The sequence below is a fragment of the Rousettus aegyptiacus genome, unplaced genomic scaffold (assembly GCF_014176215.1).
Source record: "Rousettus aegyptiacus isolate mRouAeg1 unplaced genomic scaffold, mRouAeg1.p scaffold_m13_p_6, whole genome shotgun sequence".
Taxonomy (NCBI): Eukaryota; Metazoa; Chordata; class Mammalia; order Chiroptera; family Pteropodidae; genus Rousettus; species Rousettus aegyptiacus.
This window is the reverse complement of record NW_023416309.1, coordinates 31,183,663-31,743,668: the sequence shown is the minus strand read 5'-3', so window position 1 is coordinate 31,743,668 and position 560,006 is coordinate 31,183,663. Positions and strand designations below refer to the sequence as shown.

The 560,006-nt window shown below is 36.1% G+C and overlaps 8 protein-coding genes and 5 pseudogenes across 33 annotated transcripts; 7 read left to right on the top strand and 6 right to left on the bottom strand.

Moving 5' to 3' along the window:
• The first annotated feature begins 26,158 nt into the window (after window positions 1–26,158).
• Window positions 26,159–41,496, top strand: ACTA2 (actin alpha 2, smooth muscle). The gene is made up of 9 exons (XM_016129227.2): window positions 26,159–26,306; window positions 30,015–30,169; window positions 31,397–31,525; window positions 32,402–32,512; window positions 34,475–34,559; window positions 34,925–35,086; window positions 36,590–36,781; window positions 38,092–38,273; window positions 40,952–41,496. Exons 2-9 carry the CDS (start codon window positions 30,041–30,043, stop codon window positions 41,093–41,095), a joined length of 1,134 nt encoding a protein of 377 aa, XP_015984713.1. The 5' UTR covers window positions 26,159–26,306; window positions 30,015–30,040; the 3' UTR covers window positions 41,096–41,496.
• A 5,097-nt stretch (window positions 41,497–46,593) lies between these two features.
• Window positions 46,594–92,131, bottom strand: STAMBPL1 (STAM binding protein like 1). 10 transcript variants are annotated; one of them, XM_016129217.2, is made up of 12 exons: window positions 91,706–92,130; window positions 71,925–72,007; window positions 67,714–67,931; window positions 65,557–65,632; window positions 63,712–63,807; window positions 61,272–61,629; window positions 60,063–60,187; window positions 57,876–58,013; window positions 54,074–54,186; window positions 53,087–53,186; window positions 49,998–50,081; window positions 46,594–48,780 (listed from the first exon to the last, which is right to left on the bottom strand). In XM_016129217.2, exons 2-11 carry the CDS (start codon window positions 71,952–71,954, stop codon window positions 50,013–50,015), a joined length of 1,323 nt encoding a protein of 440 aa, XP_015984703.2. In that variant the 5' UTR covers window positions 71,955–72,007; window positions 91,706–92,130; the 3' UTR covers window positions 46,594–48,780; window positions 49,998–50,012. The 10 variants fall into 10 exon arrangements, with proteins under 10 accessions (XP_015984703.2, XP_036078957.1, XP_036078958.1 ...); XM_036223064.1 differs by having other exon boundaries at window positions 46,594–47,809; XM_036223065.1 differs by having other exon boundaries at window positions 46,594–47,809; window positions 50,007–50,081; window positions 91,706–92,129.
• Window positions 92,132–107,995: 15,864 nt separating this feature from the next.
• On the top strand, window positions 107,996–108,118 carry LOC118604153 (annotated as a pseudogene).
• A 5,375-nt stretch (window positions 108,119–113,493) lies between these two features.
• ANKRD22 (ankyrin repeat domain 22) lies at window positions 113,494–138,488 on the top strand. The gene is made up of 6 exons (XM_016129232.2): window positions 113,494–113,975; window positions 128,575–128,766; window positions 131,558–131,665; window positions 134,117–134,194; window positions 136,638–136,736; window positions 136,896–138,488. The coding sequence occupies exons 1-6, from the start codon at window positions 113,955–113,957 to the stop codon at window positions 136,971–136,973; spliced, it is 576 nt and encodes a 191-aa protein (XP_015984718.1). The 5' UTR covers window positions 113,494–113,954; the 3' UTR covers window positions 136,974–138,488.
• A 195-nt stretch (window positions 138,489–138,683) lies between these two features.
• LIPM (lipase family member M) lies at window positions 138,684–169,547 on the bottom strand. Of its 4 annotated transcripts, none has more exons than XM_016129228.2 (11): window positions 169,517–169,547; window positions 167,460–167,584; window positions 159,206–159,378; window positions 157,006–157,120; window positions 148,991–149,189; window positions 148,004–148,113; window positions 145,530–145,666; window positions 145,245–145,391; window positions 143,849–143,920; window positions 142,527–142,598; window positions 138,684–139,410 (listed from the first exon to the last, which is right to left on the bottom strand). In XM_016129228.2, exons 3-11 carry the CDS (start codon window positions 159,350–159,352, stop codon window positions 139,141–139,143), a joined length of 1,269 nt encoding a protein of 422 aa, XP_015984714.2. In that variant the 5' UTR covers window positions 159,353–159,378; window positions 167,460–167,584; window positions 169,517–169,547; the 3' UTR covers window positions 138,684–139,140. The 4 variants fall into 4 exon arrangements, with proteins under 4 accessions (XP_015984714.2, XP_015984716.2, XP_015984717.2 ...); XM_016129230.2 differs by having other exon boundaries at window positions 159,206–159,311; window positions 167,465–167,584; XM_016129231.2 differs by lacking the exon at window positions 167,460–167,584 and having other exon boundaries at window positions 159,206–159,311; window positions 169,517–169,546.
• Window positions 169,548–175,509: 5,962 nt separating this feature from the next.
• Window positions 175,510–193,363, bottom strand: LOC107502217 (lipase member N). Of its 2 annotated transcripts, XM_016129233.2 has the most exons (9): window positions 191,439–193,363; window positions 190,717–190,834; window positions 188,085–188,283; window positions 186,340–186,449; window positions 183,955–184,091; window positions 182,126–182,272; window positions 180,618–180,689; window positions 180,016–180,087; window positions 175,510–176,806 (listed from the first exon to the last, which is right to left on the bottom strand). In XM_016129233.2, the coding sequence occupies exons 1-9, from the start codon at window positions 191,544–191,546 to the stop codon at window positions 176,573–176,575; spliced, it is 1,197 nt and encodes a 398-aa protein (XP_015984719.2). In that variant the 5' UTR covers window positions 191,547–193,363; the 3' UTR covers window positions 175,510–176,572. The 2 variants fall into 2 exon arrangements, with proteins under 2 accessions (XP_015984719.2, XP_015984720.2); XM_016129234.2 differs by lacking the exon at window positions 180,016–180,087.
• A 10,534-nt stretch (window positions 193,364–203,897) lies between these two features.
• Window positions 203,898–242,033, bottom strand: LIPK (lipase family member K). Of its 5 annotated transcripts, XM_016129200.2 has the most exons (11): window positions 238,610–242,033; window positions 238,116–238,172; window positions 227,189–227,304; window positions 225,096–225,210; window positions 222,883–223,081; window positions 221,540–221,649; window positions 220,189–220,325; window positions 211,378–211,524; window positions 210,464–210,535; window positions 208,167–208,238; window positions 203,898–204,729 (listed from the first exon to the last, which is right to left on the bottom strand). In XM_016129200.2, the coding sequence occupies exons 3-11, from the start codon at window positions 227,291–227,293 to the stop codon at window positions 204,496–204,498; spliced, it is 1,191 nt and encodes a 396-aa protein (XP_015984686.2). In that variant the 5' UTR covers window positions 227,294–227,304; window positions 238,116–238,172; window positions 238,610–242,033; the 3' UTR covers window positions 203,898–204,495. The 5 variants fall into 5 exon arrangements, with proteins under 5 accessions (XP_015984686.2, XP_015984684.2, XP_015984685.2 ...); XM_016129198.2 differs by having other exon boundaries at window positions 237,257–242,033; XM_016129199.2 differs by having other exon boundaries at window positions 238,116–242,033.
• A 3,967-nt stretch (window positions 242,034–246,000) lies between these two features.
• LIPJ (lipase family member J) lies at window positions 246,001–292,314 on the bottom strand. 5 transcript variants are annotated; one of them, XM_016129207.2, is made up of 11 exons: window positions 292,179–292,314; window positions 291,851–291,909; window positions 284,371–284,481; window positions 283,594–283,714; window positions 278,675–278,873; window positions 278,073–278,182; window positions 276,462–276,598; window positions 275,970–276,116; window positions 270,832–270,903; window positions 255,883–255,954; window positions 246,001–255,324 (listed from the first exon to the last, which is right to left on the bottom strand). In XM_016129207.2, the coding sequence occupies exons 3-11, from the start codon at window positions 284,473–284,475 to the stop codon at window positions 255,304–255,306; spliced, it is 984 nt and encodes a 327-aa protein (XP_015984693.2). In that variant the 5' UTR covers window positions 284,476–284,481; window positions 291,851–291,909; window positions 292,179–292,314; the 3' UTR covers window positions 246,001–255,303. The 5 variants fall into 5 exon arrangements, with proteins under 5 accessions (XP_015984693.2, XP_015984692.2, XP_015984687.1 ...); XM_016129201.2 differs by lacking the exons at window positions 246,001–255,324; window positions 255,883–255,954 and adding exons at window positions 255,972–264,391; window positions 265,341–265,412; XM_016129205.2 differs by lacking the exons at window positions 246,001–255,324; window positions 255,883–255,954 and adding exons at window positions 258,368–258,498; window positions 265,341–265,412.
• On the top strand, window positions 252,022–252,856 carry LOC118603826 (annotated as a pseudogene).
• Window positions 287,046–290,042, top strand: LOC118603825 (annotated as a pseudogene).
• Window positions 292,315–292,502: 188 nt separating the features above from the next.
• On the top strand, window positions 292,503–535,408 carry RNLS (renalase, FAD dependent amine oxidase). 5 transcript variants are annotated; one of them, XM_036223801.1, is made up of 8 exons: window positions 292,503–292,646; window positions 293,472–293,577; window positions 294,174–294,316; window positions 298,664–298,822; window positions 471,931–472,104; window positions 502,568–502,746; window positions 505,556–505,612; window positions 523,676–524,030. In XM_036223801.1, the coding sequence occupies exons 1-8, from the start codon at window positions 292,529–292,531 to the stop codon at window positions 523,826–523,828; spliced, it is 1,089 nt and encodes a 362-aa protein (XP_036079694.1). In that variant the 5' UTR covers window positions 292,503–292,528; the 3' UTR covers window positions 523,829–524,030. The 5 variants fall into 5 exon arrangements, with proteins under 5 accessions (XP_036079694.1, XP_036079693.1, XP_036079695.1 ...); XM_036223800.1 differs by lacking the exons at window positions 505,556–505,612; window positions 523,676–524,030 and adding an exon at window positions 534,957–535,393; XM_036223802.1 differs by lacking the exon at window positions 505,556–505,612.
• On the bottom strand, window positions 316,643–316,761 carry LOC118604474 (annotated as a pseudogene).
• A 5,209-nt stretch (window positions 535,409–540,617) lies between the features above and the next one.
• LOC118604323 lies at window positions 540,618–540,736 on the top strand (annotated as a pseudogene).
• The last annotated feature ends 19,270 nt before the right edge of the window (window positions 540,737–560,006 follow it).

Sequence of the window (560,006 nt, the reverse complement as noted above, 5' to 3'; positions counted from 1 at the left end):
CTAAAGATACTCTTGCCACTGAACATCTCATTTGGAATAACACTTCAGCACATAGCTGAGTATTTAAAAAGTTGAGGGGATAAAAACCTTCAACACTTTTTCACTACTAAGACTGTTTTTATTCTTTCTCTCCATGGACCTAATGTTTTAAAAATTGTTATAAACCAAATTGCTATAGCCATAAGTTAATTTTAATAATTCCCAATCGTAGTGAACATCTATGATTGTTTATCCTATTTTTTTTCTTTCTGGTAACAGCACTTCCAAGTTGACTTTGGAAATATTGCTTCTCTTCCCTCTCTTTAACTATTTGATGTGGGAGATTGTATTAGTCAAGGTTTGAGAAAAAAAAAAAAACCATATATATAGATATAGATGTTGAGATTATATATATATATGTATGTGTGTGTATGTGTGTGTGTGTGTGTGTGTGTGTGTGTGTGTGTGTGTAGAGAGAGAGAGATTATAAGGAATTGATTGATATGATTGTGGACCCTGGCAAGTCCAATATCTGCAAGCTAGCTAGCTGGCAGACTAGAGACCTGGAGACCTAGGGAAGAACTGCAGTTTGAGATGAAAGACTGTCTGCTGGCAGAATTCCCTTTGTCTCAGAGGAGGTCTTTCTTAAGAACTTCAACTGATTGGATGAGGCCCACTCGCATTAAGGAAGGCAACTATTTCACTCAGAGTCTACTAATTTAAATGTTAATACCATCAAAAAAATACCTTCACAGAAACATCCAGAATAATGCCAAATATTTGAATACTGTGGCCTAGCTAAGTTGATACATAAAACTAACCATCACGGTGACATTGACACCAATCCCTGGGCCTGCGTGTTTATGTAGGTGGGAGGAGGAAGGAGGGGACAAGGAACACCATTTGGTTAAGACAGCCAGCGCATCACATTCAATTGGAGTAAACCTTGTGACCTTCGCTAGCAATAGTAGGGCACAAACTCTTCTCCACTGGATTTAATATGGGATTATGTGAAGTGTGGAACTGACATGGTAGTAAAGAGAACTTGTAGCCCTGCAAGAACTGAAAGCAGAGTCCACTCACACTGAGAAGAAACCATGCTGAGAGGCAGAGCCTGCTAGTGTCACCTGAAATCAAACCCAACTCAATAAATGCATTATAAATTTTTGCTTAAGCCAGAGTATTAGAACTAAAAGAATTCTAACTGATAGATCATCAGAGCTTTTGATCAGCATAAGAAATTCTCTATTACCGAAATTAGTTGTTAAGTTACCTATTACAGTTTCAGCCTCAAGTAAGGATAACTGATTATCTATATAGGCTGGTAGAGATGGAGGAAGATCTAGGCACATTACTTCTACCACATTACTTCTATCACTAGAGGGCGCCAGATACCACATCAGCTGGATGGGGAAGAAAATTGAATTTGGTTTCTATTAATAGAAATCTGTTTTGATTCTTGGGAAAGGGAAAAGAGAGGAGGAAGAACTGTGATTTAGATGGATAATCTGTGAACCTGATTACATAGATGTTTTCATTTCCCTGAGAACATATTTCTGGCAGGGTTAAAAAAAAATGATGTCTGCATAGCACTTAGCACACTCAACAAATACCAGCTGCCGCTTTTGCATTATTGTTCTAAATGAGGTGCTTTCACAGGACAGGTTGTTAATTTGGGGTCATAGTTCAGATGGAAAGAAATACAAGCAACTTACTGCTCCTTTCCTGTATCACTTCCTATATGAATGTGTCCATGGGCCCAAAGGTACTGCCCAAGGAAAAGTGCTTGGAGCCTGGCTGGCCCAGGCCACAGAGCTTGGCCACTGACAAGTGAAGCATGTTACTCAATATCCCAATTTCTCCCACTGTGAAAACTGGTATACTAACTTACTTCTTGAGCAAGAACCTGGAGCAGGGAATGGACTGGAGAAGCTAGGATGCAGAGAAAATTCTGGGCAGCAAATGTTTGGAAAAAACTGACCTTCTGTAGGTCCTGGTTTCATAATCCAATCGGGCACTTCTCCCCTGATTGCCCTGAAAGCACAGATATTCTGTGAATCCACACATGAGAAGTGCAGCCCACCCTGAGGTGTTAAGAACTGACACATGAAAAGATAGGGACCATTTTCAAGAAGTATATTGATCGGGAGCAGATGAGATTTAAATCTTTGCTTAAGGTAAAGTTTCTTAAACCTCAGTCCACCTTTTGCCATTTCTGTGGCCCAACTGTACTTTCATTGAACTGATATATATTTTTAAACCAACTTACTTTGTTTCTTAAGCAATGTTATGTTTAAAATAAAACATTACATTATAACCATCAGTGGAAAATCAGCACTCTTTACTGAAGATAGAAGGTACCCATAAAAATAAATACACAGCAATTGAAACAAAATATTTGCCTACATACCTCTAAAAATTGCTTTCCAAACCACCAGTGGTAAGGGCACAGTATATATACTTCTGGAAAGTTTGACTTAAGGCATAGTGGCCTTCTCTCTGTTTTAGTATTCTTTGCTGCCCTCAAGAGATTGTCAGAGAAAAGCCCAATCAACCTGGGCCGCAGAACCTCCCCAGGGGACTGGCAGGGAGGTGATGTGCAAGAGCAAGAGAAGATGTAAGAGTAGTCGTCTCTCAAGCCCCATGGAATGCTGGAGGAGTGAGACTGGGTGGGCCCTCTACCGGGACACCAGCCTTTCCCTACTAGAATAGGTTGAGTGACAGTTTAAGTGATATGATGGATAAGGAAGAGAGAAAAAGTGGAGTGAGATGTTGGAGGAGTGAGTAGAGGATCTGGAGGCCAGAGTATAAAGAACTTGGATAGAAAGGAGTAGATGGTTTTCTGCAGAAGAAGACTTTAGGCAACTAATACAGAATAGTTCAGTTACTTCACCAGCTGTGAGAAGCTTTGCATAGTATTTAATTTCCCTCAGACTCAGTTTTCTCACCTGGTAAACATTAGCCCTTTCAGCAATAATGATTTGCCTGGGAGTAGGTCTTGCATTTTGTAATTTTATCTTATCTTATTTTTACACTTTGCAAATGGTCCTCTCAAGGGCATGTGGATCACCAACACCTTTTATAGGTGACAATTTAGGTAGGCCCTGCCCATAGCTATCAATATCATCAGTATCCTTGAACTTACCTGTACAGCTTTCCTCCTTCATTAGATTAGAAATGCCTACAGCCACCCATCTTGGCTTCTACACACACACACACACACACACACACACACAGTATTTTTTTAAACTTTCTGGAAAAGAACTAGAAAGGATTTATTGAATTAGGCTCTTCGTTCCTATGATTACCTATCGTTGCTTTTGATCAGGTGTAGTTGGAGATAAGGAAAGCGTTCTCTCTCTCTCTCTCTCTTTCTCTCTCTATCTCTCTCTCTCTTTCTCCATACATGACTTGGTTATTTAGACAGGCCTAACGGTTTTATAAATAACTAAATGCAAAGTACAATGTTCAAAACCATAATGAGAAATGCCCCCCCAAAAGAATGTGACATAGATATGTGATTTTGAATTGTTTTAAATTTCTAAGCACCCCCTTGTCCCACATATACACCACCTTCTAGGAAGGATGGTTCTCTAGAAGACTCTCATGCCACATGTGGCTATGAGCCTGCTAGTTTGGAGAGGCTAGAACCGAACAAAATGACCTTGCACAAGAAAGGAATGGAAGATTTAGAGTGGGGGTGTGGCTCTGTGGGTCAAGGCAGGAACCAGAGAAGTGATGTCAGTGTGGGTGGGATCAGGTGGAATGACGAGATTTTTCCCAAAGAAATGCTCTGTGTTGTACTTTGTTTGAAGGGTCCTCTCTCGTTGACAGTTACAATATGCTTGGTTGCACTGGATTTCTTGTGAAACGGTGAAGGGGTCCAACAGAAGCATAGAGTGAGGACAGCAGACCCCAGAGATTTATGTACACTTAGAACATGACCTATCAGGTCCAGGAAAGTCTGCCTCACAGAACATGGGCTAGATCTGCCTTTTGAACTTCTCCTAGTACACTGAATAAAGCCAAACAAAAATTCAAGACAAATAACAAAATGAGTTGACAGAAACTATGGAATGTCTTAAGTGTTTCCATTTAGCAAATGATGCTTTTAATACTTAAAACTTCAATGTAGAGTGTCATGTGGGACTCCTGTCGAGCGTCTATATTTGAGGCCCCTCAGGGATGTAAGGCTGAGGCCATTCTGACACAGTCCTGATAGCCTCTGACCTACAGTCACAAAACACTTCCCACTCTAAACCAGACTACTCTACACAGCCCTCGTTGCCTAATACCACCCTTGCTTGAATCCTTCTAGCATTGGCTGCCGCTACCTCCCAAGGTGGTTCATTCCATTTTAGAATACTTCCCAAAGGTTAGATGTCCTTCCTGATGTCATAACTTCCAGGAGTTTGACAAATCTTTGCTTAACATCCACAATGAAAAGACCCTACTTAGAAACAGACCTGAAAGAGCTTTGTGAAAGACAGATGTTAGTAACTCCCCCCTCAACCCCAGGTTGGAAGAGGCGTTTTTGCCAAGTGAAACCTCCTCACAAGCCCTTCACGAGCTCGCATCTTAAGAGTTTTTTTATCCAGCAACAAAGAAAATGAGTCAGCCCTACTCCCTGATCATGGTAAGCGAGGGGGAACTGAGACTTTTATAGCAGTCTCCCTACTGAGGAAAATATGAAGCAGGCATTCAACACCCCTCTTTAGCTCTGAAATTCCCTTGGAATTTCCAAGTTGTCCAAGGAGTTTATCAAAATTCCTTTATAATTGTCTTCAAATATATTTTTAGTTAAACCATGAAAATATGTTGGGGCAAATCATTTAAAGACATAGGAATTGTGAAACCAAGGTAAAGTACCATTAATAATACTATCTAATGCTTATGTAATGCTGGGGAAATTTGTGTGTTCTTTACGTACCTGTTAACTCATCTAAGCCTCTTTAACTACCTCATGAAGTAGGTCTTGTTACCATCTCATTTTACAGATAAGAAACATGTAGTGACTTGCCCAAAATCACATGTTTACTAGGTGGTAGAGGTTAATTTCTGAAGTTTATGTTGAATCCACTTCCTCTTTTAAAAAGTTGCATCAATGGCCTAATGATAAGGTTGTAAGCTCTCTAAGGAAGTACACAACCCGATTGCTTTGTTGTTCTGTTGAGCACATGTTTCCTCTTTACTAATGTCATGCTTTTTATCATTATATATTTTTTTAATGTCAGGCTTTATTTACTAAGATTGTAATTTTGTGAGCTAAGGGAATTCTTTATGGCACTGAATGAATACAAACAGCAGAATTTCTTCCTACAGGTAAGAAATTCTGCTGTTTGTATTCATTCTCCCTGCTAAGAATCTTGTCCATGCGAATTGGATTGAAATAAAAACTGCAATAATTAAGTTTGTGTGGCCATAACTCCATACTCTAACTCCGTCTAAACCTTAATATGAAGATAAATTGCTGGGTGATATTATTAAAATTCACATTCTGATTCAGAAGGTGTGAAGAGGAGCATGAGATTCTGTATCTCTCTCCAGCTCCCACGCGATGTCACTGGCGCCATCTGGCAAGGGTCTAGCCAGGTCACGGAAATCATCCTTCGGTCCAGTCTGATCTACTATGAATTAAAACGGGCTGAATCTACTTTTAACATTTTGGTTGCTTGTATTATTATTCAAATATCTCTTTGGAAGCATTGGTGAGAAATGTAGAAAAATCAACAAACTAAATAATGTCATGATAAATGTATTTTTACTCAGTTTCTATACCACTTAGGCCAAATTTTCACTAAGCAGAAACAAGTCTGCCTTGACTAAATAAATTATTTCTATCAAGAAGAAAAAAAAAAAACTTAGTTCATTTTCAAACACACTGAGCTTTTATTTGTGTGAACAGAAAGAAAACTGGCTAAATGCCTGCTGGTTCACTCAGCCAATCAGGATAATGTGACCATAAATGTCCATGAATTTCCCCCACAGTCAGACTCTGCCTTCTTTATTTCTGTCGTGGGGACATGTATCTTACAGTTCTGTGCCACATACTCTGCCTTTTATGTCTTACTTTCCTCTTCTCAAAAAAAAAAAAAAAAAAAGCTTGGTGGAATCTCCTAAAACTCATTGTCTTTTATGTTAAAAGCCAATAAATTAGAACACATGCAGCTTTTTATTACTTTTTAATAATAATATCTAACAGATTTGGAACACTTCGTATGAGCCAGCTACTATTCCAAGGGCTTTATAAATAGGATTTCACTTACTGCTCATAAAAATCCTATAAGGTAGGTCTTCTTATACCCATGATATAAATGCAATAACTGAAGCACTGTTTTTAATTTCTTCCCATTTTCTACTTATCACCTCAAACACTTAATGTGTCTAAAGCTGAGCTCTTTAATTTTCATTCAGACCAGAATGGTGAAGAAGTGGGAAGCAGTAAACGAAATGAAAAATAAAACAAAATTTCAAGTGGAAAGAAGCCCATCTGGCCATCTGAACCCACAGACTTTTAACTATACTTTGCTGCTTCTGTGTCTGTCAACCACATTAATTAGATTGGAAGCTCCTTAAAAGTAACAAGTGTATTTTCTACCATTCCAGATTGCCAGAGTCTGCCCCAAAGTCTTACAGGAACTTTCTACATGTATAAGGAGATGTGTGATGAGGACCCAGCCCCTGGAAAGGACCTTTGCTCGTTCTGTATAGACATTTCCTGGCATTTGATGGTGGCGTCGAAACTAGATGATTAGCAGATTACAAGATCAAGCGCCTTTAACTTTTTCTGATTGAATGCAATTTGAATTTTGACCTGATTTTTGATAGAAATATCAAAACAATTACATCCATCCCATCCTTCCCCATGTCTCAAAGTTTGCAGACGTGTTAAGAACAATAGCAATGTCATCATCAATAATAGAAAGGCAGGGGGCAGAGCAAGGGGGAGAGAAAGAGAGTAGCCTCAGCTTGGGACCATCATGTTCTCTTTCTTATTCTTTTTCGGGTTATTGCCATCTACATTAACCAGAGTTTAATATCATCCCAAGATGAGTAGCCTACATTTTAAGAGTTACTAACAATTATTTGGCCAGACTCTCATCCCTCCTAAAAGCTGGCATCTTCTCCTGAATATCTCTCTTTGAAGTCAGCAAGAATCTGGTCTGTGATGAATCACAAGGCCTGGCTTCCTCGGGAACAAGGGCTGCCAAAGCACCCTGCTACAGAGCCCAGAAACTTGCTGGCCTGTTCTTTTTTTCTTTCCTTTATCTCAGCTCTCACCTTCCTCCCTCTATCACACACACACACACACACACACACACACACACACACACACACACACCCTATGTAGCCCACTAGAACCAGCTGAATAGGAGTGGACGCTGGAGCATGGTCCAGTGGATCAGTGGACCATGAAACATAAAACAACATGGTGTTGATTTTTTTCACCAAAACCCCTTTTTTTGGATTCACATTTATTCTTTACATTCTGTTGCCTCTGGCCACCCTATTTTTCCTCCAATAAACAGAGAAGACAGAAGGACAACTTATTTAGTGTGGGTCTAGATCAGACAGAGAAAGAACTGTGTGCACACATCTTCAGGGGCCTGCATCCCTCAGGACTGAAATTTCTGTTTTTAGGAGCCACGTTTTTCCACACTTATGTTTTTGAAGGCTCACTTATATCAAAGGGTCTTTCTTCACTGTTATCTTATGGAGGATGGTAGGATTCTGGGTTTATACCACGGAGTGGCCAAGTAAAACCAGATTTGACTTATTAAACAGGATAAGGGAGAAGAGGAACATTCTAGGTTACCCTGAAAACCAACCACAGTTTGACTTTCAGTTGGTTTATAACTCTAAAGGTAAATAGTTTATGGAGATAACTTTTTCACATTCAACTCTGTATCCAAATAGCTCATATTGCTGCATACGACTTTAATATCCCTCAGTGAGGAAGCAACAAGCCTGTCTGTCCTGGCCCAGGAGTGAACCTGAAGACCGATTCGCTTCTGGGCTTTACTTCCAAAAATATTTTTTAAATATTTGGCAAGTCACTATCTTTGCAGTGACAGGAGAAAAGGAAGATTTAGGATATGGGTCCTGTCCCCTAGAAGAACACGGACAGGCCAGTATAATCTATGGGCTAATAATATTGACTCTGGACTCAAAATTAAATTCTGGTACCATCCACAATAGTTATATAGGCATGAAGCAGTTACTTAGCTTTTCTAAGCTTTTAATTTTCTGATCTGTATAAAAAAGATGATACAGAATATGCTTTAAATGCTTATTATGAAGGTATAGGTAATTCATGAAAAAGATGTTGCACGGTATTTGACACATTATAATTTCTTGATGACTATTAGTTCCTATGACTATTATTATTAATATAGGAGAGCCTAAAATTTCTGAGAGAGCCAAGAGGACAATACCTCTTTCAGCTTCAGTTATTACAGAAGGCTTTATGGAGAAGCTGCCACTAGAGATGGAACGATTTATGGTGCATTAGTGGGAGAGAAGACTCACTTTCATAAATTCCTCTTCTCAGCGTGATCCCCTAGTTTCCCTGGCAGTAGGTGAGCTGGCACTCTAATGCAAAGGAACTGAGAGCATGGTTGATGACTAGACCCAGCTCTCAGCGTGAGGCTGACCGGCCATCATTTCTTCTTCTCCTCGTGCTTGAGTTCCAATAGAACGGAATCTTGTCTCTCTTCCATCTTGCTGACAGATCAGAGAAGATATGATAGAAGCTGTCTCAGTGTCCACAGAACACAGGATCGTTCAGATTTGTAGAGTTACAACAAATATATTAACAGTTATATTTTCTCAGCTTTGCCTATTTATGTGAAAGGGAAAGTAAGGGCTTTTTATTTTTTATTTTTTAAATCTTTTGAATAATCCAGTCTACAAAATTATTGATTCATTAGATGCCAGAGATTCAGAGAATAGGTTTCTCCTATGGGATCAGTAGGGATACATTTTGCTGTTTATCCAAAGGAATCTGGGGACATTGGCAACATTCCCTAAGCAGAGTTAAGCATCTGAAACAATGTAATCATCCTCTACAAACATTAGTACTGGTTAAGCCTCTAGGTCTAATAAAAGAAATTATTCATTTTTCAAACCTCAACTCTATCCGAATGCCTGAAATGTAAATAAAATATCATTGTATTAATTTAAAATTACAATCAGTCTCAATACTTAGCATATATTTTTTAAATAATAAAATATAATACTATTGAATTCCTGCACATTATATTCAGGATTCTTTACACATATGTAGTTTACAAGTCACTGAAGAGGAAGTGGATTTAGAATTAGAAAATGTGAGAGCCAAAAATTCCCTTAAATTAGATCATTACAATGGAAGGAATATTAATTAAACATAATAAATTTTCTCTCCATTTTGCATGACTCTCAAAATAAACTAACATATTGGCCTCAACCTCATTAACTACTTTGTTGGAAAATAAATACTGCCCTCTCATCTTTGCTCTAGCATTGGCGATCATATTAGTGATATTATTAATTCATTAATTATATATTATCAATTACATGTCATATAATTGCTATAACTAATTAATAATAATAATTTATAATAATAATCTGTAATCAAGTCCTAATCTACAAAAGACATAAGATTCAGTGGCTGGGCCATTTGACCTCAGCCTCAAGCTTGAGAGAAACCTCAGATGTTGGCAACAATTAATCAGAGAATCTAATGAAAAGGAGCCAGATGAGGCCTCTGTCACAAATATTGATTCTAAATTAAATTCATTGAATTACTGCTGTATAGTTCAGTAGTGTAACACTATAATATTAGTACAATAGTATTAGTACCACATACTAATACTATACTAAATATTCCCCAAATCTAAGGCGAGAAGACAGGCTCTTACTACCCTAACAGTTTAATATCTTTCAGTTCGTGTCCTTGCTTTTATTCTAAAATGTTTGTTGAGGATGTAGTTCCATAGTGTAGCAGTTAGCATGTCTGCTTTACATGTAGAAGGTCCTGGATTTGTGCTCCAGTGGAGTCACAGTCCGTGGTCTATGGTAATGACACTCTGAACAAGCTTCATGTCTGATCTTAGAAGCTAAGCAAGGTCAAGCCTGGTTAGTAGTTGGATGGGAGATCATCTAGGAAGACCAGGTGCTGTAGGCATAAATAACAATAAAAAATGAATAAGATATTTATCGAGAGCCTACTATGTGCCAGATACTGTTTTATGTCCTGGAATTGCAAAATTGAAAAAAAAAAAATTTCTACCTTCATGTATCTTATAACACAGGGAAAAAACAAGCCTGGCCTCCATTTTGTAGAGTCCAGAACCCATAAATCTTGTTTTCTAACAGCTCCATTTTCTCCCTTTTCATGCTGCTTTCTCTATTCTCCCTGCCTTTCCACCTGAGATTCTTGACTTATCAGCGTTTTGGGAAACTAGGAATGACAGGAAAATATTTTTATATCTCATCTATAACAAGTAAAAACAAACACTCTTGATATTTTCATTTTCCTAAAACAAAAATCACAGAACTATTGTCCTTAACTGATTTTCCCTCACGGGGCTGGTATCTACCTCACTGAAGTATAGACTCTAATCTGCAGGAGGCTTCTGCTTCTGATTTTTATAGATTTAGCAATCTTCTTCTCAAACCTTAAATTATCCAAATGTACAAAGTTTTAGAAAATGCAGAGATAATGTCATTGTTCGCTCTTGCTTGAGAGTTGTTTTTTTTTTTTTTTAAATTGCTGACTTAAAACACCGTTTCACTATGACTTCCATTAGTAATTTAATGTGTTACTAATATGAACGCTGATTACACGCTGGACAATGCACTAAACTACTTACACTGTCTCATTTAATTGTCAAAATAACCTATCCTTTTCCCCACTTTAAAGATGCAATTTTGAGAAGTGAAGTAAATTGCCCAAGGCCACAATGCCAGCAAGTCTCTGACCTGAGGTTTGAAACTAGCTCAACTAACTCCAGAGACTGAGCTCTATCTAGGCCATTATAACCCTCTGTTGTTTGTTCCAGAGCATTGCCCTGCTCCTGGCAATCACTGAGGATATGATTTAAAAGAGGGGCCACATACCACATATTTTTTGACTCCAACAAAAACACAGCATTAGTCAGCTTCCCCAAATTGCTTCCTAATTAGAATGAAAGAGATTTATTTTTCCAAACAGAGTCTTAAGCACGCTATGCCAAGCAAGGTCAATGGTCAGGTGAAATTCACCAAAAATATTTTTATTAGCTTGATAACCATAAAATGATCTATCTGACTACTGGAATAATTCATTTTGAAAAAAACCACCAACATTTAATAAATTACATACGATAGCAATTGCTTTTCTCTTATTTTCAAATTAATTGAGTAGCTTCAAACTCACCTTTAATACATAACGCATCCTATTTAAAGCACAAATCTTCAGACATCTGTTTTGGGAAAAATGCCAAGAACCTTTTCCTATCTGCTGTTGGTTTACTAAATAGGGATCTTGTGAACCTGATTTCTTTACCAAAGATTGAAGTCAAATGAAATATCACTTTAGTCAGGCTATATTTACAGTTCATCTCAATGCCTGCTTTAGTCCTAGTTTTTAAATTTCATGAAAATATATAGGTCTGAAGGTATATGTTTATGTAAAAATGCAAAATAAAACCCAGATAAGTACACATGTATATGTATCTATATGTGTTTATATTTGGCCTAAGAGAACTAGTTTGCCAGGTAACTCTGGTTCAATTGCAAAAATGAATATAGATTTTATTCAAATGCCTGTAAATAATTGAGGACCGTTTGGAGTTCATTTAGTTAGGCACTTTGTACCTGAAAGAAAAAATTTTAAAGAGGCTTTTGGGGCACAGGAAATGAGAGAATAAGCAAAGCATTGCGGCCTAAACAGGGGCTACAGAGCTCAATACCTATACTTGGTAAATTGATGAGTCAGGAGCAAATGATACATTTTTCTTTAGAAAAGGAGAGGAAGACACAATTTCTAATAAGGAAGTGTTCTCTTTCCTGTGAACTCTGTGAAAGGATTTCTTAATTTTCCCTTGTCTGTCTCTGGGACTGCCCTGTAACTCTTGCTATTAAGACATTCCCCTTCCTGTGCTTCTTAAAGCTGTTCAGATGGTGATGATGACCTGGAGGTCCTGGGGGGTGGACCTCCATTAGATCCAGGCAGAGATCTCCAGGGTCAATCATCATGGGTTCTATCTCCAAAAATTAGCCCAATACTATGGAATTTCTGTCTCTATATAAAGGGACATTATGATATTTGTGCATTAGAAGGGTAAGGGCAAGGGAAGATAAAGTTTGTCTGTATATTTTCTTATCTTCAGGTGTTGGAATCTTTATGTCAGACCCAAACTCAGACATATCTTTTTGTCATCAATATCAAATGGGGAAACCTGTGCAGAGGGTCTGCTTTCTGGAGTATCCAAATGCAATTTTAATATTCCGGTATAATACACTTCTTCCCACATCCTAGCACTCACTGCTGGTCTGAGTCGTGCTTAGCTGGAACTAGATCTATTTATATGGTCCCAGCATTGCTAACTGAATATCCTCTCTGAAGAGCAGGGGCTTGAGCTCCAAGGAAAATGTGGGGTAAAAGTAGTGATGGAAGTCAAGAGAAGCTAGTCAATGTAGGAGGGAAAAAAGTCCTAATGCAATAGAGATAATAGCTCTCCAAACGCTTACCACTTTATGTTTCTTGTGATGTTTCCCCTTATTGAGAAGGATCTTCTATCCGGACAAAATAATGTAATGTTTTACCCCAAATACCAAACCCAAACAAGGTTCTGACAAACAGAAACTTTTTCTTCTCAAAGTCTGGGAATTCTTCCACCCGTATGCACTTTCCAAGAAGACTTTGAAAGGAGTCAATGAGGTATAGGAACCTGCAAAATCTCTGTTACACATACATATTCTGTCACTACAAAAGAGGGCAGAAATTCCTAAATCAAAAGTTGCCTGAAACATTTTTAGCAGAGCCTCATTCCAGGGTAGCCAGTGAGAATTAAGCAGGAAGAGACTTTCTGTGACTCAGAAGCTGCCTTCCCTTATAAAGTCAAGGTTCTCTGGAGTGGTATTTTGACTACTTTTGGAGGAGTTCTCTGAAGAAGCCAGAATTTTCTGTTCCTCTGCACCAAAAAAAGTATTCCATCGACAAATATGTGTGCAAAGTACAGACCTTGCCTGCACTGAGGTCAGTGGTGTGCCCAGGTTACCAGCATCCACAGCTGGTTTTTGGATAAAGTTCTCGTTGTCATGGATTCAAGAAAACAAACATGTTTTCAATTGTTCTGTTGTGAGTTTTAAACTCAAGGTGACCAAAGAAACTGTGTGTAAGGAATCACCTATATTACATATAAGAAAATTGTTGCGAAATAAGAAAGTGAATTAAATGCATAGATGTGACACACAAAAACACAATTAAATATTGTAGTTACTCAGATATTCTAAAATAATGAGAGTTGCTAAATCTAACATCTGAGTTGTAAGTTTTCAAAAAGTTAAATACAAACTTACTATACGGCATCCAAGTTAAACAATTATATATGTAAAACATTATAAAGTGAATATTTTACATCTGAAGAAATGTCAGGACCACAACAGACCTTACGGTCACAACTGGAAAATCTCAATTACTATGATACGTTACAGCAAAAAAACAATTATCAGAACACTACAGTTGAATTCTTGATAAATATCTGCTTGCGATATAATGATCATACCAACAAAATCTTGAGGTACCATTTATTTAAAAAACTCAAATTTGTATTTATTCCAAGTAGAGTCCCAAAGTGGAAGGTAGAAGAAGAAAATATTTGTCAATCATATTTCTATTTTTAACTTAATGGGGATTAAAATGGGTTTAGGTATGTGAAACTTCATCGCTTCTGGACTGGCGGAAGCAATTCACTGAGATTTGGCCTGTTTTTTGTTTTTTGTTTTTAATTGGCCTTGATAAGACATGGCTTATAGCAAGAAAATTATAAAACATTATGTTTTACTTTATATATTTATCTTTCTTCTTTGAAAGTTTAAGAAACGAGGGTTCTTATACTTATTTTTGTTTGTTTGAAGGTTGCCAGGGTGCTTCATTCAGCAGTTTCAGTTTAGGCAATATGTATTATGATAAAATACATGTAAGAATGGAGCAATGCTGAGGAACATAATACTGAAAGTCACCAGAACTCAGTGTTACACTGCGTTCTCTTGTCAGTCCTCAAAACAACCTGATGACATACATGTAACCTCGTTTTGTTTTACAGATGAGAAAACTGAGGAGTTGAGGTTCTGGATGATTTGCCCAATGACTCAAAATAAGTTATTGGAAAACTGGCAGTTGAATCCAGCCTGACTCCAAAGCCAACACGCTTTCTCCTGCTTTATATTGTTTTCTATCACAGAGAATAAGAGTCTTGGCCTGTCCTGACTATCTCATATTCCAATCAGGTTTTTAAAAAGTGGGAACTCCTCAGTATGAAATTACCCTATAGGGTTTCAATTTTGTTGAAAAAGGAAGCGAATGCTTAAAATTCCAAGTTGCAGCCTTTAGAATTCTTGAAGGATCCAAAGATATCTCACAGGGCTCTTTCTATTCCCTTGTTTTACTAGGGACTAAAGTATGTCTGATGCTAAAAAGAGTATTGTGTAAACTCCCAGGCCAAACTTGGCACACAGCCTGCCCTTCCTCAGCGCCGTTCAGGCCACTTTGCTCTTTATGGCATCTTCTCTCTCAAGTCTCAGGATCTTCTAATGGAAACCTAAGTTCCCGGCGCTTCCCACATCACTCTGGACAAAAAGCATTTAAGCATCGCCCAGACATCTGATATGCACCTAAATTAAACATAATTCAGGTGACAACTCATAATATACCCCCTTGATTGGCACTCTACGTTTTCAAAACACTTGAGCAGTTTATGTCTTTCTATAAATTCCATAAGCTCAGAAATACTGTGAAGTGGTTGAGAAGAAGCCATTGTCATTTTGCAAATGAGGAAACTGAGGTACAAGTCACAGACACAACCAGTCCGTGATAAGGTACTAATTCCTGGGACAGAATTTCAGCTATTGTATCTGAGTCACACTTTCCTTTTGTGAAAACTATTAACCTCTTTAGCCAAGTACCTCATAGATGCCATCAGGAGAGTTTATACTTTATATTTTTAAATTTAATACTTCAATCAGAGATAAGTAGTGATAAAAAGCACAATAAAATATATAGACCCACACACTTTACGGTTATGGGTGACAAAAACCAAGGCCAGAGATGTTAGTGAACTGTTCAAAGCCACACAGACAATTAGCGGCAGAGCCTAAACTACAACAAAGCCTTGTGGTCTTGTCCAGTCTGGTACCCACTAGGCTCTCTGGGGACATATGCTTGGGACCCATAATCTAATGAGAGAAGATAATAATAAAAGTGATGAACCAGCCCTCACTCTTTTTCTACACTTTCGAGAGTTCTACTTCAGATTATCCCCCTATCCTCTGGTCTAGTGCTCTGGGTGGCTCTTGTTTAAATGCATATCTCCAGCCCCAACACCAGAGAATCTGGCTCAGGCGAGCCCCAGGAATGTACATTTTGACAAAATGTTCAAGTGATTCCAATGACTGTGGTTCTATAAGTTTAGGCTATGATTTAATAAACTGCTCTAACTCACTATTTTTGAGGACCAGAGTAAGGAAAAACATTAGTTAACTACATTTAAGAAACAATTTACTTTTTGTAAGGCTGTCCCAGAGACCAGCTATAATGGTGATCAATAATTGCTTAGCAGTAAATCACCCTGAACGGTGGATCATAAAACAGAGACTCCCCAGTGAGCCTGCTGTTCCTTTAGTAAGGGACTCCTTAGCATAGCCATATCTGAGGAAATCTACCCTTTAGGAAAGTGTAAAGAGAAGCATGATGGCCACCCTTGGTGACTTTGCCTAATCACCTGATTTCCCAAACTGGTCCAGCTTGCTTGTCCAGGGGCTCTGTTCTGTGTGTTGGCTTTTTGCAGCTGATGTCTATTGATAGACCTAGAGTGTTTGACCTTCTGTGGTTAGGATACTGGACATCCACACTCTGTTTAAGGAAAAGAAACAAATTTGTCATGTTGTAATAATCCTGAAATGTGCTAAAGAAGGCCTAGAGCCAGAGAACTTCTTTATCTTGTGCATCTTATCTGTTCTTTTCTTAAAATAAGTTAGGAAAACTTTCTGAAAATAGTAATGTCTGAGATGGCCACTGCAGCTCTTTTAAGGTTTAGGGGAAAGAAGAAGTTGCTTAACTGCATTCCCGAGTCCCCGTTCTATGTGGAGAGGCAGTGTGCCCTAAAGAAATACCAACACACCAGCTCTCTCTCAAAGTTTGCCACCTAATTGTAGGGCACATGGGAAAAAATACAAGAGCTTACAACATGGAAATGTGATAAGGGAATCACTGGAGTGATAAGGCATTCTCCACATAGAGAAATTAACCTAAGAAGGTTTATTTGACTTAGCAGAATAAGAAGTGGGAAGGTATCCCAGACTCTGGAAAAGGGATGCATGAAGGCTTAGAAGCTGGACTGTATGAATTTGTGTGCTGTGGGGAAAGGGAAGTTAGGACATCAAGAATGTATGCGAAGCTTGGTGAAAATTGCAAGGGGGCAGCAAATGGGAGGGGTGGAAGAGAGCCTCCTTTGAATGTTCTTGCTCTCCTCATAGTTAAATTCTTGGAGCTACATGGTAGGAAGAGGCCAGTTGGTACAAACTATCTAGACACTATATGCAAAATACATAGATGCATAGTCTAGATTTACAGAGGGCCTGTTAAAAAAACTTGGAAATTAGAAACGCAATGGCAGAGTAAGAAAGAACCTTTTAGTCTAGCTAGAGGTAATTAGAGACTGTTGCATTATAATAATGTATGGACATGCAGAAAAGAGAGATCTTTAAGAAAACCTGTAAAAATGTATAGCTAAATGTATATTGTACATCCTTGTTTTTTATAAGCTACTCCAGAACCTACCTTTGTTTTGACCCCAAATGGTACTACCTAATCTTATCTGCTTACTTTCTTTATCAGCCTTTGATGAGAATAACACTTGGCTGCAAACAAAAGTAAAATCCACCTTCAAAGGACAAAGATTTGGCAACACTATAGTGATTTAAAAGAATTTGCTATCAGTTTGGATTATAGGTCCAGAAGTTCTGAGCAATGACGAGCATTGTTAAAGTAGTTTAACTTCTAGGGGATGTCTAGGAAAGGGGCAAAAATTGCTTACCTGTATAAACTCAAGTGGGTGTTAAAAATTCTCTTTAGATTCCAATCATACCTCTCCTTGTAAGAGGGAGCATAAGAAACTTATTTCATGCATCTTATTACCTATGTGATAAGTACTATGCCTGGGGACATGCCAGGCACTAAACATAAGTTCTGTTTCCCATGACTCTTTGGAATTAAATTTGGATCACCTAAGTCATTATGGAGCACTTGCTTTAAATTCCATTGTTGAAAATAGCCTAGAGGATTGGCCACCTGATATTTCCCCAGATTCCCTTATGAAATTGATTCCACTTGCTGCTTGGATGGTCATTTTTTCCCATTTTCGATACTGAAATTGTGACACTTTTATGTTCCCATATTCAAGACGCCCACCAACTGTGATATTATCATCAAAGACACTGACATAAGAGTTTTTGTTACTACTTCCTTCCTAGATGAAAGTTACAGAATCACATCTCAAAAGCTGATAACCAAGCAAGTAGGAAGATGGCTATCTGAAATATTTCTAATTGTGACTGCCTTTTCAAGGAATTTGTTGCCCTTTTAGCCCCTATCCTATTACATCATGTTAAGCATTTTTTTAAAACTAACCCTTGGTAGAACTTGATAATTCTTCTCCCCTTGTTATAAATGAATGATCTGTTGAAATGCTGCAGGGTGGAGTTGCCATTGAATTGGTTTTTATCATCGTCTGTACATCAGAGTTTACAAACTGAAGGCCCACAGAAAGGATTGCTTTAGTCTCTTTAGTTTTTTTTTTAATATGCTAATTGCCGTCATTTAAAAATAAGAGAATTACACATAAAAATTGCAATTTCTGCCTTCTCTAAAAAAGTGGAAAATCTAGCAACTTCGAACTGGCATATCAACAATGGACATTAAAGGGTGGCTGACCTGGGTCCCTGTTCATCAGAGGTATCACTTAGCCTTTTAATCATTTCTGCCTCTATAGGCATGTGGATTTGCAAAACTCACCCTAGATTTTGGACTTAGATGACCAACACATGGCAAAAATGTCATATGTAGGCTGGTCAAGCAGTCCAGCAGTAGTAATCCTGTCATTTATATACAGGAATCCTGTCATTTATATAAAATTTGCTGAAATACCGTCAGCAAACTTTAGCTCAAGGCTTGTACTATTCACTGAATGTCAACAACTAAAACTTTCTCATTGAAATTTAGCAAACTGAAAATAAGGACAAAGGACGATGACATAGAATGCCAGAACTAGTAGAAAGCTGAGAGGCAAAATAGCTCAAACGTTCATTTTAGAAATAAGTTGGAAATCCAAAGACATAAACATCTTGTCCCAAGTCACAATAACTTCCTGGTGACTGAGTCGGGACTGTGGAGTTCCCATACTGTGCTGTTCTCTGCTTGCTTGTACTAAATTCTCCTCTGCTGTGGGTAGATCAGCAAGATCGGGAAAACATCGCACTGTTATAGCTGTATATTACATAATTGCAACAGCAAAAATTGATTTCTTATTTTTTAAGGAACAGAGATAAGCGGTAATGCTCATCCAAGATACTTAGTATGGTGCCACTTATACCGTATCAAAAGGTTGGAGAGCCAAAGAGTTAAAAGGTACTTAAAGGTCTGATACATGCTAATGGCTTAATAAATATTTGTTGTTGTTGTTAATAATGCTATGATGGTTCTGAAGTGCCCTACACTGTTTGCATGCCATGTGATTCTCTTCATGTAGCCTTATATTTCCCAGGATCCTTTGCTCCATAGCACCATTTCTCTGGTTGATACGGCTGATACTTTGTCTTCTTTAGCTGACTCCTCATTGGTGTCCATGACTGGCCCAAAGCATTATAGATATCCTCCTTGGTATGGCTTTCTTTTCTCTGACATGCTAGGTTCCAATTCCAAAACACTCCATGGCGGTAATATCAACAATTTTATATTTATTCACTGATTTGTGTCTAGAAGATCCGTGGCTTGGTTTCTAGACTAAATAAGTTGACTATCAGTTAGTCTCCACAGAAACCCAGCAAATCCACCCATTCACCATGTCATCCACACTCGAAATCAGAGTCATCAAGTTGGAAGGAACCCCAGGACATCTTGTAATTCTGCTCCTTCTGCCTGGTGATTCACAATTTTCAGTACGGATAAGAGTCATTGCAGATTCTATCAAAAATAGATTCCATTCTAGATAATTCACATAAAAACTGCCCTCGAGAAAGTGGAGTGTAACTCCCCATTCTTTAAGTGTGGGTTATACGTAGTGACTGCCTTCCAAACAATGTGATATGGAAGGGACTGAGAGAAGAGTAACTTTACAGGAGGGAAGACTGAGAAACCCAGCCAGGTGATTTAAGGTTCACGACAGCAGTGATAATGCAACCTGATAGCATGTATGCTTGATATGAAGTGATGCGAATGGAGCCTTACCTCTGGGGTCTTCATCCCCAGAATACATCACCTTGGCCTAATCATGAGGAAAACATTAAACAATTTCCAAATGAGAGCCATTGTGTAAAAGACCTGACAGTACTCCTCAAAACTATCTCAGTCGTTAAAAATGAGGAAAGTCTAAGAAACTGTCACAGCCAAGAGGAACCTAAGAAGACATGACCTCTAAATGTAATGTGGTGTGCTGGGTGGGATTCTGCAACAACAAAAAAAGGTAAACCAGGTAAAAAACTAAGAAAATCTGAATGAAATAAAAACTTTAGTTAATAAAAGTTATCACTTGGTTCATTAATTATGACAAATGCACCATACTAATGTAAGATGTTAGTAATAGGAGAAACTGGGTGTGGGGTATGTGGAAACTGTACAATCTTCACAAATTTTCCATTAACCTGAATCTATTCTAAAATGAAAAGTTTATTTAAAAATTTATTCAGGGATTTTCCTCAGGGATGTTTATTTAGGAGGTGTGTTAGGGTGGGAAGAGATTCAGATTTCTATATTATTAATACACTCTCTTGCTGATTCCAATGCAATTAATTCACAGACCATGGCTTGAGAACCCTTGTCTGTTTTGAAGGTTCTCATTCTTCCCAGGCCTGTGTCCGCATCCTAGGTGCTCTGATTTAATTGATCGGGAGTGTGGGCTGGGCATTGGAATTTTTTAAAGTCCCTTAGGTGATTTTAGTTGCAGTCAAGTTTAAAAATCACTTTCTATACTTATGCTGTCCAATATAGTAGCCGCTGGCCACAAGTGGCTACTTAAATTGAATTAAAATAAAATAAAATAATTATTTTTTTTAACCTACAATTTTCACACATTTCAGTAATCAGTATTCACATGTGGCTAGTGGCTACTGTATTGAATGGTACAGATACTGAACAGAACATTACAGAATGTTCTGTTGGACAGGGCTGGTCTATATCATTGGTGTAGAGAGGATATTTGTGGTCTTCTCTAAGAGCCTTCGAGAGAAAGAAACCTTAAAGATTCTCTGTGAATAATACATAGGACAGGACACCCTTATTACTGGTGAATATTAGAGTAAACCAACTTGTCTCGATTTGCCCAAGACTTCCTCAAGCACCGAGAGTCCCATATTCCAGGAAAACTGTTAGTCATGGGCAAACTATGACAGTCACCCTAGAGATCTAGGGCCTTTATGAAGGAGAGCTTCACAAAGTAGAGTAGGTAGCTGGGAAGTTTGAATCTAGTCAGGATAGGAGGAAGGAGCTGGTGATGAGAACATTTTCTCTCACTTAAGCCAGCTGGTGCCAGTATTGTCCTGGGTGTCTAGGATTTTGTGAGGCAGGGATGCTGAACAGTGAAGTCACTTGCCTTTGCATGATGCTTTAACCTCTTGTTCCCTGCTAGCTTAGTGGATGTTGACACCCAGGCCACTATTCACACCTCTGTGTGTGTACTCAAACACTGTCTCTGGTCTAACCCAGACATGTCTAGGTCTAAATCTCTGCTCTACCACTTACTAGCTATGAAGGCTTTTGCAAGATATTAGCTCATCTGGCCTACATTTTCTCAACTATGAAATGGAATAATATTATTCCTTATGGCTGCTGTGAGGATCAAATGAGCTCGTGCATGTAGAGAAAATAGCTCATAGTACTAACTGACAAATATTAATAGATTATTAATATTAATATTAAAATATTAATATTATTATTTATCCTCTCCTCAGAATACCCTTCACTTTTATTTAAAAACCATTCGTTAAGCATTTCCTGTGTTTCATTCAGTTCAGTTCAAGGAACATTTATTAAATGTTCCAGGCCCTCATAATGCAAAGCTGAAATCAATTTAGTCTTTGCCCACAAACACATTGTAGTGGAGCCTGGAGGTTAGAAGTGTTAACATAGAACAGTGTAGCGAGCCCTGTGAGGGACGTGGGTACAGTGTGGTACAGGCAAACAGAGGAGGGACACTTGGTACAAATGGGAGGTGGAGGTGGGCAGAGAAGGCTTACTCGGGGGCAGCGACACCTAATGAGTTGAGGAGGATCAGTGGGGCATACCAGAAGGACTGGACTGGGGGCCGAGCGGAGGGGTGAATGGGGGAAGACTGCTCCAGGCAGCGTAACAGTACAAGCAAAGGTCCTAAGCTGTGAGTTAGTCTGATTCATTAGTGGAAAAGCGCACTGTTCAGTATTAGCGGGCAATGTTGGAGCATACTTCTGAGAGAGGATACATAAAGATGGAAGAAGCAGGCAAAGGTAAGTGCTGTTAACAAAGGGACAATAGATACCTGAAGGGAGGGAGGAGGGAGAAGGGGGGAAATAAAAAAAACAAAATGTTATAAAAACAAATAAACAACAACAACAACAACAAAAACAAAAGGACAATGGATAGTGTCCCTGTACTCCAGGAATGTAACTCAGCTTTTTAGGCTCTCTGTTCTTCATGGCTAAATCTAATTCCCCAAGTTATCTTTTAGTGACAAAGAACGTGTTAAAAGTTGTTCTGGCTCCAAAATCTAACAGGGTGCTATTTTGTGATCCAACATGCATTTTGTTCCTATACAAATAAAACACTAAATTAAATTAAATGAAGCACTCGAAGGTGCCCTCTTAATCTTGAAATATGTTACACAGTCTAGATACTCTGAAAAGTTTAAAGGAGTGAACGAGCTTGCTCCGCTTTCCTAATTGTCCTTTATGAGATCATAAACAGACAGCTTTATAGTTTTCTGATTCTTAAGATAGGACTAGTGCACTATTTCTTAAGTGTCTATTAAATGTCAGTAATATATCTAATGTCAAATCCACTGGTGAAAATACTCAACCTCAGAAATTATTATGAATGCCTTGGCGTACAACAGAAAATACATTTGTGTATGATGGGTTGGGCACATGTAGCCTGCAGAACAATGACCTCCTTAATATGTTCACTTCCTAATCCCCAAAGTCTGTGAATATGTCACCACACACACACACACACACATACACACACACACACACGCACACACACACGAACTTGTACACATGATTAAATTAATTATCTTACAATAGGGAGATTATCCTGGATTATCCAGCAAGGCCAAATGCAATCATAAAGTTTCTCCTAAAAGGGAGATGGTCAGAGTCAGAAAGAGAGATATGAAAATGTTATGCCACCGGCTTTGAACATGGAAGAAGGGACCTTGAGCCAAGGAATAAAGGTGGCCTCTAGAAACTACAAAAGGCAAAGAAAGAGATTCTCTCCCCAGAACTTCGAGAAGAAAGACAGCCACCTTGATTTTAGCCCAGTGAAACCTATTTTGGACTTCTGACCTCAAGAACTGTAATATAAAAAAATTTTGTTGTTTGAAGCCAGTAAGTTTGCTGTAATTTGTTAAAGCAACAACAGGACACTAACAGGTGTCACATTCTTCTGGTTAAGAGTTGACCTCTCTGAGAAAGAGTTGACTTCTCCGAGTTTATACACTGAGAAAGTGTCTCCCTCACATCTAGATCTAATTTGCTCTTAATGAACACAAGTAGAAGGAGGAGGAGGAGGAGGAGGAGGAGGAGGAGGAGGAGGAGGAGGAGGAAGAGGAAAAGGAAGAGGAAGAAGAAATATTTTCATAGTGCTCTCCACAGGCTAGGCAGTGGTCTAGGCACTTTTCATTTATTAACTCTTCACATCTCATTACCGCCTTGTGATAAGGTATGATTATTAATCCTATTTTTTCTGTTAGAAAGCTAAGGCAGGAGATGATATAGTTAATAAATGGTAGACCTCGAATTTGAACTCTGAATCAAAATCCTTTGCTTATTGATCCGAAAGTTTTTACGTTAATACAAAGACAAAGTCTGAGGGCTAATTACCACTGCTTTTCTTCCTTGTGCTGCATGTTTTTGTCTCCCACATTTAGCATGAGAAGTTTCTTCGAGCTTATCAGATTTTGAAATAAATCGGAATGCTATGAAAATAAATACCATCTACTGAGCATTAGCATATCCCACAAACACCTTACATGCCCTTAAGAGGCATCAAATCAAACTTGCCATAAAGAATCTTGGTTATACTCCAGTGAAGAACAAAACAGAGCCTAGCAAGTTCCTGCAGATATGGTTAGAGTGATCACTGTGCCAATGTGGACTTGATGAGTTTCTCTGCTTGGACTGTCTTAGGAGAACTCAGTCTTTGGTCCTGAGAATTCCAGACCTGGAGAATTCCAAGAATAGGAGATGAAAAGGATGCCTTACTCTCACTGTGTCTCCTCAGACCGAAAAAAAAAAAAATTATGAGCTAAACAAAATAAATAACAAGTTTGACCAGCCTAGAGAAAACTAATTCTACAGCCCAAACCTCCAACAGCAGCAGAAAATCATTTTCCTTATCAGACAGCCACATTATAGTTATGTTTGCCAGTATTGACATGGCCTAATTGAAATCTACAAGGTACTGGAGATAAACAATAATCAAGAAGTGGTTAGGCAATTATTGAGCACTCACTGCTTACTCGGCTCTGGACTGGGCCCCTAAGAGGTTTAAAATTGTCCCAGATCTCAAGGAATTTACAATAAATCATCACTAAATAATGTTACCAAACGGCATATGATGTTTGTGGAACAACATGTCTAGAGATGATTCTTGACTATGTGCTTATAGTTAAGAATTAATTTTATAGTTTTCCTGAACTGCAACCAAGTCAGCAGCCACTACTGTTTTTCTAAGCACTCCACAACTCCTTGGATACATGGCTGAGAACCTCAAAAGATATCTGGCTACTTAACTGAAGATTTCTTTGTATGTACACATACTCATCTAGTGCTGGTTTCTCTCAGTGAAGAGACTTGGATGGGGTATGGAAGTATAAATCTCAAACCCAGACAATGAGACCATTTAATCACTTGCTCAGATATTTATTTTCAGCTACAGGTCCTCCCTGGTTACTGTCATATGTGAAGGAAAAGAGAGAGAGAGAGAGAGAGAGAGAGAGGAAAAAAACTTGTAAGAAAAACTAAACCTTGAATTGTCTTCTCATGTCTGTTTGTGTCACCATAGTCTGATCACTGTCAGGGCTATGAGTGTACACCACTATAATAAAGAAAGAAAATGACATGAGGTATTAAAGATAAATACTTGAACTCTTCAGTTTGGTGTTTAAAGGAACATTCATTTCGTAAGATTACCAAGGACTCCACAGACACTGCTTGAGACAAAAGTTGAGTAGAAGGGGATCCTACCTCTACTCGACTTGCCCTCCTCATCAGGAAAATGTGGAATTTTTATTTCACATGATCTCTGTGAAAAAGCACATTGGATTAATCTCAAATGCTCTACTTTATGTCGTATTGCATTTTCTTTATATTTGAACATTCAGACAATTGTGTTTTCTGGTTGATAAAAACTAGACGCTGTTGGCAAATTACTGGAAAACACAGAGAAATCTGTTATCATTTAGTTTTACTTGAAATTTTAAAATAATCAACAGTGCAATTTCTCAAAGAGAAAATATGTATATGTGTGCACATATCATAAATCAAACAGATCAGACATAGTAACGAGTGAATAGCTGGCCACAGCTGTAAAATAAAGTCATTCATTCTGAGATTTTTCTCATATGTCAGCAGTCTAGAAATACCCATGGTAGCTGTCAAAAATATTTCTATCATGAATTTAGTTAGACTCTTGGCTTGGGAAAAGGGAACAGACAAATATAAAACCATTGAAGCTACCCATTGACATTTGGGAGTGGGTGCTTAAGGCCAGACTTGTGTTTACTACCTATCTTTGAGAAATGTCTGGGTCAACTGGTCCTTCTGTCACCTGTCAAATGGGTCAGCGGAGAGAGGGGAGGATCAGAGAGACTTCCCTTGACTTGCTCTTTTCTCTCTCAAACTGCTTATGTGACAGGGAGGTGCATGAACTCTCTGCTCCAAGGATGGCCCTCATCATGCTGCTAAATTGCTCAAATTAGTAGATATATTTAATGTACCAAAAGATTAAAGTGGTTATGGTAATGCTGACTGCCAAGTTCCTCTGTGCAACATAGCTTGTCAATCCTGTCTCCACTAACACTGCTCATGGACTCGATTTATGAACACAGCATTGACTACCATAAAATTGTCACTCTCTCAATCTATTTATGGACAATTAAAGCAATATCTTTCTTTATTGCAAGCCACCTTTGTCGGAGAGTTCTTAAAAGGCAGCTCCTTTCTGTTCTCAGCTCATTAGAAAATGCCTTGAAATGGCAGCAGGACAGCAGGCTGGCATCTTCTGAGGAGGACAGCAGGCTGGCGTTTTCTGAGGAATGTGCAACCCATGCCTGCATCTGCTCCTTACGTTAGCTGAGAATCTCCGGGCGTTTCAGCAGTTGTTCTGAAAGCTTGGGGTGTTTATCTCTCACAGGCAGCTGAACTGCCTCCCATTTCATGAGAAGAGCAGTGGAATGCAGTGGAAGAGACCCAGGCCTCTGGCCACCCAGATGAGAGAGTTTTGTGCTAAGGTCCCTATATGGTTGTGTGAGACTGAAGGACAGGCTCAAGTCTGTCTTTGTTCCTTGTTTGGGAAGCAAGTGGGAGGGGAGCAGGCCAAGGGGCTATATAACCCTTCAGCGTTCAGCTCCCCTGAACACCACCCAGAGCGGAGAAGCCCAGCCAGCGCCGTCAGGGTAAGTGGCACTACCCCGGGATGTGACTGACAGATTCCAGTGACTCTGATGTTACCCATCCATCAGACATCATCTAAAGGGAATTGGCTGGGGCCATGTACTCTGAAATTTTGAATGAATATTTTACTATGAAAATGATTGTAGAATTTAGCTCGAATGATCTAACATTTAAAAAGAAGACTTAATAAGCAGCTTGGTGTGGGGGAGGAGGGAGAGAGGAAAATGCAATGACATCACTGTATCACCTGTAAAATGTATTTATACTAAACCAACGGATTGTTTGCATCGTTATCATTTGCATAATTTATGCATTTATTCATATTTAGGTACTGAAAACTTCAGTATTTGGGGTTCATATCTGGTGTGCGGATTCTTTATTAGACTCTATTTCTGGTTCAGCAAAGGTGTTAGGAAGCGGACTTTAGAAGAGAGCAGAGCTAGTTGCTTAGTCTTTGGTATTGGCTACTTGTGTATTTGCTTCCGGGCTCCCCTGGCTCTAATTGGTAGTGTCTTCTGTGGGGGATGTACGTCTCTTGAGAGCAACCGTGAGCTTACGCTTTAGGGTGTGCGTCGCGGTTGCTGGGTTATTTGCAGCACAGCGCGGCAGGAAACCAACTGAATCTCAGTGAATAAAGGGAAGGAGCAGGGCGAGCATCTGACAGCTGCTGCTGTCTCAGCCTGCTGGATGTCTGCTTTGCGTTTCTCTCAGCCTGCTGAGGCGGGCGAGACTGTGGAGCCAGCCCTGTCATGCCAGGCTGAGCTCCGCTATAAATCAAGGCTTGGCAGCGTCAGCCCGAAATGGGAGTTTTCGCGCTGAGATTTTTTTCCTTCCATTTTGTGACTCATGACTAAATATGGTTTGCGTTTCAAGACCGACGAGCTGGGAACTGCAACATTCTTTCCCCCCTTCCCTCCCACTAACTACTCATTTTTGGCACCAGTTGCGCTCCAGTTAGTTGGAGCAAAGCCCCTGACCAGGGTGCAGTTCCAAAAGCAGACTTTCGACTGTGTTTTACCTAATTAGGAAATGCTTTGCTCCAAACGGAGCTGCTCATGCAGGTTAGAAAAGAGCTGTAAACCACTGAGCCAATTCTTTTCCGGGGACACATAGACTTCCTCTAATAATAGAATGTGGATTTTTTTTGTTTGTTTGTTTTTGTTTTTTTGCCAAATAAAAGTACATTTACTGAATTTCGAGATTTTTTTCGGCATACTGGCTACTGCCCACTTACTTTTTCTTTAGTGTATTCAAACACCACCCCTCCCCCCGCCCCCCAACAAAAGCATTGTTAAGGATGTGCATTCATGGCGAACATCCCATCACATTTTCATAGTGTCCTATCCCAAATATTGTATCCCATTTCCAGCTCTTACTTTTGGTTTGGAAAGTCTGCATCGCACATCCACAGGGAGCCTGCGATCCTGGTGCCAGCTGCCTCTGACAAGTGCCTCAACTCTTAACGCTTCTCTGTCTTGTCTCCCTTACATCCATTTCTCACTTCTCTTCTAGCTTATTAATTGTTAAGAAGTTGGATCACATGAATGCGCTACATAATTTAGTGTCTGAAAAAGGAAGGCAAGGGTGAGAAAGGAAAAGGGAAGACATTGTCAAGGCCCAAGTCCCATTCTTGTAATGGAATTCATGAGTTGAGGATTTCCATCCTCTAGGCAGTGAGGAAGGAAATCAAAGACTAGCAATAAAAAGATCTGAATAATGATAATAATCATTTAATGATGTTAATGATAATTATTCGAAATAAATATTTATCAAGAACTCATAATGTAGGCTCTACCATAAATTATTTTAAATGCTTTAAAAAACACCTAATCCACATGAGAATGACATGTGGTATTTACTGATACCGTTGCTGTTTTATAGATAAAGAAACTGTGATTTAGTGATGCCAAACAATTCAATTAGCCACATAGCTTCTAGGTGGTGTGATCTGGACCCCAATGCAGGCAGCATGACTCCAGAGCCAAGCTCCAATCATTGTGCTCTGTAATCTCAGTTGTCCTAACTGTATCAGTTTTGGAAACGTGAACAAGTCACTTCAGCAGCTTGAGTCTTGATTTCCTTGTTTGCCAGTCGAAGATAATAGTACAAGCTCTGGATCTTAAAATATATTCTCAATGGAGATTCATGGTTTTTTTTTTTTTTTTTTTTTTTTTTGCAAAGGGTCATGTGACATGAGGCCCTGCTATGGAAGTTCTAGGCATTTCAAAAGACACAGCATTGGTTTCATGGGAATAGTCTGGCAGAACTCCAGTTGTAATAGCTTTGTTTTCTTTTCTCGCTTCCCGGAAATATTCATAAAAGAGTTGCCTTTTATATTTAGGTCTGTGTGTGCAATGAGTTCCCCAACTTAGAAGAATCTTACTTAACTTGAAATTCTAAGATCTCAAAGTCAGGTAGAGAACTCTTGGTGTCCCTCTCATTACAGGATATTTCTATCTAACTGCTCTTGGAAAAGTGGAAGGGAAGCTGGACTAAAGGCCAGGGGGTAGCCAAGAGACCTGATTCCTGGTTTAACTCTGCCTCTAATGCCCTGTGTGCATGCACTTGAGCACATCACTTCCCTTGTGTTTTCTCATTTGTAAAAATAAAGTCATTGGACAAAAATGTTCTGTTTCCCAAATGTTCAATTTCCTAAATCTGTAAGTTGTTACTTTTGCTCCAGCCTTTCAAATTTTGTCAGGATGCAAGCTTGAGTGGGATATTTAAAATATTGTTTTATTACTAAAAGAATACATGCTCGATTTAAAAAAAATTAAAAACCTTGGGGAAGATAGTTAAAAATGCCTACAAAACCCAGCACTTTAAAATAACCCTCATCAGCACCTTGGTAAATATGATCAATGAGCAATGTATAAAAATACATTTTAATGGAATAATACAATGTTACTTTCTCTAACCTGTTACTTTTAAATAAGAATATACTTGTGGCTCATCCTTTATTTATCTTTTTATTAATGGCAGCAATGTATTCTACCACATGATGTGTAATTTATTAAACTTATTCTGGCTTGTTGGACTTACAGGCTGGCAGTGATTTTTGTTAATGGAGAATAACTATGGCCACTAAATGTTAAAGTACCTTAGAAAGTTTTGATTGGTTCCAATGTTTTTTCCAAGGGCAAAATAAAAGTTCTCAGGATCCAAAAGAGATTTTTCTTTTAGATATTTTACATTAAACATTTCAGCCTTTTAACATTTCCAATTTTTACATGCTTGTCCATCTCTCAAAATCTCCCTTTTTTGAAAAAAATTTTAAAAGTTATAACATATAGAAAAATATGAGGTTGGGTGAATACCAACAGCAAATTTCAGACACTGCTTTAACATAGAATAAGTTACTTGCCCCTCCGAAGGTCTGGTTTCATGTCTGGTATTCCTATCTGTGCTCTATAGTTATTCATTCATCTGCTTACAAAGTCAACCTTTAAAGTGCTTATGGGCACCTTGGACATGCCAGCCACTGTGCTAGAGGCCGGTTGTATAAACATGGAAGTCAGAGTTTGGCTTATAAAAAGCTTGCAGTCTAATCAAAGCACTTTGAGATAAATGCCATGTTAGAGAAGGGTCAGCTGAGAGTGCTCCAGGAGTACAGAGGAGGGGCCCCAAACCCATCGTGGAAGGTAGGAGTGGTCAGGTAAGTGTCACAGTGCTGGATCACGGCAGGGGTGGTTTCCTCCCTCTTCCTGCAGGACTGTGTGAAGTAGCTCCAGCCGAGATGTGTGAAGAGGAGGACAGCACTGCCCTGGTGTGTGACAATGGCTCTGGGCTTTGTAAGGCGGGCTTTGCTGGGGATGATGCTCCCAGGGCTGTTTTCCCATCCATTGTGGGACGTCCCAGACATCAGGTGAGCAAAATTCTGGAAAATAAATTTGGAAAAATGTTTAGAAAAGTGAGAAATGGGGCTATAGATTAGGTCCCCCTATGTCTGTATCCACCCACTGATTGTCTATAGCTCTCTGCCCCAAAATTATCTAAACTTGCTAAAAATGTACCTCTGATGATTAATGTCGAGGAATAAGTGTCAGTTTCATACACATCATTGATTATCTAGTGGGTGTCTATCAGATATGTCTGCCCCTTTTTCATGAGTTCCTTTGGTCTAAATATAATCCTTATCATCATCATCGTCATCATTATCATCATCATCATCAGAAACACTATGAGTTACCTGATGTATATCATACTTACTCTTTGGAGAGAAACTAAACTAAAACCCCAGGTCATTCATTCTCAAAGAGCTTGATGTTAGATGAAAGTAAGCATTGTTACCAAATGTAATTTTACATACTGCTAGCTGTCAATGACATTATATCCAGACAGCCACATGATAATTTTATATAACAGTATGTATAAACAAAATGTTGGTGGCAGTCGCATGGTAAAAACTGAAAATTTCATCTCAGAAAATACAATTCGTCAGAAATGTATTTTGCTCATTGAACTTATCTGATTGATATTGATGGCTCTCAGTCTGGCATATATTCATGAGAACAAATAATAGAAGCCTCGCCCAATGCATGAACTCTCTCTTTGTTGAACTTTATGCAGTGGGGTTATTTTGCATAAACCACTATGTACAGATCTATAGTAGCCATGACTGTTTTGCAATTCTGAAACAATTACTCTAATGCATTTTAAAATTCCAGTAGTGAGAATTCTCTTTCTTTTTTTTTTTTGTTTCACCTTAATGATTAAAAAAATATATCTGACATATTTTGATGTTGATTGGTATTTATTTATCCATCAGAAATCAAACTGAGTGGTTTTTTTGTTGATGTTATGTTTTTGCTTATAATGGTTAGAAAATAATATTCATATACCCTTAAGTAGGCAACAGCTTAAAAAGTACAGTTTAAGGGGTTTATTAGAGGTAAAATGCTATTTAACTTATATGTAAAATTTTCATTACATTGCTTAAGAATGTAATGACCAGTAAGACGCAGCATATTGCTTGCTGTTGGTGCCAAAAAAGGAACTTTTGTCTCACGATAATTCAACCTTTTGTGATTGGACTGTGATCAATTAATGAGTTCTGGGAGAGGCTTATTCATAATGTTTTGAATCTTTTTAGGGAGTAATGGTGGGAATGGGACAAAAAGACAGCTATGTGGGTGATGAAGCACAAAGCAAAAGAGGCATCCTGACCTTGAAGTACCCGATAGAACATGGCATCATCACCAACTGGGATGACATGGAAAAGGTACCGGGAGTTTCGCTGCAGCTTGAGCCCTCAGGCTCTGTAATTCCCTTGGCCCCTGATTCAAAACATTGTACTACAGTTGGGGAAAAAAACTGGCTCACCTGAAGGTCAAACATGTGCCCATGAATGGATGGTCCAGAGTGTGCAATGGAAGCAGGCTTCTCCCAGCCAGGAGAGCAAAGACGAGGATGGAGAGGATAGAGGCAGGAGAGAGGGCGACCTGTCCTCTACTTAACATACACCGCAGAGAAAAATTCCCTTAAAAATTTCCTTACAAATAGCAACTAGGTTTTAAGATTGGCTTTATTTGTACATTCATATTTTCATTTGTCCTTTTACTTAACTAAATTAAATCATTTTCCCGTGAATATTAACAAAAGTGAAAGTAGAGGGTAAAGAAAACAGTTAAATAATAATAACATTTACTCTGGGCCAGGCACTGGGCTAAACAGTAACTCCAGGGTTACCTTACTTAATTCTCACAAAGACATACTAATTATTTTGCCATTACTCATGATGAGGCTAGAGCTGAGGAGGGTTAAAATATCGCCTAAGCTCACACAACCAAGAACTGGTTGAGCTGAAATTTGAACTCAGATTTGGCTTCAGAGCTTGTGCCCTTAATCACTACACATCCTACCTCACAGACCTGCATTTGGGTTTTTGTTCATTCATTTATTAGATGCGAATTCTGGGGTGAGTTATGCACAGTCTTGGAGCTTCAGTCTCAGCACCGGTGAAATGTGGGCACGTCACGAGTGCTTGTCAGGTTTTATTCGGTCCTGGTTTCGTTTAACTCGTTCTGGTTCTTTCCGGGGGTCGGCGGTGCCCCCGGGACATCGCATCATTGCATTTCTCCTGTGCCCCCCACACTAGATCTGGCACCACTCTTTCTACAATGAACTTCGTGTTGCCCCAGAAGAGCATCCAACTCTGCTCACCGAGGCACCCCTGAACCCCAAGGCCAATCGGGAAAAAATGACCCAGGTAAATACTTACTCCAGAATCTAGCACTTTGGGTTTGGGAAAGTCCTGTTTGAAAGGGCTGTGCAGGACGGCAGAGAGATGACCCACTACAGTAGTCCGCTCGTAGACTGACTACTTCCCAAGAACTTAGGATTCCAAGGGACAGGAACATCTCGATGGTACTAATATCTTACTGCAGGAACTACTCCCTCTGACCTCCAAGAGCAATAGGGCATTTAAAAGATTGAAAAAGCAATGTGTTTAGGCTAAAGATTCTAGGAAGAAGTCATTTCAAAATGCAAGATAATGTACAATGGGGAATTTTGGCTCTGGAGTCAGACAAATCTAGTTGTGAAAACTGGATCTGTCACTTATTAGCTATGTGACTTTACATATTCCACTTAACTTCTTAGAGCCCCAGTTTCTTTGTCTCTACCTTGGGAATAATAATAGCGTGATTATTATTCAAAGAATTGATGTGAAGTTTAATGAGGCAAAATGTTACATAAGTATTATCATGCCTGGTACAATGAACATTCAACAAATAATTGTTATTATTGCCATTGTTGTGACTTGTCTGAAGCTCAAAGACCTTATAGCAGGAACCCATCTATTCTGCCAGCCAGACAAGGTTTCCAATTTGGAAGAGCTCTCCAATAAAAGCATATAATATCAGTTTCATACTTGCTATAGTTATGTGCTGGGCTAAGCACTTTACATGCATTGTCTCTTTAAATCTTAATAAGGTGAAGCAGGACCTATTAGTATCCTGATAATGTCAATGAAGAAATCAAGGTTCTAATACCTTAAGTGATTGCCCTAAACTCCCATGGCTAGAAGTGGCAGAGCCTGTAACTGACTCATGGTATTTTGGCCTTGGAGAATAACAAACGTAAAGACATCAGGGCCTTTTCCTCAGAGGAGCTCTTGGTGCTGATGCCAACAGGCTAGCATGTATTCTCTACAGAAAACTTCCGTGCACCTAGGAATTGCTCTGTGTAACTCAAAATGTTGTTTTTGATGGGTATTATTGTTCCTGTGAATGGTGTGGAGACAAAAAATGTAGTAGCTGCCTTTTGGAACAACATGGATGAATCTTTGAGATGATCACGCTAAGCGAAATAAGTCAGGCAGAAAAAGTCGAGAACCATGTGATTTCACTCATATGTGGACTATAACACTGAAAGCAACAAACGAACAATGCAAACAAACAAACAAACAAAAAATCATAGACACAGACAAGAGTTTAGTGGTTACAGAGGAAAGGGGGGCAGGGGGAGGGGTAAATAGGGTAAAGGGAGTCAAATATATATGATGGAAGGAGATTTGACTTTGGGTGATGAGCACAGTGCAATATATAGATGATATATTATAGCACTGTACACTTGAAACCTATAAATTTTATTAACCAATGTCACCCCAATAAATTTAATTTAAAAAGTTATAGATAGACAGATATAGATAGATATAGATAGTTGAGAATTATGGCTCTCTAACAAATGATGTCAGACATTCTGGTGAATAAACAGACCCAGGAGGATTTTGCAGATGGAGAAATAGAGGCCCATGGGCATATCAGTGTGCACAACCTTCTCACAAGTGGCCTGGAGGGGCTCTGATTCTAGCATTGTCCCTGGACTGCATAAGCTGGGGCATTAGCATTCATACGTGGTCCTCTGTTGCCAGCAGACAGTTTTCATCTCTCAGGAATCAGGGCTCCTTCTTCTGCAGCAAGAGTGGCCTCAGATTCCGGAGCTGGCCTTGATCCAGCAACTACATAAAAAAGCAGAACCAATTAAGTGGAACTTCAGACAAACCACAGAACTTGGCTAATTACAACCACTCTGAACTTTGGGTTCAAAAGGTCTCTTTCTTTACACCAGAGAAGTCAAAAAATCTGCATTCATCGACAGGTGTGCTTTCTTGAATACACTTGGTAAGACAGGCAGTGTCACTAACTGAGCTCTTTGGATTGCTTTGCAGATTATGTTTGAGACTTTCAATGTCCCAGCCATGTATGTGGCTATTCAGGCAGTGCTGTCCCTCTACGCCTCTGGACGTACAACTGGTAGGTGCCTGTGAGGAATGGGAGCCTCCCCTGGATACATCATCAGTTATGGGTTTAACGGTTATAAACATGTGGGTTGTGATAGACTGGGAGTTAGTTAGAATTGACAGGGCTAATCCCAGCCCTAAAAGGTCTTCTAACCTTTAAAAATGAGCTCTTGAGCTTATAGTTCTGGCAGGCTTCATCTGTTATTCCTTTCTTCCTTCACTTTCTTTCCCCCCAAGCCCCGTCTCTCCTCTCCTATCCTATCAAATGCCTTCTTTCCTCCCTTTCAAATAAGCTCAGAAACTCCCCTTCTACTAGACCAACAAGTAACTACATGCCAGCTGCTGCGGTGACTTTTATGGTACCCAATTGTCCCCCAGGCATTGTGCTGGACTCTGGAGATGGTGTCACCCACAACGTACCCATCTATGAGGGCTATGCCCTGCCCCATGCCATCATGCGTCTGGACCTGGCTGGCCGAGATCTCACCGACTACCTCATGAAGATCCTGACAGAGCGGGGCTACTCCTTTGTGACTACAGGTGAGGGCCATAGGAGATGGAGGGAAGAGGGTGTAGGAGTGGCGTGTTCTTCACAGACACATACAGAACCATAACGACTATCCAAGGGAATGGTGGCAGGGAGCTTTGCAGATGGCAAAGGAAGGCAGCCTTGCCGACTCTAACGCCCAGAGCAAACCAAGCGTGGCGATTTTTGTTATGTGAAATTGCAAAAGTGATTATACTATTTCCTGGAGAAAAACAGTTATAACCATCTAGTATGATAAGCTAGTCAGAGTTGTATTATTTGAACATGTTTTCATCTCCTCCATTAACAAATAGAAAAGAGAGTGCCGAGACTGAAGATAGTATGGTGTAGTGATTGACAATCTTCGAAGGCGTCTAGGTAGGGCTTGGGTCCCAATTCTGCCACTCACTAGCTGCGTGACCTTGGACAAGTTCTCAGCCTCACTAAGCCATAGTCTCTTCATCTGTAAGATGGGGGTAAATGTGGGCCATCGCCACATGATTGTTGTATTAAACGAGATGATGTACATAGAACACTCAGCAAATAATAAGCATTCAATAATTATTAGCTAGTATTAATACCAATTCAGCAGGCAGTGACATGTGTGCCTTTGAACCCTGTGCTGGTGCCACCTGGTCTCCCCCCCACAGGAGGCAGTCGAATATTACTAGAGATTTTGGGATGTCCGCAGTGCCCTTAGCCCTAGCTGCCTGCTCTCCACTCACCAGTTTAGTACTGTCTAAACATTTTTGCTCCTGGACATGCCTGACGCTTATTCTAGACTCCAAATTTGAGCCCTGAAGACATTAAAGTCTCTCTTTAAAGTAGGGAGTTGAATTAATTCTGTTCCTACCTCCGCTTCCTGCAAAGAACCCCAAGACACCTCCAAAAGGTTTCCAGAGGCCCAGATAGAACTGATAGCTTAGAACTTCAGAGTGCAGGAGTCTGAAAGGCATCTGCCTGCCCACTCTTCCATGCCTTCTTCAGTATGCCCCACTGGAGCCTCCTAGACTAGGACTGCTCATGTGCCCGAGCCTGCCTCTCTCTGGAAGGCAATGAACGTGCCAAGGGCTTGAACTGGAATCTACCTGAGCCAGGCAACATGGATCTCTGGAGCTTTTTGAGAACTGTGAAGCCCCAAAGGGGCTGCTTCAGCATAAGAGTTTCAGGTCAACTGAAAATCCAATATAAAAACTGTTATAAAACGATTATAACAGAGACTGATTAGTTAGTCCTCTAAAAAAACATACAAAAAGATTTCCTGCTCTGTGTCTTTCTCTACTAGCTCATTTTATCCCTGGCATGCATTATCCAGATAATAATTACTAAAAGTCTCCTATATGTGAGGTATTCTGCTAGGACCAGAAGTGGTTTTTTCACGGACCAACAATTTACTTACCATCATGGATTTATATTACACATTTTTTTGGAGGGAGAAACTGAATTATGAGAGAAAGTGAATTAGGGCAGGGGGATTTTTACCACCTGTGAAAACCCTAATGTTTGTATCTCGACAGCTGAGCGTGAAATTGTCCGGGACATCAAGGAGAAACTGTGCTATGTAGCTCTGGACTTTGAAAATGAGATGGCCACTGCCGCATCCTCCTCCTCTCTTGAGAAGAGCTATGAGCTGCCAGATGGGCAGGTGATCACCATTGGGAATGAGCGCTTCCGCTGCCCAGAGACCCTGTTCCAGCCGTCCTTCATCGGTAGGCAACGGCGTTCCACCCTGGGAAGGGGAGAGCACCCTATTCTACCCTCTCTAGCCAGCCCTTGGCCACCAGCACCTTTCTGGATGTGGGGACATGCGAAGAGGCCACAAGGCCAAACACGTTTCTAAACCAGGGCAAGAGAAAGGATGTCACATCTTAAAAGTGAGAAGACTTAAGGTGCCAGGAAAGATGTTTTTGTTCTAAACAAATACTATTTTGTGGGGATGTCTTCAGTGCCCTTGGCCCTAGCTGCCTGCTCCCCGCTCACCAGTTTAGTATTGCCCAAATGTTTAGGTTATAGCCAGAAGCATTCTTGGTGTATGGTGAATGGTGAAAGAATCAAGTATTCTCTGTGCTTAGGACACAGTGGAGCCACTGGATGGACAGGAAGGGTGTGCTGAATGCTGAGTTTAGGAATGGTAGGGGAAGAGAAAAATGAAAGAGCCTATTTCTATATTAGCACTGACCTTTGGAGAAGGGTTAGCGTAGTTGTTTATAGTGCGTAGGCTCCAGGACAGGCGAGCCTAGGTTTGAGTCTTAGTTTTACTTTCATGATCCTGGGAAAGTCACTTAACCTCCAAACCTCAGCGTCCTCATCTATAAAATGAAGATCATAATAGTACCTCTCTCACAGAGCGGCTGTGAGAATTACATGAGATAAGTATGGAGCATTTAGCCCAGTGCCTGGCCCAAATGAGCACTCAATAATTATTAAGTATTATATTATTATTATTATTATTATTATTATTACATCACAGCACTGCAAAAGATAAAAGGCCATCTAGAGGTTCTTCTCAAAAGACCTACATTAGAAATTAACAAAAAGTTTAAACTAAAAAGTATCATCGAGATTGATGAAAAATGAGTCTTTGTCCAAATGGGATAAAGCACTTTTCTGATGATTCAGCACCAATTAGCTTCGAGGAGTGAGAAAACCCGTAGCAGCCAGAGAGAGACTTGGGGAGTTCTGAGTGACAGCTGTAGCGTTGGCTCAGTGTGGGACCTTCTGCAGGGGTCTGAAGGCTTTGCCTCTTATTTGGATCATAAGTTGTAGTAAATCAGGGCTGTGATGTTGTTGCTCGCCAACCCCCTGGAGATGCTACAGCAGTGCTTCCTTATTAGACTAGAGGTGGGAGGACATAGGGCATTACAAGGACGTTATGGTCTCTGAGGTGGGTGGTTTCCAGAGAATTTTGCTTACTTACCCTCAGTTCAGTGTGAGATCTCCCAGTCTCTCACATAGGTTGTTCGTGTCTGACCTGGGTTTTAATCACACCCGAGGACCATGGCCTGGGTCTCTTTTCCAGGAATGGAGTCTGCTGGCATCCATGAAACCACCTACAACAGCATCATGAAGTGTGATATTGACATCAGGAAGGACCTCTATGCTAACAACGTCCTCTCTGGGGGTACCACCATGTACCCCGGCATTGCGGACCGCATGCAGAAGGAGATCACGGCCCTAGCACCCAGCACCATGAAGATCAAGGTACAGTTCCGTGACATGCCCCATGACTATCCCTTCGCCAGGCTTGAAGGACTCTTCAGAGGCTGCATCTGGGTCACATGTGCTCACAGGTTCTAAGGATAGGCAGTGTGTACAAGTCCACAAATGCCATACTTGACAGGATATAAATTAATCTACTTCATAAGAGAAGCTGAATTATTTTGTACAATATTTAATCTATAATTATCCTTGTCTATCAGCTATTTTCAGCAGCTTAAGTAGAGGTCAACAGAGCTGCCCAGGTGCCCATCTCTTTTTAAAATACACATTCTGTTCTTCTTTATTACAAAAATAGTGCTTCGAATGTGTAGAACATAAAAAAAATTACAGATGAGCCAAGCATATTTCTAATGAGGTTTAAACCCCGTAGATATAATAGTGCATACTCTTCTTCCACTACTACACGTGATCGTAGCTCAGTGGCCAGGAATGAGAATTTATCTTCATCTCTGTCTGGCACGCCTTTTGATGTAGGTGCTCAAAAGCACAGAATGATTCCAGGAGGACCAAGCTCAGTCCATGAGCCACCCAGGACCCCTGTATTGTGTGAGTGTTGAGTCCCAGTCAAGGAACTCTGAGATTAAATGGAGGAGGTTCTTTGGAGGCAACTTTACATGTGACTGGTGCCTTCTCAAAGGTTATTATCGCTCTGTGAAATCAGAAGGCCACGCTGGGGCCCTCTGACCCCTGTCACAGGAAGCAGGAGAAAAGGCAGTCTAGGTGCAGTTCACAAACATTGGAACAAGGTCTCTGTTATCTGTACTCCCTTCTCTTTTTTTGGAAAGGGTATGCAGGTCACCTAAATGACTGCTAGACTAAAGCCTGCTGTCTCTCTGTAGTACAGGCTCTAAAACGCTGCAGGATGAGAGGAGAGAGTTTTCTGAGGACTCATTTCTTGGATGCCCCTGTGATCTGCTCTTACCCCCTTTTCCTCCCACACTGAAGGAAGATGAAACCAGGTGCTGGGCTCACTGACAAAGCCAATCTAAGTCGGGGGTATATTACAGAGAGAGGCTGTAGCGAGTTGGGTAGTTCCTAGTTCTCCAAACTTGGTTTCTTGAATAGAAATGAATGAGGAACTTTGGGCTCCACCATGGTGAGAGAAACCCTTTAAAAACCTGGGACAGTAAGATAATGACGTTAGAGGAAACCAAAACTGGATGAGGGATCTGCCAGAGCTCTCTGAACTACCTCTGCAACTTTTCTGTAAATCTAAATAGAAGGGTTACTGCTAAAGCATAAGAAAACGAAACAGAAAACTAAAACGAACACTTGAGGGAGGTCTGGGTTTGAATACTGGGTCTGACATGTACAGAACCCGTGCTAGGCAGGCCAGGTACTTAGACCTCTCTCGATCTCTGTTTCCTTATATGCTATATGGGAGCATTTATTTATTTATCTTCAATTACAATTGACATTCAGTATTATTTTATATCAGCTTCAGGTTTACAGCAGAGTGGTTAGATGTATATAATATTTATATAATTTACGAAGTGATCTCCAGACGCCCCCCTCCACCCAGTACCTGCCTGGCACCGTACATAGTTATTACAATATTATTGATTATATTCCCTATGCTATACTCTACATCGCCTTGACTATTTTGTAACTACCAATTTGTTCTTTCTAATCCCTTCCCCTTCTTCATTCATCTCCCCAATAATATGAGAGTAATTTACTACTCACTCTTAGAAGTGGCTATGAGATTTAAATGAGATACTACATGTTAGTACAAACGCTTAGCATATTGCCTGGAACATAGTAAGTGCTTGGGAAATGTAAACTACTTGCATTAAAAATAAATGTTCAACCAGAGCTTGGGAGATAAACAAAAATTAAACCCTTTCACCAAGGCATTTTAAAAATACCTTGTCTTTTGGCAAAAATGTCCATCTTCATTTCTATACAAATATGCAAGTCTGGAGGGGAATTTGAAATTGCTCAGCTGTGGTGATTTGGGGGCTGCTGCAGGTAGATGAGACCCCTGGCCTAATTCATTCCTCTATGGGCCTAAACCATCCATTTATCTAAAAAATATTAGCACGCCCCTGCAGGTCAGGCCTGTGCAGTAGGTAAGGCCAGCCAGGGCAGTCGAACCGGGACCCAGCCCAGGAAAAGGGCCCCCAACAAGGGACACTGAGCCCCTCAGTATTAAACAGTACATCTCAGTAGACTTAATTGGGTGGAAGAACCTTGAAGAGTAAGTTCTGGCACAATCAAAACTTCTCATTGAAGACACTGATGGTTGTTTCTATGGAAAGTATAGAAGCTTACAGAGAGTATAGAGTTCTGAGGCACAGCCTATGGAAATCAGAGACATTGTCAGGGCTCTTAAGTGGAGGCCACATAGGATTTGGGGCCAACTTTCAGTTCGTCCAATAGTAGGCTGAATGCAATAGAGGTGTTAGGGATACTTTGGGTAGACTATGCAAAGGAAGCCAGTAAAACAAATGTGCTCACTAAAGAATCTCTAAATCCAGAAGCTATTCACACACCTGTGGGTTATGGTTGAGGTCAGGGTAAGGTTAGACACCTGACAGCCCAGACTGTCCCTGATGTTTATGAAACTTCAGCCAGGTTCATGAAATCTGGACCACGGTAGGACATCCAGGCCCTGCCCTAGTGCACTAACGGCCCTTCTTTCTCATTCTGACCAACAGATTATTGCCCCTCCAGAGCGCAAATACTCTGTCTGGATCGGCGGCTCCATCCTGGCCTCTCTGTCCACCTTCCAGCAGATGTGGATCAGCAAACAGGAGTACGATGAAGCCGGGCCATCCATTGTCCACCGCAAATGCTTCTAAAACACTTCCCTGCTCTCGGTCTTCAGCACACAACTGTGAATGTTTTGTGGAATAATGCTTTCAATTATTTTCCAAATCATTCCTAGCCAACGCTCTGACTCGTTGCCTATGTGTTTTTTAATAAATCTGAAATATATTACTTGTAACCTGTAGCCTTGGCCTCTGATCAGCACCCAGCTGTCACGCATTTCTGTTAGGTTGACTTTACCGGTTACAGAGTGTCTCCCTCTAGTGATGCAGCCAAGGACATGACACACCTAAGACTATGAGCCCCAGGAAAAGGTAGAATCATATTCATGTGGGAAGTTCCAACTAAATGCTGTCAGTGGGAAGAATTTGAAAACACACAGAAGATAAGTATAAACATGAATTAAAGTATATTGATAAAATAATCCAACTGATTTCACAACTTGCTGAGTCATTATGTTACTGTGCTCTCTTATAATCTCAGTACCGGTAGCCTAACTGGTAGATGTGTGTGTGTGTGTGTGCGTGCGCGTGCGCGTGCATGTGTGTGTGCATGCGCACATACATATATATACATATATCCATACATATATATGACTTTTAATATGTCTAACATATCAAACTTAATAAATATATATTAAGAGAATGTATGACTTTTAAGTTTATCAGGGGAAACGAAATTTTTTAAAAACATTAAGAAACACTGCTTTAAAATCTCACTACACATCTGGGACATTTCCTTCCCTCCTTCTGATCAATATCTGTCCCTGAGCAGGATGCTACAGATATATTCACACCAGAAGGGATGATACAGATAACGATACTCTCCAAGGACCACTGGTGTCAATCATCATGCTAAGGGTTTTATATATAACCTTACTCATTTGTTCTTCAGAACTATGTGAGGAAAATAGTATTATCGTGCCCATTTTACAGATGAAGAAACAGAAGTTGTTCCCTTAATACCATTATACAGAGGAGCTGCCAACTTCAACTTTTCCCTTACCTGTCTGGCCTGAGAGGTGCAGAGGTATAAAAACACCTTCCCTGCCCTGAAAGGTCTTACTCAAAGTGCTTTTCAACCCAGGCTGTTTAGCATCTTTGGCAGCTCCCCAGCTTGGAGCTGCTGGTCCTCCCGAGTGGGGTCAGCTGCCACTGGTTGTCCTTGGCAGCATCTCACTACACAGAGATCTTGAAGCTTAAGGTTTAATGCCTATTCAGTCCAGAAAATCCAAGCTTCTCCTGGCCTTCTCTGGCCTTGCGGCTTGAGCAAATTTGGATTAGTGCTATAAATAATAAGAGCTGGCATGTGCTGGCTACCAGACCCTGTATGTAGTCCTTTATATCGGGATCTCACTTTATCCTACAACAGCCCTATGGAGTTTGATATCCTTACTGCCTTTCTACAGATGGAGCAACTGAGTCTATGAGTGGTTACAAAACATATCCCCTGTCACACTATTGCTGAGGTGGGACTTCCCAACCCACACTCTTGGCCATTAGGCTAGCATTTTCTCAAAGAACATGTCAACTTCATTAAAGGCTCATTTTAAAGAGGCAGGTGCCTGGGCCACATACAAAGCCTGCTGAACTAGAACTTCTGGAGCTGAGGCTGGGAACTTAAATTTTAATCAGATTTCTCTGGTGAATCCTTTTCACATCAAAATTTGGGAACTACTATAACAACCACTACAATATGCTATGATTGAGGGAAATTTTCCGGTTGCAAATTTATGCTTACCAGGCAAATAAGCTTCACAGCCACTAGACTTAAACTTAAGGATTAGTGTATATACACTTGCAACATATCGCTTTCATAATTTAGGCAAAAAGCAACAATCATTCTTGACATCACTACTGGGTTTACATAAAGTAATTCAAGTATGCACACTGTTATACTTCATATTTACACTAGAGGGTGTAAGCTCCCTGGTAAAAAAATTAGTGCTTGGCATAGTCTCAAAGAATCCGAAATAGGTGTGGCCAAAGGAAAAAAAAATCAAAAAATCCAAAAATACTTACTGAATGTGCCTTAGTGAACTGTTCCTACCTTGTAAGCACCCAGCTGCAGTTCCTAGGCACCTCAGTAATAGACCACCAACTCCTCCCCTTGGTTCCAAAAGATGTCCAGTGCTGTGAAGAGCTCGACGAGTGGCAGAGCCTCATTGACGAGCCTCCCGTCAGTCTCCAGGAGATACAACCAGCAATATAACTGGTTTGGCTGCCACCCGAATCCTTTTCTCGCCCCTGACAGTAGCAAACCAGATTCTAACATCTTCCTTCTATGACTACCCACTTCCACACAACAGACATATGCAACCCAGGAAGATGACATAGGTTTCTAATAACATTGATCCACATCATGCAGCCTCCATTGTGAGCAGGCGAGTGAGAAGAAGCATTATTTATTTTTTAAAAAGTACATGGTTCTCTGTTGTCAGTGCAGGATCATTTGTGTAGTCAAGCTGAACCTGAATCTCTTTAGTAAGATTTACAACACAGAATAGCCTGGAGAATTTCCAATTGTAGGGAGGGAGGAGGCTGTCTGCCAACAGCTCACAGTCCGACCAGAAGCCATTGCTGCAAACTAAGTTTATCCAAAAAGATATGCCCGAAAGAGCGTGGGAGGGGTGCGGGGGATGAAATGGGACATGGTTCTTTCACATTAGCATATGAAAACCAGATGTTTAAATAATGTTTATTCCTGGGAGAACCAAGTCAATTCAAGTACTGTTTGAAGAGCACTTACGATGAGCTAGGACGTGCTAGGTGTGAATGACATAAAGAGAAACAAGCATGTTTCTGCCTTGGTTGAACTAATAGTCTAGTGAGTAAGATGGACATTAAACAGTAGTGAGGGTGTCTTATAGCTATTACAAGAGTGTAATATATGGAACACTGGCTCTTACATACCCAAGGGAGGGCTCCCCAAGGGGGTAGTGCTTAAGTAGAGGCTTGAAGAGTAAGAGTTAACTAGGAAAAGAGAGGAGGAAGCAATAGGGTTGAGGTTGGGGTAGAGGACGCAGGAGCAACTGGGAATGTGCTCCAGGCAGAGAGGCCCAAAGATGGGGGGCTGTGTTGCAGATCCAGAATTGAAAAGAGAACCCCAAAGAATTTGACCACACATAGACTTTAAAAGTGTGATTGTGACTTGCCTATGATTTTCCAAAGTATTTGTTTGCTTGCTTGCTTTTTTCTTCCTTCCTTCCTTCCTTCCTTCCTTCCTTCCTTCCTTCCTTCCTTCCTTTCTTTCGTTTTCTTCTTTCCTTCCTTTCTTTCTTCCTTCCTTCCTTCCTTCCTTCCTTCCTTCCTTCCTTCCTTCCTTCCTTCCTTCCTCTCTCTCTCTCTCTCTCTCTCTCTCTCTCTCTCTCTCTTTCTTTCTTTCGTGCCTACTGCATCTGGTCTTCCTAGGTGGTCTCCCATCCAAGTACTAATCAGGCCAGGCCTTGCTTAGTTTCCGAGATAGTGATTTTCCAAAGTAGAGTTTAAAACATTTTCTCTGTGAAATGTCTGTCTTGAAATCAGGCACCAATTATAAGCAGTTAAGGAAAATTTGAGTGAGAAGTTTGGTATCTCAAATTCATTTGTCATTCCAAGTGTTTCATCTTGCAGGTTAAATTCCTCATGTCATTTTCAAAAAATATATCTGAGAAATGAACATCCAACACTACCACCTCCCACTCTACTTTGTTCTTGATGGCTACAGCTATTCCAAAATATTCTTCCTATAGTAATGGCAAGTCCCTTAAAGACCAAGGGGGAATATAATTATCATTTGCCTGATTGGGTCTGTAAACATATACTATCTTCAAGAAAAACTGATGATAAAACAGACTTCCACACAGTATATCTAATGATAGTTTTTCAGAGACCTAAAGCTGAGGTGTCCTTAAGCAGATTTCCTGTCCTTGGAGAAAAATATGTGGCACTGTAGACACACCTAATCAAAACATGTTCTTTTCATATGCTTCTTAAATCATGCTTTCTATTTTTTCTCCTCCACATTTAGTTTTTAGCTTCTTTCTTTGTCCTTTCATTGAATCAATTATTCCCACCGCCCCTCCCCCGCCCCGTCTCTTCAGATCTCTCTGCATATGCTACAACCTGAAACTCCTTTAAAAATAGCCTAAAATCTTTTAGCTTCAGTCTTCCTTTACAAAATGGCATCATCTACTCAGACAAAAATATATTAAGCAAGTGAATCCTATTTTACATATTTAAGACTAGTCTTGTTCTTTAAAAAAAGTTTTGTGATTTTAGATATATGTTCCATTTTAGTCAGTCTTCTCCCTTATGAATGTGTGAAGTATTGAGTTCAATTGAAAACAAAAGCAGTGTTTTAGAGGGCTGTTATCAGTGGCTCTTGTGTGTCGTCCTCTCTTTTGTATTTATTACCCTACGCAGTCAAAGGAGTTGACCATCTTCGATAAAATAAAATTTTGCTTCTAAACCTGGTTCTGGTGAACTTGATAAAGGCCTGGGACTGGTGTCCCACAACAATAAAAATGTGTTGTGAGAGTGGGTTCTAGAAGCCTCGGGCATCTCCATCAACTCTGATTTTATTATTAAAATTTGACTTTAAGAGAATTCACTTCATAATGTATTACTCTGTCTAAACCAAAATGAGATACCACTTCAAGTCTCCTAGGATGGCTATATATATTTTTTAAAGTGTTCACAAGGATGTAGGGATATTGGAACCTTTGTACTTTGCTACTTTGCTGATGGGAATATGAAATAGTTAACACAGAAATGTTAACACAGAATTACCATATGACCCTGCAATTCTACTCCTAGGTATATACCCAAAATAATTGAAAACAGGTGCTCAAAGAAATGTATGTCCATACATGTTTATAGCAGAACTATTCACAATAGCCAAAAGGTGAAAACAGGCCAAAACTCAATTACTTGATGTATAAATAAACAAATTGTGTAACTACATACAATGAACATTAGTGAGCCACTAAAAGGAATGGAATACTGATGTACGATGCAACATGGGTAAACCTTCAAAATGTCATGTTAAGTGAAAGAAACCAGACGCAAAAATGTATATATCGTATGATTACAATAATATGAAATATTCAGCATAAATAAATCCATACAGACAGAATGCAATTTGGTTGCCAGGTGCTGAAGGAGGGGATTAGGAAGAAATGGCTTAATGGGTAAGGGGTTTCACGCTGGGGTGATGGACATGCTTCAGAACTAGACTGAAGTGGTGTCTATACAACATTGTGAATGTACTAAATGTCACTAAATTTTTCACTTTAAAATAGTTAATTTTATGTGAAGTTCACCTCAATAAGTTACTTTTTAAAAACAATTAAAAATAATGTATTTCCCTGGAAAAAAGTTTTTGATACATAAAAGATTTTATTGCTGAAAGGTACCTGCTAACTCAGTAATTCACACACCTCATTTCTGTAGGTAAGGAAACTGCTCAAAGTCTGAAATAGGATGAATGTCATCTAGTTGTTTGTTTTCTATTCCTTTACAGCAGGAGGAAACATGATGGAGCTAATTTCTTGAACAATCTGTAAATGCTTTTTATTCTGGAAAAACTGTAGAGGGGAATTATTTTAAATGTTCTCTTCAGAATCAAGAATACAGATTCTCCACTCATTCCATTGGTACATCTAAGACCCACCGGGACAATGACTGATTGGAGTAAACGGTTTTCATTTCTCATAGTTAACTCTTGTTTACCTGATGCAGATGCATAGTTCACTCACCCTGATAGAGATAAAAAAGACAAAAACGACAAAACACCTAAAGTAATTATCTCTATCTGGTTTTAGAAAGTTTTTTTTTGGTCTAGAAAATGCCCAAGACATTTACTCCAAACAAATTAGATAAAGCCAGTCTGCAGGACTCATTCTACCCTCTCTCCCCTGGAGTCCTTTTCCTTTTTCCTGTTTTCCTGTTTTCTCTCCCTCATCCTCTGCATCTCCCCAACCACACTCTGAATTTTGGTAAAACACAAAGACTGATCTTAAGACTCTGAAGATCTGTATTCTTTCTAAATAATGACCTCTTCCCTGGTTTTCATTTTTTTCCATTTTGCTACCTCTTCTTTGTTTATTCAAACACATACCTCAATATGGATTTTGTAAAGGTTTACTACAAGAATTATGAAATTAAAAATATAATTACAGGTTAGTATTAATATATTGCTTTAATTATATGAAAACTCTTCAAGTTGTTCTTCATGAGTTGGAATCTAATACCTAGTATGACTTAATCACTTGGCAATTAGTTTTGAACACTATCGTCTTAATAATTCCTTAAATCTATTTGAAGGCATTTTAACACTAGGTTAAGAGGTAATATAATAACAGCTATCCAAATATTCACATGAATGGTGCTTTTTAATAACTGTGGGATCTCAGATGTATAGCAGAGCTCCCATACAGTATTGCAAATAGACCAAAAAAAAAAAAAAAAAAAAAAGCTTTTGCCACGTGCCATGCTATGAACTGAATATTTGTGTTCCCTTCCCCCAAATTCATATGTTGAAGCCTAGTCCCCAGTGTGATGGTTTTAGGAGGTGGTGCCTTTGGGAGGTGATTAAATTATGAGGATGGAACCCTGATGTTGGGATTAGTGCCCTTAAAGAAGAGATACAAGAGAGATGATCTTTCTCTCCACCACCACGTGAGGGACAGCAGAAGGTGCCGTCTGCAGCCAGGCCCTCGTCCAGAACCCCGTCATGCTGCTACTCTGATCTCGAGCTTCCAGCCTCTAGAACCATGAGAAATAAATGTTGTTTAAGCCACTCAGTTATGGTATTTTTGCCATAGCACCCAAATTGACCAAGACACGCCTTTAAAAAAAAAAACTTTGACATCAGTGTGATGAATGTGTAAGAGCCACTAAATAATTTTGTCGGCTGTCCGCAAGAAAAATATAGTCTTGTCTCATGAAGAGCCAAGTTACTGGCAAAAGAAAGACCTTTCTTAAGGAACAGAGTTCTTTGTATATCTGTTGTCTTTACAGTAATAACAAGCTAAATTCTTCTGAGAACAAGGAGCCCTAAGTTTACCTTTCTTCCTCATTACCAAACTCATGATGTTTATTAAGCATCCTTTTCACAGATGTTCTCTTGCTAGATAACTCTACAAGACATCCCGGAAGAGAAACATCTGCTCTCCACATTTGGGAACACTGCTACTGATTTCATAACAGAAACCTCAGTCTCAGTCCAAACAATCGTAATACACATAGCCTCCAGTGTCACTGATGTGGCTGCGGCATGAAATGGAGGGGGAAATACTGAACCAGTTCTAGGTTGTGGCCTTAACTGATGTTGTATCTCAAATATAATGTCATTTTTCCTCAAACAGGATTCTACTAAAAAGAATCCAGGAGCAAATGTCAGTAGCTGACGATAACCCACAGATACCCTGCTTTGTGCTTCTGTACTTGACAAGGTCTATGGAGAAGAGACTGATTTCTGCATGAAGACAAAGTCATTTCCATTCAGTCTGAGAAAGAAGAAAACAAACAACAACTTCAGTAAATATTTATTAAGTATTGTATGAGTTTGCTCAGGCTATACCACCGACTAGATGGCTTTTCTCACAATTTATTTTCTCACAATTCTGGAGGTTATAGTCAAAGATGAAATTATTGGCAGGTTTGGCTTCTTCCAAATCCTCTTTGTAGATGGCTGTCTTCTCTACTTCTACACAGTCTTCCCTCTGAGTCCTGACCTTATAAGGACACCAGTCATATTAAATTAGGGCCCATTCTAATGGCCTCACTTTAACTTAGCTACCTCTTTAAAGGTTCTGGCTCCAAATATAGTCACATTCTGAAGTACTGGGGGTCAGGAATTTAATATAAGAATTTGGGGGAGAGGGGACAAAATTCAGCGCGTAACTACCGAAACACAAATCTGAAAAGAAATGAACCACTTTTTTTGCCTTGGGAGGTAAAACAGTGACAAACATGGCTCTGGACTTGATTCACATTCAAAAGAGGGAGCTGCACAGCCTACTATGAAAGCTCACCTGAGGAACACAGGGGCTTGTGCACTCACCCACGCACACACATGCACACACTCACCCATGGAGGCACACCCATGGACCTCCAGGAAGGCTCACACGGGCCCTCCCTCCTGGCCAGCCCATCTCTCAACGGTGTGACCACATTTCTGATGGTTCTTTCAGACACAGAGCCTCGGGACTCATTCTACTACGCAAGGGCATGGCACTGTTTGCTGCTTCCCAGAGTTCAACTCTGTAACAAGGTCCTTCTGGGAAGTCTGAAATTGGGTTTGTACTTGTCATTAAGAAAACCACATCCACTACATGAACAACTTTTCAATGTTCACCTCAGACTTGAGGTTTTACTTCTCCTTCCAGGGAAATGAAAGTGCCAAGAATGCCCCACTCCTTTAGTGAATACAACATATATTTTTAGAAAACAAAATGGGTTCTTTTCTAATTTGCTTCAGAAGGGATATAACCAGTTTGCATACTCATAGCTGTTCTTTCTATTTTTTCCAGAAATCTAAGAAAGTAAATAAATGTTCTTTCCTTTCAATTGAGTCCTTTCTAAAATCTAGGCACCATTTAATAGCTATAGTTTTTTCATCAGATTCCTCTCTCATGTTACATTTTCATGGTCTACGGCTGTAACTTTGATTTCTATACTGACGATCTCATTTCTCAACAATTCCTAGTCCCAGTAATCATTTTTACTTGAATAAATTATATAATCTTTTCTTTTGGTCAAATATTTCAGAATATCATGGTGTCCTAAGATGCCAAGAAATTGAGGACTGCGTTACTCAGGAAAGAGTTCGTTGTTTGTGGAGGCAGCTTTGCTGAATTAATTTGCCCTTAGCTGGTGGTGGCTGTAGACTCAAGTCCTCATGCACAGGGCAAGCCAAGCTCTACAACCAGAGTCTAAGATCTAAACTTACCAAACTTACGAGCTGTCATAAGGCAGAAACAAGTCGCTGAGCTCCCCACAGAAGGCTCTTCATAAATAAGAACTGAAGCAGAATCTGCATGACAGGATGCCAGTATTAGAGAATAGACTAAAGGGGGAGGAATGTTATCTCATCCACACATAGATTATAGGGAACACTCCTCCTGGGACTACAGATGTCATGAACTAATATGAGCTAAAAAATATGAGCTAAAAATTAGATGCTAGGTCGTTTAGGAAACTCAGATATAATGCCAAGAAAAAAGCCAAGTCTGAGAAAGTTGTGGTTGGCATACAAGACATTGGGAATACAGAAGCTTAGGTGAGGTTAGCTTGACCCCATAAGGGAAAAAACTGCAGATCCGGGGGGGGGGGGGGAATGGCTGGAGAAGGAAATTCAAATGTTGATAGGAGAGAAGAAAGATGGGCTAGAGTAAGGTAAGACCCTGAAGTATGAGAGGGAACACCCCTAGCCAATCGCATCCTGTTTCTGCGTTATTTCTCCTAATATTCTACAAACTCGTGCTTGCCCAAACATCCTTTGGAAAGCCCTCTACTCCCCTAGTCCATGGACATCAAATTCATTACTAACTTGTTCTAGTTTTGTTATTTGACCATTCCTAGTCAATCCTGTGTTGTTTTCTTAGTTGCCAATTTTTACCTATCTTTTCAGAATTGTTCTTGGGCTCAGTGGCCGCATTCCATCTTTCCCACAGGCTTCTTTGAAATGTAGGCAGAACTATGAGTTTGTTTGGGTTTCCAGGCTGGTTTCTCTATTGCAGTCCTGTGCTCACCTCACTGGGAACATCTAGGGTGACATGACATGCATTTGATTTCTTAGGGACTTCCCTCCACACTTCAGTCATTAGTCCCTTTTAAAGTACCTCCTATAGGGTCATTGGAAATGTCATATCCCCAAAACAATTCCCTTATAGATTTCTCTTAATGTATTTATTTTTCTCCAAAGTTTGTCAATTCAACATCCATCTGTCTTTTTTTTTATTGGTTAACATTTAAATCCCCTACAGAGAAATTCAACAATCAGTTAGGCAAGTCCAAAGTTTATCATGATTTGCTTTTAGCTAAACATGATGTTCGCTTGTTCATGTGATGGTGTGACGCCCCATTATTGCTTCATGTGCCTCGCTGTCAGTCTTGTGAAGATCGTCAGAAGAAAGCATCCATCTCCTCCCAGTTGCCATGGCCAGACTTTGCCCCTTCAACAATAGCATTTCATCCTTCTCTCCTGACATTTGCAGCTAAATTTTCTTCACAATGTTTCCACCAATTCAACTTGCCAACATACTACATAAGTCTTCCACACCTGTTATTTAATACATATATTTTGATCCAGGTAAGTGCTTTTTTTATCTAGGTACCAGTCATGAATCCCAGTCCAAGCCATTAGTAATACCATAACATTGTATGTATGTTGTCCCAGTTTAAATGTAATTTTCTTTCTATTCCTTGTGCATCATTTTTATATATAGACACTTAAAATTATAAGTGCTCTTCCAAATTATTTTCTTAATTATTCTTTTTGGCTGAGAACTACCAGTTATTTCCTATGCCTCATTTCTTTTTCCTTGTCACCGCTATTGACTTTCATAGTAAGAGTCTTAACACTTTTATCTGAGTCTTTTTCATTCCTCTCTCAAGCATCTCTAGTTTTAATCCTCTAAATTAAATTAATGAATTGCCTACTACCCCAAACCCTCTGACACCTGACCCCCTAGTAGATGCTCACTGTTCTCCTATCCTACACTAAGATTCACTGCAGATGTATCTCTGAGCTTGGAACTTGATGACCTTGAAAATGCAGAATGGGTGTTTTTATCTACAGCCACATTTCTTCTCACATGCGGAAACTGCTCATCTTTTACCACATGGAAAGGCTGCAGAAACAGATGGCCTGTCTTGGACACCACCTGGTGCTCAGACTTTCTTGCTTAGAATTATGTTTTATAGGAATGAGGAAAAAATACAGCAAAACATCTAAAGCCCTGCAAACATAAGCAGAGGCCTCTATAAATACCAGTCATATTGTTGTTTGCAGCACAATTTATTATCTGGTCATAGTATTTGGGTACATTTATAGGTATTGATTTAACACCATTGTGACCACTCTTGAGACAGAGCAACGCAAAAGAAAAACTTCAAAATGTGCAAGAGCAATAAATATCAAACTTTCTGATCTAAAGTGTATAAATATAAAATATCAGTCATTTCTGGAAACATTTTAAGAAAATCCAGCAACCACACGTCCATGAGTAGGTGTCTGGTGTTGACAGTCAGTGCTAATCTTCAGAACACATCACCTCAGATCCAGCACGATTATTTTTATATCTTTTACCAATACATGTTTGCATATCTAGGAAAGAAAAAATTGGCTTTATATCATAATGTTTTACTTGATTCTCTTTAGGGGGAGAATATAAATTTTCTAATTTTAAAATACATCTAATTTTAAAAATACTTCCAATCAGAACAAATAAAATCATGTTCATCCATTTTCAACAAGAAAGTATTTACAGTGGTTGCCAAGTAATTTTCATTTTAAATACATATTAACTTCAAATAATGTCTCTCAGATGTTACAGCCAGAAAACCACCAAGGAAGTAATTAGAAAGAAAAGATGTAGTCAAATACTGTTTCTTTTGGGCTATATGAAGCTAATTCGGAAGTATGATTACAGTTTTCATTGAATATCTGTTAAAAAATTAATGTGGCCATATCAAGTGGGAATCATTCACGAGACATGTAAAGACATTTTCCTTAATAGCTGTTTGCTTACTTGGAATCTGAAGAAAATTATATTTAAGTATCACACAGATAACATAAATAGAAAGGTAACTTAAGGCATAGTTTACTCTCCTAGAGAAATACTGGCATTCTCTTGTAAATAAAATAATAGTGAGAAGAAATCAGAATTACAAAGATCGATTAATTTTCTGGATAATAAAACTCGAAACTAAACAGTACAATGTTTTATCCCTTATTATACTGCTGGTGAAAAAAATTAGAAAAGAAGAAGTAAAAAAATAAAGATTTGCAAAGAATAACCAACGCTGTCTACTCACACTGAACAGCTTGGGGTCCTTGGTGTGTGGATGAAAGCCCTTCTTTTTACAAGCGGAGACTTCAAGCATTCCAGCATTGGTAAGCCTGAAGATGCCAGTGCTAAGTTTCAGGGGGAAATAATTAAGAATCATTTTGGCTTTCCAGATGCTTTATTTGAATGACACAAGCATACATATTCCTCAAATGGGAAGGATGAAGAAGCCATAACAAAGAATTCTGCCATGATTTTTTGAACCAGTCTTGTGATGACTGGCCTAGCGAGACCAGTGCTGTTCCAAGCACCTGAAGGGAAGAGGGCAGCTGAAGTGCTGTGTGAGACCACAGAGGCAAAGTGGAGGCCCCATGGAGGAAATTACAAGTTGAGGATATTTCTAATTTTTCTAGTAATGCAAATAGTGGTGACAGCATCAGCAAATATTTATGGAGAGCTGGCTGTAGTGCTAAGCCCTTTACAAAGACTATCTTCTAGTTTTATCCTCGCATCAATTGGTGATGGGCATGTATCAGGGATGAAGAGGTTGAGCCTCAAGGTAGTCAGGTATCCTGCTAAACACACCACTTGAGGGTGAAGACAAGATTCCTATAAGTTTATTTGACTCCTCTGCTTACAATCACTCTACAATAATCATTGTGTTCCAAACTAGAAAAGTGCTGGAGGAATCAAGCTAAGACTGGAAGTTTTCCTACAATAGGAAATAATGCAGTAGAACTAAGATCTCAAATGGCAAACTGGAATAACATCCAGTTCATCCACTTTAAGGTCATGCTAACTGAAGAAAGAGAACCCAAAATTCGACCACTGAACAGGCCTTAAAAAGCAAAACTGCAAAGCTGCAGGTACAGGGAGCCGGCTATCACCATCCTCTTTTTCCCAAGAGCATGGTATGTCTGCCTAGTACCTAGGTGTCACAACCTGGTGCGTGGACACATGAACGCAGCAGCCCCAGTCGCACCCTTACGTGCCTTCCCTCAATCTTTACACTTACTCTTTATGCTTTGGTGAACACACAATGGCAATCGCCTCCGGCAACATGAGCTGATAGGAACAGTGTGTGTGAAGATCAACACTGGACAAGAACGCAGTTTGGGTTGGATGTGTCTATGAAAAGAAAAGAGGAAAGACGATCTTATTGGAGTAGATGAGTCTTGGCCAAGGACACAGCCCATTCCAAGAAAAAACTCTAGTTATTTTCTTTTTCTTCTTATCATCATTAATACAAAATTTTTAAATGTCTTGCTGATGACATACTCCCTCCCTTTTTGTATCTTTGGAATAACTACAAGTTTGGGAAGAGGTTCTTGGGAGTGTTTATGACCTTTCTGTATACTGGGAAAGACAGAACTGGAAATTAATTTGCCAGAAGTTTTAAACTGATTCTCATTTGATCATCACAACTCATCTAGGAGATACTTATATCATTATCTTAATTTTACATACTAGGATCCTGAGGCTCCTTCAAGTAACTTGCCCGCGGGCAAACAGCTGGTCAGGAGCAGAGCTGTGACTGGAAACCCTGAGATATTTTGTACAAAACCATGGATGCAAAGGAAAGTTTAACTAAATTTACCACTGCTGCTGTATATCCTTTTGTGGATCTCCATTTCCTCTAAGTAAGAGAATCAAATTCTCCAAATTACTGAAGGTGTTTGGGACATATCGTGAAAAGTGAATAAATACCCATGTGATGAAAAGGAAGGAACTATAAATAAATAAAAAAAAATAACCACCAGGTTCTTGACTATATACAAACTTGTACTTATGAGGGACAAAGCAGAAGTTCATAGTTAAATATGAAAAATATACGCACCCCTAATGATTTTAAAATTCACAGTCGACTCCAATTACCCTTGAAAAAGGAATGTGACTGTTTAAATCATGAAATCAAGGTCCTTTTCATGCACTATCTGGGTCCTGGCTCTGTCACTCACTAGCTTTATGACACTGAGGATTTTCTAACCTCCTCATGCCCATTTTATCAACTGGAAAACACGGATAATTATTTTCTTCATGGGACTGTTATGAAAATTAAATGAGACAATCCATGTAAAATTCTTAGCACATAAAAAGGAATTAAAACCATTAGCTGTTAGTACTGCTGTGTTATTTCTGTTGTTCTTTTAATGTTGTCATTATTAATTAAGGACACAGGCCCATAGAAATAGCTGTATGCCTTCACACACAACTATGGTCTGTTGAAGAAATGTTAAGATTTTAAAACGCTTTTCTATCTTATTTACTAGAATGAAAATAAATTCATTAATATCTATTTACAGAAAGATAAATGTTCTGAAAGGGAAAAAATGACTCTTGGTCTGCAGAGATGTAGATCAGCTGAGGAATGGAAATTATCTTAATTTTTAAAACCCAAATCTTTAGTCAAAGTATGAGTGGGAGGTTCTGACTGTTATCTAATTCAATGAAAACCTTCTCTTAGTACACAGAACTCTCTATGTCTTGCTGAGAATGTAAGAAGTGTTCAAAGGAAGTCTAGTGTCGTGGACATGGCAGCAGGTTGTCAAATAATAAATGTCTACCTATCGATTTCTTTCCAGGCTAAATGCACATCAGAAGATATTCTGAGCCCTTCATTTCTACCAAGGGGAATATCACTTCTGCTCCATAAGGACAAGTCTCCCATGGGAGAATGGTGCTTTCCCCACCCACCTCCTCTACGGAAATAAAAACGATGATGATGATGAGGAGGAGGATGATGATAGCAGATGTCATTTACTGCAATTGAATCAGGTGTCAGGCACGGAACTAATCACTTTCCATGAATGATCTCATTTAATTCTTATAACAAGATAAGTGCTAATATTATCCTTATTTTGCAGATGAGGAAACTGAGCTAACCAGAAGAGTCATACGGCGAGTTAAGCTGAGAAGTCTAAACTCAAATCCAGATCTGTCTGATTCTGATTCAGCCCTTCTTTCCTATGACTAATTTATATCTGAAAAAAGTTAGCTCAGGAATTTGTTGCTATTATTATGCCAATAAAAATCATCACGAAAAGTTATTACAACCCTGATGTTTAGGCATACAACATTCTAGTGTTTTCGTTGAACCACAATTTGCTATGATGAAATAAACAAAAAGCAAAATCCCAGACCATCTAGAATTGTGCCTAATTCATTATTTAAATGATTTAACTTCATTATTGCACATTTTATACACAGTCATAAGAGAAAAACTTTTATTTCTAATTTGGGAAATGTCCTATAAGATAAACTAACATCGACTTTTCAATATAATTGAATTTAACAAATTGTCAATTCTTTCTAAGTTTATGTTACAATTTCCTTGCTACTATTTTTTTTCTTTTTTTGCTTTAAAATGCATTCTTGTTACAGAAAATCAGGTCAAACTAAATAAGGCCTTTAAAAGTCAGCAACTTCTAAGCAAACAGTAAGGCACATTACTTACTGTTAAGTAAAACAAATAGACATATGGAAAGTTTTGCAAACTCTTCATTATAAACAATTTCTTGTATTTGAGAGGCAGTTTATACTTTTCAAAAGGCTTTCAAACCTGGTATCTTGTTTACAGCTCACACAAATCTGGTGAGGGAGAGAAGGTTTGCATTAGCCTCACTTGGTCAATGAGGAAACCTAGAAACAAGGAGGTTAGCAGTCCTGACCAAGGGCACACGGCAATTTACAGCAAAGCTGGGGCGAAGTTTCCTTTACCCTCCTAAATCACAGAACACCAAACACTTGGTGATTGTGTGTGTGTGTGTGTGTGTGTGTGTGTGTCTGTGTCTGTGTGTGTGTCTGTGTCTGTTTCTGTGTGTGTTTGTAGGAGTTGGTGTGGATGTGTGTCCTGCTCCTACTCAGTACTTCTCTATAAAATAAGTAAAATAAAAAATGATCACTTATCATTCTTCAGGGGTTGTTGAAGGTCCCCAGGATGTCCTGGAAACCCTGGCCAGCATCTCATGACAGTGGGACGATCTGTCCCTACCCCCAGCCCAGATGTGTGAGACTGCATGAAAAAATGTCCCCTGGATAGCTTAAACCAAGGATAGGAAAAGTTGAGTATTATCACTAAAATCAACAGCCACAATATTCTGAGTCCCTGGAAAAATGTGCTAAGAAATTTTAACACTCGCCATCACCTGAAGTCAATTATTATGATCCCTGTTTTACAAATATAAAGCTGATGCTTGGATTGCTTAAATAACTTGTCAATATTTCTGTAATGAATTCTTAGCCGAGCTGAGATTTCAACTCATGTATTTTAATTCCTAAGCTCTTTCTTGCTCCTGGTAAATGTTTGAACCCAATATTTTTTACTTCATCCACTTGGTCCTACGACGTGGCTGTTTATCCTCAGCCTTATAGGAGGTGCAGTGGAGTGTACGGTCCCTATCTGATATGTACAAATACCTGTTTAAAAGAAACATTTTCCAAAATTTTCATAAAATAATCTCATAACAACAGGAAAGAGAACATTAATAACTGTCTAGTCAAATTAGTTAAAAATGTGACTAGGCCATCATTACACTATGTAAAATCATTAAAACAAGTCACTAATTTCCATATGTCTCTCCCTCTCCTAACTTTGCATAGTAGAAAAAAGTATAATAGCTCTCTGCAAATTCAGATTTGACAGATTTAGACATGACCTACCATTGAAGAAAATGCTTTAATATGATGACATTACGCTTGAAAAAACTGAAAAGAAACTATTTAAATGAAACTGAATTTCCTCAAGAAGGAAAACGGCATGCCACATACCAAAAAAATGAAACAAAAACAAAACCTGAGACTCAAAAGGTCAAACGTACATGGATCCAACCCAGAGTGAGGAGATCATGTTGATCTTGAACACTGAATAATTCTTCTACATTCTCCACGTCACAATAGTCTGGTCCTGCAGACTGCTTTGGCACAATTACGTGGGTAATAGTAAATTCATTATGCGTCTAAAAAACAATTAGCAAAAAGAATAATCTGACAGAGGGGGAAAAAAACATCTGATAGAAAAGGGGGAAAAAAATCCTGAATAGAAAGGGCAGTATTTTGCTCCAAGACTAGAGTCCCGTCACTTGCATTATCACCCTCTCACCCCCCCATCACAATGCAAAAACAAAGTCCCAAACAGGAAGATGAATTATTTGTCAAAAATCTCAGTCAGTTGTTTGGAACTTGAAACCCGTTTTCACAGTGAAAAGAAATGTACTATAAACAGAAATTAGCCCATGGAAGTTGAGTTAACAAATAACGTGTGATATATTACCTCTGCAATGGAAAAATCAGAACAAAATAATGGCAGGTTTATTTGAAGCGGGAGTTCCTAGTTAAATAATTCCGTGGTGTTACTGAAAGATATTTCTAAAGTTCGTAGAGGTTAATGATCTTGTTTTTATTTTATTAATTATATTTATTTTCACTTCAAGACTTGAAACTTTCTTCTACCATAGGAGGACTCACTGGAGTTTTCCATAATTAAGGTAATTTGCAATTAGATCAAGAGAAAGGAAAAATAAATTACCGCCCTCAGGTAAAAGAGCTGAAAAGATAAGGTAGTGAAGTGGTGGTAGGATTCTTAAGTAAGAGATATTTGTGCTGTGAGTAGCTAGCTGCCCATCCCTCCACAGCACGTCCTCTTAGGGCTTAGAAGCAGTAAGACTCCTCTCTAGTCTCAGGGTTTTCCTGCGAACTGGGCACTCTTCCTTCAGCCTTCATTACAACTCTTCCCTCCATCCTACCCTCTCCTCCAAGCTAACTTGATGCATTCTTCAGGCCTAGTGTAAACATCGCTTTTCAGGGAAGCCCTTCTTGACCCTCCCAGATAAGGTAAGTTTCTTAGTTAAACATTCCCATGATACCCTACTCTTCCATTAGAGCACTCAGCCCCATTTATGATTAATCATCCATCTGCTTCATTACAAACATTGTGTACAGGCCATGTGGCAAAGACTGTGGCTGTTGTAAGCTACTGAAAGCCAACACCTAGCACAGTGTCTGGCACATATAGGTACTAAGTAAATGTTTGTCTGATGAAGGAAGGAAGGCAGGAGGGAAGGCAGGAAGGAAGGGAGGAAACGATGAAGGGAAGAAGGAATTAAACTAAGGTCAACATATGGTCCTTGGGAGGAAGCATCCATAGCACACTGCCCCCTTGATAAATAAGGCGGCTGTGGGGAGGAAACAGCAGGTCATTTTCCTGTGCTTATCATCTACACTTCCTCTCTCCTAGAGGAAAAGTGACGATGCAACACTGGAATACAGTAGGAGAACATGTGTGAAATAAAACATATTATGTTTTCAATAAAAGAACAGTTCCCAAGCTCAATGTTTAGGACTGAAAATGTGCCTGGACCTAAAAATATAGACTGATACCCGAAAGAGACTATGAAAGGGCACTGCCAAAGAAACATTACTCATTTTTTCTTACAAGGGGGGAATTAAATGCATCGTCTCTCTTTAATTTCCTTCTACTTCGGCACTGTCTTTCATCGGACATTCCTGATAAAATCTCCCATACGTAAATATGGCCTGCGTTATATAACATTTCAGTTTGTTGAAACTACTGCCTTAAAGAAAATAACAAAATGCTAGGTTCATTCCACACATGTCTGCAAAAGGATGGCAAGATGATATCTGCCACCGATAAAAACAAGTAGAGTAAGTTATATGAATGTATGAAAAACTAACAATTTCCAAAAAAAGTGATTTAGAAAACTAGATGGTTTTAGAAATCTGAACACCTGTAATCCACCATTTTTTTAAACAAAGATTTAATCTGTGCTTTAATTCTTTACAACAAGCTATTATAACATCCCTGAAATTTTATAATCCATTTTCTAAGATAATTCCATGAATAATGACAATAGTTAAATAAAATTAACCCATGTTAATTCCATAATGTTTACAACTTTAATGATGCTTTTATTCTGTTCTGCTTAACACGAGGACGTCAGTACTTTTCACAGTTTCCTGTACAGAGAGTTATGAAACAAAGACCATACCAGTTTTCCACAGAGTATTCCACAGGTTTCTATTCCTCTCACTGTATTAGATTCTGCCAGCAGCAGAAATTTGTGGCAAAGATCTCTTGATAAAACTACACATCGCAGTCCTTCAACCACCAAATCTAAGAAACAGAAAAGGGAGAAGAAGCTAAAAAAACAAATATTACATCTCATTCTTCAAATCTGTTTTCAGCAAGTGACTGCAAGTAAATATAACTATAAAAAATGAAATTATCAGATGCTTCACTTTCCACGTGATAGTTTAAAACTCTTAAAAGTAAGTGTTGACTAGAAAGAAGGTAAAATTACCCTTTGCATATAAATTATTTTATGAACAAGTGGCAAAGCACAAATACCTTTATATCTTTGTGCTCCAGATCAACTACTTACAAGTATGTGTGAGTTTCCTTTTGGCACAAAGCAGATATACTGTTAAGTGCATTGGCTGCATAGAACACATCTCATATATCCTATTAAGACATAGGATGAGTATTCTTTATTGCATTTCCCGTACGTTACTTATATCTTTATGAAAGTTGGCGATAATCAAGTAAAAGGATGTTTTCAAGAATAATTAGCAGTAGAGTAATTTATAAAATGTTGGCCTATTGTAACTCTTTTAAAGTAAATGAAAAAAACAAAATCAGCTGACAGTGTCTGCTGGGAAGAATTCCGCATTTGATTTTGAAAACTTGCCAGCACTGACATAGCAGTAACCGAGCTGCACTAATTGTTGGCAGAAACACATAATCCACTTGGGGTTAACTATCCATGTGTACAAGATCCTCCTGGCCCAGGGAAATGCTAACCATTTTAATTCAAATTGCTGAGCAAAATTCTAGACAAACAAGTTTTTCAACATCTTTCCCATGGGTTTACCTTTAAGATTCATGTGTTTCTTGGTTAAAATACATGAAAGAAAAAATGTTTGGAATTCTTTTTAAACCTCTATACCATGACTAAATACAGTTCCGTTTATTATAGAGTCTGCTTGATCAGAGGACAAAGCGAAATGTTTCCTGAATTTTAAGGTACATATAGTAAAAGCCACATGGTACTGAAAGACTAGTTCTGTGTACATGTACACACGTGGAGGGGTCCTACCACAATTGATAATGAAATGAGGCGAGCCTTCCCAGATGTTCCAAAAATATGGTTTCACTAGAAGAGATTTAATATCTTACAAGGACACATTTATTCACTTACTTTGAACAGCACTTAGAGTGGCAGCTGGCTTTAAGGCCCTGTTGACAGGAGGAGAGTGGCTAGCGTAATTGGTTGCATCACTTGTATTAGGTTGATCGGCAAATACATTCAGCAAGGAATTGTTCTGGTGTGTGGAAAAGCAGGACAAAGCACTGCCATCGATCTGCTCAGACAGCGCTGGGGTTTCCTGGCTTCGCATCTGACCTCGGGCTAATTCTTGCTTCTTGAGCTGATCTTCAAAAAACAGGAATTGCTCTGTTTCTAGCTGCTGCTGGCGCATCTGAGCGATTCGCTTTCTTTCTGCCTCTATCAATCTCTGATGCTCCAGTTTTTTGAGAATTTCGGCTTTATATTTGTTCTAAAAAAATGTGGATGCCGAAATAAAAGGTTAGTTCCCAAGGCAAAGATATCAAACTGAGATCAGACATTCAATCTCTAGAAAACAGAGAGACACACACCTAGATACTATAATCTGCCCACAGAGACACTCATATGACAGTGAGGAAAATATATAACATCATGGCAAAAGCCCCTTAATCTGATTCAGGCAGCAGTTCTAAATCCACTCATATTTCATCAGAGACAGGCATGACAATCATGTTCCCTCCATTCCCCTGCACTTTGAAATATTAGAAAAATCAAGGTCAGGATGGTCTGCTAAGCCTGACCAACCAAATCATATGGGGCAGTATCTCAGAAACGGTTATATCATCCTAGACTGCACTGTCTAATATAGTAGCCACTAGCCATATATGGTGATTTAAATTTATTAAAATTAAATGAAATTAGAAATCCAGTTCCTCAGCCCTGCTAACCACATTTTAAGTCCCATGTGGCTAGTGGCTCCCATATCAAAGTGCCACATAGAACATTTCCATCATCACAGGAAGTTCTATTGGACAGTGCTGCCCTAGAATCCTTAGCATTCGACTCTAGAACCCTTACAGCTGGAACTTTATGGAGAAGGGGGATCACTAAGAAACGGTTCTCAAAATGTGGTCCAATCATCTTGTAGCAGACAAACCAGGAATTTTAAAATGAAAGATTCCTGAGTTCCCCAGTCTTCGCAAAAATATCTGGGCAGTATTAGGTGAGAAAACAGAAATGTTTAATAAGCTTCCCAAATGATTTTGATGAAAATTAGACTTCGGGAGCTAGCTACTTTAAGGCAGTGGGAGGAGAGACACTGCTTACAGCAGCACTTGGATATGCACATGAGCCACCCTGGGTCTTGTTACTGGCACCTTCTGATTCATCAGCTTTGGGGAGGAGGCGGAGAATCTACGTTTCCAATAAGCTCCCAGATGATACGGTTGCTGTCTGTAGCAAAGGCTTAAAGGTGTGTCTGTTCATCTTGCCTAGGCATAAAGGCTGCCACGCTATCTCCCCAGAGATTCTACGTGCCATACTGTTGTAGACTGTGAAGTCACAGGTATCACCAAAGGCAGACCGTGCAACAGCTGCTGAGGCCATTCCCCCCAAGGAGCTCCCGAGGAGGTGACCAGACACACTGCTGAGTGTAGACAGGAGCCTTAACTGGGCTTTTCTCTCCCTTGCTTTCTCTGAGCCTCCAAAATCATTCTTAGCTTCCTTAGTTCAAATCGAATCATCAGTATCCACACTTGAGGGAATCTTCTGATTTCCCTCTGTCAAAACATCTCACTCGAACCTGACTTCTGGCTCTGCCCTAAGAAAGTCGAGTTCTGTGACCATGTTCAGAGTTAAGGAGAGTGAATGAAAGTGAGAGTCGATAAAGGTGACAACTTCCAGAGCACAAAAAAAAATAAACGAACAAACAAAAAAGCAAAAATGACCTTAATAATAATTCTATAAACATTAAGATTTTGTGTTTTGAACTGGAGTATCCTACAGACTGGTCAATTTCTTCTTTCAATATCTTTCAGTCTTAGACATCATTATCATTTTTGCTCTTTATTTTAAAGAATCCAGAGGCCACCATCCTTTGGTGATACGATTATACTCCACTCATATGGTTAGCTATTATTCCACCTTGATGTAATATCGACTATAATATTCAAGAATTTAATTCACATTTCCAAGACCTACTTAATTAGATACACCAGAGACCATATACTGTTCTCCCTACCTCCTATTGCCTCCATTCATCGGTAAAGAGCAGTCACCTGGCTCAAAGGTTGCGCTGGGAAAAGTTGGTCAAAAAGCTCTATCTAAAACACTCTAGGAAATCTATTTTCTAAGGCAATGCTTTAGTAGATGTTGTAGGGATATAAAAATACCACATCTTTGGTGCAAGTGCTTAACCTAGACATCAGCATGAATTTTTTATTGGTGTTACATCACTGCATCTTTAATTTTTAATTTAAATGCATATGACATTTGAAAAACTCATATGAAAATTAAATTCAAAAAATATTTGCACAGAAAACAGTCATGAAATAAATGTACCAACTGAACTTACTTTGCTTTGCAAATATTCTTGGTATTCTACGTTATATTTCTTTAAAAGGTCCTTTTTCAATTCATCTGTCCTTGGGAATGCAATCTCCTTCAGTTTCTTTTAAAAATATATATATACATATTGATTAGTGGGATTTTCAGTATAGTCTTTCAGATCATCAGCTGAGAAAGAAAAACAGCTGGTATGTGTATTAGAAATCAAGACAGAAGTAGCCAAAGATGATGGTGAAAAAATAATTCTCTCTTTTTAGGGCTCCAAAATATAACTTCTCAGTGGGGAAGAGGGAAAATATCTCCTTTGTAAGACCTTTATTGACTCCACTGGTTAGATAAGCATTTTGTTTAGCTAGGTACCCCATTTTTAAGTAGCAGATTTGCACATTCCATATTACGTTTACTTATGTCATCATTGTTAGAAGGGACATTGAAGAACATGGTAGATAGGAATCCCTAGGCTTGACAGACTATAAAAAGCACTGAAATACTTTTCATACAAAATATAGATTTCCAGGCCTAATCCCAGATCTACTGAACCAATATGTTTATTGAAAGGGAAGTGGTTGAGGAATTTGGATCTCAAACACCATCCCAGTGATGCTTAATGGCTAGAAAATCTGATATTAGTCGAAGCACCAACTCCCCCACCTAACCGTTTTAGAGATGAGGAAACAAAATCCGAGAGAGAGTAAAACGCTCGTCAAGAATCACAGCTAGCTAGTGGCCATTATGATTAGAACCAAAAACTCCTGCCTCTAGCGAGGCTCTTCCACTAAAATTCTGTTCTCTTACTCCTTTGTCATCCAGCCATCCACCCATCCATTTATCCAACAAGTATAAACAAAAAATTATACATGTCTTTGGAGAAATTTTTTCCTATAAGTACAAATAACAATAACTCTAAATTAGGGTAAAAGAGCCACGTTGGTAGCCTGGGACCTTTGGTTTCCCAACAGAACTCTCTGAAGTTGAATGAACAAGAATCTTGAGGGGGAATACTACACAAAGGCATGAAAATTAATGACCCTTTAGATCAGTGTGTATAAAAATAATAAAAAAAAAATGTCGATGACCATTTGACAAAATTTGAGTTCTGCACACAGGTTGCCTCAGGCCTGACATAACTGGTAAGAGCGCCTTTATTCCATCAGACTACGGTAAAATATCTTTCGAGAGTTATTTAAAATTTCATACTGTGACTGATTTTGTATATATTGTTTATCTTCCTTCATATAAGATCAATCCAAACTATTTAAGACAAATACATGAAAAAATATATTAAAAACATTATTTAAAAGGACATAGTCTCAGCTAAAGATATTTGGAACTATACATGTAGCCTATACTGAAGATTATTTCAGGCCGCCCCCTAAACAATTTGTTTTCTGTTAGGATAGTACTATAAGAAAAAAACAACTAGAACTCTGTGGTTCTCTTAATAATCAACAGTGATTTTCAAATGGTTTCGGGGTTCAGGACTGCATGGAATGGTCAAAACCAGCCCAAATGACTGTCTCAAACAAGTATAAGGAAAGACAACCATTTTCTTAATCTCTGGGAGGAATGGTGAAATAATTCCTTCTTCACACCACAAAGTGCTTGAGCACATTCTGGATCGTTTTCTTCCCCACCTCACCCCACACCTCAATTTCAATTAGACATCCCACACTGGCTCAGTAATGATATTTAATGATCTAAGAAGCAATCGAAATATCATGGCTAATGGAATGATTTAGTGTTCTTAAACTCTCAAGAGGATGAGACAGAGGAGAAGGGGGGTTGGTGAATCAATAATAATGGATACTTGTGGAGCATTTGATCCCACCGGGGAGAATCGATCCTGCAATACCTTCATAATGTCCTGCTTTTCGGGTACCGCACATTGTTGGTAATCTCGATGGCCAGGAAGCTTTTCTACAAATAAACTAGAGAAGGAGAAAGCATATCCTTAGCATTATATGATAGCAAAAGCTCAATTATGGTTTACAGAATGAGAATGAGACTCTTTTTCAAAAAGGACATGTTTAATAAATTATTTAACCTTTATTCATTTCACCCGCCTTTCGATCAAATGTTGGCATTGAATATGATTTTGGTGTTATAGGGTAGTTAAACTCAGCAAACTAAACACTAAGATTAAGAAGGTCAGGCTGCTCCCTAAATAGACTATATAACTTTGGTTCTCCTCAGGTCCTGGGTACTTAATCCCACCAGAGTACCATCTTCCTTCTTTGTGCAAGTGGAAACGCAGATCACATAAAAATGTTAGACTTTGGAAAATCAATGTAACACCTTTGCACCATTGGAAAAGACTCAAAAGACCGCTGATGAATCTGTAGTGCTATAGTGTATATGCCCAAAACCCTTGACTGAAAATTCATGACTAAGAGAAGTGACAGCCAGAATCCCTAGTGGAATGAATGGGTAGTGCTAGTCGAGAGTTAATTATTTTTCATCACCTTTTTGAGAAACAAAGGATAGCAGAAGTAAAAGAAAATCCCTAGAGTAAGCCAGGTGCAGTACCTCCAGGTAAAGTGAAGATACAGCTTCCACAAGAAATTGGTTCCATAGGTTTTTCTTACTGATGTATATCCCCAGCCTGCAGAATAGTGTCCAGCTCATAATATATGCTCAATATTTGTTAAATGAATGCATAGTCCTTCTTTGATAGATCATGAAGGGCTTTAAATACTATTTTTGATCAATTAATATGTACTACTCTAAATTCCTAGTATTCTGATGTTTACAAATCACACATCATTCATCATCTCAGCTCTCATAACTCATTTCTCAAATGAGAAAATTAAGACTTAAAGAGGCTACAATGAATTGTTAGTTGCCTAAGGATTTTTAAATAGAATAAAGTTACAAACATTTGGAGTTGAAGAGATTTCAGAGATATTTGCCCATAAGTCTTTCGTTTGTAAATATGGAATTAAGGTCCAAGGAAGAAAATTGAATTACAAATTATCACATGGTTAATGACTGAAGAGAATTCAAATATTCTGATTACTGAGTAACTCTGTATAGTGGCCTTTCTCCTTTACCACACTTAAATTACAATTAAAATTTGGGGGAAACATTGCTATTAATGACAATCGATAATCTCCAATTTCATATTTATTGCTTAACTTTCTAGAAATAATCGATTTTCCTCAGTAGCCTGAATGTGGCCAACCATCAATTTCTCAAATGGTCTCAGGCTAAGTCCCCACCTGAACTAGAGAAATTAATCAAGACGTGACTGTCGATTAAAATAAAAATAAGGGTTTTGGCTTAAATTAAATAGTTATTTGTAACAGATCTTCGACCAGTAAGCTGGAAAGCTGGTTAGAAAATACAAATCCCATTTATGCTGGCTTTTAAACTAGATAATGTTACTAACAATATCTAGCTGTATATTTGCATATGGCTATTTTGAGGTAGCCACTTTTGCTCAACATTTTGGAAGCTCTTGTATAAGTAGCATTGTCGCACAGCTAAATAAATTGCTTTAAAAAAAAGCTAACTACTATGTGAAACTCGCTGCTATATTCTATTCCTGAATCAGACCCCTCCTATAACTGCCAACTTATCCTCCAGTCTCAACCCATCAAATCAAATTTTTAAAATGTTAATGGCATGTTCTAGGTGCTGTAGATGGAGCTGTAATATTGTTCCTGCCCTCATAAATTTTATATTCCTGTGGGGGGGGCATAAAACAAGAAATATAATTTGCAAAGAGTATTTAAAAAAGGTTACCATGCTGGCCTGCTGAGAGAATATCCTTGTGCTCATCACATCTGTGACCTTCTTCTCATCCCTAAGCCTCAAGAACGGTATGGCGATGCCTTTGAGTACATTTACTTGGCAATTTAAAAACCTACAGATGTTAATGTTTTTGAAGATGATAAAAGTGGTCTGAACATGAAAACATTCCAATCATCCAAAACATTCCTCACCAAAATAGCATATAAATATTTTTCTAATTCTCCCATATCAAAGGCTTCTAAAACCAAAGACTTACGTTATAAATTTATTATAAAGGACAAAGGCATTTTCCAAGTTTCCTTCTTCCAGATACACAGATGCCATCCTCTCCATTTCTACTCCAGATCTGAAGTAGCGGCGTGGAGTGATGTCTTCATTGATGGTGATATTACAACCAAGCTTGCTAAGGGCACGGACTCGCTCCTCCGGGCTGAGGGAAACATCTGTATGGTCAGGCATAGCAGCTAACTTTTTCTGTAAAGCAAAATTTGAATCTCTGATTACAAGAAATGACTAAACTGAAATTATAGCTGTATTTTCTGTGCTAACTACCTGACACTGATACCTAAGGAAAGCTTAGAGTTAATGCTATGATAAAAGCAAAGTTGTTTTGCTTCAACATGTGATCTACACACCAAAAAGACACACATCTCCAGGGTAAACATACGTTTTTTTTTTGTGTTTTTTTTTTGTTTTTTTACTTGGGGTAAGAAGTCTTTTATGTGTCAAGGTAAAATTGTATGGCAGTTTCTGTGTATGCAGCTGTTTCAGGTCATTTTAAGGAAAATATCATTGACCCTTATTTCCTCATGAATGTTTCTATCCAGGGCCACATGAAACAGGCCATGAGAGGGATTCCTGCCAGGCAGGGCTCATGGTATTCTACTTTGAAGGCTCTTCAAGAGGTAGCTTGTATTCAAAATTACTACAAGGATTCAACCTTACTCTAGAATAGATCTTGTTTAATCAGAAGTTTCAGAGGCCCACTTACATCTTCACCAAGTGAGTAAAACTCTATCAATAAGTCCTGGAGAAGTTTCGAAGTAGAATATGGGCACCTCACTTTTTTTTTAATATAAAAAGATGCTTAAGCCTCCACATGATCATAACTACACTAATTCATCCCTGACTGAAAAAAACATGATAAATTACTAAGAAATAGTGATATTAATACACTCATATTTTAAATAAAAAACCATATCTGTACACATTTGGAAAAACACAGAATATATACATTCAAGATAATTATTAAGTAAAAAGTGCTTCAGAAAGGCAAAAAAGTCAACATATATTTTGCCTGTTTAAAGACCATATAGCAAGTATTTTAGGCTTTGCCAGGTCATATATTCTGTGTGGCAGCCATTGAGCTTGGCTGGCATGAAAGCAGCCACAAATAATGTATAAACAAATGATCCTGGCTGTATTCCAGAATTTTATTCAGAAAAACAAGCAGGTGAATTTGTTCCTCAGACCACGGTTTACTGACCCCTGCTTTAGACCAACTGCTTCTCATTCTCAAAGCGTGGTCCAGAAACCAGCAGCATCGGCATCGACTGACTGCCTAAAAAATGCAAATGCTTAAGAGGCCCCACCTCAGATAGACTCAGAATCTCTGGAGGCGGGCTTGGAATTTTAACTTTTCCCAGGGATACTTATGCATATTACAGTTTGAGAAGCATTGTTTTAGACAACTCTACCACCCTTTGATGCTCCAAGAATAGAGTTAGCCCAGAGCAAATTAAGCTTCCCAAATCCCCCCCAGTCAGTCAGGGTAGGTTGCAAGTTTGACTATAGTGTGGACAGAGCATTTGATTAAAGTCCACAGAAATTTTAAAAAGAAACCGAGGTAGACATAGTTTTAGTCTGGCCGTGAATGACTGAACCAATCTTCAGGGACAAGATGTGGCTGTTTCTCCAATACCATCTGGTCTACTTTAGTGGTAATTTATAGCAGATAGAACCCTAGAGACCTGGAATGATTCTTGCTTCTAAAAGTTTAATATAAAACCAGAGAGCCATAAATGTGTTTCTCAAGGCCCCATGAAGTGAAAAGCAGGTCACACCTCTCATAACTTCCATTACTCTTTTGATCTGGCCTGCAGCATTGTGAGAAGCCTTCCCCCCTGTTTCTTTCTCTCCAAGAAGCTCTCACGGCCTCAACTTCCTCACCCTTAACATCCCCAGATATCCCTTCTGTGACTGCATGGAAAAGCCAGTTTAATTTAGAGGAGAAGGGATAAGAAGACTGATTACTTTCCCATGTCCGCCGGGTCCCAGTTATGAAGAATAAAAGATGCACTTGATTTTGTCCCTCGCCTTGCATCTTAATTCTATTTTTACTAGTTCCAGATCATAGAGGTGTGACTGGCAGCAATATCAACACTTGGACCCTTCCTGAGGGACTTCATTTTAAATTAACACACGCACTTCCTTCTATCCAACTCTGTTGTGCTGTTCTTCTAATTCTCTGAAAGACTTCTTAATTTCAGAGAAGCTGTGGGAGGTGACCCCACTTCGAATGCAGGAATCTCAGCTTGTGAACCCTGAGCCTCAGGCCAAGGTACACATCATCTTTTCCAACTGAGAAGCCTAAGACACCACAGCAACACAGCCACATTTCCCCAATCATACCCATCAGCACTAAATGAAATATTGTTATTCAACCACAGATAAATGCTTCGCTGACATCAGAAAATGACTAGGGGAAAAAAAATCTACTGAAATTGGGCATTTTCTAAAGAGAGTTTCCAGTCTCCTGTATGTACAAAAGTAATTCTACTTTTTATTACTATACAGTACACACTGAATTTTAACTATTTGTGTGTAAGTGTTTTTGATTCCTTATAAATTTCTTGAGGGAAATAAATAATTTTCCATTCATTCCTATTCTCTAAGATGTAGCATATCTCCTACAGCACATATAGTAATCAATAAATGTACCAAATAAAGGAGAAAAAGAGAAAAGGGGCAACATGATTATAATTAGATTATCCTTTTCCCTGAAGATAAAAATAAGATGTATTTCTCCTTTACTGAATGGTCCTATCTTCCCCGAATTAAAAATTGATTTCAGAGATAAACATGAAAATAGCCTAAAGACTTTATCAACCTATAACATTTCATTTGCACGTGAGGTTCTTGGATGAAAATACAAAATTTAGAGATGAAAAAGCCTTTCTGCCCATTTTTACATTGATATGTCTACTAAGTTTTTAATTATTCCTACATAATTTTCTAGAAAACCACAAAAGATACTCCATAAGGATGATTCTTTTCTCTGCAGAGGTGGAAATGGAGCAGGCTTTATTATCCCACAACGTGGAGTCAGGAAGTGAAAGAGTTCCCACAATTCTCCACTCTTCAAGCATACTTTCAAAGCAACTGAGCTTCCTTGAGGACTTTTTTGGCAGTGAAAACATTAGGTCATGACCCACTTCAGAGCAAAAACCAGACCTTCTATTCGTTTATGTTCTGGTGCTATTCGTTTATGTTTTGGTACTTAGCTTTGTATGCAGAGGGTATTTGTAACACTGCTGCTCTCCCAGCAACCAAGGGTTGTGGTGAGTGGGCTGGGGAAGGTCATCAGCATGAAGGCAGTGATACTAACAGCTTCAGCTTCCATTTAAAAAGGCCCCATGATAGGTTGGGGACGTTAGAAATATTATTTCCAATTGTTGTAAGGCATACAGTACAAAAATATAGAGCTAAGGAGATCATATAATAATTATAATTCACACTCGGAGACTGATCTGGGACACGGAATAAGCCCATGTGATCCCACAGCTCCCATTATTTCCTCTCCAGGACATTGCTCCTAAGATGTAGCTAGAAAACATGGACACATGTCATGTGGCTAAAATTAAGAGGTTTTGCAGATGTATTAAGGCCCCTAATCATTTGATGTTAAGTTAATAAGAGGGAGATTATCCTGGATGGGCCTGACATAATCAGGTGAGACCTTTAAAAGAGGGAGACACTCTACATGGCCCGTGCTGAGCTGAAAGGGGGAAAATGAGAAGAATAAGAGTTTCAGGTATGCAGACATTTACACAAGATCCCAAAGCTATGTTTAGGTGTTAAATATAAAATGTTTTCTTCGTTCATTACCACACAAGGTAAGCCTCCAGTTTTTACCTGTAAAGAAGCAGAGGCGCATGAGGTACATACAGTACCTGCTACAAAGTCAGCTCTGAAATTCTTCTCTCTGGTGCTCTGCTAAAGGACTACACTCCTGGAATCTAACCAGATAAATTAACATTTCACACTTTGGGGGAGAAATTATTTTTAATTCCAGCAAAGATGGCTTTATTAGTCACTTCCTCAAAGGAGAGGGCCACACAGATGGATGAAAAACGACAAGTGCAAAACTTCTTGAAGTAACTGTGATTCGTTTCACATTTGGTATGTTTCTGTTCTTCTTTTTTGGGTTTTCTGACCATATGTAAAATATCAGTTGGTGCTACCTACCAGAGAATTCACAGTAAATGGCTGATCCATGTTGTCCTGTCTGCAAAACAAAGGTCTTCACTATTTCTTCTCAATCACTTCATCTGTTTCAAAGACAAAAAAGCAGAGCGAAGGTCATTTTTTAAGAACTCCATTCTCAAATCTAAAATCTCTAGTTATTTCTGCCTCAGAAGAATATGAACACATTGAAAAAACTTCAATAATCTCAGTTTTTAGAGAGACCGTTGGAAGTCACATCCTGAACTGCAGATGGTTATGATTTCTTGAAGCTGACCCTTAAACATGCAGATTTGAAGAGAATTAATTATTGCCCACCTCCAAGAACAAGTCTGTAAAATGTTACCTTATTTAGAACTCTATGCAAGGTTATAGAGTGGGTTTACGTTCTTCATTGAAAGAAGGATCATAGTGGTTCAGGGCATGGACTCTGAGGCCATGGCGTCTTAGACCTAGAGTCAGTCTGGGCTTAAGCTAAATCCTCCTAGCTGTGGAAGGTAGAATTCTCAGATGGCTCTATGATTCCTGTCCCTTCGTATCCACAAGTTTGTGTACTTCCCTCTCTTTGAGTGTAGATGAAACTTGTAATTGGCTTCTAATCAATAGAACATAGCAAAGCTGAGGGAATATTACTCTCATATACATAGTACATGATATGGTGAAGATGAACAGATTTTACAGATGTATTAAAGCCCTTAATTTCATGATGTTAGATTAATAAAAGGGAGATAGATTATCTTGGATGAGCCTCACATAATCAGGTTAGACCTTTCAGAGAGGGAGATACTCTCCTGCTAGCTCTAAAGACTCAACCAACATGAGTTCTACAGTTGTAGGGAAATAAATTCTGCCATGTGAATCTGGAAAAAGACTCCAAACCTTAGGTGAGACCTTTACCCTGGTCGACACCTTTATTGTTATCTTGTGATACCCTGAGTGGAGGACCTAGTTATGCTGCGTCCAGACTCCTGACCCACAAAACCCTGAGATAATAAACATATGTTGTCACCACCATGCAGCTGGTGGTGATTTGTAAAGCAGCAATAGAAAACAAATACATCAGCTGTGATAAGGATTAAATGAGTTAGCATATAAAGTGCTTAGAATAGTTTTTAGCACATAGTCAATATTATATCAATGTTAGCTATTATTAGAATCTTTATTTTGCAGTTGAGGCTCAGAGATACTAAGTATATGTAACCAAGTTCAAATAATCATTCAATAAATGCTCATCTCCTTCTTTTTGCTAGTTTAGGTCAAGCTTTGCATCATCATTTCCCACTTCTTCTAAAATTATGTTGGCCTTTACACTCCACTAATCACTTATGTCTTGATGGACGCCTATCTTCTCCTCAGTTCCTCATTTACAAAATGAGGGGGTTAAATGACATTCTTCCAAGTTATACACTTCTGTGACTCTAGAATTCTCAGCAGTAGGTCATTCAATCCTTCCGTGTTATTTTCTGGCCTGAATCCATGGATGGAAAACCCTTTAAGGAAAGTCATTTGGCATGTTCCAGCCTTCCTGTCTTCCTCTCCAGTGATCCATGGAGATCTCAGCTTGTAGGTTACAGAAATGCACAAGAAAAAAAAAATGACCTGGAGAGAGCTACAGTCACAGTGTTTTTTTAAACCTAAATTAATTCTGGCACCATTGAATGTAGGTAATTCCATTTGGGGAATTCATTACAAGAGTTAAAAGAGACAGAATAAAGAGGCTTATGGGGAATTTGGAGCTAGGTGGGAAAAGAAAGGAACAAGGATATACTAGTCATTGATTAGAGTCTTGCAAAAATGTTTGGAGCTACTCAGTTCTTTAAACACAGAACGAATCATTTAAAAAGTTGGAAACACTAGAACATCAGTTCTTAAATTTTATTTTACCTAAATATTATATAATAAGCCTAGGACTTGTTTAAAATGCAGACTCCTGAAACTCTCTCCCACAAGGATTCAGAAACCATGAGTTTTAAACCCACCAACAGGCACCTAGTGTTAGGATGTGGCTCAGGTGATTTTGATACATGAGACTTCCAAACACTGCTTTGAGAAACACTGCATTTGTGAATGTGTCAAGAAGGATTCTTAGTTGCAAGCAAAGGCACTGACTCCTGAATTCATAGGATAAAGATCACAAATTTTCAGGGAAGCCAGAGAAATGGGGCTCAGAGACCATATATCAAGGAACATCACCCCAAATCACACAGCAACACTGGTCTGAAGGGGAGGGGAGCCTCCATCCTCCACCACCAACACCTGCTGCTGCCCTGGAAACCATGTAGAACTGCCTCACATTTCTTCATGTCACTAGTTTCTATTTCAGAGTTTTGAGATGGAGGTGTCTGATTGGCAGAGACTAGGTCTCATGCCTGCAGCTTGGCTGCAACAGTGGCTGAAAATGCAGATAGTGAGCACTTTAGACTTCCATAGAAAGTGGGGGATGCGTCAAGTGAGAACAGGCGGATTCAGGGCTGAGAGGCCAAAATAGCAGTAAGTGTGCACAAAGATCGAACAAACTTCTCTGTAATGAGCTTCTAAATGTATGAAATGTATGAAATGTATGAGCTGACAGAGGACAACTCCTGTCCCAAGAGTTCAGCTAATAGCTCCTGGAACCAACGAGCTGTTCCCAACTGTGCCCAGAGGGCATGTGGCAAAAATAGAGTGTCCTCCTTGTGTAGCCTGGAATGGGTAGGAACCCTCCCCAAACTGACATTTCACAGCCTGAGTTTATCAAAGTTTACTCTTCCTATGCCTGCACAGTTTTACAGCCCAACGGCACAATCCTTTAAAGTTTCTGGGTCACAATTTGATGTCTCAACTTCTCCTACACAAATGTGGAAGCAGCTCTACAATTCTGTCTTTTAAAACCAGCAGCAAATAATGCCAAGAGTGAACAGAGAGAAAAATATCTGACCTAGCACAGTGTTTACTTTGTGACCTTTTTAGTCTTAATTCCCTTAACTTTCCTCTTCTTTCTTTCTTTAAATACTTTTTTGGTGGCTAAGCTCAGACTCCTGACCCACTTTCATAAACAAAGCCATATTCCCTGAATACAGAGAGGACACTTCTGGGCAGTGAACAGTCTCCTTATGGATTAAGCGCAGGGAAAAAGCCAGTGAGCCATCATCCAAATGCGCCATCTTCCTCTCTGGCACTCCTTTCAACCTGAATGCTGTGGTGAACTGGCTAAGCCGATGAGAGGTCTAACACCTCACACCACCTCCCGGAGTCTCATTTCTAATTAATCAACCAACAGCCTTTCTTTTCCCCACTGAGTTAGTGTTCATATTTTCTGGCAAGAACATGGTACAGTATACTTAGCTGGAGATAAATAAAGGAAGTTATAACCTTAGACTAAGGCCTGCAGTGACCTAATCTGATTTAGATAGAGAAGTAAAGAGTCATTACCCCTCCTTAAATGACAAAGGCAGAAAGAAGGATGTGAGTCACACCCTTGCAGACTGGGACCTGCTTTAGGGAAAAGAAAAATGACCTAGGCCTATCCTTGCTGTTCGTTTTGAAAGATAAAAATTTAGACATAACTACACCTGAAACTAATTTAAAATAACATAGAATGTTAACTGTAATTGAAAAATAAAAGTGAAAAAATGGAGAAGACAGTAAAAATACTAAATCAGAAAAACAGAGCAACAAAATAAAATCTAAAGATAAAAGAAAGGAAATAAATAAAAATAAAAATTCAGACATTAAAACCAATGGTTACTTTACACTCCTCTGTAAAATTGCAAATCAGAAATATGCTGTAACCCAGAACATATGTACTAAAATATTAATAAGAGAAATATAAAAAGTAATCAGAATATTAGAAATAGCTTTTATTGCCTTTTTTTCTATACTCATAAGTACCATATGTGAATATCCACTAGGTGTCAGGTGCTTGTCTCATCCCTAGAGGAATATTCCAGATTAAACATACCATGACAATGTGGTTTAGATGAGATCAATCAGCAAGGATGTAGTTGCTACAGGAAAGATAATTGGATAACTCAGCACTCTCAATGTATGTTTTAAATTACTTTGAGGTAAGTCTAGGCTACCTTGAAGTTGCACTTCAAGAAATAAAACAATTACTTCTCATGGTGCAATACAATTTTCATCCTGACACGAGAATGAAGGTCGGGCACCCTCGGCACCAACAGCTCAGCTTTTGAGGCCACATACACCTGTAGGAAAATCCAGGTTCCACCATATGCATGCACTGGGAATGCTATGGCATCTTAACTTTTTTGTGTCCTTTTCTTCGTCTGTTAAATAGGGGGAAATAGCACCTTTCCAGATCAACTAAAGCTTGTGTGTGTGTGTGTATGTGTGTGTGTGTGTGTGTGTGTATGTATATACATATATACATACACATACACACATATATACACACACATAATATATACATGTTATATATAACATAATATATTTTATATAATATATAATGTAAGTATAATTTATATATTACATATATATTATATATATAAATTATACTTATATAGAAATTATAACATAAATTATAACATTTATAATAATGTATATTATGAATAATACATATTAATATGTAAAGGTAATATATAACATAATTACATAATATAAATTATAAAACATATAAATATATAATGGTAATATATAAAAGTTCTATTACAGTTCCTGGCATGCGAGGGAGCCCTTCTCACATCAAACGGTTAGAGAAGTAAGGTTAATTTACCTCTATCCTAAAATAAAATGTTGATTTTTACTATAGATAGTGAAGATGATGTTTATTTGCTTTACTGTAATTAGTTTTTGACAGACACTATCAGTTGTCTATCAAACAACAGCCCACTTTCCTCACCACCAGTGAGGCCCAGTCTCACTAGAGACTTACTTTTTTGGGCTCCCTTGCATGTAGGACCTGACTAACTGGCAAGTGACCAAATCTGTGACTACAGGACCAGAAGGGAGAAATCTGGGGAGGATTCTGTGAGAGATTTTCATCTCTAACACAGATATTCTCGAGAATATGGGCCTTTTCACCAGTTGGATGTGTGTCTTCACGTAAGACTTGAAATGCAGGGGCCTTCTTGCAACCCAGAGGAATCAAACCTAAGAAGCAGCTGATGTACAGAGGTGGTAAATGAGCCTGGCTCCACGCTGACACTGCCAAGCTGCTGAATTTATCCTGCAACCATTCTCCCCTGAACTGTTAGTGTATAAGACATAAAAGCCATTGTTTAAAGTACCCTTGGGATTCTGTTATGTGCTGCCTAATTGACATAAGGTTCCTCTGGCAATATAAGAAAATTATTAGTTATGTAAATTTGATAACAAAAGTGGTGATTCTGAATAACTAAAATTGAATTTTGTGAGATTTAACAATTTTCAAAGAAAATACTTCTAAGATAATATTACATTTTTCTTTGACTAAAATATAAATATTATTTAACACTTTGTTGGTGATTCGCAATCTTATTTTAATGCACCTGTTAATAGCAATGCTTCCCTCTATTTCTAATTTTCTCATTTAGAAAATCTATTAAAAAGCAACTTCTTTACAAAACTTCTCTGACTTCAGTCTCCCCTCACCCCATTTAGTCAACCTTAGATCACTGGTAAAATAATTTAAATTTATTTGTAAAATTAAAGTGTAGACTGGACGAAGATCTGAAGAAAGCTCCTGAGAGTAAACTATATGCTGATTACAGTGAATGTGCTCCATGATTTCTAATTTGTGTGCTAAAGAAGTATTTTTTCATACCTTTTTTCCTCCACTAAGAGCAAGCTGAGATCTGTGCAGGCGAGGTATTATTGTAGGACTATCTAAACTTTTAAGGCAGCAAAAGAGCCATCATAATAATAGTAGGCACTACTAACAGAAAGGTTTCCTTCCCTGGTTAACTGAAATAATGCATTAACGCATGTGGTCTTGGCCTTCATGATAGTCTCATCAAAGAGGAGGCAGTTGAACCTAGAGATTGGACACCCTAGAGATGTGACCTCCAGTGTCTAACCACCCGGTCTGCCTCTAACCACTATCTGCAGAAATCACAACTTCCCAAACCCCAGAATGGGGTTGATAACAGTATCTAAGGAAAGAGCTGTGGTGAAGGTAAAGTGAGATAATGCCTGTAAAGCCTACAGCACAATGCTTGGTCACTCAACAAACGACAGCTACAGTCATCTCCATTTTACAGGTAAGGAAACTTCAGCCTCAAATAAGTAAGTTACTTGAACAAATGGTGGAGCAAGGACTCAAAACAAGGTGTGTAGTATTCCGAAGTTCATTCTCTTCAGCACACAGCAGCACTGGCAACTAACATTTAATAGTAAAGGTGGAATCAGGAGAAGGTCAAATTCTTGGGCCAGGGACAAGAATGATAGATTTACTGCAGAAATGAAATTTTAGTTCAGCATTACATATATCTGATTCATAATCTTTTCCCTGCTGAAAAAATAAAAGGGCATTCATTTTCTTCACTTGTTTCCAAGGCAGAATGATTCGATGTCTGTGGACTGACTACCTGGAATATGTAGTCAAAAAATTCAAATGCATAATTATTCTACCAAGACTCAGTCCAATTCATAATATCTGCTGGTTTTAACATAAATTCTAAGTTGTGGTATTCAAAAGGCATTTATTTCCTACGCTAATAAATGTGCTAATTTAGAATCTTGTTCTATTTTTTAATGAGGTCATTTAATTAATATGCATCATAAAACATTTGAAAAATGAATTTGAGGTGTAAGAGAGAAATTCATATTTGTACATCATTATTTTGTCATCAAAAATCCTTAGGAGCATGTTAATTTTATTATCCTGCTGTTGAAATACTAAAATTTCCTAGAAATTATGCATTCAAAAGATAAATCACTCATGAGCCACTAAACTCTAATGTATATACTTCCCTTTTTATTGCAATTTGCTTTTAAGAAAATACAATCCAGAAGTTATCAAATTTAATAAAGCATAGTGAGTCAGAAATAAATTTTTAAAATAACATCATTGTCTTGTCTGCCAGCAGCCTGAAGCTCAGAGATGAATGAGGTCAGTCCTTGGGCATGATTAATCAATTTTAATTTTCATGAATTTTCTAAGGATAGTACTTCAATAAGATGAATTTAGTCCAGTACCACTACTGAACAGCAAATGCTATCCTAGAATACTTTCCGTTTACTACTATTCCAATGTTCCCCAATCACAGGAATCCTAACTGTTCAACATGTTCCAGTGACAGCTGTGTCCACATTTTCAGTTTTGCCCTAGACAATCTCTTCAATGCAGTAGACAATAGCAAAAGAGTCTGTATCCCTATGTAACTATCCCCAGGAGTTTATTTTAAAATGCCCTCATACTGCCCAAGTTGCTTGTGAGTGGCCACCTGCTCCTCCTCCTTGCTCACCACTCATCCTTTTTTTTGTATCCCTTCCCCTAGGCTGACATCCTTCTCCTTGGATGTGAAGTTTCCTCTGAGTGTGTTTCCTAGGCCACTTGCTTCATAATTACTCGGTGGAGGAGGGGCATGGTTATTACAAGAAACCGATTTCTAGGCCCTATAGAGTCAGAATTTCTGATTTGGGTGCCCCATGGATTTCTAGTTTTATCAAGTAGCCCAGGAGATTTTTATGCACATTAGAACTTGACTTGCACCTAAACCATTAATTTTCTATCTTTTCTATAAACATACCTTTATTACCTTAAACACTTTTTTTTTTATGTCTTCAATTAAAGCTTAACCTAAGCTTTAGTACTGTGTCTTCAAATGACCTCCACCGTTTCCACTGGGACATTCGACTGTGATTTCTCACTCAATATGTTCCAAGGATAAATACATCTTTCTCATGGATACTGCTAGTGCCAAGTAAATTAATTTATTTATGTATTTATCCAAAATTATTTATTAAGATCCTACTTTCTGTTAGAAGCTAGTGATACAACAGTGAGCAAAGATCATATGATCTTACGAAACTTACATTCTGCTAGGGGCAGGGTATGGGACAGAGACGTGTAAAGATATTAAGTGATTATCTGCACGATTATATGTTTAAAACTGTGGTAAATACTACAAACACAAAACACAAGAAACAGACAGAATTGTGTATTTTTTGGCAGAAATATCCGAGAAGAGGTGGTGTGCATTGGGAGACATTGATTGGCCCATTATCGATGATGTTAACTTTGCTCACTTGTTTAAATTATGTCTGCCAGATTTCTCCCCTGTAAAGCTACTATTTTGTCCTTTGTAATTACAAAATATCTTCTAGGGAGTTACTTTGAGCATATGCAAATATCCTTTTACCAATGAATTTTAGCATACAAAGACGATTCTTGCCTGAAATAATTATTATTGTGGTGTTTAAAACAGTGAATTTTCTATTCCCATTTTTCTTTCACATTAGTTTAGTTGGAGTTTTTGTTTGAAGATTTTTTAATTTTTGTGCAAAATTGAAAAATTTCAGGTTGTCAAATGGATCTATCTTTTCTTTTTTAGTATCTGGATTTTTCACCATTCTTTAAAAGGTCTTTCAAACTCACTGATAAAAAAATTTTTAAATATGTTCACCAATCTTTTCTTCCAATAATGTTATGGTTAGGCATTTTTGGATAAATATATTTGATCTGTGCAAAACTTATGTGTATATAAGGAGTGAAACAAAGATACAGTTTCTTTTTACCACCAGGCAAAATGGCCCAGTCTCCTGAATTATGTTTAACTTCTTATTTAATTATCAATTCTACACAATAAGCTAATGTGCCCAAACAAGAAACTTAGTATATAGTTATTAAATTGGAATAGTCTCTGTCAAGTATTTCTCAATAACACTGAAAAAAATAGTCTGGCAGCAATGTATAAATGTAGAGAGAAAAGAGGAATTGGCGGCCCAGAAAAGAGGCAAGTACGCAGTTGTGGATGAGGTAGCCCAGGTCTGTACTGAAAATGGTAAACATAATGGAAAGAGATAAATAGTTAGAGGGGGAGAGCTTAAGGAAAAAAAAAAATTCAGAACTCGGAAGTTAAGTGGACCTATTGAGATACTGGAGCTAAATAGGCAAATATATTGTAAATGCTGTCATCTCAGGGAACAAGAGAAAATGACACTTCTGACTTCGACAGAGAAAACTTTGCCTGACATCTAATCAATGACACAAAACCTGACAAAATCTGGAAATACCCATTCTGACTCTGCTCCCCCAAACTCCACATCCAATCTACCACTTACATTTGCAAATCCACACTCCAAAATCTCTCTGAAGTCTGTATTTGGTCACCATCTTTCCTCAAAGCACCCTACTCTATGCTACCTTTTTCCCTTTCTGCATTGCTAGAAATGTCTTCTAATTGGTCTATTTTTTCCTGTCATGCCCTCCTTTGATTATTTCTATATATAACAGGTATGTCATTTAGACATTGTCTTTCCTTCATTTAAAACCCTTTAATAGCTTTTAATCACTGTTAATATCATATATCCTTAATAGATCCCTGCAAACTTCCGGCGTTCATTTCAGTATCTCTTCCTCAGGCAAGATATGTTTGACTGCCTTCAGCTTAGTTACACTCTTAATTATATACTCGTAAAGAAACATCAGACACACCCAAATTTAGAGATTTTCTACTAAACAATTGGCCAGTGCTCTTAAAACATGTCAAAATGATGAAAGACAGAGAAAGGCCAAGGAACCGTTTCAGACTAAAAGATACTAAAGAGACATAACTAAATGCAATGTGCGATCCTGGAGCAAAAGAAGGACACTGATGAAATGTGAATAAGATCGGTAAATTAAACGATAGTACTGCAACACTGTCAATTTCCTGACTTTGATAACTACTGTGATTATGCAAAGTTTTAATATTTGGATAAAATAGGCAAGGGATATACAGACACTTTGGGTACTATTTTTGCAATTTTTTTGGAAGTTTAAAATTGTTTTCCAAAAAGTATTTTATTTTTAAAATTTATTTTAATTAGTTTCAAGTATACAGTACATTGGTTAGACATTTATATAGTTTATAAAACAATCCCCCTAATTGCTCTTTCTCTCTGTTTTCCACCTAGCCAATGTCATCACTGCTGACTGCATTTCCTATGCCAACATTGTGACCAATTACCAACTAATTTGTACTTCTTTAACCCCTCATCCCATTCTCCCTGCTCCCCAACCCTCCTCTCTTCTATTTTCAAATTGTCCACATATTTGCGAGACTGTTTTTGATTAGTTTGTTCTTTTTGTTCCTTAGATGCCACGTGTAAGTGAAATCGTATGGTATTTGTCTTTCTCTGTCTGACTTATTTCACTCGGCATAATAACATCTAGGTCCATCCATGTTGTTGCAAATGGTAGGATTTCATTTTTTTAAGGGCTAAGTAATATTCCATTGTGTATATGAACAATAATTTCTTTATCCAATCATCTGTTGATGGGCATTTAGGTTGCTTCTGTATCTTGGCTATTGCAAATTGTGCTGCCATGAATATTGGAGTGCATAGATCTTTACGAATTATTGTTTTGGTTTTCTTTGGATAAATACTCAGAAGTGCAATTGCTAGGTCAAAAAGTATATCTATTTTTAATTTTTTGAGAAAACTTCAAGCTGTTTTCCATAGTGGCTGTACCATTAGCAATCCCACAAACAGTGTATAAGGGTTCCCTTTTCTCCGCATCCTCACCAACATTTGTTGTTCTTTGATTTGTTGATAGGCATTCTGACAGGTGTGAGGTGATATCTCATTGTGGTTTTAATTTGCATTTCTCTGATTAGTGACCTTGATCATCTTTTCATATGTCTATTAGCCACCTGTATTTCCTCTATGGAGAAGTATCTGTTCAGATATTCTACCCATTTTTTAATTGGATTGTTTGTTTTTTTTTGTGGTTGAGTTGTATGAGGTTTTTAAAATATATTTTGGATATTAACCTCTTATCAGATGTATCATTAGCGAATATCTTCTCTCAATCAGTAGGTTGTCTTTTTGTTTTGTTGATGTTTCCTTTGCTGTACGAAACTTTTTAGTTTGATGTAGTCTCATTTGTTTATTTTTTTCTTTTGTTTCCCTTGCCTGGGGATATATATCCAAAAAAATTACTGTAAGTAGTATTGGAGAGATTATTGCCTATGTTTTCTTTCAGAAGTTTTATGGTTTTGGGTCTTACATTTAAATCTTGAATCCATTTTGAGTCTATTCTTGTATACAGTGTAAGAAGATGGTCCAGCTTCTTTTTTTGGGATGTATCTGTCCAATTTTCCCAACACCATTTATCGAAGAGACTGTCTTTACCCTAGTGTATATTCTTACCTCCTTTGTCATATATTAAGTGAGAGTATAGGCGTGGATTTATTTCTGGGCTCTCTCTTCTGTTCCATTGATCAGTAAATAAAATGTATTGTTTAATGTTTAATTAGTACCTTAAAATACCTTCAACAAGTAAAAGGGCAACGAAAGGGGGAAAAAAATTGCAACACTTGAGACAGCTATAATATTTATTATCTCTAAACTATAGGGAGCATTAGTAGAAAAGAAATAAAGATAAAGAGATAAATAAAAACAGGCAAGTAGAGTGAACAAGTCATAAGAGGAGTATGAATGGCTAGGTAATATGAAAAAATATTTAATTGCACTCACTAGTAATTAAGAAACTATGAATTTGAATAATGTATTTTCATTTACTTGATTAATAAAATTTACATGATTAATCATACTCAATATTGATGAGGACTGGAAAAAAATTGGCAATTTTTAAAAATAATATGTATTCCTTTTGACCAAGTACTTCCAATTCTAAAATTTCCTCATAGACTGTATTGCCCAAATAATACAACACACACACACACACACACACGCACATGCACACTCCCCCTGCAGCATGGTTTTTAAATTTTGGAAATAAATGGGGATTATTTAAATAAAGAAATATATAGTAGATGAAGCTGTTAGAAAGAACTTACATCTATATGCACCAAACCAGGAAGTTGTAAAAGTTACAGCATTAAGTGAAGAAAACAAGTTATAGAATAATATATTAAGTATGATTCCACCTTTCTAGTATTAATACATATGTATTTAATGTATACTGGCATTTGCAAGAAAAAAGCCTTAACAACAAACACTGATTTTTTTCTCATCTGTTCTCTGAAGAATGGGACCAGAAAGGATTTCACATTCAATTGATTCATTTCAGTACAATTTGTTACAAGTATGTATCACTTCATAATCAGACGAATTATACTTTTTTTAATCCTATGCTTTGAGTAGGTAGCTTCGGATTTGAATCCTAGCCCTGCCATATCTGTGTTTACAGATGTGTGAATTTTGGTAAATTACTCTGAGTCTGTTTCTCTGGTCTAAATTGAGAATAACTGTGCCCTCCTTGGCTTGTACTATTATTAAAGTAGTGGTAGCTGCAGTAGTTATTCAAGGGCTTACTAAATCCAGAGGTGCTGGACTGATGGCTGAGCTGGGTGGCCTTAACTTACTGTCACACACCATACATGCAATTGGCTGGACAGAGAAGTTTACTGTCTGCAGACCTTGTAAACACAGAGCCAGAGACCCCTGCTGCATAAACCCTTTAATGTCAGTCCTGCCAAGTTCAAGACCCCAAGTGCTTAGCCTTGCTCTTTCCTGTCTTTATGGTGACAAACAGAGTCGACTTTGCCCACCTTTGTTTTAAGTCTCTGATCTGGACCAGACACTGTGTGGTGTGTCCCTAACACTTGTTTGCATCAGGTTAGTCCTCTGCTCAAAAATGCACACTGGTAAACTAGTACCTGCCGGAAGAGGTCTAAACACCCTCACCAGCCCTTCCCAGCCGGAGATCTGATCCATTTTCTCTTCTTGTGCATTATTAGACTTTGTTTTCCGCTGCTCCCCAATACATGTCTTCTCCTATCTTCCTTTTTGGTCAAACCCTTTCTGCCCTAGTCTAACATCTGCCATTCATAAGAATGTGCAACATTCTCTCTAAAAAATTCCTGCCAACCCTATGTTTTACTGATTCTGTCCATCAAAAAACAAGTATTAATAAGAAAAAGAAACAAGTATAGAGTGTCATTATGAAAATCCAAAAGCAGCTTTGATATCTATGTTATTACATGAAAATGCCTACAGAAATCAGGAAGAAAAATACATAAAACTTAAAAGTAAAAACACAAATCTGAATATAATATTAGATTTAGCACTTAAGTAGGTTTTTCTTAGTGTGGTTAAATGACCACCTGTATCAAAATCCCTTGAGGGTGTCAAAAAGAGTCCCAGGTCCCACTCAAATTTACTGAATAATAATCTGTGGGGGTGGGATGAAAGACACTTTGGTCTTTTGATACTAGTTTGAGAAGTACTGCCCTAGTTACCTTTCTAAGTTTTTCAATGATACTATACTTGCCAAAGAAAAATAACCTTCATGTCATACGAATGTAGTCATTTACATTTCTTTCAAAATCTATATTTTAACTTCTTGAAATTCTCATTAATTGGAAAAACAAAGTTCTATACCCACTAATGATTCCAAGTGATGTTCATCTTTTTATTTATTTTTCTTAAAGTACTGCATTGATTCAGTAAACAGTTTCTCTGTCTCGCTGAACAAAAACACAAACATATGAAGAACTTATCCCAGGCCTCTCTTTTCTGATCTCATTCCATCCACTATGTCTCTTCTTCCTCCTGTCAAAGAAAACTTATCTTGTGGAACAGTTTATAAACCAACCTTTCAAGGACAAAACAGATTGGAAAAAGAACTAGAGTCGATCCACCAGGAGACTGACACATGAACCCACAGGCAAAAAGCCCTCCCTTTATTACTTCTCAGTGGTGGAAATGCATTATTTCCAGTGTTAAAAGATACAGTCCAGCAAGGGGATAGATACAATCACGGGGTCCTTAGCTGAGCTGAATTTAACCATAATCACCATTACTGATTGCAGTTTTCCTTCAATTTTTATTTAAAAATTACAGAGTTGATATTGCCCCAGCCATTCAAGTTTGTTATGTCAAAAGGGACCCACACTAGAGTTTCTCTCTGAGTACAGGCAAGGGCAAAACAGTCAGGCAGTATTCATCCGGAGCCAGAGAGGGTTAAAAATGAGTCATCACTGGCCTCCTGTTTCCAAATTCATCCACAGAATCCTCAAACCAAACAATCAAAATGAATAATTCCTAATGGGTCCCTAGACAACTAACTGTCTCTCGGATGTGCCCTTACTAAATCTGTAGTTCAATTACTGTGATGCCACTGAACATAGATAGTATAGCAAAAGTTCAGAAAACAAAACAAAACACGAAATTCACCAAAACTTAAATTCTGTCATCCTTAATCAAGTTTAAACTTGCAAAATTCAAAAACATTTCCTTTCAAAGGAACTGACCTTAGTTAAATAATAATGTGCAATTTACATGAAACGGTAAAGCAAAGGATTGCAGACTATATTTTTAAAGATAAAATTTTAATTTTGTTTCTCAAAAAATTTTTTACCTATGAACTTTAGTTACACAAGACCAAGAAAAGTTTTCGTCTTCTTAGAAAAAACAATACTAGTTACAGATTTCTGAAAGTTATGTATGAGAACTGGGAATTATATAAGTACTGAGGAAGCTCTGGGGGCATTAAGAATTTTTTTATTCTTTGTTGCTATAGCAGTCTTCCCATCTATAATCAAAATTTGGCCTCTTATAATTAGATGTTATTATTTTAACAAGTCAAAGATCAGCTAAAATGTACTCTGCAGTTAGTCTATAAAACAGGGGTCCCCAACCCCCACAGCCACGGAGCCCAGCCACACAGCACGCGGTGAGCAGCCCTGTGGGTAAGCAAAGCTCCATGTGCATTTGCAGCCACTCCGCAATTATAGCATCACCCGCCTCAGCTCCACCTCAGATCATCGGGCTTTAGATTCTCATAAGAGCACTGGTCCCTGATGCCAAAAAGGTTGGAGACCACTGAAAAATATTCTGAATAAAAATAGTTATAAAAAATCATCATAACTCCACCATCAGTCTTCGATGGTAGATACTGAGACTCTGGGCCTGTGAAAAGAGGTTGGCGGCATAGAGGTTTTTCAGCATACTGATACCTGCTCAATAATGTAGTGTACACATACTCATCTGTGACATCTCTCCTTGTACCCAGTGATTCTTTATATATAAAAATATCCCTAATTTAATGTTCTATGTAATGTATATTATATATATGTTGTACAATGTAAACATTATATGTATAGACAGGTATATAATGTATACAAATGTATGTAATGCACATCTAATATAATGCATATAACTAACATATACTGTTTAAAATGTATATATTAGATGATTACATAATATTACATTATACATAATTTATATATGAGATATATGTTATACACATGTATATTAGGGAGACATATCCTCCTGCCTCCAGCAAAGAATTACCGGGTATAAGTAGAGATATTAAAAATGAATATGTATTGCATATGTCAACAGGTAAAACCAAAAATAACCTATTTTTAAAGCATATATGAATACACAACTTGAAATACTTCTTATTAAAAAAGTTAATGAGAAATACTATTTACAAAATACCAAAACATCAAGTAACAATGGCCAAAAAAAAAAAAAAAAAATCGTACAACAATCTGAGCATGAATTCTATATTGGAAATGGCATATTCTACAATAGGGATGATTGGAACCCTGAATCTGCATAAGGACAGCCTCCACTCTTCTTGCTCCAATCAGTATCCCCAGCACCCAGCATACAGTGTAGGAGACAGTTAGGAAAGCAGGCATCGGAATCAGACTATTTAGGTCTGACTCCCAGCTCTATCACCTACCAGCCTATGTTCCTGAGCTATTTGCCTAACACTTAAGGCCTTTGTACCTTAATTTTTTAATCTGCAAAATGGTACCTACTACATAAAGTTGTTTTCTGAATAATATGTGCTATATGTGTTTGTTTTACTATTGTACAATAGTAAAACAAACACATATAGCACTTAACTTTTTGCCAGACACTTCTAATTACTTCTCATTTATACCTATACTTATTCATTGAATCCTCCCTGAAACCTTGTGAGATAGAAACTGATATCCCACTTGAAAGATGAGGAAACTGAGTCTCAGGAAAGTTAGTATCTTGCCCAAGGACACACAACTAGTGAATGGCAAAAAAGAATTCATGTTCCTAACCACTCCATCGCCCTTGAGATAAGGCTCAGAACAGTGCCTGGCATATAGCACATGTTCGATAACTAATATTTATTACTAAACATTTGTCAAATGTTTGCAAGATTCTAAGGTAACACAAGGGCTTGGAAGGCAAGACCACTGTGATCAATTGGTAATGTTTTCCATAGATGTGGAACATGTGAATGATCACACTTGTTTACTGTTTCTTTTCCACATAAAACAAAGAATCCTGCCTGACGTCTGCCTGGGTTTCCCCTTCTCCATTTCAGTGTCGCTTGGATTTTATGTCCTTATTTAACACCAGATTACATCTTCCACTCCGACTAATCCACTGCCCACCCAATTGCCAAAGTGCTCTTCCAAAAAGATGCTTTCCTCACTTAACTCCTTTCAAGGAACCTCCCTCATCGAATCAATATTTCACCCATGGCTTTCAAGGGCCTGAACAAGACATGGAAGGAGCATGCCTTTAACTCTAGTTCAAGTGCTCAAGTACCTACTTATTAAATAAATACTTGATAAGAATGGTCATGTTGCATTATGCAGAGAATAGCAGTGTTTGTATTACTTCAAAACAGTGATAAGCAACTTTTTATTTTACTTGTTTTGGACCTAGCCCATTAGAAAAAAAAAATTAATGTTAAAGAATCTCATTTGATTTTTATTCAGAATAAAACAAGCTTGACTGGAGGATATAAAGGGAAGAATATCAGACAGAAAATTTGCATTATTAATATGTACAATATTAATATCCAGGAAAACCATGGACAGTTTCTTTGGTCCTGAAATTAGATCATGAATCATATGGTAAATATCTAATGACTGGAAATGTAAAGTTAGAACTATTAAAAAAAAAACAAAGGAAGGCATAACACCCTTAATATTTAAGATCATACAGTGCAACCACTTCCAAGAGGACCCTGAAAGGCTAACTAGAGCAAATTAAAACATATGATTTACTGGTATTTATATAAAGGAGCTGTTTTTAATAAACACAAGTACTAAGTAACCACCAATCTGAATTACTCTAAGCCAGCCACATCAATGGATAAACATCATAGATTTAATTTAAAATTTATAAAGAAAATCAAACATCATGTGCTTTGAAGACTTAGCATTTTGCCAAAGGTTTGATTGGCTTGTCCACTTAGCATGAGGAGATGCAGGACTGCACTAGAAGTTCATCTGATTTGCTTAGAAATGCAAATAATTTCTGACAAAAGGCACATCCACATGTAGCTACATCGAGATTATTCCTGAGTTGAACATTCTGATGTCAACTCAGGATTTCTGAATGTACATTCACACATCCAACTGGACAATTCACATGTTCACAGAGCTGGAATAAGCAAGTCCACAGGTACCAATACAGTGTTTATTTGTTTTTGTTTTATTTTAGAGAGATTGTTATTTTTCTTTCAGTGAAGGAAGGTGGTCTTCTTAGTTGACTCCATCAACTGAACTTCAATGCGATGAAAGGGTTGGTGATTCATATAAAGTGATGGCAAAAAATAATCAATACTGGAAGACCTGATGCAGTTAGGTTGGGAAGTAAAGACAGTCTAGAATTGTTTTTCATTTAACGAATATTTATTTAGCAGCTGTGATCCATTAGCCCTGAGGGATGGAAAGCTGACTCTTAACATTTTCAGGGGTAACTATGACTCATTTTTTGTAATATCATTTGAAGTTACTTATAAATCTTTCACAGGGTTGAGGGGGGAAATGCTAGCATTAGAGAGAATCACAAATCCAGTGGATTAAAATCAGTCTTTATTGGTAAACACACTTTCCATGAAGGTATCTGATATTTCCTGAGCAGCATCTACATTTTTCTTCTACCCCTCGTATTTGAACAAGAATTACCAGACTTTTCTTCTCTGTAAACAGCGACCTTACTTCCTGACTTATTAAGCAAGCTTGGGAAGATACCTTGAAGGAGGAATATGATCTAACTGGTTAAGTCCTAGATGCTGAAAGTAAAAAAGAAGTAATTATTACTAACAATTCTTTAACTATTTTTATCCGTCCTTCTCAGGAGCCAAATGCAGAGACAGTCTCTCTGCTGAAGACACCCTCGGGACACAGCTCCTCTCATTTCTCTCTCCAAGCCTCTCACTAGCAATGGGTCCTATGATACAGGGCAAAAGTAGGCAAGAAACTGTCCCTGAAGACTGTAATATGGGTAAAGGACTAGGTATCTCTGCCTGATCATTTAAATGGTGCTTCTTTTACAAAAGAGTATTAAAAACACAACTTTCCTCTTAAAATTCCCAAGAACCAGCTGATTCATAAATTCCAGCTGACATACCCAAGTGGCTAACAATTTTCTAAATATGTGCTTGAACAGAAACCAAGCAGCCAGTTCATTTTCCAGGTAGATCCCAATAACATTTCATGCTTTTGAATGAAGACCCTGTAATGGAGCAAATGGTAAACAGGAGGAGCCTATTTCTCAAAGTCATTAACTTAAAAAGGAACAGCTACAAAAATGCTTATTACAATGAACATCCATCCCACAAATGTAAGATTGCCCGTTAAAACAAGGTCTAGAAAAAAACAGAACCCAGTGGCTTAACCTCTATAAACAACCACAGAAAACTACCACCAAAAACTTTACACAGGAAATCAAACATTCAGATGTAATTTATCTCCTGGAACAAATCTGTCATATTGACCTTGACAGACCTTGAATCATGAAATCATAAACCAGCATTCTACTGATACTCATTATAATTCTGGAAATTCCATAAAACCTAGGACTTCCATTTTCTTCTCAGTGATTAGCGGCATGTTTGGAAAGGGGTGTGTGCTCATTGGAGCTTACTTGTCGGTTTTCCTTGCCACCAAAACACTGATTTTCAGAAACCACCCTCACCCTCACACCACCCAAACACTTAAGATTTTTTTTTTTCAATTCTCTAGATCAGGTTCTGTTTGCTGAATTACTAATTACGTACGTAATTTATTTTTTAATTTCAGTAATTATAGCATCTTAAGATCTTGGATATCAACAGTGTGGATTGTTGTAGAGAATTCTGGAAAATGATGTTTTAGTGGCATTTCCACTTTGTGCATTTTACGAAAGCATTTAAGGTTAAGGCTTAAGGTGAGAATGACTGACTTATGGGCGCTCATAAAGGCATAAAAATAAACATTACCTACAGAGGTGTGCCACACATCCTGCGGGTGTAAAGGTCTCTTTTTCCAACCCTCACCCTTCCCTTCTCTACATCACGCACTCCCAAAGACAAGGAGTGGTGTCTCTGAATGCCGACACTATCTCCAAGTCGGAACCATAAACCCACGCGTATAGGTCACTGCCGAGGTCCCGCCCTGACCCCAGGAGCCACAGCTTCCCTGCCTGCTCCATCAAGGTGACACGAATTCCTAGGGGCTGGCTGGGGGGCACACAGAGGCAGTGCACGCGGAGGCGACGGGTCGAAAGACTTGCTGGAAGGAAGTGAACAGCCAGCAAAAAGCATTTTCTCTCTGCAGAACAAGCCGCAGACCCGACACCGCCAGCGGAAGAGGGCCAGGCAGCGCGCCAGGCCACCCGGCACACGGACCCGGCACGCACACTTGACTGTGCCGGTGCGCGCTCACACTCACGCATGCTTGCGCGCGCGCGCGCCTACTCACCAACAACCCCCGATATCTGGAGCCCGCGTGGGACGGCGACTACAGCTGCTGTCCCCGCGCCTGCCGTGTGGCCTGGGCATCCGTCTGGCCGCTGCAGCCCTGTCCGCGCTGGCTTTTGCTAGAAGGCACTGCAGCCGGGTGCTATGGCACCCAGCGTGGAGGCGCCCGCTCGCCTGCCTCGGCAGTGCCTCCTCCCCCTCTCCTCTGTGGACCGACGCAGCTTTGCTAGTTCCACTCGTTCCGGCTGCGTGCGTTGTTCTCCTCCTTCTCCTTCCCTTCTTCGCGGTGGCTCCCCAGCGCCTGGGACGAACGCCGCCCTCGCAAACCCACGCGCAGGCCAGTCAATCCCGAGCATGCAGCAGCCGTCCCTGCTGCAGCCGCCGCCGCAGGAAAAGAAATTGTCAGTGCGATGGTCCTGGCCTCCCCTTCCCCGGCCCCTGGGTGCCGCCTCCTCCTGTGCCTCCGCCCCTTCTTCCGCGGCTGCAGCCTCCCGCATTCTGCAGAAAGAGCTCGCAGGTGGAAGCAAGTCCCTGCGGTTGGCCTAGAGCGAGAGTAAAACGTTTGGGTGCGACTCTCACCTGAAAACCCTGCACGTCCCTTGTTCAGCCCGGAACCTGGACTCTCATTTTGCTTCACCATCACTTTCGCCAAAGTGGACAGGAGTGGATGCCTTTTAGGACTGCAGCTAACACACGCCATGATGTAGCTAGATATAACCATGAACTCGCAGTGGAGTCAGGACCAAGATAGGGTTTTGGCGAAAATTCCACTTAAGTTTCTTATGAAGAGTTCCACCTTGAGATTTATCCATAACGTAGCCCCATCACGAAGCACTTTGGTCCTCTTTCGCGCCATCCCCACTTCATCCCCACGGATAGTGCAAACGATTGTAATTTCTTCTCGATATTATAATTATCATGTGCAATGTCTTTAGTATGGTTCTGGTACTGTGCCAGACACTACAAACATGTAATCTTTTGTCATCCTCTCAATAGCCTTATAAACGATAATCTTATTTTTCCCATGACTGAGAGACACAATAGAAGTTAAGATTTAGAACCTAATCTGACACCAAACGCTATTTCTATTGGCTAAAGAGATTCTATTAATTTATAAACATTTTACAAACACTGCTACTGCTGGATGAAACAGACACTTTTCCACCTTTTCTGAGTTTGGTTAGGAGGTAACTTACAAATGAGAAAAGTGACTGCAGAGAGGGGCAGTGGAACATCAGTTTTTCCTAATCTAATTTTCCTTCGGAGATCAAACTTCCAGCCCTGGATCTGCCGCCAACTGAGCCGTTTCGCCTCAGCCATTTCAACTTCTCAGGCCTATCTCCCTGCGTTTATTTTTAAAATGAAGAGATTTGACTATTGGAGGCAGCCTTCGGCTTTCACTTTTAAAGAAGCAATGGTATCATTGTTTTTCTAATTTTGAATTTGGTTCCAAATGTTAAAATCAGAAAATTTCACAAAAATTCAGACTTTTGGTATGTTCTAAAAAGTTGGAAGAACTGGCAACCTTTGGTCCATAGTAGGTTCTAGCAATCACCAGCCAGAGTCAAGTAGTAAGTGTCGCCTTCAGGCCGGGAAGATGTTTTTCAGTTTTCCACAGTCCCTACCACTCCTATATGCCCCACCACACTGATATTTGAAGATACGGTAGACATTTGGGTTTGTAGTTCTGGACTAGGTAATCTCATGACCTCCTAGGCAATCTAAAATTCAGTGATAATTAAGATTATCTCAATTCCTAAAAAGTATTATGAAACTAAGAATTTCACATAATTATTTAGTGGTAACTGATGATAGTCTTGCTACCTAGATTCTGAGTAATAGAGTGAAGAAATAAAATGAAGTCAAAATAGACGAGCTGATAAATTACTAAAATCATGTAGGTTGAGGTATGAGAAAACGATTTTATTCTTGTCCTAACTAGTCTGGGAACTTAAACTTTCCAGTCCTGTGTCAATGCCTAGATATATATTAAACTCCAGATAATCCTTCGATTACCCCCTGAAGGACTAAGGGAAGAATATTCATGTGTCCAGACTACCTGGCATCCATTACCCAAACCACCGATCATCTAGAGGATGATCTTAGACCAATCCAGAGGCTAAGAATGTAGGACCGATTCTTCTCAGAAATGTATTTTTTACTTTAAGAACCCTCAGCCTTCTTTTTTTTTTCTTTGAAACACTTTGGGTATTTCCTAGTTGCATTCCTGGTTGCAAATCCTAAGATTGTGGAATAAATCTTAATCATTTATTTCTAGCCAAAAACTCATTTATGCTCTGATTCATTTATTTGAGGATTCGTCCATGCCTTGTTGATAAATCCAAACTCTCATAAAAGCACAAATGGCCCAATACTCACTGTCTTCACCCACACCCAGCAGCTAGAAAATTGTCATGTGACCTAAGTTCAGCCAATCAGAGGTGGCTCCTATCTAGATCTTTGCATCTGGAGTATGTAATTCAAAGAAGAAACATTTTTATAATTAATTCCATTATCTGTGAAGTGACTTTTGCATCTATAGACAGCAGTGTCAGAGGTGAGAAGTGGAAGTATTGATGGCAGTGCCATTGGTGTCCAAGTAGCTATTTGGGTGGTGCGTGACCTGTACTGATTCCAGCTACCAAGCTACCTTGCCTGTTTGATGAACCTGATTCTCCAGCCTTCCTGTGTTTTCACCTTTCTGTGATGTCCTTCCAAAGCATTCCCTTCTGATTAAGTTAACCAGAATAGGTGTCAGTGTTTGCCATCCCACCAAGAACCCCGATACAGTGACTTTTGGGGTGACCTAAGCTCTGGCTTCCCTTTCATTAATTGAATTAATGAAAAAATAGACACGAGCGTATGATGCAACTTTTAACGATTTTAAAACATTCTATAATTTTACTTGCACTTTTAGAGATTTTAAGTTAATATTTACCCCAAATACAAGTTTTTTAAGTATAAGTTTTTTTTTTATCCTTACCAAGCATATTAGCAAAGATTGCATATAAATAAATATCTCATCCTCAATATTGATGGAGATGAACCTATGGGGGAGGAAAAATAATTTTCCTTCTACCCTTGTAAGTTCTTCTGGCTGGACTAATAATCAAGTTAACATAAGATAGATTAACAGGAGAAAATCACCCAATTTATTACAGATGTTCATATGGAGGTTCCCTAAGAATTTGGCACCTGAGGACACATAGAGCAGTTGAGGCTTATATGCCATTCTGAACTAAGAAGAAAGAGGCAGGGGTTTGGGCCTTCACAGGGAAAGTAGGCGATTCACAGGTAGACAAAAAACAGCAAACACGTGGTAAACAAATTTTTGCCAGTTTGCCCACGATGAGGCACAGAGGGGAATCTAAAAAAGAAACATTCTAGGATCCTCCCTATCTTCCACACCTGATTCATATATGCCAAGGTAAGTATGCTGAGGTTCTCTTCCTGGATCAGTCTTTTCTATCAGAATTTTTTAAGACAGATGAGGGGGGTGGGGCGGAGATCAATTCTTTCTGAGTCTTTTGTTCCTCAAAAATAACCACCTTAAAACAAGCAATATCCCAAAAAGCATATTTTGGGATAGCAAATTCTACTTCCCCTCACAATAAAATGAGTCCTCTCATCTTGGGGTGTAATTTTGATATACTTTAGGAAAGGAATTTGTCAGTATGCTCACAGAAGCTGTAAAATGGACACATTTCTTTTGCCCAGGTAATTCCACTTCTAGGAAGCAATTTATCCTATGAAAATCTGAAATGAGAAATAAGATTTCTCCACTGAGATATTATCACCAACTTTGTACATAAAAGTTATGTTTATGATGAATTTTAAATAGCATTGAAGCTATTTATGACACAATGTTAAACAAATAAGGATACAAAATTACATACACATCTCACTTCAAGAAAATAAAAACAGAAAAAATCTAAGAGAATTTATTTAAATTAGTCCCTATGATTAGTTATGGGGAATTATGATTGTGTTCCTTATGCTTTACTATAATTTTAATTTTCCTTAATGGGCATCCTTTCCTCTTATTTAGGAAAAATAATATTTAATAATTAAAAATAAATAGAATTAGTAATAAAAAAAATTGAGGTTATATCTATCCCAGTGACTCATTTATAATAGGTACATAATAAATATTTGAGGAAAGAATAAAGGTAAAAATAAATAAAGGAGAAAGGGAGGAAGGGAGATCATGCTGTTTCACAAAGACGAGTGATAAATTAAGGGATTATGACTCCTCTGTCATTTGCTTAGTTGATGGCATATATAGAAATGGGACATTACATTCTAAATTGCTACATTAAGTAATGCTGTATTTGAGTATTTCCCAACTATGACAAGTGGCAAAACATTAATACTTGTCTCACTGGATGAGTAACATGGAACCAGTACTCAGATTTTTCCCTGTCTCCCAATATCAGAGATAGGTTTCTTCTGAGAAGCTGGAAGAGTCTGAGGGTGTTGGTGTTCAAGACAGAGCCCCTTCTTGCCTCTGATTGGCCATCAGATAGAAGTCTGTCACTCTCTTTGATTCATCCAAAAGTCAAGAGGTTGAAATAGTCTCTAATCTCTCAATCTGTCCACACCCTAGTTAAGTCTCATTTGTTGGAACTGAAGTACAAAGAGCAAGTTGGCAGGGCTGAATTTACATTAATCAGGAAACCAAAATTACATTCATGCACTCCTATAATTATTTGGTGTTTGCCCATAAAGTGGTGGTACCTGGGATAATAACCACCCTAGGAGGGTCCCTTCTCAGACAAGATGGGCTGGAGTCCTTGTTATTTGTTTCACAGATTTAGAATTTTCTGGCTCTGGATTATCTTTAAATTCAAAGGAAAGACAAGAACTGAAACACTCAACTGATTCTATGAGAAGGAATGCTCATCTCAGAGATTATTGTGTTCTTAAAAGCATGTACCTCAGGAATTATATTTTGAAAAATATATATTCTTCAAATTCTAAGGTTTGCTATTATTTATAACAACGTTTCTCAGAGTATGGCTCAGTGACCCTTGAAATCTTGTCAAGCATGTCTGCAAGGTCAAAACTATTTTCATAAAAACAAATCCATTATTTGTCTTTTTGACCCTCATTCTCTCATGGATTTGCAGTAGAGTTTTGCAGAGCTATGTGAATGATATTGTTACAGCTAGAATGCCAACACAAATATGAGAATTCATGTATCTTCTATTAAGGCGGATGTAATAGAGATTGGTAAACATATAAAACAATGACAATTTTCTCACTAATTTTTGTTTTGTTTTGGAAAATATAGCTTTATTGTACTTAGTTTAACATGTGATCAGTTTATTATTTTTATGTATCAATAAATTATTTTTAAGTCTATTTTATTTTCTAATCCAGAAAAAATGAATAGGTATACTCCACATAACAAAAGCTCTCTAGAGTCCTCAATTGTGTCTGCAATCATTTTTAAGAGTGTAAAGAAATCACGAAGCTAAAAAGTTTGAAACCACTGGTCTATGCTATTAAGGAGCTATTACATTCTGAATAACCTCTTTTATTTGAGGAATTAAATCATAACTATGGCAACTAGTCTGTGTCACTAAGTGCAGGAAGCAACTGCTTCAAAAATGGAAACTGACTGCAGGAACATTTGACTTTTTCCACTCGGATGATTTGTTTTGGTGCTCTCTTCCTGTTAGTTACTTCGGGCTTGGAGAATTTTATGTCCATTATGTTCCTGTAACCAATATACCCGATGAGGTTTCAGAATTCCTGGAACCTTGTCTTTCCTCCCACTTACAAACAGGCCTGGGCTGCATCCCCCGAGCTAGTTTTTCCACTGGTGAATGAAACAGGTGAATGATGACTTCAGATCACTCTTAAGGTAGTTATGAAGCTAATGAGTATAAAAGAATTTTGAAAACTATAATGTGCTCTGAAGATATAAAACTTACTACTATTGAACATTTCAATATCCAGGCAGACATTTGATGAAAATGTAAATTATCTCTTCGGCTGATATTATTTGATCCCTTGGATTTAGGTACATAAAATGTTGGTAAGTGTGGAACAAATATTAACACAGGCTTTATTGCACTTCATAAATACTGCATTTTCATCAACATCAAGGTAAGACCCTCCACCAGGAAAAAGATTATGACTCACTGAGGGCTCAGGTGAAAGTTAGCATTTTTTAGTAATAAAGTGTTTCTTTTTTTTAAATTAAGGTATGTACATTATTTTTTAGGCATAATGCTATTGCACATTTAATAAACTACAGTATAGTAATAAATATAACTTTCAAATGGACTGGAAAATAAAAAAATATATATATGACTCACTTTATTGTGATTGTCGATTTATTACAGTGGTCTGGAACTGAACACACAATCTCTCTCCGAAGTATGCCTGTAGTGTTGGGGGTGTTAGAATTTTTCTAAAGACTTTTTTTGCAGGCTTATTTACAGATACATAAGCTGTGTGTGGAAGGACAGAAAGGTGGAGGGAGAGTGATGAGAGGTGGAAGAACAGCCTCTGACCCTCACTGTCAAAACAGGTCCTGTGACAGTTGCACCTCCCCTGAGGGTGCTTCAGTGCAATAGAAATCCTTCCGTGGTTCACTTTGGCTAGTATTAAACAGCCACTCTGTAGGCTTGAGCAGTTTTCTCTTCAAAGAAAAAGTACAAAACATACAAGATGGCATCACATCGGTTATTTAAATTTAAAATTTCTTTGGTCAGCAGAAAAAGAATCTATCTTTTGTATATAGAAAAAAGAAATGTGCCCACTGAAGTTTTTACTGGAGTGAACAGTACTGTCTTAAAATACAACTCTTAAATATATCTATGGCTATATTATCAAAAACACAATCTTTTCCAAGGACAAACAGTAAAAATAGCAGATCTCTAAATATACATTTAGGCATATGCTACTGGATACTCATAATGTAGATAAATACTTATGTCTTAGTCTACTCAGGCTGACATAACAAAATAGCACAGGCTGGTGGCTTAGACTACAGAATTTTTTTTTTTTCCCTGCAATTTTGGAGACTGGAAGTTCATGATGAGGTGCTAGTTGCTTCGGTTCCTTATGAGAGCTCCTTTCCTGGTTTGCAGAAGCCCACAAGCCTTCTGGCTATGTCCTCACACGCAGTGAAGGGAAAGAGAGAAGTATCCCTTTGTTCCTCTTCTCATAAGGCCATTGATCCTATTGGATTAGGACCCCACTTATGATCTCATTTAACCCCGATTATCCTTAAAAATATTGTCTCCACATGCAGTCACATTGCAGGTTAGAAGTCAACATAGAAATTTGTGTGTGTGGGGTGGGGGGGGGGGGTGGGAGGGTGGAACCAATAACAACTTATTTGTAATTTGAAAGTAGGTACAAAATAGACGAAAACACATAGTTTCATATGAGTACTCCAAGAGACAACATAATTATGAATCTGTTATTGTACACATTGGTTTATTCAGTTTTTCTGATTAAATAACAAACTTTGCCATCATAGATCACTTTGTCATAATACATTGCTTATGTTTCAGAGACTCAAATAAACACAAAGAAATACACTCCCCCACCACCACACACACTTCACCCTGCCCCAGTTCCAAAAAGAGCAGAGAGAACTTCTAAAAAGTTGACTTAACTGTCATTTTTTTTTTTAATCAGAGGAATCTTTTTCATTAGTTGAGGTAAAAAATAAGGTGCATTCTTAACAAGCGGAATCTTTACGTTTTAGAATCAGAAGATAACACAGATATCATCTAATCCAACTTCCTTACTTCACAGAGGAGGAAACTGAGATCTTGAAAGTGCTGGTGACTTGCCGAGGTCACTGAAGACTGCAGCACGGTTCAGTCTGACGCTTGTTCCAGACAGTCGGGAAACGTGATTAGATGGCTACCAGCTGCTGTTACTAGGTTTTTACCTTTGCTGAGTGTATGTTAGTTTACAGGGCGTGATGTCGTTTGGTTCTCTTAACAATCCCCTGAAGTAGGAAGGCCATATTTCAGGCCAAAAGATGACAGATTGTGTTTCTAGAAGCTGTGCACAGAAAGGAATGGATAGATGAAGACTGCATATCTGCAAAACACATGACAAAAAGAGTCACAGTTAAAGTGGAACTCAAAACCCACAAAGAAACAAATGGGCCTCTGTTACATATTATAAGGGGATAAGTAAATTTGTGAAAGCTGGCTATTAAGTGGCAAGGTAGTGAAACACAAAAGGTGAGTATTTTTAGTTGATAGATTGGACTTCAAAAGTAAATTGATTAGTTTCTCTAAGCCGCGGTTTCTTAATGAGTAAATGCAATTGAACTCTTAGGAAGATTAAATGAAATAGGATCTGTAAAGCATCTAGCACTATGTCTAGGACAGAAAGGGGCACAGGGAGGTTTTTGAGCCTGAGTGGTGTTATCACGGCTAGAAATGAAAAAAAAAAAAGCAATATATAAGCTATAGTAAAATGATGATGTAGTTAATGTGAACACAGAATAGCCAAATGGAAATGCCCAGTAATTCCAAAAGATTAACCTTGAGACATAGATTTTGGGGTCACCTGCTGAGTTGTGTGAGGTAAAACCCAGAGGACAGAAGACAGTCTCACATACAGTAACTGGGGAAGGCCTAAGACCCAAGACCGAACCTCAACAAACGTCCATATGTACTGGAGCAGTAGAAGGAAGAGGGGTCAGGAAAGGATGATCTTAGAAGTAAGCCAGGTGTGATGGAGTGTGAGTAATATTATTATAAAACTGCAAAGCTTTATTGACCCATATCAGTGCCATGAACTTTGCTGAGTTATTTGCTGGCATCATCTTACTTAATCCATACGAACCAGTGAGGTAGGTCATATCATCATCTTATTTATTTTACAGATGAGAAAATGGAGCAATGCAGCCATGACAAGAGCTGACTCTCTGAATCATGGGGAGAAGAGAATCTCAAAAAGGAAAGGATGATGAACAGGGTCACATGCTTCTGAGATGGAGAGAAAGACAAAGTCTAAAAAAAAAGGTAGATTGATTTTTACCATTTACAAATTACTGCCATGGAGTGGGCACATAAATGGAATGAGAGTTGAAAAAGAAATGGAACACCAACTGTAAGCCAGTTATCCCACAAGAAAGCAAGAACTAGATTGGTAATCAGAGTGCCATCAGGGCCTACGAGCTTCCTCCTCCAGGTAGGGAAGCAGAAGGAAGGACCTGTTAGAAGGAGGAGATGGAAGACTGGAATATGGAAAGAGATAATGAAAAGAGTAAGACCCTGAAAGAGGCAGGTCAGGATAGGATCAATGATGTAGACGTGAGGATTCATTTCCAGAGGAAAGAGAACCAAACTTGAGTAATGTTCTGCTATCTTACAACTCTTTCTTAGCACACTTTTGTTTTCAAAGAAATATCTATTCTGTATCCAAACTTTAGATAGCGATTTGAAACCTTGCTATGTGTCACAAAGAAACAATGCCAAAGGAATTGTTTTCCCAATGTCATGTTTTTTCTAATATCTTAAGTGGAAGTTACCCCAAGATTTTTGCTGTGTTCCTCTTCTACTCTAAGCTCATTCCCCATGTTATATAAATCTATATAGTTTCCTAGACTCTTTCCAATGACCTATTCTCACGTTATCAAATTGCCTACAAGGAAAAAGATCAGAAATTAACCCAGTAAGCAAGAAGCTTCTCACTGCCTCCTCAACTTCCCCAAGTCCAAGAAAAGAGTGAAAGACTGAAAATATATATGAACATGTATCCTTCTCACAACCAATCATCTGAAGCAAAAGAAAAGGGTGAAAAGAAAAGAGTCAAAGATATATGGTATTCATCCCCAAATGAAATTCTTTTATTTGAAATACTGTCAGGTAGAGGTGCTTCTGGGAAACACAGAAACATCTGCACTCGACCAAACAGCAGAGAATTGAATTTTATTAACCCCAGAGAATTGAATTTCAGATTTCAAGGTGGAATGTTTAGGGAGTTAGGATTTGCATGGGTGACCCTTTACACTATCTTGGTCCAACATTTTCCTCTGTACTTGGATCATTAGAACCATAAACACGGGCCACGTCTGCAGAAAGGGAGGCTGTTTACTGCAACGGGTAAGAGAAGGGGCTTCAGAGCCAGACATACCTGGGTTTGAATCTTGGTTCACTTTGCAGCTATGTGACCTTTGAGCCAGTAAACTAACTTCTTTGAATTTTAGTTTCCTTATCTATAAATGGGAATAATATCACTTCGAAAGGAGTTTGTAAATATTTACTAAGCTGGCATGCTAAAGTGCCTAGCACAATGATCAGTACCCGGTGGGTGCTCGATAATTGTCATCATTACTGTTAGCGGTGAGAAAGATTCCGCATCAGCAGGTCAGTCAGATGGACCATGTAAAATGGAGAGAGATTCTTGAGCCATCCTGCAAGATTATTAACCATGCAACAATAAAAAGCTAACCATGAACATCTCATTTCACAAAATCCAAGACTACTTAGAGCGGGATAGAATCTTAAAGATTCTCTAGTTTAATCACTTTACTATAAGATGAAAAAATTGGAGGTCTCAAGAGCCAAACTGTCTTGCCCCAGCTAACACATCTGGTCAGAGATACAGCAACACTGAGGGCCGCAGTCTGCTGCCCACCTGCACCCATCTGTGAACTCTGGCACTTGCCTTGCTGGCATCATTCCCCTTCCCTTTTCTTACCAGAATGATTTTGTCCAGGTGTCTACTCTGCCCACATGGTTTATGTGCCCCAAAGGGTGCTGACCCTGCAGTGTCGTTCTGTTCACGCCCAAGGCTAGCATGACAGGAACCATTGTGCCACCAGCCTGCAAATGAAGCCACCACCCCAAGTGAGGCAGAGTTAAGAAAGTCACCAGAAAATGGAGTAGGAGCCATTGGATCAGGTCAGCCCTAGACTGCTCTGCTGACCTTCCTATTTTGTGAGTCAATGATCTCCTTATTTTTAAAACCATGTTCAGTTCAGTTTCTGGTTACCTGGAGCTAAATGCCTCCTGATTAAAAGACTCCTTCTATTTCTGGGATGAACTCTGATCTTAAGAAGGGATATTTAATGAGATTTGGCTCAACACTCCAGGCCTGAGCTTCAGGGCTGGCCAGTGTGCCTCACCTGAATGCTGTTTCTGATAACTGGGATTTCCTTTCACTCTCTGTGCCCAATCTTTACCCTCCAGAACCTGCTCTTATAATTCTTGTCATCCTCAGTTCCTCCTCTTCCAAAATTTCACTCCAGTGGCTTCAGCTCTATAACTTACTACTGTCCCAGGTGCCCTTCTGTCTGCTCCCTTCTTGCTGGATTTGTGAGGCTCACTGCTCTCGGGGTCCTCTTGGCTGAATTCTGGGTTTTGGCTCTCTTGAAGCATGGCTGGCTGGACCTCAGTGCCAATGCTCATCTGATTTTGATCTGTTGTTGTACTGTGCACATGCTAGTCACCTAGTTCTGCCTGCTGGACCGAACTTCCTCCCTGCACCTGCAGCTGGACAGATGCAGCCTGTTTCTCCCACAATTCCTTTTGGGTCTTCACAAGGGCATCTCCTTATAGATCTTCCTGGTGGACGCTTTGGGAGAAAATGGTTGGTTCAGGAGGTAAAAGATCCCATGTTTACACCTGCAATGTCTACACCTTCACAGAACAAAGGATCATTCATGTTTCACACTGCACAATGCTCATTTGTATGCTGTTCACGTTTTATATTGTTTCTCCCCTGCTGGTTGGAGAATGAGGTCAATAAGTTTTTGCATGAAGTAATAAATGTGTATAAATAAATATACAGGAAATCCATTTTCAAAAAAAAGAAGCTATGTGTGGGGCAGGGATCGGGGAAAGAGTGGACTGGGTCTGTCTATATACTTACAGACCATTTAGCATGCAAATATCGAAGCTTACCTTTCTGGAAAACGGTGTGCTTCACTTGTAAATATATGGTTACTCTTTCAGCCCTGACATGAGAGCCAAAAAGAGATCTTTGCAACAGTCTAGACTAAGGAGATAAAATGCATCCGTGAGCAAATATTTCATGAAGATCTGATTTAGCTTGATTAAAATCTATATTGACTTGGCCTAAGGAAGCTGTAGTACTAGAAATAACTTACTCTAGCCTTATATCAGTGCTTAGAGAATGATTTGAATTCTGGAAGCTTTTGGTAATGGGGGATAGATTTATGTGTGACTTTAGTGGGGGGTTTTTTTTGGTGATTTTTCTAATTGTATTATTATTTTTTTGATTTTTCCAATTTTTCTGAAAAGAACATCTATTATTTGTATAATACAAAAAATTCAATCTATAAAAGAAATATATCTTCCTTATTAACACACTTTTGTGAAAAGCCAGTTTGAAAAGTAAGTCTGGCCACTGTGCTTGAGATGATTTAGAGAAGAGAGGTCCTGGAGGCAGGTATCTGGGCATAAGACGGTAAAACTTTGGGTTTATCCCCAATATGATCTCTCTCTCTCTCTCTCTCTCTCTCTCTCTCTCTCTCTCTCTCTCTCTCTCTCTCTCTCATTTATTTATTGGTCTTCTTGCTCATTGCAAAAAAAAAAATCTGTCATTAAAGGATAGAAATATCTGATGCTGTGGGGTGGGGTGGGGTGGGAGGGTGGAGTGGGTTGCTGGGTTAAAGCCTTAGCTTTAAGACCTGATTGTTCCTAAGGTTTTGTAAAAGCTAAGGCTCTCCAGTGAGGGGATCCAGGATGTGCCCCTGAGGCCCTGCCTTAAACTAAGAACTCCTAGTGAGTGTTTTGTAGAGTAAATCTGAATTGAGACACTGAGGCTTGGCTTAAAAACAGTTGGTATCCACAACTGCTTTGCACACCACCCTCTTTATGATGATGCAAACCTCCCTCCTCCCTCACCCCAGGTTTGGTAGAATACCATTTGTGGTGGATAATTTTATTTGTCAGATCGACTGAGCTAAGTGATACCCAGATACTTGGTAAAACATTATATCTGGATGTGTCTGTGAAGATGTTTCTGGAAGAGATTAGCATTTGAATCAATAGACTGAGTAAAGATCACTCTCACCCATGCAAGTGGGCAACATCCGATATGTTGAGGGCTTGAGTAGAACACAAAGATGGTGGAGGAAAGATAATTTACTCTCTCTGTTTGAGCTGGGATATCCCTCTTGTCCTGCCCTCAAACTCAGGTGCTCCTGCATTCTCAAGCCTTTGGACTTAGATAGGAACTACATACACCATTGGCTCTCCTGGGTCTCCAGCTTGCAGACAGTGGATCATGGGGCTTCTTAGCCTCCATATGTGTGTGAGCCAATCTCTCATAATACATCTTTCTGTATATGTATATCTATATTTACACTATTGGTTCTGTTTCTCTGGAGAACCCTAATACACCATTTAACCAATTACCCAAACAAGCTTTTGCAGCAAACCACCAACTATTTGCTTATTATTGTAAAACTAGAATATTTCTAAAATAGAGATCTTAAAAGGGAATATAAAAATCATCTGTGATCTTATACCCAGAAGGAACCAACGCATTGGTGTATTTGCTCTTAAATTCTCTTATCCACACACGCACACACTCTGTACATCACTCTATATGTTTATTTTACCAAGTTAGTAGTAGAGTCTAGATGCTCTTAAATAAGTCTTTCTTTCTTTTTAATGTATGGCGAACATTTTTTCGCATTTTTAATATAAATTCCTACAATATAATATTTATATTCTACTATGACAGCTCAACAGATTGTCACTGGGTGATTTCTAAATGCCTAACACTGAGGTAGATAGTACAAGAGTCCTAGTTCTGTCACTTATAAGCTCTTGGCCCTTAGATAAGTTTCTGAGCCTTGCTAAGCCTTAATGTGCAGATCTCTAAATAGTAATGAAAATAATATCTACTTTAATGTTGGTGTGATGATTAAATAAGACAGTGCATTTAAGGTATGGTTCCTGGCATTTCATAAACACCCCACTGATATTAAATAGCATTATAATCACTATAAATTTCTCGAAGTGGTCCCTGCCAGCTTAGAATCATCCAGGATGTTTATTAAAATGCAGTTTCTCTTTTAAAATTTTTTTAAATTAAAAAATAATAATAAAATGCAGGTTATCAGGTCCTCATCTAGAGAGTCTGATTAATTACCTCTGGTGTACATATGAGGCATTTACATTTTAGCAAGCTTCCAAGTTTTTAGTAAGCACTTTAAATAATAAGAATAAGGATAATGCTAATAAAAATGATAGTTAAAATGCAAAGAGATTACTCTGAGCCAGACCTTAAGAGTTCTGGAATATCCCAAGGAAGGGGAAAACCCAGGGAATTTGATAAATATTGGATTTCTTCTAAACCTTTGAAAGTAAGGCTCAAACCAGTTATAATTTAATTTAAAAATTAAGATGTATGATATTTCTTATACTCTAAAAGTTTTGTAGAATCCCCATTTGTCACAGTTTCATTAGTCTTTTTAAATACTGTATCGCAAGGCTGGCTCATAACATAATTGTGGGAGGAAGAAATGTAAAATGAGGAAGAGGAAGAGAGGCTGAGAGCATGGAAAAAAATTCCATAAGTTAGTGTGCTAAATGCCTTCTGAAATGATTTGCCATGAATGTAACATTAGGTTTATGGTTTTTAAGTCTTTTAGATGCTGCCACTCAAGATTTTCAAAGCAATTTTAAAACATCAACATGATGGAATATTTTCTTTCAGGTCAGTGAATAGCTCTGTTTACCTGTTTTGTTGGATTTGTGATTGACAGATAAAAAGAAGGAATGTCTTGATTTGGTAGAGTGGCATATGACACTATGGCCTTCAGACTCTGGCTTATTCTATGATAAATGGTTAGCTGAAGAGGTCTGGGCATTCCCAAGAACTGGGGAAGTAAATCAACTTCTGAAGAGGATGGAGCAGAATCTGGCCAACCAAATGCTGCCAGCCTTGAACTTAACAACAGCTTAATTTAAAAAATAAACAAACAAACAAAAAATGTTAAAAATTTGTATTGTAAAATAGAACAAAACAAACAAACAAAATCCTATGAAAACTTATGACTATTTCACAGGCTTGAAGTGGAATGTAATACAATGAACATTTAAGCCCCACAAGGAAGTAGACATAAATCATTTCTTTATTAGCACCTAAAAGGCACTAGGAGTAAGAGACAATTATAATTCAGGGTGTCAAGTAGTCAGCATCCTCTATCCTAGATCAGAGTTGTAAACTCACACTGTACAGATAAAGCTTGTCTCATACTGTGAAACTGGTTTTATTGCAAAATCGAAAGAGACTCAGACTGTAAGTCACTCAGCAGATTCCGGAGTCACTGGAGAGACAGTGAACAATTTGCAGAAGTAGGTGGCTGTATTCTGAAACAGTCATCAACTGGAACAGGATTTGTAAGTAAATATAGTTACTTACTTCCTAGTTATCTTTTTACTAAGAAATATAAATAAACTCCCTTATCTCAGATATGTTAAAGTTTCTCAAAAATTAGAAAACATAAATCCCAGCATTCTAACCACTATAGGACCTTGAATGCAATATTTAATTTACTCTTTGTGTTTCCATTAAAGTAGTGTGATAATAACTATTCCTGTGAGTATATGGTACAGGATGACACCGAAATAGAACACATCATGGAATTAAGCATTGTATAAGTGCTAAACAATTAAATTTAAACTTAAATTTAAACTTACAATGCCTATATATGTGTGTGTATATGTGTGTGTGTATATATGTGTGTGTGTGTGTGTGTATATATATACCTAAATAATATATATATAAATAATTTTAAGACTGGCTGACCCAATTTTCTCCTTCATTACCATAAGTTTCTTATTTACTGGGAAATTCAAAATTGATTTCAAGTTTGACAAAATTTTTTAAGTCTTGAGAATAAAGACCCTATATTAGTACAAAACAATAATTATGGTTGCAATTTTGCCTCCTAATTCTGGACTTAATTTTAAGTGAACAAACAATATAAGAAGAATTAACATGCAAGAGAGTTACAGAAAGGGATGACAGGACTACAATGCATAAAACTCAGAAACACAATGATTCTGATTACTAAAGTGACTTATTCAATTAGATAGCAATTGTCAACATTAAAGGTATAAGAGGAAGAAAAGTCCTTGTGTTATTTGAAGAAGTAATAACCGTAAGCAATTAAGGACTTTATATAGGTTGTAGAGGGAAATAGAAAACTTTAATAATGTATCTAAACTCTCTCATTTCTTACATCAAAGACTGCTAGTCTGTATGCTAACAACTCTCAAAATTTTTATCTCTAGAACTCTTACTTCAAAATTCCAGAACTGTCTATAGCCATGCCACCTTGAACAAGCCCGATCCCGTCTGATCTCACAAGCTAAGCAGGGTCGGGCCTGGTTAGTACTTGAATGGGAGACCACCTAGGAAGGAAGACCAGTTGCTGTAGGCGTAAAAAAAAAAAAAAAAAAAATTCTGGAGCCATATAAAAAACTTCCTGTTGGATATTTCCACATAGATATGCTACAGATGTGTCCCTTAAACACGACTTATGCAAACCTGAACAAATCATCTCTTCCCAACACTTTCCTGATCTCTTTCAGTGTTCTGCCTTTTAGTGAAAGATGTGGACCCCAAGAAGAAATTTATCTGCTGACAGGGACTCTCCATGATCAACTAAGGGCCCAAATTTTATATGACTGTTAGCCATTTGCTAACAGTCTCTTCACATACTTTGTATATTGAGAGGAACCTCAGACTGAACTCGGCTTCTGGCACTATTCCCTGCTCGTTATGCTGTCTGAGTCAACCACTGCAAGGAAGCCCTGGTTATGTCTTCCGACCAATGGACTGAGACCTGTTCCATGCAATCAGAACTGTGCAAATTATATCCTCATTTGCATCTACACAGATCTATCAGAACTGTACTATTTAGGCTAATCAGAACTGTACAGTTTGGAAACATCATTAACATGATATGGACCAAATGGGAACTGAGAGTGGGAGAATTCTTTATGAAAAGTGAAATCTTTGTTTCATTGGAGCATGATTTAAGTTGCTACCTGAATCTGCATCTCTTGGGCTGCAGCTCTTATTGCTCAAATAAATACTTTTTTTTTTTATGATCCGAAATTAATTTTGGTTGACAAGGGTATCAAAATCTACCAGATTTCCTAAGCCAGAAACATGCATGTTAGTCCCGATTTGCCATTTTTCATGGATTTTACATCAAATCGAGAATCCCTGCTATTTCTAGCTTTTATATATTTCTAGAGTACTACACCAGCCAGGGTCCAGTAACAAAAACCATACTAGTTATTTTAACAGAAATAATTTAATATAAGGAATAGGTTAAGTGGATATTGGAATAATGAAAAAACAAGAGGAAACATTGAAGTAGCAGAGAAAGAATTGCAGGAGCAGCTACTGCCCCTTAGACTAGGGAAACAAACAGCAGAGGTTGGGGTTATCAGAATTTAGGAGCTTAGAAGAAGGACAAACTTCTTGGGAACCAGGCCTGGAAGAGGGACCATTATTTGGTTGCTGCCACTTCAAGAGCTCAGAAGAGGGATTGTATCCAGTTAGGCTGTGGGAAGGAGACAGCTGGTGATGGTACCTGTGAAGGATATATGTAGGCTGGGTCGAGGAATACGAAAAAAAAAAAGACCAATGGCTGTTTCTAGGAAGGAGGGCTATTGCTAAGAGTTATGCTGATTGGATTGGCAAACATATAGAAAAAGAGCTGATCTTTTTCTCTCTCCTTAGCCTTGTGGTGCTTCCTACTGGGAGAAACAAACAAGAGATCAGTGGGGAGGGGGTGGGGCAATGCAATCTACAGAGTGCTGGTGCCGAGCATAGCCAAACAAAAAACAGAGAAGTGTGAAGCGGAGATAATAGCTGTTAAATGACAAAAATAAATCAACTTAGTAATGAGTTTGATGCCCTTTATTCGAGGGAAAACAATCCATGGATTGAGGGAGCGCAACGTCTCTCAAGCAATTGTCCTGCTCTTCCCAAAGGGTATTTGGATAAAAGCTAGTTAGAGTGTTAGAAGAGGCAATGAGGAAACAGGGCCTGTGCAGTGCAAACCCTGAGAACTGTTTTTCTATTTGTAATGTAAGTGCCCGACTTAAGCTTTCATTGTGGAGGCAACCACTTCAAAGAGGTATTTACTTCAAAGATGACTATCTGGAATAAACACATTGACAGCCCCACAGCTAGACAGAGAGCCAAGCCTCCTTCCCCACTGAGGCTCCTGTGTTTTAGAGATTTTGGTTGATTTTAATAACTGTCCATTTAGGTCATGTATTTTTTCTCTTCTCATGCTTTAAATTCCTGCTCTTATGTTTTAAATTCACCAATAAAGGGTGAGCCGGAGAAGCCCTAGGTCCTCCACCCTCAACCCCATTAATATAGAAACCCAGGTCAACGAACTATAGGCCTCCCACCCCCGCACACACAGTACACTGTGTGGCCCCAGGTGTGCAGTGTAATTTCCAGGTCTCCTAGGTAACAAATCTTAATTTTTTTTTCAAAGTTTGCTGATGGTTATTGCTGAAGGGTGTTTTGAAATTATAATAAGAACTACAAGGCCTGGTCCAAAACCACAACAATGGTTATTGATAGGGGAGCAAAGTTTACCATCCCCAAATATGGCACTTTGGCTTGAGGATTAATTTGAGCTCAAGGAAGTCAAAACTCAGCAGACTCAAGAAAAACCCTTTATCTCTCCCATCGACTGCCTAAATTTGCATTGGAAAAGGCACCTGTGTGAGAAAGAAAGCTATTATCAAAGATTTTTACCTAAGAAATCATTTGCATAACAGAGAGACCTTTGTTTTCTGAGCTTCTTCTCTTGCCTTCCTGTGAATGGCCTTTCTACTTTTGTAACCCCAGACCCCTATTCTTTACTTAGCTTGTTATTTAAGTTTCAATTACAGGGTGGCCTTTTGAGTCTTTCTACCTTTATGGGGCTCCCATACATACATAATTAAATGTTTTTTCCCCTTGTTAATCTGTCTTTTATCAATTTAATTATTAAAAACCAGCTAAAGAACCAAGAAGGGAAGAAGGAAAAAAGGACATTTCGAATTGTTGAGGACAAAGCAACTCATTAATTGGGAAGGCACTGACTTTAATCTGCTCTTCTTTTTATTGTACTGTTCCTGGTCACCTTTTAATAACTTGCCTTCCCTCCCTCCTCAGAAGCTCCAGACCTCTTTTCCTTTAGCCTAGGATGATATATAACCCTAAATTCTAAATATCTTTTTGAGTTACACATCCCAGAGTTTCTCCCATGTGTATATGAGACATACATGTTAACAAACTCCTGTTTTCTCTTGTTGATCTGTCTTTCATTATAGAGCCCCATTCAAGAACCTGGAAGGGTAGAAGGAAGAAGATTTTTTTCCTCCTCTACAACCATATGCCATTCTAACTCTATAATTTATTAAGTTCTCTTCTTTCACCTTTAGTTGTATTGTTGGCTAGACTAAGGTTTCTCTACTTTAGCGCTATTTAGGGCAGAATAACGCATTGCAGTCAGGGGCTGTCCTGTGCACTGTGGGACGTTGTGCAGCATCCCTGGCTTCTACTTTCTAGATGGTAGTAGCATGCCTCTACTTCTGGTTGTGACAACCAGAAATTTCTCCACATGCTGCCAAAGGTTTTTAATTTTCAGTTAAATACCAATTTTGGTTAAATAATATATAATTTTTTAGTATAAATAAAACCTATCCCCCATTTCAGAAATGTAACTAACATTCAAATTTAACCACACACCTGTATTTTTAGCTGCTAAATCTGACCGTCCTATCTGCTAAATCTGACCATCCCTGGGTGGAGACTCCTGGCCTAGAGTTAAATAGTGTTTAACCAATTGCAATGAGTCAGTTACTTTTTTATTGGCATGTTTTTAGAGTCAATTCTACATTGAAAGAGTTCAAATTTCATAAGCATGAGTACTGTGCCTTTAACACCAGACTGTAGAGGAGAAAAAATATTTTCTCTACCATTATAGGTTCTTGGCTGAGAAGCCTCCACTCTCATAATAAAAGACAGGTAAACAAGAGAGAGAAACAGAAGTTTAATAACATGGATAACTCATGTTTACCTAGGAGAGATCCAGCAAAATTGAGTAAAACTCCTTGAAATAGCCCAATCCACCAGTTTAAATGCTATCTTTAGCTAAAGATAAAAAAAGTTTTTGGAGACAGTTATGGAGGTTAAGGAAAAGCATGGCATACAAGGGTAAGATTTGATATACAAGGTCTGTGCCTTCTCCACCAATACGTTTCCAGAGATTTAGTCATCTTTCTCCTCTTTGCACAGACAGGGAGACACCTTTACAAATGGAGATTTCTTTTATAAATTTAAATATCTCTTACAAAAGGTTACATTCTGCTCTGTTTTCAGACATTCTCCTGTGCATCTGTAGTTCCTCAAAAATAATCAATTCAAAATCATCTTTATGCCAAAGAGGCATATTATAGAATGAAATATTCTGCTACCTTGTCATGATGCAGTGAAAAGAGATGTAGAATCCGATGAGATGAGTTGTGGTCCTAATGGAAAATTTTAAAAACCTTCAAATTCAGTCAGGGAGGAAAGGGCTTGGACAAGGAGGCTAGCAGCAACCTTAGCAGAGTCAATGAGAGTGAAAAGTTGTGTCCACACTAGTCAGTTAAAAGAAGTTACAAAAGACGTTATGAAAGATTTGCATAAGTGGAAATAACAATGTTTAAGTTAATGGGAAAGACACAAATTTCTTAAGAAACTAAAGAAATGTAAAATCAAAGCAAGCCAAAGAGGAAGTCAGCTGTAATCTTAGAGTGTATTGCAGACTTCCCGTCTCCAACAGAATTAGCAAATTCTTAAACTCCTGCAAGGTTGGCCCCAAGTCCAAGTCCATGGTAAAGCACGTAATTCTTGTTATAACAATTATAAAAGTGACTAATTATGTCCATCAGCAGAGTAGGAAGAACTTCCCTGAATAATCTCAGCACTTGAATCCTGGCCTCTAGTCTTGGCCACTAAAAAGTCTTACTGCTTGAAACAATAACATCAGTTTGTTTGGAAGGATTGAACTGTGTCTTTCGTGGGTGTGTGTGGGTATTTTAATTCTGGGAAAGTTTAACACTTTGCTGATTGTGTTAAGTTCAGAGAAAATTGTGAATATCTAGTACTATATTTAGTATATAAAATGTTTACAATGTTTAAGAGATTTGGCGCAGTAGCATATTTGACTGAGTAGTCTGGCAATTCCAATTAAAATGTGTAATAGAGTAATTGATTTTTAATTGAATATTATAAAATATTTATTATTACTATAATTTATTAGATGTGTGACTATTTAATTAGCTGAGAAAGTATTACTTGTTAAGATCAGAACTAATGTGCTTAAAAAAGGAAAATCAAATGTGGTAATACTATAAGTAATTTGAACCTTTTAAGATAATTTAACGAGGTTATAAATAGGACTGATTCTTCAAAGAGTAGTTTTCCCAATTTTACCTGCTCAAATTTCACTCAGAGATGCCCTTGGAAGTGATTATGAACACATTTGTATATATAAAATAATATATATTTATAAAAAATAAAATAATTTATGTACATAAAGTAAATAAAATAACATGTACAGTAGCTTATAAATTGATGTTAATTTATGAAATTTATTATTTTTATTAGTTTATATTAATCAAAAACATCAAGGAATAATTAACTTCTCTGTACTTAAAAATAGCAAATAATCTATAGCAACAGTTTTGAAGGTTCTTTTGCATGAAAGTCAAGCCCTATGGCAGACATACATGGTTCTAACAAGAGAGAGCGTTACTCTCTAGCCTTTCTCAACAGCTGCTGAAAACCAGATTTCAGTTAGGAAATGTCTTAAACACAGTACCTTATTTTGAATCCTTGGTCTTTCCTGCCAATATAAGAAAAATTTTTTTCTTTCACAACTTCCCTTCCTTCTTTCCACTTGCTACAAGTGGCGGAGCAGATAACACTCAGAAACCGGTTTCTCGAGGTTGTAATATTAGATGATGCACAGCGTGGGTCATTACACAGTAAACTAATGCCTTTGTTTCGTTGGGTTGGGCCTTCTAGAAGGTGGTGTTGCTGCCTGTGTTGCTGGAAAAGCACTCACAGGTGTGGAAAGAAAGGAGTTGCCACCGACTTGGGCTTCTAGGGACCTTTTTCTCTGCCAGTAAGAATTTTGATGTTAATCAGAAATACCTTTAGAAGATTCTAGAAGCTGTGGAGGTGAAGTAAGTCTGTGAGGGACCAGCATGGGAATCTTATACTCCGAGGTATGTAACCTTTCTGAAAGATGTCAAAAAGGGGTTAAAAGTTGTTCATGTTTTTCAAATGTAATTTCCTACCCCTGTTACTGTCTCCTTTTCTTCTGTTTAACTTTCTGCAAGAGTATCAAGTCAAAACAAAGTTCTGTGTCAATCTTTTTTACATTTTTAATATTTTAAGGCAAATTATTTTGCAATTCCAAGATGTTAGCTATTTGTAAATAGGGAGTAACTATGATACACATTTCATGACATCCTGATATTTCCAGAGGTAATTTGTACTTTGCAAAATGGAATTTGAGTCGTGCTTTTCTGATGTAAAACATCTAGAGGAAAAGTGAAAATCGTACCTAACTGGATTTCTCAAATATTTAAAAATAGACTGGTTCTTTTATGGAAATGCATATACAGAGTAACACCTTTTAGGTTGGTATTTGAAAGGAAACTTATCTCTAACAATTATTAAGAATTACTTTCCCTGTATAGGAGAGAAGTAAAAACAATTTATTTGATATATTTTGGAGTTTTTTCTTTTCACATCTGATGGATACAAAAAACTGCTTCCTCTTGTGTTTGAAAGTAACTTAATTAGAATCAAATAGATTTTTAATAATGTTTCAAAGCAGTACAAGCGAGCAAGGTTTAAACAAGTACAAGCGGTGTCATGACATTAGTATGCACAGCTCATTCCCTCTCTGTCACAATTAACCAGTTAGTCCACATTTCATTCGTATGCTCAACAGAACCTCATTGGGTGGTTCTAGTACTAAAGGCAGTTTCTCCCATTTGCAGGATTTTCTAATGCGTGTGTGTGTGTGTGTGTGTGTGTGTGTGTGTGTCTATAGTCAATGTGTTTTTGATTAGTTTATTATTCTAGGTATGTCTTGCCCAGTGACTTTGGTATGATGAAGAGCTCATGTATATGAAAATGACAATACTTGTAGAGTTCTAAAACGCTACTCTGGTAATTCTCAAGCTTTAGAATGCCAAGTGTCAGCAAGAGAAAGTTGTTTAAAATGTAGTTTAAAGTGCCCCTACCTCAGAGAGTTTGTTTCTCTCAGAAACCTATTTTTAGAAGAGAAGCCAGGTGATTCTGATGTTAGGTGATCAGTTTACCACCTGTGGGAGAAAAACACTGCCCTAGGATAGTGGTTTTCAAATTTTAATGTGCACACGGATCACCCCAAGATCTTGGTCAAATGCAGATTCTTATTCTGTAGGTCTTGGTAGGGACTAAGATTACACATAGCAGCTTCCTGATGCTTATGCTGTCAATCCACATACCACACAGTGAGTAGCCAGTGGGTAACTAGCCTGTACATTAGGCCCCGAGGATAATTAAATTAAACATAAAAGTCTGTAAGAACAGTGCAATTCTTTTTTGATTGAGTGTTGAATTGGCAAGTGATTGAGGCAAGGCAAGGCAAAACTTGAGAATATGCCCAGAAGTGGAGTATATGCTTTACTTTTCAGGTGTATTGAGGACAAAGCAACTCGAAATTTACTATGATATTAGAAAAACATAACACACACACACACACACACACCCTAACTTACCTAAAAGTTCATAGGTAATTATTCAAAGCTCAAAATTAATATTGAATCAAACATAGTCTAAGATAGTGTTTAAATAAATATTGTTGCCATGTATCCCAGTACCACAAATGGGAGTAGTTTTTAGGTTTTCCATTAATGTTACTCACTCGTCTACTTTCGCATCAGCAATATGAAACACAAAACATCTGAAAACTCAGTCATTTCCAGAAAAAAGATCTGTTCACCTTTTTGGCAAATAATTTCTCAAGTTTCAGTGTTTCCCCTTGACAGTAACTACTTCTGCCCTCTCCACTCCTGCCCCTCCTTCCCCGCCCTGCCCTGCCCTGCCCTGCCCTGCTTTTTTTCTCCTTCCTCTTCTTTTGGGTACAAGTAACCTTCAATGAGGATATATAAAGGTACTTGCAAAACTAATTTGAGTAGCAGGTGTGTTTTAGGAATAAATGTTTGATTTTCCAGAGTGACAGTTGGGGCAGGAATGCTGCATGCGGAGTGGAAGTGTTTGGGTGTGTTTATTCTGCTCTCCAGCATCTATCGGCCCAGGGGATATCTCACTAAACTCCCAGGGTTTTCCAGTCTGGCTATTGGGTTTGGCCATTTTTCATTATCAGCTGACAGATTTGATGGTGTCCCAAAGCGATGGAGTTTGGAGCTACTTTGATTCTGCCAAAGATTTAAAAAATCCTTAATATCCCTAGATATCAACTTTTTGACACCCGGGCTAAACACATCCTGCTGTCCAGAGTTAGAATAATCTCTAATTCTAAATGCTAAAGAGAATCGGGTGCTTTTAGATTGGAAGAAAGCTTAAGTTGTTTCCTATGGTTGCATTTGGAGTTTCATGTGAATGGAAAGAAAAAGAAAAAAAAAAAAAAAGCTTAATTTCACCCTCCAGTATCCTGATGCAGAGATCTGGGCTGGAACCCTTGTGACACTCTCTTGGCTGTAATTTCAAAGAGGTCACGAAGCTCTGTCACCAACTCTCAGATATTTAGACATATCCTACTCATCTGTCACGGACCAGTCTTGTTTGTCCTGTACTGTTACTGGAGAGTGGTGTCCTCTCACGGCGTGTTGTCCAGGTTCTTGATGTCTCGAACAAAGAATTGAGCAAGACACCAAACTACAGTAGAAAAGAAAAGTTTTACTAGAAGGGAAAGTACATTTCCAGACATGGAAGCGGGCCTGAGCAAGAGAAGCGTGGCTTAGAAGGCCTGGTAACGAAGACTTCAGGGTTTTTACCCCTTTTTTTTTTTGCTGTGGGTGGTTACTTTTCTTAGAGGGAAGAGTTTCCTTGATTGACAACTAAGATTGACAGGACTCAGTGATTCATCGTTTTGCTCTCTGCACATGTTTGTTCCCAGAGTTCAGTCTGTTATAATGATATTAATGAACGCCTGGACATATGCATCATATTATAATGATGGTATAATGAGGCTCGGGTGAGTTGAAGGTCATTGGGGTCTTCATTGCACAGGTGCGAGTGACTGACTTAAACTGGTACCTAATTCTCTGCCTACTGGTTTCTTTGTGTGAGTTAAAAAATGCCTTCTGGCTTGCTTAATTGTGGGCAGATTAGAGAAGACCCCTTCTAGGATAGGATGACCTCAATGTCTTTGCAGGCAGACCCAAAACCCCATAATTAACTTTCCTCCCTACCTCTTTTCTAAGAGCCCTGAACCCCCTTATTATTAGTATGGATGTCGAGGGACAGGAAGTCTCTTCTTCCGTATCTGCTTCCTGCTGAGTATGGCCGTAGTTCCTGCCTACGGGGTTTCATGGAGCTCTTTCCCTTTCTGCCTCAGTCAGGGTGGGGTCTTGGGTTTCCTGCTGAAGTGCCATCTCAGTCTCTAGACAAGGAAAAGAAGATACAAACTTATTTAAATATATATCTATTAATTTCTATTATTGATTTGCCTATTAAGTGAGTAAAGGGAAACAGGCTTGGTTAATATGTTTCTAAAAGAGTAAAAAGACCTTTGGCCTAAAGTCCCCTCTCCCCTCAGACACTAAGGCCCTGCCTGGCTTAACACCATTTCTGTTTAACAGTGGGCTCATGACCCTTATCAATAGCCAGAGGATCTGAGTCACCAGTTTCAGCAATTATCAGGATTTGAGGGAGAGCGCCTTTTTTTTTCCAAAGAAAGGAAGGAAGAAAACTTAACTAGGTTTACTAAAAAGATTAATTTTGCAAGAGATTTCCCATTTCATTTCCTGCTAAAATATTAAGAATTTTACAAGTGATGTCTTGTCTCAGTAGCAGTCTTTCTGCATTTCCTAGGTGTAAAGATTGTGAACCACTAATTAAGAACAGGCCAAAACCTAGCTGGTCTTTATGAAGTTCTACTGCCTACTTGGAGTGTGGGAAGCCCCTCTAGCTTGGGGGCATTGGTTTATCATTTTTCCTAAGAGCTGTAGGGGAGGGGAGATTCTTTTTTGCTCTACTTATCTTAGGTTCATTGACCAGGGCCCTGAAAATTAGACTGACAGCAGAGATATCAATGAGAGAAAGACAAACAGAGGTGTGCGCATGGGAGTATCCAGCAATGAGTAACTCAAAGCGGTGGTTAGAATGAGGGCTCACAGAGCCGTCTTAACAGAAGAACAATGCATTTATAGAGAAGTGGCAAGGCGAAGAAAATGGACTTTGAGTTTCTAGAGTTGCAAATTATAGGAAGGCAAATATATAGAGGAGCAAATAGAAGATAAGAGCTAGTTGGTAAATTCCTTTGAGGCCTTCTCTAGACTGACAAGGGTGACTTTTGTTGACTTTTGTCTTTCCTGTTGAAAAGGGAAAGGGGAACACCTTCACAAATTTATAAATAGTGAAAAAGAAAAATCAAGGAAGCAACAGGATAAAAAGAGAATGTGTAAGAGAGGTTGGAAGGGGTGTGTGTGTGTGTGTGTGTGTGTGTGTATCTATATATATATGTGTGTATACATATGTGTGTATATATATATGTGTGTGTGTGTATATATACACACACACACACACATATGTATATATAAAATTTGATCTGAAAGGTTCATCTTAGGTAGTGACATTTGTGCTGAGTTCTGAGAAATGTGAATCTAGTCTTGGTAAGCTTAGGGAAAGCGTGTCCCAGACATAGGAAATGTATGTGTGGAGAATCTGAAGCATGAAAATTTGGGCCTGTTGTTCTAGGGAGCAAATCTGCTGGAGCAGCTCCTGGGAATGATTTCTCGGTTCTTAGAGACGCAGCCATTTTTCACCTGTCTGACTGGCAAGAATACAAACGCTTGAGAATATACTCTTGCTGCATTGAGGGGAAACAGGCTTTTTGTACATCACTGATGGAAGAATAAAATGTTACAAACCCTGGGATGGGCAATTTGCAACACCTATCAAGATCACAAATACATATCCCTTTGTTCCACCAATTCTAACTCTGAAAATTTATTCTATAGGAAAACTAACAAATATGCAGACTTTCTTGTAATAACAAATATGGGAAACTCCTGAATGTCTATCAAAAGATGACAAAAGGATTTTTTTTAAACAAATTAGGTTACATGCCTATAATGCAATATGATATAGTTATAAAACAATAGGATGCACTTTACCAAAATATTTTGCTAGATAGAAAAAAAAGCAGTGTCAAAAAATGCTTAAAGTATGTGGTCTTTTTAGAAAAATGAGAATGTAGTAGATAAAACTATATATTTATATTTGCTTGTAATATGCCTTATTACATGAAGAGATTCTGGAAGAATAATCAAGGAAGTCCTATTAGTAAGATGTTAGTAATAGGGACATTTTTTATTGCATACCTATTAAATGTTTTAGATTTGCAAACCAGTGCTTGTAACACCTATTTAAACAATTTGCTGAGGTCTGAATGCGTGCCCCCCCCCCAAAAAAATAAAATTCACATGTTGAAATCCTAACACCAAAGGCGATGGAATTAGGAAGTGGGTTTTTGAGCAGTAATTAGGTCAGTAAGGATAGAGCCCTCATGAGTGAGATTAGTCCCCTTTTAAAAGAGACTCCAGAGAGGTCCCTCACCTTCAGCCATGTGAGGAAACATTAAGACTACGAACCAGAAAGCCCTCATCAAAACAAAATCTGCCAGCGACAATGAGTTTAGACTTTGCAGCCTCCAGAATTGTGAGAAATAATTGTTTGCTGTTTATAAGAAAAAAAAAAAAAAAATGGAGCCTGTTGGAATAATTAACTGAGTGGTATGAGAAGCGTGTTCTAGGGAGAACAGTTCATCCAGGTGTAGTTAATAAGAGTGTATTATCTGTACAGAACATGGAGACTAATAAAACTGACTATAAGCTGATTTGCTTTTTATTATCACCATGTTCCAGTAATTCTAAATAATGTCGGTGTAACGTGGTCCTCACCAACTTTTGGTAGCCATTGTTTGATAGAAAGTCCTGGTGCCTAGGAGGCTGTGAGAATGACCAGAGCCGAAGATAGAAAGTTTGTCAGGGTTTGGAGCATGCAGGTTTTACCGGTCAAGATGAGCATTCTCAACTTTATTCTAAACACAGTGGAAAACACTGAAAGGATTTAAAGAAGAGGAGTAGTATGACCCAATGAATGTTTAAAAGGTAGTTCTGATAGCTGTGGAAGAATAAGGTGGAGAGCTGCAAGACAGGAGGCCAGGAGCCTGGAACAAAGCTGACGTACCGGAGGGGGCGATAATACTGGTTGTAGGCTGGTATATTTCTTGCCAAAACAGACTTACATTTAGAGATTTAGTGCAAAAATACCTTTTTGGCACATTGAATGTTTGGAGACACTAGCTACTAAGAGTTTAAGGCCTGGGCCTTCCCCAGCTCACCACCCTTGCAGGGTGCGGGGGACAGCACAGAAGAGTCTTGGAAGTGCGAGTCAGCTCTTTCCTGTCCGGGGCGTGCTGGCTGTGGTCAGTTGGAGCTGGCTGGAGCCAGTTTGGACTGGTTTGTTTCGAGAGCTAATTTTCCCAACTCCAAGTTCAGTGACCTCTCCTTGGTAGCTCAAAATTGACAAACACCACAAAGAAGGTCCCCCCCGCCCCCTTTTTCTCCACCTCTGGAGAATTGGATGTTACCCACTTATGATCACATCACTGCTTCCTCTTGGCTGTGCACTCACCTATCTGGTCTGATGTAGTAGAAAGATATCAGGCTTTTGATTTGCTGGATTCTAGCGGCTGGAATCCGTTCTTTCTCCACCCTTTCTCCTGACCTTTGGAGACAAAGGCTTTCTTGCCCTCTCCCGGCCTTCTTCACTGTGACCTCAGAGCTCCTCAGGTCTGAAGTGTGGCAATGGGGCTTCTTTAGCTTCATGGAAGCAAAGGACAATGTCATCTTTCAAGCAGACCTTGGAGAAAGTATAGAAAACATAGAGACCAGATTTGTAGAGCCCGCTGATCAATTTTTTCTCCAGTGTCATCTATTAGTCTTGTCTTTGCTCACAGCATTCCAGCTCTTCTGGAGCATTTGATGTTCTTCTGTCTTTAGGTCTTTGCACTTGCTTGTGAGCTGTATGCCTGGCTTTCCCTTAGGAAGAATCATGTATCGGCCTACACGTCACTTCTTCAGAGAGGACTACCCCTATCATTCAGTCAAAGGGACTGCCTTCCAGCCCAGGCACTCTCCATCACATCACCCTATTTTATTTATTTTTAAAATTCCATTTACAATTACCGAAATTGGACTTAATGTTCTCCATTTCCTGGTAAGGTATCCATGATTTTTGCCTGGTTTCCAAAGTCCTGTTTCTCCCTTTGGCCAATCGCTCTCATCTGTCTTTCAGGCCACTCTCCTCAGTCCTACCTTTCAGCTACATGCTTAGCATCCTTATGCCTTTCAAATAACACTGTATCCTTCAAGGCCCAACTCATGGTTCGTGTCTAAGGAATCTTGGTGTCTCCTATGCAGTACCTCAAGCTGCTCATTGGCCTTTTCTCTGTGGGCTAAGTCTAGTGTCCCTAACTACATGGCAGCCTTCCCAAAGTCAGACCTCTGTAGTGATGAGCCCCGCAAACATGGACATGAATCACTCACTGACTGACACGCTGATGCACCGGTGGCCTGGCTGGGGCAGTGAGGTTAAGGAAGTGGTTGAGGTTTAGAAAGTAATACAGCATGTGAGAACCAGGTCAGTATTTTAGCTCAGAGGTTCTCAACCCTGGCTAAGCATAAGGGTACTTTCAAAATAACAGGCTCAGGTCCCAACTGAATCAAGGTGCATTTGGGTACATTAGTGCTATTTCAAAGTTCCTTGGGTGATTCTGAGGCGCAGTGAGGGTGGAGAACCACTACAAAGGTGCAAGAAACAAGCTCCCATAAGGAAAACAAAGCTGTAATGAAACACTGTAGCTCTTACATTCCTACTAGGTGAGGAACAATTGAAACTCTGGAAACTCGGAATATTAGGAAGAACTTTTTCTCATGGTAGTCTTCCCACCCTTGTCTCGCTTTCCCAGACCCTAAAATGTAAGCAGTGTCTCTGGGTTGTACATGACATATCCATCATGTTGATGATTAATTAAAATAGTCTGTATGTATTATCTAACAGTCACATTTTGTACTGCTCCAAGTATAATAGATATCACAGCTAGAAAAATGCTTGGCACTGTTTTAGTAATATAGAAATCATCGGAGCTCCTTGCTGTCATTATCAACATCTCCAAAAACAAAGTTGTCCCTCATCCCACTTTTTAGTATTATTTCCCCTAAAGTATAAAGGGTCTTTCCTAACACCCTGTCTAAGAAAGGATCATGTAGAGCCCTGCCTGAGGCTCAGAGGACTTAATAACTTGCACATTAACCATCTTATTTAAAACGTCCCATAACAATTTCTGAGGAGGATTTGTTGGTTTTTGAAACAAATTGATTATGATAAAGAGCCCTGTGACTCAATGAAGTATCATCCCAGGAAAGGAAAGAAGATATTTTTCTTCTCCCTCAAATTAAGAAATCTTAGGGAATGAAAATGAATACCTATTAGATTTTATTTGATTTGCATGATTAATTCTAAGCCTTTCTTCTTAATGACTCACTTCCTCACTACTGTGATTTTTAAAGTTCTTAGTAAATTCCTTCTTTCAGACAAATAAAATAGGTTTTTAAAGGTTGTCTGAGACCCACTTAGCCTTCATAAAACATGGAGGAAGTTTCTGGCGGTGGTTGGGTTCTGAGGAACAGGGCGGCGAGGGGGCCCTCGTCTTCCCTCCTTCTCTTCTGTCTCCTCTGCACCTATCTGGCCCATTTTCCTTGGTGTCTTCCCTGAAATCTCATGGTAATCTCTACTTCAGTCTCTTTATTCCTTCTTCATCATTTCATGACCATGGCTCATTTTCTTACTTTAAGTCTTTGCTTTTGCCGCTTTCTCTATCTTCTTACCTCTGTCCACCGTACTCTAGGACCCACGTCTGCCTTACCTGATGCTGAAGAACAATTTCCCCTTTCTTTCTCTTCCTTGAAGTCATCTTCAGTGACTGCAATGTCTACAAGACTTCATTCTCCTTTCTTGACTCTAGATCAGCGACACCACATGGTCACTCTTGGCTTCTCCTCATGGGCAAAGTTCTGCCTGTAACATTTGGAATTCGATATCCGTACCTCGTATCATAAGTTCTTAACTGGTCACAATGTACTGACTGCTCTAACATCTCTGTATCTGCTTCTCTCTCTCTCTCTCGCTCCCTCTCTTTTAGTCCATCATTCTCTACCTGGTGTACATATGTTGACCATTCAGTCTGAATTCCATGGTGAACTACTACTCTCCTGTCATACCTCTTGCCAGATACACACTTTGTAACCTTTGCTCTTTGTGCCCCCTTCCTTTTATCCACCCTTCCCTGAAAATGGGTTTGCTAGAGTGTAAGAAATCTATAATGCAGGCTTGGCCCCACTGCAGATTTTAATGTGTTTCTTTAATCTGAGGCTTCAAGGAGTTTTATATTTTTATTCATCTCATGAACTTTCATTATGCTGTCCCAAATATTCCCCAATATGCTAACAAGTCTCTTCTACCCTGTCTCCATCTCTTCTCCTATGTCATTAACCCATGCACCTATTTAAACACAATTGTTATTTACCGAGTTGTCTATGCCTATTTATTTGTGATAAATACATCACGACATAAAGCATGCAGGTGAAATGCAGACTTTCTGGCAAAAATTTCGGCCAGTGTAAAATTTCTTCTACCCCAATTATCTGTCTTTCTTCCTTTGCTTTGGCCTTAAAGCCAGAATTGTCATTCTGTTTAGAAAGGCAAATGCTTCAATTTTTGTTCTCTATCCTATCGCCTCTTCACTCTCTCCAAGCAAATATCTACTCTTTCATAGCATCCTTCCCCATCTTCACTGGCTTCTTATGTTTTAATAATTATAAGTGTAGCTAACATTAATTAAGGGTTTATTATGAGTCAGGTCTGAACAAAGTGCTTCATCCATCAGGCACCTCTAATACTTTCTGTAACCCGATAAAGAAGATGTGATTATTAAATGGAGAAGGAAATTGAGACCAGAGAGTTTAAATAAGTTGTCCAAATAACACAACCACAACATAGTGGAATCGAGATCGGAACTCAGAAAGTTTGCTTCCGGAGCCTATACTTATTATAACCGCTTGACACCACCACTTTGCCTACAGATGTGTGGAAACCTGGCCTGACTCTGCTACTCCCCTTCACGGACTTGGCTAGCTCCCTCTTAGCTTTCACGGCCACACTGCCACAAACTCCTCTCCAATCACATCCTCTAATTCTTCATAGACCATATACTCAGGCCCCTGTGTTCTGCCTTCTGCCCCATGACTGAAAATGGATCTCTGGATGGTCATTAATGATCAAATCCAACAATCTTTCCTTACACTTCATTCTCTTTACTCTGTCTTTTTTCTTGAAATGTTTGCATTTGGCCCTTATGTTTTTCTCGTTTCTCCTGACTCATAACTTCTCTGACCACCAATTCTTTACCTCTTGGCAGATATTGCTAATTCTAGATCAGTCTGGAGAAAGAATCTGGATATATAATCAAGAAGACTTGGTCACCAGCAGGCCAGGGTAGAAGAAGAATGAGCGGTCTCCTGAGACTATAGGCTGTAGCTTAATTTTGGGTGCAAATGCAACCAAAAATATCTCAGACACAAAGTCTTATAGCCTAAAGACATTTTGAAGACGACTTTTTCAAATTGCCTGAAGTAATTAGAGCCAGAATGTATACCTTCTGTCGTAGTCCCCTCGATTTTCTTCCTGGCACTGCCAGTTACAAGCTGGGTGACTTTGGCAAAGAAGACAAACTCCCTTATTTTCACTTGTAAATAATGGGCATATAATATTACTTCGCCTATAGGGTTGTTGTGAGGGTTTAATGAAATAAATGAGGAACTCAATAAAAGGTTAAATTATAGTTTATACATTTATTTACTCACCAAATATATGTTGAATGTTCACTTTGTGTCAGACATGGGATGGATGCTGAGAATAGAATGTCGTTTAGGTACAGACACAGTGACTGCTCTCATGCAGCCCACAGTCTGGGTGGGGAGATAGCTGTTAATAACACTCACATCTTTGTTTACTTAGCTCAAGGGTACGGACAAGGGAGCGGTAGGAGATGAAGTTGGAAAGACAGGATTTGTGAGATTTGAAGAAACGTGTGTCAGTTTGGGGACAGCAACCTAATCTGATTGGTCACCACTGAAGATTTTCAGCTAGGAAGTGATGCGCAGTTGCTGTTTTCAGAGGATGGGTTGGAGCTGAATGGGTGAGACAGGAAAAAATAGGGCCAATTAATGGCTATAAATGCGATAGTGCTGGTAAGAATAATGAAGATCTGAAATAGTACTTTGGCAGTAAGTTTATATCAAAGGTTCTGAGACTATTAGGGGATAGAGTTATTATGGTAGTTTTTCAAGTTCTCCACTGGTTTCCTCTATACCCAGAGTTCGTCCAAATTCTAGAAACTTCAGAGACTAACAGAATTCATAATAACTCTTGTCTCAAGCCAGACGGATAGCCAGCCCCCTCCTCTTTCTCATTAATAGCTTATAAATCAGCACTTTTCCATTGGGCTTCCCTTCTTTCTCAAGTCAGTGCTTTTAAGACTCCTAGCTGCCCCCTAGTGGACAGGGTTTATAACAACATAGAATCTTTTTAGAGGTTTTTACAATTCATGCAACAAATCTGTGTCTAATTGAGCAAGGCATACACTTTACTTTTCAAAAACAAAAACTGTATCTAGGATACAAGAAGCCTGGGAAATATTTAAAGGTAAAATCAAGTTCACACGTTAAGTAACATTGCTCGAGTGAGATTGAGAAAACTATCCACATTTTCATTTTCTTGTTTTAGTTAAGTTTCAGTGAAGTATTTGAGGGGCAGAGGGGGCTGTAGGAATGTGGACCTAGTGTTGTCAAATCTTTCAATTTTTAAAGAGAAGCTGGTAAGCCAATTACTAGGGAACATTCCAGTTTTTTAAATGTCGTAATTTAAAATTTTAAGAAAAGAAAAATGAACTCTATAGCCACCTGTTTTAAAGTTCTGCATAGTAGACTATCAATTTCCAAATGGTAGTCCATGATTACTAGTGATCAATGGCAAATTTTTGCTCCTTTATAGTGAATTTTTTTAAAAAGAACAATGACATGTTTTTCTACATGTAAAGGACTGCTTTTTCTTCATGTTGATTATATACTTATATATTTTGTTAAAATATTCTTGTTTTAAACTTTTATATTAAAATATCTTTTAATTTATGAAATAATAAATCTAATAATGCATCCAATAAATGAAACCATGCATCTAATGTGTTTAATCAACAAAATGAAGAGTTGGTGACTTTATATTGTCTTGTATTTAGTTTAGTTTTACTTTACTTGTTATTTAAATCTAAATGTCTGAGCATCACTGCTAAGACAAGGGCTATTTTGTGCTTAAATAGCACTACCCCTTAACCCTAGCCATCGAGGTGGAAGCTGTGTTGGTTAGGGAGAGAGACTTGAAGTTCAGAAGTGTGGCAGTAATATGAGTGTGACGACCCAAAGGAACTTCTGCTTCACTCCTTTATTGCATGACTGAGGACACTGAGACACATTGAGGGCAAGAAAATTGTCCTTAGTCCCCTGGGATTAGTAGCAGAACCACAACTACAACTGTTTTCCGACACCAGATACATGTTCTTTCAACTGTCTTGGACATTTCCATGCCAGCCAGGTGGTCCCCTGAGATACTGCTGGTGATAAGGCCTGGTAAAAGGAAGACTTTAGGGTAATAACAGAAAGAGTGATTTGTGTAATTGTGCATTTTTACTGCAAGTTGGAACCCCTGTACCATGCTCATTTCATTTTGGGGTATGGAAGTTTGCCTCTTATTTGGGGTTGAGTTGATTTCCCTTTAGGGTATTTCTCTCATGCGAAGGTCTTTTGGTTTCGAAGTGTCTTATTTTTATAAGCTCACTTATTGTATTTGTTATGTTAGAACATGAATTGATAAGCGAATACACCACTTGACTTTCTCTTCGTCTGTCCCAGCTGCTGCAGGTGCTTAAGCACTCTTCTATACTTCTTTAAAATTGTTATTGGTTAGTCTGTGTGTGTGTGTGTACCCTATATATCCAACCAGTAAATAAATTTTACATGATTAAAGTAATATCGTTTATATTCCCCCCCCAGCAACTATGGCAGGCACACATTAGAGGTTTGACTTTGTTATCAAATTAAAGAATGACTTACTAAGCCATAATAGTAACTTCCATCATTTGAGTGCCATCCACATGCCAGGTGTTATTCCAAGTGTCTTTTTAATTGCTATCTAATTAAAATCAGTCTAAAGTGTTTAGTGTTTGCCCATCATGTGCCCTGTTCTGTGTTATATGCTGGGGATGTGGTAGTGAATTGAATGATACAGCATCTATCCACACAGAGTTTATAGCTTGAACTTCAACACCTTCTCTCACTCACTGCTGTTCAATCCCTCCTGACTCATGCTAGCCTGAAACACATGATTATAAATAGTAAAGAAAATAGTTACAGTTATGCCAGTTGCTGTGAAGGAGTACTGGAGTCAGGAAAAATTTAGAAAAAATAAAGTTATGACATGAAGGATAAATTAGCAGTTAGTCAGATAAAGAGAGAGGAGAAAAAGTGTTGCAGAAAGAGCAGTAAGGGCAGAGGCTCAGATGGATTAACTTAACATGGGATATTAAAAATAAAGGGGGCAAGTCCAGAAGGAGAGTAGAGGGAGAAAGGTGGGCAAGATGAGGTCTGCTTAGGTCTTGCTGTTAAACTCACAGTATGCTTTGCAAATCTCCTTAATGTTTTCCCAAATAAAGAGCATCTAATTGTAGTTAATTACATAATTTGCTATTTGTATATTTTTAATCTAAATTAGATCTTTTCCCACTTTGTCGAGTTTCCTGAGTATGGGGAGCACTAGGTGTTCTATCACCTAGTGCTGCCCTAACCTCTTCTGATATGCCTATTTTATGTTCAGTAAAATCCTCCTTTTCTGATAGGCATCATCTGTCCCTGAACACAATACACAATTTCCTTACTGAGTCGAATTGCTATATCTCATCCATCTATTCACTCATTTGTCCATTTGATAAACATTTCTGTGTGCTAAGCAATGTAGGAAATCTTAAGAGGTTCCTCATGGACTTACACTTGTTTTAGACTTAACCTTTTTCCCATTTGCTTTGAGATAACTCACAGATTACAATCCTAAACTTACCCCCAAAGTTTGCCATGAAATATCTTGGTTTTACTATTATTTTCTCATTGCTCTAGTATATCGATAGTCTTTCGAAACAAATGACATCATTCTATTTCTAGCATTCTGTTTTTGTAGTCTCATCCTTTTAAATGTCAAATTCTAGAAAATGTAGCATTCCTGAGAGAGCTGCAATTTATTTTTTCTAAATGGGAAAATTAAGGCACAATTGAAACCAAAAATCTCATCTATAAAGCAACTTATTACAATGGGGAAACACTTGAATTTTAAGTTATCGGGTAATGACTTTTTTTTTCTTTTTATCATGGTTTAATCATACCTGTATTTCAAAATCTGCTTTCATTTTTCTCTCCTCAGCCCATCTGCCAGGCGGCTTACCAGAATGACTTAGGTCAAGTGTGGCGGTGGGTGAAGGAAGACAGCAACTGTATCAACGTTCAAGATGGCTTTAATGGAGACACTCCCCTGATCTGTGCTTGCAGGCGAGGGAACTTGAGAATCGTTTCCTTCCTTTTAAGAAGAAATGCTGCTGTGAACCTCAAAAACCAGGTGAGGCTGTGACACACAAGTGGAGAAAGTAATTGACTATGATAATGGAAGCAGTGAATGTCCTTTTCTCATTGCTTGTAGCTCCTAATACCAATAATTTCTTTGACCTTATTTTAGTGAGACTGACCCCTACTGAAGATATTTTATTAGGCAGAGAGCAGACTAAGACATAGTTTAATCAGCAGGCATATTTTGTGGTTAATTATGTCCTTATACTTCTGACAAGGAAGAGAATGGTTCACTCATTTCACTGGATAGCACTTCTTTTCTTCTTTTTTTTTTTTTCCCTTCATGCTTTTCCTTGCCTTCCTGCTCTTCTTTCCCAGAGCCCCCTCCTCACTATTACAGAAGTAATGAGAAAGATTTCCCAGAAAAAAAAAAAATTGACCTGGTGATGTTATTTCATTAGTTATATTTTTACCTACTATGTCAATGTTCTGATCTCCAAAAGAGCCTGTAGTTTATTATAGAATAAAAGAAGTCCAGGGAGAAATTTGCCGAGGACAGATAAGCTCATGAACCAGAGGCTATTTGGAGCCACACAGAGAGGCACAGAGAATGTTAGTAAAGATGCTGACGTAGAATCTTCAGGTCAAAGAAGAGCAGAACACGTGATTGTTGTGGGCATCCTTTCAGAACCCCTTTGGCACTTCCAGTGTCTGCATCACAGTAAAGGCAGACTTTAAAGTATACTGAGTAAATATAAAAAGTCACTATTTGTAATAATTAGGAATGCCCTATATCCACTCATGTACTTTAGATTAGGAACGATAGCCTGTAGTGCCCCACTTGACTCCTCTAAGTCAGATTAAAGGCTATTTGGATTAATAATGTACTGTCAGAAAATAGATCACTACTGGACTTTCTTGTTTGTGCTTACTTTTTTGTTATTCGTTCGGTTGGATTTCGAAGCAAGCCATGCCTGTGCCGAATCTAACAGGTGCACGGCTTAGTAGAGCAGGACATGGTCTCCTCACATACAGCCGAGGAGCAAGATATGTGGAGTTGTGGTGAGAGGAAGTGGTGAAGACAGATGTCGATGGGTCCATATCTTCTCTCAAGAGACTCACTATTAGGAGGCTGAGGGAGAGAGATGTTTGTTGACACAGGGACAGGCCTGAGGAGGAGACCTTATCTCTGTTTTTGCAGAGAAACAAAGCCTCTTATATTATAAAAATAGTGGAAAGGACTTCAGTGGATACTTGAGATTAATAGAGATATTATTAGAGTAAGTGTTTAGTTTACATCTTTTATTTTAAAAATATTTTAATGTTGTTAAGTGTTTAATCTTTTTTTGTTTTTCTCAAATACTAATCTTTGTACATTAATAAATTGAGCCAGTGCTTTCTCATTTCTTAAGTCTATGTTTATGAATTATATTCGGAAGTAGTAAACAAACAAAAGGCCTTAAAAACAAACAAACAAAAAGCTCTGCTGATGACTGAGATCTACATACTTAATAGAGAACGTCAATTATGTTGAAAGCAAATGAAAACAAAATATAGATAGAGATAAATAGATAGATATATTTTGGTCTGTCAAATTGACCAGGATTAAAAGAGAGCATCAAGTGTTGACCAGGAAGGGCGTGTAAGTCATTATCATGTTATTGGAACATAGTTTAGCAGCATGATATGAAAAGCATTAATACCTTTTATGCCAGGAATTATAGTTTTAGAAACTTATGCTAAAGACAAATTTAGAAATGTTGACAAAATTTTATGAACGAGGATGTTCAAGCAGTATTTATAAAAGTGAAAAGTTAAAAATTCAAATGTCTACCATGTAAGGTTTAACTAAATAAATTAGAATAGTTCCATTCAATAGAAAGCCATATAGCTATTAGAGTCATATATTCAAAAATATTAAATGGCATGGAAAGATGTACATATTCTAAATGTTAATTTTTAAAAAGCAGATATGATTTTGCATATGCAGTATGCACCTATATTTAAAAATTCCACATGTATACTTTAAAAAAGACTGGAAGAAAATATAGCAAAATTTCAAAAATTAACTCTGGGCTGTTTGATAATGGGTGATTTTAAATTTATTCTATCATTATCTTCATGTCTAGTTTAAACACCTTTTACAGAGAACATATCTACCTTAATATTAGAAAAACAAAAAGTCTTATTTAAGAACAGTGCTTTCCCAAGTGGAAATTAACCTTTCTTTCCTCTCTGGCTTTCCCTCTCTTGTCATTGATTTGGTTGGTATTCTAGTCACGACAGCCTGTTTTGCACTTATTTGTGCATGTTTCTGTCTCCCTGGGTTTATTATGAGGTCCTGAGGCTTAGCATGCTCCACAATCCCTAGAAACTTAAATGTGTCATCTGATAAATATTCACATATTTGAAGAATTAAATTGAGTTATTTCCATTCTTCTAGCACTGCTGTATATATGTAGAAACATGGAAAAATTGCTATATGGGTAAGATTTTCCTCTGAATGAAGTACAAAATTAATAATTGTATACCATTAGTGATTAAGGGATAACTATAGATTTCCATTCTGAATTTAGTTTTAGTTTATATCACAATGTGAGAATCTTTCTTTTGATGATTTGTAAAATGTATATCTCACCTGTTGTCTTTCTGTGGTCCTCCCCCCAGCTTTTTCTTTAGACTATACTGTGTTCAATATTTTAATCAATGGAAGCCTGGTTTTATTGGTCAGAAAAATGTGGCATGGGTACCATAAAACTAAATTTTTTGATAAGGTAATCTGAAAACATGAAATTTGCAGTAAAATATTTTATTAATAGCATTCTTTTTTTTTTAATTTTTAGAAAGAGAGAACCTGCTTGCATTATGCTGTGAAGAAAAAATTTACCTTCTTTGATTATCTACTCATTATCCTGTTGATGCCTGTCCTGCTTATTGGGTATTTCCTTATGGTGAGTACAACACTTGTGAGAGCAAAGGATCAGGGAGTAGGAGAAGATCAGTAGCATGACTCTTCAAGTTTGGCTGGGCCAGTGAGATGTAAATAAATAGTAACAAAACAAGCTTTTGGTTTGTATTCTATAAATGACATTTCCAACATTAATGAGATATTATGATTAAGATAAAGCAAGATGAAAGGTAGCCAAATAAATTAATCAATGGTAAAGTAATCTGTGTAATTGTCATTTAGAAAAATAAATTAATCTGGTTTAAGAAACATCTTAAGTAAGTACAAACATTCTAAATATTAAAAAATAAATTCTCCCTCCTGCTATTTCATTTCTCTCTTTTTTGGTAAGAGGAGTTCATGTTTTTGTACATATTTTTCTGAGTTTCTGAATGTTAAGGAACTACCCTGGTTGTGAAGTAGAAAACAGATTTCAAAAGATTAGCAGAGAGCAAATGATAAACACAGATCTTTATATGGAATTTGAAGCCAACCTTTCACCTTGATAAATTTATTCATATTTTAATGAATTCTTGGCATACAGTAATTTTCTTGAATAAAGAAAATTATTTCTGGTGTAGGAATTCAGTCATATTATGAATAGAAAATAAAACTTGAATGTTTGGTTTTTTGTTTTTCAAATAGAGTGACAGATTTGCACTGACTCGCTGTTTTCCATCTGTTTTTCCTTGTGGCCAGTTCCGCTTCTGAGAGATGACTCAACAAATGTATAATTTACTCCAGTTAAATGACAGATCTTCTTTCTCTTTGTAGCCAATAGACCATGGATGTTAGTATTCCTGTTAACATAAGCTCCAGAACAGTCTGCCAGTAGGAAATGTTATTACCTCCTTTGGTATTTAAATGTTACAGGATTTGAGGAACTACAATTAAATATAACATTGATTTTGATGCTTTGGTTTATGAGAGAGAGAAAACTGTAATTCACTGATAAACACATAACCTGTGTATATTCTTAAAAAGTTCTTGAAAAATTAATTGTATATTTAATACGTAGGATTTGAATATTTGTAGTTTTGGGGCTAGAAGAATCTGTCATTCATTTACAAACCTTTTTAGAAATTATGAAGAAAACATCACAATTACGATTGGTAAGGCTCACTCAGGATTTGTTGACATTCAACCTTGCTTTATAAGATAGTCCAATGTTTAAAGCTGAAGGTCTGGGTAAAATCACTCATTGTAATGAATAGCCCAAATCTGATTGTGCAAGTACCCTATTTATTAATGGGGCCTGAAATGCTTAATTTGTGGTACATAAGAGATAAGTGACATGAGAAAAAATTATAAGCGAAGGGAACAGAAAGGACTGTGTTACTTCAGAGAAGGGCAGGAGGAGAAAGTCAGTTTAGAAGCTGACACAGGAGGGAAGCATAACGAGGACCAACAACTGAATGGAGCTTCCTAGGTGATAAAGGGGCTGAACTCCAGAACATGCCACCCAACCATGGAGAGCTGTGCTCCCACAAGCAATGGGATGGATGTTCAGGGGATGCTCGGCCTGTCATGTGGTCAGAATCTCAGGGGACTAGGCAGGAAAAGTGGATTTCTGAGGTAGCAACTTAATTCCATTCTTTTGTTCAATCATTCAACAGAAACTTACTAGGGACCCACTACATGACAAGCCCTTTCTTGGGTGTGTTAGACATACAATGATGAACCCAACAGGTGTAGTCCTTGTCCTAGTGAGAGTTAGAGTGCTGTGAAGACTGCATCATTAATCAAATAATGACAGAAACACATGTAAGATTACCAAGAAGTGGGTGGTACAGAGAGGTGATCAGTATTATGAGAGCCCAGGAGAGAGTTTTACCTGGCCAGCTAGATCAGGGAAAGTTTTCTGTAAGAAGAGGGGCTTGGACTGAGATATTAAAGATTAATTTACTGGGTAAAGAAAGGAGGAGAGAGGAGGCTTCTAGGCAGAAGGAATATTCTGTGTAACTATTTTATGACACTAGGGAGCCTGGTGGTAATGAAAAACTAACTAAAGGTCAGTGTGGCTGGAGCAAGGGAGTCAGGAGTGTAGAGTGAGCCAGGTAGGGCCATAAATAGAGGCCAAATTATGGGACCTTGCAGGCCAGGCTGAATAGTTTGCCTCAGAGCAATGGGACATCATTGAAGGGTTTTGAGCCCGGAAGGGAAACGGATCACTTGACCCCATCCTCAGTAGAATTTGATAGGTCTGGGGTGGGGCCCCATAATTTGCATTTGTACGTTTCCAGGTGCTGATGCTGCTCTTCTAGGACCACACTCCAAGAAACCTGGCTTTACCCTATCAACACTATAAGGGGGTGAGGATGTAGGAGAAGTTTTAAGAAAAGTACATGGACATTTAAGGGTATTGGAATTAAAATGAAGCCTGTTGGTTAGAATAGTCCAGACATAAGATGGAAAAATATAAATAAACCTCTCTTATACTTGCCATTCATAATAGGTATCAAAGACAAAGCAGAATGAGACTCTTGTCCGAATGCTACTTGATGCTGGTGTCGAAGTTAATGCTACAGACTGTGTAAGTTTTTATTTTTAGTCATTTTGAAATAACATTCAAAATGGTATTTGTAGGTAGTATACTTGTCCTCTATAGGTACTTGCTTTTTTTCCTAGACACTTTTGCATTTTTTTATTTCACTGCCAGTCAGGCAAACTTGTTTATATGCTGCCACTAAACTTGTGGGAATAAAAGTTTTTTGAATATCAGACATTTTTCTAAAAAACTGCTCTACTGTTGGTGAGAAGTTAAGGAAAATAGAGGCTCTGATAAAAAAAAAAAAATCATCCTCGTTAGTTAAGAACCTAGAGTCAGAATGCCGAAATGTAAATCAAGGCTTGCTACTTTTAACCAACGTGGTGTTTTAGCAAGTTATAAACTTATTCAACTTTCAGTTTCCTAATCTGTAAAATGAGGATATTAACAACTTACAGGGCTGATTCATGTAAATCAGCGGTCCCCAACCTTTTTGGCACCAGGGACTGGTGCTCCTATGAGAATCTAAGGCCTGATGATCAAGGCGGAGCCGAGGCGGTGATGCCAGTGCTGAGGAGCAGCTGCAAATACAGATGAGGCTTCACTGGCCAGCCTGCTGCTCACCTCCTGCTGTGTGGCCTGGTTCCCAACAGGCCACAGACTGCTACCAGTCCGCAGCCTGGGAATTGGAGACCCCTGATGTAAAGCACTTAGCAGAGCTCCTGGCACATAATAAGCGCTCAGTGGACATTAGTTGTAGCCAAGATCCCAACCCACCGCTGAGAGAGTCCCCACCCATAAACTAAAGAAAGATAAGGGCAAAGGTCAAAGAAAAATCCAAATGATGTTAAAAGCGGTGATTACAGCAGGAGTGGCATCAGCTAATTTCTTCCTCTTCATAAGTATACATTTTTTTCTCTCCTTTTACAACTGCACCCTTGAACTCATCTTCCTCCCTTACGTGATCATAAGTGATCCAAAAGTTTACTTGTAAGGAGTTTTATTTGCTTACATTAATTGAATGAAATTTTGGATTTCCAGGTTTTACCAGAAAAAATAGGCCAGTCGAAATTCGATTGCAAAAAACCAGTATTCCGTTTGTGATCCCTAATTTATGTGGTATAGATCTGCGTGTATATTACCATCCTATGTTCTGTGAGAGAGAAAATGTTCTGATCTCTGCTTCTATTAGTTATTTACATCATTTTAGTTTTTGTTATATTGATATCCTTTGTCTAAATCCTTTGTTTAAATAGCTCTGTGTATGTGTGTGTGTTTGTGTGTGTGAGTGTGAGAGAGAGAGCGAGCTCACACAAGAGAACAAGTTTATGACATGTATGTTTTCCCTCTTATTTCAAGTAAGATTTTTGAATTAACTTGGATAGACTACTACTGTGAATTATTGTTTTCTTAGGTAACTTCAAAATGTATTAAGATGTCATTAAAAATTAAAAATAAAAAGTAATTCAAAAAGTTTAAAACTTTCCTTGTTAACAAAAGTTCTTTAGAATATTTTTCTAGTTATCTATGTTTATCTCTATCTCTAGGTAGAGAATGTCATTCTTGTATATGCTCATGTGCACATATATGTACACACAGACATGTATTATTCCCACCATTTTTCAAATACTATCTGTGTATTAAGATCTATTTTCCAACCCTATGTAATGCTGTGTATTATATTTTTAGGTGATTAGTCTGTCTTTATTTCATGTGGAAAATTCACATACCATCACTTAATAAAAATAAGTGATTGTTGCATTATTTCCTATGATTTTAGAAGAGTTTCTGGGGGAAAAGATCCAGAATTAATTCTGTTAATCTTCATAGTCAGGGGATTATTTCTTCACTTAACCCAAAGCATGGTTGTTTGGCAGCTTTTTGACAGACAAAATTTTGAGCACTAATATCCCAGCTATAAATTTCTTTTGATCTGTAGTTAGCGTTTTAATTAGTACCAACAGATTAGACCCACTGTTTTATGATATATATCATAAACTACAACAATCCAATTGTGGGAGAATTCTGTGTCAGACTGCACTGATCTTGGAGGTGTGCTGCAGCCGTGTGCACACCAGCCACCTACCTCAGGCTGTGGGGGTTTTGAACAAGAACCAAAGGCCCACGTGGAGACCTTTTAAGGAAAAACAGGTAACACGATAGAGGCAGTGATTGCCCAGGCATGTAGAATTCTACAAAGAGACCTTGGGATAATTCAGCATCAGCTTTCCAAGCAGCATTTTTTTTTCTTAGTTTGGAACAGAAAATGAGAAAGGAAGGTATCAGTGGCTTAGAGGACATTAATAATGTACTCATTGAGTCATAAAAGACTTTTTTAGTACAAGAAATATAATTGCACACAGATGGTTGGTAGACTTTGTTTAGCTGTACACTACAAAATGCAAAGAGCGCTTGCTAAAGAAGCCGCAGGCTACTACGGTCTGTGGAGTCCATTGATGAGCTGCAGTGTCCATCCTTTGTGTTTCAGTATGGCTGCACTGCGCTACACTACGCCTGCGAAATGAAAAACCAAACTCTCATCCCCCTGCTCCTTAAGGCCCATGCAGACCCCACGATAAGAAATAAGGTAAGAGGAGACGCGGCTCTGGTGGCTGCCTGCATCTGCGTGCAGCGCCGCGGGGAGGGCTGAGATGAAGCTTCTGCTCCCGCTTCTTTCTGGGGGATGGAGGGCGGGGAGTGCCGCCCCTCCGTCCCTTGCTAAAGCCAGATGGTTTTTTCTCCTCAGCATGGTGAGAGTTCCCTGGACATTGCACAGAGATTAAAATTTTCCCAGATTGAATCAATGCTAAGGAAGGCGTCATAATCCTAGTGGAAAAAGTTAAAGGACTGGACTCTGTCTCCACCTTGGACTATTGGTCTGCAGGCCACTCAACCTAGATGCCACTGTTTAATGGGGATGATGGTGGTTGCCACGCATAATGTTTTGGAAAAGGTTTGTATTTATGTTTTTGCTCTATGGACTTCACGATGGCCTTCTAGTAGAAACACTCAAACCGCTGGATTCTCCACTTCAGTCAAAAGAAAGGGATGCTTCAACTTCAGTCTGTCCTAAAGAAGAGGATCAGAAGAATTATCTCAGAGAAGATTCTTCCTTCTGTGTTTTTCTTTTAAAGAGGCTGCCCTGTCTGTATCACACCCCAGGACACAAACTGTTCCTCTCAGGCCCCTTTACATAGTAAAATGAAGAATAGAAGTGTGTGCATTTGTATAGAGTGGTGTGTGTGTGTGTGTGTGTGTGTGTGTGTGTGTGTGTGTGTGTGTTTAGAGATTTGCATATAAATATTCCTTTGGCAAAACAGCTTTAACAAAACATATCAATGGTGGTAGTTTTACACCATAGAAATTGGAAAATGCTGAAATCAAAGGTTTTTTTCTTTCTTTTCTTTCTGGAGAGCCTATTTACTAGCACACTGCTAGACATTTGGGTATCCGTTTACAAATAAAAGCTGTCCTGATTTTAAACAAGACTATGTAACTGTCAAGATTTTTGTTCAAAAATATCTTTGATTCTCTTCTGAATGCGAGGCAACTACTAAACTTGTTAGTTCTGTTTATTTTTATTAATAAAATTTAAAATATTATAATTTATTTGGATCAACTATTTCTAATCAAGAAATAGAGCTATGTGATGAGAGTAGAAATAAACATATTTTTTAAATGGTTGAATTTTACAAAGCAATACCGAACCATCAATATCTTTAGACATAGACTAAGCCACATTATATACGGTAACAAATGTCTAAGAATGAAAGATTTACCATTCTTAAACAGAACAAAGTTCTAATAAAAATCAAATCCAGAAATAGTTCCTGAACTATATATAGGTTATTAAGGCACATATTGTATGAAGTAAGTATTGATGAGTAGGTATAGCTTCTGAAGACCTTAAATATCTTTTAGTAAATTATTGAAGCTCTATTCACACTGAATTGAGTGACTAAGTGACGCTGGGAGAGGAAAAAAGTGAACACACATTGATATACCTCTGACACACACCAGTATACTTTCAATTCAGAGGTTTTCAAAATTGAACTATTAGTTCCAGAGTTTTGTAAAATTGTACGAATACTCATGTAATTTATACCATGTTTGAAACTCTGTGAAAATTGAATAATTTTTAAAAGAAATAAATCCAGATTTGTGAGATCAAAAGATAAACTTCGTTTTATTATACTCTTGACATTATAAAATTTTCTTCTCAGCTTTTAATTTTTGGAGACAGAAAGCTGGGTCAGACATTTCTAGCCAGTAGGTCTCCTAGCAACTCTCAAACAAGCTTGAGTTAAATTTAGGTACTGAGATACACATAACATGCCTTACACAATACATAATGCATTTATTGGAAAACTCAAAAATCCTACAAAATTATCTCCTCTGAGACTCTATAAAACTTGGCCCTTTTTGAAAATATTTAAAATAAATTTCATTCATATTATACATTGATTTTTTGGGGGGTGGATGGAGGGTGGGTTAAAGTGGCTTGGCTTCCTAAGGTATAGTCTTATATCTCTATTGTAATAAGGTGAAAATGTCTAGCTTATTTTGTGAAAGTCAGCAACAATCCAGAAATTCAGGACCTCTGTCCCAGTTTGTCATTTTACTTTATTGCTTCAAAAATATGGCTTATAGAAAAAAAATTAATGTTTTAAGGTTTATCTGAATGATAGTGAATAAGGTAATTTCTAGCTCTCAGATAAAACCCACCCTTCATGATGATATATATAAAATCACATGAAACCTATGTTTATCCAATGAGTAGTTTAATTAACTTAAAAAAAAATTTTAATGTTAGTTTTAGTGCCAAATGCAGGAATTCCGAAAGAATGTTACAAAATCTCTGCCCTCCCTCCTCCACCTTGCTTCTACTTATGCTAGTTTTCCAATTCTGGAAACCCTTGGAACCCTCAGTACATGGATTCCGGCCCCATCTTCCATGAGGTTTTTCCTAAGACTTGTTTGCATCATATGCTTCACAGTCTGGCCCAGCATGTTTCCTGGGAGAGGCTGGTCTCCTCCTGCTTCATCAGATGTATGATTTCATTGTACATACGGCGAGAAGCATCCAAACCCCAGATGAAATCAGCGTGTGCCCATTCGGGGATGTTCTTATGGTAGATGAGGTTGTTCATTTCGGAGAGCAGCATTTTTATGTCCTTTGTATTTGAAAGCCAGTCCTGACCTCCAGTCCACATGGCTGTTGGGACTGTCATGTCTCTAACTCTGTACTTTACAGGAGTTGGCTAGAAAAAAAAAAAAAAGATAGTTTTAAACTTTTAAACTATAGATAACACTTGGACTTCAAAGCTCATACTTTATACTTCAAATAAACTTACTAAATAATTCTATGTGTGGTGACAAAAAGTGCATGGGCATTGGAACCAAACAGGTCTGCATTAAGTTTGTTCTAAGCCCCTGCCTAAAGGTAAAACTACTTATCCTCACTGAACCTCTGTCTCCTCATCTGTGAATTGGGGATGATATCTGTAATCACTTATTAAGTTAAACGAGAAAACATATGAATTGCCTAGCACTTTAAGTATTAATTTACAATTATTTTTCTTACTATTAATATATATTTCACATGCAAATTACCTTTAAAAGATCATTTCAAAAATGGTTCATGAAGCCAGAGTTAGAGATATTCTACCGAGAAAGGCAAGAGAGTGGAGCCTGCTGAGAAGGCCCCCGTGCCTTCACGGGGACTATCTATGATTACAGAAACCCATGAAGCAGGCACAGCTTGACTGTGTCTCTGAAAACATGGGGAAGTCAATGGCTCTGGAACTCAGGTAGTTTAAACCAAGGAGCCGTAAAAATTAGATCTTGCTCTAGTCCCCCACCACCCACAGACTGGCGTTTAGGATTCTTAATTCTTGAGAACTAGTCTATTTGAGCGGTGCTGCTAGATCAGACTGCCTGGCTGAGCCCTTGAGATTAACCAGCACCCAGAACTTTCAACAGAAATGTTAAAGCCCAATTCTTATGCAGAAAATCCGCCCTGGAGTCGAGGTTCCAATCCAGGCAGTCCTTGTTCTATTTTGTGACTTTCTAAAAATTTGGAGTTCTAGACTGTGATATTGTAATTTATAAGAAGAAATATATATGTCTGGTCTTTATTTCTGGCACAGAAAAACCCTTGGAATTTCCTAAGTGATGAGAACCTTAAAGGTCTCTTTTGTTATGTTGATGAGGTGACAAGGCTGGTTGCTACTGGAGTCAAGCATGTGATTAGAGAGTTGGAACTTTCCGTTTGCTCCCCACAAAACTCTGTGGAGGGAGGGCAGAGAGGCTGGAGATTGGGTTTAATCCTCAATGGCTAATGTTTTAAGCAATCATGTCTATGGAATGACGTCTCCATAAAAACCTAAAAAGGACGGGGTTCAGAGAGAGCTTCCAGGTTGCTGAATAAGCGGAAATGAGGGGAGAATTGTGCACCTGGGAAGGTCATGGAAGCTCTGTGCCTGCCCCTTGCCATATACCTTGCCCTATGCATATCGTCCCTCTGGCTTTTTATAATAAACTAGTATTCTACTAAGTAAAATGTTTCTTTTAGTTCTGTGAGCCAATCTAGGCAACTACATGGACTTGAAGATTGACATCTAAAGTGAGGGTGAGGGGCAAGCAGTCTTGTGAGATTGAGATTTTAATCTGTGGGATCTGATGTTATCTCTGGGTAGATAGTTCAGAGAATTGCCTGTTGGTGTGGGAAAACTCTTACCCCCTGATACACACACATCAGAATTTGGTGATTAGAACCACCGTTTATAACTTAGAGATGAAAAGTTGGACTATTCTGTGGAGCCAGTAATATTTTCTTTTCACCTTACAGGTGAGAAGACTGAACTGAATTCAGGTCTAGTGCTAAGGTCCTGTGATTCTATGACACCTTTTTGTATGCGTGTTTTCTCTTCCTTCCCGCAACCACTTTCTAGCACCTACTTTGCATGAGTCACTTTCTTTAACACTCAAGACATTAAATATTGATAAATTAAAACTACTTTGGAATTAGAATGCTTTCTAAAAACGTGTTTTAGGAAACTGAAAATATATCTAAAAAAGAAAAATAGTAGCTGATAACTGTGATGGAGAGCTTGCTATTCAGGGCGCTACACGGTCTGTCCAATTCCTTAGTCTTTAATTTCCAGATTGATGTACAGAAATGGAAGTTAAGTATAATGTAAAATTCTCAAAGATTTGCCTGTCTATTCAGCTTTAAATTTGTATGGTCGATGTTGGTTTGTATTCATGCACAAGCTAACTGATAATCTTCGGTTAAGATTTTATGCTCAGAAGAGTATAATATCTACTTCTGATTCTCCACAATATTTATTTTTAATTTTATTCTATAGCATTGACCACATATTTTCTTAGGTGAAGTGAAAACATTTTTTGTTCATATTTTCCAATTGTAAGTTACAGATTCATTGTAAGTGTGACCAGGGAAAACTACTAAGAATTATGTAGTCCAAGATTTTTTAAAAATAAAGAAATTAAGGCCTGAAGAATCGAAGCAGCCTATCCTGTCTGGAGCCGTTTTGAGGCAAGATTAATTTACTGCCAGTAAAGCTGGGAGTTTTGCAGAGTTGGCAAGCTGTGCAGTCTGCTGGCTCGGGAGGAGGTGCACCGGGCTTGGGGGAGAGAAACTGAAGGTTCTTTGACCATGGGAAAGAGCATGTTAAGATAGCTACAAGGTTTCAGTGATTGTTTGTATACTTAGTGGTCTTTGCTTCTTATGCACTCTGTAGGGTATAAATATGCTGTGCTAATAAACTCGGGGCCGCTTGGTATTGACTGGGGGCCCTCCCGACTTTATCTCTTCTCTCTTTTTGTCTTTAATCCTCACTCCCCCTCTCAGGTGCTGTTCGACTTTAGCCGGCTGGTTCTGGCACTATCCATGATCACATAAATTTATAGTGTAGAGGCATAATCCTCACTTTCTAGTTCATACTCTTTTTACTGAACCATGAAACAACTTCACCCCTGTCATCCTCATTGGTGTTTTTCTGTTTGTTTGTTTTGTTTTTTGTTTTGATACTAAAAGGATCCTTCTAGTAGTAACTACCACACACTACACTATTCCCTTTATTAAATCTACCCCATATTCCTCCAAATAAGCCCAGTGCCTTCTTCATGAAAGCAGCCTCACCAAGAAAGTTCTCCTACGCCATCATAAAAGCAAGAGGCCTCTTGGCTAAGCTGTGAACTTCCCCATTTTCAAATGGAGTCCAACCCAAACTAGTATTTTCTACTTGCCTTCACATATTTTATTCCCATCTCTGCAATAAAATGCTGTTATAACTTCCCTTTTATGTACTTCTAAAGGATGCATTTTCAGCATAGGTATTGATTTTCTTACATGATTGCCTTTCTCCAGATTTTTGGTCTCGCTTCCCCAGTCAAATGCCTCGAGTTCCCCAGAATGCGTTGTCTAAAAGGAAACAAAAATTGACTTGGCATTCAACTGTATCATTGGATAAGGGTGGGAGGAGGGTACAAATGTGCCACCACGTCGGCAATTGTGAGGGAAGAAGGGAGCAAAGGCTGAGGCTGCTCCTCCATTTAGCGTTAGGATAATCTTCAGGAAAGCGTAAAGGCAAGAACAAGGCCCTTGCAGGGAGGAAAAACGCATGTACTACAGAAATACTTCACCATCATTATACACTCCAGGAAGTGCCTCCCCATAGTAGTCTGTGTAGATGAGGATTCTGCATAACTGTATGCTATAATAAGGAAGTTTCCCCTTGGAGTCGTATGGTGTGGACCAACATTCAGTCCAATTTCTATTCTTGGTTTCGATTGTACAATCTCTCTCTGTCTCTCTGTCTCTCTGTCTCTCTGTCTCTCTGTCTCTCTGTCTCTCTCTCTCTCTCTCTCTCTCTCACACACACACACACACACACACACACACAGACATATAACACTGACCTTGGAAGAACAATTTTACTAGACTCTAAATGGTTAGAAAAACAGACAAGATTTATGATTTATAGTTGTCATTACTATTTTAAAAACTCTTTGAGGTAAGAGCCCTATTTATTTTTTAAAATAAAATAGTATTTTTAATAGAATCTAAAGTTAGTTATGCTCTAGGTCTGGCCCTACATCTGTTCTTATCTCCACAGCCAATCATGGTCACACTGTGTTATCATCTATAATAGCAATATTATTGGGTCTAGTGCTTCTTCATATGTAAAAGAATAATTAGCATTCATATTGTCCTCGAATCAATTCTGAATGTCTTACGTAGACCTGCCCTTAGTTCATGTGACTGGTAATCAGGACTTTTCCTCCTGTGTTGCAGGTATAGTCTGTAGCATGAAGGACCCCTGTGAAACCTTTGGGTAATTAGGTTCTGTCTTAGCATGTTCGTTATAACTTGACCATGCTGTTGGAGAAGCAAAAAAATGATCTCCTGCAGCCTCATTTTGAGGGGGCTAGAGACAGAAAGGTCTCGCTGGGACGGACCATCTGAATTCACACTTTTAAGGTCCACTAAAGATGTCCATGAGCCAAGAATTTCTGCCCATCTCCTGAAAAGTTTCAATGTTCTGGATCACATTTTCTCTTGAAATAAATGTGAAGTAACTCATGGACTGTAAAAAGGGCATCCTTTGACTATTCCCGACAACAAGTGTGAAGACCCTTACTTGAGGAAAACAAAAAATTCAACATTCTTACCTGGCTCCAGTGTAAGATATTTTGCACAGATGTTCCAGAAAAACTATGAGCGACATATACATTTGTTCGGCTCTGTAACAAAGCATGAGTGGTTTGTGGGACATGGAAAAACTCACAAGATCTGTACCTCATCAAGACCGAATCCCCAGGGTGTCAGACTAAATTAAATTATGAGCAATTTTTCATGATGAAACAGTAATATACACATGCACATAAATTTAAAAATGCCACTAAATGCGTGCCTGCGCACTTGTATTTTTTTTGATAAGAATAGCTATATATTAGAGATCTGATTTCTTAAAAAAAAATTTACTAGAGTAAATAAAGAAGAAGGCTTTAGAACTGGCCTGTATTCAAATCCTAGCTCTGCCCTTTAATTTTTAGGTGGATTTAGGAGTTATTTAATCCACTAAATCTCAGGATACTAATATGTATAGTGGAGACATAGACAATATCTGTCTCATAGGATTGTTACAGAGAATAACTTAGCTTGGCACGTAATAAATGCTTATCAAATGGTAGCTATTAATCATATTATTATTTTTTTAAAGAATAAAAATCATCAGGAATTAAAGATGTATTCTTCTAACTTCCAGGAATGCTGCTAGTAGATAGCTCTCTACTATTAGGCCTCCTTGGGGGATTGTCCCAGGTGTAGAGAGCTGCCTTGTCCAATGTCTCACCTCTTACTGGCGTCATCTGCATTAAATGACTGTTCGATGTGGGGGTACAAAGATCCAGCCCTCTCACTCTAACTCGGAACAACTCTGAAGGGTCATCCCATCTTCACAGATCCCTGTAGGATTAACTGAGTCTCCCACTGAGGGTGCTTCACACTTTGCCTTTCCATCTACCCATTACTGTTTCCATCCCTTCTCTAGGTGTTATCGCAAGGGCATGACCCAAAGTCACTCTGCGTACTAATTTTCATCACAGAGTATGCTTCCTGGGAACTCACACTGTGATACCTACCAACTGGTAGCTATGCCTAAACGAAAATTGAAACTCCCAGATATGCTATCAAAGGACTTAAAGTACACACCAGAAAGTCCTAAGTAGAAAGAAGAGGCAGGTGATGCCTGCAGTTCTCTCTTTTGCCTACTGGGTTCTAATTGCTTTTTTTTTTTTCATATGTTGCTGATTCACTGTATAAAGCTGTTTTCAAATCTCTTCTATCTGTAACTTATGAAGTTAATATCTAGCAATGCTTTTACATTATCCTGGCCTCAGACCATGTGAAAGCATTTCCCACGTAGTAGTATGATTTTGAGAAAACCGAATTACTGGGATTACGTTTCTATAAGTCTTCATTGGCAATAGCTCACACTCAAAGAGTAAGGCTAATAACTCCTAACTTTGCTTTGGGAAACTGAGAATTTACTAGGTTCCCACTTACCATGTTCAGATTGTTCATGTTAAATCCTCCCGCAAGTAAAAGGATACTACTACAAATCTGATCAATAATCATCTGGCCACAAAGGTAAATATAAAACTTGTGAAGAAATCTGGTCTGGTACAGAAATTCTTTCCTGCCAAGCAATCCCTATGGAAATATGAAATGAAATAGTAGTCATTACATTATAGTGAAAAGAAGTGGCTCTAATTGAAAAGTGTGAGTCTTAGCATATTGGGCTGGAAGACTCTTGTACACAGACAAGGAATTTTCTGAGGAGTCACATACCTTAAGCAACATATCTGGCAGCAAAGATAATTTGGTAATAGGGCTTTTTGAATATTTAACAGTAACTATGGGTGCTAAGGCAAAATACATTTTTATTTTCTGAGCCAGCTCTGGCATGGTGGAAAATGCAATAAAGCCTACAAGAAAAGAAATATGTTAGTGTGGATATTGAATGTCCCAGAACTGATAAAATGCTTATTTTACTTTTGTCAAGATACTTCAGTAGTTACACGTGACTGTGTCTTAATTCTCATGAAATTATAAGCTCCTTGAGGGAGAAAAACTATAGCAGCGAAAACTTCTTTGTGTTCTCTCTGACATCTAGTTTATTTAATATCCGGTAGATATCTCATGGAATTATTGAATTAAATTATTGAGTACAATAATATGGATTTTGAGAATATATACATATTGAGAGGTAACTACATGCTAGACAATTTTCTGGTGACTTTCACGGTTCTTATTTACTTCTTAAATTCTTACGAGATATTTTTAATAAATCTCTACAGTAAAAGAAAATGAGAATTAGAGAAACAGCCTTGTTTATTGATAACAAGCATGTTCTATAAGATAATGGGTATTGAGATAGCAGGGTTTTGCTGGTTTCCCTTGATTCCTAATTTTTCTGAAACCCAAATTATAGCATAATCTAGTAGACAAGTTGTCTAGTGAACTGGATTCTAACTCTTATTTTTGCCATAGGTTAGATATGGGATGCTGGTTAAGTCAGTCTGTGACTCAGTTTCTATACCTATAAAATAGAGTCAAATTCCCTGAATTAGCACTGTACAGGGACAATTCCTGTGGATCCTACAGGAGAAAAAGGCTACTGTATAAAGCCAAGTCATGGTCATTATATTTGAAATACCATGCGTTTATTTCTAAAGAGCCCTATACTCTCTGTCTAGGCTGATAGTTGCAGGTTGGGAGAAGGGAGGCTGGGTTAAGAAAAAAAAAAACTGGAATTACATGACTTCTGTCTAGTTCCAAGAAGGCGAGTAAATTCTTTCCCTTCTTTTCTATTCATGCAATTAGTCAGCCACGTGCAAAGGTAGGCACAAGAGTGACTTAGTATTAGCTCTTGCTCTCTCAACTATACCATCAATAGAACTGGGTTGAAAATACATTAAAATGCATTACTATATTTCAGCTTGATTCTGACTATATATATAAAACTCCTCTCAGATGTCAAGATCTGAGAACTCTACATAACTTCTCCCAGCAACACTTTATGCAAAGCAAGTTCAAGTTCTCCACATAAACAGCTCTCTGGTTGACTAATAGAATAATCCTATGCTTTTTTCTCCCCTCCTCCTCAAAATAGTGTTTAGCCTCATCATTAGCACCTTTGCCTTCATGTCGAATTGAACAATTTTGTAAAGACCTGTCTGTGGATATTAGAGGAGGAGTAGGCATAACACTTTAACTTTCTCTCTGCGAAGTGAAGGGTGAGATAACACATCACTAAAATAAGTTAATGTTACTGAAAAATCCAGAAAGGAAAATGTGAAAGTCAGACTCTTTTCATGTACTAGAGTGCATCAATTAAAAATGAACCAAATGAGCTTGTATCCTGAATTGGAATAAGTGAATGATCACCTGTCTCTTTAGAATCCCTTACGCTGGCCTTCGATTTTGGGTTTGGTTTAGAATAATGGTAAAGAACTCTTCTCAGCCTCCTCTAGAGAGTCTTCTCTGCATGTCCCACACCATCTCTCTCCTGATCTTTCATCCTAATCTAAGCCAAGCACATTTTCCTGTTGACTTTGGTCTGATATAGGACCAGAATAGCCAGTCTCCGCTACCATCTTCCCACATAGTTGATCTGTATGTTGTAGGGGCCACAAATTCATCAAAAGCCAAAAGACACCAGCACATAATTGCAGACATTGGCATTAGAAGGAAAAAAAAAAAAAAGAAAGAGACTTGAGTAAACTCCCCCATTAGTTCTGTTTATAGTATGATGAAAATACCTACTGTTTATTGATTACCTATTATGTGCCAGATACTGAACTGATGGTTTCTTTTGTTCAGTGCATTTATTGAGTGCATACTACGTGCCAGGAACTGCTCTCACACTTTGTGTTTTTGAGAAAATCCCTGTCTTCACAGAGCTTATATATATCATCATATTCAATAGTTCATTACTTCTAACACCCATAAGGAGGAGCTATTATCCTCATTTTAGAGATAAGGAATCGGACCGGTGGGTTCAATAATTTGCTCAATGACATTTACCTAAGAGGTGGTGGAGCTAGTGTTTAAATCCACATCTATCTGACACCAAAGCCTTTGCTCTACCTACCATACCAGAAGACTTTCTCAATTACGCTTCCATTTCCAAGAGCCCTTAATGTCACTGAAGAGGATTAGACCAAATGGGTGAAGTGTGAGATGACTGAGCCCAGGTAGAGCCATACACCATATACTCCCATTTCTTCTGAGTATACAAACTTGCTTTTATTTGAACCTACCCATGGTGGTGCCTTGTGAATAGCCGACATAAAAGATCTTTTCCTGGCCTGTTTTCTGCAAAATAAAGTTTATGACTGCAGGAAGGTCAAACTTAGCCATCTCATCAAAACTACAAGAGGAAGAGACAAAATTATATAAAAAATTATAATCAGAAACAAACAAAAATAGCCCCTGGGGTTTTTGAACAAGCCCCGGAGCTGTCAGCCCCAACGGCTCATTACTGTGCCCCTCAGAACATTCAAGATAGACGTGTTTCAAACCTGTGATGCGTGGGTGTCTCTGGGGTCAAAAGTTGTTAGCAAACTTCTGTTTTCTCTAGATGTTATCACAGAGAGATAATCATCTTCAATGAATATTTCCTAAGCACATGATCTACCTCCTAGTAGAGGTGTCCTGTGATTCTGTTAGCAGAGCAGCACAGGGTCATGCAGATTCATTTATACAAAAAGTATTAAAGATGCTATAGTAGGAGCCCTTCTCTGATGAAATGGATAAAGAGCAGGTTCAATGTCAAGAGATAATTTAAATAAAAATATTAAAAATATTTTCTAAGAGTGTGAGAAATGTGTTAGTCAAACTGATAGTCCCTAAGACTTAATAGTTTCCTAATGGCTTTAATGTCACCTGATCTCACCTCCTCCTGGGGTTACTAGTCCTTGTCATAAATCACAGAAGAGGTAGTCCCAAGATTTCCATCTATAAGGAAATAGCTGTATACTTCTCTTATTCCAGCTTCGATTACCTGACATCAACCACAATTCTCAACCCATTCATTGGATGCAAACTTCTGCTTGAGGAACTCAAACCTGCTTTTCTCCACCACTTCCCTGAAAGAATCACTAATCAATTAAGATTATTGGGGGATATCATATTAAGATATTGATGAGCCAACCAAAGTAAATTATCCAAATAATAGAAGCCATAATTTTTACCTAGTTCTTCCAAAGACATCTATGTCCACCTCCACTCTTAAGATTTTCATATACCTGAAAGCCCAGAACTCATCTTGGTCTACAGAGAGGGTCTTGTGTTTCTGAGACCAGGTGCCTCCCCTGCTGTTCCCCAGCCACACATCGAAACCAGCATCTGCCAGAATGAAGCCCAGGCTGTTGTTGGGCAGGTTGGAAATCCAGTGGCGAGCATCTCCAAACAAGCCATGCTGCAGTAACACCACAGGCCTAGGACCTACAGAAAAAGAGAATTTCAACTGTGGGAAATATTTTCCACCTTTCTTGTTACCTCCTAATACGCAAAGGCTTCCAAGTTAGACAAACCTGTATCCAATTCTTTATTCAGCGGCTTGCTAGCTTGATTATCTCAGTCGGTTACTTAACCTTTATTTTTTGATTTCCTTATCAGAAAGATAGAATTTCTGTTACGATGAAATAAAACAGTGCACGAGGAGTAGATGGCACAATGTCTGGCATAGAGAATCAATGTCTGGCACAGAGAATCAATTTTCCATTGTTTTTTAAATTTGTGTAGTTATTATTATCGCTAGATTTGTTTGGGCACCTCAGAGGCTATCGGAAATGTTCCAGGAGCTAGTGTAATATAATGATTAAGATAATTACATGTAATAATCAAAACTATTATGAATGTTAATAAGAATAAAAATTATGTTGTTATATATTTATATCCTGTATATATTTTAATGCAATCTATTACTATATTATATAATATATAATATAACATTATATACTATCTATAATTATATATGTATATACATGTATATGTTAATGTTATAACATCATAATATAAATACTATATATAATTCTTAATATTAATAGACACATAAATATGTACACATAAACAAATATATGTTATATATAATATATTTTACTTGCTGTGCAGAAGTTTTTTATATATATTAAATATATATTATATATTTTATTAAATATATAATATATATTTTAAATATATATTATATATTTAATTAAATATATAATATATATTTTAAATATATATTATATATTTTATTAAATATATAATATATATTTAAAATATATATTATATATTTCCTAATATTATTAATATTATAATATTAATATATATATCTCTATATCCTTATACCATACATACAATGGTTTAGTGGTTGTGGGCCCTTCATGTAAAAGGTACCCACAAGCCAGCTTGAAGGATCTCCCATTGATCAGATATGGGAAAATTTGAGCATCAAAATAAATAATGATAGAAATAAATTATATATCATTGAATAAATTAAGAATATGTGAGTCAATATTGATATCAATAAAAATTAATAAATAAATATTTAGGGGAGAATAAAAAGCTCTTATTTATAATATAATACTAAATTAATAAATATAGAAAGATGGCATTATAAAATCATCAACGGATGCTAAAATTAGTGGATAAAAGTTTGAAGAGATACAGGAAGTTTATATATCCTGAAAGTATTTACTCACAAATATTTATTAATTACAAATAAAGAATACTAATTTTATAGTAGAAAAATTTGGCAGATACCATCTCAACAAAGTGATCAAAACTAATATCATCAAATGGAACCGAAACCCTAACCTATACCACTCACAAAAATTAACTCAGAATGGATTAAAGGCTTGTGTAAGACCTGAAACCTAGAAGAAAACATGGTGAAAAAGCTCCTTGACACTGGCCTTGGCAATGATTTTTTTGGATATGACACCAAAAGCACAGGTGACAATAGCAAAAATAAATGTGTAGGATACATCAAACTAAAAAACTTCTGCACAGCAAGTAAAATACTCAGCAGAGTAAAAAGGCAACCTATGGAATGGGAGAAAATGTTTGCAGACCATTTATCTGATAAGGGGTTAATATCCAAAATGTATAAGGAATTCATACAATTAGGCAGCAAAAAACCTCCAAGTAATCCAATTTAAAAATGGACAAAGGATCTGAATGGACATTTTGCCAAAGAAGAGGTACATGTGACCTATTGGTACATGAAAAGATGCTCAACATCACTAATCATCAAGGAAATGCAAATCAAAACCACAATAAGATATTACCTCACACTTGTTAGAATGACTTTTATCTAAAGGAAGGGATAACCAGTATTGGTGAGGATGTGGAGAAAAGGGAACCTTGTACATCATGAGTGAGAAGTAAATTAGTACATCTATTATGGAAAACAAAATGGAGTTTCCTCAGAAAATTAAAAATGAAAATACCGTACAATCTAGCAATCCCACTTCTGGATATATATTCCAGGCAAATAAAATCAGTATTTTGAAGAGTTATCTACACTTCCATGTTCATTGCACTATTTACAATAGCTGAGATATGGGAGCAACCTAAGTGTCTTGTCGAGTAATGAATGTATAAAGAAGATGCATTCTATATATACAATGAAATATCATTCAGCCATAAGAAAGAAATAGATCCTACCATTTGCGACAACATGAATGTGCCTGGAGGGCATTACGTTAAATAAAGAGTCAGACAGAGACAGAGAAAGACATATACTGTATAATCTCACTTGTATGTGGAACAATAAAAAAGTAGAACTCACGGAAACAGATTTAAAAAGTGGTTATCAGGGTAACCACTGATAACGTGATATCAGTGAGGGTAACGAGAAGACGGTTAAAGGATACAAGTCTTCAGTTATAAGATGAATAAATTCTAGAGATTTAGCATACAGCATGGTGACCATAATTTATAATATTGTATTGTATTATTGAAACTTGCTAAGGGCATTTTTTTTCTCTCTTTCACACACACACACACACGGTAACTATGTGAGGTTATGGATGTGTTAATTAACCTGAATGTGGTAATGATTGCATAATGTATAGATATATAAAATTATGATATAATATACTTTAAAGGTATGTAATTTTGTCAGTTATACATCAATAATGCTGGGGAAAAAAGAAAAGAAAATTAAGCTAATATTGCCAATATTGGAACAAACCAATATCATGTGCTTCATAATATGATGCTCTGGGAAAGACACAACTCCATTTCTGTGGCATTCTTGCCAAAACGTACAACCTGAATCTCATCATGAAGAAACATCAGACAAACTAAATTGAAGAACATTATATCAAATAACTATCCAAAGCTACAAAAAATGTCAAAGTTAAAGGAGACAGTTTAGAAAAGAGACAAAGAGACATGACAACCAAATATGGTATATGACCCTGGATTAGATGATTGACCAGGGGGGAAAAAGCTATAAAGGACTTTGGCATAATTGGCAAAATTTGAATATAGACTATGGATTAGATGCTAGTATCAACCAGTGTTAAGTTCCTAATTTTATACAGATATTGTGATTTTGATAAATATATTGTGATTATAGAAGCGAATATCCTTTTTCTTAGTGAAGATTAGGATATTGCCCCCACTCTCTGCAAATATGTCACTTTGGCATAAGAATCATCTTGTGCTGAAGGCATTTGAGTTCCTGAGACCCCCTTGTCTATATAAAAGCAAGCCTCCCAAAATAACTCAATTGTCATATAAATTCCCTCCCTGAAAGCAATTGTAATCTCTTCTTGAAGACGAGAAGTTGGCGCTACAACTGGATACACATTGTCATAAACTATCACATCTCTTATCTGTCTTCCTAAGTGCCATTCATTTTTCCAAAAAAGTCATTTGCTTTTCTTTAAGTGCTCTTTTTCCAACTCCTTCTTTTCTAAGTTAGGCATATAGACCCCAGAACCTAACCAGCCTTCCGAGTTACTCATCTCTGAGTGCTGCCATGTGTATGTGTGACGCCCACATTAATAAACCACTGCTTGTGTTTCTTTTGTTAATCTGTCTTTTTTTGGGTCTAATTTGCAGGGCCCTGGTTGAAGAACCTAAGATAAGTAGGAAAAACATTTATTCTTCCTTTCTCAACAGGAAATACATACTGAAGTATATAGGGATTAATGGGCATGAAGTCTCAAACTTATTGTCAAAGATTTTTGAAAATATATGAGGCGGGGAAGAAACAAAGAGAGAGAGAATGGAAGCAAAATGTAATTCACAACTGGTAAATTAGGGTTAAGGGCATATGGTAGTTTCTTGTATGATTCTTGAAAACGTTCTGTGAATTTTAAATTATATTTTAAAAATTTATGAAAATATTAGTAGGGAATAAATAAAGATTAAAGACTTTAGGAATTCTAATACATTAAATAAATGGCAAGAAGAGAGGCTTTGCTTTTGTAACCTTTAATGACCACGACTATGTATACAAGGCTGTCCTTCAGAAATACCAAACTGTGAATGGCCACAACTGTAAAGTGAGGAAAGCCCTATCTAAGCAAGAGATGGCCAGGGCTTCATCCAGCCAAAGAGATCAGAGTGGTTCTGGAAACTTCAGTGGTGGCCGTGGAGGTGGTTTTGGTGGGAATGACAACTTTGGTCATGGAGGAAACTTCAGTGGTTGAGGTGGCTTTGGTGGCAGCCATGATGGTTGAGGATATGGTGCCAGTGGGGATGGCTATAATGGATTTGGTAATGATGGAAGCAGTTTTGGAGGTTGTGGAAGCTACAATGACTTTGGTAATTATAATAATCAATCTTCATATTTTGAACCCATGAAAGAAGGAAACTGGAGGCATGAGTCCCTATGGTGATGGAGGCCAACACTTTGTCAAACCATGAAACCAAGGTGACTATGGCATTTCCAGCAGCAGCAGTAGCTGTGGCAGTGGCAGGAGGCTTTAATTACTGCCAGGAAACAGAGCTTAGCAGCAGGAGAGGAGAGCCAGAGAAATGACGGAGAAGCTACAGGTTACCACAGATTTGTGAACTCAGCCAAGCACAGTGGTGGCAGGGCCCAGCTGCTACAAAGAAGACGTGTTTTAGACAATACTCATGTGTACATGGGCAAAAGATCGAGGACTGCCCTTGTGACTAATTGTTTAACAGGTTATTTTAGTTTCTGTTCTGTGGAAAGTGTAAAGCATTCCAACAAAAGGCTTTAATATCGATTTCTTTTTTGTACCCATGCTGGTGATTGCTAAATGTAATAGTCTGATCATGATGCGAATAAATATGTATTTAAAAAAAGAGAGTACAAATTGGTAGTTACAAAATAGTCACGAGGATGTAAAGTATAGAATAAGGAATATAGTCAATAATATTGTAATAGCTATGTATGGCATCAGGTGGGTACTAGATTTATCAAGGTGATCACTTCATAAGTCATATAAATGTCTAATTATTATGTTGTGCACCTGAAACTAATATACTGTATGCCAACTATAATTAAAAGAGAAAAACTTATTTTAAAATATAAGAAAAGGTAAATTAAGGTAAGCCTCATTTTTGACAGAAAGCAACATTGAAAGATTAATAAAATGCTGCACCTTTAGGAGTAAAAAACATCATGCTGTTATAGGGCTTATGAGAATGACATCAGATCATGAATGTAATGTCCATACTGTAGTACCTGGCTTAGAGGAAATCTGTAGTAAAGAGCTTTATTGCTGCTGTTGTTATTAGTGCCATAATCTTCAAAGGCAGTAATTCTCTGAGCTTCAGTGCCCTCATTAATAAAACAAGGATATAATATCCTACCTCACAGGGTTTTGAGGGTTAATTAAAATATTGTAAATTAAGCATTCAGTCTGCTGCCTATTTTCTTATAAGATGGTAGATTCTGTTATTCAGTGAACTGAGTCCATATGCAATCTCCCCATAGCACAGAGGCCTTTCTATAACAATCTCATCCATCATCTGGGCAGTATTCATGGATTCCATTTGCTTCATTTTATCCCTCTGAAGAGAGAGTATGAGGGCTGCTAGTGAAGGACTAGGAGAAACTAATTATTTTAGATTTTATTTTATCTCTGGTTATTGAGTTTGTCCTCTTAGCCCTCAAAGAGATGATCTAAGTGTAATACAATAAAACTGAAGTGGATCAATGCTCCTTTTTGGAATTCTTATGACATTTCTCTTGGCTGGGGCCAGCTTGGCTACTTAGCAGTAGTTTGTACTTGTGGTTCACTTAGTGAGAGAACTGGCTTGTAAATAATTGATGTCATTTCAAGTATCCCTTAGAATCACGGACTTATATTTAACTTATAGCCAACAGGTGAATGTGTAAGGGCTACTCTTTAAAAATCTGTCATTTTTGAGGATGGCTCAGCTTATTTTCTCTCTTGATGTAAATATTCGAAGCAAGCAGTGGTTATCTGATGAAGTAAGATTTTAAAAAGTCTTTTGCCCCAAGCTTGTAGACATCTTTCAGTTGTTTTTAGTATGAATTTCACTGGACCTCTTTTTGAAGAGATGTTGTCAAATCTTATTTTCCCTCAGTGCTGAGAGAGTTCCGCCTTGAAGAGGTCAGTGGGAGATGCAGGAAAAACATCAGCTACTAGAGGGGAGTATTCTGCACCCACTGGGCCAAAAAGCCTGGCACCTAAAACTCCAAACTTTTGGGCAATGAGTGAACAATATAAACAAACAAGAGGTGAGAAAACAAATCCATGAATGGGAGTTTCAAGTTTCTCCCCTGAGCTTAGGAACTGCCACAGTTACTTGATTCCTTGTAGAGCCAAGTCTTGATTACCCTCTAGAATTTGTGAGACTTCCAATATTATTGACTATATTCCTTTTTCTGTGGGACTTTGTGAAGCTATTTAATTATATAAAATTAATTTATTTATTCCACATATATGTATTGCCACTTACAATGTAGTTGGAACTCTTTTAGGCACTGGTGATAGCCTTGAACAAAATAAAGTCCCTGCTCCCACTGAGTTTATATTCTGGTGGGGTAAGGGAAAGAAATAAACAAACAAGCAAGTAGCTACATATCAAGTGGTGTTAAGTGCTATAGGAAAAATTAAGCAAGATAAGGAGTTAGACTTCAATAGATGGCAAGGGGTTGCTAATTTGAATAGGATGGTCAGGAAGGAACATAATAGAGAAGGCCTGAAAGAAGGACCTGGACAAACTGTAGGTATCTGATGAAATAGTGATCCAGAGTGAGAACTGTAAGTTCAAAGGCACTGAGGTAGGAGCATGCTCAACATATAATGTACAGCTGTGCAGCTGTTATTTAAAAAAAAGCTGGTGTACAAAAAGTTGCACAAGTCCAATAGCCCTGAAGTCCAATAGCCTTCCCCCAGAAGTTTCTGGTCCTAGTTAAGAACGTGGGCTATGGTGTAAAACATCTTGATTTGAGTGCTGGTTTTGCAACATACTAGTAAGTACTAGCATAGACTTTACTGGACAAGTTATTTAACCTCTGTGAACGGCAGTTTCTTATGATTACTGTGAAAGTTAAATAAGACTTAATGCAAATAAAGCACTTTGCATTGTACCTGGCATATAGAAGGAACATAATAGGAAATTATATTAACTGTACTTGTGACAGATAACACAGTTGCTGCTATAAACATAGAGCTAGAATATTAAAAGAAATAGAGCCAGATAGAAATGGAGGATGGGCTCAATTTAATGAGTAATGAAGGTAAATTTTAAAAAGCCAGCAATAGCTGAAAATTCCATAGGCAAAAAAACAAACACAAAAACAAAAAAACTTCATTATATGAAGTTTGGGAACGTATACCAAAAAGTGAAAATGTACTTATAGTGCCCAATTTTTAAAAAGATCTTAGCGAAAATCTGGGCAACATTGGATATATTTAAAGTGCTATTTGGATGGGGAAAATAGGGTGTTCAAGGGTGGGCACCAGGCACCATATTAGAGTTTGTATTCTTCACCAGCAGGGGTTGGTGCAGTCTGTTCAAGAGGTCATTAGAGGATATTCTAGAATCTCTATTTGGAGCAGTTTAGGAAATGGGTAAAGTGCAAGAAGAGGTTAAGAAATGGACTTTTTTGAAAATAAACACCATGTTTATTTGAGATCATTGGAGTTCAGAGTGGTAATGGGGATTAAGAGGGAAATTGAAGCCATTTTTTTGGTTTGAACAGTAAACCTCAGTCTATATTAAGAACTCAGACTTCCTTTTACATGCTCAAACCACAAGTCATTACTGTAGGGAAGACTGCCATGTTGGAGTGACATAGGGTAAACCATACCTGCCATAAGTTGCATTAGGCCTTGAGGAATTCTGTTAACAGAAAGGATATATCCATCTTTTGTTGTGACTTCATACTCTTCACAGGGATAACCTTGATGTTGGATGATTTCGCTCTATGGAAAAAGCACAATTTCTTTTGAGTTGTGTATGGCTATAACCTCAATAAGCCAAAAGTAACAAGTAGATGCCTTGATGTTGGAAGGCATAGATAAGAAATTCCTTGTTTTTCTCTAATCATATTATCTTAGAAAAATTAGCCACTTCTCTACAGTCCTCATTTTCTTTATCTTTAATGTGAAGACTAGATTAAAACGATGATTCTCCAGGTGTGGACACTGGACCAAAAATGTCTGCATCACTTCGACACTTGTTAGAAATACAAATAATCAGTTTCCAACAAACCTACTGAATCATGAACTCAAAGGATGAGGCCTAGTAATTTGTGTTTTAAGAAGCTCTTTAGGCAATTCTGATGCACTCTAATGTTTGAGAACCACTGGACCAGGACACTGATTCCAAAACTTGGGTGTGCATCAAAATCATCTGGGGCATTTAGACATACAGGTTCCTTCCTGGTTCATTTTGAGTTAGGGATCATGTAATTCTAATGTAGCCAATGGCGTGCCTGTCTTATGAGAACCCTGGGCCATGCATTCCTTGTTTCTTTTCAGCTTTAAAACTTAAAGACTTAAGGGCAGTAGTTCTTAACACCTTTATATGGCAAGGATCCCTCAGTGAATTTGAGAGATTTCCTGTTTCTTGTTCCTTATATATGGACCCATGGTTAAAGACTCTTATTCTATATAGTTGTTACATGTCGAAACTCTATTTCATTTAATTTATACCAGCAATCACATATATTTTCTGTTTTACTTTGCCTCTTCATGCATACCTGCTCAATGCTAGAATCCAATTCAATAAATTTTAGGTTTAGGGCTCCTGAAGCCCCAACACGTGTAGTGCTGAGAATATTCAGTGGGCGAGGCCCAGGGAGACTGGCTCTGCCTACAGCTGAAGAGATTCTCTCCACCCAATGATCCACAGGAATTCGTGGACCTATGCCAACATGCTGTCTGGGAAAACCATCAAAAGACAGTCACTTTTTGGAATGATCAAAAGAAACCTGATATCTGGCAACATGTAGATGTAAAATATTTCTATGGCCTGTCAGAGTTTTAGAATCCATTCAAAGGAAGCTTCTGTAAAAAGGGCCTTAAATCTGTATAAGGGCATGTTAAGTTTATGATAAATCTATGGATCGTGAGAACTACAATAATCTTACTCAAGTGGAAGTAGTCTCTACTTCTCACATGAGAGAGTTTATTGCATAGCGATTGCAATTATGTGTTCAGACAGGCCCGCTTATAAATTGTAGCTCTACCGCCTTCCAGTGGTGTGGCCTAATTTAAGTTGCTTAACCTCTTTAATCTTAGTTTCTTGATTTGAGAAATGAGGACTGTCGCATTTACTGTATAGAGCAGTGAAGATGAAATGAAATGAGTGTCTCTGAAGCTTTCATCACAATGTCTGCTATTGGACGTGTTATTATACAGTGGACATTGTTAAAATTCACTAAGAATTCGAAAGTAAGCCAAAAAAAATTCTCTGAGATATACCTAAATAGATATCACATCATTTATGAATTTTATTCACAGGAGGCCCTCTCTAGCATTCATTAGGGTCCTTCATTGACAGTCAACATAGTTAACAGTCCAAAATAGGATAACCAGAATATGTTACAATGAATGATTCAGGATGCTGCTAGGAGAGGGTACCCTAATAGTAAGAAGTGAGGGCTAACACTTTTCTAAGATGGGAGAAAGCAGAAAAAGAATAAAAAGCAAAGACAACGTAGAAATAATCAAAGGTTTGGATTTGGCCCAAGAAACTGCAATGATTTTTTTGCTCATAAAATTAAACAAAGAATTTAAGAAAAAGTTAAATTGCATTTGAAACCCAAACGGATTAAGTCATTAGCCCAGTTTATTGAATTTGTTCAAAGAGAACCCAGTCTACCCACAACCAGTCTAGCAGTTTAGCACTTTCCAGTTTAATATGCTAATTTATAACTATACTCTACTAGCAAAAGTTACTACTATATATAAATATTATAAATCATGCTGATAATATACCAATGCAAACATTAACATGTAAGCCACTTCATCTCCCCCAAAACATTATGGAAAATTTCAACTTACAATATTCATGAATGCTTCTGGGTCCACATTTTTAGTTGGCATAAGTCCTGAATTCGAATTTCTTTGGAAAAAAATCGCCACCAGAATCAGAAGCCACAACTCCATTCTGTGAGAAATAATCCGTTCTCTTGACAAGATTTTTAACATGATTCAACATCTTCATTTATGCTTTCCTGGCAAAATAACAACTAGTTCTAAAGTCAGAAGGATCTATAGGTTTAAAAGCTTATACATTTTCCAGCTATAATTTCTTCACTAGATTATGAAGCAAATTAAACAAGCTTGGTTGATAGGAATGAAAGGAAACAAAGTAGAATGGAAACATTGTCTAGGATGTTCAGGCCGATCGAGCTCCTCCCACTCCCTTACACAACTTGCAGTCACCAATCCTTTAACTTGTAGGTGTGTAAAACTTTCTTTGATGCGACCTGGAATTATGTACATGTAATACAGTCCATAGAACCCCTGTTCTTCCTTGTCAGGTAATAGGTAATCCTTTTTTCTTAGTTGTTATCTTTGATAGATAGAATGATATGGAGTCTGCAAAAAATACTACAAGTTTCTATAGTTACATTCTAAGGTTTCAATGATCACTGTCCTTTGGTTGAAGATCAATATAGTCATAATTATTTTTATTTAAAATGTCAAAAAATTTTGGTACATTTTCTATTATTAGTGATAGCTTGAGAATATTGGTTAGAAGAAAATGAATCTTCCACGTTGAAGTCATTTCAATTCAGCTCAACTAAATAGTCATGTATAAAATGTTTTATTTTGTATTCTAATTACTGATTAATTGCTGAGAGATTAATTAAATTGTTTTCAATAACTAAACTGAGTTGCAGCCTGTTTATTTTTATAAATTAAATGTCCCAGTTCAGTAGGCTGTGTGGCAATGTGAGCAATTCCTTAGCCTACTAATATTTAAGCAGGCCAGGAGGATAGGATTACTATCATTTTAAGTAAAGAATATGTTAGATTTTAAGAAAAAAAATTAAAGTAAAAGATTTCTTTACTTTTATATCAACTCTTCAGAACTTAGCTAACAGCAGCCACACTAATTTATAGGCTTTTGGAATGTTGTTGATGAAAAAGTCGAAGCTGGAACAACCGGAATGATCTGTGAGAAAGTACCTGCTCAGTCTCAGCCTCACCCACTCTGGCCTGGCTGCACCTTTGATGAAACAAGCCTGGGTCTCTTATCTGGACTAATTTAATCATTACCACTATTGGTGGTCCAATGAATGCTAAGGAGGAGTGATTTGACCTAATTTAGAAGGAAAGAGGGAGCATTTGTCTAACACTGCTTTGCCCCATGTCCTCAGTACCCACTGAATACACTCTGAAATTGTACAAAATGAAACTTTAGAAAATAACTTTGAAGTCTACTGTTGACATTTTAGGATTTTAAAATGTTGCATAGCCAGAAGGAAAGAAAATGTGATTCAGCTCTTTCATTTTTAAAAATGTGAAGACATGTTGAACAACCGGCCCAGCATTACCTAGGTAGGGAGTGGCAAGGCCCAAACTAAAATTTAGGTTTTTAATTAATTATTAAGTTTTATCACCACGTGAAAAAACTGTAATGCTCCAATATTCTCTTCCCCATTCAAAGACAAAACCTCACATTCTATCAAAAGCAATTACATCAATCTGTGAATTGTCTCTTTAGAAATTCCATCTTGGATTTCAAATTCAAAATAATTCCTAATAATTTCATTATAATTTTGAGAGTTATAACCTAGTCACATTTGTTTCAATATATTCAAGAAAGATCAACTCCCACATTGGATTGATATACTTGTGAATACTGTACAGACTATTAATGAAAGAATTGATGCCAGTAAACTGATTAGTTCAGAAAGGATCCCTTATTTTTGGTAATAGGACTACTCTTCACCACTGCCCCCATTTTTTCAGACTTTAGAAACTGTGTCTGTGGGTATAAGAGGGGCAGATAGAAAATAGAAATATAGAAAAAACAGAATTTCTTTTGGTTCTCAAATTCTTGGGTAACTTTATGAGCTCACAACTCTCATTTTGGAAGTAGGAAAATGACATCTTAAGTCCCATTCAAAGATCTACAAATGTTAAATAAGTACAGTTCTTCCCATTGTAGACTTTTAACAATGACCTTATCACCTTAGCAACCCACAGCCTATGGAAAGTATCAGTAGTACTATAAAGAGATGAGGGATGCAAATGTGCCAATGTGACCTTCAATTTGGAATTGTTTACCTGAGAGATTTTTTCCAGAAGTTTCTATCAAAAACTATACGATCTTTTTAAATTTTTCAAAAATTATTTCGATGCATAAAAAGAAGGATCTGAAATATTTCAACATCTTGAAAGTAAGAAAATGGGTTTTCCCTAATGTACAATGTCTTCCTTAATTAAGTAAATCAATTAAACATCAAGATTACCTAAAAGCAACAGGACAAATAGGAGAGAGTTTGGAAGAAAGAAAGCTTTCTAAGAAAAAGTGAAGAGAATCAACACGTAACTTTACCCACAAATGTATTGTGAGTAAAAACTATAAAAATTGAAATAGAACAAATAAAACAAGACAAAAAACAAATATACAAAAACCCAGTAACACAAGAGTTAAAAAAAAAAAGGGGTAAAACAAAACCCTCTGAAACTGGGAGAAAATTCCTCTTTTCAGTTTGAGTTGGCAGTTAAAGGGCTCTCACTGTTTTCCCACTCTTAAACTAAATTTTATTAAAATAATTTTTTCAGGTTTTGTAAACCGAAACCTTGAGTCCAGTGGGGGCTGTGTTTTGAAATCTGTCTGAAAGTCCAAGTTAATGGACTTTCAGAATCACTATACAATCATATGACTCTAACTTTTGTACTGATTAAACTAACGTCCTATTCCTCTCAACACGAATTATCGCACAGGAGACTCCAGGCCTTTAGGCAAAGGGACTTGTGGTTTATCTGCCTCCACATTTGTCAGATATGTCTGAAGATACATGATTCTCATTTTGTCATCAATCAATATCTTTCAGCTATATTAATAAACATGTGATGGTTCTTTTTAAAATATATATAGAGAAATTTTTTTATTTTAGAATAAAATTATTATTAAAACCTAAAATAAGTTGTAGATAAATTTTAAAAATTAGAATTTTTGGGGAAATACTTCAAATATCATTGCAGAACAATGTACATTATTGTACTACAATGTACAAGGTAACATAATATGTTTATTCTTAGGCATGAGGAAAACTACGGGATTTTTAAAAAACAATTGCAAATATTGAAGTTGCTAGGATTATAGAAGGTTTAATTTTTTTTAGGTGACTTAATTTCTAAAAACACAAATATTCATACCCTAAACTCCCCACCTTAGGAAATTCTAGAAAATTCAAGAACATACAGTACTTTTCCATGAACATGCAATGTTTCTAGCAATTTATCCATTTCTCTTGGGTTATCAATTTATTGAAATATAATTGTTCATAGTAGTTTTTTATGATCCTTCGTATTTCTGTGGTATCAGTTGTAATGTTTCCTCTTTCATTTATGATTTCATTTTATTGAGTCATCTCTCTTTTCTTTGCCTACCTAAAGGTTTGTCAATTTTGTTTATCTTTTCAAAAAATAAATGCTCAATTTTATTGACCTTTTCTATTGAATTCCTCATAAAGAAGTGTTAAAATGTTATGGAGTTAAGTCTCTTAAAATTTTCATTTTTTGTTTTGAGTTTTTTTTTTAGACAGATTTCCTTTAACTCAAGGTTATAAAAATATATTCTATATTTTCACAATTTTTTTTTCATTTAGAACTCTGGATCATTTAAATTTATTTTTCAGTATGGATAAGTATTGAATCTGGATTATTTTTTTCTAAGGAGTTATTTAATTTTGCCAGGAACATATAGTCTTTTCTGATTCTGTTGTGTGAATGTCATCTTTACTCGTTCATCTTATACTACAAAATTTTGAAGGCCCATGGAACTTACATGATTTTTCTTGAGCATGCTTCTCAACTGAGAGTGATTTTTGTCTCCCAGAGAAATTTTAGCAATGTCTGGAGACATTTTTGGTTGTCACCATTAAGGGCATGCTACTGGCATCTGGTGGTAGAGGCCAGGGATGCTGCTACACATCCCACATCCAAAGAATAGTACAGAATTCCCCTAAAAGAATTTCTGACTCAAAATGTCAGTAATGCTGAGGTTGAGAAATCTTGGCCTCGAGTCATCACAGTATATGAATATAGGTCTGAAAAACAAATCCTACCTAGAAAAGATATACAAACTGCTTTTTAAATTAGTATTTAAAATTTTGACTTTTTGTATCTGTTGATAAAGATGTCAAAAGTTGTTTTACATATGAGCTTGTCATCATGATTTAGTAGCTGTCTGTTTATCAGGTGAGAAAGAATGTGGCCCCTCCTCCCTGTCATTTCTATGAGTTGTTGCCTATTCTTCACAAATGAAAGATTTTATTCTCACTAACTATAGAACACATTGTTTGATCCTCTGGACAAAAAATGCCTAAACTAATTATGTGTTTTTTTCAAAGCACTGACTTTAATAAGACCAGGTACAAAGTTTTCAAACTTGATTTTACCTCTCATTTTCAGGGAAATCAGACTGATGATGCTGATTTCAGTTTTCATCCTAGACCAACTGAAGCAGAGTCTTCAAGTTTTGGGGCCCAGGGATACGTATTTTTATCAGGTGAACCAAATGGTTCTGAGGAAGAGCTGAGCTTGGGGACCATTATTGTGTGGCACTCACGCGACATCCTGTCTGCAGGGAGAGAAGCTCTAATCTCTGTAAAGCAAATTGTTCCAGCTTGGCTCCTTCCCCAGAGAGGAATTTGGTCCCAGACAGTGAAATAAGACTGAGTCTTTTAGGGTTAAAATTTTCCCTGTATCCACCAGCATCAAAAATGTAGTAAAATGATGATTCATAATAACCATGACCTCTTTGAGGTTTTAAAAAATGTTTAAGGAGAAACTACAGTGGTTGAAGAAACAAGCATGCAGGTTACTCATTTCTATAACTGCTAGTGATATTTTATGTTGGCTCAGTTTTCTTTCATGTCAAAGTGGACTTAAACATCAATTAAGTATAAAAGTGGATTGCATTTAACAAACAAATATAGCAGAGACTAGAGCATACGATTACACAGATTAGGTCTGCATGATGCCAAATGGAAAACACCATGAATCACTTCATGCCACCCATAGGGGCAGTTTGCAAATACTCTGATAAACTGAACTTTCCATGGTTTACTGATATGTTTAGCACCCAGGTTACTCAATTCAGAAATAACAGAGGTATGGGATCAGCAGTGAAGGGCATCGACTTCCAAAATTGCTTCAATGACAGCAAAATAATTTTCTTAAGTACATTTTGCTGTTAGGAAAAAAACAAGGTTATTTGGGAGTCATTAGATCATGGAATTCTCAATTTCTCAGCTTTTAATAGATTCATTATATTTATCATCAAAGTGGTTTCCCAAAGGATATACCAAAAAAGAAAGAAAATTTGAAATGAACTGACAAAAATCAAATATATGTTTACAAATCATGAAGGAAGATATTTGTGATGAAAGAATTATCCCTCCCTCCCAACATCCGCTCCCACTCCCCACCGCCAAAATAATCAGAGCTCTAGCTAGATATAGTTCCTCTCTATTGCAATGCATTTCGGCAAAAAAAAAAAAAAAAAGAAGAAGAGCAATCATAGTGTCTCTGAGGCCCTTCTAACCCTAGGGACTTGGTGACACCTGTATATATTCAATTTGTCATCCAGGTGATGTGAAACCTAAGTGGAGAAGTGATGATGGGACAAGTGCTCATTACTCAGAAAAGAAAATTAAGGCATCAAATAGCCCTGTCTCCAAAGAGCCCTGATCGAGTATCAACTCGCAACTCTTTTTGAAGCCTAACTCCAGAGTTCACGTTTTCTGGAGTAGGGGTTTGGGCTAGTGATTCTAGTCTTATGAAAATTTGAGAATAGGATTAGGAAAAGGAGGGTCTTAGAATTTTTACAGCTGTTATAAACCAGCAGGAGAAGTATAAATGTTGAATTTAAATCTACCTAAGACTCGCAAGTCAATTTATGCAGATAAATAAGCCTAACAGTATTCGGATACACGATTAATTTATCCAAGAAGGCAGATAAGTAATTTAGAAGCTACACAAGTCAATGCCTTTGTTCCCAAACATATCTCTTCTCCTAATTATGAAAAAAGTATTTATTTATTTTTTGACGTGAGGCCTGACACTCCACTAATAAAAGGGGAATTGGATAATGAGGCATTCGAGTGAAGTGGAAGGAACACTGGAGTAGGAGTTAGGGTCTGGGGTCCCTTGGTAGCAAGATGCATGATTATCAGGCATTCACTTCCCTCATCTAGGCCTTGGAATCTATAAAATTCAGTGGAAACCAGATTAGTAGTTTTTAAGCAGTATTTTGTAGAAACCTGATTTCTGTAGAAGGGTTTCAAGTAGTCTGCCAATGTATGAATTAAATTTTGTTTTAAAATATAATTTCACCTATTTAAATAACTTAGCTTCACATATAATTTCAAAAGTATATGTTGAATACCAAGCTAGAACCTTTGAGTAAAACTTTCTCTACTGTCTTGTATAACTGAAGAGAGAACCAAAGTTGTTTAACAACAATTATGACTTCGGCTACTTTTCTGTGCAGATTTTACCATGTCATATAGCAAAACAACATAGAGTACTAATGTGCAAGCAAAGACTGATTTAACAGGAGTACTGTTGCTTATAATAATTTCGATCTGGAGATCACCAAAGTAGCCTCATTCTTATCACTTTATTTCGTATGAGTGAAATTATAAACTTGAATTTTATATGATAAATATATACTAGGCATCTATTACTTATTTATTTTATGTATTTAAAGTCTTGTACAATATTTTTTGTTGGAAAAGATTTTTTTTTTTGCTTCTAAAATGGTTTTAAATTACTAGGTGAGATGGTTTCTTTAATTTCTCTCTCCTCTGACATTATATCTACTTATATTGTCACCCTTTGAGATTTTGAAAAATTTGATGTAGGTAAAGAAACAGCTGGGGATTATTTTAGCCTTGGTGCACTGCAGGGGAGGAGAGTCAGGCTTGGGTGCATTCAAATTTAGGGTTTGTGGTTAGACAGAGAACAGCATGAAGCACCGCAAACCCTTATATAAGGAGAGGGGAACTAAACCATGGAAGGGGTCATCAAAGACACGGAAGTGCCAGAGACAGGAATCTCTCTGTCTGGTAGGGTACAGCAGTGCATAGTTGTTCAACTCTTATTTTGGAAGAGATCGCATTTATAGAAGGATAACGTATTAAGGATGACAAATACCTGGCAGATCAGCTAGTTTATTTTACAGATAAAACGGGCCCAGAAGATAATTATCTGGGAAATCTGAAACACTAATTCAAGAAGACATATGCATTTCTATGTTCATTGCAGCATTATTTACAGTAACCAAAATATGGAAACAACGTACATATCCATCAATAGATGACTGGATAAAGATGTGGTACGTATATACAATGGAACATTACTCAGTCATAATAAATGAAATCTTCTGACAACATGGATGAACCTAGAGGCTATTATGCTAAGCGAAATAAGTCAAAGACAAATACCATACGATTTCACTTACATGTGGAATCTAAAAAACAAAATAAACAAACAAAACAGAGACTAGCTAATACAGAGAACAAATTGATGGTTGCCAGATGGGAGAGGAGTTGAGGGTGGATGGGTAAAGAAATTAAATTGCCAGTTATAAAGACAGTCCTGGGGATGTAAAGTATAGCATAGGAAATAGAGTCAACAATGTTATAATAACTATGATGGTGTTAGATGGGTACTAGAATTATCAGAGTGGTCACTTTGTAAGTTATATAAATGTCTAATTACTATGTTGTATACCCGAAACTAATATTATATAGTATGTCAACTGTAATTTAAAAAAAAAAAAAAAACAGAAGAAAGAAACAGCTTGCCCAAATGTTTAAGATCAGCTTCAGTATCATGGGGCTAAGGCAATGAGGGACAGTGGGGAATGAAAAGAGTAGAGAGAAAATAGAATCAAGAGAGGCCCCTCTATCACCTCATTAGCACTTAGGGGACATCCTAGCTGTACCGTCTCCCTTTGAAAGAACTAAACGGCAGGTGTCTCTGTTTTCAGAGGTTGCCTCTCTTTTCTTTGCATCTTGGTTTTGGGATTCTCTTCAATTCCAGAACATAGCAGCAGGTCACCTACCTCACCTTGTCACTAATGTTGACATGTTATTTGCAGAAGATTCTCCTCAAGGTTTCTTGTCCTCAATGGTTTATTTGATTCTCTGCTATATTCCTGGTAAATCTTCACAACAGGGAATATGCAGCCTATTCTTAATCATATTATTACAATCAAACAGAATAGATCAAAACAAACAACAAAAAATCCAGAAACTTTATAAACAATTTTAAAGCAATGCCCTTGAAGATATACAAGAGAAATGCCCCCTCCCCCCCCCCCCCACTCTGCTCTTCCAAACCTGTAATATACCTAATGAAGTAAGGAACCATTAAGGATCATAAAGACTCAGCTGTCACTGTATTTCTTTATAAAATTTTCCTGGGGCCATTAAATGGACAAGCATGAGGATGTGAAGTTTAGTTATTGAGCCTGGAAATACCAACTGAAGCTTTAAGCCACAAGTGACACCTAGTATGGAATTCCACCTCCAAGATACAATAGAGAACACTGGAATCTGACAGACCTGGATTCCAGTCCCAACTCTGCCTCTCACCAGCTGTAGGCTCTTAGACAATTTTCTGATTTTTCCTTTTTTTACCTATAAGTTGATAATAATAATTATACCTTCCTTGTAGCATTATTGTGCAGCCTAAGTAAAATGTATGTGTGAGGTACACAGCATTGTGTGTGGCACCCAGAAGCTACCTAATGTGTTGTTGCTATTTATAGTCCTCGTTCTGTGATTAGTATTAACGTCAATTTGTAGGCTGGTGGTGGAGAAGGCTGAAAATCAAGCTAATTACTTGGAAATTTTATACCTCATATTTGAATAGTTATATATAGTTAAAATATATAAGAAGCCTGGAACAGGCGATGGTGACCACAGGCCATGCTCTTTCATAGTTACAGTTTGCCAGCCAGGTTTAGGCAAAGTTTTCAAGCCTGGCACTGGGCTGCTTCGGTCCCATGGACTTCACCACAATAAGGCTTAGTAAGTGAGTAATTTGTAACACCAAATTTTCTTTAAGGCTGTCCAATATAACTGTCCTTATAGATTAAACTATGGAATCGAAGGTTGGCTGAGTGTGTGCCATGACTTTTCTGAAACAGGCGAAGACTGAAAAAGACCTTCCCCATTTTACCATAATGAGAAATGTCCATCTGCTACACTTCCTGCAACCTGAAAACACTAACACTAGAAGAGTTTATACATTCATCTAAATAACTCCAGGAAAAAACATCCTCACTTTTTATCCTCCTTAAGAAGTGAGTCCATTTCCAGAGCATCTCTTTCTGCCCTCCTCTATCTCCAACGGATGGCCTAGTCAAGGGGAAGACAAGCATATTCTCTCACTTATTACATGAAATATGAAATAAAAAGATCCCTCTCTCTCTTTCCTAAAAATGGTTACCATTTATTTCTTTTTCCTTCACTCAAATTTGCAATTAATTCCCTTTAAATTGTTCCTTTTTTCAATGTAAACTCTCTGATGGGAAAATTGGCAATATGTATAAAAAATTAAATGTTCTTAATTTAGAAATATATTTCTAGGAGCCATTGATGGTGAACAAAATTATTTATAAGGAATAGAGTGAAGAATTGGAAACAGCATGACATAAAACAGGTATTTGAATGAAATGGTTTGATAAATTCTGGTTCATCCCTACAAGAGAATACTATTCAGTCATTACAAACATATTATAGATATATATTTTAGGTAATATGAAAAATTCATAATATATTTTAATGGGGGAAATGAAGACTATTAAGTCATATTTATAGAATATTTTTAAAGTTATAAACCGACATGAATAGAAATGGAGTACAGAGAAATCTATCAAAATATAAACCAATTAGCTCTCTGAGTGGAGAGAATACTGTTTATTCACCATCTTCTTTTTTCCTGTTTTCTATTTTCTAAAATATGTATAATAAATAGATTTTACTTTTGCAATAAGTAAAATAAATATATATTTTTTAATGTAAGAAAATAGTCCCAAGCCATGTTTTTTTTTTTTTTAATCTAAGAGAAAGGCAGTGCAATTTAGGAGCAGAAAGAACTATAGCTGTGACCTACCTTAGCTCAGAGTCCATTTGCTGAAGGAGGGCTGATTCAGGAATGATGTGTACTCAGCTTGGATGCTATAGTATAAAGGGAAGTCAAAGGAGAGGAGGAAGCCAGACACTGAACACACAGCGCTTCCCCTGTAATCAGCCCTCATCTTAGCAGCCAGCTTCACTGCCTCGGGTCAAAATTCTTCTGTAGTTGCTTTAATCTATACCATTTTCCCTGGTGACTTAGTGAAGTTTATTAGCAAGTGTTTCCCAAATGTAAGCTGTATACCACTGAGGCTATGAAAGATTTTAGCTGATACATTAACATGCTATTAAGTTACATTGAATCACAGGCTGTGTGAGTTAGTTTCTGTATTAGTTTCCTATTGCCGCTGTAACAAACTACCACAAACTTAGTGGCTTACCCATACAATTCTGAACATCAGAAATCTATGCTCAAGGTTACATTCTTTCTGGAGACCTTAGAGGAGAATCTGTTTCCTTGACTTTTCCATATTCTAGAGGCCGCCTGTATTCCTTGACTCATAGCATATCACGCCAGCTTCTGGTCGTTTTATAGTCATATTTCCTTTTTCTGACTATGACCTTTTTTCCTGGGTGAATAAATTGGGCCCACGCAGATAACCCAGAATAAACTCCTTACCTCAAATTTATTAATGTCTTAACTTAATCACATCTGCAAAGCCTCTTTTGTCATGTAAAATAATATATTCACAAGCTTCTGGGATTAGAGCACAGACATTTTGGGGGCCATTATTCATTTCACCACAGCCTCCCTATCAAATTTCTTTCAACCTCTGAGTGTGTCAAGGAGAAAGTCTAACTTTGGTTTATAACTTTGTTTCTAACACTTGCTAATTCTCCCTTTCAAATCAAGAGAACATACTAAATAAAAGGAAGACAGTTCTAAACTCAAGTGCCCTGATAAATTATGGTATCTATTTTATTAATTATCTTGTTTTTATTGTTATTATGTTTATGGTTATTTTCAAGTTTTGTCAATAAAATTTTTCTTCTCATATATAGTAGCTACAGAAAGTTTCTTTTAAAAAGAGATTTCAGTTAAATAGGTAAATTCATTTTGAGGTTTTTAAATAAGCAATATTATAAGTGTCATGCAGATATGGCAAATGTGAATGAGAAACGTGAATGTTTAAAGTTTGGGAAATATGGTCTTAGTAGAACACCACCCTACTTACAATTAAAGAAAAAATAGTTTGTTCAGGGAGGTCTCTGCTCCTGGCTTAGTTTTGCGTGAGGCCTCCATTGAGGAATTGACACAATTTCTTTTCTGCCTCTTTTTGTTGCGGATTTTGGCCTGTATACCCAGAAGAACCAAGCAGCACTCAGTGAACTAAGAATCAAAGGAGGTTTGTTTACGCTGGCAGGCTCCAAGGAGTCACTCTCCAGAGTCTGAGTCCTGAACAAAGGCAGATAGGTAGATTTATACATTGATTACTTCTGCATACTTGGAGGTCTTTGGTTCGCGGGCGTGGGAAGGGTAGGGTTCCAGGGAGAGGAGGTTGGAAAAATTCCTCTGGGACAAGGTAGCCATCTTAAATTTCTTTATGTTTCCCATATCATTTTGATAGTTGGTTCTATACATGGGTAGAAGGGTGAGTCAGCAAGACAAAGAGAAAAGCCTTCCTTCTCCTTCATGAAGAATGGAAATCACTAATGGAAAATCTGTGGGGTACCATTTATTGGGCAATGGCAATGTGCAGATCTCCTTGCAGACCAGCTGAGAGGTAAAGTAAGTCCCTGCACATAGGTGGTTTCTCTCTGGTACGACTACAAATTAAGGCAATGTACAATAGGAAAGGGCTGGGTCCATAAGAAAAGGAATGATAAAGTACTACAGAATTCAAACAGGGAGATGATCATTTCTGCTTGAGGGTAGAGAGGAATGGGTGAGGATGGAATACAGTGAGAATGGGGAAGATCAAAGAACTCTTCATGATGAAGACAAATTTTAATTCAAGGTCTTTATTGGGAATTTCTCCAAGAAGCACTTAGGGTGAGAGCTTCGTCATTGCCAAGACTTTAGGTTCTCTTCTGATGGCATCCTCAGTATTCAAAAGGTTTCCTGAGTACCAACTACTTGCCAGACTTGCTCAATAATATGCTGATACAAAACTAAAGTTTCATTTTCTCCCTGGGAAAATCATAAAATATCTTAGATTATTGGTCTCCTCTTAATGAAAGATTATAAAAGTTTTTCTTTACTTTTATATAACCTGGCTAGGAAGCAAAGATTCTATGTATTATTCAATATTTCCTATACTTCAAATTGTCTCTCTCAGGTCTTTGATTACTTAGAAAAATGAAGTCTTTTCAATATTAAAAGAGCTAAGTTTTTTTAAAAAACTATAATTTTCTGCATTTGTCTTCAAAACCTTAAATAACTGAGAATAGGATGTGTAACACACCAATGCCAAAAAAGAATCCATTTAAAGAAGTTGCTTAGCATTAATTTCTATAACATCTGCATTTTTCGAATTTTCTATAATGCAATGTACTATTTTTATAATGTATTATTTCATTATAGCATATAAACATGTAATTTCCACATATCCCTGTGACGAGTCTTGTAGAGTATGTGGTTAGTAATTTTTCCTTTGCTCCACCCTCATCCTGTTTTGTTGGCTTGTTTTGGATGTTCAGAGCTTCTCTGCCCCACGCTGTTGAGAGCATGCTTTAAGAGTCTAGGAGCAGGGATTCGTTACCTAAAGCCAAGTTTCCAGGGATCTTTTTTCAGGGGCTGGGGAGGTGGTAGGTGGTGAGTTGCAAGACACAGAAGGTATTTTTTGTAAGTGCTTATTTTGATGAAGCTCATCAAGGGCACATAGCATTCCAAATAAAGTAATTTTCTCAGCTCAGTTGACTGATTTGGTTAGGAAAGCAAATTGCATACAAATTAAAATGACAAGTGAAGGTAGGAGGTACAGAAAATAAACTGATGCTTTCATTCATATTTTATGTAAGATTTCTAATAACTGCACAATATTTTTGTTATTTTCATTTGGATTGGCTCTGTGGGAAATGTGATGATGTCAGTGGAGGTTTTGATGGGACTAAAAGACCTGTCACACCTTGACACTGGCTGAGGGAAGTATTTTATAACCTGTCACGACTACCAGCAATCTGTGTTCACTCTACCCCAAAGCACTTTTTAAATTACGTTAGAACTCTAAAATACAATGAGAACTACATCAATGTTTCGCAATCTCTAAATATCAGATTAAGATATGAGTGAAGGACTGTAGTCAAGTTAATGAAAACTTTTAGAGACACTAACATTTCCCCTTAGTGCGATATACACATTAGAAATGGTATCAGTACAAAATTCAGCTTTTAATTTAATGAATCCAAATTGAACATTTTCTGTTTTCAGGTCACTTTGCTAAGTGCTGAAAAGTTAAACAATAAAGCCAAAACTTGGAAATAACCCAGAAATCTTTCGGCAGGTAAATGATTAAAGAAACAGTGGTGGAGCCATAGTAGACATACTTGATATACGTTAACAACTTAGATGGCCTAGAAGGGCATTATGCTGAGTGAAAAAAGCCAGTATCAGAACATCACATACCACATGATTGCATGTGCGCAACATTATAGAGATGGAGAACAATTAGTGGTTGGCAGGGGTTAGGTTCAGGAGGGTTGGGGGAGGGGGTTGGGTGGTTGTTAACTACAAATGGATAGCACAAGGGAAATTATTTTGGCAATGGATAGTCTGTATCTTAATTGTGGTGATGGTTACACAATCTACACACGTGATAAAATTTCATTGAACTACACACACACACAGACGCGCACACACACACACTAGAGCATATAACACGGAGGAAAACTGAATAAGTTTTGTGGATTATACCGAGGTTTATTTCATGGTTTTGAGAGTATACTATAGTTAGGTAAGATCTTTCCTTTGGGGGAAACTGAGTGAAGAGCACGTGGGACCTCTGCGCACTATTTTTGCAACTTGCCATCAATTTATATTATTTCAAAATAAAAAGGTTTTTAAAAGTTAAAAGATAAGAATGACATAGCTCTTGTTCCCAATTTATCAGGGAGATAGGCTTACACACAAAAGTCTTCAAAGAGATAATTCTAGAGCATAACAAAAAGTGATTTAGTAGAGGAAGTATTAATTTTGGGGTATGAGATTTGGGGAAAACTTTCAGAAATAGTGGTGTTTTCACCAGACATTGGGAGATGTGAATGAGTTTCCTGTGCGGGGAGAATGGGGAAGTGGTCAGAGATGAATAAGGCCCTGGGTGGGCAAATACCATCCTTGCTCTTGGATTAATGAGTCTCAGAAAGTCATTATTTTAGTCAGGTTTCAGCTCTCTAAAACTAATTCTACTTTCTGAAAGAAATTCATCAAAGAATTTGTATTTGTCATGAATTTGTTTTGATTGAAGTTGATGTTATTACTTGTATTGTTCTATAAAAATTGTGAATGGGCTATTTGGCTTGAGAAAATGTAGCAACCTAGTGAGCTTGTTACAGGCTTGTGAACATGAATTTCTTGCTTTGTATAAATGTAAGGGTAAGAAAAACAGGAGAAACTGTTAAATTTTCATAAATTCATATTACACAGTCGGTAATATAAGTTCCTCATCAATTAGGAATTGCTAGACTCTGTGCCTACTTGGGTATGATCCTGATATTTCATACAAAACAACAAAACATGTGTTATATAGCAATCTTTTATTCATCTTATTTTTTTCAGCTTTATTAGATATAATTGACATAGCATTGTGTAAGTTTAAGATGTACATGTGTTTTGATACACTTCACATATGAAATGCTTATCACAAATAAAATTAGTTAACACATCCTTCACCCCACATAATTACTGTTTTGTTGTTGTTACTGTGAGAACATTAAAGCTCTACTCTCATAGTAACTTTCCAGTATACCATGCTGTACATTAGATCTCCAAAACTTATTTATCTTGTAACTAAAAGTTTGTACTAACGTCTTCCCATTTACCCCACCACTCAGTCCTTGGCAACCATCATTCTACTCTCTGTGTGTATGAGTTTGATGTTTTTAGATTACACATATAAATGAGATAGTATAGTATTTGTCTTTCTTTGTCTGACTTATTTCACTTAACATGATGCCCTCATGGTCCAACCATGTTGTTGCAAATAGCAGAATTTCTTTCTTTTTTATGGCTGAGTATTATTCTACTCTGTGTGTGTGTGTGTGTGTGTGTGTGTGTGTGTGTGTGTGTATTACATTTTCTTTATCCATTTATCCACCAATAAATATTTAGGTTGCTTCCATGTCTTGCTATTGTGAATAATAAACTGTAATAAACATGGGAATGCGGATATCTTTTTGAGAAAGTGATTTCACTTCCTTTGGATATATACCCAGAAGCAGGATTGCTGGATAATATGGTAGAAATAATCTATTCACTCATTTCAACTTGATCGTTAGAGTTTGAAAACACATTATTTTCTCATCTCCTGACTTAATTTTCCAAGTAATTTTGACCTAGGTTAGTACAAATATGACCTTTGCCAGGGTGTCCCACTGTCATTTCTATACCATTTGAACACATTTATATAGGTATATGTTGCAGTGTGGATTTTGGAATGTTAGACTTCCCGAGTTAAAATCATGACTCCTTCACTTGTGCAATCTTAGGCAAATTGGCTTTTATGCCTCTTTTTACTCTGTGCTTCAATTTTCTCATCCGTAAAATGAAAATGACCATAACACTATCCCACAGGGTTACAAGTTTTAAATAATATTTCATGTAAAACTCTTTGCAAAAAGATATAAGCTATTACTCAGACCTATGATAGCCAACGTATTTGATATCATATGCGGAGATAAAGTATAAAAAATACTGGTATGGTAAAAGTGGAACATAGTTTCTTCTGTACTTCTTGCTTTGAAGCACAAAAGCTTAGAGTTTTTAAAAAATACTTTTTATCGAAATACACATAGCAGAAAAAATACACACATTACAAATGTGTAACTTGAACTTACACTAAAACTTCATGCTACTCTTGGAACTCTGTACTAAATCCTAGAATCAATGTCTGGCATCATTTAGAGACTGAAATAAAGCAAGATTTTGGATATTCCTAGTGCCTTTTTTGCTGGTTCTAAATCAGGCTTTCTGGGACTGCTTTAAATGTTACTTAGGTACAAATGCAGTAGTATAAATTCTACTTTGACAATAAAGACATAATGCCTGATCAGTTGAGTGCATTTTAGAGCAAAATGAGAGAATTATTTCTTGTCTGATATAAATTAAGACTATTGCCTACTGTCAATGAGCTCTAGTACATTATTATCAAAAGGTTTTATTAATTTAATCTTGTTTTAAAGACAGTGACCTGTAGTGAATAGTTTTAATAATTAATAATTCAGTTAATTCTAGCAATTCTCAATCTTGTTTTTTTTCTAGCTTATAACAGTAAAATAAGCTCCTAAAATACTTAATTTTTGTTAGTTTTTCGTTCTGCTGTTTTCTCTCATGTTCGATGTGGACCAGGCCTCATTTCATGGCTTGATTATAGAATGACATAATGACTATTACCTCAATTGTGATTTCAAGTAAGCCACAGGATTACAGCCTCCCAAAATATATTCCCAATGGCTGCCTTGGCATGGTCTTTCTCCCTAGGCCTGCGCTCCTCTGCTTATGTTCAATCCCTTAAAAAAGGGAATGGGGAGCAGGTATTGTTTTCATGAATCCATTGTGTATAATTGAAGTTGGAAAAAGTCCTCTTTTAACTCCTCTCCCAAGTGTACGTTTAGCAGAGGAAAATTTACTAGATCTTCTTGGATGAAAAAGAGCCCTGACTGAGGGTAAAGATTCTGAGATTTCAGATGTGGACATTTCTTAGTGAAAGAGCAGCACAGTTGAAATAAGTCCTAGTTGAGATTCCATGATAAGGGAACACTCAGCAACAACAACAAGGTGGAGGATGTTGGAGCAGACCTCACTGCTGATTTGCATTGCATTCATCCCAAAGCCTCATGGGCTTGGAAGCAACTTTTAACTGAAAAGTAGATATATCAGTTAGGAATGTGACTTCATCAAATCTATGATTTTACTGTACACCCGTTCAGCAGCATCGAGGCCCCAGATGAAATCAATGTGGTTCCAATCTGGCAATAGCTTGAAGTAATGGAGATTTCTGATTTGGGGGAGTATCCTGGCCACATCCTGGATTGTTACAAGGACGTCATTTCCACCAACCCACATTGCAGTAGGCACTGTCATGGCAGTCAAGTCATACAGTGGGGGACGACTCTACGGAAGAGAGAGAGAAAGGGCATTCATGAGAGGAAGATCCTCACAGCAACAACTGAATTCAAATAAGCAGAGAGACTTGCCAAAACACTGTCTATCAAGTTTATAGTCTAGTAAGGAAATAGATTAAAGCAAGCATAATGATTCGTATCTTCAAGGAGTTCGAAGGAAAGAGGCAAGATAACAAACATTTATATACAACGTAGAGTATGTTAAATGGCATAAAACACTCCACAAATACAGTAGAAGTAAAGACAAGGAAGAAAGTATTTCCAACTGGGGGCTTCATATAAAAGGAGTTATTTAAAATGACTTGAGGTATGGTTGGATTTTGACAGATAGGAAAGAGGGAGAGAGGAAGAGCGTGTATGCCATAGGAATGGCAACCTACCCAGTGTACCCAAAGAATATGTGTGAAGGAATATAGTAGAATGTAAGATTGAGAAAGACAGTAAGGTCTATATGTCAGGCTAAGGTATCTGGACATATTTCAGAAGTTTTGGTGACAAGGTGGAATCATTTCTCAGAGCTCTGTTTTAGGATTACTGAATGGGCATCAGTTTGTGGAATGAGTTAAAGAAGGAATAGTTAAGAGGTAGGTCTTGAAAAAATCTAGACAAGCAGTATGGGTGGTTTACAGAAAGGGGTAATTGAAGCTATGAAATGGCTAAATTCTTCAAGGAGGAAAGGGAGAGATGTGACGAGTTTTGGGGGAATGCTGACAATTTGACAGTGGTGGGAGATAGAGAGTAGCCAGTGTTGAAAACAAAAAGAGCCTTCAGAAGGGAAGAAAACAAAAATTGGAGGCCATTGCATGCTAGAAGTCCAGGTTAGGGAAATGAGTTGCAAGAATACTGTAGTAACTAACATAACATATTTTTGAAGGTGAGAATAGGCAATTGCATTTGGCACTTAAAAGCCACTGGCGACTTTAAACAGAGTAGCTATAATAGAAAAATAAAGACCAAAGCTATGTTTTCCAGGGTTCAGGAAGAGGGGACAAAGTAGAGATACTTGTTTTAAATATTTAAAAATATTGATAAAAATGGAGTCATGAAATGATGACTTGATATAATTGATAGGTTGAAGAAAGGTTTTTCTTTGTTTTTCTCAAGGGACATTAGTTCACTTAAGATAATAAGAAGGTTGGGGCTGGGTGAAATGGTGAAGGGATTAAGAAGGGCAAATTGGTGGTTACGAAATAGTCACATATGTGACAAACAGCAGAGGCAATACAGTCGATAATATTGTAATGACTATGTATGGTGCCAGGTGGGTACTAGACTTTTAGGAGGAACACTTTGTAAATTATATAAATGTATAACCTCTATGCTGCACATCTGAAACTAATATAAAATAATATTGAATATCAATTGTAACTGGAAAAAAATTAAGTAAAAAAATAAATAATTAGCCACACACTCAAATAAAAGAGTAGACTGTCACTTAAAAAATAATAAAATGAATCAGGAGGAAGAAGATGAGAGGCAATGGGTCAAGGACAAAAAATCAGGCTAGCTTGCAAAATAAGAGGAATTTCACTTTCTGAGAGAAAAAAGGGAAGGAGAAAACCAAGAGGACAGAGACATTTTAAGGTAAATAAGAAGGAAATTAAGACATTTCATTTATGCAACAAATAATTATTAAGGGCCAAACAAGTGGCAGGTACTCTTCCAGGTGAGCAAATATTGGTGAACAAAACAGAAGGAAATCCTTGCTCTCATGGAGGTTACATGGTTTAATTCTCTTATTTTTGATAAAACAGTAAGTGCAGAGATTAGGCTAGAAACTTAAGAAGAGGGCAAACTGACAAGACTAAAATGTAATAAAAATTGGCTTCAAGTGATCTAAAATCACAAACAAATTAAACAGGATTGGCCTGGAGTAGGGCAGGACCAGCTAATGGCTGATAAATACTAAGGACATTTACACTTTCACATACTTCAGTTATCACATTGTTCGCTTTAATCTTATATTTGTTAATTTTACCTTAATAAAGCTGAAAAAATAGAACTTGACTACAATGGCTTTAACTTTATGATTTTTTTGTTCCATTTTCTTGTAAATGTAAACAATATGTAACAGGCTCAATAAAAATAATGGACAAAAACAGAAGTATGTAAATCTAAAATGCCAGGCTTCTTTATTCCTTCATGTCCATTCACTTTATTCTTCCTTTATTCCCCTTTCAGAAGATAATCACTTTAACATTTGCTTTTACTTTTTTCTGGCTTGTTTCTAAACATTTGAAAATACATGTATTTGTGAATGTGCATAGTCTTAAGGGCAGTAGAAAACTTTTGGGGGTAATGGAAATGTTCTGTATTTTGACTGTGATGAATTCAAAGCTCACCGAATTGGGCATGTAAAATTAGTGAATTTCATTGCATGCAAATCTCACCTTGATCAAGTTGATTAAAAATAATAAAAATGCATAGCTCTCATACTTGTCTTAGGCTTAGTAGATAATTTCTCTAACAATCCAATCCATTACTGACTTATGTTTACACTGATAGCCTTTAAGAAGAGGTCAACGTGGCAAAACACTGGAAAATTTTAATTCAATATGCTCAGTTCATACTGAGAAGCCCAGCCCTTAACTGTGAGAAAAGAAATGATGGCAACGGGATTGATTAAAAGTACAAGAGAGCTAAATGAGTCTACAAATTTTGGTGTGTAAAATTAGAGGGAAATGATGCCCTAAGACTCAACTCTTCATGGATGGTTACTACTTTTAACTTTCATGTGGAATTCCAATTCTTGTTATTGGTATTAAAAAATGTGTCATTTACTCCATAAATTTTTATAGATTCTTATAAAACAATTTTCAGTATTATGCAGCCATTAAAAATTATGTTAAAAAAATCTCAGTAACATTGGCTATGTCTTGCTATAACTGTAAATGAAAAAGCAAAATCTAAAGTTGTGTAAAAGCAGTGATACTTAGGAGTTTGGAATGCAACAAAATGTTGATATATCTAGTTATCTCTAGGTAGAGAGATTATAAATTATTTAATTTCCTTAGTATATGCTTCCTTTATTTCTAGATTTTCTGCAATGAATACATATTAAAATTAGACATTTTTCTAAAAGCTCTGTCAATCTGTGTGAATGCCACCATTTACCAGGTAAGATTCTTCTCACCCTCAAATACCTTCTTATTACAATTTCTCTAAATTATCCTTCTGGGGGCTTTTGGAGTAGCTCACCTGGTTGTAGTGACGCATGTTCTCAGTTTCATTTCCCCAGTCATAAGCTCTGAATTCATCAGATCGGTAAAGCTGAAATAATGTTTTTTAGAAAAGTAATCTTCGGAGTTAGAATCATGAATTTTTAATAATAAATCTTGGGAAAACATTGTACAATGGGAAGAAAAAAAGTCTCTGGACCACTAGAAGGATATAAACACATTTTACCACTATGAAAAACAGTCAATAGAGAACAATGATTTCTCTTGGTTTGAAGGAAAAGTTAATGGAAAACCAAAACTCATTAAAAGGAAGTCAAGTCTCAGATAATTCCCTTTCTGGGGAAGGCTCAGATTTCCTGAGGCTTTTCCAGTTTACCTCTTGCTTTAGCTTAGGGCCTATTTTAAAAGCTCTGATTTATGATGGAGTTTATTTCTGTCACCTACTTGGTCTGCACCTTACCTGCCCTTTCTCTTAAAATCCAGGGAAACCAAATCATTAAGATGGTAACACAGACAAAATGGAAGCTAGCTGCTAAGCTTCTTAGAGTAGGTGTGCTCTCTCTGTCCTTTCACATAGGTGAAAATAAGGATTGGAATGGTTTTCTATGACAAAGACACTACCTGTTTTATATGCAGTATGTTCTGTACTGATGATCCTGTGGGGGCGTGTGACATATACACATCCATTCGACTCTGAAGGAAAACAAAACACATGTTACAGCAATAATAACCTAATGAAATAAACTATGCCTTTGAGAAGCAGAGAACTGTTCTTCTAAGAGTTAGTAAACAAATATTGAGAATCATCTAGACAAATAAGATTTACGTCAGACACTTAAATATGAATGAACCATGGGATGACTAGTGGCATGGGTTGCTTGAAAGTAAATCTGCACCAGCTTTGAAACTAAGGATAATTTATTTATTTTCAAGCAGAATAAGCAGTAGTGGACATCATGGAGCTAAGCAAGTAGGAAAGGTATTACAACAGTGTGAGCGTGGTGGGTAGTTTGCGTATGTGCATGGACGAACATGTACATGTCAGTAAACCAAAACCTTGGATTTCAGGATATAACTTTATTATATTTTTTGTGACTTTGGGCAAGTTATTTAACATCCCTGAGTTTCTGCATTTTCATCTATTAAATGAACATGCTAAAAATCATACTACCAATTTGGTGGACTCTTGTGAAGATAAAAGGAAAATGTTACAAAAGCAAAGCTAAAAACCAATTATTTTCCTATGCACTATACTCCAACCTTTGTAAACACTGTAGAGATGAAAATTATAGAGAACTAATATAATCATAATTCTATATCTCAGAATATAATGAAACTAACGAAGAGAACTATTAAAAATCTTTACTTTTGAATAGGCAGACTTCGAACAATGATTCCTTATGGTTTTCAGTCCAACATAACTTAGTTTCTTAAAGAATAGGAGTAGGGTGGGCTGGCGAAGAAACATTTGAGACTAGCATCACTGTCAGTCTCATTGGCTGCCATTTGGAATATGACAGCAATAACTATCCAGTCGCACTCCTCTGAAAATGTGAACAGCTCCTCCCACCCCTCTCCTCCTGCTCTTCTTCCTCATATTCTCAATCACAGGAATTAGTAGATGAAACAGGACTGCTGCTTTTTCCTAGGAAAGAAAGTCCACTTCCATTCCATTTTGCCTTGTAATTTCCAAGTTAAGTGATGAGTTTTATTTGAAGCCAAGGTCACCCATAAAGTGAAGGCACACAGGAAATAAGTTCAATGCATGTATGCTCTTCTTTTCTTTACTAGGATTTTAGGGTTTTTTTTAATGCACTATATTAATTGTAAAATCAAATTCTCTGTAGTAAGAGGTGGCTGATTGCAAATGCGTGAAACTACGACTCATTGCAGAATATTCATTTTTCTAACTTTGATGAAAGATGGAAGGATGAAGCTGCCTATTCTCCTTCTCAGTCTTCATATTCATGTTGGATTGAATACCTAATATTCTATGCATAGCAAATCTCTGCCTTTCAGGGTTTAGAATACCATATTAATTTATGCAGTGTAATAGATACATCAAAATGAATCAAAGGAAAGTTGGAAGTTCTTAAAACATTCAGTAGTCTCATAATCATCATACATACCATATTCATATTTTTCTTGTCGAATCCAGCCCATAAGGACATAATTTCACCACATAGCATCCATAATATTTTGCTGTCGCAGATTTTGACAGAAGGCGGCTTCCTTGCCTTATTTTCTAATAAAAAACCTTTGGTACCAAAAAAATTCTGTAAAAATAAAAAATAATTATCCTTTCAAAAACCATTTCCAGACTTCTTGACATTTCCTTCATCCCAGGAATGAGGATTCTTGGAGATCTATTTGTACTACTATGTGATATTTTGGTCAAGGAGACCAAGGCACTCAGGCAAAGTAACTATTTATAATCCATCTCCACGCAGGAAAGTCACCAGACATAATTTACAATAAGATTGAAGTAAGGACCCTCAACCCCAAATTTGCTTCTCTACAGTGAAGCATCCCTTTATGTCCAATCTGTAATCGCCTATATTTCTTATTTCTCATTAATTGGCAAGAAAGGCAGAACGCTTTCTCCTTAAGTTTAAATAATGTCCGGAACAGGAAAGCAAAGCAGGATTTTCCCTATTACCCATGCGTAGATTGTTTTTTCTCGTAGTGTCCCAGATTAGCCAGTTCTTATTCTGAAAAGTGCATAATGGTGCACTAAACAGAGGGTGTTACTGGACAGAAAAAAAAAAAACTGATGTCATGGGAGGCAGCACTGTAGGGCTTGGAAAGTGAGCATATTTCGGGACTCTCTGATGAGAGGACTGGAGCTTCTGGGGACAACAGATATGAAGAGGTAGGATTTAAAATGACAGAAACTTTGACAGTACAGGATATACAACAGATAAGCCAGGGACAATATTTGCCTTGGACCTAACTTATGTAGGCCAAGCAATACATATGCAAAACAGGTATATTTAGAGAAAGATGTGTTTGTCTATCTCTGACTTTAATTTAACTAATTTATCTGCCTAACTCTGCCCAAATGTAGAAAATATCCAACACTAACTGATGTCGACACATGTTGAAATACAACTATCAACCACACAAAAGAAAAGTTACATCACTTGAGTTTATAGTAAACCATACAGTCGAACTATTTTCAAACCAATAATTAGGTTCTATGGAAATTCTTTTTTGTGTTAGCTCTCAAATAATTTTTTTTCCCATTTCCACCATTATACCCAAACGAGGCCCTCATCTTGTATATGAGCTACCGTGATACTTTAATTGGTATCTTTGACTTCATTTTGGTAAAATACTGTGTCCCTTGTGCCAATGACCTTTTTAGAAAATCAAAAAACAAACAGAAAAAAACTTTCAATGAAAAATTTCCAAATTCACAATTGGCGATCAAACTGCTTTCCAAACCCTTGGAAAATAACTTATAAATATTTGAATGAATAATTGAGCTATAAGACAGTTAGTCTTTGGAATCTTAGCTTTAATAACTTAGAACAAGCTTGTATATGGGAAGAGGCATATTATTCAGGCTTATCTAATAACAAAGTCAGAGACATCAGTGGTCATGTGAAACTTAAAAGTGTCTTCCATTTGGGCATTGTTAATTCATTGACTTGCCCAGTGGAACAAGAAAACTTGTGAGTAAACTTTAAACAAACATAGTGCTCAGCTCAGCTAGAAATTCTGATGTGTACTCAGTTCTATTAATAGCTGAGTATAGTAAATTGTACATGATAACTATAGATACTGTGATACAGACATGCACACACTTGGACACACCAAAGCACATGGTTGTAGTCTGGTTTTCATAAATTTATATAAATTTCCTACTTTTAATTCATAATAGATATAAAAATAATAAGGATCCATGATTCAAAATGAGACCCTCAGATATATTTTGGTGAAATGCGGAGCGTACCTTGATTGCAGAACTTGGAAGTAGAAAAAAACTGGTAAAAATGCCCGTGGGATATTTGAATGAGACCACAGGACCCAAGGCAAAATTCATTTTGATTCTTTGTGCCACTTCAGGCATGGTAGAAAAGGCTACAAACCCTGAGAGAACAGAGATAAGACAATCTTGTAAAAATGAGAAATACTTATGCAATGTTTCCCTAATAGAAGTGAGACTCGCTTTGTCATTTGTATCCTATTGCAATGGTTTTGGGCATGAATTGGGAAACTCTTCTGAGTTATTCTGGAAAGACTATCTGCCTTCAGTCCTCTCAACTCTCAATTCTCCATTTTTCTTTTATTCTGGACTAATTTACTTGATCGGGGAAAGTGAGGGATAAGCTGCTGAAGCAACTACTGCTAAGTGAGCTGTGGACAACCTCCCTTCTCAAGCATGGGGTAAGTGCTGGCAATGTTGTCATTTCACCCTCAAGTCTGAGAGGCCAGATTGAGTCACGGAGCTTCTAGAAGTAAATAATCAGCTCAGGGGAGGTGAATTAATAAGTTATTTATGCAGTATCATAGAGTTATTCCAGTTTTTCTTTCTCACAATGGAATGAGATTTCATTGTTGCCAGTGTTTCACTGAATGCTTATCCACCCTCCAGAATCTTTCCTGCTTCCAAGAAGGAAGGGGATTTTCCTCAGTCCACCATGGTCCGAGGAAGGACCAGGTGTCTCCATTTGCTGTGATCTTTCAGCAATAGCATTGCACACATTTCTAGCCTTGAGGAGGCCATGTGGAGTTTCTGTGTGTTTTGGTTCTCAGAGGTACCATCCTGTTCCCCTTTGCTGAATGAGTGAGTGAGTGAGACTGTGTGTGCGTGCGTGCATGTGTGTGTGTGTGTGTGTGTGTGTGTGTGGCTCCCCCCCCCCCTCCGAAATTCTTGTTGAAACATTGAAACTGTCTTGGCAAAAAAAGATCTGTGTATCAACAGACTGAGCAACTGATTCTGAAACAGGCACAGCACTTACTCCTAGAAGATCTCTGGTGAGTTTTTTGGTGGTTACACTGACTGACTAAAGAGCCCTATTGTCATTTAGTGAGCTGGTGCTTGGGTTGCTAACTGTCCTGCAAAGAGTAGATCCTTCCCACAAAATGAAAATTGCTCTGTCCCAAAATACAAATAATGCTTACTGAAAATTTTCATGCCCTAGATGAAGTGCAGAACCTCAAAAGATCAAATTTTCTACGTTTTATTTGCAGAGCAGATATAAGAGCATATCTAAGTCCTACCCAGTTTACTAGCTCCCACTTAAGTCATCCCTGCTCCATCCAATGCCCAAGCACCTCACTTGTGATGTCAAACTGACCTGGTTTAAATCTGTGTTCTGTCTCTTTAGTGTTAAGAGACTTTGAACAATCCACTTAACTTCTTTGAACTTCTGTTTTCTCTTCTATGAGATGGAAATAATCAGCAGGATTGTTTTAAAGCTTAGAAAGACATATTGTGGGAAAGGTCCTGAACACAGAGCCCTAATCCTAGTAAATGCTCAAGAAGTATTGCTATGATGGTATAATTATTTGTCTGTTAGTGGTAGTTGCTTGTTTTGGTATTGTATTAGTTTTTTGATAGCCTTTTAGAATAGTCTCTCTGATGTTCACTGCCTGTTTCAAGCTTGTAAGCTGCCTATCAATATAAAACACTGATAAACATATTTGCTATTGATGATTATGGTGATAATGAGCCTACGGTAAGAATATTTATTATCTCTTGCACAATTTCACACATACTTAAATATTACATTTTCACATAACTCAGTATCTTACAGTTGAAAACTTTAGTGGCAATTCACTAACAAATTCACACTTTCAATAGTATAGATTCCTTTAATTTTTTATTTGAAGCTAAATTATTGATCCCCCCTCCCCCGCCAAAAAAAAAGATCTAGAAAATTACTAACAAGTAGATCTTTAAAGATCACGGCCTTGAAAATAAAAAAGCTTACTATATAGATAAGCCCATTTGACTTATAGTAAGCTTTTGTGTTCCAACTCAAAAAAAATGATTATATCTTTTCAATTTGTTCAAATATAAATAAAAAGGAAGCTAAGATTGATGTGTTCTTCAGGGACATTTCATGGCATTAAGCTTTACTTCTTTGGATTTTGGATACATGTTCTGAGAAATTATATTACCATGACAAAAGTGCTTTTGTGATCAGAAATGGAGAAAAGGTTTGCCCTAAATACCATCTCTGAAAATTCAGGTTTATAGCTACTAAGGTTATATGCCCAGTATTGGACAGAGAATTAAGGGCACTATAAATGGCAGTAACTGTGTTCTAATTTAAAAATGAAGTTTTGCAAGACTCTGACCCTTGTTAAACCTTGACCCTTGTAAACATACCTATTGTAGTGCCAAGTGAATGTCCAATGAAATACAGTTTCTCTTGGCCAGTTTTATTTACAATGAAGTCTATTATTCCCGGGAGATCATATTTGGCCATTTCATCAAAACTACAAAACAAAACAGGAGCATGTAAATATTCACAACTAAATTTAAAACTCAGATGGCATTTGCTCACTTATTCTTTACACACAGAATTCTGTATTGTCCACTTATTTGGTGTGTATTTCATAATTTATTCAATTACAGGTAGGCTATTGTAACTTTTGTTTGTTGCATTTACTTTCTAATGGCAGGAATGACTTCCAGACTTGTGTATACTACCCGAAGTTCAGTCTCATCATTCTTCTTCTTCATTCCCTTATATTGCACTTCTTTCATTTTCCTTTCTCCATCTAGTTTTCATGCTTCTACTTTAGACTCCCCCAGAGGACTTCAAGGCTCTTACGGCTATTTAATATCCTGTTTTGGAAATAGAACTCGTTGTAGATAATGATTCTACCATGTAATAGCTGAGTAACTTTTGATAAATTACTTAAATGCTCTGAGGTTAAGTTTTCTTATCTGTGAAATGAATATAATAGTACCTGGTGTATATCAGGGATATTATAGGGGTTAGGATAGTATTAAAGGAATGATTCTTAGCTGTTAGAAGGCACTCAGTTAGATGTTGCTATTATTAATATTTCTGTCCGTATAAAGATATATCCAACATATACTATAGTACCAGTTCAGCTGGCATTAATACAGGAGAATAACAAGGCCTATATAACATTTACTTGAGTCAGGTATCTCATGGCTAGAGGCCTGTTTATTAAAACAATATGTGAGGAAATCTCTAGATTAATATTTCCAAGTATAAGAGAATTGTGATACCTTACAGTATACAAGATCTAAGCTCCCAGCCAAGGACCAGCGATACAAAATATTTCCTAATACTTACCACTTCCCAAGAGCGCAACCTTTAACAATTTATGCTATCTTTCCCTTCTTTTTAACCTGTCAGTGGGTGCTGAGTATTTCATTCATATGGTAAGAATACACACTCCATTCTAGCAGCAGGCTTGCAAGCCATGAGGGAACTTGGGCCTATGAAGGGAAGCCTATTGTGGACATTAGCCTGTCCACTGGTGACAGCAGAAAACTTTCACTAAAAGAAATAGTGTATCAAACGATTCTTCTCCACTGCTCATTGACAAGGTTTTATAGACCTCATACTGGAGTTTTTATGAAAACCATGTTCTATACAGTTTCAACCATAGTTTCTCTAAATAAAATATATAGTATCGATACACATCATTATAAAATTGGTTGGGTGTCCAAGAGAAAAGACTTGTATAAGCAGCAACAGAATAAATATAAGCTTTGTGAAAGCAGGGATTTTGTTCACCTTGGAATGCTCAAGGCCTAGAAAAGTACATACAGTAGGCATTCAATAAATATTGAGTGAGTGCATACATTAGCCATAGGAACTTCCTCAACTATCCTTTCAGACATATTTATAATGTATAGTATTGGATAGAATTGGATGTTAAAAGGATCTTGTTAAAATGATACAATTTGCCTGTGAGAGAATCAGTATAAGTCAAAGCTTCTTGCTGTTTATCTCTTTTGAGATGTTAGTAGGAGCTGCAAGGAATGATGTGACTTCAAATATCATAGGTTATTATTAATATCATTCATACTATTACATTCAAAGAAATTGTCTTAAACTTTCTTCATGATTTTTCTTAAATACAGTTTACCTAAAGGCCCAGAATTCCTCTTCAGTCACTGAGAGTGTTTTGTGTCTTCTTGACCAAGTGGTCCCCCTACTGTTCCCCATCCAGACATCATAACCGGCATCTGCTAGAAGGAATCCAAGGCTGCCATTGGGATAATTCACAAGCCAGGAGGCATTGTCTGCAAATAGGGCATGCTGCATATACACAACTGGCCGAGCACCTGGAGGGACGAAGGAAAAGGAGAGAGAGAGAGAGAGAGAGAGAGAGAGAGAGAGAGAGAGAGAGAATAATTTATTATAAATAGAGCATATAAATAGAACATTTTAAGAACATGACAGGGATAAAGAAGCTGTGGTACATATATACAATGGAATATTACTCAGCCATAAGAAGAGATGAAATACTGCCATTTGCAACAACATGGATGGACCTTGAAATAATCATGCTAAGCAAAATAAGCCAGAGAAAAAGTTAAAAACCACATGATATCAATTATATGTGAAATATAAACCTAAAAGCAACAAACGAACAGGACAAACAAACAGAGACTCATGGACATGGACGATAGACTAGTGGTTACTGAAGGGTGGAAGATGAAGAGGGAAGAGGGAGGTAGATTGGGTAAAAGGGGTCAAATATGTGGTAACAGAAAGAAATCTAACTATGAGTGGTAAACATGCAATGCAATATATATATGCCTTACTGTTGAATTGTACACCTGAAACTTACTGGATTTTGTTAACTAATGTCACCATAATAAAAAGAAATAAATTTTAAAAAATTCTAAGAAAGAAAATAAATAGTTCTAAAAAAGAGGGAAAAAAGTACATGACAGAAACATATACACACACCAACACCACTACCACAACAGGAAAAGCAAAAACCAAAAATGGTATTCGTTTTTCCCTTTGTCTTTTGTGTAGATTTTTATGATCACATAACAAATTTCTCAAGCACATAGTTTGTATCTGGTTGTATGCTAACTGACATACTTGAGCTTATTTAATTCTTACAATAACTATATATAAAGTAGCTACTATTTCGAGGATCTTCATTTCACAAATGTGGAAACTGAGGCTTAAGGTAGTTAAGTAACTTTCCCAAAGGGTGACCCAGCTAACAAGGTACAGAGCTAGTACTTAAGCTCGGTTCTATTTCATACCAGAACATGTGCTTGTAACTGCTCTGCTCCATAGCTTCACATTTACTCATCTCCTGGGTTGGGCTTACAAACATGAAGAGTGATCACATTTAATGAAGTCTCATGCCTCTTCCAGTCCTTCCTCCAGGGAGGAACAGGACATGAGTATAAAGGCACAATGACTAGTTCTTCACTAAACTTCTAACCAAACCCCCAGCCTCTGCCCACTGGAGAGCATTTGAAAACTATAATAATAAAATCAGCTCAACATCAGTCTGCCAACTCTCAAATTCCCATGGGAGAGAGTGTTCAGGGAGATGAGAAGGATTGGGGCAGAAATTTATCAAAAAGCACTATAATTTAATGATTGAGTGCACAGGCTCTGGAGTCGGGCTGCCTGGGGTTGAATCTTGGTTCTTTCATTTGCTATTTGTGTGAAATCAAATCTGTTTGATAACCTGTTTTGCCTCAGTTTCATCATCTGTAAAATAATAACTATTTATAGTATTAACCACATAGGGTTGCTGGGAGGTTTAACTGATTTAAATTAATGTTAAGCTTTTTCAACAATACAGCTAATAAATGATCTTTAATTCCAAATCTTCTCCAAATTTACCTCCTGAAGCAAAACTTTTCCTTGTAAATGTTTTCTCCTTTTGTATTTCAGAATCCTGTCTCCCCCACGGCCAGGGGAGATTGAGTTGCCAGATTTGGCCAAACACCAAACAAGATAAATAAAAAATCCAGGATGCCTTATTAAATTTGAATTTCTGATAAACAATGAGTATCTTTTTTGTATGAGTGCTATATCCAAAGTGAGAAGTATAAAAAAACTTGTTTGTTGTTTATCTGAAATTCAACTTTAAATTGTGTGTCTATTTTATCCGGTAACCCTACCCATGTTCTACTCTCATTTTTTTTTTTAAATTCTGAAACTCCTGAATTACAAATTTTTTTCTTAGGGAAAGAAAATGTCACAGTATGATTATAGCCGCCTCTGAATGTAGATGGTGGGAAAGATGATGCAGTGATCATGGTAAATGATTAGCCACTGAGGCTTTGCAGAGATTTTGCTTTTTCTTCTCTCTCCTTCCTCAGAGGCTTTGCAGTTATATCTTCCTTTTAAAGAATAGAATTCCTCTGCTTATGTATGGCTGACTCCTCATTCAAGAATGAGGGTTTATTAACACTATGCTCTTTCATTCCACAAATCATCACTTGGTCCCTCAAAGCACATGTGAATGTTAAGGTACCCCCCGCCCCCCTGGAAAAAGAAGTTTCAGAAATGCCAGTCATTTGACTTGATTTTTTATCCTGCAGAGGAAGGGCTATTGATTCTAGTGGCTCATAGCCAACTTCACACAACCCAGCTAATGTCTTTCCAACAGTGAGAAAATTCACTTTCCTAGAACATAGTAAATTTGCATATGAGAAATCAGTCACTTAAAGAATAGCCAGTACAAAATTTTGATCATATTCAGTCCTTCTTATTAAGAGAGACACATCTTGTACCTGTGCTCCTAGCATCTCTTCGCCCATAGGGAATTCTGTTGACGCTGAGTATGTACCCATCTTGAGTGGTGACTTCATACTCTTCACTGGGGTAACCATTGTAGGTGATTAGTTCACTCTGCCCAGTGAAAATACAAGCATTAGCTAAAGATCTTTACTAAAGGTTATTAAAAGGAACTAGAACAAACCGCCTGGTATGTATTTATTGGGGTTAATTATCTTAATCTGTAGTCCCAGATAACTGTAAAATTAATTTACTACAAAAAGTCTTGGTAAAAAAAAATGTATAATATTAGAAAATGTCTACTATTGGCAGTTTTGAGGGGGGATAATATTTAACATTGACACATTCTTTTGACAAAACTCTATTTTCAGGTCAATTTTCTTTTGACACCCTCTTGGTTTAAAGATAATAAAACCAGTAGTCGGGTAGAGAGCAGTCATATTTACCATCCAGATGGCTTAAAACATAAATTCTTAATATTCTTAAAATATAAATTCAAAAGAGGAGGTTTTCTATAAAAATACAGTTCTGCCTTTGTATTACTAGAAAGTATTATTTATTCAGCCAAAAGAGCAGATATACCTAGCTTGACTCTTAGAGAAATGTTTAAAATAATCTGTTTTCTTATCAGAGATTTTCAGCTATAACAGAACCTTTAATAATTTCATAACCCATTAATCAAATTATTTGGCGTTCTTTGATATTTCCCATAACTTACAATATTCATCCACACCTCAGGATTTGCTTCATTTTCCAAATTAAAGAATCTATTAGCATTTAAAGTTCCACAAATCAAACATGTCGTTGTAAAAAACAGCCACATCATGGGAATGAATGCCTGACATAAAACATTTAATAATCACAGATTAATTTTATATATCAAAGTCAGTCAATGAAATAAAGATAGTGCCCTAATAAAAACTTGACTAACATTCTGGGAAAGATGAGAAAGTGTGGAAGGGAGAAAATAACAGTGAGCTAACTCTGAGCATTATTAAATTATTTTTTCACTTAGAAACTACCCTTGACATGGTCCAGTTCTGAAAATGAAATAAATTTAGCCTACTATGGAGGCTTATTTTTTTTGTCTTATTTTAGTCAAAATTTTTCAATTATTTTAAGTCTTTGCTCACTTCTGAGTTGCCAGAACACCTAAAGATTCAGAGGACAGGTTTTCATACCATGGCAAAGCTAAAAGTGGAGTTTTCCCCTAGTCTAGCCCAGCATCCCACAAAACAAACAAGAACTGAAGCTTCAACCAAACAAACAAGTTTACCATCAGTTTCTAACGATGTGATTATTCTCACGTAGACACCCAATGGCAAATTTTAAATAAATGTTCAATCTCTCCTCCTTGGCGTTGCTTAAAAGCATGTCTCTTTAAAGGCAGGCTAACATCATTGCAGTGGAGACTACTCAGCATATGAGAGCTGCAACTCAATAGCCTGAGATTGAAGATCAACCTCACTACAAACAAGATTTATAACCTTGGGTAACAAATTTAGTAGCATTTTCTCTTGGTTTCCTTGTTGGTAGAGTTAGAATAATAGTGTTACAGGGTTATGGGGAATATGATAGGGTAATAGAGAGGATTAAGTGAAATGTAAAGCACTAAATGCAGTGTAAACTCTTTCACTACTTAATCCAAGAATGAGTAAGAAAGTAATAGCAGAGAGGTTTCGTTGTAACAAAGTTATGTCTGACTTCTAGAAATTCAGAATTTACTTTTGAAATTAAGTAGCTTTCCATACATTTGCTATCTGGTTGAAGACCATTTTATATCTGTAAATGATATATAATTTAAAAAGTTTTTGAAATGAATAATAGTTAATATCTATTGAGTGCTTAGCTTGTGCCAAAATTATTCTAAATACTTCACATAGTTATTTAAACCTTAAAGAAACTCCATGAGATAGATACTATTATTAGCCTCATTTTATCAATAAAAAAACAGAGATTTAAGATCTGCCCAAGGTCACAGAGCCAGTAGGTGACAGAACTAGTACAGGAATACAGGCAGCCTCTCTCCATAGTCCTTATATCTGACTACCACTCCTATCTGCCTCTTGATCGTGATAGATCTTGATCTTACCTTGTTAGATAAGTTTCCTCTGCTCCTGAAGACTCCTTATGGATTAGGAACTTCTGATCTTCGGCATGTGACATCAGGATGAAGAATGAGATATGGTTGCAGTGACAGTTAGAAGCTAGAGAGATGAGAGACTGGAAGCCTGTGGACATGGAGGCCTGGACTATGACACACACACAGGGCGTCTTCCCAACACACCAGATGCTATGATGCACTCATGGATTGTGAAATAGTGGTCTATATGATGCCAAATAACCAGTTTGAATCCTTCACATTTCCATTGAGTGTCTGTTGGTGTTGGGAGTTTTCAGCAACATTTTGAAACCAGTGAGTCAAATGGAGAAGAATGTATTCCGGATCTTAATATATGAAATCAGAGATAATAATATCTACCGCCTCAACCCCACACCATTACTTTGAGGGTCAAATGAAGTAATGAACAGTTGACCCTTGAACAACACAGGGTCAGACTTCATGGGTCTACTTACATGTAGGCTTTTTTTCCAATAAATATTGTATATTTATTTTCTCTTCCTTATAATTTTTTAAATAACATTTTCTTTTCTCTAGCTTACTTTATTGTAAGAATATAGTATATAATGTCTATAATAAGTAAAATGTGTTAATTGATGATGTTATTGGTAAGGCTTCCTGCCAACACTATGTTATTAGTAGTTAAGTTTACAGGGAGTCAAGTTAAACACAGATTTTGACTGCCCAATGGGTCGGGGCCTCTAACCCCTTCGTTATTCAAGGGTTAACTGTATGTTAAGGTACTGATGTCAACCATCTAGTGTATAGGGATGTGACTGAATGTAACTAAATTGAGAAGATGAGGCCAACTCTTGAGGGCAGAAAGAGTTTGGAACTAGTAGTATGGCAGAGGAAACTAATCCATAGCTAAAGAGATCTGAGCTGCTGTCAACTTTGGTAGTGACCAGTGTGGGTGTTGACACACAAACCATTTAGCCACTACCTTAAACAAGATAGAGTTGGAGGCCTGAGGAGAATGAAGATAATTTAGCGCTGAGCCCCACATGACGTACTAGATAATGGAGGTGCATTTCCCTCAATTTTCTACTTCATTTTGTATGCCCGGAGAGTCTAGGCAATAATTGAATCTCTTTCATCTCCCAACATGAAGAAGGGTAAATTGCTACCCAGTATGATACAGGAGTTTTAGTTCTATTAGTTTGGACTTATTTTCAAATCCTTTCAAAAACAAAGATATCATTTATATTAGTACAAATCCTAAGATCTATTCCACTTGAGTGAGAAATTTCATGCCAATAAAATAAACGTGGAGTGAAAGGAAGCACTCACCTTGTTGGAATAGATGGAAATATTATGTAGCAGTCCATACTCAGTCGGGCTTTGATGAAATACTCAACCATGCTTTGCCATGATGGACAGTATAACGGCAGAGGTGCGTGAACTTGTTTGGAATCTCTTATGGGTTATAATTTTAAAAATAATCCCTTTAAACAAAACTTCCATGGATTCTTTGGAGAGTTTTAGGAAGCACAATATTCTTGTTATTAATGTTGATTTGTTGCCATGACTTTAGGTCAAAATAGAATGAAATAGTTAAACTTCTCAGGCCTTTACAGATTGTAGACCAGCTTAAATCTCAGGAATTTCTACACCATTGCTTCCTCATATTCTTTCCTCAACTCTATAAGTGTTATTTGAATAATCTAAAGAATTCTAATACTTTTGCTAATATAGATACAAAGCCATATCAAATAAATGCAGCTAACTTTTTCCATTATGTTTTCATCATTCTTATGTAAACTTGCCATTTTGGTAAGTATTTAATATGTTGAAATTAATTAAAATGAAATACACAGAAAATTTTTCTTGGTCCTGCAAAATACAAATTTTACCTACTTTTTTTCTTTTTTCATAAAGCCGGATGATATTAGAGCTGGAAAAAGATTTAGTGGGAAATGTAGATTAAGGAGCAACCTTTCAGAAGACCTGTGGTATTTCTGATATTTTGACTCAAGGATCACATCACAACCTGAGCAAATTGTTTAATGATGGCCACCCATTTGATTATCAAGGTGGCCGAAATACATGGTTGAACATAGATCTTTGAACTTAATATCTACTTGTAAAAATGATTATTATGTTTCTTCCAATGTCCTAGGTTAACTTTTGCTATTATTATGCCTCATCTTTGTTTGCTTCTTTCTCTCAAAAGACTGCCTTTTCTTAACACAACTTTGTACCAGAGAAGGCATAATTTCATCTTGAAAACAACTCAAAGCTAAAAAGATTAGGCATAACCAACAAAATAGAAACTAATAAGAATTTTGGAAAAAGAAATAATTTGAAACCTTACACCCTTGAGACAAATTTTGCCCTGGAGCAAAACGATTAACAAACTTTGGTTTTAGAAAAAGGTCATTAAATTACATTTTAAAAATTTATTTTTTTGACAATAAAGCAAAGTTGTCAATGTTCATGATATCTATAAAAACAATGTTATTTTGAGAATCTATTAGAGTGGAGCATGTTCTCTTTAGTATTGGTCTCAATGCATATCCATTTCAGCTCCACTATACTACACTCATCTTTAAACAGTATGGCTATGGTAAAGAGGTAGAAAAGAGAAATGACAAATAAAAAATTCTATCTATCATAAATGACTGAAAAATTGAAGGCTTTTGAAAGGAGGCCATAATAAGCTAATTGAACATATATCTATCCCAAACCAAAATCCTCAAAAGAAAGGTTATTTATATTTAAAGAGAAGTTATTACCGGAAGTTCTGGCTATTGCCTTTGATGACATCCACATCTCAGAGTGGCAAGATCAGGACATTATTGGTAGCAAAGTTTAAAGCTTTGTGAAAATGAAGAGGAAGGGCCATACCATCGAATAGGAGGAAATTTGTACCATCCATTCCTCCAAGCAGGTTTACCTGCCTAACTGCTTACTTAATGTGCAGAATTTATGTATGGTATTCACCAGAGCTCATTTTGTATTTGAATTCCTGTAGGTGGTATATTCAAATGAAGATTCTTTTTTTAAAAAACATGCATAGCCAGAAATTCAAGTTGGATCTGGTTTTAGATGCAGTCTCATTAATTCGCAAAGGTAAATTAATGGTGATTGGAATGTGCAAAGAGGTAACATTGATTCTTTTGATATGGGCTCCTATTTCTTTCCAGTGTTAATTTTCTATGTTTTAAAATTACTATTAAATCACCTTCAAATCTCCCAGCACCCCTGAAAATGAGTAGGTGGTTTTTAGTATCACAGTATCTTGATTTCGGCCCTCTTCTAATCACCATCAACAACAAAATTATTTGCCGAGTGAATGAATAAATGACTCTAGAAGTTGAGAAATGTTGCTTAGTTACTGAGGAATACTAGTGATGCTATGTTATCAGCTTGGCTATTAATTCTATTGGATCTCTTTGCTCCTAAGTATGCTTCGAAAGACATTATTTCTTATGTAGTAAATTTAATGGGAGAAAATAAATTCACAGGAAAATTCATTGGTCTTGTTTTGTTTTTATATTAAATTGCTACTCAAATAGTAGCTTTTCTGCTATTCAGCCTTCAAATTATCTTTAAACTTGATGATAACTATGGCACAACCTGACATTTCACACACTATATATTCTCTCATTTTCCCATACATTAAAAAAACCTTATAAATGCAGAATTATTCAAGTTTTTCTACAAAAAAACAGACTTTTTAGGCAATAACTTTACTCCTGATTCTCTATACCAGTGCTGTCCAATAAAAATGTAGTGTGAGCTACACGTAAAAAAATTTCTTATAGCCTCATTTTTTAAAAGTATAAACAGTAAAAAGTAAAATTAATTTTTGTATATTTTTATTAATTATAGAATTTCCATTCAATTTTTTTGCACTGTCTTTGAAATGTGATAATTATGTTATACTCTGAGCATTCTCCAGTAGGACTAATCACATTATAAGTGCTTATTAGTCACATCTGACTAGTAGCTGTACTATCAGTCTTTTTTTCTTGAAAATTTCTTCAACCAGATTCTTTATTTTTTCATATAGTACTCATCCCAAAGACATACTTTGTATCATATATTTATTTGACCTGAATTGAATAAATGCCTACCCAAATTCCTACTATATGAATCATTGAACATATCTTCTCAAGTGCTTAGCCTCTGCTCCTCAGCTGAGCTTCGAGTATTATTGTCTAGCAAAAAAAAAGACATGTACACAAACATTTAGCTACAATCCTTTATCAAAAGCACAATATCCACCAGAGCTCTTAAAGTCAATAAATCTAGAAATACAGCTTGTTACATTGACTCTACTCCAATAACACATGTTAAACTATTATTTAAGAGTTTAGTGATTTAAATTTTCCTGATAGATGTCACCAAAATGATTATGCCATTATTTAAAATTATTTACAAATTTGACATCTTACTGGATCTAAATCTTCTGAATGTTGATTGACTAAACAATGGTTATATATGTGTGTAATTAACATAGCAACTTTCTTGAGAGGTTTTGCTTTAAGGTGATGGGTATCAGCACAAATTCACCAAATGTCCCTAAAAAAGGACTGAGTCCTTAATATAGAACTGAGAAAATATTCATCCATGGCTAGCTTTGTAGATCCAAATTGCCATGTAATAACTAGCCTAAGCTGCTTTTATCTCCTGTCGGACCACAACTTTCTAACAAATTCCCTGCACATGTCTAATTCATTTTACACAGTGCAAATGTCATCATTGTTTTAAATCACACATCTGATCTGATTCTATTTTAAGCACTATTGAGATTAAAATTCTTTAATGGCTTTGCATTCAAAATTTTATGGCTAATTAGGAAAGCCTACAAACCAGGCTCCTCCTACCTCTTCGAGCTTATCATGCGCTGGCTTCCTGTGCTTCTTAAATCCTCTCCAGTGAGCTTAGCTCTTTGCCACCTGAGCTAGACCCCTGCCTGTAATATCTGGCAGATTTTAGAGATCTCAATCAAAATTTTATTTCCTTGGAGAAGATTTCCTTGTCCACCTTGATGAAGGAGCACTTCATATTGGTGTATTCAGTGTACTTATAATTAAAAATAATTATACAAGAATGTTCCCTTTTTCATTAGTCTGTAAGTTCCACATGGGCAGGAACAGTATCTACCTTATTATTCTTCATGTTCTGAATGCCCAGCTAGTTCATAATAGATCTATCATTACAGCATAAAAATTAAGAGCATGGTATTGAAAGTCAAGATTCCAGTTAAGAGAACTGATATTTTGAGGTAATTGCCCAATATTTCCAAACTTCAGTTCCCTAATCTATAAAGAACGGTTAAAAATGGTACTATTTTATAAAGCTGTTATGAAGATTTAATGAAGTAAGTCATGTAATTAAGTAAGTAAGTAAGTCATGTTATTCCCTTATAGAAAAGGCTCAATGCAATTGAATGATTGTGTAGGTAATGGTTTCTGTCAGACCATATACTTCCTCTGTGCATTTTTAACCTTGCACATCAAGCAACATTTTCAGACCAGGACTTCCTATATGTTTTACTATGGGGAAATATCCAGTAGCTTGGCCTAAAAATTGATATTTGACAGTTATAGTTTTTAATGTAAATTATAAACATGTTTTTGGGTTTATGCTTTGTAGCATCTTGTAAATTTCAGTTATGTGACTCAGCATGTGTAAATGCAGTCATTTCTGGGACACAGATGAAATCGAATGTCAGGATATGGTACTCTGATATGCCATTGTCACCAAAGAGGTATTAACGCTATCTCCAGTTTACAGATAGGTAGAATGTGAATTAGAGTGATTAACTTGTCTATGGATATAAAGATAATAATGGAACTAGGAACCAAACCTAAACAATTTGACTTCAAAGCCCATGTTTGAGTGCTTTGCTATACAACTATGCTTCATAAACATATTTCGTCTTCATGACAGCATGTCGGGTAGGAAGGAATGAGTGTGTCCATTTTGTAGAAAAGGAAATTGCTAGATTTAATATGTAACTTTTCCATGATCACATTGCTAATAACTAGTGGAGCTGGCTCTAGAACTTCCATTGTTTAATGCTAATACAAGCATTTCTTCCGTAGTGATTCCATGATACCTCTCAATCAATAAGAGGAAAGGTAATTATACCTGTGAAAGCATTTTGAAATGAACATGAAGTGCCATAGAAATGAGAGCAATTTTTTGTTATGATGTCTTTATAACTATTGGTAGCACCCACAATATCCTTTAAAGGAAAGGTTAACAGAGAACTGGTCATCTCACTAAACCAAATGTATCCATCTGACATCATATTGGTAAGCAAGATACAACAGTTGGAATCAACACTGAAAGGACTGGGCTGATGGCACCTAAAATGTGAAAATGCTCAGCCTCATGTAAGAAAGTTCAGATAGAAAGATAAAGAAAAAGCCTTTTTTAATGGAAGATAGTGACTTCAAAATTTCTGATTCTACTAAACATAGAAGGGAGGAGTGTTTTGTTAAGGCTTGAAGAATTCTCCAGTGTTGTAGGGCAGGGCTTCATTGAGGGGAATTACAATGGGTAGAGTCAAGTGGATGACTCCTGGCTGCTACCTTAAAGTGTTGCTGCTACGCAAAAGCCATCACAACACACCTGTCAACAGATTTGTCAGATGAATACCAACCAGGCTGAGGGACTTGACACTGCTCTCTGTTAACCTGGTTTTGACTCAGAACTTGCGTAGCCTGTTTTTCATCCTTATATACACTATTGTTCTGTCCATTTCATCCCGTGACCCTGTTGCTGGTGTAATCACTCCCATTCTGTAGCTCCAGTGACAGATTTTGCTTTAGTTTCTATTTACTTTAAGTCTGTATTAAATTCTGGTCTTGTCCACTGTACAGAGCCTCAAGAATTCTCTAACAAGCAGGAGCTTTCCTGACTGGACAATCTATCCTGGGTTTCCTATTGGGTGACAAAACAAGGAAGTATTATGAGCCTAGGATTTGGGCTTAGAAAACTCTGGGATCAAGAGTCAGATTTGTTTCTAATGCTTAAATATTTGAACGGAGCTAGGATTTAAGTTTTCTGAGCCTCAGTGTTCTTCTACAAAATAGATAAACATAGTACCTGTACCACACAGATATAGACAGGATTAAATGACTTAGGCTATGTCTTTAATAAAAGCTAAATAAGTTAATAAGTGAATAATAATAAGTGCTAAATATTGTTATTTTAATTACTATGCTCACTGGGCTGAAATTCCCCATCATATTTTAAACTCAATATATAAGGGTAAGGACCATATTTTTTCTCCTTACATTAGATATCTTTAGCATCTAACTAATAAGAGGTACAAGATAAAAATTTTAAATTAATGACTTGTAACTTTGAGGAGTTGTTCAGAAACTTCTTTGGCAGGGATCAAGAAGACTACTTGTCACTAAGGAGTCCTCTGACACCCCAAGTCCTGCACAAAGTAGGCTTATGGTTGAACTGAAAAATGGTTCTATGTTAAAGTCTTCTCCCTTCTAGAAGCTGGCAATGTTCAGAATCCTGAACATGTAGTACAAAATGAAACTAAAAGTATTAAATTGATATAACTGATAAGAATAATGGTAATGTATCTTGAGATTCCTACTGAAAATAATGATAAATTAAAAACAAAAATTTTTAAGATATAGCAATAAAAACAAGAAAATCCTACTTGATCAAGAAATGCAATGTGATTTAATCTTAATCAGATTCCATTCAGTTTAAGGCACACAGTGCAGACAAATTCTATCAATGAGAATGAGAAAGAAAGATATGTGAGAAGACTTAAGTATATAAATCTTTTTTGAATAAAAGACATATGTCTGGTTAAGAAAGCAGAGGCAAATGTAACTAGAAAAGCAGGTGAAGTAAGATTATGGGAAATGCTGAAAGATAGAAAACTTGGGATTTGATAGAATAAAATAAAAAACTGAGAATCATTGTAAATTCTGGTATAGTGATATTTCATGGTGAAACCACCCTTTAAAAAGTAATAGAAAAAGATCAGTGGAAGGCTTATAATTAAATATATTAGGGAAGCAGCAGTAAAGCTTTTGCAGAGAAAAATTGATGTTGTAGAAATATTACATTGGATCAGCATTCTAAAAATGTAGTTCTAATCTTATCTAAGTCATACACTTGGGAAAGTTACTTGAATTCTCTATATTACTGTGCTAACTCATATCTAAAATCAGGGGGTTGGATTCCATCACAATTGTGATGAAACATTCCTGAAACATACTGACAGTAAGATAGACAACTTTAGGTGAAACATAGAACAACTTAAAATTTTTAGTTATGTATTCTTTTTATTATTATTTTTTTACAATTACTATATTTATGTAAAGTTATACTGGCTACACATTAGCACAATGATATAATTTTTAAAAAAGAATCTTGATTTTTTTGCTTCTGGTCATCAGAAAATAACAAAGTCTGGAATTATCATAGTACTATGAAAACTAAAAAGTTGAAAACAAAGTAATAAACAATTTTTCAGACATTGGTGATCAAGATGCACTGTAATCACTAAGAGGAAGAAAACAAGTAAGGTGAACCCTATGAAAATGTAATTTGCATGGGTTGCCCAATGCAAATGTGGGGCAACCCAAAGAAAGCTCAGTTGCCTAGTTGACTAAAGGAGACAGAGAGTGGAATTCAGGAAGGATAAGAAGAACAAAATTTGTGGGGCAGAACAACAAAGAAAGAGGAACAATCAAAAGAAAGAGTTCCTGAAATATAGAGAGGCATCCCCCTGAACCTTGAACTAAATAATAATCTGCTGATGCAAAGGGTAAAATTACACAGAGTGAACAAAGTAAAACTTTCAGAGAAAAACAATTGCCAAGGAACTATAAGTAAAACAATTCCTAAAGTATACATAGGAATTAATTTGAATTGCCACCAACCAGCACGGAGAGACCTTTCTGAACATATGGTAATTAAACAGAGACCTCAGAAAAATTCATGACTCAGTAGTAGGGCAAAACTTTCTTATAGGAAACATTACCCTTGGGGGATTTTTAAAAAGCCTCAAAGCAATCAAACTTAGCTGCAAGTAAATCAACTGACTGCCAAAAAATTTCTACCCTTGTTTAAAGGACTAAAATATAATTTAGCACTCAGAATGCAAACTTCAAAGTCTGACATCCAATAAAAATTTATTAAGCATGCTCTGATGCTGGAAAATATAACCCTTACTCAGGAGAAAGTCAATCTACAGAACAAATTGACAATGATAGAGATAAATAAGCAGAAAGTATGTTAAAATGGATATTAAAATATGCTTACAATGTTAGGGGATTTAAAGAAAAACATGAAAATTAAGGATGAATGAATGATACAGAAGATATATATATAAAAAACGACCTAAATGAAGATATAGTTACAGCAAATTAGTGCAAAAGAAAAAATTGTGAATGTGAAACCATAGGAACAGAAACTCTCAAATGAAGCACCAAGAGACAAACACTGGGGGGGACACAGCTTTAGTGACTTGTGAGTCAATTGCAAGTAGTCTACCATATGTGTAAGTAGACACTCAGAAAAAGTCAAGGCAGATATTTGAAGAAATCATGAACAGAAACTTTCCAAATTTGATGAAAACTATATATCCATGGATCCAAGAAGACTATGGAGTTCCACGTAAGATACACCCAAAACCACAATAAGGATCACCCAAATTGCTGAAAATCATTCATGAAAAGAAAATTTAAAAACAGAAGAAAAGGTACATTAAGTACCAAAAAACAAAGATAAAATATTACAAATTTATCAAAAACTATGCATGCCAAAGGTCAATGGACTTTTAAAGAAGAAATCTGAAAAAAGAACAAAATATGAAGAAGGTCAATCTAAAATTTCATTGTAAGAAAAAATATCTTTCAGAAACAAAGGCAAAATACCTTTACTTTCTCTCTCACCAGAGAGATTCTGGGAGCCTCTCAAACTTTTTCTATGGATATATACAATTTACTCATTTCCTTCTCTCCTGAGAGAGGTCTTAGGGTTGTGTGCCTTCTCTGAATCACCACCAATCATTAGGGAAATGCGAATCAAAATCACAATAAGATATGACCTCACACTTGTTAGGATGGTTATCATAAAAAAAAAAAAAAAAAACACATGACAACAAGTGTTGGCAAAGATGTGGAAAAACTGGAACCTTTATACACTCTCGGTGGGAATACAAAATGGTGCAGCTGCTAATGGAAAGCAGTATGGAGGTTCCTCAAGAAATAGAACTACCATATGATCCAGCAATCTCATTTTTGGGTATATATTCAAAAAAATCAAGACCTTGAAATCAAGATCTTGAAAAAAAATATATGTACTCCCAGTTTATTTCAACATTATTTACAATAGCCAAGGTATAGAAGCAACCTAAATCTTCACTGATGGACAAATGGATGAGGAAAATGTGGTATATACAAGCAATGGAATACTATTCGGCTTTAAAAAAGAAAGACATCTTGCCATATGCAACAACATAGATGAACCTGAAGGACATTATGTTAAGGGAAATAAACCAATCACAGAAGGACAAATACTAGATTATTCCGCTTATATAAAGTATCTAAAAATAATAAAACTTATAGAAGCTGAGAGTTGAACAGTGGCTGCCAGGGGCTAGGGGAGGGGAAAAGGGGATTTGATGTTTAACAGGTAGTGTTTTAGTCATGCAAGAAGAAAATGTCATAGGAATCTTTGGTACGACATAGTGCCTATAGTTAACAGTGTTGTACCATACACTTAGAAATCCATTAGGAGGGTAGATTTCATGTTAAATGTCCCAACCACAATAGAAAACATGAAAAAAATGAAGGCAAAATAAAGACTTTTTCGAACACTGAGAAAATCAATCACTATGAGACCTGCAAAACAAGAAATGTTCAAGGAAGTTCAAGGCCAAGGGAAATAAGACAAAGGGAAATAAAGGAAATAAGGACAGGATCTCTCAAGCTTCTAACCAAAGAGACAAAATAATAATAACAATAATAATAATAATAATAATAATTCATTATTATGAATAGTAGTAGTTGCTTACGATTACTGATAGCAAATTACCACAAACTTAGCAGTTCAGAACAATATGTATTTATTAGCTCACTGTTTCTGTGGGTCAGTATTCAGGGCATAGCATAACTAAGTTCTCTGCTCAAGGTCTCACCATGCTGCAGTCCAGGTGTTGGGCAGGCTCTTACTCAATTGGAGGCTTTACGGGGGAAAAAATAGGCTTCAAAGCTCATTCAAGTTTTAGCAGAATTAATTTCCTTTTAGCTGCATGACAGAGTCCCAGCTTCTTACAGATTTTTGGTTGGAGGCCATATGTGGATCCTAGAAGCTGCGTGGGATTCCTCAACATTCCTATTTACTCTGCCAAGCCAACAAGGAGAACTCTTGCTATAGTCTGCTAAAATGGATTCTCATATAATATAATCAGGGAGTGACATCTATCACCTTTGCCATATATATAATCTAATTAAAGGTGTGACATCCCATCACCTTTGCCAATTCTGTCAGCTAGAAGCAAGTCTCTGGTCCTTTCTTGATTCAAGGAGTGAGGACCAAACAAATATATGGACACCAGGAGGTGAAAATCATTGGAGGGAATTATCTTTGGCTGTGTGTGCCACATTATTGTTATGAAAACTTGCTTAGAGAAAAGAAAGTGTATTTAATTTTAGAAACATTCCTCCATCAACATAATTAGGTCTTGGTAAATTTCCTGGGGTGCATCCTGTCCAAGGTAAAAATCCACATGATTGTAGTGTGGAATAGACTTGTAATAAATAAGTCTGGTAATTTCAGGGAGTAAATTCTCAACGTCCTTGAGATCAGCCACACGGTCCTGTCCACCACTCCACATTGCTGTTGGAACTTCCATCTTAGTAACGTTGTATATGGGAGGTGTAAGCTAAATTCAATTAAAAAGACAGAGAAAAAGAAAAAAAGAGTTTTCACAGACAACCACATTATGTAAGTAACATTAACTATTAGCTGTTAAGCAAGTTCTTCAAATATTAAAAATCAGCAACTAGGATACACTTAATGATATGTAAACATTAAAATGTTAAAAATACTCGAAAGTACTTTAGTGCAATACTATGCATTGTGATTTTGAAAAGACAACCATTATACTCCTGATTTGCACTTTTGGGAAAATAGAAAAGGATCCTAGATAAAAGGGGCTCTTACTTCTTTGGGGGGCATCTTTCTAGCAGTCCTTGAATTGGGGCTATGTCCTTTTCAAATAAATATTGAGTAGGATTAATATAAATACCCCCTCTCATATGCAGAAATTTGAGCTCACAGAAATTACTGACATTTGAGCAGACTCTTCAAGAAGCATCAAGACCAATATATGAAAGCAGACATTAGAAATATGATGTTAAAAAGCTAGTCTGTTATAGAGAAATTGTGTGTCTGTGGTGCTGAGCCGGTAACTCTTCCCTTCTCCCTTCTTCCCCCATTCTTGTGCTGATTCAACAAATCCAATCCCTCAGTAGCACAGTGATCCAGCGATACCAGGCCTGGCCAATTAGTTCTTTACTCTTATGGCCACAGTGATTGTATGCCAGACGATGAAAAATGGGCTCAAGTTCTCTCTGGAACTTTTGACAGAGATATTAAGAAACATTTGTCTTTTTCTTTGGGATTGCAATTGAAAGAACTATATGAGCTAGGTACTTCCAGTCACCATCCTACTAGTTCTGCCTTGGAAAGAACTTAAAAATGGAAACAGCATATGCAAGCAGAACTGAGACACAGAGAGAGGGAGAGAGAGAAGCCCTGATGACAGAGTTTAAGTTCCTGGCTATTGTGAATTTACCACTATACTGCTAGTTCAGTAAAGCAATTGGTTTCTACTACTTGCAACTAAGAGTCTTAATTATTACGTATGCTATGGACTGAACTGTCTCCTCCAAAATTCATATGTTGTATTTGCAGATAGGGCTTTTAGAAGTTAATTAGGTTAAATGAGGTCATAAATTTTGGGTCCTCATCCAATAGGAACAGTGGACTTATAAGAAAGAGATATTCTCTCTCTCTCTCTCTCTCTCTCTCTCTCTCTCTCTCTCTCTCTCTCTTTTGCTCTCTCTTTCTCAATTCACACACTGAAGAAAGGCTAGGTGAGTACATAGTGAGAAAGTGGCTCTCTGCAAGCCAGGGAGAGAGCCCTAACCAGAACCCATCTATGCTGACATTCTGATTTTAGACTTCCAGCTTCCAGAGCTGTAAGTAAGAAAGAAATTCTTGTTGTTTAAGCCACTTAGTCTATGGTATTTTTTTTTATGGCAGCCTGAGCAAATTAATATACCATAGTCAATTTGGGCAGCAAGATTAATAGAAAAAGTAATGTGGACAAACATATAGATCTTTAGGAAACTGATTTCTTTGAGAACTAGAAATGTGCCTGAGGGAACACCAACTTGGTGGCTATGCACTACGAGTTCTCTTAGCAGGGCGATATTCAGGCAGAGCGCACTTCTATAGTAATATATGCTGGTTGATGATGGGTTGTGCCTGAGTCTTTGCATTACTACATATTTTAAGCACCATCACCTCTATCCTATAATACTAGGAAGTTTTGAACCTGAGCTTAGGGGCAAGTGGTAAATAAGAATGTGTAGCTATGAGAAGGCAGTAGGTGGGGTAGAGAATGAAATCAGTGCAGATTAGTGTTGACTATGGTGCATGAAAGGGTAAGATGGACTCAGGAAAGCCTGGTACATGGCTCCAAATGCAAAGTGCAACTGATGATAGAAGAGACACACATAAATATTTTAATGCAAAGCATAAATATTTTAATGCAAAGATAGAGATAAAGATTACATGACAACACAACACATAGGCAGCAACAAATATTAGTAAGCTTTAAGAAACAAAGGGGGTCTGAAAAGGCCCAGAAATCAGAATATCTTTACTGCAATGATTTAATACTCTGCTAAGGATGAATGGGGGAGCCTAGAATATTCAAATTAGGATCCAAACAATACATGGTATATTTTGGCTGAGAATATTTTTTAAATTTTTTTGGTACTAAAAGATTGGTGATTATATTTATAAATATACTTGTCTAATTTATGGTTGAAACTAAGTTTATTACTTTTTAAAAGTGCATGAAGTTCACCCTCAATTTGTCTGAGTTTTTCTCCTCCCCCCCCCGCCCCCGCGCAAAATCCCAACCAAAAGATTCATAGTTGAATCTGAATCACCATTTAAGAAAAACTAGAATCTGTAGGCATAATGATAAAGCTAATACCTGTGATTCTGAGTCTTACAGGGTAAGGCTATCATCTAAAAAGCATTCCCTAAAGCAGCTATATACTCTTGCTGGACAACGAACTAGTTAATTACAAAAGTAAATAGTACTTTGACATAGCATGTTTGTATGTGTGGGCACACATCCTCCCAACCACATAACTATAGCAGTTTAGAAGAAATATCAGATTTTTCATGCCAGTCGAAGTTATGCATTTTCCCTACCGTAGTTATTATGGTGGCACTGAAAATTTGCTTTTTAAAGGATTTCCAAATTTCCACATCCCTGAAGTAGAAAAAGCTATGTATCTTTGAAGACTACTTGTTTAATATGATCCCAGTAGTTCATTCAACTATTCTTAGGGTTTTTTTTCTTAACTTGAATCTCAGCAAGAAGCCAAAATTTTTAAATTTTTATTAAATTTCCGTATTCGCTAGAAAAAATAACCACAACAATACATATTTCCCTATGTATTGTTGCTCCAAAAGTTTTCATAGATAATGTCAAGAAATACCTTGACATACTGTTCTCTGTCAGATAGCACTGCTTCTTCCTGCTGTAACTTTATTTCTGTCTGGTGTAACTTTAATAATCCAATTTTTTTAGTGAGTAGTAAACGACTTTCCAAAGAATAGGACGTGTTAGCTCATTTTATGAGATGGATAAGAAGTCTGAGAATATGCTCTAGAAACAAACATTATGTATCGTTACTTCTGTCTTTAAAATATAGTCTTAAGTGCTAAGAGTTTCTATTTTTTTTTTTGAGAAGGAATAAGTGTAGTAGAAGAATGGACTTTAGATCCAGAAACTCCTGGATTACATTTTGTTCCTTTACTAGCTAAATAATTTTGACAATTTACCTAATCTCTTGAGCCTCTGGAAAAATGAAGACAATAATATTTACCTTGCAAGATCATTGTTAAGATGAAAAATAATATAACATATAGTAAGAATCCAATAAGCAGCATCCGATCTATATAACATATCTGGCATAGTTTAAATGCGCCCTAGTAAGTGCTTAATGAGTGGCTACTACATTTATTAGTTTATTTGCAGTATACGACTGATGATTATTATTATGATGGTACCTGGTGGAAGTGCATCATGTTCTGATCAGGGTTTCCCCAGTCAAAAGCTTGGAACATACCAGAATTAACAGCCTATAAAAATAAAAATAATAAACACATTAAATGATATAAAAAATACATATTTAAAGACCGTAAACAAGAAATATATAAAGTTTGACATTATGTCTCAGTCTTTAGCACACCAGCTAAAATTCAATAAAAACTAATAAGCCAAATAATGAAAACGATAAAAATTGATCCTAATTTATGGAACTTACTGACAAACTTTTATTTCCCCCATACTTTTCCAATGAAAAGTCTTAGGCAGCAATGCCTTTAAAAGTTACAATGGTGTACACAGAAAAAGTTTTAAAGGATGCCAAATTGAATAAGTTTTAAATATCTTGGCTTAAAAAATTTATATATATTAAAAGGTACCAGCTATATATCTCCTACATTAAAAAAAGGACTGCTATTATTATTACACAGTTTTAAACATTATCTTTGTCAGATGGTTTAGGATATGATGATTATATTCCCTGTACTTAAGCAATTTTGTTACTATTGAAAGGAATGTTTGTTCCCAAAATGCCCTCCGTGCTTCCCGTGGGAGCTGTGGCACTGCTGTCTCTTGTCTGCAGGCTGTGCATCCTGCCATGTTGTCAGCAACGTGGCCGTGGGCTACATGTCTGGGAAAGTATGTGCACTCATTTTGGCATTTTAATTTTTAGACTTCAGATTTTAGAATGAAACATTCAAACACCTGGAGTCCCTTTTCCTGTTATTTGCCACTCATGTCGAATTGAGAAGACAGGTAATTTTTAGCCTTACCTTGAGCACTTTATTATTTTTGGACTACTCTAAGGGTTTATTTATTTTTTTAACTTAAATCTCAAGTATTTTGTTTCCCACACTCATTTATTTAATCCTGATTTTTAGTTTTAAATTATTTCCATCAGATTCATTTTGACAGAGGCAGTAGTCTACTGTTATTGAAATTCTGCAAGTTTTCAGCAATGGGAAGCAATAGAGTATACTAGGTATGAACTTGGATTTTAGGATTCTGAATCTGTGGTCCAGGACAAGATATTTATTTTCTCTAAACTTGTTTTTTCATCTATGAAACAGGAATTTCAACATTGTTCTCATAGGATGAGAAGATTAAATAGGGCAAGGCATAAAAAAAATATAGCACTTAGTTGCTCAACAAACCCCTTTTTACTAATATAACCACCAGCACCATCATCATTACCATCTTCATTATCCTTGCCTTAGCTATCTCTATAGCTAATGGACAAACACTTTTTCCTCTTACCCTTATTTCTATACTAAAGAGAATTTTCCGTCAGAGAAGAGTGCCTGCTCTTTTAAGAGGAGTCGGCTGTGAGATCTGTGAGAAATTGGCTGTGACATTTGTAGAACGGGAATATCAATTTCTTCATTGAAAGATTGTTATAAGAATGAGATTGAAAGAAATCGTATGTATGAAAAGAAAAGGAACACATAGTAAGTGCTCAATAAATATGCAATTGAAGTTATATTGCCTGGAAAGCCAAGCCCATCAGAATCTACCTGTCTCCTCACCAGTAGGAGGCCCTATGTCCTCAACGTTTTTTTTCCTATAGGAACTTCAAGGTTTATCTCCTGGGGGTAAAACTCTTCATAGAATTTCAGAAATCCTTAACTAATGTTTCAGGCTATCTATAGCAGTGATTCTCAACTTTAAAGCAAAGAACAAATTTATCAGGGTGCACATTAAAATGCAAATTCCTAGGGATCTCAGACATATTAAAACTTTGGGAAGAACTTTCTCTTTCTCTCTCCCCACCCCCCTTGACATGCACACACAAAACCTTGACTGAGGATAGAAAGATAAACTGTTGATCTGTTTTAATTTCTCCCTAATACTTAATTTTCTCTGAATGAAACATTATTTCTATACTCTGAAATGGCCCATATGACAATTGAAGGATGAGCAGATCTTTCTGCAATAGCCTATATCATGTTATATAAAGTTCTACTAGAGCTGATGATTTCTCAAAAGAGGAAATACAAACTTTTCCTAGAAAAGGCAGTTTGGAATAATCTAAGAATCAGAATTCAGTAGAATACCTGGAAACTAGGCCCAAACACCAAACACTGAGGATATGAAGAATACAACAAAGTAAAGAAAATCAACATGAGTTGATGCTGATTCTAGAAACATCAACTAGACAGTGGCGGGTGTCTGCAAAACTCTGCAGTAAGCTCTCTGGGAGTGCTCTTTGGGGATCTTGAAAAGATAGGCATGCATCTTATCAGGAACGGGAAGCACATACCTGGGCCCAGTGCCGCATATTCTGAACAGATGTTCCTGCCTGACCATGTGCGAAATAGACATCCAAGCGACTCTGTAAAGTAAAGATTATTTCTTAACTGGAAGCTAAACATATAATCACACTACAAATAAATTTAAACATTTTTCTCAAATTTTTTTAGTAATAAACTTATACCATATTCTTTGAAGACATAGTAATCAAAAAAACTCATCTTTAAGAACTTTCCCATCCCTTAGTTCTGTTCTGTCCTGAGCAGTATCTTCATAAAGCCAATAGAGGACATCCTACTGCTCAAAGACAGAAGGTAATATAAATTTCTTTCCAGTCTCAAATGTTCAAGAGGACAAGAGGTTAAGGGATAAAAACCTCATTGACCTTCATCGTCACCCTGTGTTATGTCCAAAAGGACATTCCAAGAAAGTTGTTCATTGTAAGACATTGAGAACAGATCTGAATGTTCCCGTTTGCTTTCTTATTTTAAAAATGTGATCAATATCCTACAGGGCTCTTTGAAAGTTTGCGGGACATAAATTATTCAGTATTTTAACCTCCATTAACATTTAGATTTATTCTGAATCAAAAAAAAAAAAATCCACAGTAGTAAGTCTGAGATAGGGCTCAGGCACAGTAAGATAAATTTCAAAACCACAGCCTTAGTTAAAGTGAAGGGCTTTTCAATGGTGGCACTTCAGCCAATAGCAAGAGTTAGTGAGAATTTTCAGCAGTAAAACTTTCTCAAATCTTCCTACTAAAGCAGGAGGCTCTCAGCTTTGGTTGGAGGTCATGAACATGCTAATTATATTCCCGAAGACAAAAGGAGACATTGAAATGTGGTTTCCATGCAATTCAGAATGAACTCTCCTCACCTTTGTGCAACAAAAGAATTGTTTTCTCTGATTCAACTACTTACATACCATGTTTAAGTTTTTTGGATCGAATCCACAAAAAGAAAATAGGAAGTTGCTGCAAATATGATGAAATAGCTTCTGGTTGCACACTTTGGTAGCAATGAATTGATTAAGAAATGTCTTAGAAGAGAACATCTTGTCACCAAATAACACCTGTAAGATCAATTTAAGACACCATGAAATTTCATAGATGTGCATGTCAAGAGTGGAAAACGAATGCCAATTCAAACAAAGACTGGACAGAAGGTGACATTTGCTTAGGATTTAGTCATCAGTGAAAAAGAGAGGTCTGTTAGATTTTTGTCTTCGTAGTTCTCCCAATTCACTGTGGTCATCTCAACTCATCTTTTGATCTCTTTTCTCAAGGTACTTTACATGGGTTTGTTTTTGTAACACCTCCTGGGAAACTAGTCCCCATAGAACACCGCTAAGCCTTTGGAGTCCAGAATATCTTGATTTGATTTTGGACTCTGTCTCTTATACCTTAGAAATGTATTTAATTTCTATCATCCTGAATTTTCTCAACTATGAAATGGAAAATTAATATGCACTAAGTAGGACTGTTGTGAAGATAATAGCTCATGCTTACAAGGCACCTAGTGCATTTTCTAGAACCTAGTAAACATTCCCCAAACAATAACTATTATATTTAGTGAATGATACATACTTAATGAGTTATTCTCTCCAGAATCTTTTACTAAATTCTTTCCAGAGGCAAAGCTTTACTTAAAGAAGTGAATCTCTACTAGTAGAATTTTAGGCAATGTTACAGGTAAGTTGAACTTATCTTTTAAACTTCAGAAATCTTTGAAATTTTAACATAAATAAATATCTAATCCCTGTGTTTATGAATCCAATCTTCTACTTGTTTTATAATAACTAGTTTTATAATCTTAGGATAATAATCCAGATATAAAGGTGAAAAAATATTTTTTAATTCTTAAAACATTTGGAAACACCCATTTACAGCTAAAACTGGCATATATCTGTCCTGAAATCCTTTATTAATTGGCAATTACAACTGAAGAGCAACAAAAACTAGCATTTATTTTTATTGCACTCATGCACTATAATATTTTACACTGCGTTTGGTAAACTAGATCTAGTAACTTTATCCTGGGTATAACTCATTGAATCCTGAATTTGAAAAATGTTTTTTACAATCAATGCTAATCTTCATTTAATGGAATATTTGATATTCCATGGCATATTAATGAAATGTATGATATGCCATGGCTTTATATAACCTTTCATACTAGAGAGAGGAAAGGAGGAAGAATGAAAAGGAGGAAGAGAGAGAGAGTCTACAACATATTAAACTAGTTCAAATCATATTTCTTTAGGTCTGGAAAGCAATAATCAATCATTACAGACATTATCTAATTGATTCTTGCCTCTTATTCACTTTTGTCACAATCACCGGGCTCCTTAGATAATATGTCATATAATTTATTTAATCCACTGACCAAATTATAACTCTTCCTCTGTAACTGTCTACATAATTTAATAATAGTAGCAGCAGACATATAGAGTGAACTTATCTTTTAAAAGAATGTCGGTATCGATTATATGTTCTCAAATGCAATAACTTAAATAGATCACCGCATGAACAAGTAATTAAAATAGAAGGCAGGATCTGACTTTAATCACTGAAATTTTTATTTTTCATTTACTGATATCTTTGTCATCCATACTTGGCAGAAAATCCATGTAAAGGAAAACAGCCAGTTCATAGAAGTAATCAACCATGAAGATCTACAGTAAGGGGTCCTTGTTCTTTGTTCTGACAGTTGGCTTAATTAAATATAGGATGAATTAGCATGACAGTTTCTGACTTTACTCCACCTTTATATTCATGCATTAGTAACTCAGTAAAATTACCATATATTTACCTAAGGATAAATGCTCCTTTACCCTAATCTAAAAGAGAGGATAATAATGCAATCTAACCAGCCATAGAGCACCCATTTGCAGAGTGGCAAACATGCTAACTTGTTGATGTAATTCCACATTGGCTCTGGAAGGGGCATGCTTGTCACATAATAGCATGACGATAGGCTTCTTCTGTTAGCTCTTTCTGTATCTTTGTGAGTAAGAATTAGAAAAGGTCCCTCTTCTGGGCACATGGCCCCATGCCAGGGTACATGGCTTGCCGAGCAGAACATGAGCTAGATTAAGCCCTCGATAGCCTGCTGAGCTGGGCACCCTTGTATGTGGTTGCATAAGTATCCAGAACTTTTGCAGGTTGGCATTGAAAAAGTGGGAGAAATGACAACATATAAGAAAGAGCACTGATCATGGATGGCCTGGTCAGGTCTATGTTCAAATTCTAACTCTGCCATCCGTTAGCTGAGTGATGTGGGACAGAATGTGTAGCCTTTCTGAGACTCAAGTTCTTTTTTAAAGAAATTAAGGCATACTAACAATCATTATTTTAGGTAATATGTAAAAAGCAAAGGGTCAAAGCAAACTATAGTTCAGCAAAAAAGAGAGATAAGAACCGGATGGCAAAAATGCCCAGGGGCAGAACAATGGGGTAGAAAGGGAGGAAAAGACGAAAAATTGGTAGACAGGAGATCTGAACACAAAGTATTATGGCTTTGAATCTAAAATAAATTCATTACTAATACTAGATAATATTTATTGAGCACCTACTATAGGTACGATGCTTAAATGTATATTATCTCAATTAATGTCTCAAATGACTTGCCAAATTCTCTCCATTTTTTAACTTATTTATTTATAAATTTATTGAGGAATAATTGACACCATAAGTCATTAAAAATCTATGAATGAAAGTTTGAACTCTAACCTACATCTCCCTAACAAAGAAATTAACAATCCCTCTTCCGGCTCCTGACAACCATCATTGCATTCTTTGTTTCTACAAAACTGACTCTTTAAAATTAGATTACTCATATAAGTGATTCTATACAGTATTTGTCCTTCTTTGTCTGGATTATTTTATTTACTATTATGTCCTCAGGTTCATTTATGTTGTAAATGAAAATTATTTCCTTTTTTTTTTTTTTGGCTTTTTTAATGTTCTGTTTAATTTTTATATTTTAATTTGTTGAGGGACCTCTATACTGTTTTCCATAAAGATAATACTAATTTATACTTCTACTCAGTGTGTAGGGTTTCCTTTTCCTGTATTCTCATCAACATTTGTCATTTCTTGTCATTCTGATAATAGCCATCTAACAGGTATGAGGTGATATCTCATTGTAGTTTTAATTTGCATTTGCCGGAGGATTAATGGTGTTGAGCACCTTTTAATGTATTTATTGCACATTTGTATGTCTTCTTTGGAAAACTTCGTAGTCCTTTGACCATTTTTAAATTAAATTATTTGCTTTTCTGCTCTGAGTTATATGAGTTCTTTATATATTTTGGATATTAACTCCTTATCAGATACATAGTTTGCAAATATTTTCTCCTAATCTGTAGGTTACATTTTCAATATATTGATTCCTTCATTTGATGTGCAGAAGCTTTTCAGCTAGTCCCACGTGTTTATTTTTTGCTTTGATTTCCTGCGCTTTAGGTGTTTCATAAAAAAAAAAAATCACTGGCAAGATTAATGTCAGAGAGCTTTTTCTCTTTGTTATCTTCTAGGAGTTTTATGTTTTCAGGTCTTAAATTTAAATCTTTATTCCATTTCAGGTCAATTCTATGCATGGTATAATATGTGGGATCCAGTTTCATTCTTTTTCTTGTGGCTAGTCATTTATACCGACAACATTTATTGAAGAGACTATCCTTTCCCCATTGCGTGTTCATAGTGCCCTTGTCAAAGATTAGTCGACCCTAAGTATGGGTTTATTTCCAGGCTCTCTTTTCTGTTCCATTGGCTATATGCCCGTTTTTATGCCAGCACCATACTGTTTTGATTATTATGTCTTGTAATCTAGTTTGAAATCAGGAAGTGTTAGGCCTTCATCTTTGTTCTTCTTTCTCAAGATTAGTTTGGGCATTCGGGGTCTTTGTGGTCGCATAGAATAGTTTTTTTCTATTTCCATGAAAAGCCATTGGAAATTTGATAGGAATTGCATTGACTCTATAGAGTCATGCTACTCTTTGGATAGTATGGACATTTAAACAGTTTTAATTCTTCCAATCCATAAATATAGGACATCTTTTCATTTACTTGTGTCTTCTTCAATTTCTTTCATCAATGTCTTACAGTTTTCAGTTTACAGGTTTTTCACTCATTAGTTAAATTTATTCCTATCTATTTTATTATTTTTATGCTACTGTAAATGAGATTGCTTTAATTTTTTTTTCAGATAGGTCATTGTTAGGGTATAGAAACACATCTGATTTTCGTACTTTGATTTTCTATTCTGTAACTTTCCTGAATTCATTTATTAGTTCTAAATTATTTGGTGGAATCTTTAGGGTTTTTTTTTTCTTTTTTTAACATTCAAGATAATGTCCGCTGCAAATAGAAATAACTTTCTTTCTTTCTTTCTGATTTAGATGCCTTTTATTTCTTTTTCTTGCCTAACTGCTGTGCTAGGATTCCCAATACTATGTTGAATAGAAGTGGTGAGAGTGGACATTCTTGACTTGTTTTTTAGCTTAAAGGAAGGACTTAACTTTTCAATGTTGAATATGATGTTAGCTGTGGGCTTTTCATATATGGTTATTATTATGGTGAAGTATATTCCTTCTAAAACTAATTTGTTGGAATTTTTATCATGAAAGCAAGTTCAACTCTATCAAATGCCCTTTCCATATCAATTAAGATAATAATAGGACTTTCAGCCTTCATTCTATTAACGTGGTGTATCACATTTATTTATTTGTGTATGTCAAAATATCCTTGCATCCTAGGGATTAATCTCACTCGATCATGGTATATAATTCTCTTAATATACAGTTGACTTCAGTTTGCTAGTATTTTCTTGAGGATTTTTGCATTTATGTTCATCAAAGATACTGACCTGTAATTTTCTTTTCTTGTAATGTCTTTGTCTGACTTTGGTAACAAGGTAATACTGGCCTTGTAAAATAAGTTTAGAAGTATTCTTTCTTCAGTTTGTTGGGAGAATTTGAGAGATATTGGTATTAATTATTTTTTAAGTTTCATCAGCTGAGGTCAACAGTGGTGAAGACTGTAGGGATTTCAGTGTCCAAAACTGTCGCGGCCCTGCCAGTGGTAGTGGTGGCTAGAGTTGGTGAGGTCCTCAATGAAGAAAGCTGTTGATATACTCCTTTTTTGCCAATGGAAAGAAGCTCTAGCTCTTGACATCCTTCATAGTGCCAAGTCTGGTGCACTGGCATTCAGAGTGGCAGTAAAGTCAGGGTCCTGGGTTCGGTACATGCTGAACTACCACAGCACCTGGCTTGGGGCACATGTGCACTTACCATGGTGATGGTTCCAGTGTCTGAGGTACAGGCATGTATAGCTCTCCTATGGAATTGGGGTCTAGGTCTATGGTTCTTGCTGCAGGAACTCAGGCCTGGGGTTGGAGAAGAGGTCGGGGGACTCAGTAGCATCATGGGCCCAGGGATGACAGGGTGCAATGGTAGCTTGGGCCTGGGGTCCAGGGGCAGAAGCAGCATGCACTGGGGATTGAAGATCAAAGTTCCAACTCTGGCCCCATAAGGAAAACGTGGAGTAGCAGCAGCTTGCCCCTAATGTTGCTAAGATGAAACCCCAACTCAGGATCCAAGGGTAGAGCATCAAGCAGCAAAAGCGTGGCCCCAGTAATGGTGGGTCAAAACTGTGTCTTGGGACTCAGGATACAGGGGGCAGAACAGAGGCAGCTCTAGTCCCATAGATGGCAAGGCATTATGGTGTCCCAATTCCAGAGAGTGGGGCATAACAGCAACTGGGGCTCTGGAAACAGGTCTCGCACCTCAATGACAGCTCCAGCCCTGGAGAGGAGGTGCAGCCAGAACTCAGAGCAGCTCTGTCAGCTGGGTTCAGCATTGGAGAAGACTATGGGATCCATGGTAACAAAGGCTGCAGATGTCCAAGGTAGTGATAAGACTTGCTGGGGTTCTTCTGTTCTTTTTTTTTTTTTTTTTTTACCCATGGGATGAAATCCTTTTGAGGGGATCCCTCTTCATGCTGAGCTGTTCTGAACTGGGGAGTGAGGTCATGCAGGTGAAATGCTTCCTATTTTCTGTGTAGCCGTCTTTAATTTTTGAGCTCTGTAGGATTTCTGCTGCTTCCTCAGTTGTAGTTGTTTATTGCTTTTATTGTTTCTGTTGGGGAGATGAGTGTTGGTACTTCCAACTTTGCCATCTTGCTGACATGAGAACTTCAAAGCTTACCCATTTTATAAGTATAAAAAGTTAGGCTTAGAATGGTTAAATATCTTGTCCAAGCTTACAAGGGGAAGAAAGCAGAGGCAGAACGTGAACTTTATTCTATGTGAACCAAATTCTTATACTGGTGTCGTACGTAAATTGAACCAAATTGAAATGGAGTAATAGAAAAGAACTGATAGAATCAGTAAAAAGAATTCTCTAATCAGAGATAGTGAAAGTGTCATCTTACTCCAAGAGCTCTCCACTAAAAGAGGAAGCCATTCTCCAAATATTCCTGAGAACATGTGGCTAATAGAAGAAAAAAAAGATGCTTCACCCTTTCAAAGTTTATTCCATGACTAAAAGGTTATCATTTCAAGGTCAAATCCTATGGATCTTTTTTTCTTTTTGCACAATTATGGCTCAGATTCTCACCATCGTTATTTAAAGTGTAACAATAATCCCAGAATCATTCTCCTTATCTTTGCCCCTCTTGATGTCCTTTACTCCCATCTACTTCCATTTGGTTACCAGGAGAATCTTTGTTAAAAAGAGCATTATGCATTCCATTCCTCAAGTACAAAACCTTTCCATGGTCACTCATTACTTATGGAATAAATTCTAAATTTATTAATTTGGCATTCAAATCCTTTCAGAATCTACTCCTACATTTCCATTATTATTACTCACACTTTTCTTCACAAAAGTAAAGCCCTAATAAAGTCAGTTGCATGTGGTTTCCTATGGCTTGAGCTTTACTACTTCTCTGGTTACTTTTTTGATTTGGAAGGACATTCTACATCACCCTGTATATAGATATCTGGTCCTTAAGCCCAAATTCAAATGCCATCTCATCCAAGAAGTCTTCTGTGATTTCAACAATTAGAAACATTTTTATATTTCTCTATGTTTGCCTACCAATTTTTTATTATGATGCTGGAATTTCTATTAGTAATTAGTGGGTCACATGTGGTGGCTCCTCTATTGGAGTGAAAGCCTTTTCAGGGTAATATTTCTAAAAATACAAATCTGGTCAAGCTATTTCTCTGCTTAACATCCTTCGATGGTTTTCCTTTACCAACAAAACAAAATCGAACCTCCTTAAAATGACATGACTGCTTTGCATTAACTGTTCCCTACTCTCTCCTTAGTCAAGTCTCCTACCACTCTCACATGCACCCTAATTTTCAGTCATTCCAGTCGGCTGGAATGTATTTTCATAGACATCGCTGTTTCCTGATGCTATGCTCTTGACATAGTAGTTCCTAGATTTCTTTGCACAGAATTAAATTGAACTACACTATACCAGTGGCACATCAAAACACGTGCAAGGTTGAGGCAGAGCTGCGCAAATTGAGAAGAACGAAAAGATCCCACCATCTCAAAATATCTCTACTGTGTGAGAATGCTGAAACAATTTAGTAAGCAGTTCAGTGTTGTTTATACAATATTGTGGGACAAGGCTGGATCAAATATCTATAGCATTAAGAGGCCCAAGTACTAAGAGGGAAATGTGAGCATTTTCTATATTATTTGGTGGCTTTCCTGCTACTGTCTTTCTGGGTTATACAGGTATAGAATTGACTCACCATAGGCTAATTTTCTCATCTCTCACCAATTCAAATCCTTGGCTTCTATAAATATTGTCTCACTTTTATCTGCTTTAACTGAAATCACCAATTTCAATTAAATAATTACCTTTGATTTCCTTTAGTCTGTAATGGGAGAGGCCCATTTTAATATGTAACAGGAAAACACACCAACTTACACAGGCCAATTCTCCTTGACAGAGTAAATGATCAGCTTAGTGTCAGCCAACAAAAAAAAAATCTAGGGTCAAAGATATTGCCTAGATTTTGAGGAGCTGACAGATTGGGAGTCTGTGCAGTATAGGCAACTGAGCAAGATTGGACTTTCAGTGATGAGGGAAGGTGTGGTCTATGAAAATCATGGCAGCGATAACAATAGTTGACTATTAAATGCTTACGATGTGCACCTGGCTCTAAGGGATTTACATGTACTATGAATTCACTTAAACCTCACTGGAGCCTTATGAGTAGGGACTATTATTATCCTCATTTTACAAATGAAAAAAATAGTTCACAGAACAGTTAAGGTCTTGACCAAATTTACCCAGATAGCCGGGATTCAAACACATGCCATCTGGTTTCATGCTGTGATCTCAACTTCTACTTAATACTGGCTCTGAGAAACCAGGGGCCACTAGAGAGAAATTTAACCTACTAAATTAAACAAATCAGTTAATCAAATCAGTATTTGATTTATCTGCAATTGAGGAATTGTATGTCATTCCTCAATTGCAGATAAATCAAATATTGATGAAGACAAAGGATAGAATGGCAGCAGAGTGAGCTCCCTGAATCCTGTTGATAAAATTGCACATCGTCAGTAAACCTACATGCATACCTCGAGTACCTATCATAGACTCAAAGGTTTTAAAATGTCATTTATCTCAGGTTTTCTTCAGGTGAAATCAGTGAAAACAGAGCTAGTTTTAGTTACTACAGATTTAAACTTGGGAAAATCACATACCTTGACTGCTTCTCTGGAAAGAGTTGTTAATTTTCTCATAGGACTTCGGGTGTATCTCACTGTAGTGACTGGAGCCAATGCGAAAAATATTTTAATCTTTTTAGCCAGTTCTGGATTTGTAGAGAATGCTATGAAAGCTGAAAGGGAAGATGACACTAGTTTATAGATTTAAAACAATTTTTAATTCATTTTAAATGATAGCAAAAGTAGTTGTATTAAAAACAATAGCAACAATGACAACAAAATAAAACAAAACAAAAACTCAGAGTAAGTAAAATTTGTAGGGAAGGATTTTCTAAATTTCTCAAGAATAGAATTGGCTAATTCAGAATAAAATGAGTTTCCCGTCTCTGGAGAGTACAAGTCTAAGCATCAATAGTGTTGCAGGAAGAGTTCAAACAGCCGTTGTGGAGTATGTCTAGGTAAAGTCAAAGGGCCATTCTAGTTTAACCACAGTCTTTGGTATCAGACAAAACTAGGCTGTAATTTTGGCTTCCCATTCACTAGCTGTGTAAAGACTTGGGCAGGTTACCTCTCCCGTATAAGTCTCAGTTTTCTCAGTCTGTAAATGTGGAAAATAAAATCCTCATAGGATGATTATTTTGAAAGTTAAATTATGTATAAATAAAACTTAAGGTATTATTTGGCATTATTTCCATTAGAAAAGATTTCTAAATTCGGCCATTTTTAAAAAACAGGTGATAACAGTCTTAAATGTTTGTAGTTTCCAATGAGAGAAAGTATGTAAGATGTATAGCATAGTACAGGCATATAAAGATCTACTTTATACCAGAAACCTGATTAGGATTAAGATACAGAAAAGACGCTGGTAGAAATGTTAGTATTGTTGAGATCTCTAGCTGAGTTGTGAAGGGAGTGAAGTGCCTCATGGCACTGTCAACATGTCCCCATCGATATCCAGCCTACCTCGGAATATCTTGGGAACTAAAAGTCACATGTATTGTGGCATATAATCACTGGGATTGGTAATTCTCTGTTTTCTTTGTGTTTTCCTCACTAGACTGCAAGCTCTTTACAGGAAAGATTTATACCATATTTATTTCTGCTTCCCAGGCATGTAACCCAGTGTCTGACCAATGTTTGTTGTACACACGAATAAAATTCTCTGTCCTCACCTTTATTTATCAATCTCCAAATTCACTCCTAAGGGGAAGAAAATCTCAGTTGTGGTCCTTGTTTTATTTATTCTTTGGAAACCAGCCAGAGGAAATGGTTTCCTAGCTCAAATCCCCTAGCTAGAGACTGAACAGAAGGAAGAAATTCTGACCCCTTTCATGAATATGGAAGAAGATCCTCTGACACTCTCAGATCACACCTGCCCCAAACACACCGATGGTGGTTCCTTGAGAGTGGCCCACATAGTAGAGTCGCTTCTGTCCAGTTTTCTCTACAATAAAATTGATTGTGGCTGGAAGGTCATATTTAGCCATCTCATCCACACTGTCAAAAAAAAAGAACAACAAAATTGGGAAAAATGTATCTCATTGTTAGGCCTGCAATATTTAAATACATTCATTGTAGGCATAGATACCTAACTTTCTTAAAATATAAGACTAGAGTTAACATACAATATTATGTATCTCTGCAACTTTTGAGGATGTCACCTTAGTTGAAAGAGTAACATCATTAAGAAGCTGGAATCCGAAAAATCTGACTTGCAAAGGCCTACCAAGGCTTTTCCTGTAAAGCTAGTCATATTTCATTTAAACTATAGCAGATTTATCAAACTTTCTTGAAAGGAACAATCACCAGGAATGCTATTTTAAAAAACAGAATAAAGCAAAAAGGTTTGTAGACCTCAGCCCAGAAAGACTGAATCAGAATTTCCAGGAAAGACTCTTGGTAATCTGCATATTTATCCATCACATCAGGTACTTCTTTATCCGTGCCTATTTGCAAAACACTCACCTAGGAAATCATGTTATTCCAAACTGGAGTTTGGAATTAAGAAATGCCAAATGGCTTCCAGGAATAAGGCAGGAATGAGGCCAAGGAACAAATGGCTTTTGTGATCGTCGAAGAATGGTTCTTATGCAAGTGCAAGGGTTTGTTCCTGTGTCCAAGCAGGCCGGTAACGCCTGCTCTTTAATTCTATGATTGAGCTTTCATCTTACTTCCCCAGGACTTGACTTCAGGGACAGGTTTCAGCACCACCAGCATGTGGAGGGCAGAGTTTCTAGACTACTCGATGAGTAAATATTTGGTGTTATCTGTGCACAAGGACTAGGCTTACTCTTAGCTTATTATGATTGTCTGGTTGTCAGGATTTTCAGCTAGAACCTTGTTCCTGGTCTTATTTCTGATGGTTTCATTTTTTTCTCTTTAATAAGAGTATGATATTAACTTCCTTTGGGGTTCACATGGACAAAATTATAGTCCTGAAATTAGCCTTTCTAAAGTTGGTCTTTGCATTTTGATTTTTTTTTTTTGCATGTTATACTTTGCGCGCGCGCACACACACAGACACTAGCAAGTGCAGTTTTTTAAACAACATCGATGCAATAATAAGGGCATTTCTTCAGAGCGTGTGAAGAAAGCCTGGATAGTGGAGGAAAAGTTTGTTTCCTTCCTGTGGACTCCACTAGATGCATTTGGACAGACAGGGAAAAATCAAAGGGTATTCATATAAATAAGCAAAGTACACACTTTATTCATTACTACATATCTCCTTACCTAAAGGCCCAGAATTCTGGTGATTCGGTTGAAAATTTCAAGTGTTTTCTTGACCAGGTATTTCCCCGGCTGTTACCCATCCACACATCATATCCATTATCTGCCAAAAGGAAAGCCAAACTGTTGTTGGGCAGGTTGCAAATCCAGTTACTGGCAGATGCGACTAATCCATGTTGCAAATACACAACAGGCCTTTGAGCTGCAAAATACAGGCAACAAGAATTTCATGTCAACTTACTCATTGTCTACAATAAAATTCCCTTTCCTGATTTCCTGTAGTACAGAAGAGAGGTTAAGAGATGAAATTTGGCACTCAGAAAACCTAGGTTCTATTCCTTTCTGAACTACTTACTTTGGTAAGTTATTTTTCTTCTCTTTGTCTTATTTTACTCTTTGTAAAATTTGGATTATATATAATATATTGTGTTGTTCTGTAGGTGCTGGAGTCAGATTTTCCTGATTCAAAATCTGTTATACTATATATTAACCCCTTTGTCCCTCAGCTAACTTATCTGTATAATAACATTATCTCACAGTATAGTCATAAGAATTAAATTACAATTACAATACTGTCTAATACAATAAATATTGGCCCTATTATTACTCATCTTAATAACATTTTATTTCTCAAGAAGTATCATACAAAACTAAGTTTTTCTCAAAATAATAACAAAAAACATAAAAATGTCATTCGTTGAATGCTAGGTACTATGCTAGAGTTTACATAGGTGTTTAATTTAATTTTCATTTTCAGAAGGCAAAATGCAAGGTTTGAAGCGAAATGTTATGCAGTATATAATTGTTAATTTAATATAAAAATCCTATTCATAATGTAAAATTGGAAAAATTTGAGTAATAAACAGAAAAGGAAAAAAAGGAAGTGGGGAAATGGTGTTGAAAACACAGAGAAGAGAGAGAAGGGACCAATTTTTGATTTTTGTTTTTTGTTTTTTGTCCTTTATGGTTTGTGATGCTGTGTTGATATCTCAGGACTCTCCCTCAGGTCACTTTCGTTGCTACACCAGCTTCCTAAGATTGGGTAGGCTAGACTGGAGTCTCAGAAAGCCTTAGCTATCTGGAAGCAAGGAACTTAAAAAAACTATGTCCATTTATCCATCTTTTCATAGAACATAAAGAAGTATTATTAATCTCCTAAAGTTAAGTACTACCAAATAGCAGTCACAGCCCATAGCCCCTCTGTGACTTGAGCCCTCAGGCAGCTTCTCATTGTTGAGTCAGCTTTTCATTTCATGCATTTTGGCAGCTACCTGTCAGAAATGATAAAAGTTTGTGGAAACAAAATTTTCGTGAGTCTTTAACAAAGGTAATGGGGGAACGAAAGCTTCTATTAAGTCAACACCGATCGTTTGTCCTATTTTTTTAAAAGTTTGTCCTATCTTTTTAAAAGTCTAGGTTTTCGCTTTAAATAATTAACCCTTCTGATCCTGAGAAGTGTGTTATACAACAGTCCAAAGAATAAAAGAAGCTAAGAGATCAGAGAAGTAAAGAGTTCTTGCCAAATGGATCCCTCTTTTCTCTGCAGATATTGACCTGTATCATAAGAAGTTAGAAGTGACTCTTTAATTAAGTTTAAATATAGAACTAATAGGCTCAGATTTACTTAAAATAATAAAATTCCACTGACCTGGGTAGAGAACTAATTATAACTGAAGTAATACAAATTAAAAGCTCTTGTAGTAGCTGAAACAAAAGATGGTGATGATGTGATGATGATGATGATGATGATGATGATGATGATGATGATGATGATATACAAGCCTGGATACTGAAGCTGAGTGAATTTTTCAGACTAGAAAGAGCTTTAGAAGGCAAAATTAATAGATCTTGGTGACTGGTTGTATATAAGAGGTGAAGGAGGAGAAAAGTATCAAAAAAAAAAAAAAACAACTCATAGGTTTCTGGTTTTTGAGCTTGCAAAGTGGTATCTACAAAATAGACTAAATTTTCTATTGTTTGTGTTTGTTGGAAGGACAAACTAAAGGAGAAGAGATTGACTAAACAAACAGTATATTTAATAATTCCAAAGGGTTATAAAACAAATGAAACGGAGTAGTATAGGCAGAGGTGATGATTTTCTTCCTCTAATGGAAGACACTAGGCTCTATTTCAGAATAAAAGCTTCCTTGTTGCTGTCAGCACATCTAGGAATCTCCAGTTTAAGCATTGACCTCTCACAATGAAATAAATTCTACCTTTTCTTGGACATCCTCTTCCATGAGGAATCCTGTAAATTCCAAGGACATAATCATCTTTTGTCACAACATTATACTCTTCATAAGGATAACCCCAGTAGGAAATGATCTGGCTCTGAAAAGATGAAAGAAAAATATACACCTTCATGATGTACTCTTGATTTCTATACACACATTTCAATATAGTACTTTAAGTCACAACCTACTGTCCATCTATGTACTGGGACAGAATGTAGTAGGAAAACAGGATAACTTGAGGAGAGTTTCAAAAGGAGGATGCATGCAAAGGCATAATGAGACAAAATCGGGTGACTATACATCCTGGTTTGCTTGGCCTGGTATTATCAATGCACCCTAGTTCACTCTCAAAATTTTTTGACAAAATAATATGGTTATCTAATGAGGGAAATTACAGGTAATTGTGCAGTAGTACACTGTAGCTAGTAACCAGTGAGCTATTAGCAATCTTCTACCTGATGGGAGATGACAGGAAATAGTTACCAGAACCAGAACAAGGAAGTCAAGTAGATAGGGCCACATTGAGAGGAGCTGTGACCTTTAGCAGAGAGAAAAAGCTTGCCTAAGGTGACTTCATAAAGGGAGCCAGGGCAATAATAAATAGTTTGATTTTCCTCCCCATTTCTGATTCTCTACTTAAGATTTCCATTGGCTGAACTGAAATGAAAACCAAAGGTCAAGGGTGCTTGTTGACCTAATTCTTACAGGTTAGCCTCTTGGACAGAGATAAAAATCTAGAAGAATACAAAGTAGATCTAGAAAGGCAAACAGAAGATATCCCAACCACAGATATACAAGGAAGAGAACTACTATTCATCCTCTGCACAGAAGATGATTTATATCTTCTATTTTATTAATCTTTACTAATGGCCTTTCAGATAGACTTATACCCATTTTACAGTGGAAAAACTGAGTTTCAGGAAGATTAATAATGTGTCTGACATTGTATAACTAGGAAGAGATTAAGGAAAAATTAAAGCCAATTTTGGAACTAAGTAAGTTTAGTTCCAAAGCATATGCCTTTACCATAATATTATGCATTTGCCCATGCTAGGCTATAAGAGGTGTGTATACATTATGGCCTATACAAAGCTGTGGTCATGAGCCTAGACTCTTGAGACAAACAGTATGACACTGAATTCCACCTCTTCTTATTATTAACTTGGAGAAAGTTACTTATTTTGTGTCTCATTTCCTTCGACTATAAAATATAGACAATAATAGTGTCTCTTCACAGATTTATTGTGAGGATTATACGTAAAGAATCTAGAACAGTGCCTGGTATAGAGTAAGTACTCTATAATGTTTATTATTCTTATTATCATTGTAGAATAATTAAGGGCCAGAAAAGCACTTAAGGGAGAAGAAAATGTGTGGGAATATGGGAGAAAAAGGAAAATTTGGATTTAAAGACATATATTCATAGCTAGTGAGTTTAGCAGTATGGTAGGTTAGGGGTACCTCCTGGATACTTTGGAGAGAGAAACAAGAGATGCTAATTTAAAAACTTTTACAGTTCTATTCTTAAAGTTCTAATACAAACGATGTGGATGAGGACATCGACGGTATACAATAAATACAGGACTATGGAGTATCTAATTTTTGCCTAGCACTATCCCATTCTACTGTTTTCCATTTGATTCTATTCTAATCCACTTCTGGTATGAATTCCTGCACATTAAGATCCTTTTGGTTATAAGCAACTAGAACCAATTCTGGCTTACTAAACTAAAAACATATATTGATATCGCTCACAAATCACAGAAACTGCTCTAGAAAAAGCCTCAGGAAGAGCTCAAGGATACTCTATATAGATCATCAGCATAAACTCATAAACCTTCTCTTCAGGAAGCCACCATCAGATGGTAGCTCCAACTACCAGGAGAGGGGATATTACTACCCCAACTTAGGCCAGGTCTTTCAACTCTTAGATTTGTTAGCCATGCCAAGGAACAAGGAAGGAGCCACAGATTTAGTCAACTTAGAATTGTTGAAAACTACACATCCAAATTACGTCTAAAAGTAAATTAATAATTCTTTTTCTTATTTTTTTTTCCCCTTAACGTATGACTTACAATATTCATATTAGCTTCAGGATTTGTTGTGCTTCCTTTCCTGTGATAACCATACAGAGGTCCAAGAAGAAGCATCCAGCATGCTGCTGCTAAAAGCTGCCACATTTGGGGTTTGCCTGGGAAAGGAAATAGTAATATATTTGTCATCAAAGAGAATTCTACAAGTGAAATTTGGTGTACTCTTTCTGTACCACTACTATAGGAGGGAGTAGAAACATGCTTCTAGTTTGTGCTTTAAGTAATATACTTAATTATTTAAGACTCATCCCATGAAAAATTTGAAATGGTGACTTTTTAGTAATAAACAAAAGAATGACAGAAGAAAGTAAAAAAGGAAAGAAGAAAGAAACCAACATTAATTGTGTTCAGTAGATAACCGGATAAAAGAAGGGAATGTATGATTTGCAGAAAAAGAAATATAATGGCTGATATATTTATCAAAGCAGACTTGCTAAGTCTAATTATCAAATAAATTAGTATTTTTCTTCTGATAATGGAAGCAAACATTGGCACAGCCTTTAGAGAAGGAAATTTATTAACATGTATTACAGACTTTAAAATATTAATAACCTTTACTCAATTATTCTAATTTTATTATATGAAATTTTATGTATATGTATCATGCATTAAATTATTTCTTATATCTTAGTATAATGAAATTTGCCAAAATAAAAGATTGATAAAAAAATTACAAGTGAGGAAGAATGGAATTGTTTAGACACCAAGTACTATGTTTATATGTGACATGTGAAATTCTAATTATATAATATTAGGGAATAAAAAACAATGTAAATTGTACATATATTTTGAGCTCAAAGATATGTTATAAAGAGAAAAAAAGGCTAAGGGCCAAATTATAATGATATCTAAATGGTGAATATTTAGGTGATTATTTTTTCATTTTGAAGAACTTTCCATACTTTCTAAATTTTCTATATCCTGTATCACTTTATCATAAAAGGTTATTTTTCAAATAGAAATAATAAAAACTGTGAAAACTATGGGTGTTAAAAAATGATGTCTATTCCCAATTTGGCTTTGAAACGAAGTTTAAAAACAGACAAATAACTGCAAAAATAACAGGGGCACATTTTGGAAGAGACCTCATTCGCTACTACTTCGTAAGATAAAGATCTTCAAATTATAGAAAGCACTCTCTCTGCTACTCCGTTCTGTTTTCTTCTAGAAAAAGATAAAGACAAAATTTTATATTAAAATAAATTTAGCTCTAAAGCTTATGCCCTTACCACAGGATTATGTATTTGCCCATACCAGCCACACCATATACATACTGGGGCTATATAGTGTGGGGCTATATAAAGCAGAGCAGTGACTTCTCTCTCTTCTCTGTTTTCAACATTACTTCCTTCTTTTTATCTCCTTCTTAGTCAAATTGCTCTACATTGTGAATAGGATTTTTATATCAAGTTAACTTATAAGAGATGGCAAATCTCATCCTATAGGAAATATAGGCCTTTACTACTCTGTTGTAGAAAATTCTATGAATTTCCTTTTTGTCTTTGTCTAAGTCCTAATATCTGTTGACTATATGTATTAATATAATTAATCTATACTATAATTAATATGATTAATAATATATGAATTTTGTAGCAAATATATAATTTTAGATTAATAAGATTAATATAGTTATTACTATATTAATATAGTAATAAAGTAATATTGGTTAATATAGCTTAATTCTGATGAATCACTCTGACAGTAATAATACCACCAACAGTAACAATTATTATTACTATTATAGCTACATATTGAGCACCTATAATGTGTCAAGTAATGTCCCAGAAGACATACATTTTCCTATTTTATTTTCAAAATAACCCCAAGGGATAAGAAATATTACCCACATTTTGTTTCAGATGAAACTGGGTCTTAAAGAGGTCAAGTCATTTGACTGAGGTCAAACAGGTAATGATGGAGCCAGAGTCTGAACTCAGGTTGCCTGACTCTAAAGAAAATATTCCTAAGCATTGTGGTCTTTCTCATTCAGTCCATTCAGAACAGACTCAGTAGGGTCCTCTAGCTGCTATGTGCCTGATTTGTATTACCTATGGCCCATAAATCTCAGGCATTGTAATTACCATGAAAATCAGTGAAGACTCTTAGAACTCACGCCAGCCAAACCAAGTAAGAACCCATGGGGCGTGGCCAGGGGTCTGCACTTTAAACCATTATTTCGAGTGATTTATATACATTCCAATCGTGAAAAATAGCTACATTGACTTGATTCTTTGAGAAAAAGAAACTGTTTCATTATCATTTCTGTCTTTTTGAGACCTAGCATGAAGATTCCTATAAATGTTTGTCAAATAAACAGATGGGTAAAAGAGTGAATGAATACATCATTTAATAGAAAGACTATCTCAAATTGGCTCATTATTTTGTATCAAATCTTTCTTGGCTGGTTTTGTTTCACCCCACTTCATTGGTCTTCTCTGACAGTAAGCTTTGAGATTTGGTTATGTCCTCGATTCAGGACTCTATTTTATGGGAAGGTAGTAAGTAGGGCAAGTTTTAAAAATTAGTCTTTCCTCTTGAGACATTTACAATTTAGATGCTCCAGATTCTGCTGAGTGATTGATATTTGAGTCCTGTAAGTTACAGTCACTGGCAAGGGAACATAGAGCTGCTGCATTAGAGCAGCTCTCTTCTGAAATGGACAAGCTAGAGAGCCTATGGGGCTTGTAATGGTGCAAAGGAGGAGGTCTAGGTGGCTAGCACCATATGCTGCTTTTAGGAAGAGCTGGAGTCTAGTCCCAAAGGATAACACTAGAATGTACTAGTTATGACAGGTTATGTTTTGTAGCTATGACACAGAGTCCATTCAGTTGCTTTTATGTCATTCTTTCATGTATTGGACCTAGGTATGGAAGGGTGACACACCCAGGCAAGAAAAGTCTGTGTTCCATTTTGTCAAGAGTGACAGGTCCTAACCAAACAGCCTTTCTTCAGGCACTTTTCATCAGGGCTGTGTTCACTGGTACTTTCCAGGGGTGTGTTAACCTGCTTTGCCTTATCTGAGCTTCACATTATTAACTGTAATTGTTGGGTAAGTCTGCCTGATTCAGGTATCTCTTCTTAATGATACTGCATTATCCTCTTATTTCTTTGACCTGTTTTTATGATAGCTCCCGGATGAATGTGTCCCACACTGACATCCTGCTGGTTCATACTAATTTGCATATAAGGATGTCACACTAAGAAAGCAGACATAAATTCCAAGGACTCTTTCTCAGTTTTTAAGATGAGAACTTTAGCCTCAAATACTCACACTAAATCTATATAGAGTATATTGATTTATCACTCTAAATCAGCATTTCACACTGCTTTCTTATAAAACATGATGCCCATAGGATGCTATTTGTAAAAAGCACTCATGGGAAAATATGTTAGAATATGTATATATACATGGTGTGTGTGTATATATATATATATATATATATATATATATATATAAAACCCCTATGCAGAGTCATAGATTATTTATTAATATATACATATAATTATACATGTGTATATACAAATGCTATGTACAGAATTGCTTACAATGTCATAATTAAGGCTCAATATACTCCTGTACTCAAGACTGTTTAACTTTGTTTTATGTACTGTTTCCCAGTCTTATTTGTTCTTAGAATTTTGTTTGAACAACATAAACATATTACGACCCCAATTTTCTAAGGAACACACTTGGGAAATGCTGCTTTGATATTTATTTCCTTCTATTCGCTATACCAAAAAATAAACAAACAAATAAAAATCTGTGTGATGTAGAGAATGCTAAAATAATGCCAAATAACCCAAAATTGGAAAATCAACTTTGAAGTTTTCTGCAGGTTGGTGCCCTCCATGACTGTGGTGAGAGCTGCTATAGACTTAACTGAATTTGGTTGTAAAGAAGATAATGTGAGACCACTTGTAAGACTCTCCTTCATGGCTTAAAATTCATCCCTTCTCTAATGGTTATTTTGTCTTTCCCCCTAGTAGCTGTAGCTAGGGGAAAATATGAGACTTTCAAAAGAATATTGCTGCATTTTCTGTTTCATATGGGTTTAAATATTTTACATCAAATGCATGTGGGGTATACAGGCAACTCTTATAAGTAGAGCATTTTCCACTAACAGATACACTGATGATGAAATAAATCAAAGATAGCAATTTTTCGACAGAAGAAATATTAGAGAACTTCATGACACTTTTCTTGTTGCGCCATTATAGTTACTGTCAGGCTTTTCAGGCAGATGTTTAACCAGGGCTTATGTTGATGCTTGGATGGCATTCTTGAAGAATCTACACCCTAATTGTTAATTATGTTGTGAAAATGGAGATGAGAATTAGCCAGACTATGCAGGCGCAAAGACTCCACAGGTAGTTCTAAGCAAGCTCTGGTTCTGAAAACACGTAAAGGCCAGTATGTATGGCTCTCTGTTGAATCTCAGTCTGCTCAATGGCAAAGCTAATGATGAATCCCTAAGTGCTTTGCACAAAGTCTGAGTTAAAAGTCTGGCTCTGTCCTTTAGAGTTTAAAGGATGTGACAGTCATGAGAATGTACCTCTGAGCTCGCCAACTACAGGGGGCAGAACTGGCCATCAGCCACATCTGCTGTGCTCTAAAATCCATAACTGTGTCCTCACTGAGGATACACATTGTAGGCACTCCTTAAGTGTTGGCTATCACTCTTAATATTCTTAGTTGAGTGACTTTTGCTAGTCAATTTAACATCTCTGAAACAGTTTGCTTACCTGTATCATGGGGATAACAACACCTTGTAGCTTGAAATGATAAATAATGGTAAATAAGATGATAAATAATGTCTATAAAACATCTAACAATGCTTGGCATTCAATAAATGGTAACTATTGTTATCGCATACTTTCTATTACTTGGTGATTGTTTTAGATGTGTATGGCTTGGCTGTCAAACTAATCTATAAGCTTCTTAATGACAAGACCTACCTTTTATACTCTGCCTGTATTTACAACTTTCATATCTCTTATGTCTCTAGCCTTGTTCGTGCTAGCTATGGTATAATTCTTTGAACTGAATTGTGAATAAATGACAAGTTATTTTATACCAACATTTCTTCTCAAATAGAAACACACAAAAGCAGTTGAGAATTTGTTAGCTATTAACTTCTCCCAAGAATTCTCATTTTTTTTTTTTACTATATAAAGTATCTTACTTATTTAATCTATAATACTTATACCATGGATTGAGCATCTGTATGCCTAATCATTAAAATTGTTATGTTTCCACAGGTAGAAAATGTCATTTTAGGATTTGAACAAGACCTATTTTACTCCATGTTATTTTCACCGAGTCTTACTTCCTCATAAAATTATTCTATAATGAATTTTTTTCAAAGTATTAAAAGACATTAGAAAGTTTAGGCACATTGTAGTTTAGAACAGATGAGCAATTTTGTCTTAACAGATTTCAGTATAAATTCCTACCTGTGACAAAACTGAAAATGAGAGATGGCCTAGAAATATGAAACTATCTTGCATGTGTAGGTTGCTTGACAACCAAATAAAAGATATGCAAGACAAAGCCAGTAGGAACATCACATTAGAATGCAAATAAGGTGTATGATATTCTCACAGCCACAAGGAGATGTGATGATTGGGATGAAAAATATATGTATGTATATGTGTGTGTGTGTGTGTGTGTGTGTGTGTGTGTGTGTGTATGAGAGCCAAGTACAATATTAGTAAGAGAACTGTAATCATATCTTCTCTGTCTTCACTGATGGAATACTTTTTGTTTTATCTTTTTCTGACTAATGATCTCAGAGGATGAGAAAAGACATGTAGGAAGAGAGAGTGAGTGGGAGGAAAAAGAACAATTATATTATAAATTTATACACACACAAACAAAAATTCCAGTCCACAGTGGTTTCATTGGTGAACATCATATTTAGCATTTAAGGAAGAAATTATTAAAATGAAGAAGAAGAAAAAAATCTCAGAAATAGAAAAAAAAGAAATTCTTCCCAACTAATCTCATTTAAAATGACCTAAATAGCCAAAAAGTATTTTCAAAAGAAACAAAGCTGGAGGACTTATACTACCTGATCTCAAGACTTACTATAAAGCTACGGTATTAAGACTGACCGTGCGGTAGTGCCATGAAGATAAATATATAGTTCGGTGAAATAAAACAATTAGTTCGCAGACACATATACCAACGGCCAAGTGATTTTGGGAAAGCTTCCAAGGTAATTCAATGGAAAATAATTATATTTTCAAAAATAGTGCTAGAACCAAAGGGGAAAAAAATTAAATCTCAACCTCTAATTCACACTATTCACAAAAGTTAAAAGTAAACTGTTAGTCTCAATAGAAAAACTAAAACTGTACAAATTTAGAAGAAAACACAGAAAATATTTGTGCAGTAGGCAAAGATATCTTAGGACACAAAAACCATAAAATAAAAAAATTATAAATTGAATTTTATCAAAAATAAAAATTTGTACTTATGAAAAGACATCATTAAAAATTTTAAAAATAAAGCCATAGACCTAGAGAAAATATTTGTAAAACAGAATATATAAAGATCTCTTATAGTTCAATAAGAAGTCAAATGGCCAGTAATAAAATAATGAAAGCTGTGAACAAACACTTTACAAAAGAAGAGTAAGTGACTAATAAGTACATGAAAAGGTGCTCCACATCTTTAGTCATAGGGAAATGTAAATTAAAACTATGGTGAGATTGCTCTTCACACTCACTATAACAGGTGGGTAAGGAAGTTGAACAAGAACTCTCATTGTTGGTGGAAGTGTAAATGGTAAACAGTAGATAAAACAATTAGGTATCATCATATAGAGTCTTACAGAGTTAAAGATACAATATACAATGACCACATGACTCATATTTTCCAATTTTAGGTATTTACCAAGAGAAATGAAAACATAAGTCTATAAAAAGATTTGTAAACAAATATTCGTAGCACTTATATTTATAACTCTAATGTCTGTCAATAATGAAGTGGATAAACAGATAATGGTATATCCATCCAATGACATACTTACTACTCAACAAAAGAAAGGGAACAAACTACTAATACACATACTACATGGATAACCTCAATAACATTATTCTGAGCAAAAGAAGTCAGATACAAAGGAGTACATAGTATGATTATATTTATATGAAATATTAGGAAAAATCAATAATAATATATAGTAATAGAAATTGAATCAAGGGTGAGCTGGAGCCAGGGATGGGGTTGGGTGCAAAGAAACCTGAAGGAACTTTCAAGGTTAAGATTGATCTTATAATTGCTACATGGGTTTATTTATTTGTCAAAACTCTTGTATACTTATAATGGGTAATTACATTATAATATGCAAGTTATAACCTCAATAAAGTTATTGAAAATAAAAGAAAAAGAAGCAACCACAGTGGTCCAATAGCCTTACTCTGTTATTTCCATTTACTCCCTTTCTCAAACCTCTGAATCCCTGGGATTATTATTAAAAATACTAGAATCTTGAACTCTCTAAGATTCTAAGGTAAAGAATAAGACACGAGGGCTGCATTTTTAACCAGTACCCCTAGGTGATATTTAATACAAGTAGTAGAGCATTCCTTATATAATTTCATTTATTTTACTGACTATCAGCATTACTATATTTCATGGAATTTTCAATAATTTAATATAAAAAGTTACAGGTTGAAAATCTTATTCAATAGAAGTCGGCCATCTTTTCAGCTTCCTCATTCCTAGCCCTCTGATAAAAAATAAATAAACATTTTTACTCAGGAGAAAGAAAAATTACTGATGATTGTAGTATGTCATCTTAAAGATTTTTTCTCTCTTAATCTCTTCCTTCCTTTTCCCTCTTCCTTCCTCCTCCCCTCTGTAGCAAGAAGAATTACATCACCATTTTGATTTTAAAGGACTTTTAAATAGGACTATTCCCTCTGAGGTTAAGTGTAATTATGGCCCTGAACTCACTCACTTAAAATCATATTTTTTGCCACTTTTTAATAGGTAATAAATATACAATACATTTTAATAATATTTTCAGCTAAAAAGAGTTAAAACCAGCAATGACAATAACAATAAACGTTTGGTAACAAAGCAAGTAAGTTTCATCTACTTACTTACCATTCTCACATTTATTTAGCAAATTCATAATGTGGATCTACCATGTGCCTGTTAATGGCCTAAATGTTCATAATTGATTAAAGTATTTACTGTAAATACAGTAAATATTCTTTGTAGCAGCCATATTCTGATTATTACAAACAATGTGCTTTCATTATTCCAGGCTCAATACTGTGAGTCATTTGAGCCAAAGGTTGTTTTTCTCTTTTCAATAACAAAAAGCACTTGTTGCAACCTTGGTATATACAGCTGATTAATCTGTGCTGTTTCTACTTGCTCTTGTTTATTTACTTGAGTTTTTAAGATGTAAATCATTAAAAAATTATTTTGTGGTTGCATTTCTATGTGATATGACAGCTTCAGAGAGAATTCAAAGAATTGAATGACATTGTGTAAACATGGTTTTTTCAGCAATCATATCTGCCGAATTATGAATTGATGCCGAATTTTCTCTTATCTGTCAATAAATTATAATTATAACTGGGTATATGAATTAAAAGAAAAAGTTTCATTTCTTAAGAAATTCATTGCTAATACAATTTTATTTTAATTCTTAATAATTATTCATTAAACTTTTAATATATTTATGATTCTTTGTGCATTCTATAATTAGTATACAATTATATACTAATAAAAATTATAATGAAAGATCATTAAAAAATTAAAAGATTGCAAACTTATTACAAGAAATAAAAATAATTAAAACATTGATGTATATTCACTTTTTAGTTGCAAAGAAGGATCAATAAAATTGACCAACAAAAGCGCTTTTAGGCATACTAATATGTTACGTTAGGATAGATATTAATCGAAATATATAAAACACCTGTAGAAAAAAGTGGAATAGGAATATGAATTCAAGGGAAAACAAGATTTAAAATTTCAATCTACTAAATAGAAGATTTTTTTCTAATGGATGATTCTAGGTATCAAATTTCTTTTCCACTGCATATAGTTTTTTAAAGTCATAATAACTGTTAATATTTACAAAGTGACTTAATGTGCATCCCTTGCAACTATTTAAAATTATAATAGAAAATTTTATATTTCAGCATAAATATTTTTAAGTATTTACAGAGTTTTGCAAGATTTGTGTGGGGCTAAAGAAACCAAAACAATTTTTAAGCAACTTATGGATATAATTACAATTTTATTTTAAAAATATCTCAAACAATAAACCAAAAATCTATGACATTCGAAAAGACTGGAAGGATTACTCCAAAATAATAATAGTTACATTTGAATTCTGGGAACAGAAAATTTCCCCTCTTCTACTAATTTACTTATTGGTTACAGATTTTCCTTGTGAATTTATTAGTTTGAATTACTCTTAAAATAAAATACATTTACAACATTTAGAAATAATTATGTGTATAATTATGCGTAAATTTAAACTCCAAGACCTCTGAATAAAGACCCCAGGATTCTTCTTATGAGGCAAAGTCCACAAGTTTTAGTATTTTCACCCATAATAACTATTTATTTCTGCAGTCCCCTGAAACTTTTGTTTATTACAGGATTTTTATCAGTGATACTGATGGCTGGGTATGCCAGAAGACCTCTGTCTGTCAATTAAAACATTTGGTATCTGCCACATTTTCCCTTTTAATCTGCCAGTGTTCAATCTAAAATCGATCAGGATATTTAAAAAAATTTTGATTCCGCTTGTCCGTATCTCAGCTTTCTCCTTCACAAAACTCTAATATTCTTGTCTTTTACCAAAGAACAGTGACTCACCAGATTATACAACTGTTAGCAAAATTAATCATAATCTGAATCTAAATTGGTCCTCTGCTTTCTGAATTCCTCCACCATTAAGAGTGAAAGAGTAATGAATCAGCAAGAGTGAGAAGACCATTAACAAATGAATGGAAGGAAATCATTACACAATAGGATATCCAGGCCTACAAATTTCCGATTTGAGGATTTAGTACCTTGTGTCAAAGGAAGAAAAACTGGGCAGTTTTGATGAGATCTTCAACTAGGATGGAGAGGCCTATGGCTCTGCTCCAAGCCCAGAGGCCGCAGAAGAGAAGAGTTTTAGGATGAATGAAGATAAAAATGCTCAAGGGAGAAAAAAACAAAGCAAATGACTAGAGGACACTATAATTTCACATTTTTTTCTTAGTATTAAGGACTTGAACTCTGAAAAATTGCTGCTCTAAAGTTTAAAAAATAAAATAAAACAGATAACAAATGAGTTGCTGTGGAGGAAATAATTTTTTCCTTAAATTTTTTTTTCAAAGTAAAGGAGATATAGGTTAGGCCGGCAAAGGAACATTAAAGTAAGTTGTACTATAGTAAAATGACTTCTTTAAAACCGTATTCCTATCCTCAAATTTAGTGCCACACTATCATATTTCTTTCTGGTCTTAAGTATTAAGTATGCTAAAGTGATCATATATTTAAACTGATTTCTTTTTTCAAACATAAAGTATCGTAACAACTTTCTTATTTCTGGGAATAGAAAATAAAGGATAAGTCCATTGTAAAAACAGAACCACCATTTGGTTTTGATATATAGAATTAAAGGACATTCATTTCAACTCTCAATTTTTCGGGATGATAGCAGTGCATTGGGGTGGGTCATTCTTATCTCCCCAGCATGGAATGCAGGTCTGTAATTCTGAGTTAGTGGAACATACTACTCTTAAATAATGTCCAATAATATGAACAACATTTCCACTCCTCACCCTGTAAGACTATCATTACAAAGCAGCGGAAAAGGAGAATGGTGTATCCCTCACAAACTATTAAAAAGATGTTCATAATTTCCATAAGCAGAAATGTTACCTTAGTACAGTGACTCCTGCCAATTATATTCGGTCCCACATTTCCCTGCAGATGACCCTGCTCATAAGAAAGAAAATACATGCTTTCTGTAAATGCTAAAGTTTTTAAAACATTTTCCAAATATTATTTCCCAAGCTCCTAGATGCACAACCCCAAAGAAAGTTCTCTTAAATTTGTAAAAGTATCTGTCACTAACATTTCCCAGGTGTAGACTTGTGATACCACCTTTCATTGAGATTCAAATCAGCAATGTCTGCTTTCTAAACGCTACAGCCTTCTGAAAAGAAAAACTCATTATAACATGCCTAGAAACACCACAACATATCCTCTCTATCCGTAGTGGTCACATTATACTCTAGTTATCTTATGTTTAACTTAATAGAATCAAAACACAACATTCTTCACCAATATGTACAATTTTATACCTCTAAAATTTTCCCATGTCTCACTGAAATACATGACTCGGTCTCTGTAAATAGATCGAAGGTCATTACCTGAAGTCTCTTGGGTATCTGTCTTTAAGTCCTGGGAGCTTCAGGTGACTCCAGCTCTTTCCAGAGGTAGCTGTCAGTGGAGTATGCTCTGTTCTCAGCAGCCCCAAAAATGTTGCAACCAGAAATTTCTCAACCGAATCACATTAATAATGGCTTCAAACACAAGATGCTGCCCAGGCAACCTTGTTAGGTGAGTTCTTAGCCAGTGACGGAAAAAGGAGTTGCAATGAATTTAAACTCTGGCTCCTGCCAAGCCAGTCCCTGAGTTCTGTGCCTCAGGGTTAGATGAATTGGAAGTTTCTCAGCAGAATACAGACTCTCAATTCAGAAAATAATTTTCACTCGACGATGGATGCAATGACTCAGTAATATAAGCATCTCCATAAAATGCCTAATCACCCTTCATTGTCTAACCCCAACACCTACGCAGCGGTCCCCAACCTTTTTGGCACCAGGGACTGGTGCTCCTCATAGAATCTAATGCCTGATGACCTGGAAGAGTGGCTGCCAATACAGATGCAGCTTCCCTCTCTTGCCTGCCACTCACCACCTGATGTGTGGCCCAGTTCCTAATAGGCCACCAACTGGTCCTGGTCCATGACCCAAGAGTTGAGGACCCCTGCAGGATATTCATTACCAATTAATGCTTTGGCTTTCCTAAATTTCATCTACCTTGTTACGTAAATTAGATATTGGAAGGCAGAAAACACAGAAAATGTACCTGGTTCTTTCAACTGAAGCCTAGAAAGACAGTGTCTCATTCAATATTTATCTAGCTAACAGTGAAAGACAGGTTTTTTTTTCTCTCTCCAAGCAATCTCTTTCCTACCAGGCAAGCAGTTCCTGTGTCTGCACTGATTGGAGGTTTGGTGTTGGATAAGAACATTTTTGGACTGCATAATTTCTATAACTGATTTTCATAATTACGAGGGTGTAGATCTAATTTGATTAAATTAAACCAACCAGACTTCTAAAATGATCCCAAGACTACCATTTTACAAGCTTAAAAGTCATCTGAAGAGGAGAAAGAATATTCCTGAATTTTCGTCATTGATTTGGGCATGTCTGCATTCACTCAGAGCACAGGAAATGGCTGCAAATACACTTTTATCAGAACTTGCATTTTAGTTTAGGCAGCCAGGACTTAGTGGCATGAGGCTGATTTTAAATATCTTCACATTTTTTAGGATTGTGTCAGTTCATAATTACATTTTGATTCAAATTGCAGTTGGAATTGGTTTTGCTTCTGTTACTATTGTCAAGATACTACTGAGTAGATTTGAAGATCTAATTGGCTTTATTGAGTGATTTATGAATCGGACAGCATCCCGTTTAGTTAGAAGGGTGTTGTACACAATAGATAGCTTTTATGGGAAGAAGGGTGAAACAATGGAGCAATTAATAAAAGAAAAGGTTATTTTTATGAGATCTTTTTAGGGAGGAAAAGACCGGCAAGGGTTTTATTATACAGGTTGTCTCTTTTTCTTTTGAGGGTAGGTGAATGAAGAGAGCCCATGTGACCTATTACTCTACTGATACTTATCCAGAAAATTCCATACCAGTTGATTAAGATCACATTTTTGATGAAGGTCGAAACTGCAATTAGATCAGATATTCAATCTAGGATTGATATTATGGGCTTTAGCATACGTAGTGTCAGTTTAGGCCTGTGGTTTCCTTTGTAACATTATGATAGTTTCACCAGTTTAATTAAAATTTTGTACAGATTTATTTGCTTCATTAGAAAAGTTTTATATCTCCATTTTAACAGGGAATTCTACTAACAAAGTACTACATTCTACTAGTATGCCATTTTGAATCTCTAAAGAAAAATAAAACCAACTGGAAAAATAGTTCTTGTGTTGGCAATATATAAATAACTGGAATGTAACCTATACTAGAAAATCAGATTTTTGGGGTAAAAGAAATGGAAAGGTGGAATTTTCAAGTATTGCATGGCTGATATTATTTTACCAAAAGTTTTTTGCAATGCGTCTTTTACCCTACCATACCCTACAATCCAAATCTTTGTAGTTTGGAGACTTTTATAGTAAATCAGTTATTCATCTATCTAAGGGCTTTCTACTCTTGTATTTATTTGTATTTTATTTAACTTAACCTTAACCTCCGTCTATGATAGCCACACCACACATTCAACCTCCATTTTATTCTAAAATATTATTGCAAGATATTAGTGTAAAATATATACTATATAAGCCTTTCACATAATATTTTATGATAAATCTCATTCTGTTTCTTACTTGTCTTACTCTACACTATGCTTATGAATAAGACTGGCTTCATAATATGTGGAGGCCAGTGCAAAATGAAAATATTAAACCTCTGTTCAAAATAATATTAAGAATTTCAAGATGACATTAGCAGAGTATTAAACAAAGTGTGATGCCCTTCAAAGTACAGGGCTCTGTGCTCCTGCATATGTCACACATCTATCAAGTGAGCCCCATTTGTGAGAACACAGCATATTCTAGTATGTACATGTGTTTTGTTTTTTCTTATTGTCCCATAGAATTCCACATCCACTTTTTAAGTACCCTGTCCATCAGGAACAGATGATTCTATTTCTTCAAATTTCTTGCCATTACAAGCATCAACATTTACACTTTCCATTATGGAATTATGTGAGAATTTCTTTGAGACATATTTCTAGTGATGGTCATAGCTCATACAGTTGATCAGTTTTATTGTATGTTGCCAGATTGTTCTAGAACAGATTGTATACTCCCATCAACAGGTTTAGAGCACCCATTTCTCTACCTATTTAGTTGTGATGTTGTAATTATATCTGCCAATTTGTCATTTTTCTATTCATTTCATCTATGATTTAACTAATCTAACAGAAATCCATTTCTGTTTTCATACTTACTTTTACATTCATACTTGTGCCTTTAGGGTTTTCTTTAAACATATTTTCCAACCCCTAGGTTACAAAATAAAAGGTCAAAGGTGCTTTCCCTTCCCCTATCTTAGTAATGGCTTTGGGGCCCTCAGAGGAGAGGGGGCCTATCTTGATCTTTCATTTCTCCTCTCTGCCTTATTATGCTGGAGAGAGAGGTGCTTTTTCAGGAATACTTCCTCTTCTTTAATCAGGATTTTTAAGATCTCCAGGGTAGTAGGGCGGAACACTGGAAAGAACAGAATAATTTCTGTTTGACTCATGCTGTAGACTGATGCTAACAATGATACTGATGATCGATGTTATTTATTCAGCAAGCTTGTGTTCTAGGCATTAGGGAGTTCTTAAAGACTGGGTCCTCAGTCTGAACACATTTTAAAATCTATGCCTTTGGAAGATTTACAGGGCAATGAAAATACTCTGTATGACACTATAGCGATGGATACATGCCATTATACATTTATCCAAACCTAAGGAATGTGAACCCTAATATAAACTATGGACTTTGGGTGATTATGATGTGTCAACGTAGGTTCATCCATTGTAACAAATGTACCGCTCTGGTGGGGATGTTGATAATGGGGGAGGCTGTGCATGTGGGAAAAAGGAGATATATGGGAAATTTCTGTACCTTCCTTTCAATTTTGATGAACCTTCTTTTCCTTTAAAACTGCTCTAAAAAAATTAAGTCAATAAAACCTGTGCCTATAAGTCTGAACAAGGAATTTGACATCATTTCATCCAGGAGGTTAAATGCCTTGATATTTTCATAATGACTTGTACTATTTTTGGTTTATTGCTTTAGTGTACTATCCCCCTGAGGTTTACATTCTCATGGGTCTGTTGATAGGGACATACGTTAGCTGTGAGGTTTAAGACCTCCATTTTAGGGAATGTAATTCTCCAATCTGTGTACTACAAACCTTTTATATGCATCTCTGTGTATAGTGCCTAGTATTTTGAATGGCTGCAGTATCCTGGAGATTATGCATCAGAGGGAAACAAGGCTCATATATCAGACAAACATCAAAACTTACTCCCTTTGCTAATGACTGTAGTAATTCATTAAGGCATCTGATTTTCCAAGGGAGGGGGTATTAAACTAAAAAAGACTAAAGATCTTACAGTTGCATCTAAGATCCTTATTTGTAAAATGTCCCTTTCGTTATATTGTGTACTCCTAAGAAGAGAAACTAATGTCAATCATATTTGCAAGATATCAATTGTAAAAAAAATTCTGAGTACAGAGATATAAAAATGTAAAAAAAAATGCATTTAAAATAAATTAAACATAGTTTACTACAATGTACGAACTAAAAAATCTTTTTAGAAATTTGTTTTAGGATTCAAATTTACCTCTGGGTTAAAATACTCACATACTTTGATATATCAGGAAGTGAAATCAATAAGATTCTGCAAGCCCCAAAGATCTCTTCTCTAAATTTTGTAGAGGCTCTGAGAGGCCACACCTACTATAAAAAGAGTTCTGATACTGGTAACTCAAACCCTGCTTGGTAGATATAACATCCATTTTACAAGTCAGAAAACTGAAATTTAGAGAATTATAACATGTTTAAAGAACTAGCTGATGGAGGATAAATAACATGACATTTAGCCCTTCATCAAGACATTTGATTCATAGAGCATCAAATGCCTGAATTGTCAAATTAGGTAGATGTTTGATATTTTGCTATAGGTCTCATAGTCCAAATGGCCATCTGTATACACAGCACATACGTTTTGAAATGTAGAAACACAGTTTATATTTCAATCCAAATGAGCTTTCTAAGTCAACATTTATCTGTGTTTATTTGTTTTCCAATAAGCTATAGGTACAGGTAGGGTAAAAGTACATCCATTCTATAAAATGTAAAGGGGCAAAAAATTCTTCCACTACTCAAAATATTTCCTCTATGGACTGGTTGTCCATGGTGTCTGCCTTTATAAACAACTTGGGAATTAATATTTTTAAAGGAGGACAGCATATCAAAGACAAAAAAGGGCTAGAAAAGAAAACTACAGGCCAGTACTGATCTCTGATGAATACAGATTAAAAAAATTCTCAACAAAATACTAACAAAATGAATTCAGCAGCACATTAAAAGTCAGATTTATCTCTGCAATACAAGGTTGGTTCAACATATGCAAATCAATCAATGTAAGACACCATATTCATAAAATGAAACAAGAAAATTGTAAGATCTCAATAGACTCCCAAAAAACATTTGACAAAATTTGACATTCATTTGTAAGAACACTTGACAACTCAATTTAATAAAGGCCATATATGACAAGCATTATATTCATCTAACATCTAACATTATATTCAATGGAGTATAGTTGATATCTCTTCTTCTAACATCAGGAATAAGACAAAGGTGTCCATTCTCACCTTCCTATTCAATATAGTACTAGAATTCTTAACCAGATCAATCAGATAAGAAACAAAAATAAAGAACATCAGAATTGGAAAAAAAGAAATATAATTGTCTTCATTTGCAAATGATATGACTTCATATATAAAAAATCCTAAAGACTCAACCAAAAAAACTGTTAGATCTAATTGATGAATTCGGTAAAGTTGCCAGACAAAAATTAATATACAAGAATCAGTAGTAATTTTGTACACTAATGATAATTTATCTGAAAAAAGTAAATAAATCCATCCAATTTATAAAGCATCAAAAACAGTCAAATACTTAGAAATAAATTTAAACAAGGAGGTGAAATATCTCTACTCTAAAAACTATAAGCCACTGATGAAAGATATCAAAAAAGACAAATAAATGAAAAGGTATCCCATATTCATGGTTGGAAGAATTAAAATTATTAAAATGTTCAAACTGATCTTCTGGTGAGATTCTTTGGAGAGTTCCAGTCAGAGCTCTGTGGACAAGGGACATGGATCTCTATCCAGATGTTCACTTATGTGGTAATAACTCTAGCTTCTTTCTGCTAAAGGTTTTCAGTCTTTTGTGCAGTCCTCTTGGACAAGATCAAAGACAAGCATATAGTGACTATCTCTCCTTAGCCCACTTCTTCCCTAGCTTAAAAAGCAGCCTTCAGAGAATCTCTATATTTTTAGCTTTCTATGTGGTCAGACACCAGGCAGCTATTTCACAAAATGCAGGGTATACATATATGTTACACTCCCCAAGCTGTCCTGTTGAAGTTCTTTTCTTAGGCCTGAGCAGAGGGGCAGGCACTTGCATCTCTGCTCTCTGGAAGAGAGTGAATGGGTAGGGAGAGGAAGAGATGGGATTCACAGCATAGTAATAGGTTTCTACAGAAATTCTCCCCTGAAATCCATAATTCCTGACCTTTTTAGATCCTCGATGTCTACATTGGGAGAGGTCATTGAGAGGACATATCTGCTGGTTGAATTTCAAGCTGGATCAGGGCAATGAGAATCTTCTCACTTCTTCCTCTGTCCTTGGAATGTATGTTCTGCCCACTGTTCCCACAGTTGGAGCCATTTACAAAGATGCAGCCTTGAGATAGTATTGTTGAGTCCATCTGGACTGAATGTATAACTGAACATAGATAAGATCTCTATATATACTTTTAAAATTCTGGCAGGCAGGTACAGAGATCTGCTTGTCTTATGGCTACCAAAACAAGGACTTATCTGTAAATTCTCTTAGTAAACTTGCAACCTACTAATCTAGAATGGTCTTCTTCTTCCATAGCTCCTTGCCCTCCATTTCTGGGGGCCAGTGTACAAATCAGCAATGTATTGGAATCTAAGAGGTAAAACATTTTTTCCTACTTTTATTGTAAGTTGTGCATGGCAGCCAAGACCTTTCACTTTGGAGTATTGTTTCTATTGCACTTGCACTTGGTCCATCAATAGATGAATGGATAAAGAAGAAGTGGTACATATATACTTTGAACTATTACTCAGCCATAAAAAAAATTAATTTTGCCATCTGCAACAACATGGATAGACCTAAAAGGCATTATGCTAAGTGAAATAAGTCAGACAGAGAAAGACAAATACCATATGATTTCGCATAATTGTGGAATCTAAAAACCAAACAAAATAAATGAACACACAAACAGAAACAAACTCATAGATACAGAGACTATTTTGAGGGTTGCCAGATGGGAGGGAGGTTGGGGAATGGGTTAAAAATGTGAAGGTATTAAGAAGTACAAATTGGAAGTTACAAAGTGGTCATGGGGATGTAAAGTATAGCAAAGGGTATATAGGCAATAATATTGTAATAACTATGTGTGGTTTCAGATAGGTACTAGATTTATCAGGGTGATCACTATATAAGTTATATAAATGTCTGATCACTGTTTATACCTGAAACTAACATAATAGTTTATGTCAACTGCAATGAAAAATAAAAAATATATTAAAAAAAATAAAAGAGCAAGACTATTTAAAAATATTTAATGATATTCAAATCAGAGTAACAAGATAAGACTTACCCAAACTATATTTTAAAATTGATTTTAAGGCTATTAAACATAAAAAAATGCGGTATAGTATAAGAATTGACCACAGATTTACAAAACAGAACAGACAGGCCAAAAACAATTATAAAATAACAGAATATGGTATAATACCATACAGTAAGTAGAGAGAAAAGGTAAAATGTTAAAATGGGAAAATAAATTGGATTAGCCTGTGAATCTTAGAGCAAAAAAATTATATTTAGCAAGAAATAATCATTATAAAACATTCTTAAATACTGAGATAATAGAAAACCTATCAAAAACTGATATCATTAATCATGAATCAAAATCTGGATTCAGATCCAACTCTAAGTTTATGTTCTACTATTCTGCATGCAAAAAATAATTATAAAAGAGATAAGAAATAAAAAGTGAGGGGAAAAATTCTTTCAATAGGTATTTTAAACCATTTTAATGGTCAAGATACTTTTTTTAAGAGTTCACATGTTTGGCTGTGCTATTTGTGTTTATTTTTAACAATTCAACCAATTCAGTTTGTAAGAGCAGTTATTTAAATTAATTGTCCAGTAATCAACCTAAATGAATTCCCTGATTTTGCTAGGTATTGAGTTCGGCTTTCAAATACAGGAAGAACTATATTGTGGATCATTTACAACTAGAGTCCGGAGAGATACTTTTGAATGAGGATGTTTACCTTAATGACTTGGGAATACATAAGAATGACTTTATGCTAGTGTCTTATAGAATAAGTAGCAGACAAATACGTTTTCAAGCAACCACCTTTTTGTGTCCTTGTTTTTGTGAACTCTGATCAGAGTTCCTGGGACAAATTTGCCTTTCTGAGTCCACCATGCTGTTTATTTATAGGGTATAATGGAGATCCCAGAAAGAGCTTTTAACTGCTAATGAGTATTGGTAGCTCATTTGGAGGTTATGTAAATCAAATATTGATATAGGCAAAAGAGTAACCAAACAAGTCCAGGAAAAAAAACCCTCCCCATCACATACTAATTATTCTTGAAGGCATACCTTGATATTTTGATATGAGGGTGTAAATTCAGGGAATGATAACACCTTAAATATACAAAATGTTATCGTTATTAATAATGTACAATATATTATTAATATGGCTGATCTGTTGTATCACAATGTAAAAAGCTTTTTTAAAAGAAACAGAAATAAACTTGATTCTGATTAAGGAATTAAGCTCTCTGTTGGTTAAAATCTTAAGCTAGAAATTGTAAGAGGCTCCTTATGTTGGATTAGATCAGGAAATATGGAGTCTAAAACCTAAGGCTTAGATATTTCAGTAGTAATGTGACATTGAGGATGGGAACCTTACAGGACTGATGTTATATGGGAGATGATGGGACAAAAAGGACTGGGAAATGGAATTTTATTAAGAATGTAGTATTTGCATATATTGAGTTTAATGTGGCCATATTGGGAAAAAAGTAAACATTAAAAGCTAAAATGGGGACATTAACTGGGTATATCTTATGGCTTTAGAGAAAACGAATTGCATTTGGAAAAAAATAATCAATATACAGTATTCTCAAGGATGAATTACACTATTGGGATTGAGAAGTATCATCAATAAATATATGGCAAAGAAGAAATAAAACAGGAAGACCTAGTATACATAGATTCTTAAAATACCTATAAACCAAATATAATGTATGGGAGTGTTTATGTCCTGATTTAGATAAATATTGTTTATGTGACAGTAATTGAAATGTGAACATTGCCTGAATATTTGATAACATTAATGAATTTTTAAGTTGATTTTTAGGCATGATATTAATATTATGATTATGTTTTAAAATTTTCTCATGTTTTAAAGTTACATAATAATATTTCTAGATGAAATTACATGATATCTAGAATTATGCTTTAAAACAATCTGTGTTGGTTGTAGTGGGCTGTAGATTAAATGCCACTGGGCATATATTACATTGCTTAGGATGGATATTTTGGGGCAATACTAGTTTCTCAATTTTTTTGTTGTTTGAAAATATCATAAATGAAAGTTTAAAAACATAACTAATAAGATGATGAAATAAACCAAACTAAGTGAATTGTAAGTTTTGTATTAAGTTTAGAAATATATTTTTTTAATGATTAAACTAATCCTAAATATGTTTGCTATTTATATGTGATTTTAAGAGAATCTGGGATATTAAAGCCACATGGAGAAAAATAATTTAAAATTACTTTTTGAATAAAAAATTAGTAAAGATACTAATAATAGAGGCACATGATAATGTTTCAATAATTAAATAAGAGTTCCTGTATGTCAACCTATGTCATGCAAAAGAGAAGATATGAGAAGTGACACGGGTTCCCTGAATTTATAGAGTTTACAAATGTAGGAGAGTGATAAAAACACATCACACATATCTACTGTACAAAACAAAAAGGTAAGAATGCTACCAAAGGTAACAATGTATTAATTAGCATGGGATCATGTGAAAGATTTATTTATATTAGGACTTGATTTGCTGGTGCGCAATATTGGACAAACTTGGATTTTGGAGTCAGGCAGAATTAAATTCAAATCCTGGTTCCAATATTTGCCATGAAATTTTGCACACAAAGCTTATCCTCAGCATTCTTACTTTGTAAAATTGGTATGATATTACCAATTTTGTAGAATATTTATGGAAATTGTAATGCCAAAAATATAAAATATTTAGCAGAGTGCTAGTTTTCTCTACCTTTCATTTGTGAACTTATTTAAAATTTGATTCCTTTTTTTTTTTTAGATAAATTCTACACAATTTTTAACACAGGTACGAGTAATCATTAGAGTATGTAAATACCCTTGATTAAAAGGGAAAACCCAAGCAAATCTCCAAATCTACCCTCTAGTGGCAAATTTGAGTAACTGCGTGACTGCATATTTTCCATAAAATTTCTTATTCTAAAATAGATTGTGACTATCGAAACATTACTTTAAATAATAGTAAGAGTTTTTCTCATAAGAATAAACTGCATGTCCCTGTTCAGCCACTTATGGAATTAATTTTATAGAAGTTAAATATTGGAGCTGTAAAAACAAAACACTAGTAGATTTGCAGCATATCCAGTATAACCACAGAGCAACTTTCCATATTAATGGCATAGATTTCTGGACCTGTGTGTAATCTGAAATATCTAATACTATTAAGTCATTTAAAATTCAATTTTTTCTTCAAAATCTTTTTATTGCTGAAGTAACCAAAAGTAGATGGAAAATTATCAACCTCTTTAAATGATGACATTTGTTCTTTAATCAGTTCATTTTGTAGCTATAGACTGCAATATCATTAATATCAACATTAGGGATGAGGTTACCATTAAGATTATTAATATAACATCGTAAGCAGAATTTCTCTATTATTTCAACTGTCTCTTTTGTTTCATATCTAGATAAACAAGCTGGTAATAGCTAAGGTTTGTTTGGAATAGAAGTATAAAAGTCACTAAGCTGAACATTTTAAGATTTGAGAATTGTCTTTCATAAGAGATATATTATTTACCTGATTTTATGAATAAAAGATCACAATAGGTATAAGTAATTTAGAATTGTGAGTTTCTGGTTATAAAGCATAGCCAAATGAAAGCAAATCAACAGCATAACACAACATGATCTGCTGAACAGACTTAAGACAATGATTATCGGAGTAGAGATTCCTGGTCAGCTTCATCAATATCACCTTGGAAACTGTTAGAAATGCAAATTTTTAGATTATCGTAGTCCTACTAAATCAGGAACACTGGGGTTTAGCTCTAGCAATTTGTGTTTGAAAAGCTTTCTAGGTGATTCTGATGTATACTGAAAATTGATCTTGGGATACCATTCTTCAAGGTATTTCTGCACTTCTCAGAATTGGGTTCCAGACTATCTTTTTGAGGATGTTTGCATAGCAGACAGAGGTTATATTTCTTTCTAGGCTAGAGGACCAGTTTGTGACTGAGCAGTATAATAAAGAAAATGTTTTTCTCTGGGGCAGAGATTTCACAGGTTTACTAGTAGCCCCCTGGATAAGATTGGGAGTTTCCTAAGTTTGGGGCCACTCACTGTGACATAGACTCCCTGTAGGTGCAACGTTCACCTGGGTCTACTTTCATGTCATCCCTATGGGACTTGGGAAACTAGAGGAATGTGAAGGTCATGAGGTCTGCTGTGCTATGAGTATTAGATTACTTTGTCTCTGACCCAGGAGTTTCCTGTCTTCTACCAGCATCCATGAATATATGGTAGGCTACCTTGCTAGTTTGCAAGATCATTTACATCTTCGACAGTTTAGAGCTTCTGGACCAAATAAATTGGATCTCTCTCACTTTAGTTAGCTCTATGCTTAGTTTTCACTTTTCGAAGGGTCCATTCCTGATCACACTATTTAACATAGTGCCTTGTGCCGTTCCTACTCCCCTATCTGCTATATATTTTATTATCATCAATTATTATTGCCTGATATCAAAATATATATGTGTTTATATTTATCATCAATCTCTACCAGTAAACTGTAAACTCTATGAGGGCAAGGGTTTGTCTTTTGTTGTGTATTTAGAACAATGTCTAGCATATAAATATTAAATATAAATATTTGTTGAATAAAATATCAATATAATATACTCTACATAAGTTATACTTTTTAACTGAATATAAAATTTTTCTAATACAATGCAGATTTAATAGACCAAGAAGCTTTAAAAAATTTTTAACCTTATAGGTCAATTTTGGCCTATTTCGATAATAAGTTCAGAAAACATTTTGTATCATTATTTTGACAAACACTTGGCAGAAGGTATTCAAAATAACTCTGGGACATCATTCCAATACCTTCTCACCTCTTTTTATTTGTTTGTTTGAGCTTGCTTTAGAGACAAACCATTTTCAGATCTTCTAATCTTTTATGTCTTTTGTTGATTTGACCTGTTTTGAATTCAAGCAGCCTTTAGAACTCTGAAGAATATATGCTGAAGGAAATATGTGCTAAGGGATGTTTTAAAATAAAGGTATGAAACAGAATTCTAATTTGAATTTAAATTTGAAGATTTCATGTTTATAACAAGTTTATATTACTGCTTTCTTGAAAATATAGATATTCTTCTCTACCTTCTAATTGAGTAAAACACACTCAGTTTTAGGTCACTAGATTCCATATTTACTATAGACCTTATTATGTCACCACTTTGTTATGATGCTTTGAATTTTTTCATAGTTTATTTTAGCTCTAATTTAATATTCTCCTCAAGAATATTAAATTAGAGCTAAAATAAACTATTATCAGCAACTCATCTGAAAACTACTTCTTAGGGTGGGTTATTTGAGCACATAATCTCACTTGTATTTTTGTTTTTCTGACTGCTACTTTCAAAAGAAAATTCTAGTGTCATTTTACTTGCATTCTTAAATGTTTTTTCCTTGTTTGGCTTAGATTATATATGTCATATGTATATATAACATAAAGCAGATGAGGTTTGCTTTTGCAAGCTCAACTTCCTGTACCTTCTAATATCTTCCTTTCTTTACTTTTTTCTTGTCTCCATTCTTTCTTTTTCATTCTAATGTCAATCCAGCTATTATCTTTCTCTCTCACCTTCAGAGAAAGCTTACATTCAACTCACATTTTTCTTTCATCAGATATCTGATGAAAAAGCCTAGTAACACAGATATGCAGTATTACCCTGAGTAATACTTCATGAAATCCTCAGCAGCCCTGCTCCCCTTAGATACCTCTAGAAATATTTAATCTGGCAATGTAACAACTATTTATATAAGCTTTGTGCAACAAAATGAGAAGAATATGTGGATTTTAGCCCCGACAATATCAATTAGATGACATTTCTTGTGGTTTTTAACTTCTCTAAACTTTAATGTTGTCACTGGGCAAATAATGAGATTAAATTAGGTAATTCCTTAGCTCTCTTTTAAATTTAAAATACTATGTTTAAAAAAAAGTAAGTCATATTATTTCTAGTTTGAGAAGAGATAGTATAAATAAATAACTCCAGATTTATGAAGATTTGGGATTGCAGGTTGAAGAATTTGAAGCCTTTTGGCTCTCTGAGCAGCACCATGGTGGTCAGCAAGAACAAATGCCTTATTAAAGGCAGCAAAAAGGGAGCCGAAAAGAAGTGGTTGACCCGTTTTAAAGAAAGATCGGTATGATGTGAAAGCACCAGCTATATTCAATGTAAGAAATATTAGAAAAATACTAGTTATGAGAACTCAAGGAACCAAAATCCCATTTGATGGCCTCCAGGGTTGTGTTTTTGAAGTGCCTAGATGATCTGTAGAATGATGAAGTTGCATTTAGAAAATTCAAGCTAATTACTGAGGATGTTCAGGGCACAAATTGCCTGACTAGTTTCCATGGAATGAATTTTACCTGTGATGAAATGTGCTCCAGTCAAAAAATAGCAGACCATGATTGAAGCTCACGTTAATGTTATGCTGATACCAATAGTTATTTGCTTCATCTATTCTGTGTTGGTTTTACTAAAAAATGCAACTGTTAGATTCAGAAAACTTCTTATGGTCAGCATTAACACATCCACCAAATCTGGAAGATGATCGAAATCATGACCCAAGAGGTACAGACAAATGACTTGAAAAAAGTGGTCAATAAACTGATTCCTGACAGCATTGGAAAAAACATAGAACAGCCTTGCCAATCTATTTATCCACTCTATGATGTGTTTGTTAGAAAAGTCAAAATGCCGAAGAAGCCCAAGTTTAATTTGGTAAATTCATGGAACTTCATGGTGGAGGTAGCAGTTCTGGAAAAGCTACTGAGGATGAGACAGATGCTAAAGTTGAATGAGCTGATGGATATGCATCCCCAGTCCAAGGATCTGTTTTCATGGTGACAAATAAAACTTATTCATGTTTTAAAAAAAGAGTAAGTTGAAGAATGGACAAGATCTTAGGAATTAGCTTAGAATATTAATCATAGAGACTAAAGAAAGGAAGACCATTAAAGATGCCACTGCAACAGTTCAAGCATTATGTATTTACAGCGATCACAGTGGACAAGTAGAAGAAGAACTGAATTTTTAAAAAATTGACAGAAGAATGAATAAGAAATCTGGATATATTTTATGTTAAAAATATTACCTAGCTAATTTCATTGACAAAAGGCCTAAAACAATGACCAACCCAATAAAAATGATCCCTCTCACTAGTAGAATATGATTTCCCAAAAGGAGCCAGGATTTCTTAGAGAAATAATTGATTCCAGAGCACCAGTAGCAAACCTACAAGATGATAGGTATGGCCAAAAGAACTTTGGAACTAATTTATAGAGGATCTCACAAGCAACAGAGAGGACAATTTTAATATCAATAAGGATAAAAATTACATCGAACTGGCACACATCATATGTATAGGAACATAAATTTATTATAATATTAAAAAAGAATATTAATTTTAGAAATTGAAAAAGGGAAAGAATTGTGTGTTTTAAATAACCAAATAATATATAAAGAAAATTTTCCCTTATGGAAGTATCTCTGCATACAAATGAAGAAGAAATGATTAAATTAGAATGTCACCATCCTCTAATCTCTAATGAACTACTGAATCTGGGTACTGAAAAGAAATGACCACCGACATCCTAAAAGAGGGGCAGATAGGCATTATGATCCTCATTATATAAAAACATAACATGGTCTACAAAGTAGTTATTTTTTTTTACTCTTAATCCGATCAAGGTTATAATTTATAAGAGTGGTTCTCAGTGTGGAGGGTGAACAATGTTGGCCCTAATATGATATTTGGCAATGTCTGGATACATTTTTGGTTGTCACAACTTGGGATGTATGTGTACTACTGAAATCTAGTGGGTAGAGGCCTGGGATGCTGCTAAATATCCTACGATAATCAGGACAGTAAAAAATTATCTGGCCAAAAATGTCAATAGCGTTGAGGTTAAGAAAGTTTGATTTACAGGAAATATGATGGGGAGAGGAAGGAGTTAAGTAATACTACAAGAATATTATCAACGAATCTCAATTTTGTGAAATTATAAGAAAAAAGACGCAATTCCTTCAACAATAACAAAAAAAAAGTTAAGGAGTTAAAAGAAAGGGGAAAGATAACCTATAGACTTAAGAGATAAGGACTAGATCAAGCAATTAAAGGCAAAGACCTTTTTTGGGTTCTGATTCAAACAAACTAAAAAAATTGACCATTTATGAGCGAATTAAAAATTTGAACACTGGCTGGATATTGAATGATATTAAGAAAATTTGGATGTGATAATATATTGTTATGTTAAAAAAAGAGACCTTATCTTCTAGAAATACATCCTGAAATACTCAGAGATGAAAGACGTGATGTCTAAAATTTGCTTCATATTAATACGCGAAGAGAGAAGTGACTAGAGAAATAAATCCTTGAAAATCAGCTAATATGTTGACAGTTCAGATTTCAAAATGAGAGATATTAGCAGAGCTGCTGTGGGAGCAAATATATTTACTGGTTTTCAAAGAGCAAAGCCAAAGCTGCCTTTGCAAAATGCAGACTAAAAGAAAGGCAGTTAACTGGAAAAGCGCAGGAGACTATAAACATATAATGATTGTTCTTTTCTTGAGAAGGCAGAGTTGAAGAAATATCTGATTCCTTAATTTTTATTAATATTTGTCATTAGTCACTGAGATTCTCATGTCAACTCATTAAAGGCTGCCAAAGAAGTTTACTGAAATAATTTAAATAAAGATCCCTAAATGATATTCTTAGGATTTTTTGTTGGTTTCCATTTTAAAAATAAAAGGGAAGGAGTAAAAATAAATAAGAAAGCTTCAGGATTTCTAGCAAAGGTTGAGGGACATGAAAATAAAATTAAAATCATTAACAGATTTTTGTAAATATCCAATATGTTCTATATTCTATGCTTGGTACAAGTGCACAGTATGTCTGCCTATATCATGTGGTACCTTCTGCCGAATAAGATTTCAGCCTTGACCTGCAAGCACACCATCCTTCTCTTATATCTGGAAATGAGGTGGAATCACTTCTCTAGCTGACAATAAAGGAGAGGGTATTGTAAAAAGACCAGAGATTCCAGCTCTATCTCATGAACAGTTAGAATTATTGGTTTATTATATCAGTTAAGTGTACTTTGGAAAGGAGAGAACAGCATGCTGGGGGTCTGGGACATAGGGCAGGTCTGTCTAATGCAGTGAGGTGTGATAAATTCTAGGAAGTTTCTCACATGTAGTGGTGCGGTATTTTGATGGCAGCTTGAATGAGCATAGCCACTGGAGCATGGGTGCATATTTAAAGAATGAGACACTGGGGTGATGTTTGACATGATGAAGGAATTCCAAGGAAATCAGCTTACCTGATTATAGTGTATCATGTTCTGAACCAGTTTCCCTAGTCAAAAAATTGAAAATTTCCCAACTTAATAGCCTAATTTAGAGAAATTAAGAACACAGGGAAATATAAATGCTCCTTACTATATAAAAAATAAAATTCAGACATTTCTGAGTATGACTAGAACCTCTCATGCATGTAGGGTTTCTGACTCTCTCATACATGTGAGGTTCTCACGCATATGTATGTATTAAATTTGGTTATTTTCTCTTACCAAAAAAACAATTTCCAAGTAGTATAACTACTTTCAATTAAAAACAATTATTAAAAAACATTTTTCATCCCCAAAATTAAAACTATTAATCATCGAGGAAAGGTACTGATGTAAGTTTAAATGCAGCTTTGCTCGAAATAATTTGCTAAGCCATTAATCATTCATTTCTTTCCCGCCCAAAGCAACTGTTTTCATTCAAATGGATTAATAGTTATTTTCAGCTGGTAGTCCTAGAAAAATTCCCCACCAGGAGCACATAAAAGAATATTTTTAAAATATGCTTTAGGTAAAGTGTTAAGGGTTCAGACTCACAAGCTAAATTTTAAAAGCATGAGAAATGATACCTGGGTCCAGTGGAGGATGTTTTGAACAAAAGTTCCTGCTGGATTATGTGATAGATATATATCCAGGCGACTCTAGAAAGAAAGCACATATGCATACACACACATTTAGATGCATATTCAGTTTCTCAAACAGCTAAAACGTAAGTTTTCCTGATTCAGTTCAAGTGTTTAAAGGCAGTGTTTACTGGAAGGATATGAACAACATAGCTGTACGTTACTTTAGAGCTTGCAAAGTCAATTGCATAGGATAAGTTGTTCAATTCGTAGCCACTCAAGGAAGAGAGCTTATCATCTCTATTTTATCAAAGTAGAAATTGGGGCTCAAAGAAATTTAAAGAAATATCCCATGTCACTCAGACAGTAATTGGGTAGAGCCAGAGACTTTAATCTAGGTCTCTAATCTAACTTCTTAGCATTTGACTCTTCTCTACCAAGTGCCAGAGGGCAGGGAATTAAATGTCCAGACATTTAATTTTACATATAATAAATATATTATGTATATTGCATATTATTATATATAATAGTCATTATATGTAGTAATTGTTATTATTTCTACATACTGCTTGCTTTAGGGGGCAATAGGATGATGAAAGGGAGTTGGAGAAGACAAAACTAGGAGTAATGACTTGTAATTTTTCCTGGGCTTAATTGCACATCACGGACACAATTCTGCAGCTACTCCAGTTCTTATAAAGTACCTTTTTTAAATGATGATTGGAAAAGTAATCAAAAGTGTTGCTCAAAATATTCAGAATAGAAATTTTAATGCACACGAACCATGTTCAAGTTCTTACTGTCAAATCTGCAAATAAGAAATAAGAAATTCCTGCAGAGGAGATTCAGTATCTCACAGAAGCACATTTCAGCAGCAAGAAATTTATCTAAAAAAGTGATGTGGATACAATATTATGTTACCAAATATAATCTTAAAACTAAAAGCATTATTAGAGGGTTACAAAAATCAAGCTGCAGAAAAGACTCATTAATTTGTCTAATTTACTGGGATAAGTGTGAATGGGTTGATATTTTCATATTTTTATATGTTTTAGGAATTTCAAATACTTTAATTATTACAATAAAGCTTTAGAAAGGACAGATATTAATATCGAATATTTATTACATTAAAAACTGTACCGGCCGCTGAGAAGTATAAGACACAAAGAGTTACAGTCTAGTTGGGGTAATAAGAGTTATGGAATAAAATTATAAAACAACATAGTAGAATGTCATAATTAAGTGTTAAGATGTGTGATTTCAACAACAAATCATTACAAGACCAGAAAGGGAAATGGTGACTCTGAGCCACATTTTTCAGCAAAGTCTTTAGATAAAGACAATGAGGTAGTTATCTAAATGAAAAAGGTTTTTTTTCAGGCTGTTTTTGAGTCTCATTAATATACTATTATTAACAGTGTAGAAAAATTATTCTATGTAGTTTAACTGGATAGAATTTAGCATAACTTTCATTAAATCCCAATCTACTAATATGCTACTGTTCATAAAACCAATTAATTATGGACAGGAGCTGAGTATATTTAGTGTGCTCAAATTATCTTGGCTACTCATTCGTCAAGCATTTACTGTGTGCCAAGTATCCTGGTAAACACTTTACATAGTTCACCCTGTTTAGTTCCTGCACAACCTAATGAAGCACTCATTATTATCTCCATATTTCAGATGGGGAAACCGAGGCTCTCGGAGTTTGGGTTTAACTTGTCCAAGGTCACAAAGCTAATAGACAGAGCCAGGATTCAAATCCTGTTTGGTCAGATTTCAAAACTTTTGCTTTTAACTTTTCTGCTTATATATCCTACTCATATCTTAGCCTATTGAAAGTTAATTATCTCATTTGATGAGATGAATTTAAATTCATCAAAACCTATGTGTAGTATAAATAACTCTTTTGTCACTATATGATTACCCTAAAGTTGGCCTATTTTTAAAGTCAGATAAAAGTTTATTATAAGTTTTTAAAAGTTCTAGCCTCATGTCCCCATAGAGAAGCTATGAAAAAGAAACAAATATCCTAAAATCTTATCACTTTGAATAAGCGGGGGTTGTCAAATTCTCAATTTTCCTCAGATGGCAATCCTAGTAAAACCGCAATAATGTCACATTTGTAACACACACACACCTGCTTCATCCATTCTTTCTTGTTCTGTTTCAGGTTTTATTACCTTTTCTACAATCCCAAGCTGGTTTAAAGAATCACAGCCTTTTATACATTTGCTCCAGTGCTACTGCGAAATATACCAAAAGCCTACTAAACAAACTTACTTATTCCTCTACTCCTCTTCAAAGTACGTGATGCTCTTTAACTGAATCTAAGACATCAAATTGTTCATAGATTTCAAAGTGACAAAAAGAACAAAAATATGTGGTGAACAGTCATGTTTATATCCAGAATGGAAATGTACACATTTACTTTATTATTCTTGAATAGCACTGACCATGTTCGAATCCCCATTCTGGCTTGTGATATCCCGTTTTTTTTTTTTTTCTTTGTTACTGGTTACTTTCTGTGGGTTAGCAATGCCTACCAGTGTTTTTACTCCTTCATAGATGTTTCATTTACCGAGCACTCCACACAGCTTGATCAAGGCTGTGATCCCATTCCTAAAGCAGGGAAGGAGAAATAAAACCAAAGTAAAATAGGCCAAGAAAACTAGGAAGAGGAAGAATAGGAAAGAAAGGCAAGGGAAGGAAAAAGGAGAAAGGGAAAAGCAATGGTTGAATGAGACAAGGTTTTTGAGACCCCTTGTCAAATACTCGGCTTTCTAAACTTTTTCCTAAGAGCTTCTTCCTCTTTAAATGGGGATTTCATAGGGCAGCAGAGTAGATTTTAATAAAGCATAGATATTAAGAAGGCATACCATATTAAGTGGATTAATAATCTCTACATTTTTACAAAGCTTGATCACCTACTTCTCCCGCCCACCAAAACCAGCAGTTTCCTTTAGAACAGTTTAGCCTCGAGCTGTAAGTGTAATGATGCCATTTCCTTGTATGATTTTGTACTATTCATTTCTTTTCAGTCTTAATTAATGTGTGTCTAAAGCCTAAGAGATTTTGCTTACAGCCAAAGCTTTTATTCAAAATGTCAAATTTTGTGATGATCCTGTGTATGTTTACTGACTACACTCTGGCAGAACTTATTTCCTCCTTGTAACAGATTTTCTAATAGGCAATGTAGAGAGTGGTAAAAAAACAAAACAAAGCAACAACAACAAAAACCACTTTAGATCTTAAGTCAGAGGCTTAAGGCTTGGGTCAGGATCCTAGTTGTAATTAGCCCAAGACCCTGACTATATATTAACCTCATATTTTTTCATGTATAAAATAGGGCTGACATGTCCATTTTCCTAGAAAAGTGTTAGGTTAAATCCTTGCAATTATTAAACTACCTAGCATCATTTGAGAAAGAATGGTTTTCTAGGAGCATTGTTAATTAAGGGATTCTTTACTGGTTGCCTAACTCTTCAGATCATAGCCATCACATCACCCAGAGTAAGTAAGAATCATATGAGAGGAGCCTCAGTGGGTGTCAGTAGGGCACATATCAGGACAAGGGACTTCTCAGGTGCTTGCTGAGAATAAACTTAATCCTAGATTAGAAAAAATTCTAACAAGGATATTTATCTAACTTCCCACCACACAGAAGATGGGAAGATGTAAATATAAAGGCAAGAACAACGTTCGGAAATTTATGAGTATGATGAAAGCAATTACAAATTATCTACCAGAGAGAAAGAATGGATATGCTCAAAATTCAAATAACTCAAAAGAGTAGTAGGTTGGAGTTATTTGGTTTTAGGACAAGGAACTCTGCTCTTGTCCAATTTATCTCAATAAATACGAAGGAAATTATTTCATTGCATCTCAGTGCAGTAATTTTATAATGCTAGATCACTGAGAAAAGGTTAAAGTATGTTCAATATGTATTATTTAAAAAGGTAAGAGTGTGTCATAAATTGATGCAGATTTCTATTCAAAATGTTTAATTTTTTTTGGAAATTAAAAAAATAAATTTTAGTAATCTAGATTTCCCCCTTTTTTACAAAGGATTTTGACTTGATTGTTGAACATGTGGTATTGCTTTTGTGCTGTACTGCCTGGATCTCTCTTCAAGTTTAAGGAATTTTTTTTTCAAGTTCAGCTGCAAAGGAGGTGGTGGATCCCCTCTGATTTTGCTTTTTCTCAATGAGAACCCAAGGTTATGCTCCTTTCCTGGGGCAGCATGCATTTAATTACTTGCCAATGTGATGGGTAAAAAGGCCCAGCCAGCTAGCCCCATTCGAGAAAAGCCATCATATACAGAGTTGGCTGAGGCCTTTTTGCTCCTGCATCACAGCCTAATCCTGCTTTTTTGCCCTTTCACCTTAAAGTATATCTCTGAAAACATCCTGAATACTAATCCTCCTCTCCTTGAGAACATGATCTATTACATAATGATAAGGACATTGGGAAGCTCTATCTCACCGACCTTTTCCTCTGTCTAAACTTCTACAGGTGAGATCCATGCTTTAGGACAAACTGGCAGTAAGAAGATTTTCACAGACTCCTAACACCAACTTCATCAACTTCCCTGCATATGTGTCTGTATATGGATATTCTGACTGCTTAGAATTGTGGTAGGAAGTAAAGTCATCGGCTGAGAGTGAGGATCAACATAAAAAACATATAATGCCTCATTTCCCTCTTCTGTTTCCCATTTCTTTCCTTTACAGCTTTCTCTCATGTTCTCTTGAGCTCACTTGATTATGCTTTCATCCGAACTACTCCATCAAAGTCGTTGTTATGAAGTTCCTTTATCACTTTTAGGCTGCAAAATCCAACATCAGTTCTGACTTGATTTCACGTGACTTATCAATAGCCTCTTCCACAGCTGGCCATATTCTCTTTCTTAAAACCCTTTCTCTTTTTGACTTCCAAAATACCAGATACTCCTGGCTTCCCTTATACCACTGTCATCATTATTTCACAGTTTCTTTTCCTGTTTCTTCACCTTCTAAACTAAGAGTGGCCCAGGGCTTAGTTCTTAGACTCCTGTCTTTTGTGTAAACTCTTCCTTTGTGTTCTGTCTCATGTACTGATGACTCACATTTTGTAATATAAGTCCAGTATTATCCCTGAACTCCAAATCTCTATTATAATTGATGGCTTTACCCCTCCCTTGAATCTCCAATAGGCACCTAACACTTAGTGGGTCCAAAACTGAGCTCCTGCTACCCTGATCACATCAGCTCTTCTCAGTTTCCTCCATCTTGGTTAATGGCATCTCCGTTACTCCAGGCCACAAATCTTGGCATCAACCTCAACTCTTCTCTTTCTCTTATAGCCCATATCCAATATGCAACCAAATCCTGTTGGTTTTACCCCCAAAATATATCTAAAAAATACATGTATCTCCTCGCTACCCCCAGCCCCTCATCTAGGTCACTATCATCTATAGAGTCTTTTAACTGGTTTCTATGCTCCAGTCCTTGTTTCCCTTCAGCAACAAGAGGGATCCTGTTAATGTGATCAGGTAACTTTTGAACCTATACGGTCATGAGGGCAAATCATGTAACTCTTCTATTCAAAAGTCTTCTCTGATTTCCCTTTTCACTTAGTGTGAAAGCTGAAATCCTCATAACAGACCCAAAGCCCTGGACAGTCTTCTCTATTCAACTTCTCCCTTCCGCTATCTCTTCTCTCTCTCTCTCTCTCTCTCTCTCTCTCTCTCTCTCTCTCTCTTCCCTCTGTTCTTCCCGCCCTCCCTCCTTTTCTCTCTATGTGATCTGATTCACCTACACAACGAATAGCCTCACTGTTGCTCTTTGAACATGGCATGTGTTTTCCAGCCTCAGATCCTTTGCACTTGCCATTCTGTCTTCCTGGAACAACAGTCTTCTAAGTATGCACAGGCTTATTCTCTGACTTCCTTCATGTCTCTAGAAAGTGATTGGTGCTGTTTCCTATTTAAAATTGCAGTGTACCCCTCTGATGCTCCTTAATATCCTTCCCCAATTTATCTTTCTCTCCATAGCATCACCATTATCTAACAGACTTTATATTTTAGTTTTTAATATTTGTTATTTTCTCTGCCTATGTAGTAGTAGGAAGACAAAGATTTTAATCTATTTTATTTATTGCTGCATTCTTAGGACATCTTCTAGGTGCTCCATTAATATGGTTGAATGAATGGAAAAAATTTAGTTCCAAGGCCATGTAGTTCATTTCAGAACATGGGCTGGGGAGTCAGATTGCCTGGGCTGGTCCCTGATGATTAGTGATGTTGAACACCTTTTCCCGTATCTGTTTCATTGGCCATTTTTATATCCTCTTTTGTGAAGAATCTGTTTAAGTCTTTTGCTCAATTTTTCTTGGGTTATTTTAAGAATTTTTCTATATTCCAAGTAAACATTTGATCAAATATATTTGTTGTAAATATTTTCTTCAGTTGGTGGCTTATCTGTTACTGACTTCAGTGTCATTTGATGCACAAATTTTAATTTTCATGGCATTCGGTCTATCAAAATTTTCTTTATAGTTGCCCTTATTGTGTCTCATCTATCTTTGTCAAAGGTTGCAAAGAAATTTTCCTCTGTTTTCTTCTAGAAGTTTTAGAGTTTTGGGTTTCAAATTTAAGTTTATGATTCATTTCAAATTAAATTTTATATGTGACATAATGTAGAGGTTGAAGTCCTTTTTTGTTTGTTTGTTTTTTTAGTAACAACATCCACTTTTGAAAATACAATCTTTTACTCCACTGAAGATCAATTGACTACATAGTTATTTCTGGACTGTTTCTGGACTCTGTATTGTTTCATGAATCTAGGTATCTTTTTATAGCAATACACATTGTCCTAATTAATGTAGCTTTGTGATTTAAATCTTGCAATTAGGTAGTACAAATCTTCCAAACTTTTTCAAAATTGTTTTGGCAATTCTAGATTAATGGTAATTCTATTTAAATTTCAGAATCAATATAACAATTTCTAGAAAAAAAAAGCCTGGAGGGAATCTGACTGAAATTTCTTCAAATATATAGGTAAATTTGGGAACAGTGGACATCTTAATAAATTATATTCTAACACGAACATATTTATCTGTATTGCTATTATAACTGTCCATACTGTTGTAAATATTTTAAATTTCATGTTGCAATTATTTCATATTAGTATGCAAACACACAGCTTATTCTTATATATTGATTTATCCTGAAACATTGCAAAATTTTAGTATTTTTTCTAGCATCTTGGATGATTTGATCTCCCTAAAGAGGGGATTTACTTTTGCTTCTGACTGATAGCTAAGGTATTAGTGGTCCCAAATCATCCTAATACATTAGGAATTCATGTGATTCAAAGCTGGGCTACAGTCTCTGAAAGAAGCATCAACTTCTGGTTTGACTTCCTCCTTAGGGGACAGTATTTATAAGTTCCACTCAAAAGCCTGAGAATCAAGCTTAGCCAGAAAAACTTCCCGTTGGTAGGCTGAATTACAATTTTTATTCCTACAATTTTTTCAGGCCCATCTGCCATACTTTGTTGAACATGCCTACACTCTTCTGGTGTGTAGGAGGCTCTTAGATCTTTCATGCACTAAGCTGCAGCGCACATTTTGTAAAGCTACCCTCAGATCCATTTATCTAGAAAGATATCTCAACCACTGCTATTTTAAACACACACTAGGCTGAAAAGGCAACTGTAGTCTCCCCAGGCTATTCCACCCTGGGAAATGAGGCACGACCTCTCCATGGTTTCTATGATCTTACTACCTCTGTGACTTGGCCTGAGGTGAGGCAGAGGGCAGAAACATTCATTACACTGCGTTCAGGCTCTCTCTAGTCTCTTTTTCTACCACAAACCCCTTACATAGCTTAGAAAGTGTTTTCACTCTTCATTCATGGAGAAAAATAAGCTTTCATATTAATAAGTATTCTTCTATACTCTTTTAAAATAAAGTTATATGTGCTCATATTTCTTGGAAAAAAACCCCACCTTTCTTAAAAAGCTATCTTTTGCAATTAAAAATGTTTATAATTATTGTTTTTCTTTTATTATTTACATTTTATTTAGAAACTCAACAGACTTCTTCCAGCTGAGTTATAACCCGTTTCTCCTGATATAATGTCACTGATTTAATGAATGGAAGGCCTAGGAGCAATGAAAAAAATATAAGAAAAAATTCCAGATTTTATTTAAATAAGTGGAAAAACATACACAGTAAGAAAAAGTAATTGGCTTTTAATAGAAATTATATAGATCTTTTAAGACAAGTACCATGGTTTTTATATATTTCTTTGGATAATATCAATGATTTCCTGGTAAACTTGCTGATATACATCTAATCCAAATAAAAAGTCTATATGATTGTAGTAAGAAATAGTTTTATGGTAAATAAGGTTTGTGATTTCAGAAAGTAAAATTCCAGTATCGTCAGGATCAGCCATCAAGTCATTTTCACCATTCCAAGTCGCAGTTGACACTTTCATGTTTGTCACATTGTACAATGGAGCAGTTGTCTAAATACAAATGAATAAAAATAAGAGTTTTCGCAGGGAATGGTACCTGGAAAGTTTTTTTTTTTTTTAAACTAATTCTTTAAATAATAAATTAAAATACTGTTTTTAAAATAAGCTGAACCTGAAATCATTACTACTATAGAGGCAATGTTTATAAAATAGTTACTATAATTTTTACTTAGAAGTAAATCAAATCTAGATAGTTTGTTCTAATTCAGAATGTTCGAACATTCCACAGAGGTAATTTCAGTTTTATCTGTAAAGTATGAAAGCATTTTAATCAAAAATTTCTGTGGCTGTATAACCGTCATTATGTTTATCAATAAATTATAAATATTGACAGTCAAAGTCAATTTTGATTTTGTAGAATTTGATCTTTATATTTTACTTCATAGTTTACATGGGCAGCCACATCGGGCATGGGGTTTAGCTAAGGCTGAAAGCATGGTGGAAAAGCATAAACTCTGAAGTACGTAGACTTGGGTTCTAATAATTCAAGATTGTATTATTATATTCTTTCTATTTTTATCAACTTCTCATTAACCTCTACTTTTTTCCTAGTTATTATGTGTTTATCTTATCTTCTCTAATGAAATAGTTTAAGGGTCAAATAGTTAAATTTCTTATTCACCCAAGCACAGAACTATGCATATTATAAGCATGATATTTTTCCTTTTGAGGGGGTGATTAATTATTCTAGTGCCTGCCAACTTTTCTAGGCTGCTCCAAGATATTTGTTAAAATACATAGCAAATAAAATATATAGGAAACATGGAAAAGCCATTTTGGTTGGATGTGACAATATGGATCCAAAGTAACATGATTTTCATCTATTGGTCTTTCTTCCTGTGTTATTGTACTCTTTGGCTTTACGGATGAGCCTTTATCTATAGCAAGACCTTCTGAACTGATCAGGGAGATAATTTTTAGTTTATGCATAATTATGTACCTGATTATAATGAATCAAGTTCAGAGCAGGACTGCCCCAGTCAAAAGCTTTCATGTAGCTAGAATTGAAAAGCTGAAAGAAAAATTAAAAAGTAAGATTATACTCCTTTTATTCATTACAGCGGCAGTTGATACAAGTTAAGTGTGCATTGTACATATGGCCCCTTTGTACTGGGTATGTTGGTATTTGTGTAGGTGGACTTCCTTGCTCCTCCCTTCCTTTGCATAGAGTTAGAAATGGAAGAGGGAGTTGGGGGGCAGGAAAATCTATAGAATCTAAATCTATCTTCTTCACATAAGTGAACATCTCCCCAAGGCCTTTTACCTTATTAAAGGGGGCCTGTGTGTTTGGGGTAACACCACGCTTCCCAGAAAACCTCAGCTTTATCTACAGAGGTCACAAGAGAGTGTCTATAACTAAGTGTGCTGGGATTAATGTAACACTTCCCTTAATACCCTTGCTTCAGCAACAGGGCTCAAGAGCATGTTCTATCTCTTGCGTCACTCTTTAACACTCACAACCTCACTACCACTATCTGTTTTGAGCCTATTAAATCTAATCTAATTATGTCCATTTTTTTCCCCCTGATTATGTTTTCATTACAAGAAAGTTCAGACTCTCAGGTTACCCATCTTCTCTGGTACTCTAATCCCTGCAAGTCTCCATACATCCCCATTTTTATCTTCTCCCAACTCTATCTAACTCCTAAAATTCTCTCTGCCATGTGGAATCCCATCATTAGCCTATATCTTAATTTTTTTTTTCTAAGTTTCACTTATAGTTGACATTTAACATTATACTAGTTTCAGGTATATAGCACATTGTTAGACATTTATATAACTTATGAAGTGATTCCCTGTTAAGTCTTACACCCACCTAATATCATATATAGTTATCACGATATTATTGACTACATTCCCTAAGCTGCACTTTACATTCCTGTGACTATTTTATAACTGCCTATTTGTACTTCTTGATCCCTTCACTTTTTCATTCAGCCCAACACCCCTCCCATGTGGCAGCCATCAGTTTATTTTTTGTATCTATGAGTTTGTTTCTGTCTTATTTATTTCACTTTTTAGATTACACATATAAATAAAATCATATGGTATTTGTCTTTTCTATCTGACTTATTTCACTTATCATAATACCCTCTAGTTCCAATCATGTTGTCACATGTGGTAAGATTTCATTCTTTTTTATAACCGAATAATATTCCATTGTATGCGCGCGGCGCGCATGCACACACACACCGCACCTTCTTTATCCATTCTTTTTTTGAATGGAGCATTTAATCCATTTACATTTAAAGTAATTATTGATACGTATATAGTTATTGTCATTTATTAATTATTTTCTGATTGTTTTTATAGTTCTTTGTTCCTTATTCTCTTTTTCTCTTATATGTTGATGGCTTTTGGTAGCATTGTGTTTATATTCCTTTCTCTTTATTTCTTGTACCTCTCTTGTAGATTTTTGGTTTGTGGTTACCATGTGCTTCATATAAACCAGGCTATGTTTATAGCAGTCTATTTTAATTTGATAGTCACTTAAGTTTCAACACATTCTAAAATCAGTACTTTTAACTCATCTATGTTTATGTTTTTGTCATTATTTTTTACTTTGTGTGTGTGTATATCCCTTAATTTACTGTTGTAATTATACAGGATCTCCCTACTTATGATTTTTAACCTTTGTATTCGCTTTAGTATTGGTCAATCCAAACCTTTTATTATATGTTTGCCAGTAAGGACTTTTTTCTTTGGAATATCTTCTTATTTTTAATTTTTTTTTTTCATATTTTTGATTTTTTTCAAACATTGTGTCTTCGAATAGATTCTCAATCCCTTCGCTGTCTTTTCTCCTTCTGGAACCCCTATGACATGAATGTTGTTATACTTGATGTCATCCAAGAGGTCTCTTAAACTATTCTCGTTTCTTAAAATTCTTTCTTTTTGCTGTTCCAATTGAGTGTTTTCTGCTACCTTGTCTTTCAAATTGCTGATTCAATTCTCTGCTTCATCTAATTTGTTGATGCCATCTAATGTATTTTTCATTTCAGTTATTATATTCTTCATTTCTGAGGGTTCTTTTTCATGTTTCTATCTCCTTTTTCATGTTTCCTATCTCTTTGTAGAAGTTCTCACTGAGATCATCTGTTCTTCCCCTAAGTTCATTAAGCATCCTTATAAACAGTATTTTAAACTCTGCATCTGGTAGATTATCTTCATTTTGCTTAGTTCTTTTTCTGGAGTTTTGTCCTGTTCTTTCATTTGGGACATATTTTTTGGTTTCCTCATTTTGGCTGTCCCTCTGTGTTTGTTTCTATGTATTAGGTAGATCTGCTATGCCTCAGTCATGGCAGAGTGGTCTTACGTAGAAGGTGTCCTGTGGGGCCCGTGGCATAGTCTTCCTGTTTGGCTGAGCTGGGTATTCCAAAGCTATCCCTGTGTGCTCTCCTGTTGTAGTTGAGCCTTGATTGCTGTTGGCACATTAGTGGGTAGGACTGATTCTCAGGCTGAGTGGCTGTGAGGACTGGCTGTGACTTTAGTGGAAAAGCTGTTGTGTCGGGGCTGACTTCTTGGAATGGGATTGACTTTAATGGGGCTCTGGTGCATGCTGAGTCCACCTTTTGAGTGTGTTGTTTATGGTGCTAATTGATTGATGCTCTGGTGTGATCTGAAGCTGGCTACCAGGTGTATTGGTTCTGGAGCCTCTTGGAAGGTACTCTGGTGCAGGCTAAGTTCAGTTACTGCCTATGTCTGGCCTGGGACTACCTGGTATAAGCAAAAAGTGATCTGTGGTTGGTAGCTGTCTGTGCTGGGCTTAGGGGAACCTGGAAGTGGTTATCCTGTGAACCAAGACTGGCTACTACTAGTGCTGGGTTTGGGGCCATTTTGCAAGAGGTACAGACACACTGAGGTCAGCTGCTGTTTTTGAGGGATTTGTAGACCTGCAAGAGATTTTAGAAAAGTCTACAGTGTGTGCCCAGGCTGGCTGTTTGTGTGGATTAGCCTCTGGATCATCAGCCTGTATCTTAAAATTCTCTGATTGGCTTCTTTACTTTCTTGTTCTGTTGAAGATTTGATTTTTCTCTGAGAACACTTCTTCCCTTGTAGCTCTTTCCTTTTACCAAAATTGGCTAAGGTAATTTGTGACCTGACATTTGTAAAACTTTGGTCAATTCTGAGAAATTTTTCATATTATATATGAGCAGCACTTGACATCATTGATTCCCTCATCCTTTAGAAATATGCTTCACTTAGCTTCTAGAATATGATAATTTCTTGATCTTCATTTTTCACTCATTGTTCCTTTTTAGTTTCCTTGGTATATTCAGTCTCTGCTACTTGACTTCTGAATATTTTCATGTCTTAGCACTCCATTCTTGCTCCTCTTTTCTTCTCCACCTATACTTATTGTATTTGTGTTGTCATCTAGTCTCTTGGCTTTAAATGTCCTCCATATTCAAAATGTTTATCTTCTTTTATAACTCTCTTCTAAATTCTAGACTACTATACAAAACTACTTATTCAAAATCATTACTTGGATGTTTAAAACTTAATATCTCCCAAAGAGAGCAAACCCACCCAACCCACCAAACCCACCCAACTCACGAAACCCACTCCAACATCAAACCTCCCTATCTCCTTTATTGATAGTGTCATCTTTTTATTGCTTAAGTCAAAGACTTTGGAGTCTTCCAAGACTCTCCTCTTTCACCTCGCATAGAAACCTATCATTAAATTCTGTTGGCTCCATGTTCACAATATACATATGTATATTCAGAATCTAACCACTTTCTCCACCTCAACTGAGAGTATATCAGTACAAGGCATAATTAATTCGTTTAGATTACTGTAATAATCTCCTAAATTTCTTGCTACTTCTACATTTGCCCCATCACAGTCTACTCAAACAGTGGACAAAGTATTCCTTTAAAAATGTAAATCACATCACATCAGCTTCCTACCCCAAAACCTGCAGTGGCTACCCACTTTGTACAGAATGCCAAAATCCTTACAATGGCATACGAATTCCTTTCTGATTCCCTTTTACTTTTCTGCCCCTGTCCTCCCCCCACCCCTCTTCCTACTCTCTCCCTTAATCGCTCATGTTAGCCGCACCAGCCTCTTAGCTGTGCCTCTTAGAAATACTCCTAAGGGCTTTGCATTGGCTATTTTCTCTATCTGAAATGCTCTTCCCCCAGATATTCACATTGCTAACTTTCTCACCCCCTTTCAATCTTTTCTAAAATGTCACCATCTCATTGAGGCTTCGCTTAATGTCTCTATTCAAAAACATAACCCACTATCCAGCAGGCCTCAACTCTTTTTCATCTCTTTTCCCTCATTTTTCCATAGTCTTTATCCTCTTCTAACATTTCAATAATTTACTTATTTGCCATGTGTATTGTTTACAGTTTGTATATCTAGTAATAGAATGTAACCTTAAGAAGACAAAAATATTTATTTTGTTTACTGATGTATATCATGAGCATAGAAGAATCCAGGGAATATAATAGGTGCTCAATAAATAGTTTCAATGGTTGAATAAATGCAAAGGTTGCTTCAATTTTTTTGATCTAGTTATTACCGGAATAAAGTAATCTAAAGTCGTTATAACATAGATTTTAAATAATTTATTTCAAAACAACTACTAAGTATATTTAAATATTTTTTAAATGAAAAAGCCATTAAGCAATATCTTAATGATAATTTAAATTTATCTAGTGCTTATTAAATTTAAAGAACAGTTATAATATCTTTTTAAATTCTCATAATATTTTTATTAGGTCAGAGAATTATTATTAATTTTATTTTTATCAAATTAAGGAAATGGAATTCATAAAGATTAAATAAGTTTGCTCAATGTTACACTGCCAATAAAGTTCAGAGAAAGGATTCAATGTCTGTATTTTGATCTCAATAATAATATTCTTTCTGTGATATTATCCTGGCTCTCAACATTTAGATGATATTCACACTGAATTTTTTTCTTAATCAATATTAATTCCACAAATATTCTTAAGTATCTACTAGTTGCCAAGAACTCTTTGACTTGCAAACATAAAAATGAACAAAACTTGCTTATGGCCTTCATGGACTTCACAATTTAACAGAGAAGAAAGTGTAGTCTGGTGAAAGACTAGGCATTAAGAGACCTGTGTTCTAGTCTTAGTTCTTTTTTTTTAAAGGAATAGCTTTGAATCTTTGGGCAAGTCAAATAATAGGCATGACTTAGGTGGTCCGTAGTTTTCTGTTCTGAATTCATATTTTCTCATTTGTAAAACAGAAAATAATTATACTGTTCTGATCATTGCTTAGATTTAGTGGATCTAATAGATTATGATATTAACCCATAAACTATAAAGAATTATAAAAATATGTAATAATTTCATTTTATCCTTCTAAATATCATTTTATGTCAGTGGCATAAATCAAGAGTAGCATTAATAATATTATACTGAAATGCATTTTAAAAGTTATACCTGACTCCAGTGGAGTATATTTTGAAAAGATGTTCCTGCTGGGTTTTGTGACATATAAACATCCATACGACTCTAAGGGGTTAAAAAAAATTATTTTTATATTTAGTCTAATTGGAGAAGGTATAATCTTTTATATTTATTGAAATAATTTCAAAAAAACATTAATTTTAAATAATGTTAATAAAATAAAATTATATTTTAATTAAATACACAATATACTTATTAAATGCACATTAATGTAGAAGCTATTATTGGATTTCTAAGCTATGTGGTCCATTATCACATACTAAAAACAATGAAAAGTGACAGAAGACACAAAACACACCTTTTGAAAACACTTAAGAATTGAAAACATAGAAATTACCAGGACAAATGGAAAAAAATAGCACAGAAACAAGGAAAGAGCAAAGTACTGAAGTGACTTTTTCCTTAAGGCTATCCTAGAGAATCTGAAGTTTCATTTTGAGAACTTAGCTAGTTGAGGAAAACAAATATCAGCAAAGGGCTTCCCAAGGCAGTTGAGAGAATCAAAAAGATACCCTCTCCACAATAAATTGGGAGCCTAAAGTTCTACACAACTCAAAGTGAAGCTGATTCGGAAATACAGCAGCCCTCGTGTCAATCTGTATTCTAGGTTTATACTACCTATTTAGTCTCTGGGAAGATCAATCAGTTTAACAAGACATAAAAAAAAAAAAAAAAAGATTACTGTGTTTATAATATGCACATCTCTGTGCTTAGTGAAATAAGAAATATAACTATTTATTTGATCCTAAAACTATTTATTTTATTTGGGAAGACAAGGTAAACTCATAAAATAATTAGGAAAAAGTAGAAGTTAATGAGAAGTTGATAAAAATGGTATGAGTATAATGACAAAAGTCTTAAAGTATTAGAACCCAAGTCTATCTACTTTAGAGTTTATGCTTTTCTACCATACTTTCAGCCTTAGCTAAACTCCATGCCCGATGTGGTTGCCCATGTAAACTGTGAAGTAAAATATAAAGATCAAATGCAATAAAATCAGAATTGACTTTGACTGTCAATATTTATAATTTATTGATAAACATAATGACAGTTATACAACCACAGGAATTTTTGATTAAAATATTTTCGTACTTTACAAATAAAACTGAAATTATCTCTGTGGAATGTTTGAACATTCTGAAATAGAACAAAATTATCTAGATTTGATTTATATATTTCTAAGTAAAAATTATAGTAACTATATTTTATAAACATTGCTTTTATAGTAATAATGATTTCAGGTTCAGCTTATTTTAAAAACAGTATTTTAATTTATTAAAGAATTAGTAAAAAAACACTTTCCAGGTATCATTCTCTGTGAAAACTCTTATTTTTAGACAAGCAAAATCTGACTGAATTAGCCATAAATAGACCTTCATTAAGGGAAATTCTCAGGATGAACTTCAGGGAGAAGGAATGCAAAAGAAGTGGTAAATATCTAGGTTTAAATGAATATTATCTATATAAATAATATGTGGCGATGTTTAAAAATAAGATAGATTTAAAATACACAATAAGAATTGCATATAAGTCACGAAGAGGATAAATGGAGCTAAAGTGTTCTAAGGTCCTCAAAATGTCTATAAGAAGCATAAAAATATTAGTTAACATTCGATATTAAAAATTATGCATATTTTATTTCTAGGGAAATCACTAAAAATAGTAACAATGTCTAACTTAAAAATGTAGAAAGAATGATAAAAATTTTCAATTCAAAAGATAACAAGAGAAACACAAAAAAGGAAGAACATATTTTTAAAATACACAAAATATGAGAATATATTTAAATCCCAATATATGAACAGTTAAATTAAATACAAATGAATTAACTGTTAAAATTAAAAGATGAGGATTGTGGGAGTGAGATAAAAAGCCAATTTTATGCAATTTATAAGAGACATGTATAAAACATAAGTGTGAGGTGGGAAACATACTCATTAAGGATTATGAAATTTATATGCAGCTTTATTGATATCAGAAATGGACTTTAAAGCATAAAGTAGCATGATAAATTTTAAAAATATTATTAAAAGACTCAATTTACTAAAAAGAATCTTATGGACCTGCTAACCTCAAAATATAACTAACTGAATATCAGTTTAACAGAACCTCAAAAGGAAATAGACAAATGCAAAATCATTTTCAGAAGGTAATGCTCTCACTTCTCTCATAGTAATTTTTACCTATTATCATCAGACTTTTTTGCATTGTACTGTAATTGTTTGTAAAACCTTTTCACTAGATTGTCTAAGGAGACTTATCATTACCTTGGTTCTCTAAAGGTAAGGACTTTAAATTTTCTCCTTTATATTACTGCCTAACATTTAGTGTTTAGTTTATCCTGCTTTACAATTTAAGGCAAACAATATAAACCGCATGGAGAAAATTCAAGTGAAGCCTGCCCATGTTGCTCTGATGGCTTCCATGGGGCGCCAAAAGAGAAAACATCCACCTTTTCTTAGGCCAGGACTTCTGATTTCTGAAATTTCCTTAAGCAGTGATGTTGGTGTTGACTAGCTGTGACAATGTGAATATACAACTAAATGAGTTATTACAGAATAGTGATGTTAATCAAAAGAAGCAGGACAAATAACAGAAAAACAGGTAGGGCCATCAAATACTTTCAATCATGTAGATTTATATAATTCTTTTACTCATGTTCTATTCATTCCTTTGACACTTTTACTTCTTTGTCTGTAGCAAATCCTTACATGGCAAAGCTAACTCAAAAATGTGATTAGCTTCTGATTGCAATATACATGAGGGATTTTTTCATTACAATATAATTACTATATGGTAGGACTCTTACTGCCAGGACAACAGGAATTGGGTAAACACAGTGCTATCAAAATATGTAATCTCTATAATTTTAATCTTTTAATATGTGCTAAGACTTGTTTCATGTCTCAGCATACGACCTATTTTGATGAGTGTTCCATATGAACTTGAAAAGAGTATATATTCTACTATTGTTGAATGGAGTATTCCATAAGTGCCAGTTAGGTCAGGTAGATTATTATTATTTAAGCCTTCTAATACTTGCTGATTCTCTACTTGTTCTATTATTTAATGACAGGTAAGTACTGAAATATACAAATTCAGTATTTTTCTATTTCTTTCAATTTTGTTAATTTCATTATATATTTTTTAATAAGCTGACATCTTTATCATTATGTAATGTTCCTCTATATTCTTGGTAATATTCTGAGTTCTGAAATCTGCTTTCTTTCACACTGATATAGCCATTCCAGCTTCCTTATAAGCAGTGTTTGCAATATTATGTCTTTTTCCATGTTTCTTTTCACCTTATATTTTAAGCGAGGAACTTGTAGACAACATACATTTGAAGCCTGATTTTTCATCCAACCTGAAAATGTCATCTATTACTTAAAGGGAATAGATAATTATATTTGTATTAATTATCTGTATCATTGGGATTAAATCTGTCTTTTTGCTATTTATTGTTATGTGTCTCCTGTTTTAAGATTTCATTATCAGTAGTTTTCAAAAATTTGATTTTTGTCTTTATCTGTGTGTATGTGCACATGTATATGCATATACACACATGCTTATCTTTCTTGGGGTTCAGTGAGCATCTTGGATTTGTATATTTTAGTTTTCATCACATATAAAAAATTTTGGCCATTATTGCTTCAAATGATTTTTTGCTTTTTACAAAATCTCATAGAGTTGGAATCATATGTTCGTAGTTTTTTGGCCTGATTCTACTCACTGCCTTTTTTATAAACTGTGAGCTTTTCTTTCTGTTATTCATACTGACTATAATAAATAAACTCCAAGTCATGCTCTATGTTCTCCATAGATCTTTAGAGGATCAAGAAGACCGAATCAAACTGAACTATATTGTGAATCACTCTTAGTGTTCCAACACACACTGTGTGTGAAATTTTTCCTCCTCAAACATTCCTAATCCCAAATAATTTAGGACACAACAATATTACAACCTATGATACTGTCAACTTTTGTCCCAGAAGGGAGACTCACAAATTTAAAAGCAAAGAAACTGAAGTATAAGCTTTCCTTATAGTTCACACACACACACACACACACACACACACAGAGTTCTCAAAGACACCACAGTATAATTACAGAAAATGCCAATTATACTACCCATACTACCCAAAATATAGAATGAATGAATATGGCAAGCAAAAAGAAAAATTATATTTATAATTCTTCCAGTCATTTTATGTTAGGTATATAATACTAGATGGACAAGAATTATATGAGAAAGAGAATATATTAAAATAATCTTTTAAAAAACTTCTATGGCAGAATTTACACTGCTCACACCTTTATTGGAAAAAGAAAACTGAGTTCATTTCTTCTATTCTGAAGTATTTCTTTCAAATTTATGTAATTGGATAGCCCTCTAGAACTGTGCTAAGACCTTTGTGAGGTTGGGCAAAATCAACAAATCTTTGTGGTATGAAAAAATGTTTTGGAAATTAAGAGAACACTTCTCTTTCTTTGAATGAATAAATTGGTTCTTATTAAGATGTTCTTGAAAGGTCGAAGTACAAGAACCAATAACAAGTCCAAATGCTACAATTGCTTCTGTCAAATATGGATTTTTAATTATTCGAAAAGGTTTTAGAATGAATACTTATATCTTTTAGAGAATCTATATAGTAGCTTGAGGGTCAAGAATTTTGATGAAGTACAAAAGATAATTGACAGGCGCTAATTCTAATTACAAAAGGATCAACAAGGAGGGGAAGCAGTGTTAGGAACCAGGACATAAGAGGAGGAGTCATGGGAAACAAATGAATAGAAGACAATGTAAATTCAAGAAACCTTAGGAAACTAACACCCGCTAGCAAAAGTTAATAAAGATACCCATCACAACAGCTGCTCTCTGTTCTCAACAGAAAGCAAGACAAATAATCCCATCACACAAATCAAATTAGTTTAACAATGTTGGTATGGCCACAAAATCAGAAAGACAAAGAATTTAACTGCTAATATATAGATAGATAATAGATAGGTAGAGCTATATCATAAAATGACACACAAAACATAAAATAAGCACTATTAAGATTTGCTTTCCAAAAAGTGACAAAATACAATTTAATAGAACTCGTCCTCACCATATTTAAGTTCTTCGGGTCATATCCATAGAGCGTAAACAAGAAATCACGGCAAGTCTTACGAAAAATTTTTAGTGGACACAGCTTTGAACCAATAAGTCTTTTAAATGCAGTATTAGGTAAGAAAGCTTTGTTGCCAGAAAAAAACTGTAAAATAAATTTACGTTATTCATATTTGGAAGACCAAAACAATATACAACCAAATGCAATATCTCACAGTAGTTTAAAACATTCAAATTGGGGACAAAACTTGGAAGCAGAATTTAGAGACAATTTGATTGCTGGATTTTCTTTCATAGTGAGATGTTCAAAGTTACCATAAGTAATATCCTATACTTTGGTAGGAAAAAAGGCAAGAATCTAGTGTAAATAAAACAAAAAATTCAATTCATACATTTGGCTGTGCAAGCATAGTCAAGACATTTTATTTTGAAAGTACAGAATCATTGTTATTTTGGGTTATAAACTACATAAAGGAAAGAAATAACATACCTTGATCACTGACTTCCACTTGTATGCAATTTTAATTAAAGGGCTTCTTAAATATTTAATGGAAAAAACTGGTGCTAAGGCAAAAAATACTTTGATTCTTTCAGCTATCTTTGGTATAGTGGAAAATGTTATAAAAGCTGAAAAAAAATAAATTAACTATTAAGAAATTTCAAACATGTGAGAAATTACACCATGTTGAATAAGGCTCTGAATAATTAATTTACTCATTTATTTTTTTAATTCACTTACCAAACATTTATTGATAATCCAGGATGAGACATGCATATTGATCACAACATAATGCTGATTATTAGGATTAAAAACTAGTGTATAGACCATAAATGATGATAAGTTAGCAGTAAGTCAGTTAGTCTTATAACACTATAGTTTAAAAATCAGAAACGATACTGAATATTTGTATAACTGGCAATGGTAAAAATGAGGTAAGTGAATTTTTTAGATAGATGAATCTTACACTTTAGGTGAGAGAGACAATAAATGTTAAATTGCTTTAATATATTTTAAAATGTTCTTGCCATCTTGTACAGAGGATACTAAACAGTAGTTTACATTTTATTGATAGCTTAAAGTCATTAATATGACAAAAAGTAGTTTTTCCCTTTTTGATATCAAGCCATGTACTTGTGCACATCTCCGTTTTTATTGTTTTTTACCCCGCCTTCCCCGAGTTCTAAGAAGTCAAATAACAAAAGAATTATATACCATATTATGAGTCAATAAGATCTGGCACTCATTTTTTTCTTATTTAAAAAATTTCCTGGGATTCTTGGTTCCACATAATTGGATGGCTGATGAAAATTTGGACTAAAAAGTTACCTGCATGGTTAATAAATGTCAGAGAAAAGATCTATGAAAAACAGGATTAGGTTGTTATTCAATACACTTTTTGTAGTAGGAAGTAGATTATCCCTATAAGAAAGGAATATTCTTCATCTTAGAAGAGACTCGTCTAATATTGGCTTCTATTATAAAATAGCCTTTTCTAATTCCAAAGTAGAAAGAGTAAGTTTACATAAATAGGTTTATAATACCATGCAAGAGAATTATGTTAGGTCTTTTTTTTCTGAAAGTTAAGTTGTTACACATTAGGTAGAAGCATTAGTATTGTCAGGACATGAAAGTTCTTTTCTAGATGTCTTTAACTATATAAAGGCTTTTCTCGACTTTGTACATTTCTTAAGTTTAATTTGTCCTAAATGCAAAATCATAAATAACTTTTTCAAGTCTCTCACTCATACAGCCCTAGGTTATAGCTTTTAAAAGGAAAATAATTATGAAATTTCTATTCATAGAACAAGTGATAGTTATAACCTCACTTTGATCTTAAGATAGATATCCAACTTTTACCCAATTAGAAACAAACAAAACCTCAATCTTGATTTTTAACATCAATTCTTTGTGACAACAGAAAACTATGTGGAATTAAAAAGTAGGATGTAAGCTTCCAGGGAACTACTATGCGATACTTGTCTCACAATTCTTTTTCATTTTACTTATAGATCTATAAGCTTATCCACATCCTTAATAAGTATATCTACAAATTTTAAAAATGTAATTAAGGAATATTAGCAATAATCTTTTTTGCCATACCAATAGTAGTACCCTGTGAATGGCCTACATAAAATATTTCCTCTTGTCCTGTTTGTTTCACAATGAAATCAATGGAGGCTGGAAGGTCATATTTAGCCATCTCATCAAAACTACAAAAAAAAAAAAAAAAAAGGAAAATGCACTTTCTACTGATGTTACATTAGCATTTGAAGATAATAAATAAAAGCAATTTTCAACTCTTTTGGGGTATTATCAAGAATTTGCATGGTATAACGTATCTAGTGAATAGAGGCTTCTAGTGAATAGAGAACACAAGGTCAAGAGAATAAACTAGTTACGAGGTAGTCTCATAAAGAGGATGTTTGTATGTTCTAAATACAGTAAGGCAGGCTAAATATATAGGTTACAGAGTAAAAGCGTAGTCAGTCAATAAAGGTTACTGCTGAAAAATGAGAAACAAGCTCAAAATCAAATGAGCACTCTTTAATTCTCAAGCTAAAATTTACATAAATTTTGATGATCTATTGAAAGCCAAGTTTAGAGAAGAGATTTATATATTTTACTTTCTTTTATTCAAAAAGAAGAAAAATGTTCAATACACTTATAAAATAAAATGAAACATTACTTAATTTTATTTGTACCTGAAAGCCCAAAATTCTTTGGAATTTGTTTTGAGGTACATGTGTTTCCTGGACCATGTAGTCCCTCTGCTGTTCCCCATCCATACATCATAACCAGCATCTGCCAGAATGAAGCCCAGGCTGTTGTTAGGAAGATTGGAAATCCAGCTGCTGGCAGATGTAAGCAAACCATGTTGCAAGTATACGACAAGCCTCTGAGCTAGAAAAAAATGCAGAAAATTTTTTGTTTTAAATTTTGTAGTATTTACATGAATATCTCATCTGAAATTCAATCTTTTAATAAATAATAATTTTAAAATAAAAAAATATTATATAAATAGGGTAAGTTAATATTTAACCCTATGGTATATCAGATCTATTTAACATAGTTCACTAATAATTTCTTTCAAATGACCAAGTGGGCAATTAAGTCATGTTCCACTTAAATACATAAACTTTAATGATATAGAATATTCAACTATCTAATAGTAATTTGGGCACTTACATATATTTTAAATAACATTATATAAAATATATTTATATGATTTTCCTACTTTTCATTTCATAAAACAATTTTATAATCATATTTCCAGACATATATTAAATATAGGCATGACCACTGAATCATTGTGTTCACTAGTAACTTGGTTTTAAGCCCCGAGTTGTCATTTACCCATAATCCACATCTTTATCATCTACTAAAGTAATGCTGTTGGTGCCCTGCATAGATCCCACTAAGCTGTGTTAACTGCTAAGTGTACACAGCTATACAGCTGCTCCTCTCAGGAGAAACACTTTTGGCATTATTGGCTAAATGGGAACTCCCACACTGGGGGAGGAAGAAGACAATCTACACTTTGACCAACTGATATGAAGGTGCAAAAGACTGACTCTCTTGCTTCGAGGTTGGACCAACTCTGTTGTACTCCATGTTCTATATATCCCCAAGAGACCAGGCTAAAGCTAGACTCCTCGTCATACCACACATCTACTTAACTCCTTCTTCTGTTCTTTTTTGCTTTCCCCATTACCTTTTTCCTGAGATTGCATCAATAATGTGCACTCAACTCTCTTTCACAGGCTCTGCTTCTAGGGAAATTGATCTAGCAGTTACTCCCAAAAGTGATTAAGGAAGCTAATACTTATGGATGGAATTATGGAGTTGGATGACTTGCTGGTTGGCTGGCATTGAGTCTAGGTGAATTATTGAAAAAAAACTTGCATATTGTAGCACTCCATTGGCTAAAGTATTCGCATTTCTTATGACAATACAGGAAAGGGATGACTGGCTTATACAGTATGTCTTGCGGTTAAGAGGTACAGAGGAAATATAAATTATGAGGTCTGAGAAATTGGGTAGCTGTTGCTGAGTGTCAACAGTGTTTCACAGAGAGAAATTATAGGTTCAGGGCAATTGATCACCACTTTGAAGTAAAGTGTGAAACTCATAAGACCTCCTTGGCAGCATCTAAACACCCTCATCTTCTATAGCCAGAGGCCAAACTGATGTGAAAATCATGGTCCAGACCTAATTGTAACAATAGCAGAACTTCAGGAAGCTTGAATTCTTAGCACTGGGAAGAATCTGTGCCATATTCAGAGCCTTGATAGGGACGTAGGACCCTGAGACTTGAGATAGGAGTATCTCGGTAGAACTTCAGTAACTTGAGTTCCAGATGTCCCTGAACTCACCGACATTGCAAAAGTGACTCGCTCCTCTTTTTTAGAGAATAATGCACCCTGAGTTGGAACAAAGCTTCTTCTCCTCAAGATCCACTCCAATCCCTTCCTGGATACTCATTCAGTTAATTACAGTTGAGTTCCAGTGTAGCTTTACTGAAGAAGTGTTGGGCCTGAGAGAGGAGAGACTATACACTAAAGGAGCTACAAAATCTGGCTAATATGTATGTAACAGCAGGAACTGGGAGAGTATGTCTAGGTGTTAGATGACAGGGGACATATATGTCCTGGATATAGGTCTGAATAAGGGAGAATTTGTTTCAATGGAAGTTCATTCTTATAACACAGGATTTAACACACGGACAGTCCCGGCACTCTGCTTCGATTTCTTGAAAACTTAGAAAATTCCAGAATTGCAACAGCAGATTGTGAAAGGATAAAGAGGCTTAGATGTAAGTATGCTAAATCTATTAAATAAGACCAGAACACTCATCAACTGATTAACGTGCCTTGGGAGGGCTTGGAAGATATTCCATTTATCGAGTTGAAAATAAATACACTGAGGAGGACACCAGCAGAAGCTAAAAGCTCAGAAGTAGAGAAATTCCGCTTCCATTTTGAGATATAGTGTGAAATGGAAAAAATGCTACTCTCACTCTTATAATAAACTAGGTTCAAATTTCTGACTTAAAAAAGAAATTCATCAGTGAGCTGATGTCACAGAGCAAAAATCAGGCCCCAAATCTGAGGAGAGACAGGTGCTTTCAGGGAAAAAGCAGATATAAGTCCTTCCTTGTGTGTGGGAGACACAATCAGGACAGTTCAGGTAGAATAATTAAAACAGTAGTGAAGGCCAGGTATAGATGAAGATTCTAGGTTCAGTAGAAATTGGGAAAGTCCATACCTTCCTATAAGCAATTTCCCATGAACCCTACATAAAACTTACAAAAAAGATTGGAAAAAGTCTTACAAACATGTTTATTGTGGTGCAGACCTGTGAGAAGAAAAAGCAGTTATGCAGGAGAAGCAAGGAACTAATTTTTCTCCCTTCAGCCTTCCAGAACAATACTCAATCTGTGTTTGGGTGGGGGTAGGGGGAAATAGAAAGGTCAACAAACACTACACAATGTAAACTAATTAACCAACCAATAGATGTCAGACAGACACTGTCTGGGGAGATGCTAACTGAGAGATAACATCCTGGAGGTGTGGGTGATATCCTTTAGAATTCATTATACATCTTAAATAAATGACCACAATATATTGCTGATTTCTCTAATTAGTAGATTCATGAGTTTGGGGAGGCGGGGAGGTGAGGAAGTAGAATTAAGGATCACTATTACTCCCAGCAACTTACTCAGGAATTTGTACTTTCTGTCCTCACAATGTTAGGTTCTATAAATCTGGAGGTCCTGGCTCTCAGAAAGAAAATGTTTCTACCTGGTCACTTTGGGCTCCTCATGTTCGAACACTGAGAGGCAGAGAAAGGAATTACTATACTGGCAGGAGTAGTTGGCCCTAATCATCATGAGGAGATGGAGCTGCTTATACGTAATGAAGACAAGAAAAATATATTTGGTATTCAGGTGATCCATTTTAACTGCAAATGTACAAGTACAGCAACTACAACCTGTTGCGGACAGAGTAACCCATAGAGATGAGGGCCTGGCTTACCACATCAGGAAAGATAGCTGGGGCCAGCGCGGCGGGGTAGCGGGGGAGGTGAGATCTACAGTGGGCAGAGGTGGGCCTTTACCAGTACAAGTTATGCCATTAGGATCAACTGCAATAGCAAATGTAGTAATTTTCCCCACTAACCTTTCTCTTGTAAATTTCCCCAGAAATTCTGACCAATTATATGATTCTGGAAAAGCTATACCTGGATGAAATAAACTTAATGTGAGAAACAAGTGGATCTGAGAAGTGCAAGGGGTGCACTATTCAAGTTCCCCACCCATATTTTCTTTAACAAGCAGGTAAACCATTCTTCCAGCTGTTATAAGTATTGCTTTCGAAAGATTCACTGTTGCCTCTTTCTTTGTAAAATTGCCCCCCAGGCAAATGGGAATTGCCTCACCCAGGAGATTGCACCTCTTTCTATGGGTAGCCTTCAGAGATGACTAACTGATATGGCAATGCAAAAAGCTAGTCACCAAACTTCAAGGTGGGACCACCTCCACAGAGCAATTCATGAATCCATAAGCTCCTTTGAGACCATATTGTAGCTAAACTTAGCTGAGTGACTTCCTTCCTTAGTTCCTTCCCCTGACTTAAACTGATTTCCACATTACTTTCTTCTGACAGTATTCCATCAATAAATAACACCAAATTTTTGCTTCAGACCCTGCTTCTAGATAACTCTAAGGCACTGTATTTTTAAATTATCTTTATATCTTTTATTATAGTATTTGCGAAATTAGGCCATACCTTCTGGAATGATTACTATAATTAGGTTAAATCTATGTTAACATTTTCTGTCTAGTAGGCGTCCTTTATAAACATTCAAAATTACATTGATTGTGGTTGTTTCAAATTAATGTCTTGTCTGAAATGTACTTTAATATTCAAAACGAGAACTTGAGAGGGTGTCTTACAATATGAGAAAAATTATTTTCAGGGAGAAACTCTAAAGAGAAAAGAAAAAAACTGTCTTTTATTTGAGCAGTTAGATGAATAAGCAAAATTAATCCACAACACATTCTGCTAGTAAGTGGCAGATATAGGATTACAGGCAACCTCTAGTGCATTTTTTTTTGCACCTCACTCTGCTGCTAGTAATGTACCTATTACTAGAAGAAAGAGTCATCAGGCTGCTACCAACCTGAAGTCTTTGCTATTATTAGAGGAGACAGCCATAAAGATAAGGGGAAAAAAATTACCAGCCATTCTTCAAAATTACAGAATAATGTTATTGTGTTTCGAGTATTTCATGTGTGTGTGTGCGCGTGCATGCATGTGTGTTTCAAGTATTTCTAACCCATTATTCAACAACTTCTACAAAATCAACATGTATAAGTAAAGTGATCCACAAGGAAAATCTGGGAGGAACAATTTGTATTCCACCACACTTTAAAACCACTCTGTGACTAGGAAGCCAGGGGAGAATCAGACTCTCTTCTTGAAGAATATAGAGAGATATACGAGAAATTAACTGTTCACTAAATCTTCAAATCCTTTTCTTGTCCTAAACTCACTGAAAAGAAATAGAGAAGTTAAGAACTTCAGGCCTCAGATAGTCAGAAATTTATCTTAAATATTACCTGAATTTTTACCAATTTTTGTCTTCCCATAAGGAATTCTATAAAGGCCAAGGATATAGCCATCTTCAGTTACAACATTATACTCTTCATCTGGGTAGCCCCAGTAGGAAATAATTTGTCTCTAGATGAAGAAAAAGCAAACTTTTCAGAATAAGATTGTTAGTCAATTAATATAATCTAATTAAGCTAATTTATTACTATAACAATGAACATTCACATTCTCTCTCAACCTCAGCTTATCTATTTATTTCCATTAATTTACTGACTCATTCAGTAATAAATATTTATAAATACCTACTAAGCATCTGTCTTATACACTAGGAATTTATGGACAAATTTTAAAAAATCAGTACAACCCCTGCCCCCAAGATATATCTCAAGAACCCATTTTTTTCTAATTACTAATCACTTATACTTTTACTTACTCATCCATAAATAATTTTAAAATATATGCCCATCCATAAACGTTTGCATGTTTATGTATATAGCTAAGTTTATATCTGAACTCTTATGTATGTATGTATATGAAAGAAAATTGATAAGTCCTCCCTGGAAGTGTGGATATATTTAAAAATATTTTCATCACAGAGACAGAATAAAGCTAAAGAGGAAAATGCGCTATAGAACAGTAGATGAAGAATATTAGTTGACCCATATCAAAATATATGAATATAAAGATATAAATTTGACTGTAGATCTATTAAATAAAACCTCCCAAAATTGAATAGTAGCATTGACTTATTTCAGCAGCTTAGCATTTATTTCCTAGAAACTTACAATATTCATATTTGCTTCAGGGTTCACAGATCTTTTATATCGAAAGGCACCATGAGCAGTTCCAAGAGTTAGGATGAAAGACATCACTTTGAAAAGGTACCACATTGGGATCTACATATAAAAAGAGATGTTAATGCTATTAAAATTGCAGCAAGTAATACTATTTGGCTGTTTAAATAATTCTATAAGGTAGGGAATATCACAATTTTCAGATGAGAAAACTGAGGCTCTGAAAAATTAAATAACTTGTTTGAAGACAAACAATGTATAATTAGCAGCATAGATTCAGATTCAGGCCTGTTTTATTCAAAAATCCATGCTTTTCCAACTACCCTATTTTATAGCATAAATTCTCTCTCTGAAGTCTGTTATAGTATTGTTTTGCCCAATTCTGACAGATTTATCATATATTGCAAGTTAACTGATATTTGAATCATAGATGTTATTAGTATAGCTATAGAAAATCTGAGTAAGACTAACAAAAACCTTGATTGAATTAACTTTTATAAAACACAAAACGATAATTGCAGAATACTCATTTTTTTCAAGTGCACAGAGACTATTTAAGAAAGATCATATCTTAGCCATGAAATAGTATTAATAAATTAAAAAAAATTAAAATATTGCAAAGTATGTTCTCAGTCCACAACAGAAATTGAAAGTGAATAACAATATGTAAAAATAAAATGTAGAAAAGGTTCAAATATTTAAAGTGAAAATAATGCATTTATGAATTTATGAATAACCCAGGGGTCTTGAGAAAATATACTAAGAAAAATTAGAGAATATTTTTGACTGAGTGATTAGGACAGCATACCATTTCTAAATGAGTTGAATATAGCTGAAACAGAGCTTATGAAAAAATGTATAACTGCTAAGATACCTCGTTCACCTAAGTACATAGGAATAGAAGAACTTTTGGTAATGCTAATTTTGTGAAACCTTGAGTTACATGTAAATGATAGAATAACTCAAGCAATTTTTAAGGATGGCAACATAGGAGGCTCCTGATATTAGCTCTCTTCCTGTGAACACACTGAATTGAATACATAGAGCAATTCTCTCTGACAGAAATCCAGAAACTAGCTAAAGAGACTTCTACACATCAGATGAATGAGGAAATGCACAGATCAACACAGGTAAAAAAAAAAAGTCTAAAACACGTTCTTGTCATAAATCTTACCTGACACATCATACAATTGGGAGGGGGCCCTAAACCCTCAGCTTCTTCCTAAAGGGCAAAGGGTTTGTACACTACATCAGGGCCCCAATTTTTAAGTCATTCACCCTAGCAACGGGCCTCCAAAACATCTAGACCTGAAAGCCAATATTCAAGATCCACAGACTAAAGCAAACAAACAGTTATTAATGGGCAGGGGCACTCACTGCATCTATCGCCCCAGGGCTCAGTGCAAAGAAAGCAAGCAAAATACTCCCATCTCTCAGTCTTCTCCTAAAAGGTCCATTTGCATACATCAAAAACTGCCTGAGGGTCAAGCTTCTAATTTAGCAAGCATCTATAGTCTGACTCAGATTCTTTCCAGAGATCAGGAAAGCCGACAGATATGCCCTGCATCCTCTACCTCCTGCCCTTCCCAAGTTGCCAGTTTCTCCTTCAAAGATGTTTATACACATGTCTTCGCCCTAGCTTTTGTGACTGCCACCCAAGAGACATGTTCCAAAACTGCTTGGGGTTTCTATTCAGGAGTCCCATAGGAATATAGAGAACAAAAAAAAAAAACAGTTCTTAACCAGCTACCACCCAGGGCTCGGTACAGAGAGAGCAAGCAGAAATGCCCATTTCCCAGTCTGTACCTATTTGCATACTTAAAAGCTGTTGCCTGAGGCTTTTAATTTAGTACACATCTAGTGGCTAACTGCCATTCTCCCCACAGACCAAGGAAGCTTATGGACACCTCCATCGACTTTTCCCTATAGCCCACTCCAAATTTCCAGTATCTTCATGGAAAAATATTGCACATATATATGACACCTTAGTTTTTGTGGCTACCTCTTAAAAGACAGGATCCTAGAATTTCCTGGCTCTGACAGGAAAAGGAGCTTACATTCAGGAGTCCCACAGGACTGTAGCAAATAAATAAGTTCTTAGTGTGCTCAGGCGTAGCCTCCCCACCCCCACCACGCACACACAGTTCTAGTACAGAGGGAGCAAGCAAAAATGCCCACCAACCAGTTTCTCACTAAATGAGCCTTCCTACATACTTTCTCAGTTGCTGTCTGATGGTGCGACTTGCTTCTGGGTACTAACTACAATCTTCCCCTTTGGGACACTGATGGATCTTGGTATAGCCAAGAAAGTACTCTAAAATACGAATCCAAAGAGATCCAGACCAAGACACATTATAACTAAATTGTCACAAGGTAAACATATGAAGAGAATCTTAAAAGTAGCAAAGAGAAGAAAACAACTTGTTATGTAAAGGGAACCTCTATAAAACTGTCAGCAGATCTTTCAGTAGAATCTTTACAGGCCAGAAGAGTGGCATCATATAGTCAAAGTGCTGAAAGGAAAAAAAACCAAAAAAACAAAAACTGATAACCAAGAATATTCTACCCAGCTATGTTTGTCCTTCAGAATTGAAAGGCAGATAAAGTTTTCCAGAGAAACAAAAACGTTGAAGGAATTTATCGGCGCTAGATGGGATTTATGAGAAATGTTAAAAGGACTTCTTCAAAGTGAAATGAAAGGATGGTAATAAGTAACAGGAAAACATGAAACTATAAAACTGACTAGTAAGGTAAACATATAGTTAAATTCAGAATTTTCTAATGTTTTAATGGTTGTGGGTAAATCTTAAGAGCAAAGCTGGAGGTATTACACTTACTATTTTCAAACAGTAACAAAGCTATAGTAATCAAAACAGTATGTTATTGGCATAAAAACAGACACATATGTCAATGGAACAGAATAGAGAGCCCATCAATAGATCCATGCCTATATTGTGAATTAATCTACAACAAAGAAGCCAAGAAATACAATAAGGAAATGATAGTCTCTAGGATAGAAATCTCTATCCACCTGATCTGCTAAAATAAGATAATTTCAAGCCTGCTTACCATCCTGGACATTTTTTTGGAATGGTATGTTTTGGAATTATTCTCTTAAAATCTGGGATCCAGCACTAAATGTAGTGTTCTAGATGTGATCTGGCCAATCTAAATAGTGTGGGACTATCACTTCTCTTGTTTTACACACTGTATTTCATTTATCATAGTTTAGGTTCATACTTTTTGTCTTGGCAGCTCTATTATACTGTTAACTTATAATGATCTTAGGGTAAATTAAAATTCTAAGCTTCCTTTCCCTGGATCTGTAAAATTATTTTCTAGACACAAGAATAAGATTTTGAATACCCTTGTGCAATTATCTTTCGGTTAAATTTCAGCGACTGCATATTGAAATATTTTTAAATCCTGATTTTGAAATAGCCCCATGGGCTATTTATCTTCATTTAATCCCGTTTAAAAATTGTTAGATATGCTATCAATAATTACCTAACTTATCAATAACATAGTTAAGTGGGGACAGACAGAGTTGTGTGCCACACTAGTAGATGACTGGCACAGTTTATATTATCACAGTCATCTTATGCCATAAAAAAGCACTCTCTGAGAAAGGGTATTCAATATTGAAATTATCCAAATGAATTATTATTCAGCTTACCTTACTTTATTATCTTTGAAAAGTTTGTCTACCTTCTAGGCAAACAATGAACTCTATCTTTAAGAATTCTAACTTTGATTCTAGTTGTCAGGGATACTGCATTGAATATGACAATGTTTCTGCCCTTTTGATACTTAAATTCTAGTGTGAGAAAGATAATAAACAATAAATAAATGGATGGGGAAAAAAGCAAGATGAATTCTAAAAGTGATTAAGTGTTATGAAGAAAATAAAACAGGTTAATGGAACAGAAAGTCACTGGGTGGCTGTTTTAGTTTAAGTGGTTAGAGAAGGCCTCTTTTAGGTGACTTTTAAGCTGGAATTGAATGATAAGAAAAAGCCAGCATTGCAAAAATCAGAAATAGGAGAGAAAAGGTCAAGACAGATAGCAAATATAATCTGTCCCAGGTAATTTGTAATCTTGCTTCCTGTAGGTCATCTAACTAACTATTCCTAGCTCTCCCAGAAAGATATACTACTGCCAGTAGCCAACCATGGACCCACAAACCCATAGTTACCTATAGCTCTGAACTAAAATAACCCATTCTGAATACTGGGGATTGAGGGTAGCGTCGGTACCTATACCACTCTCTAAAGACTAAGGTAATGAGAAATCACAAATCACCATGGTTACTTGTATTCAATGGTCATAACAATCCCAAATTCTGGTTAATTTTTCAAGAGCATATTGTTGATCATAAAAGAAAAAAAAGAAGAGAGTGAAGAATTAATGCAAATTCACAACTCCTGGAAACAAGAATCAAGAAAGTATGTTTTGTACTCAAGAACAATATAAGCAAAGTTTCTCACTTCCACAGATAAGTGGTAAATCTGAAGATGAGTTCAGAGAACATAAAACAATTAGATTTAGTTGTAACATATGATGTATGAAGGTTATCAAGATAAGATATAAACATAGGCTGGAGAAATTATCACTGAATACTTTTATACCAAGTATTTGAACTTGATTATGTATGAAACTGAGAGCTACTGAAAGCTTTTTAAGGATGGTAGTGACTGATCTAGAAGCTCAGCGCAGAAAATAGACTAGGAGTACATACACCAGTTACAAAACTATTGTAATAATTCAGTTAAGACCTTATGATTGCTTGAACTTAAGTAATGAATTAATCTGTTGGTGATTACTTTTCAAAATGCTGAATGTCCACAATGGACAAGAATGCAGTAAAACAGGCACTCTAGTACATTGCTGGTAGAAGGGGACCGCAGTTGGACTTTCCTGGTATGGTTACATGGGATTGGGTTTAAGAGACAAAGGAAAAGAGGTTAAAAAAGAATAGGAAATTCAGGCGAACCTAAGAATGGTGGGTACAGGTTTGTGGCCAGAGAGGTTGTGGTGGATGCGCTACCATATTTTGACCAAGGTTATGAAGCGCCTGGTGTGAGAGAAGTGGCTGAGGTGCTGGTGGAAGAGGAAACTCGCAGATACCAGCCTACTAAGAACTACCTGAGGTACCTGACAGGCCTGGATTATTGCTTTTGAAACTGATATAATGAAAAATGCAGTTGAAAGACTGGCTGCTTGGCGACCAATTAAATTGCTCAGTATGAAGCGGACTTCCAGCCCCTTCCTCTGGTCAGAAAAATGACATTATTGCATGGCAAGAATGTGTAAACAGTTCTATAGCTCAGTTAGAGCATCAAGTAGTTTGAATCGAGAATCCTGACCTAATGGTGCAGCATGGATGCAATGCCTGGAAAGAATGAAAACCTAGTTCATATGATTGAACATGCACAGAAAGAGCTCCAGAAATTAAGGAAACATATTCAAGATTTAAACTGGAAGCAAAAGAACATGCAACTTACAGCTGGATCTAAATTGAGAGAAATGGAGCTAAGTTGGGTATCCCTTGTTAGTAAGAATTACAAGATTGAAAAGATTATTGTGCAATTAGAAAATGAAATCTTTCAAATTAAGCAGCAACATGGAAAGGTCAACAAAGAAAACATCCAAAAAGACTTCTGAAAAGGAATTAATTTGGTGGATAGAAAGGAAGGCAAGTTGGGGTCTGGCATCTGAACTGTGAAGGACATAGCATCTTACAAAAGTTATCAGTGGTTAAGTGTTTAGAAACCACAGAAAGTGAACTATTATATTGTTTGTACATTAGCAAAATAAAAAATTTCGACTTGGTGTTAAAAAAAAAGAATAGGTATCTTTAGATAGGTATCAAGGATGACAAAAAGAAGTTTTGAAGATGATTATGAAGTTTCAGGCCTGACTGTGGAAGATGATAAGACTATTAATATAAATGAGGAAGCAGGAAGAATGATGGAAAAGAGCAGGAGAATATACTCAAAAGACCATGAGGACTTGTCCTGGCCGCATCATTGAGATAGTGTATAATTTTAGGCAAACTCACTTAAACTTAGTATCCACTTTTACATATGTGAAATAATGGTGGCAGAGGGTAGTTAAAAGAGACTTTCCAGTTAAACAATTTTGAGATTTTAGAATGTGGTTGAGAATCAATTATTTAAGGTTTTTAATTTTAGAGAAATCTCTTAGACTATGAACTACTATAAGACAGGGTCTTATTACTTTATTCTCTGTAACATATCAGCTTTACCTTGTTTATAACTAACAAATAAATGGTTATAAATATATAGTCTTTATAAGATATTTGAAATTAATAGAAAAATATAGAGTACATTTTCTTCCTCTCATACTTCTCTAATACTGCATATATGTGTGTGTGTATTTATACAGTTTTGTAGCTGTTTTCCAGGATTATAGAATGGTTTCCTATATATCCTTACATATTAAAAAAAACATTTTTTAGTAGCTTTACATATCCAAAACCTTTGATTGTATACTTTAATGTTTTAATAACAGAGGTACACACATTTTAACATAAATCTTAATTTGTATCTATACGTTATTTTCCCAAAGTAAATCTCTAGACTTGGAATGTCTCATTTAAAGGGCATAGTTTTAAGGCTTTTGATATACTATCAAACTGTTCTCCAGTAAACTTGTCCTTTATACTTCCACCAGTAATACATTAAAGGGTTTTGCTACATTCTTGCCAAAGGTAGACATGTAACACTTAAAAAAACAATTCCTAACAAATGAAAAATGTAATCTCACTTTAATTTGTATTTAAATATAGCAACTTTGAACATTCTTATATGTTTATTGTATTTTATATTTCTATTCAAAAATTCTATCCAATTATGAACATTTTCCTTTTGGATTTTGTCATTTAATTATGTCTTTAAGATTTTATATCATAAGGTGTTCAAAAAAATTTATTCACTTTTTATTTTTCTTGTGTACTTTGTCACATAGAAGTTACATGTAACTTACTATGTATTCAATGTTTTTCTGTTCAGTTCCATCCTTTTTGTTTATAAATGTATTCGACTATATATGTTCACCTGTATGTTCTAGTTTTTATCTATTTGATGTACAGTAATTACCAGTAATTGGTAATTTACTAATTACCAATTTGATGTACAGTAATTTCTTTATGATGTGGACATAAAGTAAAACTTATAAGTTGTAAATGTTTTCATTATACCATTGTCAACTTTATTATTTCTTATAGATATTCAGTTTCTCTGGTTTTCCAGGTAAAATTTTATCTATGTTATTGTAACTTAATTCTTTATTTTTTAATAGTTCACATTTCTCATTGCTTTTTGTTGTTTCAATGAGAATTTCCAGGGTAACAGCAGAGGTTAAAAAAAGCGTAATGGCCTGAATCCTTGTCTTGTTCACCTTTATAGCCCTTAGAGCATTTGGGATATGTCACATAAAACAATACTTACTGAAGAGTTTAATGGTCTTAAGTTTTCTGGTGAATCAAATATCTTTAATCCTCACAAATCTGGAATGTAGACATTAAAGTTATTTCACAAATGGAGAAACTGAGGTTCAAGAAGATACATAAACATACACAAAGCCCAAGGGCTCGTTTAAGAAAAATATCTCCTTGATCCCACAATCTTTTTCTATTATGTGAATAATGGCCATTGAGGCACTATAAGAAAGCTTCCTCTGGTGTCGCTTGTAAAGTCCCTCCCCTCCTCACTTTCAAATTTAGAATATTATGAGAGCAAAGGTCCCACCAGGCAGAGACAGTTACCCCGTAGTCACCTTGGGCTGGGTCTCCACTGCCGTCAGAAGCCCCGTGGCGAGCAGGGTTCTCGCACTCTAAGCTATTTTATTTCCAGGCTATTTGCAGCTCATCTGATGGCGCCAGCCGGTTTTAGAAGTTGGTTCTCAACCCTCGACCCGAGAGGCAAAGTGGAGGTTTGATGCTCTCATCAGGGCTGACCGGCCTCTCGGCTCCGGTCGCCTCTCTCCTGCCCCCTGCAGGCCGGTCGGCGGGACTGCCCAGGGGACGGGTCACGACCTGGAGCATGGAGCCGGGAGAGCGCTAGCTTGGCCCCTGCGGCCTTCCCACATACTGCAGGCCCGCCAGCGTGGCCGCGACACACCGGGCCATGGCGCGGGTGCTGATCGTGGGCGCCGGGCTCACAGGGAGCTTGTGCGCCGCGCTGCTGAAGAAGGAGACGGCCCGACCTTTGCACCTCGTTGTGTGGGACAAGGCTGGGGACTCAGGTAGGTCGTCTAATAGCTGAATCGCGGGGGTGGGCAGGAGTGGGGAAAGGCCGGCCCGTCCCCTGGCTTCTCAGGTATGGGCGGCCCCATCCGAAAAACCCTGCGAAGAAAACCTAGCAGCTCAGCTCCCCGCACGGCGAGGCCTGCGCAATGCGCGCATCGTCACGTGACCGGAGATTTCCGCCGCCCCCCCCACCCCCCAAAGGCCCGAGTAGGGGCGAGGTTGGAGGTGGCGACTCCCGCTGCAGTGGCGGCGGAGGGCGCCTATTGCGGCACATTTGGAAGCGAGGCCTAAGCGGCTTGGGAGGAATCCTGGCCAGAATTTGCAAAGCCTGGTCCTGTCGCTGCCTCTGATAAGAGTATTTTTATCTTAGCCTGTCTATATGCCTTTGCCCCTTTCTCCAGATTATGAGGATCCCAGAGTGCTTGTTGACCAAGACTTTACGAAGATCTAGTTTACAGAAAACGGTTATTTTCATGAATCCTGACTGAAAGTGAAAGCATTCGTTGATTGGTTCATTATGACTTTCATTCATTATTTTATTTTATCCCTTCGTTCCTTTTATTCAAAGTACTAAAAATGCACCATACAAAGTGCTGAACACTGCTGCATTATTCATGTGCCTTAAAAAAATTTTTTTAAATTAGTGACCAAATTGTCTCTTTACTACTACCTGACAATGTTAGATAACGAAGTCTTCAATTTAAAAATGCTTTCTAATACAGCTGTAAAGTAATCCATTTGGGGTGACATGGGGTGACTAGCATAAATTGCAAAATGTTCATTTTAATATGCTAAGGTATTTTCCTGTGAATCAATTCAAGGGGGAAGAATGACCACGGCCAACAGTCCTCATAATCCACAGAGCACAGTCGACTTGGGTGCACAGTATATCACCCGCACTCCTCATTATGCCAAAAAACACCAAAGGTGAGTTAATTGAATGGGGTGGAATCAGCCTTATTGCTGTGTAATGTAAAAGATATAAATCACCCATTTTTAACAGGGTTAAACTTTACCTGTTGTAATATAGTGAAATTATTATATTATCATCGTTGATAGTACTAGTAAATGGTTAACCTGGGTAAAAGGGGAACACTTTAATACATACCTCATAATGTTGTGAAGATTAAATGAGATATTATATGGAACACAATAAGGACTCAGTAAATAGAATTACTATGTTGGTGTTGAGGAAGAGGACAAAAGAGCTGTGATGGAAGTCAATCTTAACTAATTTAAAATCGATGTACTGAATAGCTTTCTGCTTATCTTCACTGACTTTAATTTTGAAATACACAAGAAAATAGACCTTTGGCTAATGTCAGCAAAAGATGTATGAGTTTTCAAAACATTTCTGTTCTTCACCTGAATTATGTTTTATTAACACAAAACATGAGTTGATCATATTCTAACTTTTAGTTATTATTTAGTATTACAATCTCTAAGAATTCTTAGAATATATAGATAGTATTTTAGAGGTAATTACAGTAAATAATTATGTTGTATATATTGATTTATTTCAGTTTTTATGATGAACTGTTAGTTCATGGCATCTTGAAGCCCCTGACCTCTCCTATTGAAGGAATGGTGATGAAGGAAGGAGACTGTAATTTCGTGGCACCTCAAGGAGTTTCTTCAATTATCAAGCATTATTTGAAAGAATCAGGTGGGAATAGATACATAAAAATATATATCCTCCTGGTTTTGTTTCTCTGGAAAATCCTGACTCATACACCATTATAGTATAAATCATACCATCATACTTGGGGTCTGTTTATATTTTGTTCTTTTCAATGCTTGTGCAGTATTACATGATATGTATATCATCATTTAACTATTTAACTATTAACTTTCTGGTAAATATTAAGTTTGTAGGGGCAGGGAGTGAGGGATTGTTTTCTTACTTATACCAATATTGCTGCATGTCCAACCTTGGCATACTTCTGTAAGCATACCTCTAGGACCAATTCCTAATAGTACAATAATGTGTTAAATGGTACGTGCGTTTTAATTTAACTAGGTCATGCCACCTATTCTTCTTAAAGAATGTCTCATTATCAATAGCGAATGAGAACATCTCTTTCCACCTGTCTTGGTATTATGAAAATTTTTAGCTTTTGCCAATGTGATAGGATGAAAAATGGTATCTCTTTATGTTTTAATTTGTATTTACTTAATTATTAGTGAAGTTTATGCATATTTGTTTTGTTAATCAGCTCTGCATTTTTTTCCTCTGTGAATGTCTTATTCATAACCTTAGTCCATTTTCTATTAGGATTTTCATTTGTTCTTCATATATTTTATGAGTGTTTTGAAAATAGACAATAAATGATCTTGGATAATAAATGGTATTTTAAAGCAGAAGTAGGATTATTGATGAATCATAATTAAGTGCCAAGATCAAGATCATTTAGGAAAGGTATAGGCTGAGAATTTGTTTTGTTCCTTATGCTATTTTTAGAATAATTACTGTTTTGGTGTTCTTCATCAAATATTACTTATTGAGAACCCCAAGAATCCCTGATACTGGGCATAGGAGAGGTCAGTGAGATTGAATACACAATGTGAGAACATAGTAAATACCATTGCTGATTAGACCATTTATCCATCTAAGATTTAGACTACGATGGTATATTAGTTAGGATTTTCCAGAGAAACAGAACCAATAGGATCGAGATTTTATATATCTTGCAGGATGAGTTGGCAAGCTGGAGACCCAAGAATGAACTAAGCCAAAAGCTGAGTGATGAGAATTCCTTGCACTGGACACATGAAATTGTAACTGTTCTAATGTAGGAAGTTGGGGTTTGAGAAACTAAAAAGTCATTGTGACTAGAGGGTATTGAATGATTGAGAAAGCGGTAAGAGATAAAGTTCAAGACTAAGGCAAGAGCCAGATCAGAAGAGGTTTTGTAAACAGTGGTAAAGATTTTATTCTTTATCTTATATGCAGTGGGAAACCATTGAATATTACTCAAGAGGGACATGGTCAGATTTACTAACCTCAGAAGTAACTGTTGAGAAATTTTACATAGTGCTCTGTTTTAAAATGATAGTTTCCAGAGCCTACAGATTTGAACATGTGGTCCTTTTGAAAGTTATTACTTTCACAAGGAAATGCCACTTTTTCCAGAAACTTCACTCGTAGTTTTAGGAAAGGAAAGTTTCCTGGTTGGTAAGAGCAACTATGCTATTGCCCCTGACTCTTGGAAAATATTACCTTTTCGGTGATTTTGGCAGTTGTGGTGTTAGATTTGGGTCTGTCTTCTACTCCAGTGGTTCTCACACTTTAGTGTGCATCATAGCAAGCTTAGGTGGGGCTTGTTTAATACAGACCACTGGGCCTGACACCCCAGAGATTCTGATTCAGTAGACCTGAATTGGAGCCTGAGAATGTACATTTCTAACAAGTTTACAGCTGCTGCTGGTGCTACTGGTCTGGGATCCACATTTGGAGAACCCTTGACATATATCTTGCAGAACACTTTGGGGCCACTGGAGCCAGAATGTTTGGCTAGGTATGGAAAATTTTTAAGTCAGTGGATTTCAGTAATTACATTACCAGTATGCTCCTTTCAAAGGGATTATTATATTAAAACATAATTGGATAAAACAAAATCAATTGACTTAGTTGAGGTCCAGGTCAGGGCCAGACACAGAGTGAGGCAAGTTTGGCAAGTAAGTTGGGGATACAGCACCCTAAATAAATAGAACAAGTGAAGTGGATCTGCTGTGGATGGAGTAAAGGAGAGGATAGTTGAGTTGAAAGTTCCATTTATTTGCACCTTCCCTAAACCCAGGCCTTAGAGAAATACTCAGGCAAGTTGAAGCACTGTTTTTAAGCTCCTGCTCTAACCTTTGAACAGAGTGATGCTAATTTCCTCAATGAGAGATTGCCCCAGGGCCTAGTTAGCACCGTGTTCCTTCGAAAATATTTGCATTTGATTAAAAACATTTGAGTACTTATTATGTTGTAGGATTATTCAAAGGATAGTGAAAGATGAAAAGGTACATGAGACCTGGAGACCTGACATGGAGGAGCCTGGAGTATTTTTGAATAGATAAGACATTATTGGGAGCCAGGCTGCCCAAAGTCAGAGGAAGCCCCTCGCCTGAATATAGGAACAACTCAGACCTGTAAAGATAAATGTCCTTCCTGACATTGCCCGGGGGACTAAGGTTCCAGGAACTGGAGACAATAGTATAATTCTTTTAAAACAGCTAGCGCTTTGCTCACATTACCAAGATAGATAAAGAAAGTAAAGAAGTTAAGACGTCTTGTGATTAGGTAACTCCCACCTAAATTACATGTTCCCTCTCTTAAACCTGCCCCTATATATGTAACCCACCTACTTACAATAAACGAGACTTGATCAGAAAGCCTGTCTTGTCTCCATTCTTTGCGCCTCTTGTCCCCCTTCTCCTTCAGTCCTAGGACCTCCGTTGACTGTCCCGCGGACCGGGACAAGACATACTTAAAGCATGCACATATTTTGGATCATTGTCAGAATGAGAGGTAAAGAGAGTGATGGTTGAAGGACATTGTAGATGAGAAGGATCCCATTGAGTTGGAGCAGCTGCAGAAATGAAGCTCTGATGTTTGCTGAGTTTGGACTTAAGCCAGATATGTCTTAGCTGGAAACATGGGTGTCCCAGATAATGATGAACTGAATTTTTTAGTGTGCTTTTTTTTTTTTTTAAAAAAAAAGAATTTAAAATTTTTCAAATACAGTTGACATACAATGTTATATTAGTATCAGATGTACAACATAGTGATTACATATTTATGTAACTTGCAAAGTGACCACCCTGATAAGTCTAGTAGACGTCTGACACTATACATAATGATTACAATATTATTGACTATATTCCATATGCTATGCTTTATATTCCCATGACTTTTTATAACTGGTAATGTGTTCATCTTAATTCCTTCCCCCTTTTCTGCCATCTCCCCAACCACTCTCCTATCTGGCAACCATCAAAATGTTCTCTGTATCTAACTTTCAATGCGCTTTTTTTCTCTTGTTCCTTTTCCATTTTTTTCTTTTCTATTTCTGAGGCTGAGTAAAAGTGAGTTTGTTTCTAAATCAAAGTTTTCTGAAAATTGGAATATGAGGCGAGTGATACCTCATATCTTGTGCCAAGGAGTCTTAATGATTTGTTTTTTTATCTTTTAGTTTACAATTCATAATTTGTTCTCTTAAACAAATATTGATTAGATACCTGGTAGGTGTAGAGTACTATACTATATATATTATACATAGAAACAAAGCAGACTTAATTCCTGGCTCATGAGGCTTACAGATCAAAAAGGAAGAAAATATTAAATAACTGCTTAAGTAGTTAGTTAATAGTTAAAAATACTTTTGTAATAAGTTCAGAGAAGGAAAATGCAATGAGATAGTCTAGATTGTATTTCTATCAATCCGATTCTTCTTAATAAAGGTAATTAATCCATTGATGAGGACTTGGATTTCTCTTAGAGACCTTTTTTTAGGTTTAATAGGGAATATTAATTCCTTTAATAGGGAATATTGCTCTTTCTTGCTATTGCTAGAGAGAACTGTTAACACCTTTACTAAAATATGTAATTGTTCTGCAGTGATAACGAGTTTCAAACTTGAATTAGCTTTAAATCATGCCAAAACATTTCTGAATCAGTTTTTTTAATCTGTGAAATTAATTATATGATGTATATTAAGTGCTTGGCATGGTCTTGACATATCTTGGTGACTAATGAAAATGAGCTATGGTTACTATTATTATTAATTATAATAGTATTTTTTTTTTTAACCTAAAGCAGGCATTGTTAGAGAGGTCCAAGGGTGCCAAAAAGAGAGGAATTCCCATTTAATGAGAAAGAAAGTAAAGAAAGTGAACCCCAGGGGCTGTAGAGGACAAATGGCACCATTTAATTCTCCTAAGTGGATCCAGTTGGTGACTATTCTCTTCCCCGTCTTCCATATGGAAAATGCTGATTCTGGTGTACATGATTTTGCTTCTGGAACAGGTGCTGATATCTATTTCAGACAATGTGTGACCCAGATCAACCTGAGAGATGACAAGTGGGAAGTCTTCGAGGAAGCAGGCTCCCCTGAGCAGTTTGATATTGTTGTCCTCACAATGCCAATTCCGGAGATTCTTCATCTTCAAGGTGACATCACCAACTGTGAGTTTCAGCCTGTGCTGTGTGTTACGTCAGGGAGAGGGATTTCTTTGCTAGAGCATGAATTCAGTTTAACTCAATTAGTATGGATCCTATTTATTTGCATATTTTAAAAACTAATGCTATAGCCTGGTTCACAATATGAGTCTAGTTCAAACTGAAACTCATAGAATTTTTTTCTTAACCAGTTAAAAGTTGAATGATTTTCTTATTGTTCTCGCCTTTAAGAAGTAAATATTTTTGATGGGTATGTAGTAGTATGGCCTACAAGAAGAGTAATCTCTTTGTGGCCATCCTGAAGAAAGGAGGTTTTTGTGACACAAGCATTGGTTGTGTGAACCCTGGCAAACGTCACCTCAGATTACTCTTGTGTATGATGAGTCTCATGTTTTTCCTTGCTTGGGATTTGTTGGCTGACTTTTTACCTATCTTCTCCCTTGTCCTCTTAAAAAACAGCTTTGAGATATAATTCACACAACCATAAAATTCATCCTTTTAAAGTATACATTTTAGTGGTATTTGATATATTCACCAGTATATGCAACCAATACCACCTTCAACTTTGGATCATTTTCATCACCTCAAAAAGAAACCCCATATCCTAAGCTGTCACCTCCATCCCCATCCCTTCCCCTGACCCTAAGCAAACTGTGTTCTACTTTTTGTCTATGGATTTCCCCATCACCTGGATTCTTAAGAAACCCCTTTCTATGGCTTTGCTTTGCCTCTACCTGTGCCAGGTTTCACTGATTTTTCTCCTGTCTTTAATCATGTCTAACTGAGTCTGACACATTGAAATCATGGCTTTTAGAGGATACCTCATCTTGCCCTGAAGTTCATGAGTTATAAGAAAGTAGAGCTTGGTGATGGTGGGCAAGGCTTCAGATTATATGGGATGGTGGTTGATATTGACATACCTATAGGCTTTGGCTTTTTTTGTTGTTGTTGCAAAACTAAAGGTGATAACTGAATTTGATTCAGAAATGACCTTTTATGCCACTCTAAGAAAGAAAACTGGTAAGAAATATGGTTTATAGATCATAAATTTAGAACCGTAGTAGAAATTATTCTCTGATAAAGAACACAGATGCTTATTATATCTTGAAAGTAATTTACTTTTCCTTGAAGGTCAGTTCCACTATGCAGTAAAAATGTAGTTTCTTTTCTAGTGCAGTATGAGATAATATAGAAGAGATTGGAATATTTATTAGATCTCTGTAGGCAAAGTAGAAGACTGATTTCAAAGATGTCTTTCTCTAGTCTGTTGCCAAAGTCATTTTTAAGTAGGTTAATTTATTGCCATGGAGTCTGTAATAATTAGATTGATTTCAAGACTGTTAAATAACATATTGTAACATTTTACTAAAACACAGTTATTGGTTAGTGTATTTAATTGTATTGTAAATTACATATTCCAATTTTTAAAGGCTACTTAATTTTATATGCTGAAGAGACTCTTCAACATTGCATTTTGAAATTATTTCTTAGTGACACATAAAACATAACACTGTGCCATAGACTGACTCCTAAGATGTGTTTAACGGCCTTCCAAATAACAATTTTACTTAGATCTTCTATATCCTAATGTTTTGAGTACTTAAAGTATATTAGGCTTAGAGAAATAACTTAATTCCTCTACTATTATTGTGGTTTTAATTAATTTATTTATTTTGGTAATTTTTGCTTTCAGATGTTTTTGGTACCATGTTATTTGATTCATAATATACCTTCATTAAATTTGTTTGTTACATCCTTTTTATTGTTAGCCTTTCAGAGATACTTTATTTTGGAGGCATCTCTTTTATTTGTTTATCCTTGAGTCCAGTCATTTCATAAAGTTATTTAATAGTTTTGTGTCACTTTTGTGTGGGACATGTTATTTATTTTTTACTTGAAGATTCAGTTTTCTCGCTATTTTCAGCTAAGTTTTCTTCTGATACATGAAGAATTATTTCTAGTTCATTTATTATGATCTTAGAATATCTTAAAAAATACAAAATATTTTCCTCCCATATCTGCCATTTTGTCTCAGCTCACTTTCAACTTTGGTCTTTGCATTATGTTTTAACTTTCTTTTTCTAGCCTTCTCTACATGTTACCTATGTAGTTTTTGAAAGTGTTCCTTTCACCCTTTTATTGAGATAAAGAAGTCATGAATTAGTCACTGTTTTCAGGTTATTGCCTATTTGTTGCTTTCAAAATTTTTCTGATATGTATTTTTTCATCATCTCATTTGTTATGTTCTGTTATGTTCCATTGTCTTTCTCCTTTTCTCTGTGTAGGTCCCTTTCTAATCATTATCTTCAAATGGGGCCATTTCTGTCAATTTCGTTAAGAATACTGTTGTTGGGAAAGGCCAGCCATTACAATTAAAATATGTTGCCTCAGAATACTTTCTGTATAAATTTTGTAAATATCTGTGAGTGAATGAACGCTAATGAACATTAATATAATACTATATTTATTAACATGGAAAGATTTCAAAATATTTTTAATTTAAGAGTAAAAGCTGCATCTATATTTCTTTTCTATCTACCAGAAGTAGTTTGATAGAAACATTTTAATGTAGTTGTTGCTTAAAGATGATTTTCATTTTCTTCTTTCTATTTTTTGAATAGTCAAAACTTTAAAAATAAGGATAGTTTACTCTTGCTCTTAAATATGATAATGTTGACACTATCTGAAAAAAATGTATCATGCTGAAAAAGAAATATATTTTTTTCCCTTTTCTTTTTAGTGAAGAGGTATGGTAGAATATATAAGCTCTTTATGATGAAAAAGTTTAAGAATGATTGCCTTGGTACTTTGAGGGTAAAGATCTTTAAGTTGTTGTATTAGCTCAGTTCAGAATTGGATGCCGTGCAAATAAGTCTGTGTTTTCTTCCTTATAAAATAACCCGCACTGGCAGTAAATGGTTAACAAAATGTCCTAACAATGATGACACTTTAATACCCTTGGTTCTAAAATAAAGGGGTTAAAAACATATGCTTTCTCTTTATAAGTTACCGTAATGGCTTCAGTATGAGGAAATAATTAATCTTTTCTCTCTGTGTTTTCTGGAGAACTTTAAATATACTCTTGTTTGATTATTGAACATCTTCATTTTCTATGAAAAGACATTCATTTACAAAGCCATATATTGCCATCTGGTGGCTCCTGGTATATATTGTAGTTCTCATGTGAATTTTTAAACTCTAGAGGACTATGAATGAAGATGATTGACATATAGAATACATATGAAATGACAATGTAATTCACAAAACTGATAATATCATAGGGAAATAAATTTAGGCCCAGGGTAATTAATTTACCCCCAAATTCATAGCTAATTAGTGACAGAACTATGACTGTGCTACAGGTCTCGCAATCATACAAACTACAAGTCTTTGAATTTCATTGTACTTTTCTTCTCTTTCTCTATCTCTCTCTTTCTAAATCATGTCTCGCTTTTAGGATCAACATTAGTACCATCTCTTATATGAAAGACTTCCCTTTTGATTAATGTGGTGTGGCTTTTCCCCTATCTCACTCTCTTTGCCTATTTTGCTTTTTACAGAAGAAATGAACTACTTTTTTTTTTTTTTTGGCAATTACTTATAACCTTTATTACATTCGCACAATTAGGAGAACATGGAAGCTTTATGAACCATATTGTTAACCTCTTATAATTCATAATTCACCTTCTGGTTCTATAACTGTGCTATTCTCTATATATTAACATTACAAAGATTATCTTACTTAATTCTCACAATAATCCTAAGGAATTATTTTTATACTTTTCATTCATGATAGTGATGCTGAGATGTGAACCTTAATGGTGTGACTCCAGAGCCCATACTGTTAACTACTGTTATAAATAGCTCTCCAGTTTGTCCTTCATATCTTATTACTGATTATTTCATATAGGTTTGAGTTCCCATAATGTCCTACTCATTCTTTTCTTTAATTAAAAAAAACTTTTTCAATTATAGGTGACATTCAATATTTTATTATTTTCAGGTGGATAGCATAGTGGTTAGGCATTTATATAACATATGAAGTGATCCCCTGTGATAAGTCTAATGCCCACCTGGCACTATACATAATTATGACAATATTATTAACTATATTCCCTATGATGTACTTCACCTCCTCTTGACTATTTTGTAACTGCCAATCTGTACTTCCTAATTCCTTCCCCTCTTTCACCCAGATCCCCAATCCCCTCCCATCTGGCAACCATCAGTTTCTGTTCTTTGTATCTATGAGTTTGTTTCTGTTTTGTTTGTTCTTTATTTTGTTTTTTAGATTCCACATATGAAGGAAATCATATGGTATTTTTCTTTCTCTTTCTGACTTATTTCACTTGACATAATACCCTCTAGGTCCATCTGTGTTGTCACAAATGGTAAGATTTCATTCTTTTTTATAGCCAACTATTATTCCACTGTTTCTATGTACCACATCTTCTGTATCCATTCATCTGTCACTGGACACTGAGGTTACTTCCACATCTTGGCTTTTGTAAAAAATGCTGCAGTGAACATAGGGGTGCACGTATATTTTCTTACACCATATACAAGAATAAACTAAAAATGAATTAAAGACTAAAATGTATGATCTGAAATCATAAAACTCCTAGAAGGAAATGTAGGCAGTAAGCTCTTTGACATTGCTTTTAGTGATATTTTTTTGGATATATCTCTTTGGGGAAGAGAAACAAAAGAAAAAATAAATGGGAGTGTATCAAGCTAAAATGCTTTTGTACAGCAAAGGAAACTGTCAACAAAACAAAAAGATAACCTACTGAATGAGAGAAGATATTCACCAATGATATATCTGGTAAGGAGATAATATCCAAAATATATAAATAATTCATATAACTTAACACCAAACAAACAAGTTGATTAAAAAATGGGCAGAGGACCCGAACAGAACCAAAGAGGATATACAGATGGTCAATAGATATATGAAAAAGATGCTCAACATGACCAATCATCAGAGAAAAGCAAATTAAAACACAGTGGATTGTCACCTCACACCCATCAGGGCTATCATCAAAAATCAACAAACAAGAAGTGTTGGCCAGGGTGTGGAGAAAAGGGAACCCTTGTACACTGTTGGTGGGATTGTAAATTCCATAGCACTGCAGCCACTATGGAAGACAGTATGGAGGTTCCTCAAAAAATTAAAAATAGAACTACCACATAACCCAGCAATCCCACTTCTGGGTATTTTCTCTACTAATTCTTGATCACAGTGTTTTCCAAACATGCCTAATGAAAGTCGCTAGTCATAAAAATATAAGGGGTACTTTTGAGAAGATTTTGAATCTTAGAGTTTGGGTAGAACCTAGGAATCTGTATCTTTAATGTGCATGCCATAGGAATTTTTTCATTTCAGTTTGAGACTTTTTGCTCTAGAATAGCATTCATCAGATTTTATTGTGATTTTTCTTTTTTAGCAAGTGACTTCTCTACTAAGCCATAAGATCCACGAGGAAAGGGGTCCTGTAGGCCACTTTATCTTCACTCAGAATCAAGTACCATGTCACCTGCAGACCCACACGCCAATAGTATGTTCAATCAATACCTGCTGAATGAATGAGCATGTGTTTTATTTCCCAATTTGATTATAAGCTCCTTGAGTTCAGATAATCTTAGAGTCTACTGGCCCTGGATTGGTCCTGGTTCACAGTGCTAGGATGAAAGGTTGAACCTTAGGACTAGAAGGAACCTTGGGTTTCATTGTTTTTTCCACCCTGATTTTAGAGATGAAGAATTTAAGACATTATCTGCCTGGTACACAATTACACAATTTATTAGGCCAAGACAGGGGAGACAGTATGGTTGAGAAAAAAAGAAGCACCTTTCAAATATCTTTATTGTCTTCATTTCATGTTCCCCACACATTGAAATCGAGCTTTTCATCAGGCCATAAGGGAAGATCTGGGCCTGCAATCCCTGCCATAGTTCTTCCATTTCCCAGCTAGGAGAGTAGCAGAGGCAGCAGGAAGAATGTGGGATAAACGTTGTAAAATAAAATAGGTGGTACATGGCGAGTGATTATGAGGAGTGAGGAGCCTGGAAGGTTAATTTCCGCTACACCATGCTATCTCCCACAGGGGGCTCCTTATTTTTCTCCCACATGCTTAAAGAAATGCATTTTTTAAAAAGTCCCTTAGCTAATGTGTTTCCTTAATAGTTTAGTATGCTATGTCATATCCTTTTAAACAAGAATGTTGTTATTTTTTCTTTTTCTCTTACTATAAAAGGAGAGAAACTACATCTGGTGCTTGAATCTCCCCTTAAGTGTCACTCTTCCTATCCCTGTGTATACCCACATGTACTCCTGCTCCAACCAGATGAATCCATACAGTTGAAAACCGTATTTATCTGATCAAAAACATGTCAGTATAGCTTCAAGGGTAAAATGTGCTAGCCGTGCCCTGCTATTTTTGGACCAAAGGCCTCAAGCCACCTAACATCATTTTGGGAAACAGATGAATGAAAGAAAATATCAGATTTATGCAAAGCATGTGGCCACAGATTAGAAGAGTCACCAAGGAAAGTTGAGAGAGGCAAGGAGAGTTAATCTCCTTTCTTTAAGAATACTGGTCTACTGCAGGTTCTTTGCGGGAACCATACATTCTCCATCTGTGCATCTGCTCACAAAGCTCCCTTGCCTGGAATCGTTTGACACATCCTCTGTGTTCTCACTCCTTCAGGATCTAGCAGTGGGCCTGTGAGTTCGTCAGAGGCTTCTCTTACAGCCCTGTTCTTCAGGGAAAGCACCTCAGGGACTTTTGTAGCACTTGGTTTTGATAATACTTACTGAGCTCCTAGCATTGGCTACTCTGTAGAGGGTAGGTAAGACCATGAATTTGTAACCCAGCTCTGCCACTTACAGTCCTGGTGATTAGAGACAAGTTACTTAACCTTTCTGATCTCTGGTTTCCACATTTATAAGATGAGGGTAAATAGCATCATCTATCACATGGGATTATAGTGAAGATTAAATGAGGTAATCTGAGTAGAGAATTTATAAGTGTATTGGGTACATAGAAAGCACATAGCTATTATTACTACTACCAGTAGCTTTTTAATGTGTATGACTTTTTTACCATTCAGGAAAATGTCTGAGGTCTATTTGAAGGATAATATGCTTGGTGTTGGGGATTACACAAGGATGACTTTTATTTCCAGGATTTTAGGATACATTATAGATATATTCATTGTTTTGAAAGAACATGACAACTGCTTTGAAACTCAGTATTAATTAACTTTTAATATCACTTTTGTAAGAGGTATTAGTCATTGTCTGAACTCTTTTACAAGTCAACAACCACAGTTTTATGAAAGCCACCTCCCTTAAAAGAAGGGACAACCACACTCCTCCATTGCTCCTCTTTCCCTCACATCCACAAACATGTATGTACCATAGTGGAGGGAATAAACACCTTATTACATCTGTCACCATTAATGTGACCTCCTTGCACACTGTTTACAGGATTACCCATATCCCCGAGGAAGCATCATGACGGGAATATTTCTTAAGTGTCCCCATGTCCCTGACATTTTTGTAAATGCTAACTCAAATAAATTTAGAAGATACAATGCCCATTTGCCAGGCATTTTCCTGAAGTTATGTGTATGGGCAGAAAATCACAGATGAGCTTTACTTCTGACAAGTGAAAAGTGATGTTTTGGGAGAAACTGATGTGAAAGCATCCTTGTGAGATGGTGGTCTGAGCTCTCGTTTCTGAATAAGGAAATGGTAGTGGGAGTCTCTAATTATAAGTCAAATGTGTATGTAAAACAAGGCAACCAGAAAAACCCTGGCTAGCAAATATAAGAATACTGGAAGCATAGTAGGAAACATTTCTTTGCCCTTGTGCAAAACAATGGTGTATTTGTATCCAGAATACTCTGGTCACCTTGAATTAGTCTACAACATTAGGGTGTAAAAAATCTGTTCCTTTATTTCTCTAAATTGGCAAAATATCTGTTCCAAGTATTTCTCTACCTACTTGATAATAAACCCACCCTCAGTCATCATTAGAGCTTCTTCTCTTCCCTTTGGGATCATACGAGAAACCCAGGCTTTTATAGGGCGAGAAAACTGGGGAGGCGTGGAGCTTAAGTCCATAAAGTTGTAGTCCTTCCTGTTGCTTCTGTGCTGTGTAGGGCTTCACCCCAGCCCTGTCCTCTGACATCGGTTAGACACGTTGCCTCACGTGGACTCAGGGAGCGTCTCTGGGAATAGCAGTGCACTGACACTGAGATCTTTCCACTGCTCTTCAGGCTGAGAGGCATGCTCCACAAACATTCTGTAGCAAGATCCTTCCTGGTCAGCACACACAAGTGGGAGCCCTGTCTCTATCCGGAAAGGAATCACCCAAACCCCTTCCTTTTAAACATTTCATCTCCACCCCCTACCCTCCCATTCTTAGGGATCCATCAGCTTGATCCACCGTAAGATCCTGCAAGAGAAAGACACTTTATTTATTTTTGTGTGTGTGTGAGTGTGTGTGAGAGAGAGTTGTCATGCCAACCTTTAGAAACATAACAATGACCATCTCTTTCCTAGATTGAAAGGTAGGGAAAGGAGAGTTGATTTTCCCTAAATAACTGATCTTGGTAAAATCTTTAATTTCTGGTTGCTCTATGATAGCAAAGTTGTGGTATGTCTACAGAAGGTGTCAAGGCAAACTACAATAACCAAAGGTTCATATGCACATAAGAATATAGGCTAAAATAAATTAAAACTTCTTTATTTAGAAATATAGAGCTCTACAACTCTGCAATGGAGATTAACAATGGCAAAAGACGTAGATAAAGTGTGTGTGTATATATACATACGTGTGGTTGTGTATATATATGTATACACATGTATATGTGTGTGTGTGTGTGTATACATTTATATCTACATCTTTTCTCACCTCAGTGCTCTAGAAAACAAAACAAAGCTCTTCATGTTGTCTTCTCACTCTGTTCTCCTTTTCAACCTCTGGCTACATACTATGGCCTCAGATATCCGACCAACCAATTTGCACCTGAACGTTGTACTTAAGGTACGTAAAATTATTTACTGTTTTTTTATTCTAATATTATGTATTTTTTTAATTTTAATTTTATTTGATAGTTAACCTAGTTTATTGCTGAAGACTTTGAAAGTAAAAATAAAATTTACTCATAATTCTAGCCCTATATATACTAACCCAGTAAATACACATTTCTAGATATTTTTAAGGAAGAAATAAAAAAATTTTTTTTAACTTTGTAATACTTAGGAATATCTTTCCAATGCCAATGAATGTTCATGTGTGTCATGATTTTTACTACATAGTGTTCCAGTCTTTGGATTTACCTTGATTTATTAAACTAGTTTGATGGACATTTTAGGAGGTTTTCAGTTTTATAAAGTATTGCTTTGACATTGCAAAACTGAAACAAGATTTTCTCCACTAAACTTTTCTTGTGGAAAAAGTTATTTTACTATCGAGTAGAAAAAGGCCTTTTTGATGATTTTTGTTTTTAGTTTTCTTGGCTAATCTATGTATTTTTTTTTCTCTGTGTGCTCTAGAGTCAGTCAGGTTTCATTAAAAACTCATTGGAATATTAATTTGAATTATATTTAATTTAAGTGTTCATTTAGGGAGAATTGATGTCTTTACAATAGTACATCTTCTCAACCAAGAAAATGTAACAGTTCTCCATTTATTTAAGTATTTCGATGTCCTTCAGTAAAATTTTGTATTTTTTATCTTAAGATCTTATATATTTCTTATTAAGCTTATTATGAAATCTTTTATGATATTTTTTGGAGATTATGAATAATATCACTTTTGTTATCTTATGTTTACTTAGGCGTTCCCAGAAAATACCACCTAGCTGAGTTTTAAATTCAACATGAAAAGCTTGTTTCTTTTGATAAGGGAATTCAACCCTTTTACATTTATTACAGAAACTCCTATCCTGCTCTTATCCTTTCCATTGATATCTATTATTTTCATTTGTCCTTTTCCTCCTACTTTTACTATTTCCTTATATTTGCCATCTTTATTAAGTATCTTTTATTCCCTTCCTCATGTTGTTTGTTTAAAGGATCTACAGTGCTTCGTCATTTCATTAATGGTCATCATCTCATTCCTCTCAGATATAAACCTATTTAATCCCCCTCCTACCTCATTCCACAAATATTTTTTGAATGCCTACTGTATTAGATGTTGTTTGGTAACATAAAAAAATTAAGCAGTCCTCCTCTCCCAAAATATATATTTTTTTATTATTTTAAATAACAAACCTGATTGGTAATTTTATAACAAATGAAACAATCTAAAGTTGAACTAATAATTCGTTACTTGCTCCATTCTCCTTTTCCAATCCTCAGAGATAATTAAGTTTAGTTAATGCTCTTCCATACCTTGCTCCAAGCATATTGGCGCCTTCTAAACATATTGCTTTGAAATTTGCTTTTTAAATCTCTTCAGATAAATAATTTATTTTTCCTATTTAACAGCTGCATAATTTTCTATAATTTGGAAATAGCAGAATTTAGTTTTTCATCTCTTATTGTTTATTAATGGACAGTTATGTGGTTTCCAGTGGTTTTCCTATTTATATCTGTTTTTGCTATATTGGGTGATAAATGTCAAAATTCAAAATTTTCAATCAAAAGATCTGTATGTTTTAATAGATATTGCAGTATTACTTCCAAAAATTTTTTAGTGATTCTCATTCTTAATGTTCGAGAATACCTGTTTTTCTATACTGTATATTCAATAGCCCTGGACATTTTTAATTTTTTATTAATTTTTTAAGGTTTCTGCCAAAGTTAGAAATGAAAACAGGTACATCATTCTTGCTTTAATTTGTGTTTTTCTTGACTGAAAGTGATACTGAGATTCTTTTCATAAATTTATTGGTCATTTAGCTTTCCTCTTTGTGAATGTTCTGGTCGTCTCCTATGCATACTTTTCTGGTGGGCTACTTGCCCTTTAGGAGCATTTCATGTTTAAGAGCTATTAATGCTTTTCATATGGTATTACAGTTATTCTCCAGACTGTTATTTATTTGTCTTTTGCTTTTATTTATGTTATTCACCATAATAATTTCATAGGACTTCTATTTAGTCAAGTATGTCTATCTTTTCATTTATAGCTGCTGGATTTCCTGACTTGCTAAATAATATTTTCTTCACTCTAAAGTCATATAAATATTCTAAATTGAATTTTAATAGTCTTAATTCTTATACTTTACATTTAAATCTTTATCTGTAATGTATTTTATAAGGTAAGAGATAGGAATCTAGCTTTGTGGGTTTTTTTTCCCCTCCATAATGATACCAATTTTATTAGCACCATTTATCTAAAAGATTCTTTTTCCCACTAAATTGAAATTCCTCATTTGCCAGGTTAAGTTCTGTATATACTTGCATCTGTTTCTGGATATCTGTTCTGTTCCATTTATGTATCCCTGTGCTGATACCATCACTCTTTTCTTTATAGTCACTTTGTGGTTGTAACTCGTTTTTAAGGGAACTGTATGGGGCGTAAACACGAGAAAGCTTTATTTTTTTTCTGGAATTGCCCTCAAACTTTTCCATGTTGAACTCCATGTCTTTCAGAGAGCGAGCACCTTAATGACATCTTGGTCATTTGCTACAATTCTCTAGTCACTTTTGGCTGTTGGAATCATCTCATTTTGGTTTTTAAGATTCAGTCATGTTTATTTTTAAACTTCAGTCTCAATTCAGAGTTTATTCTCTCCACCTAATGCCTAATGCCTAAGTCTGTCTGTAGAACCAGGGGTTGTGGGCAGAGTGGATTATGGGGTCCACTCTTATACACACGCCCCTTCAGTCTCTCTTTGAATCTGCCTAGTCCTCCCTGCAGACTGTGTTCTCATGGAGACACTGACAGCTCCTATGATTAGCTGCTTGTTAGTGGCCCTGGCTTCCCTGTAGTTCATTCCTGTTGCCTGATGCTTGGTGATGGGTCTGCAGGTAGTGTGTGTATGTTTTCTTGGCCCAGTGGGTAGATTTCAGCTTCACACTGAAAAAGTCCCCTCCCCTAGCCTAGAGGCAACGATGCCCCTCCTAGGCACCCCCACCAGCAGAATTTTGCCCCAACCCTTGTGGCTTCTGCCGTTCAGCAAGCACCTAGTTAGAAAACAAAACTCTGGTCTCTGTTTCCTGAAACTCCCTCCAGAGTGTTAGTTTCTGACTCATTCTCTAGGGGTTGCCTAGGAAGGGAAATCACCCTCCTCCAATCACAGGATTTAGAAGAAAAAGCTTTTTTCCAGGAATATGGCTTTCCTCATTAAGCTGAGCTGTCATATCCCTTTGAGTCTTCTTATGTTGACCAGGTAGTAGGGCTCAGAGTAGTGAGGTCAGTTCTTACTGGTAATTTCTCTGAACTTTCTGAGGGCAGTTGGCTAGATCCTTTTCTTTGTGGCTTCTTGAACTTCAGTTATAAGATCATTATTGCATTTTGTCCTCAGCTATACAGAGAACCAGGATAATAGGGAAAGATACTGTGGCAGTTTTAATGTCTGAAGGCAAGAATTTCCTTACTATGTCTGTATTAATATATCCCAATTTAATAGTTACCATGCCCTCATTAAGGAAGTATATTTGTTGACCTCTTTCTATCCCACTTTAGCCCCCTGCTCATCCTTCAGACTTAATTCAAAACTACTTCCTTAGGAATGTCTTCCCAACTCCCAACACCAGACCATTTCTTCTGATACAAGCTATACTAGTTTCCTGTCACTCGTATTTTTAACACATACCACAATTGTATTTAATTAATGGTTTAATCCCTTGTGCAGTCTGTGTATTTCTTGGTAGAATGTAAGGTACACAAAGACAGGAACTGGCTCTGACTTACCTATTTCTGTTTTCTCAGGATTCCTTTATGAGTTTCTATACAGTAGGCCCTCAGTCTCTATCTACTGAATGAGTGAATGACACAATCTTAAATACACCTCAAAGGATAGGCAGGAGGAAAGGAAAAAATGTTTTGGAGAGGAAAAAAGGTCTTAGCAAAAAGTTGGAAATATAAATGCTTGTTTTATATTTTGAAGACTGATAACAGACAGTGAGTAAAGGCTTTGTGGTAAGGAATTGGGAGATGAAGCTGGTGTGGGTTTGGGGCAGAATGTGGTGAGCCTTGAATGTGAACATTTGTTGAACAAACAACAGAGTTCCTAGTTCATTAGAAATACTATCTTTTTAAACCTGGCTGGATACATTGACATGGTAAATAACTTTACCTAATTAGACCGGGAGGAAGAAAACATTTGCAGAACTTGGGGGAACATTGTTAAAAGGCTTTTAATCATTGTTAAAAGACTTTTAATCTTAACATATGCTCTACCCTTAAACAGACACTTAGAACTTTAGTAAGCTCTACTACAAAAATGCATAATCTTAGAATTTATGTACTATAGAATATAGTACATATATTGCTCAAAATGAGCACCTTTAATTTCCTTCGTACAACTTCTAGAATCTCCCCTCATCCTTGATTGAAAAATGAGAACCAATTTGTTGTACTAAAAGTTTAAATTCTTCATTTTCCTTGACATTTTTCTGAAAAGATTTTGATTGAAAGCACAGGAAACAAAAGTCCTTTATTCATTGAATAACATGCTTCGTTGCTTTTTTTCCCAGCAGACCATCTCCACAGGAGGGGAAATAATTCAGTTTCTAAACTTTAGACATTAGCTGCTCTATTGGGCTGCTCACACACTTATAAACTGAGAGCTGGTTCTGCTTTATCTTCCATTCTCTCTCTAAGTGCCTGAGAGGCAACCCAAGGAAATGTTTGCCTCTCTGCCACCCTTCAGAAACTTAGCAGTCAATTAAAATAGAGAAGACTCCCATCCACCTTGGAGTTTAGAGTAATCTGGTGCTATTATTACTTGTGCTTATTACTCACTCCAGATCCTAGAAGACGGGGGGGTTTTCCTACTTAAGTGTCCCTCTGGAAAACTAATTACTTGTGCCAGAAGAAAAAAAAAAGAAGAGATATAACTAGAAGATGATGATAACCAACATCAAAGAACATTTTGTGAATATTTATTATGTTAAGCACTTTACTTACATAATTTACTCTTCAAAACCATCTTCTGAGAAGTATTTTATCCCTATTTTATAGAAGAGGAAAGTGAGACTCAGAGAAATTAGGTCATCTGAGATCACATAGTTGTTGAGTGGCAGATTTGGAATCCAGGTCTTTTCTAGGCTCTAGTAATTGTGGCAGTGTACCTTTTTGTGCCTTTGCCCAGCATTAATAATGTGATCTCCCTGTACTTGATACAAATACATCAGTGATGTAAGTTTTTTGTCTTTTTAATTCTTGTGTACATGCTATTAATAGATATATGATGTTTGAAACTAGGCCATCAGGTTGCTAATCTAACAGAAGAAATGATCTGTTGTTAATGCTGCCTTACTAATACAGAACTTAGAACTTATTTTTCATTCAGAGTTCTTCGATATCAGAGAGGCTTTAAAAAGAAATGTCAAAACTAGAGGTGGGGTGAGATGAAAGAGCAGAGAGCTGCAATTTATTGAATTGCATCATTATCACCAAGTTACCAACTGAATTGAATTAAACTTCTTCCCATCTGAACTGGCAAACACATTTTAAAGAGAGAGGAAATTTGAGAATTAAGAATTTTACCTTTTTTGGCAGAAATCTAAAGATTCAAATGAAATGTGCTAAGCACACACAAAAAAAGTATTACCACAATCTACTACGAATTTTAAAGGACGAAATTGTCAACATTAAGATTAAAAGGAAGGGAAGGATAAAGTAATACCAGAATTCTGCATTGGATAAGTTTTCTTCCAAATTTCTTTTTCTTTTTTTATAAATGTATCTTATTTAAGAAATACTTCATTCTATTGTATCAGATTTATAAGACATGGCTATATGCTGACTGGACATTCTGATCATCTATCACTGTTCTGACACCTTATTTCCAGAGTCTGACATTTTCTCATTCTGACTTGAATGTTTACTTCTAGAAAAGGATGAGAGAATCTAAAAAAGTATTTGAGTGGTAACTAGTATAGAAGTTACCATTGGTTTGAGGAAGCTATTTAAATGTTGGTCTCTCAATATTTTCCCCATGAATTAGCCAAAAAAAAAAAAAAAAGAAAAAGAAAAAAAGTAAAATAAAAAAAAGTTTATGATACCCAAAGCAGAGTTTGCTTTCCATTTCTGTAACCGTGGTAATTGTAAACTTTTATTCAGATGTTGAATTCATCGTTTTCATTATATAAATATTTACTGAACATCTACTTTGTGCTAGAAATTGTTCTAGGCATCATTAGTATAGAAGTGAACAAAACAATAAAAACTCCGAGTTGCTTCTATTCTAGTGGGAGGAGGAGAAATAAGTGAGATGACTGTAAGTATTGGGAAAGAAACGAAGCAACATAGGGGGAATAAAAAGTGGCAAGGAACATTTTTGTATATAGTGTGAGCAGGCCTGTGACAAAGGAATTTTTGAGTAGCAGAAACCTGAAAGTAGTGAAAGTGTGAGCCATGAGAATATCTGGAGGGATGTATCCGAAGCAGAAGTAGCTGTAAGTAGAAAAGCCCCAAGGTATGAGCAATTTCACAATGAGACCAGTGTGGCTCATAAAGAGGAGCAATGTTAGGGGATGAAAGCAGAGAGGAAGCAGCAGACCCAAATATATAGGCTTTGTGGGCTGTGATAAAGACATTGGATTTTACTCTACATCAGATGGAAAGCTGTTGAAGAAATAACACAATGTGACTTAGATTTAAGGTGGTATTCTTTTGCTGTTATGTGGAAGTTAGACTTTCGGAAGAGAGCTGAGCTGACCAAGTGGACTAATATCATAAAAATACAGGCCAGAAATGGAGGTGGCTTGGACTATAGCTGTAGTTAGTGGTGGCATGTTAAAGAGTGGTTGCAATCCAGGTGTACCAGAATCCCTAGTTTTTGCATCAGTTCTATTCCTGATACTGGATCTAAAGGGTTCAGAGAGTTAGGGAGAAAATTCATTATTGGTACCAAAAAAGTGTGTGAAGAAAGAAGTGATCAGCTATTATAAATGCCGCTTCTAGTTTTATGTAAGAATTGGCCATTGGATTTGGCAATATGGAGGGCATGCGTGACATTGACAAAGTAGTGTCTATGGAGTGCTTGGAGTGAAAAAACAGGAACAGAGGACATTGAGATAGATTTAGACCAGTGTTTTTCAATCTCTTATTCATTATCACCTCCCTAAGGAGCTTTTTTCTCTAATTGTCCTTCACCACTCAATGAAATTCTGATTTCACATATACTTTATATTTGTTACATATTATATATGTATATATATACATAAAAAGGTAATAATTTTTCACCCTGGAAGAGTCAATTTTTGCTTTTTGAAGGTAGTATCACCTCTATTGAGAATGGAATAGTTTACACAACTATTTAGAGGACTGTTTCTGTGAAGGAGGGCAAAGAATTAAGCTGATGTAGCTAGAGATCAAAGTTGGATCATATTTTTATTGTTTTGTATTTTTAGGGCAGGATATATTATAGCATGCTTGTATGCTGGTGGAAATAAACTAGTAGAAAGGGGGAAATTGATGACATAGAACAAGATTGGACTGTTACAGGAGTCACGGTCTTGAGTAGGAGATAGAGGATGGGGCATTAGATGGGGGGCAAACAGTTCTCCCAATATGAGGGGAGGGAAGGAAGTGCACATGAGCACAGGTGGAGATAGGATGATATCTTTGGAGGTAAAGGCCTGTGGAAGTTCTCTTCTAACTGATCTGTTTTCTCAGTGAAACAAGAAGCAAGGTCATCAGCTGAGATCGAGGAGGGGCAGGAGATTTTGAAAGTCTAAAGGGAGAGGTGAAGTGTGTGATACAGTGATCTAGAAGAGTGCATTGAGTAGAATATAGGATAGCTAGGCAACACCAAGACCCACTTGAAGTTAGTAATTATGAGTTTAAAATAAGACCAGTCAATATTTTTTCCCCTCCAGCTCTTGATCTTCTTTAAACACATTAGAGATTTTAAGTATTTGAATAAATAAATAAATAAATAGATAGATAGATAGATAAACAAATAAATAAAGTGAGTTAATACTGAGTTTATGTTGCATGCTACCTAAGATTGTTAAAAATTTACTACTTACATTTTTTTAATTGTAATGTTTTGGACTTGATTTTATTAAAATTAAGGACTTCAGGTAAGAAATAACTAAAATAAACAAGGATTTTTAGTGTCTTTATTTTGGTTGATGTTGCTGAATATGGGAAGGGAATGTAAAAATGACAACTATTTATGAATCTCTTTCTAAATACATATGTTATTTTCATAGAAAAGGAAACAAAGTAAATGATAATTTCTTTGAGGGTGTGGTAGTCATTCTCTAGAAATTTTTGAAATTCTGAACTATGTGTAATCATTCATTCACTCATTTATTTACTCAGCAAGCGTTTTTCTCAGCACCTCTTATCAGTCACAGGATGGGCAAAATTGAATAACACAATTACTATCCTTGAAGTACGCTTATAGACATCTGAATGTTATACTACTTTTATTTTTTATTTTTTGAATTTTTATGAGTTTATTTGAGCCGAATTGGTGGCATATACTGGATAGCAAGATCTCAAGTGTTTCTGAATGTTATACTACTTTTAGAAGAGGTATATGTACATCTTTCTCTCTCTCTCTCTCTCTCTCTCTCTCTCTCTCTCTCTTTCTTTTCTTTTCTTTCGGCAAGGCAAACCCTTGGTTGACCTCACAGATTGCAAGGACCTCGCCAGTTTACAATCTGTTATTTTTTATTTTTTATGCCCACAGCACCTGGTCTTCCTAGGCAGTCTCCCATCCAAGTACTAACCAGGCCTGACCCTGCTTAGCTTCCAAGATCAGATGGGATTGGGCTTGTTTAGGGTGGCATGGCTATAGACTGTACTTTTTTTTTTAGAGTATATAAAGATATAACCAAACTAATCTATTTAGAGATCATGGTTCCTATGTGGCACCACTTAGAATTAGCATGGATAAAGAGAGAATGTTATGAAATGTATAAAATAAAAAATTTAAACACATTTGTAAATTCAACATATTATATATAAAATCTTCTGGTTGAATCTCTGCTCTTTTAATAGGAAATAACAGCATGCTCATGGAGACTGCTTTGCCATGACTCCAATCGTGTGCTTCATAGAATTTGAATTAGAAATTACTAATTCTAAAGATTGTATGCTTCTCTTTTTCAAGACCAGTCGGTGCTTTTGTAGAGTTAACAGCTTTATAAATCTGGCCTGTGATTCATCCTTCTACTGAGGCCAGGCCTGGTACTCAAAAGACTGCAGGACACACAGATGAACAGCATGTGGCAGTGTTTAAATGCTATTCTAAAAACCAATACCATAGGCCTAAGACAATTTAGAACACTTCTCTGTAATCATTGCAAATACATCCTGGGATTATGTATATGTGTGTGTGTGTGTGTGTGTGTGTGTGTGTGTGTGTGTGTGTATGTATGTATGTATGTATGTATGTATTTATTTATTTATTTATTTATTTATTTATTTATTTATATTGTTCTGTGTCATGCTTTGTTTGCCAAACAAAATATAGAAAATGAATAGGTGGTTTTCTGGCACAATTCATAGTAGATAAATTGTCAGAATGAACTCTGTTGCTTAAGAAAAGCATAAACACAATTTAGTCACTGGATGTGGCTGTATGTAGGTTGTTGCTGAGGGGAATTTTGGGTTGGATAAAGTGGTATTTTCTTTGAAAATTCTTATAGACCAAGGTTCTCTTTGTTTTTTTAATAGTCCTACTCTATGCAGCAAAAAAGATCAAGCTATCAAATTACTGAGGTTTCACTTGTATAAATCCAGTTGCACATATCTAACATAATCGTGAATTTATTTTGCTATGATCTTAAATTATAGATATTATTTGAATAAAAAAAGAACTAAGCTTTTGATTCATTTTTACAGCTTACACATAGAATTTTCTTTCATGTAGATTCTCCCCCCATATGGCATATACAGCAAAGTGAATTTTAAGCTATCCCTAAAATACGTGTGTGTGTGTGTGTGTGTGTGTGTGTGTATGTGTGTCTTCATTGTTCTTCACATTTTAAGGTCATACCACTGGCAGTGCTTGAAAAGCTCTATGAACACAGTAATTATCACAGAGTAGATATATAAAGATATGTTTAATCTGTGACTTTTGGCTTTATGCATGAATATTTTCACTACTCTTCTACTTTTTGTTTTTACTGTCATCACAAGACGTTGCTTTGAGAGAATGTGATTCCTTATTGCCCACATTGCCAATTGCATTTCAAATTAGTTATAATACACATATATCTACAGAGCACTCACCGTTTTCTAGGAATTGTCCCAGATTCTAAGTTAACATAGGTTAATGAGCCCTAGTCCAAGTTCTTAAGGAGCTCATAGTGGGAAGATTTGTCTGTTGCACTTCTCTTTTAGTTGCTTCTGACATTTGTTGTTCTGTATATAGTTAGGTTTTAGGGAAACTTCTGGTTATTTCTTCTGCCCGTCTTGCTAGTTCTGGCTATAATGCTTGTTAGCTCTAAGACCTTGGACACCTTACCTTCTCAGACTCCTGATTCCTCTTCTGTATACTTGTGATTATATTTTCTACCTCAGGGCTTTAGGGGGGATTAAATAAGATAATGTATTAAAGCACATACTAAATTGCTGGCACATGATCAGTGGTCAATGAGAGAAGCCGCTGCTGCTGTTTAACTTGTATATAGCACGTGGCTGGCACTAAGGTTTAGTTCCCTCGCACTGCCTTGCTGCTTTCCATTTTTCAAACACATGTCCAGGTGGGAATTTAGAACTAGATAAATAGCATTGCTCCAATTTATGAGCATCTTTTATATGTTAGATATTTTACATGTCTTATCAACAATCCTTAAAACGACTCAGTATTGTTATTTTTACTATATAGGGGAAGACCAGGGAGATAAAAATTACTTATTCTAAGGCTATTAAACTACCTACTAGAAGAACCAAAAATCTGTCTCCAAAGCTTATCATCCTTTACTTCCATGTATTCTAAGATCCTTTCTAATTCTCAGTGCTTCAAAACTTGTTGAAAAATGAGCGTGCCTTATAATCACAAGAAGTTTTCATTTGAGCAACAGACTCAAGCACTCAATCTGGATGCCTGACAACTTTATTAACAAGCTAAGTTATAGAGATCTGTACTTTTATAAATAAATGTGACTTTTAGTCCATGGACAGCCAACACTCCCCAAATAATTCTCAGATTTCGACATTTTTATTAGTCGGTTTTTCTGTATCAACTGAAAGTAGAATTCATTTTAAAGGGGCTAGAGGGAATACTTTCCTTCTTTAGACTTTTGGAAATATTTTAGAAGTTTAAAAAAATTTTTTTATGTTATATATATTTATTAAATTTATTTATTTTAATTAGTTTCAAGTATACAGTACATTGGTTAGACGTATATACAGTTCATAAAACGATTCCCCCAATCGCTCTCTTCCTCCACTGACCTTCCATCTAGCCAACATGTTAATGCTAACTGCATTCCCTATGCCATGCTCCCCATCCCCGTGATGATCCATCAGCTACTAATTTGTATTTCTTTAATATTTTAGAAGTTTTAATAAAAGTTTATCACTTTGATTTTTAATGAAAGGTTTGTTTTGATATTTTGACTTTGCTTTAATCCTAAACGGTAAACTGTGCTTGCTTCAGTAGAGTACTGCTGTCTTTATTTTGTACTTCTTGGTCCCCGGTAGCCTGAGGACATCAGGCGGAAAGATGGTATAATTAAGAGTTGCTCAGCTGACCCACGTGGCTCAATTGCTGAGCCGTTGCCTCTGGGTTCAATGTAACAAGAGTTCCTAGTTTAAGAAGGAAGAACATGTAGGTGTGTATTTTCTGCAGTGAAACTGAACAAACTATTAAATTAAAATAATTAGAATTCTCTGAATTCTCATTATTAGTTCCTAAATGGTTATATTGGGCAAATGCCAATCTATCTTGATTTTATTTTTCTCCTTTGTAAAATGAAATCGTTGAAGTCTAGATCTCTAAGATACCTTCTCAATCTAAAATCCAATCTAAAATGATTCTTTAAAAAGGCATGTTTTTCTGTAAAAAAAAAAAAGCAGGTGTGTATAATCGCTGTTTGAGATGTGAGTTGTTTGAACGTGAGTTCCTAGGATATAGATGTCAGAAAGTGTATTTATAAAATGTTAATGTGGGCGAGTGAGAGAGAAATATTTCATTGTTATTTACAACACCTTAGTTAACAAGCTTGCACCTTTCCTGAACATATTGGATTTGAGGGGAGGAAACAAAAAGAAATGCTCATATTCAAACCAAGATTCAATTTTTTTAAAACATAAGTTTGTCTCTTTTATCTATTAAAACTTGAGTTCCCTGAGTCTTACTCTGTCTACCACCTTATACTGCCACAAGTAATCTTTTTTGAATGAATGAATTATAAATGGAATGACAAAGACCCCAGTGTACTTGATTACACATTGTGAACAACTATAAGGAAATGAGACGTCTTCAGTTTGTACTTTTTAGCCTCAACTGTCTCATTATCTGCTATCTACCTTCATTATGTCGAAGAAAAAAAAAAACCAGTTACAAAGGAAAAAAAAAATCTTTCTCTTACCCTGTTTCTTTACTGAACTCTCATTAAAGAAAAACTATATTTTTGATGACTAGATGAATGATTTTTGAACTTTTACAAACAAAAATAATTTTTGATTCTACAAAGCAGATCTACTTGCACAATAAAACTGCTAAATAAAAGACAGCAAAAATTTATGTGGGGCTTTCTTCCATTTGCAAAGAGGTAGATCTAAAGCATCAACAAAGGAGCAACAACCAGAAAAAAAGGTTTGGGGATTGTGTGTATGTATGAGTGGGTAGGTAGGTAGGGGTGTGTGTAAGTGTGGATATTGAATTGAAGTAGTGATGGAATTTAAAGGCATAGTTATTTTTATATTCTGAAACAACTCATGAGTTTAGTACCAAGTCTAACAGTAAATTTCAGAGTTTTAAATCTGATAATGTTTTATACATGGAGAAGTTTGAAAACGTGATTTCAATTCATGAATATACAAAAAAATCAAACCACTGCTTTTTCTGGGCCTCAGTCTTCTTAGCTATGAAGAGAGGATTGGGATAACGGATGTTTAAGGTTCTTTTAGCACCAAACATTTGCTGATTTTGTAAATCAGCCAATCAGTCGACTGTTATACTGGCTTTCCAGCTTAACTCTAGAGTGGTATTTCTCTACTTCTTTGCATTCATCTCTCCTACACTGCTTTTTCACTCCCTTCTGTTTATCTCCTCTAAACAAGATTTTTTTGGTTTTTCTTTTTGTACTTTATATTATGAAAAAAAAAATTTTTAATAGCAGATTGGACATTTTTCAAATATATTTTTATATGTATGGACAATATATTTTTTTTATTTTACTATATATGGGAGCAAGTTTTAGGAGATGTGATAGCATGGGGCTACAGCTGTATGAAAAAAGCTCTAGCTTGCTTTTATGGTCCAATATTCATGGGAACATTCCCAAAGATTCTTCACATTGAATGCAGTCTATTACTGTCCATTCATCGCTGCCAGTATCCCAACCCTGAAAGTGAAATAAGAGCCCTAACCTAGTTGTTGTACCATAAATTCATGTGTATCAGTCTGCTCTCCTTAATGATTCTGAATAAGTATGTCTTAATGCATGTTAATGTTATTGTCGTATGACACACACTTGACATCAGGGAGCTGTCAATTATTTTGCATTCCAAGGCCTAGCAGAATGCTAGATACTACTTGTGTATTAAGTGAATGCTTCTATAATTTGTTGGCATTTGAATACATGGTTTTTTAAAAATATATATCTTATAAATATATAGAGATATATTTGTAACGACATAAAAGTATAATACAAATAATTATCTCATGAGGTACACCTAAGTAATTTTTAAAAATTTACTCAGTTTATAGTTTAAATTAGTTAATATAGGACTTGTTCTAGTGATGCTACTGCCTCCCATATTTTTTTCTTTCAAAAATTCCCAACTCTATTAATTTTCAGCAATTTTTTTTGCTTTAAAAAATTATTTATTTAAATTAGTTTCAAGTATACAGTACATTGGTTAGGCATTTGTAATGTTCAAAAAAATGATCCCTCAATTGCTCCCTCCCTCCCCTGGCCCTCCACTTAGTCATCACGTTAATGCTAACTGCATGCCCTCTGCCATGCTCCCCATCCCCATTCCCAACTATCAACTACTAATTTGTACTTTAACCTTTTACCCCATTCCCCCAGCCTCCCAACCTCCCTCCCCTCTGTCTGTCACCAAATTGTCCACTATATTTGTGAGTCTGTTTTTGATTAGTTTGTTCTTTTTGTTCCTTAGATACCGCATGTAAGCAAAATCATATGGTATCATTCTTTCTCTGATTTATTTCACTCAGCATAATAACCTCTGGGTCCATCTATGTCATTGCAAATAGTAGAATTTCATTTTTTTAATGGATGAGTAATAGACTATTGTTTCTATGAACCATAATTTCTTTATCCAATCATTGATGGGCATGTAGGTTGCTTTCATATCTTGGCCATTGTAAATTGTGCTGCCATAAACACTGGGGTACATAGATCTTTGTGAATTATTGTTTTGGTTTTCTTTGGATAAATACCCAGAAGTGCAATTGCTGGGTCAAAAGGTATATCCATTTTTATGTATGAGGGTTCTCTTTTCTCCGCATCCTCACCAACACTTGCTATTTTTTGATTTATCGATGATAGTCATTCTGACATGTGTGAGGTGTTTTTAATTTGCATTTCTCTGATGATTAGCAACCTTGAGCATCTTTTCATATGTCTGTTAGCCATCCGTATTTCCTCTGTTCAAGTCTTCTGCTCATTTTTTAATTGGATTGTCTGTTTTTTGTTGTTGAGTTGTATAACTTTTTTATGAATTTTGACTATTAACCCTTTATCAGATGTATCATTAGCAGATATCTTCTCCCAAACAGTTGTTTGTCTTTTTGTTTTGTTGATGGTTTCCTTTGTCGTACAAAACTTTTTAATTTGGTATAGTCCCATTTGTTTATTTTTTCTTTTGTTTCCCTTGCCCAATGAGATATATCCGAAAAGAAATTCCTGTTAGTAATATCAGAGAGTTTACTGCCTATGTTTTCCTACAGAAATTTTATGGTTTCAGGTCTTACATTTAAATCTTTAATCCATTTTGAGTCTCGTATACAGTGTAAGAAGATAGTTCAACTTCTCCCCCCCCCCCCATGTATCTGTCCAGTTTTCCCAATATCATTATTGAAGAGACTGTCTTTACCCCATTTATATTCTTACCTCCTTTGTCATATATTAAGTGAGCGTATAGGTGTGGATTTATTCCTGGGCTCTCTATTTTTTTCCATCAATCAATATATCTATTTTTATGCCAGTACCACGCTGTTTTGACCACTGAAGCCTTGTAGTACAGTTTGATGTCAGGTAGTATGATACCTCCAACTTCGTTCTTCTTTCTCAAGATTGCCATGGCTATTCAGGGTTTTTTTTATGGCTGCATATACATTTTAGGATTATTTTTTCTAGCTCTCTGAAAAATTCCATTGGTATTTTGATAGGGATTGCATTGATTTGTGTCCTAACATGTGATCTATCCTTGAAAATGTTCCATGTGCACTTGAGCTGGGGAGCTCTTTATCTTACCTTTCATTTTAATTGAAAGCCTTGCTGGATAGATTATCCATGGTTGTAGATTCTTGTTTTTCATAACTTTGAATATTTCTTGCCATTCCCTTCTGGCCTACAAAGTTTCCATTGAAAAGTCAGAAGACATTCTTATGGGGGTACCATTGTAAGTAACCAGGTTCTTTCTCTTGCTGCTTTTAAGATTCTCTTTGTTTTTGACCTTTGGCATTTTAATTATGATGTGTCTTGGTGTAGGTCTGTTTGAATTCTTCTTGTTTGGAACTCTTTATGCTTCTTGAACTTGTATGTCTAATTCCTTTGCCAGGTTAGGGAAGTTTTCTGTCATTATTTCTTCAAATAGAGTCTCAATCCCTCGCTCTCTCTTCCTCTTCAGGTACTCCTATGATTCAGATATTTTTATGCTTCATGTTATCCCAGAAGTCTCTTAAGTTATCCTCATTTTTAAAAATTCTTTTTTCTTTTTGTTGTTCTGATTGGGTTTATTTAGCTACCTTGTCTTTCAATTCACTGATTTGATCTTCTGCTTCATCCAATCTACTGTCAAATCCTAGTGTATTCATTTTAGTTATTGTATTCCTCATTTCTGTCTGGTTCTTTTTTATGGCTTCTATGTCCTTCTTAATGCTTACTCTCTGTTGAGGTTCTCATTGTGCTCATCCATTCTCCCCACAAGTTCGTTGAGCATCCGTATAACCATTATTCTGAACTCTGTCTCTGGTAGGTAGCTTGTCTCCATTTCATTTAGCTTATTTTCTGGAGTTTTCTCTTGTTATTTTATTTGTGGCATGTTTCTTTGTTTCTCATTTTATTAGCCTCTTGTGTTCGTTTCTATGTATCAGAAATATTTGTTTCATCTCTCAGCTTTGGCCAGATGGCCTAATGTGGAAGGTGTCCTGTGTGGCCCAGTGGCACACTCTCCCTTATCCTTTTGTGCCTGGAGCTCTGGACATGACCTTTATGTGGGTTGTGTGTGATCTTCTGTTGTTACCAAGCCTTTATTGTTGTTAGTAGATCAGTGGGTGGGATTAATGTTCAGGCTGACTATTTGTGGGAATTGGCTGCACCCTCAGGATGAGAGTTGCTGAGTGGGGGCTGACCCCACTGGATTTGCCCCAGCAAGCTTGTGTAACCACCTTTTGTGTGTATCACTACTGGAACTAGTTAGGAGTTGCTCTGTTGTGGTCTGGTGCCAGCCTCCAGATGTGTTGGTTTCGTGGCCCCTTGTGGGGAGCTCCCCCATAGGCCAAGGTCAGCTACTGCTTTTGATTGCTCAAGGCTGCCCAGTGAGAACTAGAAAGAGATCCGCTGATGGTTGCCTATGCTGGATCGGCTTCGATGTGACTCCTTTATATTATCAGAGGTAGGCGTTATGATCAGCTGAACTTCAGGTGATTCTCCACATTGATTATTTTATAATTTGGTTGTAATTTTAATGCAGTTCTAGGAGGAGACAAATCCTGCTTTTACCTAGTCTGCCATCTTCTGGAACTCTCTCTGCCTTACACATTTTGTTCTGGAATACTTCTTCCACAATTGTAGTTTTACCTACTCTCATGACTGCCTTATGAGGTTAGTAGGTCACCACCCTTTGGTGTTTGGAGATAGCCTTTGATATTTCAAGTCTTGACTGATGACTAAATAAAATGGATGACCAAGTGGGGGAAAACATGCTTTTGGTCATAAATAAAATATGATTGGAAAGTAATAGGAACAATTTTCTTAGATGTCTCAAAATCTGAAATGAAGATTGTGCCAAGAAATTCTAGAAATGTTTTGAGGATTCTGGGATTAGGGAGAGTATTGATAAATATACTTTGGCCTTTGGATCCATTTCTCTAGAGGCTGTGTTTTTCATTTCCACAGTGTTTTCCATAGTAGCTTACTCATAAAGAGATTTTAAACCTAATGAAATGCACTGCATAAATTAATTGGGGGAAGAAAACTGACATGATATTTAATATTTATTAAATGTCCATATTTTGAGAAGCACATATTGTATGTCATATATTTAAATATAGTCTCTGCCCTTAAAAACAGCACAGTAAAGAAGAGTGACAAGACAATTGAGCCAACTTCAGCAAGAAACATATGTCTATAACCGTGTGTATCAGGCCTCAGAAACTTCCCTCCCTCACCAACCACTCTTCTATATTCAAGTAGAAGGTGACTGTGAGTCAACATAATTTGTTTGAAAATGAATGGTACATTAAGATAAAAGTATTTAAGTAAGAAAAGGAAACTCATTCTCTGATTCAGCTTTTCTGTTAAATTTTTATTATTATATTCAGTAGTACAATTTCTAGTTGCTTGGGTTAATACTAAAAAATATAGTGGCTATTGGAAACTGGATTAAAATTTCAAATCATTGCTGATAATAAGGTATATCTAGGTAACCTTCTACCTAGAAAAGTCTCAAAGGCTTCAACAGCATCAACATGAGCAAAAATTCTAAACCATTACAATACTTCCTCTGATCTGCAACTCTGGAAAAATTGCTAAGCATGTTTAATAATAAAAGATAATGTAGTTAGTTATTTTGATATTATATGCTTTTGATGCGATAGTGTTTTATATATGGTGAGTAATTTAGTTGTTACAACATGAAAAGGTAAAATCAGTTACTATTCCCACTTTAAAGATGAGGAAAATTGAGGGTTAAGTAACTTGCCCAAGGTAACAGTTAATGTGTGAGTCGGGATTGGAACCCAAGCAAACTGAATCCAAGGGCCAGGCCTTAACCACTACACCACACTGCTTCCCACTGTTTATACTGTTTATCATACTAAACAAATTAATCATGGGTTTGCAATTATAGTAGAAATAAAAACTGTCTATTTGCAGTAAGCACAAAAGACAGAGCTTAATTCTCTTAATTGCTTGCAACATAAGTGAGCGAACTCTGTATTTTAACTGTTCAGAATTTCAAAAGTCATTATTTATTTTAGAGTTTTATACTTTTTAGTTCTGGCTCAAGCAGATGAAAATATCAGCAAAACATTCTTTTTTACAATAATTTAAAATGGTTTGAATAGGCAACAGTGCCAAAGTATTAGATATAAAAAGTAAATATGGAGTTTTACCTGATATGAATACATGATATGCAAATATACTTAGGATACTTGGAGAATTCTGTAGTTTTGGATTTTAGTTTTCATTCTCGATGCGAAAATAATTGCAGAATTTTCCTGCCGTGTTCTATATATTTTATAATTACTTTTTAATGGCATTGCAGTTTCCATATGTACATCTTTCTCAAAACCACCTCCAGATTTAAGACACTTCATTTCATATGACCATCCACAGTTTTTTATTAAATGAATAAGTGATTCAAATACAAGAAAGCATGAAGTGACATTAAGAAGTTTCAGAAGATGGAGAACTCCTAGATAACAATTTTAGAAGGTTTTCATTTTTGTTTTGAATATTAAAGTGAATTTCTTCACATGTAGGTTTTTATTTTTTCTCACAGTTATCGGTGTTTGAACTTCCCACTTCACAAGTGAGACGAGAGACCTTGGGAAAGATCTAGGATGAGAATACTGGGAGCTGGGGATGAGAATGGGGGTTGAGTAGAGGATGGAGGGGTGACGGAGGTTGGGGGAAAGCTGGCAGCTACAGCAGGTCATCAAATAGTATGAGGAATTAGGCTGGAAATAATGAATACGAGGATTGCATAGCTGAGGCATGAGGACAAAGGGAAAGGTTAGAAAGGTAGTAATGCATAGGTTGGGGTCAATTTAAATAAGTTCACCCTTTTAAAAGCAAAGTTAAAAAAAAAAAAGACCCCTTATAGAGTTGTCTGTGTCATCAACTAGACATTGCCTCAATTTGGTGGTAATTGTGTCCTCATTGTTGTGTATTAGGAAAGTCATAATTTTATATCACTCAAGAGAGAGAAACTTGCAAGTCCTATGAGAGCCCAGAGCATTTTTATTATATTTTGTGATTACAGTTGGAGATGCTGCTTATCTTATTTCTTGTAAAACTCAGAGGGAAACCTTCCAAGAGCTTTGCTGCTCTTGGGTCCCTTTGTAATCAAATATGCTTCTTCAGCAGTAACTTTAGCATCTATTATCACGCTTGACCCTCTGGCAGCTCAGCAGCCTTGCAGCTTTGACATCACTTGTGGTTTGCAGAACATCATGCGGTGCTGTCTGGTGCTCCTGATGATAGTTTCTAAATGCATGGCTGATTTATACTGCTTGGAATTGTCCCATCTCTTCCTAGCAATTGAACTTGGCAAATTCATCATTTAACCTTTTATACCCCATGTCCAGGCCTCACTGTGAGGTCATTGGTGTCACCTCAAGTAAGGCTTCATTCATGTTGACAGAAAAAAGTTTTTGCTGCAATTGTGAATGCCACCTTCTCTGGAAGATGTACACATTGCCTTTTCAGATGAAGAGACTAAAGCAAATATGAGCATATTTTTCCCAGTGCACTTAATGAGTCTATAACAGAACCGAAAAGGGAGACCTTGTTCCCAGTCATGTGTACAGTTCCTTGGGCTTCCTCCTCTTCTCATCAGAGCTACTGTGACTGCACTGCAAAATAATCATGAGTTCAGCTTTGCACTTAAGTTCTCAGAGCTGATTTCTCCATTCACTGATACGCTAGCTCTCCATTCATTGTAACCTTGAATTATTATATTGCAGGAATCCATCTTTAATAAAGGCTTGTAATTAAGTGGAAACTTAGTGGAAAGAGACTATCACGTGACAATTCCCCCAAGAAAATATAAAGGTGTTACTCTCCTCTTTAGTACCCTACCCTCAGAAATGCTTCATCATGTCCTTGGAGTGGACTATGGAGGGTTTCATTTAATTCCCTTATTACTTCTACCCACGCTGTTCCCCAGAGCTTAACCATTGCTAGATAGACATGTCAGCCTCTGAGACTTCCTCCTTCATAAAGAATCCTCAAATAAACATCAAAGGCAGGAAGTCCTTGTTAGTACCCAGTGGCACACTAAGAATATTTCTCCTTGCCTCAGGGGACAATTTGACACAGACCCAGATTTACTAGAATATAGCAATATAAATTGTAAGGCTAATGGAAGAGTTGTTGTTAGAGTCAGTTGTCTTCTCAGGCTAAAGAGGGTTAGAATTATTTTCTTTTACAAACATAACCTAGTCGTCCTGATTTTCTGATTTCTGGTGCACTATAGTACAATGTGTTCTCAAGACTAAGTCTTAGAACAGTCTAGAAAGGTTCATGTGCTTCTTATTTTGTTGCTACTTGCTAAGGCCAAAGGAGCTGAATGTCTCAGACACTGGGTCATTTGCATGACATACTACATGTTAATAAAAAAAGATATGTGGGAATTCCAGGATATGTTTCATCATGTTTCAGCATTTAATTTCAGATCATTGCCAAGTATCTGTTTTCATTGAGAAAAGCCAGAATCTGCCGAAGTTAACACGAAGCAAATGAATTGCATTGTGAGGAAAAGGATTTAAGACATGTACATAGACACATTGTTCTTTTCAGTTGTTATTGATGTAGCCTTGTTTTAAAAAAATGTATTAAACTTTTCATTACAATTTACAAAACTTTTAGAGAATTCAGTTTACATGTTTGTTTATATTTCAAAACTGCTCACAAAGTACAAATATTTCTTCTCTATACAATAGAAATGTTCAGGATACACTTTTCACAGTTAGCAGACTTGTCATGGAAGACAACTGGTTGAAGCTGACATTTTTTATTGAAACTACATTATAGAATTTGAATTTCAAGCTGGTTAAGAATAAGGAAAGAACCGTATTGAGTGACCACACTACATCAGAATGTGATTCCTGATCATGGTGAGAGAGCAACCTAGAGTTTCCAAAATTTGGTTTCTGATTGAGGGAAGCAAATTATCTTGCTTGCTATCAAATTATCATATACATTGCTTAATCTAGATTTGACACATGAAGAAACTAAACTATATGTGGTATGTCTATAAAGTAATGAGGCTTGGTTTTTAATTTACTTATATGTGATTTATTAAAAATGTGCGTTCTTGAGAAAGTTCCTCTGGAAATTTGTATTTATTTCACAATTCTCAAAATGTTTTTCAGAAACTTTTGGAAAGTTCTTTTAAATAAAGTTCTAGTCAACTCTTTGAAATAAAACTAGAACAAAGTATTTTTCCAAAACTGTCCAGGAATGATTTTGGGGATTTGGAGCCACCTTGGAAAAAATTCTTCCTATTGCTGTTGGCAGTCACACATTCTTTTAAATACGTACCTATTTCTTTAGCTATGGCCCGAATAATTTTCAGCATTTCTACAATTATTTTCCACTTTCAAAGGAAAAAAGTCTTGCTATCTTCGAAGATATTCAAAACAATGAACTGTGTACTCTGAAAGCAATTACAGAAGAGGACGTTTCAAAATGTTTATAACAACAATAACAGTTTTGGTATAACAGCATCACTTTTTCTGGGGAATTACTATGGTTTTTTAAATTATTATTTTTAATTTTTCAGTTACAGTTGGTATTCAATATTATTTTATATCAGTTTCAGGTGTACAGCATAGTGGTTAGACACTTACATAATTTACGAAGTGATCCCCTGAAAAGTCTAGTACTACCCACCTGACTCCACACATAGTTGTTAAAATATTATTAACTATATTCCCTGTGCTGTACTTTGTATCCCCATGACTATTTTGTAACTGCCAATTTGTACTTCTTAATCTAGACCTTTTTCACCTAGCCCCACAGTCTCTCTTTCATCTGGCAACCATCAGTTTGTTCTGTATGAATCTAACAGCACAAATGTCTGGATATGTTATTTCTTACATATTGTTGAAAAAATATACTTTATAGTCACATGTCTAATAGGTAGTGGTTGTCTTGTTTTAGAAAATTTTCACTTCCTTGAACCCAAATACGGTAGCTATTCTAATAGCCTCAGCAATAGCTTATGAAATGCAAGTCTTTGATTTTTGGAGGGATATGCGATCTTATAATTTTTCAGGAGTTATGGCAGCATAAGTTAGCATAGTTGTTCCATGGGCATTTTTTTAAACAAAATCTTTTGGTAGTAAAAATGTGTTATTAACAAAGTAAGACTTTACAAAATAGAAAAAAATGTTATATTTTAAAAACTACATAATTACTTGAAGTACTTTTTATCACAATATAAATTTTATATTTGAAATTATATTGACAAGGTGATATCTAATTTAACTCATCTTTGTTAGTTTGTGTTTTATATTAAAGCAATAACAGTATTCTGTTCATAGATGGTGATTAAAAATCTACTGATAGAATAAATGAATGTGAATACTGAAAAATTAGATCATGAACATTTGGTATGTTACAAAAGCTTGATGGGTATTTAAAAATAAATAAAGATTTATTTTTATAAATCTTTATTTTGAATGATATAACTTTTGAATGTGTTACATTGACTCCAAAATTATGAACCTAAATTCGATTTAAGGAAGTCATAGATACATCCATGTTACAAAACAAATTAGATATTTATAGAGGTTAATTTATTTAACTTGTACATACCGAGTAACTATTGTGGTTCCAGATACTGCACTAGACAGAGACTGGGGATACTGTGGTGGAAAAACAGGTACTAGCTTTCTTGCTATATGGAGCTTACACTCTAGTGACTATAGGGCTTCAGAGAGAATAGTACAAACTAGGAGTCTTCATAGGGATTCTGTAGTTCATGGAAAAGCTCTGATTCCAAATCTCTGGGTTCTGTTCTTTACTTTGAAGTGTGATGAATTTGGAGTCATGATTTCTATAGTCCTCTTAGATCAGAATTTATGTTATCAATTTCTAAGTGCTCCTTTGTTGTCTTAATTCATATAATTGCACCCCTCCAAATTCCTAGTATTTTCAATATGGAATATATGTGAGTCCCGTTTGTGAAAGCATTTTATAAATTGCAAATCCTTTAACTCTAAGGTGGTGCTATTATTCAACAAGAAGGCATTGAGCTATATCTACACAAAGTACAACGTAGACTTGCAGAATCATGTAGATAATAAGAAAACAACTGATTGGAAAGTCCTTATCCTCCCTCTCAGAAATTGGAAGTATTTTTGCCTGAATTAGCTGGTTAATTTATGGGCTGTCCACCTCACTTAGTTTTGTAGAAACTGTTTCTAAATCCGTAGATACTACAGCTTATGCTTACTATGGCTTAGAGCTTACATTTTTTTGGAGGGCACAGAATGTGGCACTCCATGTTGTTTGTGGCAACAAAGAACAAAATGAGGTCAAAAATCTGGAAGACACCCAATTTGGTCAATGCTTTTTGGGGAGAAATAATCCCAAATAATTAAAAACGGCCAGTTAATTTTTTTCTTAAACATTTTCCAGCATATAGATGTTATAACTTCCCTCAGTAACCTAAGTCAGCAGTCACATATATTTTCTTAAGTGGATTTCTTTGTGTAGAAAACTAGAAGAATGACAGGATAATGTCTATAATCTCCATATCTTCCTCAGGTTTTCTTGGTTTTGCTTTTATTTAAATGCCTCAACTCAGAGTTAAGCTTTCTTAAGAATAAACTGCAACTGAACATGCTCAAACATTAAGAAAAAAAAATCAGATTTCACCAGTACTGTTTTCATTAGGAATGAAGAAGAGTTTTATTATTTCTTTCAAGTTCTGCTTCCTTTACACTTTTCCGGAAGCATCTCTAAAGATAGGCATTGCAACAGATTTTGAGGAGAGATAAATGGTGATCAAATACAACCATGGCAGAAGTGTCTTTTCTAAGGGTTCATGAGGTCACATTGTTTGCTATATTTTTTGAAGTCTTAGAATACTTGTGAACTTTTATTCTGATGACAAAGTACAGCTGTTTCTAGTCAACTCTTTTAAATAAAGTTCTTTCTTAGTACATCCATTTCAAAATCAGCAGACTTTCCCTATGTGCATGCCAGACACTTTCATTATTTGTGAGAGTCACAGGTTAAATCTCCCTCGATTTTTTTTTTTTCAGTCAGAATCACATATGAGTAAATAAAAGCCCCATCTGGCTCTCTGCATCTGAGGCTTGTTTTGAACTCACGTATAATTTTTTAATTTCTACACAATTGTGCTACATTAACCGGTTCTGAACACGAATTATATTTTTCCACTGCTGAAACTCTCAACCGACTCAATAAGTACATCATCAACACTATCTTTGTCTGTTTAAAAAACTTTTTATTGACATATACATATAGAAAAGTACATATGTATTAAGTGCACATCTTGATGAATTTTTACAAATTGAACAGACCCCTCTCAGAAAATAGAACACGCCAGCACCCTGAGAAACCCCCCTTGCGCTCCCTTCCGGTCACTAACTCTCCCATCCTCTCAGTAGTTACTCCCCAACTTCAAACAGCTTAGATTTTTTTTTTTTGCCAGTTTCTGTGCTTTATTTAAATTAAATCAAACAGTTTGTGCTCTTAAGTGTTTAGTTTCTTTCACTTACTGTTATCTGCAAGAATTATCTTCCTGATATGTATACTTAAAACTGTCCTTATTGCTGTGCAGTATTACATTGTGTGGATATAGTACACTTTATCCATTTTAATGTTGTTGGGCATTTGGGTTGTTTGCCAGTTGATGCTATTACAGATGTACTTTCTATAAACATTCTTGTACATTTCTCTTGATGAGCATTGTATACGTTCCTCTTGAATGAATATATAAGAGCTCATCAACATTTTAATTTTTTAATTTTATTGATGAAAAACTTAAATAAAATTTTCTGATCAGCATGAATCAATCAGTTGCCATATTGAGTTGATATAATTTTTTTAATAAATCATAGAAACTTAACATTTTAGTTACCCAGCCTGCCCTCTTGGTTTCAGTCAAGCTGGTTTCATTCCTGTCCTTTACACTGCCCTCCTCTTACCCGGCATGCCTGCTTACACACACGTTATACCCCTGTGCTTACTCCTCCCTCCCTGCTTTTATGTCTGTCTCCTAGAATGGTATAGTAATAATATGATACTTATAGTAATAAATAACAGCAGCAACTGTTTATTGGCATTAACCATGTGAAAAAACAGCTAGGTTTTTTTTTTAAAATTATTTTATTTAACCCTCATATAATTCTCATGTTAATGCAAATATTGTCCTAATTGATCAATAATTTTTAACAATGAAATAATACAAATATATGATAAAAGAACCAACAACAATATAGCTAACATTCATGGACCCAGCTCTCAGATTTAATTTATGTAAAGAGTCTGCCATTTTTGTCTCAACTTTTTCCTGTCCCCAGTTTAGATTTAGGTGACTTGCTTAAGTCATATTACCATCGAGTGACAGAGTTGATATTTTACTCTTCATTACTGTCCTTGTAAACCTCTACCCTCCCCTTCACACTTTATATTTACATCAAGGTCTCATCTCCTTCCTTGCATGATTCTATCCAGTTTTTGCTCCTAAGAATGCTAGCTGACATTTATTCATTCAGCCAACAAATATTTACAATCCTTTTTTTAGGTTCCAGGAACTATGCTAATACATTTCCATACCTCACGTAATTCTTACTACAGCCTGTGAGGAGGTCTTGGTAATACCTCAGTTAACAGAGAGTGAAACCACAGTTTAGAGGTTAAATCACTTGTTTAATAGGATAGATCTATTGGGCACCCAAGATAGTATAAATCTCAGGTGTGCCTCACTCTAAAGCCAGTGCTTTTAGTAACCTCTCAAAATCTTGTTTATTGAAGAAGGAATGTGATTTTTTTTTTATTATTTCTTGTAATTTTGGTTATATGAAATGACAGCGGGGTGTGAGCCCTTTTCCCAAGTTTCTGCCATCTTCTATTTTATGAGTGAGAATGTTAATGTCTAGAGAGTTTATATGACCAATACTGGGCCACAGGGCTACTTAAGGAAGTCAGGACGAGAGCCCTTCATGACGCCTGATCCAGGCTTCCCTGTCATGTAATACTTCAAGTCTCCAGCTTAAAGAGGTGTGTGAGCAGGTCCATGAACAAACTTAAACCTTTTTTTGTTAATCCTCTGATGAAACCGTTCTCTAAAAGGCCATTCCCATTGACCTCCTCCTTATAGCATTTAGAGTTTTCTCCATTTTCACCTTCCTTATTGCAGTGTCTCCTTTATAAAGCTGTTCTTTTCTTGGCTACTCTGGAACTGAACTCTGTTCTGTGATCATACTTTTTCTCTCTTCTTTGTTCATTAGTCCTCTTTCTTCTTCTTAAAATATAGGCAGTACTCAAGACTTTCTCTTTGTTTTTTCTTTGCTTTCTCTCTTAGTAATTTCATTTATCCCAAGAGTTTCTGTTCAGAAGATCCCAAATCTTTATTTTTTAGCCCTGGTTTATCTTTCACGATGTAGACATGGGGCTCAGGCTGCATGCAAAATTCAACTTGTGCGAATCTAATTTTGACATCTATGCTTCTCATCAAACCTCTTTCTCCCTTTGTGTTCAGTGCAGTCTCTCCCATTTGCTTGTCATCTTCTCTGTCATGACCCATGTGTCACTTCTTGCCTGCACTTTTACAAAAACCTCTTTTGGGATCTTTCTGTCACTGGTCAAATCCTACTTCAGTCCATCCTCATATCTGAAACCAAAGTAATCTCAAGGGTATCTCACATCCTTTTTTTTTTCTTCTTTGCATATAAACTTTGAGCAGCCCCCCAGTGCCTACCAACTAAAATTAGGCCTTAAAAGCCCCCTTTTATCTGATTTCAACTGACCTTTTAGGTCAAATTAATCTACTTTTTTACCTCCTGACATGTCTACACTTTTCCATTTTTGTATCTTTACCTAACACTATATTTTTTCTCTAACATTTCTTCACTTCTGTTAAGACCCAGTTCGTCCTTCGAAGCTACCTCCTTGTATCACTTCCTTATATCCTCAGCCAAAAGTAATACTTGATGGTCCTCTCTAACCAACAACAATCGATACTAGAGAAAAGGCCAGTCAGGAGGACTCCACATTAAACAGGGACCAAAATTTCATAGTAAACAAGAACAAAAGGACTGATTGGGCTTTAACTTGAAAAATGAAATGATAAACACAAGCTTATTTTTCTTATAATAAATAAAATTTAGATTGTTAATTAAGATTATGTGCTAAATCTTGGAATGTACAAAGAGCGATTAAATTATTTATTGTTTTTAGCATACTTTTCTGATAATTGTAAGGTAGAATAACTCAGTCACATTGATTTCGCCTTTTGCAGAAACAACATTAAAAAAAATATATTTCAGAAGCTCAGTTTTGTGTAGAGCATCTCATGCCAACCCCTAATCTCTTCTGTAGTTGCCTGGTTTCTCTCTTCAAGATTCTCATTTATAAGTGATTTTGCATGTGATTTGCGTGGTTCTTCCCCACCTTTACTTTCACTGACTTTTTGCAATCATGCAGCTTTTTCAATATCTACAATTTCTTTTTGCAATAGATTACTATTGATGTTGTAATCATCAACAATCTGCTAACCCCTTCGTGATTACCTAACACTTTGTCCTTAGCTTTTCTATAGTATTTATCATGGTTTAAGTGTTTGGGTATATATTTGTCCTACTAGGTTTTAAATTTCTTGCAAGGCAAGAATTATGCTTTTTTTTTTTTTTGTACTTTTCCAAGAATCCATGGAAATGTCATGTACATAGTAAAAATTTAATAAGTATTTGTTGAAATCTGTTGACTTTTGTTTCCTCAGTAGAACTGATTTTTGCCTTTTTCTGTGTTTCATTAGAAACAATACCATAAAATTACATTATAGAAAAAGGAATCATTTATTTTTCCCATTGGAGCAGCACACACAATAATGAGTTGCATTACTAATCAAAGGCTCGATTTCAGATATAACCAATAGTATATCATAAAGTAAAAGATAAAATAACTAAACTTTTCTATGATAACTTAAATGAAACATATTCCAAGTCTTGTAAAATGTCAGTATATCTTATGTAACAATTATTTGTTTATTATAACATGTACATAAAATGTAAAGGTACAAATTCAATTATACATTTAACATAATTATAAAAGCTCTTATAAACATTAATTAAGATTCTAAGACAACAGATTCTCTTCTCTTCCTAAAATTTATAAGGGGCTTTGGAGATATATTTTAATAAGCTATTTTTTAAAAAATAAATCACATTCAGGAGTGCCTTAAGAAGATACTTCCCTTACTCCTAAGTAGAAATGGGGTTAGAGGATGCAAACAATTATGTTAACCTTTGATTTGCCTCATATTATTGTAGGAATTACTCAGTACTTGTTTGGGGAGGTGATAATGATTTTACTTCTACCACCGAAGAGCTGATTTAACATTTCTTACTTCACCCTCTCCTTATTCAACTCCAAAGCCATTCAATCTCAGAACAAATAAATTCTACACAAGAGCAAGAAGCAGTTATGTCATTCTACTTGATATATAGTTGTGAGAATACTACATATATCATTGGAAAGCTATAAAAACTATTACCAGGTCTTCGGAATGGATATTTTAAAGGGAATTTCTGGCAAAAGATAGTGCCCTGACTTGACATAGCATGTGCTGTTATATGAAAATCAGTGAGTGAATAAAAGTGGAAGAAATCCAAGAATGGTAGAAAATCTACAGCTATGATTTAGTGGCACTGAGATCTATGAAATGGCTTGAGGTGGTGACCACCTGCATTGATAACATCTAACTAGGGAAAAAAAAATTACCTCCGTAACTCAAATGTCCTTTCTCTCTCTCTAAAGCTATCATTTGGACTAAGTGGAATTGTAGTGTACCTAATCTAAGGTGAATTTTTCAAATATTCTGACAAATCTAATTTGTAGTAGAGACAAATTAAAATAGACAACTCATCCAAAAGATGAGTTTAGAAACCATTCTCTTATATTTACTTTTCTTTTCAGTACCCAAACATGCCCTTCTGCCGCTGTGTTTCTTCTCTTCGTTGCCCTAGCAATGCCTATTAACCTGCAGGGTCGTTAATAAAAGAAGGCTGCCCTCTAATGTACTTCCCTTTCCTTTTCAGTAATCATGACAACTGAAATCAGTTGCTGTTCTTTTGTCCGCTCCAGCTGTACCGCATTGATTCCTCTACTTTTAAAAATATTTGCTACGTGCTGGGTCAGGTATTGGGATGAAGGACTTTAGGGACATTTATTGAGAAATATTTACTCAGTTCAACTGCTATTAAATAATACTTGATTTAAACCTTTTTTGTCTTCCCATATACTTTATTTTTGTAAAAGCGAATTCCTCCCCAACCCCTTTAAAAAAAAAAATTATTAGAGAGTGAAACGACATGCATTTCTTGAAATCATATGTTATCCCATTAGCTCTTTTTTGATGATCCTGCCGTGGTGCTCCCCCTCTATTTCCTGCGGATTCATCTTTTGGACTTTTCTACTTTTTCACATTTGCTCAATGTTATTTTTTAATCCTTCTGCTGAAATTTTTTAAATTTTATTTTTATCATAGTGTCTTATTTTCTAGACACAACATCTTCTCTTATTCCTTTGAGGATACCTTTTTTCTTTTCAAGTTTAATTTTTTTTTCTTCCCTCTCAGTTACTACTTTTTTGTTTAAGGTATTTTTGCTTTCTGTGTTCTTCACAACTGCTGACCTTTGGTTGTCCTTTCATATTTTAAACGTGTACTACTGAAATGCCAGTTGAAAGCTGTGTTTGCAGGGGCAGGGGCATGTAGACTGGCACATTTCACTAAAGGACAGGCAAAATCCTGACCATTTTACAGGGCACCTCAAATAGGGGAGAAGTGATCCTCATAGTACCTTTGTATGAATTAGGAAAGGTATCCCCTAGAGCATGTGAGTTTTTAGAAAAAGTTATCCCCTTCCTTGAGCACACAGCTTGGTAAGTTGGCATTTATTCCTCATTCACCTCTCTAACCAATGTCCCTTGTATAGATAACAACCTGAGAAATTTTAAGGGTCCAGCACCTCACCATTAGCATCTTCAGGCATTTCTCTTCAGCTAATCAGTTTCTCAGAGACAGACCTTTAGTGTTTTGCCTGGGGATAGGATTGTGGGGCTATGGGGGTAGGGGGAATCTAAAGTTCTGGCTATTAGCATTCTGGAAGCCAAGTAGAGGAAGGAAGCTGGGGAGAAAAGTCCAGAAATAAACAATTTATACATTTTAAATTGTGCACTCTTCTGAGTAGTGTGCTGAAATATCATGCCATCTTGTTCTGTCCTGTCCAGAATGTGAATTATTCCTTTGACCAGTGTGTCCACTCTATAGATACTCCCTGTCTTTCAGTCATTTAATAACTGTCTTGGTTACCAAAGAGAAGTAGAGACCACATTCATATGACTCTTATTACAGTATACTTCTATAATTGTTCTATTTTGTTGTTAATCTCTTACTGTGCCTAATCTGTAAATGAAACTTTATCATAGGTATGTATGTATAGGAAAAAAATCATAGTATATATAGGGTTAATTACTATACTTGGTTTCAGGCATCTACTGGGGGTCTTGGAATGTATCCCCTGGGGATAGGGGAGGACTACTGTATCTATGTAGTACTTTCCTCGGTGTCTTTTTTAAACCAAGTCTGTGATCAAAAAACTACAATGATTCCTGAGTCCGATATTTTAGAATCCAAGAAAGAGATGGGAGAGAGTCATCTTTCATTTTGTTTTTTGTAATTTTCTAAACTCAAAGGGAGGGATGATGGACTGTAGCCAAATGTTCCTGAGCTTGGAACCTGATGTAAAGTGATACTTTTCTTCTAAAGGAGGAAAGAATTGGAACAAGACAATAATAAAAATGCCACCACCTAATCATTTTGCTTTATAGTTTTAAACTGACATTTGAATAATTCCTTTCAGAAAAGCCGTAACTTCTTAAGAAAGTATGTAAATGTTCAATTCTGTGGGATAATAGAAAGTAAAGTGTCTTTTTACACTGGGCTAGGAATATAAATAACTGAGTAAAGTTATTTTCTGAATGTCACAGTGGGACATGTGCAGGGCAGACTTATAGCTAATTAATAGTGATATTTTCTTTTTAAAAAATATTTTTTATGATTTAATGTTCAGAATTCACCTTTTTAAAAATCTTAAGAAAAAATACTCTTCTGAAAGTTCCTTCTCAAATCTGTTGATGCCTAAGCGTATGCAATGATTTTGAGAACTGTAAAGATAGAAAAGGACTTCTTTGTTTGTACACTGTCCCCCTCTTCTTTGGACAGCTGTTTAGATATATAGCTGCATACTCTTGCTAAGGAAGGTCTAGAGAAATGTCTCTATTTCTTGTGGTCCTATCAAACATCATACCCCAGCCCCTGCAGGCAAGAAGTTCTTTGGGGGAAAAAAAACAATGGTGTGAGCCCACTTTTTTGCTTCCACTGTGGAAGCTCATTTTCTCTTGTTCTGCCTACAGGGAAACAGAACAGTTGCTTGCCACATTGGCAAATACTTGAAGACTGTTATTTGCTTATCAGCCTTTTCTTTCTCAGGTTAAATAAATCGCATTTCTTTGTCTTTCTGTTTGGGGCCAATTTTCATATCAATTTTTATTCCTTTAATTTCTTTGATCTCCTTGGGATTCCTTCCAAGTTCTCTATCAGTGTTTTGAGGGCCTTAAACTGAAGCGAATCAGTACCCTTGTAAAGGCTTACCCAGTGCTGAGCCTAAAGGGGTGATTGCCCTGTGTTTCCTATCAGTAACATGCTGAAAATACTCTTGTACAAAACTTGGTTTTTAATTTATATCATAGCATAACTGGCTTGTACTTACCTTTCATTTTTCATGGGGTGATCGTTTTGTTGTGTCATGGGTATTTCAACACCAGGCTTGCTAAATCACAATGATTTTTCTTGGAAAAAATCTACACTGCTGAATCTGTATTGTTGCATCTGTTTGCCAACTTCTACGATACCATTGCCATTTCGAATTTTTATTCAGTATTCCAATTTCTGTAACCACTTTCTGCAGAATTAAAGTTTTGCACATTCAATCACTCAGTTATTCCTTCAACATTATTAAACCCCTATATTTCAGGCACTGCCTGTCCTACCCTACAAAATTTTTATGTATCGATAAATAATACTATGGAATCACGTTACAACATTGTTTCAGCCCAAGGCAAGAGTGGGTTGGATTCATTTTAGGGAACTGTAGTTAATGAAGTATACAGAAGTCCTCATTAAAAGATGTCTTCGACGACAGCATTAGGGTGATGCTTTGGTATAGGACCAGCCAGTGAACTGAGCCTGCCAGAGCTTGTTTGAGCATTTACTCCAGGGTAAAGTGAAGCAACAGTTACTGTTTCTTGGGTAATACCATCTAACAAGAGTTATGATAGTAGTCACCCCTTAATGTCCACTTGTTAGATAAATCTGAATCTCCTTTTTTCACTTTTAATTCTGGTAAGTGTGAGTATTTCCAGGGTTTATTTAGTTCTTGGTGTTCAGTTCTCTCTGTTCTTTTCTTTGATAATATGATCCTGTGCCGCAATTTAACTTTTTCTCTGTATTTATGTTTATTCCTTCTCTATCTAAGCTTCAGTTCTGTATCATTAGCTACCCCAGACACTATTATCTGAAATGTGTTTTATCCCAAATTTTGTACATTTTATTCTCTCCTAAATTATTAGCCAGTTTTGATAGCTGCATTTTGATTACTGACACATACATCCTTCACTTCAAACCTCATTCATTTTTTTATTCTGTCGCCTTTTTATTCTGTTATATCCTAATAATCACACCTGCCTTGGAGATTCCCTTATTAATCTTTATTACCCATTATGGGAAGACTGAATTTCATCATAACACACTTCTCAAAAATCTCCAGAGGTGCCCCATCATCTACAGGATAAAGTTCTAACATTTCAGGACATACAAACCTACTAAAGAAAACGGGGTCAGAATATTAAACACAATTATTTTAAAGCCTTGTTTCTATCACTACACCCACCTCTCTTCAATATCATTCAATATCTTTGAGAGTTGGGACAAGGAAATAGAATACCCAGGATCTGAACCAGAAATAGGATCTGAACTCAGGAATAAGATGATTTGGACAGAAAAGATTTTAAGTGCATTTCCTGGCAAGGGCTGAAAAAGTGTACAAGTGGACAGGAAATAAATAAGATACCCCAAGAGGGAGAACAAGAAGCCTAGGAAAGACTTTAATGAATGAGGAAGTGGAGAACAGATCCACAGAAGGAAATATAAAACAAACAAACAAAAAAGAAATGAAAAAGCTAGGGCTGTCTGTCTGACAAGTTAGTATAAACTAGTGTTTACATAAGGCCAGTATTCTGGAGACATAATTCTGTTTTGAATTTAGAACTTTTCCTCCAAGTGGAAGTTTTTTCTGCATATGCTCAGTGAGATATTTATTCAGAGATGTGGCTAGTTCATGCTCTATGTGTGAGATATAGAGGACAGCAAAGAAAAGGCAAAATACAAGATTACTTGCTCCTTTACCACCTCAATCATCTCTTTTTTCCTCAACTCATACTCTAGGAAGTAGTTTCATCTTGATGTAGGTATCCTAGTGGTCCCTGGTTTGAGCCTAAGCTAGGCCCATCACCAAAATTCACATATGTCTGGGCATGCTTGTTGGACTGGTGCAACTCACCAGATAAGACAATTCATAGGAAAAACTAAATAGAACTTCTGGAGAGAGAACTCCCTTTTAGGGAAGATGAAGTCAGACAAAGTTGACCCAGTAATAAAGCTTTAGTAATTACTGCGAGTGATACTTCTGAGAATATCATGGCGCCCATCACTTGATTTGTTTACCAGCTATTCCCGCTTAAAATACCAGATAAATCTCATGGCATGTGAATCTTATACCATGTGAATCTAATGACACAGGCAGGTGGCAACAATAAAGAAAAACAGCTCCACACCAAAGTCCTGGAAGCTTGTAGAACAATACTACTTGAATACTCATATGGAAACATACAACACTGAATCAAAAATTCCCAGCCATCCAGCCACTTTTCATGTAACTCAGAGTAATTTCTTCATATTATGAACTTTAGAAAGCCCAAAGCAACTTTAGTTCTTCAGAACTCTGGCTCATTTGCAGGAAAGCAATAAGAGACAGTGGTATCTATCGGAAATGGGCGTGAAGCTTGGCAGAGGCTACAATGTCCAGTAAGTTAAGGAGGCCAATCAGTGATGTGCCAGAGGCAGCTGATAAATGCATTTAGACACCACTGAAGACTTCATAGTCTGAGTTTCGGAGATCATGGGAGTAGGGGATATCTAAAGCATAAGAGGAAAATGCTTTAGTATATCCTATATTAGTACATATAGTAGCTGACAAAGCTTGTTTAACAGAACGCATGAGTAACTCTTGAAGATCCATGAAAATATATGAAGGGATTTACAGAGCATTAGAGATAGTGTTTTTTTAATAGTTAGGGCCAGGAGGCAGCACAACATGGATTCTTAAGTTTCTTAGGTTTAGAGGAATTCTTTTGTCTGTTTGTTGTTGTTGTTGTTGTTTAATCTAGATTTTAAAGAAGTCTTGAAGTGAACAATGATATTTGAAATTTGAAAGTGAGAGAGATAAGATGTATTTTAGAAATAATATATGTCTTTATTATTTTCATAAGTGTAAAGAAATGGTAACTGGACCTATATAGACATTGATCTGATGTCTGCTACATACTAAATGAGATTATGTGGAGGAGGGGTAATATGTATGACACCCTTTTATACAATACCTAGAATTTAAGTAGATGTTCAATAAATATTAGTGTGCATACACTCCTAATCCCTTCCAACAAGAAAGATGTTTATAATTTGGGGAAGGTTAGGGATGGAACACTTGCTAGGCTTGGAAAAGAACAGAATTTTAAGCCTGAATATGCATCAGACTTACCTGTAAAGATTTTTAAAATTAGAAATGCTTGGGAGCATCCCAGACCTTCTTTATTAGGGTCTCTGGCTGGGGAACCCAAATACTTTTTAAATGCTCCTTAGATGATTCCGATGAGCAGCCAAGCTGTTTGGAGAAAGTACTAGTTTTCTATAAACAAAAGCCAAAGGATCACCTTATCTTCCCTTGGTCAAGTGGGAAAAGTACTGGGCTTGGATCTAACCTTGGACTTAGCTTCACTAATGTAAAATGTCGCTTAATTTCTTTCATCTTTGTTTCCCAGATGCTTAATGGAGTCTCTTACATTTTTCTGCCCAGAGCTGTTGAGCATTAAAAGAAACGAAGCATCTATGCCACCTATAGAGCTATCCTATAGTAGGTAGACAACAAATGTTAGTTCTTTCTTGCCTTTTCTCCTCTCGCTAGGTTAAACAGTGATTCTTCAAAACAAGTTCTTCAGCACCCCAGTTCTCAGTCTAATGGGGAAGATGAACAATAAACCAATTATAGCATTATTTATTCAATTACAATTTTGTTACATGTCACAAATGTAAATAACGTGATAAAGGTCTTTAACAAGATGTTCTGACTTAATTTACATAGTATATTAGCCTTCCTTTTTAGCTACAAATTTTTTCATATTAACATATTGAAATAATTTTTTCTTCAATGATAATGCAGGAAAGCTTATTGTAGGGAATAGAAATCCCTTATCCACAAATATTAGTAAATATATGTACAATGTATTTTGCCTGTGGGTTATGTTACACTTATGTAGGTTACTTACTGTTACGAATAGTTATCTGTGGGGATAATATTCATACCCTTAATGCCAAGCTTTTTGAAATCCCTTTTCATGTATTTTAATAGAGAATCTAGATTTTAAGTTTTATTTAAGCTGTTGGGTTAAAGACAAAAGGACTGGCTTTCATTATAGTCTAACTTGGCTAAATTGACAACAAAGAAATGTCCAGAGTCAGTTCTATTTGGCAACACTAAAAAGAGAAGTTTCTCTTACTATGTTTTTAAAAACAACTTTCAATTAAGTTTCCTTTGGGATTAGGATCTGTCCTAGTTAGATACTTCAGAAAATTAAGATTTATAACAGAAGAGTCTTAGTGTCTTAACACCATTAGGTAAAGCTGTAATCTGTTCATTGTTTCTCATTGTGTAAAATTCAGTGTTTTTTTTTTTTTTTTTTTTTTTCAAATGGTGTAGGAATTGCTTCTCAAAATCTTCTGGCATTGGCAATCAAGTTTTATTAGTTGAGAAATATTTATTTAATTATAAATTATGTGACCCTCTTAGGCCTTTTATTTTTCATAAGTACCTTAGATCTTTAGGCATTTGTGTCTATAAGAAGTCTAGAAGAAATCTTTTCATTGAATGGTGTAGGTGCCCATTTTGAAAAATTATTTCTAGATTACCAGTAAAACATATTAGAAGACTAAAGAATAGGTTGTGGAAATCACTTCTTAAATTTATCAACCTGCGTCATGTGTGTACTTGTAAAGCAAAAGGGCATTTCACTCAGTTTATAATACATACACATAAGATAAATATCAAAAGTGAACCTCTGAGACAACATCATAAAAATTAGCACGTTCAAAGCATTTACATTCTCAAAGCATTGCTAAAACATTAAACCTTTTAGATATGTTATCAACTAAAATTATTATCCTCATTTTATAGCTAGTGTTATGGACATCCAAGGGCAATGTCGATTTTTGTTAATAAATGGTGCATCTAATGTGTGCATGGTAAAAAAAATAGGATACATTTATTTTTTCCTTCTTATGTAAAGTCTGTTTGTAATAAAAAGGAGTTCTGTACATAGGGCAATAGATTTATGCACAATGAATTTATAATGATTTCCCAGATGTTCATATTTAACTAGCAACCATTATGAAAGGAGCAAGGCTTTCAAAGGTTATCTTCCTGATTAACAGCTTTCACCATTCCTCGCTGGGTGATTTTATAGTCTGTCAGGGAAATTAACCATGTAGCCTCCAGATTGTAGCTATCATAATATAGACAGAATGTAATTTCACACATTTCAATCATATATTGAGATGAAAACTAGACATTACTTGATTTCACTTAAGATTTATGTACTGTCATAGATATATTGACTTACCCAAAATATGAAGGGAAATGAACAATTTGTCAAAGTTGGCATATAGTTTTTAACACAAAAATATGGCCGTCACCAGAGTTGAAATGTACAACTACAAAAGCACTCTCAAGGACTTCATGTCTCATGATTAATTTGTCTTTTTTCGTAAAGCCATTGAATACTACAGTGCGTCAAATTTCATTTTCTAAGAAAAGCATCTTTTTTTGGGAAATAAACGAATCCAGCAGTGAAGAGGGAAATACTAAATCAGAAAAATACCATCCCACTTTGTAGACAGACTAAAAATTATAGGGATTTCTCAACAGTTCCAACAATTCGATATTACTGTGAATACATGTGCTTCCTTAAGCTTGAGTGGCTTATTATAATCAGACTAAATTATCACGCCATGTAAATCCATTAAGTTTATGACTTAAATCCATGAGAATTATAACTGCAAGATCCTTACCAAATCAAAATCAAATTTAATTATATGTTCATAATATAATTTAGAGAACAGAGGTTTTGGTTTAAATTCAGCTTCTTCTCTTTGTTCCGAATGGAAAATGAACCATTTTTATTTTTTTTCTCAGTTGTGGCATACTTGCCAGAACATAGGAATCTTTCATATACCTCTAATGGTCTACGTTTGGATAGTCTGTAATCGAGCCGACTTCCCTTCTATGTTCTTTAACCCACTGTATTAGTTTGCTAGGCTTGCAATACCACAGACTGTATGACTTAAACAACAAAAATTTATTTTCTCACAGTTCCGGAGACTATAAGTCCAAGACTACAAGTCAAAGCATTGGTAGGTCCTCCTGAAGGCTCTCTCCTTGACCTGCAGACAGCTGACTTCTTGCTTACATGGTCTTTTCTCTGTGTCCATGCATTCCTGGTGTCTCTCTGTGTGTCCAAATTCTCTCTTCTTATGATGACATCAAGCAGATTGGATTAGGCCCCACCCTAATGACCTCGTTTTATCTTAATTACCGCTTAAAGGCCTCGTCTCCAAATACAGTCATTTTCTGAGGAACTGGGGGTCAGGGCTTCATCATATAAATTTGGAGAGACATAATTCAGCCTATTAACACTCTCTCTGTATTATTCCCATTCTTTTTCCTTCCCCTTTTCTCTTGTTTCCTTTTCCTTTCATCGGTTATTGATTATCTACTTGTATGCCAGGTACAGGGCTTGAGGCTAAAGATACAATGTGAATGAATAAATTATAGTGTTTCCTCCAAAGATCTGAGAAAGCAAGGAAATAGTTAATTATATTACAGAAGGATTGTGTTTTCATGAGGGTGCTCATAAGGCATTAGGAAAGGACAGGCAAGACCACCGAAATCTGCCTTGGGGAATTAAGGAAAACCTTTGTTGTAAAAGCAACCTTTTAGCTGAGTCTTGAATGACTAGTAGCAATCCTCCCGGAGAAAAGAACTGAGAGAATGTTTCACAAAGAAACAACATATACAGGAACCTATAGGTGTGAAAGACACAGCACAGTTGGATCCTGCAAATCGGTAGAATTTGAGTGAAGTAGTTATGAGGGTTGAGACTGGGGAGGTAAATAATGGACACATGCGACATCAATATTTACTAATGCTTGGAAATAAACATAAAAATAAAATTATGCTTGGAAAAATAAGTCATTAAAGTCAAAATAGAAATGACAACTTTGGAAAAAATATTTGTAACATAGTAGAAAGGGCTAGTTTCTTTAATATATAAAGAGTTCTACTAATCAGTGTGAAAGGCCAGTAATCAGAAAGACCAGTAAGCAGAAAGATAGGTAAAGGAATAGAGAATCGAAAGGAAAAGAAATATAAGTGGTTCTTATACATATGAAAAAAATAAGATACAGAATGAAACTAAATACTTTTTCAACTTTGGTCTTAGTAAATACTTTGACTTTGGGTGGTGAACACATAATGCAATATACAGATGACGCGTAATTAAATCATATACTTGAAACCAATATAATTTTATTAACCAATGTCACCTCAATACATTAAGTTAAAAAATTATCTCATAAACTAGTATAAAATTTTTTTTACGATAATGTATTATAAAGGTAAAGAGAAACAGATACTTGACTACATTGCTGGTGGTAGTGTCAACTGTTATAATCTCAACAAAGAAAAATTTAGCAACATCCCTCAAAATTATAAGCACACATTCCAAACAATTCAATTTCTAAGAAATATTCACACACATGTGAAATAGAATTTAAACCAGCTTTCATTGCGGCAGTAATTACAATAGCAAAAGGTTGATATTTAATAATTATATATGTTAAATATTTCAAGGCAGATATGATATCTGCAACATATTCTGAAATTAATAAAAATATAAGAGGGATAGATAAAGTGATGAAGGGATGGCTATATGTGTGATAAAGAAAGTATATAATAAAATATTATTTATAGACTCCCAACTGGTGGATATATGAGCATTTAATGTAAAATTCAACTTTTGGATATATTTGAAAACTTTCATAATGAAATGTTGGGAGGAAATTGCTAATAATTTTAAAGTCTATTTATATGTGAATGGCTTATTTAATAATGGTGCATCCATACCATGGAACACTATAGCTATTTTTTAAAAGAATTAGACAGATGTTTATGTACAAACAAGGAAGGCTTTCCAAGACATATAATGAAGTCAAATAAGAAAGATGTCAAGACTGTGTATGTATACCATCATTTGTATATAGTATCTCTAAAAGGCTGTACAAAAATTGGAAAAAAATATAACCTCTGGTAGGGGAACATCATCTGAAGGATAAAGTGGAAGGGAGATCAATTCTTTTATACATTTTGTTTTGAATCATGTGCCTTTACTGTCTACTCAAAAATAAAGTTGAAAACTTTATATGTAGCTATTGGACTTTTGGTGTCTTACTTTCCATAATTCTCACTACCATCTTGCATGGTAGGTTATTTTTATCACCATTTGCAGACGAGGAAAGAGTTTCTGAGAAGCTCAGTAATTTGCCAAAGTCATACAACTTGAAATGAAGAAGGCACAGCTGGGGCATAGGCCTATCTAATTCCCAAAACTTTGCCCTTTGCACTGCCACGTAGTGATGGGGAAACTGCATTCTAAGCAGAGGAGGCAGCCCAAGCAAAGGGCACAGAGGTGGGAAAGGGAAGCACTCATTGGAGAACTGTGAAGAGTGCAGTGGCTGGAGTTCGGTAGGCATTACGGAGAGTCCTGGGAGAGAATGAAAGTGAAAACTACAAGCCAGATTGTAAAGGAAACCTAGATGTCGCATTAAGAAATGTGTACTCTACTCTATAGACACTAAGGGGCCCTAGATGATGTTAGATTAGTTTTTCATTATGTTTGGTAAAGAATACAGAAGAATAAAAAATGATAAGTTCAGACAGCTGGCTTAATGGGGACCTTTTGATACTCATGTTGTTTTTTCAGCATCAGTCAAGTAATGGAATGGCTGATGTTTTGTGAACTGTAGAGCACTCTTTATTATAAATTGTCACATACACATTTTATATGCACGTATGAAGAAGACCCTACTTATGTACAATAGAAATCACCCAAATAGAACTTCCACAATTTACTGCAGCAAGAATCATGGCCAAAGGGGAATTATTCCTTATATAAAAGAATATAAACACTTTTTTTCTCTCTTGCCCTCCTTTAAAAAAGAGAATAATAATAGCTAATAAATATATTGACACTATTGAGGAATTACTGTGTACCAGAATTTTCCCAATTTCTGTTACAATATTATGAATGTTATATAATAATTATTATAAATATGCAATTTAATATAGTTACATAATAAATTAAATAATATAAATTCTATGAATAATTGTTATAAATATGCTATTTAGTAGCAAAATTTCCCTTGCATTTTATACCATCTTAGTGTATGCTATTATACTCACTTGAATTCACTTAAATTTAGTATTACTGATTTACATGCAAGGACGATTTTGAATTGTCATTTATAAAAAACAATTGGAAATAATCTAAATATCCACAATAGCAATTTGATTAAATCATTGAGCATTTATATAATGGGACATTATGCAGGCATAAAAATTGTGGTTTCAAAAGAGTGTTGAATGGCAAATGAAAAAATAGAAAACAAAATTATATTTACAGCATGATTGTCAGTTTGTCAAGGATATCAGTGATCTCCAGGTTGCAAAATCCAACTATTAATCCCCTGCCTTCATCACACTTGACCGACCTGGAATACTTGAGCTTAGATTACTATCACTCCTGCTTTCTTGTAATACTGTCTTCATTTGTTTTCCCAAACTCCTCTTTTATCCTTCTCACCTTTCTTGGTGTCCTCCTCTCATTCTTATCTACTCTAGACTTCTAAATGTTGGAGTGTGCCAGGACTCAATCCAGTATCCTCTTCTCTTTCTCGTCCAGTTTTTTAAAGTCCCAAACTTTAAGTCCATCTTAAACTTGGGTCCCTCCCTTGAACTCCAGCCATTGCAGGAACTCAACATGCTTGTATAATACACATTTCAATTCATCTAAGATGAACTTCTGCTTTCTCTCCCACAGTTTTCCTTATCTCAGAAAATGGTAATCCTGTCTGACTCCAGTTGCTCAATCCATAAACTATGGCATTATTCTTGACAGCTGTCTTTGACACCCACAGTCATTTGTGGCCTGTGTATCACTGAGAAATGATTCTCTTGAGGAATGAGGACCTGAGTGTCTCATGCAACCTTGGAAAGCCAAGAACCCACCCATTGAATGGCTTGATAGGGAGGGAGGGAAATAATACCCCCCTGAACCCACTTTTTAGAATAGATTTTTCCCTTACCCTAACCCATATTCTTATGTTTTCTTCCATTGTTTCCATTCAAAACCTCAGTTTTTAACTGTAAATGGGCATAATAATTATATATACCTTACATAGTCTTTTTATGTGGATTAAAACTTTAAATGTATGTAAAGTGCTAATTAAGATTGTTCTTGGCACATAGTAAGCTTTTAATAAATATTAACTTGCTTATCTTATTTATTTTAATTTCTGATGATACAAATATATCCTCTTTATTAATAGAGATATTGCTATAAACTGATCATATTGAGTGAAGCATTTCAGGGATAGGAGAAGTTTGGCAAAAGATTTATTCTGAAGCTGCTTGTGATTTGAGTCAGAAATTTTAATTGGCACTTTTAAATAATTTCTTGCTAGTTCGAATAATTGAAAATTTTTAAAAGGTTTCTTTTATTTTTTTTTCATGCTATTTTCCTGCAAGTTTATAGCAGGATGTTTAGAATTATCTGCCCAAATGTTTTTGTTTTAATTTTTTAAATGTTGAGTCCTCTCTTCTTTTACACCATACAGTTGCATATTACCCCAAGTGTGCATTCAATTTGTATATATACTATGCTATTATTCTATTGGGGAGAATATACACTATGTATAAAAGTCTGACATAAATTTGACATACTTTCATGAAAAGTGAAATGCTTGAGACTTCCAATCCTAAATTATTTTCTAAATGTTCATTTATATTAAAAGTCTCGGTAGGCACATGTACTCCAAATGTTAATATCCTAGGGGAATGCTTACAGTGACCATTTGGACATAGCTAGAAAAGAGATTATGAAAAATTTATCAGCATTGGAGTGAAGCTTGATAAGTCGTCTTGGCAGAAACAGTCATAAATTGTTCCAAGCAGATGGGTATTACTCTTATTGTTTTCAAAAATATTTGAGGAAGAAAGATTATATGACCAAATGGTATCTTATCGAAGTATTCAATAATTATAGCTGTGAGGATGTCCTTCCTTATAGGTGTTACTATTTAAGCCTTCCTCTCTTTTTATATTATGTCATTGGTAGAGAATAACTTACCTGTTTAGTCAATTTTTGCATATGTTTTTGAGTTGTCCCCTAATTCTTCTATTTTTTTAACCTAAAATGTTCTCAAACATTCAACTTAACCATTTTGTGGCATTTTTTAAAAAGGTAATCAAACGTTTTATATATTTTATTGTGAGTTCAGAACCGAGATTAGAACTATTCTTCCTTTCCTTCTGCCCCCTTTTCTCTCTTACTAACTGTCTGCCATTCATTCTGTCATTTAACAAATACATTTTCCAATATTTACCCATACCAGCTAGGTCTCCGGAATGCAGTAAGGAACAAGATATATGTGGTACTTTTATTCATGGAGCTCACTGGCAAATGAAATTCAGTCCCTCATTTAGGATAATGGTCAATAATTACCGTCTTTGCCAACATCAAAGATGAGCCCATCATGATCATACAAATAGAGGAGAAAGTGACAAATCCATCTAGTCGCTCATTAGTGTCATGACACTGAACTTCAGAGTTCTGCATTTGTTCAGTATCACTTCACTGGGGGCAAAATAAGAACCACAAAGAAATTCAGTTCAGGAATACAGGAGGAGAACCCCACAGGGACAGTCTTAAAAGGGATTTGAGAGCCAGCCAACAACAAAAAAAGGATCTTGCCGAAGGAAGAGTGGTCATTCTAAAATGATTGTATCCTGGGACCCAGAGGAATCTGTATAGTACCTTTAAGAAAGGATGAAGGGGAGTGATAATAAAAATTGGTATGTTGACAGGTATACTTAGGGATTAAGCTGAAAATGGAAATATTTGGCATTATTGGAGCCCATGTTTATTTAAATTTCTGCATAGTTTTCATCTATATAAACAGCGTCTCAAATGGACATTCCTAGATGAGGTAGCATACTGAGAAAGCAGTGGATGGTAATTATGGGAAATAGGCCTCCACCAATTCCAAGGCTGTGGTCTTTAAACTCCCTACCTCCGCAGCTTCTACAGCCACAACACCAGAACCACCGTTGTCACCAGCAACTCACAGGTTACTAATGGGGCAAGGTTAGTAAAGGTCATTAGGATCTTAAACTATAATGGTAAATAACAACAGCAGCAATAATCCTAGCTACGTTTACTGAGCACTCACTGAATGTCAGACATTCTGGCAAGTACTATACATACATTTTCTCATGGAATTATCACAACATACCCATGTTGTAGAAAATTAATAATAACCCCATCTTACAGATGGAGAAATAAAGGTATGGAAATTGATGTGATTAGGTTGCATTCTACATGGCTTGAAAGTGGTGAAGTTGTTCTAACACAGGTCTGTCTATCCGCATAGAACACAGTCATAACTACAAGGCTATGATTCCTCTCTAGAGCTCCATTTCACTCAAGAACCTTCACTCAAGAATCCTTAGTTTTAAACTATTCGTCAATTAAAATTCGCTATTTTTCCCAGTTTAAATGTATACACAGCTGGCAACTAAAGACAAGGTAAGAGACTTAATAATAAAAACTTCAAAATAGTGCTTATTTATAGTAGAGACGATTCAAGATTAAAATTTTAATTTTTCAAGAATGGTGATTTATTTTGCAGTTATCACTGTTATCCATTAACTGATTAACTCCTCTCATTATTGGCTACTGTATTTTAAGGTTGCAGAAATATCCAGTTAATGCCACAGTTATCAAGTGTAGAGACATTAGATATTATATTTACATATAATCACAGCTCAGAATCATGTTCGTGGATGTAATAAATGGTTACATTCTTTTATCAGTGAGTTTAGTTCCCTTTTGGCCAATAATTTTGAACTCTCAACATGTGCTGCACTGAAATTAAATATTTATTATGATCTTTTGAAGTTTACATTGGAAAGTATTTCAAAAACTATCAGTACATCAAAAACTATCAGTACATATAATGTATTGCTTCTCTTTTTGAAAATCTGATAGTAGTAATCCTTTGCGAATTTTGCTCTTTACAATTCTTTCATCAGTGCAGATGTTAGCAACTCACATGGGAGAGCTAAAAAGTGCCTTCTCATAAAAGCTGTAAAGAAAGTCAGCCATAAATCACGTCCTTTAAATATGGGGAGAGCATCTCGCTATGGATGGTACAGTTTCTCGAGAACAGATGATTATAAAATGAAAGGTTTAATACTTCCATTAACATAGCACTTTCTTTATTGATTTGTTTGCAGCAGATTAGACCCCTTCTTTTAGGGATATCATTTAGGACTTACTGTTTTATATTTCTTAATAGCTTTTAAATATCAAGGAACAATATCCAAAGAAAATTATAATAGTGTGTGTGTGTGTGTGTGTGTGTGTGTGTGTGTGTGTCTTTGTGTCATTAGGGCAGGTAGGCCCTCAGACTATGCATTCACATTTAATTGTATTTCATATTTCATCTCATAGCTCTTGGACTTGACTGATGGTTAGCAGTAAACATGTGTAATTATTCTTTCATGCAACTTGGCCATTGGCAGTGATTTTCATAGCAGTAATTTAACTGCTGAGGCTGCAAGTCAAGATTCATCAGTTTTATTAGGATGCTGAACCTTAAAAGCTTATGGTTGATGATGTTATTAACTCTCTCTGCATTTCCTCTGTAGTAAAGGGAAAAATTGAAAGTGCAGCACTTTTTAATATAGTCCACATGTGGGTGGCTATGAAATACAGGGGTGAAAACTCTGTCAGAGCTCAGTAAGTGACTCTGAGCTCTAAGCTCAGTTATCTTAATAGTGCCACTTCAGTTGTCAAGCATTAAGTTGCTTGAGAATGCTTTAGCCTTTCACATTGCAGAAATGAATTTACAGAATTGTTTTTGTGTTCTGACTTCTTTTTTTTTAGAATACTCTTTTGCTTTCTAGAAATTTTTACATTAATTTTTGTCCATTTTATTATAAAAATGTTCAAAATTACAGAAAAACTGAAAAACATAACTTAATGACATATATTCATGTCAGTTGTTAGCATTGTTTCAGATTTCTTTTCTTTCTATGTACAGAAAAAATATAGATTTTACTTATCTGTATATTTTTATTTATTTTTGCTTCTTTTCGTTTATTTTTCCTGAATCATTAAAAGTTGATAAGTTGTGGACACTGTGACAATTTTTAAAAATTAATTTTCAATTCAATTAAGATTTTCTTATTGAATTAGGTTGTTATATCTCTTTAGCTTTAATCTAAAATATTTCTCCCACAACCCCTCCTTGTCTCTACTTTTGTGTAATTTGTGAATTTGACATTTTTGAAGAGTTCAGACCAGTAGAAAATCTGAAAATCTGTATTTGTCTCACTGGTTTCTCATTAGATCAGGTTAAACCAGTGTTTCTTAAATTTCTGCATGCCACAGAATCATCTTATTAAATACAGATTGCTTGGCCTACCCCCAGAGTTCTTGACTCAGTAGTACTGTGTTGGAGCTCAGTCATTTGCATTTCTAACAAGTTCCAAAATGATGCTGATGCTGATGCTACACTTGATTTCAAAAGGCTGAGAAGCGATGATGATGCTGCTGGTCTGGAGGCCGCACTCTGTGAACCCCCAGGATAAACATTTTTCACATAGATGACATGTGCATTTATTATTTGCATCACATCAACGGGCACAAGGTGGCAGATAAGTTCGATCATTTGGTTAAGTGGTGATGGCTATATCTTCCCGTTGTAAAGGATTGTTTTCCTCCTTTGTAGTTAATAAATTATCTATGGAATGAAAACGCTGTAAGTAATATGTTATCTGCAGGGAGAAGACAATGTGAACTTCTTATACCTTAAGAACTTGGTTTTAGCATCCAGTGATACCCTCGGCTGACTCAGTTATTATTCTATTCTCTCTCTCACAGTCTCTACTCTCTTTCTCCCCTGTCTTCCCCGCTAGCTTATCCCATTTGTGATTTTTACTATGAATCAAGACTCTTAAAATTCAATATGTTATAATTTATTATCATTGTTATCATTTTGGGGACTCAGATTTTTCCAGATTTACCCAGGGACAGCCCCCGCCCTGGATCCTTTTGAAATGATGTCATTACCATTAGTCACTTTTTTGTTTTCTGGCAAAAGACGTTCAGATATCACCTTGTACTTTTTCTGGAATTAGCCATTTCTCGAAGGAGAACTGGTTTCATTTAGGTAGGGAATATTATTGAGAAGCTAATATCTGGGTGTTGGGGCTTCTAATGCTGCTGGAGTGTCATTGTTTCTAGGCTCTTTAGAGGACAGACCTAAGGTTTAATTTTTTAAAGAAGAGATGAGATCATACTGATACTTTCAGTTCAAATGCAGCTCTATAGAGTTCTTTCTTACCTTATTCCAATCCCCATTGGTATCCACATTCATTGACAGTAAAAACTCTGATTCTTAAAAACAGTTTTAAAAATTTTTAAATTAAAAAAATTTAAACATATAAATATTTGCTCATTTGCTCTAGTACATATAAAATAGATTCAGAATTAAAACAGTAATATTTCAACCAACAATAATAAAACTGCGTAAGAAAATTAGATTTCCTTGTAATTTTTTGTCTTTAGAATTTACTAGAGTATATATAGTCTGAGTGCCGTGTACAAAGATTCCTTAAATTATTTTGTGTTATATTTGTTTTAGCAATTTAATAAATAGTTTATTGTAGTTGTTGCTGTTTTTGTTCCCTTTGAGGGATTTATTTTCTAATTATTTTGATTTAACTTTATGTTTTCAATACATAAAATATTTATGTGGTCAAAGTCAAAATTATAAAAAATTAAAGTTTCAATCCCATTTATATTTATTAGTTTTAGGGTTATTTTTCCTGTGTTTCTTTTGATAAAAATAAACAAACACACATAAATTTCTCTTTCTTATACAAAAGGAGCACATAATATATTCTGTGGCACTTTTTTTTGACTTAACATATATTCTGGGAATCACTCTAGTACCAATTCATAAGGATATTCCTCATCTTTCTCAAAAATGGGTATTGTATATCCCATTATGCATCATAGATAATTCAGTCAGTGTCTTATGGAGGAACATTTAGGTTGTTTCCAAAATTTTGCTGCAGTAAGTAATGCAAGCAGCTTATTTAATATCAGCGTCTCGCATGAGCCTGCAATCAAGCTGTGGGCCAGTTATCTAATGGGTCAGTTGATGTTGGAGAATCCACTTCTGAGTTCACTCACCTGTTTGCTGGCAAGCCCTTGTTTCTTGCCAATTAGGCCTTTCTGTAGGCCGCCTGAGTATTCTCAAGACATGAGAGTTCTCTCCAGGCCACTTTCTGACATGATAGCTGTCTTCCTCCAAAATGTGTGAGGAAATAAACACATGTATCTACCCATGCACACATCAAAGGTAGAAACCACAGTCATTGTATAACCAAATACTGGAAAGGTTATCTGATTATACCTGCTATATTTTATTTAACTAAAAGTGAGTCGCTGAGTCCAGCCTACATGCAATGGAATAATCTGTAAACACATTTTTAAAACTACCACATTGCCTAACACAGAGAGTTCAGTCTCAGAACCTTGTTTTATGATAACACTTGTACTATATGATGTCACAAATGTTATCTCATTTAATCCTAACAAGCATCATACTGCTCCAGAGTAGAACCAAACATCTATCAAATTGCAACTTTATAGTTTTAATTTTTTCAGATTATAAATCAATTTCTATGACTATGCCCCAAATTAAATTTTACTAGATCGTCTTACACATATGTGCTATTCAGTATCTTAGCTTTTGTTTTCATGTTTTGAGGACAGTGATAAAATAAAAAAAAGAAGAAGAACAAAAATCCCTGTCTAGAGTAGGGAGAAATGGTTGGGGTGATACATAAAAAAGATTGGCTATAAATTGATGACTGTCAAGGCTGTATGATGGAAAAATATTCGGGGGCTCCTTATACTATTCCATCTATCTATCTATCTATCTATCTATCTATCTATTTTATATATAGAATATAAAATATATATTTTACATATATTTATTATACATATATATTATATATATATTTTATATATATATATTTTTAAGTTTCTAGTATGAAAAGTAAAAAAAAAAAGGGAAGGAAGATAAAAAGAAAACCTATCTTTTAAAACTTAATTTTCTGTCTTTTAAGATTTATAGCAGTAAGGTAATATAAATGCTTTTGAACATCAAAAATGAAAACAGACTAGTTCTTCTGATAACCATAAAATTTTCCGTTCATCGGAAGGAACCTCAGAGTCCTAACATGTAGCCCTTCTGTTGCAGAGTTCCCAAACTTTACACAAGAATCAACTACAGAGCTTGTTAAAATGTTTGCATGTTCCAGTATCAGAAACCATAATTTAGAAAGTCTTGATAGACTAAAAAAAAGTCTGCATTTTAAGTAGATACTCCTAGTGTTCTGATTCCAATGATAGATGGACCCCAATTTGATATACACCATTTTATGAATTTATAGTGAGGGCACTCATGAATAAAGCACTATGATAGATACAAAGATGAAGGTGATGTTCTACTGTGCTGTATTTCCTAAGGAAATGCAAACTACTAAAGGAAAAAGACATGCACAGAGGTATATAATAGGAGTATAAAGAATTGGCTAATTCCATGTTATCCTACCAGCTCTCAGTAAGGAGTGAAGATCATATGGGAGCAAATTTCTTGGCCGTATTAACATAATAGAGAGCTTTGAAATTGTAGAGGAATAGATCATTGTTAGCCTTTCTAAAAAAAAAATCAGATATTTGAGGCTAGTTTTTTCAAGTGCTGAAAATTATTCATTTTATAAATGACATCTCTGGTAAGTTCCAGGGTTTTAGGTTATCGATTAAAAAGGAATCCACACACTTTTAATATCAAATGTACAGATGACAGAGTTAGTTTAAAAACTAACATATTGTGGCTCACAAGATCAATTCACTTAAAAGTTATGGTGGACCTTAGAGGAGCTCAGGAAGACAATGGGCAGTCATTTTAATTCTTCAGATCTCTCAGGAACACTGACAGCCTACACTGTTGAGAACTCAGGTGTTACCATTTGGCTACCTCCTTCATCAATTAAAATCTGTTTTGGGAATAGAATTGTATGCTTCTCTATGCATAGCTGTGGGGGACATAGAGCGTGGAGAGAGAACTAACATTTAATTGAATATCTGCCACAAAATCTTCAGTTTTCTCCACAACCTAATTATGAGATAGGTAGTATTCCCATTTTTATAAGGACATCAATTTAAAGGTAATGACTTTCATAGCTAATTCATAAATATCAATCATGTAAAAATATATCCCCAAGTGATCAAATGATTTGCCCTTTAGTATAAAATTAAATTAATATTATTATTAAGTTTTTTCTAATAATAGCCAAGCAGGAGAAAGACACTCTTAGTTCAGTAGCATCAAAATAATAGCTAACTTTAATTGAGCACTTATGAATTAAGTATAGTGTTAGTATATTATCATCTCCTGAGTAGAGACGGTAATCTCATTATGTATAAATGGCTGTTTCTTTAGGGTAAGGAAAAACGAATCAAATTCATACACTTGCTAGACCAAGTTATACTTTCACTTTATATCTTCTACTACTACATTGCTTGTGGGTAATCTCTTAAAGGGATGAGTGAAATCAGAGGGAAAATATAATAGCCAAGCCAAACCTTTTGAAGAGGATGATAATTTAAAATGTGTCTTTGGATTAAACACCAATAATTGAGAGTTATACTCTTCATCTCAATTTCAGAGAAACCTCAATACCAAATAGCAAGGTATGTTTAGTTTGTATTTGCAGTTTTAAAGAACTGCTTTTATCCCAAATGATCCTAAACAAAGATATAGGAGTTGAAGTGCAACTAAAAAAATCCTGGGATCACAGGAAACAGTAACAACCATCCTGTGTTCCTAAACAATAGTCCAGAACTAACTCCAGTTAAGCCTAAAATTCTAGAGAAATATTTTCTTCTAGTTGAGAAAATACAGATCTCTCGAGTGAAAATGAGTTCATTCAGCTCTAGAACATGTGTAACATGGTGCTGGAACAAGTTGTATAATCATTTTTCTTAGTCCCAGTGTTCTAAGTGAGGCATGTGGCCTTCCTCACTGCCTCCAGTGGACTTAGTGTAGGAGATGATGCTGTGTTGAAATAATGAATCAATGGCTTCCTGTTCAGACTACAACAGGAGCTTGCTTATAGCTAAAGTATTTGAGAATAAGCCCTGAAATTTAATGTCCCATTAATCAAAAGTTCTGTTTGATGCATCAACAGAAATGGCTGCCTAGAAAACACTATTAAAATTCTGTTTTAACCATAAGCAGAGCTTTGCTCTCATTAAATTTTTACAGGATCATTGCGATGATATTTATGATTATACATGTTCATAATTCTTCCCTGCATGCCTCTTTCTGACAATAGGAGATTTTTTTTAAAACCTGCATATCTTATAAATATATGCAAAATGTTGTTAGGTCCTCCCTTTTATCTGTTTGACACTTGTTTTTAGACTGCAGTACATCCTTTTTGCTGGCTGTTCTGTTGATTTTTTATATGGACATTTTGGGATCTCAGCTAGATAATGAGCAGGGCCCATTGCTGAGCTTTGGGCATATGGGGACAAATGTGCTGGGTCAGAGCTGGCAGAAATTGCTCACAGAGGTAGTGGTGAGGGAGAGGAGCCTATAAAGCATCTTGAGAAATCACTCAGGTGTGTCTACTTCTGAGATTCACATCTATCTGGTTACTGTGGGGTTGGTCCAAATAAATCTATTTGCAGAGCAGCTGAGAAACCTCCTATGAGGGGGAAGGAAAGAGGGAAAGTGCATTCTATGCCCAGCCCCTTGGGGGAAAAAAAAAAAACACGATAAAGTAGTGGCTATAACAAATAATTTTTGCTAAGAGCTTACAAAATATTAGCTGTTAGAAACACAGGCCTGAGCCCTAGAGGGATAAAGAGAACTACAGCCATTGCATTAAATTTTGGGACTCACTGGAACCCCAAGAAATCTGCTTTAAAACCTATTTAACAGAGTATTAATCAAGTGGGAGCCTTTGCATCTTACGGGTCAAGATAGTCACTGGCAGATAAAGGAATGAAAGATACTGTGCCCCGCAGAGCAGCGCAGCCTGGTGAGTGCTTAGGTGCTGCTGCCATATCTAGTGAACAATGATAGAATCTTCTACCTGCATAACACTTTGCCTTTAATTATTTCAGCACCCATCTCCTAAAGCTAAGGACATTCTTCTACATAAGCACATTGCATTGTCGAACCTGGGAAGAAGTACGATCATCCCATACTTCATCTAATATTTTGTCCACATTCAGATTTTTCAGCTGTTTTTTCCCAAACTATGATCGGAGTTTGTGAATTGCATTAGTTTGTTCTTTACAGAAAATTTTTCTTCGTTAATTTTGAAATAATTTCAGACATACAGATATAAGAATAATGCAAAGAATTCCTTTGTATTTTTCTCCTAGATTCTCCAAATGTTATCACTCTGCCACATTTGTTTTATCAATCTCTTCTATAAACTTAGTAGTAGTAGTAGTAGTAGTAGTAGTTGTAGTAGTAGTAGTAGTAGTAGTAGTAGTAGCAGCAGCAGCAGCAGCAGCAGCAGCAGCAGCAGCGGTAGTAGTAGTAATTAGAAGAATTTATTTCTGAGTTGTTTGAGAGTAAGTTGCAGAAGTGATGCTTCATATACTTAAATACTTTTGTGTGTATTTCCTTAAAACAAGGACATTTTCTTTCATAATAGTAGGATAGTTGTCAAAATCAGGAAGTTAATGGGAATAAAATATTATCTAATCTATATATTTTATTCAAATTTTGCCAGTTGTCTCAGTAATGCCCTTTAAAACAACAGAAAAAAATTTTTTTTTCTGCTCCAGGATGCATTTAGTTGTCATGTCTCTTTAGTTTTCTTTCATCTGAATAGTTCCTCAGTCTTTGTATTTCATGATGTTGATATTTTCGAAAAGTTAAAGAATACTGAACAATTATGATACAAAATGTCCCTTGATTTCAATTTGTCTGATGTTTCAAAATTAGACCTGGTTTGCATTTTGTAGCTGAATATGAGGTTGTGTCTTTCTCAGACCATTATGTTCAGGAGGCACATGGTGTTGCTTTATTCCATCGCTGTTAATTCTAACTTGGTGATATAAACTGGTAGTCATCACTTGGTGAAGGTAATGTTTGTAGATTTCTCCACTGTTAAGTTACTATTTTTCCCTTTGCAATTAATAGGTAATTTGTAATTTGTAGGAAGATATTTTGAGACTCGGTAGCTATCCTGTTTCTTATCAAACTCTCACCCACTAGTTTTAGCATCCATTGTTGATTCTTGTTCAAATCATATCAAGATAATTGTTATGCTCTTGACTGGAACGTTTGTTTGTTTTTTCTATCCAAAATGACCTCACAAACACTATTTTCTAACTCTATTTTACTAAAAGTTCCTTTCAAAATTCTAGCTAGTCGGCTCTCAAAATCTTTCGATGGCATACTGTGTTCAGAGACCAGGTGTTGTTGAGTCTCTTCCTCCTCACACCTTCCCTTTGCACAGGTGCTTTGTTCTCTCCCAGAACTTTTATTGGCTTAAGCCATCAGTCGATTATGTAAGATAGTTCTCATATTTTTGCTTTGTCCTATTTTTTCTCCTGCCTGTTCCTGGTTTTAAACAATTTTTTTTTTCTTTTTAATGCCCAAACCCTCAAATCCATCTACTTCTACTTTTCAAGTTTAAGCCTTTCACATTTCTCTTTGTAAAAGACTTTCTCATTGTTAGTTGTTGTTTTAACTTTATGGCTTTTAGTTTTCGGATCTGCCATTTTCTTTTTGTGTCCTTCTGGTATCTCCCACTTTAGCTTTTGAAAGTCAGCTTTTTGCACTTTTTTACATCTTTTCCATTAATTCCAATGGGCTACTGTAAATTGAAATCTGTGTCCCAATGGTTGTCATCTTCTTTCACTTTGAAACACTAAAATAAGCTAATCCCATACTGTTCCTATCTAGCTCTTCTCCTTCTAGGAAACTGACTCATGTCTTTTATCTGTATTATTGCTTTTTAATTTAAGTTGTGTTTTTCCAGCATTTTCAACAATTTCAGTTTGTCATCCAAACAACTTTGAACTTACTTTTTACAATTAATTTACTTATTTTTCATTTATCTCAGATTTCATACCCTCCGCCGACCTTTATTGCTGCTAGCAATAAAGTTCATTCTCGCTGGGGCACATTATATAGCCCATTCGATTTGCTCTTTCTTTTCCTTTTCATTTTGATATGTTTTCCAAGGAAGCAATACATTCAATTTGAGAGTCTCAACCTTGTATTGTACCCATTCTTTCCTCCCTTTTAAAATGTCTTGCACTTGGGACATCTCCATAGCTATGTCTGTATTCCCACCAAAGTCCCACATAGTCTCTCTTAAGAAACAGTAGGGGAGTTGAAGTTCTCAAACTTGAAACCACCCCTGGCTCACACCATGAGGAAACGCCTTTTAAAACTGCAACTACCATTTCTTGAGCTGTTTAGTATGTATTTGCCTATTTCAGCTTTAACCTTTGTCTTCCATGAAATCAAGTGTTCTTTAAAAGGACTCCAGTTTGTTGTGTGGTGTGTGTGGCCAAAGCATGTGACACCTGACCACAGATAGCTTCTAAAGTCTTTGAAATTATGTGGAGATTTTTGTGCTTTTTCTTGGGAGAGGGTTTATAGTTACATCAAGTTCTCAAAAACATCCTGTCTCCATTTCTCAAATTCTAGTTCAAATTTATATTCTCTAGTCCAAAAGCCATCCAGGCTATTTTTTTCTGCATTGCAGCATCTGAAGAAGTAAAGTATTAGGCCACAGAGTCTTCCTTCTCCTACGCCATTCTCGAAGTGGGTTTAGCTTTTGCCAGGTTAATGAAATTCTAAACTGTTCTCTTGGAAATTCTGGATCCTTTTCTCATAATATAATCCCCCCAAACAAACCCAGTTTTTCTTAATTCCAAGAGCTTTAATTTCTACCATGTTTTCATACAGTCTAGTCTACGATCACTGTCTATTGGGTGATTGCTCCTCTGTTTTTATAGATAGATAATTTCAAATAGTTTTTCCTTAAAAGCATCCTTCTAGAGTACTTCTCCCCTCCTGGAAGCTGCATAAATGTTCTCTCCCCTCTTCCTTCTGTCCCCTTAGCCTTCTGCAACCCATATGGAACACAAAATAGACAAGTTAAAAATGTTTGCCTTCTTTCCCTTTTTGTCTTCTGCATCCCCCACCACACCCTTTTAAAATGGCTTTTCTCTATCCTGCCCCAGTTTTTCAAATATGCTCTTTCTTCCTTTCAAAAGTCCACTTGAAGCTGACACTCATCAGACTCCTGAACTAAAAGTAAAATGCTGAGAACACATATCTACACTCTCTCATTTCCACTCCTTTTGCTCTTACTCTTGAATTTCTTTGTCAGTTAGACTAAACCTAAACCAAGTTTTCACATCCCTTCCCCTTTTCCTCCTATTCTTCCCTCCTTCTACCCACACACTGCCCTCTCTCATTTTCATTTCATTCTCTCCTTTCTTCCCGAATATCCATCCTCTCTCATACCCCTTCAGTGCCCCTTTTGATTTGTCTCATTTTGGTTATACTCCACTTACTTAAATAAAGACTGTTTATTTTGACACAATCTCTGTGAGGTAGTGAGAATAAATGTATTATATACTCCATCTTATAAAGATAATAGCTAAAGCCTGGACAGTTTAACTTGCCTGTCTAACACAACACAACCAGTTATCATAAGACTTATAGACCCAAAGCCCTCGTCACACTCAGTTTATCTAATGGTCCCCTTCCTTCTTAGAACTAAAGATGAAGATCACAAATTGAGGCTATTAATGAGTTTTCTCAAGTCATACCAAAATCTGTGTATACCTTTTTCAGAAATACAAATTTCATGTTTTTGCAACGCGTAAAACATGCAATGATTGAAAACTATCTACACAGACATTTGTCTGGAAGTTGTACCAGTTTATTGTTTAACTTTGCTTCTTAAAAACTGACCAAGCTATTTTAACATATCTAAAATTAGGTAATCGAAATGAGATTTGCTTGTCATCACCAGATCCTGTTTCTGTATTTTAAAAAATGTATTGAATACCTTCTATCAAAGCAAGTGCTCAATTAGGGGCAAATCTCAGCATCTACTTGCAAAAATTAAGGAAGAGAGGTGTCCAGATTTGTTCAGACATAGAAAGAAATAGGTAATATTTGAATGTTATTATTCTCTTGCTTATAAAATATAAGGACAGTAGAGTAACTCTTTAGCTGGTATCTTGGTGTCCAGAAACTTCTGCCTAATTGTTTAGTTAAAAAGAATCAAAGGTTAAGTCTGCCCTTCTAGACTTTTAGTGAAAAGTTCATTACTGATATTGGTAGACACCTATAAGAGTTGCCCAAAATTATACAGCTGGTAAGGCAGAGGGCCTGGGGCTGGGACCAAATATTCCAGTCCCAGTTCTAATGCTCTTCTGATATATCTCCACCATCATTGGTAATATTAGCCTTTTAAAATAGTCCCTCTATCAGGTTGGTTTTTGAATATGCCATTACTCATATTAAGAAATATGTCACATGTAATTTCTGAATAATCTTGGGTCACTTTAGAAACAATGCAATGAATATTTTTAAAAAGTAAGTAGGGCTTCAAATAAATACTTTAATTAAATTTAAAGGAAATAAATTTGGTTCCATTAAATTGAAGAGTCTTTTATTAATTTTATTTACTCCCATTTAAGCTCTTTGTTTATCTTTGTGTCCCTCACTAGCCCAAAACAGCCTGTTCACAGCATGACTGAAGAAAATGTTTTGTTGAATGGATCAACAGATTTTCCGTTTGTTTGCTGATTACGAAGAAAGTGAAAGCCACTAAGCTTTTTTTCTATGTTCACTTTACAAAGAGTCTTTAACATTGTGCTATGTAACTTCCTATTATGGAACTTCCTCTGAAGTTATTGCAGCAGCATGGTTCAAAATCTGAATATTCTCAACTCCTGCTTTCCCTATTTCTTTCAAAAAATTGTTACTATCGATGGACGTATTTTAACAGAATCCAATGTTTCTTTTTTTCCTCCTTACCTGGCCTGTGTGTGTGTGTGTGTGTGTGTGTGTGTGTGTGTACTATACATATCGGGTATGGCTCTTGGCATTCATCTTATATTATTATGACAAAGGAGGATCAATTTTCTTTTAGTTTGATTTCAGAGTCAGAAGTCAAGACGTTGTCATTTGATTGTCTTGCAGGTTTTTTTTTTTTCTTTAATTTTGCTTATGTTCTACTAGTGTTCAGAATTATTGGGGAATGTTTTTATAACCCAGTCATCAGTGATGGTAAAAACAACATGGACAAATACAGTTTTGAATGACTTCGCACTCCCTATTATACCTAAGGAAACGTCGGGATACCTGAGATTGTGCTTTTCAAGTTGTTGCAGTTATAAAGAAAAAGGAGAGCAGAAAAGGACATGGGAGAGAGAAGAGGAAGGAATACTGTATTATCCCACAATTAAAAAGTCCTAACTTTATAGATACATTCCTACAGTAATATAAGACAGTACTCGTGAATCTGTTTATAAAATGATAAAAACAAATAAAGCACTCATTGTTTAAAAATAAAGGTTCGGGAAAAAATACTGAAAAATATACAAGTTAGAGAGTGATCTAGGGGAGGAAAATTTGCTTAATGTTAAAAAAAAACTCCAGAATACTTGACGTCATATTGTAGATATTCTTTGACTAATAACTGATGCTCAACTTACACATTTTCCTCCGTTCGAATATATAGTTTCTGTTAACATCAGAAGATACTCTGCATGATATGGGGAAAAACAAGATTATAATCTGCTTAAGCCCCTATTAAATATCCATTTACCGCATTTATTATTTACTTGGCCAGGATATCAGAATATACATTACCGATGAAAAAAATTATAATACATGTAACTCCTATTAAATATCCATTTATTATCTCTTCTAACTATACATCAGATTATCATAATGGTTCATTTAAAGCTGACTTGAAATAAACACATGCCAGAGCCAGGAGGTGATGCATGCTGGTGAGGCAGTGAAAAATAAGAGTACATTACATTGATTTAATTTCTTATGTAACAGAGAAAGTTAACTAGTATAAAATGTCAGTGACTGTCGGTAACACTTATTTACAGATGTTTTGAGTTATAAAATATATTTAAATAGTTTCACATTTTTATTTACTTTCAAGAATTAAAAATGCCATACTCAGAACTTTATCCTGAGTGGAAGGGGAATAGCATAAACATTAAGAGAGAAGAGAAAGTATCGTGTCTCTAAGTTTGGTAATTCTGCCTCCTCACTTCCAGAAAGCATCGAAAAATTGTCTTTCAGTAAATATTTGGAAACGATGAGATGGAAAAAGATTAGGTAACTGCACACACAAAACTGATGAGAAAAAATTATGTTGGGGAAAAATAAAAGAGTAGATCAGTAATTTACATTTTATTCTTATAAATACATTAGCAGCTTGCATGCCCTGTCCCAGAACTGCCCCCAATATCCACCTTTTGGACTTGTTCTGATGTTTCTTAAGAAGACTAGATACCACCTTGAACATTACTTTTTAAAAGGCAGTAGAGCATCTTTTCCCAGTGTGTTCTAGAAACTGTTCTACAGTCTGGGGTGGTAGTGATGGGACTGGGGGTCGAGTTCCTAGTAAAATAAGACTGGGAGGTTCTCACACAGTCTGTTTTCCTCTAGGCATACACAGTGCATATTAGTATATGAAAAATTCTGCTATAAAACACATTATTTAACTTTGGTTATCCCAGCTTTTCACAAACCTACTTTTGATTTTTTTTATTTTTTTTTACAATTTTAACCATTTATATTATGATACTTTTATTTTACACTATTTAATTTTTTCCCCCTCTGATACACCCTTTAACATCTCTAAGAACTAGCATTTTCACTGTAGGAAACATGGGATTAGCCTTCACCTTAATGGTTCTTCATTACCTCCTTTCCACATCGTCACTACCTCTTCAAGATCTTCAGTGCTGTCAGTGATAATTGTAACAGGAAATTAATGCTCCTTTTTTCCCCTATATACTCCACATGTATATAGGGCTATAGATAGAGCATTCTCAACACTTTGATTATGATGATGAAATCTCAATAAATAAGTAATAGATTAATAAGAAATTAGTTTGATGCATTTAATACAAATTTGAAATAAAAGCCAGAGCATTAAATAGGCTGTCTTGGAATGGTTAATTAGTTAGCTTGTGTATATTCAGGAGACAATGGAAACTGAGTCAATTTTAATTCATTTTTTTAGGTCTGCAACAAAGGACAATATTTCTGATAATTTCTGATAAATGCCTCAGGGTTTTTGTTTTTTGTTTTTCTTCTTTTTAGGCTTTAATGTTCCAACACCTGGGTGATTTGTATGCTGTGGTTTAATCATGTAATTTTAGTCATGTTAAGAAATTTTACAAGAAAAACAAAATTTTAAATTTTGAAAATTTCAGTTTTAGCTAAGAAGAGATTGATATTTTGATGATATATTGTATAGGCTTAGAATACTGAGATTTTTGAACAGGCTGTACATAAAAATAAAATTTAAAATAAATATATCATAGTTTTAGGCAGGTTTTTATTATAACTTGCAGTCCATAAAGTTATTTTTAGGAGAACTAGAATGGATTATTCCTACAGAAAGTATGTTTACATTTGCTAACAATAAACAGGAGTCTCGACCTTAAAAAAAATATGGTCCACTTTCTGTATTATCTGATCTCATTTAGTAATTCATTGTCATAGTTGTGGCTAATGGGCTAATGTTCACATTGTGTGTGCAGTGTTCTTTTACGTAAAGATTGTAGGAGCTCCCTCTCATGAACTTAAAAAAACTCAGAGATGAGAGTAAAGAAAATCTTTCAGTTGAAAATTCTTCAATAGTGAATTAGCTACAACTAAAGTAACTGCATATTACATGTTCTTCTTTTAAAATAACCTATTTGGTGTTTAATAAAATTAGAGGTCATATGTTAGAGTTTCCTTGAAGCACTGTAAAATAATTTTACTAATTTAGTTTCTAAAAGGTAAATGTTTTGCTGTAACTTCCTCCAAAATCAGCTTAAATCATGTCCTTTGGTTGACTAGTAAGTGAACAAATTTAAATTAGCATATTACAATGTATTTTTTTCCCTGTGAAATTTAGCCAAAAATCCATATAGAAAATTTATTTTATAGAGTCTTAAGAAACTTTTCATGTTATTCTAGTCAATTTTCCAATATAGTTGGTCTCTCTAGCCATACAATTGACAGCCTTCTAGCAATATCTCACCTTTAGTTGCTCAATACAGAAAATCAGTAGTTCATAAAAGAGTTCACAGTTCAATCAATGGCACACTTTTGAATTTACTTTCTTGTCTCACAAGAAATTACAGCCTGAATACTTTGCTCTGATGTAGAAAAAGCTCTAGAATACAAATTGATGATCTTAAAATTTCAGACGATGAACTGAGCCTTACAGATCCAACAGACATGGCCGTTTGGTTGAATTTGCTGGCATGAGCATCCCTATGACAGGACTGATGCATTGACATGGCCCTCTCTGCAAGAAGTGTCTGTTCTTGTGAGAAAATGGGAAACTCAAATTGATGAGGTCCTTGCTATTAAGTTTCAATTTGGATCACCTTGGGAACCATAAGCTCCACATCCTTTTTGGCCTTCTACTTGTTTACACAAAGGGAACAGCTTCAAAGGCCTCATGTCCTAGAATTCATACTGGCCTCATCACACAAAGCTGTGGTTTTGATGTTCTTGTTCCCAATTTATTGTCAGTGTCCGAGTACCTGGGTGCCATGGTGATAAAGTGCCATTGAAATACATGGGTAATCGGTCAGTGTACTGGAGGATTGATTTCTTTCTTTCTTTTTCTGAATAGACAAAAGCATTCTTCCTAGAAGCAATGGGAGTAAGAGGACACTTACCATCTACCTTATGAGATAGCAATAATAAAGGCAAAGATGCCATTTAATTAATAACTTCACCTGGCCAGCAACTATCTCCAGGGAACTGAAAGTCTTGGAAATCCTAATTGACCTCTCCCTATATAGAACACAGGCCTTTCTTTTCCCATTTTTAAATTGGAAGATGCTGAAAAGGAAAATCATTTGCTCTCTCGCTGAGTTCAGGTCCGTAACAGAATTGGGACCAGGACTCAGAACTCTTGGATTTCAAGGCAGGACTGCTGTGTACAGTGTGCCTTACTGCAGATAATGATCTCACTTTAATCACTGTCTGTTTTGAAGAGCACAATTTAAAAGAGGCCACACTGACTTAGCTGACTACAAAGAATTTTTTAAAGGTCTCTTAAATATTCAGATGCATACACTTTATTTTAAATGTTATCAGCTTTGCCATTCACAACTATGACCAAAATTCCTCCCTCAAACATTTTGATTGAAGCCAAATTGCTTCACTTTCTGCTTTTACATAACAATGTGGTGCATTTATTGTGATTCATTGATCATGGAAAATTTGGCTTCTGGTGCTTTTGCTCTCTTAGCCTTTAATCACTCGTTCTTAATATTTATTTCATTTTTAATTCTGCTTTCTCATATTTTAATATTCTATTTTATTTTCTTATTTACTGGTCTTTTATTTTTTAAAAAATTAATTATTATTTTATTTAGTTTTAAGTATACAGTACATTGGTTAGACATCTATATAGTTCATAAAATGATTGTATCCCCCCTCCTCTGACCCTCCATCTATCCAATGTATTAGTGCTAACTGCATTCCCTGTGCTGTGCTCCCCATCCCCTTGACCATCCAACAACTACTAATTTGTACTTCTTTGGCCCTTCACCCCATTCTCCCAGCCTCCCAAACCTCCCTCCACTCTGCCCAACACCAAATTGTCCACTATATTTGTGAGTCTGTTTTTGATTAGTTTGTTCTTTTTGTTCCTTAGATTCCACATATAAGTGAAATCATATAGTGCTTATCTTTCTCTGACTTAAATACCTTCTAGGTCCATCAAAGTAATATCTTTTTCCATTTCCTTCCTTTTCATATGTAGGGGTGTTATTTTCTTATCCTTTCAGCCACTCTATCTTTTGGTTGGAGCACTTAATTCTTTTCATTTAAGGTACTTATTGATAGGAATATAGTTGTTACCATTCTTTATTCCTATTTTAGATACATGTTTTTTCTTCTTAAACAAGTCCCTCCAACATTTCCTGTAATACTGGCTTGGCGGTGATAAATTCCTTTAGCTCATTTTTGTTTGGGAAGCTCTTTATCTGTTCTTCAACTTTAAATGATAGCTTTGCTGGATAAATTATTCTTGGTTGTATATCCTGAGTCTTCATCCTGTTGAATATTTTTTGTCAAGCCCTTCTGTCCTGCATAGTTTCTTTTGAGAAATCAGCTGCTAGTCTTATGAGTGTTCTTTTGTAGGTAACTGTTTTTCTCTTGCTGCTTTTAATATTCTTTCTTTGTATTTAACTTTTGGCATTTTGATTATGGTGTGTCTTGGTGTGGGCCTCTTTGGATTCCTACTTTTTGGAATTCTCTGAGCTTTCTGGGGTTTTATGTCCACTTTCTTCACCAGGTTAGGGAAGTTTTCCATCATTATTTCTTCAAACAGCTGTTCAATATCTTGATTTTCTTCAGTAATGCCAATCAGACAAATATTTAGAGCCTTAATAGTGTCCCATATCCTTCTTAAATTATTTTTATAGTCTTGGCATCTTTTTTCTTGCCATTTTGATTGAGTGTCCTGATTGGCTTTCCTGTCCTCTAGATAGGGCATTTGATCCTCTTCTTTATTCACTTCGTTTATTCCTTTGTTTATCCCATTAAATATACTTCTCATCTCAGATGTGTTCTTCATTTCAGACTGGTTTCCTTTTATAATTTCCATTTCCATTTTTATGTTTTTTATCTTTGTTGAAGTTCTTAATGGATTTATCTACACTTCCCAAAAGTTCATTGAGCATCTTTATAACCAGTGTTTTGAACTATGCATCTGTTAGATTGCTTGACTCCATTATATCTGGATCTCTGTTTTGTTCTCTCATATGGTTTCTGCTTCTTTGTATTTCCATTTTGGCTGCCTTTCTGTGTCTGTTTCTATGTACTAAGCAAAGTTCCTAAGTCTCCCAGTCTAATTAGTGTGGATTTGTGAAGTAGTTGTCCAGTGGCCCAGTCCAGAGAGGGGTCCAGCTGCAGGCCAAATTTAGCCCAAGCCTCTACCCATCTAGGGCAACCTGTTAAGATTCAACAAGCAATCCACAGATGCTGTGCTTATAGTTGTCTCAAAAGGCCACACTGGAAACTGAGGTCAGCTGCCTCTTCTAGTGTGAGTCTCAGCAAAGAGCACCTGACTCGCTGAGGATATACCTGGATGTGGGTTGGGTGGGGCCATGAGTTGGGGGAGGTGGGGTTTCAGGGAGTCCTCTGGGTGGAGTGACCTCTTTTATCCAGTTTGATGATGTCATGGCTATGGTGGTGCTGTGTCTACCCACTGGGAAGAGGGAGGGCTCAACAGGGAACAATGGATACCGCTAGCACTTCTGTACAGAGCAAGTCTTGCTATGGCCCTCACTCCAACGATGTCTCCCTGTAAGTCCCTGGTGCCCCCTGCATGCAGCCAAATCGGCACTGGTGCTCAGAGCAAGCAGGTCACTCACCGGGACTATCTGCTCATGGACGCAACCCCTTTAAGAAGCTACTGCCACTGTCGCAGCCTCCGTCTCACTCAGCCACTGGAGACCGGGAGTCCCGCATCCTTGCCCGGCCCTACCTTCTGCTGTTGCAAGGTGCATTCTTGAATTTTTCCCTAGTTGTATGGCTTGTTCATCTAGATCGTAGGCTATTTTCCCTTGCTACTGCTCCTTATTTCTGGCACAACTTTGATTTAGTCGCAAGAGATGAACAGAGCCTCTATCATCTACGCCATTTTTTTCTCTCTCTACTGGTCTTTTCTTTACAGTCAAGTCTGAAGTTTTTAACAGGTAACATTTTGGCATTTTCAAAAACATATTTATTAAGATGTATTTGACATAGAGTAGCCTACACATATTTACTATATGGTAAGTTTTCTCTATGTATATACCCATCAAACCACTTAGGATAATGATTATGTCCATAATCTTCCCAAATTTCCTCATGAGTCTTTGTAATCTATTCCTCCAACCACCTTTGAGCCGTTGCATCCCCCGGCAACTACCGATCTGCTTTCTGTCTCTATAGATATGTCTACCATTTCTAGAATTTTATATAAATGAAATAATACAGTATATAATCCTTTTTGTCTTCTTTTACTCTCCATAATTATTTTAAAAATCATCCTCATTATTGCAGTTATCAGTAGTTCATTTCATTTTATCAATAATATGGTATTTCAAGTTTGGATCTATAACAATATGTTTATCCATTCATCTGTTGTGGATATTTATGTTGTTTTCAGTTTGAGGCTATAACAAATTGCTTTGACCAATTTTAAGTAAGTCTTCATAGGAACATGTATTTCCTTTTCTCTTGGGTATAAATGCCCGGTAGTGAAATGGCTATATAATATGTTAGGTATATGCTTAATTTTTAAAGAAATTGTCTAATTGTTTTTCAAATGGGTATACCATTTTACATTCCATCAGCAGTGTATGAGAATTTCAGTTCCTCCACCACCTTGCATGCACATGGTATTTATAGGTGCGTAGAGGTATCTCATTGTGGTTGTAATTTACATTTGCTTAATGACTAATGACGTAGAGCATCTTTTCATGTGCTTATTTGCCATCTGTGTATCTTTGGCAAAGTATCTATTCAAATCTTTTGTGTATTTTTTATTTGGTCGTTTCTTATTTTTGAGCACTGAACTCTTTATATATATATATTCTAGATTCAAGTCCTTCATTAAATATATGCTTTGCAAATTTTCTCTTTCTCAGCCTATGGATGTCTTTTCCCTTCCTTAACAGTACCTTTTGAAGAGTAGAAGTTTTTAATTTTGAAGGAGGAGAATATGTAAATTTTTGTGTGTGATTATAACTTTTATGTCACAAAGGCTTTTCTCAAACTTTACTTCAAGAAGTTTTATAGATTTTAGGTTTTATGTTAAGTCTGTGATCCATTTTGAGTTAATTCTTATATCTAATGGAAGGTATGAAGCAAAGTTCATATTTTGCATATGGATATTCTGTTGTTCTAGAACATCTTATTGAAAAGACTATTCTTTCTTCATCAACTTTCCTTTGCAACTTTGTCAAAAATTAATTGTTCTTATATGTGGCATTTTTTGGACCCTCTCTTCTGTTTCACTGACCTAATTATTTGTCTTTATACCAATGCCACACTGTTTTCATCACCTTTGCTTTACAGTAATTCTTGAAACCAGGTGGTGTTATCCCTCAAGCTTCGTTCTTCCTTTTTGAAGTTGTTTTGTCAATTCTAAGTTCTTTGCCTTCCATATACATTTTAGAATCAGCTTTTCAGTTTCTTCAAAAAAAAAAAAAACTTGCTGGAATTTTGATTGGGATTTTGTTGACTCTATAAATTAATTTTGGGGAGAACTGACATCTTAACAATATTCAGTCTTTTGACACAGGAACAATCATAAAGTAATAAGAAATACTTAAGGATAAATCTGACTATGTGTGAGATATATACACTGAAGCCACAAAACATTGCCGAGAGGAAGTAAAGACCTAAATATATAGAGAAATATACTTCGACTGCCCATTTCAAAATTTTGTCATACTTTATCTGACTTGTTTTTTTTCCCCCTCTCTCTGTCTTGGAGTCCAACTTCAAAGAAGTTAAGATATAATAACTTTAAAGGTGTGCCATCTGTTCCAACTTCAGTTACTAATGAAAGAATGATTGATGGAAAGTTTTTAAAAAGTAATGTTTATAAATAAATTATTCATGGAATCATTTTCTGCTCTGTGTATTATCCAAGCACTTTATTCTTTTTCTTCATCCATTTTTCTGTCTACCTTTTGGCACTTTCACTTCGCATTAGTGTCTTCTGGGGCAGATGGGGTAGAGAGAAAAAATGAGACCAAACTCATAAATTCTTTTTTTCCTGTTATTAAAAGCCTTTATGGCAAAAGAGATTAAATGCTGTGTTTAGCAGCTTCACTTATCTTTCCTGTCCCCATTCCACATCTCACATTTCCATACAACATGACGATTGGCAATAGTAGGAAAGTACAAATATGCACATTTAAATATCAAATGCCGCCTTCTAAATTTGTTACTGTGTTTTATCAGTGAATACTCAGAACATATGTAGAGTGCATTTCTCAAGAGGGAAGTCTATCCTTCTGAAGAAGATTTATCATTATAATAAACATTTAGAACTTTGAAATTGGTTAAATTATCTAATAGAGTTGGCTTGGTGGATGTTGAGATTAAAATAAGCTATTACTGAGAACCCTCATGAACTTTTATATATTCATACTTCAGATTAATAATTCTTATAAAAATTTCCTTTTGATTCTTATTTTGTCAAAGATTTGTTATAAGTTGTAGCTGATGTATATGCTACCAAGACCTGACCTTTCAGGACTGCAGGGTATATTACATTGAATTTTGTTCATAAGAGTATCTTTAATAAGACATAATTAAAACTATATTACTCTGGATAAAATAATAAAGAAAAGAATACATGTTGTGATACTATATCTCTATTGTATTTACTTGATTGTTAATTTGCTACATTAAGTAATCTGAAAAGATGCTCAGTTATTGCTACTAATTTTTAAGATTCTTATGTAACTTAATTTACAGTAAAATTATTTGTACAGTATAAAATATGAAGGTTTTTAAAATTATATAGTATGAGGTTATTGATTCCCTGGAACAAACTGTTGTGAACAAAGAGAAGCAAAGAGTGGAACACAGAAATTGTTAAAAAATTATATTTGGTCTTTGAGAAACAGAAATATGAAAAGCACAACTGCACTAAGAGAAGAAGTAGAATACCAAGGTAATTATTTGCAATTATATGTGTGTGTGTGTACACACACATGCGCGCGCATAAATCATTGTGTTATACACCTTAAATTTCACAATGCTATATGTGTCAGTTATATCTCAGTAAAGCTGGAAAGGAAAAAGAGTTCCAGGAAACACTAAACTTATTCAAATAAGCAAGTTCTGTGATGTACATCATATGACATTTAAAGAACCTTTAATATCATCATGCAGTCAGTAGCCATCAGTTTCAAAAATCACAGTTAACAGGAAAATTTTCCATGTAGTCTTTAGTAAATATATTCATCTTAAAAAAGGGAAATTAAAAAGTGAAATGCTGCCAGCATTTAGTATAAGCCTACTATGTGTTAAGCCCTGGAATACAGAGATGAAAAGTCAAGATCCTCATTTCAAAGACTTCCATCTGTGGCCATGGGAGGAACTTAGAAAATCCTCTTTCCCAAAAATTTATAAAACTGTACAAAACTAAAAAAAAAAAAAAAAAAAAAAAAAGTTCTGTGGAATCAACCAAAGGCATACAATAATCTGAGGAGCTTTATGCTTGAAACACTACTGACGTTGGATCTATCCATCAGCCTGTGGAAGCTTGACTAGCTCAAAATGTTTGAGCACAACCTCAGTCCAATCATTGGCTAATCATTAAATAATGCAATCACAAGTGTGACTTGAAGGAATCTAGGTTTAAAAATTAAAACAAAAATTAAAAAAGAAAACTGAGCAGGGACATCAGTGCTACATTCCATGGGAGACAGATTTCACAGATTTCGCCAAAACAAACAAAAACAAACAACAAAATTGAAAACAACAAGTACCACCATAAGAACGAGGAAATAGAATCTAGAATTGCTGCAATATATTATCTAAAAAGTTCACTTTTTAAACAAAAATTTAAAAATGACTGGAAAGTATGACTAAGGAAAAAATAGTCAATAGAAACTTTGAGTATCCCCAGATGTTGAATTTAGTAGACAAAGACTTCTAAGCAAATAAATCTAATCTTTTTTAAAGAATTAAAGGAAATTATGACAATATGAATCAACAAGTAATAAATCTCAATAAGCTGATAGAAATTATAAAAAGAAAAAGAATCAAAAGGAAGTTTTGAAGTTAAAAATACAGGAACTGAAAGGGAAAAAAAATCACTAGAGTGGCTCAAGAGCAGATTAGGTAGCAGGAGAAATAATGAACTTGAGAATGATCAATAGAAATTATACAACATGAAGAATACGGAGAAAGACTGAAGAAAAATTAGGAGAGCTTTGGAGACCTGTGTGATAACCAGGAATATCAACATGCATGTAATAGGAGTCCAAAAAGTAGAGGAGAGAGAAAGCAGCAGAGAAAAAAAGGTTCGGCGAAATAATAGCTAAAAACTTTCCAAATCTGAAAATCAACATTACTTTACAGATCCAAGAAACCTAATGCATCCTATGAAGAATAAACACAAAATTATCCACACCTAGTCACATAAGCACATTGCTGAAAAGCAAAGAAAAAGAGAAAATCTTTAAAGCAGCAAGTAAGGAACAACTCATGACATGGAAAGGAATGCGATTAATGATTAATTTGTCATTTGAAACAATGGAGTCCAGAAAGTAGTTGAATGACATATGCCAAGTGCTAAAAGAGAAAATTCCAACCAACAATTATATAGCCATCAAAACTAGCTTTCAAAAATAAAGGTAAAACAAGTCATCCCCATTAAAAATAAATAAATAAAGACAGAGAACTTATTGCTAGCAGACCTGCCTTACAAGACTACCACAGGAAGTCTTTCAGGCAAAAAGAATATGATACCATAAGACAACTGAAGTTCACAAAAAGAAATTAAAAGGACTAAAAATGGTAAATATGTAGGTTAATATAAAAAGCTCTATAAGTAAATTTTTTGTTACTTCTTTTTATAACTTCTTAAAACTACATGAAGTAATTATAATGGTATATTTTTAAATTTACGTATGTGTATACATTCATATATATGGAATATATATGATGATAATAGTGCAAGGAATAGGAAGAGAATGGAACTATAAAGAAGTTGATGGTGATAAACCCAGATGCATTTTGTAATCCCTAGAGCTTCTGTTAAGAAAATAACTCCAAATAAAGTCATTAAAATATTAACACAGGACTAAAAATAGTACATGAAAAATATACTGAGCACAAAAAGACAGTAAAAGGAGGAATAGAACAAAAAATAAAGGATACATATAGAAAACAAATAACAAAATGAAAAATATAAACCAAACATGTTGATTAAGTGGTTTAAACATCTTAGTCAAAAGACAGAGATTGGTGTACTATATTTATTTTAAAAAGTAAGATCCAATGATCTGCTGTCTAAAGAAAAACAAGTTATATTCAAAGACACAACTCTGTTTAAATAGATGGAAAAAGACATATCATACAAACAGCAACCATAAGAAAGCTGTAGTAATAATGATGTCAGACAAAATAGACTTTAAAATAAGAAATATTGCTAGAGAAAAAAAGAGCTATTTTATGATAATAAAAGGATCAATAGGCCAGGAAGACATAACAACAACTGTAAATATATAAACACACTTAACAATAGAGACCCAAAATTCATGAAGCAAAAAATGACAGAATTGAAAGAAATAGAATAAATCATGGAAATGAATCGATTAATTTTAATCAACTAGAAGATAAAATATTTGGATCTTAAGGATCATGTCTTTGTAAAAACAATATTATACCAGACCAATATAACTTCCATTTGTAACAAATAGCCCCCCCTGCCCCGCCCAACACACATACAAAATAGAGGAATGAACAATACTGATTTCATTTCCATAAGAGTATTAGACAGTATTACTTTGACTAAAGATTTCCCCTAACTCTTAGGGAAGTAGGAATTTGACTAAAATCTCATATGAATCTTAGAAGTAGTGATTTTACTAAAGATTTTCCTTAAAAGATAATTATCAGTGGTTAGGCATCAACTTTGAAGAACCTATCAAATTCAGCCCATGGCTATGTAAAAAAAAATGTACTTAATTGATGACCCATGAAACAGAACTCGGAATATGCTTACCAGATTTAAAGGCCCATATAAGGTGACATTTATAATGCTTTTGAGGGTAGAATTATAATTCAAACTATGTTATTAAATAGTTCTGGCAAGGCAAGTATGAGGGGAAAATGCAATAGTATAAGAATATAATGGATCGAGACTGACTAATAAATTTAAGAGAAAAGGAGCTTAAATCATGGGTGAATATTTGATGAATGCAGGATTGTGCAAGAAAACTATCATGATGCAAGGACATATTTAAAAGAATGTGACATTAAAGTTTTCCAAAGGAATCTTTTATGATCTGTTGGTGATTTTTTTTTCATATGTTGCATTCATTTTTTCCTACTATATCTTTAAAAAGGAAGAAACTAAAAACTGCACAGAGAAGAATGGCTGATATGAAAAATAATAACTGAAAAAATAGATCCTTCATATAGGCAAATAAAAAGAATTTGGGTTACTTTTCCTAGAATGTGAAGGGCTAAGAACTTGCAGCCTAATTAAAAAATAAAATTAAAAAACTAGGCCAAGAATCAATAGCACTCGTTTCTAGTTCAAGTTTTAGTTTGCTTAGTCCAATGATAATGATGATGATGATACTGATATTTCTAAAATTGCCACTAATATTCATAGAGGACTAAGACTTGTAATTTACATGAATTATCTTACTTAACCTTCAGTTATGTTTGAGCTGAAGACTCAAATTAGCTTTATTTTTCAGGTTAGAAAACTGAGTATAATTTCTTCAGGTGGAAACTGAGCTAATAAAATGTGTCTCACTGGATCATCACAGAGAATATGGAATGTATTTCTGAAGTTTATGTGAAGGCTGACTTGATAATAATTGTGTTGGAAAACACTTCCTGGTGTAAGAAGGTGAGATTAGAAACTGAAAGTACACTGGAATGAATCAGATATAAAAAAATTTTGTTAGTACTATTCATAAAAAGTAGAGGGAAATGGGGATGCAACTGAGAGTTCAAAAAAGTCATTGAAACGGTACTTAAGGAAAATGTAAAAGAGGTCATTGTAATACTATCAGATAGAAGAGCTCTGAGGCCAACATCTATTGCCAGGAACAAGTTATAGAGAAGAGATTGCTTCCTAGTACATTGGTCTCCCTTATTTAACCAGAACACTTTCAATTTCAGATTCTTTTTTCTTGAGTTTCATAACATTAAACAGCTTTGTTGATTGTTGGCCATTACTTTGAGAGTAAGGCGCTAATAAAGTGTATAGCCTGTGAAAACCCCAATGAAATTGGGCAGACTCTCTGAACACGTAAACACAGCTTCAAGTTTGAAAAAGTCACAGTGGAACACCAGTTATCTCTTTTCTCCCTGTTTGTCTAACCCTGCTGGCTTCCTCATCATGTCACCTCACATAGCTACCCTTTCTATCCTCTTGAATCTCAGCCTCATTTTCACCATTATCTACCTTCTATCTGCCTTCAAATATACACAGCATTTCCCTATCTTACATTGGGGGGAATAAGCTGACAACTCAACACTCTCTAGCTATATTTTATTTCCTAACTTCTTAAATAAGGTATCTCTTTCCTTGCTACCTCACTTCTCTCTAGTCTCAGGCGTCTGACTTTAATAACAATAATAACTGTAGCAACTATGGCTGACTTTACTGAGTGCTTACTCTGCACCAGGCTTGGTGCTCAGTGCTGAGCACACATTATTTCCTTGAATTCTCACAATAATCCTCTGAGTCAGGTATTACTCCTATTGTAATTTTATAGATGAGATTCTCAGACTTAGATTAAGCAGTTTGCTACATAGAGCCACTAATTTTTTTTTTTTTTTGAGAATTTTTGTAAGAGTTTATTTGTGCCTAACTGATGTCATATGCCAGGAGCAGGATCTCAAATGCTCCCACACACAGCCACTATTGACAGGGTTAGGATTGAGCTCAGGTCTGACTAACAACATTTGCTTAACTACCTCTTTGTTAATTTAAAAGTGCCAGGAAAATGCTTCCAGTTCAAAGAGGTATTACTGTGATTTATTTAATGCATTTTCTCTTAAGTAGGGGCATCCCCATCCTCCTTGGGGGCATTTGCAAATTTGTAGGGACATATGGTTGTCTCAAAGCTGGAGGTAGGAATGTTTCTGGTATTTAATAGCTAGAAAAAGGAGGATAGTGGTGAGAACTTTTTTGCAATGCCGAGAACCACCTCACACAGCAAAGAATGCTGATAATGCCCCATTCAGAAACAATGATAATGTATGAGAATCTAATAATGGATTAGATTCGGAAAGCCTAGATAACTTCCCCGAATACGAAGCCGTAAATCAAACTGATATCTGACTGGCTCTAAAGGTTATGCTTTTTTCACTCTATTCAGCAGAACATTAAAATATTGTGTATAATTTGATTTGCTCTCATAATTATATTTTATATGTAACATCTCAAATATAGCTTATTTAGAGAATATCTAACTTAATTTCCTGATTGAATGTTCTTTTAATGCACTTAATAGAGATAGCATGTATTATAATATTTGCCAGATTTTCAGACTGATGTTAAAACTTAATGAAAGAAACCATCAGCATTATACTAAATGAAGAAAGCTGCATATTCTGGAGTATGCTGTCTTCTTCACTGTCACCCGGGAGTGGAAAGGACTCATTTAGGAAAAGAAAAAAGTAGGGGTGTGGTAGGGGCTAGGTGAAGAGGTTAGGTGAGAAAAAACTATATACTTAGATTTTTATTTAATTAGTTTTGTATTCTGAGCACTAAGCTGTCACTTGAAATGTTTGCTTCTTCTGAAACTTCATTAAAAATATCTTCATAAACATTCTATGGGTCTAAAAGTTGTCCAAATTTAAACAGTTTCTCTACTTTATATAAAGGCTTCTCTTCAATGTGATTCTTTCCAAAATATGTGCCATAGATAGATAGATAGATAGATAGATAGATAGATATAGATATAAATATAGATATAGATATATAGATATGTATAATTTTATAGCAGTTACACTTAGTACTGAGCAAAGACCTTGTCACTTTAGGAAAAGGAGAATTGTGCTTTTCTTAATCTAGATTACATACCTAGAACATACACTTGAATATGTCCCAAATCTACAACAGCAAGGCCATGGGCCATTTTTTAATCTTTCTTTCTTCCTTCCTACCTTCTTTCCTTACGTTCATCCACCCACCTTCCTTCTTTCCTTCCTTCCTTCCCTTCCTCCCTCTCTCCCTCCCTGTTTTTCTTCCTTTTTTCCTTCTTTCCACCCAGAAAAGCACATTAGTAATTTCAGCCTCACTCTCATGCCTACCTTTGAAACTCCTAACCTGAATTTACTAGAGGGAAAAAATTATCTGTTTCTTTATACCATTTTTCTAATTTATATTTTCACAACCTGAGATACGTTTAAATTCCAAATATAGATGATTTTCTGGGCACCATAGAGAACAGAGAACCTCAGATTTTAGTGATGATAAGAATATCTGGGGAGCTTGTTGAAATGCTTGAAATGCAGATTTCCAAACCCTATAGTAGAAACTTGCATTTAGTAGCTTGGTCAGGTAGGCTCTGCATATCTATTGTGACTGACCCCCAGTAATAATCCTGGACACCAGGACTCAGGCGAGCTTTCCTTGTTGGCAGCATTTCACATGGGTTGTCATACATTATTGCTGGGAGAATTAGGCACATCCCCTTAAGACTCTACTGGGAGGGGACACGTAGAAGCTTGTACCTGGTTTCTCCTGGACTTCTGCCCTTGTGCTTTTTCTCCTTTTGCTAATTTTAATCTGTGTCCTTTCTCTGTAATTAACCATACTCCATGGACATAACAGCTTTTCTGAGTCCTGTGTCCTCACAAATCATCAAGCCGAAGGATGGTCTTGGGAACCCCTGGCCCACCGCCAAAGGACTGCCCTCACTTTTCTGCCTTACCGCATTCAGTCATTCTCCTCTAAGAGCCTGCTAAAATCCCTTCCCTCCCAAGTTGCCTTCCCGGGGAGGCAGATAGGAAGGAGCACCCTCTGCTGGTGAGAGTGCCCTTCATAAACATCTTTTTGAAAAAATTGGTGAAGTTAAAATGGACGTACTGGTCATCCAGCAGTTCCACTTTTTGGAGTTTATTCTATAAATGTCTTCGCACAAGGGTGCACTGAGTATGTCGCTGTCTTGTTTGTTGAAGCAAAAATTGCGAATAACCCAATTATTCATTGATGACAATAGCAATAGAATAATACTCCCTTAATAGTAATAATAATGGAGCTTCCACTTACTGAGCACATTCCAGTCCTATGCTAAATGTTTCACTTAAAGTTATAGCAAATTTTTCGTGTAGCTATGTTATCCCCACTTAGACAAATACTGAGGTACATGGAGGCTAAATGAGGTCACATAGCTAAGATCTGTATGATTCTATTCATACAATTCATACTAAGCTAAAAAAGGAGTGGGTAATGGAGAGTGGTAGAGCTCTGTATGTTAGCATGGAAGGAAGCCTATCACATATTATTACGTTTAAAATTTAAATTATGAAATCATTTTATATGTTACCATTTTGTAAATCACATATATGTATATACACATTGCATAGGAAACAAAAATGAACTGATTTATTAATTTACTTGAACAGGTAATAACAATTAACTCCTTTTCTCTTATTACACTAAAATGATAATTGAATGATGAACTTGGCTGCCCTCATGCAAGAATACGAAACAGAGAAGACAGAAGATCTAAAATTAAAAGTAAAAACTATATGAATCCATTGGTAAAAGAGGAGGGACTCTTGATCTTAAATTTGGGGCAACAAAAATGTATTAATATGTTAGAAATACTACAATTCTGTTTATAAAAGGAGAGAGGGTCTGAGTCCTTTCAGAGATAGAAGCAGGCAATATATTAAATATATTTATATGTATATATTATATATAAATTATGTTTAATTTACATATGTATGTTATATATATTAAACATAATTTTAGTTGTAGAAAAATTAGAAAATGAAGACAGGCACAAAGAAGAAAGTAATGACACATACTGATATATTATTTTCTTAGAGCATCATTTTTTTTTTCTGTATTCTAAGAACAACTCTTAACAGCAGACATACTAGCAGGTTTTCTCAAAAAAGAAAATAAAAAGAAAAAAAAGTTTATTGTTTAAATAAATTTGACAAATACCACATATTGCATCCTCTCATTTTTCCTAGTGCAAATTTGTTTATTAAAAAAGCCCTGCAATAAATCCCTTCTTTATTCGGTGTTTCTTAGATTGTGTGACCATGTAACCCCTCTGCTATTCAACTGTCTGTACCTGGGCAGCCCACAATATGAAAGGTTCCTCCCTTGTCATAGGGACCTGGGCACTGGCAGCAACTATTTTCTCATCTCTCCATCCAAAGACAAATCAAGAGCCTCAACTTATTTTTCCCAGTATTTGTACATTTAAGATACCCAAGAATGGATCTCATTGTCTCTACCTGAGCCGCATGCCCCAGTTACTATGGAGAACCAATAAGATACCCTGATTAATTGGTCTGGGTCATAGGCTAAGTACTGTGACCAGGATAGTGAGCTCTGCAATGGCGAACATGGCATGAGTAACAAATATTTGAGTGAGGAAGACTAGTTGGAACAAGGAAAAGAGAGGAAGGAAAGGTAGCAAAATATAAGATTTCTAATATACTCTTAATTTTAAGAGTAATGCCTTACTCTTAATTTTTTATACTTTTTGGTTGAAATGTCTGCATGTTTTATAAAAACATATATTTACATATCATATATTCATTCTCATAATTTTTCAGTTAATACATTATGAACATTTATTTTCTATTGACAGTAAATGTTGTTCAGGAACATGAGGTTTTAGACCTACACATATTCTATTTTGTGAATGAACTATATTTGACTATTTCTCTATTTGGTCTGTACCTACTTTTGTTTTTAAAAAGTTCTGGGTTGCACGTCAACATTAGGGGTTCTCTTTGGTTCAACTCAACATTCAGACTTAAGACCAGATTTCACACTATTTTACTCTGAAGAGTATAGAATGGGAACACGGCTTCCTAGAAGGGTAGTAATAGTCATTCCTTTTCTATACAAGTCCTTGCAGAGGTCCATAGAAGATCATGTGCAAAGATGCACATCAGATAATTTCAGGAACTGTCCTCATTTAGAAGCCTTATTTCCCCCCAAAGAAGCCAGTAGCTCTTACAGAAATTCCATAGAAATAGGTTTTAGGGTTCTCATAGAGGACATGTTCAGTTACAAGAGTGCCATACTCAGGGAAGCACAAAGCTATGATTCCTATCAGTTATTTATAGTTCTCCTAGTCTAGATGCCACTTACCAGTCCAGGGTCAGTTTTACTATAAGTCATGTTGACTAGTTGTCAGCATACTTGACCCACTCTCATCAGGTTAACAGGAAACTGAAGATCAAATTTTCATGCAGAAATGGGGTAAGGTTTTGTAAACCTTTACCCACAAACATTCTGAAACATAAATCATTGTCTAGATATGTGATTATATCCTTAAAATAAATTCTAAAAAAGAGGGTCTACTGACCCCAAAATAATAATTTAACAGTTCCTGATATATACAGCTAAATTATTTTCCAGAAAGGAATACCAAATTAAAATACTGTTGGCAGTACACTTGTCACAATTCAGCCCCTACATGACATTCCAGCCCTCTTTCTGTGACTTTCTAGCTGAAGGAAACTTTCCCTTTTGCCCTATTAGTCTCTTCACCATTTCATTCTTTTTATTTTCTTTAACATTTCTTGTTTAGCTTTGTTCGCTGACTAGGCTAGACTGTTCTGTCATTTATACGCCTGGTGCCACCTGATTTACCTTTCAAAGCACCCTAGAAATGTTGACTCCTTTTGAAATGATCTCCAAACACTGTTTCCCCTCAACACTTTTCCAAAGTAGAATTCTCGACTCTCCCCTCTCATGGCCATAGCTTTCTGTTCTGAAGGCTACTTCAATGCCTTTCAGGTTGTATTATTTTAGTTGTCTATTATGTCTCATACTGGAATATGATCTTTCTGTAGCTAGAAACTGCATTTGCAGTTCTCCAGCTCGGAGCACTTTGAATAATCTATAATGGCCTTTTAAAAATGTTTGTAGAAGAGTGTGAGTTAATTCGACAATAAATATTTATTGAACAGTTACCATACAGCAGGTATTGCTAAAAGTTCTCTTCCCCCAGCATCTAGAACTATACCTACATATAACAGATGGCAGAAACAAAACAAAACCAAACAAAACAATAAATATTGGTTGGATAAGTGAGTGAATGCAGATATACCACTGAATAAGACAAGGTCCCTATTCTCATGAACTATAAATTTTAAAGAGAGAAGAGAGATAATACACCAACAAATGAGAAAGACATCAGATGTAATAAGCACTATGGAGAGAATTAAAATGAAGATAATGTTATAAAATGCTGGGTGGCTACTTTAGATTGGATAGTCAAGGACAGTTTTCCTATAGAAGTGATAACCTGAGATCTGTATGTTAAGAAGTAGTTGGCTATGTGAAGATTTGTAGAAGGGCATTCCAGGTGGAAGTAAAACTTAATGCAAAGACCCCGTGATGGAAAGAGCCTGGCAAGGTAATGACAAGAAATGCTCTAGGGTGGGCCAAAACAGAAAAACAGAGATGATTTAAAAATATTTAATGACTGTTATAAAATAAACATTGATGAATTGTAACTAATTTCAGCCACTGTCTCCCTCTCCCTCTTCCCTTCCTACCATCTTCCTGCTTTCTGACTCTGTATCTGCCCTGGATCCAGAGCACAGAAAGCTTTAGAGACACCAGTCTCATCACTCCCATCCTGTTCTCTTCCAGCTCCTAATCATATGAAAGAACACTCCCTACTATTTTTATTTTGTGGAATGTAAAGCAGATCATATTTTCAGTGAGTATTTGGAATTTCTATAAGAATGACTTCAAGACTCTTAAGAGGTGGTTTGGAATGGCCGTTGTATAGGACAGTCCTTCCCAAACTTTAATGTGCATGTGACTCCTCTGAAGATCCTGTTAAATGCTGATTCTGATTCAATAGGTCTGGGTTGGAGCCTGAGATTCTACTTTTCTAAAAACATTCCAGGTGATGCTGATGCTGCTGGTTCATGGTCCCTACTTTTAGTAGAAAGGCATAGAGCATGATTCTGAGTCTTGGCTACCCATTAAAATCCACTAGAGAGATTTTATATCTCCTGACCCCCAGGCTGCAGCCCATGCTAATTGCCTCCAAATCTCTAGTATTGAATATCAGGCAGATATATTTTTTTAAATTCCACTAGGCAGTTCTAGTAGTTGAGAAGCATGGCTTAGGGCAAAAAGTTAGTTGTCCATTCAATCTCTTAGGTCACAGGGTAAATTATACAGTTGTTAATGAGGCATCAGGTGTTCTTTTAGAAAATAGATGTCCTAGAAAGTTATGGTAAACTCTACTCTGTCAAAATCCTGAAAGAAGTCTAAAGATAGTTAAGATTTAAATTTTTAAAAATTTTGTTTTTATTAAGAGTGTTTATGCTGAAGGCTACTTTAGTGCCTTAACTTCTTTCTTTCCTTTAAGCTGTCCTAATTTAAAACTTCTGTTATTGATGCTGGCCTCTTTTGAAAGAACTTCTTTCTCTGAAACCTTTGGACAAGCTGTGACTATAAAGAAAGGAAGGATTTGCTGTCTGCCCTTTGCTGTACAGCCCAACAAAATGGAAATAGCGGAGTCTGAGGTTTGGGATAAATATGATCATGTCAGGCTGGTGTTCTCTCCAAACTCCAAACTGATGAAAAAATATTATACCCTACTGGAGCCCACTGTAATTAATTCTCGGACAACATTTCCATTATAAATCCAGCTTTTAAGAGGTTTGTTACTCAGCTGTAAAATTTTGCTCTAGGCTATGGCTTGGGTATAGACAATTTCAGCTTGAAAGAGATTTTAAAAAGAAAAGAAGTTTTTTTCATTGAGCAAGTGAAGTGTGGTTTTCAAAGGAATGAAATATCCACTATGCTCAGACAGTCTTTGCATCTCTCTCTATTTCTTCTCCAAGTGGTCTTGATTTCAAGTAAATAAAACCTAGTTTTAAACCAAATGTTTAAATTACCAAATGTTTAGGGGACTCTTTGAATTAAGGAAATGAATTTTGATGGTCACAACTTAATAAGAAGAAAGAAAAAATGGTGATTGCTATGTTTTATGTGCAGAACTAGGGTGGGGCCAGATTCTGTTCTTTGAAGATCCGCCGTCTGTTGCTCATTTTTAAAAAATGGAGTTAAAGCGGAATTGAACAATAGGAAGCCTATTCACTATTTGTATGCTTTCACTGAAAATTTCTCAAGGGATTTCTAAAACGTCTCTCTGTCATAAATACACATTAAAATAAATGTTCGTCAATTTCATGACAAAAATCTTGGTTTCTGCTTACTGGTACTAGGGACTATTTCTGAGATAACCTTCTTCCCATATTCAGAAAGAAACTGTGTTGCCTTTCTCTGGTTTAGCTTGTTCCTCCAGTGGCTATATTGAGCAGGACAATCTTAGACTTCTCACAATACATCACTTATTGTCTCTCATTAACATCCCATCTGCTCACAGTAAGTTTTCTTTTCCCCCTCTTTTCCTCCTCTCTTTGACAATGGATGTAAGGTTTAGCATCTTTACCTCCTGCCAGACTGTGGCATAACCAAAACCCAATAATGACACGTCAATGCCCGAAGTAGCTCTGCCCTAAGACTCTAAGTCTAGAGAATCTTGTTGCTGGTCAATAATGGTCAACCCCAGGCCCTATAGGAATTCATGCATCCAAACAGACTTTACATAAGTATGACTGAAGCAAATTACCGTTTATAAATATATGCTTCAGTCATTGATTTCATTTATATGTGGAATCTAAGGAACAAAAAGAACAAACTAATGGAAAACAGACTCACAAATATAGAGGATGATCTGATGACTGGCCAGAGGAGAGGGGTGTTGGGAGCCTGGGAGAAAGGGGTGAAGGGTTAAAGAAATACAAATTATTTGTTGATTGATGGTCATGGGGGTGAGGAGCACAGCATAGGGAATGCAGTCTGCAGTAACGTAATGGCAAGATGGAAAGCCAGAGGTAAGATAGGGTAATTGGTGGTGGTGGGGGGTGGGTCATTTCATAAGCTATATAACTGTCTAACCAATGTACTGTTTACTTGAAACTAATAATAAAATACTAAAAAAGTGATATTTCCTTTGAAAGAGCAAATACAAAATCATAATATATAAAAGTCTCATAAAAAACTACCAACAGAAGGAGCAAAAGTAAGCATTAACTTTAAAAATACACTTTAGACTCTTTATCAGTGATATGAGGGAATCCAAGGTGTTCTGGGTATTACCCTCAATTTGGCCATTTTTATCTTAACTGAAACAATATTGTCTCACATTTTAGTTCAGATATTACCTCTAGGGAGTGATGCCCACCTGTGTGATCTGGATCAAGTGTTCCTTCCTCCTCTCTTTGGGCTCCCAGTGTTCCCTCTACTTAGCTCAAATGTAACTCCTCAGAATTTTCTGTCTGCTTTCCATCAACCAGACTGTAAGCTCTTGCGTTCAGAGACTAAGTATTTCATTCACTGTTGGAACCCTAATGCATAGCACACTGCCTAGCACCATGCTCAATAAATATTTGTTGTATAAATAAATAACAAAATGAATATATCAGCAAAGCGGAAGCATAAGGATTTGTGTTTAAACAACTCTTGAATTTGTTTGCTAGTATTCTATAATACTTTCCGGTTTTATCTAAATATTTGGGGGAAAAAATAGTCCTGCTTTATCTGACAAGGGTTCATGGCCTAGTAGGAGCAGTAGAAGCAGAAGTAATAATTACTAACATTTGTTGAATATTCAATTCCCAGACACTATTTGCAGTGCTTTTCTTGTGTTAACTTTGCTGACATTCACAACAGCCTCTGTGGTAGGCACTGCAATTATTCATATTGGACAGATAAAGAAACTGAGCCACTTGCCCAGTTAGTTACCACAACTAGTGGTTTAAGGTCAGCTGTTTCAGTTTGAACCACCTTTAGTCACCATGCTATATGGATGAGATAAACAGGCCTACTTGTGGTCCATCCCTACAACCATGTCAGGGTTGACTCTGTTTTCACATCAGGGGACCACCAGTCTTCAGCATTTAGTTTGCCAGCCACCAGACCCTCCTTGCAAAGTCTGTTTCTCCTAACCATGTCCTTGGAGTGTGTGCATTTTTCTTTCAGTTCCTCACCGTTAGTGTTTTATGACTCGGGGAGTTTGAAGCACCAGCTGTATTGTTAATGTAAGCCATTACTACTGAGGTTTCTGTTCTTTTTCAGAACTTCATAATTGGCTAAAAGTTCTGGTTTGGGTGTCCCTCACATCTTATTGCTGACAGTATTAGTAGTATCTGCCAACATTATTGGTTGTGTCCAGGGTACTGAGATATAAAGGTTTCTGTAATTGTCTAAGATCATTTGACACTTTATGCAGAACAACTTGCTCACGTAGATACACTCTGCTTCTAAGTGATTTTTCTGGCCCCAATGGGCTATAAAATCATTTGATACACCTATAACGTTAAAGACAACAACATTCTAATTCTGAATCATTTGCTTTTGTTAACTCACGTTAAGGTTGCCTTTGTACACTGACAAGGGAGGAGTGATAACCAGGGCTTCTTTTGTTAGGTTGAAGAAAATAAAGGTTTTTTTTTTTTTTTTTTTTTTCTCTCATCATCACATCTTTAGCTTGCTGATATCGTTCTGCTAGCTCTCTCTCATTTTGAAGCATGGATATTAGAAATTCTGCAAACAGTAGATCATCACCAATAATAAAAGCTGTTCTGACCCAAGTTTTTCTTGAGCTGATAGATATTTGGAAAGGAAACACTGGTCCAAGGCCACACAGTTTGTTAGGGACAAAACTGAGGCTAGACCCCTGGTCTCCAGACTTTGAGTTTGGTGCCTCTTCTGTTGTTCCACAGCCTCAAGGTTTATTTGTTTGAAATGGTCAATATTGCACCTTAGGAAGAAAAGTTGAAGAAAAATTCACTTGGTAAAAGCCAATTATTTTGAGAGCTGAAAGCCCTCAGCTAGATTTAAGTTCTCAAAGAATAATATGTACACAATCACAAGAGTAGCTTTCCAAGAATCTAGCAGTAAGAAACATAACAACTTATTTTATTTTTAGCCACATACTAGACTAACCTAAAGTTTTTTTTTTTTTTAAGTATACCATATATATTCGAATGCTCTTGTAGACTTACTACATCGAGAAACTGAAAAAAGAGTGGTAATCTCTTAACTCCATTAGATATTTTTTCTTCAATGGAGTTAATGTTCCATATTGTACAGAATCTAGTTTAAAGATGATCCTCATTGCATCCCAAAAAGAATGTATAGTCTGTATTAGTTCGCTAGGATTACCATAGCAAATCACCACAAACTGGGTAGCTTAAACAATGGAAATGTACTGTTTCACAGTTCTGGAGGTTAGATGTCCAAGATCAAGGAGTCAGTAGTGTTGGTTCCTTCTGAGGGTTGTGAGGAAAAATCTGTTCACGCCTCTTCCCTAGTGTGTTAATTCATTCAAGCTGCTATCACAAAATACCATAGATTAGGTGGCTTATAAACAGCACAAATTTATTTCTCACACTTCTGGAGGCTACAAAATCCAAGGTGAAGGCACTAGCAGATTCGGTGTCTGATGAGAGCCTGCTTCCTGCTTCATAGTCGATGGTGGTCTTCTCACATGGTGGAAAGAGCAAGGGGTCTTGTTGGGGTTCCTTTTATAAGGGCACTAATCCCATTCATAAGAGTTATGACCTAATTATCTCCCAAAGGCCTCACCTCCTGATACTTTCACCTTGGGTGTGGGATTTTGACATATGAACTTTGGGGTGGGGGTACACAAAATTCAGACTGTAGCACCTAGCATGTGACGGTTTGCTGACTATCTTTGGCATTCCTTGGCTTATAGAAGCATCATCCCAATTTCTGCCCGCATGTCCACAAGGTGATCTCCCTGTATGCACATCTCTGTCCAAATTTTCCTTTTTCTTTTTTTCTTTTTAAAAGGAGAGCAGTTATATTGCATTAAGGTTCACCCTAATAATTATTAGGGTGAACCTTAATGCAATATAACTGCTCTCCTTTTAATGAATTACATCTGCAACAACCCTCTTTCCAAATAAGGTCATGTTATGAGGCACTGGTGTTTAGGACTTTGACATAAGAATTCTATTTAAGGAAAAGTTAATTCTTTGATTAACTGCATCAAACAGGAAAAACCTCAATATAGTTTTCTATCAGGAAAAAAAATTTAATACCATTAAGTCCATCATGTATTTTTAAATTAAGTTTCTGTAATTCAAGACCATGCTACTTAGAGGTTAAGAATATAATGAATTATTTCATCATATTGAGATACTGCCTTGATTTTTATAGGCTTTCCTCTTTTCTATCTTTTTTTCCTTTTTTTTTTACTTAGCAGAACAAATATTTTCATATACTTTCAGTGAATTCCTGTTAAGTTCTTGACCCTCAGCTTTCAACTCCAATTTATTTAAAATGTTCTTTAGAAGACAGCATTTCCTAAGTCCTAAGTCCTTTTAGGCAGGTTATTGTTCCCTTCTCTGTGCTCCCACACTGTTGGGCACATGACTCCACTTTAATACTATTGCATTCATTAAAATATTCTTTGTTTTTATGCCTGACTCCTCTATTAGACTGAGAGTAACTTGAAGACAGGGATTGTCTATTTTATTTATAACACAATGTATTATTTCTCCAGTACCTGGCATAGTATATAGCACCTGATGCTTGGGTTGCTTTAAGCATCCAAAAAATAAGTTCATTAATTAGGAAATCAACATAGAAGTCGTAGAGGTATATCATTTTAGAAAACTAGAAGAGGTCTCATCAAATTTTATCTAATGTAGTCTGTGTACTTAGGGTATGGTCATTGGTTTGTCAGTATACAATATATAAATTAGTAAATAATACTCAAATCAATATTTATCAAGCAGATATTTTCAAGGATAACAGAAAAAAAACACTTATTTATAGGACAATAATTATTTGCCAAATTCTCAGAAGTATAAAAACATATGGTCTTTTGAAACCCTAGTGAAAAACTTTAAATAAAGCCTAAGCATTATAATTAGATTGAAAGTATTTTAAATTGCTTTAGATTTTAAAACTTTTGGAAAGTCTTTATCATAATGACTTAATTTCAAGTAATAAAGAATATTTATTTGAATGCATGATAACTATCTTTTATTTGGTTCTATAAAATATCAAACTACTAATTAGGGTAACTTTTAGCTCCAGATTTCTATTACTCAAATATATAATCCCACAACTGTATATTGTGCACTTGCTATATTCCTGGCATCTGACAAGATACCAGGATCTCAACTGAAGGATGCAAAACACATTACCTCTATGGGACCATCATCTGTACATAGTCCAAGACACTTTAGAATGTGACTATTATACCAGATAGGTAAGTCCTGTAAAAGGCACAAAGATGGTGGTGTGGAAAATCTGAGAGCTCTTCGGTATGCCTGGGAAGCCAGTGAAAGCTTCACAGGGCCCAGCAACATTTGAACTGTGCTTTGATCTGTGATTACTGAAAGATTACCTAAGGAAAAGAGAAGCTGAATTTCATGGAGAAAACCTGCCTGCTTTAAATTCTGTGGCCACTTTAAAGGGTGGTCAGACAATCCATTGTCATCCCCACTTAGCTTCGAATTGACACCTGAAAGGTCAGCAATTTCAAGGTTACTGAATCCAACCCAAAGTACTGGAGGGCCTCCTCCCACTCCTTAGCCAGAGAACAGGCAACCCTTACTTCCTGCCTGAGCTCTGGATAGATCTCAAACCTTGAGGGCTGAACTTGAGATAAAAATTCAGGAAGTAGGGCCTTTGACTGTTCTCATGACCTGGCAGCTAAGGGCAGATTGGCACCATGGAGAAGCATTTTCAGAAGCACTCTGAGGAGGATGGAGTATGGTCAGGGCAAATTTCTTTGCATCATAGAAGCCATTTCTTCCCTCCCATTATTAAGTCTCTCCATCTCTCTGTGGACACAGAATCACCAGATCTTCAGTTTCTACACACAAGATTTCCTCCACTCAGGCCCCAAATAGATGGGCCTCTTCCCTAAGGCAGGAGCAAAACAGCTCAAATCCTTTTGCTACAGAGTAGGAGCAAAGGCAGCTTTCCTCTCCCCCTTCAAGTTCAATTCAGTGCAACATGATACCATATCATTGGTCACTGAGATGAAAAATGCAGTTGGTTAGAACTGAACCCAAAAATGATCAGAGGGAAAGAAAGGAACAGAAGGGAGCTTCTGTTTATTTAATAGCTCTAAATTTCTAGGAGACTGATCAGGTATTTTTTCATGCATTTATTCAGCTAGTATTTTTGAACAGCAACTACATGCCAGATACTGGGCTAATAAAGCACTAGGCCTAGAGCATAAGCAAAACACACTGCATTTTGCATGGAGGCTGCATTCTGTGGGGCTGCATTCTTTGGGTAAGATTGATAGTAATAAGATACAAATTGTGAAAGGTGCTATAAAGACAAGAAGGGGGAATGTGATAGTAAAACAGGAAGTTGCAGAGACTTTAGATGAGTCATCTAGGAGGGCTTCTTGGAGACAATGACATTTAAGCTGAGAAATAAAAGATGAGAAAGAGTTGGCTATGCAAAAAGTTAGAGGGAACTGAAAATGTAAAAATAACATGAGCTATTATTCACTTATACCTCATAACAACTGCTTGAAGTAGGTTCCGTTAGTCTCATTAGTTTCATTAGAAAATGAAACTAAGAAAAGAAAAATGGACTTACCAGATTTCTTTCTTCTCTACTAATAGGCAGATTTCTATGGAAGATGCTTTTCAGGGTTAAAAAATTCTTTTACCTATCTGAGCCTCAGCTTCCACTTCTTAAAGGAGCATAAAAACTCATCCTGGTGAGGATTAAATAAACTAGTAACTACTTAGCACCATGATGAATTCAATAAATGCTCCATTAGTACTCTCGAAGTTCCCTTTTTGCCTTTTTTCCCCAGTGCCAGACTAAAGGACACCATGACATGTCTAGGATATGAGGTAACTGTTTGGTAGCCAATGTATTTTTGAGCTGTGAATTGTAAGGGTCACCTCAATTTCACTCCTGTCTAATAGTCCATTTAGTACTGCTAAAGGTCTGGAGTGATCCAGCGCCCTTTCATCGTGGGCACAGTTATGTAGGAACACAAGTGCCTTTCAGTGAACAGAGGGCTGACCTGAGAGCTTAAGTCATGCTGGAAAGAAGTCAATGCTACATCACATTCACAGTCGCCAGTAAATGTTATTTGTCCTCCGCCAAGCAGAGTGGCAACACAGAGATGAGCAGGTCCTATCATTTGTTTTCTTTTTCAACTATCATTGAAAACCTTGAATTTCTTAACAGTGTCTTGGGGCTCTATTGACTTTAACCAAAATTGATTAGCAAGCTCCTGGAGTGCTTGAACTGTTTTAGTAGCAAAGGTACAGACAATATTTTTGCTGTGCACAATACCAAACAGGCAAAAAGAGGAAACTTCTCCATATGGCTTAAAATTAATGAATTGCCTCTCTTCCTCGGTTCTGACGTTTCCAATAAAAGGTTGTGGTTTTGGTCCTGGGCTTTGCCTCTAAATTGAACACTGAATTTACCCACTGACAGACTTAATCACTATATATCAGAACATGTTTCCATCAAAGGACATAACTGCTAGAAATAGAAAAGCCGTAAAATGTATCCTCTTAATAACAAATTTAAAAAAAGAAAAGGAAGAGAAAAGCCCTTATCTACCTCGTATCTTTCTGAAAACAGTCTCTCCCCCATTTTCTTCTCCCAACTCTCTCTTCCCCCACCCTCCTCTGTCAGATCCCCCCTCCTCTCTACCACCACCATCCAGAAAAAAAAAAAAAAAAAAAAAAAAAGCTTCAAACCATATGTTTCTGCTGAACAGAGAATTTCTAGTTTATAAATAATATTGGGAGCATTAAGTTGAAGTTCTAGCTCTAAGGGCCAATACTACCTTGTAGCCCCCCTACCCTCCCTCCCTTTCTTCACACTGGAAAAATCTTCTGCTGCTCATTTTTTAAATCATTTTCTAGTTCTCCGGGGGGAAATGTGCCCTTTGGCTTTTAGCCAGAGGCTTATATATAAAATATAAACCAGGACAAAACTAGAATTAAGGAACACATTTGCTTTTTTCAAAGCTAGGCTGAGGACTGTTATCACGTTTTTTTTCTCTGTCTTAATCCATAGACATATACTATTCTTTCTTTGAAACTTTGTGTGCAGTATTCTATAGGGAGAGAGGATGACAAATTAGACAAAGTCCCATCTTCCAGAGAGTTTTTAACACATTGAACCGAAGACATCTATATAGAAAAAGAAAATTATCCAACTAAGCAAGATGTCCTCATCATAAAACAGTTGTGCCCTAAGTGCTAATGGGAATTCAGCAGAGAAGAGAGAACTGGTCCGGGTTCTTACAGGTAGAGAAAGGCAGGGAGAGCTCCTGAGGGCTGGGTGGGTATGAATGGGGGAAGCGTTTGGAGATAGAAAGATGGAGAGGGAGCAGAGAGGAGGGGGGAGGCCCTACCAAAGAAGAACTGTCAAAAGGGCTTTGCTTCATAGAAAGGAAGTTTCATGCTACATTTGTAATCTGCCCAACAAAATGGACAAAAACAGCAGACTTTATATGGTATGTGGTAGATTCTGTTAGGCCTCTGCCGCATATGTGCCCAATATGTGAGGAGTGGAGCTGGCGGCACCTCATTGGAAAATCGTTGGTAATAATCAATGAAAATAACTGAAACCCACTTGGCTAATATGCCATGCTGGAATGCAAAGCTAGCCCAGAGGGAGGCAGGCTACCTCTTAATCTTACCTCAGGGTAGATGTCCTGGAAGGACAGGCTCCTTGAGGGGGAATTTGGGTGAGGAATCAGAATCCCCAAAAGGTTACCATTCAGGCTGAAAGGTACATATAAAAGGGTCATTGTTTTCAGAGACCGGCTGGACCCAAACTCTCCAGAATGGAAGATGAGCACACTGATCGCCTGTGTGCCTGCTGTTAGGACGCTGCACCAGCAGGTGGCATGCCTCCTCCCCATTGCCTGCCGACTCTGAGGCCAAACCTGGTTTTCAGAGCTGTACAGTTACTGGAGAATTCAGGAGGCTTTGTTGAAGACATCTAGATATTGAAGACTGACAGGATACTGAGGGATTCATTCAAGTAAAATGCACCTCCTTGGATCTGAGTTTAAAACATAAACCTTCTGTCAAAAAATATAAAATATCAAAAACAGACACCCTGTAGGCCCCCCATCTTTTCCTTCATAATATATATCACACCAGAGACAATATATTATTGTGGTTTGGATATCATTTCATTCGTGCAGCAGAAAAGCCGTTAGGTCTGTTGTGAACATGGGGCTACAGTAGCAGGCTGTATCGGCATTATTATGCATTTGAGGCTGCAAACAGTTTTCTTTAATGATTTTCATCATCCTCATCTTCCTTGTTCCTACCCCTCGCTGATGTTCTTCTCATTGAGGTAGACCAACGCTTCAGATAATGAGCTAACATTTAGTATTACAATTCTGTTACACTTTATTATCTCCTTTAGCCACATAAATCCCCAAACTCTTTTCAAAAACAACCATTATACGTTATATTTCGTGGGTGCAGCAATTATGATGTGTAGTATCAACCATGTCACTCAAACAACAGCATAAATGGGGGGGATTGCCTCAAATTAAAATTCTTCAAGCCACTGTTGCACTGCCATCGTGCAGATTTCTGGGTGGCGGTGGGAAAGAGAAACTCTTGAGGCTTCACAAGGGCTACAAGGATTTTAGGTAGAGCTGGGATTTTTTTAAAACTTGCGGATTTTTTCTTGATGTGGGTGTAGGATGGGGGCTGCTTTTATTTTTTCTGCTGCTTTATCAAATCATTTAGAAGGCTTATACTATATAAATCCTACAGGTATGACAGCTGAATCTTTCCAAAAGCCACTGATGATGTGCAAGAAGGCAGTAAGAAAATACCTTAAATCATGAGTTGTTATAGTGAGGTACACTGGTCAACCACAAGGTCTCCTACTTCTCTTGAGAAAACCAACCCCGTGGAGGGACCAAAACTGGCAGGATACTTCCCACCTGGAATGTTTTTAATTTGGTCAGCCATCTTAAACAGAAGAGTAATGAAATAATTGATAGGTTTCCAGTGGCTCCGAGGCTGCTGTATTGAAGGAGTAATGAGAACCTCCACCAGAGATGGTTCCAGGCCTGGTCCCTGCTGTACATTCAGGGCGTGTTGTTGCCCATTCTGTGTGAAGGCTGCCCTCCGAGTTGTACAGGAGGCAGCCCTGCCTGTGATGTAGCCAACAGAGGAGCTGGCTCCTTCACCTGGATTCTTTTCTCAGCTCTGCTGTTAAATAGCTACTTGACCTTGGGCAAGTCAGAGATCCTTAGTTTTACCTTATGTATAAGTATTCCTTACGATCCCTTCTATTTCTAAAATTTTGTCATCTTTTTTATAAAATGTAATAGAAATAAAAATAAGCTGGAAGTATACCTCAGGAAAGCTGTAAGAACTTTAATTCTGCTAAAGCTTTAGGTGCTTATTCCACCCTGTTGGAAACACAGTTTGGAGTAACTTGAGATTTAGTGCCCAGCACGGGAGAAATACCATGGAAATAACCATTCCTAATTCACTTAGTTGAGACGGGAAATAAGAGTCCCTTGGCAGTAAAACAAACATGATTTCCTTTCCCAGTCTTAAGAATTCTAATTAGGACTAGTTTATCAAAGAATGTTCTTGCTGATTTCTCATACAGCTTCTTCCATCCCGTAAGCCCATCAGTTAAAACTGTTCCATGTTCACTGGAGCTGAGGCCTCTTGGGAGCCTTTTAATGGAGGTAGATTAGTATCCACTTAAAAGACTAAATGATGAATGGATGTGCATTGGGATAAAGTAATTTAGGGAGTTTTTTTGTTTTGTTTTCTGGAAAATAAGAGTCATTTTATTGAGAGATATTTCTAACAGAAATGTAAATACCATGTTAATATCTGTTCCCAGTTTTACTCCTCTGTAAAAAGAGAAAGAGAGAGAGAGAGAGAGAGAGAGAGAGAGAGAGAGAGAGAGAGAGAGAGAGAGAGAAAGAGAGAGAGAAAGGAGAGGGCTTAAATTGAATAATAAGGCCATGAAGTTAGAGGTAATTACCTCTATTAATAAGGGAATAATTCCCTTCCCACATAGGTTTTAAAAAACATGAATTTGTTGCCCTAGAGGGTTTAGAACTTTTATTTCTATAGATTTTCTAGAAATCAGTAGACTTCCCACCCACCTCTGCTTTAATTTCCCTTCATTCTAATCAACCTGCAAGAGCTAACTTCCATACATGTAGCATTCCTGGTTATACCTCCCTCGCAAGGCCAACTCTATTGCTTCCTCCTCTGCCTGTATAGTGCTTTGTAGATACCACTCGTAATGCTTTTGAAATTATATGGTAATTTTGTGTGTTTCTCTAGCTACTAGTCTTTGAACTCTTTGAGGACATACTGTTTATGTTTATGATTCTTTTTTATTTTTTCAAGCTTTTATTCTCAGTTCCTAAAGTAGTGCCTAACAGATAACAGTACTCAATAAACGTTCGTTGAATTGATTTAAAATGAGTACCTATGTACATCAGATAGTTCAAATGCAAGAAACATGTCCAGACTTGATTAACTAACTCTCAGGGCACTAGGCACAGGTTATCTGTGCTCCTGGTTTATGTGTTCTCCATCAGCCCTGGTACACCCCCACCTTTATCTCCATGCTTTGGAACAAGTTCTACTTCTTGCTTCTTTGGTCACAGGGGAAAGAAATCTGATAAACTGACTCATATTGAGCTATAATTGACTTTAATATGTTTCCCTTGAGTGCCTTAACCACCTCTGTTTATTTGAGCTCTAAATAATTCTGTTAGGCTTTATAACTTTCAGTAAGGAGTTGACCTTGTGGGAGATTTAAAAGTTGTAATTATATACCTGGACCTCTCTAAATTCCAACCATTGAAAATAGATACACAGAGCCATGTGGATATAAAAGTATTATTAATGGATCCTCAATAGACTCCTAAAGAGCAAAGCCCCCTACAGAAGTAGGATTAAAGATCACGGCTACACGAGGAACCTAAAGTCAGTGCTTTATACATGCTTCTCCAGAAATTAATGAAGCAACAACCTACAGGAAAAGTTAGATCTACAGAATTGACTCTGAATATATTTGCTCTCACCATGCCACCAAAGCGTCACTGTAATGGCCTTCAAATGATCAAATCCAATAGTCATTTTTGTGTCCTTAATTGATTTCCAATTATTATTTGGCTCTGTTTAATACTCTTTTCTTGAATTTTTCTCTACTTTAGGCTTCCAGGATACTACCCTTTCTTAATTCCCTTTTCTCTCACCAATCGTTCTTTCATGAGCTCTTCTTTCTCTGTTCACTCCTTAAAAATTGATATTTCTCAGGATTCTGAGAGAAGCTATCTTTTCTTTTCACTGTGCATAATCCATCAGCAGTCTCATCCATTCTCATAGCTTCTACTCTTGTCTATGTGTAGTCCAATAATTCTGTGAAAACTACTTCATCAGTCCAGAATACTATCCATATTCAAGGCCAATATAATAATTTTTATTCCACAAATACTGGCTGACAAATTACTGTATGGTAGTAAATAGTGGGGATACAAAGATAAGAGTCCCTGCCTTTAAGAAACAGACTAGTAGCAGAAACATTTATGTAAACAGAGTGAAGTCGTGATATCCGTGAGAATATTTGGAAACACTGAACAAGAAAACTCAAAACAAACTAGGAGATGTAGAGAAAGAATTTAGAAAGAAAGGATGTTTTAAAGAACACTTAAATGCTGATTAACAGTGAACTCTCATGATTCAAGATTCCCTCCCATCCTTTTTTTCTCTTTCTTTTGGGTGATGAATGATCTGAGTGCCAAGGAGGGGGTTGGTGTGGAGACTTCCTCTTTCCTCACTGACATCTGTCAGTTCCATGCGATCTACATAGCTGTATATGTTGGTATCCTCTGATATTCGTGATCCTCCCATGACTTCTAGTCTGATAACTCTGTCAGGACTATAGACCTTCCACAAAAAGCTCTGAATTTCTTAGCTACTCTTCCTTCTTCTTGCTGGAGTATGCAAATCCTGTGAGTTTGACCTCACGTCTATCTGCATAGATACTAACTCTCAGATGATGTCTTAGGATAGGAATTTTCTAATGTGCGCGGGTTTCTCAGACTCTACTTTTAGATCCTTTTGTAGAATCTACCCCTCCAGCTTATCTTATTTTCTAACATCTAATTCTGAAGGACTCAAACCTTGGATGGGGGAATAGAGAGCAGGCATTGCATACCCACATCTAGCTCCTCTTCTCTCTTCTACCTTTTTTCTCTCCAAGCCCCACCTTTTGTTCCAAGAAAGGTGTTGATTTATTCTCTCTTTCTCTTTTTACAAACTTCTGTATCTTTCCCTACTCCAAGATTCTTGATATAACTTATACATTTTAAATCTTCTACACTCTACTTATAAATACTGTTTTGTTGGTATTGTTTTTTTGTTTTTTCCTCTCAAAAGGCCTAGCCCTTGCAAATGAAAAGCTCTTTGGCTTTCAATACTGTTGACTCTGCCATGAATTTCAAGGACCTATTTTGGAATTCAAAGCCAAGAGTTGGACTTTTTGTTCTTGATGCTGCTATTGTGTCCTCTCCTCCTCGAAGCAAAATAATTTAGCTTCTTTAGTTTAATGTTAGAAAGACCAAAAAGTTTCTTAAAAGTTAAGAAAAGGAAAAATACATTGGATTTTATAATGATGTTGCTATACTAGTAGCTCATACCAACTTAACATACTTAATTATATCCCCTTCCATTATTTGTTTTCTACTTTCTTAATTTTAGTACTGAAAATTTAAGATTGTTTAGGGCAGAGAATATGTCAGAGAAGTCTTGTGTGTGTTCCTCAGAGCCTCTGGGTTCATTCATTCATTCATTAGGCAAACATTTATTAAATACAAAGAGCTATTGACAAAAAAAAGATAAATAACAGTCCTTGACCTTCTATTAGGTAATGAAAGGAAAGTGAGAAGTAAACAAGACAACCCAGAGAACAATAACATAAGAATCCAGAACAGCTTTTCAGAGGAGGTAACACTTGAGCTGAGTTTTAGAGGTTCAGTGAGGTAAACACATCAAGGAGAGTTTTATTCCATTCATAGAGACTTCCATGTATGAATAAATGGAAGCATATTTGGGAATTACAACTGTTTAATTGTGCCCAGAAAAAGTAGAGTCTTTGGTGGTCAGAGGGGAAAGCAGTGGAGAGATGAGATTAATATTCAATAAACAGATAAAGAAGGACCTTTTACACTTATTAGGAGTTTGAACTTAACTATGAAAACTGTGAAGAATTATAAAAGGATTTAAGGATTTTGAGGAAACCCTTAAAAAGGATTTTAGAAAGATCATTCTGGCCACAGTGTGGAAAATGTAGAGAATGAATTGCATTTTTAGGGTAATCTCAAATTAGAAGGGATAAAATTTAGAAAATTATTGCAAAATTCAGATGAGTGGTAAAAACTGAATACAAACAATGAATACGGAGGAGGGGAAGATATGGAAGATTTGTAACAGGCCTAATCTTCAGACCTTGGATGAAGGAATTGAGAAGAGGGAGGATAACACTAAAGTTTCTGAAGTTATTGAATGATTATGAATATAATAGCTTCCATCTCCTAATTAGGGAAGAACAAGTTCAGATTTGGCTGTATTAAATTTGACATACCAAGGGCCATGAAGTAGAGATGTCTGATTGAGAGCTTCACATTAATATCTGTGGCTCAGACACAGATATTGTTGGAGCTGGAAGTGTTGATGTTATTGCTAAAAGCATGAGTATAGGCAAGATGATCAGTCAGAAAGAGTATGAAAACATGTAGAAACAAGAGGCAGAGAAGAAAATCCTGTGGAACAAAGTGCAGGCCAAGGAAAAGGAACCCTCAGAGACCAGTAAAAAAAAAAAAAAAAAAAAAAAACTCTTGGGAAGAAGGAGGAGAGCCAGAGGAGACAAGGCATAAAATTCAGATGATGAGAGAGATAAGAAAGATGGCATAGTCAGCAGAGCTACTAGTGACATGGCGCCCATAAATTAAGGATAGAAAGTTAATGAGGGAGCGAGTGGAGAGTATGAATATCAGAACTCCATGGCTTAAGGAAAGGATGAGTTTCTAGAAGACTAACAAGAAAAGTGGGAGTAGTGAATCAATGAGGGGATTTTTTTTTTTTTCATTTTAAACCAGATTCTGAGCGTTAAAACCAAATTTTAATCAGGTGAATGTCCAACCATGATATGTGAATATAAGGGAAACTCATTTTAGTAAAGCATACAGATATAGACACCCTTCCTAAGTGAATGAAGTGTGGGTATGATATGTACAAAATATACTTCAGAGACTGATGTTCTGCAGCAGTAAACTATTTGCTTTTTTGTACTGAAAAAAAAAAAAAAAAACCTGAACAACAATAGCAAAATTATACATAAAACTGTATTATTCTGCTTATTAGAAAATTATATCTCTTCAGTTTTATATTATACAGTTGAGGATCCACAAGGATCCCTACCTCTGCTGAAGGGCTTCTGAACAATTATCAAATTCCAAGGAAATGTTCCCAGCCACTTGCCATATTATGTGAGCTTGTAATTCTGTTAAAAGAAGCTTTTGGGAGGGTGTCACCCATGGGGTATAGTGACTCTGCCACCTCTGCCTCAAAGGAGTTATTTTCTTCCTTGCTCCCAAGAAGCTTCAAAGTTGACTGCATGGATAAGTGACAGCATCAGAGCTAGGAGCTGTCCTCCTCAGGGGCCCCATTAAGACCTGGCAAGGTTTTACATTTCCTTTCTATGTTTATTAGTCATAGGATAAACACATTAACATTTGAAAACAGCCCTTGCATCTCTCTCCCATCTTAGATGTTTGATTATATTTCTGATGCTTAGAGAAAGATTTCTTCTGCAGGAAACACAGACCCTGAATTACTTTACATTCCATGGAAAGGCAGTCCTCACGGTCGTGCCTGCCAAGCAGGTTGTGAGCAAAGAGAGTATACCTATACTTGACAGTGGAAATACAATCAGTTCCTATTCTCAAATCATGAAGCATCCAGAGTGAGCATTTGCCTCCTCCAGACAGAGAGAACAGCATTAAATGCTGCAGATATGCTGGGAGACTTTTAAGACCCATAAGTAATTTGCCTTTCAGTGTACTTTTTTTTTTTTTTTTTTTGATCTTGAGAAAAGTGACCACTTCCCAGCACTATATTGTACTTCTTTCCTTCTTTGATCACTGTGATCGGTGTAGCACAATTTCAATGAATCACCATCACTGATATACTATATATATATATATATATATATATATATATATATATATACTATATACTTGTATATAAGTAGGTGGGAACTAAGAGATCTCTCTTAGTAAGTACATTGTAGATAGAAATTCAGAAGAATTGGAAGGGAAAATTAAAGTGATTTTTCTGATAAGGAAATTGTTCAATCTAGGAGTTTGTAAATTGCTGAAAGTACATTACTTGGCATGAAGGAGAATTTTTCCCTAATCTGTTAATTTATAAGTCATCAAGATATAACTCATTTGATCCAATGGAAAGATAACACTGAAATATATATAATTTATGACACATAATTACTTAAAAAAGGAAGCAGTAATTTTCTTTCTCCTAACTCGAAATTCTATAGAAGGGATTATTTGTGCTAATTTATAGCTTGAATTGTCATCCTTAGATCATGTAAACTGATGGTTCTCTACGGAACATCTGTCCCTCCTTCCTCCCTACAAACAGAACTTGCATTTATTTGTTCAGATATCCACCCCTCCCCCAAGCACCCCAGGAGACTTAGGGGAAGCTATTTCCCCATTCCAGGGAAAGCCTTGAATTTCTAAACTGGGCAGGATCAGACTCTCCTGTTGTAACTGTAATAGGTCTAGTTAGTTGATTGTGTGACCTAGATTCAGACTACAGGAAAGGATTTTGATTGTATATTTGGGAAGGGGGTTTTCTTTCTCATGCTAGATGTGAATAAGAACACGTGTAGTCCTCATTGCTAGCAAGCAGATATCTAATGAAGATACCTAATGAAGAGGGGAGGAACTAACCGTAGGAAAAAGCCAACACCAAAGATTTCAGAGGAGAGAAATAAAAGGAATTTAGCCCAATGAGACATAATATGGTTAGTGAATTAGCCAAATTTGAAATCTTTTCTCCTTGTGGGCTTCCCATTGTGTGAGACAATTAATTTTCTTATTATTTAAGTCAAAGTGAATGAGACTTTTCTTTTTTTGCATCAGAAAGTATCTTGAATGATACATTTATGATTAACATTTTATATTCCTGTCCGGGCAGACCCTGCAAGTAACTGAAGTCCATGGCTACCTCAGTGCTTTGACTGGAAGAGTACCAACCAAAGATTATCTCTTCTACCAATTTAACATGAGACCTGAAATCCTGGCCATTAATTGCTGCTTCAGGCTAAAGTACTATGTATTAGGATGCCAAGAGGACTGACATCTTAAACCATGAATTCCCACAAACATTTATGGGAGTACAGACGTTTGTTGAGCACATTTTAGTGAGGCTCAACTATTATTTATCACATCTAAACTGTTAGGATCTATAAAGAATGAAATTGAAGATGAAGAAGATATAATTCTTGTCCTCAAAGAATGTGTACTCCAGTAGGGGTCAGAAGTACGCATGCATGCAGTTAGCCATATTACGAGATTATGAATAAATAGATCAAGAGGGTAAATGGAGAGCTTTAGAGCAGATGTGATTACTTTTGTAGGAGGAATTGGAGAAAATTTCAGACAGGAAGTGACATCTTAACCTGAATCTGGCGTAGCAGGGTTTCAAGTATAGAAAGAATGGTCCAGACTCTTGAAATATTACTTGAAAGAAACAAGACATTGATGTGGAGTGTTATATTAAAGACTCAGAGATGGGAGGTCTGAGTCTGAGTTCCACCTCTGTACTTGGGCAAGTCACTTGCTACTACCCTAGACCTTGCTTTCCTTATTTGTAAAAAGGGAGTTTGGGTAGGTCATCTATAAGGGATCTTCCAACTCTGATGCGTTGTGATTCTACACATGCCTCAAGAGATGTCAGCACTACACATGACCTGCTTCCCTTTATCTATCTTTCTTTCTTTCTTTCTTTCTTTCTTTCTTTCTTTCTTTCTTTCTTTCTTTCTTTCTTTCTTTCTTTCTTTCTTTCTTTCTTTCCTTCTTTCTTTCTTTCTTTCTTTTTCTCTTTCACTTTATTGCTCTCTTTTTTCTTTTCTTTTATCTTTTCTTTTTTCTTTTCTCTTCTTTTTCCATTTTTCCCTCCTCTGCCATCTTTAGAGTGTTGATTTTGCCCTCTGGCTGGATTGCTTCCTAGCTGCAAGATGGATACAGTGTTTTTAGGCATCACATCCAGATATGACAAAATCTGGGAAATGAATGACACATTCAGCCTCATCTATATGGGGCTTTAAACACAATCTTTTATTGCTATCCTTTCTGCATTCAAATGTTAATGAAATCTTAGTATAACTAAAGGACTAGAGAGGCAGGCAAGCAGAAAGATGACTGCCTGCCTTTTCTCTTTAGGCAGATTGATACTTCTATATGCCACTCACAGATTGAAAGCCAACAGTTTATCAGTTTTCCACAAAGATACCTTTGTTACAAAAAATAAAGCTAAAATGGCTCAGTTTTATAGCTAAATATTTCTCAGGCAGGGCTTAATGTGCAATTTTCACCGTTGTTTGTGAAGTTGTAGTGTTGTAAATTATACATTAGCCTCCAAACTGCTGTAAGCATCACCTCTATTATTTTCATGCTTCCATCAATAAATTATGCTATTTCAATAATATGCAAATTTCTATCAACATTTTTGGTTTTGCAATTATAAAACTCAAGCTGGTATAAATAATATATGAAAATATAGATGGTATCTTCAAACTGATTTTATTATTGTGCACTTAGTGGTAATGAAATATAATATTTAGTTAGATGAGTTCTTTATAAAACATCTAGATGAGTCCCTTGCTGTCCACATTCCTGTCTTAAAAATACATTTATTTAGTTATGGGGGTAAATGATAGAATTCTGAGAGATGAAGACCATCTTCAAGCCCACAGGATAATTTTTGAAAAGCAGCTCTTTTAAAAGGCACTCAGGGACTTGTGTACATTAGGGCTTTGTGGATGCATACATGGTCTGTAGCCTGGCAACATGTCTCATGAGCAAACTGAAAATTGCTTTGCTGCTAATATCCATATTAAATGGTAGAAGTTTTGACTGATTAAGAAATAAAATTATGAGCGGCTTTGCCAACGTTGACAAAATAAAATACAAAATACAAAACTGGCTTACATTTGTGGACTTGTTATAGGACAGACCTAAAATTTTTGTTCTAATTCAGAACTGTCCTGGGAGACCCATCTGGTTTGAGGTTATCTCTGCTCCAAAGGAGCCGCAGGGGCTCCTTTGTCAGGCAGGGCATGAGAGGCTACAGGATGAGTCTAATGCTGGCCTTCTTGAGGCATCTGACACATTTAAGGCTTCCATCTAGCCCTGATACCATCACACTTTCACTCGGCTTGGGTGGCAAGTTAGCACATTAGAACCCCAAATGAGCTCACTGACAGCAGCGCGGAAGCTGCTCCTCCCTGAATAGCAGGTGAGGAATTCCTCTTTGCCTTCCCATGCTCCTTTCTTTCTCATCGTCACGCCTCGCTTCGTACATTCCCTCACCTAAGCTCTCTAATGAGTGTCATCACCCTGCCCCAGGATCATGCCACCCTATTTCTTGGCTCTTCCCCACCTCTATCTTCCTCTCAATGTCATCAGCTCTTAAAGTTAGATCTAGGACCTTGCAGATAAATCAAGTATTGAGACCTGCTTTTAGTGCTAACATAATAACAAGTATAATATCAGTAACTAAGAATTATGTAATATGGTTATAACAACTACAATAATAATAAATAGTTCTTTATTATAACATTCCTATGTAGTAGCCACTGTACTTGTTTTTTTTTTTTCTTGAAGCCTCACTATGAGAAGCCACTATTATCATCCTCACTTTGTACCTTTGTATTATTTTTCTTTTATACCGCAGTTGTGTCCCTTTTGGTTTCCAGCCATCTACAGAGACACTTTTTGTGTTGTCTGGAAAAATTTAATTCCAGATTATTTAATCGTTTTATTTTCATGATAGTCTTTTCTAATTTCATGATGCTATCCTCTAGATTCCCTTTTAGTTATTTTTATTTAAATATTGAAGTATTCTACTAGTTCTGTTCATTCTGTTCCCTGATTTGATTTGGGGGGTATTATTTGTTGACCCTTGTTCATATTTTTCATGTTGTTTTTGGTTTACTCCAAATATTTGATAATTTGTTTCTTATTTATCTTTTCACTTTGAATTCGAAGATCTTTTAAGGGGGATTAGGGTGGGGAATGGGAGAAGATGCAGGTTCTAATGATAGGTGATCTTGAATAAATGGGTAAAGAAAAGATATATGCTCACTGTAGTATGCTGGAAACTTTCCTTCTGGGTTTGGGGGTGCCTTGCCCCTCCTGAGAGTCCCTAGTTATCTTTGCTTGTACCTGTCTTCTGAGTCACAGAGCTCCTTCTCACTGTTTCAGCAAATAGAAGAGCTGAGGTGGATAAGACAGATGATCAGAATTTAGTTTACCAATTAATCACACAGCCATACTTTTGCTATTTGTATCTGTTTACGCTAATCATAGAGCACATTTTAACTGCTCTCATCTTCACAGGGTGCTCCTTTGCCTGTATTTGGGGCATGGTTTCTTCCAGTCTTTATTTGATTTCTACCTTTTAAGAATGCTTCAAAATCTATAGCCCTTTGATTGCACAAATTCTTAATTTCTAATGTTATGTGGTTTTATAATTATTTTTGAAAATATCTTTTCTGTTATTTAATAGGATTTTGTACAGAAGGAAATAGGGATTCCTGGATTCGATCTACCATTTTGATCTAGTCTTTACTCCCGTTTCACAGGTGAAAGAACTATAATTAGCTAAAGAACGTGCCCAAGAATCTGAGATTCTAGCTATTCTAACCAAGTCTTCTGATGCCAGAGCCTGTGTTCCCAACCAATATGTATTCTATTTTTCATTATGGGCTTTTCAGTTTATGCATAATCACGTGAAATGGCTCATTTTTTTCTATACAAAGTAGCCTATAAGATATTATGACTATTGTTTCCAGTTTATTGAGGAGGAAACAGATTCAGAAATGTTAAGTAACTGGCCCAGGAACTCACAGCTAATAGTGGCATGTAGCAAATATTTCTACACATGCAGCAAATAATGCTTGGCACGTAATAAGAACTGCAGACACAAAGGAAACATTATGTTCCTCCTCTGCAAGACGTCACAGAATAGAACCTGAAGTAGAACCCAAGTTTCCTAATTCTCAGCCCATTTAAGCAATTTTATATTAAGCCTCGCTGCCTCAATTTTCTTGGTCCTGTTGTATACTTTTTTTTCAAAATCACCTTGTTAACACACACACACACACACACACTCTCTCTCTCTCTCTCTCTCTCTCTCTCTCTCTCTCTCTCTCTCTCAATCTATTGAAAGATTGCAAATGGCAAGACCTGGCTTGTTTTTGAGATGACTTCATCCAATAATGCATTGATGTTTCATGCAAGTATACATCAAAGAATTAGCCCTTAGGTTTGCAAAAGATTTCCAATATGGCCTCAATGCTCCAAAAGTTATGCATCTCTGTTTTAAGGTGGTTATGCAATGTGCTTGAAAATAAAAGAGAGAAAACTAGTTGTATCAAAGAGAAAACATTGACAAAACAGAAGCTTACTGAAGAATCTAATCAATTCAGGAGTCTAGTAGGCCAGGCTGATGTTTAATAGTGCCAGTAGACACTTGAAGTAACACCCAGCTCTTCTTAAGCAGCCACATTGTACTGAAGACTACCGAGAGACTGTCATTGTCAACTGGAGAAAAAAATGCCAAGCCCATAATTAAACACTTTACATTACATTACATTAGTTACATTACATTACATTATTTTGATTTGGATACTGTTACCTAGGTTTTTGTACTCTGGATAGGAGACTATGCAAGCAGAAAGCATTAGATATCAACACTAAGTGGGATGGCTGAAGTGACATTCTTTTGCTTCTGCTGCATTAGTTATTGTTGTTAACAATACTAGTAATGAAAATAATCACCGTAAGTTCACAGAGCTATTGAGATGAATATCTGGGCTCCAAAGAAGGGAATTCTAATGATTATATCCCTGCTACTTAACTTCTGTTGTTGTACTAATAAAAAGCAAAGGAAGTTAATAAAGGAACAATAATTTACATTTGAGATTGCTTAATAAATTATAGATAATTGTCTATAAAATTGCCTCTTTTAATCCTCATCAAAATATTGTAAAATAAATATTATGATATTTAGATATTGTATTAAGGAACATTCTGAGAGCTTAAGTGACTTATCCTGGGTAGCACAGCTTCCAAGTACAAATCAAGTGATGAAATGAATACTCCTACTCCAGTCATCTGTCTCTGAATCCCCATGCTTATGCCACACTACTTTGCTTCTGCTGCAATACTCAGGAGTATCAGTCTGGACCTCCGAGCTTTTCTGTGCTGGTTTTCATGCCTCAGATGGAGATATTCATATTGTAGATATAGGAATCTTAGGATTCACTAACACTACAGGACTCTTGGAATTTCCCTGCTCTGCCCCTCAAATCAATTCATCACATCTGTTTATGTGTTTAGCAGAAAATCACAAAGATATGTAAAATTGAATCTAGTGTTTCTCCTTGTTTTACTGAAATAATGATTTCTTTCCTCTGACCACTAGCTTTACGTGGCTTTTTAGTCAGTTATTTGGGGTGCCAGTCATTAATATTTTGCCTAGGTAAACATTTCTGACATTCAGAACTTCTTAAGAAATTCAGCATGGCACCATAAGAGCTATACATCATTTAAAAATAAGAATTTTCAGCTGGTCCCAAAATCTTATTTCAGCTATGATTGAATTTGGTTTAAAAGCAGTAAAATGTATTCTGGCGTTTTGGCCTCCATTTAAAAGATCATGAATTGCAAACATTCATTTCAGCTTGATCTTTTCAGCTCATTCGTTTTAGTACCTCTCCAAAAATTGAAGAAAAGATGCATTATTATAGACTTCCTACAGGGAGTCAGATTTATATCCTCCTTGGTATTTGATTTGAAAACTCTGGCTTTAAGAAGTGCTTTGTAACCACTAAAATAACAAAACCAATAGTTATAGCTCCTACGCCAACAAAGGATATAAAATAGGAATCATTAAAATATATATTCATTCATTCCAAAAGAGGATAAGAAAAAGATAGGAAAATGGAACAAAGAACAGATGGGAAAAATAGAAAACAAATAGCAAGTGATAGACCTAAATCCGATCATATCAATAATGACATTAAATATAAATGGTCTAAATGCCCTAAATCAAAAGCAGAGATTGTTAGATTGAATTAAAAAATCAAGATACAACTATATGCTACCAAAAGGAAATACACTTTAAATAAAAGGTCATGAATCTATTAAAAGTAAAAAGGATGAAAGATATATACTATGTTAATACTAATCAAAGAAAATTTTAGAGACAAAGATTTTAGAGCAAAAAGTTATTAACAGGGAAAAGAAGATTATCTCATAAAAACAAAGGAACCACTTCAAGAGGACAAAAGAGTCCTAAATTAGGTATATATACCTAATGAGTTTCAAAATACATGAGGAAAAAAAATCCCGATAGAGCTGCAAGGAGAAATGGTAAATCCACAATAATTGTCAGTTATATCAAGCCTCTTTGTCAATAATTTATACAGTGAGGAGACATAAAATCGTCTGCGATGCAGTACACTTGTACAGTACTTATCAACTTTATCTAATTGATTTATGAAACACTCCACCCAACAACAACAGAGTACACATTCTTTTTAAATTCACGTGGAAAATTTACCAAGATAAACTATATTTTTGTCCATAAAAATATTCTCTGTAAATTTAAAAGGATTCAAGTAATACAGAGTATGTTCTGTGACCACAGCAGAATTAAAATAGAAATTAATAACAGAAATATCTTTGGAAAATCTCCACATATTTGGGGAAACTGCATAACACATTTCTGAATAACCCATGGATCAAAAAGAGATTAAAAGGGAAATTATAAAGTATTTCGAACTGAATGAATATGAAGAAACAACTTATCATAATTTGTAGGCTACTGCTGAAATAGTGTTTGGGAGGAAATTTATAGCACTGAATACCTATTTGGTAAAGAATATTTTAAGAAACTAGAAAACAAAGAGCAAACCAAGCCAAAATTAGCAGAAGAAAGGAAATAGTAAAGATTTAAGTGGAAACTAATGAAATAGGAAACAAAAACAGTTGAGAAACAAGTAAAACCAAAAGTTGATTCTTTGAGAAAATCAAATAAAATCAATCAATCTCTAGCTAGACTGATCATAAAAATAAGAGAGAAGACACAAATGACTAATATCAGTAATGAGAGAGTTAACATCATTACAGATTCTACATATATTAAAAAGATAATAAAGCGATATTATAAACAACATGCCTATAATTGTGACAATTTAGATGAAATGGACAAATTTCTTCAAAGACACAAACTACACTTAAGAAAAAACTGAAAATAGTCCTAAACAGTCCTAAACCTCTTAAAGAAATTAAATTTATAGTTAAAAAGACTCGTTTGAAGAAAACTCCAGGCCAGATAGTTTCACTGGGGAAATTCTACCAAACAATTAAATAAATAATACCAATCCTACATAATCCTTTCAGAAAATTGAAGTGGAGGGAAATCTTCCCAACTCATTATATTAGGCCATCATTATTATCCTGATACAGAAACCATACAAAGGCATTACAATAAAAGAAAACTATAGACCAATATTCCTATAAATAGGGGAACAAAAATTTTAAGCAAAATTATAGCAAGGAATGCAGCTCCGTATAAAAAATATCATGACCAAATGGGACTTATCTCATGAATGCAAGGTTGGTTTAACTTTCAAAAATCAACGTAATCCACCGTACTAAGAAATTTTTAAATAATCCATGATCATCTCAATAGATGCAAGAAGGATTTAACAAAATCCAATATTCATTTCTAAAAAAAACTCTTAGCTAATCAGGAATAGAAGTGAACTTTTTCAATCTGGTAATGGCATCGATGAAAAACCTGCAGGCAATGCCTTACTTCATAATAAAAGACCAAACGTTTTCCCACCAATATCAGGAACATAACAAGAAAGAATGATTGTCCCCATTTTTATTCGACATTATACTGAGATATTTAGCTCACGCTCTCAGGCGAGAAAATCAAATATGAAATATCTAGGTTGGAAAGATAGGTGCAAAGCTATCTTTATTAACAGATGACATAAGTATAGAAAATCTAATGAAATCTACATAAACAGCAACAGAACTAGGGAGTTTAGCAAGCTTGCAGAATGTAAAATCAATATGCAATGAAAAATCAGAAAAAAGTAAATAATACATGTACGATAGCAATAAAAAACAAAACACTGAGACATATGTCTGACAAAAGATATCCAAGACTCATGCACTATAAAGCATTACTGACAAACATAAAGAAGACCCAAGTAAGTAGAGAGCTATGGATACACTCTTTTCTTGGGTTGGAAGACTCAATATTTTCCCTACATTGATTTATAGCTTCATTACAGTCTCAATGAAATTCTCTGCAGATATTTTTTTGTAGAAATTGACAAACTTATTCTAAGATTCATATGTAAGTGCGTAGAATTTAGAATAGTAAATACAACCTGGAAAAAGAACAAAGTTGGAGGGAACATTATCTGATTTCAAGAATATAATAAAGCTGCAGTAATCAAAATAGTGTGGCGCTGTCATGAAGATAGACAAGTAGATCAAAGAAACGGAAAAGAAATAGTTCCACACATATATAGACAATTGATTTTTTTACAAAGATGCAAAAGCAGTTCTGGGGGAGAAAAGATAACCTTTTCAGTAAGTTGTACTGGATCAATTGGATAACTATACACTTAAAAGAAAAAGAACTCCAATCTCTATCTCACAACATATAAAAATTAACTCAAAGTGAGTCACAGACTTATAAAAACTAAAATAAAATTTCTAAAAGAAAATATGGAAAAAATTCTTTGTAGCTTGGGATTGATTAGGTAAAGATTTCTTAGATATAACACCAAAAGTATATTCCATAAAAGAATGAATTGCTGACTGGGACTTGAGCTCAGGAAATTACTCTTGTCCCTCCTAGCCCAGGAAGACAGATGAGCTTGAACTCTAGGTTTGACATTCCTGTTCAGGAAACTGAAATTTGAATTATATTGTTTAGGAATCCTTTAAAAACAACAACAACAACAACAACAACAACAACAACAACAACAACCCTTTAAATATAGCAGTAATGATTAACCTTTGTTCAAGTTACAAAAGAATTTTCTATATATCATTTTAAATATAACAGCAACTTTACAAAGAGGATACTGTTATGCCCATCTTACACATGAATAAACTGAGGCTCAGAGAGATTCAATTACTTGCCCCAAATTACACTGCTTGAAAGTGGCAAGGCCACTCTTAACAGTTTCTTCAGTCTTGGACTTGGTTGTTTTCTACTGTCTCACTTTGCCTCTCTCTACAAAATGGTCATTCGATCAGCATTAACTTTCTCAAGACACCAGGATATTACTTAGTAAACTAGACATTTATCCTTTATCTTTAAAACTGATCATTGGCTGTCATCCATGTTTGCAAGTATAGCTAAAGGGAAAAGATGCATTACCAACTGCCCTTTCTATCTTGAATAGAAATAAATTTGCCTTAGCCTTTAATGACATTTTTCCACTCTATATACTCAGGTTGCCATAAATTAATGTAATTCCCAAAGTGCCTACCAGATGCCCATGGCGTAACCTCTTCACCCAGTAGGATCTGACCCGATATTCCTCTGGTCTTGTCTAAATAGATGACTCACTTCAGGGAGCCTCCCTTTGAATTCAGTGCTCTTGGCATTTGCCCCAGTTCTGTAATAGCCACGTACCCCAGGGGTAAAGTAATGGATCTCTTGCAATCTGGCTGTCCTCTTTTTTTCTCTTTCACATTTGTTTACACATTTGTGACTGTCCTCTGAGAATGGCACAAAGTAGAAAGGATAATATCCTCCCACTATCATCTCTAAGGGTCCAAATCACATGAACAGTTTTATCAGTCTCAGATTATCCTTCAGTTGTGCTTCTAGACACAGTTAAGCCATTTGAAGGAAGTAGAGTGTCTTTAACAGGATCAAATTTAGACCAGTACATTTATTGCAAAAGACAATATTTGAGAAAGGTAAAAAGTGAAGCTTTCACATTATAGCCAAGCATTTAACACTCGGATTGGGGAGGGGAGGAGCATTTTATAAAGCTATACAGAGAAATGCAAAACTTTATTTTCTTGTTAGTAATAGTCCTAATCCTTTCTCTTGCAAAATAAATTCAGTATCATACTTGCATGTCATCCCGAGAAATAGAAATGGAGAGATTTGGAAAACTATGATTGGAAGTAAAATGCTTTACTTCAAGTGTCACATATGGGTGTTTTATCTGACTCTAACAATAGTTTTTGCCCTATTCAATTTGCATTACTTCTGTCTATAAATCTCTATTCTTTTTCTATTATTCAGGGTGTGTTTAGCATTTATAATAGTTCTGGTGGGAGCAAAGAGTTGGCTTCTCTACTTTCTCCTAATAAAGGCAACATAGTAATAAAAAAGCATGGGTGTGTCTTAAGTTCCCTCCGCCATTTGTTAACCATTTGACCTGGGGGTAACTACCTACCTCTGCTGAAGTTCAATTGTTTCATTTGTAAAATGAGTCATAATCCATGGGTTGTCAGAACCAAATGAGTTACTGTAAAATATGTTAAATGATAGTCATGTAGAAGATACCCAATAAATATCATTTTTATATTGTAATCTCCAACTCTGTACTCTGGTCGATTATGGTTTTCTGTTCTTGGAACCTGAGATGAGATGATTTTCAATTCTGCTTCTGGAGTTTATAACTTAAAATGTGTCAGGTGGGTAAAATACCTTACTTTAAGAGAAAGAATAGTTAATAGATAAATATTATGTATTAGGTATTGGAAACAGATCCATAATTTTCCATGATTATGGTGGAGGCAGAGGCATGTGTTATCCCAAATAGTTCCCGAATAGTACTTCTGGTTCAGAAATGCCATAAAGAGCCAGCCACCCTGTCAAAGAAATATGGACTTATTCTCTCAATGTGTGCCCACACAAAACTCCAGCACAGCAGGAATTTTGGTATTTTAACAGGTTAATAGAAGAAAGGAAAACCCAGAGAATCCACAGTGCTGGTAACCTGGAGATATAATTAACATATAGTATGGCACTAAAGGTTAGTCACATATATCTATACTCCAGTCCTTGCTAACTGTGTGAATTGTGATAAAGTTTAAACAGACTTCTATTTAACTATAAGTATCTCCAATTTTCCTTTTGTGAAATGGGGATAAAAATGGTACCTGTATGAAGTACCAATCACATATAGATGCTCAATCAATATTAAATATTACTTTTATTAGTTATCTAAAACTATTCCCCGTTTACATCTCATTCTAACTGCAGTGTTATAAAATGAAAAAAATGTGGGCTCTTCTCATCAATGCACTCCCCCCATTTTAACTTTTCATAGGTCTAACTGATTTTACTTAGTATATTTTTTAAGGTCCCCCCTCCCCCATGGGATCTTCTCACTTGTGAGAAAACTGTGTGGCATACTAATAACATGTGAGTTTGAATCCAAGCTCCTTCTTACTGAGTTTGGTGTCTTGGGCAACTTTATCTAACCACTAGGTACCTGTAAAAAGAGGGTAAATAGTACCTTACGCCTGGAGTTGTTGTGAAAATTGAGTTAATACATGTAACGCGCCGAGGATAATGGCAGGCACGTGATATGTGATCTATAAATACTAGCTATGATTAAATGCTAGCAATTAGGAGTAACAAATTTATTTTTTTATCGTTTTCTTTTCTGAAAACACCTGTTTATTTAGAGGGCCTAAGTTATAAGGATAGTTTTCCCTTAATCTCTTCTTTTTCTTTTTTTCTAATAATAAAATAAAGAGGACAAAATGTTATCTATATAAAACATACGGTCTCCATCAGTTGTGAATACAATTGTCCTATGTTGCACTATTGAAGATATGAGTGACAATGAGTCTCTCCCATACTTCTGTTCTGGGCTTCTTTATTATTCACATGAGCCCACTTTATAAAACAGGGTTTTAGTGAACTGCCAAAGGTGGCCCAATTTTAACATGGCTCTGACTTTCAACCTGGGTTGTAATTCATGTGTACTTCTCTGTGTTCCACAGTAGACTGTCATCTTCTGGAGAGCAGAGGACCAGATCCTAACTTCATTATATCTACAGCACCTATAGTGCCACATAACTAAATGAATGAACAAATGAATAAATGCTTGAATGGAGTCACATTCAAAATATAGTATGCTAGCCCTCTGTTCTAACTTGCCAGTTACTTTGGGGATAATCCTGGAACTTCTAAATTTTCAGGGATACTTTTATACATACTATTTTGGGTCTTTTTACCTCTCTAGTTTCATTATTCCTGCCATAGTTCACTGTCTCCCCCCCCCCCCCCACATTTTGTGTTTTCCTATCTCTGTGTCTTTACTCTCGCTAGGCCTTCTTTTTGGAATGCCTTTCCCTCCTCTACTTATCTGAATCTCAACTCACATCTCACAAAAATATTTCCTTCTCTGCTCTAAGTGTAAGTCATTTCGCCTTCTTGTGACCTCCTAGAGCAGCTGTTGTCTAAACCAATTAGCTGTTGCTTAACACATACTGTTGTGTATTTTTAATTATTTTACGAGAGTACTCAACCATATTTTAAATCCCTTGAGAGCAATAACCATGTCTTACACTTTTATACCCAGCATAGTACCTCCCACTTTGTATAAAGATAAATAAATAATTGTTACCAGAGTGACTTGGTCTAAACACCTTAAACATACTGCAATGTAAGAGAAAACTAAATGCAGCACAAGGAAAGCATTAATTTGTGAGTAAACAGGAAGATGTGATGTGGTCAAACATATCAGGACAAAGATGTAAGTTGCAGGTGAAATTTCAACTTCCTTAGTTCCTTTTGACTATGTGCTTAATTTTTATTTGATTTGATGCACCTTTTATTTTTGTTTGATTTGTGCTTTGGGGCAGGGGTACTGAGGTAAGGACATTTAATTTTAAGTCTAGTTGCATGCCCTAACAAATAAAAACTCTACTGCAGAATTGTTTATTTTACAATGAAACATTTCAAAACAAAACATGAGACAACTTATGCCTCTTTGCCATCTGTTCTGAAGAAGTGTGGGGAAGGCGTAGATGGGGGTGAGGTGTTATATGCTCAGTTCCCTCCTCCTCTTCAAACCTTTTAGGAACATGGTGCTAATGATGTGGTGTGGATATCACCCAGATTTTCAGTGTATATTTGATTATCCTGATTATCACAATATACGGAGCTACCAAATCCAAAGCAGTGTAAAGAATTGCAAATGAACAGGACGCTGGAAGGTCAAGTAAATTCTTATTACATATTTTCAATCCTAGTGAATGAGTCTTTTTAATATACAGATAAATGGAAAAGCATTACCAAACCATTGCTCCAAATCTCAGAGAAGCCACGATGACAGCAGATCTTGTGCCAAGGAACAAGGTTGTCTTTGACACTGGACACTTCCTCTGCCCCAGTTACCAAGAGCATCTGGTCCCATGACTTTTCCTTACTCTGCATTCATGCATTTAATTTTTTTTTTTTTACATCTATTTGTTGTCTGAATATTACCACCTGGGTAATGTATCAGCATTGCATGGAACTAGATCAACAGCTGTCTTTACTCATCACCCTATTAATGTTTGCCTTTGATTGCATATCCACAAAGGAGAGAAAAATGTCCTGTTTGTTTTAGGATATGACAAAACACTTCAGGATTGGTGTGGGCTGCCTCAAGTTATCAGCAAAACGTAGAGCCATCTCTTCCAATACCCTCTGCTTTTCTTATGGCCTGCTTCCACACATCCATGAAACTGGTCTAATGCCACCAGTCACTTCCTTCTTTCCATTAGTTATCAGACTCCTTTTTTTCCCATTCCCGAATTATATCCTTTACTCTGATGAACTTTTAGTTTTTCTCTGCTTAATCTGCTCAGTCTTCCAGGAGCATCACAGAGAACTGACATTTTGTGCATCCAGTTTCTATCTCTATCTCCATTTTGTATTCATTCATTTATCCCTCCATCGACCTATGTAGATTGACTTGTTATGTGCCAGTCTCTATTATATGTATTTAGTGAACAAGACACAGTCCCAGCACTCATGGACCTTGTATTCCAGTGGAGGGAGTCAGGGAAGAAACAAATAAATAGATAAACACACATGTGCCACGTGGCTAAGAGCTATGAAGGAAAATAACACAGGGTATAAAGGATGGTAGGGAGGAGGAGATGGAGTGTTTCAGGAAGGCCTTGCGTGACATGAAAAAACTGAGACAACAGGAGGGACAAGTAATTGGCCTGAGGTCAAACACCTAGTGAATGGCCAAGCCAAATTCAAAACCGAGCCTCCTGGCTTGAGAGCCCCTGCTTTCTACCATAGTGCCGAGCTGTGCTCTTGATCCTATGCCATCCTGTAATGCATCGCTGAGAGTGTTTCTAGAGGAAGAGTCCACACTTGCTGTAGATAGCACTTTCATCCTTGTAGGAAGTGACGTTGTACAAGAAGCCAAGGAATTAAGCAGAATGCGCAGTCCTATTGAATGAAAACAGACCAACCAACAGACTTTAATAGCTACCAAGATCGCCAGTACGATCAGCTCATTTTTCTTTAAATTTAATCAGTAGGCTTTGTAAGCATTTATATAAAATTCTCAGTTTGCAATTTTTGTATCTGACATCAGTCTCCTACAATTATAAGCAGTGCTAACTTCGGGAGACTCATAAACCACTACACTCAGCATCACACTCTTTGTTCAATAAAGCAACTTTCTCAGCCATGTTCCCACAGATGTGGCAAATACTGAGTAATTAACCTTAACAGTCCGTTTTTGTCTATTTCTACAAAATTGGTTTCTAAAGAAGTATTAAGAGCACTGGTTGCACCACAGTGTCTATTAATAATACTCCTGAGTCCAAATAAATAGAGCATGTTCTTATGGTATAAGAGATATGGAAAAGTTGTGTGTCAGCATATGTGTAGCATAAATGCACACAAGGCAAGCCTAATTGTGCCATCTTTTTACAACTCGGGGTCATTAACAGTGCTGTTAGGGGAAATAGAAATTAAATTCTTGTAAAATGGTCTAGAAGCCATGAAGAGAATAGAATTCCTTACTCTAAAATGAATTCAGTGATTTGGGACTCATCACCAAGGTTCCTTGTATTTTAAAAAGTACCACCTTAATAAAATCCACCTAATTAGAAAAAAGGCAATAATGAAATGACAGCATTGTCTTTTTTTAAAAAAAATCTTATCTTCTTTGGAATTTCTATCAAGCTTCTCACTTAAAGAAAGCTAAATCATGAAACAGAAACACTTTCAAACCAAAGATCAGCAATATATCCTGAGGTTTTGTCACAATTAGTAAACAGAACACCCTGACGAAGCTTAAATTAGTTAATCCTCAGAATTTCCCAGTATCTGGAAGAAAGTATGAGGAAGCAACACATTACGACACCAGATGTTCCATTAAAGGAAATCTGGGCCATCAGAAAATTCCATTTCCAATTTCTTGAAAGAAACACTGAAGAGACCACATATATTTTTAGTGATGTGCTATTTGTCATAGATTTATTTCGGAATAGTAACTATCTGAGGTAAAATTATATACCTCCTAGAAACTACTTTTTTCTTCTAGGCTTCCAATTTATATCCCTCATTTTTCAATATAAGATCGTTTTAAAATTACAAGTGTGGAATAAGGCAGTGTTAGCAGAAAACAAGATGAAGTATCATGGAAGAGTGCATTTGAATTTTACCTATAGGAAGGCTACCTTCAATATTTAGAGCTTTCATTTCATGTTTAAGTGGCTGTTTCAAAAAGAGTAGAAGTTAATGAAATAAAGCTTTTTACTCCAGAAGCTTTATTCTTATCAGAATACTTTTGAGGAAGGACAGTAGAAGTGTTGGGCCTAGAAAGAGATTAAAAAAAAAAAAAAAAATTCTGCCCTTGAGGAGCCAAGTGAAGACAAAGTGAAAAGACATGTTCATAAAAGATGAATTACAATATAGTGTGACCTCGTGTAATGAGCAATAAAGAGAACAATGACGTGTGGCCCTTTGTGAGGTCTCCTTACAGGAGGAGGAATGGAAGATAAAGAACATTTTAGGCAGAAGAATGGCCAGCAGCAAAGGTCAGAAAAAACATGATCGAGACATACAAGTGGACCAGACTCACTAGAGCAGGAAAAGGTTGAAACAATAGGTTATGTCTAGGTTGTATGGAGCCTTAAATGCCTGGCTGGGAGATTGGAATTTCCTTTTATAGGCAATAAGACAGCCATCTGAGGGCCTGAATTGATCACACGTGTAATGGGGGCAGAAGAATATACATATCGTGTAAGATACAATATGGATTAGAAAAGAAGGTGATTCAAGGCAGATGATCTAATTAGGAAACTACAACTCCAGATATAAGTGGAGAGGACAGATTAGGGAGAAGTGAAACCAGAAATATGTTGGATTCTTAATTGTTAACATTTGCTCGTTAGATTAAAGGTTTTTTGTTTTGTTTTGTTTTGTTTTTAATTCCAGAGGTGAATGAAGAGTTGTGTTCTTTTGCTCTGCGTAGGCTTTTGCACAGAAAGGATAGAGCACACAGAATCATAAGATGAGGGTAAAATATCATCAGCAATATTAAAAATGCTTCTTGTTCACCTGAAACACAGTAAGGAAGAAAAGAGAGGATCCTTAGAGAAAAAGTTAAGTTCAGTTACCTCTCCAGGCAGCTACTGTGCTAGGAGAGAGTGGTGGGCTTCTTCCTGCAGCCTCTAATATCCCAGGAAACTGGTACCTTCCTCATCTAGAGAGAGAGGGGATTCCTCAGTGGTCTTATAGGATGCCACAGGAACAGCTTGGACCACACTCAGACTGCCCACCAGGGGAACTTTGGGCTCTCTCTGTTTTGGGGGGTTGCTCGTATGGACTTGATCTGAGTAAGGGTAGCCAGGATTTCAGATGATGTTCTGCTCGGGCACAAGTAAGTCCCCAGTCCTTAACAAACCACAGCTAAACCTAGTCACATCCTTAAATTTCAAACATAGCGATAGTGCCTAAACTCAAACTGCTTCTGTAGCAGATTGAATGCTGCCCTCTGCACCCGCCTCCCACACAAACACAACTCCCGCCGCCAAATATACCCACATCCTAATCAATTTAACCTATGAATGTTACCTTATTTGGAAAAAAAGAGTTTTTACAGATATAAATTAAAGATCCTGAGATGAGGAGATTATATAGGTGGGCCCTAAATCCAATGACAAGTATCCTTATCAGAGGAACACAGAGGAAAAGGCAATGTGATGACAGAGGCAGAGATTTGAGTGATGTAGCCATAAGTCAAGAAAGCCAGCAATTACCACAAACTAGAGGACTCATGGAATAGATTCTCCACTAGAGCCTCTGTAGGCCTTTAGAACTATGAGAGAATGAATTTCTGTTGTTTTAAACCATCAAGTTTGTGGTAATTTGTTATAGGAAGCTAAGATAGCCGTATTAAAAATCAGCCTCAGCCAGCTTTATATTTAATGATCTATAATGCTTAATGATTTACATGGTACTTTGGTGACCAAAGTACCAAGGCTATACATGATATTATGTATAATAATATTGCCTTTGTAGAATAAGTGCCTACTATATACTCGGCCTTTCACCAGGGTCTTACCAGATATTTTCTCATTTCTCCCAAAAAATCAATGAGATAAGTTTAAACCACCATTTCACAAACAATGAAATTATGACCAAATGAAGCTAAAACTACATATCAAGCTAGGTAGGGTCAAGGCTGGACTTTCTTGCTCTAAATCTGATACTCTTTTTATTAAGTGGCACCATGTGCAGCAAAACATCTCAATTTTGAAAATACTTCTCAAAATTAGAAAATGGAGAAATTAACTTACATGTTTGTTTTTCAAAAGGCTTCTAAAGGTTCCAATAGTTCCCCCCCTCTTCTGATTGCTATATCTTTAAAAGTTCAAAATAATAAGGAAGAGCAGGAATTCAAGTTGGAAGATAAAGACAATAAGTTCAAGAAAAAGAAAGAGTGGACCCAAGTTTATTTTCCTCACTTCTGGCCCTTCATGGAGAAGTCAAAGATTTCTGGATGGATAGTGGAGTTCTCAGATCCTAATGAAGTGAATGGCCACACCACAGACCAGTTTTACGTATCTTCTGGCAGTGGCCATAGGAATGATCTCTCAAGCAGAATTCTTGCCTCGTATTCTCTACTGGCCAGCACCAGTTTTGGGTTTAAGGTTTTAGAAGCAACAGTTTGCTTGGGAGAGTTAGGAGACCACCTTGAAATGCCATTTGCATAGCAAAGGCACTATCTGTACTTAGATGGTGTGACTGTGGGCAAAAAAGCCTGGTTTTGAACCATATTCACCCAGCAGTAGACTTTAGCAAACAATCTAAGTAACTGTCAAACTTATAGGGAGTGCCAAGGAATCTGGGCTTCCCTAACACTGACGATGTTCCTTGAGGTCAGCCAGTGGAGTATGAACAACTCTGCTTAAGCTGGGGCACAGCCATAAGGGTTCAGCAAGAGGGAGTAGGAGAGAGTAGGTTAGCATCTCAGAGTAAAGTCATTTAGAAGATTGCTTTTAAGGGATGTTCATAGTGTGCTTGAGAACACAAGTCCATTTTATAAAGTCTCTTTCCCTGGGGTCTCACAAATTATCAGCATCAATCTGTCACTTCTAAAATTCTTCATAATATGCATTTGTAAAGACTCCTTAGCCCAGGAACATAAACAAAATGTGTAGTTTATGCTTTAGTGTGTACACATATACCCCAATAGTGCTCAATATGAGCTAATAGATTAAGATGTTTATCCAATTTAACATCCTGGCTGCTTGAACCACTTGTGCAATCCATGAGAATCCTCCTGCTAATGGAGAGAGAAGAGGGAGAGTGTATGTTTGATCCTTATCTCAAATGAGAGCTTTTTTTAGCCATTCATTCAGGAGATTCCTTCAGTCAGATTTCATAAGCCTTTGATGAAACAAACACCACCATCTGAGATGGCCGAATAATGGCATGATGAAATAAGGGTACACAAGTTTGGCACAATATGGTAGACTAACAACGCATGCTTTCTAAATCTCCCCAAATAATATACTCTAGTTTAAAGTTTTATGCTGTGCTATTGTGAGCAGAGCCCAGTGTCAGTGTCAGAATTGAATTCAGTTCCCCAAACGTGCCATCCACCAGCTGAGTTACCTGAGAAAAGTCGTTTTACCTCTGGACTTTTATTTCCTCAGATATAAAACAGGATTAAATATCCTTGCTTACCACAGTTGTTGCAAGAAGCAAATGGGATAACATGTGAAAGCATATAGGCAGAGGTGTGCAGTAAAAAATTCTGTTCAATCATTAGCTCATCGAGGCAAAAACATGGCTGCCTTTTTCTGCCTCTCCAGAAAGTAATTTAAGAAAAAAGAAAAATAACAAGGCTCATTGTTTCCATTCTGAATTTACTGGATAATTACTGAATCTTAGTTTCATTTTATGTGGATATATTTGCATATTTTAAAAGTACATGAATATCCATTTTAGATCACTAACTCCAAAAAAAGAAAATGAGTAATTATGCAGTACTTGAGTATAAAGTGAGTTGGGGATGTCAACACTGTCACATAAAAGTGTATTTGTACCTGCATCTTAAAAAGGTATCTACGGTACATAAAATAATGTAGGTGACAAAAAATAATAATAATAATAAAATTGTGAAGATTCCAGAGAAAATAACTGCTAAGATCCTAAGCTTGTAATTTTATGAAGTGAAAATGGACATTTTAAATGCACTTTCTTTGTTCCCATTCTCCAGAGTAGATATGGAAGTTATGGCTGAAGTCCTCAGCATTGTCATAATAACTTAGACATTTAAAGGGCTGCAACTCATATTTCAGGAACTGGCCTTTGAGGCCTCTCAAGAAATAAGAGTACCATTTTATTCTGCACTGTTGGCACTTTGACCTTTTTAAACAACATGCTGTATTATCTTTCACACTGTTAAACTATTTGTTAATTTGCCTGTCAAATTAACATAGTAGACTATTTACAGCTGTTCTGTATAATGCTTTACTGATCATAATTCCCCATAAATGTAGACTCTTGTTATTTAAAAAAAGAACTACTTCATTCATCAAAGGCTTTTAAATTCAAATTCCAACTTAAATATGGCATTTTATACCATCAAGATTTTCTAGTTTTGGGAAGCATATAAGAAGAAACACCAGCTTAAAATATTTGGGAAATATCTTGTCAAACTATGTGTACAAATCCAATGTCTTAGCTACTAAATAATACTACAATTCTTTAGACTCTGCTATTCAAAAGTCTGTGGAAATTTTAAAGCATATAAAATCTTAATTCAAAAGTACAACTTCCCCCAGAAGAATTCAGCAGAAAACAAAAATAACCTAGCTAAACTCCCACTCCTCTCTCCAGATATATTATAAAGTCTAGGAAGGCTGGATTCTCATCCTATATAATTCTGTGAGAATTCCCATAGGGAAATTTGTAAAAGAATTCAGAAACATCCCTTGCGGAAATTCTCATAGATCTGTATAGGATGAGAATCTGGTTTATAAACGATAAACATAAAATTCTTTAAGATATGATCTTTGTCCTCAGTTAAGCTCCAGATGTTAACTGGGAAAAGATAATCTTGGGGCTCCAATACACTGTTTCCTGGGTTCCCAAGAATTCAGTCTGTCATTCAGCAACCCTATTGCCATAAAGGGACATAAGGATATTTATAAAATCACCCCATTTTTAAAAAATACAGTTTTCAATAAAGTGGAAGCTGGGTCACATAGGACAAATCAAATTTTATGCAGAAGAGTAATATGATTATATTTGTGTTTGTAGGTTTTTTTTTAGTTGCAAAAATGGCATAGGCTTGTAAAACATTTGAAAAATAGAGAAGCATATAAATTTTTTTAAAGTTTAAAAAAAATCTAATTCACATATTTCTCTTTTCGGAGCAGAGAGAAAAAATGAGGTCAGGTTTTCAGGTGGCAACTGAATAATTTTGAAACATTCATCTACTTAGAATCCACTGTAGTGTTTTCTCTAAGGAAAAGAGAATGGGAATTCTTAATGTGCCTCAACTCATAAGATAGAGTTGCTTTCATGCAATTGCAGAAACAGGAATCAAGGTCAGGAAAATGGAAGATCAATAACAGGTTTTGTCATGCTAACCATGGTGAGAACACCAAAAGTTTGAAGAGAGCAAGGCAGGAGGGTTCCCACCGGTCAGACTCAGAGAAGGCCGAGAAAGTCAGGTCAGTCCTGGAGGACCAGAACTACTTCCAGGGAAACCTGAATAATATGTCCCCTTTCACACCTGTTCTTGACTTTCAGGTCAATCAATTTATGTGCATTCTAGTCTGAGAGCAAGAACAGATGACCTTTACAGAGTTTAATGGCTAACGCTTACTATGTGCCAGATTCTGTTTTAAGGGTTGTATATGCACATCTCATTTTATCTCAGTAAGATTACAGCAACCCAATGAAACAGGACTACTATTATCTCCATTTTACAGATAACAAAACTGAGGCTTGCTTTATTATATAACTAATAAATCTGTATGAAGTCAACTTTTAGTCTTTGAGTGTTTCTATAGGCACACAAACTGGTGTCACTATGATCACCTTATTTGTGGTAGGGGGAAAGCTATTCAGAAAAGCACGAATCAACTCAACCAAATAAATGGCATGGTTGTGATTTTGAATATAAAATCGTCAGTCCAGCCAATGCAGTCAAAATTAATAATCAATCTTTAGGATGTAAACACAATCTCAATGCACTCTCAAATTCTAGTTCTTTCGAATGCCATATACCTTTTCTAAGCTTCATAATAAGTTGTAGTTATTTCTAACATGGTTTGTTTATTTGGGGAGAGGTGGGAGCTAACATCATTGACAGGCAAAGAGAAGTAAATATTTTACCAACCCACACAGTCATCTATTATAGGTTCATATGCCCATATGCACATGAATCTTCTCCCTGATCCTCTGTTGCCTTTCCAACACCCTGGGGTGTATTTGTTAAAAGTTAGACCTTCTTATTGTGCCCAGAACGTGTTCTGCCTAATTACTCACACTTACTTTACAGCAGGGGTTCCCAATCCCATGGCTGTGGACTGGTTCTGGTCCATGACCTGTTAGGAACCAGGCCACACAGCAGGAGGTGAACAGTGGGTGAGGGAGCGGAGCTTCATCTGTATTTGCAGCTGCTCCCCAGCACTAACGTCAACCTCTCAGCCCCACCTCAGATCATCAGGCATTAGATTCTCACAGGAGCACTGGTCTCTGGTGCCAAAAAGGTTGGGGACCGCTGCTTTACAGTATCTGTGTGTTTTCCATCAGAGTGCTTTGGTTGGAAGCAGAGGAAATTTTTGGTACTTTTGCAGTCTCCTTTCTACCTGTCTCTCAGAATTCTAACTACAAAAAGCTTGATTTCCTTCCTGCCCAAGATCAAAACTTCAGTTTATTCATTGCAGTAGGTCTGAGAGGCACAGAAGCAATCTGGCAAGCTAATTACAATCAATTTAAAAGATAAGTTTGATTAACTAAATGAATCCCTAATGAGCAGATTGATTGGAGAGGTCATTTCTGTGCAAAAGTCTTTTCAATACTTACAATTCCTAATGCCTACTTTATGTGTCATTAAGAGTTAACAAGGTCCGAAAGGTTGCTAGTGATTGCATTTTACTGTAAACTTTAGAAGAGTCTTTCTGCATTTGTGATTTTCCCATACATACAGTAAACAAAATACACATGTATTTTAGGACTTCACATAAGAAGATGTCATAATCAAAGTTGAACCTCTAAAATAAAGTCTCAAACAGTCGTCTTAATCTTCAAGAATCTGATAAGTGGTATGTACAACACACATATGAATATAACATTAAGAACCTATGATGTAAGCAGTTGTAGAGCAAAGAAATTAAAACTATGCCCTGGACCAGTCTTTAAATAACAACCTCATCTTTCCCTGCTTCAGTTTCCTCATCTCTAAAATTTGCAGTTTTGAATTTCCTAATCTCTAATGTTCCTTAAGCTTCAGGGCTTTTGACCATTCTTTTTCTTATGCTCATGGAAAGCTTGTGTTTTTCTTACACTACTTCAGTGGTAACGATGCAGTCCCTCACAACTTAGATTAACAGAAGTCCAAACTATACGCCTTCTGTGTATTTTTCCAGTGGATTCAGAGTATTTGCTTGATGGTAGCCAGGTGCCAAGAATAAACTAACTAAATAAGAAACAAACGAACAAAACTCCTTACAATTTTTTAAAAGTGGAAGACGTGTATACCTAGAACTAGCCTAAATAAGAAAATGACTTATGTTATTTGCATTAATTTCTCTAGATAGAAAGTATTTTTTATGTATTTAATTTTGGTGCAGATATGACAGTGGAGAGTGTTTTTAGGGGAGGTATGAAGTATAAAATGAGAAGACCAAAATAAGATCAAGATTCTTATTGGCTTACCTATTGAATGATGAGTAGAGATATTGACGTGGGGAAATTTCATCACTGCCTGCAAGTAGAATAGAAAGTAGAATGGATGAGATCTGCTCAGAAAATTGTTTGAAACCAATCTGAACATAAGAATTGGAGACAAAGCAGAAGAATCTTGTCTGCCAACCGAAACACTATTGAAGCACAGAAAAGAGATACCTGAAAGAGGAAGGAAGAGGCCCTTAAACTTAAAAGGAAAATATGACCTACCTTCCACCCCGTTTCAACCTCAGTGATGCTTAATAGTTTGGGCCAGGATACAAATAAAGCAGTATTTGGTCAGCTATTTCCAGGAAGACCATAAATACAAAGCAGGGATAGTGTAAGATCAAGTCGATGTATGATCAAGTCAGCGTAAGACCAAGTAGGTGAGAAATCCTTAAAAGTTGACTCATCCCTATGAGGGAAGGGAACACACTGTCATTTACTTCTGTTTGCACAGTGCCAAAAGCAATGTTGGTACACAGATGCTTAATTAAGATTTGTAGGATGAATGAATGAATGAATGGATGGATGGATGGATGTATCAGGTAATGTTAGGAATGGAGTTCCAGTTTGCACATTGGATAAATAGAAGAAACTTCAGGCCAGCAAAAGTTATTAACAGAACTGGAGGATAAGATCTAGGTTAGTGAAGAGAAGTGGGGTAGAAGAAAAGATCAAGAAAAGAACAAGATGTTTACCACCAAAACAGAAGGATTTAAGAGCACAGTATCTGGAAGCAGTTGAGTGAGAACCAGGAGACCTTTGTCTTCAACCTCTACTTTGATGCATTATGTGATCTCAGGCAGAGAATCTGACTTCATATGTTCCTCTTAATGACATGAGTTGACATTTTCTCCCACATTTAAAGGATCATAAAAGATTCCTCAAACATAGTGATGAATAAATACTTCTCTTTGGGGATGAACATCATCAACAAATCTGTGTCCAAAACATAGGCTTTAAATATCTTGAGTTTTCTTCACAGTTAGTGCTGAGGATGCACATTTATTCATTCAACAAATAGAGGGCACCCACTATTTTACTACTCCAAGCATGGGTAAAGTTTTCTTTATGTTGAATATTTCAATAGATATATACAGAGAGCAACTGGGAAGCTACAGCCTATTTAGGATCACTTTATTTTCATTATTGTTAAGTGTTTTGAGAGGTTTACACACTCCCTCACCCTCATTCATTTCTCTTCCCTATGCCATCTGATCTCAAGACTCCTTGCTCCAAGGAAACAACCCTCCTTTAAGGTCATTCATGACTGGCTAACCTCTTGGATATTGTTGGGATCTTTCTTTTTTCAACTTCTGTTGCAACATTTGATATTACTGATCATTCTTTCTTTGTTGAAACTCTTTGTTGAATGATGAGTAGAGATATTGTTGAAACTCTTCCCTAGTTTTCTTATCAATGATATAGTATGTTCTAGAAACTTAGAAACTTTGCTTGTAACCACAGAGATATGAGTGTAAATCTCATTTCTGTCGCCTTGTGAACCTGAGCAAATTGCTTAATCCAGGTTAATTTCTTCCTCTGTAAAACTAAGGTGCTTATAGCTTCATTCAGCACCCTCCTTATGTTGTTATTGTGAGGTTTATATGAAGGTAAAGCATGGTACCTGACGCATTGTAGGATAATAGGATAAATATGACAGTTCTACTTGGGCTCCTCTTCCCTCCATCAGCATTGTTACTATCTTATTTCAGTCCTTCTCATCTGCCTCAATTATTTCAGTGGCCTTCTCACCAGTCTTCCTGCCTTCAGCTTCTCATGGCTCCATTCTATCCCTAACCAATGGCCTTTCTGAAATGCAAATCTGATTGTACCACATTCCCTTCTTAAAATTTATCAGTGGAACCCAGTGATCTGTAAGGTAAAGTCCAGACTCCTAAGTGTGATGCATCACAGGCTCATCTCTCCAGCCACATTAACCATACAGCCTCCCACACGCTTCACTTTGGCCATGTCAAACTATCTGTAGTTCCCAGAATAGCTCTGTGGCCTCACACACCTCCATGCTTTTGTACGTGACTCTTGCTCTACATAGGAAGCCTTTTCCTTTTTTCTCCTTTTCTGATTGGATAACTTTTTGTGTTCTTCAAGATTCAGCTTGCCATCACAACTTCTTAAATTCTTCCTAGAGCACACAGAGTTAGCCCTACCTCTGAAGTGCTTCAATATTATCTAATGCATGCATTATGTTTTAACTATGAATCTTGCTTATTTTCTTTCCAATGAGATATGCACTTCATGAAGAACTGTATCTGTGCCCTGTTCTTTTCATAGGGCCCAGCACCTAGTATGCTCGATACATGTTTGTTGACCTAATTACATAAATAATGAGTTTTAGTGTTTTGGCAGGGACAGAAGTGAAAACAAAAAAAAAAACATGGAGTTTGAAGCAGTATTAATGTGAAAACAAATCAACCAGGAGTATGTGGACAGATTTGCAAAACCAGTGACGAGGGCAGTGTAGAATATGTATTTTTCCCATGGTCCAGTGAGGAAGTAAAAAATACTTTTTCAAGAGCAAAGAAATATATAGGAATATATATGTAAGTTCTAGAACTTGGAGCAATGATCACATGCTAATATGCAAATTATTCGGAGCTCACAGAGTGAGATGGGACCACAAGGATTGCCGTGGGGTTGACCAGTTGTCTATGCAATGACCAACTCCTGTGAAACTCAATGACTGAGTGAGAAATATTTGGAAAATGGCCTTGCTTTTGAAATCGTGAGAATTTACCCCGCTTTGAGGAAGGAATCTAAATTGAGACACATAAGAGCTGCAACATGAGAGTGATGTTAAAATTATGTGTTTACATGTGTGTTTTTATTGCTTTTAACTCTTTTCTAAAGATTTCCTTGAACCACCTTAGTACACTAAAAAGAGCTAGTGATATTGTGTTGTTAAATGTCTCAAACTGTTATATTTTAGCATTATCTGCTGAATTTATTTCTTAGACCACATCATATTTTCATGGGAACTAGTTTATTTTATAACTTCCAGGATCCAAAATTATAATTTAGCCTCAGTTGTCAGCACCTTTCTTGTTTGAACTTAGTAACAAACATCAAGAGAGTGCAACTGGTAATTCTATAAATTTAACTCTTTTGGTCTTTTATACTGATATGTTGTAAGCCTACATTTTATTTTCTGAAATTGCGAAGTAAAAAGAATAAAATGAGAACAAATAGGATAATTATAGAGTGAAATCATTAACTGTGACATTAAATGATAATCAAAACTTCCAGTTCTCCCATTTAATTCATTTGAATAATAAAAATATAAATAATTTTTTTTGTAAATTTTTTAAATTAAGTTTATTGGGGTAACATTGTTTAATACAATTATGTTATTTTCGGGTGTACATTATAAATTGACATCTATATATTCTATTGTGTGTTTACCACTCAATGTCCAGTTTCCTTCAGCTACCATATATTTGATCCCCTTTACCTACTTCACCCTCCCCTTTCACCCTGTATTTGACCCTCTTTACCCTGTCTACCTCTCTGCTTTTCTCCCACCCCCTACCTTCTGCTAACCACTAGTCTATAGTCCATGTCCGTGAGTCTCTGTTTGTTTGTCCTGATCCTTTGTTGCTTTTAGGTTTATATCCCACATATAAGTGGGATATAAACTTTTTCAGTCTGCCTTATTTTGCTTAGCATGATTATCTCGAGGTCCATCCATGTTGTCACGAATGCCAGTATTTCATCTCTTATGGCTGAGTAATATTCCATTGTACATATGTACCACAGCTTCTTTAGCCAATGCTTCCATGTCCTGGCCACTGTGAATAACACTGCTATGAACATTGGTGTGCAAATATCTTTATGGTTATGAGTTTTCAAGTCTTTGAGGTAAATACCCAGTAGAGGGATGCTGAATCATATGGTAGATCAATTCTTAGTTTTTTGAGAAACCTCCATACTGTTTTCCATAGCGGCTGTGACAATTTGCAGTCCCATCAGAAGTGTATGAGGGTTCCTCTTTCTCCACCTCCTCTCCAGCATTTGTTATTACTCGTCCTGTTGAGTATAGCTTTTCTAACAGGTGTGAGATGGTATCTCATTGTGGTTTTGATTTGCATTTCCCTAATAGCAAGTGATGTTGATCATCTTTTTATATATTTGTTGGCCATTTGTATGTCCTCTAGGGAGAAGTGTCTGTACAAATCTTCTGCCCATTTTTCGATTGGATCATTTTCATTGTTGTTGTTGTTACTGAGTTGAATGAGTTCTTTGTAGATTCTGGATATTAGGCCCTTATTGGAGGCATTGGTTGCAAATATATTTTCCCATTCAGATGGTTGTCTCTTTACCTTGTTGACAGTTTCTTTTGCTGAGCATAAGCTTTTTAGTTTGATGTAGTCCCATTCAATTATTTTTGCTTTTACTTCCCTTGCTTTTTAGGTCAAATTCATAAAATCCTCTTTAACCCAAGGTCCTTGAGTTTAGTTCCTATGTTTACTTCCATGCGTTTTGTTGTTTCAGGTCATTAATTCATTTCGAACTAATTTTGGTGTCTGGTTGTAGATAGCAGTCGAGTTTCATTCTTTTGCAGGCGGCTTTCCAGTTTTCCCAGCACCATTTTTCGAAGAGGCTTTCCTTTCTTCACTGTATGTTTTTGTCCTTGTTGTTGAAAATTAGTTGCCCATATGAATATGAACTCTTGATTCTGTTTCACTGGTCCGTGTGTCTGTTTTGCTGCCAATACCATGTCGTTTTGATTACTGTCACTTTGTAGTATAATTTGAAGTCAGGCAGAGTGATACCTCCAGCTTCGTGCTTTTTTCTCAGATTGGCTTTGGGATTCGGGGTCTTTTGTGCTTCCATACAAATCTGATGACTTTTTGTTCTCTATCTTTAAAAAATACCAATGGTCTTTTGATGGGGATTGCATTAAATCTGTATAATGCTTTAGGTAATAAGGTTATTTTAAGTATGTTGATTCTTACAATCCAAGAACACAGAATAATCCCTTTTCAATTCTTTGTGTCTTCTTCAGTTTCTTTTAATAGGATCTTATAGTTTTCATTATATAGGTCCTTCACATATTTTATTAGATTTATTCCTAGGTATTTATTCTTTTTGTTGCAATTACAAAAGGAATTATTTTTTTCACTTCTTTTTCTGACACTTCATTATTAGAGTATAGGAATGCTATGGACTTTTGAACATTGATTCTGTATCCAGAAACTTTACTGTATTTCCTTTTGTTTCTAGTAGTGTTCTTCTGGAGTCTTTAGGGTTTTCTATATAGAGAATCATGTCATACGCAAATAGTGACAGTTTGACGTCTTCGTTTCCTATTTGGATGCCTTTTGTATCTTTCTCTTGCTTGATTGCACTCGCTAGGACCTCCAATGTTTTATTAAATAACAGTGTCAATAGTGGGCAGACAGCCTTGCCTTGTTTCTAATCTTAGAGGGAAGGTTTTTAGTTTTTCACCATTAAGTATAATATTGGCTAGCATTTGTCATATATGGCCTTTATTATGATAAGGTGCTTTCCTTCTATACTGATTTCGTGAAGTGTTTTGATCATAAATGGGTGCTGAATCTTATTGAAGGCTTTTTCTGCATCTGTTGATAGGATCATATGTTTTTTATTTTTTAATTTGTCCATGTGGTATATCGCATTAATCGATTTGTGTATGTTGAACCATCCCTGTGCCCCTGGGATGAAGCCCACTTGATCGTGGTATATAATCTTTTTAATATGTTGCTGTATTCGGTTCACTAGTATCTTATTTAGGATTTTTGCATCTGTGTTCATGAGAGATATTGGTCTGTCGTTTTCTTTTTTTGTGTTATCTTTACCAGGTTTTGGTATCAGAGTAATATTGGCCTCATAAAATGAGTTGGAAAGTATTGCCTCCTCTTCGATTTTTTGGAAGAATTTGAGGAGAATAGGTATTAAACTTCTTTGAATGTTTGGTAGAATTCACTGGTGAAGCCATCTGATCCTGGCCTGTTACTTTTTGGTAGATTTTTGATGATTGTTTCAATTTCCATACTGCTGATAGATCTATTTAGATTTTCCAGTTCTTCTTGATTCAGTCTAGGAAGATTGTATTTTTCTAAGTACTGGTCCATTTCTTCTAGGTTATTAAATTTGGTGTTATATACTTTTTCATAGTATTCTTGTATGATCCTTTGTATTTCTGTGATATCAGTCATAATTTCCCCTCTTTCATCCCTGATTTTGTTTATTTGTGTCCTTTCTCCTTTTTCTTCAGTGAGTCTAGCCAAGGGTTTGTCAATTTTATTAACCTTCTCAAAAAGCCAGCTCTTTGTTACATTTGTTGTTGTTGTTGTTGTTCAATTTCATTTATTTCTACTCTAATTTTGATTATTTCTTTCCTTCTACTGACTTTAGGTTTGAATTGTTCTTCCTTTTCTAGTTTTTTAAGATGAAGTGTCAGGTCGATTATTTGGGCTCGTTCTTGTTTTTAGAGGTAGGCCTGTAATGATATAAACTTTCCTTTTATGACTGCTTTTGCCGTGTTCCAAAAGTTTCGGTATGTTTACTATCATTATCATTCGTCTCTATGTATCTCTTGATCTCTCTTTTTATTTCTTCTCTGACCCAGTTACTCTTCAGTAGCATGTTGTTTAATCTCCATGTATTTGTGGTTCTTCCTACTTTCTTTTTGCAGTTGAGCTCTAGTTTCAGAACATTATGATCAGATAATATGGCTGGTATGATTTCGACCCTCTTATATTTGGTGAGGCTGTCTCTGTGTCCCAGTATGTGGTCGATTCTTGAGAATGTTTCATGTGCACTAGAGAAGAATGTATAAGCAGCTGTTTTGGAATGGAAGGCTCTGTAAATGTCAATTATGTCCAGTTGGACTAATGTGTCATTTAAAGATGTTATTTCCGTATTGATTTTCTGTTTGGATGATCTGTCCATATCTGACAGTGGGGTATTTAGGTCCCTCCTGTGATAGCATTTTGGTTTTTTTCTCTCTTTAGTTCTGTTAGTAATTGCTTTACATATTTTGGGGGTCCCTGATTGGGAGCATAGATACTAATAAGTGTTATGTCTTCTTAGCGCATGATTCCCTTTATTATTATGAAGTGTCCCTCGGTATCTTTCTTTACATATTTTTATTTTCAAATTTATTTTTTTCTGATATTAGTATTGCTACTCCCACTTTTCTCTGAATGCAATTTGCTTGAAATATCATTTTCTACCCTGTCACTTTGAGTCTATATTTGTCTTTGGGGATGAGATGTGTCTCCTGGAAGCAGCATATAATCGAGTTTGTTTTTTGATCCATTCTGCAACTCTGTGCCTTTTTATTGGTGATTTCAGTCCATTTACATTTAGGGTGATTATCGAAATATGAGCTCTTCTTGTAGCCATTTTATCTTTTGCTTTCTGGTAGCTTGGTGTTTCCATTGCTTCCTTGTCCTTGTGTTTCTGTTTTCTTTATTTTGGTTGGCTTTTGTCGGTTTTCCCTCTGGCTCTTCTTGTTTTATGTTATATACTTCAGTTCTGAGTCTTTGGTGTGTGGTTACCATTGTGAATATGTAAAGGATAGTTTTGTGTGTGTGTGTGTGTGTGTGTGTGTATATATATATATAACTGTGTATATATATAACTATGTGTATATATATATAACTATGTATGTATATATACATATACACACAGTCTATATGTATATAGTTATATATATATAACTGTGTGTGTATATGTGTGTGTGTATATACACACACACACACACACACATATACACACACACACACACAGTCGTCCATTTTCTTCTGTGCATGCCTTATCTCCATTCCCCTTTGCAAATTTGGATCTTTGAGTCCTCCCCTTTTCAGTCATTGTTATCTCAATTTGTCCCTATGTATGCTGAACATTCATTACTATCTTGTTATAACAATTCACTTTTTATTATTTAAACTCATAATGCCCTGTTCTTAGTAAGGGTTGCACTTCTCTGCTTCTGTTTGCCTGATAGTCACTTTATTCCTAATTATGTACTTTTTTGTTGTTATTTTGTTTTAGGTGAGCTGACCTCTTCAGTATATCCTTTAGTGCAGGACTCGTAGTGGAGAATTCCTTCAATTTTTGTATGTCTGGAAAGGTCTTAATTTCTCCTTCCCACCTAAAGAAGAGCTTACCCAGATACATTATTCTAGGCTGGAAGTTTCTTTCACTTAATAGTTTAAATATTTGATTTCATTCTTTTCTGGCTTGTAAGGTTTGTGCTGAGAAGTCTGATGATAATCTAATGGGTTTTCCTTTATAAGTTACCATTTTCTTCTCCCTGGCTACCCTGAGAATTCTATCTTTGTCATTGATTTTTGTTAATATTAATACAATGTGTCTTGGTGAACGCATTTTTGGGTTGAGATAGTAGGGTGTTCTTCTGACTTCTTGAATTCCAAGCTCCAGTTCATTCCTTAGATTTGGGAAATTCTTGTCCACTATTTGTCTGAAAATGCTTTTTAGTCTCCAGTCCTTTTCCTCGCTTTCGATAATGCCCATTATTTTTATGTTTTCTCTCCTAATGATATCAGCTATTTCTTGTATTTATCTTTCATTATGTTTCATTCTTCAGTTTCTCTCTTCTTCCTTCTGATTTATTTCTCGATTTCTGTCTTCGATATCATTGATCCTTTCCTTCATTTGGTCGACTCTATTTCCCAAGCTTGCTATTTCATTTTTCAACTCTTGCAGTGTGTGTGTGTGTGTGTGTGTGTGTGTGTGTGTGTGTGTGTGTTTATCTCCAGAAGATCTATTCTGTTCTTTTTGAGAGTTTCAGTCTATTTGCTGTGCTCATCTAGTTGTTTTTTTTAATTCCTGAAATTGTTGATATGACTCGTTTCGGAACTCACTGAATATTTTTGGAAGTACCATCCTGAAGTCTCTGTCATTTAAGTTGCATATTTCTATGTCATAAGCTTATGTTTCGGAAATTTTTCTCTTTCTTTCTGATGTGCCTTGTCACCTTGGTTGTTCATGGCATTTAATGTACTATTTCTCCACCTGGGCATTAATGGAAGTGTATTCTGCTGTTTTTCCAGAAAGGTTTATCATATAAAGGTCTCTCCTCAGCCTGTTGCAAAGAAGATGCTTTTCTTTTGGTTTCCAGTAGGTGGCGTCTAAGCCAATTGGATCCCTGCTTTATATAAAGCCTTAAAAATGCCTTTAAAAAAAATCTTCTTGTAGATATTTAATCACGCTCGCTACCCTGTTTCAGTCCCTGTCAGTGTCAGCGACAGTCTCAGCAGCATTTGCTCAGATTCCCCTAGGGCTCTGCGGTGATAGGTCTCAGAGGGTATGGGAGGAGGGGTCCTCTGGTTGAGAGTTGGGGGCTGAGGCTCCGCCTTGGTTTTGCAACTGCAGCTGGTAAAAATCAACTATTATTTCTCTGCGGTCCCGTCCCACTTCTCTGCTTTCTGCCTAATGACTATGCCTAATGACTATGCCCTGCTGCTGGGCGCGTAGAACTCGCAGTGCTTCCAGGCAGGGCTGTACAGGGAACTTGCCGCACCTTCCCCCCTCCCTCTCCTCCTGTAGGGAGCTCCAAAGGCTGCGAGGGGCAGCTTCTTTGTTTCTCCCAGTCCACCACCTGACACCTGGGGTTCTGACCTATGGTAGCTCTTATGCACAGATTCCACGCTCAGACGTGCTAGTGTGCAGTGTGGGTATTTTTTGTTGAATTTTAGTTGTTCAGCTTATTGTCATTTCAAGGGAAGAGATCTGGGGATGTCTCTCATTCCACCATGTTTTTTCCCAGTCTAAATGATTTATTAAAAGGTCTTTGTGATCTCACTTATACGTGGAACCTAAAAAAACAAACAAACAAAAAAAACCCTCAAAGATACAGGGAGCAGATTGGTGGTTGCCAGGGTGGGAATTGGGCAGGGTGGGTGAAATGGGTGAAGATGGTTGAAAGGTACATACTTCCAATTATAATAAGATAAATAAGTTTTGGCAATGTAATGTACAGCATGGTAGCTATAGTTAACAATACTGTGTTGTATATTTGAAAGTTGATAAGAGAGTAAATCCTAGTTTTCATCACAGGAAGAAAAATTTGTAACTATGCAAGATGATGGATATTAACTCATTGTGGTAGATATATGTATGTATATCTACCCACACATGCACACACACACACACACACACACACACACACCACACAAATTATTATGTTGTACACCTACAACTAATACAACTAATATGTCTACAACTAATACAAATAATATCCATTATATCTAAATAAGACTGGAAAAATTTTTAAAAAGGTCTTTGGATTTTTACTCTCTTATCGAATTTGGCATAGAATATTTTCTGTATTCTCCACTGCTTTATGACTATTGCCATCATATAGACCAAAAGTTGGCAACCTACAGCCCATGGGGCAAATCCTGCTTTTGTAAATAAAGTTTTATTGGAACACAGACACACTCATTCATTTATGTATTGTCTATGACTGCTTTCATGCTACAGTGTCAGAAATGAGTAGTTGAGAAAGAGTCTACATGGCACACAAAGCCAAAAATATGTACTATCTGACCCTTTACATAAAAAATTTGCTGACCTTTGATATGACCTTTGATATTAAGACAAATAATTAAAATCTGCTCTTTAGAGTGTAGAACTCAGAGCTACTAAACTGACAGACTTTAGGGTAATTTCTCTTTAAAAAATGAAACACAAAAAGATTCGAAAAACAAAAGTAGCTGTCAGCTATCAAAAATGAATTTCAACTCCATCATCGATTTTTTCAAACAACTAATTGTCAGAAGTCCTTGCTTACCATCAAATATGTTTAGAAGTTTAATATAACGGGCATTTTATGTGCATAGTAAATGAGTTATTTGGTTCTATTACTTTACTTAATTCTTTGAAGACTGTAAGTGACATTCATTTTCAGATATAGGGGAGATCGCAGTCTAGAACTGATTTCTTATAAATGGAGAAAATGAGATATAAAATCACTTATCTAAGTCAGAGACTCTAATGACTCATAAAATCTTTCTGGGCTCTATTTAAATCATTTGAAACTGAAATTAATGATTCATATATGTGACGGCTCTTGCAGAAGTAAGAAAGGAATCGTGATTCATCTAATATTAGCACAAGAACTTTGTTCTTATGGCACAGGGTGGAGAAATGCATTTCTCATGCCTTGAAATGTGTGTTCTTGTACATGTTCTTTTTCATGATTTTGGATTCAAAATGAAAAACAAGGCCAATTAAATTAACTTCCTAATCATATTACTCTGAAAATATTCACAAACAGTACCTAAAAATGAGAAGTCATTTCTGATCCCTCTGATTGCACATTTGACTAAATGACATCTTGTATAGACTTTTGTGTGTTCTTTTCTACATGATATGTGTAAAAACATTTTACATAGCAGATAATTCCCTGAACAGCTGAACAATTTGATATAAAGTAACATTTTTGTAAATTGAATCATATTTTCCTACAATTTAAATTTATTTTCAGAAATGGATCTCCACTAAGACTTTTTTTCTCAACATATTAATAAAAAATATATACCTACAATTAAAACAAATCACACTTTTCACAGAAAAAAATAATTTACAAATAAGCCAATTTAAATTTTTTCTGGAACAAGAAATTGTTTTAAAAAATAAACAATAAGCCAAAAAATTTTCCAAATAAAAAAAAAATACATTATGTAAAACACCAAATTGAAAACATGGTATTATTCAGTATCTAAAATGTGGAAAGGAAGAAGTTTCATCTCACTGTATAATGTTTACAAATTAAACTTAAAAAAAAAAAGAAAGAAATGGAAACAAAAAACTTTCACATTTAATTGAAGAACTCTTCTCATAAAGCCACCATGATTATTTTTTTAAGATACATTCTGGCCACTTTCCAGACATCTTTAGCTGAGGTGCTTAAGGTATAATTTGAACACATTTAACAATTATATTTATGTAACGTGCATGCTATCTCTTTCATCTTTCATCAGTGTACTGCTGTAGATGGGAGTAAAAGCAAGTTAATGTAAAAAATCCAGCAACACAGTAGAGAGGAGAGCAGAGCCAAAGTTCATACTAGTAATGATTTCCTTAGGTGGAAGCATTTTTATGCCATATGTTAACCCAGCCTGCAAGTCACATGACCAGTGTCATTCATGTTTTGCCCACAAAAACATATTTTCATGTATTATAGAGTAAATACTAATACTGAAGTCAGAGTGCTCTAATAATGACTTTCAAAGCAGGTACCTGGCTGTCTTTCTTAGGCCCAACAATTATGATTCCCCCTTTAGGTCTACAGCTGTAGCAGGGCAGCCGTAGGCACCGTGAGGGCTAGAACTATGCTCGTTCTGTTTGCATTTTGCTCCTAGCACTTAATAAATATTTGTTGACCTACCGAAGGATCTAGATTTGGCCTTTCTTCATTTACTTATACTAATTCCTGCTATTTTCCCTTCATATTCCTATTATGGTGATTTCATCTATTACCTTAATATTCTCATGCCCCTCTCCTGTGAACTAGTATTAATTCTCTCCTAACACATCAGTTATATATATAGCACATTCATCTCTTTTTTTCTCACCCTCTCAACCACGAAGGAACTTAAGAGAGTATAGCCATAGAAAAAGGAATCATAAACCAAACTAAAACACCAATGAAAACTATAAGCCAAACTTTCCATGTTGCATTTTTTTTTTTTTTCAGGGAGAGAGGAAATAGACTCAAGAGGATGAAGATTATGTTCTTTCCATTGGTAGTTGGCTGGCATATTCCACGTGCACCTAGAATTTAGTAAGAACTTTTTGATGTTGACGATAATGATAGTTTAAGGGAGCAGGAAATTGAGAGTCAAAGAAGAAAATGAGCCCTGATCTGTCTCCTAGATTTGTATCTACAGTCTATACCAAAGCAATTATTTTCACCCTCATATGTGATATTTGAACATAAATCAGTAGATATGCATTATTTAGTAATCCTAAAAACTTTAAAAAGGCTACACTAAAATCATCTCAAGGTAGTTGCTTAAAGATTTCTCCATTAGGAGCATTTCCAATTTCCCAGGTGCCAGGAAGTTTTCCTAAGCCTAACTATAGTTCTTTCTTTTGTAACATAAGCCCTGACTAAAACAGCTCCTTATCTTCATCTGGATAATATTTCTTTGCCTATTTGAAAGTTGTTATTGCAGCTCCCTCTGTTCCAGCATTCTTTTCCCTGGGCCAACTGATCCCAGTCCCTTGGCTTTGCCTATTTTGTAACCCTTCTGACACATTTCTGTCTGTCTTTTGGATAATCCCCAAGTATATTGCATTTCATTAGAGTTACATAAGAATAAACGATGAAATTTGGGCAATGCCAAGTCAAGTATCTGAGTTACCTTATGGTTTATCTTTGCTATAGTCACTTATGCACCTTGTGTTATCAAGCCATTATAGCACTATTTTTGTACTTCCTGGTAAGTTCAGAATCCATTATGATCTTCAGACCGTTCATGATAAACTTGAATCATGTTTTCCTTCTTCTCTAATTCAAAATTATGTTTCTTTATCTGGGTAAATTACTCTTCAATTCTGAATGGCACGTGGCTCATGACTTAATGGTTTAGAAATAGTTTTAAACTCCTACATATCTGTTTTTAGAAGTATCCTTTCATAATTTTCAGCAGAATAAAATGTTCAAGGAAAACAAAACAAAACATATAAGAGATAGTAGAGGTCTAAACTGTGGAAAAGGTAAGTCTAACTCATTCATTATACAGATGATAAAACTAAGACTTAAAATGATTAAACAGTTTGTCCCCAGTCACAGATTCCCAGAGGTAGGGTTCAAACCAACGTTATTTGATTCTCAGTTGCATATCCTTTTTACAACCCAGTGAACACCAACAAAGTTGACAAGGTAGGAATGCCATGAGAGTGGTGTGGAAATTGTAAATTTGAAGGAATTTAATAGAAAACTGCTTGAATGTTTAATTACATGATCTTATAATTGAATAGCACATGCATTATAAACTAGACTTTCATCCTTTATTATAGTAGAAAACTTTATGTAATTCAGTTAGCCAGAAAAAAATAATGTACAAGAACTCTTCAATTAATCAAAATAGCTTCTCCCCACTAAACTTTTATTTTTAAAATTTTTATGATATAAATCTTCAAATGTACCTAAATATAGAGAGCACAGAATAGTGAATCCAGATTCAGCAATTATCAGTACACGGTCAACCTTGTTTTATCGATAGTCCTCATGTTCCCCACAATTATTTTATGGAAACCTGAGGTATCATATCATTTTTTCTGTAAATATTTTAGTATGTATTTTTTAAAGATAAGGGTTCTTTATTTAAACCATAATCACAATAGTTATCACACTCACAAATATTAACATTAATTTCTAAATATCAAGTATCCAGTCATATAATTGCTTATTATCATCAAATAGCTAGCCAGTGTCCATATTTCCCTAATTTTCATATCCGTGTGTATGTATGCGTATTTGATCGAGAACAAAATAAGTCTTTACAACTGCAATTGCAGTCAGAGTAATTGATATATATATATATATATCTTTTAAGTACCTTTTAATCTGTGAGTTCCCTCTCCTATTTTTTCCTTGTAATTTTTTCTGGAGGAAACTAAGGCCTGTTTATCCTGTATAGTGTCTACAATCTGCATTTTGCTGAATGTATTCCATGATGTGTAACATGTTCATCTGAACCTTCTATTTTCTGCAAATTGATGTTTAGATATAGAGGATTGATCATATTCAGATTCATCAGGGGGCAGAAAAGACCACTTCATAGGTGATATTATATTCTTCTGTGAGGAGGTAAACCGTTATCAACTATTGATCCATTTATTTATTAGAGATTTCAAAATATGTGATATTTTGCTTTATTAGCTAGAATATTTCTAAAGAGCATTTTCATTAACTAGCAGGTCACTCATCAATACTTTTGTCACTATCGTCAGTAATTGCAATGTTTCCTGAGTTCTTACATGTTCATAGCAATTTGTCTATGGCCATTTTACTTGAAGATCATTTTAGCTTATAAAATCCATGGCTCACATTTTATTTCATTGAGTGTTTTAAATACGATGCCTTATTGTCTTCTGCATAAAATATTGCTGTCAAGGAGTCTGATAATAATCTGAAATTTTTTTCCTTATAAATGACTTGGTTTTTGCTTGGATACTCAAAAGATTTCTTACTATTTTTCAAAAGAAACTGTAAGAGTTAACACTATTAAAGTCCAGTAGTTTTACTAGAATATATCTCAGCAATAGCTGTTCTTGTTGATTTCTCCAGGAACATGATACACTCTTTAAAGATGATGTTTAGTATCTGTTTCGTTGCATTGCTCTCGTTTTCTTCTTTTGGAACTCCAACCATTCATCTTTCTCGCATGCTTTTATTATCTGTAGGGAAATTCTTCTTCTTCTTGTCTTTTGTCTCATGTCTTTTATGGGCAATCCTATTCTGCTGCTCAATTTCAGTGAATGAGTTTTCCTGTTCTTGGAGAAAGGAGGTATAAACCAAAATAGATGTTGTTGACTCAGACCTCAAGGGCTCCCTCTTTTAAAAGGTATTATCAAAAAATATGTCCTCGTATTTTCTGACATCTGTCTCTCTGCTCTCTACTCCACTTTTCCCTGGTCCTTCTCTTTTCTCTGTTCTGTTGCTCTAGTGTGTTCAGTTTGAATTCTTCTCTCAGCAGCATCTCTGTAGTGTCAGACTCTGTCTTGTTAGGGAGCTTTGGTTGGTTAATTTTGAGAATTTATATTCTCAAATTCTAATCCAGACTGATCCTTCTAGACTGATCCATCACCGTCAGACCTAATGAATCACAGACCTTTGCACTACCTATGAATTGGATTATGCAGAATACTCTCCTAGGTCCAGCAGCCATACATGATAATTCGTGGGGTACTATTTCACCTCATTTTGTTTTTCATGTTGTCTGTTGATTTTGCTATCCTAGTAGTTTTATTTTTATAAAACATAAGTATTTCTATCCTGTATCTGTCCAGAATCTTTCCCTGCATTATCTTTTAGATAATACCATAGAATGGTATGTCCTGTCCTCTTGGGATCTGTAAGTATAATCAACTGTCTTTATAATTGCAGTCATTTCCTAATCTGTTGGCCCTGCTATATCTAAATATTAATAATATTAATAAAGCCTGTATTGAAACACAGCATCATTCTTTTGCTTGTAGATATCTGGTTGTCCTAGCACCATTTGTTGAGACTATTCTTCCAACCCTGCCCCCCCCCCCCCCCCAGTAAATGGTCTTGGAGCCTTGTCAAAATCAATTTATCATAGGTGTATGGCTTTATTTCCGGACTCTCAATTCTTTTACATTGATCTATATCTGTCCTTATAGCTAGTACCACACTGTCTAAATTACTACAGTTCTGTAGTAAGTTTTGAAATTGGGAAGTGTGAGTCCTCTAACATTTTCTTTTTCAAGATTGGCTATTCTAGCTCTCTTGAATTTCCATATAAGTTTTTAAATAAGCTTGTCAAGTTCTCTTTTTTAAAAAAGGGCACTTGAGATTGTATTGAATCTATGGATCATTTATTTTCTTTATTGTTTTTCTATTCTCTTTTTTTTTTTTTTAATTTACTCTGATATTTCTATTTTCTTACTTCTGTTTCCTTTAGGTTAATTTGCTCTTTTTTTCTAGTTTCTTAAGGTGAGAAGTTAGTTATTGATCTTTCTTCTTTTTAATATAGACATTTACAGTCAAAAATTTTTTCCTCTAATTACTGCTTACCTGCATCCCATAAGGTTTGATATGTTTTTACTTTAGTTTTCATTCATCTCAAAGTATTTTATAATTGCCCTTACTAAGTTTTCTTTGACCCATTGGTTATTTAGATGTGTGTTGTTTAATTTTTACATATTTGTGAATTTCTATTTGTTGTTGACTTCTGATTTTATTCCTTTATGATCAGAGAGCTTGCTTTATATGATTTCAACCCTTTTAAATCTACTGAAACTCGTTGTATGGCCTAATGTAGGGTCTATCCTGGAGAATGTCCCATGTGTACTTGAGAAATACTAAGAGCTTCCCTTAGTATTTCTTGTAGGACAGGTCTTCTAGCAATTAATTCTCTTGTTTTTGTTCATCTGAAAATATTTTGATTTTTCCTTTATTTTTTGAAGGGTAGTTTGCTATATATAGAATTCTCAATTGACAGACTTTTCTTTCAGCATTTTGAATATATCATTACCACTGCATTCTTACTTCCATGGTTTCTGATGAGAAATCAGCTGCTAATCTTATTGAGGATCCTTTGTACATGATGGGTCTTTCTTGCTGCTTTAAGAGTCTTTTTGTCTTTCAGCATTTGATGATAATGTGACTGTGTGAATCTCTTTGATTTTATTCTACATAGTGTTTGTTAAGCTTCTTGGATGTGTAAATTTATGGTTTTGAGCAAATTTCGAATGTTTTTGACATTGCTTTTTATATATTCTTTCTGTTCCTTTCTCTTTTATTCCATGACTCTCATTATGCATATGTTGATGCAGTTAATGGTGTTCCTCATGTTTCTGAGGCTGTTTATTTTTTCTTCATTCTATTTTTTACTTCTTGAGACTTCGTAATATCAGTTGACCTGTATTCAAGTTTCTGATTCTTTCTTCTGCCTGCTCATAACTTTTGTTGAGCCCCTCTAGAGAAAATTTTTACTTGTGTGAAAATTTTATTTCTCAACTCCAGAATTTCCATTTGGCTCTACTTTATAATTTCTATCTCTTTATTGAGCTTCTCTATTTGGTAAGATATTACTCTCATATTTTCCTTTAGTTCTGAAGATGCATTTTTCTTTAGTTCTTTGAACACAATTGAAATAGCTGATTTAAATCTTTGTCTAGTAAGTATAATGTCTGGGCTTCCTCAGAGACAGTTTCCATTGGTTGCTTTTGTCCTGTTTGGGGTCATATTTTTATTTCTTTTGCATGTCTACTAATTTTTGCAGAAAACTTACATTCTAAATAATATAAAGCGGTAACTCTTGAAATCACCATCTCCTACCTCTCCAGAATTTGTTATATTTGCTATTTATTGTTGGTTGTTTAATTTTTCTGAACTAATTCTTTAATGTCTGATTTATTTGTCATTGGTGGCCACTGGCATCCCTGCTAACTAGCTTAGTGTTAGGTTTATGATCAGACAAAGATTTAAGTGCCTGGAGCCAATAAGTGCCCAAGTTTTTGCCAAGGGGTTCTGTGTTAAGGTCACATCTTCAACACTCCAGTAGTCCTTAGCTTTTACTTCCTGCTTGCACAGAATCTCAAAGTTAGGCAGAAGTGAGAGTTTAGGTCCTTTTCAGGTTTTTCCTGAACACAGCTCTGGATATGCTAACATCCCTATACATTTACTTGGCCTTTTAGATTCCAGTAATATGTCTGTGCTTTTCAAATATCTCTATGGACATATCTTTTCTAGATTTTCTTTTTAAGCTTCTGGTAAGGCTATTTTTTTTGCCCCAACTGTTATCTACTGCCTCTGGCAGCTGCAATATGAAATAATTGCCCCTGATGTTTTTTTCTAAAAGTAAAAGAAAATTGTTTTCATTGAGAAAAAGGCTGTTCACAGTAGATAAGTTCTGAGTCAGGTCAAATACAGACACTGTTATGAGTGGGTTATTTCAGAGAATCACCAGCTATGTCAAGTAGTGACAGTTCTCTGGGAATGGAGCTTGGAAGGAGTTATAATCCTGTTCTGACCCTCCTGCTAGCCTGCTGGTTTCTACCATGATTACAGGCTGTTGGTTTTCAGGGTTAATGTAGAGCTGGGGAGGGAGGTGATGAGAATAGAGCAAGGTAAAATTCAACAAATCTCACTGCAAATCTCACTGTTTTTTACTAATTTTCAGCCATTTTTCTTGAATAAAAGATAAAAGCCCCTCCGATTGCTTCAATCCTTTGGTTAATTTCCAGAACTCTGAAAAAGTTTATTCTGACAATTTTTGCCAGTATTTTCACTGCTTTTGTAGAGGAGAGGGTTATCAGAGTTCCTTACTGTTATTTTTAACTATCACCCCAATGTCCTCTATTAATAATAAATAATTTTAATAACTTCCTCTACTTAGAATGAAATTCTTTAATAATATAACTTACCAATACACATAATTTCAAAATTATTAATACAATTACCTAACTATAATATAATGAAGGAAATAATATATTAATAATAATTTAAAATATTTGGGTACAACTATACTAGAAGACAAAATGAAAGAGTGAGACACTTATGTGTAGAATCACTTTGAATTAGACCTTATAAATAGAAATGATTACAGTTCCACTTTTGGAGTACTCAAACACCATGTCTAGCCATTGATATACCTTTCAAAACTGCTGAACAATTCTTGGTAAAGCTCCAAACAAAAAAAAAGTACAATTTTCCCTCATCAGACTTGCATTTCTGGAAAATTCAGAAATTTTAAAACCATATGACAAATATTAGTGTTTTTATGTAAAACTGAATTTAGTTTTTAGGCTAAGATAATTACATATGGGTTTTTTTATTTATCTACATGAATGGTCGGTGGGACATGAAAGTCTAGCATGATGTAAAACTGCATCTTGCATCCATGACCATTACCCACTAAATGTCAGTAACAGCACCATAATCATTTAGACACTTTGACACCCTCCCTCCATGGGCGCGTGCGCACACACACGGTCCCAAAATACCCCATAGAGGGCAGTGTCACTCCTCTGAGAACCACTGCTTTAGGTGAACTGGTAGGCTCTTTTATTTTCTAGTTCTTGTTTTTGTTTTAATCTGAGGCACACCAAGTTTCAGAGAAAGTTCCCTAATAAGAAAAGAAATAAGCCTATGTTCTTTTCTAGGGTCAAACTTTGGGACCCTTTCAATTTTGATGGGCATGTGGTTTTATCAGTTTTGATGAGGAATCTAATGACAAAGGTTCTATGAAGTAAATCTCCACTGGTTCTCAATAAACCACAACCAAATTTTTCTTCCCTCTGTGTTCATGACTATTTATGAATATTCTTACAGATGCCATAATAGCTGTAAAGTGCTTTTGACCTTCTGAAAATAATACCTAATTAGTCAGCTTCCATCTTGCCAGGTGATGTGAAATGCTGTGGCTCCTAACCTTCATTCTAATGGATCTAGAATTGCATGCATTTATATGGGGGCCCTTCCTATGGAGCACCTGCAAGCTGTGTCCCTGAATCAGAAAGCAGATATTCTGAGGCATGTTTTCTTGCAGTCTCCCAATAGCAAGAGAACCCTTCTTATAGTTTATGGGCATTTTTATTTAGAGTTGCTCCTTTCATTTCTGTAACACAAAATAATGCATTCTCACCAGATGAGGCTTTGACTTTAAAAGTGTCTGAATTTAATTCCACCAGAGGGCACCATGGTAAACTTCATTTTCAGAGAGACACATAACAGGTCAGTTTAGAAATCCCAAAACTAGAATGTTGAAACAAATGTAATTAAAGCAGCAATCCCTTGACCAAAATATGGATTCCATTATGATTTTAAAATCTCTATAGAATGATTCATTTTGCTAAGGGCGTGTTCATCATTCACAGGCATAACTTTGACAAATCAAAAATAGATACAGGCTTTGTTATAACCAATTTGTGACCTCCTCGGACTCTCAAGAAAACAGCACAGTTCTGTTGTGGGGTGGGGACCTGTACTTTTATGGCTCTAAAAAAGAGTGAATGCCTTTCAGCACATGATTCCCCAGAGGCAAACCAATATCACACATCCCCACATGCTGCAAAATAGCTATCTTTAGTTAAGCTCCAATTTCAGGGTGGATTTCAATTGCTTACTACTAATAGACCTTCGGAGTGAATTTATACCATTCCCTAAGTCCCAACCCAAACAGGATTCCATTCTCTTATTCATAAATAATAGTATTGAGATTCCACAGAATTTCCCAAATGATGGCAGCTATATCAGAACTCACAACTCCAACAGGAATTAACAAATAACAGAACACAAACAGAAAACACAGTGTACCCATATCCATGGCTCTATCAATACAGAGGTGGTATGTCATCAGGATATGTTAACGCCCTGATAGTCATTCATTCATTCATTCATTCAACAAACAGTACCTTCCCCATACTGTTGTTGTGGGCTCTGGAATTACAGTGGTGAGGGAAATCGATTTGGCCTTTGCCTTAATGGAGCTTGGTGACTAGCAGGGGAAAGACCTATAAAAAGATGATAAACAAGGAATCAAATAAAAATATACATAATTTCAGATTGAGAAATCACAGAAAATTCATAGAAAGGTACTATAAGTGAGAGAAGCCCTAACTCTGTAGGTTACATGAAATAGAAAGAGCCAGCCATGTGATGATGATATGGAAACAGGGAGCAGCAAAATTGAAGGCCCATCAGCTGGAAAGACAGCAGTGTGTTTTAAAAATTGAAATGAGGACAGTGGCTTGGTTGGTAAGGTCTAGGCAGAGTGATGCAAAGTAAATTGGGGCTAATCATAGCAAAGATTTTGAGTTTTATTTTCAGAGCAAATTTTAAGCAGGGGGCTAACATGGTCAAGAGAATAGATTTAAAGGGAAGGGGACAAGAGTTAGGGAAGTCAAAGTGCAAGAAATTAGAGAAATCAGCTAGGAAGCTATTGCAGTGCCCAGGAGGAGAAAATGGTGGCAACTGCAGAGATGGACTGAAGTAGCCTGATTCAAGATATGTTTTGGAAATGGAAGCTACATGACTTGCTGATAAATTAGAAATGGGGAGAAGGTAAAGAAAGACAAAGATGACTTTCAGGTTTTAGCTTGAGCAGCAGAGTGAATGCTGTTTACTAAGCCTGAGGAAGGAATGGCTTTCAAGGAGAGGTGGGGGAGGGGAGAATAATTAAGCGTCCAGCTTCCACAAGGTACATGCAAGAAGACTGTGATACATCCCAGTGAAATATGTCAGAGCTGCCCTTTGAGCTCTCAAGACACAAGTCTCATTTGCACCACTGCTCTCTCCCTTTCTAAATACCCAGAGATGTCCCCTATGTCTGTGCTTTCAAGGTCTGCAGTCCTGAAGGGCAGAGAGCCCTTCGCCCCCATTTGCATTTCCTATTAAACTACAAGCTGCTGTGGCTTCCAATTCTCATTTGCTGCTCCCTGTCCCGCAAGACAACTGCAAATCATTACCTCCGCAACACCTACCCGTGTGGCATCAAGTGTTGAATTTGTGTGGATTTGTTGGATTTTCTGTGGCCAGAAAACCTCAGCTATTATTTTTAGTACCTGAATGACCGGGGGACATGCCATTTAACTTCTGGGAGTGCTGCAGGCCTTTGTAAGGACAATATCAATGATTACATGTAAAAGCATTTGTAAATTGTGAGCAGTTATGTAACACCTACATAAATAGGTGTTATTCTCCTTTTTCATTTTAATCTCAGTCATCACCTCTGTTACAAATAATTTGTCATTCACTTTGCTCTTCTGTCTTCCCTTTCTTCTTGCCTGCTTCTTCTGTCTCTTGTCCCCTTTCTGCCACATAAATTTGCTTTCCCGATAAAGGCTGGTTATTTGGAGACATCATCACCAGCCAATCAGAGCTCACTATTCCTTCTGGCTGGTAAGCCAATCAGATGTAACCTCCAGGTCTCTTTTCAGTGTTGCTAGGGCTTCAGGTCTACTTCTAAAAGCTGACTTGCTTGCTTTCTGTTAGTTCTCATTTTCTCTCCCTCCCTCTCTTCCCCCTTCCCCCCTTCCTCCTGTTGCCCTTTCCTCCATCCCTCTCCCCCTCCCCCTTCAGCATTTGGAGCAATTCCAAATACTTAAGACTTCCGGAAGTTTGGGTTAGGGATAAGCAAGGTTTGACTGTATTTTTTCCCTTGAGAAATAGAGAACAACTATTCCATGTTCAATATTGTAGCAAGTATTTTAGCAGCTTTATGTCCCTTGGCTACATAAAATTTAGTTTCGTTTATGGGAGTTTTTTAGTGTGGAAATCAACTTCACTTCAAATAGACCAGAGCATAAACCGGCATTAAATTTTGGAATGAAATGTCATATCGCTTGAACCTCATTGGGCTTCACAGAATATATTCAAAATATTTTAAAGCTCTTCCAGTTTTAACTGATGGCAGAAGATTATAAATACACTGTGTTTATTCTGCTTCAGTTTCGTGAATTTTCAGTGCTGGGATTATTGGAGAAAACCACCATGGATAGCAGTGATTTGGGAACTAATACCTAATCACTAAGTGTGTGTCCTCTCACTCACTTCCTGCTTATCTTTGGAAGCTAATTAACATGGAAGAATAGCTAGAAACCCTCCCTTTTTAGAGGACCCACTGATCCATCTTTAAATGCTGTGTAGCAGGGACATTAAGAAGATTCCCTTAACACAGAACAGCTCTGCCTTCCAAAACCCTAAAGACGTCTGATAAGGAAAAATAACAAGTGATGTCTTTCTCATAACCTTTGCTACCTACTTAAAAACTGAAACAGTACAAGAATTTGCAGCTTAAAATGACCAGAGAAGTGGCAAAAAGCCAGAATTCTGTCAAGAAGGCTTAGAAGAGCTTAATGATTAACAAATGGGTCACTGCCTTCAGGCTCTGACCTTTAGAACTGACCAATTTTAGCCTTTTGGTTAGGTTCCTTCAAATCATTATGTGTCAAGGAAAAAAATACTTCCTAATGGCATAGTACCACCTATCCAAAAGGGGAGTCTTAGCAGCCCCATATATTTGGTGAGTAGCTTTTTTGATAACATGAAGTTGGCCCTAAATACAGTATTAACAACAGTCAAATCATATTTTTTTGTTACAGTTTAGGGAAGGCCCTAAGCACTACGGCATATCCTGCAGGTGAAATGTACGAAATTCGGTTAACATGGTAACGGCTCTAAAAATACCTAGGCTACAGTTTAACCACAGAGTTTCCTCCTTAACGTAAAAGAGCCACCATTCCGAGCTGTTCGAAAGTGCAACAAAAGCAGTCTCTGTCGGACTTTGTGCAAGCAAGCTATTAAATCAGTCCTGGCAATGACAATCGGCAGCCACTCTGCATCAAAGTAATAATTAAAGTTTTGCAGGCCAGAACAGCAAAGCACAAACCAGCTAAGAAAAATGTTGAATTGATAAGCCATTTTTTTTTTTTTCCTCCAACCTGTTTTTGGGTGTGGCAGGGGCTGGGAGACAGAGTTACCACACTGTAACCGCAGAGCCCCACCCGAAGGAAAGCCTCGGGCAGGAAGACCCAAGGGAACAATGAGCGGGCTGCCACAGTTTTCCCATCAGCCTCTGCACCAGGCTCCCAAAGAGGGTGCGCAGGAGGCAGAATCCCTCACCATGGGGTTTCCCGTCAGGGCCCTTTGCTTGACCTAGACTGGGAGGGTGGAGTCAATCTTTTTCTTGAAGCCTTGGAATTAAGAGAGTTAGAAACGCATTACGTAGGCTCTTTTAAATTCTGAGTCTTGTTGGCTGTGCGAGGGTATGAGGGTATGAGATTTCTTACTAAATTCTGTCACGTCTAAAATGACAGATTTATTAAATAAGAATACCTCTCACCCAGTCGCATTCAAATTTCAGTTAAAAAATCAATAATTTATTTAGTGTAAGTATGTCCCATGCAATATTTGGGATATACTTATACTAATTTTTTTTTCACTGTTTATTATATGTCCTGTATTTCATCTGGCAGATCTAGTAAGGTCTTTTTGTTTTTCTTTTTCTTTTTTTTCCCTTCCTTGTAGTCTCCTTGTCCTCCAACACCTAATCAGTAAGTTGGAGTTTGTTTTTTCGTTTGGAGTTTTTACTTTGGTTTGTTTTGTGGTTATTTAATTTTGCTTTGCTTTGTTTCTATGCTTTGGGTCAATTTAGAAAGGCTACAGGCCAGGGAAAATGGATTAACATTTACTGAGTTCTTTATTATGCCAAGCCTTGTATTAGGTATTTTTGATGCATTTTTTTTTTTTAATTCTCACATCATTTTTGTATGGTAGGCTACTTATAATTCAAATTTTACAAAGGAGGATGCTGAACTGAGAATCAAAGATGAAGTGACTTGGCCAAGGTCACACGGGTAGTAGCAGAGCAGAGAATAAGTCAGGTAAACATGACCTAACCTGGCTTTGTCAACTACTTTAGTAGATCTGCATTAGTTAAGTTTAATCATAATGTTTAATTTTTTGCATGTTTATAACATATTAGTTTCCTTTTTCTTAACAAACCTCAGTCAAATACCCTAGATTCCCCAACAACTGAAAAGCTCTAATTCGTAGCTGAATTAGGAATTCTCCATCAACTCCTGCTAAATAGTAAGCAATTTTATTGATTCCTTTCCTGTTATTGGATCTCCACCTTATTTCCGACTGCTCTTTACTGGAGCTATTCTAAACACCTTCCATATATTTTATTAATTAATTTAATGCTCAAACCAACTCTATGATATAAGTGGTACTATAGTTTAAAAATCTCCACTTTACAGATGAGGCAACTGAAGTTTAGTGAGATTAAACAACTTCCCCAAGGTCATACAGCCTAGGCTTTGCAGCCAGGAAGACCAGATTTAAAATAATAGTTAATTCACTTTAAAGTGTACAACTGTAAGAAAGGCTCTGAACTTCAATTTCTCCACACCATAAATTGGAAATAGTAGTGTCTCTCTCACAAGGAAAAAGTGTTGTTGCACATGGTGAGTACTCAACAAATAAACATAAAATGATTTAGAGAATTGTCTATACTCAGCACCAGTGACAATAAGAGACATAAGAGAATATTCTGGGTTAGGGATTGGCAACATTTTTCTGTGAAGGGCCAGAGAGAAAACAAATTTCCACAAATCTTTATTGACAAAATTGAAACTGTAATAACAATAATAATTGAGTACAATTTTCTTTAATATAGGTCCCATAATGAGATGAATGTATGGGGGCTAAAAAAATATTAATATCTTTCTTCCCAATTTCTAAGTTTTTCTAGCTGGCTAATAAGTTAACAGAGACAGATTAATAGGAGAAAATAAAATTTTAATACATGCACATGAAGAATTCATATATGCATGAAAATTCCAAAGACAGTGAGGTAACACTGGGTATATAGGATGTTTTGGACCAAGGAGAAAAGGGGAGAATATAGTTTTAGATTTCAGAAGTGAGAATGGGCGATTTACAGTCTGTTGAAGAAGAGCAGAACACACATGGCAAGCAAATTCCTGCTAGACAACTCAGAAACAATGGGACACAGTGGGTATCTAGCTGAAGCCCTCCAGTTTACCACACTTAATTAAAATTAGGCTAAAGGCGAACATCCTAAGATTGCTTTCCTGAAGCAGGTTTTTCTGTCTGAATCTCTTGAGCAGGAAAGAGGGGAGGGTCAAAAATTCTTTCTGAGTGTTGTTTGTTCACAAACAGCATAAAATCAATATCCCAAAAAGGCAGCTTCAGGGTGGCAAAACTTTGGTTCCCTTCAAATGCAATTCTTTTCATTGTGAAGGGATAACATTTCACTTAATTGGGGTTCAAAGTTAGTGTTTCCTATCATCAGAATCAATTACACATGTCCATCTGTTAATGCTGATTCATAATGGGATTTTACATATTTCATCTTTGAAAATGTCTTCTCATACAGATAGGTACTGCCAAATGCTAATGTTTGTCCATGAGCATATGATTTTAATTGAACATATTCATTGCTCAGAAGGCACTTAAAGAATTATATTCAGTTCTTTTCTTGATATTTACCTTTTAGCATGTCATTAAACTACTTCCAATTGAAGGGTAGGTGGAAGTTCCTCAGTCGCACATTTAAATGGATTTTGAAATATGGGAATTTTGTTTGCACTTGTATCAAGGTCCAAAATACGCTGCTGGAACTATAATTTGGGTTTAGAATATATATCCTGTGCACATTTATGTGGAAATGGAGGCCTCAATTCTTGTTTTAGCTTTTGACAGCACAGGAAACATATAAAGCAGCTTGATATTACATGTGATTCAAATGACACTAGTTGTCATTGAAATGACTTTACCACAGTAATAAGTTTCACGTTTAAGTGCTGTTCTTGTTATAATTTTAGATTATATTTATTAAGAAACATTATCAATTCCAGAACAAAAACTCATTTCCAAAACCATTTAGTGTTCAATTATTGTAGTAGATGGCGGCACAAAAATTTCAACCTTGGCCTTTAAATAAATTACAACAAAATTTTACCACTGCTTAGCAGTTGATCTGCTATGTGGTAGAGTAATAAGATATTCAGATTCTATTATAGAACTGGTGATGATTAAGTCCACAAAAGTAAACAAAGTTCACCCTTAACACTGTGTCGATTATAGATTTAAGTATTTTCTACAGTGTACCAGCTGGCGGATAATACAATGAATATCCGTAAGTTTAAAATAATTTAAATTTTTACAAGCTGTGTAAGTTTTTATAATTAATCATTTTTTTCTGCTTAAAAGCAACTATTTTTACCACCATCATTTTGAATACATCTTAGAAGATTCACCTTCAGATTGTACTAAATTACTGTTCTCTTAATTTTTTCAAAATATTCTCACCTATTGTTTTACAATGCAGACTGCTCATAAAGGTTAATTCTTTAATCACTTCAAAGGCAGGATTTACTCCAAGCAGGGGTCCGCAACCCCCAGGCCATGACAGTACCACCTAGTCATTGGCCTGTTAGGAACCAGGCAATATTGCAGGAGGTGAGCAGTGGGCAAGCCAGCAAAGCTTCATCTGTATTTGCAGCTGCTCCCCAGCATTAGCATCACTGCCTCAGCTCCACCTCAGATCATCAGGCATTAGATTCTCATAGGAGCACCAATCCCTGGTGCCAAGAAGGTTGGGGACCACTGACTCCAAGGAAAACCACTTAAAATTATTTGCCTTGTCTTTTAATTGACTTTTGATGTTGCTCCCAATAGTCTGAATCCTTCAAGCAACTGTTCTCACTGAAAAGCCACTAGTTTTAAACAAGTTTATTTTCTCTAGACAATTTTTTCGATTTCTGCAATCCAACATCATTTAGTTTATTCACCATTAGTAGACAGCTTTCCTTGCTTAGAAAACAAATGAGCCACTCAGAAACTTACGTTGGTTGCAGGCTCATTTTCACTTTTTATTTTTGTGAAAAAAAAATTCTGCTGTGATGAAATGTTCCATTTAAATTTTTTTATTTTTATGACCATTGCTTTTCTGTGAGTTGCGATGAGTGTTGAAATCCAGTAATGCCTATGTCTGTTGTGTTTTTTAAGCATAGCTACAATGTCATTCCACAATAAGCACAATGCTTTGCTTTCTAATTTGATAACAAAATTATCCACAGTCCTCTGTACATGCCATTTGAAATCCACTTATCTCTTCTTGTTTTGATTGATGAATATGTTGAAACAAGACATACTTTAATTTCCTAATTTAAAAAATAATAAAAGATGTCACAGAACAAAATGGCGCTTTAAATGCAGTCAAGTTATAACTGCATCAATGTGGTTTGTGGTATACGGAGCAGCACTGAGGGCAATGAGAGCAGCGTACATGGTCTATGTCACAGCCGCTCTACTCTGCTTTTGTAGTAGGAAAGCAGCCGTAGGCAGTACATAAACAAGTGAGCAGAGCTGGTTCCAGTAAATCTTCATTTGTGGATACTGACATTTGAATGTAATATAATTTTCATGTGTCACCAAATATTATTATTCTTTTGTTTTTCTCAAGCATTTAAAAATTTTAAAAATTATTCTTAGCTAGAAAGCCACTCAGAAAAAAGCAAGGGTCAGATAGGGGCCATGGGATGTAGTTTACCAACCTCTCTTCTAGGTAACTAAATATTAAAGTTGATATAAAAACGTTAATGAAAATATTTCTACAATAGGTATAAGTGATTTGCATTTTAAAACAGGCTCTGTTTGACATATTTATCTTTGTTTTACCACAGAAATTACCACAGAGTAAATATTAAAAACAAGGTCCTTGAAATCATTCATTTGGGGCTGAGTCTTATTCTGCCATTTGCTACTTGTGCAAGGTACTTAATATACTTAAATTTGTTTCTTTATCGACATTATTGGGTTGGATAATTAGAATTCTTACTGAGGTCACAAATAAGACAAAGAGACCAGTGTTATCACCACTACTTAACATAGTGGAGACTTGACTCCTTATAATGTGGTCTGCATAACCTGGAAGCTTGTTAAATTTAAAATGAGCATTTTAGTAAGATCTCCAGGTGATTTGCATGTACATTAAAGTTTAAGACTTTGATGTGGATGTATATTGGTATAAAGAGATGCTAGCCAATGCAATCACACAAAGAAAAGAAATAGAAGTTATACATTTTGGAAAGGAAGAGGTAATCCTGCCATTATTTATTTGTATATGACATGGTGGTAATATACAATTCAAGGGAAATCAACTGAAAACCTATTATAACTAATAAAAGAGTAAATGGGGGGAAGCTGAATATAAGAAATACAAAATATATTTTTATACATATAGGTATAAATACACATATATACACAATTTAATAATTTTACTATACTACAGCAATGACCAATTAGAAAATATAATTTTAAAAACCCTCTATCCACAAGAGTAACAAAAACAGTAAACTACCTAGGAATAAATATAATAAGAATTGTACATGAAGAAAACTAAAACTTTACCGAAGGACTTAAAAGGTAATCTGAATAAATAGAGAAATATACCATATTCATATATAAGAAGACTCACTATAATAAAAATGCCAGTTGTCCCCCATGTTAATCTGTAAAGTTAAAGCAATTTTCTCAAGGCACTTGGGAAGTTGATTCTAAAATTCAGCAAGAAATTTGGTGGGGAGTTGGGGTGCACGGCCAGGTTACTTGCGCTAATGGATAGCAAGACGTACCAACAAGCTATAGAAATTAAAACAAAATGCATTTTTGTAGAAATGGTCAAATTGATCAGTGGGCCAGAAAGAGTCCAGAAATAGACATATGTTGAAGAATTTAGTTGATAGGAGTCATTTCAACTAAGAGAAGAATGGATTATTTAAATAAAAGATATAAAGACAACTGATTATCCATTTGAGTTCAATTTCTCCTACCTTATATCATATGAAATAATAAATTAAAGATGGAATAAAGAGTTGATTATAAATAAAGTTATAAAAGTACCAGGAGAAAATATTGGATATTTTTATAATCTTCAACTGGGAAAGCCTTTCCTTAAAAAAGATGGAAAATTCCAAAACTAACAGCAACTGGTTGAATATGTTTATAATATATGTGACAAGTGTAGGATTATGTGAAGACTATATGAGCAAGACAAAAACAACTCAAGATAAAATGAGCAAATTTTAAGAATAGGCAATACACAGGAGAAATGCAAATATCAATAAACATATGAAAAAATAATCAACCTCCCTGGTTGTTACAGTTTTCCATGGTAGTGGGACAAACCATCCCAATATTTAGTGACAAAACAAGCATTGTATTATATCAGGAACTCTGCAGATCAGAAATTTGGACAGGTTACAATAAGGACAGCTTGTCTGTGCTTCACAGTGTCTGAGATCTCAGCTGGAAAGAGGGGGACAGGAGTGACTCAGCAGCTGGGAGCGGATATCTTCCTAAGGTATCTTCAAAGACTCCTCTCTCTGGGGGTTGATGCTGGTGTAGGCTGGAGCTGTCAGCCAGAAACCTATGTAGCCTCTCAAGTTGCCTGCGATTCTTAGTAACATGGTGACTGGGTTCCGAGACTGAGTGTCCTCAGAGAACCAGGCATAAATTGTATCATCTTTTAAGACCTAGCTTAAAAGTCATATACAGTAGTATCAGTTCTGCCTGAGTCACAAACTCTCTCAGATTCAAGAGAAGAAAATATAGATCCTTCCTCTTGATAAAAAAGAATGTTAAAAGGGAATATAGGACGTTATTGTAACCATTTGGGGAAAATCTCTATGCCATATCATTTATCAAGAGAATGCAAATCAAATGACTCCAGACCATTTATCATACATCAGATTGATAATTCTTTTCAGTTTCATTCATTCATTGGAAGAAAGAGTAGGAGGGGGATAAGGAAGATAAGAAAAACAAAAACATTGGACTAAATTTTAGCCCTGTGTTTTTCCCTAGTTTAAAAAATCCTTGGCCTGGGAAGAATTTATTTTTGTTCAAAATGTTATTAAAAACTGGCCATTTCTTTTTTAGAATATGAAGATTATTTATTTTGTACACTCTGTTTAAATAACAATATATTTTCATGTTTAAATAAACAAAAGCAAAGAAATTTTGTTCTTAATTTAACTGATCCTTCAACATTAGAACATATACTCTACTGAACATAAAATTGAAATTTTCCCCTGTACTTTATAAGTGTAGAAGTGAATAATAAAAATTGTATGTGTGTGTGTTTGTGTGTGTGAGTGTGAGAAAGAGAGAGAGAAACAAGGGGATACACCTTTTCTTGTATTTTAGCTTTTTAAAGAATAGTTTTGAATTATATTTAGGAAAGTAAGAAGTTCAAGTGTAGCTAATTATATCTGATTTTTAATAAACCATACAAGTATTATTTTGTTCCAAGAGAATTTTCCTATATAAAAGAATTCATTAAATTTAATAAATGATTTGTAATTAATGGGTTGATATTTCTGGTGAAGTTTAAAGTGTTACATTGTTTTTTATAGTAAGTACAATAGCATATAGGAGAGTATTTTTACCAAAACTATTAGAACAGAGAAAACTTTTTCCAGAAAGAAGATACATTTTATGTTCTTTACCAAAGCCATCTGGGTTCTCTTAATATAAATGTGAATGTATAATTTTATATTTATTTACTGTACCTGTGATACTTATATAATGGTAATTGTTTAGTTAACTACAAAGTATGTAGCAGAAGATTTGCATATCTTTCATACAACTAGATTGCTGCATACACTGTTATGCAAGTCCATAATCCCACCCTGATTTTGGTACCTAACACCATAGAAATAAAGGCAGGGGATTCAGGAACTAGTAAGGAACAATGAAGAGTGCATGCTTTTTCCAGCTATGCTGCAGTAATAGTTGAAGCTGCTTTCCCCACATCATCTTTTTGACACTTGCAAGAGAATAATATATTCTTCTTTTGCAATTGCTAATAAAATACAAACACCAAGTTAGCAAATTAAAAAGTTAAATTTCTCGGAGTAACATGACTCATCTATATTGCATATAAGAAATAAATATTTTATTTGCTGCATCATTCAATTCAATTTCTCAGTATACATTATTTGAAATAGAAGTGAATTAATTTTTTTTTATGGCTGCCTATTCTGATTTTCTCCTTTTAAACCATATCCCTGAATCTTTATGCAAGAGGACAATCTAAAAGAGTGAAATTGATACTGAACAAGAAAGCAGAGCATAAATCAGTTTCTACTCCAGGCAGCGCTCAGTTTATAAACTCTCTGTTAGTGATCTGTTTTGTTTTTGTTTTCAAATTAGGAATGTGCATTCCCATAGAGCCAATGTTCTAATCTGTTATTTTAGTCTTGTCCACAAAAGCCTTTTTATCATTAATAATCTAGAAATACGATGTATTTCCTCAAACAAGATAGAGAACAATGCAGTTGTTCTCTTTATATTGGACACAGGTTGTTGAGGAAAAGCCAGTTGAGGAGGTAATATGGAATCTTTTGTGTGTTTCTGTAGGGGATTTCAGAGAACTCTTACTAACAAGTTACAGTCCTTTATTACTTCTAATTACACTACAAAATATGTGACTTTCCTTATCCTGCATTACCAATTATTAAAGCCATTTTCCATTTATTTTGGGAGGCAAAGAGTTACTCTGTTCTATTGTTGGGGTATTGGCCCATGTCTTGTTCTTAAATGGAATAAAAGAGAACAGGAAGAGAAGGCAATTAGTGAGCTAAGAAGAGATGATCTTCCTGTGACAATAGGACCACTTGGGCGAGGAGGAAGGCAAGTGGGGAGGAGGTAATTTGGGTTTGTATGTTAGAAAAGGAGGTGGCAAGAGTGAGCTGTCAGGTGTCCATCTGAACAGGACAGCCTGTTTGCTGCCTAAGCTGGATGTGATGGTGAGGTGGCCAGGGCGGAAGTTTGGAAAGAGGACAATTGAATTTTCATATACATGGGATATCCATAACCTAGGGTGAAACCAAATATGTTTGAAAAGATTTCAGCAGATAACCCAATACTTTAAATTTCCTTGTAATCAATGAATCTAGTTCCATTTTAATGATCCTAAGCAGACACAGGTGTGGAGAAAGGTTTAATCTTTGGAATTTGCTCTTTAAATAATGCAGTGACAGGATCCCATTTGTCATCCCATCATGGAGATCACGCCCTAACAGATGTACACATTTACCTGCAAGCAAAGAGTAAACAGGTGTGTGAGGTGGGTGTGTTAGGGCAGGAAACCAAAGGAGGAATTTATGCTTCTAACTCTACAAATGGTAGAATCATGGGTCTTGAATATGTCATAAGAAGGAAGAAAACTACCTACTATGTTCCAGGCTATAGAGGTGCTTTGGTCGATTTCATTAGAGTTATATATATTTTAATAATCTTTTTGATAAAATGGTAGGTAACTGAAGTTATAGATCAGGAGCAAATACCTTGAGACTATAAAAATAACCATAAAAATTATATCTTTCCAGAGATGAGCTGGGGGAAATATCATTTTCTTCCTTCTTTGCTCTCTTAACAATTGCACCTTGAATTTCCTTCTAACAGTTGCACCTTCATATGACTTAAAGCTATTCCGTTCATTTCTTTCTTTGAAATAGCAACAACAATTGTTATTATTATTTTTTATTTGCCCCTAGTTTGTGCCAGGTATTATACATATAATACTTAAAATAAAAAAATTCAGAAACTTTTTTATAATATGTAGAATATAAATTTTCTAATCTTCATAACAACCCTTTAAGCTAAGTCATACCACTACTTAACAGATGAGGAAATTGAAGCTTAGTAAGTTGTAATATGTATATCGCATTATACTGATGTGCACTTACTTATACACATAAAGATTTTTGCTGAGGCTCATAAATGCAAGTGTTCAGTTAAAGATAACCTCTGTCATCAAATCTTTCAGGTTAAACACTTGCAATGATCTAAAAAATCAGATGAAAAACAGGGGGAAATGATTGAAACCTGGCAGTAAAAATTTACAATTCAATAGCGTGAATAAAATGGAATTAAAACAAAAATAACTATAAAAATGAACAATATTTGACAAATGTACTGATCAGCATATCAATAAATGAAACTTTAAAAACATTGCAAAGAAAAGGTAAGCTGATATGAAGATCAAACATATACGTGCTTTTCATCAAATTGATATTTTTGTTCTGGGAGTGTACTGATTTTAAAATAAAGTGCTGTAGACTTTCACTAAATGAAGTCTGGTGCCATTACAGATTTTTTCCCCAAGTCCAGTTTATTTGCTTTGGCTTTAGCTAAGCATTGTGGGGGTTGTTATTATGTAAACAGAAAAGAAGCTAGCAGATTTGCAAAGTACAAGATGAACATATTTCTGAGCGTCCTAGAGCTTACACCACCAGATTCTGGCATTTTGTCTCAATACTGAAGACTCCAGGTCCCTGCAAACATTGCTTTCTGATTCCTAAAACTATAAAAGTTTGAATTAAAATATTAATTCTCCACATCATTGCCTCAGTATAAAGTAACTCTAGCCATACATATAAAAATATATATCTGTATAAAAATATGAGGTGGCATGTAATAAAGTTTTTATTATTATGCATTTTAAAATGACTATATTGCCCATGAATGGCATGGCCATAAAGTAATTAAATGGATAGGCAGAGAAGAGTGGCTGTAAAATATCCATCATATTCTGTGACAGTTTGTATAATAGCATATACAATGCTTTATTTTCATAGTCTTTCTCATGTGAAACTCAGCACTTTCTTACAAAAAGAATGATGGCATAATAGCCTAAAACTTAGAGTGCATGGAAATAAGGCTAGCATTTTCCAACCTTAATATTGTGGTTTCCAGATTTCCTATATATGTTCTGCAAAGAGAACAAGAAAACCAACTACATTTCTATTCTGAAATCCAAAAAGAAGCTTCCAAAGGATAAAATTGATAATAACCAGAGTAAAATAATTTGTATCTCAGTCCAAAATCTATCCTAGACTCTACTAAATGTTTTAAATGTTTTGTTAAGAGGTATTTTATAGTGACTGGGACAGAGCTGGGTGCATAGTGGACCTACAGTAAACAATGCTTGAGTTAAACAGCCCATTCTTTCGGAAAAGAGCTCCTACCTTAAAAAAAAAAATTATTTTTCTAATCCTGTGATTAGACTAGTTTCTATAGAAACAATTGACTATCATTTTGGTTTCACAAGACCTCCATCCACATAAAGAGAAAAGTGGGTACTGAGTTTGTAAAAGTAGCATAGACTTCATGTGATTGAGAAAAAGTCAAAGGCTATATGAAAAGACAGCTACGGCCACATCATATGGCTAAATTCTCTTTTTCAAAGGCCATTGGGACAGAGTGGCAAGAAGACAGTAGAAGCAGAGATAAAGAAGAAAACATTGTCTTTTTTCCTTTGCGGATTATTCTTTATGATTATGGAGATGAGGAGACAGCAGGGATTAGAAATCTGGCCTGGATTGGTGATTCATCACAAATGCTGATATCAGGGCACTAAGAATTTGTGCAAAGACACTTTAGCATGAAATCTGCCCCAGTATGGCAAGATTGCCTGCTCAGTCATGGAAACCTAAAAACTTACTCTTAATGGCATATTTTTAACCTTATTGGAAACAAAGCATGATAAAGTCATGATCAGTTAAGTGTTATAATATTTTAGAAACTTTAGGTGTCTTTATGTTCTTTTCTTTCCTTTTCAATGCCACTTAATGCATTGATTCTTAGTGTCTCACAAAATTGGGGAAATATTAGGATAAACTTCTGTTACTAGTTATGAGCCTAATTGCCCTAATGTGCCTATACTTTTTAATGCATTCTACTGACTTCCACAAAATAGCTATGCATAGCAATTAGATAGAATGTACCTGTTAAAGTTTGTATTCAGGTAATGATCAGCATTCTCCATAAACACCTCAGTGTAAAACTAGCTCAATCATAAATTATCAAAATATTTTTATCAAGTGTCCAAGAGACAATACAGAGAAACCCATTTTTTTGGCACCTTTTGTTTTTATATGATCCTGGGGTAGGATTAAGATTAAGAAAATGTAATGCCATCAATACTAGAGTAATGATGAGTTTTCATTCCTTTCAAAAGATAAATCTTTGAACATTCAGCATTCTAAATTAAATAGCCAAAAAATTTCACAATTTATGTTAATTTTTCAAAAATTATTGTCCAAAATGTTTTTGGCATCTTTAATACTCCTTACTTTTCAAAGAAAAATTTTCTTGGCTTTTCTCTACCCTCTGTTCTGAAAAGTTAAGAGTATTCAGTGTACTTTACTAGCCAAAGAGATGTCTTTGATTTAATAATATCCTGATATGCTTGAATGTTAGGATGTTGTCTCTAAGGGCTTTTAGAAAAGTTTTTCTAAAGTGCAACATACACGTAGACACCTCTAAAGGCTTTTAAAGTCCAGAGCTATAATGTTAAGTTTTTCCAGTACATTTATATGTGCCAGACATTGTGCTGAGCACTTACTATTACCTCATTTAATTTTCTTAACAATCCTTTAAGGCAGGCACTATATGATTCTCATTTTACAGGAAAACAAATGCTTAGAGGGATTAAGCAACTTGACCAAGGTCACACAGATAAATGTCAGAACCAGAATTCAAACCCAAATTTTTCTGACTTCAGAGATGCATTTCAGGATGAAAGAAATATTTCCCCAGGGAAATTCCACATAGATATATAACTGCTGAAGTCTGTCACCAATAAACTCTAGATTTATTGCTTGCCAAAACTATTTTCGAAGCTATGCTTCCAGGCTTAATGACTTCTATACCTATAGAGTCCGAGTGAACATTCAATTTATTCCAGGTGAAGTGAAATAAGACTGATTCTGTGATGCTTTTACACAAAAGAAATGACTCATGAATGGTTAAAGTTCAAACTCTGTATTGGCTTTGCTAGGAGAACTATTTATGGAAAAATGGGTCTTTCATCATTATTTCTACAGCCACTTTGAGTAAACGATAAGAAGCTATTCTGGCTAAAATACTATTGACTTCATGTACCCACAGAACTAGATAGTCTAATGTGAGGACTTGAACTAGTGCATAAAATTTCTTGACATTCTTGGAATTCAACATGAAAGATGAAAGCAATAATAAGTAAATCAAGAGCAGCCAGTGTCCCCTGATACAGAGCTTAAATGCTTATAATACACATTGACTTCCTAACTTCAACCATCATATAAGTAGCAAATCAGGAATTTAGTAACCATCTGTAATTGGCTGTAAACAACGAAACTTCTGGAAGAGGGTTAAAGCTTTGAGCACCAACTGTCAATGTGAGCAGCATTTACCATTAACTATAATATTGATAATGAATGTATTGTTAGTGCTTATTTTACTGTCAACATTGAAATATTTGTTTTCATTCCCCCCAAAAAGTCAGTATGTAATGAATAAAAATACAGTTGAAAGCAGTACTTTGTTTACTTATGAAAACACAGACTTTCATGAATCACAAAATATTATTACTCACAATACTCTTAAGAGGTTGATCTCTGCCATTCTATAAGAGTAGAAGTTATCATGCTTTATTTTAGGATGCATTCCTAGAAGAAGCTAGAAGAAAAATATAGTTAAAATTTTTTTCAGTCAAGGTCCCAACAAGAAATAGATGGTATATTCAAAAAGGTTTTACCTGGAAAAATTTAATGAAAGGGCATTTACAGAACTGCGCTTAAGGTTAAGGCAACCAGCAAAAAATATTGTGGCACCTCAGGACAGCAACAGGAAGCGCCATGAGGGTTGGAGCCATGGAGTAGGAGCCACCTGAAAGGAATTTTATAGAGGAACTCAACATTGCCAGCACCTGGCAAAGCAGGAAGGAGCAGAAGGAATCAATATTTAAGTCTCTTGTCTCCTTCCACCGTGCAGTCTCTTGCCTATGCCTCTCATTGGCCAAAACCATCCAGAAACCAGAGATCCAGGGAATTCAGCCTATAGAGGAGGCAGTCATCTTGGGCACCGAGCAGAAAAGAGAAGGGCACGGGGTAGACCTGAAGGAGCATGAATAAGTAGCACAAATCAAGTTTTGGTCTCTAAGTGTTTAAACAGAAAAGAAAGGAAGTGAAAGAGGGAAGGAGGAAAGGAGAGGGAGGGAGATGGGAGAAGGAGAGGGCACATGAGCATGAACAAGAAAGAAAACAACTATGATTATCTACATAAATATCATAATGTATACAATACTAAAAAGTAAACAGCACATAGGAAAAATTTATAACAGACCATAAATAGAGAATATAATACGTCACCCATTTTAACATATAACATCAAGAATCTAATAGACCAATTAGCAAAATGACATAAACAGATTGTTTCCAAAAGAGAAAATACATGTGGGCTAGTAGACATAAGAATGTTTAGTATAATCGGTGGTCAAAGAAATAGCTATTAAAACCAAAATAAGATCTATTTTTCCTACTGAATTATCAAAAAAAAGTAATACTTAATACGAGCAAAGATACAGTCAAATAGGTCTTGCATATATTTTTAATACAAGTATAAATTTGTGCAGTATTTCTGAAAATTAATTTAACAATAATTCCACTTTCAATATTATGTCTTAAGGGAATAGAAATGTATATAAAGATCTGGGCACAAGGATGCGCATAACAGCTTTAATTACAATAGACAAAAAAGGAGGCAAGTGTTCAACCTTAATTGAATGGTTAAGCAAATTTCACAGCATTCTTTCCATCAGATTTTGTGGAGGCATTAAAAACCATGTTTACAATGAAGTTTTTTTGTCAGGGTAAGCAAAAATGAAGTATGTCAAATTGTATGTACAATATGATCATAGCCACGTTTAAAGGAAAATATTAAAGGAAAAATGTCAAAATGTTAATAATTGTTTCTTTGGATAATGAGAATATGGTGATTATTTTTCCTTTTGCTTCTTTGTACTTTTGTGTACTTTCCAAATATTCTAAAATGAGGATGTATCCATTAATTGCACCAGTCATTATCCTGGGACCTGGACACACAAAGCTCATGAGGCAAAGTCCTTGCCTCAAGTTGCTTATAATCTAATATCTTATTTTTATATTGTTAACTTCAAAAATTATAGAACAAGAAAGCTATTGTTTATTTAACTAGAGTTGGTGAGTAGCATCCCATCAGTTTCTCATTTGATTTCTTCCCTCACACCACCTTTCCAAGCCCAGAGGCTTGGAATCCTGGCTGCTTCATCTTCAAAAATATAACTAAAACCTATGCAAAGTAAATCAATAAAGCTTTCAGAAAAAATAAGACAATATCTGTAAGGCCTCAGAGAAGGCAAAGAGTTCTTAAACGGGACACCTTAAATGAAAAGAAAAAAAAATGGTAAATTTGTTTGCTCATTATTAATGAAACAAAATGGTAAATTGTACTAAATTAAAATTAAAACTATTCATCAAAACACATAATTAAGAGTAAAAAGGCAGGTCACTAAAGAGAAAGAAATTTTTACAATTCATATATGACTCATATCCAGAATATATATAGTACTCCTACATAGCAATAAGAAAAAGGCAGACAACCCAAGAGAAAAATGAGCAGATTTGAACAGGCAATCACAAAAGGATAAAATAAACATTGAAAGGTTTCTAAATATTAGTAATCATGAAATGCAAATGAAAACCACAATGTGATATCATTACATTCCAAATTAAAAGACAGATATTAGCCAATGTGAACAAAGATAAGGAGCAACTGAATTGAACTTTCATACACCCCAGGTGGGAATACAAATTGATATAATCACTTTAGAAAACCACTGGACATCTACTAAAGCTGAATATAGGGAATCTCGCGATCCAGGAATTCCAGTACTGGGTCTATACCCAAGAGACACACATGCAGATATTCTTCTCATTACATTTGTAGTCGCCAAAAACTACAAACGATCCAAATGTCCGTCAGCAGTAGAATGGATAAATACAGTTTAGTGCACATGCATAAGGGCTACTTTCCTGTGATGAGAATTAACTACAACTACATATAACATTTATAAATACCACGAGCGTAATACCAAGTGAAAGAAGACAGACACAAAGAGTACGTACTGCATCATCTGTTTATGTGACATTCAAAAACAGCTAAACTAATCTGTGGCATTGGATTCAGGATCACTGATTGTCTTCAACAGGGAGTGCCTGAAAAGAGGGGAGAAGGTAGCTTCTGGAGTTCTAGTAATGATCTGTTTCTTAATCTGGCTGGTGATTATACTGGTGGGTTCCCTTTATGAAAATTCATCAAGGCATACTCTTTTATAAGTATATTAAACTTCAATTAAAAATTACATCATATATAGTTATATACATATGTGACATACATACATATACACATACATGCGCATATATATGTAAAATATAATATAAATGTATTTACACACACACCATCCAAAATGTAACCACTCCTGACCTCTTCTACTGTTCTCTCCAGTCCAAGACTACTGCAAAGTTCTTTGCCCTAAATCCTTTCTTGCATCCCTATAGCCTTCACCTGTAGTCAGAATGATAATTTTTAAAACTGAAGCTAGGTCATATCTGTCCTTGGCTCATAACCAGTAGTAACTTCACTTGTCAGTCAGAATAAAATCCTCAGAGGAGATATATATTCCTAACAGCCTACATAAAATAGCCTCACTACCCACACTTGTAACTTTTATCCCTTTACTCTGCTTTATTTTCTTTATAGCTCTCATCACCAACAGACATGTCTTTTACTAGGTTATTTATTTATAATTGGTCTCTCCACCACTAATATATAAGCTACTTGAGAGCAGGGGCTTTATCTTTCTGCATTATATCCCTAACATCTAAAACAGTGTACCTGACATAATGTAAAGAATGAATGAGTGAATGAATGAAGATAGTCACCAAAGAACATAGAAAATAGAATGTATATATTTAGTCTACTTTTGTAGGTTAGGAAACTAAAAAAATGAATTACATTAAGAAACAAAAAAATATTACTTGATGTTTTCGTAAGTACAAACCAGGTCATCTTTTTTCTCTCTCCCTCCCACACTTCGTTTCTTCCTCTTTCACCTACCCCATACCCACACATACACACATACATGCTCACGTGGGTATAGGTACAAGGAGAATGAATGGAGTAAGGACAATTCTCCTAATTTGTGGAAGTAAGAATGTAAACTACCTTGGCCAATACAATTTATACCCACTTTACTTATGTCATCATCACAAAATATATTCTATATTATATATAAATATATGTGTATAATTGCAGAGATTATATAATCCTAGTGGCTCAGAATAAAATTAGAATGTCATCCATGTGAAGATTCATCATATTGGAATTAGGTGTTTTGTATGAGCCTTGTTTTTTGTACATATGGCACGTGACAGTACGTAATATATACCATAGTAAAGAATCTATCATTTTTCTTGCCAAGAATATATGTACTTAGGACATAAGGTTGTTCTCTTTGGCATTTTGTGTAAGAAAGATTTTCAACCAAAGTAAGACCATTTTGTTTGGTCCATTAACGATCAGGCCCTGAAGATGCATTTTTTGAAAGTGAATATGTCCAGAAATTGAGATTATTTCAGTTAGAAGTCTCACCTCTCTGTTCTCAGAATGAATTGTAGAGCCCCTGGAACAGACAAGGGTGTTTAATTTCTTTTTCTATATAGATATCAATTACTTTTCAAAGGGCTGACCAGTGGGATTTGTCACTTGGCAGATCATCTAAAAACGAGCTAAATGTGCAAATGTGCATGTGGGAGGAGGGGACGTTCCAGTTTGGTTGTCAATCTAGTTGACCCTTCACGTCTGGTTAAAAATTTTTTTAAGAAAGGACAGTTTTTGTCCCTTTTAGTTAGTTAATAACTGACTACACAGTTTTGTTGGTTTGTTTTTTAATTGAAAAAAATGGGAAACTTAGTGATAAAACCCCAATACAGGGTAAACTACTAGTATCAGTCTTCTTCACTTCCTCCCTCTCAGAAAGCAGTTAAGCATAATATCAAGCCATAACTTTAAGAGTGGATTAGATAATAAAATGAAGCCCAAGATACATTGAGTGTAACGAGGCCAATGTCAGAAGATCATTTGTTCATCAAGTAGTTAATGTCTTTTAATAAGCAGAAAATGATGGTTAAAGGGAATGATGGCTTTTACTTTTGAGTGCAAAATAACTGTTAATGTCCGAGGAGAAAGCAATACCAAAGTTTATTCTGAAACTGACTTACAGATCAGGAGGCCAAAGTGTGAAGTAATGAGGACATGTACATAACTCCAGTTAGAAATTGTGGCTTCATCTTATCCCTATGTCTTGAAAGTTGTATAACCTAGGGCAAGTTAACTACTCTGAATCTCAACTTCCTAGAGACATAAAATGAGGATGGTAAAAACACCTATCTTGCAGGGCTTTTGTGAAGATTACATGAGGTCTTAGATCCAAAAATGTTTTGTAGCCAAGAATATGTGGTGATAATGTATAGGATTATTACTGTGCTTAAATAATTCATTGACTACCCTTCTTGCCTTCTCTCTACCTCCTAAAGCCAGTTCTCTAAGGTTTAGCTAAAGTTCACTAAAGTACCTTGACCAATATCACATATCTAGTAAGTGGCAGTCAAGATTCGAACCCAAGCCTGCTTTGTTAATTATTAACCTCTAACATTTTAACTTACCTTACATATCTGTGTTTGTCTTTCTATCCCTTTATATTTTTGTCTTTGGTATGCCTGTAATGAGTAGGGTAGAGGCCTATAACAAAGATGACTAAGGTGTGGTCCCTGTACTTAAGAAACTATTATAATCCATTGGCAGGAAGATAGATAACAGGCCAACAAATCTTTAAATAACATGGAAGAATTTAAGAGATCCGTAAGGGATGGAGCATCAGTCTCCTCATCTGCCACATGGGAATAATACCTTACATAGCTGTTGATAGGATAAATTGAAATTCTTGTGTCAAGTGTTTGTCAAAGACTGTGACTCATACTAAGTGCTCAGTATATGGAATCTATAATGTTGCCAGTCCCAGGATAATAACTAAGATATAAAGCTAGAAAAGCAACTTGGCACCAGATTTTGAGAGCTCAGTAAAAATAATTGTGCCAAGGTCAGTAATCATTCTTAAAGGAAATGAGAGTTGATGTTATTTCACATTACCTTTCAAAATTGATCGTAATTGAGATGGAGTTGTTGAAAACAGTTGTAACTAGTTTAAAGGAGATATTTATTTGATATACTAAAAGGAAAGATGATACTTTCAAATTTGATGCCCTATACTTTTTCTTCCACAGTAATTAGTGAATGCCAACGGCAGGAACTGGAGTCTGTGAGCTACTCCTCTCGCTATGCTCTGGGCCTCTTTTATGAGGCTGGTGTGAAGATTGATGTCCCCTGGGCCGGGCAGTACATCACCAGTAATCCCTGCATACGCTTCATCTCCATTGATAACAAGAAACGCAATATAGGTCAGTACCCCCATTATTTCCCTTAAATACAGTAACAATGGTGGGTGTAGATCATGAAAAATGCTGTTTAATTGAGTGTTGCCATTCTGCACAGAGCAAGCATTTAACTCCAAGCCACAGGGGATAAAATTTAATGTCACGTTTGGCCAATAATAAAATACACAGTGAAACCAGCAAAGTTTTTCAGAAAATCATTCACCACATGGTTTGTATTACTGAGTTTATGAAAATAGTGTCAAAAGGTTTAAGATTTCAGAATGTCCCAATTTCTATTGCTTTAACATGAATCCATCTGTATAGAAATGTATCTCTCATCATTTGTTTCATGGTGAAGTTTGTTTTTTGTTTGTTCGGTTTTGTTTTTAAAATTTGATAAATGCTGTTCTTGTTTCTAGTTCACAGACTAGGGGAAAAAAGGGGGTGAATTTTATAATGTTATGAAAATCCCTCACTTTAATATAATTATATTTAATTTTTGTCTAGGAGACAACATACAATTATTTTGTATACAGTATAACTAAAAACAATAGGTAAAATGTTTCATAAGAGCTTTATTAGAAGAGGATAAAATCTGCACTCTACTCTTTGTTGTAGTTAGTTATAAAAATTAGACTTGAACTGCAAGAATAAATATAACTGGTTCATTTCAGACATAAAGGTGAAAGTGTATTCTTATTTGTAGGATTGTGGTGATCTCTGCTTTTCATGGAATAAATTATAATCTAAAATGACTAAATTCTTTAAAGGAATTGTCATTTCAATTTGTTACAGTGTTTTATGGTGCAGTGATGGCTTCATCGAGCCATTAGTTTGATGTCTTGCTTGATAAAATCACCAACTAATGTCTCATGGTTTGCCAGAACTTTATAATGATAAAATTGGGCTGCAGTATAGTTTTATATCAGAGCACATGATCTTAGGAAAATGTTTCTTTTATAACTTAAAACTCCCTAAGGGCTAGACTGTTTATGTTAACATGATACCACATATATGTACAATCAGCAGTTCATGAAATGCCCTGTAACAGCAATAGACTAACCATTTTTAACTCTACAACTACTTTATTCTAAGGAAAGGAAAATGGCCCTTGATCTTCTCATGTTATACATCTTGAATTACACATTCTCTTTTGTGTATTTCTTCATAAGAAATGATGTCTGTTAGGATGTATGTAGTAATTTGTAATGGAAAAAACAATTTAGACTTGTTTAAATAACATAAGGACATTTGTTGCATTATCGACTATGGACTGAATTATATCCTCCCAAAAGCTATATGTTGAAGATCTAACTTCCAATATGATTGGTTATATTTGGAGATAGGGCTTTTAAGAGGTAATTAAGGTTAAATGAGGTCATAAGGGTAGAATCTTAATCCAATAGGATTATTTGCTTTATAAAATGAGGAAGAGAGAGCGAGCTCTCTCTCCATCCTTATGCACACACCGAGGGAAGGCCATATGACAACAGTGAGAAGGGACAAGGTGAGTGTTCTGCGAGCCAAAAAGAGAGTCCTTACCAGAAACCAAATCAGTTGGTACCTTGATCTTGGACTTCCCAGCCTCTAGAGCTGAGAGAAATAAATTTGGGGTATTTAAGCCACCCTGTCTATGGTATTTTGTTATGAAAGCCCAAGCCGACTGATACATTATCTAAGAGGAAGCAGTTGGGGAGACTTCAGGATTGGTTAATTTAAGAACTGGATAATATCTTTAAGGACATTTATCTTTCTCTGCTCTCTTTCACTCCTGATGTATCAAAATGAGAATAACAGTTGGAGTCACATCCAGGCCCAACAACAGGCTTAGGAAGAAGAGGGACTATTACTGTCTCTGTCCCTTTTTAAGAATCAAGAAAATCTTTCCAGAAACTGCTCAGCTGACCTGACTTAATCTTGTGTCTTCTGGGTCAGAATTTGGTTACTCAACCAGTCTGAAACCAATCACAAGAAGCAGGAGGAGTGGGACTGCCTTGATGAGCTTTGACAAATTAAGATCTCCTAGAACTGGTATTAGGATAATCTTTTCAGTCCTATGTGGGTAGATACCTGAATAAAGTAGAGTTTTGTTAGGAAGGAAAAAGAAGTAGTGGATGCTGGGTTGGCAACAAATAATGCCTATTATCTTCAAGTAGAGTCACATCTTATGTGGGAGGTAGAGTTCTAAAGTTGGCACATAAAGAGAAGAATTGTGCATATTCAAAATCTGAAAATCCCTTAAAACTACATGACATTTTGGAGAGTGACGTAACTTTCAGTATATTCAGTATTTTTCCAACATTCAATAGATTTCATTTTCTTTGGTAAGGCCAGATGAAATAGTTGGTTTGCATTTATAGGGCAGAGTGATATTTTCTACTATGAAAGGCACATAGGAAAGAAAGAAATAGCAGTCATACCTCTTAACATTAAGTTCTCTGTACAAATGAAATGAGTTGGTGGGTGAAAGTACTCGTATTACACAATGCAGGAGCAATTTATAAAATTAGAGTTATGCAAATTTGAAAGAGTACAACATAAAATGTTAACAAATTCTCACATGATTGACAGCATTTGAAATAATAGAAATACAAATAAATTTTTTAATATTAACACAGAATTTTAAAGCTGGAGGGATAGGTGAATTGGAAGCCATGTTTTTGCTACATGGTGTTGCCACTTCAGGCAGCAAAGAAATACCTACATTTCTGTGTCAGTTTTATGGAAAATTAATCTTAGCTTATGCAAGTTTTAAATTATGGGAAGCCTCCAATAATGGCGTTTCCTAATATCAAATCTAACTGCCTTGCATTTGAACTTCCTTCTCACTATCTGGGGCCAGCAAGCTAAGTGTGGCTGGTTGAATCCATATCATATCAATGTTCCTATACTGTAACTCCACTGTTCTTTATTGATATTGATATTTAACTAGACCAGTAAGTGTTGTCTCTTTATGTCATTAACACTACCACACACTCGCCCTTTATTGGGGTGTTTTATTGAATCAAGAGTTAACACTGTAATACGCAGACTCAACCAATGAAGGATAACATTTGTGTTCTCTCAAGGAAGGGCAGCAACAAGATAGACAGAGGCTGGCAGGGTTGAATCTACAAAATACAGTCTGTTGTTAAGTCTTAAAGAGAGCCAGAAGATAAAGGATTAGTGGTCCAAACCAGGCAAAAGTCAAAGAGTAATCATTTATTAGCTGTCAGAAACAGGCAATACATGCAGAAAGCCACAACCAGAACCAAAGTCTCCTTAGACAGAGGGATTAACTTCCAAGATGAACTAGACCCAACTTCAAGTACCAAAAGTTATGGAAATGACCCAATATACCTAGGTTTGTGTTTCCCAAAATGTGTTTAATGGAACACCAGTTTTTTTGAGATACTCTATGGGAAGTGGCTCTGTCATCAAATAAGTTTGCAAAATGCTACTGACTTTACACCTATTTTGGAGAGCCTCAGGGCATATTATCCTGTTAAAAGACATTTATGTCTATAGCTTCCTTCTCACTTTGTTTAATCTGGAATTTCTCAAATATACTTGACCATGGAATATTTTATTTGGACATCACATTTAATGTTCCACAGAAATGGTTTCTCAGACACACTTGAGAAACTCTGACTTGATATTACCTTTGTGCTTCAGTCCTGGGTGGGAATTATAGGTCAGATGATGAAGTTGGGGAAGTCTGGTACTTGAGATTTTTTTAGAAATGGAAGAAGCCCTGTTGCAGATAAGCTCAAAACTTGGTGGGATTAGAATTGGACACAATTTATGTTGAAATAAAGTCTTTATTATTAATGTGGATAATTTTATAAAATATCAATAAGATTGTCAAAATGGGAACAATTTGGACTTTAAAAGACCCAGATTCAAATTCTGAAACATGTTAATGATATGATCTTGCGTGACCCTTGTAATTGTATGTAACATTAGTTCTTGCAATAAATACACTAAAAAATTATAATGGGGTGAACATAACAGAAGTTAATTTCTTGCTCACATAGCCTAGCCAGGTGTTTATGAGGCGATTTAGAGACCCAGAGGCCTTTTGACTCTGCCAATTTCATCAAGTGGTCTACAGAGTCACTGTGCTCATAGGCATCAAATTGGTGGATAAGAAAGAGAAGGGATGAGGGCACATGGGATAATTTAAGGGCGAGACCTAGAAGTGGTGCACATCAGGAGTGCTCACCTTCTTTTGGTTACAACAGTTATGTGGCAAGACCTATTTGGAAAGGAAGCTGGAAATGTACCTACCTATGCATGTGGGAAGAATAAAAAGTGTGTTTGATAAACATCTAGCCAGTTTTTGCTATAACGTTTAGCATAGGTCCTTCTGTGAAAGAAGCAAATTAGACCTATGTGATTGATAGTAGATTTCAACGCAAGTAAAAATCATTCAACAAGTAGTCGTCACCTAGGGCAGAAACTAAGAATGAATCTAAGGCTGGGTCTAGACTCAGCAGAAAAGGATTCTGCCAACCATTAGCAATGTCTGTGATGTGGCGGGCATAGGGAGTAAAGCCACAAATGAAATACATTTATCTCCTGTGTAGGAAAACACTCGTGTGTTTCTCCTTTGCTCTCATCACAACATTTCTAACACCAGACATATGGGTTTTTTACACATCAAGCAATTCTATGACACCAGCTGGGTATCTTACAATTCAGTTCAGTGTTGACATTATCTGCCTGGGGTTAGCATCAGATTCCATAGTCTAAGGATTCAGTCCCACAAGACTGCCCCCACTTCAAGTCCCAGTTGCCATCTGTACTTCTGCCTGACTAGCTATACAAAAAGCTTCTCATGACTCCTTCCTGGGTTAAATAACTTACTAGAATGACTCACAGAACTCAGGGAAACATGTCTACATTGTTGTAAAATAAAGAATATGATATAGGAAACAGATAAACAGCCAGATGAAGGTGAGGTCCAGAAGAGTCCCAAGTGCAGGAGCTTCTGTCCCTGTGAAGTTGGGGTGCACCACCCTCCCGGCAGGTAGAATGTTCACCACTCCAGAAGCTCTCCAAACCCCACATTATTCAGATTTTTGTGGAGACTTCATCCCGTGGATATGATCGATCATTAATTCAATCTCCAGCTGCTCTCCCCTTCCAGGAGGATGAGGAGAGGGCCTGAAAGTTCTGAGTTTCTAACACGTCTTCCTTTATCTGGTAACCAGCCCCAGTCCTGAAGCTATCCTAGAGCCCAACGATGAGTTGTCTTATTAGAACAAAAGACACTCCTATCACCCAGGGAATCCCAAGGGATTTAGGAGCTCTGTGTCAGGAACCAGGATCAAAGACCCGATATTAGAACAAAAGATGCTCCTAGTGCTCATATCACTTAGGAAATTACGAGGGTTTTAGGAGCTCTATGCTGGGAACTGAGGGGAGATACACATGGATCCCTCCAAAGATTTTAAATTTGGATTCAGACTGGCCAGGAGTCAAACTTCCTACATTCAACTCAGTTTACCACTTACTAATTGTGTGAATTCGGATAATTTTTTAAAACTGTTTACTGATTAATAAGATGAGGAATATGATACCAACCCTAAAAAGGTTGAGGACAAAATGGTTTAAACATATAAAGAGTTTTGATTGCACTTAGTAAATATTAAGCCTATTGATGGTACCTATTATTATATTTAATAATTTTAGCCTTTAATTTTGGGTATTATATTTTTAAAACAACAGGCATAAATAATAAAGCCTAATTTAGGTAAATGCAATCCTGTTACCAGTACAAGTAGGAGTCAGGAAGGCTTAAATAAAATGTACAAATTACCCTGAAAATTATTAGTCAGAATTTAGCATCCTTCTCTGTTCACCATCTAGACGAGTATTAATGATCAGTAAAAGACCAATAGGCAGCAATGTGAGGAGACTAATGTAATCTCCAACTCTGGAAATATAATGGCCAATACCATACTTACATAGCTTTCAATATCTCATCAAAGGAAGCAATCTAACTCATCCAAAAAGAAAACAAACCAGTGAACAAACTTTTTCATCACATGGAATTTTTACTTACAAGGATATTATCATTAGAATCCTTGAGTAACAAACACAATGTATATTGCCTTTAATAGCTGTTTCACAAAAGATGCAGAAATATTATTTCATTTGGCTGTTTATTGTATCAACTCTTTGTAAAAGACAGGAGCATAATATGAAATTCTGTAAATAATTGAGATGGGCCCAGGGCCTTGTGTTCGCTTAAGGGAATTTCTGATTATTCTGATTAAGCAGATAACCATGGAATTGCAAGACAAAATGTCCTGCTTTTGGATTTGAAAAAATGTGGAATTATTTGTTCATAAACTTGCAGAAAATGCAGTCTAGGGAGGTAACACTTTATAAGTAGAACAAAAACAAAAACAAAAAATGAGGGAGAAGAAAAAAAAGGGGGGAAAAGAAGCCAAGAGGAAAGGAAAAAAACCATAGGCATGAAAAAACTGTCAATGTCCAGTTCAGGCTTTTGTTTTCAGGTACCAAATCTGGAAGCAGACGTCTCAGATAAAACAGCAATCATCATCTTAAAATAATAAACAGTAACTAGTTACAAAGTTAAACAATTCATGATATTATGTCTTTTGTATAATAGATATAGTCATTTGTAATCACTTCATGTAACGATGCTGTCCATATAAATCTATTAAAACAATTTAATAAATAGAAACAAATATCAATTATAAATTTGCATCTTGTTACACTGATACAATAAATGTCACATGATTGTAATATCAAAATCTTGGGATAATCTCAAAGAAGAATATATATGTGTATGTATACATATATACACATACTTATTTAAAATATGTGTATATATGTATATATTATATAAAATAAATACGTATATATTATATAAAATAAATATACATTTGTTGCCATTTAAATTAATAAATAGAAATTATAAAATAGACTAATCTTATTTTACATAATATTTGCCATTTCTTAAAACAAAAATGGGCTTTTTTTAGAAAATGAAATAACTCAGCCATTTTGTAAGGAGATTATTTGCACACAAAGTAAAAACAAATAACGGATCCCTTTCAGTCTCTGGTTTCTCTATCAAGCTATTCTCAATGGGAAAGATTTACATCTAAAATAACACTTGTCCTCCCACTTGCCAAGCAAGTTAACTCAGTATGAAAATCAATGCCAGAGATGGAGGGAAAGTGGAAAATCAGCTAAATATATAACATCAAAAATAAACTTTAAAAATATTCTATGGAGCATATAACTGGGGAAAAATATGTCTTATGAAAACTCCTTTCAGAAAAATTGAATTAAAAAATATTTGATTTATATATTTTGAATTCTGAACTTATTCAGTTGAATGATTATTTACAAATCTGTAGTGAATGCCTCTGTGTGCCAGGCACTGTAAGAACCGAGGATTCTACAGTTCTTGCCCCTGTAAAACATAGTTACATGAAGTCTACTCAGATAAGAATTCTGAAGGAAATAGGTTCCTGAGCCTCTATTGGACTAATGACTTGGAGTTAAGTAAGAGTTCTCACAAATATAAATGGATGCACTGATAAATACAATATGGAGAGCATTAACTCTCACCTCTAATCAAAAAGAGGAAGAGTCGTGTTGGCTCGCGATAATATTATGAGCTTTTAAAAGAACACTTAAGACCTTTTGTCAACATGAACCAAATAGTCTTTCTTTTGGTGAAAAAAATGAAAGATGGGGATGATAGAACATTTAAATCCATAAATAAATCAGAAACTTTAGTATGGCTCATTACTTAACTTTCTTCTGGGACTGCTAAAAAGTTCAATACATGCATATAATTCATGAAATGTCCAAAAAGCAGTGAGCAAAAGAGAGGCAAATTGCTTTGCCTAAGTGTACAGCTGCCTGGCATTTCTGTAACTATAACCAATTTCAAATTACAGATTTATATAGCATCTACACTAAGAAGTGAGTCTTAAATATTAACTACTCTAAGTCTCTTTTTGTGTCCACATTCCACTTTTGTGTTCTGCATGCACTTCCCTCTGAGAGTGGTATTTTCTTTTGTAGTATTGGCCTGAACTTGTGACTGTCAGGCTGAGATTTACAAAAAAAGACCTTAAGGTTGGCCAAGAATTGGTTCAGAATACAGGAGCCAGATGTGTGGGTGACTGGGTGTCGTTTTTATCCACTATTAGTGGTAAAGAAGAGGGGAATGAGAATCAGATGACTGTTTATGATGAATAAATGTAAGCCCTGAAATTCACAGGTCATAGATAAGAGCAACAAAAACTGACGGAGGCTGCCATCACTGCTGCCAATTTAGAAAGAAAACAGCAAGGAAAAACCCTCTGTTGTTTTTGTAAGTTGCCATGTATAGCAAGGAGGGGAAAATAAGCAAAGATTCACCGGTGGAAATAACCACAGCCCCTCCGACCTCTCCATTAACAAAGGTCATGTAACTAGGTGTGTCTAATGAAGAAACTGCTATATTAAATGTAATAACATCCAATTTTTGCTATTTATAATTACAGTCCCTTTAAGAGCTGGTTCTTGTGTCTGAAGAGATTAGATACCAGTTTGGGAGCAAGGAGAGCTAAATTGTTTTTGCCGAATTAGGGAGAAATTTTCAGATTTGGGAGACATGTCTGAGACAATGGGGAGGGCAAGGAGCAGAGAAGGGGAAAGAAGTAAAAGGAAATTAGATGTTGAGAGACTCTGGCTTGACCTGAGGGCTGACTGTGCAGATTTGTAACTTATTAGTTGTATCATTTACTTTGTGACCTCCTTTTGCAACTCTTGACAATCTCAATGTAGTTCTGATTGATCAATGGCTTTAAATCCATGATTGCTTTTTATTGGGGAATCGCGAGGTCGTCAGATATTTTGGAATATCTAGGATGAAATTAGACAGGAACTTTATAATTCTTTCAGGTTAGATTCTATGCAGAAATTTGGAGTCACATAACTATATGGCAAGCATTGCATCTGTTTGAGAACTTTATCCTGAATCAAGACAGAACTCCTTATCCTCTGGACCTCAAATAAAGCAAGCCCGACTTACTGTTTCCGTCATACCTGCAACCATGTCAACCTATTGAGAGAGCTGCTGGAAATTGGAAAAAGGCTCTCTCTGTGGAACTAAACTGTTTTGAAGGATCTTGAAGTTAAGTCCTTACTGGAGTCTGAAGTGAAGCTGTCAACACCCCGGATTGGAAGCCAGGGCTCAAAATGATGTGCTCTGCTCTGCTTCTCAGACAAGTGCCTGGTTTTCATCATTCTGGAGGCATCTCAAAACCTTTGCAAGTTGAGAACAGTCTTGTAAAACTGTGTAACTCTCAGACAGCTTGTGAACCTCAGGTCCCGGGAGACAGTAAAAACTTGTTGAGCTGAATGTGAGCTTGACAAGTCTTCATTCTGGTCCTTTTTTATCTGGGACCTTTTTTATCTGATCCTTTTTTATCCCAAAGAGGTGGGAACTTTTCTTTGCCTAGAGCTTCCTCAGAAAAGATTTCAGCATTTTCCTCACTGTCAAGAGTCCTTCCTCAGATCAATCTAAATGTCTAAAGGGTGAAAAGGATTGATATGCCCTGTTTGCAAAGTTGGCTGCTTTCTCTAGAATTAGAAACTCTCTCCTTTAGTGGGAATACATGCCACTATCCATCATACATACTGTCCATCACTCAACCCCTCTTATCTTAAACAAGATTGAAAATAAGAGATAGATACTAACATCATGTCATAATAGGGGTGTGCATTCAGTGTTCAATAAATAATTTGCTGAGCCAGTTGTCCCTTATGCAGCTCTGAGATGCCCTTCCCTGGTCTTGAAATAACATTCAGATTTAATACTTCAGCACTGGTCACCTACTTAGCAGGCAAAGTAAAGTAATGGCTACTCAGCAGATTGTTTGTCCCTAAGGCAATCTAGGTATCTGTTACCATTGCCCTTAAAATCATATAAAATGAATGAGCCCTCTAATTGCTGAATTTAGAAGCCACTGAAAAGCACATGTGAGCTCTTGGCAATTATAATGATTAGAAGACTCTTTTTGAGTCTCTGTACTATGCCTGAAACACTGGGAATACTTAACTATTATAATCTCAGCGGTATTGCCAGTAAGACATGGAATTTTTATGGAGCCCTCTTCCCGAAGAGGTACAAGTCTTCTCAGTAACAATTTTACCATGGTCTCTAGGGAGGATACATCTGCTTTGAATGATGCCCTTTAACACAGACCTTGATTTCCAAGATTACACTTCAAAGGATCCCGCTGTTCTCTTTGTGAAAGATATTTCTTTTTAATACTTGGTTAAAGAACAACTGTTTTCCAGCTGAGATATGTAACTTAGAAAATATGTGATAAGTTCTGCAAATTTGCCATTTCTCTGCCACAGTTTAGCAGTTATCTCTTTTTTACATCACAGTGATTTTAAAATGAAGTGATATCTTGTGTAGGAACTTTGCCATAAACGATGAGTTCATATTAACCCAAGTTTGGTGTGTGACGAATTCTTTATTGTATAATTCATGCTTTGGTTTTTATTATCATGGATGGTCAAAAATAGCCAATATTATCCAGCATGGTTCTGTGGACTTTGCAATAACGCAGACCTAGTTTCAAATTGTAATTCGACACTTAGAATTAGAATGAACCATATTATATTGCTGTCTTTGTAGACTAAAATTGGTCAAATACCAGCATTTTTATGCGATTCAACCTAATAGCTCTGTGACCATGATTTTCTTAATCTCTCTGAGTTTCACTTATCTGTATTATACGTATAAGGTTAACTATGTCTCCTAATTATGAAAATGTTAATTATGAAACGTTACGAAGGTTGAATGACATAGTATATCCTAAACTCCTAGTGCCATGCTTGGCACATAGTAGGCACATAGTAATGCTGTCTTTATGGTTGTTGTCACATATAAATCGTTTTATGGTTTTGGTGTATTAATTATATAAACTTTCTTCACTGAGAAAGAGGAGAAGGAAAAATGCCAATAGTGCAAGTTTAGTTAAATTATATTATCTTTTTTGAAAAATAATAACAGACATTAGGGTAGTTAAACAATATCTCGCTACCTGAATAAGGTGTTAAACTTAAGTTAGATGCTATTCTTTCTTATTATGGAACCTCGAATCACTTTTTGATTTAGAATAATTGCAAAAAATTTACATTACAGCATATCTGAGAAGTGTTAGACACTATCAAGTAAGCCGTCAGCAAATCAAAGGGTAGAGACTAATTCAAGAGCAGGTTTTGAAGTCTGACTGCAGAATCTCACTACAGGAAATCACTTCATTATGTTTCATAAATACTTTCTATCAGTTAGCATTTTTAACTCTGTCCAGTCGCCAATCCATCACTTTGCCCAGATGTGACATTATTGAGTCCATTTAGCCCAAAGGGCCCTTTAGTTTATTACCAATGACTTTCTTATTATTAAGTGAGCTGAGAAAGCTTTGCTATGCCCTTTAAGATTATACGTGGGCCCTACTGTTTTTAATGATCATTGCCCCTACAGAGGTCATATATGTGCTTATTTAGATAATGAGGAGAATCCACATATACTGTACAGGACATTGAATTCCCTGCATAATATGAATGAATATTAAACATAGGAATCTGAAAAGAATCTATCGCAATTTCATTAATATGTATAACTGACCTGTGAGACTAGGGGAATTCTTCAGTATAAAATGTTCCAAATTCATGTTTGTAAAAATGAAGCATCTCTGAACTTAAAATATACTTTTTCTCACTGAATTATATTTCATTATACAATATACCTAGTGATTTTTTTTGTTGTTGATATTATAATCTTTATTTAATAAAGTCAGAAAAGACATTTCAGAACCTTGAGCTCTGTTGAACCTAATCTACTTTTTTTATTAAAAATACCCATTTGTTACCTTTCCACTATCTATACTCATAATAGTGATTTCTCAGGAGTAGCTAACAGTATTATAAAGAGTATAGTCTCTTTGACTTAAGAATTTTCTCCAAAATACTCAGACTCAATTTTGGGTTTTTATCCTGTCAAAATTTAACAGGAACAATATCCACTGGTCTTATTAGTAAAAAAGATAAGAATGTCCACAGTAAACCAATAAAGTTTCCCCTCTGAAAAGGGCTAGAAACATTTTGACATAATCATAAATAAAAACTTCCCTACCTGATCAGTCTCAGTCCCTCAAATTCAACATTTTATAATGTCAAGGCAAAAACTTCTCTTTAATGCACCAAAAAAACTAGAGCAAAGCTTCATGTCAAATTCTCCAGCTCAGAGATACATTTCATCTATTCACAAATCCTTTTGAACAGTTACAAATCTAAAGCTGAACTCAATTACGCAACTACAGCGATAAAGTGATATCCTTAGAGGCAAACCAGTATGCTGGCTTAAGGGGAAAACGTTTCCCAATTCAGGAAAAGAGTCCAATCATAATACCACTTAACACACAAAATTTCGTATAGGGCACTATGCTGAGTAGGCTGAAATAACGATGTATAATAAGGGACGTCTGCTTCTTGCTGTTGAGTATTGGGAAAGTGGAGCATTTCAGTGGACTGTCATCATAGAAAACCAGGGCTTTCTTACACACTGTGGAAGAACTCCAGTGAGGGCTGGAACACCAAGTGCGAGTTAGGACAAATCCTCTGCTCTAGGGACCTGGGTAGGGCCCAATTAAAGGACTATTGAAAACCTTTCGTTTTTTCCTTTTGCCAGTGCCAATAAAAACTACAACAGGCTGAAATCTCCTTGTGTCTCAGGATAAATAGATGTTTTCATAAAACTTGGGCGGTCTTAGCCAGAGAAAAAACTTCTTCCAAACAAATCCCGAAATATACGCAGTCCCACCAAATGTGGCCCCTTTGATTAAATGAGCAGGATCTATGGAATTTTAAAGGAATTAATGCAAGGACCATGGAGGAAAGATTATTCTAGTCTTGGATGGCAAGTAGAATTCAGACTATGCTTGTCTGAGTTGTTTTATTCCTTTTTTAAAAAATAACTATACATATTATAATCAAATTTAATATGTTCAGCACTGGCTCTTGATTGCCTGCTTTTGAAATTCAGAACATGCTCTTCCTCCAGTCATCTTCTCTGTTTCTGAAACCCGAGCCACTAATCTCCTATCTCCTTAAGCCAAAAATCAGGAATCATCCTTTGTTTCTTCCTTTCCTTCACCCCAGTATCCAACCTGTAACAAAACCATACTGATCTCACTTTCAAACTAGCAATGAACTCACTTATCTTCATCACCACTGTCACAACCACGGCACCATCTTATTTTAACTGGCTTCTCCACGCCTGCCCATTTTCAGTTCATTCTTCACATAGCCAGAAGGGTCTTCTTAAAACGTAGTATTTGTTCATGACATCTACTTTCCCATTCAGAGTCCTTTAATGGCACATAGAATTAAATCTCAAATCCTTATCATGATCTATAAGGTTTTGAAAGATCTAATACAAGGGTCACAAACTTTTTTCTTAAAGGCCAGGTAGTGAATACTTTAGACTTAAGGAGCCATACCTATGGTCTCTATTGCAGTTCCTCAGCTCTACTAGTGTAACATAAGCTATAAGTATTATATAAAGGAATGGGCAGGACCATGTTCCAATAAAACTTTATTTACCGATACAGTGCCAGGCTTGATTTAGCCCAAGGACCTTAGTTTGCCAACCCTGATCTAGCCCATGCCAATCTCACTAACTCTTCATTTCTTAGCTTCCTCAGCTCTCCAGTCACCCCTCTCATTCCTGCCATGGTTTTTTTCCACTCAGGACCATTGTCTATTCTGTTCTCTCTGCCTAGTCTGTCTCAGTTTAAATGGTACTTCCAAAGAGGCCATTTCCGAATTCCTAATTTAATTAGGTTTTCCTTTTGTACTTTTTTTATAACACCTTATGTTTTAATTTTCAGTAACTATATATTGATTTATGTGATCATTTATGTAATGCCTGTTTCACCTTCAATTTATAAGGACCATCAATGAAGAGACTGAATTTACTTTGTTCGTCTTTGAATCTCCAGGACCTGGCACAGCACTTAACTTACAGTAACTTCTCAATTAAATATTTGTTAAGTGAAAATTAAATTAAAGAGATCTAATCAAAACATAAAAGAGGAAAATAAAAGGTAACAATTTGGGGATCTCAGATCTGAAACATGAGATGCTTTTAAACCCATTCATCCCCAAGGTATATAATTTTAAAAGTTCTTTACTTTAAGTAAGGTATATGTGCAAGTCAAGGTAATTAATAGGCATACTCTCAAATCTTAATGCCACAAAGGTACTTGTAGTTGACACATTGTGCTTTACACAAAGTCGCATTCAGATTGGGCAGCTCTATTTCTTATAGCTCTGCCATGTGGAACCTAAGCCAAGAAGGTCAGCGTGGAGGTAAGAAAGCAATGGAGAAGACACACAGCTTTTGACAGCTGGGGCTAGTGACACACTTTACTTCCCCTCATAGTCCACTGACCAAAACAAGTTACGTGGCTCCAGCTTAACTACCAACTATACTGAGAATTGTTAGGGAGCATGTAGAATATTTGGTGAGCATGAATTATCTTTGCCAGAGCATGTAAAAAATAGTTCAAATATATTTAGTTACATCAAACAAAATTGGCTATATGGAAGTACTATAAATCCCGAAGATTGGTATAATATAGATTATGTATTTTACCAAATTTAAAAAGTTTTTCTTAAATTTTAATTACTTATTTTATGGTAATATCTTACTTAGTAGTAATCATTAGTGACTTACTCTCATGTCTTCCCCAGACATTTTTCTGCAAAGATTCAATGTTAAGTAGAGCAAAACGCTCATTTAAAAAATTTTTATCTTCTGGCCTTGATATTTCAATATACTCTGTAAGTTTGGGTCATTTTAAAAGAATTCTATGGCACCTTTCTTTTTGAAGTAAAGGATTAGAATCCAAAAATTGACTGTAGGGGAATAATCTTTACAAGGAACAGAATATATGTATGTTCTCTTTGCTTCCCAAATTATTTAGGTCTAGACAAGTTATTCTTCAGTCATATATTCAATGAATATTTATTGTACTCCAACTATTGGCCAGGCACTGTTCTAGATCTTCAAGTGAATAAGACAGCCCTCCTAGTGCTTACATTCTACAGGGAATATTAAAATATAATCTAGGATAATGATAAAAAGTCAGAATTCTTTATAAGCAAAATTTCAACAATGTTTAACCTTATATTCTCTTTTTTTCCTTATTTTATTTATGCAGACTTTTGAGGATATATATTTTGAAGTCTATGCAATAGAATGTTTGTGGAATTGGAGTATTGGTTTCTCCATGAGACATTGCCTTTTCATCTGATTGGTAATCCTAGACAGGTCTCTAACAATCCTTGAGTTACACTTATAGGAATATAAAAATATACCTTCTTTGAAAGGGACAGTAAGTAATAACTTTGAAGCCACATCTGCTCCATCAAAGAAAGTGGAAGCAATTTTCCAATATGAGATCAGTCTCCTGAGGTTTATCTTCCTTATTTATATAGCTTGCCTGAATGTATTCCTCTGGAGAGGTCTGCCTCACAAAACCAGATCTGCTTCTCGCACATTCAAATAAAAGTAGAAGCCTGAGGGATGATGGAGAGTGATGGACTCAAACATGGGTTCTTGGCCAGGTAGAAAAGAACTTCCTAAGGCACTCTGTAACAGGGATTCTGTTGATCTGCATGGATTTATCTTTGCTGTGGAATTTAGAAATCTTGTCTCCTTGGTTTGCTACAATGGAAAACTTCAAGAAATTGCTTACTTTAAAAAGGTCAAAATTATTTGAAAATACTTGGAATTTCTAATTTAGTAGTTAAATGTGATTGGAATAATCAAAGAAGTCTCAAGTCCTGAGAATGGAGAAGTGGGGGGAAGCATTATCTAATATCTATGTAATGCAGAAAGGCTTAGGAATCGTGAGCTCTGATTTGCACAATGCATGCCTGGGTGTGGAGGAATCACAGGTCTGCCTCACAACCTCTTCTCCCACCCTCACTCTTACTATGTGAATGTGTACTTGCCTATTCTCTTGTGTGTGTGCCAGTTATGTCTCAAATTACAAATACAAAATACTTTTTTTTTTTTCATTTACAACTTATTTCTGTATAAGAAGGAAAGGGAAGTTTTATATAGTCCAAATTTAGAACAACTTTTGTCAGGAGTTTGAAATGTAAAAAAGAATGAAATTAAAAACCAGACCCATGTTGTTCAACCTTTTTTAAAACTCCACACCCATAATCTTTATTAAACCAAACAGTGGGAGCCAGACACTGTGCTAAGTGCCTTTACTTCTTTTATTGCATTTTATCCTCACAACAACTCTGTGTAGTAAATATTACTATACTTTTATAGATGAGTAAACTAAAGCTTAGAGAAATTAAGTAAAAACTGGACTACAGCCCAAGCTTTGTTTGTCTCTATATCATGCTTCTTTGATAAAAGTAAAAATCTCTATTTTGGAGAGCCTAATAAAAACTCCTCAGGGAGACTTACCTCTTGCCCCACCATGCACCCTAGAACACACTGAGATTGATTAATACTTGGAGACCAGGCTTTTCTTTTTCACAACCTGTACTTTCTGTCATTTGTATATTGAAAGTAACAGTGGCTTTTAAAATATTTTCCGTAAAGATGAAATTATAATACTAAATGTGTTATTTTGAATTCCGATTACTCCCCTCACCCCCTTTCCAGATTTGGGTTAGCCAAATTCTCAAGCATGCTTCTATCACCAGCCCTCACAGTCCACTTCTACCACTGCCACCACCAGCCCACCATCGAGAGTCCTGGAAATGGAAGAACCTTGGAAACCTAGTTCTACCATTGATCACATGGCAGATGGTGTTCACACTCATAGCACGCTTCATGAGGATCATCCAAGTTATTAATTAGGGATCCTGAGAGGCCTACCGTCCTCTTACATTCAAGATCACATATATCGAAATACGGGTAAGCAAAAGTAGTGTTATTTCCAGAATAAACTTGAATCCAACTTTAATAAATCTTTAAAAAAGCAAAATAATTTCAATCCTGGGTATATTAACTTAATTATTGTTAGTTACATATGATTTTCCACAGAACTATTTATCCAATTCAGTACATAAATCAAGTATCTGTGGTATGTCAAGAAGTGTTCTAGGTAATAGCAGGGCTAAAACTAGACTAAACAACATAGTGCTTAAAAGTGAGATGGAGATTAAGGCCCTAAAATCTCAAGGATTGAGAAAGCTCAGACGAAGGGAAGTGTTTCTATCACACAGTCTTTTGAATTCCTAGTTTCAGTTTCTTCTTTAAGGACCAGGAATTTCTGCCCTAGTGACAACATGAGTGGTTAGGAAAAGAGTGAGCTTTACTTCTCAAATTGTCACTGCCACCTGGACCTCCATTTAGTAAATTAGTATAAAATTAAAGCTGAAAGGGATCTTTAAAAAGTGGCCTTGTCTAACCCCTCTATTTCATAGACATGGACGCTTAGGCCCAAAAGATTTTCTCATAATTATGTGTTCAAGCTTTCTAAAGAAATTGGTAAAATCTAATCTTTATGTGCTAGCAATATAAATGAAGAGTAAAGACAGGTGGAAGAAGAACAGAGAAGAAAGAAAGGAAACTGAGATTCATAGGGCACGCATACATGTGCCAGACAGTACTAGATATTTTACATGTTTAGGACAGTTTAGGTTGGAAATGAGATAAAACTCAAGTCAGATAGTTTAAGCAAAAAAAAGAGAGGGGAGGATTTATTAGTATTGTTTTTGAAAAATCCAGGAGTAAACTTCAGGACATGTCTAGATAGATTCTGTCGACATCTTGAAGCTTTAGCGTCTGTCAGTTTCTCGACTTCGCCTTCTGCTGGATTGGATTCCTTGATGTTGACACTCAGTAATACCAAGCATTTCAGTGCCAAATCACCAAAAAACAAAACAAAACAAAACTCATTTCTCCAAAAGCTTAACACTAATTTAATCTCGTTGACCTGATTGTCTTGACTTGAGTTATGTACCCATTGCTCAACCATTCTCTATGACCAGTAGGTATGGATTAACTGATCAGTTTAACCTAGAGCACCCTTTTCAAGGCTGAAAGCGGAGGAGAGGTGATCCCCTAAAACAGAATTTGGATATTGTTGCTATAAAAGAACTAGTTAGTGGTTGCTGAGCAGATGATGTTTTCCCATGATCCTCATAACTAGCCTAGAGGCCATTTACTATACCATGTCATTTCTCCAAGAGATACTGGGTTTCTTGAACATATTAAGTAGATTAACAGGCAGAAGACCTTTACAACATTTGTGAACTGATTTGAGTTTCTTCATGACCCAAAGCCAATCCAGTAGAAAAAGAAATACTGAAATGAATTTGTGTAGGGAATATGTATTTTTTTTTTCTTCCTAGAACTAAGAGTAATTCCTTTCCATCCTGCAGGCCCCATTCCACTTGTTATTCCTTACCCTCGTATGTCAGCCTTTTTTCACTGATCACCTTTTCTATTATGAAGTCTTATCTATTTTGAAGATTTGACTCAACACCTCGATTCTTACATATACTCCATACTCACGACTTGGAGATGCCCCTCTGATTAGTAGAAAATTATCCCTAGTGGCCCAGCCCAACCTTGTTTCCACCATCTTGACCACATCTTAAAGCCTCTAACATCTAGCACTCACAGGTATTGCGGAAATAGGCAATCTGTTGTTTATTATTTAAGTACCTTGGATTACTAGTAAATGCTATTATTTACTTTCTCAGCTGGCTGAAGAAGTCAGAACCTCCTCTTCTGTGAACAATTTTCAGTTGTTTACTGTAAGATTATTTCCTGAATCTGTATACATTTACTTATACTGGAGCTATGGGGAAACATCTTCCAAAATTAGAAGTATGAACTTTGGGGGAATGCTCATTTTATTTTCAGTTCATCGTGTGAGGTTTTACACAATTGTTTATATTTAACTAAATGCCTATCAGAATGGCTAGCTTATACTGAATTGTTTACAGGATGTCTGTGTGTCTTGTTAAACATAAGAAATCCAAACATACGTAGCCTAGAATAACAAGAATTGCAAACATGCATATGTATTGACTTAAAACTTCCCTTCCTAGCCTTTATGTAAATGGAAAATGCATATATACACAGATATGTTAATATTCACAGGCCTAGAATAAACAAGTCAAAGACCAAAAGAAACGAAGAAAACTAATAAGCATGTTAGTGTTTTTTTAAAGCTAGTACTTCCAACAAAATGATGGAAAAATTTCTTAGTGTCACATATAGAACTACAGTTATGATTATTCATCTGTGAGTATTCAATCCTTTCAGATTTTAAATGTGCTCTTGTTTTGTCCAGTAGAGATGACTCCATTCTTTTTATTCAATAAATGGAAGAAAACTTACTCTACCTATCCACATCCACTAGGTGCAGACAGACACATGGAGTCCTCTGGGAGAAAGGTATGGGTGGGGGAGACTTGGAACCAATGCATTTGAGTCTATGCAAAAAATTATCAATAGGTTGGTGACAGAGATGTTGAAACATTTTGGAAAAAAATGTTAGTGTGTTAGAGGTACATTGAGAATCAAAAAATAAAAAGATGGAGTAATTATCAACTCTAGGAAAAATGAAGGGTTGAACAAGATATATGGTTAGGACTATTTGATTCTTCAGAAGCATTGCTGTACATTATTATAATGTAAACACTCGTTAATGAGTTTTGAAAAATTGTTGTGATATTGGTTGGCGTGGGGTAGTAGATTGAGGGGAAGGGTGATATGGAAGAGCTAAGTCCCCATCCATCATAATAGGAAGTCAATGGCAGTTGCTTTATTCATTCATCTGTTCATTTAAGTATTCAACAAATATTGATTGCTTACCATGTGCCAGGCACTGAGGTACGTATTAAAATGTAAAAGTAAGAGGATCCATAAGCTCAAGTAGCTGTCAGTCTAGAGGGAAGACAGACACATAAATAAACAATTAAAATAACAATATGATAAATCCCATGATTTCAGGACACACTTTCCTTCCATAATGCATCATTTTTTTTCTGAAATTTACATTTCCCGTCAATGAAGTGGAAGGTAAGAGTGATGGCACAATAAAACCTTAGTAACTCTAATCCTCTGAAATGGCATGAGTCAGCCTTGATAGGTAGGTTTGCCAAATAACACTTGATGAATATTTGTTGTGTGCCAAACTCTGAACTTCTCACTTTACATGGGTTTAATCTGCACAATAATCCTGAGGTAACTATGGTTACTAAAAGGACAACAAACAGGCAGATCACTGGAAAAGAATATACAAATTGGGTTTGTATGTGTAATTAACTAAAAACTAATAATAAAAGAAGATACATTTTAATTAGCAGATTAGCAAAAATTACCCAGTGTTGGTAAGAGTATGGAGAAATGAGAGTTCTCACATGCTATCAAAGCAAGTGGAATTCTGGAGCACCATTCAGCTATATCTGGAATAATTTTAAATGTGCTTACTCTTTGATTCAGCAATTTTATTTCTAGGAATTCATCCTAGAGATAATCTCACATAATTGCAACAAAGATATATAAATAAACGTGCTCATTCGAGCATTGCTTGTTACAGCAGAAAACTGGAGAAAACAAAATATCCAGCTATGGGAGACTGACTAATAAAGCATGGTAATTCCATACTATTAAATTAAGTAGGTCCGCATGAACTTATAGAAAACTATTCACGATACATTAAATGACCAAAAGTAATTTAAAGAACAATAGGTTTTAGTAAGAGTGTATTTCCATTTTAAAGAGGGAAGTAGATGTATATATAGGCTCATGTGTAGAAAATTTGTGGAAGGATACATAGGAAACTGTTCACAGTCATTACCCTGGGGAGTGGGACAGCCATTCTAAGGTAGAAGCAATACTTTTTTAAATTTTTCACTTTATACCCTTGCACTATGTTTGCGTAACCTTTATAAAAATAATTTTCTAATTTAAATAAAAGTAGTTTTAAAATTCCCAAAATAATTTCATACTATCTTTCCTTTAAAGAGTTACACTGTGCATAATCATATTAGGGATTCAGAGAAGTTCTATTTGATTTTTTTAAACAGCATTTCAAATATATATTTGTCCAAAGAATTTCAGTCAGAGAGTGGGAAGACAGAATTTCTGACTTGCCATCCAGAGCGCATTTGATGTCTCTCAAAATTTTACCGTGCAATCAGGATGGAGAAAGGGATTTGATTCATTCATACTAAATAAAGCTTATCTTATATATTTAAAAGGAAAATAACACTCTAGGATTTTCTGTAAATCTTAGGTGGTATATCATAGTTTTCTGAGAACAGTTAGGTATGACATTCAACAAGAAGGGGGAAAAAAAAGACACTTTTAAACTTGAGTTATATCCTGTCTTTTAAAAGAGTACCATTTTACCCCTTTCATTTCCTCCTTTTTAATAGATATTTTACCTTTAAAAAGGGGAGGAAGAGCTTGTCGGGTAATTTCGACATCTAGTTGCTGACAAGAATACAATTTCTCCATTTCTTTTTCTGAATCTTTTACAGGCCAATTACCTTCTCTTGTCAGTTCTGTCTAGATACTGTTATGTCTCCCAAATGAAACTGTTCATTTAAACCTCTTCAGTGATTTCCATTGGCTATTTAAAGCAATTGTTGTTATTAATTAATATAGTCCCCTACCAACAGGGAAATAATAAGGAAGAAAATAAGACAACTATTTCTCCTCAAAGATGATAAGATAAAAACAAAATAAGTAAAGGGGAAAACTATGAGTAAAACCATCTTTTCTCTGTGTCTGGCTCATGCTGTCATTTCAGAAGTTCACACTTCTACAATCTTACTCTTCAGTTAAAACCATAAAATTGTGTTGAATGACTATAAATACTTACTACAACAAAAGTCATGGCTACAGATAAAATTGTAACTAATGCAGTTGCCCATGATATGAGTTGGGCTCTCGTAGATGAATTTTGGCCTCGTAATCTATACATACGTAAGAAATAGGTTTGAGATTATTAAGAAGCAAATAAAACCTGCAGGTGATCCCTCTAAATAGTGAGGCCTTGTTCCTGATTCTGTGCCAGCAGTAGAAACACAGGACAGCAGACACACTGCCAAGGAGGTGGAATGTCAAATGGCAGAGGGCTATATGCTTGCTTGGGTTGGCTGTGCTTAAGGAGGCCAGAAAGGGAAGGGAAGAAAGACATCAGAAGCATCATCTTTACATCTTGGTCTGCCTTTCCCCTCCCCCCTCGTCTTTCTTCCCTTTTCCCTATTATTCTTGAGGGTTAGATTTTTTGGTTGAATTTACTGATGTGATTGGTTTACCCTTTCATTACATTTGCTGCTGCACCCTGGAGCCATATGAAAGAGCTAAATTATAATAAAAACTTTCATGGTTATAGGGTAAGGATAGTTGAACCATTTCCACAAGGTGTAAGGAGTGAGAAACTTACCACTAATTTCTACTGCCAGGGGGAAGGAGAAAGGAGAGCTGATTGCTACTACCCCCAAACTGTGTGGCTCTCAACTCCTTGTCCATTTCCTCTGTTCACATGAATCTGATTCCTTTATTCGCACACACTGTCAATACCATACCGTTTAGCAGATAATGGTTCTCTAATTGTTTTGCCTGTGTGCCATCTCCCCCACTAAGATGCATACTACTAAAAGGCCTCAGTCCAGTTTCTCCTGTTATCAATAATGCACTAGACACCTACATGCTCATTTGATTGAATCAGTAATTAAAGAACCATTGACACCCATTTCTTGAAGCTCTTGGCCTGTAGCTATAGTGTCAGCGACTCCTTATGTTTCTTTAGTCCTTCACTTCCATGTCAGAAATGGAATCTAGAGCTGGCCTTAGATATCTGTCTTTTGACAGACTCAACTTCTGTCTAACTTGAAGACCCCACTTCTGTCCCTTGATAGATACTGCCAAAAATAAAGTTTATCAGATGGAAAAGTTCTCTCAAATATTTTCATGTGAATAAGTGTGGCCCAGTGAGTTTGAGCTTGTTGTGTGGCTTAAGAATGTGCATTTCTCATATGGTTACAGAACTAGGAATTCAGAAATGGTTAAAATTTGAGTCAGAGGTAGGAGGAGAATATTCTAAATTAACTTTTTTTGTATATCCAAATTTCTAGGATGGGATAAAAAGGTGGATCTTCATTGCTTTAAATTTGTTGTCCTGTATTAAATACTTAATATATTTTAGGATTTTTTTCCAGGGACATCTATTCTGATTTGTTAACTAATATAAAAAAAAATCTTAAACTAATTTGATGGATTTTATGCTGGTTCACTATTGTTTTCAATCATATGATTTTCCTTCTTATTATTAGTTATAAACTTTATTTCTATTTTTTATCTTAATTCACCAACCAGTAATATCAATAGTTAAATACCACGGGTATTACTAAGCCTCCTTGGTTTATGCTGATTTTAGTGTGAAAAAATCTATATTATTTCATTGTAAAGAATGACATAAACTATCAGCTTAAGAAAGATATTCTATCTTATTTTGAGAAAGTCACCTATTTTTAATCTTTTTTCCCATGAATTGATATTAAAAGGATACCTTTTATATTTTTTAATATATATCTTAAATATACATTTTTAAATTGTACCAGTTAATGTGAAAAATATATCTATTAATAAAAGAGTTTTTTATGTGTTTATATGTGTAAATGTGATATGTGTATCTACAATTAACATTAAACTAGCTTGACAATTTTTTTTAAATCACAAGTGAAGCAACCAAGTCCTGAAGTCTCTCTCTTTTTTTTTTTACTTATTGATTTTGTTTTCAAATTCTTTTATGTATCATGGTTTATACTGATGTCTTCTATGTTGAGTTACTTTTGATAACTTTTATTTTCCAAGAAAAAAAATTGCCCTGTTTCTTTAAGATTGAAAAGTTTATTAGCATGGATGTGTATACTTTTATGGCTTTAAAAAACCTTCTCTTTATCAGATATATCGTATTTGGCAGAGAAAGAATATGGGGATGCTTTGTCTGGAATGGAAAAAAAAACAAGAAAGAAATAAAATATCTCCCCTGAGATGCCAAACCACATATCCACCCTCAGGCAGATTTGGTACTAGAATTCGTTCTGCCAGTATATTCTAAAAATCTAGTTAAAGTAGTTATGGGCAGTATTGCCCCCAAAACTTTTAGCAGAAATAAAAGTAAATCTCCAAAAGAATACTTTAAATTTAGGTCTCAAAGATTTTTCTCAGATAAAATTCCTAGGAATTTCAGGCTCACAATAGGAAGAAAAAAATCACAAAACACAAGGAAACACACCGTCATGAGCAATAGCCATTCAAAACAACAAAAAGCAGAATCAAACTCAGAAAGACTGCAGATTTTGGAACAACTAAACATACAATATGAGATACTGAATATGTTTAAAGAAATGAAAGAGAGTACTGACAGTATGACTAAGAAGAAATTGATCATGCAGATCTAAAAAATAGAACTTTTATAAATGAAGAAAAAAATAATTTAAGTTTGAAATCCAAAGGACGAATTAGATATCAGAATAAACACTGATGTAGGGAGAATGATGAGAAAGCTAAGTCAGAAGAAATTATGAATGAAATCTAGCATGGAGAAGCTGAAATGGAAAGTGGTAAATGAGATCAAGATAGACGAAGGTAGAATGAGAATATCTACCATTTCTTCAACTAGAGTTTCCTGAAGACAGAATAGAGAGAACAGGGAGAACTAATGGCCGACCAGTTTTCAAAATTAATGACAAAAATGGGTCTTCAGATTCAGAAAAGCCAACGAAGTTAAAGAAAGTAAACAAAAAGAAACTCAAACCTCAAGATATGGAAGTAAAACTACAGAACACCACAGGCAAAGAGAAAACAATAGAAGCATCCAGATAAAAAAGAAAAATTACCTGCAAAGAACTTGCAATCAAATTAAGACTTGACTTCCTAACAGCATCTGTAAAAGCTAACTTACATTGGAATAATTTCTTTAAAGTGCTGAGAGAAAATATTTTCAATCTGTTATTGTATACCAAGGAAAACTGTATTTCACAAATGAAGGTGAAATAAAGGCACATGCAGGAAAACAAAAACTGAAAAAGTTTGCCTTCAACAGAACCTCATTAAGGAAGTTCAAAAAAAGATACTTTGGGAAGAGGGAAATCACCCCAGAGAGAAGATGTGAGAGCCACAAAGGAAACTGTGGATAAATATTAAGCAATCTAAAGAAGTAAATCCTGGACAACAAATGCATGTAAAATCAGAGTTAAAATATTTTAAGGTTCTTATATAATGTAGGAGAAAGAAAAAGATGTTAATTTTTACTTTAATATGGGTGCTTAAATCTATAGATAATCCTTAAAAATAGAAATAAACTGTAGAACTTCCGAAGTAGTAAAGGAGAAGAATACAGTAAGGGGTAAAAGTGGTTTAAACAAAAAGGAGCCAAAAATTTTTGAATGAAGAAATGTTGAAAGGTAGAACAAATAAAAAGCAGAAAATAAACTTTAAGATTAAAAGTTTTTCTAAATGAAAATGTTCAAAACATATTGTTAAAAGTTATCAGAAAATAGAAGTAAACCAGTAACATAGTTTCAAATATGGCAAAAAGTTTCAAAACTAAAAGGGAACTTGGCAAATTTATCATCATCAGAAGAGATTTTTTAATATTCTTCTCTCATTTGTCACACAGAAAATTCATAAGAATATAGTTGATTTAGAACCACACAATAAGATTATTCTAATGGATTAGAATATTAGCATTAAATATAACATTAAAATGTTAGTTCAACATCTAGAAAATTTATTCGAGCAAACATGTAACACTTACGAAAACTGGCTATATGAAACTATTTAACGAATCTTAAATTATCGTACACAGCACATCACATTCTCTGACTCAACATGATAGAGTTAAGATTTGTTTTAAAAATGTATTTTACTATAAGCAGCATACATCTAGATGTTATTTTCTTTACCCAATGTGGCAATATTTGTCTTTAAGCAAGTTTAGTCATCAACTCAAATGGAGACTATAGCCAAGGAAACAAGAGAAGGCTGGAACTCAGGAGGACTTCAATGGAAGAATTAGGAAAGATCACCAAGAGCAAAGATGTGTCATTAGAAACCAAGGCTGAAATGATCCACACTTTCATACTGCCTGTTACAGTGTACAGATACGAAAGCCTGACAGTGATGAGGGCTAATAGGGGTGGGGGCAAGGGGCAGATTCATTTGAAATATGATGTTGGAGGAGAGCTCTGTGGCTATCCTGGACCACCAAAAAGATGAACAAGTAGGTCCTAGAGCAAATTAAGCCTGAAATATCACTGGAGGCAAAACGACAAAACTGAAACTGCCCTACTTTGGGAACATCATAAGAAGGCAGGATTTTTTGGGAAAGACAATAGTGCTGGAAAAGTAGAAGGCAGCAGGAAAAGAGGAAGGTCAAATCTGAGATGTGTTGACACCATAAAAGAATCAATAGGCATAAGTCTGCAGGACCTGAGCAGGGCTGTTGAGGACAGGACGTTGTAGAAATCACTCATTCATTCATAGGACGCCAGTTGGGGCTGGCTGAATGTCACATAACACATACAAACAAGTTTAACCTGTTAATGTTTATTATGACTGGTATGATCATGCTCTAAGACAGCTAAAGTACTTATTTCAAAACAAATTTCAGTTTCTGTTTAGAGAACAAGTGACTTCTATAGCTTTTGATTATATTTCATGCAAAGGCCTTCTATATCTCAGTGTTCTACTAACGGAGACGATGCTGCTGCTGCTACCTCTAGGGCTGCTGTTATTGTTCTTATCAACTTTCAGTGTCTTGACTCCCATGCAAATTGTAGACTAAAAGTTCTGTCCCACTTCATACCCATTAGGATGGCTATTTTGAAAAATAAAATAAATAGCAAGTGTTGGCAAGGATGGGGAGAAATTAGACATTGTGCTTTGCTGATTGGAATGAAAGATGATGTCACCACTTTGTGAAATGAAATGATATGGTGAGTCCTCAAAAATTTAAACATAGTATTACCATATGATCCAGCAATTCCACTTCTGGATATAACACCCAAAAGAAATGAAAGCAGAGACTCAAAAAGATGCTTGTACACCCATGTTTATAGTAACATTATTCACAATAACCCAAGTTGCTTCCATGGATGAATGCATAAACAAGATGTGGCATATACATACAATGGAATATTATGTACCCTTAAAAAGGAAAGAAATTGACACATACTGTAGAATAGATGAATCTTGAAGACGTCACGTTATTTGAAATAAGCCAGTCACAAAAGGACAAATATTTTATGATTCCACTAAAAGGGGTATCTAAAGTAGTCAAATTTTTGGACAGAAATAGAATGGTTGTTGGTAGGCTGGGGGAAGAGGAGTTAGCAGTTAGTGTTTAATAGGTATAAAGTTTCAGTTTGAGAAGATAAAGTTCTGGATGGTAGTGATGATTGCAGGACAATGAAAATATACTTAATGGGAGAGAACTGTACACTTAAAATAGGTTAAAATGGTAAGTTTTATGTTATGCATATTTTACCACAATATAAAAAACAAAAACAAGAAATTTTCTGCGCCAATACCCAAGAATACTCTGCCACTGTTTCTAGGGTGTTAATATAATAGTCAATCTTAATACTCTGAGAGGAGTCAACTCTGTTACCCCTTTCTAAAGTTGCTCTTACCACGGCATAGAGGTCAAAAAAAGAGTATTATCTACAAATACCTTATATTTGTGTAGAACTTTGTATTTGAAGAAAGGTTTTTATGTGTCCTAACCCATTTAATCCTCATGACAGCCGAATAGGTAAATTGTATGACTCCCTTTTAATTCATGAAAGAAAGCGAAACTTGAGAGATTAAGTTATCTTAAGACCACAAGCCTATTAAGGATGCAAGGGTTCAAATACTTATCTACTGACTAAAACTATTGATCTCCCAATGTACAGAAATAATTGTCAACTTACTATGAACTTTATATTTAGAATGCCAAAAGCAAAATGTTATGCTCTTAAACTGAATAAATAAAAGGGAAAAAAATTGATAACATCATTACCTTCTCAGTGACCAAGGAATAATGATTATACTGAATTTACGCTCTAAATCCTATTAACATATTTGTGGCTTTTTATAATGCTGTGTTTCCAAACCGTGGTCACGTTTAAACTCTGGTTGGCTGTTTGTATTTTTGAACTTTACCTTCTAAAAATACTCCTTAATCTGGGAATTCGGGGAACTTTCCCTTAAAACTTATTGTTTTAGGTTGCAGCTATTCGAATTTTTATCTAAGTTCTCAAAGAGTTTTGTCTGATTCCAATAAAAACAAGTAGCCAGGTTCTTCTCTCATTGTTATGCAAGAACTGTTTCATTTTGGGTCTTAAATTTCCCTTTTTATTGCTCTCCTTGGAGTGGATGGCTAATGTAAATGAGAAAAATCTGGCAAGGAACCATCACTGCCCTTAGTAATTTTACGAGTTCTCCCTAGAACAAATGGCTGGGTCAGTGCAAACTCTCAATTCTCAGCACGCAGCTAGCATTCATTTTCCTTTGAAGCCTGCCATAGACAAGTCAGCTCAGAACCCCAACTCTCCTGCTCCGGAATGCTGACCCAGTAGCTTTCTCTGTCTCCGGGAAGATTTGGTACCTCGTGGAAGAGGGGTGGCATTGACACCCCCTTGCTGTGAACAAAGCCTCCCTGAATTTATTAACTGATAACATAAATAACTCCCTGCAGCAATATGCAATAGGTTTCTCACTCTGGTGCTATTTGGGAAAGAATTTGAGATTGTGCACTCTTTGGTCTTTCCCTCAGTGTGGTACCTGTAAAGTCTACACTGATAGGTTAAACACCAAATGTTCAAAGAGATGGTCTCTTTATTTCCTCTTTGAAGTTCTTCCAGCTACTGCGAGGTGAAAGCAGTGGACCATCTTCTCACCATTGCATTTACTGCGTATATTCTGAAGTCAAATCTTTCAGCTCATACATATAAAAATGTTTGGAAGCTCTCACTTCATTTTAAAATGCTTACGGCATTTTGGAGATGAACTTCCCTTGTGTTTTTCTATAAAATTCATAATCCAGGATTTTCTGAGCAGAAAGCAATGGAAAAATGAAGTACTTTTACAAAAAAAATAACTCTCACCTATCATTTGGGCAACACCATGGGAACTTTTTCTGATTTATTGCTTCTAATCTCATAGCTTCCATTTATGAAGCACCTACTCTGTGCCAGAAACTGCTGAGTGCTTCATGTGCTTTATGTTATCTTATCCACACCACAGACCTATGTGGTTGGTACTAACTTTCTGAATTTATATAAAACAATACAAAAGGAAAAAAAAATAAAAACCCTGAAACATAAAGAAGTTAAGTGGGCACATAGCAAGTAAGTGGCTTATGTTCAATCCTTTCATCCTGTGTAAACCTGTACATACCTACCTCAAGTAGATCACTGTCGTTAGAATCCCAAAGTAAAGAATTTTCAGAATCAGACTTGCCAACCCTTGTCAGTACCTTTCAGACTTTAATATTCTCTTTTCTCAACAGAGGAGAGCACCAACTTTTATATCACTTCATGCATATTTATGTTACTTCATATCTATTATGGTCCCCCCCCACCACCAACTTTCTCCTCTGCAAGATATAAACAAATAAGAACAGTCAAACTCTCGTTAACATTCCTTCCAAGAGTGTATATCCCAATGCCTCAGTCACTTTGCTTTCAACTTCAAACTTTATTCATCTTTCCTATAGTCTACTAAAGAGTGAAAGATACGAAGCAGACACTCATTATTTGCAATTGTGAAATGTAATGGTAAAGATGGAAAGTAGCTCCGTGTTATATAAATGAGGCAGACTTATTTTTAATGCTGTTTAAAAGATAAAGGAAAATGTTATGAGGTGAGGCTGTTTTTAGAGAGAAACTTGATTTTTTTCCAAAGTGGTAAAATATTTTTTTCTGGCATTATTTTTGACAAATGTTTTGTAATCCACTTAACAACAACAAAAAAAGAATAAGTATTTCTTGAACATCTACTTTGTCCTTAGAATTTAAGGAGGATATAGGCTATGTGTAAGAAATGGCTCCTGCCCTCAAGAGTTTATCATTTAGTGGATGAGAGAAGATGAACATACCAATAAATTTAATTATATCCATGGTGATATGTATTACGTGCTTTTCCTTCCCTTCCTTCTGGCTCTTCAGCAAGACCTAAACATTTGTTCTCTAAACTACATCATGAATTCTTCCTCCTCTTCAGACAAGCTTGATTTCGAATTTTGGAAATAGCTTAGTTTTATGTTTCAGAGATTAGAATTGTTTTCCCTGCATTTATTGTCTGATTATTGTGATCGATGCTTAAACCTGGATTGAAATGCTGAGAGACCCTTCCATGCTACCCAATTTAAGATATGTCTTTATGTTTCTCTTACAGTAGCATCATCAGAAATCGGGCCTTCCCTTGTGATTCACACCACTGTCCCATTTGGAGTTACATACTTGGAACACAGCATTGAGAATGTACAGAAGTTAATCTTCCAGCAGCTGGAAACCATTTTGCCAGGTTTGCCTCGGCCAGTTGCTACCAAATGCCAGAAATGGAGATATTCACAGGTAATCAGAGAATCCAGTAGTATGAGCACCATTTTCTTAATAAATAAGCAGCACTGATCTTACTTTTTCTCATCTTTTGCCTACTGTTTAAGTGTAAACTTCTACAGGTTTTATTATCTTGTTATTTCTCAATAAGAATGCATACAATTTCCCCCCAATGTTCAAATTCTAGCATCTCAAGACTTATTATACACCCTGAAAATCTAAGTATCTTATGCAAGCAAGGCAGATTACATATCAAAATGCAGCTGTTTCTCTGGGGTTTTTCTAAATCAGTACTGTGGTTATATAGAAACCACTATAACCTCCCAAATTTTTGCAATATGTCGAATTAACCTTGTAAGTGTATTTTGCTACCACAATTTTCATTTTTATTAAGTTCCCACTTTGGTTTTGACTGCTGCCAGCAGAGCTCTTTGGGGCAGAGAGATGAATACCTGCATAGATCTGTTTCTCAGGGTTAGATAAACCTCCTGATCACTGTACTAGTTCAGATCTAAAGCTCTTTAAACTAAGTAAATGTTGACTTTTCTGAAAGCCTGTGCATATTCCAGTAGAAGTTTGTGACTATTCCTAGAAAAAGTCTTTTGATGTGTAAACTCTGTAGTGAAGTCACTTGGGGACAGTGGAACAAATGGCAGAACGGAAATGAAGCAGTGAGTTGTCTATTTTTCCCTAAGATTTCTGAGCCCATTGATGAATCGATTTATCAGTATTATTGGTTATCTAAGCTGTGAAGCCTTCAGAAAAAGTGGTGTTGTGAGAAATCTCAGCAAAAATTGTATACTTTAAAGTGCTTTCCAAAATCAGAGGAAATGGGAAATCATAAATTACTTTCTAAAACTGGTCTATGTGTTTACCCATATCTTCTCAAGTTAAATTATACAATGAACCTTTGGGGAAAATATTTACTTAAACATGTCATGATCACCTTAGCAGACTTTACTTTTTCCTTTTAAAAACATTGAAAAATCTTAATAGCTAATGTCTTTAAATGATATTTAACTCAATTTTAGGTTCACTTGAAAAAGAAGACAGAGAAATAATCTTCTTAATATAATTTGAAGCTAAATATATTACACAGCAACTCACTTTGCAACTTATAAATATTTCTTTAAGAAAAAAAAAACAATGGTTTGTGAGTTTTTTCTTGTGGCTTCCGTAAAATAATTTATTAGTAAATTGAAAAGATGAATTAAAATCTACTTATTTCTTAAAATTTAATGTTACAGAAATAGATTTGACCTTACCACAAAAAGAACTATTCAAAGTTGTATAATATCACAAAATTTAATTAAAATATTTTGACACAAAGTACATCCAAATCCTAGCAATGATTTTTATTACAATTTGGATGTTTTCTCTTGAAACTATTTTAGTACACTTACAGCTCTGGAGTCATGAAATCTACATTGGTTGCAAAGTCTGAAACAGAATAAGTTGTCATTTGACCTTAGAAATTTGCATTTTCCACTATTCATATACTTCGCATAGTACCTTGAACATCATTTTACAAAACATAACATTATCATTAATGTCAGAGATCTTACCCACATAGTGAGATCGATCGATTGATCGATAGATAAAGATAATCTCCCACATCACCTTAGAAAAATAAATAATTAATGACAGGTTCAGAGACTTAATAACAGTTAGCTAGTTAGTTTTCAGTTATTATTCCCAAGAGAACATTTTTCCAATGCTTTTAAAAGATAATAAAAAGTGATATTAACCTTTGAAATTTTACATAAATGCATGCACCCCTCTTTCCTTGCCATCCCAGGACACATTATCAATGATTTCATAAATATTTGTGTTTCGGTATGGTCTAAAATAGTACTTAAACTAAAGGGCAGGATGGTATAGAAAAAAGAACAAAAAAAGAAACAGAAACAAACTACTGATTTTGATGTTGCCCTTATTTCTAATTAGAGCTTCAGTCCCCTTGCAAGCGAAATCCCACCCTTTTTTCCAGCCTGGGTCCCACTTTATGTTCCCTTTCTTTTCTTCCTCCTCCTGCCCTGCTCCACCAAATCGTCTGTTTTTCGTACTCCACCCTTTTTCTTTTCTTCTTTCTCTCTCTCTTCTGACAAACAAGTGATAGAGCCCTTCAAACCCTCGTTTTATGAAATCCTAGATACACCACAGAACCGATGTCTCCTATCCTGGGCAGCAGTGGGTGGTGTTGAGCCTCCACCTTAGACCCCCTCAGACTTAACATTTTATCTCCATTCTTTTTATCGTTCTTCCTCTTTCTCTCTCTCTCTCTCTCTCTCTCTCTCTCTCTCTCTCTCTCTCTCTCTCTCTCGTTTTTGTTTTTTTGTTTTGTTTTGTGATTCCTACACTGCATCCTAGCACCCAGTGACTGAGGAGGGTAGGAAGAAAAAGAGGAAGGGAGATAGTGATGATGAGCACCCATAGTGTGTCAGGCTTGGAGCTGGGCAGTTCAAATATGTGATCTCACTTAACATCAAAAGTACCCTTAGAGGTTGCTAGTTTTCACCCATTATAACAACAAGAAAATGAAGCCTCAAAGACATGAAACAAAATTTCCTAAAATCCCATGTCTAGCAATGACAAAACCATTCTATATGCCTCTCAAGTCCTTCATACCTCTTCACTGACCCTCCGTTTTTTTATTACCACAAGTTTGGTGCCTTAAAACAAGGTAAATTTATTATCTTACAGTTCTGGAAGACAGCAGTTCAACATGGGTGTCACTGGGCTGAAATCAAAGTGTAGGCAGGACTATGTTTCTTTCTGTAGGCTCTAGGAGAAAATCAATTTTCTTGCCTTTTACATCTTCTAGAAGCTTCCCACATTCTTCGGCTTGAGGCCCCTTCTTCCATCTTCGGAGCTGGCAACAGTGAGTCATGTCTTTTTCATATTGTGTCACTCTGACCTTTTCTTCTGCCTTACTTTTTCTTGAAGGATGCTTGTAATTACATTGGGTTTACCTGGATAATCCAGGATAATCTGCCCATCATTCTTTTTGAGACAATATCTCCCACTCCGTTCATAAAACCTTCTGGGGAGAGCATCAGCACTTAAAAGCTCAAGGCACTCTAAGGAAGTGATTGCTATCTGAAAGAGATAAGGAAGTATTTTGTGTATGGTCAGTTTCTCGTTTCCCTAATGTTGCTCTCCCAAGCTCTGTGTTGCCTTGAATATCACGTACCACATAGGCAGCAGAATAGTGAGATTTTTTATTTATTCATTTGGTTACTCATTTATTCAATAAGCATGTAATGAATGCCTACAACATGGCTAGTACTCTGCTCATAGAATCCTGGAGGCTAATATTTGCCGAGGGCCTTTCTCTAAGACACTAAACTGAAGTTTTGTCTTGGGTAAGAAAACTGTGCATTCTTGTGGGTGCTGCTTTTAAGGGAGGAAAGAGGCAGATGAAGAAAGAAGGCGTGTTTGAAAGACTTGGGAATGGCTCTGTGCCTCCCATTTGGGGTTTGAATAAAACACTTGAGTAGGTGGCTCAAACAAACTTAGCCAAAGCAATGGCAGATTTTCCGTGGTTCTCGGTTCCTCCCTTTTGCAGCTCTTTGCCCTCCATAATTTAAATGTTTATCAAGTTAATATAGCTTGATGCCTAATATAACTTAATACATTGAATTAAGGTTTCTGTAATAAGTATGATATATTAATTCTTGCAACAGAAGAGTAATAACTGAAAATGCATTTCCATGTGCCTTGACAGAAGACACTTAATCAGTTTGATAACACTAATAATCTCACCACTACTTTTTGTTGTGCTTTCTTTGTATCTTGGTCTATTGTGATGCTTTTCTCAAAAACGATAGTAAATGTCTGATATGCTTAGAGTTTAGCTCTAATTTTCCCCAGCAGTGTCCTCTGTCTGCACTTTATTTACCATACTCATGGATTACTTTATTTTTCAAAATTTACCAAATATATTTTCAAATACCGAGGTGAACAGGAGAAAAATTGAGGGGGATGAAAAAGAGAAAGAGATAGTGAATGAATACATTGGAATCTTTGGCAAAATTAGTGGACTTGGACTAGCATATTAAGCTTTTGTGAAAGAATTAGAAAACGGTTATCTTCTATAGTTATATTTCTTCATTTGGTTTTTAGTCTTGAGACTACCTTCTCTCTCCCAATGGGAGTCCCTTCATATTTTTTTAGGAAGGATCGTGAATTCTTTATGAATCTGATCAAAGCCATGAACATGAAGATTCTCATTATTTCAAAATATACAAGTACATATAAACACAAAATGGCATACAGTTAAGATTTATAAGCAACCTAAAGCCCTCCCGTGAACCCAGCATTAAGAATGCCTACTGTAAATGTCATACTACTATCACCTCAGTAAATCTGGGCCAGTCTTGTGTTGCAAAGAAACACAATTCACCAACCAAAAGGAATGTAAAGTAATTCAAATCTCTACTAGTAGCTTTTATAGAGCTTAACAGAATATCCAAAATTCATCATCCTCAGCAGTATTTTTGAAGTTTCTGTTCTCATTTCCTATATAGCCCACTCTGAAAGCTCCCTCAAATCTCTTCACACCCTTAACTCCTCACACAATTTTCTCTGACAATCAGCCATGCGGGCTTATCTCTTTTTCTGTCTTTCTTTCAGCCTCCCATTCACATTCCCTACTTTTGATTTCATCCTTTTTAGACAAGTAAATGTCTGCCTTTCTCAATGCAAACTTCCCATTTTGGCTTCCTCAGGTCTTTTCCCACTGATTACCTCAGCTGGCATAGTACTGCCCAGGAGTTAGAAGGAATAAAAGAGAAAAGAGGAAATATACAACAGCTTAAGGCCAGAATTTTCCTTAGAAGGTTGTGTTCATTGCCAGAGTAGAGGATGTACAGAAAAGAGCCTTTTCTCATAAGAATAATTTCTGATAGATAATTTTGTCTGATTTCAACATTGGTAGGTCAGATGTTGGTTGATATTTTCATTTTTTCTTTCTCTTGTTCATTTTCTATGGTATCTTCCTCATTTTTCTCTTTTATATAGGTAGGAACTAGAAACAGTGATTTATTGATTGTGAGAATATACCAAAATTATAAATCCAAACGATTGTCCTTTTTGAAGTAGTTAGTCACCTTGATAAGCTACACCCTTATTTCAACAAGATCAGGCATCTCTTTGAGAGTCTGACATGCATTCTTCAGCATATCATCATTCAGATTATGCAACTTTAAATCTGAAATTTGAATTTGATGATTTAGAAACAAAGTCATTTGGACTTAAATCTTTTTAATAAATAATCAATCTTGAATTTTTTCTTAAAATTTTTATAGATGTAACTAAAGAAATATAGCTGTTTATATCTATCTGTTTTAATGTGGCTGGTAAGCTGAATCTAAAAGCAATTTAAAGCTAGTACCTCTAAAAGAAATTGGCCATTGCTTTATTATGGATTTAAACGTATGGCTTTCTAGGATAAGTACCTTGAAAGGCAATAATCAATTGTGTTTATGAGTTAAAATACATTAGGTATACTATGTACTTTAGTTTATTTCCACAATAAAATCATGCTCTTTTGGTCATTCTGCCTCTAGTGTTATGACTTTTCTCCCCTGTTTGTGCTTGTAAGCCCAGGGTTTTTAATATATGCTATGATTATTATCTTGGACTTTGGAGTCTGACAGAATTTGCTTCAAACCTTGGCACTCTGCTTGCCTTTGAGCAAGCTAGACAGCAACCCTAAGCTTTAGGGGCCCCATCTGCCAATGGTGACAATGGCACCTACCTTAGAGGGTTGATGATTGAAATAAAATGTGAGAACACAATAGAAGACACTTACTACAGACACTAGTACAAAGCAAGTTCCTCATAAGCATTGCTTAATAGTGGTAGCAAGAGGGGGAGGAAGGGAGATGGGGTGAAGATGCTGCCATGGTCATTTCTTACTAGCTTAGCTCTATGTTTCCCTTGCTCTCTCTTTGAGTACCTCTCTTCATGACCACATACTGTCCCACTTTTTCTTTTTCCTTCTCTTTTCAGAGTTTTCCTCTTTTCTCTCTGTTTCATGTATGCAGATAGTTCTGGACAGGGATGTTTCAGAAGGACTGATACAATGCCAGAAGTTGTCACACTGAGTCATACCATAGCAGCTGTTTAATAATATCAGAATAAAGTGAGACAAAAGTGGTGGATATCTGTGGACACAAGCAACTCTTCTTAGTTGATTTTTTTTAACTTATAAGTTTTTCAGCTTCTTGCCATTCATTCCTAAATTAACTCACACCATTTTCCAGTGTTTGGTAATTTAACACATTTATGCCATGAGTCAACATTTCCTGGCATGAAATTATAGCCATAAGCACTCTTGCCTATACACCATAAATACAGTAACCTATAAAGAGCCAAAAAAGGCCTTTTGGGATCGGCGGACTATGTGGCAAGACCCAATACATCAACAGCAGGAAATCAAACAGGTGTCAGTCCCAAGCAATCCATTGAGTCATCTCCTACCTCTTTGTCAATGGCACATAATTAACCAGTCGCTTCAGCTTATTATGAGGTAGCTACATATGAGTGAGATCATCAGTTGAGACATTCTGATCATTGAATTAGGGATGTACAGTCACAGTTTAATTGAAGTTTTGGGGGCAGATATTTCCCCTTTTCACAAAATTCCACATTAAATGTTTTAACACACATAAATTTAATTAAATCATTTTCTCAAGTACTCATGGGACTTACCCTGCCATGTAGTCAGTATGACACTTGTTTGGGAGAATTATTTTGAACAGCATTACTTTATAGAAAACTTTAAAAAGGAGTCTGTGTCATTTTTCCTGGACAAATGTTACATATATTCATCTGCACCCAATATTATTACTCAAAACCAGATGATGGATGTTATTTATTATATGTGCATGGACACCCTAAGAGAAATAGACTGTATTCTAACATTATTACATAAAAGGTAAGTCTACTTGGTCTCTTTAGAACAGAGATCAATATTATGCTATAAACCTAGCAAAAAACAAATAATCCAATTTTTAAAATGGGCAAAGGACATGAATAGACACTTCTCCAAAGAAGAGATACAAATGGTCAACAAGCACATGAAAAAATATGTCCAATGTCTTTACGCATTAGGGAAATACAAATTAAAACCACAATGAAATACTGTTTCACAAACAAGTGCTGGCGAGGGTATATAGAGAAATTGGAATTCTTGTACCTTACTGATGGGAATATAAAATAGTTCAGACATTATGGTAAACAGTGTGGTGGTTCCTCAGTAAGTCAAGCAGAATTACAATATGATCAGGCTATTTCACTCTTGGGTATATACCCAAAGCATTGAAAACATGTGTTCAAGCAAATATGTGTACACAAATGTTCATAGCAGCACTATTCACAATAGCTAAAGGTAGAACAACCCAAATGTTCATCGGCTAATGAATGGATAAACAAAATCTGGTATACGCATGAGGTAAAATATCATTCAGCCATAAAAAGCAATGAATTATACCTTTTTTAAAAAAATTAATCATAATGTGGGAAATATGTATCCAACATATTTCTAATTACAAGGCCCATGGGGAATTATATAGAAATGCACATATTAAACATTTGAGGGACAATAAAAACAGCAATGAAATACTGAAATATGCTATGACATGGACAGACCTTGAAAAGATTATGCTAAGTGAAAGAAACCAGACACAAAGGCCCCATATTAAATGATTCCATTTATATGAAATACCCAGAATAGGCAAATTCGGGGAGACAGAAAGCAGACAAGTGTTTGCCAGTGGCTATTACTAATGAAAAATTTTATGTTCTGTGGATTTTACAGCACACAAAATAGAAGAGATGCGGATGGCAATAAAAATGCTGCACATCATCGCTCATTAGAGAAATGTAAATTAAAACTGCAATGAGATACCATACATAACACACCTACTAGAATGACTCAAATAAAAAACTCTGAAGATATCAAATGCTGGCAAGGATGTGCAGCATCTGAAATTCTTGCATATCACTGTGGAAATGTAAAATGTCACAGCCTTTTTTGAAAAAAGTTTCATAGTTTCTTACTAAGTTAAATGACCTGATAACCCCACTCTTAGAGATTCACCCAAAAGAAATAAAGACGTGCATTCCCATAAAAACCTATTTGTAAATGTTCACAGCAGCTTTATTAATAATTTCTCCAAACTGGAAATAACCTGAACATTCATTACCTGGTATATGAACAAACTATTGTACATCCATAAATGAAAACTACTCAGTGATAAAATGGAACATATTACTGATATTTGCAGTAGCATGAGTGAATCTCAGAAGCATTATCTAAGTGGTAGAAGCCAGACTCCAAAGCTACATATTATATTATTCTATTTATATGGCTTTCTGGAAGAGGCAAAACTGTAGGGACAGAAAACTGACCAATGGTTTCCAGGGGCTATGTTGGGAGAAGAGAATTAATTTACAAATGGGCAGAGGGAATTTTTTTTTGGGGGGGGGGGTGATAGAAATTTTTTTAAAAATAAATTTATTTATTTAAATTAGTTTCAAGTATACAGTGCATTAATTAGACATCTATAATATTCATAAAACGATCCCCCCCAATTGCTCCCTCCCTCTTCTAACCCTCCTCTTAGCCATCATATTAATGCTAACTACATTCCCTCTTCCATGCTCCCCGTGCCCAACTATCAACTACTAATTTATACTTCTTTACCCCTTCACCCCATTTTCCCAGCCTCCCAACCCCCTTCCCTCTGTCCATCACCAAATTGTCCACTATTTTTGTGAGTCTGTTTTTGATTAGTTTGTTCTTTTTGCTACATTGTTTATAGTGATAGTTAACACAAGTGGGTACATTGTCAAAATTTATGGGATAGTACACATTTTTAAAAAGGGTGAATTTTACTGTCTGTAAGTTCTATACCACAGCTACACTGACTTTTAAAACCACTTGTTTTTTATCCTCCATTATTGTCTCTCTGAGGAGCACAACCATTGAATGTGTTATTTTCACAATATTAGAAGTAGAAAGATGATTACTCAAAGATCAAAATGGTTGCAATCTTTCTGATTGCACAGCCCAAACAAAAAGCTCTTGGGTCTGTTCAAAATGAATGAGAACCAGAAATAAATAATGTCCATGCTCTGGGTCATCAAGAAGGGAAAGCAAATGGGATCAGGGATGAAGAAAGATTGAATTAGTGGGAAGTCAAGCAGTTATTAACTTAAAAGAGGAAGAAGGAATGACTAGGATCAGTTGAGTAGGAAAGATGATTTCAGATTTATCTCTAGATTCACAATCAAAATCATTTTTGGCTCTCCGCATCACAGGATTCCAAGCAGTTGGATCCTTTGAGAAATTGTGGTGCAACATTTACATTCAGTTGAAAACAAAAGGATACTGTTAAATCCTAGGAACTTGTTTCTGTACCCTCTCACCTTACACAATGCTCTGCAACTACAAGTAACACAACAAATATTTGAAGAGTTAGTGAAGAAATATACTGAAAATTTGCTGAAGGACAGAACAATTTTCTGTTAAATTAAAAAACTCTAAAGGGGAATGCAATACAACTATTGTTTCATCTAGTATCACTGCAATAGTACTAGAGGAAACAGCATCTCATTCTTTAGTGTGTGCTTGTTCTGAGAAAATCCTTGTCAAAATAGACCGCTCCAGTGTTTTCAGGACTTTAAAAGATAGACTAGATCTAAACGGATTCAATGTAGACTTTAGCAATTGAATATACAATTTCAGCAAAGTGTGTCCTTTGCAGTTTGAGCCCACTAAAGCTGCTACATGGATCATATAATTGATTTGTGGCACATTCTGCCTGCGTCTACCCAATGGTTTATTCAAATCGAATAGACAAATACCAATAAAGTGAAAAGCTCCACTGAGAATTGACCAAACCACATCACTTTCTTCACACCTAGGGTATTCCAACCAATAGTAATTTTATGGCAGCTCTTTCTTTATAGTACCAGATACAGAGCTCTGTAGCCAGGAACCCACAATACAAGCAAACTTTTCCCTAAAGCACAACACAGAAATGAGTTTATGAAATCACCATTAAATATAATAGAACACTGGAGAGACGAGTAGAACAGAGGCAAGATGAGATAATGAACATAACTCCTAAGAACCAATTAAAAATTATCATCTCTGCAGAAGAGCACCCATGTGTTGATAAAGCTTTTTATGAATATTAAGTACTGTAACATAAGATAATGTAGAACTGAGAGTCTCAAACACCAGTGGCCAAACGAGATACAATATTTTTTTAGGATGTATACGTAAAAATAGATTAAATGGTATCATCAACACACCCAATTTATTATTATTATCCCAGTTCTGAGTATCACTTATCTTCAATAATATGCAATATGTGGTTAAGAAATAATCCTTATTGTCATTTTTCTTAACAATATAATAACTATTATATATAGTTATGATTTCTGTGCTATAAAAATCTGAGCATAGAGAGTTAACTATTCTAAGAAAAAATTTTTAAAAGATATAGACATCATAGTCACCCAGAAAAATTTTTTTCTCTCTCTCTCTCTGACATCTATAGCTCTCAAGATTGTATTTACCCTCTCCCAGAGGAAAAAAAATATATATTTAAAAGATTATTTAGACTTTTTTTCTGTGCAGGTTTATTGAAGCTTAGTCATAAGCTATGGAAATAACATGGGCTGTGTCGCTATAGTCTTCATCTTTTGAATTTAAGGTGAACATCTGTATGTCTTATTATGCTTAACACACTTAGATACTCACACATACACACTTATCTTTTATTATATTTTATACACTTTTCAAGATATTCTTTACAACGGCATTTTATGAGATGAAGGTGAATTATCTGAGGAAGAAACCATCTTCACTTCCTACTTGAAATCCAGGCTGTTTCAAATATTCTTGGTGCCTTTGCCTGGAGTCTACAAAAAATAGGCTACAGAATTCAGCTTTCTAGGGGCGATGACATAAGTGTCAGAGCAAGGGTTATTATCTTTTGGACAGTACAGCTGCTCAAGAACTGAGTTAGAATGGTGAGGTATCACATGTGATAAAATAGAAGACAGCTAATAACAGGACAATTCAGAAAGAAAAAGGGGAATTTAGAGACTGAGAAACCAAAGAAAATCATTTTCATAGAGAAAAAAAATTCCACTACATTTAAAGGGCATTTGAACATCGAAGATTTAAAACTTTCAAAAGTCTGAATTAATTCTGTAGTTGTTGTTGTTTTGGCCAGTGTGCATACATTCTTTAAGCAAACATTTATTCAACATCAGTCATGTATAAATGGAGTAATAGATGCTTGGAATACAAAAATGAATGATGTGCAGCCCTCATAGCTTTCTCAAAAAGGCTTTTAAACATCAAATATCTCTTACCAGATTATAATTTGGTTAGTTAAGTGTAGAGGAATTAGCAACATTTTATTGCATTTTCATCAAACCCCAGGGACTTTTAAAAAATGAGCGAAAGGAATAGAAACATTACATTTTTAGTTTGGTCAATAGAAAATATTTCGTACTCAAAAAATCTATATTCAACTTTTATTTCTCAGATTGTCCTTTCCTTCCTATATAATGGACATTTGCTTAGGGGTTGATAGTATTTTTCACTCTTGACAGAACATGGAAGTCCCATCTTTTTCGAAGTGTCTGGATTAATTCCTCATATATAAATACGTAAACAGACATCTCCATTGACATCAGCATAAGTTCTGGTCTCTCCTTGATCTATTTACATTTCTCCCTATTTTCATACACAGGCATATGATAAGTGTTTATGATTAACACCTTGGGAATATGGTAAGAATGAGATGTATACAGAGGATAATCCCTCTAGGTTTTATTTCATATTTAATCTAGTCTTTTCCCCAAATTCCTATTTTTTTTTTTTACCATGTTTTTATGGTTACTACCTGAATATTTAGCCACAGGGGAACAAAGAATTTGTTACCCCAGATTCTTATTTTTTTAATTTATTTTTATTATGATGACAGTGGTTAACAAAATCCAATAAGTTTCAGATGTACAATTCAACAGTATTGATTTTATATAAATTAATATTTGCATAGCAGAGAGGTTATACATATTTCTGGGAAATATGTTTTACACAAGATTTTATTCCACTTTTAAAAATTACTCATATGCCTACCAAGACCAGACTAAGGTTGTCTAGTGTTACCTGAGATTACTGATGGTTTTTCAAAGCCAATCTTTGCCGGCCCCACCCCGCCCCACCCCCTCTTTATAGAAAACATTCCTCAGGGTGATGGACCGGACCGCTCTGAGCCACACCAAGTGCCTTGCCCCAGCACAGTGGTTCCAAGCGTTTTTATTTCATGGAAACAGTAAAATCCCTCTAAATGTTTTGGGAACCAATATAATATTGCTATCTTTTTATTCTGCAGTTAAAAAGCAAAAACACAGCTACAAGAATTTAATGAAAAGAATAACCAAAAAAAAAATGGTAAAGATATAACCACATAACACATTTATAAATAGAATACATTTAGGTCTATAAAAAAGCTCATAATTCTCCTTATTTTTTCTTTTCTTGCCATCGATTGACTTTTGGGAACCACTTCCTTTGAGCTTTGCATAAGAGCTATAAAAGAATAAGTTAACCAAATATTCAATTTCTGCTGTTTATGTTCCATGGCATGAGTTCAGATTTACACTGGCAGCAGAATAGAGGAAGTGAGGAAATGTATGAATCAGCTCCATACCATCGAAGCTTTCCTAGCTATTCATGCTGCCAGTGTGGTCAGAACCTCACATGCACAAAGGGCAGGAGAAATGCCAGTGCAAGGAGATTATTACTCAGAATTTGCCCCAGTCAAGTTAGCGTGCAACTAGACGACAAGATTTCCCTGGAATGCAGGGACAATTCAAGGAAAGAGTCACCCTCAGACTTTGAAATCGATTTCAAAAATTAATTTAAAAAAGATGCAGTATGGGTGTCAAAAACACAAGTGATGGCTTACACATCTCCATCTGCTGTCAAGTCTCAGGAATACCCAAGGCTAATTAAAGTGACCCTTGGGAATGCAGTGGAACACAACACGAGAAAGCAGTAAAATCCCCTACTGTCTTTTACAACACCTGTGTTTTCTTTATGTTAATTATCTCAAACGCAATTGAGAAATAGGCGATCAGTATTACAGAGTAATTGTATTGGTTTCGTACATGCTTATAGTTTCAAGGGATTGGGATAAGTTTTCTCACAAGTAAAGATAAAGCCCTAGCAAATGTAAAGTTCTTAAAAAACTGAAAATGTCCAGAGGTACCTTCCTTTACTGCAAATAGAGGCCTAAAGAACCACTGGATTTTCCACCAGTTTTTCATCAGAGGTGCAAATCCTGATGAAAAAAACACAAAGATATTTTCCTTTTGCTAAAATGATTGGTTGATGAAGAAGGCTACATCCTGGGTTATATTTTTAATTTATATCAAATAGTCTCTTTGAGAAGCAACTGTATTTCATAGGAGGAAGCACAAGCCTCAGCGATTATGCTGCAAAGGATGGACCACTGTGGCTATATACAGAGGCTGGGAGAACTTTAACTGTGCTACTCACTTTACTATGATGCTTATTGTTTTTGTTAGTGCTTGATTCAAAGTTCCATAGATTTTGAGCCATCTGCCTCAACTCTGTTTTTCCTACAAGCCCTGATATTTTTAGTGTGCAATTTTGTAGAACTATGGTTGTGTTTTATTTTCACCAAAATACCTATATTTTATTTTCACATGCAGTCAAAGCCCTGATGTGACCCACGGAAGGGCAGTGGTCTGGAGAGAGGTTATTAGAAGGAATTGGAATTGGGCCTCCAGCATCATCTAGAGGAAATGGCTCCTGATGTGATAGTAATTCTTAGCAGTAACATCTCTCTGGTTTAGAGAAAGGCAATGCTTCAAACTATCCTAGCTTAATGGAAAAATAGGAAAAAGAAAGGTAAAGAATACTTAACTCCCTTATTTCTAATTACGTGTTTGCTCTGCAATCTTCTCATCTAGGATCGGTATATAGGATTTCTCTCGAGTGCCAACTCTAATTGACTGGTAGTGGCTGCCTGAAGCAATGAACTAAGAAGGATGCTGAGGCTGCTTCTGGGCTCAGTGGGAAAGAATGCCACAATTGATTAGTGATGTCTGTCAGGAGTTGCCACACATGCATCACCCTTATAATCTATGATACAGTTGAGGAAATTTGCCTACTAAGATGAATGGTCTGGGAAGACAAGCAGACTTGGTTCTGGAATCGGTACATTTACCTTTGTAAATGAACAAATCGATTCTCTGATAACCAGTCTATCTCTGTCGTTTTCACCTGAGGCTGCTCATTTAGGTGAACTGAGAAAATGGAAAGTTTAAACCAGCAATCCTAAAGATGTTAGAAGTCCTGACATCCAGATGCTGTTACCAGAAAATGCCCTTCTTAAAAGATACTACCACTCATTATCTTTTCACTTGTTATAGATTTACTATTAAGTAGTTACCATACTTCTCCCCTTACCCTATTTTATACTTGCCATATTTCATCAATTGTAAGATGCTATCAAGTCAGTGTACACCAGGAGACAGCTAGGATGTCATTTTCATACATGTGAACGTGTTTATTTCTAGTGGTCTAACAGTGGGACCACCAGTGTGACCCCTTGATATTTAACTTAGCAAATTATCTAAGGAGAAAAGAATGAGTTCCGGTTGCTGTCTGAAAACCTGTCTTTCTCACCATAACGTACACAAGCAGAACTTACAGAACAGATGTTACAGTGGCTCAGAAGAAACCCCGAGAAAGGCCAATTCCGTGGAGCACTCTCATAAGAAATGCTGTATCATCAGTGCTCTAGGCATCACAGAAGACAGTCTGTTGGGAAGAGCGTGCACACCGACCACTCCGAGTTAAAAAGTACCTCAGAGAAGTTGAACTCTGAATGTGAAGTTTTGGAAAGGCTTTACTGATATAATCCTCTTTTATTTCCTTTTTATGCTTGCAAAAGATCTACATGTAGATAAGTCTAAAGGAGCTTTTCTAGTAAGTATAAAATAAAGTTTTGTGTCATGTTGACACCATTTTTTTTCTTTCTCTTTGATGCAAAAAATACAGGTGCCTCTTCCTGTCAGTGGTGCCTCGGACTCAATGAAGTGAGGTATAATTTACACCCATAACAAGTGAAGAGATATGGTCTCAAGAACATAATTGTTCATAGGTTGTCCATGTTCTCTCTTCACATGAATTATACTTCTAGGATTAGAATTTGTGAGAGCTTAATTTTCGCCTAATCCATTTGAACATCGGTGCCATATTTCAGAAAGGTTGATTTTAAGAAACCAGATTATGGGTTGGATAGTCAACCTAAAATACAGCTGTTCTATAGGCCAAATCAACAAGAATGTTCTATTCGGGTAGATGTCTGACAGTCCAAGAACGGTGTTAGCTGCCAACATAGGTATGGAAGGAGGAAAGCATATTGTCATGTGTGTTGCTGATTTTTTTTTCTCATTATCAGCTGTTATTTTGCAGAAATATCCATTAGTCTGCTTGTCTGCCTTCCCCTTTCTTTTCATCTTTAATTTCATTCTCATACCAAATGGACTTTTTTGCATGAAGTTTTATAATTAAGAATCATGATATTAAAAAAAACCATTAGATTAAGCCATAAAAATTGACAATATTTTACCATTCCTGACTTATGGTTCTCAGCAAGTTTGTGTGGTTCAACTTAATACATGACATATGAGACATTCACATAAAGCATTTTATAATCAGAGACAAGAGGACAGCTTTCCATTCATTATTATTGAGAGTATTTTGATTACAGTCTCTCCCAGATAAGCTTCGACCAGCTCTATGGGATCCTCTGAATAACACTTTTTGTGTAGATAGTCTCCTTTGAAGACCTTCATTGATCAACTGTGTATACAGTATTCTTCCTTTATTTTTTTAATTCAATAAACATTTATTGCATACTTCATAAGGACTAGGCATAATTTCAGCCTTAGATAATATATCACAGTTCCTACTTTTAGGAGCATGCAATCTATGAAGGAAGACAGACATGGACATAATCACAGTGTAAAATAGCAAGTCACATAATAGATATAAATAATATGCTGAAAAGGCAGAGCAAGATGACCTCAGAACAGGTGATATTTGTGCTAATTCTTGAAGGACGACCAATTTACTTGGCAGAAAAGAGAGAGAACAATACTATATCACCAAGCAGAATAGCTTGTCCAAAGTCACAGAAGCACAGCAAAGAAGGATGTGTTTGAAGAACCTCAGTTTGAATGTAGAAAGAGCACGTGGCAAAGGTGAGAGAAGTGGCAAGAGATAAGCTTGAACGAAGGTAAGATCTGAGTATGAGAGGACTTCCGCGTGGGGCCGGGAGTCCGCATTTTATCCTGCAGGTGGAGAGAGGTCACAAAACACATTCACAGGCTTCACAGGGGTTTAAATAGCTTAGAAATAAAACTGCTTTTTTTTCTCTCTTTGAATTTACATGTGCAGTCCAGTCATCACCTAAATTTATTAGAAACACTGCATTAGCGAACCCACAGTATGTGCTTCTGCAGCGAGAGCTCCTTCTGACCAGCTCCGGCACACATGTGGGCTGAAGCAACCTGGGATTCCAGGGGGTTGTTTTAGCCCTGACATCTCTGTTAAACACAGTCATTGAGCTGTGGTTCCTCACTGTGGCTAGAAGCACAGCCAGAGGCTGCGTTGCTTTGAGAGACTGTGGCTTTGACAATTACGTGCCCTTCCACTGCACAGCTCTCTACTTCACACGGGTGAAGGAGCCAACACACACTTCATGTTTTCATATTTTCCTCATTGGGTAATTGCAAAATGGGCAATTCCACCAAAATGCAGCGAGATTGATTTCATCCAAACTGCAGACTGGCTAATCAGTGGCCCAGTTTTCCAGTCATGTGATCTGGCATCTGGCATTTACCACCCATCAAATGAAATTACCCAGCACTGATAAATGACCAGCTCGCCCCTGAGCGAGACTATCCCCCTGAAACTCCTCCCTCCTTATTACTTGTGCAACGTTTAATAGTACCAGGGATATCAACTGGAATGTATCAAACTTTACCACAAATGGAGATTTATGTATGTGTGTCATAGATAGACACATATATGTGTATATATATGAATGCCTGTAAATGAGTTATCCCATTTATGTGAATTTTCCAGATGTGTAAAACTAAATGACCATCATTTTTGTTTAAAACCGATACATATAGATATACACATTTGTATGTACATATGTTTATATAGGTATATGATTTATTTTATTTCTGTGACTCTTCCAGATGCCTAAAATTATGCAACTATCTAAATAAGCCCTGGGACTAATTCCAGGACCTATTTGATGTGGAGCGGGGACTCCCAACCCACCAACAAACAATTCTCAGACCCCAGCAGGGTATCCGAGAATTCAGCACAATTCTGAAATACCCAGAGATAGCATCAGATTCCGCAGGTTAAGGGTTCGGTCCTACAAAACTGCCCCTCCCACCACTTCAGAAACCCATCACAAGCCTAGGTTGTTACCTGTGCTTCTGACCAACTGTGTCTATAAATCAGAGGCTCCCATGACCCTCTATCCTGAGGTTCAATTAATTTGCTAAAGTGCCTCCCTCACAGAACTCAGAGAAATGTGTTACTTACTAAATTGTTAGTTTATCGTAAAAGAATATAACTCAGAAACAGCTAGATAGAAGAGATGTATCAGGCAAGGTACGTGGGAAGGGGCTCAGACCGTCCATGTCCTCTCCAGGTGCACCACTGCCAATACCTCCATGTGTTCACCATCCCCGAAGTCTCCGAACCCCATCCTTCTTGATTTTTATGGAGGTCCCCATTACGTAGGTATGATTGACTAATTCTTTTAGCAATTGAATCCCAGCTTCTGCCCCTCTCTGGTTCTCAGAGGTGGGGACCAAAAGTAGGGACCCTCTAATCATAGGGTCTGCTCCCCTGGCAACCAGGCCCTATCTCTGCGTGCTTTCCAAAAGTCACCTTATTTACATAACAAAAGACACCTTCATCACTCTCCACACTTAGAAAATTCCAACGCTTTGGGAGCTGTAAGTCAGGAATTGTGGACAAAGACCAAATATATGTGAGAAATATATATATTTGGTCATCTAATTTTTCATAAATCACACTATCAAACATTTTCATTTTCTTTTACTTAAATTGAGTTGTTATCGAAATATTTCTGGAGTCAGCCCGCTCTGTTTGAATTCCTGTTTTTTCACCTCCTAACTTCATCTCCTTGGGCAAGTAACAATCTTTCTGTGTCTCAGTTTTCTTATCTATAAAATAAGAATAACAGTAACCACCACATAGAGTTGCTGTGTGAATTAAATGGGTTGTGCATGTAAACCATTTAGTATGCAGCAAACATTCAAGTAAGTAGTGTTAACAATTAATACTTTATGCACATTAGAATTGATTCATAAATATTGGGGCCGTCATGGTGAGCACTAATGATTTCAAGAAAACAAATAGCTGGCAATCTCAGAGCCTATTAAGAGCCACAAAGTTATTTGCTCCTCCACTAAATGGCCCCACACTGCCAGGCTTCCTCCCAGTCCCATCTGGCATCTGAGTGTTCACATACCATCCCTTGCTTTTGGACTTCATCGGTTGTCACATTCTACATTGCTAATTTATATAGGAAAGTGTTCTTTCTCCCTTAATGTTTCACGGACAAATCAAATAATCCAACTTATTAAAATTCCATCCAAAGCAGGAGTTTAAAAGCTCTGACTGAATGTCCAAGCCTGTTCTTTCAGTGCCTGCACTATGTGCTGTCTGTTTCAGCCACTCAAAAATCTTTTCTGCTGATTGCAAAATTACTGGCTGTGGAAAGACGAATACCAAATACAACATGATCTCACTTATATGTGGAAACAAAAATAAACTCATAGAAGCAGAGAGTAGAATGGTGATTGCTAAGAGCTGGTGAGAGTGGGGAATGGGGACATGTTTTCCAAAGGGTAAAAAGTTTTAGCTGTGCAAGATGAATGAATCAGTCTTGGAGAGCCCCAGTGTGCAGCTACAGTTACAATACTGTCTAGTATACTTGAAATCTGCTAAGAGATAGATCATAAAGCATGTCACAAAGGAAAAAAAGTAACAGTGAGCTGCTGGATATGTTAATTAACTTGACTATGGTGATTATTTCACAATGTATATGTAAATCTAAACATCAAGTTATGTTCCTTAAATACATGCATTTTTTTCTTTGTCAAATATACCTCAACAAAACTGGAGGAAAATGAAGTTACAATGCAACACAATAAATTAAAACTATGCCATAATTTAAAAAGCAAGATTATCTGCAATGTCAGTGATAGATGATGTTATCAAGTGACTTCCAAAAAAATAAGAGAAGACTCTTAACATTTTACATTTGCATCCGAGTGGCACAGGTCGTTAAATGTCCATATCTTTAGAGAATTCAACAAAGAAATGATCGTACCATCTCTTTTTTAAAGCAAAATATGACATATAAGTAAAAAATACCTAGCCAAAGATTTTCTGTTTTAAAAAATTGTAAAAGCATGTACTAACTCAGCCTATCTAGAATCAAAAATCTCAGATCCATAATCCAAACATCATTTATTACATTTCTGGGTGGCTTTTTTTTTTTTTTTTTGGTGTGATTTTTAAACAAGCAAATTTTATTAACTCTTTATGAAAACACTGTGCAGGAGAAACCAGAATTGCCCATTTCAGTCTATGTGAATGGAGCTCCCCAAAATTGGGTAGGGAAATAATACCTAGTGAGAATGTTTTTATAATAAATTTGTGTGACTTGGGTTTTTTTGGTGCATCAGTAGCCAAACCATTTCAGTGTTCAAGATTACTGCATTCACCTCCCACTCGTTCTCCTAGCTGTGAATGCTTGTTAGCAATATCCATTCTTATTTTGAGAATACATATTTTTTCCAGAAAATAATCTCTCTATATGTCTTTCATCATTTTAAATATTATAAACCCAGTTCTGCAAAATAAAATAAATTCCAGACTTCAGCTGATTCTCCCCCTTTTGGCTCATAAGTAGTAAATTTTACCTTTGAATAAACGTTTTTATTTGTAAGTTTTATACTTTTTAATTTTGAAAACCTATTTTCTCTTAATCTGGACCAAGTTCCTATATCCAGTCAACTTCCTTCTCTAACACACGCGCGCGCACACACACACACACACACACACACACACACACACCCAGCCCCACGCTTTCTTTCATGCTCATAGACAGTGAACATTTACTCATGCTGCTCTTTCTCTTTGGAAAGCACTATCCCTGTTTCCTTGACTGGCAAGCTAATGCGTTTATCGAAACTCACGTAAAATGACCAGTTACCACCCTTTGAAGCTTTTGCTGCCTGGAGGAGCAGGATTGGTTCCTCTCCCATGAGTTCCCCAGAGCACCCTCTCCTTCACTCCTTTTTAGCCCTTCGACACTGTTAAGCAGCCGTGCTGAACTGGAAACTCCTTAAGGACACACCCCTTAAATCTCCCTTATTATCTAGCACGTAACAGGAACTCAATATAATCGATAAATGACTTTTCATAAATATCATATCCTTCTTATACAAAAAAAGTCACTATGCTTTCAACTAATTTAATATATTATGACCTAATAATTTTGAACTTCAACCCATTTCTGATTATCTTTTCAAATAATTGGATATGTAAACATGTAAGGAAGTCAGTGCCAACACTACGGTGAGGGGGAAGCATAGGGGCTCTTGGTTTTGTTTCCCGTTGCTCCTTGTGAGACATCTCGATTTCTACGAGTTGGGAAGCCTTTCCAGGTGGGTGTCGACATGACAGCACAACGGAGCAGAGAATGTCAGTTGCAGTCCCCTCCCCCTTATTTTTGTTTTACTCTTTCAGGTTACAAATGCTGCTGCCAACTATCCTGGCCAAATGACTCTTCATCTCAAACCATTCCTCGTGTGTGGAGGGGATGGATTTACCCAGTCCAACTTTGATGGCTGCATTGCTTCTGCCCTATGTGTTCTGGAAGCTTTAAAGAATCATATTTAGTACCTGTATTCTTATTCTCTACATGTACTTTGGCTTTTTCTTTTCACAATCTTCTGTTATTGATTATCTTGTTTTCTATTTTGTTGAGAGAAATTACCGGAAAATTGTTCTTCACTTGTCATTTTTTAATATGGAATTTAAAATCGATTTTATAATTTTGATAGTTACAACTCGTACTAGAATAAAAATTCCTTGGACCTTATACCTTTTGCCACTTCTCTGAGTTTCCATGACTACTGCATGTTGGAGGAAAAGTAGTGCTTAAGAATAGCGAATGACCTTCCCCCCAAATTAGTCAAATCAAAGTAACAGTTTATGTTCCCAAATCTTTATCATTTTTGCGAAAATATCCTTTCCACATAAAGAATAATCATTATCAAAGCCTCATTTTAATCTTCAAGTATGCCCTTGATTCAATATTTTTGCAAACTGCTGAACTACAGAATTCCTTCGAACTATGAATAACAGAGTATAATTTTTGTTTTTCATCTCTCTCCCAAGTTATTAAATGAACCTGAATTGCAGGTCATATATGTCCAGATCTCTAAGATTGAAGCCTGGAGGACAACTTAACTGCTCTTTAAATTTTCAGATAATAACCAGATTCAACTTGACTTTCCAAGTCACACAGTACTTTTTAACCTTAAAAAAAAATTCAGTCTTATAATGACATAAAAATTAAATAGAAACTGAAAGTATATCAATCTTTACCTTTTGTTATCTCCTATGGCTACTGCTATTGTCTTTATGTACATTCCAGTATGTGCTGTGACACTTAGACTGTGTCAAGTTTAATGAATTTAATACAACAAAAAAAAATTTACTGAACCAGAAAATAGATGCACTTAAAATAATTCAATATTTTCCAACTTAGTGGTTCTGTGACCCACATGCTTCAGTGACAACCCCATGATTTGCTGGCTGGGAAGAAATTGATCCCTAGCCTTCCAAACAAGCTACCTGTTGCTAATTTAAAAAACAAAATGAAAGGAAAGAAATTTTTGCAACCTCTCAAACTAAAGACTTCTTAACTTAGTAGTACCTACAGTTGCATACTTGTATGCCCACTGATCATACACATGCACCTGGGCAGAACCTGCTTATGTGTCTATAAAGTGGATCTTGTGATTTTATGGAATATTATTATTTGTGTTTTTTAACAATTGATGAAAAACGGAAATGCCTACATGTGGCTAATAGTACTTATTTTTTAAAACAGAGAAAGGAAAAGGGAAATTAATGCTGTCTCTGGTAAGATGAGATGAAAATATTGAGATTTCTTGCATCATTTTGGCCCATATTTGATGAACATTTGTCTTTATTTTGGTTTTACCCTTAAAATATGGTAGAAAAGTCTTTCAAATGTATTAACTACTTTGTTTTTAATATAATTCTGGAGCTATTTGACTGAAAGCATCTTGAAGCTTCCAGAACACTGTATATTCATCTCATGAATCTATATCCTCCGAAGAAAAGAAAATTTTTAAAAGTGGGGTGGGTTACTTAAAGACAACTTTTAAACCATTACTGAGGACTTTCGATATCTATTTATTTTAAGTGTGTTTCCCTAAAAATTCTGTATCTGTTTTGAGAAGACTATGGCAATATAGGAAAAAACCTCAACCCTACTTACAATGTAGATCATTGTTACTTCGCTATTTTAATCATTTTGAAAACCCATTTTACATTTAGATCTATCTCTGATAGCAACAGACCAATTCCCTAATGCTCAAATAAGGAAGGAAAACGTATCAAATGCTTGTGTTCATTTCACTTACCCCTTTCCCTGTAGAAATGAAATAGATATGGGATTATCTTGTGCTGGAAGCCATCCCAGAGGGCTGTGAAACTCAGATGGCCAGGATGCCCTAAAAGACCCGGGGCTAAGGTATCACACTCCCCTGGGAAATAGGGGTCAGTACCATTTGGAACAGCTGCCAAGGTGTATGCATGTCAGCCCCACAGCTCCACACCACACCACAGTATTTTCTAACGAGCATTTATTAATCAAGCTAGGCAAGGAAAACTGCTGTGTTTTGAAAGGAGCATATTCAAGTGAGAAACGGCTTGAGCAGTGGGGTGATTTAATACTTGTTAGCTGATAAATATAGCCTTTGCGGGAATAAAACTTTATGATGCAGTGTTGAAAAGCTTAATTACTAAACTGTCTATGCACATCTTGCTCAGGCAGCGAGAGTGACAAATGATACCAGTGGAATAGTATTTTTCACCTTTGGCATTTCTGAAGGGGGAAAGTATACCTAAAAACATCGAGAAAACATTAATAATCTCAGAGCAGATATTACTGAGGGAGAAAAAACAGACTTCATTGAGTCACTGAGCCTTCTGCGCGAAATGCCATGGTCCCCACCCCTGCCTACCCACTACATCGTTAAGTAAAAAGAACAAGGTCAATTTTACATTTATTTGGTATTTTGTACTCATCCAAGTATATATATGCATATATATGTATATGCATATATATACATATATATACATATATATATATATATATATATGTATCCACTTTCCATCTTCCTAACACCCCTGTGAAGTAGACAGAGCAAGGAATTCCTATTCACATTTGACAAATGAGGAAACCAAGGCATAGAGATTGGCCAACCAAGGTCATATAATGAGATGCCAGGACAAGAATCCAGGCCTCCCACGACCCATTTCTATTTACATGGCACCATGCTGCCACCAGATGAACATGATAATTAAAGCTGAACTGAAATATTAGTCGGAGGTACAGTCAGCACCATGTGGTCCTCTTATCAATGTTGATTTCAGAGAGCTAACGCTGATGCGATAGATATAAGAGTCTAATATGAAATAAAGGCTCCATAAGTACTGGTTAAGTGATTTATATTCGTGTTATTTTCATTTGCTGGTTTCTCTCTTTCTTTGGGCGGGAGAAGGGGGCCCTTGCTGTGAGAAATAGCTGCATCATAATGACACTGAATTTCAACCCAGCAGTAGCTGGTTATCTACAGACTACATTCATGTTTTCATTTGTATTCCTCTTTGTCTCTTCATTCCTTTTGTTTCACTCTCCTCTCCTCTATCATTTCTTTCTCTCCCTCTGTCTTTTCTCTTCCTTCTTCCCCTATGCCCAATTCTCCATTCTCAGCAACCTGGAATAGAAACATAATCACATTCTAATTCATGGTCTTTGTCCTTTTTTTGTTTTAATGTATCTTTTTTCCCCTAAAATTTAAAGCAGTAAATCCTGCTTTTTATTCAAGTGGATTGGATAATCATTATTTTGATTTCAAAAGTAATGCAGGAATTTAAAACTGGCTGTAATTTTCAGGAATCTCAGTGCTAATAACCTAAAAAATACATGCAAAGCATGGAACCAGGCTCTGTTGTGAGCACAATGGAATATAACCAATGATCTCCACCTAAAGATTCTAGTTAGGGGAAAACAAGTCACATGTAGTGGGAGGCAGGGTCAAGGTACATGTTAGTGTAATCGTAGGCAGTAAGTAAGATGCTGTAACTCATGAAACCGTGGAATCCTAAGAAAAAGGACCATGTTTCCTTAGGAGACAGAAGGTCCCTGAACAGATGCAGAGATGCACCAGGCAAACACATTTCTCAACACAGTACCTGGGCAGACATGACTGACTCCAAGAATCCAAACTGCCTATCAGTGTGGTCAGGACAAGTGAGTCCTTTCTATGGAGAAGACTCAGTGGGACACAGAAAGTGGTCTCCGGGAAAAGGCAAAAGCCTCAGCAAACCTCAGACTAGCTGGTGTAGGACTACGCTGCTGTATTCCAGTCTGAAATGTATTTGTCTCTCAGCTAGTGTCATCTTGCCAGGTAAGCCGAAGAAAGTTGAAATGGTAATGTGTCTGTGTTTCCTTCTCAACAGACAGTAATTATAGTCCACTTAAGGATTCATAGCAGCATCTATCAAATGAACCTGCTAAGGAGAAATACTTTCTAGGAGAGTGTTAATTTAAAAGATACGTAGAATCACAGAATCCTGGAAAATTGTGAAGTTTAGAGGGCTTGGAAAGCATTTAGCCATCTTGGATTTTGAACCTACTTGCGAAGCCAGGGAAAACTATGGATCTTCTAATAACAATAATAAAAATAACTATGTACGTATGCACATAGAATTTGTGTACCATTTAAGAGCCTGTTTTGGTAAATAAAGTTTTATTGGAATACAGCCTTGTCCATTCATTTGTATATTTGTGGCTGTTTTTTGCACAATAGAAGAGCTGAGTGGTTTATATCACCACATGGCCTGCAAAGCCTAAGATAGTTAACTCTCTGGTGCTTTAAGAAAATTTTGGTGACTTCTGTTTCAGAGGGTTACAAACCTGCCAAAATCTATTTTTAGACATTAAAGTGTCTGTGGACCCCAGATTAACAACCTTTAAATATTGACCCTATGACTTATGTAAATACAGCTTATCTTAGATCCACATATATGGTCCAATTTTCCTTGATCCTATGCCCCATTGTAAATCCTTTAAGGCAAGAGTATAGCTTTGCAGTTAAGAGCACATTCTCTGGAGTTAGATCTGTTTTAATCCAGACTTTGCTCCTCATTGTGTGACCTTGAGGTAGTTAAACAATCTCACAGCCTCCTTCTTCCTCTGAAAAATGAGTTAATAGTAGCTACTCATAAGATTGTTATAAAGCTTAAACATACATAAAATCTTACCAGGGTGCTAGACACATAGTAAGTGCTCAATAGATTTTAGCAATAATGGTGATGGTGATGAAGTGAAGGAAGAATGAGAAAGAGCAAGAGTACAAGCAGATCCTTCTGGTGCCTCTGAGGCCCCTCTGAAGGCCACTTTCCTTTGCATTTACATAGAACACTTAGGAAAGTTGATGGTAAAGAGAGTTTGCACACTGACAGTAAATTGTGAAATTCAGAAGTTTAAACGTTCTAGGTTTCTTCAAAATCTTCATGAAACAGAATAGTAGTGTCTGCCTGAGACCAGCTGTGGTCCACTTTCTCTTTCCTTGTTATAGTTTGTAAGTAGACACTTGTTGTTTGGAACAAATGTGGTTTGCTCTAACGTGGTCTGTGAAAAGAAATCAAGATAGGTCATTAGCAGGAGTAGAGATGGTATAAAATAGAAGCTTTCTCTGCAATGAATGGTGTATTTTCTTTAGTCCTAAATGCAAAAAAAAAAAAAAAAAAAAAAATTTCATGCTTCGACTGGATTCTGCTAAAGATTATTTACAGGTGTACCTCGAAGATATTGTGGATTCAGTTCCAGACCACCACAATAAAGGGAATACCACAATTCAGCAATTTGTAATCTTTTTTGCTAGTGGAGAGTTTTGCCTTCAATTTGTAAAATACATATCTGTGAAGCAAACAAAGTGAAGGGTAATAAAACGAGGTATGCCTTACTTAATCTCCAAAATGCTGTGAAAACTAGGAGTGAATTATTTCACATTCTTAACATGCTTGGCCAAGCATGCAGATTCATTTAAAGGATATAAACACTGAGAAAGAAAGGCAAAATGGTTACTAATTGCTGTCAATATGATTATATTCCTAGAAAACACAGATGAACTTACTTTTAGAATAAATGAGAAGTGACTAGAAATGCTGAATTATAAATATTCAAAAATCAATAATTTTTCTATATGCCATAATAATCAATGCAAATATGTCTTCTTTAAACATATTTTATTAACAAAAAACACAGAATGCAAAGGACTATCTCTAAGAAGATATCATCAGAAGTTATACAAAGAAACATTTTCAAAATTTTACTAAATGATTTTTTAAGAGATTTGAATAAGTAGAAAGATATATTCATGTTCCTGAAAGGGAATAATGAATATTATGAATTTTCCATTTTCCTCTAATTAATTTATAGTTTAAATATAATCGCAATGGGATTTTTTTAGCATGAAAAGACAATTCTAAAGTTCATCTGGAAAAATTTAATAGGTGCAAATAATAAGTTTAGGAGTGAAAAAGTCATAAGCCTGGAGCTATTAAGACATAAAATAAGATAAAGTAGTTTACTATTGGTTCTAGAACTGACACAAATCAATGGAAATAATGGCTATAAAAGCACTTCCTGTGATCAAGGAAGCATCACAAAACTGTTCATTACAATAATTTCCAGATGGATTAAATGAGGGAATATAAGCAAATATATACTTTCTTTAAAAAGAGGTGAAAATATAGAGAAATATTTAAAGGTCTCAGAAAATAAAATAATAAGTAGTTATTATTTCATAAAACTTTTGTTTCAGCATCCTGGATCACTATACAAATGGGTTTTCATATAGAAAACCACTGCTAGAAATATGATATATAGACTATATCACTACTATTGTCCTCCCTAGCTCCTGTACATAACAGTTCTCCCTTAGTCCAAATCTGAAGGTGCTGAGAGGCTGAGGCACATCAGCCACCTAGAGAAGGTACAGGCTTTGGTAAAAAAAAAAAAAAAAAAAAAAAGAAGAAGGAGAAGGAGAAGGAGAAGGAGGGAGAGAACCAGGAGAAGGAGGAGAAATCAAATGTGATTTTGTCCTAATACTGTACATTACAATCTGTTCTAGGAATTTGACTCACTGGGCATACCCCTAACATAATGGCACTTCCTTTTTCTTCTGAGTGGAGCCCAGAGCTGCACTGTCCCACAGATGGCCATATCTCTCGCACAGGTTGCATTATTTTCACTGATAGACATGGCATAGTACAGCACACCATCTGTCTTGGAATTCTGTGGCAAAGGTAGAGAGAGCATCAGACAGAAAGGAACTCGTGAAACTGAATGTTTCCATTTCCTAGGATGCTTTTTGAGGGAACAAAGATATAAAGCATAACACAATGAATTTTCCAGGCCCAAATGCTGGGCATTTGATTTAAGCCCCTCTTGTCAGGTCAAAATCATAAGCAACCTATACTTTCTGACCCAGATGAGAGATAACAGTTGTCTTAAATCAAAATGAAACAGGATGGGGTGAACCAAGCCACATGAAACAAGCTGAGAAGTCCTTTCAGGCACTCTGGGAACCCAAGAGCCTGCTGAGCTGACCAGACCAGGGATGTTCCTGTGGTTTACTTGTGAGCTGGCACGGAAGTTTTGCTGTCACTTAGAAGTGAAATCCAAAAGCTAGTTCAGCGTAAATGGTCTCCTGGCTGCACTGAGGTCAGTTGCAGGTGAGTCATAAACAGTGTAGAAAAATAGCGACGTACTTGAGAGATCTGAGAAATGCTGCTTTTATCTCAGTCTCGAGACGAGTATCTCATAAGGAACTGAAAATGGAATTACTCAAACTAAAAACTGCTGACTTCACCAGGACGACTCCTTCCCTGACCCAAGTCTGGGAAGTGCCACTGGTTAACCCTTAGAAATGAATTTGCTCGTCAGAAAAAAAACAGAATTAGATACCCTCAGATGCGCTCAGTGACATTTTCACAGCATTAGAAGCCACCCTGTCTCAACCTCAAACCAAAGCACTGAAATGCTTGATTCTGTGCAGTTGTGGTAGAAATGCCCTCTCTCAAAGGCAGGCTCCTGTACCGCAAGCCAAAGACAAATAACAGAGAAAATTAATGAGACCATGACCTCTTGGTGACCCTTGGAGCTAAATCTTTGCTAGACCTCAGAATATCAGACAGGCTGCCAGCCCACCAAGAGTGCTGTATATATGGAAGCCACCTCGGTCTAGGCCTAGCTCTTTAGAAGCTCGAGAAGAGAAATCCCAAAGGAATTTATCTGTTACATCCTGCTGCCGCCCCTCCCCCCCTCCTGCCTCAAAACATGGCTTGATGTTTAGGTGAAGAAATCCCTTCTGAGAAATGAGTTCCTTCCTGGGAGTCCACCAGGAGCACCTGGAGAAGGTGTTTGCTTGAGAGTTAGGATTATATCTCTCTCCTGCCCAGTGGTGCGATATCAGTACTTTAAAAATATGGTCTTTCACAAACTAGCAAAAGAATGAACTGGCAGGATTTCACAGGGCCTTCTCCTCCCATAGATTTCAGTTACGGATTCATATCAGCAAATAGTATAGAGTGTTTGCTACACGACCAGTCATGTGCTGAACAGAACCACAACTCAAGCTATTCATGGAGAGCAGCACTGAACAGGTCGAAACACCGGTTCCCCTCCTGAGACAGTGCCACAGCACACAGGAGACTCCTGGGCACCACTTTCAGTTTAGGAAAACTCGAGGCACAGGACAGCAATGGAAGCTGAAGGGCACTAGTATCTAACAAGCAAGGCTTGGCCCATAAGCTGCCATTGGAGTGTCCAGCCTAAAGACTGAGACAAAGTCAGTTAAATCCTCAGAATAAAAGGTGTGACAGAAGGCAGAAGACAAACCCTGACTCTCGGCAGGGTGGGAAGGAGATCTTGACCACGGGAGAAGTTCAAACAGAACTAATTTGCATCTCTTGACTGTAAGATCCACCAAGGAGTAGAAAAATTGATTGATAGAGATTATATATGTAGAAATAGATACCATTGTTTCTTTTACTCTTCCCCTTTCTTGTCAAAGAGATCATCTTTCCCAGTTTGGTCTCAAAGTTTAGAAGGCTTATGTCCCAGTTGGTTAATAGGTCCTCTTCTCAGGCTTTCCATGGAACCAATGAGAATTTGGATAGGCTAAGTGGATTTCAAAGTTTGTTTTATTCATGAAGTTTATTATTTAAACAAAATCTTTTATCATTCTGTAAACAAATCAATCACATGCAGAAACAATACCTCATCATATTGAAGCAGTACTCCCCTGGGTGCCTCTGAAGGGCCCTCTGAGTACAGTTTAAGCCATGAATAAGAGGAACTTCTGAGGTCCTTGCTGCCTGATGCAGTAACCCCATGACCCTGTTGCAGAGGCTCCCTAGACATTCATGACTCCTGTCCTTGACCCAATGTGGAACGGTCATCCAAACAGAGTATCTAAACCTTGTAAACCCTGAGTCCCTCGTTCCAGTGTGTATACGCTCTAAGAGTGAGCCGAACTAGCCCCTGGTTTGATAATGGGTGAGAATGGCAACCCAGACTTGGCTAATATCACTGTCATTTTGGTTTTTTGACACAGATTCTCAAACAAGCAGTGAAAAAATATGAACTTAAAGGAGGAAAAAACTAATAAAATGCTTTTATGCACAGAACCTTAGTTTAGTATACTAATCCTATTTACATACAGAAAACCTGTTCTCAGGAATTCCATTGTAAATACTTCTTTCTTCAGAGAACTGTAAATTTATAGCCATTCCTTGTGAATTTTTGTGCATGTTAAAATAGGGTCTTGTGCATGAAAACATTGTATTCAATCTCATAGTTATCAGATATTTTTTGAAGTGGCCAAAGAAGCCTGACAGATTTTATTCACTTGGATTTTGCATAGCTTTTTCTCCAAAAAGGATATGCCTCCCTGAGTTTTACTGGTCTTTTGTCATAGACTCCAGCAATTCGCTGACTCCAGTGAACATTTGTCAGTTGTCTTCTTACAATCTACTGCCTTTCCTTTCAAAGATTTCACTTGATTTCCCCTCCCTTTTTCTACTCTCAGTTCATGTGGTCCGGGTGAGGCGATGCCCTATGCCCTGGTGGGTATAACCCCGGGCCTAAGTTAATCAGTACTTCATATTTTGTTGGTCATAGCGACTTGTTCAGAGGTAAAATAAACATAAAATAACTTTATTCTATCAGACTGAGATTCAAAAGTCTATGAAAAGCACATAATAAAACAAGGGTCATCCCTAATTCACCTTTCAACCACTGCCAATGATTCATAGAACATTTTGTCCTTACTAGCAGATCTTACACCAAAGTTTCTCCATATGATTATAAGCCCATAGAATTCCATCTCTTTTCCAAGATATTTAAGATCCACATTTCTCTGTGAACAGCCCAGCTGTAGTGAACTCATCTTTTTCAAGCGCAGTCTCTGAGCCTCTCACGAAGACACGGGATCATGTAGCTATTCTCAGTCTCCAAATTCAGATTCTCCATTCCCCTCTTCCTCCTCCCTTCTTCTCATGCCTCCCTTCCTCCATTGGTCAGCTTTAAAAAAAAAAAATACCCAAACCCAAAATGTGGAGGTCTGACTGTATTCAAATGTCTACGATTTGCAGGCTATATGCTCTTCCTAGTTAGCCTTGAAGTATATATCAGGTGCATTTTCCTCCAGAAATCCAACCACTCATCGTGTTTTATAGCATTGCTTCTATGCTGCTTCTTGGATTTGCACCAATGTATCTCAAACATCTTCCACACTGCCAGGGTCTTTACTCTGTGACATTTGTAATTCATTAAAAATAAAATGGACTGTGTATCTGTTTGGCAAGCTGGAAAGCAGACACTAAGATCAAATTAGACGTAGAAGGGGAAATGCCTGTGAAGGACAAGAAGCAGAAACAGGTATAAAGAGCTTCAGGCAGTGATGCAGGTCCAATATCTGTGAAAGGAGAGAAAGGAGGAAGAGGACTGGGTAAGAAGATCCATGTAGTGCAACCTGGAGATTATCTCAGGCTGGCCATTCGAGAGCACCAGAGCAAAGATGGCCTTTTAGAGGAAGAAATGGCTCAGGCGGAAATGGCCCAGCTCCTGTGCCTCCAGTCTGCTCAGTGCAGCAACTGAACACCAGACAACTCCCTTCTCCACAGCAGATTCTCTTAAAGGAGGATCTGAGTAGTGTACCTCCTGGCAGCTAGATATGTATGGCATTGTGGGTACTTTTAAAGTGGAAGTTATTGGGCAAATGCGGGGTGTGTGTGTGTGTGTGTGTGTGTGTGTGTGTAAAAGAAGATTGCATTGAAATTGGGTGTCTGAACTGTGACATGATAAGACAATGAAACCAGAATAGAACCTTTCTGTCTGGGAGACCAAGCCTCACCCCCAACTTCTAGGCTGTTGGCCTGGTTAAATGAGAATAATTTCACCACTTTAAAAAAGAATGGAATTAGAAATGCCAAAAGTACAAAATATTCTGGGACTGCTGGGCATCCAACACACTGTGTTAATCATAAAGGGGGAAAAGCCCTCCGTTTTGGCCAGAAATCAGGGGAGTTATTTTGGGAACAACCTCATCAGTGACCCAGACATTACCGTTTGAATTCCAAAGCTCTGAAGAACATGAGAGCACTTTTCCACTGCTTTGTGTTTCTTTCTTCACAGAACTTTGTGCACAGATCTGCTACAAACCTGGCATTCACCTTCTCAGGGGAGACTGCAGAGAAGCAGATCACTGTCATTAGAGAAGGTGTGCTTTCCTGGGAAGTAACCTCATGGCTCACAGTCACCAAGGTCTTAACCAGACGTGTCAAAAGCATTCAGAGTTTACCTATACGCACCAAATTTTACCAGCCCATCTCTGCCAACAAAATACCCCATTTAAGAAAACCCAAGAAATGACCATCATTTCTAGAATCTTTATGATGTTTTCTCTGTGTGAGCTGCTGGCTGCTGGGAGATAAAGGGAAAGAGGAAATATAAAAGTAACGCATGATGCTAACCCTAAAGGAATGACTGATGAATTCTCTCTTCAGGTCATCAGTGAATAAATCCAGACCCTCTTCTTATTCAAAATGGAAAAAATAAACCAGTTATAATAATCAATATTAATTGTGTGTTTTTACACGATCTCATTTTATATTTAGAACAACCTATCAAGAAGGTCTTTTCACAATTCTCCTTGGACAGATGAATACACCTAGACTTGAAGTGCTTAAGTAATTTGCCTAAACTAACCCAGGTAGCAAATGGCTGAGCTGAGACTTGAACTTGGGCCACTCTGGCTCCAGAGCCTCTACCCATAACTATATTTTCTTGTCTCCCAACCATTGTGATCAGGGCAGATCCAGGTTTTGGGGAGCCTGGAGCTTATATTTTGGGGGACCTTCATAAAGAAATATATATATATATATATATATATATATATATATATATATATGAAAAGAAAATTCAAACACGGCTTTAGAAGTTGTTCAGGCAAGTGAGGGAGACTGAAGCTTAAGCATCATTAGCTTCACAGTAAATACACTTTTAATTATGGTAAAGCTATTATTACCAATAATGTTAATATGAAGAATAATAATTATTTTTCCAGTGCGAATATATGAAAATCTGGTTGGTTTAAGATTTTAAATTTTATTTGGATAACACAGTCATTCAGAGACCCTACATGCTCCTTTCAAACCACCATATAATTTCTCTGCATCTGAGTCATACCTCACCTGCTCAAATCCTCTTCATGTTATTCTTGCATCTCTATTGGTGCTAGCTCACTTTCAACTTCTTAATAATAATTGTAATTATAGCTAACATTACTATGTATGCCAGGCTTTGCACTAAGATCTTTTCTCATGGCCTATTAATTAAAATGCCTAATATCATTCCCACTTTTCAGTTGAGGAAACTGAGGCCCTGAGAGATTAAACAGTTTGTCTCTGAAATCTGCACCATTTCATCATAGCGCTTCGAATAGCCCAGGTAGAACAGACATTACCACAAGCAGATTCCATAGAGGCTAAAATATAATAATTACAATGTTGACAGAGAAACAAATATAAGGCTAAGATATTCTATAAGAATATCTCAATACTTTGGTTAGAATCCCCTTTTGGTACCTGTGAATAGTGCAAGAACAAAAATCAGCAATTCTGAGACACAGAAGTCCTTGAAACTATGTGATTTAATAATGAGAAATATACTTTTTCCTGGGTTGCAAATTATGAAACCCAAAGAATAAGCTTGGCAATGCCTGAATTTATACACTTATAAAGATCATCCTTTTGTAGCCATTGTCAGATTGCCTGTACCAGAGAGGTGTGCTATCCCTGAAAACTAGTAGCCAACCAGGAATTTTACTTAAGGACACTAGGAGGGATTGTACAAAATTATCTAGTCAAATTGGCTTGGCGGTCTTCCTGGGGCCGAAGCACCATGGAGGGTGTACATCTGAGTCATGTTCCTTGAGCGTTAATGTTTGAAGGAATCTCAAAATTTATCTAGTTCAAATCCTTCATTTACAGGTAAAGACAGTGGGCCCCTGAGATGCCAGAAGTCACAGATTTAATGAGCATTATTCATTCAACGAACTAATCAGACAGATTATGGAACTAGGATAGAGAACTTTTCTACTGCCCCATATTGCCTCATGGTTAAGATACACCACTGGGGCAGCATCAGTAATCTTGTAATTTTTAGAAAATTTCTGTCTATGACATAAGCAGACAAGATTTTCGTCAGTCTGGGCTCTGCCTACCTATCCACCATCTCTCACAGTTGCCCAGTATGAACCCTTGTTCTATTTCCCGGAAAGTACACACTACACACTCTTGTCTTAGCTCCAGCTGCTGTAACAAAATACCATAAACCGGTGGTTTATAAATGAAAGCAAGTGATCTCTCACAGTTCTGGAGGCTGAAAATCTGAGTTCAGGATGCCAACACGGTTGGGTTCTGCTGAGAGCCCTCTTCCAGGTTGCAAACTGTTGACTTCTTGTTGTATCTTTGCATGGTGAAAGAGGGAGAGCTAGCTCTCAGGCCTCTTCTTGGAAAGGTGCTAATCCCATTCATGAGGGCTCCACCTTCATGACCTAATCACCTCCCAAAGGCCCACCTCCAAACACTGTCCCATTGGGGATTAGATTCTAACATATGAATTTTGGGAGGACCCAAACATTCAGTCCATAACGACTGTCATGACTCTGAGCCTTTGTGTAGGCTGTTTTCTCTACCTGGATTGCTTTTCTTCCTATTCTTCACCATATCAACTCCTTCATCTGTCAAAACTCAGAAATGTCGCCTTCACAGTGAAGCTTCTCATGAATCCCTCATTCTCCACCCATCCACCCAGAAAGAATTAGTTTGATCCCTCTTCTGTTCTCTCAAAGCACAGTTCTGAGAGCTTTTGGCACTTACCACATTGTATTTTTGGTCTTGGTTTCATTTTGTTCCCCCCATTAAACTCTGAATTGTTTAAAGTTAGAGATCCAGTGTTGGTCATCTTTTTAGTCACCTAATGCTTAGGCTCTGGTGGGCACTTAAAAATATATATAATAACAATAATTAACATTTAATTTCTACAATAATCCTGAAGGGTAAGTGTGGTAAGGATAGACATTACCAACGTTCACCAAGATTTCTGGTTCTCTTCCTGAAGTAAGACATGGCCACATGATTTGCTTTGGCCAATGAGATTTGAAGAGAAATTACATGTGTCACCTTCATGTATAATCATCCAAGAACAGGTGCCCTTTCCTCTGCAATGGTAACCCCCAAAACCTTGTGTTGAGCAGGCAACATCACAATATGGTGAAGCCTCAGTCACCCTCTTCTGACCCATGTTTGACATATAGTATGGGTGAGAAATAAATCTATTTTTTTGTTTTTTGTTTTTAATCACTGATGTTTTGTGTTTGTTACTACAGCAAATCTTAGCCTCTCCTGACTAATACCAACAGTGGCTAATATCCTTTTCTTATAAATAAATTAAGGTCACTCAGGTGGTAGATGGCAGAATGAGGATTCAAGCTCTGCTAAGATAATGTTAAAGCTTACCTTCTAGTCCATAATGGAATAGAGAAAGAAAGATATCTGCTTCCACACTGAGCATTTCAAATCTTGCTTCTTTTCCAGTTGTTAGTCATTGTCAGAAATTGATAAAGCAGCTATTCCTGCTGAGAATCTAAGCAAATTCTCCCTTACTTCCTTCCTGTATCCTCTGATATGTCCTTTCCCTAATTCTAACTCCTGTGTTGGAGTTTTCTCACAGCAATCTTGAAAGGTTTTTACACATAAAGTATTTGTCCTTTACTAAAAACAATAAAGAATGCGCTATTGGTGTATTCATTTCCCAGACATATTTTTAAAGGTTATTTAAAGAGTTCTTTTACTTTCTACTAAGCAAACCTATTATCTTTCATTAAATACCAAACAAATGTTTTTGTCTGCTATACTTCCTTTTTTGTATTATATTTTATTTTTTTTGTCAAATTTTATTTATTTTTATTTGACATAACACCATGTAAGTTTACAGTGTACAATATGTTGATGTGCTACATCTATGTATTGCAATATGATTACTATTGTAACATTAGCTAATACCTCTGTCACATCATGTACTTATCATTTCTTTTTTTTTTTTGATGGAAACAATTAAGATCTAGTCTCTTAGCAAATTTGATGTTTATAATACAGTATTATTGTCTATAATCACTATAGTGTGCATTATATCTCCAGGAATTATTTATCTACTAATTTCAAAATTGTATCCTTAACATCTCACCTGTTCCTCTGAACCCCAGCCCCTGGAACTACCATTCTACTCTCTGTTTTCACAAGTTCAGCTTTTTAAGATTCCAAGTATAAGTGATATTGCACAGTATTTGTCTTTGTCTGACCTATCTCACTTAGTATAATGTCCTCAAGTTCTGCTCAAGTGTCCTTAAAGAAATTTTTATTTGGAAAAAAAGCCAACTTTCTTTGACAGTGGCTATCAATGAGTTGGTAAAACACTGAAATTAGGTTGCATTATGGGAATACAAATTCAAGGCTAAAGAAAACACCATTGTTTGTCTAGTTCAGCACAAAGACCCCTCCATGAACACTTGGAAAGTACAATACTGTCCAAGAAGTCAGGCTAGCACACTAGCTAGTGTTTAAGAGCAGGGTTTCAAAGTTAAATGAGTTTAGATCCAAACTTTTCCTTTTACTTGGTCTGTGACCATGATTACATTATTTAATCTCTTAGAGTCTTAGTTTTATCATCTTCAAACTAGATAAATAATAGCTACCTTCATATGGTTGTTATAAGGATTACATCCTTACATGAGTTCATGCTAATAACGCCCCTTGCATGGTTGCCTAGTATCTGATAAGAATTTGATGAAGAACAGCATTAACACAGCCATAAATAACACCTGCCCATCTGCATGGCTTGGGTTAAAAAACATCAGAATAGTACCACAATGAAATGGCAGGAATCAAAGAAACCAACACAAGTTTATTTAGCTTCACAGTTGCTATTCTTTTGGGAAATTTGTTGGTCAAGAAATTATGATGGGAATTGAGCACAGGCAGAGGAAGTGTTCTCTTGGGAGTCAGATTAGGATTCTGTTAGATATCTAGTGTACATTCTCTAGGCCAAAACCAATTTTGTTTTACTTAAAATTCTATCTTTAATTTCTGCCTCATCCTATATATGTTCTATGCCTATATTTTTATTGCTCCATATACCTGGAAAAAATTAGGATACTCTACACACAGTTATGTACCTGGCTTTTCACTTCAGAATGCACTCAATTGGGAACTATAGATTGAAGTGGAGAGATCATCCTACCTCAGTTTACAGGTATAGAAAATATTGTGCATATGGGCCATAATTTATTCACTTGGTTCTTATAGATAGACATTTAAACTACTTCCAAGTAAAACTTTCATGAGTAGCCTTTACACCCATAAACACACATCCCCAAGTGCCCATTTAAATTGAGAAAGTATGTGTTAGGTTTAGCCCTGGTGGTTACTGGGTATGATGATGGTAATATATTTCTTTTTGTTTGTTGAATGATCTATTCCTCTAGTTCCAATTAAAATCAAAATCTATGTCCTATAGATATTAATGTGAAGGCTTCTGCCATGTTGGAAGTGGGAATTACCTTCCTCAGAAAAGAGTGAGAATCTCTGGAAACCCCTCATTCCTTTGTCTTTATAACTCCATTTTACTAACTGGATACAAGGTGAAACTCAAAGATGTTATTCTCAACCATTTTTTCTCAGCAAAGTCTTTTCCAAATCAAGCTTTTTATAGATGATGATTTAAATGATTTGGTATGTCTATGGCCATGCTACCCTGAAAAAGCCTGATCCCGTCTGATCTCAGAAGCTAAGCAGGGTCGGGCCTGGTTAGTACTTGGATGGGAGACTGCCTAGGAAGACGAGGTGCTGTAGGTGTAAAAAATAAAAAAAAAATAAGGGATTGTAAACTGACAAGGTCCTGGTAATCTGTGAGGTCAACCAAGGGTTGCCGTGCCTTAAAAACAAACAAATAAAAATAAATGATTTGGTATATTCTGGACCATACTTTACAAAGTAGGAAGGAACCATTACATGGTAACATTTTCTACTGTTACCGTAGTATTCAGAAAAATATTAAAGTCCACATGATATATGTGCAGTGAAACCAGGGGCATCTGGAATACTCTAGCTCATAGGATTTGAACTTATAGTAGCAGAGCATGAGAGACTGCACTTCCTTTTCGCATTTCCTCATGATCCCTGTACCAAGGATCCTAGGTCTCTAGCAAAGGAATGAGCCTGTCTTTTCCAATATTCGGACATCACAAACTTCTAACACTCTCAAGGTTAGAGTACCTTTTTGGAATTTGATCAAGTCAAGTAGTTTCTGTTATAACCTAACGGTCAAATCTTAGGCCTGAGATTTATTCCTAATTCATCACCTTAACTCACCTTGCAGCTTTGAGTTTATCATTTTCCCTATTATCTCAGTTTGTTCATTGGCAAAAGAATGAATATTTGCAATCATCAAATAAAAATTGCACTTTGCATGGAGAACTTCCAGTGAAATGAGCGGTCATTATTAGCATGCATACCAGAGCTATACGGTTAATATTAATTATTTCATGTATTTCTCACTACAGCCTTAAGAGTAAGGCTTTATTATATCCTCTTTTTACAACCATGGAAACTGAGGCTCAGAGAAATCAACTAATTTGCCCAGAGGTATCAGAACAAGTGAGCCATGGAGTCAGGGTTAAAACCTGACTTTAAAGACTGTTCTTTCCATAAGTCAAATTAGATTTTATTTAATAAGATCTAGAATGCATAGTCCTAAACATTTATCTTATGTCCAAAATCCTCTGAGAACGTATGCCTAAAAGACTCTTTCTTACAGAAATTACCATTAATGTCACAATCAATCAACAATATTTATTAACTACCCTTTATACCTTACCAAGAATAATGGTAATAACATTTTGCATTCCAGACTCTTTCAACTTCTCAATGCACTATCCACATCTATTGATGCATTTTATTCTTTTAGAAATACTATGAGTCCTCAGAGATGAGGTCAAAGAATTTGCCTAGTCAATTATAAAGTTTCCTGACTCTTCATCCAGTGAAATTTCTTTTAGGAAGAAGAGTGTATGTTTATGCATGTGTGATTCAATTACTTTACTGGGTGTTTTAAGTAAAAGAATTAAATATTTGTTGTAACAAACCAAACAGTACAGATCTGTTTTTGAGATAAATTACCTTCCCCTTTCTTCTTTCAACCCCACCCTTCCGAAGTTATCCATGGTAATGGAGAGGTGTGTGATTTTCCACTCCAGACTATGGACATCCATGTTTTCAAATATAATATCATAGACTGAGTCATGTAGGAAAAGGTACTTTCTCCAGAAAGTCAGAAGTATAACTTTACAACTTTAAGTACAGGAATACACCTGAGATTCTCTCATCTTGCCCTAGAGTCTATTTCTGCCTCCCCTATTGATCCTATGCCTGAATTTCCCTTCCTAGTATAGGCCTCTTAGCCTAACTAGACTCCAGGGATTAATTGGCACTGGCTGAGTTTGGTATGTTCCCAGTTTGTCACTTACTTGACATAGTAACTGTTCATCCTAGTACATAAAAATTGGGAACCCAACCCACTTTGTCACTTTAGCCAACTGCCCATCAACTTCCACTGAGGCTATTTTGTGGTCTCTAAGGATGACTTTATAAGAACTTTAAACTTGGAGCGAAGTACACACAGTGCTCCCCAATATGAACACAGCACGTTGTCCATTAATCCCTTTCTGCCATTCTCATAGTATAAGAGTGTCTCTTGGGCTCTGTCCTAAAATTGTTTTACAATCATTTAACTTACACTCACATCACATCAATTTTGACATCATAATGTGATTTGCATTGATTTCAAGCTGCCATCAGGATGAGCTCATAACTATGTCAAAACCTCTGTTGAGTAAATAAAGAACTGATTTTGAATGTGGGGAATGATGGAGGATGGAAAAATCACAGAAAGAGACCAGAAACAATATAAGCTCAGTAGGGAAATTTTAGACATCAAACATTTTTTTTAAAACACCAAATACCAAAGGTCACTAGTCTCCCACATCAAATACGCAATTTTTTAAAACGAATCCAGTATGAGTCTTGAAACAAGTCTAAAATATGTGATTTTGATTTTGCAGAGAAGATCCTAGGATAATTATTAATTTTTTTTAATAGAGGAGGAAATTTGGGGGATGGCAGATGAGGGAGGGGATGGAGAGTGGCAACATTTTCTTTTCTGTCCTCATTCAGCACACAGACTTCAACTTAGGTTCAGTGGTTGACATCTGATTAACTGATCCTGAAGTGCAAATTTTTCCGAGTAATACCGATTTGCAGGCCTACGATGCCACCAGAGGGGCAAAGCAGGCTCCAAAATATAGCTTCTTGCCAGTTTTTAAAGACTAGCAGCCCCCTTTGCAGTCAGTGAAGGCCGACTGCAGCACCCCACTTCCCCAGGATGCACCTTCTGCATTTATCTCACAAAGGAGCGAGGTTTGCCCAAAGGTGGGTGGAACCGGCGTGAAAACATCCCTTCACCATATCATCTCGTCTGAAGAAAGCGGATCGAGACCAAGGAAGGTTTTCAGGCTGAGTTGCCGCAGACCTTAACTGGAATAACTTGCTCTCTTTCACATCTGCAGCTGTGTCCTCCTCGGGGAGTTGTCCAACTAAATGTGATTTTAAACATCTGTCAGCTAAATCAGAGCTCCAAATTTAGCACTCGGGAACATTATGTGGATTTGTGATGCTCGCTGGAGCACACTGGATTCGTAAACCAAGCTCACATGACACAGCCGGGTGGTACTCGGGTTGGTAATTTCATCTATGACACATTTAATTTGCCTGCGCATTTATGAACATTATGTAAAGGGAAAGAATGACCGTTTCCCTGCGAACTGTTTCCTGAATTGCCGCGAGATCAATAGCCAGAAGGGAAAGTCTTTAAGCTGGGAATAGTGGACGTATTTTTAGCCAATCGTTTGCCTGGAAATTAAAAAAATTCCCAATGGGTTCATTTCATCTGAATTTCCTGAAACTCTGTTCTCTGCCCTGAGCTGCCTTTGGGGTCCAGCTCTAACTTCACTCTACTGTACCCATCCCAGAGGCGAAGAAGTTCTGCTTGCAGTCAGGGATTCTAGTTGCCATGTTTGGAAACGCCGGGCATGGAGAATCATTCTTTGCCTCTGGTGGATGATGTTTCTGAAGAGGTGTGCTGCTGTTCGGGAGAACTAGGAAGCCAGGCCTTCGCTCAAGATTCTCTTTGTTGACACGATACTCCTGAGTGAGGATGGGATTTCGTAACCCATCCTATCAGTTCTTGAGATCATGGTGCTTTGGGAGACATGGGGAGAAACATTCTTGCAATTCAGTATGGGTTTCTGACGGATGATTTATCACAATAAACTAAAACTCGTGAATTTACTTTGCTTAGGTTAGTACAAAGCTCACAGCTTCCAGAGTCCATTTCTCCATTAAGCCTTCCTTAGATACACAGACAGAGTTGGTTATCCCCTTCTCTGAGCTCCCAAGACAGCCTGTGTGCAGCTCTCATCCGGTGTTAATGTGTGGTGTTGTCAGGGAGTGTCTTCAAATGCTCCTGTGATTTCTAGGGCGGGCAGAGATGGCGTTTGATTTGTCCTGTATACCCAAGATGACAGGCCCATTGATGGTGTTGATCTGACATTTTATAGATAGTGAATAAATGCACAAGGGACTGGTACTAGTTCAAAAGGCATAAGATTATGTAAGGTGGTTAAGGTAAAAGGTTGATGGCAAGAGAACCCTTATAAATGGGAACTGCCTCAAAACACATTTCTTTTGCTCTTTAAGAGATGGCAGTCCTCTCAGAGGTACAAAAGCCCAGGCAAGGACAGCCAGGAGCTAGGACCCAGGGAAAGAAGTGCCATCTACATGAGGTTGTTTGAAGGGGCTAAGCAGGGAGGAGCTTCTGTTCCAAAATATCTTCTTTCTGGCACCTGAAATTAGAGTGCTTGGAATTTATTCCTAGAAGTCATGTTAATTCTTTCCTCTATTCATCTCACATTTAGGATGACATACTTAACTTGGGATCACAGAAGAAAATATTTAAGACCCAAGACTATATAGCATCAGATCGATCAGGGTTCAAACCCCAGTCCATGAGTCACTAAGGTGCATTATCCTGGGAAAATTACTAGACATCTCCAAGCTAACTTGTTAGGTAGTTTAAGGGATTCGATGAACTAGTGTGAGTAAAGTTATTTGGCACATAGCAGATGTTCAGTATCATCAATATTATTATCATTACTATCATTAGTTTGGGCTCTTTTGTTTGCAAGTGATAAGAATGAACCAAAACTGGCTTGAAAATACAGGTTTGTCTCGCGATAACGAAGAGCGGGAAAGTATTTAGGCCTCAGAGGGATACTGTACCTCGGCCCTTCTCTGCTCATCTGCTCTATTTTTCTCTCTTGGCTCCTTTTCTTTTTGGATCTACGTGATTATTGGAGAAAATCTACCTTTCAGCTCCTAAAATGACATGTTGCAGATACAGCTACTCAAAAAGAGACTGATACAAGTCATTTTCCTGGCTTTAATTTCACATTTCCGGGGAAAGACTCACCTCGAATCTGATGCTAGTCCTGCTTATTCAGCTGTGGCAGGAGACAGGTGGAGGTAGAGGTAAGGGTCACAGATACACAGTGGCTCCTTCTATCCTGGGCCCACTTCATTGCTAAGGAAGCTAGCAGAAAGAGAGGGAGGGCAGTTGCATGTGTGTGTGTGCGCGCACGCGCGTGTGTGTTTTGGGGGAGGGGGAATCATCAGAGACAGGCAGATGCTACAAAAGGTACCTTCGCACTGTTATAAAGATAAAATGGGACATTTAGAAATGTGAAAAATGTGTGAAATGTCCTGTGTGAAAAAAATTTGATTGCATATATGTTGTAATTATTACTATATTCACCTATTTATAAAGGTAAAGATTTATAGGGAATGCGAAGAAATCGTTTTTATGTTATGGTGATGATTTTTTAATGTCTCTTGATTTAGTAACAAAATTTCATTTAATGTGGGAAGCTCCTACAGGGATTAATAACCCTTGAGCCTTTGCCACCTAACACTTTAGCAAGGATTAGTTGACAACAGGCTGAGAGCCAGGCCCCAGGGGACGGATCCAGGCCTGGAGTAGAGGACTGACAGAGCAGAGGAGTGTCAAGGGCGCTGGAGACAAGCTTCTTGTTCTTCACAGTGGATGGATACTACAGTCCTCCCTTCCCAGAAAGGCAGAAACCCAGCTTAGAATTCTGAAGCCTCCGTCGAATTTTCATAGAACATCAGTGAAATCCAGGACAGACAGAGGGCAACTACCAGAAAACTCTTTTGATCATAAAAAGGCATCAAGGATACTGTGAAAGGGCAACACTTACATGGTTTTGAGGACAAGGCTGGTGCCGACTTTCAAAGGCTCTACAGGCATCCTGTAGGAACATTTCTATGGAAACAAATACCCTCACGTGTTTGTTTCCAAACCCATTGGCACTCTGTCCCCACTTCCCACCCCTGGAAACATTGAGAATAACCCAAGAAAAGTCTTTCCCTGTGGGCTTTGGCACTCGCCTTCTGCTAGCCTGAAGGTCAGTGTGCTGCTTCTTCAAGCATTTCCCTTAGGGGATTCGGTAGGACAGATGGTCACTGTCATGTTAAAGCCAAAGACTTATGAAGCAACTTTGAGAGCATTGGGAGAGCTGAACTCCCACCCCAGAGAGAGACCCCTTGAGACTCCAGCTGGGACAGTGACCAAGGCTCTGAAATGCAATGGGTAAATCACAGCCCCAGCCCAAGCTGCAGAGCAGAAACAGTGCTTTTGAAATTGCTCAAGTTGACTGCCCTGAGACATTGCCCAAATGTTCCCTTAAACACTGCTTTTATCTTTGGCAAAGCTATATAAGGCCAAAGCTCCAGAAAAATTCACTACAGCTTAAGGCCTTTGAGTGAGTGGTCAAGGGTCAGGCACTAGGAGATCCAGAGTTTTGGTACTAGAGATCCATCCTTTCTATGCCCCTGACTCAATCAAAACCCTTAATATCACCAAGTTAGGCAATTTCAGCAGTGTTTATCTAAGCTCCAGGTCTTTGCATCTTGTGGAGTGTAGACCTACAAAGTTAGCCGTACATTCATTAAGGTGGTCAATTAATTGAGCACCTACTATGTGTGCAGTAGTGTGCCAGGAGCGGAATATTAAACAGTGAATAAGACTCAGTTCTGCTTAATTTAAGCTCAGTAAGGGGAAAAAAGATGCCTAAAGAGACAACAACAGCACAGGATGATAAATGCTCATAGAATTAAGGACAGAGTACTTGGCATACCCAAAAGAAACTTAATGGGATAGTGAGGGGTCAGAGAAGGTTTCCTAAAGCAAAGACAAATTCTACAGAGTCCTAAAGGAAGTAAAAGACTTGGGCAGATGAAAATGAGAAACAAAACTGCAGTTATTAGACCCTTCAGCCTGGCTCCTGGCCCGCCTCATATCATGCAGCCTGGCTGTGGGCTGAATTTATAAAAGTAGCACAAGTCTATATGTCTATGTGGAGAGTTGGAGGATGTGAGGAGTTGGACACACAGAAATGAAAACAAAGACTTTCCTTCTTCCAGGAAATATTATAAAATCTGGCTTTCTGATTGCACCTAAAAGAACTGTCAGAGCAAATTAGTCAGGTTAATCTAAATAATTTATCAAATATGTGGAGTACCTACTGTGTGCCAGGTGCTAGAGGTGAAAGATAAATACAATACTACAATACAGAGAGAGAGAGAGAGAAGTGAGAGGAGATATAGAACAGGGTCGCTCTGGGGTGGAGGAAAGAAGGAAGGGGAAAGTTATCAAGCAGGGTAGGTGACCCAACAGCCTACGACTGTAAGCTTACTGACTGGTTTTTATCTGACCATAGGTAGCTAGCAATCTCATCTCTACTGAGACGAACAGGAATGAATACATTTAAAAGAAGGGGTTTGATTCAGCATAATAAACCATTTCTTGCAAGTTGTCTGTGGTATGATTCGAATGTGGGATTAACGCTCTGTGGGAAGCTGCACCACTGGCAGAGGTTTGTAGGCAAGAAAGTAGTTCAGATGACGCACTTCAATTTCTCCCTGGCCTGTGCCTGAGATTTGACAAAACTTAACTGAAATATAGAGTGAAGGAATCTTTAAAGGAGTGTGGAAGATTTAAGTTTCATGAGCATTTGCCCTAACACAGAGTTAAATCACAAGAAAATGTCAAATACCAAAATGTGTTATTCCAGCTTTGTATTTGTGAATGTTTGTGTGCATGTGTGTGTGTGCATGTGTATGTGTGCACGTGCGCGCACGTGTGTGTGTGTGGTGATGGTGGTGGTATTTGCAGTTTGTGTCTTTAGATGATTTCAGACCTTCGTCCATCCTTACCTGATTCAAAAGCAAAGGTGGGAGATGTTCATCAAGAAGTTACACACCCACCTACCTATTCCATTCTCTATCTTTTGAAACCTCTCATTTACGGAGCTAGGGGGCATATCAATTAAACAAGAACCTGTCTATTGTGATGTTTAGCGAGTGTTTGGCATATTTTATCAGCGATAGCATAAGTAAAATAACTATTTCAAATTTCTCATTTTACACATAAGGAAACTGACTCAAACAGTTTAGATGAATTGTTCAAAGTCCCACAGCCGCTCATTTTTTCACATATAAATTCATGCAAATATCACTGAGTGACTGCTTTATGCTAGGCATTGCGTGTGGGACACTGGCAAAGCCAAGTACTAGAACTTCCAGTCCAGTACTCTCCTTTTATAATCTGGAATTTATATTTTAAGTATCTAAGTTAGAGGCATAAGGCTGCCTGCCATCTTTAAGAGTGGTTGGAAGGGAAATTTAATATTTTGACAACAATCTGTATCTTCTCCCTGAATATGCAAGCATTTTGATCATTGGCAAAATATGGGGAAAATAGTTTGACCTCAAAAGATAAAACTCTTGTGAATTTTAGGTTTACAGTTTTTTAAAACAATCGAGGTTGACAGAATGGAGACAATTGGACAAGTTCAAGTATAGTTTGCATGTTATCCTATTAGATTATTGTCTATTTTGTTATATTGGAGGGTCTAACTAGTTAACAAATTTACATGCCTCTTTCATAAACTATGTTTTTATAATGATAATCTCAAACTGTTAAGTTTGGGTTAATAAAATTATCCGTGGATCATTTCCCAGGGAACTCGAAATCACAGGACACCATTGAGTGGTCCCAGCCAAATCCAGCTTTTGGTTACAGTATTTGGTTTGATTTACAGAGTGTTGACCCACACAATAGTTTTAAATTTTTAAATTTACTTCAACATTATAATCAAGAGATTTTATATAAAAATAAAGATTCTAGCTTCCCCTACAAAGTCAGTTCTTGAGACACTGAGTCTCATTCTCACTCTCAGCATGAATTGGCTAGGGCTGTGGGTAGCATTGCCTTTTGAGACAAGGCAAACACTCACCACAGTCCACCTCACTTGTTCCTTCCTCTGTATCTGCCTGTTTCACTCATTTAGGTACCAGGTCTAGCTGGCATTTGACTTCCTGGCCCTTGCTTCATATCAGGAGTCAAAATCTTTACAAAGCTGTAGAGGCTGTCCAACCAATTTTTTCCAGGTGCTGAGTGGAAAATAGTTTTGGTGATGAGTGGGTTTAGATGTATGCATTCATTCACTCAGCATATATTATTGTCTATGTTCCAGATGTGTGCTAAGAAGGGGGAAGAAAAATAAGTAAGGCTGAGCCCCTTCAGGATCCCATGGTCTAGTGAGGGAGAGAAGCATGTTAGTGATTAGAATAGTTTATCCAAACAATATGGTGAGTCATTGAAGCACAGAGGTGGGGAAGATCAATTTTAATAAGGGGAATTTAAGACATTTCAATAGAGTAAATACTGAACTGAATGGTCAGTGTCAAACTAGGAAAACAAAAAACATTCTACGTACGGAAAATGGAGCAGTTTCATACTGTAAATTGGTAAGCTAGGTATGGTGGTTTTAAAATGTGACATCCACAGTTTTTGACATTTCTCTCATTGAGAGATGTGGTCTGTGTCTCAGCCCCCTGTTTGAATGTGGATGGACTTGTGACTAGTTCAACTAATGGAGTAAGGGGGTGGGGAAATGATGCTATATAACTTCAGAAGTTATGACATAAAAGGGAGCGTTCTTTTTGCTGGATAGAACACTCACATTTGGAGCCCTGATCCATGTACGTGTAAGCAAACTGACTACTCTGAGGCTGTCGTGCTATGAGGAACTCATGCCACATGTCAAGCCGTGTGTGGGTGCTGTAGTCGGCAGTCCTAGCCTTTGAGTCATCACAGCCCAGGCACCAGACATGTGAGTAAATAATCTTCAGATGATTCCAACCCCTAGGTGTCATATCTTCCCCACCCACCCACTCCGTATTTGAGTATTCCCAACTAAAGCCTAGACGTCGTAGGTCAAGAGATAAACCATCTTGACTGTGTCCTGTTCAAATTCCTGACCCATGGAATGGTCGTTTTAAGCTACTGAATGTTGGAGTAATTTGTTACATAGAAACAATAACCAGAAGTACAGGTTATGGAATTGCTAAAAAGCCGAACAAGACAGGGAGGCAACCCACAGATTAGCAACAGCAGGAGACACAGTGCTAGAGGGATAAAAAGAATAGTTTGTACTCATGAGGCTCAGAGTAGGAGCAACTGTCAGAAGTTAAAACTTTTAATGCAGGCCTTCTAGAAAGATGGGAACAATAGAAGAAACACAGCTGGAGCTGAAGATACTACTCAAGAAACAAGAGAAATACTAGGTTTCTCTGTTCATCATGTTTGAGTATCTTTTGTTATTGCCTCCAGTTGGCCTAACCCAGTCAGAAGCCTAAAAAGCACAGCCTACAAGAGTCATTTCCTTCTAAAACAGAGCAGAGCAGGGGACGACAAGAAGTGGACCTAGAAGGAACAGGCGCAAGATTAGCATCCTAGGTATTGGAAGATGAGTAGACAGTCACAAGACAGGTAACAAGGGATAAAATTTTAGACGAAAGGAACAGCAGAGGTATGAAGGTACATGATTATGCTCAGGAAACTTCTAGTAGCCCTCCAAAGTTGAAACGTACCTTGCGTTTGGGGTGGAATAGAATCAGTAGAGATTCTTATCCACATTGTATGGACAAGAAAGCAGAAGCTCCGTGCTACAGGCTGAGTGTTAATGTCCCCCCAAAATTCATAGTTTGAACCCTAATCTTCAATGTGATGGAACTTAGAGGGGGGACCTTTGGCAGATGATTAGGTCATGAATGTGGAGCCCTCATAAATGGAATTAGTCCCCTTAAAAAGAGAACACAGAGTGAGTTCTTGCCCTTCTTGCCATGTGAAGATGCAGAGAAAAGACAGCCATCTATGAACTGGGAAGTGGGTCCTCACCAGATACTGGATCTGCCAATACCTTGATCTTGGAATTCCCAGCCTCCAAACTATGAGAACTAAATTTCTGTTGTTTATAAACCACCCAGTCTATGGTATTCCATTATAACAGTCCAGATAGACTAAGACACTGAGAGAGAATAAGTGTAGTAGGTATTTGTCATCTGGGAAGTTATCTGGGCCTTAACATCCTCTTATTTGAGAGAAAGAACCCTCTTTTGTATATGTCTTAGTGGCAGATAGGGCACTGTCAACCACTAATAAAGCCAGAGAGGCTGACCTACCTCTGTCAGAGATGCACAATCCTAATTGGACATTTCTGACCAGAACCTGGAATCTTAAATAACACAAAGATAGAGTTAAAATATTATTCACAGCAGCAGTGGTGGTGTTGGGGGTCAAGTATTATGATATTGAGTGTCCAGTGGAAGCCTCTGGATTCTACCAGTTTTGGTCTGGCTCTATGGCCTGAGTCATGATCTTTCTCAACTCCTGCTAATTTTCTAAAATCTGATCCTCCAGACTGCCATTGAATTCTGGAAATTACCCAATATCTTGCCAACACATTTCTTTCCTGCTTAAGTTAGAGTTTCTGTTGCTCAGTCAGACGATATTATAAATAAGAACTTATGCTCTTAAATGCTCTTTATGGCTTTTATTTTGATAATATCAGGTAAATGTTGAAGTGAAAATGAATCCAGACTGAGACACTAGATACATACATGTGATGTGGATCTTTCTGAACTTGCTAGTTATAAAGGGGTATCACTAAGGGAGAAGATTAAACCATCAGCTAGGATTTATTAAATACTGTAATGGTTTTATATGGCTGCTGTCAAAAAATTACCACAAACTTAATAACTTAAAACAACCCAAATTTATCACCTTACAGTTCTGGAAATAAGAAAAGAATAAAATGAGTCTTATTGGGCTACCATCATGGTGTCAGTAGGGCTGTGGCCCTGTCTTGAAGCTCTAGGTGAGAATCTGTTGTCTTGCCTTTTGCAGCTTCTGGAGATTGCCTACATTCTCTGCCTCATGGCCCCTTCCATCTACGAAGTCAGCAATGGAAGGTTGAATCTTCTCACATCACATCACTCTGACAATGAATCTTCTGCCTCCCTCTTCCACATTTAAAGAACCCTTGTGATTATATTGGCCCACCCATGCAACCAGAATGATCTTATTTTTAGGTCATTCGATTAGCAACCTTCATTCTAACTGCAACTTTAATTCCTTCTTGCCGTGTAACAACATATTTTCAAATTCCAGGGATTAGAATGTGAACATCTTCGGGGAGCCAAAGATTCTATCTACCACAAGCACTTACTGTGATGGTTAGTTAATTTTATGCATCAACTTGACTTGGCTAAGGGACACCCAGATAGCTGGCAAAACATTATTTCTGGGTGCTCCTATGAAGATGTTTTTGAAAGAGATTAGCATTTGAATCAGTAGACTAAGTAAAGAAGATCACTCTGGCTAATACAGATGGGCGTCATCCAATTCATTGAGGGCCTGAATAAAACAAAAAGGCAAAGGCAGGGCAGATTTGCTCTCTGCTTGAGTTGAGGCATCCATCTTCTCCTGCCCTCCGACATCACTGGTTCTCTGGCTCTCAGACTTAGACCACAATTTATATCATTTCCCCCTCAATTCTCAGGCCTTTGGACTTGGACTGAATTATATTACTGGCTTTCTTGGTTCACCAGCTTATAGATGGCAGATCATGGGGCTTCTCAGCCTCCTTAACCATGTGAGCCAATTCTTATAATAAATCCTATATAAATAAATTTCTATAATAAATAAATACATGTATCTATAAACCCCATTCATTCTGTTTCTCTGGAGAACCCTAATATAGTTAATATGTACCACAATTTAACATACTTCACTTAATAATTTTTCTAGTGATGCTTTCTTGAGGCATGCAGTGGCCTTTGTGTCCACAGACCTGGGTATTAACAAAAAGCGCTTTGTAAGCAATTATTCTCTCTGCATAAATGTAAATGAGGCTGATTGAGAATAGGATTCAAGTGCTCTTATATCCCTGACCCCAAATCATCTTAATCTCACCACAATTTCAACAAAACAGTACAAATGATAGTTATTTGGGTCAACTGCTTATCATTTTTGCCTAATTACAATAGAGTGGAAAAAAAAAGTTAGTCAAAACACATGTCAGATTAGCTTGTGTGAGCTTTATCTGATTACAACACTAACCTCCATTCTGTACACTAACCTTCATGGCTGGTTACACATGTAAAATGGTTGTCTGCTCACAACTTCCAAACATCAGAGGAAACACTGGGCATTAGAGACATGGTAAATTATCCAATGTCTTGATTTCCTGCCATAAGGAATGGTTCAAGCTGCAACTGCTTTTTTTTAGAGAATCTGTTGATATTTAGGAATATAGACCCTCTTTGTTTACAAGGTTCTGACCATGAGATGGAGTGAGAAAAGAGGAGAAGAAACAAGAAGAGAAAAAAATGGGATTTATGTAGATGTGATAAACTGGTTATGTTACCTGCACTGGACACGTTAAAAATATATATATATATATCTTCGATTCAGAGCAATTGCTGCAAATCATATATCCCTGATTATCTGGCAGTATTCCTGGTGGGAAAGCCAGAAGTAGTGAAGGATGGATTTTAGCATGTCCTATGTGTTTATTTATGGTGCAGCACATCATCAAACAACACTTCACAGGCTCTAAGCTGGCAAACTGGAGAGCTTTGAAGAGAAATAATGAGCTGAGAGGTTCATGACATGCTATTAAAAAGTTTGTGATTGGATTTAGAAAATCAGATGTGTCTCCAAGGAAAGGACTGTTTCTGAGCTGTTGCACTTAGAATGTTTTTGAGCCCCAGAGCAGATATTTGAGGGAAGGGAGAGTTGTTTTTGTCTTGAATCCAGGTTCTGACTCTGATGTACAGCAGGGAAGCCACTTTGCACTGCAGACCTGAAGTCCTGGAATAGCCATGATGTCACCTTTTTTTTACTGATCCGCTACCCCTGCACAGAGGCACACTATTAACTCTGTGATGTTTTAGCTCAATTCTCTCATATGTGGGTTGCAATTTCAGCCAAAACAAAGTCGTCAAGGGCTTTTACAGCCACTGAACCACGCAAGGTGTTGCAGGCTCAGTGAGATAGGGGAGATCGTGTAAAGACACGTGGTTATGAACAGAAAGACAAAGGGAAAGAAAAGGCATCAGGATGGTGGGATTCTGAGTTGCCTCATGTATTATTTCCAAATCGAGCCTTTGGGCTTCCAATCAGTGATTGGATCCTCTGGGTTTTCACCTTTGAAACTTTCATTGCTTTCCTGGCGTATGGGATGGAAGAAAGCAACCCATTCTGAGTGGTTAGCCATGGAATCCCTCTCACTAAATTAGAAAGGAGCCATTTCAGGATATGAGATCATAAAAGAGGACAATATTTGAAAAGAAAAAAATTATATATACAATAACGCATAACTAGGCCAACACAGGATGAATTTGTGGTTAGGCCATTTTCCCACTGCAGATGACACATTAACGCTTTGAATCCCAGAGCCCTCCCACGCACACACAAGCAGGAAAAGGTGTCTCTGCAGCTGCCACTGCCAAAAAGCCAAGTTGCACTGTAGGTTGGAGAAGGAAGGTTTAGAGGCACTGGGTTAGTGCTCAGCTCTTAAGCTCATGGTGCATGATCCCCAAGCCCTTCACTTGAGCTTATTCTATGACTCATTCTCTTCTTCCTCCAGCAACATGATAACGTAAATGCGTAAGTTCTCAGAAGATCTTTCAAATTGAATGAACAATATTCAGAGCAATCACACCACGAAAGACTATTTGTGATCATTAGGGGTAAGGGTGGGGGATTGGGTAAAATGTGATCCTAATCAAAGCAATAACTGTTGTTTCTTCTTCAGCTTTCTTCACAAAAGTCACATGATGATGGTACATTTTCGAGCCTGCTCCAGCCAAACTGAAATGTGCAAGTATTTTTGTTTGGATAGGCAAAGCCGTTCTTCTCTCTCTCTCTCTCTCTCTCTCTCTCTCTCTCTCTCTCTCTCTCTCTCTCTTTCACTGTGGGAAAATGAACTTATTTGCAGTCACCCCTGACATCTGACCACTCAACTGATCACGAGGACACTGTGGTAAACCACAGCTCAACTTGAAATTATCTCTTTTAGGCACGGTTCTTGTACTTTGGATAGCACCATCCCTGACTACCCAGCTTTAGCTTTCCTCTACGGGAGTTCCATTTTCACTTTCCTCCATCTACTCAGAGTGAAAGGTCTTGCTCTAAAGCCTTTTGATTGGGTTCATCCTCGAACTGAATGCAAAAACTGACACCAGTTTTCCCAGCCAAAGCCCCCAGAGGGACCCATTTATACATTATGTCCTTCTTTTAAAAGGGGGGTAGGGGAAGCATGAAAACTTTAAATGTCCTGGAAGGGAAACAAACAAACAAAAAAGAGCCAACTCTCCTGATTAATATCAGGATGATCCAGCAGGGTTTATACATATTCCTTCTGTTTGAATCATCTTGTTTTTTGTAGCCGTTTTACACCTCCAGATCCTGCCATCTGCCCACTTTGAAGAAATGCAGCAAAGCATTCCAAAAACAATGGCTGGAAGGAAATAAATTTGAATAAATCCAAGAGGGATTGACTTTTCTGCACCCTTCTGGTTGCTGCTGTACTCCCTAGAAGGAAAACAGTGTGGGGTGGAGCGAGGAGCATGCTGTGGAGGGTTTGGCCCTTGCTTGGCCCTGTCATGCCATCAGGCTAATAACAGAAAATTTGGTGTACAGATCTGGCTGCCCTCTTGGCTGAGGAAGAAGGAGGAAGAGGGGTGGGCAGCTCCCTGGGAAGTTATGTCCTACTCAGATCTGGTGTGTGTTACTGGAATATAGGTCAGCATTTGCTGACCTATAGCCAAGCTAGAAGGAAGCATGTGGACCCCGGATCAGGCCCAGTTCCCCCTTACTCTCTTCCTGCCCAAAACAAATTAACAGGCCCAAAGAACATGGAGAGGCCATCAGGACAGAAGAAAGCAATCGTTCCATTTTGCTCATAAATGATGGGGAAATCTCAACTTAGCAGAGGCTTTATCGGTCCTGGGGATGGGCCAAGGAGCAGACTGAAATTTGCTGGCCAGACCAAAAGCAGCTGCTGGTTATTCACGCTTCCCAGAGGGACTTTTCCTCACTCCCTGATTTAGGTAGCAAAGTGGATGGGTAATATGTATAGAGTTGCCTAGGGTGATTGGAGAAACAATGACTTTCAATTATCAAGCAGTTCAGGTAGAGACAGAAAACACAGAAAAGTTTTTCTTTCCAACAGTAAAATGAAGTGTTGGTTAAAGAGCTGCTGGCCTTGAGGAGAGACGATTACTTTAAAGGGATATTGGCAAATGTTTTCCGCTGAACATTCAGGCTTGGTTACTTTCCTTTCCCCCACAGTTCATAGACGGAAAAAGATATTGGATGAATTGGATTTTTCTTGTGAATTAAAATATCGATATCCTGATTTTTGGTAACAGGCATTGCCAAGTTAGTGCTAAGCAGGCAGAAAAAAAGGACTAGGACTCTTATTTTGCCTTCAGGGCAGTGCAAAAAATATACACAAAAGAACATCATTCCTCTGATTGTCCAAGATCACCAGACAGCGCATGCCCAAAATGGAACTCAAGACTTCCAAATCCCAGTGTCCGATTAATTGTTCTTTGATTAAAACAATGAAAATAAAATGGATTAGCAAAGGGTATTGCTCCAGGCCAAAAAGTTCAGAAAGCAAACAGAACCTCAAGGAAAGTGGGATTTTCTTTAATTAGGCTGACACTGAATGCCTCAGTAATAATGTTGTCAATGTGGAATTATCATTTGCACAGTAGATACATTTGTGATTTCTCATCCTGCAAGGTAAATGAAAATTTAGTGAATGTCACTGTGTTCCTGGCACTGCGCAAGGCGTTTGCCCACAAATTGTATGATTTAATCCTCAGGAGAACCTGGTGGCTCATATATCATTATCACTACTTTACTGATGAAATTTCTCCTGCTTAAAGTCCAGTTCGATGTGTAAGTGGTAGAACAGGATTCAAAGCTAGGTTTCTTAACTCCCATGTTTAAGAGCCACTAACTGCCTCTTTTCAATAGCATCTTATTTTGTGTATTCACATGTAGGTTGACTATAGTAAAGTTTAGGTTCCTCGGAGGAAAAAACTATGAGTTAAAATAGAAATTTCTTTGAATTACCTATTTGTAATGTTTTGTCTAAATATGAAGGTAGTGGTGCTGGTCATGAAATCTTATCATACCTTTTAATTAAATAGTGCATATGTTGATAAATAAACTCTCTGTGAGGAAGACATTATGTAACTTGATTAAACTCTGGTCTGGTATTTGAAATGCATAGAGATATCCAGACATATAATCGCTTGGATATCAAAACAGGACAATATTGACTTAAGAAGTTGGAAAGTTAAAGATGTTAGAGAATAGGTGATTCGATGTTAAGTGCATCTTGAAGGAAAAGGGAAGTTAACTTAGCATCTTAGAGGGGCTGGATGACAACTTCTCATAAAATAGAGGAAAAAGACATAATGTAATCTTTTTTCTATGTCTCATCTTTCTTGCTTGAAAAAGAAAAGATAAGAGATAGGAGAAATAAGTTAAAGGTGCTAGCAATAAAAATGAAAAATAGATTGCACCTACCCTCAAGGGTCTCCTTGTCCAGAAATGGAGGCAGACATAGGATTAAAATGCAATGTTAGATGGAAAAATAGAAATATGTGCAAGGCACAGAAACAGTGCAGAGGAAGGAATAATTACCTAAAGAAAGAAAGAAAGGGTCAGGAAAAGCTGAAAAGGAGGAAAACTTGATCTGGAATTTAAAGACTTAAACCAAGTGGATAATGGAAGAAAAAAGAAAAGTCTGTACAAAGACATAGAGCATGAAATGAGCTGACATTTGGGGGGTCTAGAAGGAATCTGATACCGCTGTAGGGGAGGGCTAAGTGTGGAGTGATGAACTGGTAAAGTAGTTAGAAGGGGGTGTGGTGAGCCACTGATGGATTTTGAAAAGTAGATTTGAGTTTCTGAAAAGCTACTCGTGTGGTGGTGTCAAGAATGAATGGCTGGTCATCTGATCGACAAAATAAAAAGCCAGTTGTTTTAAAAAAGTAATTAAATAGACAAACTCTTGGCATGATTGATTTTTTTAAGAGGCAGAAATAAACGGTACTATATATGAAAAGAGACATTGAAACAGAAAAAGTAAATATTTAAGAATCATAAGAGAATCACATGAACAACTTTAGGCCAATATATTTGAAACCTTAGAAACACTGGATAATTTTTAAAAAGCATAAATTATGGAAATTAACTGGAGAAGAAATTGACACTGAATAAACCTATAACTGTTAAGGATGGGGAGAGATGGAAATTAACTCAATAGTCAAAAATGTACCACAAATAGTACTAGTTCCAGAAAATTTGCAGGCAATTTTTTCCAAAAATTTGAGGAAGAAATACTTACCTCTTACGAATAGCCATTCTAGGAAATAGAAAATGAGAGAAAACTCCTCAGCATATTTTATAAAGTCATTATAATCCTGATGTCAAAGCCAAACAATGAGAATCAATCTCACATACAGATTGCGATGCAAAATTACTAAATATTAGCATGAAATCCAAAATGACTGTGTTTATAAATATCATATAAAATATATGTTATATAGCATGCAAGAATTGCATAACATTAGAAAATCAATCATGTAATTTATCACATTGACATTAAAATAGATAATAGAAAACATTCAGTAAAATTCTGTTAGTCATTTTTAAAAAACCTTTGCCAACTAGTTTAAATCATAGCTCTATGACTTATTAGTTATTAAATTTAATTCAGGTAAAAACAATTTAAGCTTTATATATAAAAGGAAAAGAATGGAATAGAAGAGAAAGATTGTGGAGGCAGAGAACAAATTAGGAGGTCATTGCAACAAATCCAGGTATGAGATCCAGACATCTGGGACTGGAGAACAGTCCTCAGGTATTAAAGACTGAGGAGACGTGAGTTTTAGCAATACTTAAGAGAAAGACTGACAGAAGCTGGTAATTGACTGGATGTGTGTGGGAGAAGGGTTGTAATGAAAAGATAAGAGTCTATTATGACTTCCAGCTTTCTGAACTAGGTGGCTATGTGGATGGTAGTTCAATTCATCAAAATAGAAAATGTGGTTTGAAGGTTTGTCTAAAATTAGCAAGGTTCTCTTGCATGAGGTGAAAATAACTATTTAAGAAAGTTGTGTGTCAGCCTGAATAAGAGCTTTGACACCAGAGAATTTCAGTTAATATCAGGAGAGAAAAATGCTATTAGTTTTTGAAACTGCTAGATCTGGGCCTTTCCAAGAGTCGCCACTTCAATAAATGTTTACTAAACTAGCCCAAAGCTACCAGCAGTTTAAACAGTGTATGATTAAGTAAGGAGCTGAGGCTTTTGTTTACCCAGAATCATAGTAGCTAAGAAAAAACAAAGTTATCTTGGAAATATATAGTAAATCTAGAGTTAAGGAGGGCCTAATGATGGCAATATTAGTGATAAAAACAACCTTTTTTTAACATTGGAAACAGATCGAAGAGGAAAGATATTTAATTTTTAAAATCTTGCTCTATTATATATTTTATATT

What these genes read in the sequence shown, in the direction of transcription:
- ACTA2 (XM_016129227.2), top strand. Translation starts at nt 30,041, where the DNA reads ATGTGTGAAGAGGAGGACAGCACTGCCCTGGTGTGTGACAATGGCTCT. An exon ending in ACTGGGATGACATGGAAAAG is followed by an intron (nt 31,526 to 32,401) that starts GTACCGGGAGTT and finishes CCCCCACACTAG; the next exon opens with ATCTGGCACCACTCTTTCTA. An exon ending in CTACTCCTTTGTGACTACAG is followed by an intron (nt 35,087 to 36,589) that starts GTGAGGGCCATA and finishes GTATCTCGACAG; the next exon opens with CTGAGCGTGAAATTGTCCGG.
- STAMBPL1 (XM_016129216.2), bottom strand. Translation starts at nt 71,954, where the DNA reads ATGGATCAGCCATTTACTGTGAATTCTCTG. An exon ending in AAGAATATTTGCAAAGCAAA is followed by an intron (nt 61,630 to 63,711) that starts GTAAGTTCAGTT and finishes ACATTTTTTTAG; the next exon opens with AACAAATATAAAGCCGAAAT. An exon ending in GAATACTCTGTGGAAAACTG is followed by an intron (nt 58,014 to 60,062) that starts GTATGGTCTTTG and finishes ATTGTTTTTTAG; the next exon opens with ACGCATAATGAATTTACTAT.
- ANKRD22 (XM_016129232.2), top strand. Translation starts at nt 113,955, where the DNA reads ATGGGAATCTTATACTCCGAG. An exon ending in TTATTGGGTATTTCCTTATG is followed by an intron (nt 131,666 to 134,116) that starts GTGAGTACAACA and finishes CATTCATAATAG; the next exon opens with GTATCAAAGACAAAGCAGAA. An exon ending in ACCCCACGATAAGAAATAAG is followed by an intron (nt 136,737 to 136,895) that starts GTAAGAGGAGAC and finishes TTTTCTCCTCAG; the next exon opens with CATGGTGAGAGTTCCCTGGA.
- LIPM (XM_016129228.2), bottom strand. Translation starts at nt 159,352, where the DNA reads ATGTTAAAAATCTTGTCAAGAGAACGGATTATTTCTCACAGAATGGAG. An exon ending in CCTAATGCAACTTATGGCAG is followed by an intron (nt 149,190 to 157,005) that starts GTATGGTTTACC and finishes CTTTTTCTGTAG; the next exon opens with GTCCTAGGCCTGTGGTGTTA. An exon ending in ATATCTTACACTGGAGCCAG is followed by an intron (nt 142,599 to 143,848) that starts GTAAGAATGTTG and finishes GTTTCCTTTTAG; the next exon opens with ACAACGCATTCTGGGGAACT.
- LOC107502217 (XM_016129233.2), bottom strand. Translation starts at nt 191,546, where the DNA reads ATGATGTGGCTGTTTTTTACAACGACATGTTTGATTTGTGGAACTTTA. An exon ending in GAGGAATTCTGGGCCTTTAG is followed by an intron (nt 186,450 to 188,084) that starts GTAAACTGTATT and finishes TTTGTTTTGTAG; the next exon opens with TTTTGATGAAATGGCCAAAT. An exon ending in ACAAGAAAAATATGAATATG is followed by an intron (nt 180,690 to 182,125) that starts GTATGTATGATG and finishes GTTTTCCTTCAG; the next exon opens with AGTCGAATGGATGTGTATAT.
- LIPK (XM_016129197.2), bottom strand. Translation starts at nt 227,335, where the DNA reads ATGACAAATATATTACTATTTCCTTTCCCAGGCAAACCCCAAATGTGG. An exon ending in CCAGAATTCTGGGCCTTTAG is followed by an intron (nt 221,650 to 222,882) that starts GTAAGGAGATAT and finishes TTTTTTTGACAG; the next exon opens with TGTGGATGAGATGGCTAAAT. An exon ending in ACATGATGCACTTCCACCAG is followed by an intron (nt 204,730 to 208,166) that starts GTACCATCATAA and finishes AATTGAATTTAG; the next exon opens with CTTACACCTCCCATATACAA.
- LIPJ (XM_016129201.2), bottom strand. Translation starts at nt 284,475, where the DNA reads ATGTGGTACCTTTTCAAAGTGATGTCTTTCATCCTAACTCTTGGAACT. An exon ending in CTGAAGCAAATATGAATATT is followed by an intron (nt 283,715 to 284,370) that starts GTAAGTTTCTAG and finishes TTCTTCATCTAG; the next exon opens with AGACAAATTATTTCCTACTG. An exon ending in ATATACTCCACTGGAGTCAG is followed by an intron (nt 265,413 to 270,831) that starts GTATAACTTTTA and finishes TTTTTCTTTCAG; the next exon opens with CTTTTCAATTCTAGCTACAT.
- RNLS (XM_036223800.1), top strand. Translation starts at nt 292,529, where the DNA reads ATGGCGCGGGTGCTGATCGTGGGCGCCGGGCTCACAGGGAGCTTGTGC. An exon ending in GGACAAGGCTGGGGACTCAG is followed by an intron (nt 292,647 to 293,471) that starts GTAGGTCGTCTA and finishes AATCAATTCAAG; the next exon opens with GGGGAAGAATGACCACGGCC. An exon ending in TCAAGGTGACATCACCAACT is followed by an intron (nt 298,823 to 471,930) that starts GTGAGTTTCAGC and finishes TTTCTTCCACAG; the next exon opens with TAATTAGTGAATGCCAACGG.